Source organism: Choloepus didactylus, chromosome 17 (genome assembly GCF_015220235.1).
Source record: "Choloepus didactylus isolate mChoDid1 chromosome 17, mChoDid1.pri, whole genome shotgun sequence".
Classification (NCBI taxonomy): Eukaryota; Metazoa; Chordata; class Mammalia; order Pilosa; family Megalonychidae; genus Choloepus; species Choloepus didactylus.
The window spans coordinates 63,756,349-64,333,064 of NC_051323.1; the positions used below are offsets into that span (position 1 = coordinate 63,756,349).

Genomic DNA, 576,716 nt, shown 5'->3' on the forward strand with positions numbered 1-576,716 from the left:
CCAGAACTGAGAGACATTGAGTTTGCTTCAGAGGGTGAGGCTGAAATGGGCCGGCATTCTGAAAATGCTCCTCTCTGGCCATTAGGATTGGTTTTGGCAGCCTGTAGCAGTGACACAAGCACAATGGCATGACTGAAGAAGGGTTTATTTTCCCCATGTAACAGGATGCCGTCCCACCAGTGGGAGTAACATCCATGACTCAGGGAGAAGAAAGGGGGAGGGCTGAGCAAGTAGAGGGTAACAAGCATCTGCCAGCTGGATTGGTCCCCTCTGTCTGGTAAACAGTAGCTTTCCTGGAAGGCCCAACACCAGACTTTCACTTACTTTCACCAGCCAGAACTGAGTCACGTGGCCATCCCAAAGGCAAGGCAGCCTGGGAGGCCGAGTATTTTTTTGTTTTTCGAATTGTGTTTTTTTGTTGTTTTGTTTTGTAATTTTTTTTTTTAATTCAGTTTTATTGAGATCTATTCACATACCATACAATCATCCGTGGTATACAATCAACTGTTCACAGGTACCATAGCTGTGCATTCATCACCCCAATCTATTTTTTGAACATTTTCCTTGTACCAGAAAAAGTAAAAATACAAATAAAAAATAAAAGTAAAAAGGAACACCCAAATCATCTCCCGCTCCCACCCTATTTTTCATTTAGTTTTTGTCCCCATTTTTCTACTCATCCATCCATACACCGGATAAAGGGAGTGTGATCCACAAGGTTTTCACAATCACACTGTCACCCCTTGTAAGCTACATTGCTACTCTTACAGAGCTACTCTCTTCACGAGTCAAGGCTACTGGGTTGCAGTTTGATAGTTTCAGGAATTCACTTCTAGCTATATCAATGCATTAAAACCTAAAAAGTGTTATCTATATAATGCCTAAGAGTGCCCACCAGAGTGACCTCTCGGCTCCATTTGGAATCTCTCAGCAACTGAAACTGTTTCATTTTGCATCTCCCTTTTGGTCAAGAAGTTCTCAATCCCACGATGTCGGGTCCAGATTCATCCCTGGGAGTCATATCCCGCATTGCCAGGGAGATTTACACCCCTGGGAGTCAGGTCCCATTTGGGGGGGAGAGGGCAGTGAGTTTACCTGCCAAATTGGCTTAGAGAGAGAGGGCCACATCTGAGAAACAAAGAGGCACTCAGGGGGAGACTCAGGCACAATTGTAAGTAGGTTTAGTCTCTCCTTAGCAGTAACAAACCTCATACGGGCAAGTCCCATGATAGAGGGCTCAGCACATCAAACCGTCAGTCCTCAATGTTTGTGAGAATATCAGCAACAATCCAGGTGAGGAAGCCCAACACCTCCACATTTCCCCCCAGGGAGCTGAGTATTTTAACCGGATAAACTGCTTTGCTGAACAAATTCGGAATTTTGTTAGTGAGGTAAAAGAGTAGAACGAGTATAGGTAAATGGCAGTGTCAGCCACGTTCTGTGAAACAATCCTAGACAGAGCTGTTTATTCATCAGAAATCGATCTTCGCCTAAGCTTTCAAGCCACAAAACAAAATCAGAAAAAAAAATTCTATATCTGACAGAAACTAATTGTCCTCATCCAAAGCAATTTTCCCCCAGAAACAGGACAATTCTACATACCAAGGAGTTAGACCGCTGTTCAAACATTCTGATGTGAAGAAACCAGCTTTCATTATTAAGTTGGTAGATAAAACACACCCAAATAAAGAAAAACTACATGAGAACATAAAAAGTTTTGGTCTTTATTATTTATCCAATGTTTGTATTAAGATTTAAAGACTATGCTTAAAACATATGGAACACTTTTTAAGAGCAATTTTTAAATGACAGTTTTTAAAAGCTGGTCTGGTTCTAAAACAATAAAATAAAAGCAATAAAATCTGTCATTTATTCGTGCATGTCTTATACTTCTCTGGAGTGAAGCTCTAATGGAGTGTATAAGGTAAAAAGGTTTGAGAGTTTGTGCTCCCTTACAGTGTTCCTGGAAAGGAGATACTGACTAGTTAAATTACATTAGCTAAATTATAACTTAGCATCTCTCAACAGCGATCCTTTATAAAAAAAATTTACTGAGTTATTCCCATCAGCTCCTTGGGAAAGGAGGTTAGTGTAATTACTCTCATTCTTTAGAGAGGGAAATTCCAGAAGCCTCCTGCTGATAGGCAGAGGGAGGTGCTAAAATACCTGGCCTTAAGCAAAGGGTATTCACCTGGAGGGAGCTTGGCTTGGCAGGCACACATGCCCTCCCAGCGCCTGCACCCATGGGGGGCATGCCTGGGCTCTCTGCTAATTGGTTTTTGAAAGGGGGTGGGGGAGGGAGAGAGAGAGAGGAAGGCTAAATGGCCTTCCCTGATTTGAAGATCTAATGTGCTACTCCACTGAGTTCTAACACAGCAGAGCACAGATGTCCTCTGGCACCCACTTGCCAAAGAGGACTTGCCGAAACAGCCACGGCAATATTTACCTTGCTCCTCAGCCAAGATAATCACCATGGATAGAACAGGGCTGGAGTTTTTCATATTTTTATTATGCGTAGCTTTTGACGGGTTCTTAAGTGTGTCTTTAAAATACTTCACCACCACCACCAAGAAACAAAAAATTAAGACTTCCTTTCCCCTTATTCTCTTCAGCAATGCTCTTTCCTCTATTTTTCTTTCATCAGGCTTTGAAAATCCTGAAGAATGGAATCATATTCAATATCTCAGAGGCTCAGTTTTATCAGAATAAGAAACATTAGAGGAGAACCTAAGATGGTGGCTAGGTAAGACAGGGCAAAAAAAACACCTCCATGAAAAATACTAGATAAAAACCAGAAGGTGACCCATAATACAGGTTTCAGTGATGCACTGGCCGGACAAGGTCTGCTACAAACACAGGGGCCATAACTTGGTGAAACCAGAAGTCTGCATTCTGAAATGAGTGAGTAAGCTGGCTGAAAGACCCAAGACCCACGGCCGTGCTGCAGTGTGGTGAAGCCAGGGGTTGGCGTTTGGAGACGGACTGATTCTTTAAAAAAAAAAAAAAGGGGGGAAAAACCCAGGAGCGGCTGCAGTTGCAATGGTGGGAACATGGCAAGAGCAGGCTGAGCCGGCCTCTTGGTATCTGGCGTGGAGGACAGCCTGCAGCAGATTCCCTCAGGGCCAGGGGAGCGGAGGCGAGAGCCAGGCGGAGAAAGAAACCCTGCTGCTTGCAGCTGACCCCCCGGAGGGCTGGAGACACTCCTGTCCAGGGCCGTGCCCACAGCCCAGAGCCCCGCCAGTTGTCCCAGAGCTGGGAAGGAGGAACTGTGTGAGGAGGGAGGAGGGGTTGAGATGCCCCGTTCGGCCATCTTTGCATCAGGCTGGGAGTGTCCCTGCACGGTCCAGTGGCCCGGGGCTTCCCTTGAGGGACAGAGCGCACTTGTGACATAGCACAGCATTCCCTCGGCAGAGGTCCTGGAAGATCACAGCTGAGAAGGGGGGCTCCCTCCGAAAACCCAGGGACGCTACATCAGTGCTGGTTGTTTGTGGTTCAGCGACAGAGAGAGTCTGGGGCAGAACTGAAATGAAGGCTTAGACTCTTGCAGCAGCTTGAATCTCCAGGAACACCTGGGGGGTTTGAATATTAAAGCTGCCCTGCCTCCCTAGCCACCCGGACACAGGCCCCACATTCAGGGCGGACGGCTCCAGCAACACACCCGAACTGAGTTCACCAACTGAACCCCACAAGAGTCATTTCCCCACACACCACAAGGACGAAGTTGAGGAGAACTGACTTGAGGGGTATAGGTGACTCGCAGACGCCATCTGCTGGTTAGTTAGAGAAAGTGTACGTCACCAACTTGTATTTCTGAAAAATTAGATTGGTATTTTTTTTCTAGAACTTGAAAGAACCCTATCAAGCATAGCAAATACCAAGAGGCCAAAAACAACAGAAAATCTTAATGCATATGATAAAACCAGACGATATGGAGAACTCAATTCCAAACACCCAAATCAAAATATCAGAAGAGACACAGTACTTGGCACAATTAATCAAAGAACTACAATTGAGGAACGAAAACATGGCAAAGGATATAAAGGACATGAAGAAGACCACGACATAGGATATAAGGGTCATAAAGAAGACCCTAGAAGAGCATAAAGACATTGCAAGAGTAAATAAAAAAATAGAAGATCTTATGGAAATAAAAGAAACTGTTGCCAAATTAAAAAGACTCTGGATACTCACAATACAAGATTAGAGGAAGCTGAACAATGACTCAGTGTCCTAGAAGTCCACAGAACAGAAAATGAAAGAACAAAAGAAAGAATGGAGAAAAAAATAAAAAAAAATTGAAATGGATCTCAGGGATACAACAGATAAAACAAAATGTCCAAACTTAAGACTCACTGGTGTCCCAGAAGGGGAAGAGAAGGGTAAAGGTCTAGAAAGAGTATTCAAAGAAATTGTTGGGGAAAACTTTCTGAACCTTCTACACAATATAAATACACAAAGCATAAATGCCCAGCAAACCCCAAATAGAATAAATCCAAATAAACCCACTCCAAGACATATTCTGATCAGACTGTCAAATACTGAAGAGAAGGAGCAAGTTCTGAAAGCAGCAAGAGAAAAGCAATTCACCACATACAAAGGAAACAATGTAAGACTAAGTTGTGACTACTCAGAGGCTACCATGGAGGCGAGAAGGCAGTGACATGACACATTTAAAATTCTGAGAGAGAAAAATTTCCAACCAAGAATACTTTATCCAGCAAAACTCTCCTTCAAATTTGAGGGAGAGCTTAAATTTTTCACAGACAAACAAGTGCTGAGAAAGTCTGCCAATAAAAGACCTGCCCTACTTCAGATACTAAAGGGAGCCCTACCGACAGAGAAACAAAGAAAGGAGAAAGAGATATAGAGAATTTTAACAGACATATACAGAACCTGACATCCCAAATCACCAGGAACACTCATCTTTCTCTAGTGATCATGGATCTTTCCCCAGACTGGACCATATGCTGGGACATAAAACAAGCCTCAATAAATTAAAAAAAAAAAAAAATGAATATATTCAAAGCACATTCTCTGACCAGAATGGAATACAAATAGAAGTCAATAATTTTTGAATTGTAACTCCACTATTTACTTCCTACATAATATAAAATACACAAACTCTAATGACATATCAGTGGTTTTGAACTCAATGTAAAATATGTAATTTTTGACAAGAACTATATAAAGGTGGGGGAATAGAGGAGTATAGGAACATAATCTATGTGTCCTATTGAACTTAAGTTGGTATCAAAGAAAAACAAGAGTGTTATGGATTTAAGAGGTTAATTTTAAGCCCCACAGTAAACACAAAGAAATTATCAGAGAATATGACCGCAGAGATGAAAGGTAAGAGTATGGGTTAAGAGAAATGGGGGAAGGGGCAATGGGGAGTTAAGAAATGAGCGTAGGGTTGCGGTTTGAGATGAAGGGAAATTTCTAGTAATGGAGGGTGGGAAGGTCATCACATTACAACATTCTAAATGTGATTAATCCCACTAATGGAAGGCTAGGGAGGGGGTGGAATGGGAAGATTTAGGCTGTATATATGTTTCCACAATTGAAAAAAAAAAAAGACAGTCTACATAGATGATAATTGAATGCCAAGGATGATCCTGGATGGGATCTGAGGATGAAGGAGAGGAGGCTCAAAGGGACACAGTTGAGACATAAGGAAAAAAAAAAGGAAATATAGAATGTAAGCTTTGTATCAATGTTGAATCTCTTGTACTTCTTAGCTGCGTTTAATGGGATTGCATAAAAGAAAGTTCTTGTTCATGGGAACTGTATATGTGAATTATAGTGTTTGTTCAAGGATGGGTGCAGCTAGCTCTCATATGTTCAGAAGGCAGAGCAACAGATGATGGATGATAGATAGGGAAGGAGGGAAAGAAAGCGGTATGACAGCATGTGAAAGTTGGTGGAGTGGGGTATCAAGGGAGGGGGGTCAGGGTATGCTGGAGTTCTGTGTATGGGGTTTGTATTGTTTTTGCAACTGTTTCTATAACTTTGAATTTATTTCAAAATAAAATAATAATAATAATAATAAAAAGAGACATTAGAATATCAGAATGTTCTAATTCAAGTCAGGTTCTTTATTAAATGCCCATTCTGTGCCTCTTGGAATTGTAGTACCAGTTTACATTTGGATGATTATTTGTGTTTCTCAGAATGCTTTCACATCAATTACTTGCTTTGACATTTACAATAAGAGAGACCAGGTATCATGATCCCTGCTTGACAGGGAGTGAAAGTCAGACTCAGAGAACTTAAGTGACTAGCACATAATTCAAGAGTGAAGCTGGTGAATCAGTCCGACTCCTGGCAGGAAACAGATGGTGTATTCAAGATGGGTAATTCAGGGAGGATTTATAGAGGACAAAGAGTGAGACGGAGTATAGGGGACCCACAAGGGGTGAGAGGAGGGAGCAGTTGTTACCAGACGGAGAGGTAACTGTACGGAGAGGTGGCCTGAAGGGGATGTGACCTTGGGCGGAGGGACCCAGCTCTCCTTCAGGGACTCCGCAGGAGGGAACCAGAGGAATAAATGCTCAAATGTATGCTCTTCCTCCCTCCCTCCTCCTGATGTTGCTCCCCATTGGCAAAACCCAGCAGGAAGCCCATACAGATCAGCCTCCCAGGTCCAGAGAAGGATGGAGACTGGAGCTAGAGGGCCACACAGAAGATTCCAGCACAGCCAGTGAAACTAAAAGCCAGCCATCCTGCACATGGTATCTTTTCATTAAGCCAAACAACTCAGTAGCCCTGCTCAGCCTTGCAGAGAATATTAGATGCATGCCAGGCTCTGAAGCCTGCCACATCCAAGATCCATCCCAGCCCTGCCAGTTACTGGCTGTGTGACTTTGGACAAGTCACTTACTCTCTCTAAATCTTCATCTGCTCATCTAAAAGTTAGGGGTAGTAAAAGTACTTACCTCTGGCATTGTGCTGAAGACTGAATGAGGTAATGTCTGAAAAGCATTTGGTCCAGCGCTAAATAAGTGTTCAATAAGTAGAAGATGTTAACATCACTGACATCATCTTCATTTTATAAAATGTGCAGTGCAGCAACTGAAACTTTTCCATTTTGGACTCATTTCAACAGCAGGCTATAGATTTGCCATGGAAGGCTTTTAGAGCTTGATAATAAATAATTGTAGATCTCTTGACACAACCTATTACTCCGGCATATTTCATGGATTTAAAGGCCATATTATACCTTTCTATACACACATCTGAAGGTTTCAAACTTCTGAAATGGAGGGGATGGGTTGACTCCTCATTGAAATGAAGTAGAAGGAAAAATGAGGAACTGCATTGAACACTGCTGAATTCAATACTGAGTTTTATCTTATGGTGCCTTGGGCCATTCCCTCACATCCCTTTAAGTACCCCCAGATCTCTGCACGATTCCTTCTACCCTGGGAATCTTCAGAGGCTCACCTGTCAGGGCCAGGCCAATGTAGCTTAGGGTTTCAATAATTTAGGGAAGAAAGGAGTTATAGAGAGACGGCAAAAGAGAAAGAGGAGGCCAGAGAAGAGAGGAAATGAAGGGAACATGGAGCAAAAGAAGATAAGGACAACATGAGCGGGAAAAGGATATGTTAAGGAGACTGAAGGAGATTAGAGAAAGGGAGTTTGAAGAACTTTATCTGCAGCTGGCAAAGCAGATGGTCTACAATGTAGATGGCTTTCACTCAAAGTTTGAATAGGTAAAGACAAGAGATAGAGATAAAGCACACAGCTCTGGCCAGAAGACACCTTTCCAGGAGTTTCTACTTCTGGAGAATTCCCAATTCTTAAAACTTTGCTAATGCAGGGAAGAATCTGAGACTTCAAAAGGATACCAACTCTCCATTTTGTAGATATTTCCTTGGTGTTTTGTGGTCCTGTGATATCTAAACACAGTACTTACAATGGTGATTTGATTAGTTGAAGCTCATACATTATCACCAGCATAGCATTATTTAATATCCACAAAGTGTTATCACATGTTTTGTCTTTCACAACAATCCAATGCGATATCATAATTACTCTAATTTTCTTTATTTAAATAACACCTTTTGCATAAAATATAACACACATACAAAAAACTGCCTAAAACATACAGTTTAACACATTATCGTAAAGTGAACATCAGTGTAACCACCTTCCATGACAAGAAACAGAACCCAAAACCCCTCTGAACACAAACCTCTTCTCAGCCACACGACACCCACCTTCGTTTTCTAGATAAAGATGCTGTGACTCAGAAACGTGATTGCTCAGGATCACGCAGCTGTGCCTAGCATGAGAACCCAGGTCCTCACCTTTGCATCTCAAGCTCTCCACCTAACCAGCTACTTCTAGAAATAAGACTCTGAGCTGGGCCTGTCCATTCATTATGTAAGCTGTCATCTTCATAACTGGACAAAAGTCAGCATACCTGCTGATATGGAGGAGTATCTTACTCAGAAATGAAACGTCAGAGCTGAGAAATTAAAGTGCTTGGCAGAAGTCACCAGTTACCTCCATAGTTCTAAGAAACAAGTGGCTATTTTAGGTAGTGTGCCAGTTTGAATGCATTATGTCACTCCAAATGCCATTATCTTTGATGTAATCTTGTGTGGGTAGACCCTATAAGTGTTAATTAGATTGTAATTCTTTAAGTGTTTCCATGGAGATGTGCCCCACCCAACTGTGGGTGATGACTCTGATTAATTTCCATGGAGGTGCTGGCCCGCCCATTCAGGGTGGGTCTGAATTAAATTACTGGAGCACTATATAAGAAGCTGAGAGAGTAGCTGCAGATGAGAGACAGTTTGAGAATGACTGTTGAAAGCAGGCTCTTGCTCCAGAGAAGCCAAGAGAGGACTAACACCTCAAGAGCAACTAAGAGTGACATTTTTGAGGAACTGCAGCCAAGAGAGGAAAGTCCTGGGAGAAAGCCATTTTGAAACCAGAACTGTGGAGCAGACATCAGCCACATGCCTTCCCAGCTAACAGGTTTTCCGGACACCACTGGCCATCCTCCAATGAAGGTACCCAATTCTTGATGACTTACCTTGGACACTTTTTGGCCTTAAGACTGTAACTTTGTAACCAAATAAACCCCCTTTATAAAGACCGATCCATTTCTGGTGCTTTGCATTCTGGCAGCATTAGCAAACTACAACAGGTGCCAAGTTGAGAAGCGGAGGTGTGAGCTGGTTACATACATACCGGGATGGATCAGCGTTTGTAGTGCTTCTCACGATATTCCAATGCACTGACAAGCATGCCACCTATAGAACGTAACACAAGGTCATGAGAAAGAGCTTTGGTTTAGGTCATCCTGAATCACTTTTAACAGCCAACTGATACATAGATTTTCCTCTCAGTTGTATAGAGCTAAAGTGTCATTCTTGTCAACTTCTTGAGATGGTAAGAATGTTATTTGTGTAAAACTGTTTTTCCTTTCTGAATGAGGTAAACAACTCTAGTTGGGCCTGGATGAAGTTTGGTTCAACAAATTTCATAAAGAGCAAGTCAAAGAGAACCAGACTCTCACTATCTGGGCTTCCATGTGCAGGAAGCGTCCACGCATCACTCTTTGTTGACGATGGAGCCCAGAAAACCTTCTGAACAATATTAACACTTGGCCAACCTCAGGGGTCACCAAGTACAAAAACAATTTATGGTTGGTGTAACAGCAGATTAAATAAGCCAGCCCCATCTGTGTCTACATGATGGTGGAAAAATGTTTTGGGAAAGAAGTTAACAATGTTTACCTGTCTGAACAATAGACAACTTGAAGTAACATTTCACTCTACCCTTTGTTACACTGGGACTCTAGCCTGTGGAGAGCAGCTGGGAGCCCTGGGTCAGCTCTGCCCCTTACAGCCCTTTGACCTTCGCAAGTGGATTCACTTCTCTCAGCCTCATTTTCTGCATCACGAGGATGGGGGATCCCATGAGGCTTTCCCAGGGGGTGGCTGTGAAGAAAAATAAGTATGTGAGTGTTTTGAAAACTATAAAATGCAATAGATTTTATAGTAGATTGTTGCCACTATAATTTTTTACTCTATACTTTCTCACCACCTTGGAAGACCGAGCCCTAGGGCCCACTCCTCATAATAGCTCTTCTTAATCATTTATAGCTGTCTGAAACTGAGGGCAGACCAAAGAGGGGAAACATGTGAGTGCATACAGTTCTAACTGAACCAGTTATCAATCAGTTAGAAACTGTTATGTAAACACCAACCATGGAATTTAACTCATTCAAAAAAAAAAAAAAAAAAAAAAAAAAATTTAGCCAAATCCCAGAAAGTTTTATTTTTCCATCTTGTTTCATGGTTTGTATTGTGGGCTGGCAATAATAGCTCTCTCAAGAATTATCTGGGGAGATGTGACATCCCAACAAATTTAGGTCTCTTCACCCAGGAACATCTCTTTGATATACCTCAGTGAGGTTTGACAATCCCTCGTTTAGGTCCTGAATTCTTCTTATTCTGTTTGATTCCTATTTTATAAGTTTATTAATATTGTAAATGAAATGCATTTTCTAATTAGTTACTGCTAGAATATAAAAAAGCTTTATGTTCCTTTACAATGGGGCATTTTGCTGAAGTTTCACAGTAATCCTACAGTTTTCCAAGTAATCACACCATTTGCAAATGATCACTTTTTATCTCCTTTTTCAACAGTTATACCTCCTTAAATATCCCAAAAGATATGAGAGGTTAGTAGACATTCTCAGTTTACTCCTACCTTAATAGGAATTCTCTATTGTTTCACAGTAAGTTTATTTGCTGTTGAGTTCAGATTCTTTCAAACCTACCATAAAAGGTTTTATCAGGATATGTTGAATTATAATAAATAACTTTTAGGCATTTATTAAGATGAGAGTGGCTTCCCCCTTTGCTCTTCATGTCATATACACAGTCGGAATTGATTTGTTCATAATTTTTAAAGACTTTTGAATCTATTTCATTCTTTCTCATTTTCTTTGACAAGTTTTGAGTACTGGGCTCATGCTCATTGTATAAAAGGATGCTATTTCTATGTCCTTGGGGCAGTTCATATAGCTTTAAATATTTTCTCCTTAAAAATTTAAAACTCATCTGTAAAACGCCTGCGTATAATGTCATTTTTAAAAAGAGTTCTTGATAATTTTATAAAAGACTTCCATGATTTTTCTATTACAGTTTTCTTTAGACAATTTTGGTAATTTGTCTTTTTCTAGAAAATAGTCCATTTCATCCAGATTTCCCAATTTATCAGCATAAACCAATACAGAATTTATTTATAATTTTAAGCCTCCTTTATCCTAAACATTTTTGTTATTTTTGTTCCCTTCTATCTTTTACCATATCTATATAGATATAGAATACATGGTTTTTTTTGTTTTTCAGTGAAGAACATTTATCCTGTTTTTAATTTTAATAGTGGTGACCTTGTCATTTTCAAAGCTTTCTTTATCCTACATTTTTCTAATTGTCCAAGTTAATATGGAAATGGAACATTATCACTATTTCTGGTGAGAATGTTTATACTTTTACTTACTAGCTCCTCCATCTCTACCTCACTCTCAAGGCCTCATTAATTCTCAGTTTTTGTGAATATGGGTTGAAACAGCATTATCCAAATAATTATTACTAAATTATTGTTTTTCCTTCAGTATTTTGTCCTGAGTCCCATGTTCCACCATCTCCATTTCACCCAGGCCTCTGGTCATTTTATTCAGCTTTGGTTACAGCAAGAGATATCTCTGGGTGATGAGACTATGACATTTTATTTATTTTTTCCTGTTTAAAAAAAAAAATTCCTACATAATACATAAACACTTTGGTAATCATTATCTTGAAAAAATAAAACAGAAAAAAATTAAAGTGCCTTCTCTAAGGTAACTCATGAAGAGCACAATTAAAAAATCAACATTTATAAATCCAGGATATAGAGAATCATTTATGATATCAAGATAGTTAAGAAATACGTACCTTTTGCTTCCAAAGGGGGAAATTCTAATATATTAAGAAAACAGAATGATGCAATGATCTAATCGTATTCCCATATAAGCACCAATTTTATTCCAAATAATCACATAATTTAAATAAAGAATTTTCTTAAAACACTTTTTACAAAAAGTAACCCAAGTGTCACTAATTCTGGAAATTCTGTCTTGTACATGAATACTATATTAGTTGAACTGAAACAGTCCAAAAATTCCATAGTTTTGACAGATTTCATTTAAACATTTTAAAAATAAAAGCTTCTGTATTTATCTTTCATGATAAACGATGCTACTGATAACTTTACTTGGTAGAAATTTAGTTACTTTGGTGATTTTTAGTTCTACAAATAAGAAGGACATATATAATGTATCGAAATAATAAGCCAGTCTAACGACTTGCATTGGAGACTAGGGAGTTACATTTTGTTAAACCCAAATTGAACAGAGTTGAATTTAGATTAATACAGAGAAAGGCATGCTCTGGATGGGTTGTTCTCTGTATTTCTTGAAGCATCATATGAATTGTGAAGAGTTCAAAGAGCTTCTTATTACTCCTGTAAGAGAATGAGTACATTAATTAATTACACATACTTGGAAAGTTTATCAGTAATGACATTGAGAGATTACTTATATATTTATGTGGGGATTGCACCTGTTTTTAAAAATAGTGGAGGAAACAGGTAGCTAAAGGATTAAGGTGCTGAGACAAACAAAATAGGTCTTATGAGAAAGGCCTGAAGTGGGAAAGCATTCAAAAGAAAAAGGAAGAGTTTTTTATTCTGAAATCTGTATCAGGTATCAATTCTCTTTGCTCTATGCACTATTATAGAGCTTGAGAAATTTTCTTCACAGCTACAAAAAGAGTCAAATAATTTTAAGTATGCTGGGCTTTTTAAAGTGGCAGAATATTAATTTACCTTTTGACTTAGTTCCAAAATACTTATAAGTTTTCAACCATCCCCTTTCTTATAACTAGACAGTAATTTAATTTTCAATCATTTAGAATTGTATCTTAAAACACATTTCTTACATTTCCTGAGAGAAATTATCAAATAACCATATGCAACATCCACTTATTAAAAAAAGGATTAAATCTTTGTGATTTTAAAGATTCACTTTCAGACGTGTTTGAGCATCAACTAATCTCAATAGCCTTGTTTGAGCTTTGTACTATTTATTTATCTAAGTCTAAAATGAACATAAGCTACAAAACACATCACTAATAGTACACGTTTTGGACCAAAGATATACAATTGCACTTTGGTTCCACTTAAGAAAAAAAAAATCCCATGAATTAAAAGCTAAGAAAGAATTAAATCTAAGTAATGTTATTGCAGCTTCTTGGTACCACAGGATAAACCGAAACAAACCTTATGAAAATTTACTGATTACAAACCAAAAAAATCATGGTATAGTCAGCAAGAAAGGAGGACAGTGAACCAATAAATTGTTACCAGGCCAAAACTAATAATTTGGTGAGTTGAGAATGAGATTATAATTTGACAGTTAACAACTTGGTACACAGCACAAAAAGAACATAAGGACCTACTCTCAACCATTTAGAAATAATTTAAAATGCATTACATTTACTATTTTAGGTATACTGAGGTCTATTAAATTATCTAAATTCTCTACCATAGAAATCATAGGTGAGGAAAAAGGGTTAGAAGGGTTAAAAGGGAGCTAAACCACAAACACTGTTGCAAAAATGAAATGAGACAGGTGTTCAGATTTGCATCAAGGGAAAACTGGACTATTATCAAGATTCAAAGAAAATATGGCTTAAAATCTATGTTCTTAATTTATAACTTAAAAATTGATTTACCAGTGTTTGAGTTAGGGAAAAAAAGAGAGAAGGAATTTAAAAAGAAAGCCCTTGATTCTCATGATAAACTAAAAATTAGTAGCGGTAGCCAATCTATAATATTTTCTGAAAATAAGCCCATTTACCAAAGCTATTTTAAATATTTACTGCTTGATTCATTCCCATTCCTTAAACTCACTTTAGTTCATCAAATAAGGATCTGCAAAATATATTTTATCTATTTAATTTTCACTTCTCAGAATAACACTGCAATGATTTGTTCTGATATTATCACTTGCTCGCAAAAAATTCCTAAGTTTTATTTACTCCTATCTGTGTAACCTGATGTTCATAGATATTCTAAGATTAACACTCTAATTCTAGTTTATCATTAAGTATGTGGTCTTAACATACATGAGCATTTTCTACATCTGTATATTTGAACTTTTGATTTTCTAATAAAAGTTGAACTAATATGGGATTCAAAAAAGTGCAAATGAACATGATAAGATACCTTTCAATAAAAATGCTAGAAATAATAAATTCTTACTTGATTTTGGAAAGTTTCTGTAGAATAATACTGAGCTTTTCTAGTATTTGAAGATCAAGCTTAGGGGTTCGAAGCAGCACAGAGCAAGTACGAAAAAATAAAGTGTTGCTACAGGCATCCAGAAAAGGCTGCAAGGATTCTGCAAAACAAGTCATTAATACTTTACTTCAGTTATTGACTAGGCTAAAAAGGAAATTACAAACAAAATAAAACCAGAACTATATGGGATATTTACAAATACTGATACAAATTTTCATTCTTTTCATCATTTGAAAAATTAAAACATCCATTGGTTCTTGTTGAACAATGCAAACCAAAGATATGATTGAACTTTCATTAGGCAGAATTTAGCAGAAGTCCTACAATTGAAATGAAGGAAGAAAAAGTCAGTTCTTCTGTAAGTTCTTAACAATAAGCTAAGTTTAAATAATTAGCAAATAAGAAATTTTGTTGGGGAGGTAAATTAAAAACAGCTAAGTTTAAGAATCTCACTTGAATTGTGGGAAGATGGTACAGTAGGAAGCTCCAGAAATCAGTCCCTCCACCAAAACAACTATTGAACTAGCAGACACTGTCTGAATCAACCACTTTGGAAGCCCTGAGTCTAGGGGAACACTGCGCAGCATCCAGGGAAAAGCGGGAGGAAGAGGCTGGTAAATTGTGATAAAGACCAGTGAAAGGTCTTTACCCTGCCTGTAGCAGCTACCATTCCACTTTCCACAGCCTTGTGGTAGGCCGCAGTGGGAACTGGAGCTCTGCTGCTGCCAGAGTAGGTCATAAGTGCCCAGTCCTCCAAACTCTGGGGGTATGTGGTCTGATCTCAGACCTCTACCTTTGATCAGCTACTTCAGATCTCTGGGGGCAGCTCTGAAGGTGGCTATTCTTCCAACTCTCCTTGGGCAAAGGTGGCAGAGGAATCTTAAAGACAGTAACTTTCCTCAAAACTATGGAAAACAGTTAAAGGGCTGCATTAACCTGGCAAGTGCCGAATTAAGAAAACACAGCTTCAAATCCATTGAAGGAGCGCCACATGCCCTTGCTGGTCCCTCTCCCGAGCCCTCCACAACGCAGAGTGGCGTCCATGTGCACTCCCATCGTGAGTTCCTGACCGTTTCAGAAGGAGCAGAGTGCCCCTGTGTGCACAGTGGGGTGCATATATGTCAGTGCCAATGTATCCAGTGGAAGTCTGAGAGACTGAGCCAGGGAACTTGTCTCCCAGAGTTTGTAGTGAGGGCAGAGAAGCTGCTTACAGACATCTGGGACAGTGTGAGAAACAATTAAGTTGAAGTAGCCTGGGGCAAAGGACTACCTGAATTAAGTTACTCAAGAACACACCCAGGAGGGGGAGGAGATCTACTTCAAAGAAAGTAGAGGAGGCTTTCACTTAAACTCCTGTAAACTATAAATGGGGAATTCCTAAGCAATCCAGCAATCACAACCAGGAAAAAGAAGCAGGCTCCCAGCTAAGGTTCCACACAGGCTCAGATAAGACAGAGAGGACTCTGCACTTCCCATTTGCCTTGGGCTGATGTTCTTGATAAGGAGACCACCAGCCAAAGCAGAGCCAGTTTACAAAGACAGTGAAAGATGCTTTTAGACTAGGTTTGTTTGTTTTTATTAGCTCCTGGCATTCAAGAAAATCTCTGCCATATCAATTGCTGGATACAAAGAGGACTGGCCTTTGAACTTAAGGGACAGAGACTTTAAAATAATTATCATTAATAAACTCAAGGATATAAAGAAAAACATGGAGAAAGAACCAAAGGACAAGAGGAAAACAATGAATGAACAATATGGGAATCTATCTAGAGAAATGGTGGAGAAGGGGAACACAATTAGTGAAATAAAAAATTCCGCAGACAATAGACAATTTCTCAAAGCAATGAGTTCTGTACAAGGGAATCCCAATAAGACTGAGTGCTAGTTTCTCATTCGAAACCATGGAGGCAAGAAGGCAGTGGTATAAAAAATTCAAAGTACTGTTTAAAAAAAAAACCGCTAGCCAAAAATTTTGTGTGGTAAGACTTTCTTTCAAAAATGAGGGAGAGATTGAGACATTCCCAGATTTAAAAAGCTGAAGGAGTTTGTCAGCACGAGACCTACCTTACAAAGCAATGCTAAAGGGAATTCTTTGGATTGAAAGTAAAGGACACTAGACAGTGGATCAAAACAGCATAAAGAGAGAAAGATCTCTGGTGAAGGTAACCACATGAGTAATTACGAATGCTGGTACCATTGTATTGTCCTGTTTGTTAAATAACTCCACTTCTTATAGGTGCTAAAATGCAAATGCATAAAAAGTATGATATATGATTGACAGTTTGGGGCACATAATGTACAAAGATATAATTTGTAACAAATACAAAAAAGACAGAGAAATGGAAGAGTAGAGGAGCAGTGTATGTGTATGCTTTTGAAGATAAGTTGGTATCATACCAAATATGATTGCTATAGATTTAGGATGTCATATTTTAACCCCATGGTAACCACAAAGAAAATACATGAAAAATATCTTCAGAAAGAAATGAAAAGGGACTCAGAATGGTACATTACAAAAAGCCAAATACATACATACTAACAGAAGAATTTACAGTAAAAAAGGTGTAAGACTTACAAACACAAAAAAAATCCCTGCATTGTTAGCAGGTACATTAAATGGATTAAATTCTCCAGTCAAAAGGCATAGATAGATAGGCAGAATGGATAAAAAAGCATGACATAACTACAGGCTGTTTACAAGAGACTCACCTTAAATTCAAAGACATAAGCAGGCTGAGAGTGAAAGAATGGAAAAAAAACATAACATGCAAGTAGTAACCAAAAGAGAGCTGGGGTAGCTACATTAATATTAGCTAAGATAGGCTTTAAGTCAAAAACTTTTATGCAGTACAAAGGGTCTTTATACCCTGATAGAGGGGTGAATTCAACAAGAAGACATAAAATTATAAGTATCTATGCATATAACAGAAGATCCTTAAAATATAGGAAGCAAATATTGACAGATTTGAAGGGAGAAACAGACCGTTTTACATTAATAGATTTCAACACACCACTTTCAATAATGCACAGAACATTTATTCAGAAGATCAATAAGGAAACAGAAGACTTGAACAATACTATAAATCAGCTAGACCTAACAGACATATATAGAACACTTAACCCAACATAAGCAGAATACACATTCTTCCCTAGTGCACATGGATCATTCTTTAGGGCAGACTACATGCCAGGTCACAAAACAAGTCTCAATAAATTTAAAAAAATTGAAATCATACAACGTATCTTCTCTGAACACAATGGAATGAAGCTAGAAACCAATAACAGAGGGAGAAAGGGAAAATTCACAAATATGTGAAAATTAAACAATGTACTCTTAAACAACCTATGGGTCAAAGAAGAAATCACAAGGGAAATTAGGAAATCACAAGGGAAATTCGGAAATATCTTGAGGCGAATGAAAAATGAAAACATAACAAAACTTATGAGATATAGCAAAGGCAGTGCTGAGAGGGAAGTTTATAGCTCTAAATGCTTACATGAAAAAAGAAGACAGAACTGAAAGGAGAGGCCTTACCTCAAAACTAAAGAATCCAGAAAAAGAAGAAAAAACTAAACCAAAAATAAGCAGAAGGAAAGGCATAACAAAGATTAAAGCAGAGATAATTGAAAGAGAATTTTAAAAACATAGAGAAACAAAATAACCAAAAGTTTGTCCTTTGAAAAGATCAATAAAATTGACAAACATTTAGTTAGAATGACAAAGAAAAGAGAGGACAAAAGTAACTAAAATTAGAAATGAAAAGCAGACCTCAGTACTGACCCAACAGAAATAAAAAGATAAGAGGATACTATGAACAACTGTACGACAACAAATTGGATGACCTAGATGAAATGGAAACATTCCTAGAAATACACAAACTACCAGTGCTGACTCAAGAAGAAACATCTCAACAAACCAATAACTAGTAAAGAGACTGAGTTAGTAAACAGAAAGCTCCCAAGAAAGAAAAGCCACCAGACGGCTTCACAGGAGAATTTTACCAAAGCTTTGACACTTACCCTGCTCAAAGTTTCCCAAAAAGGAAGAGGAGGGAACATTCTCTAACTCATTCTAAGAGCCAACATCACCCTCCTACTAAAGCTAGATAAAGATACCACAAGAAAAGAAAATCACAGCCCAATATCCTTTATGAATACAGATACAAAAATCCTCAACAAAATATTATCAAACTGAATCCAAGTTATTTGACTAAATCCAGCACCCCTACTTGAAAAAAACTAGGAATAGAGGGAAACTTCCTCAACATGATAAAGGGCATACATGAAAAACTCACAGCCAATATCCTACTTAATGGTCAAAGACTGAAAGCTTTTCCTCTGAGATCAGGAATAAGAGAAGGATGCCCACTGTCATCACAATGATTCAACGTTGTACTAGAAGTTCTTGCCAGAGCATTTAGGCAAGACAAAAGAAATAAAAGGCATCCAAATTGGAAAGGAAGAAAGAAAACTTTCCTATTTGCAGAGGACATAATCCTATATACAGAAAATCCTGAAAAATCCACAACAATACTCCTAGAGCTAAAAAATGAATTCAGGAGGTGAGACGTAGGCGGTGCGGTAGGCGGGCCTTGCGTGGGGCCCGAGCGTGATGGCGGCGGAGCAGGTGACCTACAGCACCAGGTCAGACGCTGACTGTGAGGCAGCGGCGACTGCACGACCGACGATGTCCACAACGGAGACCTCAGGGGCCGCCTCAGAGTCACCGGAGCCCGAGGACTATGACAGCAAAATGAAGACCTGGTTTGCTTCAAAGATATCAAACCAGCAGCACCTCATCATTATCTTGTGGTGCCAAAGAAGCACATTAGAAACTGCAAAGAATTAAAGAAAGATCAAGTAGAACTGGTTGAGAAAATGGTAATTGTTGGAAAAACCATTCTTGAAAGGAATAATTTCACTGACTTCAAAAATACGAGGATGGGTTTCCATATGCCACCATTCTGTTCTATTTCCCATTTGCACCTTCATGTTCTGGCACCGGTCACTCAGCTTGGCTTCATATCAAAATTTGTTTATAGAGTCAATTCCTACTGGTTTATCACAGCTGATTATTTGATTGATAAACTAAGAACATGAAAATGTCAACAGTGGGAGACTTTCCTAATCATGGCGCAACACAAACTAATATTTCGGTCCTTTGAAGTCTGCTTGCAACTTTACGGTTTGTTGGGTTTTATGAGAGGCTTTTACAGAGTGGCCTTAAATCTTTTCTGAATGTATGTTTCTTGATCTATGATATAGTTTAAATGAATATCTGTCATTGACTTCTTTGTTTTAATGGTTACTTATCTAAAGTGTAAGAAACTATGGATAAAATCCCATAAAAATTGTTACTAAGGGCTCTGTATTTTAAAAATTCAAATATTTTCGTTTGTCAGTAGTCAACTAGAAGATTGATTTATTTATGTATATTCACTATGAAGAATAAACAAGTATGAAAAGTACTTTATTAGCATCTTTTTTACTTTGAAGGAGTAAAAATTATTTATTGACAATTCTTTAGTTTTACACATAATTATTCAAAATACAGAATACTCCAATACACAGCAATCTCTGACCTTTTTGATGGAAAGAATTGTATCTGTATTACTTTTCACTTAAATTTCAGATGCTGGTTTTCTCTTCCTGAAGCCTAGCGTCTTTGTAATATATTGATCCTGAAAGCTCTCTAACAGTGAATTTGTAATAACAGTCAATGTGGCTAACAACAGAATTCACTGCAATGGAATTTACTATAGGAATATAAAAGGGGAAGAAACATAAAGTGGTTATGTTAAAGTATTAAAACTGGCAGAATCTGTTGCTTTATGGCTTGTTTCTTGTACCAAAGGGAAATTAAAATAAAAAACTTTTGTCATGTAAAAGGCCTCATTTGAAAGTAGACATAGACTTGGTTATTAAAATAAAATTTCACATCTATATTAATATTATTATAATATCATTTCCTGAGGCATATTTCTTTAGGAATTGCCTGTTGGTGCTAAGGCCTTTTAATACATCTGTGTGTCTCCATAATCAGATAATTTAATGTATCTGTGAATGTGAATGAAGAGTAGGTGCTCAGAGCTACTCCTACATTGTACCAGTGTATAATAATCCCATGTACATGTATATAAATAAGCATAAGGATTAATGTATTGATGTTGGGAATGAGCTGAAATTACTAGTTTTCTTTGTGTGAATGTGATATAAAATATAGTTTTAAGTAATGAAATAGTTACTGCAATGTTTGGTTAAAACATCTGGAGTCAATAGTTTAGTTTTTTCATTCATATATTCATTCAGCAGACATTTGTTGAGGATTTAATGCATACCAGACCTTGTGATAGGATCAAGGAATATAGAAATGAGCAAAGACAGTCTGTCATCAACTAATAGAGGGGTAAGACATAATCAGTGGTTTGAATTTAGTAAGTGCTGTAATAGTTATATGTCCACAGAAGAGACTGTGGAGGGGGAAACACTTCTGAAAGCATGTGGCAGTAGGGCAGAGTAGTGAACACTTAATGTTAGACAGGCAGTCTGGCAGTTTGGCCAAGGGACCCACATGTACTTTTCCTTGAGTTCTGCTCCTAATATTACTTATTTTACAATTGAAATGAATGTCAATTTCATTTTAATCACTGGCGGTGGAGAAGGAAATTTGGAAGTTGGCATTACAGGCTGTCAAAATCGGATTACAAGGTTTTCAGCACTGCTTTGTGAAGTAGTTCCCTGAACACCTACTTGTATTGGCAGTTACAAGTTTCCATAAAATCAGCTAAAATCTGACTAGCTATAAGAAAGGAAATTTTGACACGTACAACCATTGAGTGCTTTACTGCTTGCAGTGATATAACTGACAATAGTATGAAAATAGTGTGCAAGTTATTTAAGGTATTCTTAAATGCCTTATGAACCTCTTCAAAAATGTGTTTAGTCCATTGATTTAATTTATATAGATTTAGTATTCTCTCATGTTTGTCTTCTTTGTTGGAAAATCCTTGGAAACACATTTTTAGTGGAGAGTCTCTCCTTTTCTTGCAAAGATTGAACCAAATTGCTACAATAAAAATTCACTTACCCTTTTCAGTAGTCTAAGTATTTTGTGACTCCTTCATTATAACATAAGCTCAAGACAAAGCTAATTAATAACCTTTCTTTAAAATATTTATAGTAGTAGTAAGGCCATTTATTTCTGTATGTTGTGATACTATTTGTTTTGTAATTGCAGGACTGTAGAATTATTAACAATAAACTATTTCAAACTATTTAGCTAGAAGAAAACTAAATAAAAAATGAAAAGATATTGCATCAAAAAAAAAAAAAAATGAATTCAGCAAAGTGAAGGGGTATAAGACCAACACACCCAAATCAGGAGTGTTTCCATACACAAGCAATGAGCAACTGGAAGAAGAAATCAAGAAAAAAAAAATTCCATATACAATAGCAACTAAGAGAATCAAATATCTAGGAATAAATCTAACCAAAGATATAAAGGACCTGCACAGAGATAACTATAAAACGTTGCTAAAGGAAACCAAAGACTTAAATAAACGGAAGGACATTCTGTGTCATGGATTAGAAGCCTAAATATTATTAAGATGTCAACTATAACAAAAGTGATTTAAAGATTCAGCATCATCCAAATAAAAATTCCAAAAATCTTCTTTGCAGAAATGTAAAACCTAATCATCAAATTTATTTGGAAAAGTAAGGGGCCACGAATAGCCAAAGCCATTTTGAAAAAGAATAAAGTTGACGGACTCACATGTCCCAACCTAAGAAATTACTACAAAGCAACAGTAATCAAAAGAACATGGTACTGACAGAAGGACAGACATACAGACCAATGGAATCAAAGTGAGAGTTCAGAAACCAACCTTCATATTATGGCCAAATGGATTTTTGACAAGGGGGCAAAGACCACTAAATTGTGAAAAAAAAAAAGTCTTTTCAACAAATGGTGCTTGGAAAACTGGAGCTCCATTTGAAAAAGAATGAAGAAGCACCCTATCTCACACTGGATCAAAGACCTAAATATAAGAGCCAGAACTATCAAACTCCTTCAAGAAAATGCAGCGAAGCATTTTCAGGGCTTGGTGGCAGGCAATAGTTTCTCAGACTTTACACCCAAAGCATAAGCAATGAAAGAAAAAATAGATAAATGGTACCTGACTAAAATTAAAAACTTTTGCAGCTAAATGACTTCACTGTGAAAGTAAAAACAACAACCTACACAATGGGAGAAAGTACTTGGAAACCACATATCCGATAAAAGCTTAATATTCAGAATATACAAAGAAATCCTTCAACTTAACAGCAAACAGATAAACCCAATTAAAAACTGGGCAAAAGACATGAATGTAAGTCTCTCCAAAGAAGACAAACGAATGGCCAAAAAGCACATGAAAAGATGTTCAACATCATTAGCCATCAGGGAAATGCAAATTGAAACAATGAGAGTTCCAGCGATGCACCAGCTGCACAAGGTCTGCTAAATCCATAGGGACCGTGTACTGGTGAAACCGGGAGTCTGCATTCTGAAACGAGTGAGTAAGCCGCTGAATATCCAGCAGCCACACTGCAGTGAGGGGAAACCAAGGGTTGGCGTTTGGAGCTGGACCAGTTCTTTTTTAAAAATACCCAAAAGTGGCTGGAAATACAGCAGCGAGAACCACACAGTGAAGCGCGGCAGGAAAGGGCTGTGTGAACGCCTCAATATCTAGTGTGCAAGATAGCCTTTCACAAAGCCCCTGCTAACTGTCTTGGAGTGATGAAGGCAGAGGTTAGCCAAAAGGGGAAAAAAACCATGCCCCTTGCAGCCATCTTCCCAGCAGACTGGGAACGCTCTTGTCCAGCGCCGGGGCCACTGCCCAGAGCCGCGCCAGGAAACCCAGTGTGATGGGGTGTTTCCAGGGACATAAGCACACACCACAGTGTCGGGCGGGGACAATAGTCTTTCATGCACCCACAGCTAATTGTCCTAGAGCTGGGAAGGCGGAGCTGTACGAAAAGGGGGAAACTGGCATGCCCCGTACAGCCATCCTTACAGCAGGCTGGGAACACAACTACACAGCCCGGTGGCCCAGAACTTCCCTTGAGGGACGGCGCGAACTTGTGACGTAGCACAGCCTTCCCTCAGCAGAAGCCCTAGAAGGGCACAGCTTGGAAGACGGATGCACTCGGAAATCCCAGGGACCATACGCCAATACCAAGGACGTGTGGGTCAGCAGCAGAGACAATCGGTGGCGAGACTGAAATGAAGGTTTAGACTCTTGCAAAAGCCTTAACTCTCCAGAATACCTGGGAGGTTTCATTATTAAAGCTGCCCTCCCACCCTAACCACTCAGACACAGGCCCCACATTCAGGGCAGACAGCACCAGCAACACACCCAAACTTGGTGCACCAATTGGACCCCACAAGAATCAGACCCCCACACACCACAAAGACAAAGTTGGGGAGAACTGACTTGAGGGGAATAGGTGACTCGTGGACACCATCTGCTGGTTAGTTAGAGAAAGTGTTCACAACCAAGCTGTAGATCTGGCACATTAGAGATTAGTCTTTGAATAATCCTACATATCCTAAAAGAACCCTATCAAGTAAAGCAAATGCCAAGAGGCCAAAAACAACAGAAAATTTTAAGGCATATGATAAAACCAGGTGATATGGATAACTCAAACCCAAACACCCAAATCAAGAGATCAGAGGAGACACAGTACTGGAGCAATTAATGAAAGAACTAAAGACAAACAATGAGAGCATGGCACAAGATATGAAGGACATGAAGAAGACCCTAGAAGAGGATAAAGAAGAAATTGCAAGAGAAAATAAAAAAATAGATGCTCTTATGGAAATAAAAGAAACTGTTGACCAAATTAAAAAGATTCTGGATACTCATAGTACAAGACTAGTGAAGCTGAACAACAAATCAGTGACCTTGAGGACCACAGAATGAAAAATGAAAGAACAAAAGAAAGAATGGGGAAAAAAATAAAAAAGGACCTCAGGGATATGATAGATAAAACAAAATGTCCAAACATAAGACTCTTTGGTGTCCCAGAAGGGGAAGAGAAGGGTAAAGGTCTAGAAAGAGTATTCAAAGAAATTGTTGGGGAAAACTTCCCAAACCTTCTACACAATATAAATACACAAAGCTTAAATGCCCAGTGAACTCCAAATAGAATAAATCCAAATAAACCCACTGTAAGACATATTCTGATCAGACTGTCAAATACCGAGGAGAAGGAGCAAGTTCTGAAAGCAGCAAGAGAAAAGCAATTCACCACATACAAAGGGAACAACATAAGACTAAGTAGTGACTACTCAGCAGCCACCATGGAGGCAAGAAGGCAGTGGCGTGACATATTTAAAATTCTGAGAGCAAAATTTCCAGCCAAGAATACTTTATCCAGCAAAACTCTCCTTCAAATTTGAGGGACAGCTTAAATTTTTCACAGACAAACAAATGCTGAGAGATTTTGCTAATAAAAGACCTGCCCTACTTCAGATACTAAAGGGAGCCCTACAGACAGAGAAACAAAGAAAGGAGAGAAAGAGATGGAGAAAGGTTCAGTACTAAAGAGATTCAATATTGGTTCAATAAAGGACATGAAGAGAGAGGGGGGAAAATATATCTGACAAACATAAACCAAAGGATAGTACGGCTGATTCAAGAAATGCCCTCACAGTAATAACATTGAATATAAATGGGTTAAACTCCCCAATTAAAAGACACAGATTGGCAGAATGGATCAAAAAATATGAACCATCAATATGTTGCATACAAGAGACTCATCTTAAACACAGGGACACAAAGAAATTGAAAGTGAAAGGATGGAAAAAATACTTCATGCAAGCTACAGCCAAAAGAAAGCAGGAGTAGCAATATTAACCTCAGATAAAATAGACTTTAAATGCAAGGATGTTAGGAGAGACAAAAAAGGCCATACATACTAATAATAGGGGCAATTCAAGAAGAAGAAATAACAATTATAAATGTTTATGTACCCAATCATGGTGCCACAAAATACATGAGACAAATGCTGGCAAAACTAAAGGAAGCAATGGATGTTTCAACAATAATTGTGGGAGACTTCAACACATCACTTTCTCCTATAGATAGATCAACCAGACAGAAGACCAATAAGCAAATTGAAAACCCAAACAATCTGATAAATGAATTTGATTTAACAGGCATATATAGAACATCACATCCCAAATCACCAGGATACACATTCTTCTCTAGTGATCATGGAACTTTCTCCAGAATAGAACATATGCTGGGACATAAAACAACCCTCAATAAATTTAAAAAATGAAAATTATTCAAAGCACATTCTCTGATCACAATAGAATACAATTAGAAGTCAATAACCATCAGAGACTTAGAAAATTCACAAACACCTGGAGGTTAAACAACACACTCCTAAAATAAATGGTTTATAATGTAGAATGTAGGGGAACTAGCAATAGAGAGCAATTAATGAAAGGGGAACAATAACCCAATAAGAACAGATAAGCTATTGTGGGTAAATTTAACGTTCTGGGAATGCCCAGGAATGACTACGGTTTGTTAATTTCTGATAGGTATGGTAGGAACAAACTCACAGAAATGTTGCTATATTAGCTTATTTTCTTGGGGTAGAGTAGGAACATGTTGGAAGTAAAGTAGTTATTTTAGGTTAGTTGTCTTTTTCTTACTACCTTGTTATGATTTGTTTCAAATTTTTTTTATTGTATATCTTTAAAAAAATTTTTTTGATATAGTTAATTAAAAAAAAAAGTTAAGAGATAATGACAATCAATGCAATATATGATACTGGAGTGGATCTAAGAATGGAGGAGAACGGGCAAGATGGCAGCATAGAGAGGAGTGGAAGCTAAATAGGCCCCTTGGAACAACCAAAAAAAAACCAGAAACAACTAGTAAATAATCCAGAATAACTGCGGGGGGACAAACGAGACCATCCACTCATCATACACCAACCTGAATTGGGAAGAATGCCCAAGATCACAGCATAAAATCTGCAAGTAAAACCTGCAGATGCAAGTTGCGAGACCTCCTCCCCCATAGCCTGAGCTGCAAAGCCTCGTGGTGCCAGAGACAAGCTCTCTCCCAGCGAGCGAATATAGCTCAGCTGAGCTCCAACTGGGGTTTTAAGTAGCGAGTGTGAACTGCTCACTACAGGTACGAATCCCCAAAAAACAGACAGAGGCTTTGGGTGATGACTGACCTGGGAGAGCCAGAGGGTCGCCTTGGACTAGGTCTGAAGGGGACTATCTGTTTCTTTTTCGGCTCAATGTAGAAAGCCCCAGTCATTTTCAGTTTCCAGGGCTGTGACTCAGAGAAGGGTGGAGACAGCATAAGCAGAGAGAGAGAGAGACCACTGAAATGCTAATGACCTCCCCCTAGGGGGCCTATCTTCTCTAACAGGAAAGGGGTGGGGCCCTTTCCATTCAGAACCAAACCCCAGAGCCTGGGGAAGAGGGCCATACCTCCTCACACCAGTCAAGAATTATAGGCTAACAGGCATCACCTGCTGGGCAGAAAAGCACAGTGACCTGAGGCATCACAGGGTGGAGCAATTTTCTAAGACACACCCGCAGGGAAACCAGATACTGAATATTTCTTCTCTCTGGGACTTGAGCCTGTTCTGGTCTGGGAAAACCTGATTTGGATAACCAAGGAAACCATGCCTAGACAACAGAAAATTACAACCTACACTAAGAAAAACAAAGTTATGGCCCAGTCAAAGGAACAAACGTACACTTCAACTGAGATACAGGAATTTAAACAACTAATGCTAAATCAATTCAAAAAGTTTAGAGAAGATATTGCAAAAGAGATAGAGGCTGTAAAGAAAACACTGGGCATGCATAAGGCAGAAATCGAAAGTTCAAAAAAACAACTAGTAGAATCTATGCAAATGAAAGGCACAACACAAGAGATGAAAGACACAATGGAAACATACAAAAGCAGATCTCAAGAGGCAGAAGAAAACACTCAGGAACTGGAGAACAAAACACCTGAAAGCCTACACGCAAAGGAGCAGATGGAGAAAAGAATGAAAAAATATGAGCAACGTCTCTGGGAACTTAAGGATGAAACAAAGTACAATAATGTACGTATCATTGGTGTCCCAGAAGGAGAAGAGAAGGGAAAAGGGGCAGAAGCAATGATAGAGGAAATAATTAATGAACCTTTCCCATCTCTTATGAAAGACATAAAATTACAGATCCAAGAAGCGCAGTGTACTCCAAACAGAATAGATCTCAATAGGCCTATGCCAAGACACTTAATAATCAGATTATCAAATGTCAAAGACAAAGACAGAATCCTGAAAGCAGCAAGAGAAAAGCGATCCATTACATACAACGGAAGCTTAATAAGACTATGTGTGGATCTCTCAGCAGAAACCATGGAGGCAAGAAGGAAGTGGTGTGACATATTTAAGATACTGAAAGAGAAAAACCGCCAACCAAGAATCCTATATCCAGCAAAGCTGTCCTTCAAATATGAGGGAGAGCTCAAAATATTTTCCGACAGACAGACAATGAGAGACTTTGTGAACAAGACAACCTCCCTACAGGAAATACTAAAGGGAGCACTACAGAGTGATAGAAGACAGAAGTGCATGGTTTGGAACACAATTTTGGGAGATGATATCACAACAATGTAAGTACACTGAACAAAGATAAGTATGAATACAGTTGAGAGAGGAAGGTTGGGAGCATGTGAGACACCAGAAGAAAGGAGGAAAGATAAAGACAGGGACTGTGTAACTTGGTGAAATCTAGAGTGTTCAACAATTGTGATAAAATGTACAAATATGTTCTTTTACGAGGGAGAACAAGCAAATGTCAACCTTGCAAGGTGTTAAAAATGGGGAGGCATTGGGGGAGGGATGCAATCAACATAAACTAGAGACCATAACTAACAGAATCATTGTATTATGCTTCCTTTAATGTAGCAAAGGTGATATACCAAGGTAAATGCAGATAAGAGGAGGGGATGGGGAGGCATGTTAGACACTTGTCATTGGTGGTATTGTCTGATTCTTTACTCACTTTGATTTAAGGTTATTTTTCCTTTTGCTACTTCCTAGCTGTCATTTTTTTTTCCTCTTTCTTTTGCCTCTCTACCTTCTTTGACTCTCCCTTCTGCCTTGTGGAAGAAATGTAGATGCCCTTATATAGATGGTGGTGAAGGTGGTGAGCACATAAATATATGACCATACAAAGAACCATCGATTATTTACTTAGGATGGAACGTATGGTGAGTGAACAAAACCATATAAAAAAAAAATGGGTTGATGACAAAACCTCGAGGGCAATATACTGAGTGAAATAAGCCAGACATATAAGGACAATTATTGCAGGGTCTCATTGATAGGAACTAATTATAATATGTAAACTCATAGACATGAAATATAAGGTACCAAGATATAGGACGAGGCTTAAGAATGGGGAGCGGTTGCTTATTATGAGCAGAATGTTCAACTAGGATGAACTTAAATGCTTGGAAATGAACAGATGTGTCGGTAGAAAGATGTGAGAATAACTAACAGTGCAGAATGGTGTGTGAATTAGGTGGAAAGGGGAAGCTCAGAGTCATATATGTCACCAGAAGGAAAGGTGGAGGTCAAAAGTTGGGAATGTATAAAACTGAATCCTGGGGATTCTGGGAAGATGACAGCATAAAAAGAAGTGGAAGACTTAGTCTCCCCCAGAACAATTCATAAATGAACAAAAAACTAGTAAATAACCTGGAATAACAGCGGGGAGACAAACGTGACTGTACACTCAACATCCACCGACCTGAATTGGGAGGAATGCCTGAGATCACAGCATAAAGTCTGTAAGTAAAACTGCGGACCCACGCTGAGAGCCGAGAACCTAGAGCCGAGAGCCCCTCCCTCACGGAAGCTGCGCCGTGCACTCTCTCAGTCCAGCTCCAAGTGAGGTTTTAATATTAACTGCTCAATACAGACAGTGAATCCTCAACAAGCAGACAGAGGCTTTTGGTGACAAATGACCTTGGGAGAATCGGGGGACATATCTATCTCAGGATAGGGAGCCAAGAGAATCGGGTGCTATCTCTGGCTAACGGGTGAACCTGGGAGTTTTTCTGTCCCTCACTCTCTCTCTGTGGCGAAAACCTCAGCTGTTCTCAGCCCGCAAGGTGTTGCAGTAAAGACAGCCTCAGACATTCTGCATTCTGAAACGAGCTGAGAGCCCCGCGGCACAGCCCGGCGGCCCAGGGCTTCCCTTGAGGGATGGCACACACTGGTGACATAGCACGGCATTCCCTCAGCTGAGCTCCTGGAGGATCGCGGCTGGGAGGGGGGACCTGCTCGGAGAACCCAGGGAGGCTACGCCAAGTCCGGTGGTTTGTGGGACAGTGAGAGAGGGTCTGGGGCTGAACTGAAATGAAGGCTTAGACTCTTGCGGCGGCCTTGAATCTCCTGGAACCTGGGAGATTTGAACAGTAGAACTGCCCTTCCTCCCTGGCCACCCGTACACACGCACCACATTCAGGGCGGACGGCTCCAGCAACACACCCAAACTGAATTCTCCAACTGAACCCACAAAAATCATTTCCCCACACACCGCGGGAGAAAGGTTGAGAAATGACTTGAGGGATATAGGTGACTCACAGACGCCATCTGCTGGTTAGTTAGAGAAAGTGTACATCACCAAACTGTGTCTCTGAAAAATTAGATCAATATCCTTTTTTTTGTTGCAACTTGAAAGAACCCTATCAAGCAAAACAAATGCTAAGAAGCCAAAAACAGCAGAAAATCTTAATGCATATGATAAAACCAGACGAGATGGAGAATCCAGCTCCAAACACACAAATCAAGATTTCGGAAGAAACACCGTTATCTCGCACAATTAATCAAAGAACTACAATAGAAGAACGAAAACATGGCAAAGGATTTAAAGGACATCAAGAGGACCGTGGCCCAGGATATAAGTGCCATAAAGAAGACCCTAGAAGAGCATAAAGAAGACATTGCAAGAGTAAATAAAAAAATAGAAAATCTTATGGAAATAAAAGAAATGGTTGGCCAAATTAAAAAGACTCTGGATATTCACAATACAAGACTAGAGGAAGCTGAACAACATCTCAGTGTCCTAGAAGTCCACAGAACAGGAAATGAAAGAACAAAACAAAGAATGGAGAAAAAAATCAAAAAAATTGAAATGGATCTCAGGGATACGATAGATAAAATAAAACGTCCAAACTTAAGACTCATTGGTGTCCCAGAAGGGGAAGAGAAGGGTAAAGGCCTAGAGAGAGTATTCAAAGAAATTGTCGGGGAAAACTTCCCCAACCTTCTACACAATATAAACACACAAAGCATAAATGCCCAGAGAACTCCAAATAGAATAAATCCAAATAAACCCATCCCAAGACATATTCTGATCAGACTCTCAAATACTGAAGAGAAGGAGCAAGTTCTGAAAGCAGCAAGAGAAAAGCAATTCACCACATACAAAGGAAACAATTTAAGACTAAGTAGTGACTACTCAGTGGCCACTATGGAGGCAAGAAGGCAGTGGCATGACATATTTAAAATTCTGAGAGAGAAAAATTTCCAGCCAAGAATACTTTATCCAGCAAAACTCTCCTTCAAATTTGAGGGAGAGCTTAAATTTTTCACAGACAAACAAATGCTGAGAGACTTTGCCAATAAAAGACCTGCCCTACTTCAGATTCTAAAGGGAGCCCTACCAACAGAGAGACAGGAGAAAGAGATATAGAGAATTTTAACAGACATATGTAGTACCTTACATCCCAAATCACCAGGACACTCATTTTTCTCTAGTGATCACAGATCTTTCCCCAGAAGGGACCATAAGCTGAGACATAAAACAAACCTCAAGAAATTTTAAAAAAAAAAAAAAAAAAAAAAATTGAATATACTCAAAGAACATTCTCCAAACACAATGGAATACAAATAGAAGTCAATAATTTTTGAACTATAACTCCACTATTTACTTCCTACATGTTAAAAAATACCCAAACTCTAAGGACAAGTCAATGGTTTTTGAACTCAGTGTAAAATATGTAATTTTAGACAACTATATAAAGGTGGGAGAATGAAGGAGTATAGGAACATTGTTTATGTGCCCTATTGAAGTGAAGGTGGTATCAAAAGAAAAACAAGATTGACAGGGATTTAAGAGGTTAATTTTAAGCCCCACAGTAAACACAAAGAAATTATCAGAGAATATAACCATAGAGATGAAAAGTAGAGTCTGGATTAAGAGAAATGGGGGAAGCGGCAATGGGAAGTTAAGAAAGGAGTGTAGGGCTGCTGTTTGAGGTGAAGGGAAATTTCTAGTAATGGATGGTGGGAAAGAGCATAACATCATTCTAAATGTGATTAATCCCACTAATGGAAGGCTAGGAAAGGGGCGGAATGGGAAGATTCAGGCTGTATATATGTTTCCACAATTGAAAAAAGAAAAAAAAAAGACAGCCTAACTAGACGACAATTGAATGCTAAGGATGAACTTGAATGGGATTGGAGGGGGGAGGACAGGTGGCTCAAAGGGACACAGTTGAGACATAAGGAAAAGGAAATTTAGAAAGTAAGCATTGTATCATTGTTGAATCTCTTATACTTCTTAGCTGCACTTAATGGAATTACATAGAAGTATGTTCTTGTTCATGGGAAGTACATACGTGAATTATAGTGTATGTTCAAGGATGTGTGCAGCTAACTCTCATATGTTCAGAAGACAGTGCAATAGATGATGGATGATAGATAGGGAGGGACGGAGGGAAAGAAATAGCGATGTAACAGCCTGTTAAAGTTGGTGTATTGAGCTATCGGGGGCAGGGGGTCAGGGTATGATGGAATTCTGTGTATGGGGCTAGTATTGTTTTTGCAACTATTCATGTAACTTTGAATTTATTTCAAAAAAAAAAAAAAGAAAAGAACACTAGACAGCACTTCGGCTTGATGCTTAGGGGCCATTTTCAACAGCAAAATCCCTAATAAAAGTGCAGAAAACATGGCACCAAGCATACCACTGGAAAAAAAAAAAAAAAAAACTGAATCCTATGGTGGGCAATGTCCATGATCAACTGTATAAATACTAGAAATCTCTTCCAGGAACCAGAACAAATGTATGACAATACAATTAGAAGTTAATAATAGAGGGGCATATAGGGAAGAAATATATACCTATTGCAAACTATATACTACAGTTAGTAGTATTTCAACATTTTTTCATAAACAGTAACAAATGTACTACACCAACACTACGAGTCAACAATTGAGGGGGGGTGCTTAGGAATAGGGGAGGATTCGAGTTTCCTTTCCTTTTTTTCTTTTTTCATCTTTCACTTTATTTCTTGTCTGGAGTAATGAAAAGTTTCTAAAAATGGAACAAAAATTAAGTGTGGTGATGGATGCACAGCTGTATGAGGGTACCGAGGGGCAAGTGATTGTACACTTTGGGTCTCTGGATAATTGTATGACATCTGAACAACCCCAATAAAAATTAAAAAGGGAAAAAAAAAAAAAAGAATGGAGGAGAAAAGCTCAAAGGGAACATAAGGAGAAATTGGAACATAGAATTTAAGCTTTATATCCATATTAATTTTCTTGAATTAACTCCAGTTAAGTTAATGACATAAGTGAATATCCTTGTTTGTAGGAACTGTACATGGAAATGTTATGAGTTCAAGGAGTATGATATATGCAATCTGCTCTCAAATGTTCAGAAGATGATAAATGGGTAGACAGATAACTGATAGAAAGATAACAGATATAGCTGAAAGAAAGAGAGTGGGAAGGATAGAGGGAGGGAGGGAGGGAGGGAGGAAGGAAGGAAGGAAGGAAGGAAGGAAGGAGAAAGAAAGGTAATGCAAAGGTAGCTGTGCCAGTTTGAATGTATTATGTCCCCCAGAAAAAGCCATGTTCTTTGATGCAATCTTGTGGGGCAGACATTTTAGTGCTGATTAGATTGGAATCCTTGAGTGTTTCCATGGAGATGTGACCCACCCAACAGCAGGTGATAACTCTGATCAGATAATTTTCATGGAGGCGTGGCCCCACCCATTCAGTGTGGGCCTTGATTACTGGAGCAGTTTATAAGCTCAGACAGAAGGAGTGAGCTTGCCACAGCCAAGAGGGACACTTTGAAGAATGCACAGAAACTGAGAGAGGAGCTGCAGATGAGAGACAGTTTGAAGACAGCTGTTGAAAGCAGACTCTTGCTCCGGAGAAGCTAAGAGAGGACAAACATCCCAAGAGCAACTAAGAGTGACATTTTTCAGGAACTGCAGTCTAGAGGCGAATGTCCCTGGAGAAAGCCATTTTGAAATCAGAACTTTGAAGCAGACACCAGCTACGTGCCTTACCAGCTAACAGAGGTTTTCCGGACACTGTTGGCCATCCTCCAGTGAAGGCACCCAATTGTTGATGCGTTACATTGGACACTTTATGGCCTAAAGACTGTAAGTGTGTAACCAAATAAACCCCCTTTATAAAAGCCAATCCATTTCTGGTGTTTTGCATTCTGGCAGCATTAGCAAACTAGAACAGTATCAAAATGTAAAACTGGTAGATACGGATATCTAGGGGTGGGGTGGATGTTGGAGTTCTCTGTATGGGGTTTGTATTCTATTTGCAACTGTCCTATATGTTTGAAATTATTTCAAAATAAAAATTTAAAAAAAATTGAAACAATGAGATACCATTTCACGCCCATTAGAATGACTACTATTAAAAAAAACAAACAGAAAATTGCAAGTGTTGGGTGTTGAGAAATAGAAACATCCATTCATTATCGGTAAGAATGTAAAATAGTGCAGATGCTGTGGAAGACATTTTGGCGGTATCTCAGAAAGTTAAGTATAGAATTACTGTATTACCTGGCAGTCCCACTTCTAGGCATATACCTAAAAGAAGCGAAAGCAGGAACTCAAAGAGTATTCGCACACTGATGTTCATAGTGACATTATTCACAACTGCCAAAAGACGGAAGCAACCCAAAAGTACATTAACTGATGAATGGATAAACAAAATGTGGTATGTAGATACAGTGGAATATTATTCAGCCATAAAAAGGAATATATTTAGTTCTGATACATGCAACAACATGGACAAACCTTGCAGACATCATGTTGAGTGAATGAGCCAGAAACAAAAGGACAAATATTGTATATTGTCATTGATATGAAATAAACAGTGTAAGTAAATTCATAGTCAGAAACTAGAATATAGGTTACCAGGAGCTGGGGTGGGAGTAGGGAATGGGAAGTCAATACTTAAATTGTACAGTTTCTATTTGGGCTGATGGAAAAGTTTTGCACTGGATGGTGGTGATGGTAGCACAATATTGTGAACATAATTAAAAGAACTGAATTATACATTTGAATATGGTTAAAGGGGGCAAATTTTAGGTTGTATATATATTACTGGAATGAAAAATTTACAAAAAAATACCGTAGGATTGACTGCACAACACAGTGAACCCTAAAGCAACCCATGGACTGTAATTAACAATACAATTATAAAAATGTTCTTTCATAAATTGTAACAAAGGTACCACACTAATGCAAGGTGTTAATAATAGGGTAGTATATGGGAACTCTGTTTTTCTTTTTTTTTTTTTTTAAATCATCCATTTTATTATAAAGGAAGCATCAAATATTCAACACCAGATATTTGTTTCTTGTGTGCCTATCCTTCTTTCCATGAATAAGTTTTATGTTTTTGCTTAGCATAAACTTAGAAATTCCTCTTCAATCATATTTTCCCTCTCTGACTATTAATACTGAAGCTTGTATCATGGTCTCTTAAATTTGCTTTATGAACAGGTTACTTATTCTTGGAGTTCCTTTCTAAGATTCAGAACAAGTTTTGGAGGGGAGAAGACTAGGGGTAAAATTACAAGTAATATAGCTAATTAGTTTTGACGTGGCCTTAAAGCATGGAAAATAGGTCTTGACGTACATATAATCAGTATCACTCATGGAGCCAACTAACTAAAATAACAACAGTGAAATTCACTGGCTTTTTAATGATATACTGCATGGAGATTTTCTATGCTGTTTGTTTTGAATAATCTCCCTTTGCTCTCGGGAGTTGCAGTGCATGGTTAAACTGAGAATCTTTTAGTACCATCCTGATGGATGATGCCTCTCTCCAGTTTTGCCAGTGGGATATCCCCTTCAAGTAAAGCTCCATGCCACTTTCCTTTGCAGGGCTGAAGACAAAATTTCAGGAAACAACAGGTCTTAATCAGGCCTCCAGTTTATAGTTTCACCGTGACGTCTGGGAGGGTTTCAAATGCAAGCTTCCGTGTCCTCATCACGTGGAGTCAGGATGTGTCCCAGCACAGCATTTATCTTATCTATCATGGAGGAGCTTGCCCAAGCTTCAAGAGTCCATAGTTTATATGTAGGGATGATTAGTGGAATCAACGTCCATGTGGCTGAACTCAAATCTCCAGCTTCTCTCCCCTCAGAACTCTGTTTTTATGCATGATTTTTCTGTAAACCTACAACTTCTCTAATAATATTTTTTTAAAAAGCTAAGGCAAAAGTAAAAAAAAGAACTACTGAAGAACAATGGCTGCTTTATAGAAGTCAAGGGGTTACTTGAGGTTCAAAGAGCAATGTTAACTAACGCAAACGAAAATATTTACATTAAGCATTGCTATACATATCTGTGCTAAATTAGGAACTATTAACAGCAAGTTAAAAGAACTTGTTATACCAATATAAAAACCAAAAATTAAAAATAAAACCCACAAACTAGAAGAGGAAAAAAAATATGAATTAAATATATTAATGAATATATATTAGCCAACATTAGGCAGTATATTATCAAGAGTGTTCCCCTTTACCTCCAAAAAAAAAATTTCTCCAAAACACAGTATGGTGGAAGAGGCAACACCTGGAATGTACCTATGCCATTATTCTCACTTTAGGCTGATATATACTTGATGATCTCATTCCCTTTGAGCAAATACTCAATATAGTATTAGATCTGTCAGAACAGAGGGACAAAGAACAGAGAATGGGGCTCAAATGTATCAGTAACATTTGCAGGGTATACCACATAACTGAGATGACTACTGGAAACTGTTTCAAGTTAGTGAGAATTTGGACACGTTAGGTTTTCTTACTCTTACTCACGTTATAATGATCTAAGTGCACAGCTGTCAAAAAAGTTTCTTAAGCATTTATATTATAAAATGTGATAGTAATAGTGCCTGCTATGTAGAGTTAGATATTCAGAACAGATGATAATGGAAAAATAATATCTCATTTTTAAAAATCACCTCACTTTCATTTTTTTTTTTTTAAATATATAAAACATAAAAACTTACTAGATTCCACTGTCATCTGAAGCAAACTATCAATGACATTGGATAGGAGTCCTTTACTGGATATTTTTAGATGACTTAATACTACAGGAACAGCTTGATACTCCAAAAACAAGGTTTTTCCTTCATCTGTCTGCAAGTCCACACAAAGGGAATCAAATGCCTGAGCCAGATAATCAGCTGAAAAATATTAATATGTAAAATCAACTGCCACATCAGGAGTCTAATTGGTAATCACAAACAGAAGGAAAAGATGAACTACATCACTTTTATGAATCCAAAAGAGAAACAAAAATCAAATGACAAAGGATCACAGACAGAAAAAGGAAGAGAGAGAATTACATTATGATTGAGTTAATTTCATTCAGAATTTTCAGATTTTCGCACTAAAATAAAAAAATAAACCCCATTTCTTTTTTATAGGAAGGAAAAACACAAACGTTTAAGAATAACAATCTCAAGTAATGCTTATTTTCCATATTTAATTATAACTACTAAATGCTTCCAAGAATTTGAACAGCATTAGTATCTCTAACTTTATGACAGCTTCTGAAGTGGTATTTTTGTTACCAATGCTTTCTAAATGTTTACTTATTTCAAAGTGTAACTTTATACAAATTGCTAAATAGGTTTTAAACAAAGATTTCTGTCTCCTAATAAAGATCAAACATCATGCCATTCAAAGGCAACTTCAGAAAATTGAATATGCCCAGGTAGGTTACTTTTTGTGATGCATATGGCATTAAGAATGGCAGCAAGATTTACTAAGACCAATGTTCTGATGACATCAGCTCAATCAGAATCCTTGGAGCTGTATTTTTACAATGGTCCACAGATGATTGCAAAGCTTGTAAAGCCAAGATGGAGATCCACTAATTTAACCCAAATCAATTCAAATGAGATGTTAAAATTCTTGTATAATTATTATATATCAATACATGGAACACCCCAAGTTACAACACTTACAAAATCTTTACATTGTGCTTTTAAGTGCACAATTATACTGAAATTTTCTATAAATCTCCTTTGCATTATTCAAAGTAATAAAAAACTGTTTATGCTGTTCAAGTAATAGTGAGTTAATTTTTCTAGTGAAATTTGTTTAAAAGGAGAAGACTCAAAAGAGGACCTTGAAATACACTGAAAATATGATAGATTCACCATATTAAAATTTACTCTTTCAGCTTAATGTTCCACTTCTTCTTTGCTATTTCAGCCTACATAAACAGAGAAATAATTTTAAAAAAACCCTAGTTATTAAGAAGAATAACTTGTGTGAACTTAAAATACACATGAAGGAATCTGGGGAAATTAAGATCTGTGCCTATGGATCAATTCATAGCACCTTTCATTTTTACTTTTGGTAGAATTTAGTGTAACAAACACTAACATTATTGTACTTATTTTGCAATTTAATAAAATAAAACATTGCAAATAAATGTCTATTTAAGCAAAGTTGCTAGATTTTATTCAGACTTGAGTTATTTAGAAAGTTATCTTTAGCAACCAGACAAGGGTTTAATTCTACACAGAAACAAAAGTTTTATCACAGTGCCACCTACTGTATTTGACACAAATTACTTCCCTTCTTAATACATAATCTGAGATAATCAAATAGGCTGACTACTAGAAGGTATAGCAAGTTTCCAAACTTAAAAAAAACAAGTCCTTTATTCATTTGAGGCAGTAAAATGGTATTGTGATTATTTTTTTAAAAGAGTTTTTATCTTTAAGAGAGAATCAAAATTATCTCATTTTAATCACTACTATTATAGTGAGGATTTTCCAAAAACAAGATCAACCTAAATTCTAAAAGAAAATTTAAAAAAATTAGTTATCAAGTTGTATCAAAACTGTTTTTATAAATATGCTATATTATTGAGTTTTTAAAAAAAGTGTCCAGACATCAAATGCTACCTTTTAATTCTTTATCAAAAGTCAATCTGTTCTCTTACAACTCAACAGCAAAAAGACAAACAACCCAATTTTAAAATGGGCCCTTCAAAAATGATTATATCAAACAATTAAATAAAAACTGTACCTGTTTCCTCTCAGTGATTCATCATATTCAATCATTTTATTTGAGAATACAATGAATCTGAAACTATACCTAACAGTTAAATTTTATTTCAGAGATTCAACAAAGCATAGTTATTAAGAGAGGAGACTTAACCTCTCTATGCCTCAATTTCCTCACTTGTAAATCTGAGATAGTAATAATACCATCATCTCATAACCTTGTAAGGACTAAATGAATTAGTGTATGTAAAGTGCTTAGACCATAACATAGTAAGTGCTATATAATTTCTTACTATTATTAATATTTCTTTGGTTATTTTAGAAAGCACATTCTCTTTGGAAGTTGTAAATTTGAGGATTTTGGCACTGACCAAGAAAAAAGTTTGATCACTGTGGGGTGGTGCTTGGACAGGTGGCTTGGAAAGAGCAGTCCCTCTTAGCAGAAGGCCCTTCAGAGGCTTCAGTGCAAGGGCTCACCCAGAAGGGCAAGCAGGGCAAGAGAAACTCCAGGAGAGAAGGGAATTGGAGAGGGGGCTTACGGAGAAGGGGCTTACGTCTCTAGATGATATTAGTCAGTGAGACAGACTCTAAAGGGCAGAATCAGCTTGTGGTCTTTATAGAAAGTCCTGGGATTTATCTTACTTGTGGTTAGCAGATGTTGGATGCAATTTCATGAGTCATGCAAAGCAGATTGGCTCTAAAAGGCTAAAAGTTGCTTATCTGGGCTATTTTTAAAACAAGTGGATTGTGTAAGAATTTGAATTTGGTACTGGTGAGCTTTGGGCCTACAGTCCCCAGTCTACATTGAAGAAGTGAACAACACACAGGGGCAATACTTTGCTGCCATCTTTGACTCATTTATATAATAGTCATATAATAGGGCTCAAGAGCGTAGACTTTAGAAACAGACCTGGGCTAAATTAGATGCTGTCAAATACAGGTTGTATGGTTACACAATTATTTAACTTCTGTAAACTTCATCAACAATATCGGGAAAATAATATCCAGAGATAATGTATAAAGGGCTTAGCATAGTATATGATTACAGTGTCAGATACACCTCAAGTATTATCTATGTTGACCATTACATGAACAATCTATTTACACTATCCATTCAATGGATACCAGGTATTATCTTTATAAATAATAACAAATATATATAATATTATTCACATATAACAAAATATAATAACAAAATGTTGTTTTTAAACATTTTTATCAACTTTTTCTTCCAAGACTATTATGTACTACCAAATTTATCAATCTTGTAATTGATACATCTATTTTATAAATAGGCAAATATCTTCCTAACACAGTTAAGACAAGTATATCGTTCTGATTTAAAAGCTTTTCTTATACTTAAAGTTTTGGTTCTCCGAGAATGTGTGGCAGTGTGTATAAATAGAGTATATCTAAATTTAATTTTTCTCCATACTGATGGATCATTTCTCCTAATGCTATTTAGCTAATTTTTTTTCTTTCCTAGCTTTTTATTTAACTTACTCAGAACTCAACCTTTTTGTAGCATCTGACCTAGTAAGCCTATTTGGCAATGCTTCAACCAATTTTTAATTTTGATTCTGGCTCTCAAAAAGCTTGTCTGAAACCAAATTAGACCTAAAAGATTGCTTGCAACCACTCAACCTACACAGTAACACCTCTGGGTCCTTCTAGGTGGTTTTATAAAAAGCTTGAAGACATATTTCTAAATTAATTCTGATTGGTTTCTCAAATAATTTTTTAAAATTTTAAAAATCATTTCCACAGTCAGAATAAGCATTGGGACAAATAAATTTTCAAATTCAGGAAATAGCATCAATTGTCTATTTATGTATTCAGATGAAAGGTAAAATAGACAGGTTTCTTAAAATGATAAATTAATAAAATTATTTAGACAGATTTTTTTGGGGTAATACCAAAATCTGATTGATCGATTTAATTATTTTTTGTGTGGTAAATATGTATATCACAAACTAATTATTTTAAAGTGTACAATTCAATGGCATTTAGTACATTTACAATCATGCACAACCATCACCACTATCTAGTTCCAGAACTTTCTCACCATCTCTATAGGAAATCCACTAAGCAGTGACTCCCCATTCCTTCTCCCCAGTCCCTGGCATTCACTAATCTGCTTTCTGTATATGGATTTGCCTATCCTGCAAATTTCATATAAATGAAATCATGCCATTTGTGACCTTTCGTACCTGGTGTCTTTTTTTTTTTTTTTTAATTCAATTCAGTTTTATTGAAATATATTCACATATCATACAATCATCCATGGTGTACAATCAACTGTTCACAGTACCATCATGTAGTTATGCATTCATCACCCTCATCTATTTTTGAACATTTTCTTTACATCAGAAAGAATAAGAATAAGAATAAAAAATAAAAGTAGAAAACAGCACCCAAATCATCCCCCCATCTCACCCTATTTCTCACTTAGTTTTTTGTCCCCATTTTTCTACTCATCCATCCATACACTGGATAAAGAGAGTGTGAACCACAAGGCTTTCATAATCACGCTGTCACCCCTTGTAAATTACACTGTTATACAACTGTCTTCAAAGAATCCAGGCTACTGGGGTGGAGTTTGATAGTTTCAGGTATTTACTTCTAGCTATTCCAATACATTAAAACTTAAAAAGTGTTATCTATATAGTGCATAAGAATGTCCACCAGAGTGACCTCTAGACTCCATTTGAAATCTCTCAGCCACTAAAACTATGTTTTGTTTCATTTCGCATCCTCCTTTTGGTCAAGAAGATGTTCTCAATTCCACAATGGCGGGTCCAGATTCATCCCTAGGAATCATATCTACATTGCCAGGGAGATTTACACCCCTGGGAGTCAGGTCCCACGTAGGGGGGAGGGCAGTGAGTTCACCTCCTGAGGTGGCTGAGCTAGAGAGAGAGGGCCACATCTGAGCAACAAAGAGTGTACCTGGCATCTTTTACTGAGCATAGTATTTTCAAGGTTCATCCATCTTGTAGCACATATCAGTACTTTGTTTCTTTTTTATTTTTGAATAATAGTCTACTGTTTGGAGAAACCACATGTTGTTCATCCTTCCATCCACTGCTGGACATTTTGGTTATTTTTACCTTTTGGCTACTATAAACATTCATGTATTAGTTTTTGTGTGGACAGGACATGTTTTCAGTTCTCTAGGGTACATACCTAGGAGTGGAATTGCTGGGTCATATGGTAACTCTAGGTTTAACTTGTTGAGAAATTGGCCGAGATGTTTTTCACAGTGGCTATACCATTTACATTCCTACCAACAATGGAATGTTTTTGTTTTGTTTTGTTTTGTTTTAAATTATAGCCATCCTAGTAGATGTGAAGTGGCAATCCACTGCAGTTTTGATTTGCATTCCCTAATAACTAATGACATTGAGCATCTTTTCATGTGCTTGTTGGCCATTTGTATTTCTTCTTTTAAAAAAAAATTTAGTCAAATGTTTTAACTTCTATTTCATATACTAAGGTTAAAATTGCATTTTAAAATCTTAATACTTTTCAGAAATAGCCAACAATAATAACAAAACATGTGACAAAACCTATTAGAAATTATCAGTCTTCTCATGAAGACTTTATCAAAAAGGCTACAGGACAGAGAAATGCTTAAATCATTTCTGTAAAGAGATATCATTCCTGGTTGAAAGGAATTTAAATTTTTAAAAATCAAAATAACATAGAAATTTGACAAATTTATAGAAAAATGAGATGGTTATAAATGACTAGGATGGGCAGCAGATAGCTTTATGTGAACTCTTATTAAAGTATTTGTTTATTACCAATTATCACAATTATGTCATCTAGACTACCTAATTTGCTGATGTAGTACCAATCAGATCTGATGTTTTTGAGAACAGGTACTCTCTTCTTTCTATGTTCTTAAAAATATGACTTGTACAATGAAGTAATCATATTCATTCATTAAAAAAAATGAAGTGTCATTGTCTGGTCATTTCTGGATTTCCTAGTTCCACTGTTCTATTTTGAAGTTTTAAATATTTCTCAGTTTTGATTATTGTGCCAGTTCAGATGTATTATGGCTCCCAAAACACCATTATCTTTGATGCAGTTTTATGGAGGCAGACAGATTAGTGTTGATTAGGTTGGAGCCTTTGGATTAGGTTGTTTCCATGGAGATGTGACCCACCCAATTGTAGGTGATAACTCTGATTAAATAATTTCCATGGAGGTGTGTCCCCACCCATTCAGCATGGGCCTTGATTAGTTTACTAGAGTCTTATATAAGAGCACAAACAGAAGGAACTCAGTGCTGCAGCCAAAAGAGACATTTTGAAGATGGCCATTGAAAGATGACTTTTGCTCGTCCAGAGTTTGCCTGGGAGGAACTAAGAGAACACCTCCAGACACCTAGAGAGAAACCTTCTGAGAGAAAGCCATTTTGAAAGCAGAACTCCAAAGCACAACTCCAGAGCAGATGCCAGCCACATGCCTTCCCAGCTAACAGAGGTTTTCTGGATGCCATCGGCCATCCTCCAGTGAAGGTAACCTATTGTTGATGCCTTACCTTGGACACTTCATGGCCTTAAGATTTTAACTTTATAACCAAATAAACCCCCTTTATAAAAGCCAATCCATTTCTGGTATTTTGAAAAATGGCAGCATTAGCAAACCGGAACAATTATTATAAAACAAAATCGCTTTAAAATCTACGAAGGCAAGCCTCTATCAGTGTTTGTGTTTTGTTTTCAAATCACCAGATTCTTTGGAAAAGTTTTCCATATAAACTTCCCTACCATGCCTCTTCTATCAGAGAGGCATGGCAAGAACCCAAAAAACAAGAGCTGAAAAATTCTGATCAACTAAACAGAAGCTATGTTAGAAATCAAGAATAAGTTGAACTGAATGCCAAAGAACAGATAGAGAACAATGCCAACCAACAAGAAAACTCTAGGTAAAAGAGTGAAAATGAGCTCCAGAATAAACTAATCAAGAAAATCAGATGCCTAGAGATCTAAAAATCATGAGCCATACTAGGAAACACAAAAATATGGATGTCAAAGAAACAAACTAATACTTCAACTGAGATAAAGGAGTTGAAACAACTAAAGATACTCAAACAAATCTTCTAAATCAAATCAACGAGCTGAAAGAATATGTGGCAAAAGAGATGAAGGATATAAAGAAGACAATGGATGACCACAAAGAAGAATTTATAAGCTTGCAAAAACAAATGGCAGAGCTTATGGAAATGAAAGGCACAACAGAAGAGATGAAAAACACAATGGAGACATACAAGAGTAGATTTGAAGAGGCAGAAGAAAGGACCAGTGAACTAGGAGACAGGACATCTGAAATCATACACATAAAAGAACAGACAGGGAAAAGAATGGAAAATATGAGCAGGGTCTTAGGGAACTGAATGACAACATGAATATACATGTTGTGGGTGTCCCAAAAGGAGAAGAGAAGGGAAAGGGGGCAGAAAGAATAATAGAAGAATAATCACTGAAAATTTCCCAACTCTTACAAAAGACATAAAATTACAGATTCAAGAAGGACAGCATACCCCAAACAGAAAAGATCCCAATAGACCTACTCCAAGACACTGAACAGATTGTCCAATGTCAAAGAGAAAAAGAGAATTCTGAAAGCAGCAATAGAAAAGTGATCCATTGCATACAAGGAAAGCCTGATAAGACTATGCATGGATTTCTCTGCAGAAACCATGGAGGTAAGAAGGCAGGTGTGATATATTTAAGATATTGAAAGAGAAAAACTGTCAACCAAGAATTCTATATCAGGCAAAACCGTCCTTCAAAAATGAGAGAGAGATTAAAATATTTTCAGACAAATGGATACTGAATAAGAGACCTCTCTACAAAAAATAATAAAGAGAGTGCCACAGGATGATAGGAAAAGACAGGAGAGAGAGGTCTGGAGAAGTAGAAATAAAGACTATCAGGAAGGGCAAAAGGAGACAGAGAAAAAATAAGATATGATATATAAATTCCAAAAGACAAAATGGTAAAAGAAAGTACTGCCCTTAGAGTAATTACACAAATGTTAATGGATTAAACTCTCCAATAAAAAGACACAGAATGGCAGATTGGATTAAAAAACAGGACCCATCTATATGTTGTCTACAGGAGACTCACTTTAGACACAAGGACAAAAATAGTTGAAAGTAAAAGGTAAGAAAAAGATATTTCACGCAAACAACAACCAGAAAAGAGTAGGGGTAGAAATATTAAATCAGACAAAGTAGACTTCAAATGTAAAACAACTAAAAGAGACAAAGAAGTACATTATATATTAATAAAAGAGACAATTCATCAAGAAGATATAACAATTATAAATATTTATGCACTGAGCCAGAGTGCTCCAAAATACATGAAGCAAACACTGACAACACTGAAGGGAGAAGTAGATACCTCTAGTATAATAGTTGGAGACTTCAATACACCACTCTCATCATCTAGACCAAGGATCAATATGGAAACAGAGATGTTGAATTGTACAATAAATGAACTAGACTTGACAGACATTTATAGAATGCTATACCCCACAACAGCAGGATACACATTTTTCTCAAGTGCTCATGGATCATATTCTAGGATAGACCACATGTTGGGTCACAAAACAAATATCAACAAATTTTAAAATATTGATATTACATAAAGCACTACCTGAGATCATAATGGAATGAGCTGGAAATCAATAACAGGCAGAAGGTCAGAAAATTCACAAACAAATGGAGGCTAAACAACACACTCTTAAACAATGAGTGGATAAAGGAAGAAATTACAAGACAAATCAATAAATATCTTGTGGCAAATGAAAATGAAAACAGAACATATCAAAACTTATGAGATGCAGCAAAGGTGATTCTGAGAGGGAAATGCATTGCCCAAAACACCTATAAAAGAGAAGAAGAGCATTCATCACAATGTTTCTCTTTTCATTTCTGGCTTATTTCACTCAAAATACTGTCCTCAAGATCCGTTTACCTAGTTGTATGCCTTATAACTTCATTCCTTCTTGCAGTTGTTCAGTCTTCTATTGTATGCATACACCACAGTTCAACATTCTGTCCATCAGTCAATGTATCCTTAGGCCACCTCCATCCATTGCAAATCATGAATACTGCCACCATAAACATCAGTGCACAAATTTCCATTCATATACCTGCTCTGAGTTCTTCCAAGTATATACCAAATAATGAGGTTGCAGGATCTTACGGCAACCCCATACTTAGCTTCTTGTGGAACCACCACACTGCCCTCCAGATGGGCTGATGAACAGAATGGTGAACTGTGGTGTATGCATACAATAGAATACTGAGTGACTCCAAGAAGGAATGAAGCTGTGAGGCAGGCAACTAGGTGAATGCATCTTCAGGACAGTATTTTGAGTGAAATAAGAGAGAAAGAAATGACAAACATTATAACGCATCACTAATATGGACTAACTATAATGTGCAAACTCCGAGAACTAAATCTTAGAGCACAGGTCATCAGGGGGAGACCTGTTGTAAAAGTCCCTAGATTGTAAGCTCTTAAAGCAGTCACATGTATTCTTGTTGTAATGGTTATCTCAAAACTCTGAGATGCTGAAGTCTTTGCGTATAACCTGGTCGGTCCCTAGAACTTCGAGTATCTGTGTGACACCTGAGATTCAGAGGTAGAGTTTGGCAGCTATGAATCTCAGTATTATCCCATACAGCAACTGTTAAAAAAGCTGAAAAAAGATTGAACAAAGGTTTATGAATACTGAAATTTTATGGAATTCTATATATGTATACACACACACACACACACACACACACATATATATACATGTATATATTTGGATGACTGAGTGTTGGAATGGCTGAATGCAGGTAAATTATATGATGGAACTCTAGCCTATAGCACCCCTTTGGATTTGCTCCATAGCTGCTCATTAAATTGTGCCTTGAAGGTCTTCACCTTTCTGTATATACCTTGTACTGCATAATAAGTAAATAACTGAAGTTGTGGAACTGTAACCCATTACAATATTTGAAATTACCTATATGACTGCTTGTTGAGCTGTACATCAAAAAATGACACCTTTCTGTATGTATATTTTACAATAATGGAAATGGCTGAAGTTGTGGAACTGTGACTCATAACATTCTTGAGATTTGTTCTCTAACTACTTGTAAAACCATACATTGAAAGCTATCAGTTATGTATGCATGTGAAAGTGCATAATGGAGAAAAAAGATAAAAAATTGATCATGATGAATGCACATCTATATGATGGTAATGTGAACAATTGACTGTACACTGTGGATGATTGTGTGATATGTGAATATATTTCAATAAAAGTGTGTAAAACATGAAAAAATTAATTTTATTGCACAAGTAAATAGTTTGCAAGCCATCTGACATACATTTGTGGATGACTTATTCAAATATTTTTAATAAAAGATATGGTCACTTTTCTGTTGGATATCCAAAGTTGTTAGCATCATGCAAATCTGGAGTAATTTACCATAAAAAAATAATGAAAAACTCACTACCAAATACTGTGGAATGGTGTTTGTATTTGAATGGATGGCATATACAGTCAGAAGTCATACATTTTATTCAGCTTTTGTAGTGGGAGGAAAAAGAAAACTAAGATCATCATAATTCCTTTCCAGGAGAGCTAAAGAGGTCAGAATTATGTTAACTTATGATCTATGCTCAAGCAAGCAATTTTAACCAAAGATTTAATAAGCAAACCTTCACTCTGAATTACACACCTATTCTATAAAAGGGGCATCAATTCCAACTCATCTATGAGTTCCCTAAATTATCCACATCCTGATTAGTCACTGTTTATCTGATGACTTCATGTGTGCAATTCAGTCTTTTCCCTGAGTGTGTTGGGGTGTTCAATCTCTATTATACACTTTTCTTGATTCTCCATGTAGAGTATAAGCTTCTTACAATATTTTATGTAACCTTCTATGCAATGCATGTTATATTGTTTCATATAATTTGTTCTACAACTTCTCAGAAAATTACAACTGAGTCAAATTGTTTGCTTTTCTGGAATAATTCCCAATGTGTGAGAAGCAATTCCAATCCAAAACTCTGTATCCATCCCTTAATAGAATAAAGCATGTAATAATTGTGAAAAAAAAAAAAAAAAAAGCTGAAAAAGAGTTCAGACTTCAAGAGATACGAATGAGCGGATCTGCTTAGAACTAAGGCAAATCAGACTAAAGGATAAAGGACGATATTGACTGTGTTTTAAAACTTCAACTTCTGTATGAGACCAAAGGAAGAGATGTTTATTTGGTGCAAAGTCTGTATTTTCTGTAGCACACTAAATAATTTAACTGTATGGTCAGTTTATTCAAACAACATAAATAACATGGAACTTTGGATAAGGAGTAAGATCTGGTTGGTTTGCACAGGTTCATGTGAAACACCAATACATCTCAAAGTAATTTGGGCAGAGAATAAATATGTATTTGCCAAGTCCCCCTGAGGGACTGGGGGAAAATGCAGAAGTATTAAAACTTCCCCACCCAGGGAATTACTGATATTCTCAAGAGAATTGGGGAATACCAATTTAGAAGGCAGAGCCCTCAATCTTGGGGCTTGCCCTTATGAAGCTTATTACTGCAAAGGAGGGACTAAGCCTACTTATTACTGTGCCTAAGAGTCTCCCCCAGAGAACCTCTTTTGTTGCTCAGATGTGGCCTCTCTAAGCCAACTCTGCAGGTAAACTCACTGCCCCCTCCCCCTCCATCATGTGGGATATGACTCCTAGGGATGTAAATCTCCCTGGCAACACAGGACATGACTCCCAGGGATGAGCCCAGACCCAGTAATGTGGGCTTGAGAAAGCCTTCCTGACCAAAAGGGGGAAGAGAAACGAAACAAAATAGTTTCAGTGGCTGAGAGGTTTCAAATGGAATCGAGATGTCATTCTGGAAGTTATTCTTTGTGTTATACAGATATCCCTTTTTAGTTTTTAGTGTATTGGAATGGCTAGAAGGAAATACTTGAAACTGTTGAACTGCAAACCAGTAGCCTTGATTCTTGAAGACGACTGTATAACTATGTAGCTTACACAGTTTGACTGTGATTGTGAAAACCTTGTGGCTCACACTCCCGTTATCCAGTGTATGGACAGATCAGTAGAAAAATGGCGAAAAAAATTAAATGAATAATAGGGGGGATGGGAAGTTTTGAGTGTTCTTTACTTATATTTTTATTCTTATTTTTATTTTTTTAGAGTAATGAAAATGTTCAAAAATTGATTTTGTTGATGAATGCACAGTATCTGATTATACTATAAACAACTGATTGTACACTGTGGATGATTGTAGGGTATGTGAATATATCTTGTGTGGAACCAAGCCTTTCATGTCACTTAGACCATGTCCGGGGTGGTGGCCTGGAACGCTGGGTCACAAGCCTGCATGGAATGCCGTGCAGGCACACCCTGTAAAGATGTGTGTCTTGTGACTATGACAGCAGCATTAACCATTGACCCCAGACTGTTCCTTCTTATCCGCAGCAGGATGTAAAGATTAATATCTGAGAGACCCTGAATGCTTTTGATCACGTAGCATAGTCTTGCTTTATGTAACAAACGAATAAATAACTGGAGCACAGGTGCATCAACACCCACTTGGCACACGGATGCTGTGGGTCCCCTGCTCCTTTAAATCATAACTCTGTGTCTGTGTTTCATTTCTGCATCGCCCTGTCAACAACAATATCTCAATAAAACTGAACTGAAAAAAAAGTGTATAATTTTTTAATTTTTTAAGTTTCTGAGATTGGCCTATGCTGAACTTTATTTTACACTAATACTGCCTTCTCACAAGCTGACCTTTTAAAGAACAACCACCTAGTCTGTTTTAACTTTGAGAAGCACAACCATAAGAGAGAAAACAACTAAGAAGACTGAGCTATAGCTTTTTGCTTTTTTCACAATTCCATACCACCAGGAATAATTAAGTAGAACAAACTTCAGAAAAATTAGTCAAATTAAATCACTGTCATCCCCCCTGGGGAGGGGTGGGGAGACAACTAGTATGAGACATATAATTCAAACAAGGAAAATAGAAAGATGGTGTATTTATCACCTGACTACATTGGCATGACTCATTTTAACAAAAATTCTCATATTTAATAATCCAAAAAGATAACCGCATACTAAAACTGTGTTAGTCATGGCCAACTTCAACTGAAACATTATTTTCAATTCATTCATTTCCTTATTCACTATTATACGTCAAGCACTATGCTAGCTGCAGAAAACACAATGGTAAACAAGAAACATTTTCTTTTCTCCTTTAAGCTTGAAGACTAACACAAGGGTTGACAATTTTTTTCTGTAAGGGGCCAGATAAGAAATATTATGGGCTTTGGGGATGTCATACAATCTATTGTACAACCACACAATTTTGCCTCTGTGGCACAGAAATAGTTATAGACAATATGTAAAAAATAAGCATGGCTGTGTTCCAGTAAATCTCTATTTACAAAACAGTGGTGGGCCAGATAACCCATGAGCTAGAGTTTGCCAACCCCTGATCCAGAGGACAATAATAAACTAAGAAGCATTTTCAATAATGTTATATGGCAAATGCAATGGTAGCAATAAGCAGAGTACTATGGAAATATGGTCTAAGACAATCAAAGGCTTCCAGGAGAAGATGACAATTCAACTGGAAATTCCATTTTCTTAAATTCCACAAATGTAGTTTTACATTATATGCCATTATTATAAAACAACTCAAATTCTTATTCTGAAAATGTAAAACCAGTTTTGACTACATAAAAATTGCTTTATTATATTGTATTTTCTCTTGACTGTTTATCAAAAATTATACCATAAACATTTAAATGCTTACCTTGAGTGACTGTTTTAATAACAATTAAAGTTGATAAAAACCTCAGTTGTAAATTGGAGCTCTTAAAGAAAGCAGCTGACTTCAGCTTATTCTCCACAGAATGCTCTACAGAATCATCATGAATTCCCTTAACTGCTACTCCTTTGAATACGTCTTCACCCAGTCTCCTCAATGTTGATGTCAGAGTTGAATGCTATTAAAAATATGTGCTATCTTAGTATGCTTATTTATGTTCGGAAATGGAAAAAACCCACTTATTCTAATTAATGTACATTTTAAATGCTACAATCAAATACATGAACTAAAAATAAGCTGACCATTTTATGAGTTAAAAAATTTAAATGGTATTGAAAATATGCAAAATTGGAAGGTAATTTTACAACCCATTTTTTTTAAATTATTTAAGTATGACTATATATTTTTCTAAAAGAAATGGATATATTTCTAGAGTTAAGAAATTGAAAACAGGAATTTTGTAAGAAGAATTTTAGAAGAAGAATTGAGACAAAATTCAACTTCAAAATATTTTAAGATCATGATATTTTTCTGACGGAGAAATATGCATGGAACAGAGGCAGACTACCTCCTCTATTGGTTTTTTATTCTTCCCCTGTTATTGATCACTGGTTTATTGTGTACACCTTACTATGTTAGCTTATAAAATGACCAAGTGCAGCCTCCCTACCTTACTGTTAGCTCAGTATGACTATAAATGTCACAGTGATTTTGACAACTTTTAACAATATCAAAAGAATAAAATATATGGTTGGAACCTTGGATGGAGAACAAACTGGAACAAGAAAATGGGCAAAACAAATAAAGGCAAAGAAATAACTCTAAAACAACAATGGTATTCTCTTTATCTATTAGGAAACAGATAAAGGGAAATCACTTCAAACTACGAGTGCTTAATCCAGACTTAAGACATAACTTAAAAATCCTTTATTATCCAATGTGGATAAAAAGGATTAGCTTTTGAATGACTACTTCTAAAATTAGAGACATTTATACTGAGATTTTGTGGGTATCCAAAGCCAAATTACTGAGTGGTGATTAGCCCCAAAATGCAATTGAATTTAAATACACCGTCAGTAAGTTTTTAATATTATTAGGAAAAACAATACATATGTGTTTAAAAACTTTTGTTTAACAAGATAATAGAAAATAGTTCAAAATACTATGACACTAATTACGTCAGAATGGTGGGAATAAGGCAATTTTCCTTATTGGCTATTGTTAATTATCTGTAATGCTTTAAACTACTTTTATAATGGAAAAATAAACTTATGTTGATAAGTTTTCCCTTTAATTGAAAGAGATGAGAAAAACTCACAAAGAAGCATACTGTTACTAAATTTCACGTAAGGATTCTGAAATCTTGGTTGAAACCAATCTGGGGCTGAAATTTTCGACAATTCACTCATTATATGATACAAGAGTTTCCTTGTTCCTCTTTACCAGGATCCTATCACTAATATTAGCACTAAGCCATATTCTGTAGGTGGACAGGTTGCCTACTCTAGTAGTAAGCAAAAACGTTAAGAATAAATTCAACCCCAAAATTTAATAAGTCTTAAAAAATACAAACAAAATACAAGACTTCAGCTTCTGGAAAGATGAAGTAGATATAATTTCCCCTAGGCCTCCTGCTGTGAGTACAAATAAAAATTCTGGTCATTATACACAGACCAAACATAAGACGACTCTGAAAGGCAGAGAGAAGGAAGATGAGCTAGGGACCTCAGAATCTAAAGAACAGGATTCTGGGAAGATGGCGGCATAGAAAGAGGTGGAAGACCTAGTCTCCCCCAGAACAATTCATAAATGAACAAAAAACCAGTAAATAACCTGGAATGGTAGCGGGGAGACAAACGTGACTGTACACTCAACATCCACCGACATGAATTGGGAGGAATGCCTGAGATCACAGCATAAAATCTGTAAGTAAAATTGCGGACCCGCACTGAGAACCAAGAACCTAGAGCCGAGAGCCCCTCCCTCATGGAAGCTGCGCCGTGCACTTTCTCAGCCCAGCCCCAAGTGAGGTTTTACTGATAACAGCTCAATACAGACAGCGAATCCTCAACAAGTAGACAGAGGCTTTTGGTGATGGCTGACCTTGGGAGAATCGGGGGAAATATTCTCTCGCTCTCTCTCTGCGGAGAAAACCGCGGCTGCTCTCAGCCCACAAGGAGTTGCAGTGGAGAAAGCCTCACACAATCTGCATTTTGAGGCGAGCTGAGAGCCCTGCGGCATAGCCAAGCAGCCCAGGGCTTCCCTAGAGGGACGGCGCACACTGATGACGTAGCACGGCATTTCCTCTCGGTTGAGGGAGGATCGCGGCTGGGAGGGGGGATCTGCTCAGAGAATCCAGAGGCGCTACGCCAAGTCTGGTGGTTTATGGGACACCGAGAGAGAGCTGCCCCTCCTCCCTGACCACCCGTACGAGTGCCCCACATTCAGGGTGGGTGACTCCAGCGGCGCGCCCAGGCTGAGCTCTCAAACTGAACATACAAGAATCATTTCCCCACACTACTGAGTGGAGGGATATAGGTAGCTCACAGACGCCATCTGCTGGTTACCTAGAGAAAGTGCACGTCACCAAGCTGTGTCTCTGAAAAATGAGATTGATATCCTTTAAGAACTCTATCAAGCAAAACAAATGCCAGGAGGCCAAAAACAACAGAAAATCTTAATGCCTATGGTAAGACCAGATGATATGGAGAATCCAGCTCCAAACACACAAATCAAGATTTCGGAAGAAACGTTATTCCTTGCAAAATTAATTAAAGAGGTACAATCAAAGAACGAAAACATGGCAAAGGATTTAAAGGACATCAAGAGGACCGTGGCCCAGGATATAAGTGCCATAAAAAAGACCCTAGAAGAGCATAAAGAAGACATTGCAAGAGTAAATAAAAAAATAGAAGATCTTATGGAAATGAAAGAAATGGTTGGCCAAATCAAAAAGACTCTGCATACTCACAATTCAAGACTAGAGGAAGCTGAACATCATCTCAGTGTCCTAGAAATCCACAGAACAGAAAATGAAAGAACAAAACAAAGAATGGAGAAAAAAATAGAAAAAATCGCAATGAATCTCAGGGATATGATAGATAAAATAAAACGTCCAAACTTAAGACTCATTGGTGTCCCAGAAGGGGAAGAGAAGGGTAAAGGTCTAGAGAGAGTATTCAAAGAAATTGTTGGGGAAAACTTCCCCAACCTTCTACACAATCTAAACACACAAAGCATAAATGCCCAGAGAACTCCAAATAGAATAAATCCAAATAAACCCATCCCAAGACATATTCTGATCAGACTCTCAAATACTGAAGAGAAGGAGCAAGTTCTGAAAGCAGCAAGAGAAAAGCAATTCACCACATACAAAGGAAACAATATAAGACTAAGTAGTGACTACTCAGTGGCCACTATGGAGGCAAGAAGGCAGTGGCATGACATATTTAAAATTCTGAGAGAGAAAAATTTCCAGCCAAGAATACTTTATCCAGCAAAACTCTCCTTCAAATTTGAGGGAGAGCTTAAATTTTTCACAGACAAACAAATGCTGAGAGACTTTGCCAATAAAAGACCTGCCCTACTTCAGATTCTAAAGGGAGCCCTACCAACAGAGAGACAGGAGAAAGAGATATAGAGAATTTTAACAGACATATGTAGTACCTTACATCCCAAATCACCAGGACACTCATTTTTCTCTAGTGATCACAGATCTTTCCCCAGAAGGGACCATAAGCTGAGACATAAAACAAACCTCAAGAAATTTGAAAAAAAAAAAAAAAAAAAAAATTGAATATACTCAAAGAACATTCTCCAAACACAATGGAATACAAATAGAAGTCAATAATTTTTGAACTATAACTCCACTATTTACTTCCTACATGTTAAAAAATACCCAAACTCTAAGGACAAGTCAATGGTTTTTTAATTCAGTGTAAAATATGTAATTTTAGACAACTATATAAAGGTGGGAGAATGAAGGAGTATAGGAACATTGTTTATGTGCCCTATTGAAGTGAAGGTGGTATCAAAAGAAAAACAAGACTGATAGGGATTTAAGAGGTTAATTTTAAGCCCCACAGTAAACACAAAGAAATTATCAGAGAATATAACCATAGAGATGAAAAGTAGAGTCTGGATTAAGAGAAATGGGGGAAGCGGCAATGGGAAGTTAAGAAAGGAGTGTAGGGCTGCTGTTTGAGGTGAAGGGAAATTTCTAGTAATGGATGGTGGGAAAGAGCATAACATCATTCTAAATGTGATTAATCCCACTAATGGAAGGCTAGGAAAGGGGCGGAATGGGAAGATTCAGGCTGTATATATGTTTCCACAATTGAAAAAAGAAAAAAAAAAGACAGCCTAACTAGACGACAATTGAATGCTAAGGATGAACCTGGATGGGATTGGAGGGGGGAGGACAGGTGGCTCAAAGGGACACAGTTTAGACATAAGGAAAAGGAAATACAGAATGTAAGCACTGTATCATTGTTGAATCTCTTATACTTCTTAGCTGGGCTTAATGGAATTACATAAAAGAATGTTCTTGTTCATGGGGAGTACATACGTGAATTATAGTGGATGTTCAAGGATGTGTGCAGCTAACTCTCATATATTCAGAAGACAGAGAAATATATGATGAATGATAGATAGGGAGGAAGGGAGGGAAAGAAATAATGATGTGACAGCATGTTAAAGTTGGTGGATTAAGCTATTGGGGGAGAGGGGTCAGGGTATGATGGAATTCTGTGTATGGGGCTAGTATTGTTTTTGCAACTATTCATGTAACTTTGAATTTATTCCAAAATAAAATAAAATAAAATAAAAAAGAATCCAAAGAACAACATATTTTCCCCAGATTTGGAGTTGAAAAAGCTGGCAACCAGGAAATGCCAAAGCGTGAAAACAAAACCATGCCAAAACAGAAATAAGTCTTGCTTTATCAGTAAGTCCCTTAAATTACTTTAAATTGCCTTAAATTACACCAATCAACAGATAGAGGCTGGCAGAATGGATGAAGAGGTATGATCCAAGTATATGCTATTTACAAGAGAGTCACCTTAGATCCAAAGATAAAAGTAAGTCGAGGGGGTGGTAGTGGTGGCTGAGGGCTGTGTGTGAGCCCATTCGCTCAGGGGCCGCAGCAGGGGACTGAGAGGCCCTCGGCTGTGTGAAATGGAAGGCAGCCGAGGCCCGAGCTGGTTCCCCCAAGACGGCGGCAGCGGTGACGGCGGCTCTGGCTCCCGGCACATCCCCGCGCCATCTTAGCTGGGCCCAAGCTCTGAGGGCGCCTCCTCAACCCTAGTCATCCCCCCCACCCCTTGTCACAGAGCTTCAGCTGGGCTCTTGCTGGACCCACTCCTCCACCTCACTCCTCGCCTTCCAGCGTAGCAGCTACTGGAACGTCACAGGGTACTGCGCCTGCCTACCTTGCCCCAGGCCTGTCGGCAAAAGGTAGTTTATGCCAACGTGGCTTCATTCATACAGATGAACCAAGGATTGCGATAGCAGTATAAAATTAGAACCAGACAGCTCACTGCCCAGTAGGATGCCATCAATTAACTGAGCAGGCAGTCTGAAGGACCCTTAAATTGAAGAGCTCTTCAAAGAAGGTCCAGAGAAGCTCTTCGCAGATTTCAGAGAAATTGGCCATGGAATCTTTGGAGCAGCGTATTTTGCCCGAAATTTTCTGTACCATTTTAATGTCTTGGTAAATAGTATGGTCTAATCCATCTAGTCTAATGTTATCTGGATACTTATTGTGGATTTTTCAATTTCAATAAAGATATGTAGGTGGTACATGCTTTATATTACAATAATAAGAATAACAGTAATAATACCAGAAGTGAAAGGATGGAAAAAATATTCCCTGTAAACAGTAACCAAAAGAGAGTTAGGTATTACTATATTAAAATGAGACAAAAAGACTTTAAGCCAGAAACTATTACCAAAGACATAGAATGACATTAGATATTGATAAAAATGACCAGTTCAACAGTAAGATATTACAAGTAATCATAAACATATGGCCTAACAACAGGGACCCCAAAGACATGAAAAAAATTGACAGAACCGAAAGGAGAATAGACAGGTTAATAGTGATAGTTGGAGACTTCAATACACTACTTTCAATACCGGAGAAAACATCTAAACAGAATATTGACAAAGAAAAGACGACCTGAAAAACACTATATACAAATTAGATCTAACGGACGTTTATAGAAGACTTAACCCAACAGCAGCAGATTTAACATTCTTTTCAGGTGAACATGGATCATTCCGCATGGTAGACCATATATTACAGCACAAGAAAAGTCTCAACAAATTAAAATATTGAAATCATACAATGTATCTTCCCCGACCACAAGGAATGAAGTTAGAAATAATAACAAAATCGGATGGTTTGAAGCTGTATGTATCCCAGAAAAGATCATGTTCTTTTAATTCATTCCTTTTGATTAGGTTATTTCAGTTGAGTCATGCCCCAAGGTGGGTCTCAATCCTCTTACTGGAGGCCTTTATAAGAGAATAAAACACAGAAGACACAGAAAAATAGCCCCAGGGAAGCTGAGAGAGGAAGCCACTGAAGCCAGAAGCTGGAAGCAGTGAAATCCAAAACCCGGGAGAGAAGGGAGAGACCTGCAGATGTTGCCATGTGCCTGGCCATGTGACAGGGGCTGAGGATCACCAGTAGCCAGTCTTTGGGGAGAAGGTATTGTCCTGTTGATACCTGAGCTTCAACATTTTCATGGCCTCGGAAACATAAATTTACGAACTAATAAACCCCACTATAAAAGCCAATCCATTTCTGGTATATTGCATTTTGTAGCTTTAGCAAAGTAAAACAAGAAGGAAAACAGGAAAATTTACAAATATATGGAAATTAAACAGCACACTCTTAAAAAAGCAGTGGGCTAAGGAAATCATAAGGGAAACCAGAAAATATTTAGAGACAAATGAAAATGAAAATACTACTATACACCAAAACTTTTGGGATAAAGCGAAAGCAGTGCTTTGAGGGAAATTTATACCTATAAACACCTAGATTAAAAAGGAGGAAAATTATCATATCAATAACTCAACTTCACATCTTGAGAAACTAGAAAAAGAAGAGAGAAGTAAATGCAAAGTGAGCAGATGGAAGGAATTAATTTAAGAATGGCGATAAATGAAATTGAGAATAGAAAAACATCTGAGAGAATAAACAAAACAAAAAATTGGTTCTTCGAAAAGATCAATAAAATTGACAAACTAGATTGACAAAAAAAAGAAAACACACAAAAAACTAAAATGAGAAATGAAAATGGTGATAAATAACTATAGATATTACAGAAATAAAAGGGATTATAAGAGAATATTATGAACAATTGTATTCCAACAAATTAAATACTCTAGATGGAAAGAACAAATTCCTAGAAACATACAAATTACTAAACTGACTCAAGAAGAAATAGAAAATATCAACAGACATATAAAAAAGGAAGAGATTGAATCAAAAATCAAAATCCTTTCATCAAAGAAAAGTCCAGGACCAGGTGGATCACTAATGAATCCTACCAAACATTTTTTAAAGAGTTAAATGTCAAGAAGAGGAAACACTTCCTAATTCATTCTATATAGCCAGCATTATCTTGATACTAAAGCTAGATACAGACAGGAAAAGAAAAGAAAATTACAGACCGATTTATATTATGAATATATATATGCAAAAACCCTTACCAAATATTAGAAAACGTAATCCAACAGCATATTAAAAGAATTATATACCAAGTAGGATTTATCCCAGGAATGCAAGAGTGGCTTAATACTGAAAATCAACTAATGTAAAATGTCACACTAATAGAATGAAAATTCAGAGTCACATGATCATGTCAACAGATGCAGAAAAGGCATGTGAGAAAATTCAACGCCCTTTCGTAATTAAAACACTAAGAAAACTAGGAATAGAAGGGAACTTCCTCAAAATGATATAGGCCATTTATGATCAACCCATAGCTAAGATCTTGCTCAATGGTGACTAACTGAAAGATTTCCCCCTAAGAACAGTAACAAGGATGCCTTGTCACCTCTATTATTCAGCGTTGTATTGAAAGTTCTACTCAGAGCAAAGAGGCAAGAAAAAGGAATAAAAGGTATCCGAACTGGAAATGAAGAAGTAAAATTATTCACAGATGACATGATCTTATACATGGAAAGTCCAAATGAATCCATAAGAAAGCTACTAGAGGTAAGAAATGAATTCACCAAATTTAAAGGTTACCAGATCAACACACAAAAAACAACTGTGTTTCTAAACAATAGCAATGAACCATCTGAAGAGGAAATTAAGAAAGAATCCCATTTACAATCATATGTAAACGAATAATTTGCCTAGGAATAAATTTAATCAAGGAGTTATACTGCCAAATACAAAACACTGCTGAAAGAAATTAAAGAAGACCTAAATAAATGGAAATACATTCTATGCTCATGGGTTAGAAGACTTAATATCATTAAGAAAATACTAACCAAAGCTATTTACAGATTTGATGCATTCCCCATCAAAACTGCAGCAGTCTTTTTTGCAAAAATGGACAAGTCAATCCTCAATTCATATGGAATTGCAAGGGGCCCCAAATAGCCAAAGCAATTATGAAGAACAAAGCTGGAAAACTCACATTCCCCAATTTCAAAAGTTGGTACAAATCTACAGTAATCAACAGCATGGCACTAGCATAAAGGTAGACATATAAACCAAAGGAATAGAACTGAAAGTCCAGAAATAGACTCAAACATTAATGGCCAAATGAGTTTTCACAAGGGTACAATGACATGCAATGTGGAAAGAAGGGTCTCTTCAACAAATGGTACTGGGAAAGGTGGATTTCCACATTCAAAAGAATGAAACTGGACCCCTACTTCACACCATATACAAAAATCAGCTCTATATGGTTAAAGGACCTAAATATAGGAGTTAAAATTATAAAACTCTCAGAAGGTATCATGGGGCAAATTTTTATGACCTTGGATTCAGCAATGGATTTTAGAGGTGACATCAAAAGCATGAGCAGCAAAAGAAAAAATAAACTGGACTTTATCAAAATTAAATACTTTTGTAATTAAAAGACACCACCAAGAAAGTGAAAAAACAAACTTACAGAATGAGAGAAAATAGTTGCAAATCATATCTTCGATAAGGACTGAACAGAGTATATTCAGAGTGCTTATAACTCACCAACAAAAAGACAAATAATGTAATTTAAAAATGAGCAATGACGTAAATAGACATTTCTCGAAAGAAGATATTCAATGGTGACTAAGTATATGAAAAGATACTTAACATCATTATCCATTAGGGAAATGCAAATCGAAACCACAAAGAAATACCAGTTCATACCCACAAGGATTGTTATTGTCAAAAAGCAAAGCAAAGCAAAACAAAAAACAGAAAATAACAAGTGTTGGAAAAGATACAGAGAAATTGGAACTGTAGTTCATTGTCGGTGGGAATGAAAAATGTTGTACCCACTGCGGAATGCAAATATGGCAGTTCCACAAAAAGCTAAATACAGAACTACTATTTGACCCAGAAATCCCACTTTTAGATATGTACTCGAAGAGAGAGAAGACAGGCTTACAACCAGATACCCATACAACAGTGTTTTTTGGAGCATTATTCACAACACCAAAAGCTGGAAACAACCCAAATGTCCAATAACAAATGAGTGGATAAACCAAATGTGGTACATACACACAGTGGAATATTATTCGACTATAAAAGGAATAAAAGTCTGGGATATGCTGCAACATGAATGAACCATGAAAACATTATGCTGAGAGAAATAAGAAAGGCATATAAGAGCAGATATTTTGTGATTTCACTTATAGAAAATATTTAGAAATAGCAAATTTGTGGAGACAGAAAGTAGATTAAAGGTTACTAGGGTATGGGAGGAGGAGGTAAGTGGGTATATAATGATTGCAAATTTAAATGTTTTTTGATAAAACTAATTTTTTAAAAATCCCCCAAGAAAAAGCCTACCTTCTCCAGCCAAAGGACTAGGAAAGGGGCAATCTAGCAAAACAAAAAACTTTTAGATAAAAATTACTTTACTCCAGCTAACCATAAAAAAATCTATGAGCCAACCCTACTTGTTCCAGAAAAATGTAATGGGAGGCCTACACTTCCACCATTACCAGGCTGTAATGAATTAAGTGGAGGCTATGTGGGGAGTAGTAATCAGGCACTTCTACCACCTCTCCCAGCCACAGACGTATCAGTGGAGGCCTAGTGGGGACCCAGAACTCCCACCCACACTCAGGAGGAGTGAGGAGATTCTCCATCCAGTACTCATTAGGCTTCTGTAAACCTAGGAGGAACCTAGACTTCTATCCACACTGGGTAGTAGGGAGGCAGCAGTCCCTCCCCTCAGTGAGACAGCTGTATAGATAGCCAGATAAAACAAAAAGTATGAATAATATCTAGAGCCTCATAACATAATATCCAAAATATCTAGGTTTCAATCTAAACTCACTCATAATACCAGGGGATGCACGGTTAGTTCAATATTTGAAAGTCAATCAGTATGAGCCACCATATTAAGCAGATTAAAAAAAAAATAATTACATGATCATATCAATAGACATTTGATAAAATTCAACATCCATTCACAAAAAAATTCTAAGAAAAACCAGGAATAGAGGGGAACTTTCTCAATTTGATAAAGAACATCTAATAAAAAAAGTACAGGTGCCGCCGCTGCCGCTGCCATGTCTTCCGGGGCCAGCATGAACGCTCAGCAGTGCCTGGTGGAGCAGCTCAAGCTGGAGGCCGGTGTGGAGAGGCTCAAGGTCTCTCAGGCGGCTGCAGAGCTTCAACAGTACTGTGTGCAGAATGCCTGCAAGGACGGCCTGCTGGTCGGGGTTCCACCCGAGAGCAATCCCTTCCGGGAGCCCAGATCCTGTGCTTTTCTCTGAAGATTGGGAAGAAGTTCATTGAGGAAGGCCTTCAAGTACAAAGTGATGAATGACCATCTCCATGTTTCAAGAAAACTTTTCTCTAGCCAAACAACTTTTAGATATTTCAGACCTTTCCTGTGGCATGGTCCTATAGCCAAAATTCTACAGAAATTGATGCATTTCTGCTCAAATAAGGAAACTGGGTGAAAGAGTGGATCTTTTAAATAATAATGACCTGGTTCTTTTGGTGAAGTGCTTTATACTTAAACACAAATCCTACCACCAAACATACCAAAATACATCTCTTTCATAAGTGAATTACCGGTGTTTCTGTACCTGGAATACCATGTGTGTTTTATTTACTGGATGTTTACATTTTAGAAAGGAAAACATTTTTGTTTTTTAAAAATTGAATATCTGTAATTTGTTGTTCCTAAGATTTTTATACTGTAACAAAATTTGTTCTTATCTCAGAAATTTAGTTTCTACATGAAGATAACCCAACTATAAGATTGAGGGGAAAAATAGGCTTTACTAATAAAATGATGTCTTGATTTTTCTAAAAAAGGAGACCTTTTTATTTTTAAACACTTAACATGGGAGCTGTTTCTAGCAAACTTTTTTGGGAAAGATAAATGTCGTATTATGCACGAGGTTGCCCCATCCTGCGTATGAAGCAGATTTGATCTTTGTCTTCTTAAGTTCCTCTATTTTATGATTGTGCTTTAACAAATACTACATTATTTCATGTCTTTAATAAATGTTAAAAATGTAATCTACATTCAAATGGTTAAAAACAAAGTAATGTGAAAATACTACAGTCTCAAAGAATTCTTAATGTCACAGTGTTTTATTTTGATGATGTGCCTTCAGTTTGATTTGGGACACTTTTTAAATGGATACTTTGTATTTGTAATAATCTCTGAAGAGTTTGCAAATAAAATTTCAGCTTCCTTCATTAAAAAGTAAAAAAACAACAAAAAAAAAACACTACAGCTAATATTATACATAATGGTCAAAAACTCAATGCTTATCCCCTAAGAAAGGGAACAAGGCAAGGATGCTCACTCTCTCCACTGTTATTCAACATAGTGCTAGACATTCTATCCAATACAATAAGGTAAGAAAAGGATACCGATGAAAAAGTTACAGAGGAAAACATCATCAAGATGGTGACATAAGACATCCACCAGATAAGTCTCTCCTCAGAAACTAATAAAAAAGGAACTAATAAAAGGACAAATCCCATTTGCTTGGAACTTTGGGGGATGACAGAGTCTGGAGAAAATCTACAAATTCTGAATTGGTTGGGATTGAGGAGAGTAGGTAAGATATCTGAAATTCAAACCTGCTAGTCCAAATCACTCTCCTTTACTGAGTTGCACACAGTTAAAGAGTCACACAGTGGCAGCACAGCCCAGGCACATCCTGACGTGCACCCAGACCACAGAGCCATTCATGGAAGCAAGTTAGAACCCCATGAACATCCAGGCATAGGATCCCATGGCCACAAGACCCAGTGCAGAACCCAAGAAGCATGCATACAAAAGAGTCCCCAGGAAACAAAAGGGCTCTGTAGCAGAAGTGTTGGTAGGCAGTGCAAACATCGAATCCAATCTCTACTTGCTGGAACTCCTAAACAAATGCTGACCACATCTGGTTCCCTGGAGTGAGACACCCTAATGTGGAAGTTACTGGGGGCAGAAAAGCCTCATGGAAAAAAAGGGAAAACTGAAGGGATGTAAGGCAGGATGGGCCCCAGGACTGAAAAAGGTAATGTAAAAGGGGCAGAGAGTGAGGGAGAACAGTTGAGCAAATCACAGGAGCTGGGGAGAAAGGACTCTTGGAGAAGGAACAGAGGGAAGAAAGCCTCCTGGGAAACAAACAATACAGATAAAAGGGCAATTTTAAAAGTTGCACAACATGTCCAGGGCAAGAAGGAGAAACAGAAGACCTGAGAAAATCCAAACGGTTAAACAAAAGCTACTCTAAAGGTTCAGTAAAAGCTGGAAAAAGCATTGAAGAACAGCCTTAGTACATAGCCAATCTACAGTAAAACATTAGGCAAGAGAGAAAACTGACTTTCAGAGTAAGCCCATAAAAATAGTTAGAAGTCCAGATATCAGCAAAAAATTATAAGTCATAATAAGAAACAGGAAGATATGGCTCAAAGGGAAGAACTTTAGAGGAGACACAGACTATGGAACTACCAATCAAAGAAGTTCAAACAAATCTCCTAAACCAATTAAAGAAGAAGAAGGAAAATATGGGTAATAATAAATTAATGGCAGGCATAGAGCTAAAGAGAAGACAACATGTGAGCAAAAAGAAAAACTAGGAAGTTTAAAAACAAACAAAACAGATTATGGGGATGAAAAGTATAGTAATGGAGATTAAAAATACACTAGAGGCATGTAACAGCAGATTTGAAAAGGCAGAAGAAAGAATCAGCAAATTAAAGACAGGACAATCAAAATCATACAGTCAGAAGAAAAGATAAAGAATAGAAAAAATTGAGCAGTGTTTAAGGGATTTGTGTGACAGCATGAAGCGTTCCAACATAAGCGTGAAAAGAGCTGAAGAAGAAAAGGGAAAGGGGGCAGAAAAAATTCTTGAGGAAATAACAGCCAAAAATTCCACAGCTCTTAAAAGAGACATAAATATGCAAGTGCAAAAGTGCAATGTATTTGAAACAGGATAAACCCTAATAGACCGACTCCAAGACACATAATAATCAGAATATCAAATGCCAAAGATAGAATTCTGAAAGTAACAAGAGAAAAGTGATTTGGGCACATCCAAGGGATCCAATAAGACTAAGTTCTGATTTCTCAACAGAAACCATGGAGATGAGAAGGCAGTAGTATGATATATTTAAGGCACTGAAAGAGAAAAACTTCCAGTCAAACTGCCCTTCAAAAAGTTTAAGAGATTCACAGATAAACAAAACTGAGAGAGTTCATTATTAATCCTGCCCTATAAAAACTGCCAAAAGGAGTTCTTCAGGTTGAAATGAAAGACAGGAGAAAGTGGCCAGAGCCAGTAAGAAAAAGTGAAGATCTTCAGTAAAGATAACTAAATAAGTAAATGTAAAACCAAATAGTGAAGGAAGGGCAAGATGGCGGATTGGTAACGTGTATGTTTTAGTTACTCCTCCAGGAAAGTAGGCAGAAAGCCAGGAACTGCGTGGAATGGACACCGCAGAGCAATGCGACTTTGGGCATACTTCATACAACACTCATGAACACGTTGAAATGCTGAGATCAGCGAAATCTGTAAGTTTTTGGGGCCAGGGGACCCACGCCCCTCCCTGCCAGGCTCAGTCCTGTGGGAGGAGGGGCCATCAGCACTGGGAAGGAGAAGAGAGAACGCAGTGGCGGCTCTTTTCAGAAATTCATTCTACTGATCCAAACTCCAAACATAGATAGACTGAGACCAGACACCAGAGAATCTGAGAGCAGCCAGCCCAGTAGAGAGGAGATACGGATAGCAAGAAACAGCAAGAAAAGCCCAAAAAGAAAAGCGGAGGCTTTTTGGAGTTCTGGTGAACATAGAAAGGGGAAGAGCAGAGCTCAGGCCCTGAGGCTCATATGCAAATCCCAAAGAAAAACTGATCTCTCTGTCCCCTGGACTTTTCCTTAATGGTACTTATTGCTTTGTCTTTTAGCATTTCAATAACCCATTAGATCTGTAAGGAGGGCCCCCCCTTTTTTTTTTCAACCTTTTTTTTCTTTTTCTAAAACAATTACTCTAAGAAGCCCAATACAGAAAGCCTCAAAGACTTGCAATTTGGGCAGGTCAAGACAAGAGCAGAACTAAGAGAGCTCTGAGACAAAAGGCAATAATCCAGTGGCTGAGAAAATTCACTACACACAACTTCCCAAGAAGAGGGGGGCATCCGCTCAACAGACTGGGAGGCTCCCTACACAGCCCTGCAGCCCAGAACCGCCCTGGGGGGATGGCACTCACCTGTGACATAGCACAGTCATCCCTCAACAGAGGACCAGGGGGTGCACGGCCTGGAAGACGGACCGACTCGCAAGTCTCAGGGGCCACACCAAGGACTTTTGGGTCACTGGCAGAGACAAACTGTGGCAGGACTGAACTGAAAGATTAGACCACTGCAGCAGCTTTAAAACTCCAGGAACAACAGGGAGATTTGATTGTTAGAGCCGTCTCCCCTCCCTGACCGCCCAGACACACGCCCCATACACAGGGTGGGCAATACCAACGACACACGCAAACCTGGTACACCAATTGGACCCCACAAGACTCACTCCCCCACTCACCACAAAGGCAAAGTGGTGGAGAACTGGCTTGAGGGGAAAAAGTGGCTCGTGGAAGCCACCTGCTGGTTAGAGAAACTGTACTCCATGAAGCTGTAGATCAGACAAATTAGAGATAAGGATTTCAATTGGTCTACAAATCCTAAAAGAACCCTATCAAGTTAAGCAAATGCCAAGAGGCCAAAAACAACAGAAAATTTTACTGCATATGAAAAAACCGGATGCTATGGATAACCCAAGCCCAAGCACCCAAATCAACATATCAGAGGAGACACAGTACCTAGAGCAACTAATCAAAGAACTAAAGATGAACGATGAGAACATAGCACGGGATATAAAGGACATGAAGAAGAGCACAGCACAGGATATAAAGGACATCAAGAAGACCCTAGAAGAGCATAAAGAAGACATTGCAAGACTGACTAAAAAAATAGATGATCTTATGGAAATTAAATAAACTGTTGACCAAATTAAAAAGATTCTGGATACTCATAGTACAAGAATAGAGGAAGTTGAACAACGAATCAGTGACCTGGAAGATGACAGAACGGAAAATGAAAGAACAAAAGAAAGAATGGGGAAAAAAATCGAAAAAATCGAAACGGACCTCAGGGATATGATGCATAAAATAAAACGTCCAAACTTAAGACTCATTGGTGTCCCAGGAGGGGAAGAGAAGGGTAAAGGTCTAGAAAGAGTATTCAAAGAAATTGTTGGGGAAAACTTCCCAAATCTTCTAAACACCATAAATACACAAATCATAAATGCCCGGCAAACTCCAAATAGAATAAATCCAAAAAAACCCGCTCTGAGACATATTCTGATCACCCTGTCAAATACGGAACAGAAGGAGCAAGTTCTGAAAGCAGCAAGAGGAAAGCAAATCACCACATACAAAGGAAACAGCATAAGACTAAGTAATGACTACTCAGCAGCCACCATGGAGGCGAGAAAGCAGTGGTATGACATATTTAAAATTCTGAGTGAGAAAAGTTTCCAACCAAGAATACTTTATCCAGCAAAGCTCTCCTTCAAATTGGAGGGAGAGCTTAAATTTTTCACAGACAAACAAATGCTGAGAGAATGTATGGGTACATTAAAGGATATTAATAGAGAGAGGAAAAAAATACATATGACAAACGTAAACCAAAGAATAAGATGGCTGATTCAAGAAACGCCTTCACAGTTATAACGTTGAATGTAAATGGATTAAACTCCCCAATTAAAAGATACAGACAGACAGAATGGATCAAAAAAAATGAATCATCAATATGTTGCATACAAGAGACCCATCTTAGACACAGGGACACAAAGAAATTGAAAGTGAAAGGATGGAAAAAAATATTTCATGCCAGCTACAGCCAAAAGAAAGCAGGTGTAGCAATATTAATCTCAGATAAAATAGACTTGAAATGCAGGGATGTTTTGAGAGACAAAGAAGGCTACTACATACTAATGAAATGGCAATTCAACAAGAAGAAATAACAATCATAAATGTTTATGCACCCAATCAAGGTGCCACAAAATACATGAGAGAAACACTGGCAAAACTAAAGGAAGCAATTGATGTTTCCACAATAAATGTGGGAGACTTCAACACATCACTCTCTCCTATAGATAGATCAACCAGACAGAAGACCAGTAAGGAAACTGAAAACCTAAGCAATCTGATAAATGAATTGGATTTAACAGACATATATAGAACAGTACAGCCCAAATCACCAGGATACACATTCTTCTCTAGTGCTTATGGAACTTTCTCCAGAATAGATCATATGCTGGGACATAAAACAAGCCTCAATAAATTTAAAAAGATTGAAATTATTCAAAGCACATCCTCTGACCACAATGGAATACAATTAGAAGTCAATAACCATCAGACACTTAGAAAATTCACAAATACCTGGAGGTTAAACAACACACTCCTAAACAATCAGTGGGTTAAAGAAGAAATAGCAAGAGAAATTGCTAAATATATAGAGACGAATGAAAATGAGAACACAACATACCAAAACCTATGGGATGCAGCAAAAGCGATACTGAGGGGGAAATTTATAGCACTAAACGCATATATTAAAAAGGAAGAAAGAGCCAAAATCAAAGAACTAATGGATCAACTGAAGAGGCTAGAAAATGAACAGCAAACCAATCCTAAACCAAGTAGAAGAAAAGAAATAACAAGGATTAAAGCAGAAATGACAGAGAACAAAAAAACAATAGAGAGGATAAATAACACCTAAAGTTGGTTCTTTGAGAAGATCAACAATATTGACAAGCCCCTAGCTAGACTGACAAAATCAAAAAGAGAGAAGACCCATATAAACAAAATAATGAATGAGAAAGGTGACATTACCGTAGACACTGAAGAAATTAAAAAAATTACAAGAGGATACTATGAACAACTGTATGGCAACAAACTGGATAATGTAGAGGAAATGGACAATTTCCTGGAAACATATGAACAACCCAGACTGACCAGAGAAGAAATACAAGACCTCAACCAACCAATCACAAGCAAAGAGATCCAATCAGTCATCAAAAATCTTCCCACAAATAAATGCCCAGGGCCAGATGGCTTCACAGGGGAATTCTATCAAACTTTCCAAAAAGAACTGACACCAATCTTACTTAAATTCTTTCAAAACATTGAAGAAAATGGAACACTACCTAACTTGTTTTATGAAGCTAACATCAATCTGATACCAAAACCAGGCAAAGATGTTACAAAAAAGGAAAACTACTGGCCAATCTCCCTAATGAATATAGATGCAAAAATCCTCAACAAAATACTTGCAAATCGAATCCAAAGACACATTAAAAAAATCATACACCATGACCAAGTGGGGTTCATTCCAGGCATGCAAGGATGGTTCAACATAAGAAAATCAATGTATTACAACACATTAAAAAATCAAAAGGGAAAAATCAAATGATCATCTCAATAGATGCTGAAAAAGCATTTGACAAAATCCAACATCACTTTTTGATAAAAACACTTCAAGGTAGGAATTGAAGGAAACTTCCTCAATATGATAAAGGGAATATATGAAAAACCCACAGCCAGCATAGTACTCAATGGTGAGAGACTGAAAGCCTTCCCTCTAAGATCAGGAACAAGACAAGGATGCCCGCTATCACCACTGTTATTCAACATTGTGCTGGAAGAGCTAGCCAGGGCAATCCGGCAAGACAAAGAAATAAAAGGCATCCACATTGGAAAAGAAGAAGTAAAACTGTCATTGTTAGCAGATGATATGAGCTTCTATCTGGAAAACCCTGAGAAATTCATGATACAGCTACTAGAGCTAATAAACAAATTTAGTCAAGTAGCGGGATACAAGATTAATGCACATAAGTCAGTAATGTTTCTATATGCTAGAAATGAACAAACTGAAGAGACACTCAAGAAAAACATACCGTTTTCAATAGCAACTAAAAAAATCAAGTACCTAGGAATAAACTTAACCAAAGATGTAAAAGACCTATACAAAGAAAACTACATAACTCTACTAAAAGAAATAGAAAGGGACCTTAAAAGATGGAAAAATATTCCATGTTCATGGATAGGAAGGCTAAATGTCATTAAGATGTCAATTCTACCCAAACTCATCTACAGATTCAATGCAATCCCAATCAAAATTCCAACAACCTACTTTGCAGACCTGGAAAAGCTAGTTATCAAATTTATTTGGAAAGGGACTATGCCTTGAATTGCTAAAGTCACTTTAAAAAAGAAAAACGAAGTGGGGGGACTTACACTCCCTGACTTTGAAGCTTATTATAAAACCAAATAGTGAGTCAGAAGAAGATGGTAGCATAGAGAGGAGTGGAAGCTAGTTAATCCCCCTGGAACAAATAATAAACAACCAGGAACAACTAGTAAATAATCTGGAATAACTGCTGGGTGACAAACGTGACTGTCCACACATCATAGACCAACCTGAATTGGGAGGAATGCCTGAGATCGCAGCATAAAATCCGTAAGCAAAACTGCGAATGCGAGCCAAGAGCCCCTCCCCCATGGCAGCCCAAACTGCAAAGCATTGCTGTGCTAGAGAGTAGCACTCTCTGAACAAGCACATGTACCTCAGCCCAGCTCCAACTGGGGTTTTAATTAACAAATGTTGACTGCTTAATACAAGCTACGAATCCCCAACAAACAGAGGCTTTTGGTGTCAGCTGACCTTGTAGAGTGGAGGACCTCTCTGGGAGGGAGGGGGAGCCCAGAGGGCTGGGTGCTATCTCTGGCCGACAGGTGAAACTGAGGATGGTCGCAGACTGTGTCTGAAGTGGGGATTTCTGTCCCTTTCTCGGCTCAGTGGAGAAAGCCTCAGCCATTTTCAGTTCCGAGCACTCTGACCCAGACAAGGGTGGAGACAGCAGAGTCAAAGAAATAGTTGAATGCAAATGACATCTCCCCAGAGAGTGTATGTTCCCTAAGATGAAAGAGGTGGTATCCTACTACCTGCTTCCATTCAGAACCAGACCCCAGAGCCTAGGGGTAAACAGCCACAGGCCACACCTCCTTATACCAGTCTGGAGGGACAGGCTGATGGTGCCACCTGCTGGGCAGAAAAGCACAGTGGCTTGAGGCCTCAAAGGGTGTATCAATCTTCTAAGACGCACCCTCAGGGAGACCTGATACTACTGCCTCCTTCTGAAACCTGAGCCCCTTCTGGTCTAGGAAAACCTGATTGGGGTAACCAAGGAAACCTGATGCCTAGACAACAGAAAACTACAACCTACACTAAGAAAAACAAACTTATGGTCCAGTCAAAGGAACAAACTTACACTTCAACTGAGATACAGGAATTCAAACAACTAATGCTAAATCAATTCAAAAACTTTAGGGATGTACGGCAAAAGAGATGAAGCATATAATGAAAACACTGGGCATACATAAGGTAGAAATTGAAAGTTCGAAAAAATAACTGGCAAAAATCTATGGAAATGAAAGGCACAACACAAGAGATGAAAGACACAATAGAAACATACAACAGCAGATCTCAAGAGGCAGAAGAAGACACTTAGGAACTGAAGAACAAGACACCTGAAAGCCTACACACAAAAGAACAGACAGAAAAAAGAATGGAAAAATATAAGGAAGGTCTCTGGGAATTAAATGACAACATGAAACGCAATACGAGTCATTGGTGTTCCAGAAGGACAAGAGAAGGGAAAAGGGGCAGAAGCAATAATAGAGGAAATAATCAATGAAAATTTCCCATCATTTATGAAAGACATAAAATTACAGATCCAAGAAGTACAGCATACCCCAAACAGAATAGATCTGAATAGGCCTACACCAAGACACTTAATAATCAGATTATCAAACATCAAAGATAAAGAGAGAATACTGAAAGCAGCAAGAGAAAAGCGATCCGTCACATACAAAGGAAGCTTAAGACTATGTATGGACTTCTCAGCAGAAACCAAGGAGACAAGAAGGAAGTGGTGTGATATTTAAGATACTAAAAAAGAGAAGAACCACCAACCAAGAATCCTATATCTGGCAAAACTGTCCTTCAAATGTGAGGGAGAGCTTAAAATATTATCTGACAAATAGACAATGAGAGAGTTTGTGAACAAGATACTTGCTGTACAGAAAACACTAAAGGGAGCACTACAGACAGAAAGGAAAAGACAGGAGTAAGAGGTTTAGAACACAATTTTGGGAGGTAGTAGCACAGCAATGTAAGTACACTGCACAAGGATGACTGTGAGTATGGTTGAAAGAGAAAGGTTAGGAGCACGGGGGACACCAGAACGAAAGATAAAGACTGGGACTGTATAACTCAGTGAAACCTAAGGTGCTCAACGATTGTGATAAAAGGTACAAATATGTTTTTACATGAGGGAGAACAAATGAATGTCAACACTGCAAGGTGTTAAAAATAGGGGGATTGGGGGAAAAATACAATCAATGTAAACTAGAGACCGTAATTAACAGAAACACTGTATTATCCTTCCTTTAACGTAACAAAGGCAATATACCAACACAAAATGCATTGTGAGGATGGGGACATAGGTGAGGGGTATGGGATTCTTGGCATTGGTGATGTTGTCTGACTCTTTATTCTACTTTGGCTTAATGCTATCTTTCCTTTTGTTGTTTCCTAGCTGTCATGGTTTTTTTTTTTTTTTTCCTCTTTCCTTTTTTTCTTTTGTCTCTCTACCTTCTATGACTCTTCCTCCTTCTTTGTGGAAGAAATGTAGATGTCCTCATATATATAGTGGTGATGGTGGTGGATACATAAATATGTGACTATACAGGGAACCATCGATTGTTCACTTAGGACTCAATGTATGGTGTGTGAACAAAACCATCTTAAAAGAAAGGGGTTGCCACCTCCATGGTGGCTAACATGACCACAGACATAGGGGACTGGTGGTTTGATGGGTTGAGCCCTCTACCACAGGTTTTACCCTTGGGAAGACGGTTGCTGCAAAGGAGAGGCTAGGCCTCCCTATGGTTGTGCCTAAGAGCCTCCTCCCGAATGCCTCTTTGTTGCTCAGATGTGGCCCTCTCTCTCTAGCTAAGCCAACTTGAAAGGTGAAATCACTGCCCTCCCCCCTACGTGGGATCAGACACCCAGGGGAGTGAATCTCCCTGGCAACGTGGAATATGACTCCCGGGGAGGAATGTAGACCTGGCATCGTGGGACGGAGAACATCTTCTTGACCAAAAGGGGGATGTGAAAGGAAATGAAATAAGCTTCAGTGGCAGAGAGAATCCAAAAGGAGCCGAGAGGTCACTCTGGTGGGCACTCTTACGCACACTTTAGACAACCCTTTTTAGGTTCTAAAGAATTGGGGTAGCTGGTGGTGGATACCTGAAACTATCAAACTACAACCCAGAACCCATGAATCTCGAAGACAGTTGTATAAAAACGTAGCTTATGAGGGGTGACAAGGGGATTGGGAAAGACATAAGGACCACACTCCACTTTGTCTAGTTTATGGATGGATGAGTAGAAAAATAGGGGAAGGAAACAAACAGACAAAGGTACCCAGTGTTCTTTTTTACTTCAATTGCTCTTTTTCACTCTAATTATTATTCTTGTTATTCTTGTGTGTGTGCTAATGAAGGTGTCAGGGATTGATTTGGGTGATGAATGTACAACTATGTAATGCTACTGTGAACAATCGAAAGTACGATTTGTTTTGTATGACTGCGTGGTATATGAATATATCTCAATAAAATGAAGATTAAAAAAAAAAAAAAAAAAAAGACATAATGCTGAGCAAAATAAGCCAGGCACAAAAAGAGAGATATTGTATGTTACCACTAATGTGAATTCTGTGAAAAATGTACAATGTTTTATACTGTAGAATGTAGGGGACCTAGAGATACCAATTAGTGGAGGGGGAATGATAATCTAATAAGAACAGATAAACTATGGAGGGTAATCTCAATGTTATGGGAACGCTCAGGAATGATTATGGTTTGTAAACTTTCTTGGATATAGTAAGATCATGTTGGAAGCAATAGAGTTATTTTAGGTTTATTTTTTCTCTTATTCCTTTGTTTTCTTAGGGGTTGTTAATTTTCTTGGGGTATGGTAGGAACATGTTGGAAGCAATGTAGTTATTTTAGATTATTTGTTTTTCTTACTCCTCTGTTTGGACATGGTTTATTAATTTTCTTGGGGTATGGTAGGAACATATTGGAAGCAAAGTAGTTATTTTAGGTTATTTGTTTTCCTTAATCCATTGCTTTGTTTGAAATGTTGTGGGGTTTTTTTGGTTGTTGTTTGCCTGTTTGTTTTTAATTTTTTGATAAACAAAGTTAAAAAATTGAAAAAAAATCAGTAGAAAAATGGGAGTAAAAACTAAATGACAAATAGGGTGGGATGGGGGGATGGTTTGGGTATTCTCTTTTCACTTTTATTTTTTATTCTTATTCTGATTCTTTCTGATGTAAGGAAAATGTTCAGAAATAGATTGTGGTGATGAACGCATAACTATATGATCATACTGTGAACAGTTGATTGTATACCATGGATGACTGTATGGTTTGTGAATATATTTCAATAAAACTGAATTTAAAAAAAAATAAAAAATAAAAAAAAAAAAGAAAGGGGTTGATGAAGAAACCCTGAGAGCACTATATTGAGTGAAATAAGACAGACACATAAGGACAAATATTGCAGGGTCTCATTGATATGAACTAGTTATAACATGTAAACTCATAGACATAAAATATAAGTTACCCAGATATAGAAAGGGGCTAAAGAATGGGGAGTGGTTGCTTATTATGAGCAGAACGTTCAACTAGGGTAAACTTAAACATTTGGAAGTGGACAGCAGCACATTGTGAGAATGACAGCACATTGTGAGAATGACCAATAGTGCTGAATAGTCTGTGAATGAGGTGGAAAGGGTAAGCTCAGAGTCACGTATGTCACCAAAAGGAAAGTTGCAGGTTAAAAGATGGGAATGTATAAAACAGTGAATGTTGTGGTGGACAATGTCCGTGATTAACTGTACAAATATTAAAAATCTCTCTCATGAACTAAAGCAAGTGTATACACTATAACTAGAAGTTAATAATAGAGGGGCATATAGGAAAAAATATACCTATTGCAAACTATATACTACAGTTAGTACTATTTTAACATTCTTTCATCAACAGTAACAAATGTACTATACCAATAATATGAATCAATAATGGAGGGGGGTGGTTGGTCAGGGGTATGGGAGGATTTGAAGTTCCTTTTCGTGTCTTTATTTCTTTTCTGGAGTAATGAAAATGTTCTAAAAATTGAAAAAAAAAATTGATTGTAGTCAGGATGCACAGCTGTATGATGGTACCTTGGGCAACTGATCGTACACTATGGATATTTGGATAATTGTATCACTTGTGAAAAAGCTCAATAAAAAAATGTATCCTCAATACATAACTCTATTCTTTAATTGCAATAGCAGTTAGAATACAACTGAATAAGAAATAATCAATTTCCCAATAACGGACACTCAAAATATAAAGAGGTAATGTGGGACAAAAACAACATAAAGGGGGGAAATGGAGAGATATGATGACAGAGAATGGTTATGAAGTTAAACTGGTATCTTTTCAAACTAGTAGGTTATAGATTTAAGTTGTATAAAGCAAACCCAGGGTAACAACAAAACTGTTTTTAAAATAAACAGAAATGGATATGAGAAAGAGATCAGTCATATACATCACGAAAGATCAAATATACAAAAAAGAAGGCTGCAATAAAGGGAAAGATAGGCAAAAAAGATATGAAATATTAAAAAAAGGACAAAATGGCTGAAGCAAGTAGTGCCTTTAGAGTAATAACAGTGAATGTTAATAGATTAAACCCTCCAATCAAAAAACAAAGATTGGCAAAATGGATAAAAAAATCACAATCCAACTATACGTTGTTTACAACAGACTCACCTTAGACCCAAAGGCAAAATTGGTTGAAAGTGCAGGGTTGGGAAAAGATAATCCAAGCAATTATTAACCAAAAGAGAGCTGGGGTATATTAATATCAGACCAAATAGACTTTAAGTCAAAAGCTGTTACAAGAGACAAAGAACGATACAATAAATTAATACAAGGGTCAATTTACCAAGAAGAAATAACAATCATAAATATATATGCACCTAACCACAGTGTCCCATTATACATGAGGGAAACCCTGCAAAACTGAAGGGAGAAATTGACAACTCTATTTCAATAATAAAAAATCAAATAACCCAATTAAAAAACGGTCAAAAGTCTTGAATAGGCACTTCTCCAAAGAAGACATACAAATGTCAAAAAGCACATGAAAAGATACTCAACATCATTAACTAACAGGGAAAAGCAAATAATACCACTTTATACCCACTAGAATGGCTACTGTTAAAAAAAAAAAATGTAGGAGAGGATGCAGAGAAACAGGGACTCTCATTTTTGTTAATGGGAATGTAAAATGATGCATATGCTGTGGAAAACTGTGACATTCCTCAGAAAGTTACATAGAATTACTGTATGTGCCAGTTTGGATGTATTATGTTCCCCCAAATGCCATGTTCTTTGATACAATCTTGTGGGGGCACATGTATTGGTGCTGATTAGGTTGGAATCCTTTGATTGAGTGTTCCCATGGAAATGTGATTCAATCAACCATGGGCAAGACCTTTGATTGGATAATTTCCATAGAGGTGTTACCCCACCCATTCAGGGTGGGTCTTAATTGAATCACTGGAGTCCTATAAAAGTGTTCACAGACAGAAGGAGGTACTGCAGTCAAGAGAGAATTGAAGAATGCACAGGAGCTGAGAACACAACCTGGAATCAGGAGAGGCCAGCCATGTGCCTTCCCAGCTAACAGAGGTTTTCCGGATGCCATTGGCCTTCCTTCAGTGAAGGTATACTTGTGTTGATGCCTTTATTTGGACATTTTCATGGCTTTCAGACTGTTACTTTGTAACCAAATAAACCCCCTTTATAAAAGCCAATCCGGAGGCGGGGCAAGATGGCGGACTGGTGAGCTGTATGTTTTCCTTACTCCTCCAGGAAAGTAGGTAGAAAGCCAGGAACTGCGTGGACTGGACACCACAGAGCAATCTGACTTTGGGCATACTTCATACAACACTCATGAAAACGTGGAACTGCTGAGATCAGCGAAATCTGTAAGTTTTTGTGGCCAGGGGACCCGCACCCCTCCCTGCCAGGCTCAGTCCCGTGGGAGGAGGGGCTGTCAGCTCCGGGAAGGAGAAGGGAGAACTGCAATTGAGGCCCCTATCAGAAATTCATTCTACTGATCCAAACTCCAACCATAGATAGACTGAGACCAGACACCAGAGAATCTGAGAGCAGCCAGCCCAGCAGAGAGGAGACAGGCATACAAAAAAAACAACATGAAACACTCCAAAATAAAAGCGGAGGATTTTTGGAGTTCTGGTGAACATAGAAAGAGGAAGGGCAGAGCTCAGGCCGTGAGGCTCATATGCAAATCCCGAAGAAAAGCTGATCTCTCTGCCCTGTGGACCTTTCCTTAATGGCCCTAATTGCTTTGTCTCTTAGCATTTCAATAACCCATTAGATCTCTGAGGAAGGCCCTTTTTTTTAATCCTTTTTACTTTTTCTAAAACAATTACTCTAAGAAGCCCAATACAGAAAGCTTCAAAGATTTGCAATTTGGGCAGGTCAAGACAAGAGCAGAGGTGATAGAGCTCTGAGACAAAAGGCAATAATCCACTGGCAGAGAAAATTCACTAAACACCACAACTTCCCAAGAAAAGGGGGGTGTCCGCTCACAGCCATCATCCTGGTGGACAGGAAACACTCCTGCCCATTGCCAGCCCCATAGCCCAGAGCTGCCCCAGACAACCCAGTGTGACGGAAGTGCTTCAAATAACAGGCATACACCACAAAACTGGGCGTTGACATTAGCCTTCCCTGCAACATCAGCTGATTGTCCCAGAGTTGGGAAGGTGGAGCAGTGTGAATTAACAAAGCCCCATTCAGCCATGAGTTCAGCAGACTGGGAGCCTCCCTACACAGCCCAGCAGCCCAGAACTGCCCTGGGGGGACGGCACTCACCTGTGACATAGCACAGTCATCCCTCAACAGAGGACCCGGGGTGCACGGCCTGGAAGAGGGGCCCACTTGCAAGTCTCAGGAGCCATACGCCAATACCAAGGACTTGTGGGTCAGTGGCAGAGACAAACTGTGGCAGGACTGAACTGAAGGATTAGACTATTGCAGCACCTTTAAAACTCTAGGATCACCAGGGAGATGTGATTGTTGGAGCCACTCCCCCTCCCTGACTGCCCAGAAACACGCCCCATATACAGGGCAGGTAACACCAACTACACACGCAAGCTTGGTACACCAATTGGACCCCACAAGACTCACTCCCCCACTCACCAAAAAGGCTAAGCAGGGGAGAACTGGCTTGTGGAGAACAGGTGGCTCGTGCACGCCACCTTCTGGTTAGTTAGAGAAAGTGTACTCCACGAAGCTGTAGATCTGATAAATTAGAGATAAGAACTTCAATTGGTCTACACATCCTAAAAGAACCCTATCAAGTTCAGCAAATGCCAGGAGGCCAAAAACAACAGAAAATTATAAAGCATATGAAAAAACGAGACGATATGGATAACCCAAGCCCAAGCACCCAAATCAAAAGATCAGAAGAGACACAGCACCTAGAGCAGCTACTCAAAGAACTAAAGATGAACAATGAGACCATAGTACGGGAGATAAAGGAAATCAAGAAGACCCTAGAAGAGCATAAAGAAGACATTGCAAGACTAAATAAAAAAATGGATGATCTTATGGAAATTAAAGAAACTGTTGACCAAATTAAAAAGATTCTGGACACTCATAGTACAAGACTAGAGGAAGTTGAACAACGAATCAGTGACCCTGAAGATGAAAGAATGGAAAATGAAAGCATAAAAGAAAGAATGGGGAAAAAAATTGAAAAAATCAAAATGGACCTCAGGGATACGATAGATAATATGAAACGTCCGAATATAAGACTCATTGGTGTCCCAGAAGGGGAAGAAAAGGGTAAAGGTCTAGGAAGAGTATTCAAAGAAATTGTTGGGGAAAACTTCCCAAATCTTCTAAACAACATAAATACACAAATCATAAATGCTCAGCGAACTCCAAATAGAATAAATCCAAATAAACCCACTCCGAGACATATACTGATCACACTGTCAAACACAGAAGAGAAGGAGCAAGTTCTGAAAGCAGCAAGAGAAAAGCAATTCACCACATACAAAGGAAACAGCATAAGACTAAGTAGTGACTACTCAGCAGCCACCATGGAGGCGAGAAGGCAGTGGCACGATATATTTAAAATTCTGAGTGAGAAAAATTTCCAGCCAAGAATACTTTATCCAGTAAAGCTCTCCTTCAAATTTGAGGGAGAGCTTAAATTTTTCACAGACAAACAAATGCTGAGAGAATTTGCTAACAAGAGAACTGCCCTACTGGAGATACTAAAGGGAGCCCTACAGACAGAGAAAGAAAGAAAGGACAGAGAGACTTGTAGAAAGGTTCAGTGCTAAAGAGATTCGGTATGGGTACAATAAAGGATATTAATACAGAGGGGAAAAACATATATGACAAACATAAACCAAAGGATAAGATGGCTGATTCACGAAATGCCTTCACGGTTATAACGTTGAATGTAAATGGATTAAACTCCCCAATTAAAAGATATAGATTCACAGAATGGATCAAAAAAAATGAACCATCAATATGTTGCATACAAGAGACTCATCTTAGACACAGGGACACAAAGAAACTGAAAATGAAAGGATGGAAAAAAATATTTCATGCCAGCTACAGCCAAAAGAAAGCAGGTGCAGCAATATTAATCTCAGATAAAATAGACTTCAAATGCAGCAATGTTTTGAGAGACAAAGAAGGCCACTACATGCTAATAAAAGGGGCAATTCAGCAAGAAGAAATAACAATCGTAAATGTCTATGCACCCAATCAAGGTGCCACAAAATACATGAGAGAAACACTCGCAAAACTAAAGGAAGCAATTGATGTTTCCACAATAATTGTGGGAGACTTCAACACATCACTCTCTCCTATACATGGATCAACCAGACAGAAGACCAATAAGGAAATTGAAAACCTAAACAATCTCATAAATGACTTAGATTTAACAGACATATACAGGACATTACATCCCAAATCACGAGGATACACATACTTTTCTAGTGCTCACAGAACTTTCTCCAGAATAGATCATATGCTGGGACATAAAAGAAGTCTCAATGAATTTAAAAAGATTGAAATTATTCAAAATACATTCTCTGACCACAATGGAATACAATTAGAAGTCAAAACCATCAGACACTTAGAAAATTCACAAATACCTGGAGGTTAAACAACACACTCCTAAACAATCAGTGGGTTAAAGAAGAAATAGCAAGAGAAATTGCTAAATATATAGAGACGAATGAAAATGAGAACACAACATACCAAAACCTATGGGATGCAGCAAAAGCAGTGCTAAGGGGGAAATTTATAGCACTAAACGCATATATTAAAAAGGAAGAAAGAGCCAAAATCAAAGAACTAATGGATCAACTGAAGAAGCTAGAAAATGAACAGCAAACCAATCCTACACCAAGTAGAAGAAAAGAAATAACAAGGATTAAAGCAGAAATAAATGACATAGAGAACAAAAAAACAATAGAGAGGATAAATAACACCAAAAGTTGGTTCTTGGAGAAGATCAACAAAATTGACAAGCCCCTAGCTAGACTGACAAAATCAAAAAGAGAGAAGACCCATATAAACAAAATAATGAATGAAAAAGGTGACATAACTGCAGATCCTGAAGAAATTAAAAAAATTATAAGAGGATATTATGAACAACTGTATGGCAACAAACTGGATAATGCAGAAGAAATGGACAATTTCCTGGAAACATATGAACAACCTAGACTGACCGGAGAAGAAATAGAAGACCTCAACCAACCCATCACAAGCAAAGAGATCCAATCAGTCATCAAAAAGCTTCCCACAAATAAATGCCCAGGGCCAGATGGCTTCACAGGGGAATTCTACCAAACTTTCCAGAAAGAACTGACACCAATCTTACTCAAACGCTCTCAAAACATTGAAGAAAATGGAACACTACCTAACTCATTTTATGAAGCTGACATCAATCTAATACCAAAACCAGGCAAAGATGCTACAAAAAAGGAAAACTACCGGCCAATCTCCCTAATGAATATAGATGCAAAAATCCTCAACAAAATACTTGCAAATCGAATCCAAAGACACATTAAAAAAATCATACACCATGACCAAGTGGGGTTCATTCCAGGCATGCAAGGATGGTTCAACATAAGAAAATCAATCAATGTATTACAACACATTAACAAGTCAAAAGGGAAAAATCAATTGATCATCTCAATAGATGCTGAAAAAGCATTTGACAAAATCCAACATCCCTTTTTGATAAAAACACTTCAAAAGGTAGGAATTGAAGGAAACTTCCTCAACATGATAAAGAGCATATATGAAAAACCCACAGCCAGCATAGTACTCAATGGTGAGAGACTGAAAGCCTTCCCTCTAAGATCAGGAACAAGACAAGGATGCCCGCTGTCACCACTGTTATTCAACATTGTGCTGGAAGTGCTAGCCAGGGCAATCTGGCAAGACAAAGAAATAAAAGGCATCCAAATTGGAAAAGAAGAGTAAAACTGTCATTGTTTGCAGATATGATCTTATATCTGGAAAACCCTGAGAAATCGACGATACAGCTACTAGAGATAATAAACAAATTTAGCAAAGTAGTAGGATACAAGATTAATGCACATAAGTCAGTAATGTTTCTATATGGTAGAAATGAACAAACTGAAGAGACACTCAAGAAAAAGATACCATTTTCAATAGCAACTAAAAAAATCAAGTACCTAGGAATAAACTTAACCAAAGATGTAAAAGACCTATACAAAGAAAACTACGTAACTCTACTAAAAGAAATATAAGGGGACCTTAAAAGATGGAAAAATATTCCATGTTCATGGATAGGAAGGCTAAATGTCATTAAGATGTCAATTCTACCCAAACTCATCTACAGATTCAATGCAATCCCAATCAAAATTCCAACAACCTACTTTGCATACTTGGAAAAGCTAGTTATCAAATTTATTTTGAAAGGGAAGATGCCTCAAATTGCTAAAGACACTGTAAAAAAGAAAAACGAAGTGGGAGGACTTACACTCCCTGACTTTGAAGCTTATTATAAAGCCACAGTTGCCAAAACAGCATGGTACTGGCACAAAGATAGACATATAGATCAATGGAATCGAATTGAGAATTCAGAGATAGACCCTCAGATCTATGGCCGCCTGACCTTTGATAAGGCCCCCAAAGTCACTGAACTGAGTCATAATGGTCTTTTCAACAAATGGGGCTGGGAGAGTTGGATATCCATATCCAAAAGAATGAAAGAGGACCCCTACCTCACCCCTTACACAAAAATTAACTCAAAATGGACCAAAGATCTCAATATAAAAGAAAGTACCATAAAACTCCTAGAAGATAATGTAGGAAAACATCTTCAAGACCTTGTATTAGGCGGCCACTTCCTAGACTTTATACCCAAAGCACAAGCAACAAAAGAGAAAACAGATAAATGGGAACTCCTCAAGCTTAGAAGTTTCTGCACCTCAAAGGAATTTCTCAAAAAGGTAAAGAGGCAGCCAACTCAATGGGAAAAAATTTTTGGAAACCATGTATCTGACAAAAGACTGATACCTTGCATATATAAAGAAATCCTACAACTCAATGACAATAGTACAGACAGCCCAATTATAAAATGGGCAAAAGATATGAAAAGACAATTCTCTGAAGAGGAAATACAAATGGCCAAGAAACACATGAAAAAATGTTCAGCTTCACTAGCTATTAGAGAGATGCAAATTAAGACCACAATGAGATACCATCTCACACCGATTAGAATGGCTGCCATTAAACAAACAGGAAACTACAAATGCTGGAGGGGATGTGGAGAAATTGGAACTCTTATTCATTGTTGGTGGGACTGTATAATGGTTCAGCCACTCTGGAATTCAGTCTGGCATTTCCTTAGAAAACTAGATATAGAGTTACCATTCGCTCTAGCGATTGCACTTCTCGGTATATAACCGGAAGGTCGGAAAGCAGTGACACGAACAGATATCTGCACGCCAATGTTCATAGCAGCATTATTCACAATTGCCAAGAGATGGAAACAACCCAAATGTCCTTCAACAGATGAGTGGATAAATAAAATGTGGTATATACACACGATGGAATACTACGCGGCAGTAAGAAGGAACGATCTCGTGAAACATATGACAACATGGATGAACCTTGAAGACATAATGCTGAGCGAAATAAGCCAGGCACAAAAAGAGAAATATTATATGCTACCACTAATGTGAACTTTGAAAAATGTAAAACAAATGGTTTATAATGTAGAATGCAGGGGAACTAGCAATAGAGAGCAATTAAGGAAGGGGGAACAATAATCCAAGAAGAAAAGATAAGCTATTTAACGTTCTGGGGATGCCCAGGAATGACTATGGTCTGTTAATTTCTGATGGATACAGTAGGAACAAGTTCACAGAAATGTTGCTATATTAGGTAACTTTCTTGGGGTAAAGTAGGAACATGTTGGAAGTTAAGCAGTTATCTTAGGGTAGTTGTCTTTTTCTTACTCCCTTGTTATGGTCTCTTTGAAATGTTCTTTTATTGTTTGTTTGTTTTCTTTTTAATTTTTTTTCATACACTTGATTTAAAAAAGAAGGGAAAGTTAAAAAAAAAAAAAGAAAAACAAGGAAAAAAAGATGTAGTGCCCCCTTGAGGAGCCTGTGGAGAATGCAGGGGTATTGGCCTACCCCACCTCGATGGTTGCTAACATGACCACAGACATAGGGGACTGGTGGTTTGATGGGTTGAGCCCTCTACCATAGGTTTTACCCTTGGGAAGACGGTTGCTGCAAAGGAGAGGCTAGGCCTCCCTATGGTTGTGCCTAAGAGCCTCCTCCCGAATGCCTCTTTGTTGCTCAGATGTGGCCCTCTCTCTCTGGCTAAGCCAACTTGAAAGGTGAAATCACTGCCCTCCCCCCTACGTGGGACCAGACACCCAGGGGAGTGAATCTCCCTGGCAACGTGGAATATGACTCCCGGGGAGGAATGTAGACCTGGCATCGTGGGACGGAGAACATCTTCTTGACCAAAAGGGGGATGTGAAAGGAAATGAAATAAGCTTCAGTGGCAGAGAGATTCCAAAAGGAGCCGAGAGGTCACTCTGGTGGGCACTCTTATGCATACTTTAGACAACCCTTTTTAGGTTCTAAAGAATTGGGGTAGCTGGTGGTGGATACCTGAAACTATCAAACTACAACCCAGAACCCATGAATCTCGAAGACAGTTGTATAAAAATGTAGCTTATGAGGGGTGACAAGGGGATTGGGAAAGACATAAGGACCACACTCCACTTTGTCTAGTTTATGGATGGATGAGTAGAAAAATAGGGGAAGGAAACAAACAGACAAAGGTACCCAGTGTTCTTTTTTACTTCAATTGCTCTTTTTCACTCTAATTATTATTCTTGTTATTTTTGTGTGTGTGCTAATGAAGGTGTCAGGGATTGATTTAGGTGATGAATGTACAACTATGTAATGGTACTGTGAACAATCGAAAGTACGATTTGTTTTGTGTGACTGCGTGGTATGTGAATATATCTCAATAAAATGAAGATTAAAAAAAAAAAAAAAAGCCAATCCATTTCTGTTATTTTGCACAACAGCAGCATTAGTAAACCGGAACACCATATGACCTGGCAATCCCCTTATTAGGTATGTACTCAAAAGAATTCCTAGCAGGGACACAAACAGATATTTGCACACAAATAGCAGCATTATTCACAACTGCCAAAAGATGGAAGTAGCCCAAGTGTCCACCAACAGGTAAACGGAGAAGCAAAATGTGGTACATACATACAATGGAATATCATGCAGCCATGAAAAGGAACAAGGTTCTGATGCATGTGACATGGGTGAACCTTGATGAACTTGCATTGCATGAAATTAGCCAGACACAAAAGGACTAATACTGTATGAACAAATGAAACTTAGAATAAGCAGATCCTTAGAGTGAGAGATAAGAAAACAGGTACCAGGGGCTAGGGAGTGCTAGGGAAGGGGAAGTTAAAGCTTCATTGGAGGAAATAGAAAAGAGGGTAGAGATTGGGCACCAAAAGGATTTATTGCAAAAGTCCAGAAATGGATAGCATAATACTTGTAATAGGAGCACCATATTTTAAGTATAATGAACAAAGTTGAGTGTCAGTATGGTTGAAAGAGGAAGGTTAGGGGCAAGTATGCCACCAAAGGATAAAAACTGGGACTACCTATCTTAGCAAAACTAAATGTACAACTATAAGAAAGTTTTTACATGAGGCAGAACAAAAGAATGCCATCATTTTAAGGTGTTGAAAGTGGGATGGTATATGGAAAAAATACAATCAACCTAGGGTCTATAGTTAACAGTAACATTGTAATATTCTTCCATTAATTGTAACAAAGGCAATATATCAAAGTTAAATGTCAATAAGAGGGGGATAAAAGGGAGGGGTATGGGATTCTTGCTGTTGTTGTTGTTGTTTCTCCTTTCTATTATTATTACTTTTCTTATTATTTTTTTTCCCCTTTTTCCTCTTCTTCATTTGTGGAAGGAAAAGAAATGTTCTCATATAGATTGTGGTAATAAATGCATTAACTATGTGATTATACTTGGAGCCATTGATTGTTCACTTTACGATGGATTCTTTCAAATTAAACTGTTTAAAAAATAAACAGAGAGCTATACATGCTGGAGAAGATGTGGAGAAAGATACATCCCTAGTCACTGTTGGTGTAGAAGTGGAATGGTGCAGCCCCTCTGGAGGGCAGTGTGGTGGTCCCACAGGAGGCTGGGTATAGGGTTGTCAAATGATCCTGCAACACCATTTTTAGGTATATACTTGGAAGAACGGAAAGAAGAGACATGAATAGACATTTGCACATTGGTGATTATGATGGCATTATTCACAATTTGCAATGGAGGTGGCCTAAGGGTGTACATTGACTGATGAACGGAAGGGCGAACTCTGGTGTCTATATGCAACAGAATATTGAGAGGCTGCAAGAAGGAATGGAGTTGTGAGGCATGGAACTATGTGAATGAACTTTGAGGACCTTATGTTGAGTGACATAAGCCAAAAACAAAAGGACAAACATTGTATGGTCTCACTAATATAAACTAACTATAATGAGCAAATGCTGAGAATTGAATTCGAGAGCATAGGTATCAGGGGATAGAACTTGGGCAGAGAGTAGGCAATCGATGATTCAGGAGTACAGAATGTTCAGTAAGGCTCATTGTAAAGATTCCTAGACTGTAAGCTCTTACAGCAGTCACATTTATTTCTGAATTTTAACTGTTATTTCTAAATTCTGAGATGCTGAGCTCTTTGGGTACAGCCTGGTAGTTCCCTGGAACTTTGGATATCTGAGTGACACCTGAGACCCAGAGATAGAGTTCTGCTGCTCTAAAAGTCAGCATTACTCCATATAACAGCTAAGGTAGCTGAAAAAGAGACCAGACTTCAATTAGAGATACAAATGAAACAGACTTGTTTAGGACTAAAGTAAATAAGAACACAGGGTAAAAGATGATACTGACTGCATTTCAAAACTTCATCTTTTGTGTGAGACCAAAGGAAGACATGCTTATTTGGTACAATTTACATTTTCTGTAGCACACTATCTAATTTAACCTGTACAGTCAGTTTACTCAAACAACGTACTTACATGGAACCTAGAAAAGGGAATGAGATCGTGTTATTCTGTACAGGTTAATGTAATACTCTAACATATTCCAGAGTATTTGGGGCAGAGAATAAAAATGTATTTGTAAAGCCCCCTTGAGGCTGGGGGGAAAATGTGGAAATATTAAACTTCCCCACCTGGGGAGGTCTTGACATTCTCTCAACCATTAAGGACTCCCAATTTAATAAGCCAAGCCCTCAATCTTGAGATTGCCCTTACAAGGCTTATTTCTGTAATGGCGAAGCTAAGCCTACTTATAACCATGCCCAACAGTCACCCTCAGAGAAACTCTTCTTTTGCTCAGAAGTGACCTCTCTCTATGCCAAACTCTGCAAATAAACTTACTACCCTCCCCAGTATGTGGGACATGACTCCCAGGGGAGTAAGTCTCCCTGGCAAAGTGTGACACAACTCCTGGGGATGAGCCTGGCCCTGGCATCATGGGATGGAGAATGCCTTTCTTGACCAAAAGGAGGAAAAGAAATGGAATGAAATAAACTTTCAGTGTCTAAGAGATTTCAAATAGAGTCGGGAGATCATTCTGGAGGGTATTCTTATGCATTATATAGATACTCCTTTTTAGTTTCAAGTGTATTAGAATATATAGAAGGAAATAACTGAAACAGTTGAACTGTAATCCAGTAGTCTTGATTCCTTGATGATGATAATATAACTATACAGCTTTTATGGGGTGACCGTTTGTGAAAACCTTGTGACTGACACTCCCTTAATTATTCAGTGTCTGGGCAGATGAATAATAAAATAAAGACAAATACAAATAAACAAATAAATGGGGGGGATGGGGTTTGGGATGCTTTGGGTGTTCTTTTCTTATTTTTTATTTTTTTCTCTTTTTTTTTTTCTTTGGAGTAATGAAAATGTTCTAAAATTGACTGTGGTGATGAAGGCACAGCTATGTGGTGATACCATGAGCCACTGATTGCATTCTTTGGATGGATTATATGGTGTGTGAATATATCTCAATAAAACTGCATTAAAACAAAAAAGCTTAATTGGTACAGAATTTCTGTTGGGCATGATGGAAAAGTTGTGGTAATGGACGACGATGACAGCTGCACAACATCCCTCTTGAATGTAACTAACGTGACTGAATGTGGTTAAAGGGGAAAATTTTAGGTTGTATATATGTTCCTAAAATAATAATTAATAAAAATCCTTCAAAATCAGTTAAACAAAATATTGCAAAGGAATAGTCTTGCAACTAAAGGAAACATAAATAGCAACACCTCTTAAAACATAAAAAAAGGAAAGAAATAAAAACTGTTTTATTTGCAGATGACATGATTGTCTATGTAGAAAATCCCAAGGACCCTTTAAGAAAACTCTTAAAACAAATAAATGAGTTCAGCAAGGTTGCAGGATATAAGATAAAAATGTAGCAGTTAACTATATTTCAATAAATTAGCAATGAACACGTGGACACTGAATGAAAAATAAAATACAAATTACAATTGCTCAAAAAAATGAAATATTCACCTGAAAATCTAGCAAAATAGGTGAAAGACTTTAATGCTGAAAACTACACAATACAGATGAACATTACCAAAGGCTATCTAAATATATGGAGAAACATTTATGTTAATAATGGATCAGAAGCCTGAACACAGTAAAGATGTCAATTGTCCCGAAATTGATATGCAGGTTTAATACAATTCTTATCAAAAAGGGTTTTATAGGGAAGACTACTCTAACACTTATTTGGAAAGGCAAAGTAACTAGAATAGCTAAGACAAATTTGAAAATGAAGAATAAAGTGGGAGGAATCAGTCTATCCAATTTCAAAACTTATTACATAGCTACAGTAATCAAGATGTGTGATACTGGCATAGATCAATGGAATAGAACAGAGAACCTAGAAATAGACCCATATAAATGTGCCCAAATGACAAAGATGCAAAAGCAAACTAATGGAGGAAAGTTGGCCTTCACAATAAATGGTGTTGGAGTAATTAGACATCAACAGGCCAAAAAATGAACCTTAACCTAAGTTTCACACCTTATACAAAAATTAACTCAAAATGGAGAACAGATGAAAATGTAAAATGCAAAATTATAAAACTGTTAGAAAAAAACAAAGGAGAAAATCTTCAGGATCTAGGATTAAGCAATGAGATCTTAGACATAATACCAAAACAACAGTCCACAAAAGGAAAAACTGATAAACTAAACTTCATCAAAAGTAAAAACCTTTGCTTTATGAAAGACCCTGTTAAGGGGATGAAAAGACAAGCTACAGAGTGGGAGAAAATATTTGCAAACCACATATCCAATAAAAGACTAGCACCTAGAACTCTCAAAACTCAGCAGCAAAAATAAATCCCACTAGAAAGTGGACAAAAGACAATGAAGAGGATCTACAGGTGGAAAATAAGCACAAGAAAAGGTGGTTTAACATCATTAGCCATTAGGGAAATGCAAATTAAAACACCAAGGACAATGGCTAAAATAAAAAAATTAATTAAAAAAAAAACATTACCATCAAATGGCGGCAAGGCATGGAAAAACTGGATCACTCATATATTACTCATGGGAATATAACATGGTACAGTCACTCCGAAAATCAGTTTGGCAATTTCTTCAAAAATTAAACATGCAGCTGTCATACAACCCAATAACTGCATAAAGGTATTCCTCTCAGAGAAATAAAAACACGTGTTCACATAAAAATGTGCACATGAATGGTACTCTCACCAGAAAAAGAGGTCAGATCAGAAGTACTGTCTATATCACATATAATAGGGGCTCAAAAATATTTGTAGATAAAATTAAACTACATATTATCTGAAGGAAAATGACAAGAATAGTTAGAAGGAAGAAAGAACAAAGTTTCATTTTTATTAAAGCCTAACTTTACATGGCTGAAAGTAAGGATATAGGCAACCATTTTAAGAAATAAATATACAAACTATATTTTGTAAGCTAAGACAAACTTATTGTGGAAAGAAGACAGTAACATTAACAGATTTGTTACGTAACATGAACTGCCGTTCCCATATTCAACAAAACCTAGGATTAAACAATCCAAATACAAATTTGTTTTTCTCCTTTTTTTAAGGAAATGAAAGTTGTAAGTTCATCAATCCTAAATGGGAATATATAAGTTTTCCTAACGTACTACAATATATAGCACAATAGGCTACACATACATCTCACGAATTCAAAATAAAATGACCCTTGGTGAGTAGGTAACATATACTATGTATCTTTTTTTTTTTTTAACCCTGGGAACAATTTTTCTTTTATAATGAATTAGGTTACCTTAATAATCACTGTCCCATTAAGCTAGTATTTACTGACATAGAAAACAAGAAATCCTTAATTCCTATTACTTTCAGAAGAGTATGATAAATCAAAAAACTATAAATTTTGTTATTAAGAATAATCTACCACAGTGAAACTCCTTATTTATACAGTTTTAAAGCTCAAAAAGCATGTTATATAATGAAGTTATTAAGTCCATGTCATGGAGAAATAAGAGACATACAAAAGGAGAAAGAAGAGAAGATGGATAGTAAATAAAGCAAGTGAGGCAAGCAGAAGTTCTGAAATATAAAGAGAATACATGTAAAAATATAATATTGTTAAAGAACAAGATCAAGAAAAATAATACTAAATGGAGTGTTATTTGAAGATAGATACCTTTTAATAAATTACCTGTGTTCTGTTGTCCAGCTGCCTTAAGGACCAATATATAAACTTTATAAAAGGCTCATGAAGTTTGGCATTCACATATGGCATCCACTGTAGCTGCTCTGCAATCACAGGCAAAAGCTAAAGATAAAATGATAGAAAATACACACAGTATTTTTTGATGTCTGAAATCATCACAATTTCCAAAAATCATATTTTTGCAAAAAAAAAATTCTCCAACAGAAATCTTCACTTTAGAAATCATATGCAATACAATTTGGTAATATGTATTTGAAATTTAAGATTTGTATTTCCTTTGACCCAGAAACAGTATATCTAGGAATTTAACCTAAGGAAATTAACCTAGACAAAGATACTTTTTGAAACATAAATGGTTAAATTTATGGTGCACATAAAATCATTAAAATTATCATCTAGAACTATATTTATTGCCATGATATATTCTGGGGTGAAAAAAAAGTTACAAAAAAGCAAATGTTATAAGATCCCATTTAATAAAATGCCTATATGGATTTATGTTGGAAAAGAGATAAATGAAAGGATGTTTTAAAAAAATATTAACAGTGGGTGACTTTTACTTTTCTCTTTACAAGTCTGTTTGGTATAAATACCTTAATAATGAATATAGGTCAATTTGTAAAAGTAATAAAAAATTTGTGAAAAGATGTTTATTAGTTTTGCTTCAAAAGTATTATATTACTCCCTCCCCCCTACGTGGGACCCGACTCCCAGGGGTGTAAATCTCCCTGACAACGCAGAGTATGACTCCCAGGGATGAATGTGGACCCGGCATCGTGGGACTGAGAGTATCTTCTTGACCAAAAGGGGGATGCAAAATGAGACGAGATGGTTTCAGTGGCTGAGAGATTCCAAATGGAGTCGAGAGGTCACTCTGGTGGACATTCTTATGCACTATATAGATAACACTTCTTAGGCTTTAATGTATTGGAATAGCTAGAAGTAAATACCTGAAACTACCAAACTCCAACCCAGCAGTCTGGACTCCTGAAGACAATTATATAATAATGTAGATTACAAGGGATGACAGTGTGATTCTGAAGACCTTGTGGATCACACCCCCTTTATCTAGTGTATGGATGAGTAAAAAAATGGGGATAAAAACTAAAGGACAAATGGGGTGGGATAGGGGGATGATTTGGGTGTTCTTTTTTCACTTTTATTTTTTATTCTTGTTCTGGTTCTTTCTGATGTAAGGAAAATGTTCAGAGATAAATTGTGGTGATGAACGCATAACTATGTTATCATACTGTGGACAGTGGATTGTATATCATGGATGATTGTATGGTGTGTGAATGTATTTCAATAAAACTGAATTCAATAAAAAAAAAAGTATTATATTAGGGTTAAAAGATTTCACAAACTCAAAAAATATATTTCTAAGCCTTTAATTTAATAATCCCACTTCTAAGATACTGCTTAAGAAAATCATTTAAAATATACCTCTCCAAAAGCATATACACAAAGCTATTGTTTATAAGAGTATAAACTTAATTGTCTACCAATAGGAATGTGGTTACTTGAACTATGTATCTACTCAATGGACTAAAGAACACGAGCAAATGAAAAAATATAAACGATAAATTAAGTAAGAAAAATAAAAGCCAGGATACAAAATTGTATGTAACTCGACCACGGATGTGAAAATTAAGTGTATAAAAATAAATATAAGAGTTTGTTAGGAGTGGCTGTGACAAGCTGTAACCACCCCTACCCCTACCCCTCCTCCAACAACCCCAAGTGGGTCAGCCTTGCTTCCAAAAGCCCAACTCTGGCACCCTACCCTGGGGCCAGCCTCCCTACCCCCCACCCTATGCCTGGAGGAGGACCAACTGGGATAGGCTTGGGAAGGCAGGTCTGGAACTGGCGGCATAGAGAACTGAGGAGCTGGCTGCCTGCATCCTCAGGGAGGAAGGAAAAAAAATTAAAGAGTGTCTGTGAACTGCTCGAATTATAGAAAATACTGAAAATAAAAATCAGATTGTTAAGTTATTTATTCAAAATTTAAAGTGTCAAATGAATCTGACTGCTTGAATATGCAGGTCACTAAATTTACTCCCTAGAGAGAAGTTACAGAGGGGCATTCAAATTATCAGAAGGTAATTAGGTGCTTAATATCCGGACATTATTTTAAAAAAGATAAATCCCCATCATAGTAAGAAAAGACTAAATATGAATCAATTTTAATTAAGTCTGAAAAGAATTCTTTTTAGAACTGACTGTTGGAATGGTCAATTTTTAATCGAAGTTATCTATTTTCTTTTGATATTTTTTTCACTTGTGAAATATACTATAGGCTTTTCTTTTTTTTGAAACCTCATGTCTATTCAGTCATATATTTCAAATTAAAACACAAACCTTTACACACTTCTCCTGAATATCATTTCTCTGAGAAGAAAGTTTGAATAGTGGCTTTTCACCATCCATTCCAGATTCTTCATGTCTGAATTTGCTAAGGTGATGATCTGAAATCCAATCCATGAAGGTAGTTAAAAGCTCATAAACTTGTGCATTAAGCGGAACCTATATATCAGAAATTAAATCAAACATGTATTTCAGTGCACAATGTTATAAAACTTCAAATGTAAGCCCTTAACTTTTAAAGAATAATTTACCTAAGCTCTTTCCTAAAAAAGGACAAACCTTCTCCAAACAAACCAAAGAAAATGTAAATCAAACATTCCAAATTAATATTAAAAACATGACAAATTCTGGCGGAGAGGAGAGAAGACCAATCATAACAAGGAAATTGAAAAGGAAATCGTTCCTTATAACCAAAATAAAGAATTTTCATAAAAATTCTTCATCCAACTTTGATAACATAAAAAGTAAAGTTGGCCTTAACTTGAGAACATGAACAACCCATAACTAAAAGATTATAACAAGTTCAAAGTCTTCAAAAACTAAAGTTCCAATTACGGAACTTCATACTTTCTTCTTCCCATAAAAGTTGTTACTTTGTTCTTCTTTACATTAAACGAGTTATAAACAAGATATGAAAATTTTTTTCTATAAAATTTGTTCTCAGAGATCCTACCAAAATGGGAAGAAAAAGAGTATGACCAAAATGTCTCAAATAACTTATAAATTTAATTAGGCTGAATTTAGTAGCCCTTCAAAACAAATTTTTGTCAATCTGATTCAGCATTCATTACACATCTACCTCAAGCAGGGAGATAAGTAAGGTAGATTTGACTGGTTATATGCCAGATTTGATTGGTTTTTAAGAATCTGAGAAGACAGAGAAATAAAAAAGCAAATTAGTAAAAAGGCAACATTACGCTGAGAGCAAACCACAGAAACAGAATGAGATGACTGAAAACAAAAAGTTACATAAGTGCATTAACACATTATTCACAGCAAGAGCAAATTTTACCTCCTCGATTTCCTCCAAATAGTTCTTAAGCTTTAACTGCCTTTAGATGAAAACATAAATCATGTTGAGTGCTGACTATAAAATCTCTACTTTTTCTAATTTAAAGAACTAGAGATTTTATCAAAAATGATTGGAAACCACAATCAGATAACACTACACATCCACTGGAATGGTTAAAAACGAAAAAGACTGAAAACATGAAACGTTGACAAGTTGTGCAGCAACCAGAACTTTCATACATTGTTAGTAGGAAAATAAAATGCTATGGAGGCAGGGCAAGATGGCAGACTGGTGAGCTGTATGTTTTAGTTACTCCTCCAGGAAAGTAGGTAGAAAGCCAGAAACTGCGTGCACTGGACACCACAGAGCAATCTGACTTTGGGCATACGTCATACAACACTCATGAAAACGTGGAACTGCTGAGATCAGCGAAATCTGTAAGTTTTTGCGGCCAGGGGACCCGCGCCCCTCCCTGCCAGGCTCAGTCCCGTGGGAGGAGGGGCTGTCAGCTCCGGGAAGGAGAAGGGAGAAATGCAGTGGCAGCCCTTATCGGAATCTCATTCTACTGATCCAAACTCCAACCATAGACAGACTGAGACCAGACACCAGAGAATCTGAGAGCAGCCAGCCCAGCAGAGAGGAGACAGGCATAGAGAAAAAAAACAACATGAAACACTCCAAAATAAAAGCGGAGGATTTTTGGAGTTCTGGTGAACATAGAAAGGGGAAGGGCCCTGAGGTGCATATGCAAATCCCGAAGAAAAGCTGATCTCTCTGCCCTGTGGACCTTTCCTTAATGGCCCTGGTTGCTTTGTCTCTTAGCATTTCAATAACCCATTAGATCTCTGAGGAGGACCCTTTTTTTTAAATCCTTTTTTCTTTTTCTAAAACAATTACTCTAAGAAGCCCAATACAGAAAGCTTCAAAGACTTGCAATTTGGGCAGGTCAAGTCAAGAGCAGAACTAGGAGAGCTCTGAGACAAAACGCAATAATCCAGTGGCTGAGAAAATTCACTAAACACCACAACTTCCCAAGAAAAGGGGGGTGTCCGCTCACAGCCATCATCCTGGTGGACAGGAAACACTCCTGCACATCGCCAGCCCCAAAGCCCAGAACTGCCCCAGACAACCCAGTGTGACGGAAGTGCTTCAAATAACAGGCACACACCACAAAACTGGGCGTGGACATTAGCCTTCCCTGCATCCTCAGCTGATTGTCCCAGAGTTGGGAAGGTAGAGCAGTGTGAATTAACAAAGCCCCATTCAGCCATCATTTCAGCAGACTGGGAGCCTCCCTACACAGCCCAGCAGCCCAGAACTGCCCTGGGGGGACGGCACTCTCCTGTGACATAGCACAGTCATCCCTCAACAGAGGACCCGGGGTGCACGGCCTGAAAGAGGGGCCCACTTGCAAGTCTCAGGAGCCATACGCCAATACCAAGGACTTGTGGGTCAGTGGCAGAGACAAACTGTGGCAGGACTGAACTGAAGGATTAGACTATTGCAGCAGCTTTAAAACTCTAGGATCACCAGGGAGATTTGATTGTTAGAGCCACCCCCCGCCCCGACTGCCCAGAAACACGCCCCATATACAGGGCAGGCAACACCAACTACACACGCAAGCTTGGTACACCAATTGGACCCCACAAGACTCACTCCCCCACTCACCAAAAAGGCTAAGCAGGGGAGAACTGGCTTGTGGAGAACAGGTGGCTCGTGCACGTCACCTGCTGGTTAGTTAGAGAAAGTGTACTCCACGAAGCTGTAGATCTGATAAATTAGAGATAAGGACTTCAATTGGTCTACACATCCTAAAAGAACCCTATCAAGTTCAGCAAATGCCAGGAGGCCAAAAACAACAGAAAATTATAAAGCATATGAAAAAACGAGACGATATGGATAACCCAAGCCCAAGCACCCAAATCAAAAGATCAGAAGAGACACAGCACCTAGAGCAGCTACTCAAAGAACTAAAGATGAACAATGAGACCATAGTACGGGAGATAAAGGAAATCAAGAAGACCCTAGAAGAGCATAAAGAAGACATTGCAAGACTAAATAAAAAAATGGATGATCTTATGGAAATTAAAGAAACTGTTGACCAAATTAAAAAGATTCTGGACACTCATAGTACAAGACTAGAGGAAGTTGAACAACGAATCAGTGACCTCGAAGATGACAGAATGGAAAATGAAAGCATAAAAGAAAGAATGGGGAAAAAAATTGAAAAAATCGAAATGGACCTCAGGGATATGATAGATAATATGAAACGTCCAAATATAAGACTCATTGGTGTCCCAGAAGGGGAAAAAAAGGGTAAAGGTCTAGGAAGAGTATTCAAAGAAATTGTTGGGGAAAACCTCCCAAATCTTCTAAACAACATAAATACACAAATCATAAATGATCAGCGAACCCCAAATAGAATAAACCCAAATAAACCCACTCCGAGACATATACTGATCACACTGTCAAACACAGAAGAGAAGGAGCAAGTTCTGAAAGCAGCAAGAGAAAAGCAACTCACCACATACAAAGGAAACAGCATAAGACTAAGTAGTGACTACTCAGCAGCCACCATGGAGGCAAGAAGGCAGTGGCACGATATATTTAAAATTCTGAGTGAGAAAAATTTCCAACCAAGAATACTTTATCCAGCAAAGCTCTCCTTCAAATTTGAGGGAGAGCTTAAATTTTTCACAGACAAACAAATGCTGAGAGAATTTGCTAACAAGAGACCTGCCCTACTGGAGATACTAAAGGGTGCCCTACAGACAGAGAAACAAAGAAAGGACAGAGAGACGTGGAGAAAGGTTCAGTTCTAAAGAGATTCGGTATGGGTACAATAAAGGATATTAATAGACAGAGGGGAAAAATATGACAAACATAAACCAAAGGATAAGATGGCTGATTCAAGAAATGCCTTCACGGTTATAACGTTGAATGTAAATGGACTAAACTCCCCAATTAAAAGATATAGATTCTCAGAATGGATCAAAAAAAATGAACCATCAATATGTTGCATACAAGAGACTCATCTTAGCCACAGGGACACAAAGAAACTGAAAGTGAAAGGATGGAAAAAAATATTTCATGCAAGCTACAGCCAAAAGAAAGCAGGTGTAGCAATATTAATCTCAGATAAAATAGACTTGAAATGCAGGAATGTTTTGAGAGACAAAGAAGGCCACTACATACTAATAAAAGGGGCAATTCAGCAAGAAGAAATAACAATCGTAAATGTCTATGCACCCAATCAAGGTGCCACAAAATACATGAGAGAAACACTGGCAAAACTAAAGGAAGCAATTGATGTTTCCACAATAATTGTGGGAGACTTCAACACATCACTCTCTCCTATAGATAGATCAACCAGACAGAAGACCAATAAGGAAATTGAAAACCTAAACAATCTGATAAATGAATTAGATTTAACAGACATATACAGGACATTACATCCCAAATCACCAGGATACACATACTTTTCTAGTGCTCATGGAACTTTCTCCAGAATAGATCATATGCTGGGACATAAAACAAGCCTCAATAAATTTAAAAAGATTGAAATTATTCAAAGCACATTCTCTGACCACAATGGAATACAATTAGAAGTCAATAACCATCAGAGACTTAGAAAATTCACAAATACCTGGAGGTTAAACAACACACTCCTAAACAATCAGTGGGTTAAAGAAGAAATAGCAAGAGAAATTGCTAAATATATAGAGACGAATGAAAATGAGAACACAACATACCAAAACCTATGGGATGCAGCAAAAGCAGTGCTAAGGGGGAAATTTATAGCACTAAACGCATATATTAAAAAGGAAGAAAGAGCCAAAATCAAAGAACTAATGGATCAACTGAAGAAGCTAGAAAATGAACAGCAAACCAATCCTAAACCAAATACAAGAAAAGAAATAACAAGGATTAAAGCAGAAATAAATGACATAGAGAACAAAAAAACAATAGAGAGGATAAATATCACCAAAAGTTGGTTCTTTGAGATGATCAACAAGATTGACAAGCCCCTAGCTAGACTGACAAAATCAAAAAGAGAGAAAACCCATATAAACAAAATAATGAATGAAAAAGGTGACATAACTGCAGATCCTGAAGAAATTAAAAAAATTATAAGAGGATACTATGAACAACTGTATGGCAACAAACTGGATAATGTAGAGGAAATGGACAATTTCCTGGAAACATATGAACAACCTAGACTGACCAGAGAAGAAATAGAAGACCTCAACCAACCCATCACAAGCAAAGAGATCCAATCAGTCATCAAAAAGCTTCCCACAAATAAATGCCCAGGGCCAGATGGCTTCACAGGGGAATTCTACCAAACTTTCCAGAAAGAACTGACACCAATCTTACTCAAACGCTCTCAAAACATTGAAGAAAATGGAACACTACCTAACTCATTTTATGAAGCTGACATCAATCTAATACCAAAACCAGGCAAAGATGCTACAAAAAAGGAAAACTACCGGCCAATCTCCCTAATGAATATAGATGCAAAAATCCTCAACAAAATACTTGCAAATCGAATCCAAAGACACATTAAAAAAATCATACACCATGACCAAGTGGGGTTCATTCCAGGCATGCAAGGATGGTTCAACATAAGAAAATCAATCAATGTATTACAACACATTAACAAGTCAAAAGGGAAAAATCAATTGATCATCTCAATAGATGCTGAAAAAGCATTTGACAAAATCCAACATCCCTTTTTGATAAAAACACTTCAAAAGGTAGGAATTGAAGGAAACTTCCTCAACATGATAAAGAGCATATATGAAAAACCCACAGCCAGCATAGTACTCAATGGTGAGAGACTGAAAGCCTTCCCTCTAAGATCAGGAACAAGACAAGGATGCCCACTGTCACCACTGTTATTCAACATTGTGCTGGAAGTGCTAGCCAGGGCAATCCGGCAAGACAAAGAAATAAAAGGCATCCAAATTGGAAAAGAAGAAGTAAAACTGTCATTGTTTGCAGATGATATGATCTTATATCTAGAAAACCCTGAGAAATCGACAATACACCTACTAGAGCTAATAAACAAGTTAAGCAAAGTAGCGGGATACAAGGTTAATGCACATAAGTCAGTAATGTTTCTATATGCTAGAAATGAACAAACTGAAGAGACACTCAAGAATAAGATACCATTTTCAATAGCAACTAAAAAAATCAAGTACCTACGAATAAACTTAACCAAAGATGTAAAAGACCTATACAAAGAAAACTATGTAACTCTACTAAAAGAAATAGAAGGGGACCTTAAAAGATGGAAAAATATTCCATGTTCATGGATAGGAAGACTAAATGTCATTAAGATGTCAATTCTACCCAAACTCATCTACAGATTCAATGCAATCCCAATCAAAATTCCAACAACCTACTTTGCAGACTTGGAAAAGCTAGTTATCAAATTTATTTGGAAAGGGAAGATGCGTCGAATTGCTAAGGACACTCTAAAAAAGAAAAACGAAGTGGGAGGACTTACACTCCCTGACTTTGAAGCTTATTATAAAGCCACAGTTGCCAAAACAGCATGGTACTGGCACAAAGATAGACATATAGATCAATGGAATCGAATTGAGAATTCGGAGATAGACCCTCAGATCTATGGCCGACTGATCTTTGATAAGGCCCCCAAAGTCACTGAACTGAGTCATAATGGTCTTTTCAACAAATGGGGCTGGGAGAGTTGGATATCCATATCCAAAAGAATGAAAGAGGACCCCTACCTCACCCCCTACACAAAAATTAACTCAAAATGGACCAAAGATCTCAATATAAAAGAAAGTACCATAAAACTCCTAGAAGATAATGTAGGAAAACATCTTCAAGACCTTGTATTAGGCGGCCACTTCCTAGACTTTACACCCAAAGCACAAGCAACAAAAGAGAAAATAGATAAATGGGAACTCCTCAAGCTTAGAAGTTTCTGCACCTCAAAGGAATTTCTCAAAAAGGTAAAGAGGCAGCCAACTCAATGGGAAAAAATTTTTGGAAACCATGTATCTGACAAAAGACTGATACCTTGCATATATAAAGAAATCCTACAACTCAATGACAATAGTACAGTCGGCCCAATTATAAAATGGGCAAAAGATATGAAAAGACAGTTCTCTGAAGAAGAAATACAAATGGCCAAGAAAGACATGAAAAAATGTTCAGCTTCACTAGCTATTAGAGAGATGCAAATTAAGACCACAATGAGATATCATCTAACACCAGTTAGAATGGCTGCCATTAAACAAACAGGAAACTACAAATGCTGGAGGGGATGTGGAGAAATTGGAACTCTTATTCACTGTTGGTGGGACTGTATAATGGTTCAGCCACTCTGGAAGTCAGTCTGGCAGTTCCTTAGAAAACTAGATATTGAGTTACCATTCGATCCAGCGATTGCACTTCTCGGTATATACCTGGAAGATCGGAAAGCAGTGATACGAACAGCTATCTTCACGCCAATGTTCATAGCAGCATTATTCACAATTGCCAAGAGATGGAAACAACCCAAATGTCCTTCAACAGATGAGTGGATAAATAAAATGTGGTATATACACACGATGGAATACTACGCGGCAGTAAGAAGGAACGATCTCGTGAAACATATGACAACATGGATGAACCTTGAAGACATAATGCTGAGCGAAATAAGCCAGGCACAAAAAGAGAAATATTATATGCTACCACTAATGTGAACTTTGAAAAATGTAAAACAAATGGTTTATAATGTAGAATGCAGGGGAACTAGCAATAGAGAGCAATTAAGGAAGGGGGAACAATAATCCAAGAAGAAAAGATAAGCTATTTAACGTTCTGGGGATGCCCAGGAATGACTATGGTCTGTTAATTTCTGATGGATACAGTAGGAACAAGTTCACAGAAATGTTGCTATATTAGGTAACTTTCTTGGGGTAAAGTAGGAACATGTTGGAAGTTAAGCAGTTATCTTAGGTTAGTTGTCTTTTTCTTACTCCCTTGTTATGGTCTCTTTGAAATGTTCTTTTATTGTATGTTTGTTTTCTTTTTAACTTTTTTTTTCATACAGTTGATTTAAAAAAGAAGGGAAAGTTAAAAAAAAAAAAGAAAAAAGAAAAAAGACAAACAAGGAAAAAAAAAAAAAAAAAAGATGTAGTGCCCCCTTGGGGAGCCTGTGGAGAATGCAGGGGTATTTGCCTGCCCCACCTCCAGGGTTGCTGACATGGCCACAGACATAGGGGACTGGTGGTTTGATGGGTTGAGCCCTCTACCATAAGTTTTACCCTTGGGAAGACAGTTGCTGCAAAGGAGAGGCTAGGCCTCCCTGTATTTGTGCCTAAGAGTCTCCTCCTGAATGCCTCTTTGTTGCTCAGATGTGGCCCTCTCTCTCTGGCTAAGCCAACTTGAAAGGTGAAATCACTGCCCTCCCCCCTACGTGGGATCAGACACCCAGGGAAGTGAATCTCCCTGGCAACGTGGAATATGACTCCCGGGGAGGAATGTAGACCCGGCATCGTGGGATGGAGAACATCTTCTTGACCAAAAGGGGGATGTGAAAGGAAATGAAATAAGCTTCAGTGGCAGAGAGATTCCAAAACGAGCCGGGAGATCACTCTGGTGGGCACTCTTACGCACACTTTAGACAACCTTTTTTAGGTTCTAAAGAATTGGGGTAGCTGGTGGTGGATACCTGAAACTATTAAACTACAACCCAGAACCCATGAATCTCGAAGACAGTTGTATAAAAATGTAGCTTATGAGGGGTGACAGTGGGATTGGGAATGCCATAAGGACCAAACTCCACTTTGTCTAGTTTATGGATGGATGTGTAGAAAAGTAGGGGAAGCAAAGAAACAGACAAAGGTACCCAGTGTTCTTTTTTACTTCAATTGCTCTTTTTCACACTAATTATTATTCTTGTTATTTTTGTGTGTGTGCTAATGAAGGTGTCAGGGATTGATTTAGGTGATGAATGTACAACTATGTAATGGTACTGTAAACAATCGAAAGTACAATTTAAAAAAAAAAAAAAAAAAAGAAGGGAAAGTTAAAAAAAAAAAAAGAAAAACAAGGAAAAAAAGATGTAGTGCCCCCTTGAGGAGCCTGTGGAGAATGCAGGGGTATTCGCCTACCCCACCTCGATGGTTGCTAACATGACCACAGACATAGGGGTCTGGTGGTTTGATGGGTTGAGCCCTCTACCACAAGTTTTACCCTTGGGAAGATGGTTGCTGTAAAGGAGAGGCTAGGCCTCCCTATGGTTGTGCCTAAGAGCCTCCTCCCAAATGCCTCTTTGTTGCTCAGATGTGGCCCTGTCTCTCTAGCTAAGCCAATTTGAAAGGAGAAATCACTGCCCTCCCCCCTACGTGGGATCAGACACCCAGGGGAGTGAATCTCCCTGGCAACGTGGAATATGACTCCCAGGGAGGAATGTAGACCTGGCATCATGGGACGGAGAACATCTTCTTGACCAAAAGGGGGATGTGAAAGGAAATGAAATAAGCTTCAGTGGCAGAGAGAATCCAAAAGGAGCCGAGAGGTCACTCTGGTGGGCACTCTTACGCACACTTTCGACAACCCTTTTTAGGTTCTAAAGAATTGGGGTAGCTGGTGGTGGATACCTGAAACTATCAAACTACAACCCAGAACCCATGAATCTCGAAGACAGTTGTATAAAAATGTAGCTTATGAGGGGTGACAAGGGGATTGGGAAAGCCATAAGGACCACACTCCACTTTGTCTAGTTTATGGATGGATGAGTAGAAAAATAAGGGAAGGAAACAAACAGACAAAGGTACCCAGTGTTCTTTTTTACTCTAATTATTATTCTTGTTATTTTTGTGTGTGTGCTAATGAAGGTGTCAGGGATTGATTTGGGTGATGAATGTACCACTATGTAATGGTACTGTAAACAATCGAAAGTACGATTTGTTTTGTATGACTGCGTGGTATGTGAATATATCTCAATAAAATGAAGATTTAAAAAAAAAAAAATGCTATAACTACTGTGGAAAAAATGCTTAGCAGTTTCTTTAAAAGTTAAATATGTATCTGCATTATGATCCAGAAATTCCAGTCCTGGGTATATACCCAAGAGGAATGAAAAGATACGCCTACAAAAAGGCTGTACATGAATATTCTTAGCAGCTGTATTCATAACAGACAAAAACTAGAAAGTCCATCCACCGGTGTCTATCAACAGAATAAACTGTGATATATTCATACAGTAGAACACTACTGAACAATACAAAGGAACAAACTACTGATACACTCAACATTATCCTGAGAAAAAGAAGCCTTACACAAATGGGCACATGCTATACAATTTCATTGACTGAAGTTCTAAACTAGGAAAATCTAATTTATACTGACAGAAATCTGACTGATGATTGCTTTTAGCAGGAGAGTATGACCAGGAAGGGGCACAAGGGAACTTCCTAGCGTAGTGGAAATATTCTATATTTTGACATTTTATACCTGGTTGTACGCATTTGTAAAAACTGATTAAACCGTACACATAGGGATCTGTGTATTATTTTGTTGCATGCAATATATACCTTAAAAAAAATTCTGAGGGGAAAAAACCCAAAAAAGAAACAGAGCCTATTCAGGGATGGGCTGCAGTCTTGACAGGAGAATAACAGCCAATGCTTATGGAGTCTCAAAACACATTGAATAATAAAGCTGATACTAATAAAAAAAGTTCCTGTGATCTGTCACACTGTTACAGTGCCTGAAGTACTGCTGAAATAGTTTTTGCAAATAAAATCATATTATAAAACATAAATATATTAAAATATAAAATAAAAATATAAATAAAATAATAAATCAGAGTTATTTATCTGTAAAGGAATTATGTAAATCCTTTCATTTAAAAAAGTACATTACATGAAAGAAAAAAAGAATAAAGAACAAGAGAAATTTTCAATCATATCATACCTTACAGGTTTTTGAAACTGGTATTTTGTCTTGTTTTAAACTTTTCACTTCATGAGCAGCATGGGAATTTCCTTTCAATCTCTGTATTGTCAAAAATTCGTACTTCCTCTGAAAGAGGACATATTCATGAATTAAAAAACAATTATATTAAAAGTGAACAAATCCAAAAGGCAACTATTTTAAAATTTACATGTGTCTCAAGAGAAAAGCAAGCAACTTACCTGTAAATTATCTAAACGAGCTTGAACTCTTTTAGCCTGAATCTCCATCTTTCGGTTTTCGTCACTTACTTCATTTAACTATTGAAGGAAAGAGTTACATATATTTCAAAATAGAGTTTACATTGGTTTCTTACCAAGGATTTCTCAAACAATCTATCTTAACTGATCTGTATAACCAAGTAATGCTGCAAAACAGATAGAGGCAGCATTTATCCTGCTTAGGTTTAAATGTTTCTTAAATCTGAAGGTTGATCTGTTTCATTGCTTTTGAAATTTTTTTTTTTAATTCTTCTTCTGTAACTCGTAGATGTTAAACTGAATTTAGTAGCCCTTCAAAACAAATTTCTGTCAATCTGATACAGCATTCATTACATAAAAATTCCTTTTTATGGTTCTAATTCTCTAATGAATTTTTCAATCATTTTTTTCTATTTTCTTGAACATATTAATTTTTGTTTTAAACTCATTGTCTATGAATTCCAATATCTGGATCACCCGGAGCTATGTTTCTACTGTTTGTTTTTTTCTCTTCATTTTCAGTGATGTAACCCTATGTTTGAATGCACTTATTAATTTTGTATGAAATTACAGATTTTGTTTATAAAAAATTTTAAAGGCTATATATGATATCTTCCTCCAGAGAGGATTCATCCATTACTCTGCTAGGTATTTAAATTGAGGACTAGTTACCTTAGTCTGATCAGGAACTGATATGAGTCAAGGCTGGGTTTCCATTTCAGAAGAGTTAAATCTACTTCTAATTTGCCTGATTCCAGGGTGCAACCCTGCTGTTTTTAAATGAGAGCCTGGGATTTCTTTGGGATCCTCTCCCCATGATGGGTCTGGAACATTAATCCTTGTCTCTTCAACTTAGCAAGATTTAATGGGGAAATTTTTTTTTTATTATTTAAACAAATGTATTTATATCTAGTACTATCATAAATTGTAAGTCACAGAAATAATATACATTTTTATTCAGCAATTTCAAAGTATATATCATTCATCTAAGCCAGGAATTTTCAAATTTTGGACCACAGGCCAAACATGCCCACCGCCTGTTTTTGTAAATAAAGTTGTATTGGAACACAGCTATGCTCATTCGTTTACATATTGACTATGGCTACCTTTGCACTATGATGGCAGAACTGAGTAGTTGTGACCTATGGGCCACAAAATCTAAAATTTTTACAATATGGTTCTTTACAGAGAAAGTTTGCTGACCCCTGTTCTATACTAAATAAAAGTTACTGTAAAAAAAAAAGTATTCTGCCACTTGGTACCACAGAGTTTATCCTAAGCTATTTCAGTCTAGACATACTAGATCATATACCCAATAACTAATAGGCCCAATCACATAATAATTCACAGATCCTACCCCAACCACCACACTCATGCAGTCATATGCTACATGATTAAGGATTACAGAAACCTAAGAGATAGGAATGGACATTAATCTACCTATGTCACAATTTAAAAAACCCTTCCAGAGACAGTTCACATATTTCTCAGAAGAGGGAGCTGGAGTGAAATTGTGACGAGAAAAAGTAATCTCTCCATGGATAAATAAGGCTTCCAGACAACTGCCAGTGAAGGTCACAGTCCAATTGTGGGAGGCCAGAAATAAATTCAGGAAAGCCAAAGGACTGAACCAACAGAGAAATCATTACCAAGGAGAAAGTTTACAACAAGTAGAGATTATAGGGAATAAAAAGCAAAGCAAAGTTGAAAGACAGACAGCTGGCTAAGGAATGCTAGGAAGCAAATTCTCTCACAGACACCCTCCGAGCTTTGTTACATTTTAGAATTCCTAAGATTTCCCAGCCCAATCCTTCTAATTTTAAAAGTGATTGGGTTTATCCCAATTTCTGCTTATCTACTTCTCATCCCCACACAATCAAATACACACATTTTCATTTTCCTGTGTCTCCAACATACTTTTTCACATCCTTCATTCAAAAGCTGGCAGAGGGAAGTAAAAAACAGCCACAAAAACAAAACAAAACAGAAACAACACAACCAGAAACAACTTTGTAAAGTATTTCTGTTATGCAACTTTAGTTACTATGTACTGAACTAAATTACAGCACTATATAAAAAAAAAATTACAGTGCAATGTGACACCAGTCTATACCCACCAGATTATGAGCAATGGGAAGCCTTAAGTCCAGCACAATACCCAACAAAGAGCAGACATTCAAAAAATAAATGACTGCTAAAGAAACAGTGGTATGGAACAGCAGTTACAATATTAAGTGCTAAAGCTAGAAATCAGTGCCAAAAAGGTCATTAGTTCCAGGTTAACAACTATTTTTCTTTTCCTTGTTTTTTATCTCCTAATGCTCTGATACTTAAAAAAATTCCAACTGCCAAACATTTTGGGTGGTCGCCAGAGCAAATGATAAGGAGAAATAAACAACTTAAGAACACCTTATTTGTCTGAAAGTGATTCATAATAAAACAAATTTAATCAAGATTTTCTTTAGCCAAAATATGTTCTAAGACTGTGACTTCATTATCTACATACATACTTATAAGAATGAATTATAATATATATTAAAACAAATCTTACCTGTTTTTTTAAGTTATCATTCAATTCTTTCAATGTATCAAAGGATGATCTCAACCTTTTGCTTTCTTTCTTTCTTTCCTTAAGAACTTCAGTTAAGTGTTCAACCTCTGCATTGTGTTGCTAGGAAGGGGAAAAAACTCTGCTCTAGGTAATGATTCCACACTACTTACACTAACAAACATAAATTAATTAAAAATTAGAACTCCTTGAAACACAAGAATTTAATCAGTGCATTTAAGTATTGGTGACTAACACTGCAAATAATTTTTAAAAACTGTATTCAACCAAAGCAGTAACATAACTTCAAAAATATTTGTGAAATACATATCTAAACATTTTATCAAACAAATTAAGTAGGGATAAACCTATTTTCTGCTTCTACTCAGCAAAATCCACCCAAAGAAATTCACTGAAATACTTTCCACCTAACATCATGGAGTGACAAAACAATGAAGGATTTCACATCCTCATCAAGAGCCTAGTTGGTTATTCATGGCTTTATAGATTAAAATTTAAGGTGTAAGTTATACTTGAGAAAGTAGAAGAAATAATCTTTAGACAGAGCAAACTATTTTCTTCTTATAAAGTAGCTGTTCTACTTTGCTAATGCTGCCAGAATGCAAAACACCAGAGATGGATTGGCTTTTATAAAAGGGGATTTATTTGGTTAAACAGTTATGGTCTGAAGGCCATAAAGTGTCCAGTGTAACACATCAGCAACTGGGTACCTTTACTGGAGGATGGCCAATGGTGTCCGGAAAACCTCTGTTAGCTAGGAAGGCACATGGCTTGTGTCTGCTCCAAAGTTCTGGTTTCAAAATGGCTTTCTCCCAGGATGTTCCTCTCTAGGCTGCAGTTCCTCAAAAACATCACTGTTAGTTGCACTTGGGATATTTGTCCTCTCTCAGCTTCTCCAGAGCAAGAGTCTGCTTTCAATGGCCGTTTTCAAACTGTCTCTCATCTGCAGCTCCTGTGCTTTCTTCAAAGTGTCCCTCTTGGCTGTAGCAAGCTCGCTCCTTCTGTCTGATCTTATATAGTGTGCCAGTAATTTAATTCAGACCCACCCAATGGGCTGGCTAACACCTCCATGGAAATTATCCATTCAGAATCATCACCCACAGTTGGGTGGGACCCTTCTCCATGGAAACACTCAAAGAATTACAATCTAATTAACATTGATAGTCTGCCCACACAAGATTACATCAAAGATAATGGCGTTTGGGGGGACATAATATATTCAAACTGGCACAGTAGCTAAAATTTTTGATGCCAGTTTTACATCCAGAAAATTAACATCTCAGAAAAATTTCTCTTAGCCTCAAACTATCTGACTCTCCTTAATCAGTTTTATAAAATGATTCAAATCAACTTCCTTTCCAAATTACATTTAAATGGGATAAAAATTTTAGATATAAAATACAACTACTTATTGTTTTTTCACCTTTTAATTTCAATTTACTCAAAATGTATTGAAACAGGCAAGCAAGTTTCCATAGGAAATCAAGAAACTGAATTAACACCTATGCTGGTTTGGCTGTATTATGTCCCCCCAAACGCCACGTTCTTTGATGCAATCTTGTGGGGGCAGACATATTAGTGTTTATTGGGTTGGAATCCTTTGATTGAGTGTTTCCATGAAGATGTGACCCAATCAACTCTGGGTGAAATGCTTGATTTAATTATTTCCATGGAGATATGGACCCCGACAATTCAGGGTGGGTAAATCACTGGAGTCCTATAAAAGAGCTCACAAAAAGAAGGACCTCAGAGCAGCTGAGAGTGACATTTTGGAGAGTGGCTGCGGCTTAGAGAGACATTTTGGAGAACGCCATTTTGAAACGCAACCACGTGCCTTCTCAGCTAACAGAGGTTTTCCAGATGTCATCGGTGTTCTTCAGTGACGGGACTCTGCTATTGATGTCTTTGGACATCTGCATGACCATAAGACTATAATTTTGTAACCAAATATAAAAGCCAATCCATTTCTGGTATTTTGCACATCAGCAGCATTAGCAAACCGGAACAACACCTTTCTCCCAAACAATCACATAAATACCATTAAAATAAAGCAGTTATCTTTTATACTTAATAATAATAATAGATAAATTTAAAGAAAGACTATCAAGAAAAAGATCAGGATAAAGAAATCTGAGAATCCAAGTATTGTTTCTTCAGCCCTTTCAAAAATATCCAATCTGAAAAAATTAGTTTCATGTCATTATTTCGATATTAAATTATTCCTTAAATAACTTAGAATATAGTCACAAATAGTTATCTTTTAAAAGTAGTTTAATATTTTAGTTCAAAATTTTCCACAACTAAAAGATACTTAAAATACATAACAGAAGTTTCACTTCTAGCATGGCAAGATTAAGTCCACCATACCCTACTTGTCTTAATGATTGTAACTAAAACCCCTACACATACACAAAAAGCAACCACCTCAGGATACAAGAATAGGCAAATTGAGGAGGTAAGTGAAAACTTAAGAGAAGCAACCTGCAAAGGGTGAGTTTCCTGGGTTTTGTTTTTGTTTTTGTTTTTCCTTTTGTCTTCCAGCTTTTGCCCCCAGGGTGAGCACCCATCGTGAAATAGTAGAGCAGCTGTGCAAGCTGCAAAAACTTTGAAGGAAACCCCATCTTTCTGATCAGGGGAGCCAGAGTGTGGGACGAATCTTGGAGAAGAGAGATTCTGAAAGAGGATCCTTATACTCCAGTGTGTAAGAACCTGTACAAATCTTGGGCTCAACCCTGAGATGCCCAGGCACAGGACAAACCAAAAGTAGCAGAGCAAAGGCTTGGAGAAATGAACTAAGTTAAAAAATACTGCACAAGTCTCAGACTAAACTTCTCACCTCCACCTACCATTTCCAGTAACATGTGAGAAATGACCCAAAGCAGCCTAACAAAGACTTTGCAAACTAAATGAAGATTTAAACAATTGCCCAAGTCTCAGACTAACCCCTAAGTGGCACATACAAAAGACAACTCCAAAGCAACACAGCAAAGGCTTTGAAAAGTAAACTGACATTGCATCCACTGCCCAAAGAAAATGAGAAAAAACCTGTAGCAGAAACCTAAGAGGGCTGGCTGCTTAAAAGAAAAAAAATCAGTATTCACCAAAGGATTATAATAGGACTCAGGAAAATACAACAGAATATAATATTCAAAAGGTCCAGAATACAATTCAAAACTACTGGCCAAATAACCAGGAAAATGAGATTAAGTTTCAAGAAAAAAGACAGTCAACAGATGCCAATCCTTAAATGATCCAGATGTTAGAATTATCTGATAAAAACAGTAAAGCATCATTTTAATTATGCTCCATGAGGTAAATTTAAACTAATGGAAAGCAAATTCTTATGAGAGAAATTAAAATGTATATAAACATGAACATAATTAGAAATTTTAGAACTGAAGAATAAAACAGGAGTAAAATATTTACTAGATAGGCTCAATAGAAATATGGAGATGAAAAATGAAACAATGAACTTAAATACAAATCAACAGAAATCATCCAATCTTAAGAAAAGAGAAGAAAAAGATGGGCAAAAAAGAAACAGAGCCTCAGAAACCAGTGGGACAACAGCAAAAGGTCTAATATGAGTCACTGGAGGCCCAGAAGGAAAAGAGAAAGCAATTGGAGAAAAAAACAAAAAAGCAAAAAAGAAGAGATACTGGCCGAAAAGTTCCCAATTTGGTGAAAAACATTAACTTAAAATTCAAGAGCTCAGTAAACTCCAAATAGAATAAACTCACAGAAAAATGTGTTTAGATACAACATAATAAAGCTGCTGAAAACCAAAAATAAAGAAAAAACAGGAAATAATTCTATTCATATGACATTTTAGAAAAGGCAAAACTATAGGGACAGAAAATAGATCAGTGTTTCTAGGGGTTGAGGGTAGGGGAAAGAGATGACTGCAAAGGGGCATTAGGAAACTTTTGAGGTGCTGGAACTATTCTTCATCTTCATTATGGTAGTAATTATAGGACTGTGCATTTGTTAAAACTCACAGAGGTGTACAATAAAATGTATTTTACTGTATATTAATATATATATAGTAAATAAAGTGTCTCGAGATGAAACAAGAAGCATACTACACATATATAGTATTCTTGCCAGAAATATTTCATCTGAATATAAATGTTAGGAAACAATCATGTAAATCCAGAATGTGAGATATCTGTAAGACTGCTCCTGGAGTCTTCAAAGAAAAGTCTCAAAAAAAATAAAAATGGCTTGACATAAGGACCACACTCCCCTTTGTCTAGTTTATGGATGTATGAGTAGAAAAACGGAGGAGGGAAACAAACAAACAAACAAACAAAGGTACCCAGTGTTCTTTTTCATCACTTTAATTGCTCTTTTTCATTTTATTATTCTTGTTATTTTTGTGTGTGTGGTAATGAAGGCGTCAGGGATTGATTTTGGTGATGAATGCACAACTATGTAATGGTACTGTGAACAATCAAATGTACGAATTGTTTTGTATGACTGCATGGTATGTGAATATATCTCAATAAAATGAATATTTAAAAAAAGAATGGCTTGGGTGACTATTCTAGAATCAAAGAAAACAAGAAGACAACCCAATACAACACATGAATCTTGACTAGTTGCTTGATCAGAAAACAGAAAAAAAAAAAATGTGCCAGTTTGAATGTATTATGGCCCCCAAAATGCCATTATCTTTGATGTGATCTTGTGAAGGCAAATGTATTAGCATTTATTAGACTGGAATTCTTTGATTGAGGGTTTCCATGGAGATGTGACGCAATCAACTGTGAGTGAAACGTTTGATTGGATAATTTCTATGGAGGTGTTACCCCGCCCTTTCAGGGTGGGTGTTAATTGGATCTCTGGAGTCACATAAAGGAATTCACAGACAGAAGAACCTCAGAGCAACTGAGAGTCACATTTTGGAGAGAAGCTGCAGCTGAGAGACACATTTTGAAGAGAGCCGGTGGAAGGTGACACTGACATTTTGGAGAAAGCCATTTTGAAACCAGAACTCTGGAACAGATGACAGCCACGTGCCTTCCCAGCTAACAGAGGTTTTCCGGACGCCATTGGCCATCCTTTAGTGAAGGTACCCGATTGCTGATGCCTTGGACATTTTATGGCCTTAATACTGTAATTGTGCAACCAAATAAACCCTCTTTGTAAAAGCCAATCCATTTCTGGTATTCTGCATAATGGCAGCATTAGCAAACCAGAACAAAAAATAAAAGAAATTTTGCAGACAAGTTGGAAAAGTGAACACGGAGTGCATAATAAATAACACTATTTAATTAACATTAATTTACTGATGTGGTAATGGTGTTGCAGAGAATGTCCCTATTTTCAGGAGATATATGCTGAATGTTTAGGGGTGATATGTCATGAGTCTTACAAGTTACTTTCAAATGGTTCAGGGAAAAAAATATGGGCATGTTTGTGTGTGTGTGTGCGTGTGCGTGTGTGCATGTGTGTTTGCATATGTAGGAGTGAAGAAGAGTAGGAGGAAGGAAAGGAGAAATAAAACAAATGTGACAAAACGTTGATAACTGGTAAACCTAGGTTAAGCAGTTAAAAAGGATTTATACCACTCTAAAATCAAATGCTATTTAGTTACCTCCTTTATAATTTGAAACCTTGTAAGAACCTCTTCTTCAACGCCTTTAATTTTACTCAAGGCAGTTTCATGTCTGAAAAGCAGTTGTTCCCGTTCAGCTAAAAAACGTTCTCGCTTTTGAAGTTCTTCTGCAAATTCTTGTTGTGCTGCAGTTTCACACTGTATCAAAATGCCAGATTTGAGTGTTTTCTTAAAAAAAATACATTCACAAATACTGTGAATTATACTTTTATTTTCTGACATTATAGTTTAATGAAATGGTGTTTAGGAATACATGGGTACCTAAGTAACATTTGGATTACAGTAATAGCTAGACTAGTATACCAAGTAAACTTGCAGAGAAATTCTATCTCGTTGCAAGATTCTACTATGAAGATTCAAGAGAATTTGGGTCCCAAAATGGATCAGTAGAACATAGAATTAACTCTCTACCCAGCTTAAATTCCATGCTCCACTTCAACTCCAAGGTTCAATATTTTGCCTGTACCAACCACTCTTTTACCTTAGCACATTTCTATTATCTTGGTCTAGAAGAACCCGAGTCCTGGATCAATACAATGACCACCTTCCCTACCCCTATGCTACACTAGTAAATACCAGTGGAGAGAAAAAAACACCCAACTATGGAAAGTGGTTCCATTGTAAACATGGCTTCAAACCCTTAATGGGCCTTCAATGCAGTCCAGAAATCTTCTTATAATTTCAGAAATCTTTCTCTATTTTCATGATCAGCTCGCTCTCTCCTATTTTCCAGTGTCTATTTCAAACCTTCTCCACTCTTTACTAACTTTCAACACATCACCACCTGCTCTCCAACTCTAAAATCTAGGGAAAACAGAAGACAGCAGAAGGAAACATCCACCTCCTAGCTCCAAGACACATACACATTTCTCCTTCCCTCCCATCACAAGATAGGCTCAGAATCTCACTACCTTCTGCTTTCTTGTGGAGACTTCTGTGTGGATTATCCTCTAATATTTTCAATTTCTTCCATACCATCTTAAGTGAAATCTCTCTTGATCCCACCCACTTATCCCCTCCCCCTCACAACCAAACTTCTTTAAAATGGTGTCTATATATGCTATCCCCTCTCCTTCACTTCCCTATCATTCCTGAACTCACTTTCATCTGGTTTCAGCCTGTATATCCCTCTACTGAAATGAGTGACTTATTACTAAATCAAGTTTAAAGGTCACTTTCCAGTCCTAATCTATTAAGCCTCTCAGCATCATTTTTGATAATGCTGAGAGCATTATAAAATACTGCTTTTCTTTGAATTTAAAATGGTCTCTTTCATTTATTTGTTTCCAAGATACCACACTCTCCTGGTTATCAACCTCCCTCTTTGGCCATGGCTTCTAAGCCTCCTTAGAGGGGCTGCATCCTCTACTGTCCTTTAAATACAAACATTCTTCAGGGTTTGGGCTTAAGTCATTTTTCTTCTCATTCTTCACATTCTCTCTGCTTGATCACACTTACAAAAGGCTAAAATTACCATGTATATATGCTAACTGCTCCCAATCTATACCGCCTCAGGATCTTTCTCTCAAACTCCAATTAGAAATCCATACTGCCAATTTAACACCCTCACCTGTATGCATTCAGCCAGGACAAAATAAACATGTCCAATACTGAATTCAATTAACCATCAGGGAAACGCAAATCAACACCACAATGAGATACCACTTCATACCTACTAGGATGGCTAGAATAAAAAAGATAAACAATGACAAGTATTGGCAAGAATACAGAAAACTGGAACCTTTATACATTGCTGGTGGGAATGTAAAGTGGTGCAGCTGCTATGGAAAACAGTCTGACAATTCTTTAAAAAGTTAAACACAGAGTTACTGTATCACCCAGTAATTTCACTCCTAGATATATACCCAAGAGAAATGAAAGTATATGGCCACACAAAAACTTGTACATGAATGTTAAAAGTGGAAATAACCCTAATGCCATCAACTGATGAACAGATAAGTGAAATGTGGTATATCCATATAATGCACTATATTATTTGGCAATAAGAGGAATGTAGTACTACTGATACATCCTACAACATGCATAAATTTTGACAGAAGCTAGTCACAAAACGCAACATACTGCATGATCCTATTTACATGAAAAGTCCAGAATAGGCAAAACTATAGAGACTGAAAGTAGAGTAATGGTTGCCTAGGGCTGGGGGAGCTGAAGGAAAATGGGAGTGACTGCTAGTGGGTACAGAGTTTCTTTTTGGGGTGATGAAAATGTCCTAAAATTGACTGCAATTTTGGTTGCACAACTCTGTGAATATTCTAAAAACTATTGAATTGGATGCTTTAAAAATAAATTTTAAAAGTTATGAATTTAAAATAAAAACTGAATTAATCCTTTCCTCCTTTTGTTCCCTATCTCAGTAAAAAGCAGTACCATTTATCCAATTGCCCAAAAAAATAAACGTGCACTTCATCCTTGACTAGTCCCTACTGTTTACTTCCCATATCCAAACAATATCCAAGTCCTACTGATTCTTTCTTATATATCCTAGATTATCCTTCTCTCAATCTCCGAGGCCCCCATACCAATCCAAGACACCATCAGATCACCGCCATCTTTTCACACAATACACTCTCTCTAGATATTCAACTACCAGTCATAGCTTTATATCTTTATACCTCCATCCTAGACCTATGATCTGAATGCCAGACTGATACATTTAGCTGCTCACATAACATCTCTAACTCTCAAACTTAACCCATTCCAAATTAAAGTCTTGATCTTTCACTCTAAATCCATTCTTTCTTTAAGTTGCCAAATCAGAAACACAGGAATCATCTGTGACATCTTACTCTTTCTATATTACATCCAATTTGTTACACTAAGCCCATCTAATTTTACCTCCTAAATAAATTTCTATGCACTTCTTTTCCTGGGCCATCACCATAGTCCAAGTGAGCGTTAAGTCTCACCTGGACCATTGCAATCCAATCCAATCTGGTCTTCCCACTTTGACACTTGTCCCTCTACAATTCATTTATTTATTTAGACCCAGGTTAGATCATGAAACTCCCCTGCTTTAAAAATCTTCAAGGTTACCTACTACATTTTCCTAGAATGAATATGTTAAGTAATTGTGCCTTATAGGCTTCTCATACTATTCTCTCAGCCTAGAATGTGCCTCTTCCCTCTCTTTCATTGGGCTAACCCCTAAAGATCCTTTAGGGCTAAATTTAAATGTTACTTTCTCAGAAAAACCTTATCTGACCTTTCAATCTCCCCCAATCAGGTACTGATGTTATATCTGTATTATTCTTTCATTTAAATTTATAACATTGCAAGTATATGGGTATTTATGATTTGTTTCTAGTAAACTACATGTGGCAAGGACTAGATATATATTTTATTCACTTCTATATACTCAGCATTGAGCAAACAAATGCCTTCCATATTAATAGGTATTCAAATATTTGTTACAGGAATTAAATCAAGTTACTATAGTAAAAAAAAATGTATATGCTTAATAACACAGCAACACAAGAAAAGACCACAAAATACTTTTAAAAATCAAATTAAACCGTGGATTAATTAAATCAGGCTAATCCATTGTACTTTTTCTCATTAAATATTTATACCTTTATTGTGTTTGGTATAGATCGTAGATGTATTCTTGTGCCCTGCTTATTCCTTTTTATTCTATAAACTATTAAAGACCTTCCTAAAACATTTTTCACTCTGCCACTAGTCTTGCTTAAAAACCTGTGATAACAGCTAGCCTTAGGTTTTACCATTTTCTTTCCTCAGACAAGCTGAAAAATTCACAATCTGACAATCACTCCTTTCCAATCACCTTGTACCTCCAATTCTCTGGTATGTACTCCTCTTCTCTAAATATACCTCTCAGTCAAGAACCAAGCTAAGTCTCATTTCCTGCCTGAACTCTTCTCCAGCAATTTTAATCCAAAATAATCACTTTCTCAAATGCTATGGTAATTATTATCTGAATGATGTTTTGACAAAATGAGATATTGGTTTTTAAAATATACTTAACTATTTCATATGAATATGTATCTCCAACTAGAAGTTCAAAAAGAAATCGTATATTATATATACTTCTGTTTTCTACTATACTCCCACATAGTGGATGCTTGACAGATATGAATTAAATTCATAAAGATATGAAAAAAATTCTCAAAGAAGGAGATAAAGGCCAATGTTTGGAGTTGAATTATGGTTTAGAATTGGCAAGAGGATTTCTTACATATAAGTAAGAAAATTAATCTTAGAGAGCCTACTTCAAAAAGCACGCTTTACCAGCAGATTTTATTTAAGGAAGGATGAAATGGGATGTAATAAACATAAAACACAAGGCAGTATGAATTCTAAGATATACCTCATACATAAAAACATCAGTTTATATTACCTTTCCTTTCAATAGTTCCCATGAATTGAATTTGGTCCCTCCTGATGGTGCCTTGACTCACTTACCTAAAATAATTAAAATACCTTATATTCAAATTTTGTAAATGCTTGGTGCTTAGAACATAAATATCTGTGAATTCTCAATTTAGTTTTTACCTGTAGTTTCTGATGTATTTGAGATAATTCATCATATATCTGATTGACATGATGTGGAAGTAAACTCTGCTTATTTGATGCTTTAGATACTGGATAGCTGACATGTTTCAAAGGAGACTCACTTGCATCACTACAATATTCAGTCCAACTTCTTGAATTTGAGGTCAAATTAAGTGGTCGGGAAACTGCTAAGAAAATAAAGCTTTAATTATAAACTTTATTAATTTATAGTTTTAAATATTCTCAGAGTGATCTTCAAGAAGTTTCACTTAGCATGAATTATAATACTGTTTAAAAGTTTAATGTATCATACATAGAGAGTAAAAATGATAAAGCAAATGTGTTTAATGTTAACATTTAAAACATATGGGTGAAGGGTACACAGGAATTTTTTGTACTGGTTTTGCAAATTTTTTCTAAGCATGAAATTATTTCAAAATATATTATGTAAGTGTATGAAAACACTCATGAATTAACTAAGTCAAGAAACGTAATGTTATTTTACCTTAGAAATCCCTGATCAAATTGTAAGGTTAAACAAACTTAACTACTATTCTGAACATAGTGTTAATTGTTGCCTTACTTTTCCTTTAATTTCTACCAGTTATGTGTGTATCTGTAAAAAAGACATTTCTTTTTGTCAAGTTTTAAACTTTACATAATGTTTGTAATTATATAATCATATAATTATGCAATTTCTGGAATCTCATCCTTTAAGTAATATGTTAACACAAATTCATAAATTCAAATTTTCACTGCTTTCCAATTTTATGAATATACATGTGACAACATTCTACTATAGATGGATATTTGAGTTTTCTGGGCTATATAGATGTTACAAAAAATCTTGTACAAGTCTCCCAATACACATGTTCAAGAATTTCTGTAGGGTATATAACTAGTAGCAAAATCATGAGATCATGGGGTATATGCACAGGTTCAACTTTGCCGGTAATGCCAAATTGTTTTCCAACTTGGTTATATTAATTTACACTTCCAACAGCACTGAATGAGAGAGTTCCTGTTGCTTCATATCCCTGTCAACACCGTATTGTGAGAACTGATTTCCTGCTAATACTGAGAGTACGAATTGTTATTTCACAGGGTTTTAATCTGCATTGGCCTCTTGGAAGTCCTAGCTTTATGGAGAGGGTCTCCTATTATACTCCCTATTTTGGCCAGACTCTGGGCTATCTTCTGAATCTGGGTCTGGAGGGGCTGAAATGAAAAAATAAAAATGAATTTTTAAAAAAGAAAAAAAAAATTACCACTTCATTTATTTCAGCAAATGTACTTAGAGTGAAAGACATTTTCATAATTTTGCTTACTTCTCTAGGTTCCCACCTTACCCATCCCTAGCCTGAGCATTTCTTACATTTTTTTCAACTCTTAAATACATTCACTACATATATATTTAGCTTTACCTGTTTTCAATTGTTTTCGGTTGAAAAGGCTAGTTTGTAGCCGGAAATTTGAGTCCCGGCAGATTTCCATCTTCCTCAAATACTAATATGTATAGGGAAAAAATGGAGGAGAGAAAGGGGAAGGAAGAAATGAATGTGTGCCGTGTGTAGAGAATCATGAATTTCCTGGAGAAGAGTTGCGTCAGTGCTATTATGAGGAACTGGTTCTACCAGTGGTGCACTGGTGCTATCAGATGCACAGTGAAGAAAAGGAGTAGTACCATCTCTGGTTGCGTCTTTCTCTGAAATTCTAAAAATATTCTGCTCCTAAGGACTCCCTACTTTAAGCAATTTGGAATATTTTCTCAAAATATTAATGTATTAGTCAAATTTTATCCCAGTGATCAACTCACTTTCAAATACTGACTTGAAAAGGAACTGAAGACATTGTGGAAAGTACTCATTTGATTGTCAACTTATTATGGTAAGTTTTGAGAGTATAGGGATACTACTGGAAAGCAGTGAAGTTTATTTTTCTCTAATCCTTTAATTTAATAGTAAGCACAGTAGCTATCTTATAGCTAACAAAAAAATCAGAACACAGAAATATACAGACACCTCAGGACCAGTGATGTTACTAGAGTATGCTCTGTGTGCTCTACTTAATAAAGTTAATATTTTAAATGATTTTTTTGAAATGAACATTTCTTTTACCTTTTTCTATTTCTTTAAAAGACTGCTTTGTTACTTTGGAGGTATTAACTCTATGATCATTCTCAACTAACTCTTCTTCTGTTTCCCGTTGCTTCAGATCAGGAAAAGAATCCAGTTCATCGTCTAGGCTTTAAAAAAATATTCCATCACAGCAATCTAGACATTTTCTGTAATGTTTTAAGAATACAAAACTGCCTTTCAAATATTAACAGCATAATAAAGGACTGTTTATCCTTTTTACAAAAACATAAAAAGTAACAGTCATTGATCTAGATGACCTAGTACAAGCATCTTTCATCTTTTTCTACAAATTCAAATGTGCTAAAAACAACATGTAACTGTAGAATACCCTACAACTGTCACACACATTCTTTTGCTGGATCCCCATTAATTCTGTGAGCTAAATATAAAAGGTACTGTTATCCACAGTTTTAGATAAAAGAATAAATGTTTCACATGAGGAAACTGAATTCTAAAGAATTTAAATAACTGACAGGTGACATAACTAGTAAAAGAGCAGAACTAGAATTCCAGGTCCTCTCTCCAAAAAGATTGTCATATTCGAGCTTCTAGGGCAGCCCTATCTAAAAGGAGCATAATGTAAGTCACATGTATAGTTTAAAATTTTCTATTGGCCACATTAAAAATATAAAAATAAATAGGTGAAATTTTAATAATATATTTTATTTAACCCAGTAGATCCAAAAGATGATCATTTCAACATGTAACCAATATAAAAAATTATCACTGAGATATTTTATAGTTTTATCTGTGCTAACTCTTCAAATTCTGGTGTGAATTTTACACTGACAGCATGTCAATGGATACTGGGCACTTTTCAAAGTACTCAATAACCACATATGGCCCGTGGCTACCATGATGGACAAATTACTTCCAGACTGTATCATTTATAGCTAAGGAATATGAAAAACTTTTCCATTATAAAAACCTTCATAGTCTAACCCTTCAAATTATAATTTGAAATTACATCTAATCATTTATAAAAAAACAAAAAATGATAAAACTATCAGGTAAATATAAGAAAATAATTTTCATGAATTTATAATTATTACCTTAAAGCAATTTCCACTTTCTTTCCCCCTATATTCAATCTACTTCATGTCCAAATCTTGAATTCAGATCAACAAGATTTTTTGAGTACCAAATGAAATAGTAATGATAATAACAATCATAATGGATAACACTGAGGGTTTAACAAGAATCCAGCCTTGTTCTGATTTACATGGATTAAATCATTTAAGTACAGCATGAGGCAACTATGTAAACACCTCAAGTTTCCAAATACCAATTACATTAATAATGTACAGATATTTTAGGCACAATCATTTCTTCTCGCCATAAATATCTCAGTATTTCATTTGGTGCATGTATACATCTTTATGGTTTTATATTACTTCAAAATGTTGACTCCTTCTCAATCTCCATAGCATGTTCTTCTTTCCATGTATATATATATACATATTTTTTGGCTTCTTATATATTTATTTTTCACAGTGAAAATACTTTGTTTCTCCACATTACACCAATAAACATGGGTAGTCTAAAAAATGTGAAAACTATTAAAAAATGCAAAGAGAAAGAAAGTCACCTGGAGTACCATCTCCATGAAATCACCACCGTTAATGATTTTATTACATCCCTTCATACATCTCTTTATATATATATACATGAAATCTTACAGAAATGGGATCATATAATAGATATTGGCTTTTTGGTGCTCCTTTTAAAAGCAGTGTTGTTTCCTTTTTTTTTTTTAATTTTTATTGGGATTGTTCAGATATCATACAATTATCCAAAGATCCAAAGTGTACAATCGGTTGCCCCTGGTACCCTCATACAGCTGTGCATCCATCACCACACTTAATTTCTGTTCAATTTTTAGAAACTTTTCATTACTCTAGACAAGAAATAAAGTGAAAGATGTAAAAAAAAAAAAAAGGAAACTCAAATCCTCCCATATCCCTAACCAATCCCCCTCAATTTTGACTTGTAGTGTTGGTATAGCACATTTCTTACTGTTTATGAAAGAATGTTGAAATACTACTAACTGTAGTATATAGTTTTCAATAGGTATATATTTCTTCCCTATATGCCCCTCTATTATTAACTTTTAGTTGTACTGTCATACATTTGTTCTGGTTCATGGAAGAGTTTTCTAATATTTGTACAGTTAATCATGGACATTGCCCACCACAGGATTCAGTTTTATACATTCCCATCTTTTGACCTCCAACTTTCCTTCTGGTGACATATATGACTCTGAGCTTCCCCTTTCCACCTCATTCACGCACCATTTGGCACTGTTACTTAGTCTCACGTCTTGATACCGACACCTCTGTTCATTTCCAAACATTTAAGTTCAACCTAGTTGAACATTCTGCTCATACTAAGCAATCGCTCCCCATTCTTAAGCCTCATCCTGTATCTTGGTACCTTATTTTTCATGTCTATGAGTTTACATATTATAATTAGTTCCTATCAGTGAGACCCTGCAATATTTGTCCTTATATGTCTGCCTTATTTCACTTAGTATACTGCCCTTGAGGTTTTGTCATCAACCCATTTTTTTTTAAGATGGTTTTGTTCACATACCATACATTCCATCCTAAGTAAACAATCGATGGTTCTCTGTATGGTCACGTATTTACGTGTTCACCACCTTCACCACTATCTATATTAGGGCATCTATGTTTCTTCCACAAGGCAGGAGGGAAAGTCAAAGAAGGTAGAGAGGCAAAAGAAAGAGGAAAAAAATGACAGCTAGGAAGTAGCAAAAGGAAAAGTAACCTTAAATCAAAGTAGAGTCAGACAACGCCACCAATGTCAAGTGTCTAACATGCCTCCCCTATCCCCCCCTCTTATCTGCATTTACCTTGATATATCACCTTTGTTACATTAAAGAAAACATAATACAATGATTCTGTTAGTTACAGTCTCTAGTTTACGTTGATTGCATCCCTCCCCCCAGTGCCTCCCCATTTTTAACACCTTGCAAGGTTGACATTTGCTTGTTCTCCCTCGTAAAAGAACATATTTGTACATTTTATCACAATTGTTGAACACCAGATTTTACCAAGTTACACAGTCCTATTCTTTATCCTTCCTCCTTTCTTCTGGTGTCTCACATGCTCCCAACCTTCCTCTCTCAACCGTATTCATAGTTATCTTTGTACAGTGTACTTACATTGCTGTGTTACCATCTCCCAAAATTGTGTTCCAAACCATGCACTCCTGTCTTCTCCTATCACTCTGTAGTGCTCCCTTTAGTATTTCCTATAGGGCGGGTGTCTTGTTCACAAAGTCTCTCATTGTCTGTTTGTCGGAAAATATTTTGAGCTCTCCCTCCTATCTGAAGTATAGCTTTGCTGGATATAGGATTCTTGGTTGGCCGTTTTTCTCTTTCAGTATCTTAAATATATCACACCACTTCCTTCTTGCCTCCATGGTTTCTGCTGAGAGATCCGCACATAGTCTTATTAAGCTTCCTTTGTATGTGATGGATTGTTTTTCTCTTGCTGCTTTCAGGATTCTGTCTTTGACATTTGATAATCTGATTATATTAAGTGTCTTGGCGTAGGCCTATTCAGATCTATTCTGTTTGGAGTACGCCTTGCTTCTTGGATCTGTAATTTTATGTCTTTCATAAGAGATGGGAAATTTTCATTGATTATTTCCTCTGTTATTGTCTCTACCCCTTTTCCCTTCTCTTCTCCTTCTGGGACACCAATGATACGTACATTCTTATACTTTTTTTCATCTTTAAGCTCCTGGAGACGTTGCTCATATTTTTTCATTCTTTTCTCCACTTGCTCCTTTGCATGTAGGCTTTCAGGTGTTCTGTTCTCTAGTTCTTGAGTGTTTTCTTCTGCCTCTTGAGATCTGCTGTTGTATGTTTCCATCGTGTCTTTCGTCTCTTGTGTTGTGCCTTTCATTTCCATAGATTCTACTAGCTGATTTTTTGAACTTTTGATTTCTGCCTTATGTATGCCCAGTGTTTTCTTTACAGCCTCTATCTCTTTTGCAAAATATTCTCTAAATTTTTGAATCGATTTAGCATTAGTTGTTTACATTCTGGTATCTCAGCTGAAGTGTACGTTTGTTCCTTTGACTGGACCATAGCTTCGTTTTTCTTAGTGTAGGTTGTAGTTTTCTGTTGTCTAGGCATCTGACCTCCTAGGCCACCCCAATCAGGTTTTCCCAGACGAGAACAGGTTCAGGTCACAGAAGGAGGAAATATTCAGTATCTGGTTTCCCTGATGGTTTTTCTTAGAGGATTGATAAACCTGTGCTTTTCTGCCCAGCAGGTGTACCTGTCAGCCTGTCACCACCTGTGTAAGAGGGTGTGGTCTGTGGCTCTTCTCCCCCAGGCTTTGGGGTCTGGTTCCAGAAAGGCAGGCAGTAGAGCTGGGCCCCTCCCTTTCCTCTTGGGAAGCTATGCCCCCTCCAGAGAGATCATCTATATCAACAAGTTCTTTGTTTCTCTGACTCTGCTAATCAAAGTGTTTTGATTTTAAAATGGCTGAGGCTGTCTTTACTGCAAAGCGCTGCGGGATGAAAACGGCTGAGGTTTTCACCAGAGAGCAATAGGGACAGAAAAGTTCCCAGGTTCACCCGTCAGCCAGAGATAGCACCCAATCCTCTGGGCTCCCCGTCCTGAGACAGATATGTCCCCCGATTCTCCCAAGGTCAGTTGTCACCAAAAGCCTCTGTCTGCTTTTTGAGGATTCGCTGTCTGTATTGAGCAGTTAACATTAAAACCCCAGTTGGAGCAGGGCTGAGAAAGCGCTGTTCTCTAGCACTGTGAGGTTTCCATGAGGGAGGGGCTCTTGGCTCTCAGCTCTCAGCACGGGTCCGCAGTTTTACTTACAGATTTTATGCTGTGATCTCGGGCATTCCTCCCAATTCAGGTTGGTGGATGATGAGTGTACAGTCACATTTGTCTCCCTGCTGTTATTCCAGGTTATTTATTAGTTTTTTGGTCATTTATGAATTGTTCCGGGGAGGACTAACAGTCTTCCACTCCTCTCTATGCCGCCATCTTAGCTCCTCTCCCTGCCATGTATTTTTAACAATTAATAATTTTCAATTTAGAACTTTATTTCATTTTAGCTTCCACTGTTTTTATACAGATTTGATTCATACTAAGTACTATCTCAACAAAACTGCCAAACTCTTGCAACCCACGATTATATCATACAGTTCTTTGTAATTACCATCTCCTCCGAACATCTTCTTCTATCTTACTCTCAACTACTTAAAATACAGTGATTTTGTTTTGTTTGGAAATGTCTTTTTAATTTTTTGATAAAGTTAATTAAAAAAATATATAGTGCTTACCATACTGCTAGCTACACAAGAGATACTGGGTTAAACATTGCTTCTAACAAATCACTATTCCAGTGTTCCCCTAGTTCCTTTTTTTTAAAAAATAAAGGTAGCAGAGTTTTCATTTGGATGCAGAATGAATAACCATAAAAATAATTTTTCACTTTTCAAATTCTGTAAATAATTTAACTTCCCATGATGCTAACAAACATAATGCTAGGGTTATGCTTTTACCAGAGATTTTCAGTAAAAATGAGTAAGTTTCTTCAAACTTACTCAGACTACTTACACTTCCTCTCAGGGAAAAGCAAAAATATAAACAATCTACCCTTTTCCCTTTCCCAATTTTTTGAGATACTGAGGAGACAGCAACAAGAAGAAGCAAGGGCTACTTTACCAATTCACATTTAAGTGCTTTAAGGAACCGCAAAGAGGTGTTATACAATGCTTTCTTTCATCAGAATAAAATCTTGATGAACCAACTTTATCTCCTGATGAATAGGCATCCAAATCATCTATCAACAATAAAGAAAACACCAACAGTTACAATGAAGAAAACAGACATTAACGACCTCATTCTAGGAGCCTAAAGATAAGACAGGGAAACTATGCTTTCTTATCTGTATGTCTCCCTAACTAGACTGCAAGCTTCCAGAAAATGGGAATTTATATACCACCTTACATATAAAATATCATTTTAGTAATCTTAAATAATCTTAATAACCCAAATATAAATCTTACATTCATATACTACTTTACTGATTACTTGCGCTTTCATCCATTACCTTATTAGGTCCTAGTAACAACACTGTTAAATAAACAGAATAGGTGCCTTTAACCCTATTCTATAGATTAGGAACCCAAGGACCAGAGAAATTATGTGAATTTTCCCAATTAAAAAAACTAGCAAGTGGAAATACTAAAATTAGAATCCAGCCTTCTTTCTACTTAATCACGACATTTCTCAAGGTCCTCAAACATTTGTTTAACAAACTCATGGCCTACATCTAATTCAGTGAATAAAAGGAAAAGGAGTGCTTCTCTGACAAGAAACTTAAAATAATTTTTAAATACTGAAACCTTCTAACATTCATTTAAATTTTAGGGCAAATTTCAAAATAAAATACAATTTTAATTTAAGATACTTTTAAAGCTAATGGACCCAGTAATATCTGGAATATTTTTCTCATATTGAAGGAACGTGTTGAGGAGTGTTTTTCAAATCAACTAACTTCAGTTAAAAAGAAAATAGATTTAATGATGCAATTAGCTGGTAGAAACCACAAAAGCAAACCTCAAAAAATGATTCACATTTCTCAAAAATTCAAAATAAAATCAGCTTGAAAAAAAATTAAATTCCCTAATCAACTATCCGGTGTACTTGTAAAGATACTAACTACTATTTCTGCTACAATTATCCCAAATATCAATGATTACTATATTTACCAAGTAAAATCATCACCTAAGAAGGATGTAGAAATACAGAAATGAACAGTTAATACCTATTAACATAGCTAACCTTTTCCAGAATCTTATTTTGATAAGAACAAAATTAAATTTACCTCAACAAGATAAAGGTATCAAAAACCCACAACTAAAAAATACTCAACAATGCAAGACTGAAAACTTTCCCTCTAAGGTCAGGAACAAGATAAAGATGCTCACTTTAACCAATGGTATTCAACATTGTACTGGATGTTCTAGCCTGAGCAGTTAGACAAAAAAAATAAATTAAAAGCATCCAAATTTTTGTGGTGATGAATACACAACTATATGATGTTACTGTTAACAGTTGATTGTACACTGTGGATGACTGTATAGTATGTGAATATATCTCAGTAAAACTGAATTTTTAAAGAAAAAAGTACCCAAGTTGGAAAGAAGTAAAACTATCTCTATTTGCAGATGATAATGAACCCAAATTTAGAAAATCCAAAGGAATCTACAAGAAAGTTACTACAGCTAATAAACTAATTTGCTTATATAGCAGGGTACAAGATCAACACACGAAAATCAGTCATATCTATTCACAGCAAAGAAGAATCTGAAAAGGAAATTAAGAAAACAATTCCATTTACAATATTATATAAAAGAATAAACTTTATCTAGGCATACATTTAACCAGGATGTGAAAGACGTACAAACTGAAAACTACAAAACACTGCTGAAAGAAAATAAAGAAGACCTAAATAATGGAAAGGCATCCTGTGATCTTGAATTGGAAGACTTAATATCATTAAGCTGTCAAAATTACCCAAAGTGATCTAGAGATTCAATGCAATTCCAATCAAAATTCCAGCAGCCTTTTTTTGAGAAATGGGAAATCAACCCTCAAATTCATGTAGAATTGCAAGGGAACCCAAATAGCCAAAACCATCTGGAAAAACAAGAACAAAAGCTAGAGGTCTTACACTTACCACTTCAAAACTTAATACAAAGCCACAGTAATTAAAACAGTGTCGTACTGGTGTAAGGTAAACCTATAGATCAATGAACAGAATTGAGAGTCCAGATATAAACTCTCACATCTATGGCCAACTGATTTTCGACAAGGATGCCAAGACCACTCAATAGGGAAAGAGTTCTTCAACAAAAGTGCTGGGAAAACTAGATACCTCATGCAAAAGAATGAAATTGGACCTCTACACCTCATTCCAGATACAAAAATTAACATAAAATGGATCAACAATCTAAATATATGAGCCAAACCCAAAAACACTCTTAGAAGAAAACAAATCTTCATGACCTTGTATTTGGCAATTGATTCTTAGATATGACATGAAAAACACAAGTAACAAAAGAAACAACAGATAAATTTGACTTCATCAAAACCAAAAACTTTTGTGAATCAAAGGACATTATTAAGAAAGTGAAAAGAATTGGAGAAAATAAGAGTCAAGAGGCTATCCTGGAGGTTCCTCTTAGGCAAGCTCCAGCTAGACATTCCAATTGGAACAGCATGCCATGCCCTTACCAAAAGTAGCCCCCAAATACCTAGGTCTCTACCTGATATTCTATAAAAGATGCACTCACTAAGTTATAACTTTCAGAAACTTAAATCCACTAGAGTGCTCCTATACCAGACAAGTTCTAAAATCCAGAGGCAACAGCCTCTTTAAGATCAACTATCAGATGTGGCTCCCTTCCCCATACTGTCGACACCCCCTTTTAATACAAACAAGTTAGGGTGCTCACTGCCTAGACACCCCTGAAGATGGAGAAAGAGATTAAGTGAGAGGAAGGGGTAGCAACAAACAAGATAAGATTGAACAAAGGTCTATGAATACTGAAACTTTATATAATTATATATATATTTTTGGATGCTGGGGTGTTGGGATGGCTGGAAGGAGTTAATTGACACCATAGAACTGTAGCCTATAGCATCCCTTGGGATTCGCTCGATAGCTGCTCATTGAATTATGCCTTGAAGGTCTTCACCCTTCTGTATATACCTCGTATTGCATAATAAGGAAAGAACTGAAATTGTGAAACTGTAACCTATAACAATTTTTGAAATTACCTATATGACTGCTTGTTGAGCTGTACATCGAGAGATGACACCTTTCTATATGTATGTTATATACAATAATGGAAATGGCTGAAGTTGTGGAACTGTGACCCATGACATTCTTTGAGATTTGTTCTCTAACTACTTTTGAAATCATATATCGAAAGTTATCACTGTTATGTATATATGTTAAAGTTCACAATAAAAAAAATGGAAAAAAATAGGAGGAAGTATTTAGAAATCATTTCTGATGAGCTTTAATATCTAGAATATATAAAAAACTTCTACAACTCAATAACAAGAAGATAAATATCCCAATTTTTAAAATGTGCAAAGGACTTCAATAGACATTTCTCCAAAGAAGATATCAAATGGCCAATAAGAACATAAAAAGATGTTCAACATCATTAGTCATTTGGGAAATGCAAATCAAAACTACAATGATTTGCATTTCACATTCATGAGGATGGCTCTTGTTTAAAAAAAAACAAAAACACAGAAAACAACAAGTGTTGGCGAGGATACAGAGAAATTGGGACCCTCATACATCACTGGTGGGAATGTAAAACGGTATAGCTGTTATGGAAACAGTATGGTAATTCCTCAAAAAGTTAAATGTAGAATTATTTTTCACCTATCAATTCCACTCCTAAGTATATACCCAAAAGAAATGAATCAAATAGATAACTGTACACCAATGCTCATGAGAGTATTACTCACAGTAGCCAAAAGGTGGGAACAACACAAGACTATCAACAGATGAATGGATAAACAAATGTGCTATATACATACAATGGGCTATTATTCAGCCATAAAAAAGGAATGCAGCTACATGGTTGAGCCTTGAGAACATTATGTTAAGGGAATTAAGCCAGGACAAAGGATAAATATTGTATGATTCCATTTATATGAAATGCCTAAAATAAGTTTGTACATAGAGTCAGAAAGTAGAGTACAGGTTACCAGGGGCTGGGGGAGAGGTTATAAGGAGTCGTTGCTTAACAGGTAGAGTTTCTGTTTTGGGTGATGAAAAAGTTTTGGTAATGGACCATACTGGACGGCAGCATAACATTGTAAATATAATTAATGGCACTGAATTATAAACTTTAAAATGGTTTAAATGGTAAACATATATATGTTACCATAATAGAGAAATTAAATATAAACAGTTACGGATTACACATGAAGTTCCCAGCCACCCAATCCGAGAGTATAATTATTTTTTCAAGTACATTTATTTGATAAATTCCTCCTCTAGTGAAATAATTATTACCCTAATAATGTGGAAAAGCTTATGCCTTGAAAAACAGCAATTAGTTCTCTTTACCCAATATACTGTGTTTAATTTTTAACATCTTCAAAGGTAGAAATACTATAAAGGAAAACACCAAAATAACTCATTAAGTTAGATTTTTAAAGACCTCTGACAGTTCCCCAAGAAATCATGATTACTGTTAATTCATTAACAGACTAAAAAAAGGTTAGTATTGTAACAGAAATTAAGGATTAACAAATTCTCATGATTACAGAATCATTATACTGGTGTTTTTCTTTCTAATCATAGAATAGGCCGAAGTTAATACCTGTAATTACTGAAACTCAACTAGTCTCGCCCTTGTTTATACTTTCTGTTGTAATGGATATGATAGCCTAGTCTCAGTGCTGTTTACACTTACTATTGTAATGGTCATTCTAGCTTAGTCTCAGTCCTGTGTGAATCCATAAAATCACTGAATTCCTTAAACTCAGGGAGACAGATTTTTGGGCTGATAGACCATCGAATTTCCTGCTTCATGAGTAGCATCAAACTCTTTCTTTGAAACCCCACTGTCATGGATTGGCTGTTAAGTGCACTGGGCAGAGAACCCACTCCTTTTGTTTGGTATAAATTTGGCAACCCGAAAGGGACAAAGATTCCTAAGAAGCAAGGAGTCCAACTGCTTAAAATTCTGGAGCCTCAGCAGGACAGGTAAATGTGGAAATCAAGCATTTTGCGGCTGCTAGACTCTTTTAAGTCTAGAGGCTTGGCAACTGGGTTTTCCTCTACTCTGCCGGCACTCCATACCCTTGGTGCCTTAAAAGGTTTCAAAGAGAGAAACAGTTTGAAGTTCAAAATCGGGACATCTGACGGGGTAAGCGGGTCATCAAGGAAAGTTAGTACGGTGGTTCAAGTCCTCTGGACCTAGCTTTGAGGCCCTGGGTCCCATTTCCAGAATGATCCCCCTTGCTCTAACCTCTACACCTTTCTGTTTTCTGCGTACCATTCTGTATGGGGTTCAAGGCCTTGTCCTGAGTTTATCTGTTGAGTATACTCCTGGAAAATAAGTAATCCAACAATTGTTATTTAATGGAATTAAGTACGCCTGTTTAACTGTTAACTGGTGTTTTACTTAGGTATAGTTAAGTATTTAATGCCTGTTTAATTGTTAATTGGTGTGTTCAGTCTAGCTATTAACTGGTGTGTTACTTAAATATATAGTAAGTGTAAAGCATCTGCTTAAATTCGTTAGTTGTGTTACTGCATTTGTATTGTTCATGTGTTTTAATTGGTTAGATTACAGAAATTCTTTAAAATGGGAAATTCTAATTCTAATGAAATTCCTTAATATAGGCCTTTAGACTGTATTTTGAAAAATTAGAAAGATTTTAGTTAAGAGCCTATGAAAAAAACAGTTATTTCTGTATATAGTATGGCCTCAACATGATTTAGACTCAGGAGAGAAACGGCCTGAGAATGCCTCTACAGAAAAGAATGCTGTATTAAAGTTAGAGTTGTTCTGCAAAAGAAAGCAGAAATGGGATGAGACGATGTATGGTCAATCCTTTATTTGTCTCTCCCAGCAATCAATGTTGATTAAAAAATGTAAAATTTTACCTGGAAAACTTAGTGGAGAAAAGAAAAATGTCCTCCCTGATTCAAATCCAGAGGATCTAATAGTCTTTATTAACTCTTTCATCTGCCCATGTCCACCCTATAAATGTGGGGCCAACAGATCAGGAAAGCAGGAAGCCCAAATTGGACTAATATTCAAGTATACCAGAAAGAGATGAAAAAGGAGGGTTCAAATCAGTGAGTTTTTTATTTCTGTTTCTGGGTTTTTTGTGTTTATTTGTACCTGTTGTGCAATATATATTTTTCTATCTCTGGATGGTAATACTAAATTGGCAAACAAAAATTCTTAAAAGAGTGCCACTCTTGAACTACTTAAAGATAAATAAGCATATATATTACTATTATTATTATTACTATTATTATTAAAAGTACTCCTGAAGTCCCAGAGAAAAATTTTTAAAAATCCTCTAGGCATCAGGTTTCAAAGCCTTGGTATCTGTAATTACTGTAAACAAACCTGGACAATGGAAAGACACCCATCTGAAAAGGCAAAGACTTTTCCAATTGTCTGTGTCATAGCTTTAGACGAAATAGATCTAATAATTGGAACTATTAAAGGAAGGGCATAGGAACTCTCATCAACACTTCTTAAGGTCTTAAATCCCAATGCCCTCATTTGAAACTTTTAAAACCAGGCCTCATTCTCTCTGTGTCACCTATTCCTGCCCCCGAGGGCCCAACCAGCTAAGGCATCTATGGGGGAAGAGTTGAGAGCAGAAAGATGGGGGAGGGTGGGCTTGGTTTAGAGTTCTTTCTACTGGGCCTAGAAAACAGAAATATTACGCACAGAGGAAACGTTGTGGAATAGGCCATGTTTGTCCTGAGAGAATTCCTAGATTAATTTTTTTTTCTCCAACAATACCTTTGTAACAGTAATCACAATAAACAAATTATTAAAATATAAACAGCCTTCGGATATAGGTAATTGAATAAGATCTATTGCCAAATTTCAGTAAGTAAAAGAAAATGTCCTTGAGAGTGTCCTTGAGAGGTATGGAAAAGTTTCCCCAGATTTATACTTGGGACAAATTAAACAACTGTATATTTCCCAGAGTTTGACGTTTTTGAGGTTATTCACAATTTTAGGAATTATGAAAACAAAGTTCTTTTAACCTCCAATATAAAAAGGAGCATTATATCTATTAGATCTTTAAGACAGTAAAAAACATACGTTTGTATTTAAATTATTAGCTTGAAAAATTATTTTAAAAATAATTTTGCTTTGTAGGAGGTTCAAAGATAGTATCGGAGATCTGTGGGTATGTAAAGTATACAGGATGTGCTTTGTTAAAGAAAGGGGTGTAGTTTTCAAAACTCCCAAATATACAAAGTACTCTATTGGCTTACCTGAGTAGGGCAGAGATCTTCTCTTACATTTAACCTCATCAAAATCATACTAAAAAAAAAAAAAATATGACGACATATTTAATTTGTATACTAAGAATCAATTTAGCCTCAAAATAGCTCCTCAAAAATTATATATTTACAAAGATAAAATTACAAAGGTTACAACAGAGAAACCTAGTAAGCATTACCTTAACTAAATGATGAAAGTTAACATCATCAAAGGATGGGACAAACCAACATCTTGAGCCTTAGAAAGCCAGACATCACTCATGTATACATTCCTGCCCAAAATACACAACCTGAATCTAATCATGAGAGAACTATCAGACAAATCCAAACTGAGGAACATTCAAGTAAATAATAATCTTCTGCTCTCAGAAACATCAACGTTATTAAAGACCCTTGTTTTTAATAAAGCTGAGAAGCTGTACCAGAGTAAAGGCAACAAAAGAGACAATTAAATGAAATCACATTACTTGGATTGACTCTGAGCCAGGAAAATGTTTTCTATACAGGACTTTACAGAAATATTGGTGAAATTTGAATATATTTCCTGATAATTTTACTGTGGTTATAAATGACAATGCCCTATTAGGAAAAACACATAGGAGCTCCAGTGGTGCAATCTGTTAGTGTGAGGTCCTCATAAAGAAAAATACATTGACGTACGTATATTTAAGGGTAAAGCGGCATAATGGTTGCAAAATACCATCAAATAGTTCACGGGAAAAGAACTGTGCATGTGTGTGAAAGCGAAAGGAAGAGAGAAATAGAGGGAATGGTAAAGCAAACGTGATAGAATGTTAAAAATTGGTGAATCCTGGTGAAAGGGGTACGAGGGAGTTCATTGTACTATTCTTTCCGTACGTTTGCCATAATTTCAAAACAAGCTTAGAAAATGAATTAATTTTTTTTAAACTCCTCTCAAGACACTGTAAATAAAAGTTCCAAAAATTATTTCTACAATGCCATACCAACCTTTGTATAAGCAAAAATTTTTTAATTTTATGGTGAAGGAGGTTTTTTTTTTTTAATAGAAAACTTGTTTTACCTACGTATGTGAGCTGTATCCGCCAAGCACCGAGACATCTACAACTTTGTGGTCTCAAATTACTTTTCTCCCACAAGCTAAATTTCACTAGACCTTTTTTCGGCGACGCGTAGGCACAACTCTCTAAACTTTTAAATGCCTCGAGGAGAGTTGATAGCTTTGGTCTTAAAGCTGCCAGTTAAAACTTTCTGGGGAAGAGGCCCCGGGTGCTCCGATCCACGGCCACCTGCAGCCTCGGTCCGGAAACGCATAGGGGCAGAGCTGTTAAGGCTGTCTAATTTACACTGCTAGGAATGAACCTTTTTGACTCTAAGGGACGGTTTTCTCCCAAGAGCCTGAGAGGTGCGGCCGACGTCGCGAAGAGAAGGCGACGAAGGCGAGGACTGGGGGCTCCGGGATAGGGAAGTGGAAGCGGCGGCGGCCTCACCTCTGCGGGGCAGCTGCCCCCTAGTCCGTAGCGACTTTTAAGACGCTCAACTTCGAAATCTTGACCAGGCGGCTTGACCACCCTGGGTTCCATGACTTGCCGTAGTCACCGTTGCCTCCCCGGGAACAGCGTTCAAACCCGCGGCAACGGAGGCAGGGGGCGGAGCTCGCGACAGCGGATGTGCGTCATGACGCAGGGCATACGTCCGGCCTCTCCGGTATGCACGTTCGCTGTACTCGCGGCGGCGGATATTGCGCTCCTAGCCGCGGCACGGCGCTCAGTGTGCAGCTGGCTATACTGCTGCTGAGGCAAAACCGCGTAACGCAGGACCCGCGGCCTTAAGGAAGCGGTGCCGAAGTCAGTGGGACTCCCTGAGTGTCCCTTCTTTCTAAGTACTAAAAACCATCCTCGCCTTACAAGCGTTTTTCCCGCCAAGTGATTTAAGGACTCGGATTCCTTTACAAGTATGTTATCTGGGCTGATAAATTTATTCTTCCTAGTGTCTTAAGGAGAAAAGGCTACTTGGATTTTACCTCGGTTGTTTCAAGGAACCAAAAAGCAACCTACGTAGAGATCATGGTAAGTGGCCTGTAAACTCAAAAGATTCCGTTTTAAGCTAATCTGGCCCCTATCACTGCCCCGTCTGAAAAGAACTTAACTATACCCTTAGGGTAGAGTAAAACGACTGGGCTCTCCACTTTCTCAGTTATCCTGTACTACTCGTGGGGATGTGCGAATGCCTACACTATATTTAATTACATCTTTAGCTTGTGTATATTCATGCCAAAATACTCCTGCTTTTAAATCATAGGTGGACTTTGCTAACTGTAATATATATATATATATATATTTGTATGTAAAGGAGAAAAAATCAATATGGCAAGATACTAAGCACAGAAATTTCAAAGATTACCTTCTCACTTTTCTTAACCATTGGCCTGGTTCCCAGAAGTGGGATTAACAGAATGTGGTTTAACAGAGTTAAAAAGGAGTATTAGAATGTAATCTCTGTCAGTACCTAGCACTTTAGTAGGTGCTCAATATTTATTGGCATGATCTATCAACTTCAAAACTTATATTATACTGATTGAAGGAAATAATTGTTTAACCACTCGGTTTCTCTAATTTATACGATTATAATATTGCAATTTATTTTTCTAGGTTGTTCAACTGCATGTCTGGACTAACAAATTCTAAATTCTCTGGATTATTTTTAAAGTCCTCAAATGCCCAAATTTTGTAAGATTAATACTTTATTAAAGTAGCTATTGTCTGGAGATTACTTAAACCAATACTTTTTGCCAGAAAGTATTACTTAAAGCATATAAATAATGAATTTCCTTATTTCCTATTTTAAGCAGCTTTTAATGAGACTATAAAATCCAGACAGATAATTTTTGGGTTTTGGGTTTATACCACATTAACAATTAAACAGCAAAACTAGAGAAACCACACAGGTTTTTCCTGGAATGTGACACAAGCTTTTGTTATAAATGCCTCAAGCCACTTTTAATTTAGAACATGGCTTTTTACAATTATGAGTAAAGGAAAAAGATGTGGTATATAATGTGATTTTAATGTATGCATCTTTGGAATACTTATACTGGAAAAGCCCATTTACATGTCATTTTTATGAAATTTTTTTTGTCTCAGGAGTTTTTAAAGCATTTTAATTTATAACTGTAATGCTTTAATATAGCAGGGAAATCAGACTTAAAAAACATCCTAAATTGCACTTGCATTTACTTGGAATTTATTCTAAAATCATGACAAAGACATCAGCTGTCTTGGCTGAAAAGTTACAACACACTTTACATCAACTTATATTACCTAGGTTTCTCAAGAAGCCAATTAAAAATATTAAATGTGCATATATTAAGTCCATGGTTTCTTTTAAGGTTCAGGTGATTCAATTACTATGTTTGGAGTAAGTTTGTGGCCAAGTGGTTTACAGAGATGGTATTCCATCACTCATTACCCACACATAACACCTCTCCCTTCATTTGACTGATGGTTGAACAGCTATTTAATATAAGATACCCCATTTATAAATTCCCAAGAAACAGGGAATTACCCCCACTGTCCTTTCTTACTAACCAAAATGAAATAATTGTACTGGGAAGAACACAGGAGGAGGAAAACAGTCTATGATTGGAGTACGTGAAATTTTGTGTTCTCCATGGATTCTTTGTAGTTCTATATTGGGTAAGCTGATGAGAACATCCCCTTCTTTTAATTAGTTTGCTTAACTTTTGACACTAGTCATCCATTTCTAAATACATTTTCAATGTGTATCAGAACTTGAAGAGTCACTTCATTGAGAGCTCTGGAAATTATATGGCAGCTAGAGTATACTGATCTTTGTCATCTTTATGTCTGGTACTGGAATAGATGAACAGACAACTAGATGCACAAGTAATGAGTTTTTTTAAAATGTCACGGCTGTTACAATGTCACTTTATTTCTGCTACAAAATTCACCAGAAAAAGGTACTGAAACAATCTAGTATAAAGCAAATCTTTAACCAAAGAACATGGTATAGACCTTTTTTTAAAAAATATTCATATTTTATCACAATACTGCAAGGAAAAAAGTCAAGTTCTATATCAGAACTAAGCTGTAGTTTCTGAGGTAGTAGAGACAGATGACAGCTTAAAAAAGAAAAAGAAAAACAAAGGAAATAACTTGTTTAAAATGTAAAAGGACACAGGAAGCTACATATTTTAAGAAAAGAAGGTATCCCACTTAAAAATTAATTTATAACTGGAAGAATTATGGAAGAGCACTTAGGTTAATTCTCTACCCTCTGTGGCTCTACCCATTCATAAATGAGTTTCTGTACACAAGTGAGCATGCCAATAGTTAAGATTATGAAATATATTTCATATCTTAAAAAAAAAAATCCAAGTTGTGGTCCTTTTATTCAAAGGGTAAGTATATCCATGCAGGAAGTCCAAATATCAAAAAAGGAATTAAAATTAAATTGCATATATCATATTCTTTCAAGAGTTTGAGAAGGTCTATTGCTTTTAACAAGATTAGTATTACTCCATTTTAATAGAGATATGTCAGGAGTACATAAACACAAGTACACCTGAAATATACCAGTGTTTAAACTTTTATTTCACACCATGCAAGGTCAATTATAACACATTAAAAAATGACAACAGCTATAAGCTGCAATTTTACATTTATACATTGGAAACGTTCATTTTTAAAAGCTGAACATAATTACCATAGTGTAACAGCTAAGCTTTAATTTAACTGTTTATATAGATTAAATTTACTATGAAAAACAATGATTTTATATCTGTCCACATTCTGTGATACTAATTCTTCGACTAACCAACCCTTTAGGAGAACCAAATGATTCAATCTTTTTCACGGTATCCATGCCATCCTTAACAAACCCAAATACTACATGCTTAAAGTCCAAATGTTCCGCTTTTTTTAGTGTTATAAAAAATTGAGAATTATTGGTATCTCGTCCTTGATTGGCCATTGACAATAAGCCAGGACCAGTATGTTTCACGTTAAAACTTTCATCTTCAAAGTTATCTCCATAAATGGACCGTCCTCCTGTTCCATCATGTTTGGTGATATCTCCCCCCTGAAAATATATTTCAGTTAATAGGAATCCTGAACGAAACATTAAAATACACACAGAACTTATCAATACAGGATAAATTCTAAAAGTTCACCTACTTTAAGAATGTGGTTTGAAAACTAAGAATTTTCATTTTTGAAAGGAAAATGAAAAGGTCTTTTTCCCACCCTCAGTGTCTAGCAAGTTTCAAGGGATTAGCCAAAGTTAAGCTTTTTCAGGTTAAACGTTATTGTTGGAGAGGTGTGTGCGTGTGAGTGTGTGGCGCTACCATGTGGAAAGGTAGGAAATCTTTAGGAAACTACAGGATGAAGGCAAGGCCAATTTCTCAAATTTCCCAAGGTAATGTAAGACATTCTTCTAAGCTTTGATTACGATACAAAGTTAATACTTACTTGGCAAACGAAATCTGGAATTACTCTGTGAAAAATGGAGTTCTTGAAACCAAAGCCCTTCTCTCCAGTGCATAATGCTCTGAAGTTCTCAGCAGTTTGAGGAACAATGTTTGAAAATAATTCCATGGTTATACGTCCTAGAGGTTCATCATCCACACAAACATCAAAAAACACCACAGGATTTGTCTCCTTTGACAATTCTGCTGTCAGTGATACATGTCCTTTCTGAAGTTTCAATAAATTCTGTTGACATTCTTCAAATTTTTTCTTAAAACAATCAGCCATTTCTTTAGTTTTAAATCTCACTGCAAGCTGTTCCACTTTTGCTTCTCCGTCTTAAAAAAAAAAAAAAGGCAGTGAATTTAGTATTAAAATAATTGTTCTAAACTATTTTATGTGTTTGTTATGGATTTTAGAGAAGTCCAAAAAATGAAAAATAGCATCTGAACACAGAAACTCACCAGCATAATCTGAGGCAGTCCAAACTAAAGCATTATTTGAAACATTTAAGGGTTTTAATTCCATCGTTTTGGTAATAACATGGTTTGCACACACTTTAAAGACCTGGTCTCTTCTCATTAGGATCCTATAATAATTCTTCACTGTATGCCAGAGAATCTTTATATCTCCAACACCACGCTCCTTCCACTGACTGACATCTCGATCCCATCTATAAAGTTTGGCTCTCTCTTTAAATAAAATTTCTTCATCTTCTTCTCCAGATTTTACTTCTACCTATGATAACACATGAAAATATCAATAAGGTGCTGCTTATAACAAATTTCATAGCAAATTACAAGATACAAATTCTTTAAGATATATTAAATTTATTTTCTTTGTAATAACATTAACAGAATTTGAAGTGCAGTATCAAGACCTAAGAATAGGAATGCATCTTAATTTGGATGAAGCAGTGAAGATCTGATGTCTTTAAATATCATTTGTCTCTTACAGAGTATTCCTCCTCCTTTGAGAAATTAAATGCCTTTATAGGAGAAGAGCTTTGGAAAGTACTGTTTTTGAGATACATTAACTACTGATTGAGACTGAAAAACTACAAAGTAATTTGCCTAAAAACAACAAACTTGTCCAGAAATGGAGATGTAATCTTTTATTAAGAAGACTTTTGCAAGTAGGAGATTAGATATTGTTTTTTGCTTCTAGAATTATGCTGTCAAAACAAATATTATATTCTAACAAGGGGAAATATTTCAGTTCTAACCAACCATTTCATAGAGAATTTACCAAGCAACATTTATATGTAAACTTTGGCAAAGATAACAATTTGTATTTAAAGAAAAGGATGGACTTCTAATAAACACAGAGCTTCCATTTCAAACTGTAAATACTCGGAAAGAAATGCAAATAAAGTAGCCCTACAAATTAAGCCTATGTGTTTTAAACGTAAAATGAGAAATCAGTTATTGGTAAGATTTTCATTCCCTAATATTTACCTCTGGTAATGACACTATTGGTTCAAAATGTATATCTTCATTATGAACTACTTCTTCATCACTACCATCTTCATCTTCGCCAACTTTACTGGTTGACTGTGTTCCAAACACGGCTGCTCCAGTGTTGGCCCACTGGAAATTTTTATCTGATAAAATAGGATATTTAAGCAGTGTTATCTATTGTAACCTTTTCAATAGCAACATTGCACACTTAAGAGTGAAACAGGCAAACTCAAAATGATTATGAGGGAGACTTGCTTTAATAAGCCCTACCCACTAACATTTTTTAGTTATTTTTGTTAGTTCTTATGTGTTGAATGCTTAGTTTACTTGATTTATATTCTTGTTAAAAATAGTATTTGAAACTATAAATCCCCTGCAGTCAATTTTGGCTATATCCTAATAAGTTTTCATAGGAATCTTCACATTTTACAAAATTTTCAGATAATTTCAGTTTTTGCCTACTTTGTAAAGGTTACATTGAGTAACAATCAGCCAAATAAGTCAACTCTTATATGGCAATTTTTTTTCTGAATCAACACATCTATTCTATTAAATTTGCTTATTACCCTGTGACTTCAGGATATTTTATTAAAAAATTTTAAAAATAAAGCAGCTTTGACCCATCAAAACCATGAATTTCAGCATACTCTCTAAAAGTAATTTCAAAGTTTTATATGTTTCAGTGTGAGGAGCTTTGAAACACATGTAAATATGTGGGAGAGGAGAACATTCTAACTATACACAGGGAAGAAATTACAAGAATGAGAAAATATAATGTACAGCCTTATGCCAGTAAACCTGAAACAATTAAGGGAATGAATTATTGTTACCTAAATGAATTAAAACTAAGAAAAAACCACTGGAAAAGATTTTGCAAAAGCTCACCAATTATTACCATGGTAAGCTAGCACAAAGATCAAAAATAGTACAAAAATAGAAAACTACAAAATCATCTCAGTAAAAAATATAGATGCACAAATATTAAAAGATTAACAAATCAAATCTAAAAGTTAATTGAAAGAACAATGCTACCAAAAAATCAAGATTATTAAAAAACTAAAAGGATAGTTCTACATTTCCAGGTAGAAAACAGTACCAGCATGACTTATATTTAACTCAGAGAAAACTTTTATGGTTATGTTAATAAAATGTTATTAAAAATAATATACAAACACAGTAATTAAATAATATACTAGCCAAATGGAGAAGGGAATTGAATTTTCGAAGTTGTTACAACACTGTGACAAAGGACTAGTTCTTTTAGTTACGTCTGATTCTGTATCATTAAAATCTCTCCTTTTGATCTTACCTTTAGAACCAAAAGCAAAATCCCCAGAATTACTGGAAGCCAAGTCTGCAAATGACAACCCTGTACTATTTCCAAATCCAAATGGAAGTGTTTTGTTTTCTACTAACAAAAGGAAAAAGAACAATTTAGTGTTTCACTGATATATACTGAACATCAAAGCTTAAGCCAGAAAACGAGGAGAATGGGGATAGAACCTTCTGAAGCTTTTATCTGCTGGTTATTTCTCTGAAGAAGGTAAAAGTTACAAAATGCATCCAATTCTGAACTTCCTTAGTATTATTAAGCTGACATGAAAGATTCCTTATCAATACTATATCAAAACATGCCAAAAATCATTTTTAAAAATAGGATGTTGAAGTATCTATACTAACCCACACATAGTTATATAGTTACTGCTTTATAATCTGAAACAAGCATCCAGCCAAAATTAAGATTTTAGGAAACATCTGAAATTCCATTAATCCAGCATAAAGAGTATTTGTCTTCTGTTTTATAAATAATAAGCCCATAAAAACTGAATGTCTCATTTATAGAAGGTATATAATACTAGGTCATCAGGAGTTTGGGGGTCTCATATTAATTCTGCCAAAGTCAGAATGATCTCTGAAAGCCCTATGCTTTACTTTCCTCATCTGAAATATACGGGATCTGAGGTCTGAAGTACCTTCCTCTTCTAGCATATTAAGGCTCTAAAATGCCTATAATCTAATATTTGTGATTTATTTCAGCCTACTTCTGCAATAAGTTAGAGTATACAGCCAACAGACATATATAAAACAATACAGTTTAAAGAGACCCCCCCTCAATCGAGATGGAAAGGCAAGGAGGAAGCACACCAAACATTAGTTAAGATAACTAAAAATGTTGCAAGCTTTGAGGATGGTGAATAAAGACATTTAAATAGCACCTTTAACAGTTAACAACCCTATTGTAATATTTCTAAATTTATTTCGTATTTACCTACAGTACATTGAATATGTTTGAGACATAGTGTAATTAAGACAATATTCAAACAGAAATATTTATCACAAAGAAATTTTCCCTGTAAGCAAACTATTGTCCTTTATATTCAGGCAGAAAGATCAGAGCCAAAATACTTTGTATTCCCTACTACCACAACTCTTAATACAAATACATGCTTATAATCTGTGCTGGCAAAGGAATTATGATATTCTAATTATTACTAATATTTAAATGCCTTCATACATCTCAAAAATTTGTCTTAAGAAAGGGATTTTTTAGTAACTTACATTTAAAAGTGTAACATCTCAAAAATGTGTTCGTTATGTAATGCATGCCCAGAAATTTTTTGTAAACACTTTACCTTGGCTTGTAGAATCTCCATCATTTTCCTTCCTAGCAGACAAATCTACAGGTTTGTCCTCAGTTCCGGAAGAAAGAGGTGCTGAACTAAGAGATTTGGTCATAGAATCAGGTTCTTCAGATATACCGAAAAGTGGTATGGTCACCTTAGTTCCACCTGAACAAATACTGTCCACCATGCTCGTCACTTCTTCACTGTGGGCTTTCTGCAGAGCAGAAGTCACAAATTAATATGCCAGTAAATGCTGAGTTCTAGAAAATGTCATATACCATATTTGAAAAGAAATTGAGAACTTCCAGTACTAGAATAGATGGAATAAGCACAATCCACCCTACCTCCCACTCCACATTCCACCTTATCTCAATAATTACAATAGAAACACTTAGACTGAAACAGGTAAAACAGCTATGAAAAAGACTCTCAAGGGTGGATGAAAGCAGGTAGACTAAGAATCTTAGGACTTGAGAGAGAATCTGGTGGTGAGATCTTTGTTGGCTTTTTTTTCTTTTTTGCCTCCCATATATCACACCTTGGGTGCTAGAGCAGCCTGAAAATCTGGAATTGCCAATGGCACAGAGAAAAAGCCCCAACAAGAGCCTTTTCTCTTGCCAGAGAACCATGGAAGGAGGGAAGGAGGAAGGAAAATAACCCAAACATGATGGAATTATCAGAAAAAGATATTAAAGAAGCTATTTTAACAATGCTCCAAGAACTAAAGGCAAATACTCTTGAAACAAATGAAAAGACAGAATTTCTCAGCAGAGAAATAGAAGGTATAAAGAAAGAATTAAATGGGAATTTCAGAACTGAAAAATATAATAGAAGAAAAAGTTTATAAAATACTTCATCCAACAATAGCAGAAAATACATTCTTCTCAAGTTCACATGGAACATTCAACAAGACAGATCACATTCGGGGTCTTAAAACACACCTTAACAAATTTAAAAGAACAGAAATCACTCAAAGTATGCTCTGAGTCAAAAGTGGAATTAGACTAGAAATCAACAAAAAGATAGCTAGAAAATCCCAAATATTTGGAGATTAAACAACTCACTTTTAAATAAGACATAAGTCAAAGAAGTCTCAAGAAATACATTAAAACATTTTGATCTAAATAAAAATACAACAAAAATTTGTGGGATGCAGCAAAAGCAATGCTTAGAGATAAATATATTAACACTGAATGTATTTTTTAGAAAAGAAGAAAGCTCTAAAACCAATAATCTAAGCTCCCACTCTAGGAAACAAGGGAAAGAATAATAATAATAAACCTAAAGCAAAAAGAAGAAATAGAGTAGAAATCAATGAAACCGAAAACAGGAAAACTAAAAGCTAGTACTTTGGAAACAAGTCAATAAAACTGGTAAACCTCTAGTCAGGCTAAGCAAGAAAAAAATAAACTCAAATTACTTAATATCAGAGATGAAAGAGGGGCTATCACTACGGATCCCATGGAGACTAAACAGATAATATGGGAATATTATGAACAACTGTAAGCACACAAATGCCGTAAATTAGGAGTGGACTGATGGGGACTGAATCATGTACCCCACAAAGGAGTCAATTCTTACTCTGCATGGGTTTTGTGAACTCATGTGTAAATAGGACCATTGAAGGTATTATTAATTAAGGTAAGGACAAATAGAATCAGGTTGGGTCTTAATCTGTATTACTGGAGGCAGTATAAAGACAGGAAATTCAGACACAGACAGAGAAGCCAGAAGACCCAGAAGCCGAAGTCAACAGAAACCAGAAAAGCAGACACAAGAAGAGAGGGATTGCTATGTGATGGAGGACTGTCATCACCAGAATGCTACTAACTCTGGGGTAAAATATGACTTTGCCAATATCTTGATTTTAGACTTCTAGACTTCGAAACCGTAAGATAATAAAATGCTTGTTGTTTAAGCCAACCATTGTGAGGTATTTCTCACAGAGCTCTGACATCCTAAACTATGGACTAATTCCTTTAAAGACACAATCTACCAAAACTCACAAGAGGATAAACAGATAACCTGAATTGGCCTTTATCTATTAAAAAAAAAAATAGCCTCAACAATTAATGACTTCCAACAGAGAAAGCACCAGACCCAGATGGTTTCACTTATGCATCTACAAAAACATTTAAGGAAGAAATGATACAAAATCTCTATAATCACTTCCAGAAAATAGAAGCAGAAAGAATAATTCCTTGTTCATTCTATGAGGGCAGCATTGCCCTAAAATCAAAACCAGATAAAGGCATTACAAGAAAGGAAAACTATAAACAAGTTTCTCTCATGAACACAGATGCAAAATTTTTCTCCAAAATACAAGCAAATCAAACCCAACATAGTATTAAAAGAATCTATGCAACACAACCAAGTAGAATTACTCCAGGCATACAAAATATGAATAAATACCTCACCAAAGAGGATATACAGGTGACAAATAAACATGAACAGATGCTCAACATCATGTCATTAGGGACTGCAAATTAAAAGGACAATTAGATATCACCAACACATCTATTAGAATGACTAAAATTTAAAAAATGACAATACCAGATGCTGACAAGGTTGTGGAACAAGAGGAACATTCATTCATTGGTGGTAGGAATGTAAAATTATAGTCACTTTGAAAGACAGTCTGATGGTTTCTTACAAAGCTAAACATAGTCTTACCATATAATCCAGCAATCATGCTTCTAGGTATTTACCCAAATGAGTTGCAAACTTATATCCCTGCAAAAACCTACACTCAAATGTTTTTTACAACTTTATTCATCATCATCAAAAACTAAAAGCAATCAAGATGTCCCTCAATAGGTAAATGGATAAACAAACTGTGGTACAGCCATACAATGGAATACTATTTGAAGATAAAAAGAGCTAAGCTATTAAGCCACAAAAAGACATGGAAGATCAGTCAGTGCTTAATGCTAAGTGAAAGAAGCCAGTGTGAAAATGCTACATGGTATGACTCTCAATGACATTTTGGAAAAGGCAAAACTACAGAGAATTTGGTGAGGGAGGGCCAAAAGTGACACAGGAGATTTTTAAGGTAGTGAGACTACCCTGTGAGATATTGTAATCATGGGTACATGGCATTATAAATTTGTCAAAACCATAGAACTGGATAAAGAGTGAACCGTAATGTAAACTACAGATGTTAGTTAATAACAATCTATCAGTATTGGTTCAGTAATTGTAGTGAATGTACCACACTAATGCAAGATGTTAATATGGGAAACTGTGGGGAAAGAGGACGCATGGGAACTCTCTAAACTACCTGCTCAATTTTAACATAAACCCAAAACTACTCTAAAAAGTGAAGCCTATTAATTTAAAGAACAATTCACTGGAGGGGTTCAACAGCACAATGATAGCGACAGAGGAAAGAGTCAGTGAAATCAGTTCAAATCAATAAAGTATGTAATCTGGACAGAGATTTAATTAAATAAACAAATTTAGGACCCATGGGACTTGTGTGATATCAAAAGATCTAATCTTCCTGTCCTAGGAGTCCCTGGAAAGAGAAATAAACTGGAGCAGAAAAAAATATGAAGAAATATATCAGAAAAGGCCCAAATTTGGTTAAAGACATAAATTTACAGATCCTAGAAACATAAATAATGCCATAAAAGATAAACATAAAAAAACAACAACAGATACATCATAGTCAAACTGCTAAAAATCAAATTAAGAAAAATATTAACAGAAGGTAGAGAAAAACAACACATTACATATAGAGGGAAAATAATGTGAATGAATGCAGATTTATCATCAGAAATGAGGGAGGCCAAAAGAATACAGTAACTTTTTTTTTAAAGCACTGAAAAGAAAGAACTGTCAACACAATCTTATCCACTGAAAAGAACCTTCAGGAATGAGAGAGAAATGAAAACATTCTAAGATGAAAGAAAAGAAAGAGAATTTGTCACCAGTATATCTGCTTTTAAAGAAATACTAATGAAAAGAACTTTTTTCAGGTCGAAGGCAAATGACAGCAATAAAATCCTAGAAAAATTCAAAAGAAGGAAGAACTACTGAAATAGTAAATACTTGGGTAAACAGACTGTTTTTCACCTTTTATGTTCATAAAAATACGACATTGAAAGCAAAACCTGAGAGATGGGATTTCTGCTGTAGATGTAATTCATGACAACGTTATACATCACTACATTATAATGGAAGTAAGGGACCTACCTATATGGTTGTAAGGTTTTTGTATGTTACTTGAAATGGTAAAATAGTATTCTAAATAGTTTCTGTAAATTTTGATATGTGTATTATCATCTCCAAAGCAACCACTAAAAAAAAAATGTATCACTAGTGCAAAATGTACAATAAATTTAAAATACTGAAGAAATTCAAATAATTCAAAAGAAGGTGTAAGAGGGGAAACAGTAATGAAAAAATAGAAGGGACACACAGAAATCTAAAAATTAAATGGTAAGCCTAAAATCAACCATGTCACAAATTACATTAAATGTAAATGATCTAAATGCACAATTTAAGAAACAGATTATCAGGTTGGATTTTAAAAATTAACAGAATGCTATCAATAAGAAATATAATGATATAATAGGTTAAAAATAAAAGTATTGAAAAATATATACTGTGCAAACACACACAAGCAAGCTTAAGTATCAATATCAGATAAACCAGACTTTAGAACAAGAAAAATTACTAGGCAAAAAGGACATTACATCATGATAAAGAGGTCAATTTGCCACTTCTGGAATGGCAGAATGAGAACGTCTGTAAATATACACCTGCAGAGAAGCAATGAAACCACTAACACTGTCAATCAACTTTTACAGAATTCTGGAAATTAAACCAAAGACTTGCAACAATCTGAGAAGTGTTTATTCCAGAAAAACTGGTGACCTTCAGTGAGAACAACTGGGTTAGTGGCATTGTAACTTGACCTATTCCCATCCCCCAGCCCCGTAGTAATCTTGAAAACCAGCAGCCTGACAACTATGGTAGCTAAGAAAACCAGCAGCCTTCCAGTCATTAGAGGGGGCAGAATGGGTTTGGAGGACCTCAAATGGTCCCATCCCCAGAGCAATGTCATTATTTGACCTCTCAGTCACAGCTTCCTGGGGGGAAAAAAAACCACACACACAAAAACATTTGCAGGTCATTATTTGATATGGCTGGGAATTTGCTCTCCAAGAACAATCATATCCCTGTGACATTTTTCAAACAATCAGTAGCAACTGGTTAACATCGCAGCTGCCAGAGGCTGTGATACTAGTTTTGGCAAACAAGAGCCTGGTCAAATATGTAAAAGGAAGATCTGAGGAACAAGAGTCAATAAGGGTCTTTGAAACGTTCTTATATATCCCTGGTGATCATGAGGCTGCACTCACATACAGGGCTTTACATGCCCAGGTAAGACTTGAGAAGAGAATCCCTCACCTCAGTACAAGCAGAAAGTTAAGACTAAGGCAGACTGTAAATCACTGAGTTTTTGAAAGTGTGTTCCAAGGCACACACAAAACCCCTAGGCAAACAGTGAAAGACTTATTTATTAATTCAATATATTTAAGAAAATCTTTTATCTATCATTAGTTGATCACTAAACTAATGGAGCAGACTTTTAACCACACACTATGGGAAAAGCAGACTTCAGAGAATTAATCCAGGAAAGGCACTAAAAAATAGCAACACCACCCTTGGAAGGGTAGAAATGGTTTCCATAGTTGCCACATTATATTATCTAATATGTTCAAAGTAATCAGAAGGAAGGAAATAATAGAGATTACAGCAGAAATAAATGAAACAGAGAACAGAAAAACAATATGAAAATTCAACAAAGAGAGCAACAAGGTATAAGGAACAAACTTTGGTAAGAGAAATGGACAAATCCACAATTAGGCTTGGCAACACTCATCTCTCAGTAATCAACAGACCAAGCATACAAAAAATTAGCAAGGATGTATGAGACTTGAATAACACACCACCAAGTAACTTGACCTAATTAACATTTAAAGAACATTCCATCCAACAACAAGCCTATACACTATACATTCTTCTAAATGGAACATGGAACATTCACTAAGATAGACCGTATTCCAGGCCAAAGACAAACATCATTAAATTTTTAAGAATTGGAATTATTCAAATGTATATGTTCACAAACAATAATGGAATTAAACTAGGTATCATTAACTGAATGATATCTGGAAAAACCACAGAGTATTCAGAAGCAACATAATATTATCTAATCCTTAGGTCACATAGGGTGTCTCAAAGAAAATTAGAAAATAGTGCGCTGAATAAAAATGGAAAGAAAAAAAAAAAACATAAAAATTTGTGAGATATAGCTATATAGTGCCTGGTGGGAAACTTGTAGAAATAAATGCCTGTATTAGAAATGAGCAATAGTCTTACATCAGTAATTTAAGCTTCCACTTTAAGAAACCAAACAAAGAGCAAAATAAACTCAAGACAAGCAAAAGAATGGAAATAAAAAGCAGACATCAATGCAACTGAAAATAGAAAAAGAAATAGATAAAATCAATGCAGTCAAAAGCTCTTCAAAAAAAAAAATTAAAATTGATAAATAAACCTCTAACCAGATTAACGAAGAGACATCATGAAGAAAAGATGAGATGTATCAACAGTGAACCTACAAACACTAAAAGAATAGTAAGGAGTTCCCAGGAACAACGCTCTATACACATAAATTAGACATCTTAGATAAATGGACCAATTCCTTGAAAGACAGAAATCACTAAAACTTACTCAAGGAGACACAGTGTACCTAGTCCTGTATCTATTTAAAAAGTTGAGTTTGTATTTAAAAAGACTTTCAAAAAAAAAAAAAAAAAATCCAGTGTCAGATGGTTTTACTGGTAAAAACTACCAACCTTTCAAGGAAAACTGACACCAATTCTACACAAACTCTTCCAGAAGATAGAAGCAGAGAGAATACATCCCAACTTGTTTTACAATATCAGCATCACTGTTACACGGAGGCCAAAGATAGCACCAGAAAAGCAAACTACTAACCAATATCCCGGATGATAAATTTTTTTTAACAATACCATAACACATCAGACCCCACAAGTAAAAATTATATGCCCACTCTCATTTCTTCAAATCAATACTGTACTGTCCTAGCAAGTGCAATAAAAAAAGAAAAAGAAATAAAAGCCATTCAGATTGGAAAAGAAGAAATAAAACAATCCCTTATTGGCAGAGAATGTGATGTCCAAAGAATGTACAAAAAAATTTCCTGGAATTAATAACTGAGTTTAGGAAGGGCACAAGATACAAAATCTATATACAAAATCATCCATATTTCTATACACTACCACTAACAAAAAATACCAAATACTTGTATACCAGATGAAGTGGCACAAGATGGAAAAAGAATAAACAGCATACAATTCACTCTGCCGACTAGCTCTGAAATTATTTTTCAGAAAACAGATTTGTTCATTAAAAAATAAGCCTATATTTATATTGCTGTTTCAGTTTGCACAATCCAAATTTATATAATTATGACTATTTTTATATTTGCTAAACAAATAATTGCATGGTAAAGCCTCCGAATGCCAGGAATTGGGGAGGAAGTTTAAGAGAAATTGAATGTTGTTTGCTTCCAGAGAATCTAGGGAAACTGTTGGGTGATTGTGAAATATGATTTGTTTAGCATAGTGAGGCTATTGATATAGGAACTTTAAAGGTGAATCTTCCTCAAATATATCTGTTTATAAATGGGAAGGTACATGGCTGAGTAAGTTTAAACCTGCTGGCACATCCCAGGGGGACAGCTAGAAAAAGCAGGCAAACTGGACTCCTCAGTGTCGGACAGACTACGAAGGATAAGTTTCTTAGAGATTGAAACCATGTGTTGGATCACATCTTTTGCAACATATCATTTAAATAAACCACTACCACCATTCATAACTGACTACAGGACTTTTATACCTCACTTCAACTACTTTTCCAATAGCATTCCTTGATGGAGCAAGGAACCATTCTAAATATATGTCAATATTAAATTGTAAACAATTACTAGATAATTGTCTTTCAGTTTCTGTAGAATACAAATTAAGACACAGAGATTTTACATGTGTCAAAATAATCACTACATTTGGACTAATCAAATCGTTATATTATTGACAATGCAAGATACAGGGCCAGAGAACTAGATTTCAAATGCTATTTCCTTTCCACCCATCCTAGAATAAACTAACTTGCACCAAAAAATGAACTACAGTACACCATTCTTGGTATTATAGTAATACCCTCACCCCCAAAATCTACAAACACACAGGGAAGTGTGTTTACAGAACAAGAGTCCACCTTCCCTGGCTATAGCTGATTGGTAAACCGTCCAATCTATCTGCTAGCCACCAACCATTATTACCATTTGTCAAGAACTTTCTAAACTATACTGCCTTTAAAAAGGTAAATGAATGAGGAAAAAAAAGAGATCTTCTTACTTGAGCTTCCCGAACCTTTTGAAGCTCTGATTGAAAGTCTTCCCCGTTTTCATTATCCTCATCAGTATCACTGCATACTCCACAAAAAAATGTAGGTGGAAGCTTTAATGTATCTGCTTTTACCTTTTCCTCAAGTGTTGGTTTCTTTTCCCAAACAATAATACATTCTTTCTCATTATCTGAAAAATCCGAACACAGGTAAATAAAGTTAAAAAAAGTAGATGAAATATGAGGCTAGAGAATGTGGAATAGATGCTTAATAGATGCAGAATTTTTAACTAGCTTGAATTTAAATGTTTAGAAATGGACAGTGATGACGGTAACACATTTTGGTGAGTGCAACTAATAGCAGTGTATTATGCATGTGACTGTGGTTGAAAGGGGGAAGTTTAGAGTCCTATATGTCACTAGAAGGAAACCTAGAGGTTAAAACATGGGACTGTGGAACACAGAGAACCCTGTGTTCTTTCATGAACTAGAACAAATGTACATCAACTATTACAAGGAGTTAACAATAGAGTGGTATATGGGAGAAAATGCATCTACTGTAAACTATGGACTATAGTTAACAGTAATATTTTAATATTCTTTCATCAGCAGTAACAAATGTTCCACCCCAATGCCAGGCATCAATAATAAGGGGGGGATACAGGGTGTAGGATGTTTTGGGTTCTGTTATGTTTTGTTTTGTTTTGAGTAATGAAAATGTTCTAAAATTTATTGGTGGTGGTGAATGCACAACTATGTTATGATACTGTAAGCCAATGAGTGCATACTTTGAATTGTATGGTGTGTGAATATATCTCAATAAAACTGCATTAAAAATAGAAGTAGATAAAATAGTTTACAACAGTGGTCCTCTATATAATCTAGAGATTACAGACCCAGATAACAAGATGTGTGACAGCTAATGGGGAACAGGGTCCATTAGGAAAACAATATTTTCAAAACAATATTATTTTAAATATTCTAAATCACAATGGGCATATTAAGTAAACTTGATAGTTACAGAAATGATTAGGAGGTTCCTTTTACATAGGAGATTTTAAAAAACATAATTAGTTAATTTTCTCTCAACATACCTGCTAGATTTTCTTCCAACAGCTTACATTTTTCTGAGTCATCCAAATATAGTTTTCCATTAAGTTTCTTGACAGCTGTTTCAAAATCTTCATCTTAAAGTATAATTGATTGTATTAAATAAAAGAATTTCTAGTAAGAATCAGGGAATTCCCTACCCAGAAACCTAGGGATTATCTCCCACTTTCTTTCCCTCACTCTTCATATCCAAATAGCAACCAATTTTGCCAAGTCTTTATCTCTAATGCCTCTCCCTACAGTTAAGAGTTTTATTTCAGGCTCTTCTCTTAAGCTGCTTTAATATCAAGTTATCTCATCTTCCTATCTCCTTGTCTTCACAACCCAATCCTCTATATCCTATGTAAATTTTTCTGATCATTTAACTCCTTTGCTTAAAAAACTGATATGGACTAGAAAATGTTCCACTATCTGACCTCTCTCTGCCTCATCTCTCTCTCACCCCTTCTAGAATGCCAAGAAAATTATGATTGCTTTCAGTCCCCTCAAAATGCTTGCTCTGCACATGGTAGCCCTCCAAAAATACTCATTTAATAAATGAATGCATTTCCTCTGATCATTACATTCATTGACTATTTACACATAGATCTAGGGTAAATATCTACCTGCACAGAGAGCAGTAATAAATTCTAAAAAGCAGGGTTAAAATAACTTAATCATACCCCCAATTTCTAAGATTAGCATGAATGGTAGGAGTGTTTTTAAATAACAAAAAATTTACCATCCTCTTCTTCTTCACTAACATAATCTGGTTTATTCTTATAGCAGAAAAAAGTTGGAGGAAGTTTAAGCTTGCTTGCAAGGGCTTTTTGCTCAGGGGTTGGAGTTAACTCATATATAACGATAACATCATCATCTGAGGGAAGATCTTCAGGTTTTTGCTTCTCTTTTGCTATAACAGAAATTTTTTAAAAAACTGATAAATACAAGGTTTTGAGTAAGTATTAATATCAATATTCTAACTGAAAATAAAAATCATAAAACCACATATTTCGATGCAGACAGAGCTCTCTATATCAAGAATTACAATGAGCAGCCTGATTTAGTGTTCTACCAAAACCTTTACAGAACACAGAAATCTATTTTTTAAAATATACTTTCATTTACTAATCATTGAAATAAAAATACCTTCTATAATTAAAAAAGGTATTAAAGTATGTCATAACCGTATTTGAGATGCTAAACAATAGTTTAGGAAAATATCCATGCATTTGCAACAACTGGAAAAATCTTAAAGCCATCGTAAGCAAAGATTAGTATACATATGAATATGCATCCATATTCGAAAGCCAACCTTAATTAGTTCCTACAAGGAAGGTTAACAATTGCCGAGGATGGGAGATGATTAGAGTTACATCCAGTTTTGCATATCTTAAAGTATAATACTAGACAAATTTAAATAAAAGCTGTTACCTTGTGGGTAAATAATACTGCAAGAATCTAAGATACTTTTTATGGCTGAAAAAACAGCCAAAAAGGGGGTGGGGGGGGCAAAAAACTGAAGGGGGTGGGGTAGGAATTTTATATACAATCTATTCTGTTCTAAAGAATTCTGGCTAAAGGAATTGATAAAAGTAAGCCATTCGCAAAGTATGGCATACCAACTGGTGCTAGGGAAATATTCTCTAGCGCTATACTGTCCAAAACAGTAGCCTAGCCACATGTGGCTACTGATCACTTAAATGTGGCTAGTCCAAACTGAAATGTGTTTTAAGTGTAAAATATACATTGGATTTTAAAGACTTGTTACTGAAAAAAAAAAAGAATGTGATATATATCTCATTAGTTTTTTACACTGATTAGCAGTTGAAATGGTATTTTGGATATAATGAGTCAAATAAAATGTTAAAATTAATTTCATGGTTTTTTTTAACCTGTTTACTTTTTAAAAAATATGGCTATTAGAAAAATTTAATTTACACGCAAAACTAGTATTTCTACAGCACCACTTTACAGAACCAGAGCTCTTCCTTTTACAATGTTAAACTTGCCTCTCACTCTCCTTCATTAATAACAAAAATGTAGTATCAATTCCTAGCCAGACACAGTAAAAGAACACTGTAAGATGAAGAGTCTCCTACTGGCTAGAATGCTGATTTGGGTAAGTCAGATATCCCAGGCCTCAGTTTCCTCATGTCTGAAGTCTTCATGTCTAAGGTTCCCTGGTACTATACTGCTCTCAGACTTGAAAAAGAATAAGGCTCTTTGTCCTACAGTAGTATATATGGGTAAATTTGCTCCCAGGCCAGAGCTTCTTAACCTAGGGCTCACAGAGGCTGTGTCCAAAGTGTGTGAATAAAATCCAGAGTCTTCACACAAGTTTCTCCAAGATTGAATCCTGGAGAATAAAAGGTTAAGAGCTGTCTTAGCCAGTACTATGACTGCTATACTTTAAAACTGAAGTCCCAGGAATCAAGGGCTTCATCACTGTACTTGTTTGAAAGCATGTAACATGGGTGTTACTGAACACTGTATGTTATTAAACATTAATAGTGTGTTCTGAGTTCCCTACATTTGCTCGAGGATTCCGTTTCCTATTATTCCACTCTAGTACCAATATCTACTTTTATAAATGATCTGTACTACATATATAACATACCAGGTATATAATGGCGGCTGTTAAAATCGGGGTCTACTTTCAAATACAATGTTTTTCTAAGCCATGTCCAAAAGGTTAACCCTAAAGAGACTCTGTTCCATTACTATATACACACTGCTGCCATAACGTTTGGACACTGGCAGACATTAATAAAGATAAGGGTTAAAGTATAGGTCATCATAACAGAGCAACAAAATACAAAGCAGTGAAAAACAAGCACCACCTCGATGTATCTCAAAACAAGAAAACATGACATCCAGGTACATTAAAAAAAAAGCATAAAAAGGTGTTATGCCACCAGTCAAAAGGTACTCTGATTAAACTGGCAGTCTTTAACATGCAAATTGTGGAGTTAAGTACTTCATTTTAAACAGCCACTGTTACTTTGCTAAAGACTACCAACTGCTAAAAAAAAAAAAAAAAAAAAAAAAAAATTGGACACCTCATACAGAGAATGCTACCTCTGTACCTTTGCTCTCAGGCTGTGAGGAAGGGGTGCTGGTCCAAAAAGCCATTGGATTAGATTTAAAAAGACTAAAGTTAAATCCTAGAAAATAAAGAGTATTTCATTTTTTTAATATTCTGAGAAACAGTGCAAATTTTTTTAAAATATAAAAAGCCAGAGAATCTCTCAAGTTATATCAATCTGTTTTTCTTATTTATTCATTTATCCCAATGGTTTCCTTCTTTGCTCATTTAATAAATGGTGGCAAGACCAACTTACATACAGTGTGAACATTTCAGTCCTCATGTTGAGGAAAAAAAAAACAAACTTGAATTACTGCTCATGAATCAAGCCCATAAGTTACTAAGCTTTAGTACCATAATAGGTTCTTTTGCTCTGCCCTAAGCATGGTATAAATATATTCCAATTATTGAACTCTCCTAAAATAGCTTATACATGTAATCTCTCTTGTTTGAACACTCACAGGTAAACTTATTTATTGAGAGCAAAAAATCCTCTCAAATATTTTTTGGCTGTTCACAGCATATAAAGCACCATTTCTGACCCAAATTCAACTAAAACATTAGTATCTTACAAAGGACTGCATTAAGATAAACACTAAAAGAAAGAAAGAGAAAAATTCTGCTTAAGTCTAAAGACTAAGCACTTACCCTTTTCTGGTGTTTTAAATGTGTAATCAGTTGAAGACTGTTCCTTTGGAAGGGAAGTAAAGAGATTCTTGACTTTGCCATCTGAAGACTGTTTGATACCAGAGTTCTCTGATAGTTCACATTTGTTGGGTTCCACTTTTCTTTCAGATCCACTCTGGACTACTGAACTAGTTTCACTATTGTTATTTTTCAAAGGTACATTAAAACTAAATCCAAACAAAGACCCAGTGGCTGAACTGTTCCCAAATGCAAATGGCTTTGATTTTTCACTACTAAAAATGCTTTTAACAGACTCTGAACCAAAGACAAACTTCGGAGGAGAAACAACAGCTTTTGTTGTAGTTTCTGATGTGCTAGAGACTTCAACTTCTGCAGGTGCATCTGCTACATCATCACCCTGAATTAAATCTGTCCTCTCTCTTGTGGTTTCTTCTAATACAGCTACAGCAATTTTGCCACATGGTGACTCTCTAGGAGTAGCTGAACGAGAAACATGAGGTGTTAACATAGAATCTTTTTCTTGGGCTATTTTTGCTTCATCAAAAATTTTCTTAAATGAGTCTGCAGTATCTTGTAGTTTAAAACGGACAGCTAAATGTTCTACTTTTCTTTCTCCATCTGCAAAATCACATGCAGTCCATACCCACACTCTTTCTGTCCCTTTCATATTTTGCAAAGTCATGTCAGGAGTTATTCTGTGATTGGCACAAAGTTTTAACACTTGGTCCCTTCTCATCACTATGCGAACTTGCTTATTATCATAATTCTGTAAAATCTTTATATCGCCAATGCCCCTTTCTTTCCACTGACCAACATCTTTATCATACCTATAGAGTTTTGCTCTGTGACTGAAAACAACTTGTTCATTTTCTTCACCGCTAGATACTTCAACTAGATCAGGTAATGGTACAACAGGTTCAAAGTACTGTCCATCTCTCTCTTCTTCTTGAGTAACATCAGATTCTTCATCAGTGCCAGCTGAAGTCCCACTCTGATTCAGTCTGGCAGGAGACTTAGATGGACTCAAAGCAGATTTAAAACTGAAGTTAAATCCTGTTGTTGATTCACCAAAACGGAAGAGATTTTTTCTCACAGGGCTACTTGCCAATGGAGAAGCATGCACTGAGCTACTACTTACACTATCATCCAAAGCATCTTCTCTTAAGTCATAGTTATCCCACTCTAATGTAGGCCCCGTGTTTTCAGGATTTGGCTTTATTGTGTCTGAAGCACTGACAGCACCTGATCCTGAACTTTCACTCTCCTCATCAGTGACTTTTGTTTGATCATTTGTCAAAAATGTTTTGAAATCTTTCAGTCCGCTCTTCATTTCTTCAGCTCTCTGTATTAACTTGGCAGCTCTTCCAGTATCTACAAGTTTATGGGGAGTCTGAAGTGGTATATCTAATAGAAGTCTCTGGCATTCTTCAAATTTCTGCTTGAATTCTTCAGCCAGCTCTGGTGTTTTAAATTTTGCTGCCAGCTGCTCTAATTTGGCATCACCATCAGAAAAATCACTAGCTAACCACATCCACGCTCTATCTGATCCAGACAGAGGCTTCAGGTTCATTGTAGTAGTTATCCAATGATTAGCGCATACTTTTAATACTTGTTCTCTTCGCATCAGCATTCTTAGTTTGCCATTCACTTCATTTTTGAGAATTTTCAAGTTCCCCAAACCTCTTTCTTTCCACTGACTTATCTCAGCATCAAATCTAAATAATTTTACCCTCTGTGAGTAAAGAACTTTTTCATCTTCTTCTCCAGTAACAAGTTCTATTTTTTCAGGCATCTGAACTACTGGCTCAAAATGGATGTCATCACTGTCCTCAGTCTTATAGGCATCATCATCTCTCTCTAGGTCAGCAGACGTACTGGCCTTATCAGCCGCTTTCCCACTCTGTGATGAAAATAATTTTTCTCCAGCACCTGAAAATCCTTTGAAATTAGGGTCTTTTTTGCCAAACTGAAATCCTTCCCCTGAAGTTGATTTTGCAAGATCTGCAAAGGTAAAAGTGCTACTAGTCTGACCAAAGACCATGCCACTACCATTCTTCTGGTTGCTAACATCCTGAGCCTGGAAACCAGTATCATTTTCAAGGGGCTTTTCATTCTTCTTTTCTTGATTTTCCAACTCCTGAATGCCAAATTTAAACCCATCAGCAGACACAGGGATGGAAAAACTAAATCCTTCTTTTGTGGACTTAGATTCTGTATTAGAAGAACCCTGAAATGTAAATGAAGGCCTATTTTCTTGATCCACATGTCCAAATTTAAAACCTTGCTCTGTACTGCCAAATTTAAAAGCTTTTTCTGAAAAATTACTTTTAAATCCTGTTCCCACCTGACCTCCAGAAGAGTCATTTAACTTGGTTTTTGAGCCCAATGTGAAAGCTGAAGAAGCTTCTGCAAAAGGTTTATGAATCGGTTTAGAGGCATCAGAAGCCACACATTTTAAGGAAGAACTCTCATTCTCTACAAAGCAAACACTACAATCCCACTGTCCTTCCTTCTTGGTGAACATTCCTTCAAACCCACTCTTTGGAGCCTTGCTTGTCTCTGAAGAGGCAGGCTCTGGAACAGCAGTAGACAGACTCTGTTTACTTGGATTCTGACAAGCAACACATTTGGTAGCACTTGCTTCATTTCGTACCAAGCATGAACTACAATCCCACTGTCCTTCCTTCTTAGCAAACATGTCTTCAAATCCATTCTTTGGAGTCTGACTTATCTCTGAAGTACCAAACTTAAAAGAGGCAGGAGATGAAACAGAAGTAGGCAGGCTCTGTTTTCTTGGATTCTGACAAGCAGCACATTTTGGAGAGCTTCCTTCATTTCGTACCAAACATGCAGTACAATCCCACTGTCCTTCCTTTGCAGAAAACACAGATCTGAAATCACTGTTAACAGACTTGGGAAGATCTCCCTGGCCAAATTTAAAGGAAGCTTGCTGAACAAATGAAGATCCACTTTTGTTAGTAGGCTTCGTATTCTGGCATGTGACACACCTAGATACAGTAGGCTCATTTCTTACTAAACAACTACAATCCCAGTAACCTTCTTTCTTTGGAGTCATCAAAGCAAATCTATCTTGAGTGTTTTCTGGGCCAGTTTTAGGAGTGGAAATAGTTTCAATTAATGGTGGACCAAGGAGCTCTTTATTATTTGGGTTTAGATTTTGGCATGATACACACATCTTAGCAGTTGCCATGTTCTTTAATGAGCAGCTGCTACAATGCCACCAAGACCCTTCTTTCTTTGCAACTTGAAATTCAAAATTCAAATTTCCAGCATCAGATTTGCAAATGTCCTTGTTATCATGATTTGTGGGTTCTTTTATAACCCTCATAGTCTGATTTGTTGTTGTGATTACATTTGCTCCTGAAGCTTTTAAAATGCCCTGAGCCTCTTCAAACTTGCACTTAAAAAGCATTGCTTCCTCAGGAGTCTTGAATCTAATAGCAAGTTGTTCTGGCTTGGGCAACTCATCTGCATAATCAAAAGCATGCCATACAAAAGATCTGTCTGATCCAGCATTTGGTGTCAGTTTCATATCTAAACTGATGTAATGATTTGCACAGATTTTCAATACTTGCTCCCGTCTCATGAGAAGGCGAATTTTACCAGATGTTTTATGCCTTAGTATTTTTACGTTGCCAATTCCACGTTCCTTCCATTCTTTGGATTCTGCATCAAAACGGAACAATTTTGCACGATTACAAAAGAATTCTTCTTCATCTTCCTCACCAGTTTTTACTTCAATCTTATCGGGAAGAGGTACAACAGGCTCAAAGTGAGGACCATCATCGTCATCATCCCCATGGGCACTTCCTCCGTCTGCCTCCTGACTCTTGTTTGCCAATTCTGGAGCAGGTGTTCCAAATACTGATTTCCCTGGACCATGGAAAGTAAACATTTCATCACTTCGACGAAAACTAGAATTCTTTTGCTGATTTGGCCCCATGTTTTCTGTAAATGAAACTCCAGACACATTTTTGCTTCCAAAATTAAATGTATTTCGAGGTCCAACGGTCTGACCAGGAATTGGTTTGGGTCCACTATAGCCATCACTTTGCAAAGGTTTATCTGAAGTCAGGAGACCTAAAAGGCTTTCACTATTACTGTAAGCTGTAGAAGGGGGCTGTGTCACAACCTGCGGTGAGGAAAATGTAAAGTCACCATCATTTGATTTGAAATTTGAGTTAAATTTAAAGGTAGCTGGCTGTGTTGTATGTGCTGGTGTTGTCAAAGATTGCCTTATTCCTTCACCTGGCACAGGCTGAACAAAATTAGTTTTTCCAAATTCTATAACCTTAGATTCTGCAGATCTTGAAGCATGAGCTGCAACTGGAGGTTTTGTGAAATAACCTGGTTCTGGCAAAGGTGGATTTGTGCTTGTTTGCTGAACATTATAATTAAAGTAATCATCACCCCTGGGTGATAGAATTCCAGTTGCAGGAGACTCAAAACGCAGTGGAGGACCATACATCTCTTGAGAGAACATACAAGCAGATGAGCTTTGCACTGGTGGTGTATGCATCTGTTGTGAATAGGCGTATATATGCTGTTGAGGTGGGAGCCTATTCATGCCATAAACTGGACCCTAAAAGAAAAGTTAAATTTTTTTGTAGATTACCGATGAAACTACAGATAACTTCACACAAACCCAATTCTCACAAACCCTGAACATGAGTATTATTAGGTAAAGAAGATATCTGGGGTATATCATTAAGAGACAACATTACTACAAAGACCTTTGCAGCATATAATCCTTCTTGGCATATAATGAAAATCATCTTAACAAGTAACAGCATCTACTTCTCCTACAATGAATACAGAATAAATATCTTCTTCATTCCTAAACAACTTGTAAAATGATGTTAACAATAATGATGATGATGATGAAGACTAACATTACATTTACTGAGAATTTACAATGTGCCAACTGGGCATTGGTCTAAGAACTTTACATATATTATCTCATTTTAATACCTTCAAAAACCCTATGAATTAAGGTATTATTATCCTCATTTTACATATGAGGCAACTGATGCAGAGAGGTTAAGAAACTTGCCCAAGGTCAGTAAGCAGAGGTGCCAAGGTCTTAATACACCCAAACCCCCTGTCTTCAAAGTCCTCACATTCAACCATTTTTTAAATACTGAGTTTCAAATGACAGCAATGTAGCCATGTGAAGCCTATAATTACTTATCACATAGTTCAGCAAGATAAGACATTTTAGTCCTATTTCTGCCAAAACAGAACAATGATGGGCCCACCACCTCCTCCCCAATTAAAAAATATTCTAAGTATGTATACTATAACATAAAAAGAAGGTTACCAAGAATTGTAACTTGTGTATCTGGAAAGAAAAGAAAAATATCTGTAACGTGGGGGACATATAACTTTTAAAACTTAACTACTCTTTTAATTGCTCTGAAGGAAGCCTAAACAATTAAAAAGGAGATATTTATAAATTATAAATTATTGCTTTGTTACCTTTGTGGGAGTAACATTAGCTGCTGGTCTGAGAAGGTACTGGGAATTATATGCTGGTGACTGACTATAATATACTGAAGGGCCAGTAGTTGCAACTAAAAAAACAAAAAAAGAAAAAAACAAAAAAAAAGAAAACACTGTTAAAAAAGTCTATACTACAGTTAAGACTATCTAGGCAAGAACTATAAACATAAAAGCAATAGAAATAAAAGAAAGATTTAACTGTATTGATTTTTAAACTTTTGTACATCAAAACACACCATAAAGAAGATTATAAATCAAATGACAAACTGGGAAAAACTGCTAAATATGACACATGAATAAGAGTAGCACCACAGTGGTCAAAAAGGACAAGCGCCTCACAACAAGTATCAAAAAAGGAACCAAGAAGAAAGTGGTTGGTCCATTTTCTAAGAAAGAGCAGTATGAAATAAAAGCACAGTTATGTTCAATATTAAAAGTACTGGAAATATACTAGTCCAAGGACTTAAGAAAGCAAAATGCATCTGACTGCCTCAAGGGCCGAGTTTTTGAAGTGAGTCATGAAAATCTGCAGAATGATGGAAGTTGCATTTTGTAAAATTAAGCTATTATTGAGAATATTCAGGTAGAAAATCACCTTACAAATTAGTGTAAAAGATCTCGCAAGTAATACAAAATGTATTTCTTGATTTAAAAAAAAAAAAAAAAGGCACATCACATTGACACTGATGTTGATGTCCAAACTATATTTCATCACTTTTGTGTGGCTTTTACTAGGAAACAAAACTAGAAGAAACTCACGTTGATGGCAAAACTACCAACACCATTTGCTTCATGTGTTTATGACAAATTTTACCAGAAAACAAAACAACCAGAAGACTTTTATGCCTGTACATGGAAAAAGAAATAGAAATTGTGATCTGAGTGGCACCAAACAAAAGATTCTGGAAAGCATTGAAAAGATCTAGGAAAGGCTAGCCAGTCTATTTATCCTCTCTACAATGTTATAAGAAAAGTAACAATTGTTCAAGATGCCCAGATTTGAATTTGGAAACCTAATGGTACTACCTGGTAAAGATGGTTGTTTTGCAAATATTTTGCAGAGGAAACAGGCATAGAACACAGAACAAGCTAAGGGATGAGGCAAGAATCTTAAAGTTTGAAGTTTAGTGACTATAAGTGACTAGCAATTCTTTAAGGACTGCTCAAAAAAAAAATAAAATTAAATAGCTCTCTATGTGACCCTATTTAAAATCCTCTAATAGAAAAAAAGGAACATGAATTGATAATTCAGTAAGAAATGTTAAGTGTTTAGCATGCCTAATAATAAAAAAATTTAAACTTAAAAAATTCTAACAAATTGGCAGATGTTTTTGAAAACTGATAATGGTCAATCCTAGCAAGGGAACAATGAGATGGCATTATCAGATGCTGTGTAAGAGAATAAATTGGTGTAGCTTTTCTTTCATGAAAATTTCCCAACTAAAAGAATTTTTAAAATATCCCACAAACCTAGTACTTTATTCACAGAATTATTTATAATACAAAAACTGGAAATAACATAAATAAGGGAACAGAACTTGCAGAACTCTTACATAATGGGATAACAGATATTCATAAAAAGTATCACTGAAGAATATTTAAAAGAAAAATGTTCAGAATTTAAGGTTACATTAAAAAAATCAGGCAAAATCATCTACATAACAACATATCCTCATAAAAATTCTGTATGTATACAAAAAGAAAAGACCATAAGGAAATGCTCCAAAATATTAACAGGACTGTACATGATGGGAAAGTAGTAATTAATTCTGTACTCTGTTGAGTACTTCTGAACATGCCCCACAAGCATATTAATCTCTGTTTTTTAATCAGCTTATTTTTAAAAGACGAGGACCATCCTGACACATATTTTACTTTCATTAAGGAAAACAAAATCTATGAACAAGGAACAGGAAATCAGGAGACCTGGGCTCTCTTCCTTTCAGTGCCACAAAACTGCTTTGTGACCTTGTCAATAATCCATTTGGGGTGTCTCCATTTTTTCTCAATTGTAAAATGAGGATGTACTGCTTCTACACATTTTACAGGACTGTTTTAAGAATAAAATGAGACAATGTGAATGTTATGTTTGAATGTTTGTATAACAACCAGAAGACCTTTGACACATGCAGGAGAAAATATGGGAATTGTGACTCAAGAGGTGCCAAATGATTGATTACACATAGCACTGAAAAAGACTTAGAAAGGATTAGCCAATCTACCCTCTACACAAAGTTCTAAACAATGCACAGAGGTTTCAAGTAAGCAAGGTTTGAATTCTCAACATCTCATATACTTTTCTATGACAGATTTTTTGTAAGTTTGATTTTACAAAGATTTTTCTATTTCCTTGCATTTAGAAGACACTGTCTCAAGAGGAGAGTGAAGTTATCTTAAGTATGATCTTATGGATCATCACACAAATGTGCTATTCTAACCAAGCCTTTACAGTCTAAACTTTTCCTGATTTAAAAGCAATTAAAAAGAAATATGCATGACTGCCATTTTAGGAATCTGTCAACTATAAAATAAATCTATTTTTTATTGTCATTTCTAAAGTCTTCCTGGGGGCAATGAATCACAGTGGCAAGTGCTTTTTGAGTTCGACCACCTCAGGTTGAATCCTGGCTCTATCAATAATCAGCTGATGATAATGGATAATTTACATTTCAAAATCTGTTTCCTTATCTATATGATTGGGATTAACAATGGTACCTACTACTCTGGGTTAATGTGATCAAATAAAATTATACACACAAAGCACTTCTGCACACAGCCACAGTAAGCACTTGTAGTATCCTCAGACTGAGTGTTTACTCTATACTGTGGTGAATGCCTAACACATACCTGGAACACATATACAAGTGCTCACAATAATCATGTGAGGCAAGTATTACCTCCATGTTTCAGATGGAGAAATAGGGTCAGAGAGGTTACTACTTTCACAGCTAGTAAAACAGACCACAACTTCAAAATCCAATATGGTCTGGCTCTAAACTCCTTCCTTCTATGTTATGGCTACGGTATTTTGAAAAAAAAAAAACAAGATATCCTATCAATGTCCTGAATCTCAGAATGTCATCAAACTAATTCCCCAGAGGTTTAAGTTCTTAATTTGGCATTTCTTAGTGCATAACTGTACTGGTTAATATTTTTAAATTATAAGGGATAATTGTACATCAGCCTCAACTTCTTTGAGATGTGCATTAAAGGGTTCTTTAAGCCTTTATTTACACAGGATCAGATAAAGTTTGTTTCATTACTGCTTGGAATTATAAAAAGCTCAGTAATACAAAATACTTTTGGTATTACTAATTAACATATATAAACAGACACATATAGATATCCATGTGAACAAACATAAAAGACAAGGGGATTTTATGAGCCATCTGCATAAAAAAAGGGGAAGTACAATGAATTTCACTAAAATGAGGAATTACTGAGTTGCCATCTTACCTGTTAGTGGAGCCCCATGAAAAGTCTGTGATCCCTGATATCCATCCGGCATTGTTTCTGGTCCATAATTCTCTGTGGGCCAACGATGAGGGGATGCTGAGTTACTACTGTTTAGTTTCAACTCCTGCATTTCTTTCTATGGGAAAAAAAAAAAACAATTTTTTTTCCAAGAGGATGTTCAAATGTTCCACCAGGAAAGGGAAAACAATATTTGCTCAGGATTTATTATGTATATTAATAATATGTTCCAGGCATTTTATGTAAGTTCTTAATTAATCCTTTTACACTATCAACAATTCTGACTTACATCTTAAAATGAGGGGGAAAAAAAAATGGTACAGCTGGAATGAATTCAAACCAGATCTGACTCCAAAAGTGTTATGTTCGTAACACCACTCTGCTGCCTAGACAAAATGGCAGATATACTGCCTTCTAATGTAATTATGTGGCCTGCTATCTGATACCTGCCATTATATAGACAACTAAAATCGTAAAACCCAAGCACAGAGAACCCACAAAATGTCCTTTACAAAACAGGCACTTATCAAGGAACTATATCTCTTTCAAAAAAACTGTAGTGTTATCAGATAGCAGGTCATTTTGAAAACTCTTATCAACTTCTCTATCTTGGACCAGGTCTCCAACTATTTATAATAAGTAAAGTCAGAGACAGACCTAGCATGTCTGCTTAGTTCTTCTAGAAGTGTTTTCAAATAGAAATATCCCACAAAGTTGTAACTACGGTGTCCAGAAATACATCAATTTTCAAGATAAACAAAATTTCCCACACTCATCCATCTACTGTGCCTTGTCAAGATGCTGAACACTGAAAACTAAGAAACTGTTGGAATGAACTAGAAAACTTTACCAGTAAATATTGGTATCTGGGCCATAATTTTGAACATGCAATCAATGCTGAAATTCTAATTCTGGAAATTCAAAGAACTGAAAAAGTTGATGAGATGTGGTCACTCCAAATCTCTCACTTTGCAGATGAGAAGCCAAAAAGAAAGGTAAGGAAATGACTGTCCCAAGATCATTAATTAGTGGCAGAGGCAGTACAAGAACCCAGCTTTTCAGGCTCATGGACTACTGCTCCACTACATTTCCAAAGAATAAAATTTTGGGTGACTGAAACACATAATAGTGGGTTAAGAATGTATGCAATATCATAGAATTTTGATATTACTTAACCATAAGAATCCTAAGTTATGATTAATGACTATCATTTTATTAATCATATAGTATGACTGATTATATTGTTACGATTAATACAATTATGATTAATCAACATTAATTGAATACATAAGATTAACATACAAAATCTTAAAAAATTTTTTTCTCCTCCGAACACAGTATTTAAGTCTCACACAGCTTTCCTATATAATCTACCCACAAACAGGCATACCTCAGAGATACTGCAGGTTCAGTTCCAGACCACCGCAATAAAGCAAATACGACAAATTGAGTCATGCCAATTCTTGGTTTCCCAGTTCATATAAAAATTATGTTACACTATACTGTAGTCTATTAAGTGTGCAATAGCATTATAACTAAAACAGCAATGTACATACCTTCATTAAGAAAGATTTTATTGCTAAAAAATGCTAACCATCACCTGAGCCTTCAGCCAGTCATTATCTTTTTGCAGGTGGATGGCCTTGCATCAATGCTGTTGGCTGCTGACCTGATCAGGGTGGTGGGTGCTGAAGACTGGGATAGCTATGGCTCTTGCAATTTCTTAAAATAAGACAACAATGAAATTTGTCACATCAGCTGACTCTTCCTTTCGTGGAAGATTTCTCTGTAACATGCGATGCTATTAGATAGCATTTTACCCACACTAGAACTTCTTTCAAATTTGGAGTCAGTCCTCTCCAACCCTGCTGCTGCTTTATCAACAAAGTTTATGTAATATTCTAAAGCCTTTATTGTCATTTCAGCATCTTCACCAGAAGGTTCCATCTTGAGAAACCACTTTCTTTGCTTATCCATAAGAAGCAACTCCTCATCTATTAAAGCTTCATCACGAGGTTGCAGTAGTTCAGTCACATCTTCAGTCTCCAATTCTAATTTTAGTTCTTTTGCTACTTCCACCACATCTGCAGATCCTCCACTGAAGTCTTGAACCCCTCAAAGCCATCCATGAATGTTGGAATCAACTTCTCAAAACTCTTGCTAATGTTGATACTTGGATCTCCTCCCATGAACCAAATGTTCTTAATAGCATCTAAAATGGTGAATGCTTTCCAGAAGGTTTTCAACTGACTTTGCTCAGATCCATTACAGGAATCACACTATCTATGGGAGTGACAGCCTTACGAAACATATTTCTAAAATGTCTGAGTGTCAAAATCACTCCTTGATCCATGGGCTGCAGACTGGATTGTGAGAAACTGAGTCTTCCATGTTGCCTGAGGCATATCTAGGGTGGTGGCTTAGAACGCTGTTTTAGTTTGCTAATGCTGCAGAATGCAAAACACCAGAGATGGACTGGCTTTTATAAAACCTCTGTTAGCTGGGAAGGCACGTGGCTGGCGTCTTCTCCAAAGTTCTGGTTTCAAAATGGCTTTCTCCCAGGACATTCCTCTCTAGCAAGCTTGCTCTTCTTCAAAACATCACTCCCAGCTGCACTCCGTTCAGTCTCTTTGAGTCAGCACATTTATATGGCTCCACTGATCAAGGCCCACCCCGAATGGGCGGGGCCACACCTCCATGGAAATATCCCATCAGTTATCATCTACAGTTGAGTGGGGCGTATCTCCGAATCCAAACATTCCAACTTAATCCCCACTATTCTATCTGCCCCACAAGATTGCATCAAAGAATATGGCTTTTTCTGGGGGACATAATACATTCAAACCGGCACAAACGCTAAGCCTCAGGCCTGCATGGAACACTGTGCGGGCCCGCCCTGTAAAGATACGTGTCTTGTGACTATGACGACAACATTTACCATTGTCCTAAACATAGATTGTTCCTTTTGATATGCAACAGGATGTATACATAGGTATCTGGTGGGCTCTCCCGAGCCTGAGGACATTTAGCATATACTCCCTGATCTTCTGAAATAAATAACTGGAGCAGAGGTGCATTATTGTCCACTTAGCACGAGATGCAGTGGGCCCCCTGCTCCCTTAATTCTTAACTTTGTGTCTGTGTCTCATTCCTGCGCCGCCCTGTCAGCAACACTGAATGCTGTGTTAGCAGGCATGAATATTCTTCTCGTACATTTCCATCAGAGCTCTTGGATGACCAGGTATCTTGCCAATGAACAGTAATATTTTGAAAGGATTATTTTTTTTCTGAGCAGGTCCCAACAGTGGGCTTCAAATAGTCAGGAACCATGTGATAAACAGATGCGCTGTCATCCAGGCTTTGTTGTTCCATTTACAGAGCAAAGGCAGAGTAGATTTAGCATAATTCTTAAGGGCCCTAGGAATTTTGGAATGGTAAATGAGCCCTGGCTTCAACTTAAAGTCATCAGCTGCATTAGCCCCTAAGAAGAAAGTCAGCCTATCCTTTGAAGCTTTAAAGCAGGCACCGGACTTCTCCTCTCTAGCTATGGAAATCCTAGATGGCATCTTCTTCCAATATAAGGCTGTTTTGTCTACATTCAAAGTCTGTTGTTTAGTGCAGACACCTTCATCAATTATCTTAACTAGATCTTCTGGATAACTTGCTGCAGCTTCCACATCAGCACTTGCTGTTTCATCTTGCACTTTCAGGTTACGGAGATAGCTTCTTTCCTTAAACTTCATGAACTAACTTCTACTAGCTTCAAACTTTTCTTCTGCAGCTTCCTCACTTGTCTCAGGCTTCATGGAACTGCAGACAGTTAGGGCCTTGCTCCCTTATAGTTCATGTGTTCATCAGAGTAGTACTTGTAATTTCCTTCAAGATTTTTTCCTTTGCATTTACAACTTAGCTAACTGTTTGGCACAAAAGGCCTAGCTTTCAGCCTATCTCAGCTTTTGGCACGCTTTCCTCATAAGCTTAATCAGTTCTAGGTTTTGACTTACAGTGAGAGACAGGGAACTCTTCTTTCAATCTGAACACTTAAGAGACCATTGTAGGGTTACTAATTAGCCAAATTTCAATATTATTGTGTCTCAGGGAATGAGGCGGCCCAAGGAAACGGAAGGAGTTGGGGAAACAGCAGGGCCCTAGAGCAGTCAGAAGACATGCAGTATCTATTAGTAAAGTTTGCCGTCTTATATGGGTATGGTTCACGGTGCCTCCAAACAATTATAACATTAAAGGTCACAGATCACCATAACAGAAGTAATAATGAAAGTTTGCAATATTGTGAGAACAACCAAAATGTAACACAGAGATATGATGTAAGAACACGCTTTTAGAAAAATGACGCCAACAAGATTTGCTCCATGCAGGGCTGCCAAAACCCTTCAATTTGTTAAAAAAAAAAAAAAAAAAAAAAAAAAAAAAAAAAAAAAAAAGCAGTATCTGTGAAGTACAATAAAGCCAAGCGCAATAAAATGACGTATGCCTGTACTCAATTTCCTAAGCACAGCTTTAGAAGTATGAGTAATTTATTCTTCCCCAATATGAACATGAAAGAACATATTTATACCTCCAATTCCAAAGAAGTAAAGCACCTTTGAGTCCCACAGTTAAAATAAGATCATTTACATGCAGTTAAAATAAGAGCAAGTATGCATAATTTTTCCCTTACATAATTAAGTTAATTCCATATGAAAATATTAAAAAGATAGAGACTTTAAGGAAGCTTAGATGACTTTTCAGTTCCTAGCTATAAACTGACCCACAAGTCATATACACTCAGCCCCCTAGAAATGAACTCACAGGCCAAGGGATGGTATTTCAGTAGTTTAATTCAATCACTTGAGAACCTCCCTTATGCCACGAACCATGCTGTTTTAGATAAAACACCCCTACCTTTGAAGTTCTCGCATCTTATGGAGGAAGCAGACACATAAGTAATTACAAAAATAGAGTAAATGTCAAAACAGAGGTACATAACACATGATATGACTCCAAGGCAGCATAGCCAGGGGACCTTTTGCCCAGTTTTAGAAAGAAATGAGAGCAGTCAGTAAAGAAATCTTGCAATAAAACAGGCACTGTTTAAAGAAATTAAGTCATTTACCTTAATTGCTTCTACTTGTTGGCATATCATTTTCAGCAAAGAATTTTGATCCTCTGCCCAACGAGGTGGTGTCTTGGGAGAATACTAAAAAACAAAAAAATACCAGCATTTAGAAAATTTAGAACAGAAACATACTCCACAATGGAATGATTCATTTCTTTCATACTTACCTTGTAGCTTTTACTTGGTGACAGAGAATATTTGGTGGGAGATGGTGTAGAATGTTTTATTTCTGAATCTATATTTCGCAAAGAACCATTTTTATAAAGAGGACCTCCTTCACAATAGTCGTCAAGTTCTTGCATAACTGAACTAAGCATCTCTTTTACAGACTCCAGGGGCACGGGTAACTAAAAACAGAAAGCATTACTCCAGGGGTTTAGCTTCCAAAATTACTGAAGAACTGAAATAAATATGAAGTTTTCTTCCTACTAATTTATTTACATTTTTCTCACTTTTGTAAAGTACTTTATACTTTAAATAATAATACATGTGGAAGAGCTTTCTAATTCTCTCAACTATTATAACTAAAGCCTTTTAATTCTAAAGTCCATGCTGTTTCTATTATTTCTGTTAGATATGATAATGGTAAAAGAATGTTAACTTGGGAAATTTTTCCAAGGGAACAAAGTAAGTAAATTACCAATGTTTTCTATGGATTTTGAATGGGGAGAGAAATACATATAGATGCTAGAATGCACTAGACAATATAAATCCTAATGCAGGACAGCATTACAAATTCATCAACAAAATATGTTACATGTAATTGAAGTTGACAACATCATGACACTGTCAAAACTGCCAAGAGATAGAAATACACAATCCACAGCATATTATAAGGATAAAAAGAAATGCTTCCGAAATTGTCAGCAACAACTCTGAATTTCAGCAAAATGGTAAACTGCCAAATTCATTAAGAACTAGTACTTAGGCTGCAAAATTTGTTTTCACTACATCGCCAAGATAACCCTGGTGCCCTACCCCAGAAACCTTTCCTAATTCCCCAAGAAGTACTTATTTAAGAATATATACCTAAGTTTTAAAAAGAGCATGAGACCTAAGACAAAAGCACTGTGCAAATTAAACACTTATGTACACACATAGTCCTTGTATTATGAAATTTATTTCCAAGCATTTTTGAAATTACTGAAATATATATCCAAGGCAAAATATTGACCACCCAATTATCAATAAGAAAGTACAGGCAAAAACCTGCAACTTACTTTCTCGACCACTGAAAGATCTGAATCGCTATCATCTAAAATTTTTATTAGGTAGTCCCTGGTCTTTCTCAAATAATTTTTGCATTCTTCTTGTTCTTCAGGAGAAAGAGCATCATTTTCAATGTCTTCTGCTTTCCTGTGAAAAATCTAAACGAAGAGTGCTTTTATGAAACAACTAGTTTTTAAAACAAAAAATTTTAATTTGAGTACCATATCTACTTACCAGAGCAAGATTCCAGTAAGAAACAACGTTTTTTATAGATTCGAAAGCAGTCATAGCATCTTCTAAATTTCCATTAACTGCATCCAATATAGCAAATGTTATCTGTGCTGCTTCTTCATATTCACCAATTTCAGATGCCTAAACACATTTAGATAATTCTTAGCCAAATTGCCTCTACTCAGAATATCAAAACTAAATGATTTACCATTTTTTAATGATCTAATGGGATTAATATGTCGTTATTCTCTTCTGTCATAATTTATTTGTGGAAACTTATGGATTGAGAAAAAAAAAAGACTACCATTAAATAGCCAGCCAGTTAAATAAGCAGTCTATACTTCTTTATTATAACTAGAAATCCTGTATCTCCACTAATTCACAAAGGGATTCTTTCTTACCTGAATGTCTGCACTATGAAAATGTTTAAACAAAGGATCAGTAGGTTCAGGAATACTGTTCTTCTTTTTGATTATCTTCAACAATGGCAAAACTTTCTTCCAATAATGAACACTTCTGCCTATATACTCCCGTTGATCATAAAAAGAATTAAGACTGCTGCCCTAAAATACAAAGTTAGAAGCAGACAACCTAAGGAACACAGATCATCACATCTAAAACTCATTTACAAAGGGTTATAACAATTGGTTAAAATCATATCAAAGCCAGGGGCAAGATGGCAGCATAGAGAGGTGTGGAATTTAGTTAGTCCTCTAGAGCAACTAGTAAATGGCCGAACAACTAGTAGTCTGGAACAACTGTTGGGGATGTCAACATCCATGACTGCTCACATATAGTACACCAGTCAGGAATGGGTGGAACAGCTGAGATCGCAGCATAAAAACTGCGAGTAAAACTACAGAGCTGGTGCCCCTCCCCACTGGCACGGGAGGCTGAATTACAAAACTTCGTTGTGGAAGAAAGCAGCAGTCCCTGCTGGAAGCAAGGGAATGTAGCTCAACCAAGCTCCAAGTGTGGTTTTAATTTAATGAAGTTGGACTACTGAATATAACCTACAAGCACAGACAAGCCCTGGTCCCTCCCTGCAGAGAGGAGGCAGGGCTGGGAAAAAAAAAAAAAAAGTACACACACACAGACACACACACATAACTAAACAAAAACAGAAGCTTTTGGAGATGGCTGAGCTCAGAATTCCAGAAAACAGATGTGTTCCAAGAAAAGGGGTATAGAGAACTGGGCACAAACTCTAGTTGACTGGCAAAACTGAGGGGCTGGGGACTGGCTCTGAAAAGGGACTCTTGCTCTTTTTCCTTTTTTTCCCTCTCATTCTAAACAGCTCATTAGAGAAAGCCTCAGACAGTTTCAGTTGTCAGTGCTGACCCAGGCAAGGGTGGAGTTAAAAAAAGTCAGAGAGACAAAGGACGAATTCAAGTGTAGAAGAGAACTCCTGGGGTGGGGGGGAATAGGCATCTCCCCTAAGAAAAGGGGAAGCAGAGAAGGGTCCAGGTCAAGTGGCAGCCCTCCCTCAGAGAACTCAGACCCAGGGCCTGGCGGAAAACAAACAAACCAGAAACAACCTAAGCTTGGCTTCTGACACCCTCAACCCCTGGCCAGGACAGGGTCCACTGTGAATTAAAGGGACTGCACCTTTTTATGCTGGTGGGAGCTGCAGGCTGACAAGCACCACCTGTTCAGCAGGACAGGAAAAACACCAAGTCTAGAGGCCTCACAGGAAAGTAGGACAACCTGCTCCTCAAGGAAACTTGATACTGATTACATCTTCCTCCTGAGACCTGGGCCCATCTGCTCTGGGAAAATCTGATTGGGATAATCAAGGAAACCAGATGCCAAGACAACAAAAGATTTTGAGTCACCTTAGGAAAAACAAAGATGTGGCCCAGGCAAAGAAGAAACTTACACTTCAATTGAGATACAGGATATAAAGAAGACATAATGTAAGTACACTGAACAAAGACGACTGTGAGTAAGGCTGAGAAAGGAAGGTTAGGGCAGGTAGGATGACAGGGAGAAGGATAGAAGATAAAGACTGGGACTGTATAACTTAGTGAAACCTAGAGTGGTCAGTGATTGTGATTAAATGTACAAATATGTTTTTAAATGAGGGAGGACAAATGAACGTCAACTTTGCAAGGTGTTAAAAACGGGGTGGTTCTGGAGTAAAAAATGCAATCAATGCAACTAGAGTTTATAGTTAACAGTATAATATGCTTCCACTAATTGTATCAAATGCAATATACCAAAGCTAAATGTCTATAAGAGGAGGATATAAGGGAGGGGGGTATGGGGATTCTTGGTGTTGGTGGTGTTGTCTGACTTTTTTTATTGTATTTTGTTTTTTCTTTTGTTGCTTTTTAGTTGTCATTTTTCTTTCTTCTTTTTTCCTTTTACTTTTTTCGCCTTTTCCTCCTTCTTTGTGGAAGAAATGGAAATGTCCTTTATAGATAATGGTGGTGAATGCATAACTATGTGATTATACAGGGAACTACTGACTGTTTACTTAGGATGGAATGTATGGTGTGTGAATAAAAGCATCTAAAAAATAATCATAGGGATACAAGTGCTGGAGAAAATGTAGAGAAAGGGATATACCTAATCACCGGTGGTGGGGGAGTAGAATGGTGCAGCCCATCTGGAGAGCAGTGTGGTATTTCCACAGGAAGCTAAGTGTAGGGTTGCCATATGGTCCTGCAACTTGGTTACCAGGTATATACATGGAAGAAGGGAAAAGAGGGACATGAAGGGACATTTGCACAGTGGGGTTTATGGTGTCAGTATCCACAATTTGCAATGGATGGAGGTGGCCTAAGGGTACATCAGCTGATGAATGGAATGGCAATCTGAATGGAATATTGAGCTGCTACAAGAAGGAATGAAGTTGTGAGGTGAATGGACATTGAGGACAAGATGTTGTGGGAAATAAACCAGAAATGAAAAGAAAAATATTATAATGCCTCACTAATATGGGCTAAATATAATGTGCAAACTCTGAGAATTGAGTCTGGGAGCATAGGTTATCAGGGGAAGGCTTATTGTAAAGGTTCCTAGGTTGTAAGCTCTTACAACAGTTATACCTATTCATGAGCTGTTAACAGTTATTTCTAAATTCCGAGATGCTGAGCTCTTTGTGTGCAACCTGGTCAGTCCCTGGAACTTTGGGAATCTGTGTGACACCTGAGACTCAGAGCCAGAGTCTGGCAGCTACGAATGTCAGTATTACCCCATTCAGCAAATGTTAAAGAATCTGAAAAAAGAAATCAGACTTCAATTAGAGATATGAACAAACTAGACTTGATTAGGACTCAGGTAAATCAGACTGAAGGGAAAAGGATGATATTGACATTTTTGAAGCTTGAACTTCTGTGTGGGACCAAAGGAAGAGATTTTTATTAGGTGCAAGATTTATATTTTTTGTAACACATTACATAATTTGACTTGGATGGTCAGTTTATCCAAACAACAAAATTACATGGAGCACTGATTGGGGAGTGAGATCCGGCTGGTTTGCGCAAGTTACTGTGACACCCTAATACATCCTAGAACAATTCTGGCAGAGAATGAAGATGTACATGCAAAGCCCCCTTGGGGGACTGGGGGAAAATGTGGAAATACTAAATTTCCCCACCTGGGGAATTAATGATATTCTCACAAGCATTGGGGGCTACCAAACTAGAAGGCCAATCCCTCAATCTTGGGGCTTGCCCTTATGAAGTTTGTTACTACAAGGGAGAGGGGCTAAGCCTACTTAAAATTGTGACTAAGAGTCACCACCAGAGAACCTCTTTTGTTGCTCAGATGTGGCCTCTCTCTCTAAGCCAACTCTGCAGGTAAACTCACTGCCCTCCCCCCTATGTGGGACATGACTCCCAGGGGTGTGGATCTCCCTGGCAATATGGAACATGACTTGCAGGGATAAACTTGGCTCTGGCATTGTGGGATTGAGAAAGCTTTCTTGGAACAAAAGGGGGAAGTGAAATGAAACAAAATCAAGTTTCTGTGGCTGAGAGATCTCAAACTCAAGAGATCATTCTGGAGGTTATTCTTATGCCTTATATAGCTATCCCTTTTTAGTTTTTAGTGTACTGGAATAACTAGAAGGAAATACCTGAAACTGCTGAACTGCAACCCAATAGTCTTGATTCTTGAAGACTACTGTAGAACTGCATCGCTTACACTGTGTGACTGTGTGATTATGAAAACTTCGTGGCTCCCACCCCCTTCATACAGTGTATGGACAGATGAACAGAAAAATGAAGAAAAAAGTAAATGAATAATAGGAAGGGGTGGGGGAGATGAGATGTTTTGGGTGTTCTTTTTCACTTTTATTCTTATTCTTTTTTGTGTATGGTAATGAAAATGTTCAAAAAATTGAATGTGGTGATGAATGCACAGCTAGATAATGGTGCTGTGAACAACTGATTGTACACTGGGGATGACTGTATGGTATGTGAACATATCTCAATAAAATTGAATTTAAAAAATTGAAGAAAGCAAGTTCAAAATTATATTTATAGTATGGTACCAATGTGGAACATTTTCAATACATAAAACAATACTTTATTACACATAAACTTAAGAACACAAAATTTACAAATAAGAACAATATGGAATGGAAGGATATGCACCAATTTTAGAGGCAAGAAAAGGAGGAGACTGGTATCTAGGATGAGAAGGGGAGGACTTCAGCTCTCTATAATTTTTTATTTCTTTAAAAAAAGTATGAAGAAAATATGGTAAAATGTTAACATTTAAATCTATGTGGCAAATACATTAGTGTTATATTATTCTCTGAACTTATATATCATTTAAAAAATCTCTATAGTGCTAAAAAAATTATATCAAAGCCAAAGTAAACTATGGATAGTAACAGGACAATTATAAAAATGTTCTTTCACTAATTGTAACAAACGTACCACCTAATGCAAGGTGTTAATAATAGGGTGGTAAATGGGAACTCTTTATTTTACGCGTTATTTTTCTTTAAACCTACAAATTCTCTAATTTAAAAAAAAGGAAAAAAGAAAAAAAAATTACATTAAAGCCAAATGGAATCCCCAGACTTATTTGCTCAACCTCCCAAATACTGGAATAACTAACAACTGTAATACCCGTGATCATTTCAAACCCAACTTTTAAATACTTTCAATGAGACTACCTAATGAGGCAGTCCAATCTATTTTTTAGGAGCTGCCATTTTTAGAGAGCTAAAATTTGGCTCTCTGTGTGACCATTTGGTTAAAGGACCAGCCATCTATACCTAATCCTTCCAGAAAATAGACTTCAAATATTTAGAAAAATCTATACTATCCTTACCTATGAAAGCTATTACTGTCTAACATGAAAAAAATTTCAGGCTGGAAAACAATGATAGGAACAAATTATTAAGTAATCATAAAAACAGCTACTACTTTTTTGGCATTTAATATGTTCTGGGCAATAGCTAATAGTTATCCAGCAGTTACCATGTACCAGAAACTGTTCTAAATGCTTATATATTAACTATATTAACTACTTTGTTGCAAGATTAACAAATACATTTCACCTGGCATAATCTAAGCTACTACTGTTTACAGAACTAACAGACTTTCAATTAAAAGTTTATTATTTGCAAAAACTAAGGTCATGTTCCTAAAATCTGCTTACATTTCAACGAACTCACCGTTTTCTGAAGACACTTTGCCCAATATATAAGCAGAGCAGGCTGAAGGCCGTGTTTTTCCTGACCCCTTAGGGTGTTTATTTCATGTTGAACTAGAAGTCGCAATTTTGCTGAGGTTCCAGGTCTAAAAAAAGTTTAACAAAATTGCTTTACAAACATATAATTCAACACTTCAATGTATGTTAATCATCACATGAGAATTAAGTTAAATCGTCACATGACATAGTAAATCCCTAGTAAAACCCAGGCAATATGTTAAAGGAATGTTTTTGCTTTACTACTTACATTGCTTTTCTGTATATCAGATTACAAACTGCATCCCACCAAGATTTTTGTCTTTCTGTACAAAGTTGTTTACACACAGGAAGTGGCAAGCATAATGGTTGATAGGAGCTGTACTGAGAATTATATTTCTCCTTTAATTGTAAGTGGCTAGTATATATTACTCCAAGGAGAAATACCTATTTAAAAAAAAAATTCAAGTTAGAAAATAATTAAACAAAACTGAAAATATTTTATTTGTTAAAATCTTTCCTTACTTCAAGATCTAAAATACATATCGATTCAGGTGCGTTTGTTTCAAGCCTTGAGGTTTCCTGGGGCAAGTGATGAAAAAGCTGTTTGAGCCATTTCCGAACTGCAGGTAAGGTAGGCAAGGAATTCCACTGTAAGCCAAGCCAGGTAAGGTGCTGAAGACTACCATTATGTGCCCGAATAGCACCTGAAATAAAGGGGGAAAATGGCTTGAGCTTTGGAAAATTTTTTTTGTACCATAAGTTTGCAAACAAACAACTGATTCATACTAAATGTATCTTAATTTTACAACTGCTTTTCTCTATCATAGCTGGTTGAAATCTCTTTGCTCTTATTAAATGCATTCACACATCTAGAAAATGTAATAAAAATAGTTAATTTGGAGAAAGTTTCCTGTGCCTTCAAGTCCATCTATAGGAGACTCACTACAGGACAGTATCTACTAACAGAGAACAGATAAAGAACATCCGCTCAACAAAAAATCTTGAAATAATAATTTTCCTTTCAGTAAAGAGTCATTAAAACAATGGAATACTACTACATTAATCTGTACTATTAGGCTAGTAAAGGGATCTTTTCATCTATAAAAACGAAATTCAATCCTGAAAAAGTTGTGGGCTTCTGGAAGTATAAAGAGGTACAATCCTTCTGGCAATATGGCAACTTGCAGGAGCCTTATTAAAAATGTTCATCCTGAAATGTTTGTGGTTCTGTTTTTAGGAATCTACATGGAAATAATATGACATGCAGACAGTTTTATATTAAAGTTTTCAATGAGTATTATTTTTAATAATTGAAAAACTGGAAACAACTTGGATGCCGAAGAATAAAGTGCTAAGTAAATTTTATAACAGATTATATCACCATTAAAAGTGACATTTATTGAAAGTTTTAATACAAATTCTATGGAATAAACAGCTATTTAAAAATATACATATATGCAACCCTCCACTGTCCCCTCAAAAACCTCAAAGGAATACAGGAAAATATTAAATCATTACATGAGATCACAGGCTGTTTATTTTCCTTTTTGCTTTTGTTTTCCTACTAATATAAAAGAATTAAGATGCAGAATATTTCCTTGTGAAAGATACAACTTACCAATATCATATCTAGCCAGATCATCAGGCTCTGGTGCTTGTACATTTATGTTTCCAATATCATCGCTACCAAGGAAAGATCTATCCTTAGGTGACTGACTAGAAAACAGAGCATCATATAAAGCAGACTGCCCACATTTATTGGCAAAAGACTCCACAACCTCCTTTAAAAAATCTTGCTTGCCATGACTCAAGTTTAGTAGCATGTGCCCTGAAAAACAAATTGTTATTCCCATCACTTTTAAAATTTAGGTTGTATTTACTCACATCTCTCTAGTTTCATTCATATGCCTGAAGGAGAAATAACACGATTATCTCAAACTTAACCCTCCAACCATAACCACATCCAGACAACCAAAAGAGAACTTACATAGAAAAGAGAGATTACATGTTTAATAGCAACTCTGTCTACATAGTATAGTAAAATGAAAGGAAAAAAAGATGCTAGAGAAATGTGCATGAAAAATGGCTAAAATATTTAAATTTTAGATGGAAAAGTCTGGAATGTAAATTACTATTAGGGAAGCAGGACCAAGCTCTAATTCTTTGGTCTGATACACTGATTTCTAAACCTAGCTGATCAGAATCATCCTTTAAATAACTTTTAAGAAATATTTATTTCTAGGCCCTGTTCCCAGAGATTCTGATTCCATAGGTTTGGGATAAGAAATCTATTTTTTTTTTTAATCATTTTATTGAGATATATTCACATACCACGCAGTCATACAAAACAAATCGTACTTTCGATTGTTTACAGTACCATTACATAGTTGTACATTCATCACCTAAATCAATCCCTGACACCTTCATTAGCACACACACAAAAATAACAAGAATAATAATTAGAGTGAAAAAGAGCAATTGAAGTAAAAAAGAACACTGGGTACCTTTGTCTGTTTGTTTCCTTCCCCTATTTTTCTACTCATCCATCCATAAACTAGACAAAGTGGAGTGTGGTCCTTATGGCTTTCCCAATCCCATTGTCACCCCTCATAAGCTACATTTTTATACAACTGTCTTCGAGATTCATGGGTTCTGGGTTGTAGTTTGATAGTTTCAGGTATCCACCACCAGCTACCCCAATTCTTTAGAACCTAAAAAGGGTTGTCTAAAGTGTGCATAAGAGTGCCCACCAGAGTGACCTCTCGGCTCGTTTTGGAATCTCTCTGCCACTGAAGCTTATTTCATTTCCTTTCACATCCCCCTTTTGGTCAAGAAGATGTTCTCCGTCCCACGATGCCAGGTCTACATTCCTCCCCGGGAGTCATATTCCACGTTGCCAGGGAGATTCACTCCCCTGGGTGTCTGATCCCACGTAGGGGGGAGGGCAGTGATTTCACCTTTCAAGTTGGCTTAGCCAGAGAGAGAGGGCCACATCTGAGCAACAAAGAGGCATTCAGGAGGAGACTCTTAGGCACAAATATAGGGAGGCCTAGCCTCTCCTTTGCAGCAACCGTCTTCCCAAGGGTAAAACTTATGGTAGAGGGCTCAACCCATCAAACCACCAGTCCCCTATGTCTGTGGTCATGTTAGCAACCATGGAGGCGGGGTAGGCGAATACCCCTGCATTCTCCACAGGCTCCTCAAGGGGGCACTACATCATTTTTTTTTCCTTGTTTTTCTTTCTTTCTTTTTTTTTTTTTAACTTTCCCTTCTTTTTTAAATCAACTGTATGAAAAAAAAAGATAAAAAGAAAACAAACATACAATAAAAGAACAAGAAATCTATTTTTAAAACACTCCTTGGGACTCCATGAAAGTTTCACTCAATAAGAGTATTTTTCAGAAACTTAAATCTAACAGAGTGTTCCTATGCCAGACAGTCATAAAACCCAGAGGCAATAGCCTCTTTAAGAACATCAACCAGATGCAGCCTCCTTCCCCATAATGTTGACACCCCTTTTTAATATGAACAAGTCAGGGTGGTCACTGCCTAGACACCCCGAAGATCAAGAAAGTGATTCAATAAGAGGAAAGGAGAGCAACAAACAAGATAGGATTTAACAAAAGGACTACGAATACTGAATCTTTATATAAATATACATCTTTTTAGATGCAGGGTATCAGAATAGCTAGAAGGAAATAATTGAAATGGTGGAACTGTAACCCATAACATTCTTCAAAATTTGCTCTATAGCTACTCGATAAATTGTACTTTGAAAGTTATCACCTTTCTGCATGTATCCTGTATTTCACAATAAGCAAATAACTGAAACTGTGGAAGTGTAACCCATAACATTCTATGAAATTTGCTCTCAAACCACTTGCTAAATCACACTTTGAAAGTTATCACTGTTCTGTATATATGTTAAGTTTCACAATAAAAAATATTAAATTTTTTTTTTTTTAAAAACTGGTTAAGTGAAGGGGAAAAAAAAGAATTGCAAATTACTCTATAATTTAATTTTTGTTGAAAATGTTGTAACAGAAGGGAAAAGTCTGGGAGAACATACACCAAATGTTAGGAATGGTAATCTCTGGGTAGTTTATAGAATTTAGTTTCCTAATTTATGATTAACTATATTTTCTAATATTGTGCTGCAAAAAGATGTATTATTATTGTAGCCAAAATAAAATAATTTTTTATGTGGGGGGAAAAAAAAAACTCCTTGGCTGAAGAACTGGTATATGCTACAATATAGATAAACCTTGAAAACATCATGTTAAGTCAAAGAAGCCAGTCACAAAAGACCACAGGGTATATGATTCCTTTATATGAAATGTACAGAATAGATAACTCTATAAACACAGAAAGCAAATTGGTGATTGACTGCCTAGTGCTGGGGGGTTTGGGGGAAAATGGGAAGTATCTGCTAATGAAGATGGGGTTTCTGTATGGGGCAATGAAAATGTTCTAAAATTGACTGTGGTGATGACTGTGTAATTCTGTGGACATATTTGAAACCACTGAATTATATGCTTTAAGTAGGTGAATTGTATAGTATGTGAATTATAGCTCAATAAAACTGTTTTTAAAAAAACCTCCTCAGGGTTAGTTCTGCTGGCCAATCAGGTTTGGTTACCACCAAACCTCAGGGTTAGTTCTGCTGGCCAATCAGGTTTGGTTACCACCAAATTAGTGTTTCTCAGCAAGCTTGTCAGAGATACTGCCTGGAATGCCCAGATCAAAGGCATAAAAAACACAGTTCATTTTACTAACCACGCTTGGTACCCATGACAAGCTCTGCAAAGGTGGAAGGGGTACATATAGAACAAAAAACCTAGAAAGTCTCTTCAAGTCTAACTCCCACAAACAGAATTAAGCTGTGGGATAGTGGAACAATATAAACACTGCCTTGATTCCTCTGACCAACTGACTAACTATAGACCAAAGCCTACAACAACTTTGATTTAATACTACTTCTTGCTTTCTAGAAAGTTCATTCAATTTGTATATAAAAACTAACCCCTACAGAAAGTATTAGGCTTCTGCTTCAGTTCAAGACTCCATGAATTCCTTGAAAATTGTACCTTTGCAAAATTATAAATATGTAACAGATCTTTAGGATCCATTCCAAAACAACTGAAACTGGGAATAAATCTACAAATTCCAAAAACTTAATAAAATGTGAGTAAATATCTCCTATCTTCCTCACTACACTGTCAGCTCTACAAGAGATAGATCTGTATCTTCTTCATCTTTATATCCCCACAGAGTGCTTTACAACCACATATTAAATAGCTGGAAAGAAATGCTTTAAATTAGTTCAAGAAGTGCTTTGAAATATTCAGGATGGAGGCTCCAGCAGTCAGATAAAGGAGGAGTTAAGGAGTTATTTCTATCAGAGAACAAACAATATCAAACATTTGTTCCTCTTAAAGAATATATTTTTCTTTTGATTCATTCCATACTGATTGCCCTGATCTAACATATGGCAAAGAGAAACAAATGATTTTGACAAACTATCCATGGAACAGACAGAGATTTTAATCATAAGATATGCCCTTAACAAAGAAATTTTCTTTTTCTTTTAAATTAAATCAATTAAACATACTATTACCTGATTGGCTCAGACGATCACAGGCCATCATTTCCAGTAGGTTTTGTCCAGCTTCTCCTTTTATTAGTTTAGTCTTTGGTCTTGGAACCTAATAATTTTAGAATTAAAGACCTTAATTCTGTGATAGCCATTTTTCTAATAGCAAGATGATGCTTTCTATTACATTGTACTTTTTTGATAATAAACAGTTCACCATTGGTTAAACTGAGTTGAAAAAGCAAACTGCAAAAACCAAGGAATTTTAATAAAGTATGAGAGACGCCTAAAAAAAGCACTTGTGAGAAATTACTGTCTACTAAAAATACATTCAAAAAATAGAAAATTAAATTTTTTTTTTTAGTCTGCATAAATAAAACTACAGCAGAAAACATGACAGCCCTACATACACAACAATGGTCAAATCATACTCAGAAATTCTATACTGTGGATAGCACAATTTCAAAGAGTATGGATAAACTGGGATCCACTGGGATAAACTACGGATAACCAAGAGAATAAAAGGACTTCAAGCCCTATCCACAAAGAAGAGCTGAAAAAGTGATGAATAAATAGAATGATGAAAAGACACAATAGCTGCCTTTATATATTAAGAGAATTATCTTGTAAAAGGATTAGATGTTTTAAATAGTACCAAAAGAAAAAACAAGACCAATGTAAAATAGCATCAAGAGTTATTTTTAACTCTGTATAAGGTAGTACCAGGAATATCCAAAGATCCAATGAACCTTGAAAAGTAGTGAATGCTCATCACTGAAAATGTTCAGTCACAGGCAATGACCACTTAACTGAAGATATCCTAAAAGTAACTAACTGTATGGGTGGTTGGAATAGCCACCTTCAAATCTTTAATGACTTTCTAATTGCTGGTAGAAGTATAATTTGGCAATATCTCTGTGAGGGTGGAAATTTGGCATATGCTGTACTTTGATCCTGTAATTATTCTTTCAGTAATTTATTCTACACATAAATTTTCACATGTGAAATGGTACAAGCTACTCTTTGCTGAATTATTTGAAATAGCATAACAAAAAGTAGAAACAACCTAATGTCCTGGTTTTAGGGTATTGACTTAAAAAAAAAAAACAAAGAAAGCTTTGGTGCATCCATACAATGGAATAATATGCAACCATCAACACAAGAAAGAATGTTCTTTATATCTACTACAGAAATATCTCCAAGATATATTTCATGGAAATACAAGTAAAAAGAATGCTCAGAATATTTTGTTTTTAGAGGAAAAGGGATATAAGTGAGTGTGTTTGAGTGTGTGTGTGTTTCAAGACAAACTTTATTAAATTCCTAACAGAAATATACTTACTAAACTATAGAATTCCCTGATCAGGAGTCTAATAGAAGGTCAACCTGCCATGACTCCTTAAGGACCCTTATTCCAGCCCATAACCTCCTTTTAATACTATCGATTTTCAATTATCAATTGGTAATTAAGCTTTAATAAAAACTTAATAAAAATCAAAGCATCCAAGAGTTTTCCACTATAAATCCATTCAATGGAAATATGTGGAAGTTCAAGGAAAAAAAGAAGACTGAGGAAGATGTCTATGTGCTAAAATGAAACAATGCAAAAATGCCAAAACAAAAATCAAGGTATTCAGCAGTACAACTCTGGGATAAAAAATACTTTTTAATGTAGAGAAAGGATATATTATATGATTTGTATGCAAAGACTATTTTTCAATACCCAAGAAACTGTTAACAGTAGTTGCCTTCTAAAAATGGAGATCTGAGTCAATGGGTTAAAAGGAAGATTTTTTTATTAGTCAAATTTCAGTTTAAAATAGCTGACTGTATATCAACTTTAAAAATATATATTAAATTTTTAAAATAAATTTTAAAGTTTCCATTCAAATTTAGAAAACTATCAGTTATACTTAAGGATTTCTATAAAAACATCAAGCACCACAAAAAACTTTTAACATTTATGTAAATTAGTGAACTTCATTAACTTCACCAATTTTCACTAATAAACATATTCCTTATGAACCTAAAAGCATCTGCTGAACAAACAGCACTTAACATTGTGGGCTGAATCAACAGTGTTTTTAAAAGAGGCACACAATCTGAACTAGATAGAGGAAGCTTCTCTACAAGTATCTCTATAGTGAATACAGGGGATCTTTTATTTGTCCCAAGCAAAAGATCTTTTTATAAAGCTAACAATCATTTTTGTAAGCCTAGCTTAATGCTTTTTGGGGAGACTGCTTATTTCCTTTTATATGAGAAGTAATGCAAGCTTATTAGAGAAAATATTACAATTACAAAAATGGATTGGGGTAGGGATATTAGCCAGCGTCCCATGATCTAAAAACAATGGTTGACATTTGGCCAATTCCCTTCCTGTCATATTCTGTGGAAAAGTTTTATGATTTCTCAGATGTAATAAACATATTGTTATATATAATGTACTGTCATATATTATAGAAAGTGTCATACCTACACATTTTTCAAGTAACATATTAAAATGCCTGTGATAATCACATTCTTCTATCATAGTCCACATAACCATACCCCCAAATTTATCTGTTCAGGTTTTCATCCAAGTCATGCTATCCTTTTGAATAAAGCTTTATCCCTATTCGATATCACTGGGGGATCTCAGAAATAGTGGAGTAAAAAGATTAAAGCTCTTCAAACTGCTCTTCAAGTAAGTTATAGCATTGTAACTGCCACCAGCAATTCATCAAAGTGCCTATTGCACCAGCATCATCAGTATTGTGTAAATCTTATTTTTTACCTATCAAATTAACTACTCCATTTTAACTTTAAGTCTAGAGGTGTACTGACAGATTTTCATTACACCATGGCACAACCACATGTGAAACACAGCAGAATCTGAATGAAATATCAACGACACCCAAAATGAGAAAAGGTTTACCTGAAATGCTATGAGGTAACACAATGCAGCCAGCTCAGAAAGAGCTCGCCACTGTACATCACTATGCTGAGCCATCTTCAGAAGCAGAGAACCAGCATGCAAGTAGAAATGTCCTTTCATTTCTGAGAAAGTAGCTGAGAGTTCATCATTTCCACCCACAGAAGATTTCACAGACTGAAGAGCACTATCAAAACTGTAATATTAAAATAGTAAAGAAGTAGTCCACACCCACTGAGTTGTGAATAATCAGTTTCACAATATAATTCAAAATAAACAGCTTATTTCAAGCTTCATCTTCCCATCAAAAGCCTAATAATCCTTATTCTCTATTTTACAAATTGTAAATCACCTAGTGTTTATTTTTATCCTGTGTACTATCTATATGCCAAGCTTATCTCATTCTAGTAGTTATTTTTAGCCCTTCAATCATAGAAAAGATACAAATCAAATAAGATGAATTGTTATAGGTTAATGTTTCATAGTAACCCAGACCAAAGTTTGGAAACTAAAGTATTTTCAACTTCCTTCCTGATCATATGGTTTTACTTATTTGATTCAGAGTTGGAATTTCCCAAATTAAACATGCCATTTTCAAATTTTAAGTACATAACTCACATATACTCAGATATTTGGGAATCAATACTATAACTGCTTCTATGAAAATTTTATTTCTATTATTTATAATCTATATATATATAATTAGTGTTTCTAAATCCTGATGGTTCTCAGAATCTTCATTGTGAAAAAAAAAGCAAAAGCAAACACTTAATAGGAATGTGAAGCATGCTTCTGAAATAGCTTATAATAAGAAATTTGAACAACAGGTATTTCTTATTGTACTTTTATATAAAATAGATCTGGGGACCACTGGGAGTTCCCAAGACCCTTTTCAATGGATCCATGAGGTTAAAATTATTTTTATAATACTACTACGTAGATTAGTCTTTTTCACTATCATTTTCTCATGTATGCACAGTGGAGTTTTCCAGAGTCTACATGACACATAATAGCTTAATAAACTGAATTGATAAATAGGTAAGAATCAACACGTGGTCTATCAAGCCAGACATTAAAGAGAAATACAAAAATGCCACTTTTTTTATATTTGGAAAATAAATATTTTTTCATAAAAATAATGTTACTAATATGTAAGGGGCTTATTATTTCAAATGAATCAATAAATATTTTAATTTCCCAGTTTTAATTTCTAATATGGTAAAAAGTGATAGATATAACCCACAAACAAAACATCACTGGGGTCCTCAAAGAACGTAAAAGGATCCTGTGACCAAAAAACATGAGTATATATAAGCCATTCAAAATAAAACTTCCTAAATATTTTCTAACATAATCTGAAAGTGCAAGTTAGGTTTTTAGACACTGCCCTTACCAAACCTTGGAACACTAAGTATTGCACTAACACTATTTACCCCCATTCCTTGCAAAAAGAACTTTCTATATTCAAGAAGGAAACACAAGATAATTCCTTAACAAAGGTACAGTCTAAACTGGGGACTTTTTCTATGAAGGCGAGATTCTAATAATTTTGGTTTTATAGGCCATATAGTCTCTGCCTCTGTCACAACTACAGACAGAATCTGTCTCTATCACAACTCTAAACTCCACCACAGTAGTGAGAAGTCATAGACAATACGTAAACAGAGAGGCGTGGCTGTGTTCCAATAAAACTTGCTTTAGCAGTATCAGGCAGTGGGTGACCTGCAAGCTCTAGTTGACCCCTGCTCTAAAATATCTTCTTACACAAATCCAAATAATGTTTTTGTTCAGTGGAATTTATTTTACTAAAATAGAGATACTGGTCCTCAAAATCAAATTTAGAAAAATAGAAAAATCATCCGTTACAGTTGAGTTCTTTTGTTTTTAAGCTATATCAGTGTTTTCTGAAATATTAGTCAATGCTAAGTGCTTATAATAGTACTTCTGAACCTATCCATCTGATGACAGATGAACTTTATTCTCAGATTCCGTTAGTGTGATTTTCACTCAAGATTATCTCATTTTTTAAACAAAATTTGGAATAGCAGAATATTCCTTTTACGTTTGTTTCTTTAATCAAGCATGCAATATGGAATATTTAACTATAAGGATAATTTCAATTAAGCTTCAACTATAAGAGCTCTCTAAAAATCAAAGTCATGCAGAGCCAGTTATAATACTCCAATAAAAGAAGTAAAAAGATTCCTTCCAAGTAGTTCATCATATTAACTATAACCCCTAAGTACATTATAGAAATGATGATGCAGCAAAGCTATTTAGAACAATGAACCAAACAAATTACTGCAAAAAAACAGTTATCTGTTACTTATACTAAAAGTACTCTCAAGTCAACATACCTTGCCAATAATTCTCTACTTTCCTGAACATCTCTAGTAGAAAGCGTAAGCAGCATAAGGTTAGCATAGGCCAGAAGTAAGTCTTTACTGGTTGCTTGCCAGTTACTTTTATCAGACTCCAAACACGGTAAAGATTCCAGATATTCCTATTTTATAGAAAGAATAAGTCACAAAACGTTTTCAAATCTTGCAGAATTGATCGTTTTATGCCTACAAAATCCCTTTGTCCATTCCTGTAGTATCTGTGAAACCATTTCAATTTTTACATCATTCTTATAAATGAAACACCGAAAATATACATACTTGTCATAATTATCCTACACAGTCCATTATAAATTGAAATCATCCTGGCAAAAATTTTAATTTCATAGTTGCTCTACATAAATTGAAGCAATTTAACTCTTGGAGGGCACTGCTTAAGTACAAAGGGATAAATGATAACAGTCTATAGAAAAATGTGGAGCCTCAACAGATTTTACCTACCTTAAGGGTCTGTAAAACACATGAATTCCATTCTAAACTTGAACGCAAAGCTATGCTTTTCTCTGCCTCATGACAGTGAGCCACAGCATCCTTCAATCTTTTATTTGACCGATAGAGCTCCACTAGTCGGATGTTCACATGGACATCATCAGGTCTTGCATAGAGTTCCGACTGAATCAAGTCAAAAAGTTTATTCCAACCATCTTCACCTTTACAATCTAAAAGCTGTTCCTAATTAAAAAAAAAAAAAATCCATAATTTAGAGAAATACCAGCGGCATTTTAAACATGTAATTGTTCCTGTGAGCACCATTTTACCCTTAGGATGTTGCTACCCAAAGTACCATCCCACATAGCACACTAAGTCCCTTAAGAGTTTTGCTTCCAGCCCATAAGCTAAACCTCAAGAACTTTACCCGAAGAGAAGCATTTGGGATTACCACAATAGTTGTGGTTGCTCATACTTACCTCAGAGATTACCAGCACTATTTCACCACCTCCCTATACACCCCAGTCACCACCAGAAGCCAGTCTACCCCAGTCAATCCTCATTAGTACGGTCCTTATCGTAAAACTGCTCTGTAAGTCATTAAATCAGATTCACTACCCACACCCTCCACTCCGGCTTTGGAATACCTACTCTTCTGCTATCTTCATCATCTTCTCAGAGCATTCACTTTACCTCCTGGCTTTAAGTGAACTAAATATCATCTCAAGATACTCTCCACCACCTCTCTGCCATGGTAGCATGGTAGTCTACATACAATGAGAGAAGTGGGGTTTTTAACCTACTCACTCCCCATCACCACTTCCAAATCCTATCTCCCCCCAACTCTTTGTAAAGAACCCTGGTCCATACAGGACATGGTATCCAGCTACTCTACCCATTCTTCCTTGTTAGCAACTAGAACAGTCTTCTCCCCAACAATTGTCACTGGTATTAGCAATTAAAAATATACAACAGCCTAGCTACTTAATTCTTCAATGACATTTTCCTATAGTCCAGTCTCAGCCATTCATTTGCCATTGGCACGTCTTCAAAATCTTTATCTTGGTTATACCATTCAGACTATCATACCTATCTTGTTCTTCTAGCTCACGGGAGGCTCAAGTACTCTTAACTACCACATGCTTACTCCCCTAACACACGAAAAGCTTCCTTCAATACACTGTCATTACCAAGTTTTAATTATCCACCAAAAACCCACACATGTACATACTTTTTCTTCTTCTCTGTCAAACTAAAATGCCATAATCACTAATATCTATAATTACTGCTTGCTTGCAGATATCCTCATGCAAATTCCCTCTACCTTTCCTTGATGAACCCTACCATCTGCTCTTTGTGGCTATTCACTAATAGTTGGACAACTGGGGGAAGGAATTTGGGAAATTTGGGGAATCCAGTCAGGCTGATTTCACTTTCATTATCTCAAACCTCAAGTAGATATTGCCTAGAACAAAATCCTATCTTACTTTTAACTCATTCACTTTCTCCATTCCATAAAAATATCACTTTGTACCTTCTCACTCTCACCTCAAATTTCCTATACCTTCCTTCAATCCTCACTTTTGGCTTATGATTTTGATCCGTCCTTCACTGAGAAAAACTGAAGCCATCATATGTAAATTTCATTTTGCCATGATCCACATGTATTCACCATCTCTCTCCCTCCACCCATCAAAGACTTCCATTAGGGCTCAGTATCCCATTCCCTTCCATCACCAGTAATATTTTCATGCAAACAAATCTCAGAAACTATTTACCTGAATAAGCTTTAAATTTTAGGATAAATAAGATTATTATGCACAGCAGTTATAAATCTTACACATTTCAAGTCCAAAAAATGAAAAGGAATCTGATACAAGAAAGGTTTAGCTTTAGATGACTGTGCTTTAAAGGGTTAATAAAGGAAATGAGAATGCTTCAAAAGCATCACTCTCACTTCTGCTATACCGCAAGAAAAATTATCCTCTACCATCACATATATTCCTTAATGTCACTGTCCCCAAATGTAGTGGATGGTGACATCCAATATAGGAATTATGTGAGGCAGAACACAAAGATAACAGGTAAAGAAATCTTCATGCTTAGACCTAGTATTTTAGACTAATATTTATAACCCAGCTGCTTTTCACAGTAATATGGTACTAGTGTTTATCTCTAAGATTTTCCCCAATACTTTAGATTTTAAAACCTGCACACAATTGTTCATACCTGATTTGCAATAGCCAAGAACTGGATATAGCCAAAACTTTCCTCAATAAGTGAATGATTAAATAAACTGTGGCACCTCCATATCATGGAATACTACTCAGCAATTAAAAGGAACAAACTACTGATATACACAACAACTTCCATGGATGTCAAGGGCATAATGCTGAGCAAAAAAAAAAAAAACAAACCTTAAAAGGTCAGATACTGTATGATTCCATTCTCAAAATGACAGAACTATGGAGATGGAGAACAAATCAGTGGTTTCCAAGGATTAGGGATGTTGGGGAAATGGGGGTGGATGTGACTACAAAAGGGGTAGCACATGGGCATTCTTTGTGGTGATGGCTCTGTTCTGTATGTTGATAGTGGTGGTGGTTACAGGAATCTACACATGTAATAAAATGACAAAGAATTATACACACATATTGTAACAATGTCAAACTCCTAATTTTAATACAGTATTATAGCTATGCAAGATGTAACCACCGGGAAAGATGAGTGGAAAATTGGGGACAAAAATTAGATGAAGAATAGGGTGGGATGAAGGGGACAGAATGTTTTGGGTGCTCTTTTTTGCCTTTATTTTTATTTTTTTTGGAGTAAGGAAGAGGTTCAAAAATTGATTCTGGTGATGAACGCACAACTATATGATTGTGTTTTGAATAACTGTACACTGCGGATGACAGTAGGGTGTTTGAATGTATCTCAGTAAAAGTAATGCATTAAAAAAATAAATGAACAACAGGGAGTAAGGAGGGGTATGGGATGCTTTGGATATTCTTTTTTACTTTAACTTTTATTCTTATTATTTGGAGTAATGAAAATGTTCAAGTCTGATTGTGGTGATGAATGCACAACTATATGATGATACTGTGAACAACTGATTGTACACTTTGGATGATTGTATAGTATGTAAATATATCTCAGTAAAATTGCATTAAAAAAAGATGTAACCATTGGAGGAAATGGATAAAGGGTAAACAGACTCTTTCTGTACTATCTTTGCAACTCCTTGTGAATCTGTTGTTATTTCAAAATAAAAAGTAAAAAAAAAATTGTATCAGAAACATTTATGATTGGGGGAAGGGTGACTTCAAACTTAAAATTCTACTTGCCTAGCGCATCTGGAATAATTTTCTCCAGAAGAGTTACTCAGTAAAGTATTTTAATCAGTAAAGAATAACAACCAGGATCAGTTAATACACTAGCAAACAGTTCCTATGTTTTTAGTAATTACCTCTACAATATACTGAACCCATCGTTTAACCTTTACTTGAAAACCTCACTATCTGATAATACAATTCCTTACATTTTTAGGTAATAGTTATCAGAAAACTCTAGACCGCCTATACTCAGAAAGTTTTAAAATAACTTTGTAAAGGAAAATATTTTAAAGGAAACACATGTACACATAACAGTTTAAGGTTTGCTACTATAAAGTATTAAACCTCCAACTATTAGAAAAGGTGTGTCATATTTTTTCCAACTGTTTTTAAAATAAGTTTTGTTTATATTTTTACCTTTAATTTATAAATTGAAGGACTTCCTGGGAAAAGCTTAGCTGCTCTTTCAACCCAGTATTTTGCTCTTCCATCAGTAACATCATTTTTACAAAGCAATTCTGCAATCTTCAACACAAGATCTTTTTGTGTTGGGTTTAATTCCACTGAACGCTAACATCAAAAAAGAAATAAATTAGTAGGATTCTTAAAGTATACACATGCATCCAGAGGTTTAAAAATATTACTGCACACACTTAAAACTGTATTCCTAAATGATAATATGTTATTCTAACATTTCTAAATTAAAGTTAAATTGTCTCAGAATTTTTTGGAGATGAGTCAAATAAAAATTACATTCCATTAGGTACATGCCAAAACAAAAAACCTTAAGGACAGAATTTCTAACGTTGAACTTAAGGGTTTTAAATATATAGATTTTTAATTAATCTTCTAAGTGCTAACCTCTTTATAGTATACTTTTGAGCCAAATAATTTCTTAATCTATTGCACTTAATGGTAGTATAACAATGCCTGCTTTCATGGCATCCATAAGACATATCTGAACCATACATTATATAAATTACTCCGGGCACCATGTATGTTTGGCTATGCAAAGGCTGTATTTTAGCCCTACACAGTTTACCTTATAACATTCAACAGCTTTGTCAATGTTTTCCTCCGCTTCATAAAGAAGACCCAGAAACCTGTGAGCTTTGGGATCTCTTTCTTGCACATTAATATATGTAGATATGTATCTGTTTAAAAAATAATAAAAATGAAAAATAAATCATCTGTAAATTATCAAATTTGGAAATGTACTTACATGCTAACTGAAGAGTACATCTTAAACCAAAGCAACCACTTAACTAATTTATACTGTTATTCTAATTATTTGCTACCATTATTTAAACTAGAACATGCAGCTAACTCAAAACTACCTAAAGGAAAAAATGTGTAGTACTTAAAATACACACACACACACACACACACACACACACACAGAACTGACAATACACTCATCCATTAAATGCTACATTTATCAAATGTTTTTCTAGTGCTACCCCCACATAAGAAATTAACACAAATTCTTTTTCTTCCTGATCACATTTTGGTAAAGCACTTAAGAGTTTTTCATACAAACAAGAAAGTGATTGTAATAAAGATTTTTATAGTTATCATAATGCGAAATACTAAACAGCAACAATTGCCAAATAGGGTATAATAGTTCCCTTTTTTCCTAATCTGGACAACTTTTAGAAAAAGTGTTTTAAGCCAAACAATTTATTCCTTAGGTATAAACAAGCAGCAAGCACGGGGAAAATAATCATTTCTAGGTTGATCCTTAACATCCATTTAAGTATTAAATACCTTCTTTCCAAGAAACACTTAGGAAGAAGTGCTAAACAACATAATATTTTTACTTATTTCAAAGTACAACATGAGGTAAGGCATTGATTTTAGAAAACTAAAGCATGTTTACAGTTTGGTACTTACTTTTTAGCAAGATCATATTCTTTAGCTTCATAGTACAACTTTGCAAAATAGAATCCTTTCATTGACTTCTAAAAAAAATTAAGAGTGTTTCACTTTCTATGAATAGTTTGAAATATTAACCAACTTTTTTCAAAAGGACTAAAAATTTGTCCAAACAAGGTTAATATTAAAATATTTAGTTTTTCTTCACTTAGGACGTATTTTTAAAGTGCCTATAAAAATATATGTATATATTCTAAAAGTCATGATTCCATGTTTTATAGTTCTCATCATGAAACAAAACAAATTCCAGAATAGCAAGACAGGAAGACATTAGAAGTTAAGAATTTATGTATCAGCAATAAACCTTAAGAAACCATGTTATAACACCCTCACTTTACAGACAGCAAAAAAGAAACCACGTTTTCTAGTTCTTCTAATACGTAAGCCTACATAGGGGAGAATAAGCAAGTACTTCAGACCCATGAAAGCACTGGGGATTCTCCGGTCCAGGTACTGTTCTCTCTAAAGATATTACCTGACAGATCAGTATTTAACATGCTAGGAATTAATAAGGCATGGCAAAATTTAATTCTTCAGGTAATAAACCAAGTCCATACCCTGAGTCTTTACTTCCATAAACTCAAGACACACCAGATTATGGCATATCCACGTGATTATACAGCCATCAAACATCTCATTTTTGAAGACTACACAAGGACATGAGAAAAAATCAAAATACTGAATGAAAAAAAGGCTATAAAGCAGTATGTTTTCAACTGTATGCTTTTATGTAGCTATATATGAAAATGCTAATTATTTCTGAATTATAAAATTATATTGTGTGATTTTTTTTTTTTAGCTTTCAAATTTTCTATAATAAACTTCTATTACTTCTGTATTACCCGTAACAGGCAATGTCATGACACAATGTAATTTCTGCCCAGTGCTCTTAATGCAAAAGTGAAAAATTCACCGAAGGCAGGTAAACTATGGAATAACTATGATTCTCTTAGGTTTCCATCATCTAATTAGAGAAGAAAAGATTTTTTCCTAAATTTTTAGTTAATTTTAAGGACAATATATACCTTTTCTGAAGGGAAAAAAAAGTGTCATTTAAAAACAATCAGTGTTAGGGCTGAAATTCCAAAAAGAATAAACTCACAGAAATAAGACCTGACATTTAAATTTAAGCACACACCTGAAATTTGCAAGCTCTGGCTACCACCTGAATTCTTTTTACTTTTGTACCTGGTCTTTTCTAGAAAACTCTGTATTTTTTAAGAATACTAAAAAATAAATATAGTCTGTGTTCCTTAAGGCTCACAAAATTTAGCACCTGTTCAGTCATTCAACAAACAGTATTCACTGTGCTTACTATTCACCAGGCACTGTTCTTGCATTGAGGAATCAGTAGTAAAACAAAGTCTATCTTCACCAACCCTACATTTTAACAGAAGTAACCAGCAAATAGATCTACATAGGAGCAGGAAGGAGATGCTATTTTACAGTATTTCATCAATTATTTACAGTATTTCATTTTTACAAATCTACCATTTTTAAGTGAAAAGGCTGGGCTGGGTCCATTAGCAATAGCAGCCACGGAGCTTGGGGCAGTATACTTGTCAAAACGATAACATAGATGTACTAAGTCAAGCTCAAGGAAGACAGAAAACTCTGGTGGGGCAGAAGAGAAAAGATTCACTTATCTTGATTTTCAGTACAAACAGAGGCCCTGAAAGTGGGTCCCTCTAACCTTCTGAGTTTTAAATAGGAAGTTTCAGAAAAGTTACCATACTGATAACTGGCTTTGGAGAGTCAAGCATTCACAGAGACCTCTCTTTTTGATCTTTGATGTTGGCTCTTCCTATCCTTACGAAGTAGAATTCACCTATCGCTGGACTGTCTGTTTACTAATAGAGAACATGACCTGGACTTAGCCCTTCATAAAACAGGTTGGTTTTACTCTACCAATGATGAGTAATCCTCCTCAGCACAAGAGAGAATGCAGATTCAGATATCTGGCGTATGAGCTTGGCTGTGTAATAAATCATGCAGTGGAGCTTTGGCTGGCTTCGGAGAGTGGCTCCCCTGCTACCTTCCCTAACTGAACTATCTAAATAGGCCCCCTTAATTATTCCTTATCACAGCATCCTATTTATTTCCTCCATACATTTATCCAACTCATAATTATTTTTATTGTTTTTATGTTTGTCTAGCCTTCAAAACTGTAGGCTCCTCTAGGGCACAGCCCCTGTGGCTTGCTCAGCATGTGCAGCCAGGAATATTACCTAGCAGACAGTAGGCACTCAACATTTATTTGAAACACACATAAATTTGTGTACCCATAATTATTCCCTTGCAATAAATTCTTAGAAATTAAATAACTAGTCCAAAGAATATAAATATTTGAAACTTTTGCTATACTACCAAATTTGCCTACATAAAGTTGATGTCAGTCTCAATATCAGAGTGCCCAAATCAGAATATATTCTTCAAAATTAATTTTTTTCATTTCTTCTATCTTTGCTAATTTGGCAGGCAGAAGAGGTATCGCTGAATCAACCTGGCATGTGTCTGATTACTAAGACAATTTTTTAGTAAGCACACTGAAATACATGTAGTATAAATTCTCTATTAGCATACTTCAGCAGTTGCCAATTTTTAGGGAGCAAAGAGAAAATTGTCTCCCTGATTTTTAAGAGCTCTTAACCATACTAATTTTTGTTTTTGTTTTTTATTTGTTTGCAGTTTGTCTCATCACTTAATGAGTTTGTGAAACAAGACCTCAATTTTTTATGTAGTAAAAACAACCTTTTCTTTGCTATTTACTGTTTTTTTTTATATATATGCTAACAAAAGGCTTTCAATTGAGTTCCATGAAATAATCATCTTTCAGTTTCTCTAAAATTACTTCTAATCTGAAACTTATTTTGATAATGTGGGCTAGAGCCCTAATTTTTTTTTTATAAATCATTAACCAACTGTATTATTCAAGCAACATCTGTTAAATAATCCATCTTTTCTCTCCTGATTTGAAATGCCACTTAAGAATGCCACCTAATTCTTATATGTTATATATGGCATCTTAACTCAAAAAAGCTCCTTACTCCTTCCCCCACTACCAATCCTCACCAAAGTTAGCCCCTTGACACTGCTGCATATACATTTATTTTTTTAATCATAAAGCAATACATGTGACAGTTAAAAAATTTAAAAATAGAGGCATAAAGTAGACAAATGACAGTTAATATGTATTTTCTGTTCTTATATCATACTATTTCCTCTTCTAAAGAGCCAGTATGTTAAACAGCTTCCAAAAATCCTGACTGACAAAGTGAAGGAAGAGACAGAGCAATGACGGGACATGGAGGTGGATAGTTATACAGGATGAGAAAGAGCATGGCTGTGCTTTCAGGCTAAGGAAAAATAGCCAATGGAGAAGTTGAAGATAAAGGAGAGAAAAAACGGAAATGATGAAAAAAGGTCTAAGAAAACAAAAAAGGATAAGAACAGTATCAAGTGCCAGGGGTTGCCCCAAACAAGATATGGATGGAAAAAAAGAAGGAACATGGTCTGATGGTTCATATACAATGGTCTCAATTTTATCAATAAAGAGGCAAGAGAGTCTGCCGAGTAAAATGTGCAGCGAGTCTGAAGCAAGCAATGAACATCCGCAACAGAGACTGCGGGGGAAAAGGAGAAAAAGATAATCAAGGAAAAGAAAAGGTAACATGGAATGGTGAAGGCCCAGATAAGATTGGAGCCATTGGAGTTTATAGAGGCATCGATTTTAAGTAGTTAGCTTCAGAAGTGAAAAGACATAAAATTACCCAAGAGCCTCAGAAGCACTATTTATATTAATTTTTATAACCCCAAAGCCTAATAGGAGCTAGACAACATAATAACTATTTAATAAAACAAGTATTAGTAAATTTCTTTGACTGTATTTTCTTATATTGTTTTGACTCTGGAATAGGTATATGATTTTATATAGTACAAACAAAATTTAGTTTAAAAAAAAACTTTTTTCAAAACTGTAATTTTATGTCAAAACAGTAACAAATATTCAGAAAATTATCCCAAGTGGTCTTAGCATGATAGTATTTTGATTGCACATTTTTAGCAGGATATATAAGATTTAAGAGGAAGCACATGACACACACAAAAAATCACACACAACAGTCAAGATGACATGAAAAGGAACAGAGCTTTTATCCCTTTTAAAAAGAGACAGATTCTCACAAGGTACAACAGCAACCATAATAGAAAAGTAACTGTCTACTTTACTATCAACTCTTTTATTAGCAAGAACTATCTTAAGATATTTAAACAACAGTTATTAAAGATATACAAAGAACCATAGAATTTGGGGGAGACTTCTGTCTTCAACCTACATTTTTCAAAGGAACTGAAGCCTAGGGAGGTTAAATGCCTTGCTTAAGGATACATAAGTAAGAAAAAGGCAGAGCCAATATTAAGTAGTCAGTGCTTGATGCAGTCAGTGCTTCTTTCCATGACACCTGATGCCACTGTGAGCAAATACATGAAGTCACTTAAGCTACTAGATATCAAGAACCGACGTGGGGCTGAAAACGGTAACAATAAGACCCAGAGAGATGTTAACTCATCCAGAGAGATACCCCATACCCCGATCCTGCACAACCAGCTGACTACTTCCCTCCTGCCCCCACCCCCAGAAAAGCAGCAGCAAAAAGGTTTGCTCTCAGTATAAACTGATTAACTGCTAACTTATGAAGTACCAACAAGGCTGAGGGCAGGGGTTATAGAAGAAGATAAGCAAAAATCTAGATACTAAATTGTAAACTCCAAACCCCTTCTCCTGGAAGATAAAGTTGAGGAAATCTCTCAAAAAGGAGAACACAGGAAAACATGAGGTCCAACATCCATTTAATAGGAACATAAGAAAGAAATTAACAAAGAAAAGAGAGAAAAGCTCAAACAATAGAAAAAAATGTTCTGAGAACAGAAGGAAATGTTTCCCAATTAAAAGGAAATGTCCAGAAAACCTGTATGCTAGTGAGAACACGAATCACATCAGACATCTAACAACATTGCAAGCCATTAGAGAATGGAACAATGCTCTCAAAATTGAGGCAAAACTTATTTCAAACCAAGAATTTCATAACCAAGTTATCAATTAAATTGAGTAAAGATGTTTTTCAGATATGTTACTTAAAAAAAAGTCACCCAATTCTTCTGAAAACAAACTGGAGACTGTGCTACAACAAAACAGAGGATGTAAATCAAAAGGACATGAGACACAAAAACAAAGAGTCTAACAGAAGAGGTGAAGGAAATTCTCAAGGTGATGATTAAGGGAAGAGCTAGGAAGACAGCTGTGTAGCAAAGAGAACAAGAAACCAGTTCAGACTAGAGCAAGAAGACGAGTGCTCCAGGAAGGAAGGCTCAAAAAACAAAACAAAACAAAACACTTAAACTGACAGATTATGTGACCTGTTTGACCATACATGAGGGTTTAAGCTGTTGGATTTGGGTTAAAAGTACTACATCACAGAAAACTAAACAAACAAAAACAATTAACTACTCCAAGAAAAGCAGAACTCCATAATAAGGGCAACTCAAATGCAAAAATATTTACCTTATCATAATCATATATACGACTATTCATCAAACCAAAAACTGCAGTTAATGGTGCTGAAGAATGAGGAAGGGATAGAAATATCTGTGGAGGGAGTTGTGGAGGGACACAGTAGAAAGGACAATAGAAAATGTTTAAAATTAGGGAGCAAGGATGAAGGAAAAAAATATATACATATATGTATTTTACTCAAAAGTATGAAACATAGATTTAAATGGTAAAACAAACCACTAAGACTTGTAAAGTTGTCTCTAAGGAGGAGGAATCAGGGGTAGGAAATGGGAAGCTGACCACACAGAAATCAAGTAAAACAAAACAAACTATCTGGAAAAAGAAAAATTATAGAAAGACAAGTGATAGATGTTTTCAACAAGGGCAAAAGCAGGTGTGAGGGAGTAGAGAAATGACAAAATGAAAAGGAGATGAGCAAATGAAAGCACACTGAAAACTGGGAATATATGAGATCATGGACCCATTAACACATTCCAGAACTTGCATATCCTAGAAAGCAAGGTCAATTCACACATGGCCAGCCTCTGCCAAAGCAGGAGTGAAGTAAATACTTCTCTTTCTACTCTGCTCTTGCCTCCTCATAACAATGCTTCTGCACCTCCACCATCTCCCTTCTAAGCTGCCCAAAATAGCCTACTTTTGTCATTTTACTCACACCTAAACTTACACAATAGCTTTACATGTTTCAAAGTTATCACTTACTAATCTACATTCCAGTGAAAGTCCCTGATTTCAAGAAAAGGACCTCACTTCATTTTAAGAAAAACATCTGCTTAAAGTAACACTCTGCCAGTCAGTATAGCAGAGTGAGAAGCTTCAGGGCTCCATCCCCTCACAGAAGTTTTGAACAACCAGCAAGAACTGGAAGAAATATCTTTTTCAAGACTCCAGAAAATAATTAAACTGCAGTAACTGGGCAAATGCAGAATCAAGAACAAGCATTCTTAAAAGCAGTAGGATCTGAATGTACTCAAAGTACATTCTCCAACCACAATGGAATACAAATAGAAGTCAATAATTTTTGAATTGTAACTCCACTATTTACTTCCTACGTGATATAAAATACACAAACTCTAATGATAAATCACTGGTTTTGAACTCAATGTAAAATATGTAATTTTAGACAACTATATAAAGGTGGGGGAATGGAGGAGTATAGGAACATAGTTCATATGTTCTATTGAAGTGAAGGTGGTATCAAAGAAAAACAAGGTTGTTATGGATTTAAGAGGTTAATTTTAAGCCCCATGGTAAACACAAAGAAATCATCAGAGAATACGACGATAGAGATGAAAAGTAGAGTATAGGTTAAGAGAAATGGGGGAAGGGGCATGGGGAGTTAAGAAATGAGTGTAGGGTTGCTGTTTGAGATGAAGGGAAATTTCTAGTAATGGATGGTGGGAAAGAGTATTACAAAATTCTAAATGTTATTAATCCCACTAATGGAAGGCTAGGGAGGGGGTGGAATGGGAAGATTTAGGCTGTATATATGTTTCCACAATTGAAAAAAAAAAAAGACAGTCTAAATAGATGACAATTGAATGTGAAGGATGAACCTGGATGGGATTGGAGGATGGAGGACAGGAGGCTCAAAGGGACACAGTTGAGACATAAGGAAAAGGAAGTATAGAATGTAAGCTTTGTATCATTGTTGAATCTCTTGTACTTCTTAGCTGCACTTAATGGGATTGCATAAAAGAATGTTCTTGCTCATGGGAAGTGTATACGTGAATTATAGTGTTTGTTCAAGGATGTGTGCAGCTAGCTCTCATATGTACAAAAGACAGACCAATAGATGATGGATGGGAGGGAGGGAGGGAGGGAAAGAAGTAGCAATGTGACAGCATGTTAAAGTTGGTGGATTGGGCTATCAGGGGAGGGGGTCAGGGTATGATGGAGTTCTGTGTATGGGGTTAGTATTGTTTTTGCAGCTGTTCCTGTAACTTTGAATTTATTTCAAAATTAGAGAAAAAAAAAAAAAAAAAAAAAGGCAGTACGATCTCCTGACACCCTAGCTAGACTGTCCCTCACCCTTCATCAGTTCGGTGGTGCCAGCCTGTTCCAGTGCAGATTCCTGGTCCCAGTTCCAGAGGGAGCAGAGTCATACACAGGCACATACTGGGTGTGTGTATGACTGGCCCAATCTGACTGGTAGTTGCCTGAGGGACTCGCCATCCCAGAACCTGCCCTGGATTTAGAAGCCAACTCACCAAGCAAGCTCTGCTACAGAATGCTGTGGGAGAGCAGTCAAGTGGTGCTACCTGGGGCAAAGGATTACTGGCTGTAGGACATAGAATGCAATGCACAGGACCACAAGGAAACTGTTTCCTAGGGAAGAGGGAACATTCGTAACCATGTAAACGGGTGAATTCCTAGGGCTGCACACGCATGTCCCAGACAAGACACATGCACAGAAAGGATTATGCAGGGCCCTATGCTTTGGCCTGTAGATACTCTCACACAACCCACTGTATGTATACACCTGGAAGAAGAGCACTTGCACAAGTAAATCTGCGAAGTTTGGGAAAGGTTTATCTTTTTTCTTCATTAGTTCAAAGAAAATTTGGTCATAACACCAGTAGATACAAGCTTAAGGAACAGATGCCTCAGAGTCTAAATTTCAGCAACACATTAAAATATCAAAATGTCCAAGTTTCAAAAAAAGGTTATAAAACATACAAAGAAACAGGAACAATGGTCAAAGCAGAAAAGAAAATGAGAGCACTGGAAACCACCAATGAGGAGGACCAGATCTGGGACATACCAGACATTGACTTTTAAAAAATGGTCCTAAATATGCTCAAAAAGATAAGGAAAACATGGTAAAAGAACTAAAGGAAAACAGGAAAATGATAGATGAACACAAAGATAATAGAGATGGAAATTATGAAAAGGAAACAAACACAGCTGAAGAGCACAGTAACAGAAATTAAATATTACCTAGATGGGTTCAACAGCAGACTGGAGATGGCAGAAGAATGAATCAATGAACTTGAAGACAAGACAACTGAAATCATTCAGTATAAGGAGCAGATAGGAAAAAGAAGAAAAGTGAACAGAGCCTGAGGAACCTTTGGAACACCAACAAGCATACCTATATACACACAGTGGGGGTCCCAGAAGGAGAAGAAAAAAAGAGTAGAGTGAATATTCAAAGAAATAATGGTAGAAAACTTCCCAAATTTAAGGAAAGACATGAATATACACAACAAAGACACTCAACAAACTCCAAACAGGGTAAACCCAAACAGAACCACACCATGGTATGTTGTAGTCAAACTGATGAATACCAAAGATAAAAAGAGAATTCTGAAAGCCCCAAGAAAAAAGGGACATGTTAACCTAGTAAGATTAAGTGCCAGTTTCTCATTGGAAACCAGAAGCAAGAAGGCAATGGAAAGATATACATAAACCTCTGAAAGCAAAAAATCGCCACCCAAGAATTTTAAATTCAGCGAAACTGTCTTTCAAAAATGAAGGCGAGATTGAGAAATTCCCAGATAAAACCTGAGGGAGTTTATCTCCACTAGACCCAGTCCTACAAGAAATGCTCAAGTTCTGCAGGTAGAAAGGAAAGGACAATACAATGAAGCCCGCATGAAGATATAAAGACCTCTGATAAGGCTAATGACATGGGTAAATATAAATACCAGTACTGTTTGTAACTCCACTTTTTACTTCCTACAGGATCTAAAAGGCAAATGCATCAAATATAATGAGAAATCAGTTGTTTTGTGCTCATAATATATAAACAGGTAATCTGTGACAAGAACTACAAAAAGGTGGGTGGACTGAGGGGTAGGTAACAGTGTACACTACTGAAGTTAAATTGATTTCAAAGAAAAAAGAATTGTTGTAGATTTAGAATGTTAAATTTAAGCTCTATGGTAACTACAAAGAAAATATCAGCGAATATGCAAACTCATAGAACCAGAAATTGGAATACAGGCTGCCGGGGTGGAAGGCAGAGGGAATGGGAATTAACGCACAATGGGTTAAGGGCTAACGTTTGGGGAGATGGAAAAGTTATAGTAATGTAATGTGATAAGGGCACTGCAATATTGTGAATGTGCAAATGTGGCAAAATTTAAAATTGGTGGATAAGGGTATCTGGGGAGTAGGGATATACTAGAGTTCTCTTTATGGAGTTTGTATTATTTTTGTTAACTGTCCTGTAAGTTTGAAAGTATTTAAAAATAAAAGTTTAAAAGAAAAGGAAAAAAAAAAGATACTCTTCAAGAGTAAGAGATAAGTGACCACCAGAACCAATCCTTAAAACTGTGCTCCACCTTCACTGTATTGATGGAAAAGTTAGGTAGTAGAAAGAACATTCCCTTTATCATTCTAACTTTGGTCTAGACCAGTCGTTCTTTTGGGAGCCAGGGTCCCCACTGAGAACTTGATGAAAGCTCTAAATTTGCTTTTTAGTCTTATCAAGTTCAGGGAGTACAGAAACTGTTAAAAAGATTCTTCTAGACTCTGGTACCACACTTCCATTTATGATTATTGCAAGCAGTTTGAAATAAAAATCTGTAGAGGTACTCATTTCTCCCCTCCTGAGGAACAGGCTACAATCTAATCCACTGTTCCTAAAAGAAATTAAACTAAACCAGGCTTTGCCAGTTTGGATATATTATGTCCCCCAAAAACGCCATTATCTTTGATGCAATCTTGAGTAGGCAAATGTATTAGTGTTGATTAGACTATAATTCTTTGATTCTTTCCATGGAGATGTGAGCCACCCAACTGTAGGTGATAACTCTGATTAGATAATTTCCATGGAAGCGTGGCCCCGCCCATTCAGCGTGGGCCTAGATTAGTTTACTAGAGTACTATGTAAATTCAGACAGAAAGAGCAAGCTTGCTACAGCCAAGACGGACACTATGAAGAATGCACAGGAGCTGAGAGAGGAACTGCAGTTTATAGAGACATTTTGGAGATGGTCTTTGAAAGCAGACTTATGCTCCGGAGAAGCTAACAGAGGACAAACGCCCCAAGAACAACTGAGAGTGACATTCTGGAGAGAAGCCGAAGCCTAAACAGGAATATCCTCGAAGAAAGCCATTTTGAAACCAGAACTCCAGAGCAGACGCCACACATGTGCCTTCCCAGCTAACAGAGGTTTTCCGGACACCACTGGCCATCCTCCAGTGAAGGTACCCAATTGCTGATGTGTTACCTTGGACACTTTATGGCCTTAAGACTGTAACTGTGTAACCAAATAAACCTTTACCCTTTTATAAAAGCCAATCCATTTCTGGTGTTTTACATTCCGGCAGCATTAGCAAACTAGAACACAGGCCTATTGTCAAAATCCTGCAGAGACATCTATGAGACCTCCAACAAGTATCTCCAGGTCTGATAATCTGCAGGGCTGTTGGGAGCACTAAACAAGAAAAATGTCTGGGATATGGTAAAAGATACTATTATATAGCTATTACAATCACAATCATTTGTCAGGTTTTTTTTCTAATTTCTTCACAGATCTTTATTCTCATAGGTCCTTGCCCAGAGCAGACCTTGAGCGAATATCCTTTTAACATCAATTTTATTTTTCAACAATAAAAATAAATCACAGCTAATATTTATGTAGCCCTTCTATGTGCCAAGAATTAACTTAAATGTTAACATGGATCATCCTATCTACTCCTATCAATGTTGCAACTCCATTTTATTAAAAGAAAACAGTTTAACTTGTCCCAAATCTCAGCAAACTGACTCCACATCATGTGCATGCTCACACCTAATACCTTTTTCCTTACTCTCCACATCCACTCTCACTACCACCAAAGTACTGCTGAATACAAAATATATCTAGCACATTATTTCAAAAGAAGGAAAATATTCTAAAAGCATGTTGAGGAAACGAGTTAACATTTTTAAGCTATAGTGGCAACATTCTGTTAGAAATTAAGACTTCGCCGGATTCTATTAATTAAAAAAAAAAAAAAAGGCATGTGTGTGGCGGAGAGGAGCAAATAAAAGACGCTTCCAAAGGGTTGGCGGGGAGAGGCCAGGACTCTTATAAGCACAGTGACGGACGCCTCAAACCAAGGGAACGTCCAGTGTCATTTGTACTGTGTCACGCAGTTGCAAATGTGGCTGTCCCTGCTCCGATCCGTTAAATGACTACGAAGATCACCTATCTCAGCAGTACAAGCCCATCCTGGAGGTGCGTCAGTACGAGTTGGGTTCCAATTCCAAGCATGCAAGGTGCCGCCTTCGCCGCAGCAGGAGCTCAGGCCGCGCGGGCTAAACGCGGGGCGAGAGCGGCCGAGGAAAGTCGGGCCTAGGAGGGCCCGCGAGATACGTCGGCCGGGCCGGCCAGGAGGAAGAGGAAGCTCCTATGCCAACTGCCGCTCGCCTGCCGCTGGGCCCCGCGCGCGCAATCCCCGAGCCCTGCGCCCCTCCCACACGCGCCTCCCCCGCCCCGCACGCTTGCGAGCGCCACGCAACTCACGGGACCGCGCGAGCCGGCTAGCGCCTCAACGGAACGAGCTTAAGCGGCAGCGGCCTACCGAAAACCATTAGGCCGAAGCCAGCGGAGGGCTGTAGGGCCCCACCTGGACCAGGGCCAGAGGCTACCTCTCTCTCTCTCCAGTGCCCGCTCACCTCTCGGGGCGACGGAGTGGAGCCCTGCACCGAGGCGATATACCGCTCCACGTCGGCCTTGCTGCGCCTCATCGCGCCGACGTCCTAGCTCCCGGCACGCTGGAGGCCGAGGCCGTGGCCCACAGCGACCAGTCGATTCCCGGAGCAAAGCGCCTAAAAGCCTGTGACGCAGCGCCGTCGCCGACTGAGGAGCGGCGCGACGTACGTGCGTGTTGCATCAGCACTGTGCGCCACGCCGAGGACGTTGGCGCGTTGGGGCGAGCTGCCTCGCCGGCCCCGCCCACGGGGCTGGTGGCACCGACCGGGGGTTGTCTCAGCGACTTTTCCGGACTATTCCAGCTCCGCGAATTCCCCTCGTTCTTTGCTCACCGCCTTTCCGAAACCAATTTCAGATTTCACTTTTGTCGGTCAGGGCTTCCCGAGGATGAGGAATGGGAAAAAATATTCAATACCACAAATGATCCAAGGAATATTAATTAGATCAATGAGATAACGTTTTACCAAAGGGTTGGGTTTTTTTTGTTTAAGTTTTGTTCGTTTCTTCTTAATTATAATTACACATTTGTGTGAAAGGGAAGCATACTCACGGCATTTTGGTGATTTTGTCAATTGGAGCAACCTTTTAGTTGGACACCTGTGAAGCCGAAGCACACAATTGTTAAAAGCTTGCTTTTTAAAAGAATATATGAGAAATTTTTAAAGTGCGTAATTGAAAGGTAGGCCTCAAATACTTTGTTTTAGGCAATTTCAATTTTGTATAAAATGTAAAGTCCCAGAACTGTAACCCATAACATTCTTTAAAATTAGCTCTATATCTACTGGTTGAATTGTATGTTGAAAGTTATCACCTCTCTATAGATACGTTATATTTCACAATAAGGAAATAACTGAAACTGTGGAACTGTAATCCATAACGTTCTTTGAAATTTGCCTCCTAACTACTTGTTAAATCCTACTTTGAAAGTTATCACCCTTTATGTATAGGTTATATTCCATAATAAATAAAAAAAAGTATAGTCCCCCAAATCTATATATATTTCAGTAGCAGAACAGGATACATAAATAGGTTAACAGTAATAATTTCAAGATATTAAATCATCCGTATATTCCAAATCTTCAACAATGTTTACTTTTGGACTTTGAATTTTGAAATCTTAGTTTAAAACCAGCATTTTCAGACTTCTGGGAAGATGGTGGAGTAGGTAAGGCAGAACCGGCATCCCCTCTGTGAAGGTAACTAGAAAGGGGGCAGACGACATCAGGGACCAGGGTTTTGGGGTGTGACTGCCCATAGAGGGTCCCCCATACTACATGGAGTGGACATCGACAAACAAAACAGAGGAGAGATGGCTGCTGGAGGGACCCAGTGAATTTATTCCCCCGACTGGACCGCCCCACCCCGCCACCCCCGCCCCAGGCCAGCTGCAGCAAAATCTCAGCTGGGCAAGGGACTGAGCAGCAGCTCTCCACTCCTGTGCACTTACCTTGACTTTGCTGGAGGGTGATCCTCCACAGTCAGACAGCGGGGAGCTCCCCTGAGGGAACCAGTGGGCAGCGTTTTCTCTCTCCCCGCCATGGAAGTACCCGATGGAGGTTCAACAGGGAGAAGTAGGGAAGGGAGAGGCACCATACCAGTGATCAGGAACTTCTCCCACACTCCAGAGACTCCTCAGTTCAAGGCAGGCAGCAAACCTGCTGGCAGGGCCCATGCTCCATCTGTGAGGTGCCCCTGATCAGACTCCCTGCCTATCTGCTCAGGGCCCTCATTTCCGAGGGAGGACAGGCAGTCCCCAGTGTACACGGAGATCCAAGGCATTGATTGGTTCCCCAACTGATTTGGACTCCGCCCACCACACAGGAGAAGTTCAGGGAAGACCTATGTGAGAGTGCCACCTGCTGGTAGATTCTGGAAACTGCACTCCAGCTGGCTGTGACTCCACAGTGCCACCTGCTGGTAGGATTGGGAAACTGCACTACAGCAAACGAAATTATATATTAATAATTAATTCTGCACTTTCAAAAATAACCATGTCAAGACAAGAAAATGCCCCAAAGCCAGCAGAAAATTACACAGCACTTGAAGGATATAGAAGATATAGACAAGCCAAACAAAAAGCCAAAAGAGACACAAAAGTTGGAGCAATTAATCAAAGAAGTACACACAAGTATCAATATTATGGCTCAAGATATAAAGGACATGCAGAAAACCCTGGAAGAGCATAAAGAAGAATTTGCAAGAGTAAATTAAAAAAAAAAAAAAAGCAGATCTTATGGTAATAAAAGATTGTACTGATCAAATCTAAAATATTCTTGAGACACAATACCCTAGATTTGAAGGTGCAGAGGAACTAATTGGCGACCTCAAAGATTGGGTGATGGGAAATGAAACCACAGAAGAACAAATGGTGAAAAAACTCAAAAAATTTAAAACGGATCTCGGGGAAATGATGGACAACACGAAGCACACAAAGATAAGAATCATTGGTGTTCCAGAAGGTGAAGAAAAAAGGGCTAGGAAGAGTATTTGAAGAAATTGTTGGGGAAAACTTCCCGACCCTTCTAAATGACATAAATATGCAAATTAAAGGTGCCCAATGAATTACAAAAAGAATAAATCCAAATAAACCTACTCCAAGACATATACTGATTGTCAAATGCTGAAGAGGAGAAACTTCTGAAAGCAGCAAGAGAGAAGTGATTCACCACATACAAAGGAAACAACATAAAATTAAGTACTGACTATTCAGTGGGTACCACGGAGATGGGAAGGCAGTGGTATGACATATTTAAGATTCTGGAAGAGAAAAATTGCCAGCCAAGAATTCTTTATCTAGCAAAGCACGCCTTCAAGATTGAGGGAGCATTTAAAATTTTCACAGACACTGAGAGAATTTGTTAACAAGAGACCTGCCCTGCAAGAAATGCTAAAGGGAGCTCTACCAGCTGAGAAGAAAAGAAAGGAGAGAGACGTCTGGAGAAGAACACGGAACTGAAGAGTTATTAATAAGGGTAACCTAAAGGAAAAAAAGAGGGGAAAAAATAGATCTAACAACTAAAAATCAAAGGATAAGATGGCTGGTTCAAGAACTCCCTTCACAGTAATGACTTGGAATGTGAACAATTAAATTCTTCAATTAAAAGATACAGACTGGTAGAATGGATTAAAAAATATGACCCATTGATATGCTGTTTACAAGAGACTCATCTTAGACCCTACAACACAAAGAGACTGAAAGTAAAAGGATGGAAAAAAATATTCTATGCAAACTGCAATCCAAAGAAAGCTAGGGTAGTTATACTAATATCAGACAAAATAGACTTTAAATGAAAAGATGTCGTAAGAGACAAAGAAGGATACTATATATATTAATAAAAGGGATAATTTACCAAGAAGAAATAACAATTATAAATGTCTATGCACCCAAATGAGACAAACATTGGCTAAACTGAAGGGAGCAACAGACATGTCTACAATAATAGACTTCAATACACCACTCTCTCCTATAGATAGAACAACTAGACAGAGAACCATTAAGGAAATTCAGAACCCAAACAATATGATAAATGAATTAGAATTAACAGACATATATAAATCATTAAATCCCAAAGTACCAGGATAAACATTCTTCTCTGTGCCCATGGGACGTTTTCCGGGATAGATCATATGCTAGGGCACAAAACAAGTCTGAATAAATTTTAAAAGACTGAAATTATTCAAAACACATTCTGTGACCACAATGGTAACTAGAAATCAACAACCACGAAAGAACCAGCTCTTTCACAAATATATGGAGGTTAAACAACACATTCCTAAACAACCAGTGGGTCAAAGAAGAAACTGCAAGAGAAACTGGTAAATATCTAGAGAAGAACGAAAGTGAGAACAAAACATATCAAACCTTGGGATGCACTAAAGGCAATGCTGAGAAGGAAATTTATAGCTCTAAAAAAAAAAAAAGAACAAGAAAAAGCTAAAACTAAAGACCTAACTGTACAACTGAAGAGGCTAGAGAATGATCAGCAAACTGATCCTGAAACAAGCAGACAAAAAGATAACGAAGATTAAATAAGCTGGAGAACAAAAAAAAATAGAATAAATAAAACCAAAAGTTGGTTCTTTGAGCAGATCAACAAGGTTGATAGACCCTTAGCTAGAATGACAGAGTAAAAAAGAGAGAAGACCCAAAAACACAGAATCAGAAATGAGAAGGGGATAATTATTACAGAGCCAGAAGAAATTTAAAAAAAAATCAAAAGAGGATACTTTGAACAACTGTATGCCAACAAGCTAGACAATTTTAGAGGAAGTAGAGAATTTCCTGGAAACACATGAACAACCTAGACTGACCTGAGAAGATGTAGAAGACTTCAACAAACCCATCACAAGCCAAGAGATCCAATCAGAAACCAAAAATCTACCTACAAATAAAAGCCCAGAACCAGATGGCTTCACAGGGGAATTTTACCCAACTTTCCAAAAAGAATTGACACTATTCTTCCTCAAACTCTTTCAAAAAATTGAAGAAAAAGGAACACTACCTAACTCATTTTATAAAGCTAATATCACTCTGATACCAAAACCAGATAGATACTACAAAAAAAGGGAAACAAGAGGCCAAACTCACTAATGAATATAGATGCAAAAATCCCAAACAAAATACTTGCAAATCAAATCCAAAGGCACATTGAAAGAATTATACACTACAATGAAGTGGGGTTCATTCCTGGCATGCAAGGATGGTTCAACATAAGAAAATCAATTAATGTAATTCAACATATTAGCAAACCAAAAGGGAAAAATCAAGTGATCATCTCGATAGCCATTAAAAAAGCATTCAACAAAATTCAACATCCCTTTTTGATAAAAACACTTCAAAAGGTGGGAATTGAAGGATACTTCCTCACTATGATAAAGGACACATTAAAAACCCTCAACCATCATAGAACTCAATGGTGAGAGGCTGAAATCCTTCCACCTAAAATCGGGACAAGAATGCCCACTATTACCTCTATTATTTAACATTGTGCTATAAGTTTTAGCTGGAGCAATTCATCAAGATAAAGATATAAAAGGTATCCAAATTGGAAAGGAAGAAGTAAAACTGTCATTATTTGCAGATAATATGATCCTATCTTTGAAAAATCCTGAGAATTTGACCACAAAGCTACTTGAGCTAATAAATTCAACAGAGTGGTGGGATATAAAATGAATGCATGTAAGTCAGTAATGTTCTTATGCACTAGTAATGACCTAACTGAAGAAGCAATAAAAAAAATTCCATTCACAATAGCAACTAAAAAAAATCAAGTAGCTAGGAATAAACTTAACCAAGGGTGTAAAAGACGTCTACACAGAAAATTACAAAATTTTACTAAAAGAAATAAAAAATGACCTAAATAGGTGGAAAAATATCCCATGCTCATGGATAGGAAGACTAAATATTGTTAAGATGTCAATTTTATCCAAACTGATCTACTATTTCAACACAATTCCAATCCAAATTCGAACAACCTACTTTGCTGACTTGGAAAGCTAGTTATATTTTTGTTTGGAAGGGCAAAGGGACTTGAATCACGAAAAACATCCTAAAAAAGAAGAATGAAGTGGGAGCACTTACACTTCCAGACTTTGAAGCCTGCTATAAAGCTACAGTGGTCAAAACAGCATGGTATTGGCATAAAGATAGACATATTGATAAATGGAATGAAATTGAGAGTTAGAAAATAGACCCCCAGATAAACAGTTGACTGATTTTTTGATAAAGCCCCCAAATCCACTGAACTAGGACAGAACAATCTCTTCAACAAATGGGGCTGGGGGAACTGGGTACCCATATCCAAAGAATGAAAAAGGACCCCTACCTCACACCCTATACAAATATTAACTCAAAGTGGATCAAAGATCTCAATATAAGAGAGAGAAAAATAAAACTCCCAGAAGAATAATGTAGGGAAATATCTTCAAGACCTAGTATTAGAAAGTTGCTTCTTAAACTTTATACCCAAAGCACAAGCAATGAAAGAAAAAAATAGATAAATGGGAACGCAAAATCAAAAGCTCCTGTACCTCAAAGGAATTTGTCAAAAAGGTGAAGAGGCAGCCAAGTCAATGGACAAAATATTTGGAAACCATGTATCTGATAAGAGACTGATATCTTGCACAGATAAAGAAATCCTACAACACGACAATAGTACAGCCCAATTATAAAATGAACAAAAGATAGGAAAAAGCATTTCTCTGAAGAGGAAATACAAATGGCTAAAAAAAAGCACATGAAAAAATGTTCATCTTCACTAGTTATTAGGGAGATGCAAATCAAGACCACAATGAGATATCATCTCACACCACTAAGAATGGCTACCATCAAACAAACAGGAAACTACGAATGCTGGAGAGGATATGGATAAATTGGAACTCTTATTCATTGCTGGTGGGAATGTGTAATGATATAGCCACTCTGAAAGAGAGTTTGGCAGTTTCTTAGAAAACTAGATACTGAATTACCCTATGATCTGGCAATTCCACTTCTTGGTATATACCCAGAAGATTTGGAAGCAGTGACATGAGCAGACAGTTGTACATCAATGTTCATGGCAGCATTATTCACAATTGCCAAGAGATGGAAGCAATCCAAGTGTCCTTTAACAGACAGTGGATAAACTATATATAAAATGAAATACTATGCAGCAGAAATAAGCAACAAGGTCCTGAAATATAGGGCAACATGGATGAAACTTGAAGACATAATTCTGAGTTAAATAAGTCAGGAGAGATATTGTATGTTACCACTTCTATGAACTACCTGAACAATGTAAAATCCATGTCTTATAATGTGGAATATTGGGGACCTAGTGATAAACAGTAGCTGATGAGGGGGAATGATAATCTAATAAGTTCAGATATGTTAATGATGGTGAATTCAAAGGTATGGTAATGGATAGGGATGATGATTGTTTCTTAATAGGATTATAAGTATAAGAGCTCTACTGAAAGCAAATAGGATTGAAAGAGGTTGTTTAAAGGCATATTTCCCACAGATGAGCACCACAAATATAAATAGGTACTTGCATGGTATACTTCTAAGGTATGACGCTGGCACAGAGAGTTGATGACAGAAAGGTATATGGGAAAAAATCTACATATTGCATACTAGGGACTATAATTTATAGGAATACCATACTAGTATTAGACAAATACTAGGGACAAATAATTGAGGGCTGACAGGAGCTACGAGATGTTTTGAGTCATGAGAATTGTTTAAAATGGAGAGTGATGAGGATTGTACGGCTAAGTGACAATAATGTGAGATATGGATGGATTATCATGGACACAATATGCTATGTGAATTTAGGAACCCCTACTTTCTAAGTCAAGCCCTCACTATTGAGGCTTGCTCTGGTGAAACTTATGGTTGTAAAGGGGAGGCGAAGCCCACTTTTAATTATGTCTAGGAGTCACCTCCAGAGAACCTCTTTTTTGCTCAAATGTGGACTTTCTAAGCCTAACTCTGTAAATAAATTTATTACAGACACAGACACCCCAATGGGGGAAAGACCCTCAAGATGAATGAGCCTTCCAGGAGACGTGGGACATGGATTCCAGGAATGAGCCTGATCCTGGCATCGAGGGGTTCAGAGTGCCTTTTTGACCAAAAAGGGGAAAAGAAAGGCAACAAAATAAAGTTTTAGTGGCTAAGAGAGTTCAAATAGAGTCAAGAGGCTGTCCTGGATGTCACTCCCATGAAAGCTTCATCTAGATATGCCAAATGACCACAATATAAGTCAACAGTAGCCCCCAAAACATTAAAGAATACCTGGATCCCTATCTGGGACTCCATATAAAAGTTTCACTCACTAACTTTATTTTTCAGAGACTTAAATCCTTTAGAGTGCTCCTGTGTCAGCTAAGTCCCCAAACCCAGAGGCAATAGCCTCTTCAAGAACATCAACTAGATGTGTCCCCTTTGTTCATAAAGTAGACACCCCTTTTCAACCTGAACAGGTTAGGATGGTCACTGCCTAGACATCCCTGAAGATCAGGAAAGTGATTAAACTAGAGGAAGGGGCAGCAACAGACAAGATGGAATTTAACAAAGGATTATGAATACTGAATCTTTACATAATTTTCTTTTTCTTAGTTGCTAGGGTACTAGAATAGATAGAAGGAAAGAATTGAAATGGTGGAACTGTAACACATAGCATCCTTTGAAATTTGTTCTATAGCTACTTGTTAAATTTAATTTGAAAGCTATACCTTTTTGTATATATGTTATATTTCACAGTAAGGAAGTAATGGAAACTATGGTACTATAACTCATAACTTTGGAAATTTCCTATATATCTACTTGTTAAATTATACTTTGAAAGACATTACCTTTTTGTATATATGTTATATCTGACAATAAGGAAATAACTGAAACTGTGGAACTGTAACCTACAATATTTTTTTGAAATCTGTTCTCTAGCTACTTGGTAAATTGCACTTGGAAAATTATCACTTCTACATATATATGTTATATTGAACAATAAAATATGGTTTAAAAAAACAGTGTTTTCAGTAGTGAAGATATTTTTGGGCTTAGATTATATTTGTGAACACAGTGGGGTGCTGCTTGTGTGGGAGAATATCTAACATGAAATATGTTGAAATTTTTAACTGGAGATTTGACACCAGGTAATTTTTATCCTTATTGATTTTTACATATTTTCCAAAGCTTCTACAATGAGCAAGTATTAACTTTTATAAAGAAGGAAAAATAGCATTTTGTTTTGTTTTATTTCAATCATATTGGATGCAAATAAGGAAAAAGGAAAAGATTGTCAGGAGTTTTCCAGACTGACTAAGATGTGTTAAGAAAAGTAATATAGAAACCAGAACCTTGTTTGGGATGGAAAATGGTATTCTAAGTAGTTGATTCATTTCACTTGAGATACCAGTTACATATCCTGTTGGAGAGGCTTGATGGGTAAAAGAAATGGTAAGATCCAGGGTGTACTTGGTCCAAGATTTGGAAGTCATTAACCTCAGGGGGTAGTTGAAAGCGTGAGTTTGCCTCAGAAAACGTGTTAGTAATAACAGCCATAGCTAACAACTAAGCACTATGTTCCAGGCCCTTCTCTTAGCGTGTCACATGTATTAACTTATTTAATCCTCCCAAGAACTTTGTGAGAGGCACTATTATTCCTTATTATCCTCAGTGTTACAGATACGGAAACCAAAGGAGAGAGCAGGGAAGCAACTTGCCCAGGCATACACACCAAGTAAAATGAGAACTACTAATCTGTTTAAGTTGAATATGCTGACAAGAAATAGGCCAAAGAGGGAAACTTCTTGAGGAACTAAAAAAGCTTTCCGTAAGAAGGTTTATTGAAGTTCAAAACCTCAGTTTTAAAATAGGAGTATGTCTGCTCTTCTGGCCTTTTAAAGTAGGCAGTCTTCTTGATGATGTCCATTCTAGCCAGCATCTTTCCCCAGCAGACCAGTTCCATCCAAACCTGTTCTGACGTGTAATTATCTGTCTCCCAATTAATAACACACCTAGTTATAATGTTCTCTGCAAGGAACTCCTTAGCAGCAGGATGAATTCCACTCTAACTTCTCCATTACTCATGCTGATGCTGTGCATGAATTCGAATGAGACATGAATCCATAAAAATCTGACTTGTGACACTTTTCAACAGCAGTTTTAACCTGATTAATCCTCTGATGACTTGACTTCTGAATTAACATTGAGCTAATGGGCACCCAATATTGATGCTGATCAAACTCAAGAGTTTGATCAAGAGTTTTTCCATCTCCCCAAGCATCTCTATCCTGTAGTTGTCACCATCCTTTGCCTAGACACAGAAACTTTCATATATCACAATTCCTTTCTTATTCAGACTCAGTCATACTGTCAACTCATCCTATCATTTTCTCAGCATTCCCAATTTGTATGATTCTGTAGGAATCCTGAACTACTACTTACTATAGAGCACTTTTCAATACTCACACAGCTTTTGAACATAGAATTGATGAGGTTAAAAAATATTCATAAAGAACCTCGGGAACAAAAGGAACCAAATACCTGCAAATTATCACTGACACAATCTTTGTACTGGGGCATAATTAAGTTGTTTTCATTTTAAACTTTTGCTTTGACTGCATCTCTGAAATTAGAAGCTTCTATACATTCTGCTTTTGATGTCCATTAAACCTAAACTGCCTTTGATGTACAGAAATAGCTTTTTCACACATCAACTGAGGAAGGATTTGGACCTATCACAAGATAGCACAACTCTGCCTGAAACCATATGGGGAAAGTTTGCACAAATCATAAATTAGACAATATATGTGTATGCATCTGTATGATATACATGTATGTTTGTATATATTTGTGGGAAATGGAATCCCCTATATCAGTGCATCCAATAGAAATATAATGTGGCCTAAATATGTAATTAAAAATGTTCTAGGACCCATGTTTAAAAAAGTAAAAAGGAACAGGAGAAATTAATTTTAATCTTTTATTCAACCTAATATATTCAAAACATAATTTCAACATATAATTAATATAAACACATTATTCGTAAGCTATTTTACATTCTTGTACTAGGTCTTTAAAATCTGGTGTGCGTTTTACACTTGTAGGACATCTCATATCAGACACTAAAGTTTCATAAGAAATGCTTGATTTGTATGTCTATTCCATAAAATTTAGGAGTGGAAAAATAGATTCACATACCCAAGTTGTTCCAGACATCCGTCAAAGTCTTCCAATAACTGAATCAAGTATCTTTTTTTAAAATTTGAATTTAAATCAAAATTAAATTAAAAATCCACTCACACTGATCTCTTTTCAAGTGCTTAACAGCCACATGTGACTAATGTATTGGACAGCACAGCTGTATATAATTCCACTGCTGGTTGTTCAGACATTAAAAAAAAGAAAACAGGAAATCCCTTTAGCAGTAGAACAGAATAATACCTGTAGCAAAGTGGTGAAGGAAAATGAAAAAAATACAGCTCCCCAGAAGCTGAAGTGTAGAGCTTTAGAAAGAGAATAATCAGTGACATCAAATGCTACAAAAAGATCAGGAATGATGACAAAAAAACTCTTACACTTGGTTCCTAAAAGTTCTCTTTTGAAAAAAGTGCAGACTGCCCATGGTTAAGGATGGATTAGGTAGTAAGGAAATGGTGTTGATTACTTTTCTAATAGAACTTACATTGGTATTTTTGGTAAATAAAATGATCATGCAGAGAAATTGCCCCCCTTTTGGGCATATTGTTCTATGACTTTTGACATGTATAGATTTGTGTGTCCACTACAACAATCAGGAATCAGAACAATTTTATCATCCTCCAAAACTCATTTATGTTATCCCTTTATAGTCATACCCTCCACTCACCCCTTACCACTGGTGTGTTCTCCACACTACAGCTTTGTCTTTTCAAGAATGTTATGAAAACAGAATTGAATTGTATTTAACCTTTTGAGAGTGGCTTCTTTTACTCAGCATAATACCTCTAAAATTCACCCAAGTTGTTGCATGTATCAGCAGTCTTTTTCATTGCTTAGGAAAATTCCATGGTACAGACATACCACAGTTTGTTATCCATTTCCCAATTCCAAGTCATTTGGGTTGTTATCACTTGTTGTTTATAATTCCTAGAGCTGCTATAAACACTCATATACATGTTTTTCAATGAACACAAGTTTTCATTTCTCTAGAGCAAGGGTCGGGAAACTAGGGCCTTTGGACTGGCCACTTGCTTTTGCAGTGCAGTGACAGAGCTGAGTAATTGTGACAGAGCTCTACGGCCTGCAAACCTAAAATATTTACTATCTGACCTTAAAGAAAAACTTTGCTAACCCTTGTTCTAAAACAAAGACCCGGGAGTGGGATTGTTGAGTCCCATTGAGGGTAGATGTGTAACTTTATAAGAAACTGCGAAGCTGTTTTCCAGAGTGGCTGTATCATTTTTGCTTTCCCATCAGCAGTGCGTGAGGGGTCTGCATCCTCACCATCACTTGTGTATTCTCAGTATTTAAGTCATTCTAAAAGGTGCATAATGGATCTCCTCATAGTTTCATTTTAGCCCTTAAAAGGCTGAACATCTTTTCCTTTGCATATTTTCCATTCACATACCCTTTTTGATGACCTGAGTGTTTTACAGTTTAGTTGCCTATTTTTAAATCATTTTGTTTTGTTTTGTTTTACTGTTGAATTCTGTCTGAGCGTATTTTATGTATTCTGATTACATGTCCTCTATCAGGTATATGATTTGAAAGCATTTTTCTCCCAGTGTGTAGTTTTTTTCATTCTGTAAACAGTGAAATCTGCAGAGCAAGCTTTTTAAATTTTGATTAAGTTTAACGTATCAATTATTTTTTCATTTATGAATCATACATGCTCTTGGGGTCATGTCCAAGAACACTTTGCCTATCCAGGCCATGAAGACTTTCTTCTACGCTTTCTTGTAGATTTGTTTCAGACTATTCATTTAGACCTATGATCCAATTTGAGTGAATTTTTATATTAAGTGGAAGGTTTATGTCAAGATGCTTTTATGCATACGGATGTCCAACTGCTTCAGCAATATTTGTTTAAAATATTTTCCTTTCTCCATTAAATTGCTTCTGCACCCTTTTCAAACTCAAATGACCCTATTTGTTTGGGTCAATTTCTGGGCCCTCCATTTTGTGTCATCGATTTATGCATCTGTCTCTTTGCAGATATCTCACTGTCCTGATTACTATAGTTTTATAAGTCTTAATACTGGGTAGTGTGATTCCTCCAACTTTATTTTGCTGTGTCAAAATTGTTAACATATTCTAGTTTCTTTGCATTTTTATATTCATTTTATAATCTGATTATATTGGCAAAAAAAAAATGCTGCTGGGATCTTGATTGGAAATGTGATTTAATCTATAGACCAGTTTGGTGAGAATTACAAACTTTAGGTTGAGTCTTCCAATTCGTGGGCATGATATGTCCCTCCATTTATTTAGGTCTTCTTTGATTTCATCAATATTTCATGGTTTTAAGCATATATACATCCTGTACATGTTCTGTTAGATTTATACCTATTTTATTTTTAAGAGCTAGTTTAATGGCGTTATTGTTTTAGATCTCATCTTCCAATTGTTCATTACTTGTATAGAGAAATACAATTGATTTTTCGCGTGTTAGCTTTGTATCCTATGAAACTGCTAAACTCACTTATTCTAGGAGTTTTTTTGGTAGGTTCCTTGGAATCTTATACATAGACAATCATGTTGTTATCAGCAAATAGGGACTGTTTTGTTTCTTCCTTTCTAATCTGTAGGCCTTTTGTTTCTTTTTTCTTTCCTTATTGCACTATCTAGGGCTTCAGGTACAGTACTGAATGAGACTTAAGACTGTGGACATCGTTGCCTTTTTTCTGATATTAGGAGAAAGACTTTCATCATTAAATATAATGTTAGCTGTAGCTTTTTGTAAATACCTTAATCAAGTTCAGGAAATTCCCTTCTATTCTTAGTTTATTGAGAATTTTTATCAAGGATACTAAATTCTGTCAAATGCTTTTTCTGCATCGATATGATCATGTCATTGTTCTTCTTTAAGCTGTTAATATGGTTACATTTATTGCTTTTAGAATATTAGGCCATCTTTGAATTCCCAGTATAAACACCACGTATGTGATTGTGATGTATTAACCTTTTTATATACTGCTTGATTCAATTTGCTAATATTTTTTGAGGATTATTGTGTCTATGTTCATGAAGGATATTGATAATTTCTAATTTCTCTTAAGATTCCTTTTTTGATCCATAGATTATTTAGAAGTCTGTTGTTAGGTCTACAGGTGTTTAGTGATTTTCCTGTTATATTTCTCTTAATGATTCATTGTTTACTCTTCATGGACAGAGAACATACTTGGCATGATTTCAACTCTTTTAAGTTTGTTAAGGTTTGTTTCATGAGCTAGCAGAGAGTCTATCTTGGGGAATGTTCCCTGTGCACTTGAAAAGGCTGTGTATTCTGCTGTTGTTGAGTAGAGAGCTCTATATGTGTCAATTAGATACAGTTGGTAGGTGGTGCTTTTCAGTTTCGTCTGTGTCCTTCTCATTTTCTATCTACTAGTTCTATTGAGAGACGGAGTATTGAAGTCTCCAACTGTTTGTCTATTTCCCCTTTCAGTTCTGTCAGTTTTTGCTTCATGTATTTTGAAACTCTGATGTTGGATGCAAACACATTTAAGAGTGTTATGTCTTCTTGGTGAATTGAACTTTTTATCACTATGTAATGTCCTTCTTTATCCCTAATAATTTTCTTTGCTTAGAAATTTCCTTTGCCTAATATTAGTATAGATACTCCAGCATTCTTTTGATTGGTGTTTGTATGGTATAGATTTTTCCACCCTTTTTACCTTTAATGTACATATATTATTTTGGTTCAGGCAAGTTTATTCTAGACAGCATATAGTAAGTATTATTTTTTTAATCCATTCTCACAAAGTCTTTTAACATTTATGTTTAGTACATTTATATTTAATGTAATTATTGATATTTTTGGATATATGTGTACTATTTTATTTGTTTTCTGCTTGTTACATTTTTTATTCCTTTGTTTACCTTTTCTTACCTTTCTTGGGGTTATTTGAATGACTTTTAGTATTCAATTTTAATCTATTGTTTTTGAATATATATCTTTTTATGCTTTTGTAAATGGTTGCTGTAGGGATTAAAATATATTTAATTTTCCACACTAGTTAGAATCAATACCTTACCATTTCAAGTGGAATGTAGAGAGCTTACAACATATAGATCTCTTTATCCTCCTCCCTTAATGTTTATATAATTGATATATTGAAACCCCCCATCAGACAATTATATAAATTTTTTTTTAAAACAAAATAGAGCCTCTCTACTGGTACCTGTAAGCTCAGATACAATGTGTTCCCACAAGCACGTGGGCCGATAAGGCCTCCTGGGCACGTGGAAGGGGAGAGGTGACAGGGCAGTCTCAGAGTCTGGGTTTCTTTGTGCATATCCAGAGAGAAAATGCATAGATTAGAGTTCTAATACTTAGAGACAACATAGAAATTATTATGCAAAACTCAACTCTGGAAAAGGAAGGGCATTAAAACCCTAAGGAGCCACCCCTCATCTTTGGCCAACTGGCCTCAGTGAATAATTATGTAATTTTTGCTTTCAATCATCAAACATATTTTAAATAATAATAATGGATAAAACAACTAGATAGAAGATCACTAAGGAAATAGATGACTTGAGCAATATTATAAATAAACCAGACCAAACAGACATGTATAAACTCCACTCAACAACAGGAGAATACACATTCTTCTCAAGTGCACACAGAACATTCTCCAGGATAAATTATGTGTTAAGACACAAAGATGTGTCAATAAATATTAAAAGATTGAAGTCATACAGAGCATGTTCTCTTACCACAATCAAATCAAGTTAGAACTCAGTAACAGAACGAAATTTGGAAAATTCACAAGTATGTGGGAATTAAATGGCAACTCCTAAATAACCAATGGGTCAAAGAAGAAATCACAATGGAAACTAGAAAACATTTTGAGATGAGTGAAAACGAAAACACAACATACCAAAACTTAACAGAATTCAGCTAAAGCAGTGTTTGGAGGGAAATTTATATCTCTAAATGCCTATATTAAAAATAAGGAACAATCTTAAAATCAATAATATAACCTTCTACCTTAAGAGAGTAGAAAAAGAAGAGTTAACTAAACCCAAAGGAAACAGAAAGAATAATAAATATTCAAGTGGAAATAAACAAATAGAGAACAAAAACATTAGAGAAAAACCAACTAAACCAAAAGCTGTTTCTTTGAAAAGATAAACAAAACTGATAACATTTTAGCTAGATTGACCAAGAAAAAAAATAGAGAAGACTCATTACTAAAAAAGGAATGAAAAGAGCACTTATACTGACTTTACAGAAATATAAAGGAATACTTTAACCAATGCTAACAAATTCGATCACCAAGATGAAATGGACAAATTCCTAGAAAGACATACATTACCCAAACTGACTCTACAAGAAACAGAAAATCTGAATAGACCTATAACAAGTAAAGAGATTGAGTTAGTAATCAAAAAACAAACAAAACAAAACAAAAAAACACTCAACAAAGACAAGGGCCAGATGGCTTCACTGATGAATTCTAAAGAAGAATGAATATCAATCTCTCTCAAACTCTTCCAAAAATAGAATAGGAGGGAACACTTCCTAACTCATTCTATGATGAAAGTATTACCCTGATTCCAAAGCCATAAAAAGTTAACAAAAGAAAAGAACACTATAGACCAATATCCTTTATGAATATAAGTGCAAAAAATCCTCATCCGAATACTAGCAAAACAAGTTCAACAGCATATATAAAGGATTATCCACCATGACCAAAGATGGTTTAGCACATGAAAATAAATCAGTGTCAGTATCAACAAAATATTGATAGAATAAAGAAGAGCACATAATCATCTCAATAGACACAGAAAAAGTTTTGACAAAAATCTACCCCCCTTCCATGATGAAAATATCTAACAAACTAGGAATAATAGGGAATTTCCTCAACCTGATAAAGGGCATCTACCAAAAACACCTGACAGCTAATATCATACTTAATGGTGAAAAACTGAAAACTTTGCCTTTAAGATCAGAAATAAGCATGTCCTCTCATCCCCCTGTTCAACATTGTCCTGGAGAGTCTAGCCAGAATAGACCAGAAAAAGAAATAAGAAGCATCCAGATAGAAATGGAAGACATAAAACTATCTCTATTTGTAGATAACATGATCGTGTATATAGAACACCCTAAGTAATTCTTCAAAAAAAAAATTCAAGCTAATAAACTAGTTCAGCAAGGTTGTAAGACACAAGGCAATATACAAAAAAAAAAAAAAAAAAAAAAAAAAAGTTGTATTTCTATACACCAGCAATGGACAATTATAAACAAAATAAAGAAAACTATTCTGTTTACAATAGCATCAAAAAGAAAAAGATATTTACACATACATTTAATCAAAGAAATTCAAGAATTGAACACTGAAAACTAAACATTGTTGAATATCAATGAAAAGACAAAATCTCAGTTAAAAATGGGCAAAGGATTCGAATAGACAGTTCTTTAAAGAAGACATACAAACGGATAACAAGCACACAAAAAGATGTTCAACATCAGTATTTATTATGATGAAAATCAGAACCATAAACATAGAGTTTCTGTATGATCCATTAATGTCACCCCTAGGTATATACCCAAAAGATATGAAAACATATGATTACACAAAAACTTGTATATGAATATTTAATAGCAGCATCATTCTTAATAGCAAAGTGTGGAAACAACCCAAATGCCAATTAACAGACAAATGGCTAAACAAAATGTGGTATATCTACACAGTGGAATATTATTTAGTCATAAAAAGGAATTAAGTACTAATACATGCTACAATATGGGTGAACCTTGAAAATATTAATGCTAAGTGAAATAATTCAATCTCAAAAGGCAAAATATTATAATTCCATTTATATGAAATGTCCAGAATAAGCAAATTCATAGAGACAGAAAGTAAATTAGTAGTTTTCAGAGGATGGGTAGAAGGGGATATTGGAAGTAATTGTTAACCTCTTGCTGGGGTGATAGAAACCTTTGGAATTAGATCATGGGGAAGGTGCACATTGAATATATTAAAAAGTACTGAATGTTATACTTCAAAATTGTGAAATTTATGTTACATGAATTATGTATGTTTTTCTCTGGCTGCTTCCTAGATTTTTTTCTTTTTCTTGGTATTTTTTGCAGTTTGTAAATGTGTTTGGGCATGGATTTTAGGGGATTTACCCTGTTTGGGGCTCACTGAGCTTCTTGAATCTGTAGGTTTTTATCTTTCATTGGAATGTGGAAAGGTTTCATCATTTCTACAAAATTTTTTCTACACCACACTGTTTCTCATCTCCTAGGATGCCACTGACATGAACGTTAGATCTTTTGTTACTGTTCCACAAGTTCTCGAGGCTCTGTTTATTTTTTATGCGTCTTTATTTTCTTTGTTAAGACTGGACGATTTCTATTGATCTATTGTAAGCTCACTGACTCTTTCCTGTCATGTTCATTCTGCCATTGAGCCTAATTAGTAATAGTTATATTTCTCAATTCTAAAATTTCAATTTGATTCTTCTTTAAATCTTCTATTTCTTTATTAACACTTTCTATTTTTCCACTGATTTCAGGTGTTCATGATTTACATATTATGAGGCTCTAAGCCTTGTTTAAATCATCTGGAGTTTGTAGATATCTTTGTTTTAGCAGGCAATCTTCCTGGTTAGGTTCAAACAACTAGTTCCATCCCTCCCTGGGTCTGTAGTTCCAAAGCCAGTTCAGTTTTCAAAGCCTTCCCCGGGACTATTCAGTTCTGTCCCATTTGTGCGCCACCCAGTGGCCAGTCATATTTCTGATGATGGGACTTACCACATTATTCTCGGGCATTTCTAATGGCCTTTAGTAAACAGTGAGCTTTGCCAGGTCTGAAAGTTTATCTGTTTTACTACTTTATAAGGGTAGCTGACAACAGCTGACATTCCATGTTTCTTGAATTTGTTTACTTCTAATCTACTCTCCCCTCACTTCTATTTTGCTGCTTTTCTTTGTATACCAAGCTCACTAAATTTGTTAGAATTATGCATAAATTCAGAGTAAGCAGGTGATAAGAGTCAAAGAAACTCAAGTATGTGGAATGTGGTATGCATTTGGTTATACATTTTGGTTATTTTAAGGCTTTTACTTGCTAATTTTTGCCTGTGAAAAAGCTTAGTCCCAAATAGTTTAGGTCTCCTTACATGTGCACAAAATTGGAAGCCCATGGCTGTCCTCTGAAGGAATTCACAACTTGAGAGCTACAATATCCATGTAAAAGTTTCAGAATTGAGAACAATGTTTAAGAACGGTATCTCTTGATTAAATGTGGGGTCTCTGGGTTGAATTATTAACTGGAAAATAGCTTGAATAACTCTCAAATGCTGATACCTTTGACCCAATATAATCCCTCTTATGGGATTCAACATGATCTACAGATATGTGGCAAAGAAATACCTTTTTAATAAACTGCTCCTTCCACAATGCTTGGCTCTAATACTTTTGTAATTAAAATTCTCTTTTTGGATCATATAAATAAGATTTTCATTTCTAGTACTGTAAATGAATAAATCATTCTGCCTGATAAAATTTTAGATTTAAGAAGTCATTTGCCCTTGCACTGGAGATTAGTGATATTCCTTAGGTAAAGTCTTCAACTTGATCCTGTCACATCAAAAGGCTTTAACATTTGGGAGATCATAAGACAGTATTTGGAGCACATTTGAAAAAGCTTTACTTTCAACTTTACTAATTTAGAATGTATGAAAATTTAACAGGAATTGCTTTTAGCTCATCTATGGTCTATCTATGGAAAAAAATTGCCAAAAAATTGCTGTAAATAATACTGTAGGATATAAACTTAACCCATAATAGAACATATTCAAAAAATAAAGTTAGCATTATTCTACTGTAACATTTATTCTGGGAAACTGAAAAACAGTATCTGAATAGAGTCCCTTTTTCCCTCTCAGAAAAACTCCAAACGACAAATTTAAAAACCATTTTTAAAACACTTTGCTGTATTTACACCATATTCTTTTATGCCTTTTGCACATATTTATGATGATCCTGTAAGGGATTTTGGTTACTGTATAGGATTTTGGATCCTGCTTTTAACATTTATTATAAGCATTTCCCACAGTAGATTTTTCAAGCAACAAAGGATGACATTTGTATTTTAGAAAGAGAACCCTGACTGCAGCCTTTGTATTGTTTTTTTGCTTTAAAACTTCCAATAGCTTAGTAGAATACTTAAAACTGGTAAAGGTATAATGCACATTGCTCAATTATTCCCTCATTCATTGGAAAAATGGAGCACCTACAGGGAACGGACATGTGGCTGGAGTGGAGGATACAAAGATAAAATAACAACACGGTCCTTGCTCTCAGGTAAAAACTGAGGTAAGAGCAAGGGACTAGAGGAGCAAAGAGACGGTGACTAGTTTTGTTTGAAGAACTCAGGAAAGACTTTGTAGAAGGCGGTGAAATTTGAGCTGAGAGGGGTCTATTTATTATAAGCAGGCCAGTCAGAATGTAGGAAAGACAATTCTGTGGGGCATGGCACTAGCCACTAGAAGAAAAACAGACTTAACAATAGGTTGGGATCTCACTGGGGTCCTTGAATGCCATAGGAAAGAGATGGGCCCTTATGTTGCCTTTTTTTTTTTTTTTCCTGTGAGCCAAACAGAGGTTAATAAGCAAGAGAGAGCTGACTGTTGTCTGGAAGTCAGAACTGAATGAGAATAGCAAGAAGGCAGGCAGGAGTTGCAGGTCAGAAGGAGGAAGAGAAAGGTTTCTGGATGCTTTCCAAAGTCAAAGTGATGAATTTTGGAGTAGTTAGATGTGTGGGGAAGATGAAGGAAAGAAAAGAAGTCAACTTGTTGGTAGCTTGGACACCTGGATAGACAGTAATGCCAGTAAGGGAAATTTAGAAATGGAGAATATTTGAAAAGCAAGAGGGCCTGGAATGACCATTCCTTAGCCTAGCTAACTTCTATTCAAGATTCACTTCTTCCAAGAAGCCTCCCTGACACATCCTTCCCTGAGCCTGGAGGTCCTACTGCTGCAATCTTTCAAAACCCTGTGCTCGCCCCATTACAATACCTCCCATGTTAGGTTGTAATTATCTGTCTCCTTGGGCAGGTGGAAACCAAAGCTCTGCACCTCCCAAGGGAAAGAAGAGTGCAAGACTCTAATCAGACAGAACCCTCAGGGATCTGTGCATTTAAATATGCTGAAGAGCTGGGAAAGGATTGAGCCCTGGAAGGGGAACACAACTTCAGAGAGCATTAGCAATGAACATCTTCCATACACACTGCACACAGCGATTCAGGGTTTGATAAAAGAATTCTGTATTAAGACACGTATCTTCTTCGCTAAGAATTGAACAAACATCAGAATTTACCCTCAATAGTGGATGGTTCTAAAATATGGCTTATACACAGTAATCAGATCATTTTCTTTTATTCATATAATGAATCTTTCTATGTTATGTTTATGAATACTTGAATTTTCCTATATGCATACATGTACACACCCCCTACAGTAACAGCATAGACATCATGGTGCAGTAGAAACACTTAGAAATTTGGAATCACAGGAACTGGGGTTCAAATCCTGGTTATGTCACTTTTAAGTTGTGCAACCTTGAAGGAATTACTTAACATCACTTTATTATTCTTTTGTGAAGTGGTAAGAATTATAAGTAACTCATACAGTTGTGAGGATTAAATAAAAAAGTATCTGTGGGAATTGCACTGTGAACTTTATAGACAGGAAAAATGTTTGATTAAATATTTTTATAAGGATTTAGATATAGTACTATTTAAATTGAGCTCCAGGAATAAAACAACAACTATATTCAGTAAAAGTTTAAAACTGTTTTCTTAATGTTTGTCCTATGTTCTCACAATTCTGTCTCAAAGCCATTCAAATTAAACAATGCACAACAGGGTATCATTAATAATTATGAACATTTATTAAGCACCAAAAGTATACTGCATGGTTGTTTTATAGAAACATAATTGTTGAGATAATGTCCCTGCCACTGAGCTCACAATCTAAAATGAAATACAACAAGAATGCTGTAAGCCTACCTCAAAATTTCCTTAACTTAGAAATGCCTATTTTGGCAAATGCGTGAGGCAAGGTAACCTGTTATTTTTAGGTGCAGTGTTAATAAAGCTTGGAACATGATCTAAAGAATGTTTTACTTTACCCAGACATTTTCTCCAGTTATAGTAAACTAAGAAAAAGAGCTCTTGGAAATTAGGTAAGGACAATGAATTACTTCAAATTGTTTTGTAGAACTTTAAACAAAGAAATGGTTACTAGCTTGAGTTTTTCAGCAGCCAGGACAACTTCCATAAAAAAAATTACAAAATAGACCAAGTTTGTCTTCTATTACACTAACAACTTCTTCCTCCTTTCCCACATATAACAGGAAGGAAGTTCTGTAATGTAATGATGCCCCTAGGAAGAAGAGAGTATTGTACCTAAATAAACTACCCTAAATAAAAGGGGCCTACCAAGTCAAACTTCCGAAATACACTAATTCATGTTTTAAGAGAGGACTGAGTAAAGATACCAGGGGTCCTTCTGGCTGGAGATGTCCAGCTTTGTAAGAAATGTGAGCAAAGCATCTGAGTTCAGTCTATGCATCTTCAAGGTAAATAAGAATACAGGTAAAGGCTTGCTTTTCTGCTCTGTATTTCTGGTGTAGGAATATATAAGAATTTAGTATTAAGAATCTATACTTCAAATGCTGCCCTATTTTGCCTATACTGATAGTATAATATTTAATAAATACTTTAAAAGTTTTCATTGCTGGTCATTTATTAGCTGACAAAGGCACACTGAAAGGATTTTGATTCTTACTGTCAAATACAAAGACTGTTTTAGGCTATTAAGAATATACAGTCTTAAGCTACATATTGATACATTTCAGTCATCTACGATAATTTCTGAACTCTAAAAGAACACTAAAATATAAAGTGGTTGTACATTATTTGAAAAGAGAAACAATTTATTTTTTAAAGTGCATGCACAAGATTTTTAGAAAACGCATGCATACAAATATTTTAATGGCAGACTGGTGGCATCCTGAGATGTTTTTTATGATGGAACAATATTTTTCCCATTAGGAGCCCATCTTGGTAATTTTCTTTTTAAGAAGCATAGCAGCAGTAACATCTTTAAATGTCCACAAAGTTTACTTTACATAACAAGCTTATACAGAAAGAATGGTCCAGAAACTTCAGGGTAAAACTTTTCATAAAGTAGAATAACTCACTACTTTTGACTTAAAATTGACAATTTTAATATCCTTCTTCCAATTTAGAAGTGTCATTTACACCTACTTATGGTAAATAAAATCTAATCAATTATGAGATTTGAAATGGAAAACCTGAAACACATATCAACATCGTTCTCCTCTAATAAGATGACAGATATTAATTTTAATGGGTCTCCCCAAAAATCAGAGAAAAAATTTTTTAATATAATCACAGTTGTTATAAATGAATTTGGGTTTACAAGTCTCAATTAATGTACTTTTTTTAGTTGGTATTGTACCAAAGAACTAGAATTCTTGATTAAAGTATGAGATTTCTAAAGGAAAGGCATATTTGATTTGTAGAAAGCACAGATACTGGCATGGTTATAAAGGCAATATGACCAATATATGTTCATTTATCGTTTTTTTAAAGTGATACATTCCAAGCTACATAAAATTTAATTTCATATCCTATTCTAAGACTACATCTTTGACATTAAGCTTAGAAGCATATTTACTATTATATATTTAAAAATACTTCATTTGTCTAATATTGTATTTTTCAAAGACCTGGTATAAATTTTTTTGCACAAAATTTAATAAGGCATACCATTATCTAGCTATAACTACTGTGTTAAGTATTTGTATAAAGAAAAGGGTTTACAAGAGCAAAATATAAAACTAAGAGTATTATTGCATTTAACAAAAAAATTACAAAATCAAGTAGTTCTTGTCTTGTCTTCGTAATGCGTTATGTCTATTTGACAACTATTAAATTTGATAAACATACCAAGATTATGCAAGATTTGCTTTTCTTAGTTAGTTTTCTTCCTCATATCTGCCCCCACAGCAGTTGGAAGTAATTTTCCTTTACTAAGTAAAATAATGTTTCTATTATTATTTTTTTTAACTGAGTCATGTAAAAGCTGACTCCTTACTTCCACGTTTAAAAAGTTATATTTAATTTTTTGGACCTTAATTAAAATTTAACATATAACCATGTGATTTTTGCTATCAAGCATAGTCTGTGTGTCAATAAATTGATACAGGTTAACAAAGGCAAATCCTGATTTCAACTGTTTTAAATATGATCACACAAACTTTTTTTTAATGAGAAAAAGATGATGAAGAAAACCATTCAAGTCGGTCCGCTCCATGTGAACTGTTTTGAGATTAACTTTAAATTGAAGGTGGACCAAGTCAAGTAACTTTGGTAATTTCTTATCTTTGCATAGAAGAGGAAAAATAAAATAAAGGAAATTACTTCCTCCCTAAAGTCTCAGCTAGTTTCTTAAGTCTTTTCTTCAGCTCCAATGGAAATTTCTCATAGCACTTCTTGCAGACTGGCTTCATGTCAAACTCCACAAACTTATTCCTAAAGATAATAATAAAAGAAATTAGTGGAAACATTTTCAATATAGACATATAAATAATGTGAAGAATTTTACCAAAATAGATGAAGACACTATATGATGACATCTATATTTATGTTACCAAAGAACTGTAATTCTAATCTCAATTCTGCTCATAAATTCACAATATTTGAAAAAATATGTCCTTGTAAATTTATAAATCTGTAGAAGACAAAATATATATTACATTTTACTTAGTGCTAAGTATACAGGAAATCTAATGTAAATATGATTAAGGTGAGTAAAGTCAATCATAATATAAAGTGCCACGAGAACACTTTAAAGAATAAATTTATTTAAAGCAACAAATTGTATTTTTGTAATGTGAATGATCCTTCCTTAATTGGAGGCAAAATCATCTTAAGTAGTATTTTAAATTAGGTAGCTTTGCAGTTTCATCTTTCTTAGTATAAAATGGCTTGCCTCCCACCACCAACAAAATAATGTTTACCTTAAGTCATATGGGTTAATATTTTAGTTGGTTGTCTGACAAAAAGGTTGAGAAGGGTGATATGAAAAACTTTTTAATCACTCTTAAAAAAACACGAATGTAACCAAATCATTCATGGTTACTTTGTAAATGGTAGCTGTAAAGAGAATCTAACTCTTCTTTTTAAAAGTAAGAGCAACACACATTATCAATTTACTTGTAAAACAGTCTGGAAAAGGCAACTTTTCAGATGGCCTCCTGACCATCTGCAATGCATTTCCAATAGATAATGACATTAGCATATTACTTTTGGAATCTAATACACAACTTCATAATCTATTCATTTTCTACAAAATTACATTTAGAAAGGCATGTGATGAACAAGTCTAGTGGTACATTGTCACCTATGAAAAATGGTAAAAATCTGATATAATTTTTAATGTATTTTAAGAGTATATTAATTTAGAAGACTATAGGCTTCAAATAATTTTAATAGAACAATGTTAATAAAGTTAACATTTAAAATGAAAAATCTTTTATTTTAAAGCACCACAATGGAAATAATTTTCCAGGTGCTTTTCACGTGCTAGTAAATGAAATGATGTTACATTTCAATTGGCGAAACAATGCTTCAAGAGGGAAGTTGGATTTAAACAGCACTACTGAATGAAATATTTCTCCTAAGTCTTCTTAGAACAAAAGTTATTAACATTGTCATTTTTTGATGAAAGAAATAGATTATCATTGCTTTCAGAGAGATGTCCCATAGTTTTAATATTATATTTGAATTTCAGTTCCTTTTCACGAGAAATATGAAAACTGCAACAAGAAAATGTTTTTTCGAGCTCAAAACATAATGGAAATTATGGGAGAAAAAATGGGAAAATCATGCTAGAATTCAAGAGAATTTCAAAGATTCAAATACTTTCCATAAAAATCAGGAACAAAATAGAATTTGAAGACATCATGGAAATTAATTAAAAAATAGCACCATATGGGCAGTTTATGAAAGCCTACATATTTATACCAAATATTGTAGATACCTTATTACAATCTTTGTTTAGATATGAAACACCCTGAGAAGGATTTAACTTAACAGAGAACTTAAAGTACATTTTAAAACACATCAAATAACAGTTGGAATTTGTCAATGAAATAATTTTAGTCAAAGAAACTAAAGACTAGGATTTTTAAAGCTCCATTTACCACACAAAAATACTTCAAAACTTTTCCTACCACCTATTAAAAGATTGAAATTCTTTCCCTTGAATCCACTAAAAAAAAAAAAAAAGATATCTGTACCATATTGATTGAAAAAAAAAAGGAGGGTACTCTACAGATTAAGAAAAATAGGTGAAACACAAGTGCAGACCTTACTTATTTTAGCTTTACAGTTTTAATATTTATGCAAAAGAACCAACTCTACACATAACAAATTCTTGTATTTCAATCTCTGAAAGCTACAAATATATGTCCCCCACCCCCCCAAAAAGGGAAAAAGAAACAGAACAGAAGCATATTCCAAATGACTAACCGAAGAAGAAAGTAGTGAAAATGATGACAGAAGGGACAGAAAAATTTACAAACAGACTGGCTTTTTCTTTTTCTGCTTGTCCTTATCCTTTGCTTCTCTCTCTCGTTTGGCAAGCCGCCTCTTAAATTCTTCCGGCATTTTCTCATAACAGTGTTTGCAGACTGGTTTTAGATCAATTTCAACAAACTTATCCCTTTGAGCAGGACAAAGAAGAAATAAAGGAAAGAACAGGGAACAATTAAAGGAAGAAACTTTACTTTCAGAAGGCCTGAACAGAAAGAAGAAATAAGGAATCAAATATTTCTCTCCCTTTTTTAAATTCTAGGAACATTTAAAAAAATGTTACCCAAAGTTTTTGGTCTTAGGATTCGCAGTGGACCAAACTGTAGAACTTACTTGAGTGTTAATTTAGTGTTGCAGGAAGAACAGGCAAAACAGTTCACGCACCAGGCTTTATTAAGGGCAGAAACCACTAAAGAAAGAGGAAAGAGATTTGGTCACATAAAAATACATTGTTTGCTCTGAGAGGTAGGGGTACTTAAATTACCAACTGTAAAAGAGAACTAAAGGTATTTCCATGACATTTCAAAGAGGTTCTCAAGAGATCTTCTAGAAAAAGAATCACACAGATAAAAAGCTCAGTGCCATCAATTAATGGTTTACTGAATCAATCGCTTTTAGTTACAATTTTTTTCTTTCTTTTGAGTTTCTTATCAGGAATATAAACAGTATGTACCATGTATTTACACCAAAGAGTATGTCCCCTCATTCCAGTGGACAATGCCAGTGTATGTTTAACATCTTTATATTGCTCAGATTTGCTATCCTGGCACAGTGCTTACATACTGGTGTGCTCCTACTTAATTTCTGTTCCTACTGCCATTGACCTGATGGAGAAATAGGAACTAGAAATAATTTTCTAAAATCCAGAATTAACTTGTTCGCCTATAGGATTCTTTCTTCCAAAGCTGACTATAACAAAATAGCTTCCTTTGACAGTTCTTTCATGTGGCAACTGTCTCACGTAGGAGAGAGTAAGTTTTATTTTCAAAGGCACTAAACATTGTCTTCCTGAACTAATCCTTTTGCAAATTGCACTGGGGCTGTGTTTCAGAAAGTATTTCCTGAGTTAGGTGATGTCTGCCGAGAGCCATAAAGCATGCTGAAAACAGGAATGCTTAAAACTTTGCCAGGAAGTTTCTGGCAGAATTGTGTTAGGGACTATTAGCAAACACAGCTGCTTCCTTTCTGTTCCAGTCAATCAGCCCTGCCTAATCACCACAGTACAAGGCTGATACGTGCTAGAAATGCCCACAGATAACTGCCAGATTTTAGCATCAGCAGGCTAAAAGCTACCCTTCCCAACTACCATAGCAGATTGAACTGTTACTAATAAACATTCCCCTATAGTTTCCAAGTTTTATAATTCCAGAGAACTGAAATAGAAACAGGTCTCCAGATCTGCAGGACACCACCTGTAATAAAAGTTTCCAGCATTTCTAGTGTAATAATTCTCTAGCTCTGGGTAGTTGATGAGACTCCACAACAAGACAAGCAGTCTAGAGCTTGGATGGAAGGAATCCCAGCTACATTCCTACTGTCCACAGCCACCAACCTATGCCTATGGAACCCATGATAATTACTTGAAAGAAACATGGAATTATTATTATTATTTTTTTTTCCCAGTGGCTAACAGATTTTTTTTTAAATTCAGTTTTATTGAGATATAATCACATACCATACAATTATCCACGGTGTACAATCAACTGTTCACAGTACCATCATAGAGTTATGCATTCATCACCCCAATCTATTTTTTTTGAAATCTTCATTTTATTGAGATATATTCACATACCACGCAGTCATACAAAACAAATCGTACATTCAATTGTTCACAGTACCATTACATAGTTGTACATTTATCACCTAAATCAATCCCTGACACCTTCATTAGAACACACACAAAAATAACAAGAACAATAATTAAAGTGAAAAAGAGCAATTAAAGTAAAAAAGAACACTGGGTGCCTTTGTCTGTTTGTTTGTTTCCTTCCCCTATTTTTCTACTCATCCACCCATAAACTAGACAAAGGGGAGTGTGGTCCTTATGGCTTTCCCAATCCCACTGTCACCCCTCATAAGCTACATTTTTATACAATTGCCTTCGAGATTCATGGGTTCTGGGTTGCAGTTTGATAGTTTCAGGTATCTACCACTAGCTACCCCAATTCTTTAGAACCTAAAAAGGGTTGTCTAAATTGTGCGTAAGAGTGCCCACCAGAGTGACCTCTCGGCTCCTTTTGGAATCTCTCTGCCTCTGAAGCTTATTTCATTACCTTCCACACCCCCCTTTTGGTCAAGAAGATGTTCTCCATCCCACGATGCCAGGTCTACATTCCTCCCCGGGAGTCATATTCCATGAGAAACATGGTATTATATACAGAATCTGCATTTTGAGTCACAGCCTTAGACTGAACTTGAAATGCTTAACATGAGCTTAAAATACTATTATAAATGAATAACAAACCCAACTCTTAAGAAACTATAGTTTCACTGCTAGAGATTGTTTGCTTGGGAAATATGCCAAATAAAGTGAAAAAGTAACTGATAATCATCACATTAAAAATAGCAATCATGGACCTCTGTCAATTTTCACATTACCCAAGTTCTTTTCATGTCAAAATGGTGTCATATAAAATCCACACAGATACTTACCATCACCTTCTATAACACGGTTACAGTGGAAACAAACGTCACCAAATAGCTGGAAATGAAAAAAAAAAGTAAAAGTTCAAGATGTGTTAGAACGAAGTTTTAGAATACTGATTATGTGATATAATTTCAGTTCTTTCTGAAATTCTGGTAAACCAGAATTTATCGTAACTAGAGAAAATTAGTACAAGTTGATTGGCTAGTTTTTCCATTTTACAATTAAAATAATTTACTTTTCATCACTTAAGAAAAAAATCTCTCTAGAGGACAATCTCAGCACCAAAATTAAGTGTGATAATGAATTTGTGAGCCCATACTAGTAAAAATAGATATATAAATAAACATATAAATGTGGGAGAAGGGATATTGCTTACAGTAGAATGCTGAAGGTCACCTAAGTGTGGAGTGAGGTGGAAAATTACCATTTTGCAACCTTCAGAGTAAAGACCTGATCAGACAAGAATCATCCAGGGGTGCTAAATCCATAGGGAATTTTGATGAGGAACAGGATATTTGCACGGTTTTAAGGTCAGTGCCTACACGTTGCTTATTAGTTGCAAGGGAAGGGGGGAAGAGCAGTAATTATACAGCAGAGACATAAGATGACAACTTGACTGGGTGATCACCAGTGAGGGAGAGACGGACATTGTGTGCCTTCAGATGGGATATGCTGAGAAGGACAAACATCCCCTATGCAATTATGCATTCCAGTCCAGAATGCATAACCTCAATGCATTCACGAAGACACAGACAAACCCAAAATGAGAACCATTCTATTAAAAACATGGGGATGGAAAAGGATTCTGTATTCTTCAAGAATGTCAATGTTGTAAAAAAACAAAGAAAGGCTCTGGAAATGTTCCAGATTAATGGAGGTTAAAGAGACATGAAAACGTTAGACTGGATCTAGTACTGGAATGGGAAAAATAATGCTACAATGACACTATTGGGTCAAGTGACAAAATTGGAATATGGCCAATGGATTGAAGTATTATATCAATATTAATAATGGTACTGCAGTTAAATAAGAGAATTTCTATATTCGTGGGAAATATACACTAAACTATTTAGGGGTAAAGAACCATGATATATGTAACTTACTGTCAAAAGCTTCAGAAAAAAATTGTATATACATACATATATGTATACATATATTTGTACATAAATATATGTGTATTTTTATAGACAGAACAAGAAAGTGCTTGCGAATGATGAAGCAAATGGTGAATCTGAGTAAAGGGTATACAAATATTCCTTTTATTTTTATTTTGCAACTTTTCTGTGAGTCTGAAACTGTTTCCAAATAAAAGCTAAAAGCAAATATCTACAGACCAATCTACATTTTTCCAGGAGATTGTTTTGTAGCTAAAATACTGATAAACTCAAATTCATAAAAGTCGATCTGGTATCCAGTGAGCATAACTGATACCTGGTTATAGTGGGTTTCACAATACGCCAGGCCCTTCCTCTCATAATGGCGATGTCCAAGAAATGGCTTTTCACACTTGGCACAAACAAAATGCTGAAAAAAATTGCTATAGGTCATTATGTTTTGTAAGCATTTACTGTGGTAACATACGTAACACAAAATTTCCCATTTTAGCCATTTCCATGTGTAGAATTCAGACTTCATTTTTCAATTGCCATATCTTAGTTATTTACTTAAGTAAAACTCCAAAATTAAAATATCTTCAGAGAAGATCCATGAAAGTTTGAAGTAGTCATTTCATTTGGCCACAGGTCACCCCTCCAATACTTCTACGGTTGTAATTCAGGTGTAAGCCTTTGATGAACCACTTTGCAAAGAGATGAAAATCTTAGTAGCGTAAGGGAGGGCCTGCTGCTGGACATGGACCATGAGGTTTCTTGTCTTAGAAAGGATTTAAAAACAAAAGTGCACATCCTGTATCATTACTGAGAGATCACAAAAGCAGTCTAGTTCATATTCTTAATTTTCTACAAAATTAATTGCCATTAAAATGCCCATATTAAACCTTTAGACTCTACTAATATTGCCAAGCACACCCGAACCATTTAAAACTGACCTCCACATGCCACTGCTTGCCCATGGCATTCACCACGCGCCCTTCAATGGGCCGTCGACAGGCACCACAGATGGGGACACCCATTTTGTCGTGGCATGGCAAGCAGTACAGCTCCCCTTTCAGCTCCCGGGCATCAGCAGTCAGCTCCTTTCTGTCAGTGAGAAAGAAACCCCACTGAATAATACACCAAGAGAGATAAAAACAGGCAACCAGTTTGGCTAACACACGTTTTAGAAGGTTTTTAAAGGTATCACTAATGCTATTCCTGATACCATTTTTTCATTAGAGGTGATCAGAGTAACCTGAATTAATAGGCTTGAATGGGTTCCAGATTCCAATCAAAACATCAATATAATGTAATAATGATAAGATTCAGGAATAAGTCAGATACATATCATTACACTGGTTCTATCTGTCATTTCCTTACCATATTATCACATTATATTTTTGTCCACTTGTCTTCCTTAAAAAAGGTAGAGGAGAATAGTAACAGCTCTCAGGGCAGATGCACTGATATTCCTTTCCAAACTAACTGAGGAGTTTGGAGACTAGTTCCACCTATAATTTTTTAAACTTTTATAAACTGTTAAGAACAGTTATAGGTTTAATAAAAAAATAAACAAATGAAATTCCCAGAATTTTCCTGTTTCAAATGCTTAAATTAGCTATTATTTTCAGTCTCCTGAATCATTAAATATTTAGCCAGAAATGGTCACAATCAGGCATATAGACTGGTTTGAAATTCATCTGTTTTAAATAATTACCTAAGAGACATGCTAATGAAAAAAGGACAAAAAAAGTCCCACAAGAAGGAGGAGAGGCAAGAAAACTAGATAAGGTACAAACTGATAATTCAATAACAAGGTAAGGTAGCTGTACTTAAATCATAAAACTATTTTCTTAATCTTAGGCTCCCCTGTCTCCTGCCTCCGTACTATAATTTTGCATATAAACTCACGTTAACTATAGAAATGTATCTTTTTCCATTACATTTTTATACTAGATAGCATATTTAGAAAAACATACCCTAACAATTCATCATGAGTTTCTGAAGAAGAAAAAAGTTCTCTTTATATATAAATCAAGCAAAATTAAATAAATGAAATTTAAGATATTTTAAGATACCCTAATTATTACAAATGTACAAATTATGTATGTACAGAGATAAGGCTTTTAACAAAGTTTTAAAATTGGATTCTGTATTGGAAAAACAGTGATGAAAGACAGTTTTTGGAATAATTGGGAAAATTTTAATAAGGGCTGATATTTAATGATATTTAGGATTATACATAATTTTCTTAAGTATGATTTTATCAGAGAATATCCTTATTCTCAGGAGCTAAATCTGAGGGTTATGATGTCTGCTTCCTGCTTGCTACTCACACACACACTGCACAAGGGACAGCATGAGCTGCACACCCACTTATCTGTGACAAAATGTTAACTGGTGAAACTAGGTAAAGTTATACAGGTGTTCACTGTATTATTTTCTTGGTTTTCTGTAGGTTTAAAATTTTCCAAATTAAAAGTTGGAGAAAAACAATTTGGTTTGCTGGAGTAATGGAAACATAGATAAATGCAATCTCTTACTTCATTTCCACTGTTTGTGCAAATAAGAAAAAGAAAAGAAATCATAATACCCGCAGTTGGCACAGTTGAAATGATCTGGATGGTAAGGGTCATTCTTGAATATCAGAGGTTGCTCATCAATGATGGCATGGCATTTCTGGCAAATGTATTTTCCAAGACCTCTGGCTTTCTCACGATTATGACAGGGGCGACAGAGATGTCTAAACAGAGTAACACTTGATTAGAAACTTAAATTTAAAATCTAGGGCTTTTCCTACTAATTAAAAATACTCGTGCTTCCTCTACCTCTGAAGAGTTAAAGAAACAACTGCTTTAAAAAAAATCACTGCTATGCTTAATAGATCAGAATAAAGCTTTTTTTTTTTAACAAGAAAAATTATTTAAATATCCTTCTGACTTAGGCTGCATTACCCATAACATGATGACAAATAAATAAAAACCAAAGTGATACTTAAAATTCAGCTTTTAAAAAGTCTAAAGGTATAAACACTATTTGCAAAAATAACACTGTAAATATTTATTTCAACTCTAACAATCTGCCTGATTTTTGAGAAACTCCATCTATCTACCTGGCTCCCATTTGGTGGCCCAGGTATGCTTAGCAGCCATGCTCTATCGCAAGGAAATTCTAGGGTATTTTCCTAGAAGGCATCAGGTAATCACTGAAGTCCAGGAGTTCCTATACTCTAAATTCAGCTTCTTAGAGCACTGCCCTACACTGTCAGAAGAGAAATATGCATGATCCTGAAACAGTCACTTTATCCACCCACATCTAATGAGGATGAAAAACTCCTACCTCCCTGCATTCTTGACAAACCCAATATCTGCCAAAACCTCCTGACAGAGGTCACAGCGGAAACACTCGGGATGCCAGCTGTTATTCATGGCTTTAATAACTCGGCCAATGATGAATTCACCTGTGGGAAAATAGCATATATAGGACGTCCAGTGTGGCACCTATTACTTAAGCAATAAGGAAGAAAACATTAGGAAAAAAAATGTTTAAACCTTTTTTCACAAATATGAGTTTTTTGTGTGTGTGTCTACCAGAGTAAGCACTTCATTAGGGGAAAAAAAAAATGCCTTTATTTAATCTGAGCCCTAGGATTTTATTGTACAGCCATATTTTTGAGCTGACAACACATTTCTCAATCTTGGCTTTCCTTTTTCAAACTATGTACTGGGCTTTTTTGAATGTCTTTGGGTTATTTCTGGTCATTGACACAAACAATTGAAATCCACAGTACATTTCACTGTGACCCATACTTAACTTCTTCTTTCAAAAAACCTTTAGAATGTTCTACTTGGTTTCTCCAATCTCTGGAAACCTTCTAATAGATTGTTAGTAAGGAGTGAAGTGGCTAAAAGGCAAGTGAGTCAAGAACTGATTGTCTTCCTTCTTATCTCTTTCCTGGCAATTCCAAAAGCAAATAGATGAAGGTTGCATTAACAGGGGAAAAGAACATTCCAAAAGATAAATCAACAGAAGTCCTAATTAGTCCCTAAATACCTTTAAACAAGATGTCCTTAAAAACCAATTCCTTCTGGTTTTGATACTCTTCCAGTCTGCTATATATTAACAGGGAAGAGGACTGATAAAGTTCTTAATAGTTATTTATAATGAGTATCAAAAAAATTTTACCATTGTTACTTTAATAGTGTTAAACGATTTCAATTATTTTGAAACTTACTTTTTATTTCATATTCAGTAGTAAAACTTACCACACTGATGACAGCAAGGAGCAAAAAGCATCTGAAAATCATGTTCACAGTACTTCCTCCCTTCAAACTGAAATGCAAAGTACCATCAACTTATAAATACGAAACAATCACAGGATGAATATGACTATTCTCTCTCTCTATATATATTCACATAGATTTCCTATATGTCTATATAGGAAAGATGTTTTCAAGCTAAAAAGCCTGATCTAAGAATTTATAATTTTGCTTGGAATTTTAGAAGCAGATGTACCTTTGTACCTTTCAATATATCTCCATTTTAGCAGTGGAAAGACACCCTGAACAAACTGCGACTGGAATATGCCTCCAGAGTACAGTGACCTTGCTCGCCTCTAACTACGTTTAATTGTTTTTTAGTTCACATACTCAAATGCCTTTAAGAATCTGATGAAAGCTATGGGACCCCTCTCTCCAGGAGACATTCATGTACATGACATTTTTTTTTTTTTATAGGGAACTTTAAAATCTTTTATTTTGAGATAATTTATATTCACTTACAGTTGTAGGAAATACTTAGGGGGAGGTCCCATATACTCTTTTTTTTTTTTTTTTTTTTCGGTTTTTCTCTTCTAAGCAAGTTTATTGAGATATATTCACACACCATATAGTCCATCCAAAGTATACAATCAGTGGTTCACAGTATCATCACAGTTGCATGTACACGACATTTTGCAAGCAGTTTTGGAGGATTCATAAACACCTTGAAGCACTTCTAGGATGCCATATTAAGAACCTCTATTATCTGCACTCAAGTTGTTAAATAAAAGATGTAGTAGAATACCACTAATCCTAATAGAAGAATATGAGAAACGCTAAAAAGCAAAGACAGAACAACGGAGAGCTGCATCAGTTGTGTTTCATGAAAATGCAGGTGGTCGTGAAATGGTAGGAATTCCTATGGGTAGGAATGCCACAGGAAAAACACCTCAGCTGTCTAAGCAGAGAACGAGCAGGGCACAGCTGATTCAAAACGTGCGGTAATATATTCCATTCACATGACATTTTACATCTTGTAAAGTGTGTTTATAAAGACTGCCCCACATGATCCTCCCCTAAACCCTGTTAGGTAGGCAGGTGAGGAAATATGGTCTAGAGAAGACAAGTAATTGACCCAAGGTCAAAGAGCCAGCCAATTGCAAAACTCCATTCCACATTTTTTAGGTTGCTATCTAAACTTTTTCATTTTTTAATGTTTAAATATTTACCGAGGTTAAATATTCTAGCATATTTTAATATTATAACTTAAAAAAAAAAACCATTAAATCTTTTAAATATGCACAATGGAATCAAAATACCATAGTGATTTGATACCGACCAAAACCCAATTTTTAACAGTTGGCAATTTTACATCCTTCTTTTCTCTCCTTGAACTATTTCCATTTCACTTTCACCACAGAATTTTATCCTATTGTAAGATATTTTAAATACTTAAATCTAAGTGATCATCAAACCATACTTCTCTGTAATTAAAATGCATATTTAACATGAAACTTTAAATCTGTTTTACTTTCTGAATCCATAAATCTCTAAAGGTTAAAATTTTCTTACTTCTGGATTAAGTTATTATTATACAAATTTTGATGATTCTTCTTTTTTTTTTCAACTATTGCTTGTATCTTACTGCTAGACTGAGTCAGGGATCAGCAGTAATTATAGGTCTATGTTCTACTTTGGGGTCTGCTTTTTTAAAAAAAGTATATGCTAAGAAATCTTTTCCACCTAAATAAGTCAAGGTAATTGCCACAGTAATGTCTACCCCTGATTATTTGAACTCCTTACAAGTTATATGTTCCAAATCACATTGTTTGAGTATTAAAATCTACTTTAATGATAGATCAGCTGTCAAATCAATTTCCCCAAATGGCTGCAGATTTAGTCCATTCAATTTACTGAAAGTATCCACCCAGCTTAATTGGCAAAGCCAGTCCTCACTGTCAAACCAGTCCAATCAGATTGGTTTTCTGCCAGAAAAAGTCTTGCTTCATTTTTTTAATTCAAATGAATAAGCTCTAATATACTTAATATATCCACTGTAAGGTTACAAGTTACAAACAAAAGATATTAAATCTATATGCTGTCACTCAAAACTTAGTTTGTAACAATGCATTGGAATGTGTAGCCCAAAGTAAAAGTTATTTATAAAGTGAGACATATTCCTTTGCTGAATGTATGTTATGTACTTGTATACAAATATAACATTTTTAGCAACAATTAAAAAAAGAAATCAAGTATAAAACATCAGAAATAACTACATTTAGTTAGAAATAATCAACTTTTACTCTGTATTTAATGAAAGAGAAAAGAAGTATATTGCTTTAAAAAACTAGTCCAACTAGCATTTACATGGTATCTGTTAATAGAAGGTAGAAGATTTAAAATAAACATATAAAATGAAATAAAATTAGGATTGACAATAATTTGAATAAACTACAATAAATTGGCTGTATTTGTAATTTGAATAAGTATTTCAAGATATACTTCAAAATAAACCTATAACAGAACATATTATAGAGTCAGAATGCTGGCTGTGGACCCAGATTGCCCGAATTCAGCTCCGGGTGAAATCACTGCCTGGCTACGTAGCCTTGGGCAAGCTGCTTGACCTCTCAGTGGCTCACAGAGTCACAAACCCATTGTGTTAGTTTGAATGTATTATGACCCCCAAACGCCATTATCTTTGATGTAATCTTGTGTGGGCAGACCTATGAGTGTTAATTAGATTGTAATTCTTTGAGTGTTTCCATGGAGATGAGCCCCACCCAACTGTGGGTGATGACTCTGTCTGGATAATTTCCATGAAGGTGTTGGCCCATCCATTCAGGGTGGGTCTGAATTAAATTACTGGAACACTACATAAGATCAGAAAGAAGGAGCAAGCTGCTACAGACAAAAGGGACACTTTGAAGAATGCACTGGAACTGAGAGGGGAGCTTCAGCTTACTGAGACATTTTGGAGATGGCCTTTGAAAGCAGACTTTTGCTCTGGAGAAGCTAAGAGAGGACAAATGCCCCAAGAGCAACTAAGAGTGACATTTTTGAGGAGCTGAAGCCTAGAGAGGAACATCCTGGAAGAAAGCTATTTTGAAACAAGAACTTTGGAGCAGACACCAGCCATGCGCCTTCCCAGCTAACAGAGGTTTTCTCAACACCAGTGGCCTTCCACCAGTGAAGGTACCAGATTGTTGATACTTATTTATGGCCTTAAGACTGTAACCTTGTAACCAAATAAACCCCTTGTATAAAAGCCGATCCGTTTCTGGTGTTTTGCATTCCAGCAGCATTAGCAAACTAGAACACCCATTAACACACACTCACCATGATCACCATTTCTCACTAATGCTTTCTTTGCTTTGCTCTCACAGGATTCTCCCTTAAAAAGCATGGATTCTTTTGAAATTAGGTGATGAAAAAGGCAAAGTCCTAAAAGGAAAGCTGATGTGACCACTCCCACCAGTCTCCAACTCTGTCGTATAACGAAATATAGAACATCCAACACAGTTCCAGAGCCACACTTCATCCTTAACAAGAAAATACATAAGGCAGAGAACGATTTGGAAGTCTTCTAAGTTTAAGGAGTCTTGATTAATACCTTTGTTTGATGTCCTGGAGTAATACAGATTGAGATTCTTTTCTTTTGTAAAGTGGGAGAAGTAAGTAACTAGTGTGAATAGAAGTATATTATGAGGCAAATCAATTTTAAGAAAAAGAATCCAGAAATTAAAACCTTTGAGACCAGGATACAAGAAATCTATTCACTTGAAACCACCCATATTGCAAATCTCTTGCAGGCCCTGGGGTATGCTTACCCCAGTCCAAGTAGAACTGCTTTAATTCCAAGCAGAGAACTTCTTTTGCTATAATGAGCTACCTCTATTCTACAGTATGTAGAAATGATTCAATGCAGTCAGCTAAGAAGGCATAAGTTCTGAGTCTGGGAGAAATAAAACTCTAGGATATAAAATGAAGAAAAATCAGAAATCATAAATTTGAAAAAATCAAAACTCATATATAGGGAGGCAGGGCAAGATGATAGCATAGGGAGGTGTGAGATTTAGTTAGTACCCTAGAATAACTAGCAAATAGCCAAAAACCATTAGTAAATAGTCTGAGACAAATGTCAGGGGGACTTCTGTGACTGGACAACATCGTACACCAGTTTGGAATGGGTGGAACAGCTGAGATCGCAGCACAGAACTGTCAGTAAAGCTCCCCAAACTGTGGCGCTGGTGCCCCTCCCCCACCAGTATGGCAGGCTCTTTTGGAACATGTAGGAACAAGAAGCAGTCCCTGCCAGGAGCATGGGAATGTACCTCTACCTAGCTCCAACTGCAGTATTAATTAACAAATCTGGACTACTGAATACAAGCTACAAGCACAGATAAACCTGGAGCAAGTAGGAAAGGAACCAAAGGCTTCTCCTGGCAGAGAGGAGGCAGGGCTAACTGAAAACAAAACAAAATAAATAAAAACAGAGGCTTTTGGAGTTGGCTGAGCTCAGAATATTGGAAAAAGGCTGTGTTGCCAGAAAAAGGGCACACGGAACTGGGTACCAACTCCAGTTCTGGCCTGGTAAACTGGAGGGCTGGGGACTAGCTCTGAAAAGGGGACTTCTTTTGTTTTTTCCTTTTTTTTTCCCTCTGATTCTAACTAGCTCATTAGAGAAAGCTTTAGGCATTTTCAATTGTCAGCACTGACCCAGGCAAGGGTAGAGTTAAGTAGTCAAAGGAAAACTCAAGTATAGGAGATAATTCCCTAAAGGAATTATTTTCCCTAAAAAAGAGGGGGCAGGGCCCAGCTCAAGTGGCAGCCCTCCCTCAGACCCCAGGGCCTGGGGAAAAAAAAAAAAAAAAAAAAAAAGAAATAGCTTAAGCTTGGCTTCTGACACCCTTGGCCCCTGGCTGGGACAGGGTCCACACTGAGAATTAAAGGCACCACACTTCTTTACACTGGTGGGGAGCTGTGGGCTGAAAAGTGCCACCCGCTGGGCAGGATAGGAAAAGCACAGAGTCTTGAGGCCTCACAGGAAAGTATGATAACCTGCTGGGTCTCATCCTCAGGGAAACCTGATATAGATTACACTGTCCTGAGACCAGGGCCTGCCTTGTCTGGGAAAATCTGATTGGGGTAATAAAGGAAACCAGATGCCTAGACAAGAAAAAATTAAGAATCATACTAGGAAAAATGAAGATATGGTGCAAAGGAACAAACTTATACCGCAAATGAGATATAGGATTTGAAACATCTAATTAAAGATCTTTCAACAAATATGCTGATTCAATTCAAAAATCAAATCAATGAGTTGAGGGAAAATATGGCAAAAGAGATGGAGGATATAAAGACATCAAGTGAATATAAGGAAGAACTCAAAAGTTTGAAAAAACAATTGGCAGAACTTATGGGAATGAAAGGCACAATAGAAGAGATGAAAAGCACAATGGAGACATACAACAGCAGACTTGAAGAGGCAGAAGAAAGGATTCATGAACTAGAGGACAGGACATTGGAAATCCTACACACAAAAGAACAGATAGAGAAAAGAATGGAAAAATATGAGCAGGGTCTCAGGGAATTGAAGGACAACATGAAGCACATGACTATATGTGTCATGGGTGTCCCAGAAGGAGAAGAAAAGGGGAAAGGGGCGGAAAGAATAACTGAGGAAATAACCACTGAAAATTTTCCATAACTTACAAAACACATAAAATTACAGATCCAAGAAGTGCAACATACCCCAAACAGAACAGATCTTAGTAGACTGACTCCAAGACACTTAACAATCAGATTATCAAATATCAAAGACAAAGACAGAATTCAGAAAGCAGCAAGAGAAAAGCAATCCATCACATACAAGGGAAGCTTTGATAAGACTATGTGGATTTCTCAGTAGAAACCATGGAGGTGAGAAGGCAGTGGTATGATACATTTAAGATACGGAAAGAGAAAAACTGCCAACCAAGAATCCTATATCCTGCAAAACTGTCCTTCAAAAATGAGGGAGATTTTAAAATATTTTCAGACAAACAGACACTGAGAGAGTTTGTGAATAAGATACCTGCTCTACAAGAAATACTAAAGGGAGCACTACAGGCAGATAGGAAAAGACAGGAGAGAGAGGTTTGGAGAAGAATGAAGAAATGAAGACTATCAGTAAGGAGAAAAAGAGAGAGGAAAAAAATAAAAATAAACTAAGATATGACATATAAAATCCAAAAGACAAAATGGTAGAAATAGACATTATGTTGAGTGAAATTAGTCAGAAACAAAGGAAGGCTACTGTATGGTCTCATGAATATGAACTAATATTGATGAGTTAAATTTGAGAGTTGAGATCACAGGTTATCAGGAATAGAAAGAGGTTAGAGATCGGGCATTTGATGCTGAAGGAGTACAGAAGGTTAAACAGGATTGACTGTATAGATCCAGAAATGGAAAGGATAACATAATAGTGTGTGATGGTAGCACAATATTGTAAAGTACTCTGAACAAATATGAGTGTGAGTACAGTTGAAAGAAGGTGGCTAGGGGCATGTATGACACCAGAAGGAAAGATAGGAGATAAAGACTGGGATTTTATAACTTAGTGAAACCTAGAGTGGTCAATGATGGTGATTAAGTGAACAAACATAAGAATGTTTTTAAATGAGGGAGAACAAATGTATGTCAACATTGCAAGGTGTTGAAAATTGGATGGCATAGGAGAAAAATACAATCAATGCAAACTAGAGTCTATAGATAATGGTAACATTCTAAGACACTTCTATTAATTGTAAAAAAGGCAATATACCAAAGCTAAATGCCTATAAGAGGGGGATATAAGAGAGTGACATGTGATTCTTGGTGGTGGTGTTATTGTCTGACCTTTTCATTGTATTTTATTTTATTTTAATTTTTCTTTTATATTTTTATTCTTCATTTTGTTTTCTCCTTTTCCTCTTTCTTTGCAGAAGAAATGGAAATATCCTCATATAGACTGTGGTGGTGAATGCATAACTATGTGATCATTCTGGGAATCATTGTTTACTCAGGATGGATTGCATGCTGTGTGAATAAAACTGTTTAAAAATACTGAGTGGCAGCAAGAAGAAACAAAGTTGTGAGCTATGCACTTAAGTGAATGGACCTTGAGGACAGTACATTGCGTGAAATACGCCAGAATCAAAAAGACAAACACTATAACACCTCACTAATATGGATTAACTATAACATGCAAACTCTGAGAATTGAATCTGAGAGCATAGGTTATCAGGGGAAGGCTTATGGTAAAGGTTCCCAGATTATAAGCTCTTACAGCAGTCACATTTATTCATGAGTTGTAATGGTTATCTCTAAATTCTGAGATGCTGAGCTGTTTGTGTATAACCTGGTCGGTCCCTGGAACTTTGGGTATCTGTATGACACCTGAGACTCAGAGCCAGAGCTTGGCAGCTATTAATGTGAGCACTATGCCATACAGCAAATGGTAAAGAAGCTGAAAAAGAGATCAGACTTCAATCAGAGATATGAACGAAATGGACTTGATTAGAACTAAGGTAAACCAGACTAAAGGGAAAAGGATGATATTGACTGTGTTCTAAAACCTCAACTTCTGTGTAAGACCAAAGGAAAAGATGTTTATTTGGTGCAAAACCTATATTTTCTGTAGCATGCTATATAATTTACATTGCATGGTCAGTTTATTCAAACACCGTAATTACATGGAACCTTGAATAGGGGGTGAGATCCAGTTGTGTGTACAGGTTAGCGTGAAACCCGATACATCCCTGAGCAATTTGGGCAGAGAATAAAAAGTATTTGCAAAGCCCCTTGAGGGACTGGGAAAAATGTGATAATATTAAACTTCCTCACCTGGGGACTTCCTTATATTCTCACAAGCATTGGGGACTACCATTGTAGTAGGCCAAACCCTCAAGACTGGGACTTGCCCTTATGAAGCTTGTTACTGCAAAGAAGAGGCTAATTATCTAAAAGTCACCCCCTGAGAACCTCTTTTGTTGCTCAGATCTGGCCTGTCTCTTTCTAAGCCAACACTGCAGATAAACTCCCTGCCCTCCCCACTATATGGGACATGACTCCCAAGGGTGTAAATCTTCCTGGCAACACAGGACATGAGTCCCAGGGGTGAGCCTGGCCTTGGGATCATGGGATTGAGAAAGTCTTCCTGACCAAAAGGGGGAAGACAGATAGAACAAAATAAAGTTTCAGTGGCTAACAGATTTCAAATGGAGTCGAAAGGCTATTCTGGAGGTTATTCTTATACATTATACAAATAGTCCTTTTCAGTTTTTAGGGTATTAGAACAGCTAGAAGGAAATACCTGAAACTGTTGGACTTCAATCCAGTAGCCTTAATTCTTGAAGACGATCATATAACCATATAGCTTATATGGTGTGACTGTGTGACTATGACAACCTTGTGGCTCACACTCCCTTTATCCAGTGTATGGACAGAATAGAAAAAAGGGGGACAAAAAGTAAATGAATAATATGGGGGGAAAAGGAGTATGAGATGTCTTGGGTGTTCCTTTTTACTTTTATTTTTATTCATATTCTTATTTTTATTTTTATTTTTTGGAGTAATGAAAAGTTTCAAAAAATTGATTGTGGTGATGAATGCACAACTATATGATGAAACTGAACAATCGGTTGTACACTTTGGACGACTGTATGGTATGTGAACATATTTCAATAAAATTGCATTAAAAATTAAAAAAAAAAACTCAATAAATACTACCTTTCTAGATAACTAAAAATTACATCTGCAAACTGGTATAAAACAAAGAATACAATAAGCCTATAAGAAATACTAATACTCTAAATTAGTAGTGTTTAAACAAAAGTCCTAGGAACCCTAGGGTCCCAACACTTATGGCAAACAGGGGTTGTTCAACGAGAGGAAGATGAATTCCAACCACGAATAGCTCTGCTTCTAACTGTTTTGGAGTTCTGTGTAGATTCCTTTTGGGGAAAAAGAGAATTCTACTGCTTTAGAGAAAGCACAGTTGGAAATTTAGCTGATGGTCTCATTTCAAACCAAGCACAAATGTTGAAAATCTTCACTTTGATGATTTACACTAGTTTGTCATGAATTGCTTTGAAATGACTGGGTCAGTGGATAAACACCTCATCTAATTGGAAAGTTTCCCCCCAACCAGTCCTCCATTCTCAGGTTTCAGCCTTCCTGAACAATCAGGATACAGTATAGAGGAAATGAGTGAAGAAATCTCTTTGTAAAACATCTTTCCACTAAATCACTCATCATAAATGGGTCTTTCCTGTTATGCATTTTGTGACAGGGAAAAAAGGACACATTTGGGAAATTCACACTAAGGAGGGGAAAAAAAAGAAATCCAAAGCATCAACAGAGAACCCAGTCACTAAGTGTGGACAATCTCATATTGAAAATGGCTGCACACCAAGTCCTGGGTCCTTGGTTCGTCCCATCCACTGATCTGTAATGTTTTTTTTAATTATATCACTCTGTAACCATTGATTCCATTTCATTTCCTAAAGTATTTCTTGGAGTAAAAATTAAGAAACTCCTTTTTATTGGAGATAACACTGGATGTCACAAAGTTAGATTTAGGAACCACTGTAGGCAGAGTTAGGGTCTCTGGGTTAAATGGGTATTTTCATTGGAAATGGCATTAATCAGCTTTTTCATGCCACCAGTGACTTGCTCATTGTACAAATATTTCTTCATTTGCAGAAGACGATTGGAGATAAGTGATAATTTATGAAAGCCATCACTAATTAAAATGCATTTTTCTTTGAAGATAATTACAATGTAACATTTAAAAATCAGTGTTCATATATAACTTACATGTTTATATGCTCTCTCTATAAATTTCCTGGTCTGAAAATGATGAAAAGAGCCATGAAAGCTATCAAGTGTTACCGAAATCTTTTTGATAACTACATAATCATGGAACCAAGACAGAGTGTGGCCTATAGGACACGCCATACATTGTAGGCTTTCCATAAGTATTTATTGAATGATTAGCAGCAGTGGTGGTTTACATACAAGACAGCATTATCTGCCAGAATTATAAAATATTCCTAAGGAACCACTTAAATTTCAGTGAGAGGCAGGGCATCATACTGGAGGAGAATGTAGCTTTTGGAGACAAGGAAACCTGAAATAAAAATCTTGACTTTACTACTTACTGAACAGTTGACCTTGGACAAGGTCTCTGAGCCTCAAATTTGCCATATATAAGTTGGGAATAATAATCTCTAACTTGCAGGGTGAGTGTGAGAATTAATGAAAAGAGAAACAACAAAGTTTATACAACACCTAGTACAGTGCCTAGATCACAATAGGGGTTTAATGGTAGTTATTTCAGGAATTAAAATAAATATATAATAAACACATCTAAAATTAGCAATTATATGGCACATATTCATGTATCAAGCACTACATTTCAGGCAAGGTGAAGGAATATGAAGTGAGATAAGACATCTGAGCCCTGCCTTCGAGAGAAACTGGGAAGGAGCATCTTAACCCACAATGGTTTAAGTAATACCATGTTGTTGTTTTAACAGGTTCACATTGTTTTGTTTAGTTTTGGGGGGCTGAGAAAAAGGATGTTTTATTATCTTTATGTGACCACAAATTAAATTATTATTTATAAAAGTTACATGAACAAGGCAAATCATCTTTTAAAGTCTCAAAAAGTTACATATATATAAAGCACAGAAAATAAATTCAGCTGAAACAAGTTCTGACAGTTCTAAATGTTATGTGGAATCACAGAAAGAATCATGGACAATCATTATCCAAACCAATATAACAAAGAGATGTTTGGTCTTAAATGTAAATTCAAATGTATAATGTCTACTATATAATAAACAGATTAGAGAGAAAGTATAACTGCAATTCCCAACAGCAAAAATTAAGTTAGTTTACAAGTATTATATTCTCCAATGAAATAAGAAAACAGATCAAAGTACAGAATGTCAGCTAGTGGCAACTGGGTCACCTTTAAGGACCATTTTTCAGGGTCGCTAAATGAACAATGATGAAGTTCTACACATATAACTGAAATGTCTGATATTAAACTAGAGCCAGTACTTTTATTTGTAGGATTTACACATCCAAATATAATAAATAATTATACATTAGGATGGGAATGAATACCAAATATTATTTCACAATGCCACTATGTGTTTCTTCTTTTCTGACACAATCGGCACAGATCCAGGCTTGCCATGTTTAAATTCCTTTCCTTTCACTGATGTACTTCTCTCATGATGTGCGGCTCCTGAATCTGGCTGTAGACAGATTTTGGTAGATGTCAGTGATGAGCTATACGTTTTATCTGAGGATGATGCTGAAATTTCTCCTTCAACTTCTGATTATAATTCTCGCTGCTTTTTCTCGTGATGTAAGCACACCCAACTTTTCAGAAGTATTAGCTTTCCACAGTTTAATGTTCATTTCATCAGATCCACACATAATGTACTTGCTGTCAGAAGTCCATTTTATACAGATTACATGCTGCATTCACTGTGTGTGATGAACTTCCATGCTTCGATCTTTGTCCACAGGAAAAATTCCAATAGATTTATCAAAACTAGAAGGCACAAACTCTTCCCCAGCAGGAGAGTACTCCACATTACTCCACATCCAGCCCTGCAGATACATGATCCATATGTACTTTTACAGTAGTGTCAAGTGCCTACATATCAAAAGTATATATGCTGTAATCTTCATTTGCTACAGTAAAAATGAAGTTCTACATAGGGTCCCAACAGACTGTATTTGTTCTCATATCTAAGATCATCTTTTTCACAGGAGTAGCTTGTCTCATATCATATGATACTATATTCCTGTCAGAAGCACATCTTTCCAAGAAAAATGTCTCAATAAGGTTGAATTTAACACTATTTACATTGTCAAATTCCCAGATCATTGAACATATAGGATCGGTTCTTTTCTCATGCCAAATTCCACTTTCTGTCCTCATGTGGCAAAACACATTCTTTCCAGTGATGATCAATTCCGGTGTACACTGTCCTTCCTGATGCTGTTTGCAGTGCCTCTTCCTCTTCTCCATAGCCTGGTCCATCTATTTTCCAGTGCTTCACAGTTTTGTTATCACCAATAGTAAAAAAAAGAAGTCCTACAAAAGCGAGTACATATTCCTCATACAAAACCTTCATGTGCTTGTCATATTGTATATACACACCTGTTATTTATAACTTATTTTGTATTAAATACTTTTCAAATGTCTCTCCTCTGGGTGTTTTGTGATGCAGGTTGAAGGGAAAGGAGTAGAAATAGAAAAGAGAAACCACCTGGGAGGAGAGAAACTAATTTTATTTTCCATCATTATGTCATACAAAAACCTAGAAATAAAAGTTTTGTAGAGAAGGAACAAATGAATAATAAACAAGAGTGCAATAGAAATAATTTAAATTTGAAAAATTTTCCATGATATTAGGATGATAACCATTTCAAAGCACGTATTATTTATGGCCTTCAGAATAGGTTTTGTTCACTGGCCAAAGCCTGCCATAAAACGGTTTTCAGTATCTGCTCTACTGGCTCTTAACAAAACTTTTGAGATCTTCAAGAAGGGTAATGTATTCCTGGTGCTCCAGGGCTGTGCTGAGTTCCACCAACTCATTGCAAAAGTGTTGCCCACCCCTCGGTCAGCAAGGAAATCCATTAGGTGGTCATACAAGGCCCAGTCCAGAGAATCTGTGCTGAGTGTACAATTAGTCTTTCCAGTCAGACTCGCCAGTGGACTGAAAGCTTACTTCCCTGATGGAGAAAATGTCACTCTCGTCCTCCTCTTCTTGTCCAACCTCATCCTCTGGATAGTGACAGTCCAGCACAAGGGCCTTCTTGCCATCATTCTTCATAACTTCAACCACAAAACTGGGAGTTGACATCAATTCAGGCTCCTGCTCTTCAGCCTTCTGCTCTCGTGAGGGCTCCTCTCCGTCCAATGTGGGTGGGATGCTATTGTTAATGTTGAAAGTGACAGTGACCTTTTCTCCAACAACTTTCTGCACTAATGTAGCTTCTGTCCCGTTCACTTCCAGCTCCCAACCTCCAGACATCTTGGGGAGGGACTTACGTTTCTGGATCTTCTTCTCCTCCTTAATCTCATCACTCAGGAATTCCATGAAAGCTTTGTCCCCTTCAGTGTGCAGCGCGCTGCAACAACAGCTGCAGGGCCCGCGAGCCTGCAGGAGGCCGGGCCCACGAGTCGCCCCGCGTGCACGTTGAGCAGCCCGGAAGGCCGGGTACATGGCCGGGGCGCCGGCTGCAGCTGCTGCCGGAGCGGCTGCGGGGGCGCGGCAGTGCAGAGGCCGGCGATGGCAGAGCCCAGGGCATCGGGCACGCAATGCAGCAGAGGGAACATCGCAAGCGTGGCGTGGAGGCATGACACATGCCACTGCTAAGGACAGCTGGGGTCTGCTTGTATTGTAAATGTTCATTTTTGTTTAGTCAAGTTCCAAATTCTAACCTATCACATGTCCCAGAAAGGACATAGCCAGGCTCATTGGATGCTTGGCCAAGCAAATGACTCCATCTTGGTGACCAACTAGGGAAGCAAGGAATGGTTCTGCAAATACCTATTCCAGTTTGGTAGCATTTAAAGTTCTTACCTATTTTTTGTGGGACCTCAAAAGGATACAAGGTAGCATTGTAGTTTCTTGGAACCCTCTGTAAGTCCAACTTTGTTTCACAGACATAGTTGTCCAGGTTCTGGCTCAGCATCTTCACCTTCATCTCTGCAGCTTGTTCTCCCCGGAAACTTTTTTGTCTGGGTTCCTGTTATAGCCACCTCCTCTGTCATATGCCCACATTGCTTTTATTATTACCCTGAACAGCTATCTTCTGATTCAGATTTCAATTAAAAGATAATTTTTATCATGAAAAATAGAAAATGTATTTTAGGATAAAATGCAGGAATAGAATTACTCTACAAAGTTGCCTATACTTGAATAGAGTAAACTGAATTTCAATTTGGGAAACCAGTTTTAATTACCACATATAAAATATACCTTACTTTCTGCTAAGTGAAGATGACAGTATTTTCATTACAAATGTTTGAGAGATTAATTTTATCTTCTCTTATGTTCATTTAAACAAGAAAAAAAACATGTTTTCTCAAGGGTCTTTCTCAAGTGAATTATTTCTAGAAATATTTTCTAATTAAATTTAAGACATAAAAATTAACTCTGACTGCAGTCAACCTGTTAGATATGGGACTGAAAAAAAGGGTTTTGTTTGTAATCCTTTACCTAAATAACTTGGGGAACATTCCTACCTAGGACTGACTTGCTATCAGCATCCTCAAGAGCATAACATATTTGACAGGTGTGCCCTCATTTTGTTTGGTACAGTGGTTCTCAATCCAGGGCAATTTTGTTTCCCAAGGGACATTTGGCAATGTCTGGAGACATTTTTGTTCATCATGATAGGGGTGAGGGGGAGCACTACTGGCATCCAGTAGGCAGAGACCAGAGACATTGCTAAATATCCTAGAATGACAGGACAGCCCCACAAAGAGAATTATTTGGCCCAAAATGTCAATAGTGCTGAGGACGAGAAACTGTGGTTTAGTGTGTGCAAGCATTACTTATTCAAAGTAGTATCTATCAGGGAAAGGAGGAAGGAGGGGGCTAAATAACTGGGTGCTTTACAAGCTACCTTGGTTCAAACTCATAACCCTATGAGACAGGCTTAATTATCTCCTTGTTAGAGAAGACTGAAAGTCAGAAAGATTAAATAACTTGTGCCAGAATCAGTAAACTGTGGAGCCAGGATTCAAACCCAAGTCTATCTGACCCCCAAAGCCTGTGTTTTACCCTCCATATCACACCACCTTTCTTAGGCAGAGCAACAGAGAAAATTATCTAGAATTATTAAATTATCTTTGCCTTTCTAAGCTTTTCTAAGATTTTGTGGGTTTCCATCAGAACTTAAAAACCATGGCTGAAAAATAATACGGGACTATGAACCTAAGCCCAGCTTCACTGCCAACACATGATATGACTTTACTTAGAATTGCTCATTTTAACACAAAGAGGTAATTCTATCGGATGTGGGGCCATGACATTGGTCTTGTATTATTGGGTTCCTTTCGGACCACGTAACAGTAAAGTGAATCCACCCTCCATCCCTTGCCCCACAAGTCCGAGAAAAATATAGAGGGTCTGAAAAGTAGTAACTATGGATGTATACTTCCTACTATATCTTAGAATACAGTTTCTGTCAGTTGATATCAACAAACACTAAGAATACCCTCTAAGATCAAGGCACTATGCTAAGAGTTGTGGTAGATATGTGTATTAACAGTCTATAAAACCACATAATTATTTTTTTAATTACTATCTTCCATTTAAGTCCAACCCAAAGGGAGGGGAATTAAGCTTTATTTCTTTTCCTTTAAAGGCACAGACCTAAAGGATTTTAAACATTACCTATTTCAAATTTCAGTAGAAAAAATCTGTCAGGTAGCTTTAACTTTTTTGCTATTTCCAACCAATCTTAATTCTGTGAGGTTTTCTTATTTAATTTTCAATGATTTGACTTCTGCCAGTCTAGTCTAATCCACTACACTATAAACTCTTTGAAGACTGTGTCTAGCTTGTCTATCATTCTATTCCTAGAATATATCACTATAACTACTTAATTAATACTATCAATTTTTGTTGAATGGATTATAATTTATTGAAAGGATCAATAAATGAATGAGTAAATATCATTCACAACATTTCACAGAAGACAGACCAGTTCAGATTTTCAGATAAGGATCTTAACAAGAGCACACTTAATCCCCCTGAGATATATTTTCACATTTTCTTTCTAATGAAAATGGATCACTTGATAAGCAGGTAACAGAGGTATAAACACTGCCCTTAACCTGCTGAAGACCACATCATGACCACTGTAGGCCCCTCTTTTCTGCTACTATCGAAATCACAAAAAGGATTCAGAATTTAAATCTACTACACTGTCAGCAGTCTATATAGCAACTACTGGGGAGCTCTGCACATCACAGATGCAAAAAGGTATCTGCTGAGCTGAATCAGTGATACTGAGTATTAAAGAGAAAAATACAGAAGCAACTCTGAGGATAAAGCATCTAAGTGAGCAGTACTTTTTTTTTTTTCAATAAACAAAAGACAAAAGATTATGGATTAAAGAAATGATTCTACAAAGTATTATATACTTAGTGCAGTTTAATACATGCAACAAGTTTTTGCTTTTATATTTCATAAGAATGTTCTGAAATAGGAAGCTCTGGTACTAAATAAGCTAATGTGCTATTTTTTTCCCACTTCAACTTGACAAAATACTACTACTCCTTTTGTACAGTAATACTGCACTCTACAAAGTACCTGACTAGTCTACTCTTTCCAGGTATCAAGGTCATGAAAGAAGTGGAAAGACTGAGAAACTTTCACATTTAAACTCTATTTCCAAGAGTAGACCTTAAAAGGAAAAGAAATAAAGCTTCATTCCTCTCCCTTTGGGTTGGACTTAATGACTTACTTCTAACAGGAGTTTAAAGTTATTTGAGCCATTTAAACAAACTGGGAAGAAAGTTTTAATTCAAGAATTAATACTCCAATTACCAAAAGTGATTATATTAAAACTCAAGTTTGATATAACATGTCACTCAGTAGCGGAACATTTTAGGAATTCCAGTCCCCCCAAACCATCTCTTAACTATGACTCCTTCACTGCCCTCCCCCACTGTGCATGCTACACACACACACACACACACACACACACACACACACGAGAGTCACATATGAATCATCCTCACAAGCATTCAGTTGCAAATGTCAAATTAACTTCATTCAGTGTCATGCGTCTGCAATTACTTCCAAATGGTTTGGAGAAAATGCGTAGTGTGTGTATGTGTGCATATGACAGGTGTATAGGGTATATGATGTTCATGGTACTATTCTTTGAACATTTCTGCAGGTTTTAAATATTAAAAAAAAAAAAAAAAAAAAAAAAAAGTAAGTTCATTCAATAAAGCCAAGTTGGCTCGAACCTATATAACAAGTCAGCATTCCACATATGTGGTACTCAAAACACATCATGGCTCAGGATTTCTACTCATAATGGAATCTTCTGCTTACCACCTGAGAATGCATTTTTTCCCCACTTATCTGTTTGCATACAGGCAAGAAAAAACATGGATAACATTCATGAGATAAACAATCTCATGGCAAGAGTTGGGTAAGAACACCACAAATTTGAAGTACAGCCTACAAATGCTTAAGTTAGAAAATGTTAGACCTGGTTCCTAGTTAATTTATTAGCATTTTATTTTACAGGTCTATACCTGAATGAGTCATCCAAGTACTATATATGTATCACTGTATTTATTAAGCACTTATTAGTCATCAAATATTGTAACAAGTGCTAAAGATGTCTAAGTAGGACAGTCCTTGCAACTGAAAGAAGTTAGATAACACAAGCATATAAATAAACAGTTTTAATAAAAAGTGACAAATGATCTCCATACTAAAGGTATAAATATAGTGCTGTGTAAACTCAGGGAAGATAAAGATAAATGAAATGAAACAGATGGGATTAGGCTGAAAACACCACTAATGATGTCCTGTAATAAGAAACACCTAAAGTAAAAGAGTTCTTATTGATGATAGAAGTTGCAGAGCACAAAGAAAACAGTAAGTTCTACCTTACATTCTTCAGTGGTAATGGATTACAATCTTAAAGACAGATTTTACATTCACTTTTTAAACCACATAATCCAGTGGGATTCAAGTTCATCTTGAATAAGGACCAATAAGAGTAATAATCCTGGTTGTTGCTATATCACTCTTCAGTGGAATTGCAAACGAGCCAGAAATACCTGTGCTCAATCAGCTTATCTCCAGACAACATCCTAATGAGTGGGTAGGAAACAACAGTCTAATTCTAGTTTTGCCTTTGTGGCCATAGTGGAAGAATGCCCTGGTCTTCTGATCCAAAGTAGCAGGAAGTTCCACAGGAAAAGTAAATCACATTTTCAAAGGGAAAATGAGTGCAGAGAACCCACCTAAAAGGCTTTATAGCTAGTCTGCTAGGGAAAAGAAAGAAGGACTGTGGAAATGAGGGATGAAGTACCAAGTGGAAAAGATACATTTGTTACTAATTACCAAAACTGAATCAGCACCTAAGTCCTATCTCAAATGGAAATCAAAATAGGTAAGTTTTCAGGCTTCCTTTTCTGGAAAACAATTTATTGTTGGGCATAACTAAAAATGTAGACTGTTTCTGGGGAGACTTAGATAGCTTTTTCTCTAATATTCAACCAAAAGCAAAGTTCTCCATGTGCTGTTTTACAGATCCCTGGCCTGAGAAGGGTTTTAATGGTAAACTTTGTAGTCAAAATAGCAATCTCCTTTAGGGCCCAAGAAAGCTAAAGCTAAACCAAAAGCACATTAATGGTATTCATAAAATCTTCTGGAATAATATCAGACAAACCCAGGGAGAGTATTTATAGTCTAGAAGTAAAGGGGAGTGGGCAGGAGAGCAAGTATGAGTCATGCTTTATTCCTCACTACTCAAGGTTGTTATAGAGCCTTTCCCTCTGACTAAGCACAAACGGCTTTGCAGATTACAGAACCCAAATATGGAACCATGAGTTTATCAGGCTGTCATGCTGGTTAATCCCAAAGTGGCAGGGAAAAGAACAAAATAGGAAAAAGAAAGCGAAGGAGGGCTGGAGCTCTAAGGTGTTCTCTGGGATTAGCAGCCCAGAGAAATAAGAAATATGTTTGGAAAAACAGGATCTGTCTCTCTCTCTTTGAGTTCTTCTCTTTTACACCTCTGGAATCTTTCCTGAGGTCTTTGCCGTAATTACCCATTCCAGTACAAATACCTTACATTTTAAAAATAATGTGTAAGGCAAAAAATACTTTATTGGATACTAGAAGACCAAAACAGGTTCTAATCATGCCAGAAACCAATGTATTATCAAGGACATTTTTTTACCTCTGGGCCTCAAAAGAAAAGGGGGGGGGGAGTGGGGGTAGGTGGGTAAAAAGGGGTTTTCACAATGTGAAGACTAATGTTCCCTCTAGAGGCTGATTTCTGTGATTCCTTTAAAGGTGCTCTGGCAGTATTTTCTCACTCCCTGCCACAGTCCTGGCATGCCTCCATTCTTGCAGTTGATTTTTAGATTGTTTTGACACAACTCAACAGAAGCAATTCCTTAGGTCCTTTCACCCAAAATGAGTAACTGCCCACCCCACCACCAATAATGTAGGAAATTCCCCTTTTTTCCTGGTGCCTCAGACCCCAGGGATCTCCTTTTTTTTTCCTCAAGACTTCAGACCACATCCTCTGGTCGCCACCTTCCTCATTACCCACAACTCCAGCCAGGATCTCTAACCCAGAGGCCACCATTCACACCCCACTAAAGCCCTCTCCCATTCTCCTCCCTCTTGCACCTCTCCTGCCACTAGCCCCTATAACTGTCACTTACCATTCCCATTCCAAAAGCCATCACCCTTGACAAAAAAAAGAAAAAAAAGAGATGTCCACTGCCCAGGGAAGGAGATAGGAAGAAATGAAGGGAAAGAATTCTTGTTTTTACTGGTAAGGCTTTTGTTGTAGGGAACACGTGATTCTTGCACATAGTTTGAGCTCAGTAAATGTGTATTAGCAAATAAAAACACATTCTCTAACCAAAACTCTTAAAGTCATTCCCCATAATTACGTTACTGTACATATGTACCCATGATGGGTTAAATAGCTTTTCTGTGGACTGGCCTGGGACCCTCACAACCACATATGGCATATGTCTCTATGGGAAAATGCTGCCTGAGTGCCAAACAATTGACTTATTAATGACCTGTAAAAACTACCCTTCCTTCCTCACTAATGGCTTGTAAAAAGGAAATTTAAAAAAACCTCCTAGCCAGAAGAAATCAAAGAGCAACCATCTCTAGTTATAACATAATCCTACATACATATATTACACAAAAACACACATAAACTCTCTATATACAAATATGTAAAGAGTAAGTTGATGAAAGTAAATTATCTAGTTAATTTACCTCTCAGACACACACGCACACATGTATCACTTTTCCTCTTCATTTACAGCATGGGGTCAGCCTCCCAAGACACCCCCTCCCCAAATATTCATGTAATGTGAGAAAGATGTTTCAGTAATGGTGAGAATAAATACAAAGGAAGTGTAGAGCACATGGTAACACCCAAGGATCAAGAGAAACAAGTGTCTGTAAAATGAAAAGGAATATAACATACACAGAAGAAGTATAAGATACACATGGACTGTGTTATCACCCCAAATCACTGGTTTCCAAACGTGATCCTCTTTAGAAAATAAAAGTTTGGAAGCCCTACTGATGGTCAGAGAAATCTAGCTGCCTCTCTTTGACATTTCTTCTCTACCCAAGAAGCAATTCCTGAGAACCCACTCTGTAGAGAGCTCTGGGAAAATAAGACAATCTGAGAATAATTCCAAATCACCATAGGAACCACCAAAAAAGCAACATGGAATTTGATGAGGGGATATGGGTTAGTAAAAGCAACAGACAGGGTGGAATTAGTCAGTGAAAGTTGTGGAGTAGGTGACAGGCACTATAGTTTGCAGAGGACTGTGGGTTCTGAAATGGGGAGGTGGATCGAACAGGTATAAATGGTGGGATCGGTTAGGGAATCCCCTGTAGGCCATTGCCCCTATTTTCCACATATATGACATCACTGCCCAGGCAGGTGTCAAACACCGGGCACTGTATCTGCTACCTCAATACAATCTTTGATACTGAAATTTAAAGTGAAGAAAGATGCATTCAAAAAGAAGGAAGGGAAGAGAGAGGCCCCTCTGCTTTTGCTCAGGCTGACTCACCTCATAGAAAAGTCCTTCTGGGAACTGCTGGAAGCACTGAGCACACACAAAACACTGCTCGTGGTACAGCTCCCCATTGCTGTTCACGATCTTCTCAGCGGGTGCGAAGCCGCCCCTGCAGCGCTCACAGGTGGCGTTGGCCAGGGCGTTTGCCATGTTGCTGCAACACACAAGGGGAAGGCAGTCACGGAGTCAGGCTTTTCTCAGATTTGAGACCAAACAACACGAAGAACTGAGGAGCAAATTCAACCTGACCATAAAAATCCTATTTTAAATATAAAGCCCTATTTCTTGCCTGTGTCTTAAGTCCTCCATCTCAAATTCTTCCAGTCTCTTTACCCTAGCATCTTAGGTTCTGTCAGGGCCTCCTGATTTGATTCTGTCTTTCTTTAACATGGCATCCCTCTTGCTAAATATACTGTTTTGAGGATGGAATAAGAAAAAAAGTATATAAATTCACTTTGGAAACCAGAAGATGCTACTCAAATGTAAGGCATTATTATTAATTCTAAACCCTCTTGAAAGATTCACCAAATCCTCCATGATCTTAATAGCAGAACTCCAAAAAAGCTGGAAAATGAGAACATTCTGGAATGACCTGATTCATTATCACTTAAAGGTTGGCAGCTCTCAAAGTGTGGGGGTCACTGTGACGCTTTCGGGGGTCCACAAGGCCTTCCCTTTTCCAATCTGATCAGGGAGGGGCCATATTTTCTTCATTTATTTCATCTAAAGCAAAATATTGTAACAGGTTGCAATCTGTGTTCTATTAAGACAATGAGGTTTGCAAAAATGTAAAGCAATGCCATTCTTTCCACTAAACTTTTTTGTCTTGGAAAATAGTTATTTTTCATAAAAAACATTTATGTTAACATGTAATGAGTTCACTGTTAATTTTAAATGAATTCATAAATATTTTAAATTTTTATGTTTTAATTTTTTGTACAGTAACTATTGATAAACAGAAGTTTTTTGGAGTTCTCAATCATTTTTAAGAGTGTAAAGAAGTGCTGAGCACAAAGAGCTTGATAACCACTGGCCTGCTTATTCTCACTGTATTATAGACTGTTCATATTCAGATTCAAATACTCAAATAGTTAGAATTAGGAATTGGGTAGACACATAAAGGCAAGTGCATAGTTATTTCACCAAACAGCAAAAATAAACTCGTTTTAGAGAAACAATGTAATAAATGTTTTTAAAGAAATATCCCTTTTAACAACAAAAAAAGGAAAAGAAAACAAGAAATTAGAAGAAACTTTTCAGAAAGAAATACCAACAATCTCACCATCCTAAAGGAATTGTTTATATTTTCCCCTCCTTTCTTGTTTTTGACCCTTTAGCACTAAATATTTTTTTAATTAAATTCAGTTTTATCGAGATATATTCACATACCATACAACCATCTATGGTGTACAATCAGCCGTTCACAGTACCATCATATAGTTATGCATCCATCACCCCAATCTATTTTGAACATTTTCCTTACACCAGAAACAATCAGATTAAGAACAAGAAATAAAAGTAAAAGAGAACACTCAAATTCCGCCCATCCCACCCTATTTTTCATTTAGTTTTTGTCCCCATTTTTCTACTCATCCATCCATACACTGGATAAAAAGCAGGATCCACAAGGTTTTCACAATCACACTGTCACCCCTTGTAAGCTACATTGTTACACAATCGTCTTCAAGAGTCAAGGCTACTGGGTTGAATTTTGATAGTTTCAGGTATTTACTTCTAGCTAGTCCAATACATTAAAACCTAAAAAGTGTTCCCTATATGGTGCATAAGAATGTCCACCAGAGTGACCTCTAGACTCCATTTGAAATCTCTCAGCCACTGAAGCTTTATTTTGTTTCATTTCGCATCCCCCTTTTGGTCAAGAAGATGTTCTCAATCCCGTGATGCTGGGTCCAGATTCATCCCCAGGAGTCATATCCGGCATTGAGAGATTTACACCCCTGGGAGGGCAATGAGATCACCTGCCGAGGTAGCTTAGTTAGAGAGAGAGGGCCACCTCTGAGCAACAAAGAGGCACTTGGGGAGACTCTTAGGCACAATTATAAGCAAGTTTGGCCTCTCCTTTGCAGTAACAAGCTTCACAACGGGAAGCCCCAAGACAGAAGGCTCGGCGTACCACGCTGTCAGGCCTCAATGTTTGTGAGAACATCAGCAACAATCCTGGTGAGGAAGTCCAAAACTTCCGTATTTCCCCCCAGCTCCTCAGCAGGGCCCTGCATATGTATTTTTATTCTTCACCCAAACTACTTTGGGATGTGTTGCTATTTCACTCAAACCTATACAAATTCACCATATCTCACTTCCTGTTCAAAGTTCAATGTAATTGTGGTGTTTGAACAAACTGACTGTAGAAGTTATACTGTTTAGAAAATATAGATCCTACACCAAATAAACATCTCTTCCCTTGGTCTCACATGGAAGTTGAAATTTTAACACACAGTCAATTTCAACCTTTACCCTTTGACCCAATTCGCCCTAGTCTCAACCAGATCTGCTTCATTCATATCTCTAATTGGAGTCTGGGCTCTTTTTCAGTTTTTTTTTGTTTTTTTTTTTTGGTAACAATTGCTGTATACGCTAATACTGACATTCATATCTGCCAACCTCTAGCTCTGAGTTTCAGGTGTCACACAGATACCCAGGGTTCCAGAGCCCAATCAGGTTATACACAAAGGGATCAGCATCTCTGAGTTTGGAGACAGCCATTACAATTCAGGAATAGATTTGACTGCTATAAGAGCTTACCATCTAGGGACCATTACAATAATTGTTTCCCTGTTAGGCTGTGCGCTCAGATTCAATTCTGAGTTTACACATTGTAGTTAGTCCATATTGGTGAGGCGTTATAGTGTTTGCCTTTGTTTCTGAAGTACTTCACTCAAAATGCTATCTACAGGATCCTCGTTGGGTGCCTCAAAGCTTCACTCCTTTTCGTAGTTGCTCAATACTCCATTGTATGCATACACCACAGTTCACCATTCTGTTTCTCAGTCCGTGTTCCCTTTGGCCACTTCCACCCATTGCAAATCATGAACACTGCCTCCACAAACACCAGTGTAGCACTAAATATTTTTTGACTTGATACTTAACACTACATACAAGACATTACTTCTGAAAAGTAACGAATGGTATCACAGAATTAAATCTGCAGTTATAACTGTTAGTCATAATTAATTGGCTAATTTTTCAGAAAAGGATTTTTACTAAAAAGTGTTGATGGCAAGAAATATGTGGGAGAAATATGTATAGGTAAAAATATTTAGTAAAAAATCTCCACAATTGGCCAGTCATAAATGATTTAGTTATCCCACAGATAGCTTGGATTCAGTCAGCTTTCTGTTATTCAAGTGCTTCATTTATCATAGCATACTGAACAAATTTTCTGGTTTACTTACAGTACAACAATGTGTAAATCCAAAAATCATCCTGGGAGTCCACCAGGCAGTTCAAATATTGGTTACAGTAAAATGATAATTCCCCAATTACTCTTAAACAGAGCTATTGATAAGTTGTGAAGATAAATTACATCTGTTGCAATATCACACAGAATGGATTAATGGAAATAGAGAAGCAGGTCAGTTACTTTCTCCTTGAGCCTTACTTGACAAATTTGGGATTAGCAATAATTCCAAGTTTACAATTTTAAATCAGATGAACAATCTTACTTGAGTTGGTCTAAAGGCTACTTTGCTCTGATTTTTAAAAAACTGCTAAAATCCACTTAACATAAAAAGACTAGCTGATTAGAATTTTCTCACAGCATGTCTGTCTATCTATATACATATAAACACACACATATACATAAATTCTTATATATATTGATTTGCTGGTTACACAGCACCCTTATTTATTCATTCAATTTCCTAGAGACAACACTGTATCATAAAACCCAGACAGCCTACTTTAAATTGCTGATTGTTAAACATAAAAATGTATTTGTTTATAAATTCCTTGTCTTTGTGATGTTTCAGAGTATAAATGTTTTCTATTATAAATCCTGGCAATGAAAATTCTAAACCTCCCTTCTTTGGACTCTATAATGAAAATGTCTGTACTGTTATCAGGAACCTATGTTGAAGACGAAGGCTTTCTTAGTCTCACTTTAACAGTGGCATTTTCCTTCACATCTGCATTTCGTCTCATGCAAGGAAGTTTCACCTGATGAGGCAACCAACCCATTTGCATCTTAGAATCTGCTGTCTTGTGAGCAGCCCTGAAAGCCCCCAGATCACCCTGGAAAAAATACCACCCAAAGTAAAGTAAACAAAAAGGATTAGCCACGTCAAAATGGCTAGTGAACCGAGAGCCTGAGAATGCTAGCTCTGACAGAGCAGAACCCCAGGCAGGAGCCACTTACAATTTCGCATAAAAGTCACAGAACTCCTTGTAGACTTGTATGTCACTGTGCCTGCGCTGCAGCTTGGACACAGCCCTCTCATCTTCATTCCCATTAGTCTCGGGGACATTGTTGAGGACCGCCTGCGGGATCTCTTCATTCTCGGGGATAACATGAGGGTGTACTCTGCCCGGGAATGCCATCCCTGGGTACTTGAGAGCTTGAAGCCCAGGGAAAAGAGCAGCGGGACACAGACACAGGAGAAACAATATCCAGGACGCCCCCGCTTCCCAGCCCAGGGTCACTCCCACTATTTCCAGGGTGTCAGCCGGCCAGGCTTGCCAGGGTCACCACTGAGGCTTCAAGATAAGAGCTCCGGCAGCCAAGCAGCTCCGCTGGCATAACAGTCCTGGTTTGCTGAGGCTTTCTGGAAGCTCTGGAAAACATTCCACGCAGCAGTAAGGAAGCCTTTGTTGGAGCAGCCTTCCTGTAGGACTGGCTGTAAATACTACATTACAGCAATAGAGGGCTGCTTTGTAGGACTTAAAGGGAAAAAACAGCCACATGCCCTGGGTATTTGTAATCAGGCTTCAACAACACTAATGCTGTGTTTCTCCACTTTGCTGTACATAAGAATCCTCTGTGGAGCTTGTACAACGCCTCCAGAAATTCTGGGTTTCTGACAAGCCCCTCAGGTGATGCTGATGCTACTGGTACAATCTGAAGAACATCAGAAACCTTCCCTGAATTATGTGCTCCCGTAATTCCCAGGCACAGTCACCAGATCTGCCTTTATATTGGCCTTCTCCCATTTGTCTATGAGTCCCTGAAATTAAGAGCTGCTCTTTCATTTATTTATCCTAGTGCTTGCCATATAATAGTAGTACAACAATGTGGTTGAATGAATGGACCTAAGCGGGAACTGAAAAGAGCTAAGAGTTTAGTTACAATTCTTTCTTCCCAGGCTAATCCCATAATTTAGGTGAGCCAATGTTTCTTGTTCTCTACCATGACTAAGGATGCCCATTAAATGTCCTACTCATTAAAAAGAATGCTTTGGCATTCCTGCTACAGTTGTTCTAGACTACTGTCACCTTAGAGTTGTATTAGCTTTAGCAATGATGATGATGGTCGTGGTGATGTACCATGTGCAACAAAAGTATTCAGAACCTTCTCAAGCCCCAATCCTCCTGGGTGCCATCCCACCGAAATCACAACGCCAAAGAAACCTTTAAAAAGAAATCTAGAGCACAAGGCAAAGGGCACACTGAATAACGGCAGAAACCAGCAAGTAGGAATGAAACCAGCAAAGAGACAAAATGCAGCTGAGACTCTCTAGTAATAAATATAAGTAATATAAGTAATATCTAAGGGTAAATAAATGCTTATGACTGCATTGTTTACTCCTCACCATATCCCTATGAGATAGGTATTATTTATAGATGAGGAAACTGAGGCAGAGGGAATATAAATAATTAGTCAGTAGGGATGGAGCCAAGATTAAAACCTAGGTTCTACAGCCTGATTCTAGAGCCTGTTTTAAACCTCTATGTAAGAAAATGGCTAAAAATAATTACTGGGGAGCAAGATATTTAACTTGAAAAGACTGGGAAGTGAGTACAAAATGGAACTAGAAGCAGAAAATGAGACCAAGTCTTTCCACTCTGAATCCTAAAGATCTCAGAGTATGGATCTGGCAAAGGCAGTGGGACCAAAGCTTGAGGATGATTGAACAAAGGAATCACACACCATTTTTAAATAGGAAAGAAAACCTCATGGTATTAAGTGTTTCCTTTCTACGGACCTTTCTCTGTATGTCTGTCTGTCTGTCTGTCTCTCTCTATCTCTCAATCTCTCTTTTGCTTTTACACCATGACCATGTGGAATAGAGAGAGGTGTCAGAGAAGGAAAGACAGACAGGGACAAAGAGACAAACTTCTGACGCCAGAAACATACTGCACATGTTAGGGGGTGGGCAGCCATGCATGCTTTTTGCCAAGAATACTCCTTTTCTCTTAACCTGATTATCTGCTCTCTATTCACATTTCTATCTTACTTAAGACTCTCCTCCTCTCACAATTCAAAATCAATATTCATTATCTTTAAATTTTTCCATCCCACAAACATGGGGACTTGTCCCCCTCCCAGGAAGAAGATTAAACAATGACTTTGTGAAAAAGAAAGATGGGCTCTTTTTCCCCATCAGGTTTGCAACAATAATCTTTCCAACTTGTTCGTTTACAATGACCTTTCGTATTGAGTTAATCTGTCCACCTCTAAGGCCAGAAGCTATCAGCCTCTGTTTTCCTTACAATAGTCTTTATATTTCTTATTCCATACTAGTTCCACTGATTCCAAATCAGGTTCATTCTCCTGCTGTAAACTTCATCAGAATTTAAAATATTCCATTGACACTGAGGTCTTTGGAGACCACAACCTAGAGGGCAGCAAACTAAAGTACTGATTGGGAGACTTCCCTTTCCCTTGAGTTCAAACAGTATCCAGAAAGGCTGGGGACAAATTCTTTATCATCCATTAGCCTTGTTTCACATGCCGAAAATGTAACCTTTTTATCTGTATCCCCAGCACATTGAACAGAACCTCACACTTGAGAGGTACTCAGTAACTATTTGCTAAAAGAATGAACCAGGTTTACTAAAATCCATCTTGATTTAGCTAATAAAAGCAATGAAAGAGTAAATTAACTACATCTGCCAAGTACTCTGAAATGACAGGAGACCTAAAAATGTAACTAATTATCTTTCTTTATTAAAAAATAGTTTAATTTTCTATATTAGAAAAGACAGAAAAACACAGTAACAGGAAATTGCAAAGATATTACAGAAAGTTCCCGTATGCCCTTCACCCAGTGTGCCGGTTTGAATGTATTGTGTCCCCCAAATGCCATTGTCTTTGTAGTCTTGTGGGGCAGACATTTTGGTGCTGGTTAGATTTGCTTGGAATGTGCCCCACCCAGCTGTGGGTGATGATTCTGATGAGATATTCCCATGGAGGCATGGCCCCACCCATTCAGGGTGGGCCTTGATTGGTGGAGCCATATAAATGAGCTGACTCAAAGAGAGGGAACTTAGTGCAGCTGTGAGTGATGTTTTGAAGAGGAGCAAGCTTGCTAGAGAGGAACATCCTGGGAGAAAGCCATTTTGAGGCCAGAGCTTTGGAGCAGACGCCAGCTGCCTTCCTAGCTAGCAGAGGTTTTCTGGACGCCATTGGCCATCCTCCGGTGAAGGTACCCGATTGCTGATGTGTTACCTTGGACGCTTTGTGGCCTTAAGACTGTGGCTGTGTGGTGAAATAAACCCCCGTTTTATAAAAGTCTGTCCATCTCTGGTGTTCTGCGTTCTGCAGCATTAGCAAACTAGAACACCCAGTTTCCCCCAATGATTACGTTTTATGTAAGTCTAGTACAATAACAAAACCAAGAACCTGATTTTGGTACAATGTGTGTGTAGAGTTCTATGTCATTTTATCACATTTGTAGATTCCTGTAACCACCAAAATCATGATACAGAACTACTTCATCACCCATCACAAGGCTCTCCCTTGTGCTACCCCTTGATAGTCACACTCGCCCCTCCCCCTCCTCACCCTTAATGTTGGACAAATACTAGTCCGTAACCTATCTATATAATTTTATCATTTAGGGACTGTTATATAAATGGCATCATACAGTATGTACCTTTAAGATTAGCTTTTTTTCACTCAGCATAATTCCACTGAGATACGTCCATGTTGTTGAGTGTGATGCTTAAGTTCATGTGTCAACTTGGCCACGTTATGATGTCCAGTTGTCTGATCAACCATGTACTGGCCTGACTGTTACTGTGAGGGTATTTTGTGGATTTAAATCATTACTCAGTTGATGGCATCTATGACTGATTATATCTTCAACCAACCAAGAAGACTGCCTTCAGCAATGAGAGATGTCTTATCCCATCAGCTGGGGGCCTTACAGGGAGAACTGATGATTTCAGCAGATAAAAAGAATATCTATGTTTACTTCAGCCAGCCAGCTTCTCCTGAGGAATTCATCGAAACCTTCATCAGAGCTCCCAACTTACAGCCTGCTCTATGGAATTCACATTTGCCAATCCCCACAGTCATGTGGGCCAATAACAGTAAATGGTATCTCCTATTGGCTCTGTTTCTCTGGAGAACCCTGACTAAAAACATCAAGTATATCAATAATTTGCTCCTTTTAATTTCTGAGTAGTATTTCACGGCAGGGACAGACCACAGTTTATTTAACCATTCACCCTTGAAGAACAATTGGGTAGTTTCTAGTATTTGGCTACTGCAAACAAAGCTGTTATAAATATTTGAGTACAAGTTTCTGCGTGAATGTAAGTTTTCATTTCTCTGGGATAAATGCCCAGGAGTACAATTGCTGGGTCATATAATAGATGGATGTTTGGTTTTTAAGAAACGACTAAACTTGTTTCCAGAGTGCCTATACCATTTTACATTCCCACCATCAGCGTATGAAAAATTCATTTTCTCCACATCCTCGCCAACATTTGGTATTATCACTGTTTTAAAATTTTAACTGTACTAATAGGTGCGTGGTCCCAATTTTTATTATGTACAGATGTATTAAGTTTATACACAGATAATATTTCAATCTCCCAGAAAATCCATATAAACAAGAAGGAAAAAAAAAGCAACACATCTATTTGGGAAAAAAATCAAACACTACAGAGAGGTATAAAATGAAAAGTAAAGTTTCTAAACAAGTTCTTTTTTTTTTTTTTTTTTGAGGGGTGTCTTCTACCAATCTTAACTGCCCCTTTGATGAAACTAAAGAGTTTACTAAAAGAATGATGTGATTCTTGGTCCTCATCAGACATTAGGTTTAAAATAAAGCAAAAACTATTGTTAGCCTATATTTTGTTTCCCCACAGTGCCATAGTACAGCTGGGCTCAGGATTCTTACTGGCTGATGGAGCTATCAGAGGACTGTGGCTTGAATAGGAAATAAATCTGACCCCAATCAGCCACTAACCTGCTCCACATCTTCCACTAAGCCAGTTTTATGGAGTCCTCCTGCTAAATCAGATTAATGTTAGCAATTTAGTAAAAATTCTCTTAACTCTTCAAGTTTGCTATTTAAGGACTAAAATGTGCAAGAGGAAGCAAGTAGGAGACCTTCCTTTTTTTCTGGTTTCCTCTACTTGCAGCTGGAACTATGCCAATGAGAGTGCCTGGCACACACCACCTTAAATAGAACTCTTCAACAGAAGTCACCTTAATAGGAATCAGTTTTAAGGTCAAAGGCATCATATCATATACTATGAAAATATTTTTACTGCTTAATCAAGAAGCAGAACTGCATTTATATGGATGTAAGACAAATTTGTGGCTGTTTCTTTGTTTAAAGTTTTGCCAGATCTTGTTATTTCTTCTTTTTATTTCTTTTTATTATCAAGGAACATTGTAGCTGGGAGCTGGGAGGGAGGAGAGAAACTAAGTTTCTGAAGAAAGAAAAGATTGGTCATGAAAGATTTAGATCTTCTAATACACTTCTTCCCATTAGTCTCTATATAGGAGCAAAAGACCCTTAATCAGTTTATACTTAATATAAGCAACGCAGGGCAGAAAAGTTCTCTGTGCCTCACACTTGCTACCTATCTGGAAACAACAAAGAAACTAAATTGAGAGTTTAAAGCAAACAAGGAAAGCTTAGATGTGCTCTCCATGGCAACTGTCAGAATAAGCAAGCTGTGATATGTCAGCTGCCTGGTGACAACACAAATGGACTACCTGTTCTTTAGCAGCAATCCTGGTAAGGTTCTATAGCTGCTTAAGAAGTAATTGTTCACATTATTCCACTGTTTACTTATCTATATCATTTTACACACTCCTGAACACATGGAACTTTTACTATGAGCTCCTGATGCAACAGACCTAAGAGCGTACTCAAGAAGTGTCCGGCCCACCATGGGTAGAAAAAATTTATCTGTTGAATACATCTGTGGACCTAGAGATATACATGGTTTCTTCCGTTATGAAAGCATATGCTGATGCAGATTTTAGTTCAGATTCCAGGGTTAAGTGAACAGGATTGTTTTGTATACTCCTAAGAGCCTTGAGTAGGACCAGGAACCTCGTGGCTGTTAAAGGCGGGGTAGCATTGTTTTCCTAGAAGGACTCTGCAGGCTGAGGCAGTCTGTTGTGGTTTTATTTAGGCTACCACAGAGCAGAGGTAAAAGAAAGGTGTTGTGTGTGATTTTTCCAAGAGGACAAAGGGGTAGTTTAAGGCAAAATAAACATCACTGCTCAAGTTTCATATATAGGCATTTTTGTTACTTTTAAATCTTTTTTGGCACTTAATAATGTCACTCTAAGAAATGCAAACAATCCTTTTAGACTGTGATTGTAACCTCGAGAAAAAATATTTATCTGAACTCCCTAAACTGAAGCTACTACTGCCACAACAATGGTGCATCAGAACAACACTTGAGGTGGAATAGGAGGCTGTTTTAAGAAAAATACCAAAAAAAACAGTTCTGCTCAAATAGTGGGCCTCTTCGGTGGCTTCTGCAAAAATCTTCAAGCACTTTTCTGGGCTGAAGAACTAGGATTCCCTTAGGTCCAAGACTCCCCTAAGGGTTCTTCCCAAAAGGTTCTAAAATCTGATCTACCCCCCTCATCACCATGGCCAGTGTGGGTCTTTGGAAAATCCCACAGGACAGGACTGAACGACTGAACCTCAAATGTCCCTTAAAGCCATACTAGAAGAGCGATTTATATTTCATAAACCCAGTATTTTTTGATCACCTACTATCACTTACTGAATGATCTACTATGCCATGTTCTGGGACCCTGGCTGAGTGTACCTGACAGCTTGTTAAGTGCCAAACCATACAAGGCATATCTGATGTTAAGTTGGCCCACTGTAGAATCATGTAAAGAATTTTGCAGAGCTTCAGATTCCATCAGTCTAGCTAACACCATGATTTCAGCCAGAACAAATTCCACTTTTGACATAACACATAGCCAAAGATAAATAAGCTACTTAGAGTTACCATACAAAAAAACTGTAGCCATTTCCAAGAGTTCAAATACTTAAAGCCTGGATAGAATCATGAGCACAGTTGTCAAAAATAAAAAATCAGCCATTAAAAAAAAAAACGGTATTTTTAAATTAAAATTCTCTAAAATAGCAACAACTGGACTATGTCCATCACTACCAAATATTTCAATTTTGAGGTTTTTAAAAGCCAAGCTGAACATTTTGACCAAAAGTGCCGCTAAAACATGGGACTTTAATATAGGGAAAGGGCAGTACTACCAAACGGTTTACCCCATTCCACAAAAAGATATGCATGCTAAATGGCTAAACCAGGCACTTGGCAATAACTACTGGAATAAAACAGCTTCCCAGACTTCAATGAAAGGCCTCTGTATCATACTGGGATATTCAAAGTGTTGAGATAGCCTGCTTAAATCACCATATGGCAAAATGAATTTTTTCACTGTGATTCTCTAACCCACTCAAATGGAAAATACAGTCTGAATTTCCCTAGACTACTAAAAACAAACACTCATGACATGCAAGAGAAGATAATGGAGCTGGACAGTTCTTTTCCATTTTCCAGCTCCCAGGACAAATTCACTGTGTTTTCTCTCAACAGACAGTGAGGAAATAGACAAAGTTCAGCCAGAAAAGGATATGGAGTTGTAATTAATATGACCTTTTGCCTTGTCTATTAAAATTAGTTCCCAACTCTATCAGCACAGGCAAAAAGAAAATATTCATCACTGTAGGGGCAAGAGAGTGAGAGAAAATTAGCCTCAAATTTTCTCAAACTAGCTTAAAATGAAGAAAACTGCATACTTTTCCCATATTTTCACTAATAATGCTTACTGGAATTATCAAAGTTGGGAAGAGTGATTTTAGCTTTTGTTCCTGTATGTTACAAATAATTGAAGATTATGTGAATAAAAATGATCACCTAACAAAGATCAAAAGAATATATTAAATGATCCCCCTTACAACATCAACTCCCCCATCCCAGGGCCTCCAAACATCCCAAATACTTTGACCAAAGTCCAGCAATTAAAATAAGTGTGACTAGGAAAAGACTCCTTGCATCTGATGTTACTTAAAAGTTAGAGCTCATCTTTGGTGTTGTAGATAGAAAGATGGATAGCACACAAATCTTGCTATATTTTAAGAAGTGCATTCACTCCCTCAAAAGGACAATGAGTGAAATGCAACTCTTAACTTCAGGTTTGAAACTTTCAGGAAGTAAACTGAAGTACATACTGAACTGACATACTTTCAGTCCTAAAATCAATTAATTAAAATACAGCATTTAAAAAAAAGAGGATGAGGCAATAATTCCTGGGCTTGTGTCTGAAGAAAAAGATGTCCTGGATTTATCATGGAAGCTACAGGTGGAAGACAGAGCCCACTTCAAACACCAGAAGGCAGAGATGCACGAAAGAGAGCTTCACAGCAGGCTGGGGTCATCTTTGCACTGCAGCCTCCGCACACAAGGACTCGGTAACACAAAACCGCTCCTGAAACTTCTCCACAGCTTCAAAAAAAAGTTCACCTGCTCAGGGCGAACTTCAAAGTTTGAAAATGGACAGAGATGACGGTAGCATGTTAATTGTGAGAATAATCAACAGTGCTGAATGGGGTATGAGTGCGGAGGAAAGGGGAAGTTTAGACTCACGTATGTCACCAGAAGAAGTGGAGGGTAAAACATGGCATGTATAACACAGTGCATCTTGTGGTGGATAATGTCCGAGATTAACTGTACAAATATTAAAAAGTTCTTTCATGAACTAGAGCAGATGTATGACACTATTTTAAGGAGTTAATAATAGAGGGATATATAGAAAAATGTATTTATTGCAAACTATGGGCTAGAGTTAACAGTAACATTTTAATACTCTTTCATCAACAGTAACAAATGTACCACATATAATACTATAGGTCAACAATATGGGGGATAAGGAGTATGGGAGGATTAGGGTTTTCTTTTTTCTTTTCCTTTTCTTTTATTGAGTAATTAAAATGTTCTAAATTTGATCATGGGGCTGTATGCACAACTATGTGATGATACTGTGAACCAGTGATTGTATACTTTGGATGGTTTCTATGCTGTGTGAATATATCTCAATAAAATTGCATTTAAGAAAATACTCTGCCTATAAGAGGCACAAATTATTGTAAATAAATAATTCAGTTACTCAATCTTAACCAATTCAACAAGTACTGATGGCCTATGCATAGGCTTATTTCGTATGAAGCACCTCGCTCTGGGCGATCTTTAGAAAAGTTTTCTAACATTACCCAAACAACAAAACATCCATCCACAGAAGACTTCAGCTTGTAAAGGACAACCAAGCCCGAGGAAAGTGGAGGAGAAAAACTGAAACAAAGCTATCAGAGCATTCTCTCCTTTCTCCAACAGAGCTGACTAGTTACATGCAACTAAACTTGACACCCTGACTCTACAATAATGAAGAATTTATCATCGCACAAGTCAATCTGCCATAAAAAGACAACCAAAACTAGACTGCAAAAGCTGCAGAATGTGCAGCAAAAAGGAACAATCATACATAACAGAAATTAATAAATGATCTGAAAAAATGAGGCATCCTCAGTTTCTTTAATCCTCAAGCATGTGAAAGTGAAAGCATACTTTGGGACTGGATCACTGGACTGCATTTTGTCTTGAAAGCTAAATTTCCCCACCCTTGTGTGCCCCAAAGTAATATTGCTTATTATAGGAAATTTAGAAAAAGCCAGTAGGAATCACTCATATTCCTGCTTTCTAGAGATAAGCACTTTAACATTCTGACTTCTATCCTTTAAAAATACATATACACATATATGATTCTAAATAAAAACAGCACTCATGCAAAGGCACCTTTAGTATTATCTTTAAAAGCAAAAATGAAACATTTCTAGTACTGGGTAATGTATCTAAAAGGATATAAAATTCTCTGGATGAATGCTACCTTTTCCTGACCTTTCTGCCTGTATGAAACCTGCCCAGTCCTCAAATTCCTAATCCAGGTCTTTTCTAAGAAGCCTTCTTTGAGCATTTCGGTCCTTACTGATCCCCCTGAGCAACTGCAGCCCTCACTATACACCCTGTCCAGCAAGCAGGTAAGGGTTCATATTTAATACTGTACTTCATAGTATAAAGGTGTTCCTTATCTCAAGAACACCACAAGCCCCCTTCTTTGATAAAGTCTTTATAACCCTCATGGTACCTAGCACCCTGTCACCAGCAATGAATTAACCCAACCTCTTCTAAAAAGTCTTGAGGCAACTGGATTGGGAAGGGCGAAGGAAGATGGGCTTCTGGGTGTCTCCTCAACCAGGGAAGCAGGACCCGTCCTCCACCCTAAGCTCGGCCAGGTGCCACCACCAGGATCTCCATGGAGGGGGAGCGGGTAAGGACAGAAAACTGAATCCAGCTCACATCCTTCAGTGTAAATTTCTCTCCTAGGAAAGAGAACTCACTCAACTATAATTAGCATTTTGAAATCTATAAGCTCTCACTGGATTCCCATGGCCAACCAAATGATCAGTGTTTGGTCAATTAATGATGTTCAAAAAATTCTCTCTCATGGGTTAGACATTTTTCCTTTGAGTTTTCTTACCATTACTGGAAAACGTCTCTGTAGCAGTTCCTCCAAGGTTCAAATTATTTCTCCCTATTGTGATCTACTAACCATATATTCCCACCCCTAAATATCTTTTTTTTTTTTTTTTTTTTATCCTGATTTACTTCCTTTTTTTTTTTTTTATCATCATTTTATTGAGATATATTCACATACCACGCAGTCATACAAAACAAATTGTACTTTCGATTGTTTACAGTACCATTACATAGTTGTACATTCATCACCTAAATCAATCCCTGACACCTTCATTAGCACACACACAAAAATAACAAGAATAATAATTAGAGTGAAAAAGAGCAATTGAAGTAAAAAAGAACACTGGGTACCTTTGTCAGTTTGTTTCCTTCCCCTACTTTTCTACACATCCATCCATAAACTAGACAAAGTGGTGTTTGGTCCTTATGGCTTTCCCAATCCCATTGTCACCCCTCATAAGCTACATTTTTATACAACTGTCTTCGAGATTCATGGGTTCTGGGTTGTAGTTTGATAGTTTCAGGTATCCACCACCAGCTACCCCAATTCTTTAGAACCTAAAAAGGGTTGTCTAAAGTGTGCATAAGAGTGCCCACCAGAGTGACCTCTCGGCTCCTTTTGGAATCTCTCTGCCACTGAAGCTTATTTCATTTCCTTTCACATCCCCCTTTTGGTCAAGAAGATGTTCTCCGTCCCACGGTGCCAGGTCTACATTCCTCCCTGGGAGTCATATTCCACGTTGCCAGGGAGATTCACTTCCCTGGGTGTCTGATCCCACGTAGGGGGGAGGGCAGTGATTTCACCTTTCAAGTTGGCTTAGCCAGAGAGAGAGGGCCACATCTGAGCAACAAAGAGGCATTCAGGAGGAGACCCTTAGGCACAAATACAGGGAGGCCCAGCCTCTCCTTTGCAGCAACCGTCTTCCCAAGGGTAAAACTTATGGTAGAGGGCTCAACCCATCAAACCACCAGTCCCCTATGTCTGTGGTCATGTTAGCAACCATGGAGGTGGGGTAGGCGAATACCCCTGCATTCTCCACAGGCTCCTCAAGGGGGCACTACATCTTTTTTTTTTTTTTTTTTTTTCCCTTGTTTGTCTTTTTTCTTTTTTTTTTTTTTTTTTTTTTTTTTTTTTTTTTAACTTTCCCTTCTTTTTTCAAATCACCTGTATGAAAAAAAAAGTTAAAAAGAAAACAAACATACAATAAAAGAGCATTTCAAAGAGACCATAGCAAGGGAGTAAGAAAAAGACAACTAACCTAAGATAACTGCTTAACTTCCAACATGTTCCTACTTTACCCCAAGAAAGTTACATAATATAGCAACATTTCAGTGAACTTGTTCCTACTACAACCATCAGAAATTAACAGACCATAGTCATTTCTGGGTATCCTCAGAACGTTAAATAGCTTATCTGTTCTTCCTGGATTATTGTTCCCCCTTCCTTAATTGCTCTCTACTGCTAGTTCCCCTACATTCTACATTATAAACCATTTGTTTTACATTTTTCAAAGTTCACATTAGTGGTAGCATATAATATTTCTCTTTTTGTGCCTGGCTTATTTCGCTCAGCATTATGTCTTCAAGGTTCATCCATGTTGTCATATGTTTCACCAGATCGTTCCTTCTTACTGCCGCGTAGTATTCCATCGTGTGTATATACCACATTTTATTTATCCACTCATCTGTTGAAGGACATTTGGGTTGTTTCCATCTCTTGGCAATTGTGAATAATGCTGCTATGAACATTGGCGTGCAGATATCTGTTCGTGTCACTGCTTTCCGATCTTCCGGGTATATACCGAGGAGTGCAATCGCTGGATCGAATGGTAGCTCTATATCTAGTTTTCTAAGGAACTGCCAGACTGACTTCCAGAGTGGCCGAACCATTATACAGTCCCACCAACAATGAATAAGAGTTCCAATTTCTCCACATCCCCTCCAGCATTTGTAGTTTCCTGTTTGTTTAATGGCAGCCATTCTAACCGGTGTTAGATGGTATCTCATTGTGGTCTTAATTTGCATCTCTCTAATAGCTAGTGAAGCTGAACATTTTTTCATGTGTTTCTTGGTCATTTGTATTTCCTCTTCAGAGAACTGTCTTTTCATATCTTTTGCCCATTTTATAATTGGGCTGTCTGTACTATTGTCATTGAGTTGTAGGATTTCTTTGTATATGCAAGATATCAGTCTTTTGTCAGATACATGGTTTCCAAAAATTTTTTCCCATTGAGTTGGCTGCCTCTTTACCTTTTTGAGAAATTCCTTTGAGGTGCAGAAACTTCTAAGCTTGAGGAGTTCCCATTTATCTATTTTCTCTTTTGTTGCTTGTGCTTTGGGTGTAAAGTCTAGGAAGTGGCCGCCTAATACAAGGTCTTGAAGATGTTTTCCTACATTATCTTCTAGGAGTTTTATGGTACTTTCTTTTATATTGAGATCTTTGGTCCATTTTGAGTTAATTTTTGTGTAGGGGGTGAGGTAGGGGTCCTCTTTCATTCTTTTGGATATGGATATCCAACTCTCCCAGCCCCATTTGTTGAAAAGACCATTATGGCTCAGTTCGGTGACTTTGGGGGCCTTATCAAAGATCAGTCGGCCATAGATCTGAGGGTCTATCTCTGAATTCTCAATTCGATTCCATTGATCTATATGTCTATCTTTGTGCCAGTACCATGCTGTCTTGGCAACTGTGGCTTTATAATAAGCTTCAAAGTCAGGGAGTGTAAGTCCTCCCACTTCGTTTTTCTTTTTTAGAGTGTCTTTAGCAATTCGAGGCATCTTCCCTTTCCAAATAAATTTGATAACTAGCTTTTCCAAGTCTGCAAAGTAGGTTGTTGGAATTTTGATTGGGATTGCATTGAATCTGTAGATGAGTTTGGGTAGAATTGACATCTTAATGACATTTAGCCTTCCTATCCATGAACATGGAATATTTTTCCATCTTTTAAGGTCCCCTTCTATTTCTTTTAGTAGAGTTATGTAGTTTTCTTTGTATAGGTCTTTTACATCTTTGGTTAAGTTGATTCCTAGGCACTTGATTTTTTTAGTTGCTATTGAAAATGGTATCTTTTTCTTGAGTGTCTCTTCAGTTTGTTCATTTCTAGCATATAGAAACATTACTGACTTATGTGCATTAATCTTGTATCCCGCTACTTTGCTAAATTTGTTTATTAGCTCTAGTAGGTGTATCGTTGATTTCTCAGGGTTTTCTAGATATAAGATCATATCATCTGCAAACAATGACAGTTTTACTTCTTCTTTTCCAATTTGGATGCCTTTTATTTCTTTGTCTTGCCGGATTGCCCTGGCTAGCACTTCCAGCACAATGTTGAATAACAGTGGTGACAGCGGGCATCCTTGTCTTGTTCCTGATCTTAGAGGGAGGGCTTTCAGTCTCTCACCATTGAGAACTATGCTGGCTGTGGGTTTTTCATATATGCTCTTTATCATGTTGAGGAAGTTTCCTTCAATTCCTACCTTTTGAAGTGTTTTTATCAAAAAGGGATGTTGGATTTTGTCAAATGCTTTTTCAGCATCTATTGAGATGATCAATTGATTTTTTCCTTTCGAGTTTTTAATGTGTTGTAATACATTGATTGTTTTTCTGATGTTGAACCATCCTTGCATGCCTGGAATGAACCCCACTTGGTCATGGTGTATGATTTTTTTAATGTGTCTTTGGATTCGATTTGCAAGTATTTTGTTGAGGATTTTTGCATCTATATTCATTAGGGAGATTGGCCGGTAGTTTTCCTTTTTTGTAGCATCTTTGCCTGGTTTTGGTATTAGATTGATGTTAGCTTCATAAAATGAGTTAGGTAGTGTTCCATTTTTTTCAATGTTTTGAAAGAGTTTGAGTAAGATTGGTGTCAGTTCTTTCTGGAAAGTTTGGTAGAATTCCCCTGTGAAGCCATCTGGCCCTGGGCATTTATTTGTGGGAAGATTTTTGATGACTGATTTGATCTCTTTGCTTGTGATGGGTTGGTTGAGGTCTTCTATTTCTTCTCTGGTCAGTCTAGGTTGTTCATATGTTTCCAGGAAATTGTCCATTTCTTCTACATTATCCAGTTTGTTGCCATACAGTTGTTCATAATATCCTCTTATAATTTTTTTAATTTCTTCAGGATCTGCAGTTATGTCACCTTTTTCATTCATTATTTTGTTTATATGGGTCTTCTCTCTTTTTGATTTTGTCAGTCTAGCTAGGGGCTTGTCAATCTTGTTGATCTTCTCAAAGAACCAACTTTTGGTGATATTTATCCTCTCTATTGTTTTTTTGTTCTCTATGTCATTTATTTCTGCTTTAATCCTTGTTATTTCTTTTCTTCTACTTGGTTTAGGATTGGTTTGCTGTTCATTTTCTAGCTTCTTCAGTTGATCCATTAGTTCTTTGATTTGGCTCTTTCTTCCTTTTTAATATATGCGTTTAGTGCTATAAATTTCCCCCTTAGCACTGCTTTTGCTGCATCCCATAGGTTTTGGTATGTTGTGTTCTCATTTTCATTCGTCTCTATATATTTAGCAATTTCTCTTGCTATTTCTTCTTTAACCCACTGATTGTTTAGGAGTGTGTTGTTTAACCTCAAGGTATTTGTGAATTTTCTAAGTCTCTGATGGTTATTGACTTCTAATTGTATTCCATTGTGGTCAGAGAATGTGCTTTGAATAATTTCAATCTTTTTAAATTTATTGAGGCTTGTTTTATGTCCCAGCATATGATCTATTCTGGAGAAAGTTCCGTGAGCACTAGAAAAGTATGTGTATCCTGGTGATTTGGGATGTAATGTCCTGTAGATGTCTGTTAAATCTAATTCATTTATCAGATTGTTTAGGTTTTCAATTTCCTTATTGGTCTTCTGTCTGGTTGATCTATCTATAGGAGAGAGTGATGTGTTGAAGTCTCCCACAATTATTGTGGAAACATCAATTGCTTCCTTTAGTTTTGCCAATGTTTCTCTCATGTATTTTGTGGCACCTTGATTGGGTGCATAGACATTTACGATTGTTATTTCTTCTTGCTGAATTGCCCCTTTTATTAGTATGTAGTGGCCTTCTTTGTCTCTCAAAACATCCCTGCATTTGAAGTCTATTTTATCTGAGATTAATATTGCTACACCTGCTTTCTTTTGGCTGTAGCTTGCATGAAATATTTTTTTCCATCCTTTCACTTTCAATTTCTTTGTGTCCCTGTGTCTAAGATGAGTCTCTTGTATGCAACATATTGATGGTTCATTTTTTTTGATCCATTCTGCGAATCTATATCTTTTAATTGGGGAGTTTAATCCATTTACATTCAACGTTAAAACCGTGAAGGCATTTCTTGAATCGGCCATCTTATCCTTTGGATTATGTTTGCCATATTTTTCCCCTCTCTCTATTAATATCCTTTATTGTACCCATACCGAATCTCTTTAGTACTGAACCTTTCTCCAAGTCTCTCTGTCCTGTCTTTGTTTCTCTGTCTGTAGGGCTCCCTTTAGTATCTCCAGTAGGGCAGGTCTCTTGTTAGCAAATTCTCTCAGCATTTCTTTGTCTGTGAAAAATTTAAGCTCTCCCTCAAATTTGAAGGAGAGCTTTGCTGGATAAAGTATTCTTGGCTGGAAATTCCTCTCTCTCAGAATTTTAAATATATCGTGCCATTGCCTTCTCGCCTCCATGGTGGCTGCTGAGTAGTCACTACTTAGTCTTATGCTGTTTCCTTTGTATGTGGTGAATTGCTTTTCTCTTGCTGCTTTCAGAACTTGCTCCTTCTCTTCTATGTTTGACAGTGTGATCAGTATATGTCTCGGAGTGGGTTTTTTTGGATTTATTCTATTTGGAGTTCGCTGAGCATTTATGATTTGTGTATTTATGTTGTTTAGAAGATTTGGGAAGTTTTCCCCAAGAATTTCTTTGAATACTCTTCCTAGACCTTTACCCTTTTCTTCCCCTTCTGGGACACCAATGAGTCTTATATTCGGACGCTTCATATTATCTATCATATCCCTGAGGTCCATTTCGAGTTTTTCAATTTTTTTCCCCATTCTTTCTTTTATGCTTTCATTTTCCATTCTGTCATCTTCCAGGTCACTGATTCGTTGTTCAACTTCCTCTAGTCTTGTACTATGAGTGTCCAGAATCTTTTTAATTTGGTCAACAGTTTCTTTAATTTCCATAAGATCATCCATTTTTTTATTTAGTCTTGCAATGTCTTCTTTATGCTCTTCTAGGGTCTTCTTGATTTCCTTCATATCCCGTACTAGGGTCTCATTGTTCATCTTTAGTTCTTTGAGTAGCTGCTCTAGGTGTGTCTCTTCTGGTCTTTTGATTTGGGTGCTTGGGCTTGGGTTATCCATATCGTCTGGTTTTTTCATATGCTTTATAATTTTCTGTTGTTTTTGGCCTCGTGGCATTTGCTGTCCTTGATAGGGTTCTTTTAGGGTTTGTAGACCAGTTGAAGTCCTTATCTCTAATTTATCAGATCTACAGCTTCGTGGAGTACACTTTCTCTAACTAACCAGCAGGTGGCGTCCACGAGCCACCTGTTCTCCACAAGCCAGATCTCCCCTGCTTAGCCTTTTTGGTGAGTGGGGGAGTGAGTCTTGTGGGGCCCAATTGGTGTCCCAAGCTTGCGTGTGTAGTTGGTGTTGCCTGCCCTGTATGTGGGGCGTGTTTCTGGGCAGTCGGGGAGGGGGGGTGGCCCTAACAATCAAATCTCCCTGATGATCCTAGAGTTTTAAAGCTACTGCAATAGTCTAATCCTTCAGTTCAGTCCTGCCACAGTTTGTCTCTGCCACTGACCCACAAGTCTTTGGTATTGGCGTATGGCTCCTGAGACTTGCAAGTGGGCCCCTCTTCCAGGCTGTGCACCCCGGGTCCTCTGTTGAGGGATGACTGTGCTATGTCACAGGTGAGTGCCGTCCCCCCAGGGCAGTTCTGGGCTGCTGGGCTGTGTTGGGAGGCTCCCAGTCTGCTCAAATGATGGCTGAATGGGGCTCTGTTAATTCACACTGCTCCCCCTTCCCAGCTCTGGGACATTCAGCTGAGGTTGCAGGGAAGGCTAATGTCCACGCCCAGTTTTGTGGTGTGTGCCTGTTATTTGAAGCACTTCCGTCACACTGGGTTGTCTGGGGCAGCTCTGGGCTATGGGGCTGGCGATGGGCAGGAGTGTTTCCTGTCCACCAGGATGGTGGCTGTGAGCGGACACCCCCCTTTTCTTGGGAAGTTGTGTTGTTTAGTGAATTTTCTCAGCCACTGGATTATTGCCTTTTGTCTCAGAGCTCTCTTATTTCTGCTCTTGACTTGACGTGCCCAAATTTCAATTCTTTGAAGCTTTCTGTATTGAGCTTCTTAGAGTAATTGTTTTAGAAAAAGCAAAAAGGATTTAAAAAAAAAAAAAAAAAAAAAAAAAACAAAAAAAAAAAACGGCCCTCCTCAGAGATCTAATGGGTTATTGAAATGCTAATAGACAAAGCAACCAGGGCCATTAAGGAAAGGTGCCCTGGGCAGAGAGATCAGCCTTGCTTCGGGATTTGCATATGCGCCTCAAGGCCTGATCCCCGCCCTTCCCCTTTCTGTGTTCACCAGAACTCCAAAAATCCTCTGCTTTTACTTTGGAGCTTCTCGTGTTGTTTTCCTTCTATGCCCGTCTCCTCTCTGCTGGGCTGGCTGCTCTCAGAGTCTCTGGTGTCTGGCCTCAGTCTATCTATGGTTGGAGTTTGAATCAGTAGAATGAGTTTCCGATGAGAGCAGCCACTGCAATTCTCCCTTCTCCTTCCTGGAGCTGACAGCCCCTCCTCCCCCGGGACTGAGCCTGGCAGGGAGGGGCGCGGGTCCCCTGGCCGCAAAAACTTACAGATTTCGCTGATCTCAGCAGTTCCACGTTTTCATGAGTGTTGTATGAAGTATGCCCAAAGACAGATTGCTCTGTGGTGTCCAGTCCACGCAGTTCCTGGCTTTTTACCTACTTTCCTGGAGGAGTAACTAAAACATACAGCTCACCAGTCTGCCATCTTGCCCCTCCCTAAATATCTTTTTAACATATATATTGTGTCCTGAACAAAACAGACAAATTTTAGAGAGCCTCATATGTCAAATATAAAATAATACAACAGTGCTTATAGCTAAGATGTAAATTTACGAGAACGTGCCGATTATCAGGGAAATCCTTCTAGTTTGTCCATGAGCTCCTTATATGGCTGTGGTGACCATCAGCACCCGACTTTCTGACTCTAAATTATATTCTTATTTTAGTTATGAGTCAGCCGGGGAGATCTCACTGAATACTGACCGACAGCTAAGCTGGTACAGGAAGTCAGTGGGAGCTTTTATTTTATGACTAAGCTTAATGTGAGATCTACATTTCTCAATGATAAGGTTTTTTAAAAGAAAACCATGAGTATTTCAGTATGGAAATAGAATGAAATAGAATGAAAACATTTTACTGAAGTCAAGTGAAAACAATGGACTCTTTCAAATTGAAATCTAGTTATCACTAACTCCCACGGTCAGTTACTTTCTTTGTAAAATAGAACATACTTTTCATCTATACATATATTTTGGTTTTATGTGTTTTTTATTTATCATATTTCTTTATTGTAGAATACAACATATATACATAAATGTGGTAACTTTCCAAGTGCAATTCAACAAGTAGAGAGCAAATTTCAAATTATGTTATAGGTTACAATTCTACAGTTTGTTATTTCCTTATTATGAAAAATAACATATATATAAAAAGGCAATCTCTTTCCAAGTATGATCTAACTAGTAGATATATAGGAAATTTCCAAAGTTATTATGAGTTATAGAACCATAGTTTCAGTCATCTCCCCTTGTGAAATCTAACATTATATATACAAAAAGGTATAGCTTCCTCATATATATTTTACTGCATTGAATAGTACAAGAAAATATTGGCCAGGATCAAGTAGAGGAAATGAAAACATTTTTTTGTTGTTTTGCTAAATTTAAAAAAGCTTCTCTTTCATTAACTTCAGATTTTGTCAAGCACATACAGAAAGGCAAAGAATTATTTTAGCTGCCATGACTTACATATTTTCCCAGAAGTGTGACAAAAAAACCATGTGTAAATAATATAAGGGTCAAGGAGCCAAGTACCACCTGCTAGTGTTATGTAATTGTCTGCAGACACACAGCCAGGGCTTCAGTTTGTCTTCAGTGTCCTTTGGATGCGCCTCCTCTCCTGTCAGCCCTTTTCCCTTCCCACAGAGTTCACCGCTTAAGTTCTGGGTTTTAAAAGCAGTGCACAGCGTTGCGTAGGAAGGCTTTGTTTATTCCTTTAGCTCTTCAGGAAGAGGTAGTCTATACATCTAGCAATACTACGTAAATTAACGTCAATTAAAACCTCAGGCAGACACACTTATTTCCTTCACCGAGTATTAGTGGAGCCTTTTTGGTGGGGGTGAATTTGCCGGTTGTTGATGTATTTCTCGCCTGCTCCTTGAAGGTGGTATTTCTCCTTGCTGGCTGGCACCGGCCGACGCTTTGCCAGCAGAGGGCGCCGGAGGCAGCGCGGGAGCGAAGGGCTCTGCCGCCGGCCCCGGCCCGCAGGGCAGGGCTCTCTGCAGCCCCGGCTCCGGCAGCTCCGGCTTCCTCAGGGCCCGGCTCCGGCAGCGCACGGCGGCAGCAGCACCCCCGGCCCCGGGCCGGTTTCGTGTGCAGCAGAGTGCCTCCCGCCCCGACTCTGGGCGGTTTTGTCGTCCGGTGCCTCTGGTGAAATACCGTCTTCACCGTGAACAGCTTTTCCTGCACCCTGGAGAACGGATTCCGTACAACTTCAGATTTTTAGCAAGTTTTGCTGGCGCAGCATCTCAGAGACTTCTCTGCCATTCAGAGAGCCCGGTCATGTGTCCTAGGGGGTGGGGGTAGGAGTGGGGGGACGGCGGGCTCCTCCTTGGCAGCCCAAAGCCTAGTGGCTGCTCCTTATGTCTGCTATTCCTATACCCTTGAGCGTTCTCTTTACTTCTTAACTCACCAATCCACTGTTCGAGTCAATAATTCTTCATATCTCTATATTAAACCTTCCCTGTTCACATTACTGTGTACTTCTCTATTGGACCCAGACTGATACAGGAGGCCTAAGTCAGGACACTTCAACTTAAAACAACTGTATTTGCTTTAGAAGCTGGATGGGACGGGAGGAGTGGGTTATAAAGTAAAGTAAAGGTTATAAAGGAAAGGTACAGGATAACAGAATGGTCACATATAGGGAAGTCCAAGCCAGTCGACCCCAATCTGAGTGTCTCCAAGCCAGAAGCCACAAGGGGACTCTTTGTTTGACCCAAGGCCAGAGGACATGGCAGCTCAAACCCCCAGAGTACAAACCAGGTCCCCCCTTCCTGACAGCACTCTGCTGTACACGTGGCATGTTTAGGGGCCAGCCAATCTGGGTTCCTATAATCTCATACTGGGTTTCACCCCAGGTCTTTAGAGAGGACAGGTGGAATGAAAAACGGGGATACACGCCCCTGTTTCAGGCCTCAAGAAACAAGAGAAGAATAAAGGACCCTGAGATCTTCAGTAAGCTCTCACATTCTTTCTCCTTGTTCACTCCTCGGGAGGATTATTAGGAGGGTCATAAAAAGAACTGTAAGCTTCTTGAGCACTTACTATTTACCAGGCACTGTGTTGTGAGGTGTTCCATGCTGTTTTACCGTGAGCACTAAATAAACATATTTTCCTGGTCATGGCCTTACCTGTGTTTTCCTTCCTGACATATTACTCCTGCAGTGTAACTAAGCAATGGCCTGCTTTCTAAACAGTACCTTCACTTAGAATATTTGTGGTGAGAAGGACCATGTGTACTGCTTAACATTTACACCCATGGCATCTTGCCAGAGGCCTTGTCATGACCAGGTGCCATAGTTGCAAAGCTGTGAAGGATTCATACATGAGCCTGGTGTTGGGAGGGACCCTGAAAACAAGCTCTGTGAGAGCACTAAGAGTTGTTCATACACACACTGACGGAAGGGTTCTATATGAGCTTCCAAATTCTCTGAGGTTATCAGGCAAAATCAAATGGAATACAATAATATTCACAAAAGAAGCTTTTAAAATATGATTTCTCACCTCATTATCTTTGGTGAGCATGCTGGATTAATGCAGGAGTCACTGCAGAATGAGGCTGTGTGAGAGCTGGTAGCTGCCACAACAGACAGCAGAAACTAGCCCTGGGTTCATTCTTTGCCTGCCCTTTGGTAGAAGGAGGCCCTAACCTAAAAGTGGCCACTGATCCAGCTTGCTTCCTCCCTCCCCATTTGCAAGGAAGTCCTTGAGGACATTATCCTCTCCTCCTCTTCCTGGAGCCTTGCCTCTCCTCTGTCACAAAGAGGCTGTAGCCAGTCCCATTTCCCACCTCAATCATAAACCTTCAGGAAATACTATTCAAAAGAGCAGTGTGTAAGAGACGTTCAAGAAAAAGCTTAGGAAGAGAAACAGCATCATGGGGCTCAGGGTAAGTGTTTACTTCAGCTCTATTTGTAATTGAGGCATACATGCCCCCCCCCATGTGTGTGTATATCTTTTAATACTTAATTGCACAAATAATGAATTGCACAAACATGAAACAAAACTGCCCTATAGGGCAAGAACACACCAACCTCTAATTCTCTTAAAAACAAAACTGATGCCAGGGAGTCTCAGTTAAGAACACTTGGTGTCCAAGCAAAGGTCCCTTGGATAATGTGCTGTATTCAGTCCTTTAATCCAAACTTTATCCAAGCACCGTAAAGCATTAAAGAGAACAATCTCTTTCATGGCAGTTCATGAACAAGGAAGCAAAAATGTAATCAAAACGAACTTGGTACCAAGCCAATTTACTAAGCAGAGAAAATAGAAAGCAAAAAATAACTGAATTTTCAAAGAGCTTAGAATTTGGTAGGAAAGCAAATCAAATGATGAAATGCTGAGAATGGTTCAAATAGACTAATAAAACCATACAGGTTGAATATAAGTAACAAATGTCTAACCCTCTAATGCTAAGATCTATGATGGCTGTATTAAAAGTCAATGACCTAAACCCTATTAAAGAAGTAGTCATTCCTACTCTTCCACAGCTGGCAATATTCTAATCTATTAGAGACAAATGACTACATGACTATTTTATTTCCTGAAATAGGGAAATAATTCTGTGTTAAAAAGCAAGACCACTGGATGGATTGTATAGTATTTGAGTATTTCTCAATAAAATTGCATTAAAAAGAAAAAAAAAAGCAAGACCATATAAATCATTCCTTTACCAAACAACTCAAAAAATTTAGGACAAGGATGAATGGGAAAAAACAAAACAAACCACCAAATCAATGAAGGGTTAAGATGCTGGCAAAAGTGAAGGAGCAGTGGAAAAATATTCTGTGTTCAAGGACAGGAAGACTAAACGTCATTAAGATGTCCATTCTACCCAAACTGATATAAAGATGCAATGCAATTCCATTCAAAATTCCAACAACCTACTCTGCAGACTTGGAAAAGTTAGTTATCAAATTTATTTGGAAGGGAAAGGGGCCTCAAATTGCCAAAAACATCCTAAAAAAGAAGAACAAAGTGGAAGCACTTACACTTCCAGACTTTGAAGCCTACTATACAGCCACAGGGGTCAAAACAGCATGGTACTGGCACAAAGACAGACATTTTGATCAAAGGAATTGAATTGTGAGTTCAGAAATAGACCCTCAGATATATGGTTGACTGATTTTTTGATAAGACCCCCAAATCCACAGAACTGGGACAGAACAGTCTCTTCAACAAATGGGCTGGGAGAACTGGACAGCCATAACCAAAAGAATGAAGGAGGACCCCTACCTCACACCCTATACAAAAATTAACTCAAAGTGGATCAAAGACCTCAATATACAAGGCAGCAAAATAAAACTCTTAGAAAATAGTATAGGGAAACATCTTCAGGACCCAGTAATAGGAGGTATCTTCTTAGACCTTATGGCCAAAGCACAAGCTATGAAAGAAAAAAACAGATAAATGAGAACTCCTCAAAATCACAAGCTTCTGTGCCTCAAAACACTTTGTCAAAAAGGTGAAGAGGCAGCCAGCTCAATGGGAGAAAATATTTGGAAAGCATATATCTAATAAGAGATAGATATCCTGCATATATAAAAAATTCCTACAACTCAACAACAATAGTACAAACAACCCAATTATAAATGGGCAAAAAATATGAAAAAGTATTTTTCTAAAGAGGAAACACAATTGGCTAAAAAACATATGAAAAAATGTTCATCTTCACTAGCTAGTAGGGAAATGCAAATCAAGACCATAATGCATTATCATCTCACACCAAAAAGAATGACTGCCATCAAACAAACAGGAAACTACAAATGCTGGAGAGGATGTGGAGAAATTGGAACTCTTATTCATTGCTGGTGAGAATGTATAATGGCACAGCAACTGTGGAAGACAGTTTGGCTGTTTCTCAGAAAACTAGATATTGAATTACCCTACGATTCAGCAATTCTACTTCTCAGTATATACCCAGAAGATTTGAAACCAGTGACACGAACAGACATTTGTACACCGATGTTCATAGCAGCATTGTTCACAATTGCCAAGAGATGGAAACAATCCAAGTGTCCTTCAACAGATGAGTGGATTAACAAAATGTGGTATATACATACAATGGAATACTATGCAGCAGTAAGAAGGAACAAGGTCCTGAAACATGGCAACATGACTGAACCTTGAAGATATAATGCTGAGTGAAATAAGTCAGACACAAAAGGAGAGATATTGTATATTACCACTTCTATGAACTCCCTGAACAATGTAAAATCAATGTCTTATAATTTAGAATACTGGCGACCTAGTGATAGACAGAAGCTAGTGAGGGGGAATGAGAATCTAGCATGTTCAGATATGTTAATGAGGGTGAATTCAAAGGTATGGGAATGGATAGGGTTGATGACTGTTAATGGGATTATAAGAGTTGTATTGAAGGTGAATAGGATTTAAAGGGGTTGTTTAAAGGCATATATCCCACAGATAAGCACCACAAAAATAGAAGGTGCTTGCATGATATACTTCTAAGGTATGACACTGGTACAAAGAGTTGACAACAGAATGGCATATGGGAAAAATCTACCTATAGCATACTAGGGACCATAATTAATAGGAATACCATGCTAGTACCCCTCAAATACTAGGGACAAATAATTAAATGTTGAAAAGAGCTACAGGGTATTTTGGGCCATGAGAATTGTTTAAAATCAAGAGTAATGAGAATTGTACAACTAAGTGATGATACTGTGAGATATGGATGGATGATCGTGGGCATAACATACATTATGTAAACTTAGGAACCCTTACTTTATAAGTCAAACCCTCAATCGTGAGGCTTGCTCTGGTGAAACTTACAGTTGTAAAGGGGAGGCTAAGCCCACCTATAATTATGCCTAGGAGTCACCTCCAGAGAACCTCTTTTGTTGCTCAAATGTGGACTTTTTCTCTCTAAGCCTAACTCTGCAAATAAATTCATCACCCTTTCCCTGACGTGGGACAGGACTCCCCAGGTGGGTGAGTCTCCCTGGGAACATGGGACACAGATTCCTGGAATGAGCCTGACCCTGGCATTGAGGGATTGAGAATGCCTTGTTGACAAGAAGGGGGAAAAGAAAGGTAACAAAATAAAGTTTCATTAGCTAAGAGAATTCAAATAGAGTTAAGAGTCTGTCCTGGAAGTTAATCCTGTGCAAGCTTCACCCAGATATGCCAAATGACCTAAGTATGATAAGCCCAAGTCAACAGTAGTCCTGAAAACCCAAAAGAATACCTGGATCCCTATCTGAGACGCTATAAAGTTTCACTCACTAAGTTTATTCTCTTTATTCTTTAGCCTCTTCAAGAATATCAACCAGATGTGTCCCCTTTCACATAAACATTTTTGGGAATTTCCTATAAAACTACTTGTTAAATCCTATTGCACAATAAGGAAATAACTGAAACTGGAACTGTAACCCATAACATTCTTTGAAATTTGATCTCTAGTTACTTGTTAAATTGCAGTTGGAAAGTTATCACTTCTATGTATATATGTTGTATTCTACAATAAAAAATATGATTCAAAAAAAAGTACATGGGAATTCCTTGAACTATTCTTGTAATGTTTTGGTAAGTCAAATATTTTAAAATAAAAAGTTTAAAAAAAATTGAAGGGAGAAAAAAACATACAATTCAAACGGATAAAACCAAATTTTTACATTACTGTCGTGATAAAGCATTTGAGTCATATGGGATGTGTATATGCTTCCTGGAACAGGAGAAGAAAGGGGGAAAATTAATCTGTGCACAAATACAATCAGAAAACAGTATTTAATGGCTCATGAGGCAATGTCAGTATTTACTCATTCAGAAATCAATTTATGTACTCGCCATACAGATATAGATTGCCTCTGAGTAAACTGCTTATATAAACATATTTAAAAAGTCAATCTACCTTCCTTTTGGTTTAATATTTTCATCTAAATTTAGACAGCCTGAATCAAATATTCCGAGCCCAAAGGCCACAATGCCAGGGGCTGATGTACAGCTCTGTAGAAGCAGCTGAAGTCAGGCTGTCATTTACATTTTGATTCTTTGGTAACACTTGCCTTATGTCTCATATTTGCAAAATTGAAGAATCAGAAAAAGAAGTCAGCAGGCTTCCCTCCAGCTCATTTATCATTCATTTGACCATACACATCAATTTTGTGCAGTGAAGTCTGGCCCTGCCTGACAAAGAATAAACTGTCAAGAACCACCAGAATTCTGAGTATATTTGCTCCCTTGGGCTTTCCTTTCACTATTTCAACACACTTTCTGAGAATGTTCTTTGCTAGACCTTGAGACACCTCTCTCCTACATCTTACATGGCTCTAGCACTTAACTTTTTTTTTTTAAAACATTAAAGTTTCTTTCTTGTTTCTACAAAATTTACTTTCTTTTTTAAATTTCAGTTTTATTGAAATATATTCATATACCATACAGTCATCCATGGTATACAATCAACTGTTCACAGTATGATAATAAAGTTATGCATTCATCACCACAATCTATTTCTGAACATTTTTCTTACATCAGAATAAGAATAAAAAAATAAAAGTAAAAAAAGAACACCCAAACCACCCCCCCCATACCACCCTATTTGTCATTTAGTTTTTGTCCCCATTTTTCTACTCATCCATCCGTACACTAGATAAAGGGAGTGTGATCCACAAGATTTTCACAATCACACTGTCACCCCTTGTAATCTACATTACTATACAATCATCTTCAGGAGTCCAGACTACTGGGTTGGAGTTTGGTAGTTTCAGGTATTTACTTCTAGCTATTCCAGTACATTAAAACCTAAGAGGTGTTATCTATATAGTGCATAAGAATGTCCACCAGAGTGACCTCTTGACTCCATTTGAAATCTCTCAGCCACTGAAACTATTTTATCTCATTTTGCATCCCCCTTTTGGTCAAGAAGATATTCTCAACCCCACGATGCGGGGTCCAGATTCATCTCCGGGAGTCATATCCTGTGTTGCCAGGGAGATTTACACCCCTGGGAGTCAGGTCCCACGTAAGGGGGAGGGCATGAGTTCGCCTGCCGAGGTGGCTCAGTTAGAGAGAGAGAGAGAGAGGGCCACATCTGAGTAACAAAGAGGTACTCAGGGGGAGACTCTTAGGCACAATTATATGCAAGTTTAGCCTTTCCTTTGCAGTAACGAGCTTCGTGAAGGCTTGGCACATCAAACCACCAGTCCCAATGTTTGTGACAACATCAACACCAGTCCAGAAGCACTTAACTTTTAACATGGTGTCTTTCAAGGAAGAGAACACAGGTGAACTCCCACAGATGTATTATTACTAACAGAAAACATTTAGGAAGCTAAGAGCAACTGACTTTGTTTTTCAAACAGATGTAGCTTCCCAACTAGCAAAAGTGGAAAGCATCCAGCCATTTGATATTTAAAATAAAACACAATAAATCCTCTTGGAGCAGCTCCTCTAAATCTGTTAACATAAGAACAGATTCTCCTTTTATAAATCATATTCAGTTGACAAATGGAAAAACTTGAGCTACTAAGTGACATGCATTTAAAAATGAAGTGTCATACAGATATAGTAACCATATATTCCTTTTTCTGAGACTCTCAAATGGAAAGTTTGGTGTATAAATGATAACTGCATTTTTTTTTCCATTCCTGTAAGAATCAGAAGCTCTAAAAATGTTGGTTTCCTGAGAGAGTCTGATATTTAACCATTTCTATGATGAGTGAAAGTTAACTCACTGGCAGTTGAATATCTCTCTCTATATATCTCTCCCTTTATATATCTATCTCAGAAGACCATCCTGGGTCCATTCATGGAGAAGAATCTTTCCTGGAAAGAATCTTCTCTTTCTTTTCTCTCCAAACATGACTAAAATATTAAAGATAAGAAGCTCACTCTGAAGCTGTGGTTCATTTCTAATTCCATGCATTGTAATACTTCTTCCCTAAAATATTGCCACTTTTTCATTCCCATTACCTCTAACCAATTAGAAGTTTTACAATAAAATGTACCATTTCATCCAATACCACTTGACAACGCTTTCCTTTAAATAGTTATAAAGTAAAAGCAGATGGCAACAAAGAGATGTACAAAGGCAACAGCAGAACATTTCCACTGAATTGCAGAATTTATGGTGGCCACAGGTGGCTAAAGCAGCATGCTGTTTCTAAAAGAAACTTCATAAAACCAATTACTGTCATATTTTTTTATCTTCAAAAATAAAGGCAATGAAAAATTTCCCCACATTATAAAATATACCAAAACATACCCTGCACTATTTCAACTAAATGACAAGATTCTTTTACTTCAGGGGACTTGGAAACAGGATATTTAGGGGCTTATTTTTAAAATCCCCATTTATACTACATTCTATCATCTTCTAATGGCTATAAGTTTAGTTTGGAAAGAAAATCCAAACACATTATTCTGATTCTACTGCCTATTCAATAAATGACTAGTGCTTTCAAATAGTTCCATTCATTTATTTATTCATTCACAAATACTAACTGAGCACTAGTAGTTAAAATTGTGCTAATCCCTGAAGGAAAGTGAGAAATGATTCCGAGAGCCTGGGTTCGACAATCACCTTTTCATGGATGATATCTGAAGCCACAAATATTAAAGAACTTTGGGAAACACTGAAGAAGAGACAAAAGAGAAACTGAAAAGCAGTAACTAGTGGGAAAACGAAGAAAAGGCAGTGCTATGAGATGAAGAGAGATCTTTAAGGAATGTGTTACTGCTATCAAATTTTAAGTAGAGGGAAAATAACTAGATTTAGGGCAGACCCTTGGGAGTGGGAGTGGAGCTCCCATCACCGAAGCTGAAGTGGGGCAGAATCTCTCTAGCCCTAATCCCGCCCAGCCACCTGGCAGAACACTGGGAGCACCTGAACTAGGCTCTACCAGTCTCATACTCTTACCTAGCACCCTGAATCTTGAGCAGGTGACCCAAAGCTGGGGCAGTTTAGAACTCCGCCTCCAGCAGCAGTGATGCCTGCTGGACACCGGTGGTGGCATCCTGCCCAGCCTGTCCCAGCAGTGTAACCTCAGCCATGGCTCCTGCCCCTTCTGAGCCTGGTTCTTCAATCTTCTCACCTCTGTAAGTTCTGTGAGCAATCTGCTATCTTTCCAATAAAAGTCTTTTCTGCTTATATTAGCCAGAGTCTGCTTCTGTTGCTTCCCCCGAGAACCATGACTAACCAAATGACACAAGGTACTGTAAAGCAGTAGGGCCAGAAGTTTGACTGCAGAGGAATGAAAATGGTTAGTATTAGAGGATTAGGAATGCATGGTCAGATAAAGCTGCAGTGTTTCTGGGACTGTCACAGAAGGAGGGAAAAAGCATGATTCTATATTATAAGACTCAGAAGGAAGAGATCCTGTGTCCATTGCTACCAGAGGAATGCATGGAGGGCAGCAGTTGTACAATGAAGAGAACAGGGCTGAGAGCTGGAGGGTCCTGATTTCCAATCCCGGTCTCCCCTTTACTAACTGGGTAAAGGGAGGATTATACAAGAGAACATGAAAATGTCTCTCACATGGCCAGGTTCACAAGAGGTCTGCATATGTTAGTTTCTCTCCTGGATTCCCGTTGTTTTTGTTCATCAAATGTTTACTGAAGCCCAGCAATAAAGTAATAAATGAAAATTAAATCACAGAAGAATACAGCAGGGTGGGAAGACAAAAACTGGGAAGGAGGTATGGTCGTATATACATTCATGAAGTGTGAGCAGATCTTGTGAAATGGTGGTCAATGACAGAGATGATTCAGAGGGACTATGAACATAGAGTCTAACAGAGAAGCAGAGGGGTTATTTAAAGAGCAGACATTTCACACCACTTGCTGATGTTCTTATTCTGAATGTGTAGTGTATTAGTTGTCTTGAAGTGCTCTCACCTCATCTCTTCTACAATCCTCAGGCTCAGATAAATTCCATGGTCTACCCCTGTGTGGTAGGCAGACTCTACGATGGACCCCAATCACCATCTCCTGCTATTCCTGCCTTTGTGTAATCCCCTCTGTACCAGTTTGTATATATTATGTCCCTCAGAAAAAGCCACGTTCTTTGATGTAATCTTGTCGGGGCAGACGTATCAGTGTTGATTAAGTTGGAACCTTTGAATGAGTGTTTCTATGGAGATGTGACTCAATCAACTGTGAGTGAAACGTATGATTGGATAATTTCCATGGAGCTGTTACCCCACCCATTCAGGATGGGTGTTAATTGGATCACTGGAGTCCTATAAAGGAATTCACAGACAGAAGGACATCAGAGCAATTGCGAGTGACATTTTGAAGAGGAGCTGCAGCTAAGAGAGGACAAAACGCCCCAAGAGCAATATTTGGGAGAACACCATTTTGAAACGTAACCTGGGAGCAAGTGGACGCGAGCCACGTGCTTTCTGAGCTAACAGAGGTTTTCCGGATGCCAGTGGCCATCCTTCAATGAAGGTACCCTATTGTTGATGCCTTACCTTTGGACACTTTATGGCCTTAAGACTGTAACTTTGTAACCAAATAAACCCCCTTTATAAAAGCCAGTCCATTTCTGGTGTTTTGCAAAACAGCAGCATTAGAAAACCGGAATACCTTCCTCCTGAGAATAGGCTGGACTTACTGACTTGCTTCTAACCAAGAGAACACAGCAAAAGTGATAAGATGGCACTTACAAGATTAGGTTATAAAAAGACTGTGGCTTCCATCTTAGGCTCTTTCTCACTCTCTCTTGGATCACTGCCCACTGCCATGCTGTGAGGCAGCTTGGTGGAGAGGCAAGAGTGAGCTTGGAAGGAGATCCTTCAGCTATATTCAAGCCTCGAGGCGACTGAAGTCTCAACTGAAAGCTGAACAACAATCTCATGAGAGACCTTGAGCCAGAAACACCCAGTGGTGTCCAGATAATAAATGTTCGTTGTTTTAAGTTGGGTCTGGATAACAAATATTTGCTGTTTTAAACCTGCAGTTGGCATAGCATAGGCTACAGATCAAATCTGGCCCAATGCCTGTTTTTGTAAATAAAGTTTTATTGGAACACAGACACATTCATTCATTAACAGATTTTCTATTCACACTACATCAGCAGAACCAAGTAGTCGCAAAACAGAGTGTATGGCCTGCCAAAGTTAAAATACTATCTGGCTCTTTACAAAAAAAGTTTGCCAACTCTTGTTGCTGCTAACTTTTGGGTTAAGTTTTTATTCAATAATATGTATCTAATGCACTCTACTCCTATAGCATCCTGGTCATTTTAATTGTCTATGTGTGTGTCCGTTTTCCCACCACATACTAAGCTCCATGTTAGTAGATTAACAACTGTCTTAACTTTGTATTCCTGACTCTCTTGTCACATGGAAGGACCTTAAAAAATGTAAACAGAATAAGAAATGCATAGACAAATTTTCTCTGGTAAATTTCTATGAAGAAGGGGCAGAAAAATTCCATTTTTGTTTCAGTCTTACTCACAGGCCCAAAGGGCATTAACCTTTACTTTAACCTTCAATAGTAAATTTTTAACTTTAAGTGAAGATCAAGTGTATTCAGATTTTCCACTAACAAATCTTACTCTAAAGTGTAACTGAGACCATATAGTTTTGAGGTTAAGAGCTCCCACTCTTAACCCTGGTTCAAATCCCCAGGGCCCACAACAAATTACCAACCATGTATCTCACAGGGTTATTGTGAAAATTCAATGATCCTATAAAGCACTTATCACATGGGCAAGCTGGTTTTAAAAATCAATTGAGGTTTATATTTAATATGTAACAGATTTAATAATAGTCTTATTCACTGCGGGTTTGAGAAAGACTTCCTAAATAGGACACAGAAAGCACAAAATATAAAAGAAAAAGAACCAATAAACTAAACCATCAAAGTCAAAAACTTTTGCTTTTCAAAAGACAGTTATAAAAATGAGAAGAAAAGCCATAGACTGGGAGAAGATGTCTGCAAAATATATACCTGACAATGGACTTGTATCTACAATATATAAAGCACTGTTAGAACTTCATAATATGAGAAACAACCCAATAAAAGTTGGGCAAACAAATTGAACAGATACTTTACCTAGGAAGATACACAGATAGCAAATAAGCACATGAAATGAAACTCAACTTCATGAGTCATTAGAGAAGCACAAACTATAACCAGAGTGAGGTGTCACTACACACCCACAGAATAGCTAGAATTGAAAAAGAATTTAGGATGTGGAAAAATCAGAACCCTCATACACTGCTGTTGGGAACGTAAAATAGTACAACCACCTTGGAAAACAATTCAGCTGTTTCTCTAAAAATCAAATACACACCTACCGAAGAACTCCACCATTTCACCAAGAGAAACGAAGGCATATATCCGTACAAAGACTTGTACCTGAATGTACATAGAATTTTTATATGTAAAGCCAACACATGGATACACCTCAAACGTTAACCAACAAGTAACTGGCTAATCAAATTGTGATACAGCCATACAATGGAATACCACTCAGCAATAAAATGGAATGAACTATTAATACATGTAACAACATGATGAATCTCAAGATAATTATGCTGAGTTCAAGAACACAAACCAAAGGGGAAACAAAGGGCATGTATTGTTTGATTCTATTTATTTACAATTATTTTTAAAATGCAAACAAATCGACAGTGACAGAAAGCAGATCAGAGGTTGCTTGGGGATGGATGGGAGAGAAAAGAGAAAGGGATTACAAATAGGCAAAAGGAAACTGTGAGGTAATGGATCGTGATTGTGGTGATAGTAAGACTGAATATACACATGTCAAAATTTGTCATATTGGACACTGAAATTGCATACTTTGTTGAGGTACATCAGTTGAACCTCAATAAAGCTGTTTTAAAAAAACTTAAGCTGTTAAAATAAAACTTCTGCATACTGGAACACTCATTAATCTTTGAATACTACTGAACTAATATACTGTTAAAAACGTAAGGAGTTTTACATTTATATGAAAAATATTTAATAATAATTATTTCTAAAAGATTCCATTCCCTTCTGTAAGAGGATATTTGTCAAAAGTTTATTTTAGTCTTGAAAAAGAAGAACAAAGTTGGAGGGCTCACAATTCCTGACTTTACAATTTATTTTTTTTTTTTTTTAAATCATCATTTTATTGAGATATATTCACATACCACGCAGTCATACAAAACAAATTGTACTTTCGATTGTTTACAGTACCATTACATAGTTGTACATTCATCACCTAAATCAATCCCTGACACCTTCATTAGCACACACACAAAAATAACAAGAATAATAATTAGAGTGAAAAAGAGCAATTGAAGTAAAAAAGAACACTGGGTACCTTTGTCTGTCTGTTTCCCTCCCCTACTTTTCTACACATCCATCCATAAACTAGACAAAGTGGTGTTTGGTCCTTATGGCTTTCCCAATCCCATTGTCACCCCTCATAAGCTACATTTTTATACAACTGTCTTCGAGATTCATGGGTTCTGGGTTGTAGTTTGATAGTTTCAGGTATCCACCACCAGCTACCCCAATTCTTTAGAACCTAAAAAGGGTTGTCTAAAGTGTGCATGAGAGTGCCCACCAGAGTGACCTCTCGGCTCCTTTTGGAATCTCTCTGCCACTGAAGCTTATTTCATTTCCTTTCACATTCCCCTTTTGGTCAAGAAGATGTTCTCCGTCCCACGGTGCCAGGTCTACATTCCTCCCTGGGAGTCATATTCCACGTTGCCAGGGAGATTCACTTCCCTGGGTGTCTGATCCCACGTAGGGGGGAGGGCAGTGATTTCACCTTTCAAGTTGGCTTAGCCAGAGAGAGAGGGCCACATCTGAGCAACAAAGAGGCATTCAGGAGGAGACTCTTAGGCACAAATACAGGGAGGCCTAGCCTCTCCTTTGCAGCAACCGTCTTCCCAAGGGTAAAACTTATGGTAGAGGGCTCAACCCATCAAACCACCAGTCCCCTATGTCTGTGGTCATGTTAGCAACCATGGAGGTGGGGTAGGCGAATACCCCTGCATTCTCCACAGGCTCCTCAAGGGGGCACTACATCTTTTTTTTTTTTTTTTTTTTCCCCTTGTTTGTCTTTTTTCTTTTTTTCTTTTTTTTTTTTTTTTTTAACTTTCCCTTCTTTTTTCAAATCACCTGTATGAAAAAAAAAGTTAAAAAGAAAACAAACATACAATAAAAGAGCATTTCAAAGAGACCATAGCAAGGGAGTAAGAAAAAGACAACTAACCTAAGATAACTGCTTAACTTCCAACATGTTCCTACTTTACCCCAAGAAAGTTACATAATATAGCAACATTTCAGTGAACTTGTTCCTACTACAACCATCAGAAATTAACAGACCATAGTCATTTCTGGGCATCCCCAGAACGTTAAATAGCTTATCTGTTCTTCCTGGATTATTGTTCCCCCTTCCTTAATTGCTCTCTACTGCTAGTTCCCCTACATTCTACATTATAATCCATTTGTTTTACATTTTTCAAAGTTCACATTAGTGGTAGCATATAATATTTCTCTTTTTGTGCCTGGCTTATTTCGCTCAGCATTATGTCTTCAAGGTTCATCCATGTTGTCATATGTTTCACCAGATCGTTCCTTCTTACTGCCGCGTAGTATTCCATCGTGTGTATATACCACATTTTATTTATCCACTCATCTGTTGAAGGACATTTGGGTTGTTTCCATCTCTTGGCAATTGTGAATAATGCTGCTATGAACATTGGCGTGCAGATATCTGTTCGTGTCACTGCTTTCCGATCTTCCGGGTATATACCGAGGAGTGCAATCGCTGGATCGAATGGTAGCTCTATATCTAGTTTTCTAAGGAACTGCCAGACTGACTTCCAGAGTGGCTGAACCATTATACAGTCCCACCAACAATGAATAAGAGTTCCAATTTCTCCACATCCCCTCCAGCATTTGTAGTTTCCTGTTTGTTTAATGGCAGCCATTCTAACCGGTGTTAGATGGTATCTCATTGTGGTCTTAATTTGCATCTCTCTAATAGCTAGTGAAGCTGAACATTTTTTCATGTGTTTCTTGGTCATTTGTATTTCCTCTTCAGAGAACTGTCTTTTCATATCTTTTGCCCATTTTATAATTGGGCTGTCTGTACTATTGTCATTGAGTTGTAGGATTTCTTTGTATATGCAAGATATCAGTCTTTTGTCAGATACATGGTTTCCAAAAATTTTTTCCCATTGAGTTGGCTGCCTCTTTACCTTTTTGAGAAATTCCTTTGAGGTGCAGAAACTTCTAAGCTTGAGGAGTTCCCATTTATCTATTTTCTCTTTTGTTGCTTGTGCTTTGGGTGTAAAGTCTAGGAAGTGGCCTCCTAATACAAGGTCTTGAAGATGTTTTCCTACATTATCTTCTAGGAGTTTTATGGTACTTTCTTTTATATTGAGATCTTTGGTCCATTTTGAGTTAATTTTTGTGTAGGGGGTGAGGTAGGGGTCCTCTTTCATTCTTTTGGATATGGATATCCAACTCTCCCAGCCCCATTTGTTGAAAAGACCATTATGGCTCAGTTCGGTGACTTTGGGGGCCTTATCAAAGATCAGTCGGCCATAGATCTGAGGGTCTATCTCTGAATTCTCAATTCGATTCCATTGATCTATATGTCTATCTTTGTGCCAGTACCATGCTGTCTTGGCAACTGTGGCTTTATAATAAGCTTCAAAGTCAGGGAGTGTAAGTCCTCCCACTTCGTTTTTCTTTTTTAGAGTGTCTTTAGCAATTCGAGGCATCTTCCCTTTCCAAATAAATTTGATAACTAGCTTTTCCAAGTCTGCAAAGTAGGTTGTTGGAATTTTGATTGGGATTGCATTGAATCTGTAGATGAGTTTGGGTAGAATTGACATCTTAATGACATTTAGCCTTCCTATCCATGAACATGGAATATTTTTCCATCTTTTAAGGTCCCCTTCTATTTCTTTTAGTAGAGTTATGTAGTTTTCTTTGTATAGGTCTTTTACATCTTTGGTTAAGTTGATTCCTAGGTACTTGATTTTTTTAGTTGCTATTGAAAATGGTATCTTTTTCTTGAGTGTCTCTTCAGTTTGTTCATTTCTAGCATATAGAAACATTACTGACTTATGTGCATTAATCTTGTATCCCGCTACTTTGCTAAATTTGTTTATTAGCTCTAGTAGGTGTATCGTTGATTTCTCAGGGTTTTCTAGATATAAGATCATATCATCTGCAAACAATGACAGTTTTACTTCTTCTTTTCCAATTTGGATGCCTTTTATTTCTTTGTCTTGCCGGATTGCCCTGGCTAGCACTTCCAGCACAATGTTGAATAACAGTGGTGACAGCGGGCATCCTTGTCTTGTTCCTGATCTTAGAGGGAAGGCTTTCAGTCTCTCACCATTGAGTACTATGCTGGCTGTGGGTTTTTCATATATGCTCTTTATCATGTTGAGGAAGTTTCCTTCAATTCCTACCTTTTGAAGTGTTTTTATCAAAAAGGGATGTTGGATTTTGTCAAATGCTTTTTCAGCATCTATTGAGATGATCAATTGATTTTTCCCTTTCGAGTTTTTAATGTGTTGTAATACATTGATTGTTTTTCTGATGTTGAACCATCCTTGCATGCCTGGAATGAACCCCACTTGGTCATGGTGTATGATTTTTTTAATGTGTCTTTGGATTCGATTTGCAAGTATTTTGTTGAGGATTTTTGCATCTATATTCATTAGGGAGATTGGCCGGTAGTTTTCCTTTTTTGTAGCATCTTTGCCTGGTTTTGGTATTAGATTGATGTTAGCTTCATAAAATGAGTTAGGTAGTGTTCCATTTTTTTTCAATGTTTTGAAAGAGTTTGAGTAAGATTGGTGTCAGTTCTTTCTGGAAAGTTTGGTAGAATTCCCCTGTGAAGCCATCTGGCCCTGGGCATTTATTTGTGGGAAGATTTTTGATGACTGATTGGATCTCTTTGCTTGTGATGGGTTGGTTGAGGTCTTCTATTTCTTCTCTGGTCAGTCTAGGTTGTTCATATGTTTCCAGGAAATTGTCCATTTCTTCTACATTATCCAGTTTGTTGCCATACAGTTGTTCATAATATCCTCTTATAATTTTTTAATTTCTTCAGGATCTGCAGTTATGTCACCTTTTTCATTCATTATTTTGTTTATATGGGTCTTCTCTCTTTTTGATTTTGTCAGTCTAGCTAGGGGCTTGTCAATCTTGTTGATCTTCTCAAAGAACCAACTTTTGGTGATATTTATCCTTTCTATTGTTTTTTTGTTCTCTATGTCATTTATTTCTGCTTTAATCCTTGTTATTTCTTTTCTTGTACTTGGTTTAGGATTGGTTTGCTGTTCATTTTCTAGCTTCTTCAGTTGATCCATTAGTTCTTTGATTTTGGCTCTTTCTTCCTTTTTAATATATGCGTTTAGTGCTATAAATTTCCCCCTTAGCACTGCTTTTGCTGCATCCCATAGGTTTTGGTATGTTGTGTTCTCATTTTCATTCGTCTCTATATATTTAGCAATTTCTCTTGCTATTTCTTCTTTAACCCACTGATTGTTTAGGAGTGTGTTGTTTAACCTCCAGGTATTTGTGAATTTTCTAAGTCTGTGATGGTTATTGACTTCTAATTGTATTCCATTGTGGTCAGAGAATGTGCTTTGAATGATTTCAATCTTTTTAAATTTATTGAGGCTTGTTTTATGTCCCAGCATATGATCTATTCTGGAGAAAGTTCCGTGAGCACTAGAAAAGTATGTGTATCCTGGTGATTTGGGATGTAATGTTCTGTAGATGTCTGTTAAATCTAATTCATTTATCAGATTGTTTAGGTTTTCAATTTCCTTATTGGTCTTCTGTCTGGTTGATCTATCTATAGGAGAGAGTGATGTGTTGAAGTCTCCCACAATTATTGTGGAAACATCAATTGCTTCCTTTAGTTTTGCCAATGTTTCTCTCATGTATTTTGTGGCACCTTGATTGGGTGCATAGACATTTACGATTGTTATTTCTTCTTGCTGAATTGCCCCTTTTATTAGCATGTAGTGGCCTTCTTTGTCTCTCAAAACATCCCTGCATTTGAAGTCTATTTTATCTGAGATTAATATTGCTACACCTGCTTTCTTTTGGCTGTAGCTTGCATGAAATATTTTTTTCCATCCTTTCACTTTCAATTTCTTTGTGTCCCTGTGTCTAAGATGAGTCTCTTGTATGCAACATATTGATGGTTCATTTTTTTTGATCCATTCTGCGAATCTATATCTTTTAATTGGGGAGTTTAATCCATTTACATTCAACGTTAAAACCGTGAAGGCATTTCTTGAATCGGCCGTCTTATCCTTTGGATTATGTTTGCCATATTTTTCCCTCTCTCTATTAATATCCTTTATTGTACCCATACCGAATCTCTTTAGTACTGAACCTTTCTCCAAGTCTCTCTGTCCTGTCTTTGTTTCTCTGTCTGTAGGGCTCCCTTTAGTATCTCCAGTAGGGCAGGTCTCTTGTTAGCAAATTCTCTCAGCATTTCTTTGTCTGTGAAAAATTTAAGCTCTCCCTCAAATTTGAAGGAGAGCTTTGCTGGATAAAGTATTCTTGGCTGGAAATTCCTCTCTCTCAGAATTTTAAATATATCGTGCCATTGCCTTCTCGCCTCCATGGTGGCTGCTGAGTAGTCACTACTTAGTCTTATGCTGTTTCCTTTGTATGTGGTGAATTGCTTTTCTCTTGCTGCTTTCAGAACTTGCTCCTTCTCTTCTATGTTTGACAGTGTGATCAGTATATGTCTCGGAGTGGGTTTTTTTGGATTTATTCTATTTGGAGTTCGCTGAGCATTTATGATTTGTGTATTTATGTTGTTTAGAAGATTTGGGAAGTTTTCCCCAACAATTTCTTTGAATACTCTTCCTAGACCTTTACCCTTTTCTTCCCCTTCTGGGACACCAATGAGTCTTATATTTGGACGCTTCATATTATCTATCATATCCCTGAGGTCCATTTCGAGTTTTTCAATTTTTTTCCCCATTCTTTCTTTTATGCTTTCATTTTCCATTCTGTCATCTTCCAGGTCACTGATTCGTTGTTCAACTTCCTCTAGTCTTGTACTATGAGTGTCCAGAATCTTTTTAATTTGGTCAACAGTTTCTTTAATTTCCATAAGATCATCCATTTTTTTATTTAGTCTTGCAATGTCTTCTTTATGCTCTTCTAGGGTCTTCTTGATTTCCTTCATATCCCGTACTAGGGTCTCATTGTTCATCTTTAGTTCTTTGAGTAGCTGCTCTAGGTGTGTCTCTTCTGGTCTTTTGATTTGGGTGCTTGGGCTTGGGTTATCCATATCGTCTGGTTTTTTCATATGCTTTATAATTTTCTGTTGTTTTTGGCCTCGTGGCATTTGCTGTCCTTGATAGGGTTCTTTTAGGGTTTGTAGACCAGTTGAAGTCCTTATCTCTAATTTATCAGATCTACAGCTTCGTGGAGTACACTTTCTCTAACTAACCAGCAGGTGGCGTCCACGAGCCACCTGTTCTCCACAAGCCAGATCTCCCCTGCTTAGCCTTTTTGGTGAGTGGGGGAGTGAGTCTTGTGGGGCCCAATTGGTGTCCCAAGCTTGCGTGTGTAGTTGGTGTTGCCTGCCCTGTATGTGGGGCGTGTTTCTGGGCAGTCGGGGAGGGGGGGGTGGCCCTAACAATCAAATCTCCCTGATGATCCTAGAGTTTTAAAGCTACTGCAATAGTCTAATCCTTCAGTTCAGTCCTGCCACAGTTTGTCTCTGCCACTGACCCACAAGTCTTTGGTATTGGCGTATGGCTCCTGAGACTTGCAAGTGGGCCCCTCTTCCAGGCTGTGCACCCCGGGTCCTCTGTTGAGGGATGACTGTGCTATGTCACAGGTGAGTGCCGTCCCCCCAGGGCAGTTCTGGGCTGCTGGTCTGTGTTGGGAGGCTCCCAGTCTGCTCAAATGATGGCTGAATGGGGCTCTGTTAATTCACACTGCTCCCCCTTCCCAGCTCTGGGACATTCAGCTGAGGTTGCAGGGAAGGCTAATGTCCACGCCCAGTTTTGTGGTGTGTGCCTGTTATTTGAAGCACTTCCGTCACACTGGGTTGTCTGGGGCAGCTCTGGGCTATGGGGCTGGCGATGGGCAGGAGTGTTTCCTGTCCACCAGGATGGTGGCTGTGAGCGGACACCCCCCTTTTCTTGGGAAGTTGTGTTGTTTAGTGAATTTTCTCAGTCACTGGATTATTGCCTTTTGTCTCAGAGCTCTCTTATTTCTGCTCTTGACTTGACGTGCCCAAATTTCAATTCTTTGAAGCTTTCTGTATTGAGCTTCTTAGAGTAATTGTTTTAGAAAAAGCAAAAAGGATTTAAAAAAAAAAAAAAAAAAAAAAAACAAAAAAAAAAAACGGCCCTCCTCAGAGATCTAATGGGTTATTGAAATGCTAATAGACAAAGCAACCAGGGCCATTAAGGAAAGGTGCCCTGGGCAGAGAGATCAGCCTTGCTTCGGGATTTGCATATGCGCCTCAAGGCCTGATCTCCGCCCTTCCCCTTTCTGTGTTCACCAGAACTCCAAAAATCCTCTGCTTTTACTTTGGAGCTTCTCGTGTTGTTTTCCTTCTATGCCCGTCTCCTCTCTGCTGGGCTGGCTGCTCTCAGAGTCTCTGGTGTCTGGCCTCAGTCTATCTATGGTTGGAGTTTGAATCAGTAGAATGAGTTTCCGATGAGAGCAGCCACTGCAATTCTCCCTTCTCCTTCCTGGAGCTGACAGCCCCTCCTCCCCCGGGACTGAGCCTGGCAGGGAGGGGCGCGGGTCCCCTGGCCGCAAAAACTTACAGATTTCGGTGATCTCAGCAGTTCCACGTTTTCATGAGTGTTGTATGAAGTATGCCCAAAGACAGATTGCTCTGTGGTGTCCAGTCCACGCAGTTCCTGGCTTTTTACCTACTTTCCTGGAGGAGTAACTAAAACATACAGCTCACCAGTCTGCCATCTTGCCCCGCCTCCCTGACTTTACAATTTAATAACCAAACACACAGTAATCAAAACAGTGTGGTATTGGCACAAGGATACACACATAGACCAAAAGAACTGAATTAAGAGTTCAGAAATAAACCCACATGTGTATGCCCTTGATTTTTTTTTATACATCTCAATTATATTTTTATACTTCCCAATTTATTTTGAGAACAACCTTTCCTGATATATATCCAAATGAATTTGAAATTACAGTTATTTCAAAGTACACAGAAATTACCTATATTCTCCTATAAATGAAACAGGGATAAAAGAAATTATTTAAGGACTTCAACATAACAGAGGTCTCTTTTTCTAGCTTTTTAAACTATTTTTTCCCATGTAAACCAATATGTAATATGTGACATTTGGGTTATATGTGCATATAAAACAAACACATTTGTCAATGTGAGCATAAGATGAAACAGCATACAGTGTCCTTTCTGGATATACATTGTCAGAGGCAAGGTGGTTCAAATGGGAGCAAAAACGTGACTTCCTCATGAAATAAACTAGATAAACAAAAATTAAGAATAATGCTAGAGATTTATTCCATAAATCAATCTCTTTCCTATCCTTCTAACATACAAAAGTGCACTCTTGGTATGAGTCAATCAAAATACTTCCAATCAAGATTGTGAACTCCAATGACTAGGGATATCTAATTCAATAAAAGGCCCTGGGGTAAAAAGAGGTAGTGTAGGTGAATGCAGGACATTTGTCCATCAAGTTATACCTACCGACTTTAAATAAAGAGGTAGATTATTTAACAGTCTCAATGGGCTCAGATATCAACTTGGGCCTGGAAATGATGTTTAATTACTTATTAAGATCATAATTAAGCATATTAGAATGCTATCCATCACTGCATTAGTACCTTAAGGTTAAACACTGGAAAGAAATGATTGTTACAAAACACACACAAAACCTTATATTTTGTGGTTCTACTATTTCGTTATACTATTTTCGTAATTTGGGCAAGATAAGTGGTCCAATTTATTTAAGAAAATTTAATGAACCCCAAAAACTGTCTTAATCAAAGACTTTTATTAATTCTTCTGCCAAACACAACGTTGATTTCCATCTACAATTCATTTTTAAGATAAAAAACAATAAGTCAATTGGAAAAAAAGTTGTGGCCTTGAGCTATGAAGCATTACCCTTTTAACACACTGATTGTCTGAAAAACCTTGAACATCACTGGAAAGATGATAATCATTGTTGGCTTTCAGCAGTGAATGGATGCAGCTTTACTGTGACTTCTCCAAAAATGCTTTGCAGCACCTAACACATTGCTGGTAAACAGTCTCAAAGTCGGAGTCATTCCCATAACAGGGATCTTCAACAGTAAGTTGTTTTTGTGGATCATAGCTCCCAAGTAGTTCAATTTTTGCTTTGCAGTTTTTAACTTCTCTACCTTTTCTATTCAAATCTCTCAGATTGCTTTCATCCATACATAGTGTATAATCAAGTGTGGCAAAATCTTTTTTGGTGACCTGTCTTGCTTTGTGGGCTGTTTTAATTTCATGATTTCTTAGGCAGCTTACAGCTCTTGGATCTGGTGACTGGCCCACGTTCCAGTCAGAAACGGCACCACTGTCAACGATCCAATTATCTGAAATATTTTGATCAGTTACAAGTTTTCTGAAAACTGCTTCTGCAATAGGTGATCGACAAATGTTTCCCAAATATACAAAGAGCACCGACTTGGGCGGCTGCACTGTCATCTTCTCAAGAGCAAAGAGAGGCAGAGAGTGAGACAGAATGACCTGCTAGAATCTGATGTGAGCACGGTGCCTATGGCCTTGATTTTTGACAAGGGTACCAAGTACATTCAAAGGAGAAGAGTCACGCCTTCAACAAATGATGCGAGACAAACTGAATGCCCACATGGAGGAGGAGGAGGAGGGAGGAAAAGAAGGAGGAGGAGAGAGAAAGAAGGAGGGGGAGGGAGGAGAAGGCAGAGGAAGAAGAGGAAGGAGGAGGAGGAGAAGAAAGCAGAGGAAGGAGGAGGAAGAGGAGAAGGCAGAAGAAAGAGGAGGGAGGAGGGAGGAGGAGGAAGAAAGGCAGGAGGAGGGAGGATGAGGAGAACTTCTCCCTCATACCTTATACAAAAATTAATTCAAAATGGATTAAGAACCTAAATATAAAAGCTAAAACCATAAAACTCTTAGAAGAAAGCACAGGGTTTGGAAAGCTTCAGGACCTAGGATTTGGTAATGATTTCTTAGATATGACACCAAAAGCACAAGCACAAAAGAAAAAATAAACTGGAAATCATCAAAATAAACTTTTGTGCAAAGTACATTATCAAGAAAATGAAAAGATAACCTATAGAATGGGAGAAAATATTTGGTGACTATATATCTGATAAGGGTTTAATGTCCAGAATATATAAAGAACAAAAAGACAAACAATCCAATTAAACAATGGGTGAAGGATTTGAATAGATAATTCCCTAAAGAATGCACAGAAATAGCCAATTAGCACATGAAAAGATGCTCAACTTTTATTAGTCATTAGGGAAAGGCAAATCAAAATCACAATGAGATTTACACCCACTATGATGGCTATTATTAAAAAAATAATAACAAGTGTTGGTAAGGATGCAGAGAAATTAGAAACCATGTACATTGTTGGTTGGAATGCAAAATGGTGAAGTCATTCTGGAAAATGTTTTGGTTATTCCTCAAATCTTAAACAGAGAATTACTATATGACCTCAGAGCTCCATCCCTAGGTTTATACCCCAAAGAATTCAAAATAGGAACTAATACTTGGTACACCAAAGTTCGTGGCAGTGTTTTACACAACAGCCAAAAAGTGGAAGCTAAATCCAAGTATCCATTAACAGATGAAGGATAAACAAAATGTGTGTACACGCATGCACACACACACACACACACACACACACACACACACACACACACAGTGGAATATTATTCAGCCATAAAAAGGAATGAAGTTCTGATAATATGCTACAACATGGATGAACCTTGAAAACACTATGTTGAATGAAACAAGTTAGCTGCGGAAGGACAAATACCATATGATTCCACTTACATGACATACCTGGAATAAGTAAATGCATAGAGACAAAAAGTAGATTAGCGATTACCAGGGGCTGAGGGAAGGGAAAATGGGAAATTATTGCTTAATGGGTAGAGAGCTTCTATTTTGGGTGATGAAAAAGTTTTGGTAATGGATGCTGCTAATAGCACAAAATTGAAAATGTAATTAATGCCATTGAGTGGTATACGGTATACAAAAATGGTTAAAATGGCAATTTTATATTTCAAATACGATACTACAACAGAGAAAAGGAAAAAAAAAAACACTAGAAATTGATACCTCTCTGTTCCAAGCAGAATACGTATTTCCCATTAATTGTGCCATGTTTTCATTCTTAGAAAGACTAACTGTGCTATCACCTTACAATTAAATAATGAGAACAGACAATAAAGGCAAAGCTGCAGTTTTGTCCCCCCAATCATCTAATAGACTTTATGTGTTTAAAACCAAAATATGAGCATTTGTTTTGCAGCCAAAAGATAGGCCAAAAAATGATCAGCAACTTGCAAAACAAGTATGCAAGGAAATTCAGATCCCAGGTAGGTCCTAGGATGAGGATGATTTGCTCTAATCTCAACTGAACTCTGATCATTAATTTATTTGAATGAAGGACAAGAACTGGTTACCTAACTATGACTACCTTTTACAGACTAGGTTCTTCTTCCTCTCTTAGAGCATAGTGAGAAATCTAAAAAAAACAAAACACATGAAAGCTCTTGTATTAAGACCTGGCCCAAAACAATGGCTCAATAAATGGCAATGTATTATTCAACAACATAGGATATGAGTTTTCATCTCTCAAACCAAGTCAAGGACATACCCTCTAGTAATTAAAAATGATTTTATATACTATATCTAGAAAGATATGAGCTCAAAAGGTTTATATAATAATCAGAAAGTAAAGGTTACTTTTTCTTTGTATTTTTATTCCTGAAGGTTACTTTTTCTTTGTACTTCTCTTCCTGATTATTCTAATCCATCTATGAATCAGGAAAAGGGCACTTTACCATTAGTATTACAGGAAAGGAGAACACAGAGAAGTTCTAAAAAATAAACAACTTCTCACTGCTGGCTTAACATATCTGCATCCTGTCATTTTCACATTTTCACTGTATTCCTAAACTATTAGGTATAATAATTTCAAGGTACATTTTCTTGATTCACATTCATTTTAATTGACACAGCTCTGATTTTATTCTTGCATTATGAGCCTAACTGGGGGATGGGGTGGTGGTGGTGGATGGGGTGGGTAGATCAAAACTGAGGGAACAACAGGGTTCTTCATCTTAGCACTAGACCAGGGGTCACCAAACTTTTTCTGTAAAGGCCAAATAGCAAATACTTTGGTCTTTGTGGACTATACAGTCTGTGTCACAACAAGTCAACTCTGCCTTTGTAGGAGGAAAACAGCCATAGACAACACATAAACAAAGGAGTATGGCCGTGTTCCATTAAAACTTTACTTATGGTCACTGATATTTGAATTTCATGGAAATTTCACTTCATGAAATATTATTTTTTTCCCCAACCACCTAAAAATTTAAAATCCACCCTAAGCTCACGAGCCATACAAAACAGGCAATGGGGTAGGATTTGGTTCAAGCATAATGTATAATTTGCCATTAGACAATGTGCTGGAGCAAGCCAGCAAATACTTGAATTGTGAGGTATCCCCAGTTATTTACAGATCCCTTATATTTGTGACAGACCAAACATGACTTCAAGAATTTTAAAGGAGAAAACTGTCCAGGTGTGTATTTCATTCAAGTTTCTTTAAAAAAACATTGTAATTTTGTGCAATATAAGAGATAGAATAAATAGCTAAGGAATAAGCATATATACATGGGTATTATCTTAGATGTTATTTTTGGTAAATTTCAGGGGAAAAAAGGTCAATGCCTTGTAAAGCTATGAGGCTCAGAACAGTAAGTGGAACAAAAGTATAAGAGTTATTTCACTCTAATTAGTCTACTGCTTGCATTAGAAATCCATATCAGTTTTAACAGGTTATGAGATGGACATAAAGATACATATATGTCTTTCTGTGTGTTCATATGCAGAGTCTTTATGTATAGAGAAAGAGGCTGTGTATAAATGAATATTATATGCCACATCCAAATACTTAACCATTTGGCTTCATAAGGGAACACAGTTTCCAAAAGTTTCTTAGGCATGTTAGATTCCAGACAAAATTAAGGCATGTCATATATCTCAAGACAGAGGCCCAAAGTTGCCAGACACTTTCCACTAATAGTGACAATTACTACTTAAATAAGATAAAGCACTATAACACAACCCTCAAATACATTGGTTAACATGTATTTTACAAAGTATGTAAGTATAGTATCAGGTCATATTAAGACTTTAAAACAAAAATCTATAACTCATCATGTTGCATTTAACAAGTTCCTGTTTCAAAGAGCAAGTGTAAAGTCAGAACTGTTTTCATGACTATTATAGTGATGTTCAAACACTTGCATTTTATGTTTCAGAACAGAGGCTTGTATTTAAACTTAAGAGAAAAATGTTTTATGGCGGTGATAACAGTTTTAGTCACTGAAAGTTTTTCTGCTCAAGTCCACAAACACATAAGAAAATGAATATGTGAGTAAGAATGTATTAGAGTAGGAACAGGGTCTTGTGCAATATTTAAGATAGCATGAAAGATGAGCTGTTTGACAGTACATGTATACAAAGGTGAATAACAACTCACAGAGAAAACAATGTTGGCCATATGTGACTGCCAAAACCTGTGTTCCATGAGAGCAGGGACTGTGTCCTATCATCCCATCTTAATTAGCACATAGTAGGCACACAATAAAATGTGTTTAAATGATGCATGAAAGGCATTAACTCCATGGCACTTTTCACAAGATGATAAATGTTCACCTACTTCACTGAGTTGTAGTAGAGATTTGGTGAGATAATAAATTATGTTCAATAACAGCAGTTATTTTTAATTTCCATTTTAAAGAGGAACAGACCAAGGCTCTCTGAGATTACATAACTTGTTCAACTAAATGGCCCTGAACTTGGTCTTTAGCTTCAAAATCCATACTGTCCCTGATTCCCATTAGCTAAGAAACTTCATTTAACATTAAAAATAGGTTTTATATAATAATTTTAAAAATCCTACCTCTCTAAATTGTTTAAAGTCCATGGGAAAACAGACAATTGTCTACTTTTCCTGGCTAAGGGCTGTACTCCTAAAATAAGGCAAATGGTCATAGGCTCTGCATTAGAGGACAGAAAAACTGGCACAAGCACAAGTCCTTATGTCACCAGGAAATACATCAATCACCTCAATGGGTAGAAAATATTTCACCTTATACCACTGGAACCAGCAACACTTAAGAACTACTCTTCTTCCTTTAATTTAAATTCTAAACCAAAGAATCTAGTTGTTTCAAAGGCCATCATAACTACGTAAACAACTGCCCCTTAGGGCACACAGGTAATTTAATTCATGGGTACTTTCATTAAAAATAAGTAAGTCTGTTGGTCTAGAATGTTGTTTTACATATCTTAAAATTAAAAAAAAAAATCCATAAGACCCCAAATCTGAATTTAAAACTGTTTTGTAATCTTTCACTCATGAGAGATTGGAGTAATTGATGAGTAAAGTGATAAAACTGAAAAATTTTTAAAGTTTGCTAAGAGTAGATTGGAGTCTACAATTAAATGTTGATTTCAGAAGTCACATCCAACAGCCTGTCTGGTTAGCAATACAGAAGGCTCAACATTTTCACACTTAAAATTTATAACAATCCAAACTCTGAAGCATTTATAAAATCTGTTTAATCCAATCAATTCAAAGTTAATCCATTAAATGCAGCTAAGAGACACCTGGAATAGTAGGGGATACATTCTAATAATGTTATTAGTCATTTAATGCTATTATCCTCTTTAAAAAGGTGTAAAGGTAGTGAAAGAACAGATGACTTTCAAATAAATGTTTCCCTCTCCCAATTCAGTTCTTGTATAGAACTGGCTATAAGACAAATACTAATTTAATAAAGAAGTTTGAAAAGCTCCCTTATCCATTTTTTCCCCTGTCAAATTTAAATAGAAAATTTAAAGTAAACTCTGAAAATGAGTTTAAAGGAAAAACAGCAATAGATAATTCTCTCATCATATAATTATAATATTCAAACACTTAAATCAAGAGTCCCAAAACAAATTATAGCACTATACAGTAAACGTAATAAAGGGAAAAGGAAGTCTATAATAGTAGTCTCCTGACAGCGTTAAAACAGGAACACTTTTCATCACAGACACAGAGAAAATACCTTTCACAATTAACATAGTATTTTAACATATAGGAACTTTTCAGAACCTAGAATTTAAAAAAAATTCAGTAGTTGTATCAAAAAAATTTAATTGTGCTGTTTTAAGCTAATTAACTTTCAAAACAAACAAACAAAAAAACTCCTAACCTTTTCGTCAAAATGGTCTCCAGATTTGTGATGTCCTTCCTTCCTGGGTTACACTCAATAGTTCCACTGCATTCCTTTGGTTAAATCTATTTCAATAACAAAGAATACCCTAAGAACACTTCCACCCCCTACCCAACAGCAGAAACACCACGAACTACACCCACCATTAAAAATTAAAGGAAAAAATCCTCACAGACACGTGTTCTAATAAGCCACAGCAAACTATCTTTAAACCAAGAAGAAAAAATCAATTATTTCCAGTTTAATGTATTACCCTGGTAACTATTTTATTCTTAAAGACATAACCACAGTGCGGGCTTGGGGAAAAGCTCAAACAACTGACAAGGTTTGTGAAGAAATGGGAAAAAGTTCTAGTTTTGCACAGGTCTAATCAAGCACAATCTTGGGAGTGTGTTCAACGTTTAATTACAGACTGCCAGGCTCCTAGCGGAATCCTCTCAGTGTGTCTGCCCCTAACCGCATCCACTTAGACCTGAGCCCTGCTGTGCTGAGGAGGTGCCCTGACCTTCAGCTGACCGTTCCTTGGCACTCACCTTAGCTTTTCCTCCGGTAACCCATTGAGTCTCAAACTCTCGGGACGATCTCGTCTTCTCCTGTAGAGACCTGAATGTGAAAGCTCTTTGAGCTGTAATGCAGTCATACTTCTCCCTACACATCAATTACCGACACCTTCGGGCGTTTATGCGGAGCAGGGTGGCTGCCAGGGCTCCGAGGGACAGTGCCCCGTGCCGCAGGAGTTAGAAACACCTGACTGGAGTTAGAAACCTCGGGCAGGCCGACGAAACCCGCTTCCTGTTTCTGGGCCGGTACACACCCTCCTCGGCAAGGCATGACTTGCCTTATCTCTCTGGCCCTGCACCTTGGAGGGGAGGGGACTCGGGCATCCAGACGGAGGTTGCTCACATATTTACTCAGAAGCACAGTTTAACAGTTACAGAGAATCGGACCCACTCTTTTCATCAGCCTTTCCAGCATCATTCTGAATGAAAGTTGAGCTAAAAAGCTCCAGTAATGTCATGACTAAAGAAGGGTCCGGCCCTGTTTTATTTGCCAGGAAATCCATTACACTTCACAAGCAGCTGTCAGTTTAAAGAAGTGCCTGGTTATCAAGAGCTCTTTGGGACATTTTCCTAAAACAAACAAACAAAAAGGCAGGATTCTAAAGGGAAGCAGACCAATGCCTCCTTCTCACCCCTCTACTCTAAATCTTAAGAAGGAAAGGAAGTGTCTTTGTTTTTTTCCCCATTAAATATTACTCAAAAATTCAAAATGGAAAGGAAGGTGGTTCCTTCAATCAACCTTCATTCAATGATTTTATGAATAAGTAACTACTCATTCTGAACAATCCCCTCCTATGTTATTGATAATGGAGGACAGATAATGTGAAGCAAGGCTTTATCACCCAGCTCCAAACGATATAGGTACAACAACATGCTTGGTTCCATCCTCCAATCTGATTCATATTAACATATAAACACAGGCTAGATCCTTGGCAAGTTCTTAGCCATAAGAGTTTGACTTCATGATTCCAGTAACTTCTCTTTGGGCAATCTGTATCAGCCACTTTCCCTTCTAGAATCCCCTCAAAAGAACGAACACAGAGAAACGGATCAGACACTATTTTTATACCAAGGGTTAGAGTATTAGTATGTTCCCCTCTCTAAGAGTATCTGCATTACAAATACAAAAATTTAGCACCCCACAGAGTAAGGGGAGTCTATATCTTACGCCATGCCTTGGGACAAAAAGGTGTCAGCTTCCCTTAGGGCTACCATCCGTTACCGGGTTCCTAAGCCCCAATCGAAAACAGATGTTACAATAGGTTTCTGTATCTTTTCCAATGACTTTTATAGCTGCTATTAAAATATAATGTACGTTTTTAAAGATGCACAAAATTTTCCTAATTTTGTTACTAAACTAGGTTTAATTAGTGATGAAGTATAAAAATTTCAAGTGACAGATTTATCTCTCTCCCTCTAGAAGGATACATTAAAAAACTGGTAATACTGGTTGCCTCTGTATACTTGGGGGACAGTAGCAGAAGAAAGTTTTTCCATTACATGTGATGTCATACCTTCTGAACTTTGAATATATTGAATAAATAGAAATAATTTTGAAGAAAAGATAAATGTATGTCTTTTCTATAAAGCCCTAGGAACCTACTGAGACCTAAAATACAGAAAGATTTAATGGTTACAGTAATAGAATTATATAGAATTAGAATACCTAAAGTGTCTAATTCTCTCATTTTTGATAAGGTAGGTGAAAAAAAAGAAGAGAAACCACCACCAATCTTCTTTACTTTTTTCATTCTAGGGATCAAAAAAAGAATAGATGCCTGGTAATCAAAATATAAATCACTTATACTCACTGAAAATACAAAAACACCAACATTGATGTGAAAATTTCCATAGAAAAACATGTAAACAAGATAGGTTAACTTTTAAAAAAGGTCTTAAAAAGTAAAAAAACAAACAAAAAAGCAAATGCAGCACGCTATGACAAGGAAAAAGAGCTTGGTGAATACTAACAGTTAACAAGACAGGAAACACCTAACCGTGTAGGATGAATCCTGCATTTGATGAGTCTAAGGTTAAAAGGATGTTGAAAAAAAAAAACAAAACAAAACACAACTAGCTCCCAAGCTATGTAATAAGCAAGCTGAAACAATTCTTGCCCTCTGGCTTTTAAAATGGCTGTACTGACAAATCGAATGTCATTAAATTAAGGCTTACATTTTAATAAAACTGCCACAGTTGAGTAAAATTAAATTCTGGGCCTTTGGGAAGGCTCTTTTAACCACTGTCTTTTCAGTGGAAACAGAGATTTCCAGAAAAGGTTCCTGTCTTTCCCATTAGCCTTTCAGATGTGCTCTGGGACTTTACTGAGCTGTAAACAGAACTAGGGAAAGCACACACATGTAAGCAGAGGCACCCTCAGAATTTCTGAAAGTGAAATTCACAAATGTCCCCAAAACACCACTGATTAGCTCATGCTGCAGCCAGATTAGAAAGTCCTCTCCACATAATGAAGTGCTCTTGTGTATCAGCACCAGAAAAGAGGGCACACACCCCAAGCCAGCAGCTGGGACATTCAATGAGGGCAAATGAGTGGAAAAGGGCATCTCATGTCTTCTTCTTCTTTTTCTTTCCAACACACTTCCCCATAGAGACAGGGTTATCATTTGTGCCTTAATTCTCAGATCAGGCCTAGATAAAATGAGATTTAAATTTCAGACAACTGTCTTACCACACTTTTTGACAGCACGGAGATTGGCCTGAATAAGTACTTTTTCCCAGGATTTCTATATGGGGGGGGGGGTTTCATTTTAGTACTCTAAAAAATCTTTGAAGGTCGGTGCAGCCTCCACTGCAGTGTAGGAATTCTCTACCTTCATTCCCCACATGACCTCACCCTTATACAATATCCCTCTTCTGGGATTCTGCCTCTCCTTGGACATTTTCAGTGATGGTGTGGTGGACTGGACATGTTCTTGGTCTTGGTTGATTCTAGGGGGTGTGGACCCACAGCAAATAGGATCTCTCAGGATGTTGCTTCAGTTGACGTGGGGCCCAAATGAATCGGGTTGGGCTTTAAGCTGGATCACTGGGGTCCTTTATAAACAGAGAGTCCACAGGGAGCAGCCAGAGGCTAGAAATCAACCGATTCCAGAAGAGAAAGGAGAAGACCCTGCCATGTGCATTGCCATGTGACAGAAAAGCCCAGGAACCCCAAAGACTGCCAGCCAGCCAAAAGATACTGACCCCGGGAGGAAGCAAGCCTTCTAGCCTCTTAATCCTTGCAACAAATTACTGTTAAGTCAACCCACTGCATGGTATTTGTTTTAGCAGCTAGGAAACTACTCATAAAACTCCTGGGATCCCTACCCCCCATATGCCCAATGGTTGTTAAGGAACAACAGTTCACAAAAATTGTTAAGGCAAGAGTCTTTCACTCCACTTCCACTACAGTGCAGCTGATATGTGAACATAATTATGACTTTTTATTAAGTTCTGTCCCTTTCTCCAACTTGTCGGGTTCTCTCTGAACCTACAGTTTCAACTCTCAACATAGTAAGATACCTATTCCCACTCAGTGGCATCAGCATACCCGATAATAATTTCCTCTATAAGTTTAATGTCTTGATTAAAGTAACTAAATACAAAGGTCTACGGAGCATCACAAAAGGTCTCTCCTCCCAGGCTAACATCTAACCTTGTAGTTTTCCACTATTTGGGGGTCATGGACCCTTTGTGAATCTGATGAAGATTAATAACTCTCTCCCCCAAAATACATGTGAACCCCAAATTTTACAATTTCAGGAGGATGAGACTCTTTCAAAGGTCCACAGATGGACTCTACCTTCAGAATCACTGCATTAAAATAGCAGTAGACTCTCCAATTTGCAAAGACTCCACCTTCTCTGAAAACCTCCAACACCACAGTGTAGGACTTTTAAATTTCAATTGCTAATTTAATAAATATTTATTCTGTCCTGCCCTGGGCTGGGTAATATTTCAGAGTTTCTCTTGTCTCTGCTTAATTTCTCTTGGCCAATTAACTGATCTGTCACCAGTCCTACCCTCTTCTAATCCATCCTCCAAATTTCAAAGTAATCTTTTAAAATGTAAATAGATCACTTACTGATCCTGCTTAAACCCTTCAATGGCTCCCACTTCCCTTTACAACACAATCCAAATAAGCTGAATTCAAACAAGCTCATTCATCTCTCCCCACTCTCCCAACCCCAGCGTACTGAACTCCATGCAGTTCCCGCAGTAGGCTGAACTTCCTCTCACCTCCTGGCCTTTGCATGTGCAGTTTTGTAAGTCTGGAGGAAGGATCTCCTTCTTAGTCATCCTACGAGGACTCAGCCCAAGGATTACCTCCTCCAATAAGCCATTCTAGACCCTATGTGCTCACAATCCCCTTCCTCTGTGCTCCTAGGGCTCCCTGGGCTCACTACTGGCAACCTGAATCATTACAGGCGGTTTTTCTTTACCTGCCTCTTCCCTTCAAACAACAGTTCCTTGAAGAAAACAATACATCTAATTTATCATTGTATCTACAGGACCAGGCACATGGTAGACATTCCCATTTGTTAAATAAACAAGTCCTTTGGTATTATAGTTGTTCAGCCAATTAGTATTGAGAGCCTAATCATTTTACAATGTATCTTGAGATTAAATCTCCAGAGTTTTGAATTTTTTTTTTCTGCATTTAACACTCAACATTACCTACGTGATTTTAAAAGACACAACCATCCCATAGTTTTAGAAAAGTTTACTTTCTTAGTGAATGTGAAAACTCAGAGCTTTTCACATTTGGAGAGTTGAAAGTACCTTCCAAAAGCATATACACTTTCCATTGGGGACAAGAATAGAATATTAACCTACACCTTAGCCTAAAATTGCCATAGTCCATCTTTCAGTATCCTGTTCCAAGTAATCTCTTCAAGCATAGTTGGGTAAACAAACCTAATTAAACACTGAACCTCTGGAAATGATCATTAGCATTACAGAATCATCAATTCTTTCTCTTTTACAGAGTTGCTAAGATTGCTTCAGGCTGGCTTCCATGGTAGGGTTACAGTTAACTGGGATGAAAATCAGCTTTTACACCAGGTACTAAAGGCCGCAAACTGGTTGAGCAGCTGTACATTTCCAGGCCATTAATTTCTGTATGTGACATGTAGTAGTAACAGAAGAATTTTATGTTTTACAACTAACTTTTGAACTTAATGGAAATGAACCCATTTTTAGTTTAAATTTTATCCATGAATAATGATTTACAGAGGAAAGAAAACTTTAATAAACCAAGAATGCCCTTAGCCACTATTCCCAACATATTCATCTCCTAAACATTTATTGGCCAGCCATGTTATTTTCCTAAACAAGGCCTTACAAGAGTGTTCTGGGCTATCAATATGAAGGAAGGACCCAGTGTTGGAGATCTGCTGCAGAAAAGTTCAAATAATGTACCACCGAAAGCAGGTTAAAGCTCAAATTAACCAGAGCAAAGAGCAGGAAAAGGCAGAATCAACTATCCAGAAAAACAGCTCAGAGCAGGAAACAAATCACCAAAATACAGTCCTATTCACAAGCTGATGATACTGCAACTGTCTAGAGTGCTTCTGAAATCTTTCCTTAATCAGCTTTTCTGTAACTCTTACACACCCAAGGAGGACAGGGTGGACTGTCACTGAAAGCTCACGTGAGCATGGATGTATCCTTATGAGAGTCAGAAACACAAAAGTCTCTCTCATAACCAGCAACACGGGATAATCTACAATATTCTGGTAGACAAAGAATGTTCTCAAAAGCCATTGACACATTCCAAAGAAATTATATAAATGACCAATAAGCACATGAAAGATGCTTAACATCATTAATCATTAGAAAAACGCAAATCAAAACCACGAGATACCACGTCACACCCACTAAGATGGCTATTATTTTTAAAATAGGAAAATAACTACTGAAGAAATTGGAACGCTCATACTTTGCAGATGGGAATGTAAAATGGGGCAGCTGCTGTGGAAAACACTTTGGTGGCTCTTCAAATGTTAAATATAGAATTACCATCGGACTCAACAATTCCACTCCTAGGTATATTCCTCAAAGAATTCAAAGCAGGCACTTACTTAGTACACCAATATTCATAGACCACTGCTCACATCAGCCAAAAGATGGAAATAATACAACTGTCCATCAAATAAACAAAATATAGTGTGTAGTATTATTCAACCAAAAAAAGGGGATAAAGTTCTGATACATGCTACAACCTGGATGAACCTTGAAAACATTTTGTTGGGTGAAATAAGCCAGCCACAGAAGGACAAATATTATATGAAATATTATATGAAATAACTAGAATAAACCAGTTATATAAAATAACTAGAATAAACAAATTCATAGAGACAGAAAGGAGATTAGAGGTTACCAGGGACCAGGGGAAGGGAAATGAGGAGCTACTGCTTAATGGGTAGAGTGTTCCTATTCCGAAACTTTAGAAAAAATTTTGGTAATCGATGGTGTTAATAGTAGCACAACATTATAAATGTACTTAGTGCCACTGAATGGCACCATTTAATTAAAAATGGTTAAAATGGCAAATTTACATTTTATATATGTTAACAAAATAAAAAACAAAAACAAAAAACATTACGACAGATTGAGAGCCAGGTCACAGTAGAAAGGAAAACACCTTTTTCCTTGCTTTTTAAAGAAGAGATTCTGCAAGTTCATTTTACACTGGGTCCTAGAAAAGTAGATAGCAAAATATATCTGGTTAGTAGGATTTGAGAAGATTAAAAATTATTTTTTAGTTTGGATTATTTATATTTTTCAATGTCTTCAATGGACAAGTATAGCTCTGTAATAAGGAAATAAAAATGTAAAAAGCTTAAAATAAATTAAAAGAACAAAAATTAAATGAAGATGTATTTTTCCATCTCCCAAGGAATATGCAATCTAATTAGGAAGAGAGGACTAACTCACAAAACCTCTATGTATATAACCAAATACAGTGCACACCCTACTGAGGGTTGGATTTGACCTGGGACTAAGCAAATGGGAAGGATTTGGGTAGAGAGAGGCAAGGGGGCAAGTGGCGAGCCCTCCAGATGAAGGAAGCCTTAGTGTGAAGTGACAAACAGTTGGTCAAATAGCACGGCACACTTGGGGATGATGAGACTGACAGGTGGTCCTTTCAAATCAAGACCACAGGTTTTGATTTGATGTGGGAAAACAAAAACAAAAACAAACTCAGGAAGTCATGTGCAGAGGATCTGGCATAACCCAAGTATAAGATGAGGGTGCAGGTGAAGCTCTAGATAGCTATATGCATTATTACAACAGGACTGATGGGCAACGTACTCTATGTCTCCTCATCACAATCATTCAAGTCACAAGAATTTATTAAGCATCTAACATGCGCCAGGCTGTGCTGTAAGCTTTAGAGACACAATGGAAAACAAAATGCAGCCTCTGTCCCGGCTAGTAGGAGATTCTGGTATTAATCCTATGAACACACAATACAAATATATATTTAAAAACCATGACAGATAACAGAAGAATAAGGTGCTATGAAGATGCTTACAGTGGAGATGGAGGAACGATAGCAGGGAAAAGTTTCCTGAGACACAAACATTGGATCTGGTACCCGAAAACTTAATGGATGAGTAGCACTAAAGCCAAAAGGATGGGAGGTAGGGAGGACATTCCTGTGAGACTGACCAGCACGTGCAAAGACCCAGAGGCAAGAGGGAATGGAATCGGACCGTGTGGCTGAGGGGAAAGGGGGTGACGTGGGGTGGGAGGAGAGGAAATAGGCAGTAGCATGTTTCAAAGGACCTTGCATTTTTATCCCAGGTGAGGGTAAGGACCCAGGCCGACCAGCAAAGAGACATTGGCTGCAGTCCATGCAAAAGAAAACAGCTTGAACTATGGGGTTGATGATGAAAACAGAGAGGAGACTCGATTTGAGAGGTATTTAGGAAGTAAAATAGACAAGAGGGGTGATAGATTAGACACAGAGGGGTGGAGAGAGGGAGGAAGTGAGCACTTAAATTGTTAACATTTTTTCCCACATTCTTTTATTGACATAGCAACAAAACAGACCTGGTGAAGTACAGCATGAGTTGTACTTCATGTTCCTTAATCTTGCGCAGAAAGGCAGGCGTTTTAAACCTATGTTGAATCTGATGAAACAGCTTTTAGAGAATATTTACATTAGAAATGGCTGGGGCACAAAAACATCTATCACACACTGTTGTAAAGATATGTCTCTGGGCTATTTATATAATACTATTATTACTGACGTTTGAGTGCCTACCAAGCACAATATACGTACTATCTCAATTAATCCGCATGTCTACCTTATGAGGTATATACCATCATTATTCCCATTTTACAGACGAGAAAACTGACCAAGCAGCACACCCAATAAGTGAGAGAGTGTCGACGCCAACCCAGGTCTACTTGACTCAGAAGTTCCCATTAAAATATATTAAACTGTCCCTGTACCTCCAAACACTCTCTCCTACACATCATCGAAAGTTCAACTCTAAACCAGACGTTATCTGAGAAACCTAACCCAGAAAGCTTCTGAGAAACTCAGGAGCATGACAAGCACAGGAACTCAGAGAGCAACCCACAGGCTGTCAACGCAGACTTGAAAGAGACTAAACCAATGTCGCCTCAAGCCAGCCCACACCCTTCCTCTCCCCTAAAAATGAACCACAGCCTGGCTATTGTCTATAGGAATATTATGAATGAAAAGTCTGAGGATTTTAGGAGAACCATGGTGTGACTCTTACATAATTCCCACTAATAAAGATCATCCTCTTTGGCTGGTTCTCTCCTAGAAGTCTAGAAGCATAAGCCAGCAAAAAAAAAAAGAGGGGGGGGGGTGTCAAATTGGTGACTTTCCATTTAACTTAATTCCCAGATTCCTTTGGGGTCTTTGGGTCCAAATTACAAGGTTGTCTTATTTAACTTTTAGAGTGTACGTGATTACCCAATGTTTCTAATAGTTCTGAAAAAAAGGTAAAGACTCTAAGGGAAAGAGATTTTTTTATCAGAGCAATGCTGCTAAACCCGAGGCTGGCCTTAACCAGCAACCAGGGAGACATGGAAGCACGAGGCGACAGAAGAGACTTCAGGAGTGCCTGGTGCATAAAGGGGCACCGATAACGTGACCAAACCAACTTCAGCTCCTTTGAGAACACCTTAATACCACAAACACAGTTTAAAGCTTAAGCCATACAAACAGCTATTTGCTTATACTACCGTATGCAAAGCAAAGCTGATAAAGAACATGGTTTTAAGACAAAACAAACCAGTCACGGTTTGAGACTAATAAAATGAAGAAAGATATGCAGCTCTAGCTTCCAATCCTGATCTTAAATTCCTGCCAACAGTAAAAAGCTAACTCCTGAAGCCAATATCTGACGGATCAAAAACATTCTAGAGAAATATGTTCTGCTGGATAAAAATTCCTAAAATAGAATGAAATACCCATAACTTAATGAAACCACTATCACTAAACCAAAGCCAAAGCAAATGAAAGAATACACCTGTGTGTTATTTCCCCCCAGGGGCCCAGTTTCTTCTGCAGGTGTCATCGTGATTTACGGAGTGATACCCATGCCAGCAACCGTGGGCCAGGAATGGTGCTGACCACTCGCATTCATGTATCAAATCTAATTTTTACCATGGTCCAATGAAGACTATTATTATCCCCATTTCACAGACACGAAACAGGGTTAGAAACTATATGTAGTTTGCCCAAGATCATACAGTTATTACATGATTGAATCAGAATTTGAAACCCAGTCTTATGCTGGTTTTAAGCCCACACTTTTAACCATTACACTGTACTACCTCTCAGTCTGAAACAGCTCTTCTTCTCAGCAGAAGAGATCTTATGATCAGGTATCATTTTAAAATTCAACCAAGGCTAAATTCAGTGTGGTATCCTGGATTGGATGTTGGAACAGAAAAAAAGACATTGTGATATTAATGTAAGATGTTAATATTCCTCTCTAGGAGAGAGAAGCTGGATGAGAGGTACATAAAGAGCCTCTGAATTCTTGATCTTTGCAATTTCCCCATAAATAAAAAATTATTCCAAAATAAAGTTCTGTAGTTTTGTTTTGTTTTTTTAATTCAAACTACAATTCTACTTGACAACAGATCTGGCATCTCAAACAAGTTGATAACAGGAGAGAAATAACAATCTCAAGGAGGGGGTTTCCTCCAGATTAAAAGATATTTAAGAAAGATAACACATAAACTATGGATTCTGTTTAGATCTCAGTTGAAACTAACCAACTGTAAAAAGATAATTTTTGGGCAAGTTGAGGAAATTTGATTGTACACTGGCTATGTAAGAAAATATCCATACTTTTTAGAAACCAATCCTGAATATATCGGTATGAAATGACTGAATGTATGGAATTTGTTTTGTTTTTAAAATACCAAGGTAAACTAAGAGAGACAAAAATGATATATGAAGAAAGTATGGTAACTGAGTAAGTCTGGGTGTTGAGTATATGGGAATTCATTTCTTCTATTTTTGTACTGGAAATTTTCATAATACATTTTTTTAAGTTCAAAAAAAAAGTTCAAACTAGGGCAATGGAAACAAGCATGACTTTCTGAAGTCAGAACACGATAGACAGTTACCTAATGTAAGAACATGTGATGACAGCACAATAAAAGGTATCAGGATGAGATTTCTGAGTTTATGGAGAGCTTTTTCTAATGAGGGGTCTGAGGATGTTAAATTCAAGGGATGTTAAATAACTTGGCCAAGATAACAGAAATACATTAAAGCATATGCTAAATTTTGAAAGGAGGACACGGATGGAGAAAGAGGAAAAGAGAATATGCTAAGTGGAGGGAAAAAAAAATAGAGCAAGGCCAGGAAAGTTGGGAAAGCTGACCCAGGGAACAACGGTTAGGCTCATTTTGTGGAAGGGCAGAACAGCAGGAGATACAGGCAGTTGAGGGGCATATTTTGGAGACGTGCCAATGCCAGGCTGAGATGTTTATGTGGCAGATGATAAAAAGTCATAAACGGGTTGAACTCACGGCGAGGAGGGTTACAAGCCTGGAGAAATCCAGTTGTGGAAGACGCCCCAGGCAGGTGCCATGGAAAGGGCAGAAGACCCCAGAGTGGCTGTGGAATCTTCCTGACTGGTCAGGTAAATAGGTTGCTAAGAAAAACAAAACAAAACAAGGAGCAAAGCACACACACCTAAGCAGGAAATTCTTCGGCATGTACCTAGCCGGATTCATGTTCCAAACAATGCCACTTCAAACCCACAGTCCTCTCAACCACCCGCCCCACCCAACTTTCCTATCATCTCGGCGCATGATCCCTCCTACGTTAGAGAAAACACCAGTCATCAGAAAGAGGCCACCTCAACCACCGTAAGCCCTTGCTTTCACTTGTCTCCCCCCTTTTTCGGGTTGACTTTCAGTTCCATTGGACTTTTTTTTTAAGGTACTTAACAAACTTTGAAACTTTAATAACTTAAGAGGGTAAAAGAAATAATCAGTAAAAACTACTTGACAGTAAAGGTATTCACATTTATAACAACTATTATTCAGTTTCTACATTGTATTTTTTATAAATTCCAAAAAAATCATATAAGGTAATTTATGTCAAAATTATAAACAAAATTAAGACCATAAGAAATATGAAGAAAATAGGGCCTTTTTAACTCTTTACAGATTTTTATCATATCTTTAACCTAATGTTATCGAAGTTTAAATTTTAATACCAAATACCTCAAGAGAGCTTTACAGTTATCATAGATACTCCAACCTTGAAACATTTACTTGCTAGCTTACCAAATCTTTAATAGAGTAAATGTCATTTTTTTAGTAGCGTGAAAATTGGATTCTGATTTTTTTTTATTGCTTTCTGTTAAAACAGCAGTGGTTGCAAACTGTTATCCCTTGTTTTTTTTTTAAAAAAAGCAATAAAAATGTAATGATCTGCAAAATTAAAAAGCAAAAAATTAATTTATTCTAAATATTCTGAAACTTCCATGTTCAGGAATGAAATGTGTAAGATTAAAGCCATCTGGTTGCTAATGTGCTCACAGACATAGGGGACTGGTGGTTTGATGGGCTGAGCCCTCTGCCACAGGACTTGCCCTTGGGAAGACTGTTGCTGCAAAGGAGAGGCTAGGCCTGCCTATAATTGTGCCTAAGAGCCTCCTCCTGAATGCCTCTTTGTTGCTCAGATGTGGCCCTCTCTCTCTAGCTAAGCCAACTTGAAAGGTGAAATCACTGCCCTCCCCCCTACGTGGGATCAGACACCCAGGGGAGTGAATCTTCCTGGCAACGTGGAATATGACTCCCGGAGAGGAATGTAGACTCGGCATCATGGGATGGAGAACATCTTCTTGACCAAAAGGGGGAAATGAAAGGAAATGAAATAAGCTTCAGTGGCAGAGAGATTCCAAAAGGAGCCGAGAGGTCACTCTGGTGGGCACTCCTACGCACAATATAGATGACCCTCCCCGTTGTCTAGTTTATGGATGGATGAGTAGAAAAATAGGGGAAGGAAACAAACAAACAAACAGACAAAGGCACCCAGTGTTCTTTTTTACTTTAATTGCTCTTTTTCACTTTAATTATTATTCTTGTTATTTTTGTGTGTGTGGTAATGAAGGTGTCAGGGATTGATTTCGGTGATGAATGTACAACTATGTAATGGTACTGTGAACAATCGAATGTACAATTTGTTTTGTATGACTGCATGGTATGTGAATATATCTCAACAAAATGAATAAAAAAAAAGATTAAAGCCATCTACTGGTTGAAGTGTAATGTTACAAAACACACTATTGGAGTACTGACTAAAAAATTTAGGGAGTCATGGTTTTAGGAAATGAAAGTATGGGGATGAACACAGACAAAAATCCTTTAGACTAGGACACTTACTTAAAGTTTTAATAACAGAATAGAGACCCAATATGTATAACAAAGCAGAGCTACCTCCAACTCCTACTCTCAATAAAAGGAAAGGAGTCACTGCACTAATTCGCCCAGGATGCTGAGGACAGGCCAATGAAAATCAAGCCATAAGAGGTAGTCTGGGCAAATAACCCACCTGTGGTTTGTCTGAAAGGGACACAATGGAAAGGAACAGTACTAGCAATGTCTTTTAGACATCTTCCCCCAGAGACATCCTAGAGACACTGGTGCACAAAAGACAGCGGTTAGAATGAGTATGGAGAACTGAAGAATACGGGATAGGCATCTGAAAAACTACAAACCTCTTTTCACAGGGACAGAGCTTACAAGTTCATTTGATGCAATGCCTTAAAATGCACTAGGATAGCTTTCCTGAAAACACAAATTGTAAAAATAACACATTTGCTTTTTTACAACAAGCCAACAAAAACTAAGTTTCTAGGTCCTGTGGACTTTCACCAACCAAGCCCTGGACTGGTCCAGTCTTGGAAACAGGAGCCTAGTTTCAGGCCCCAGCCTCTTCCCGTCAAAGGCACAAAGATGTCCACTGAACCGAGGCAACAAATAGAGCTCTCCAAGACCCCTCGCTGTGGCAGAGACCCCCAGCCTGAACTACAACTTGTCAGCTAAGGTTGGAATGACCAACTGGAGCAAGGTTCCAAAGACCTGCAAACATCCCAAGGCCACATGAAGTACAGTACCCAGACAGGGAGCGTCCGCTGGGCTCTCCCAATTCACCTTCAATGGTGCATGCCTCAGGGCAAAGCCACTAGTCTGCCAGACACAGCTGGATACTGCCTCCAGAGCCTTACGGATCTGAGTATCACAGTGGTCTGATAGCTGCTTGGGCAAAGAGGCCACTGAGCTCACCAGAGCATAATCCTCTGCCTGAGCACAAACCACTGGCCCCACCAACTGTGGCTCACTAGGGAAGCAGGTGGTGCAGAAGGCTGGGTGTAAGTCCCAGAAGGATTTATTCTGTTGGCAGTGTATCTGTTCAGGAGACCTCCCAAAGCATCTGCCAGCTCTGAGTCCAGCATCTTAACCACTTTTTCATCATAGTAGTCCCAGTCCCAGTTGGGGACACCCTGCTGAAGGAGAAAGCAGCAAAAGTCATCCACAGTGTAGTGGTCAAGGCAAGTCCTGGGATCCACTACACTGCCCAAGCTCTTGGACATCTGCTGGCCACAGACTGTCCAGTGGAAGTGGGCACAGATGTGATGTGGAGGGCTCCTGCCCACACCTAAGAGGAAGGCAGGCCAAGAGATGACATGGAATTTGAGAATGTCCTTGACTATATGAGAGGTGACCAGCCACCAAGATTTGCACTCAGCACCTGAGTAGCCGATGAAAATTGCGGTAGTTGACCAGGGCATCCAGCCATCCATAGATGGTCTGGGAATCATCCAGGCACCCCACTGCCCAGTCCAAGTGACTACTCCTGCCGGGGACAGACAGGTCAGGCAGCTCTTCCTCCAGTCACTGAAGCACTGCCCGATGGAATGACTCCTGAGGAATGGCCTGAGGGTTGCCCGGAAAGTGGCAAAGCCTGAAAAGGTAGTTTTTCTTGTTTGGTCCAAGAGTTGGGTGACCTTGGCCTGAGGCAGGAAGCATTTATGGCAGGCACAATGCTAACCTTCATAACAGCCCCCTCTAGAGCAGATCTCGGGCCTTCAACACCCCCAGATGCTGCACAGCCAGCTGGTGCCACGCCTTGGTGATGTGGATGAAGTCGGTGGTGGTGATGCCAGCCTCCGGGGAAAGCTGCTGAGCTGGGCAGAGACTTGGTCGCCCAGCTCGGCCGGGGCTAGGCCTGCGGTGGGCACCGCCCGCTGGATCTTCATGCCGTGCCCGTCGGTGCCAGTGGAGAATTGTACGCAGTGGCACTGGGGACACGGAGGCGATGGTGGTGGTACAGGGCATCCGCTAGGAGCGCCCAATGCAGGTGCCCGATGGAAGAGTGGCGCAGCGTTCACGTAGAAAATGGGTGTCACGAAGAAGACGCCCATCACGGGATTCACCGCGGGCACTGAGAGGGCCAAACAGTAGGCACCCGGGCTGGAGGCCTCCAGGGGCGAGACCCGACCGGACCCCAGGCATCCCGCAGCTGATGCGGATCAGCCCGCACTGGCTCCGCATGGAGGCGGCGCTCTCCACTGGAATTGAATATGTGACACAATATTAGCCCTACACTGACTCTTCATCACTGCACTAGTGGTGGTAATAATGATATGATTACAGTGTTAATGCTTTATACATGATTTCATTTAACCCTTCCAACACCCTGGGAAATAACTGGTATCCCTATTTTGCAGAAAAACTGAAGTTCAGAAAATCTACATAACTTGCCTAATGTTATACAGTTAGTAAGTGACAGCACTGGAATTTGAGCTGATGCAGCATGTAATCACTCTCCCATACTGCCCCTCTAAAAGTCTATCAACAAGAAAAGAGATAAGCGGTCATCTTTTCAATGGAATATTATACAGCCATGAAAGAATTCACTTAAACTACATAAATCTCCATGAATAAATGTAACAAATGATGTTGCCTGAAAAAAAAAAACGTGTATAGTAGCATAAACAGTATACACTATATAAAATCTGAAACAAGAGAATAACACGCTCTATTAAATAATATGTAAACGTATAGTAAAAGTATAAAGACATGCACAGAAGTGATACATACCAAATTTAGGAAAATGGTTTCCTAATGGGGTAAAAAGCAGGAGGAGGCAAAAATAACTGGAACAGGAAACGATACCAAGAAATTTTAACTATATTTGTACTTTTATATTTCTTAAGGTGGGTGGTGGATATCCAGAAGTTGCTTCCAGTAATTTTTTTACCTTCATTTTTTTTTAAGAAGGAAGAGTGAAGATACAGTGTCCATTCCAATTTTAGATATTAGAATATGTTTGTTAAGTCTACAGAGTTTCAAAGCACTGTTTCTGCCATCATGTGGCTCCTAAAGATATTACAAGCAGACAATTTTCAGAGAATGAAAATACAGGTACAATAGCATGTGAATGTAACCTACAGTGAAAGCATGAGTAGCCACAACTTGATATATAATCAATATTCAAAACTAATATTTAAAATCTTACCCATTTTAAATACTGCTTAATAAAATAAAGCATATAAAATATTAGGCTGGGAAGTTCACTCAAAGAAAGATGATAATGGGAAGTTAACGGATATAAACTGTAAGAGAAAAGGATCATTGTAAGATACACTGGAGATAATAAGATTAAATAAGTCCTAAGACTTACAAAGACAGACACATATTCAATTCCAGTGGGGACACAGAGGCGATGGTGGTGGTACAGGGCATCCGCTAGGAGCGCCAAATGCAGGTGCCCGATGGACGAGTGGCGCAGCGTTCACGTAGAAAATGGGTGTCACGAAAAAGACGCCCATCAGACTGGCTTTCAGCCATAATTACTTTAGGTAAATGAGGGCCTGTTTATAGATTGCAAAATCCAAAAGTCAATAAGTAGAAAGAATACAGGAAAAAGAAACTCTGTCCACAGTATTAATAATTTCACTTGTAGAATTTAGTGTTTTTAATAACAAAATTTACTAGAGAGATCAACATCTCTTTTCTGAATATCAAGGTTGGAAAGAAATAAACCTAGAAATTATATTATAGTGAATCTTAATAGATGTATGGAAATGCACCCTTATGTAAAATCATTTTCATACCAGTACTACTTACATGGTGAAGATTCTAGGCAACCGGCATGTTTAATTATGTTCTATTTATCATTTTGGGAGGGGGTATCTAACATTGTACAGTCAGTAGCCACTATGTCCTTTATCTTAATTAGTGGTGTCCCGGCCACCTAGGTGCCCAAGCGAAGAATCGTGACTATATCTTCAAACTCTTCCCTCTTTCTCACCAATCCAGTAACCAAACGCAGTTGATTTAATGCATGAAATGTCAACTCCTCTCATTTAGGTTTACACTGGCGCACAGCTTGTCACAAGCTGCAATACCCACCTGATTTCCCTGATCCTCCTGACCCCCTTCCACAGAGGCTCTGGAGTGTGGAGGTCAAGGGGCTGAGCTTCAGAGTCAACCAGGCTTGCATTCAGATCCCAGTTTCGTTACTTACTAGCTGTTTGGTCTTGGGAAATTATTTAACTGTTCCAAGCCTCGGTTTTGTTTTGTTTTTCCCTAAAAATGGAATGGCTATACCACACTCCACAGAGCTGCAATGAGGATTGCATGGATTATTGGATGTAAGGCATTTTACATAGTGAATGTCACCATTATTATAAATATTTTTCTTCTTCATCGCTGCTATGGAACTGTTGTTGCTGTTGGTTTTTTTTTTAAAAAAAAACAAATCTGATCATATTATGTTCCAGTTTAAAGAACTTCAACAGATGCCTATTGTATATGGAATAAAGCTCAAGGTCCTTGGCATAGCATATGAGGCACATAACCCTTCACAACCTACTTACTTGCCTGGCCTCATTTCCCATCATTTTTCCCCTTCCAACAAGTAATCTCCTTACCCTGCAACTGTTCCCCAAATTCAGCACACTCTTTCATGTCTCCATGATTCTGCTGTCCTTCTACCTGTGATGAGCCTCCAGTCCCCTCTTATATTGGGCACTTAGTCGAGGCCAAATTCCTATAAGCCATTTCTATCTTGTGGAGCCTTCCAGAACACTCCCAAGTTAACAATGGAAGCTGTCCTCTCCTTTCGGCTTCTACTGCACTTTAGACAAACCTATACTGTTGCACTTGCATTGAAATGTTGTTGACATACTGGTCTGTTTCCCTCAATGAAATGTGAGCACCTCAGAGCCTAGCATTTGGCAGGTATGCAAGGAATGTTTGTTGAATGACTGAAATAAGTTCAGAAACTTCATAGAAACATGAAAGAGTATTTATACATTTTTAAGAGCATCTCACAAAATTGGGATACTTTTTCTTACCAATGTGTATATACATATACAAAAAAAGTTCTTGATTCATGGTGACACCGAGTTTGCCAGAGAAGGTACTGGTTTCTTACAAAAAGATCACACCCTGCTGAATTTTATTTAAAATTTAGAGTTTGACCTTCAGCTTCCAAAACTCACCAATCCAATTTTGTCAGCATATCAAAAGTAGATTCACACTTTTCAGGATTTCTCTTTAACCAAGTCTTAATGCTGATATGTAAAACCAAAACTCCAACATGTAACTGTCAGGCAAATGAAAATACTCAGCAGGCATACAGAGTATATATTTTTTCTAAGTGTAGACCAAATGAAAAGTCAGATTAATAACCTGAAGGTTGTTTGGTGTGCATGAATTCAGAAAAAGGGGAGTTATACAACCTGAAATCTCCAGTGCATCAGAGTAAAAAGGGAGATTCACTCACCTCCATGAGAGGCCTACAGGTGTAGCAATGGAAGCAAGAAATTCAAGGTCTGATGACCACGACTGCTTCTTCCCTGGTGCCATGGACACCAAGTTTTACCTCCATGACTTTCTTGACTTTCTTCCATGTTGCACCTCCCTTCAGTGACATTTAAAATCACTCCACCCACTTTAGATGACTATATAGTTCCACTCTCATGTTAATTTTAACATGGTTTGACTCTTAGAATAATCTGACTTCATTTCTTCCCCAGTTTTTCTTGGGTTTCTCCCTGTTGTCCCAAGTATGACTAGGACTATATTTTATGGTATTCTTTAAAAGAAGACATTACCAGAATCCAAAAGCTGATCCATTCGTCTCCTTATATTTATTGTGTAGATTTTTGAGGAATGAATAAAGAGGAAAATGGGGACAACATAAGATGTTGAAAGGAATAAATAAAAGATTCAAAAAGGAGAAATTGAGTTTAAAAATTTACAAAACAATTGACATTTTGAGAGGGCACTTCTTTTAGCTCAACACAGATATACACACAAGCAAACAGGTTTCTAGGGTGCCAGGAACAGAAGCCACCTTAGGTTAACTCTAAGCAGAAGAGATGTTTATTAAAGGATATTGGGTTGCTCACAGAATCTCCAGGATCAACAGAGAACCAAGCTTGGAGTCTCTCCAGCCATTAAAACAAAGGAAATCAGCTTGCCCAGCAGAGAAAGGTCTGTCGCCACTGCCTCTGGTTGCAGACAGCACCACGTGCTCTAAGGCCACCACCAACCCTGGACAATGGGCCCTGCTGCTCAAACTGGTTCCACTGCTGCCCCTGAACTATGGACACTGTGGATGCTGCTACAGCCGTACTCTCTGGAGATGATTTTAGGCAGTCCCTATTTCTTTGTATTTCCATCTCTCGACTCAAAATCCAAATGCAGGTGCATCTGACTGGTGTGGCCTGAGTCATAGGCCTGCGCCCTAGCTGCATGGAAGGCTAGGAACACAAGCTGGCATTTCAGCTACTCAAGTGGGAGCAAGATTCAGTATCCCATTGAGATCCATAAGATGGGGAATCACCAAACAACAGGATTATGACGAAATAAGAATGATATAACAATGCCTCTTCTCCAAATCAAACCTTTTCTATACGTGAACTGGAGAGGATCTTTGACCATTTAAATATCTGGTTTTCTTCAAGGACAGAAAGAAGGGAAGCTAGTTAATGCTAGTTACAAGAAGTCCACTCTTGAGAAAGGAGGGAGATGAAGGTTTTGATGTAATTAATGAATGTTAGTATCTAGTCATTTTGACCAGGACTGGATTTAATCTGAAAGGCTAAGGAGAAAGAGTCTGAATGCAGTAATAGTCTAAAATTTGACAATGTTAAACAATGTTGTCAAAAATTGCTATAAATCCTCAATGGCAGGGGTCAGGAAATTTTTTTCTGAAAAGGGCCAGATAATAAATATTTTAGGCTTTGCAGGCCATTTTCTGTTACAACTATTCAAGTCTGCCTTTGTAGTGCAAAAACAGCCATGACAAAAATAAATTAATGAATGTGGCTGTGTTCCAAGAAAACTTTTTTAATGGATACGGAAATTTGTTCTTCATATACTGAAATCTGTATTTCATTTTTTTCAACTATTTAACAATGTAAAAAACATTCTTAGCTCACAGACTGTACAAAAACAGGCAGGGAGCTGGATTTGGCCCACGGAAAGTAGTTTACTGACTCCTGCGCAACAGGAACAACTAAATACCATATTTAACAAACCTAAACACAATACCATTACTATAGGGCCTTGAGAAAACAGTTCTTGTCTTTATAAGATGATGACTCATTAAACAAAATGTTGGCCACTGGAATTTCCTATAAAGATCACACAGTTACAGCTTTCTGAGAGAACTAGGGCTAGGTTCATGACTTTACGAAAAAGACTCTCTGTTTCCATTATGCCTGCACTGGCATAAATGACAGAGCAAATAAGACAGATAGCTTGACTTGCATTTAATTTGCCTGGCTATGGCCTCGGCACAAGAAGACTACCACGGGGAGGACGATTCTATCTGCTAAACATCTGAGCAGGAGAGGGGAACAGATACATTCTCCTTCCTTCCCAAAGCCTCCCCTTCCCCAAATTGCTAGTATCCAACAATCAGGACTTAATTCTAAGGAAAATTCCAACTAAGTATTTTCTCTTTGTTGACCTGACCCCTCTGCACCTGCCTTTGATAACTCTAGCCCCCACGGACGCCAGTGCCCATAGTCCAGCTGCTCCATCTTCAATCTCCCCTTCCAAATAGAGCACTTTTCAACTTCTCATTCTTAGCTTATAAAAAGTCACAAGTTTCCCATGGTCAGGAAAAAAAAAAATTGATAAATTTAAGATAAAATGGTAATGGCTGAAATTACAATCCATCCCTCCCACCCACCAAAAGAAAAATCTTCACAGGTACCTTCGATATTTTGACTGGCAACAATGAAAATTTCAACCACAGTGGGACAAATTTTTTGAGCAGAAAGAGTTTTTCTCTATGTCTTTCAAATCACACCTAATACCAACTTGGTGAAAAAATCCACTTGTGAACTAGTAAGTTTGGGGAAAGTAGATATTTGTTTTAATTTATTTTGAATTGATATTTTGGCAAACTTACTATTTGGAGGGACTTGAGCCAGCCTACATAAACATCAGGCTCCTAACCTATAAAACAGCAGGAGGGTTACTGTAGGGATTTGAGATAAAATTTATAAGCTACCCAGTACACAGCCTTCCACACAGTAGGTAACCATAATTGGTTGCTATCATTATTACAATAAATAACGATGTCTGAAAAACCATTTAGAATTCAACTTGTAGAACACATTGGAGATGGCTTTTTAAAAAGAGCATTTCTTACATGTCACACAGATACCCAAAGTTCCAGAGACTGACCAGGTTATACAACAAGGAGCTCAGCATGTCAGATTTAGAGATAACCATTACAACTCAGGAATAGATGTGACTGCTGTAAGCGCTTACAATCTAGGGACCATTACAACAAGAATTTCCCTGATAAGCTGTGCTCTAAGATTCAGTTCTCAGAGTTTACACATTATAGTTAGTCCGTATTATTGAGGCATTATAATGTTTGTCCTCTCGTTTCTGGCATGCTTCACTCAAAATGTTGTACTCAAGATCCATTCACCTAGTTGCATGTCTCACAGCTCCATTTTTTTGAGGCCACTCTATTCTACTGTATGCAAACACTACAGTTCACCATTCTGTTCTTCAGTCAATGTACTCTTAGGCCCCCTCCCTCTATTGCAAATAGTGAATACTGCTGCTATATATATACCAGTGCATAAATGTCCATTCATGTCTCTGCTCTCCGATCTTCCAAGTATATACCCCATTCTGAGGTTGCAGGACCTTGAAACGCCCACATACCTAGTTTCTTGTGGGATCACTGCACTGTCCTCCAGATAGGCTATACCATTCTACTTCCCCACCAAATCTGGCAGCCATGAATGTCAGTATTACCCATACAGCAACTGCTGAAAGAGCTGAAAAAGAATTCAGACTTTAATTAGAGATATGAACGCAGAGGATCTGGTTAGGACTAAGGCAAGTAAGGCTGAAGGGTAAAGGACAATACTGACTGGGTTTTAAAACTACAACTTATGTGTGAGACCAAGGGAGGAGATGTTTATCTGGTGCAGGATCTATATTTTCTGTAGCACACTGGATAATTTAACTTGTACAATCAGTTTGTTTGAACACCATAGGTGTATGAAGCTTTGAATGGGAAGTGGGATTTGGTGAGTTTGTACAGGCTGGGGTGAAATCCTGACATATCCCAGAATGATATGGGCAGACAGTATAAGTGTATTTGCAGCCCCCTCCCTCCCCGGAAGAGCTGGGGAGAAATGCGAAGTGTTGGACTTCTTCACCTGGGCTATTGCTGATTTTCCCGCGAACACTGAGGACTGCCAATTTGGTGGGCTGAGCCTTCCCCTGTGAGGCTAGTTGCTGCAAGGAAGAGGCTAAACCTGCTTATAATTGTGCCTAGGAGTCTCCCCCAGAGAGCCTCTTTGTTGCTCAGATGTGGCCCCCCTCTCTCAATAAGCCACTCGGCAGGTGAACTCAGTGCTCTCCCTGCTATGTGGGATGTGACTCCCAGGGGTGTGAACCCCCTGGCAACGTGGGAAATGACTCCTGGAGATGAGCCTGGACCTAGCATGTGGGATTGAGAGGATCTTCTTGACCAAAAGGGGGAAGAGAGATGATACAAAATAAGGTACCAGTGGCTGAGAGATTTCCAATGGAGTCGAGAGTTCACTCTGGAGGGTATTCCTATGTGCTATATAGATATCACCTTTTAGTCTTTAGTGTGTTAGAATGACTAGAGGAAAATACCTGAAGCTGTCAAACTGCAACCCAGTGACCTTGGTTCTAGAAGACGATTATATAACTATGACGATTGCAGAGAGTGACTGTGTGACTGTGAAAACCTTGTGGCTTGCATTCCCTTTATCTAGCATATGGACAGATGAGTGGAAAAATGTGGACAAAAATTAGATGAAGAATAGGGTGGGATGGAGGGGATGGAAAGAGTTAGCAGTTCTTTTTTACTTTTATTTTTATTTTGGAATAAGGAAAAGGTTAAAAAATTGATTCTGGTGACGAACGCACAACCGTATGAGGGTGCTGTGAATGACTGTACACTGAATGACTGTAGGGTATGTGACTATATCTCAATTAAACTGTATTTTAAAAAAATAAATGAACAATGGGGGGAGGAGGGGAATGGGATGTTTTGGATGTTCTTTTTTTATTTTAATTTTTATTTTACTTTTTGGAGTGATAAAATGTTTAAAGTTTGTGGTGATAAAAGCACAACTATATGATGATACTGTGACGATTATACACTTTGAATGTATATTATGTGCTTATATCTCAATAAAATCGCATTTAAAAAAGAGCATTTCTGTTTGTAATATGGAAAAGAGGAAAGAGGAGAAAAAGGAAATGTGCACAAAGAAATTCTTCTGGTTGTGGGAATGGAGGGACAGTCTGTGTGTGTGTCACATTCAAACACACACTCTTTCTCTCTCACACACACACACTGGCAGCCTGCCAGAAAGTACTTGATTTGGTCTCTGCTAGAAAATGTCACCTTCTAGTGAATGCTAATGAATTTACTGCTAATTCAGTTATCAAGATTTCATAATACTTTCAGTGTTCCAGTCAATAAAAGACTTCTAAAACCTTCAGAAATGCAATCATCATGTGTTGTGGTAAGGGGTAAGAGAACATGAATCTCCTAATGTTGTAGGGAAATTTTCCTGTGTATGTGCTTCTGTGCCTTTTTTATTAACGTCTATTAGCCTTCAGTTTCAAAGTGGTCTATGACCCCAAAAAAGGTTGAATTAGAAACATTTTCTTTCCTAATGGAGAAATTAATTAACCATCACAAGTACCCCAAGCTCCTATTTTCTCAACATGTTCTTTCTTTATGTACATAGCATCTGAGACCTAATTTAAACCAATCCATTTGTTATGTAAATCATTTTACATTAAGTTAATTTTCTTAAAGGGTGTTCCCATTTTTTCCCATCCTTTAGTTTTACAATGTTGTCATCAATATATCATCACACTCCAGGTAATTTCCCCCTTGAATGCAACTATCTAATCGTAAAAAATACAATTCTCATTTTCTCTATTGGGCCACTGAAAAAATCGTATACCCTTTTCCAACTGCTTCAGTTGACTTAACTGCTGTACTATTGTAAGGTTGAAAGAAGAGGATGGCAAAGTGGGAGTCTGACAGAATAGCCTGGGAGGCTCTCTTGCCATCAGCAGAAAAGACCTTTGGCGTCTTCAGAAAGATTAAACCGTAAACCTGCATTCTGGAATATAATCCCATCATCTGGATAAAAAAGGATGAATTTAAGGATAATTTTCTGGGTTTATGAACTTGTAAGAAAGGAATAAGTTTCGTTTTCACATAGAGACAGCATGGAATAAGGGAAATGGAGGCAAAACCAGTTTAAACAAGCCCCAGACAAAGAGAAGAGAGAATCTGCCTGATGTAAAGAGACATGAGGTAGTATCAGAGGCGGGAACTCACAGCAAAAAAAATAAAAATTTGGGGGGGGGGATTGGCTAATCAGTTCAAAATCTCAATAATGAGCTAGTTGGCTCTCTGGGATTGGCTGTACAAATTAAAATCTCAAAAGATGAATTAGTTAGTGTTCTCGGATAGGCTGTAACCTCTGTAGTACCCAGTCAATGGGGAAACGGGAGGGACTTGCGAATTAGGAGTAGGAGATTTAAACATCGCCATTCTCTTCCTCTGGTGCGCCAGCCTTCCATGTGTTTGGCTGGACGCCCTATCTTGCAAGATTGTAAATAAATTCTTTTCTCCTCCAGAACCGAGAGAGCGTTTATTCCCTTACAGGTACCACTTTATTTCCGACAACTTGGGGGCTCGTCCGGGATCCAAAGCTTCGGAGGGGGACCCCCGAGGTGGACAAAGGGAAGGCGCGCCCCGCTGATTGAGCGGTCTCGGACTCCGCCATTGGGGGCCCATCTCTGGCAGCTAAAGGGCCCGAGACCAGATGCTTGGATCTGCCGGTTGTGGATGAGAAAAGGGGGAAAAGAAAAGGCCTGCCTCTGGTTAACCAGGCAACTCCGTGCACGGACCAAGGTAAGGAAAGAAATATTATATTACCTTGGTGGTTAAAGCATTCTGAAAGTCTGGGGCTGATCCTGAGGGAAAGATGCCCAAACAAGACTCAGAATGGGGACATTCTGATGAGCCTAGAGCTGATCCTAAGGGAAAGATGCTCAGGCAAGACTCAGAATGGGGAATAGAGGCAGTCAGCCGGCTGGGAATAAAGGGAAGGGGGTACCTTTAGGGTCCCCGGGGAACATTCCTCTAAATAATCCATTGGGAAACATGTTAAAACATTGGGCTAAAAGTAATTGGACCAAGGGAAAGGGTAAAAGAAAATGATCAAATATTATTGTTATGTTTAGACAAAAAAAAAAAAAAAAAAAAAAAAAGGCATTTTGCTGCCAAATATATTCTGGCCAAAATATAAGGCAGATAAGAGTTGGCTTTGTGCTGACCTCGTTTGTCATGTTAATAAAAATAAACCTTTTTCCAAGGCAGAATTGAACTGTGCCATGTGGTGGCTGCAGGGAAAAAAGAAACTAAAACCTGGGATAAGCATTCCCCCACCTTATGGTTTCCCCTCCCCCACTGGGGCGGGAACCATTAAAGCCTGAGGTTTTGGTGGAAGCAGTCTATGCCCCCAGGCAATTGGAGAGCCAGTTAATGCTGACTGCTCCAGTAATTACAACCCACCAAAAGTTAAAAAAAAAAAAAAAAAAAAAAATGGAGAGATTTCCAAAAGTTTCTGTTTCTAAAGGCTCTTAAAGAAAGGAAGGTAAGAATCATTAATAAAAAGCCTAGCAAGGCTAGCTGAATAACAATTAACTTGATTCTTAAAATCTGGTTTATGTAAATATCCCTTTCTTGGGAGAAGAAAGGGAAATGGGAAAGAGGGCGGCTATGAGAGAAAGAGAGAGACTGCATCCACCTAAAATAAAATTGGCTGTACCCATATCCCCAAAGAACGATGAAAGTTGAGGTCTGAAGTCAAGTGGTCTCAGGCTGGAAGAGTGAAGTGGCCCACATGCATGAAAAGGGTGAGTTTGCCCTGGGGGTTGAGGGTGGGCCTTCACCTCAATGCTCTAGAAAAGTTTTGCCGCCTCAGGACCCAGAGGGTGGAGCACATTCCCAGGGGAATGGGAAAAGCCTGGCTGCCACCCCACTGTTAGGTAGAGCCTTTACCCCGAAGAGGCAGAGTCTGGGTGGCACCCCGATGTTTAAGAAGGGTGGGGCCAAAAAGGTAATCTCCCCAACATCACCCCAGACTTTGAAAAAAAAAAAGGGCTGCCACAAAAGCCTCTAAAAAGGGTTGGACTCCCACTCCCTCAAGCCCCAAGAATACAATGTCATTCTGTTAATAACTCAGACTTTAAAAGGTCAGCTATATAAAGGAATTTTAGCCTAATATTCAGAGAAGATCCAAAAATCGATGAATGGCTGAATAAGCCATTAGAGGAAATATTCAGAGAGTCAACAAGCCAGGGAGGAAACAGACAAAAGTGAGATAGAGAAGTAATTGGAGCAGTTTAAAAAAAAAAAAAAGGAGGAAGGAAATTTGTAGCTAACAGGTATTAATAAATACATTTACATATTTTAGTGTGCTGTGTAATTAAGTCTAAGGCATGTGGAAGCTACATTTAAAGTCCCTTAATGTGTGTATCAGGGTATATAGAAAGTTATATGCACATTTTTTAGGACTGTATTTGGATGCATTCTGAGAGTTAAAACTTCATGAATCTAATGGGAGTTTAAGTTGTATGTTTACACAGGAATGTGGGATAGTTGTATTTGTATGTAATAAAAGCATGTAATATAATTACGTAGGAGTCTTTCAAACTGTGAAAGTTTGTCAGTGTGTAATTTAAAACTTGGCAAAAATTTCCTGTGTACTCATCTTTAGTAAACTGAAGCTATTTCTTTGTGTCTTTATAGCGTATACTAGTTTGTGTGTACTCTAAAGCTGGGCAATTGTGTGCAGTTTCACAATAGTGTGAAAAATGAAAAAAAGTGAAAAAAACTGTGTAAAAGTTTTCTATGTATGTGTAACAGTAGTGTATTGGCTATACATGCTTGTAAATGGGAATGTATGTCTGTTTCATATGGTTATGAGTGTGTATATAAGTTATATGTGTCTGTATTCCAGATATATGAGACTGTGTATTCTTGTAAAAAGCAGAATAATTTTTCTGATATATTTTGGGCAAAAGCAAAAGGTCCATACTCAAAGTGCAAGGAAATGTTCCTATAAAAGGGTTTAAGGTTCACTGAAGCTGAATTAAACAAACTTAGAACAGTGAATGGTTCATATCTCTTCCCAGGTCTCCATTTGGTAATGCCAGGTTGCTATCTTAACATTAAGTCTAATAGGAATAAAGACACCACATATATTGTCAAATACTACACACCAAGGCTTGTCCTCCTCTCCCTGGAGAGTGGGTTTTTACTCATCTAACAGCAAAACTTGTGTGTATGTTCAGGGTATGCATATATGTGAATCACGTATATTCAAGCATCACTAAACTACGTGTACTAAAAACTGAATTTTAAGTTAGCATTTAAGAGTGGTAAGCCTTTTTATGTTCATTAATCTTAGGTTATTGTAAATTATTGTTGTCCTTTAGTCTAATTGTTCTAGCCTGAAATGTTGGTAAGTTCTTGCTGCTCTTCATGCACATGACTTCAGGAGTGTCTGTACCTAAAGCAGGTATTAGCAGTTTTACACTAGGGGAGTCATTAGAGGGGTGCAAGCCATGTGTAATTTAGTACTTAGGCAATTACAAGGTGTAGGCCTTTGGTTTTTGGTTTGCCTTTCCCCAGGAGGACTGGAGAGCTCCCCTCCCTAGACACAAAGGATCTTTTTCTTAAGAATTATATACTGGCCTTGTCTTCTACTTTATCATCTCTCAGGCACCGTGGACTGCTGGCTCAGACCCCGCCTCTTGAATTTGCTGCCCATCGACATCAGCCTGGCAGCTGGGTTCTGATCCAGTTGTGAAAAGAATCCAAACTTCAACCGATCTGGGAAGGACCCTATCAAGTCTTGCTGACAACTGAGACGGCAGTCCGAATGGCAGAAAGAGGCTGGACTCATTACACACAAGTGAAGGGACCGGTGCCTGAACCAGACGATAAGTATCCAGCAACTCAACCTGAATCCTGGAAAGTGACTCCTACCTCAGATCCCCTAAGGATCACTTTAAATAGGCAACAGTTAAAGGAACATATTAGAAGGGAGAAAGGGCTGGATTAAACCCTCTGTTTGCATTGTGCTCTGTGTATAGCTTAATGATGAAATTGCTTATGCTGATCATAATGTTCTATATTCAAGGAGTAACAGGTTCTGCTAAGCTGGTTATAAGTGTAGTCAAAGGCTTAAAGTCTCAAACTGTACAATTTGATGTTTGTCAAGTAATGAGCTGTAAAAATCTAAAACATCAGCAACAACTGAGGGAGGAATATAAGCATTTATGTAAGCAGACTGTTCAAATAGAAAGCAAGATTGTTGGGGGGGCGAACATTTGAGAGTATAACTTATGAGACACCTAACCCCTGTTATTCTTGAAACACTGCTTGGTGGACCACACAGTATGAGGGATGGGTCTTACCCAGGTTGGAGGAAAAACCATTAAGGGAAACTTGGCTGGAATTTAACTCTCCAGTACAAATTGACCCCAAGGTCATTAGAATACTTAAGACCAAAGACTTAAAGCAAACCACAGAAATAGAGACAGGTTATGGAAATACAAATGCCTGGGTAGAATGGGGCAAACATGCCATCCAGAGTCTAAACAGAAGTGACTGTTATGCTTGTACAACCAAACAACCCACTGTTCAGATTATGCCCTTCCCCTTGGGGATGAAAAAGCATGAAAGGGAGTTTAAATGTATAACACTCCTCTTTCAAAATGCTACTCCTGGTAAAAGTTGTAGTACGTTGTCCTCCCTTTTCCCTCCAGTCCAGGAGGGAAGTGTCAAAGCCATACCAGCGTCTCACCTCGGTCCCGGAAACCACTCTGCCTGTCTCTCCAGATGGGAAGAAGGGCTCCAGGATCTTGGTACCATGGCTCTGTGTACACAGGTGTGGAATGTGAGCAAGGATAGTACTGGCAACTTCTCCAGCCTAACTATACCCCGAGCAGACCTCTGGTGGTACTGTGGGAAGGGCATCCTCTGGCCAACACTACCTGAAAGGTGGGGAGAAACCTGTGCTCTGGTTCAATTGGCTATCTCATTTACCCTGGCATTTGAAAGTAATAAAGTACCAACCCAAGGCAAAGGAGAAAAGAAAAATGTACAAAGTGTACCTAGTTCCTTCAATAAAAAAATGTTTGTAGATAGTATAGGGGTTCCCCAGAAAGTTCCTAATAAGTTTAAAGCTAAAAATCAATTAGCTGCAAAATTTAAATCGTCCTTATTCTGGTGGGTCACCATCAATAAAAATGTCAATCATCAGCTAAAATTTATCAACTATACCAGGAATGTCATTAAAGAAATAGCAGAACAGTTAGATGCCACTAGCCGAATTGCATGGGAAAACAGAATGGCCCTAGACATGATGCTAGCTGAAAAAGGAGGCGTCTGTGCTATAGTTGGGGGAAATTGTCGCACATTCATCCCCAATAATACTGCACCTAATGGAACTATCACCAAAGCCCTACAAGGCTTAACAGCCTTATTTCAGAAACTAGAAAAGAATTCTAGCATTAACAACCCACTCATAGAATGGTTGGAAAATTGGTTCGAGAAATGGAAAGGAATTGCAACATCTATTTTAATTTTCCTTATCATTCCAGCCAAAATGTTTATAACAGCTGGGTGCTACATAATCCCGTGTGCTCAAAGGCTAGTTCAAAAACCCATTAAAACCACTAGAATAAAAAATAAGAAAGATCCCTACGATGAGGAATGTAAAAAAGCCCTTAGCAAATTTGAGAATCTAAAATGTGAAAACTAAAAGTGTTTAAAAAAAAAAAAGAGGAGGGAATCTGTAAGAAAGGAATAAGTTTCGTTTTCACATAGAGACAGCATGGAATAAGGGAAATGGAGGCAAAACCAGTTTAAACAAGCCCCAGACAAAGAGAAGAGAGAATCTGCCTGATGTAAAGAGACATGAGGTAGTATCAGAGGCGGGAACTCACAGCAAAAAAAATAAAAATTTGGGGGGGGATTGGCTAATCAGTTCAAAATCTCAATAATGAGCTAGTTGGCTCTCTGGGATTGGCTGTACAAATTAAAATCTCAAAAGATGAATTAGTTAGTGTTCTCGGATAGGCTGTAACCTCTGTAGTACCCAGTCAATGGGGAAACGGGAGGGACTTGCGAATTAGGAGTAGGAGATTTAAACATCGCCATTCTCTTCCTCTGGTGCGCCAGCCTTCCATGTGTTTGGCTGGACGCCCTATCTTGCAAGATTGTAAATAAATTCTTTTCTCCTCCAGAACCGAGAGAGCATTTATTCCCTTACAGGTACCACTTTATTTCCGACAAACTGAGACTCAGTAAGATTAATTTTCCCCAAAACACAAAGCAGAAATAGCTAAAGTGGTTGTGGTCCAGCCATTTGGGTCTGTTAACTTCAAATGAAACAAATTATTTTTGGCATCCTGGTTGGAGAAGATGCTTAATGATGCACAAAATCCCTCAAAGCCTGCACACTGTTAAAAATTATTTTATGAAAAAGGGAAAGCAAGTTGTATTGAATGCTCTCATCCTGGCAGAACAGAATTGCTGAGATAAAAAATTATTGAGGTATATATTGAAGGCTACTAATTATTAGCTAATTATTTTCCTGCCCTATTTTCCCTAGAGTATCCTCAACAACTCATTTATGAATGGTAAAACATTCTAAATTATCAAAAAAAAGAGACAAAATGTGTATTTTAAAAATCAACGACCAAAGAAATGCAAAGCCAATTTGATTGAAAGTTATTTTTCAAGGGAGAACTATATAGAACTCAACTTATCTGCTTTTTTAATATAAAAAGAACCATATATTAAATACATATACAGCAAACAAAAATCTATCTATCTATATTTCCATCTCAGTGATAAACAGCTGAAAAAAAGAGAAGCTGAGAGGGGGAGACACAGGGAAGGGCAGAAAGAGGCCAAGGCCATAGGGAGGTGGGGGGGCCAGGCTGAGACCCAAGGGGCTGGCGGGTCAAACTAAATGGCTCCAGCTACACTTCAGTGACACCCCCCACCACCACCACGACCACCATTGCTGGCTTTGGCACATGACTGGCCCCACGGAAAGAAGACTGCACCAGGCACAGGAGGCCTGGCTCTGGCTTTTTGGGTGTTCTAGGTATTATGCTAGAGTCTTTTGCATATCCTTGTTTCCTCCATTGTAAAACAAAGATAGCATATGCTCCTTTACCTCACAATCCTTCTTTTCAAGGATTAAATCAGGGGTATTAATAGAAAGGAACTGGGGAAGATAATAAAGTACTATGTAAATGTTGGTCACTGAATGGCATGGCATCAGGATGATGCTACCGGGTTGCAGGGAAGTCAAAATAGTATCACCTCTTGGTGTGTCTGCAGCAGAAAACCAAAGCCCCTGAAATTCTTTAAGGCAACATTACAAGAACATATTAGGAAATCATCCCTGGTTCTTGATCTTCACTCCAGTGGAAAAATTTACCCTTGGGTCTCTCCCCACCCACATACACCTCAGATTCTCCTGATGTTTCCAGCTCTTATCTGATATCTCCCTATAGCTGAAACAATTTCTGGCTTGAATTAAATCACTGTGCAAAAATATTACCCATGCTTTACAGAGTTCAAGAATGAGGCTCCAAGCTACAAATTGATGGCCCTCAACGATTATAAAGGATTCTAATCCTATTCTTTTCATTTTTCAGATAAAGGAACAGAATTAACGTCCCACAGCTAAGAAAGCCAAAAGCAGGACCCAGTCTACTGATTCCTAGAATACAGCTTATCCCCCTAACCCAAAAGCAAATTATAATGGGAAAAGACTGAAAGAGAGAGGTTAAGCGGGACAAAGACAACAAAATAGGCAGAATTACAGGAAGAAAGATGAAGGGGGAATTCCAAGAACATTTTTTAAAGTAAAAAAGCAAGGAAGAAGTAACTAAAGATCTCATTAATAAAGGACAATGTCTGCTTTGTTGGAATAAAGTCTGAAATTATCATTTCTCTTTCTCTGGGTAGAAATTCCCATATAAGGTAGTTTGTTCATGGTTATTTCCTCAAAGACACATTATACATCCCCCTATGTAAAAGGCATCAGGCATTTGGAAGATAAGATTCTCTGGCAACCATATCCAAATATACATTGAAGGCTGTGGTTTCCCTTCTTAATGGTTAGATTTGCCAAGACACGTCATTTCTTTCCCCCCACCCTCTAAATATGGTTTAGCATTTAGCAGTCGTCACCATGCAGTTTTCCTGTGGTTGTTCCTGGTAGTGGTGATAAAGGTGGGTAGGATCTTACTGCTTGCCATAAATAGCACCTCGGTCGTAGATCCCTTTTTTGATGTTAATGTTCTTCACTTTCCTTTAAAGAGTACGCCCGTCTTTTGTGTGTGGTTCCTTTCTTCTACAGAGTTCCCCATCTCATCTGAGGCAAAGTTGCTCTCCTCCAGCACCACAGTCCCTCCTAATGGCCTCTACCTTTGACTTTTTAAGACAGGTCTGTGCTGTCCAATAAGACAGCCACTAACCACATGCAGCAACTGAGCACTTGCAAAGTCTGAACTGGGATGTGCTTTAAGTTTAAAAAACATGCTGGATTTCAAAGACTTAGTTTAAAAAAGGCAAACTATCTCAATATGAATTTTTAACATGGATTACATATTGAATTGATAATATTTTGGACATATTGGGTTAAATAAAACATTATTAAAATTAATTTCACTTGTTTGTTTTTTCTTTTTTGATGTGGCTACTAGAAAATTTACAACTACCCATGTGGCTCACATTATATTTCTATTCAACAGCACCATTCTAAATAATAAAAACTCCGTTTGAGTTGAATAAAGAAATGGAACCCAGAAAACATTGTAAGGAGGCAGCATCTTAAACTCAGGCAGAGCTTTCCAAGTTTAGGGGAAAACAGATCCTTGAATCCCTTCATTTCTAATCATGCACAAGGGGGAGAGGCAGACGGCATTGGAATCCTGGCTCCACGTCTTATCAGCCAGGGCAAGTCTCTTCACCTGCAGGTCGGATTCTTGATCTATCTGTGGGCATAATTTAACCCCCTCATGGATTTGTAAAGGAATAAAAAACACAAGGAATCAAACTACAACCCAGAACCCATGAATCTCGAAGACAATTGTATAAAAATGTAGCTTATGAGGGGTGACAATGGGATTGGGGAAACCATAAGGACCACACTCCACTTTGTCTAGTTTATGGATGGATGAGTAGAAAAATAGGGGAAGGAAACAAACAAACAAACAGACAAAGGTACCCAGTGTTCTTTTTCACTTCAATTGCTCTTTTTCACTTTAATTATTATTCTTATTATTTTTGTGTGTGTGCTAATGAAGGTGTCAGGGATTGATTTAGGAGATGAATGTACAACTATGTAATGGTACTGTGAACAATCGAATGTACGATTTGTTTTGTATGACTGCGTGGTAAGTGAATATATCTCAATAAAATGAAGATTAAAAAAAAAAAACACAAGGAAAACACAAAGCAACAGGAAGTGCATTCTCGGTAAATGTTAATTCCCTTTCTTTTAAGGTCTAAAAATCCTGTGGATCTATCTAACAGCTGGTTTAGTCATTCTTGGGGTTAGAGTTATGGAATGCCTGAATTCCAGTCCTCTTTTTCCCCTTCTACACTCTAATCACTTCCACAGATTCATCTGTATGGGGCTGAGGGGCATATGGGGACCTTACAAGGCAAAACCTCTCTCCTCCGCAGCTGTGTTATTTATTCCATCTTTTGTCTGCCAGGTGCTTCCCAACTCCTCTCTGCTGGTTCATGTATTAACAAATTATTCAAATTAATTTCAAAACTCTGGCTGCTGCTCATTTTCTCCTTAGGACCATTATCAATAACTTACTGCTACTGCCTAAGTTTAAATATTGCCTTGTTATACTTCTAGCTACTTCACATGTGTACACTTCATTCTCAGAGATGCATAGATACATCCTAGTTTCCCCTCTAATGTCTAACCAGCTACATAGTGAATTAAAAACTTTATAATGGTCTCAGAAATAAGTAAAATAAAACTGAATGTTGACTTTCAATTGCTGACCAAGCCAATAAGGACTACAGGGATGGAAAGCACCTTTTTTGGAAGTCTAGGGCGGATTTCTGGCTGGATAAACACCTGTGGATTTTTACAGTCACAATTTCCTCCCAGCTGTTGTCAGCAGTGTGCTGAGCTGGCAACCCTGATTACTGAATTCCCCTCTCGGATGATATGACGTTCTTATGGTCCAGCCAATCTTCCCAAAATACTTGGCATTACTTATTACAAGTGCTAATCCTTCCGGGAGTCTGGTTTATGTTAAAGTTTATTGTGAGTCAGTATGATCTAGGTCTGGATCTCGCTCTACAACCCTTTCCCTGAGTCCAGCAACTCGAGGTCCATGTGGGGTGGAGAATAGGGAGGAAGGACCACCTCCAGCAAGACTTCCTCCTTGACATCCCCTTAAAGAAGATGAAAGATGTGGACAGAAGTAGAGGGCAAAAGAGGCAAGGGAAAGAATTAAGAAGGAAAGAAAATGTAGGAGAATGGGAGAAGATGTAAGAAACGAAAGAGGAAAGGAAGAGGAGATGGGCATTCTTTGCAGTCAGGAGGTGGGAGGCTTAGAAGAGGTTCGTATCTGTTTGGAAGTTGAGAAAAAACATGCAATTATCAGATACTACATAGAACTTGGTTTCTTTCAACCCTGAGCCCTACTAGTTCTGGATTTTAAAGGAAACACTTATGGCCAGAATTTTAGAAAGGTGGGGAGAAGAATTAAAGATACCACTCTAATGCAAAATGTTAAAACAGGGAAAACTGTGTTGTTGGTGGGGGTGGTATAAGGGAACTCTGTTATTTCTGCATGATTTTTCTCTAAATGACAACTGTTCTAATAAAAAATTTCTTAAACAAAAAACAAAGAGAACATTAATTCATCAATTTGTAAAAAAAAAAACAAAAAACAAAACAATGTACCACACACTAACATAAGATATTAATAATAGGGGAAACTGTATGTGTTGGTGTGGAGGGTTAAAAGGGAACTCTGTACTCTCTGTGTAATTTTTCAATAAACGTAAAACTGCTCTAAGAATAAAGTTTTTACTCACAGAGAAAAAAGGGGAGGAATGGGAACATTTGTCAACCACCTAGACCCCACAAAATATCAAGCTAAGATCCTCACCACTCACAGATTAGATAGTACTGCCACTCACAGATGAAGAATCTGTGACTCTAAGACATTAACTAATTCGTTCTGGATCATACAAGTAGCAAAATAAAATAAGATTTGAACCCAAATCTAGTAACTCTAAAACTCAGGATCTTTCAACTATACCCCAATGTTTAAAGTACAAAGAGACTCAATGAACAAAGAAAAAAAGTAAATTCTCTTTGGGGGTCTGAAACTGTCCTATTAGAGACAACAAAGACCATGAACAACTGATCCCAAAGAACTAGGTGTCCAAACGCTTTCCCAGTCTGCAAATAAACTTCCTTTTAGCATAGAAATCCTTCCTTTAGCTTATAAAAAACCTTATAACATACTGCTAAGGGAATATCTGCTCCTTCTTCACACCCCTCCTCAATATTTGGTAAAATATTTCAGTTTTTCATGTTCTATATATACTATGCCAAAGTATAACCTGGGGATGTTAGAATATCCATTCTTCTTCCAACAATAACACCACACATTTGTAGCAATATTCACTGTATAAAAATATTTTCCCACAAATCCTCTCATTTAATTTAATTAACCATTCTACAGGGTATCAACATCTCCATTCCACAGACTGACCACCTATCACCACTAACTCAGAGCTAAAAACTATCCCGCACAGACACCGAATAGAGGCAATTACAGGCTCACTGCATATGCATGCATCCTTCTTCCAAAAATAAATGAATCAATCAATATATTGCTAAGTACCTTCAGGTGATACCTAATTCAAAATCACTGTACGGCCTCTACGTTAAAAAATAAAAATAAATTTTTAAGTTCCCTTAATGGCTTCATCTTTCCTTTGGGAACTCTCAAAGCTGTGGACATTAAGAAAATGTAAAAGAGACTTTGACTCCTTCCCATCCCCTCTGACAATGCCTGGCTCAGGACTCCTCCACTCTCATCACTGTGCTCAAACTTCTCCAGAATGTTCATGAATCCAGCTCCCACCAATTGGGACCATTTCCATTATCTTTGTTTCTCCTGAACCTTGCACAGGCTTAGCATGGAGTAAGAGCCAAATGTCAACTGAATAAAGGAACCACTGGAATGATCTTTCATATGGTATGGCTATCTCCATTCTTTGGTCCTTCTACCTCATCCTCTACACTGTGAAATCATATCACTTGTCTATTGCAAAATTTTAGATGCTGCCCTAAAGTCCCAAAACTTTATAATGCATTCAGGACCAAAACACCATGTCCAGCCTCATTCCCTGCCGTTCTCATCCCTCAAATACATCTTTTTCTTTTTTTCCTTTCTTTTTAAATTTTAATATTGTCTTAATCAAGTAACATAGCTCCTCAAACACATCTTACATTCCAGCACACTGGCCTATTTTTTTTTTATTTCTTTGATTCATTCAACACTTATTTATCGAGCATTTACTGCTCTTTGCAGTGGGAATACAGGAGACAAAGTCCCTGTTTCCATGGATCTTTTAATCTAGTGGGAAAGACTGGTAAGGACATGGGCTCAGAAGGGCAGAGGGAGACTGAGGGCAGGCATACATCAAGTAAACCCTTACAGACCATGACAAGGACCCCAGACAGTATTCTAGGTGAGAGGAAAAGGCAAAGAGGATTCGGAACCAAGAAGTAACACTGACTTACATGCCTCTGCTCAAGCTGTCCCCAACTCTGCCTACAATACCCTTTCCTATCATTTTTCAAAGCTGAAATTCACTCATTCTTCAAAGCACCACTCAAAAATCACCAGCTCAGTGATGCCATCCCTGGGAATCCTGGGTCCCTCCTCCTTTCAGCTTTCTCCCAAAACTGGACTGCACTTAGGATCGTCTGATTATGTCTGGTTGTTTGCATGCATTTTTTAACCCCCCCCAAGTGTGTATGTTCATCTAGAAAATTTTATTCACATTTTATTCTTCCAGCCGTGTTAAAGTGACCATTATCAGTTTTTTACTTTTCCTTTCTTATTCCTGGAAAAAAAAAATGCTATTTCATATTTTCTGATGTGTGTGCTCATTTACAAAATACACACATATATATACTTACATACATATACACATTATGGGTCTCTCATATACATCACCCCAAACTGTATCACAGGTATACAGATTTATTTTTCTTAATGTTATCATGTTCCTGAAGGTTAACCATAAAATAAATTGTTTTTGTAAACACACTTAAATCTCTAAGGAAATTCACTGTGTAAAGCAAATCATGTAGCAAAGCAGCAAATCCTTTTATTATATAATATTATTTTTTAAAAATGTAAATTTGGTGTATTATGTTTCCTTTTAAAATGGCCTGCCTGTTTTTTTAAACAGAGTTATACAGGTTAATGAATAAGAGCAACTCCTCAACTAGTAAAGAGTGGCTTTTTTCCTACCATGGCAGAACAAAAATTCACTAATCACAGTGCTAAACAGTACTTTTTTTTTTTTAATTCAAAAGACCCTAAGCAGAATTTGGGTAAAAAAATATAATAATGTAATAAAAAAAGCCAAAATACCCAAATTACTAAGGATTACTAAGGTATTTTACAGTATAATGTTCTGTAGGACCATAAACTGTACACCCCTAAATTTTATCAAAGTTTTAAATTTTTTCTTTGCAGACGTAAGTATATATCACTCCCCACCCCACCCTTACTTTGAAACCAATAAAACATAAAGCTGCCTTTATATATAGTTAATAATTTAAACATATATCCATAGGAAGTAAGAACCACATCATTAAGCTTTTCAGCAGGTGGGGGAAGAGGAGGATTTTAACAAGTGTGATTTTACCAACAACTTACCCAAGACCCTTTGTTACTGTGTATGCATATTTAGACATATTTTGCTTTTAAATAACTAAGAAAGACAGTTCATAAAGAAAACAATTAAATCCAGAACATTAACAGTATTCTGTGTTTGACTGGTCTAGACCATCACATTCATTTCTTCTCTCAAACATCCACTCCTCCATCTTAATTGCTTTAAACATACAGCCCCACCTCTGCAAAAACAAATCTATATTTCAAGTACTTTACCTGATGTGTTTTCAGGCTCCCTTTCTCTTAAGTCAAGAATAAAGAATCTTCCTTCTGTTACTCTTACTCTTATTTTAGCTCACTTATCGGGGCTTGGGAAGCCAGCTTCACATTACAATGAATTATCTTTAAAAGTTCGTACTTCCTATACTGTATTGTACTTCCTCATCTTCACTTTGTATCTTGCTGCCTTGAACTATTTTTAAGCCAATGAAACCAAGTTGAGTTTTTTCCTGCATTCAGTAAAATCATGTGACATGGTGTGTTACCCGATAACCCCACAGTTCTGAAGCAATAAGACAACCCTCCTAAATGTCATAACTCATATCCTGTTGAGTTGTTTTAAATATATACAAGCTACTTTACCAAGATAAGAAGTTCATCCACAAACTTATTGAGAGCATTTGTAATATGCAGAGAAATATTCAGAAAAAAAAAGAATAATCACATAGAAAGAGATGGATTTCATAAGACAGCCTCCACCCCCTTAGATCTTGACAGTATCAACATGTCTGAATTAAAAGGGCTTCCTTTAACGTCTCCCCTGAATGCTTTAACACGTTGGAGTCAAGCGGCTAGTCTTTATTGTATCTTCCCAGTGGGGGGGCCCAGGCTAGCTTAGAGACAGGCTTGGCTGGCTGAGCAGTGGAAACTGTTCCTTCTGTCCAAGATATCCTTGACAAACAGTTCAAAGGAGGAGCAAGGCCAACACTGCTGAAGCCCTCACACACCCAACTCAGTCCCCTCCTAGGGCTCCTCTGTTCCAAGTTTTCACTGAAGAACAGGGATCTTTGGTAGAGGCTGAGGAAGAACCTGAGAGCAAGTAATTCACCCTTCCTCTTATGTGAATGAGGGCTTCCTTGCCCTGATTCATTGGAAATACTACAAGAAAGTTCCCTAGCTCAGTTTCTTTATTATGGACCAGTCATTTTTAGGATGGTCATAGTATTTCTACATACTAGGACCTAAAGTTAATCTTTTAAAAACAAGAAAATTCATTACCTTTGCTTGTTATACCAACACAAGAGTTTGGGTATTAGCATTTAGAACTAATGACAGCAGAAGGGTAGAAATGAAAGGCACACGGGAGGCTACCTATTGTATAAGGAAGGAATTTAGTACCTGGAGAGGTGAAATAGCTTATCCAAGCCAAGCTACAGGTAGAGTGAGTTCTAAAACCCAGGGCTCTTTCCAGCATTCCTTGGGCGGCACACCTCACAGGTTTTATCTTTGAGTTGTAGTCCAAGACCCAACCATCAAAGCTGGTTTGGATTTCTCACATAATATTCAATCCAGTAAAATTCCAGCCAGAATGTTTTCCTGGCTTTGACTTATTTACTTTCTTTTGGGAGGTGGGAGTGGAAGGTAGAAGGAGGCTGAAAGTGGAAAGGCTGTCTGTGGCCAAAAAGCAGCCTCCTCCCCACCTCCCACCCCCAGGAGTCCACACCACAGAGATGCACCCTGGAAAGCAGCCACAATCTCTCTTGGGAAAATGAAAATAGAACGGAAGCCTTTTGACCTAGAGTCCCAGGATACAGAATTCTCTCTAAGAAAGTGCCCTACGTTGCTGCAGCTAAAAATCTGAAGGAGGGGAAATTTTGTGTGTCCCAATTCTTTACCGATCACACAGCATTGTGAAGGTAACACGGGGTGTTTTGACAGATAAATGAGGGAGGCACCTGTTTAAGTAGGGTGTTCCGGAGAAGCCTCTCTGAGGAAGGAAGCTGAGACCTGAAGGAAACAAGAAGGAAGACAGAAGGGTGAGATGGCCTGAGGGAAGAAAGTTCTAGGCAGAGCTAACAGAAGCTCATTCTCTTCTGAAGTTCAAGCTATCTGAATATACCATCCCAGCCATCGCCAGGGGCCTCTAAGTCAACTGCCCCCCATTCCCTGGACACTTCATCACCTGGATCATCATCTTCCTCTCCACCACAAGCCTAAGAGATTTAAACACCCATTATATTAGTCAGGCTTCTCTAGGGAAACAGAACTGATAAATATTATGAGATTTTTATAAGAATTGTCACATACGACAGTGGGGATGCACAAGTCTAAATTTCATAAGGCAAGCCACAAGCTGGGAACTCCAATGAAGGTTTTCAGTGGATTCCCAGGAGAAGCTGGCTGGCTGAAGTAGAGATGGAAACCCTCTCTTCTGACTGCTGAAATGATAACTTCTTTTAAAGCCTTCAACTGATTGGATGAGACTTCTCTCCTTGTTGAAGGCATGTTCCTCCGCTGAATGTCGATACAATCAACTTACTGATGATTCAAGTCCACAAAATGTCCTTACAGTAACAATCAAGCCAGTACTTTCTTGACCAAACAACTGGGCACCAAAACCTGATCAAGCTGACACATGGACTTAACCATCACACCCATTTAGATAACCCATCCAACAACTGAAATTCCTGCTTTTCCACATCTCTACTCTACTTCACTTGTCCCACAAAGGGCTAAAACCTGGATCTTTTCACTTGAAATGTCAAATCTTCACCTTCAATACTTGACTGACTGATACCAACTTCCCATTCTTCATGTTCTATGTCTCATCCCACTTCCACCACACCTGCTCTTCCAATAAGAAGACTCCTGGCCAGGGAGTCACTGTCATTTTATCCCTTGTTTGTCCTCCCCCTTTTCTTTCCTACTTAGCCTGGATTCCACTACCAACCATCTGAACTGCTTGTATCTAGTTCTTTATATCAAGCCCAACAAATCTCTAATCCTAGGACATGCTGCATCCAATCTATGCTCTGCTAGTGCTAAGCAGCTGATTAAATAGACTGCACTGGTGTTACCTTCTCACAGTCCTTATCTTGAACCCATACCCATTTCCCTTAAGGACTATTTTTACCATTTTTTAGGGATCTTCTCTATAATCAACTTCCTTCATTCCTTCTCTTAGCACATATTATCTCTTCATGAAGAAAACAAATCTTCCAGAAGGTTTTCTTTTAACTACTCCCTCCCCTCCCCTCACACCCACTGTCCTCCCACATATAAATTTACTCTTTTTTAAAAGATTTTATTGAGGTATAGTCACATACCATACAATCCATCCAAAGTGTACAATCACTGGCTTTTAATATAATCACACGGTTGTACATTCATCCCCACAATCAATTTTAGAACATTTTCATTGCTCTGAAAAGAAAAACCCCACACACTCTAGTAGTCACCTCTCAATCCCTCTATCCTTCCCAGCCCTACAGAACCACTAATCTATTTCTGTCTCTATAAATTTATTTATATTTACATTTTATATAAATGGAATCATACAATATGTAGTACTTTGTGTCTGGTTTCTTTCAATTAGAATAATGTTTTTTTTTTTTTTAGATTATTGTTGTTGTTTTTTTATTAGAGTAATTACAGAAAAGTCATATAAAACCACAACATTCCCATATACCCCCTATTGTTGACACTTTGCATTGGTGTGGTACCTTTGTTATAACTGACGAAAGAATGTTAAAATATTACTGTTAACTATAGTCCACAGGTTACATTAGGTGTATTTTTCCCCATATACCACCCTAATATATTATTAAATCTTGTAATAGTGTCATACATTTGTTATAATTCATGACCATTCTTATATTTATACTATTAATCACAGTCCATCATCTACAATAGGGTTCACTGTTTTATATAGTCCCATGTCTTCTCTTCTACATTTCCATAGTGACATACACAACCCTAAACTTCACCTTTCAACCACAATCACACACAAGATTCAGCACTGTTAATTATACTCACAATAATGTGCTTCCATCACCTCTATCTATTTCCAGACATTACAATCAACCTAACTTGTGCTTAATTCTGCACAAATTAAGCATCAGCTCCCCATTCTCTAACCTCATTCTATTTTTTGGTAGCCTATATTCTAGATATTAACTCCATGAGTTTGCTCATTACATTTAGTTCATATCAGTGAAATCATACAATATTTGTCCTTTTTGTTTCATTCAACATAACCATTTCAAGGTTCATCCATATTGTTGCACACATCAGGACTTCATTTCTACTTATAGCTGAATAATATTCCATCACATGTATATACCACCTTTTGTTTATCCATAACCAATTGGTGCACATTTGGGTTGTTTCCATCTTCTGGCAAATGTGAATAATGCTGCTATGAACAGTGGTGTGCAGAAGACTGTTCATGTCGCTGCTTTCCATTATTTTTTCTGTTTGTTCTTCTGTCTGTAAGATTTTGATTGTCCTGTCTTCTAGTTCACTGATTCTTTATTCTGCCTATTCAAATCTGCTGTTGTATGCCTCTAGAGTATGCCTTTCATCCCCACAATTTCTGTTACGTTTCTTTTTATACTTTCAAATTCTTTATGCTTGCCCAGTGTCTTCTGAATATCCTTTATCTTTTGATGCATATTTTCCTTCATCTCCTTGAATTGATTTAGGAGATTCATTTGAACGTCTTTGATCAATTGTTTCAAATTCTTTGTCTTCTCTGAAATTTTAATTCATTCTCTTGACTGAGCCATATCTTCCTGTTTCTTAGAAAGGCTTGTAATTTTTTGCTGAGGTCTACGCATCTGATTATCCTGATGAGTTTACGCTGATGGTCAGTTTCTTTCTGTTACCTATGGTTTTATTGATTGGGTTTGTGTTAAGGCTCTTCTTTGACACTTGGTTCACCTTATTCTAGATCTTTAGCCCATGTTTAAGTTATCAGAAATTTCCAGCTTTTCTTCATCTGATTTTTGCCTGGGATAAGCAGTATAATTTTTAAGACTGAACTATTTGTGCAATTGTTTCACCCCCAAAAGAAAGCTTCCTTTCCTCCATTCCTTCTCCAAGAGTTCTGATGTTACATTTGTTTTTGTTTTGCCTCTATAGTTTTTTCATACTCCTTTTGTTGCCTGTAACTGATTTTGCCTGGAAGGCAAATTCTGGGAGGAGTGTCATCCCAGAGAAGTGCTTCTTAAGTCAGTATTTCCCAGCCAAAACAGGGCCAGGGACCCATGAAGAGGGCACAGACCAGATCCAAAGAACCCTTGGGAGAGAGTCAGGAAATACGTCAAAAGCCTTTTTGACAGATCCCTGACGTTGTGCTTTCCTGGCTTGCTCAGCAGTTGGTGCTCTTCAGCAAACTATTCCCTGCAGGCCTGAGGAGGTACTGTGTCTTTAAACCTCCAGTGCCTCCGCCCCCGTTGGGGGTGGGGTTGAAACAGTGGCTGCAACTCTCATTGTCCAGGGCAAGCTGAAATAGCAACTCAGACCTGGGACCTGGTGATCTGAATTCACTGATCAAAAGTTGTGATCGGTGCTCAGCTGTGCCCCCTCCCTCCTGTTCTTGGGGAAGAAGACTTCCACACCCCTCTCCATCTGCAGCAGCCAACCAGGTCCAGACCCCAAGGCAGCCTGCCTCAAGAGTGGGGGATGGGTATCAGCAGCCACCATGGGGCGAGCTACTCACAGTCCTTTACTGTAGTTTCTCAGCTTCATCGTTCACCTCTTCCCTGGATGCTATACAGGGCTTTCCTGGTCTCTGGAGCCCCAGAACAGTTGTTTCAAACAGTTTCTGCTGGTCCACTAGCTGTTTTGAAGGAAGAGTGAGTCCTGGAGCTCCCTACTCTGCCACCTTCCTCAGAAGTTTCTCTATAAATTTACTCTTTTTTTTTTTTTTTTTTTTTTTTAATCATCATTTTATTGAGATATAGTCACATACCACGCAGTCATACAAAACAAATTGTACTTTCGATTGTTTACAGTACCATAACATAGTTGTACATTCATCACCTAAATCAATCCCTGACACCTTCATTAGCACACACACAAAAATAACAAGAATAATAATTAGAGTGAAAAAGAGCAATTGAAGTAAAAAAGAACACTAGGTACCTTTGTCTGTTTGTTTGCTTCCCCTACTTTTCTACACATCCATCCATAAACTAGACAAAGTGGAGTTTGGTCCTTATGGCATTCCCAATCCCACTGTCACCCCTCATAAGCTACATTTTTATACAACTGTCTTCGAGATTCATGGGTTCTGGGTTGTAGTTTCATAGTTTCAGGTATCCACCACCAGCTACCCCAATTCTTTAGAACCTAAAAAAGGTTGTCTAAAGTGTGCGTAAGAGTGCCCACCAGAGTGATCTCTCGGCTCGTTTTGGAATCTCTCTGCCACTGAAGCTTATTTCATTTCCTTTCACATCCCCCTTTTGGTCAAGAAGATGTTCTCCATCCCACGATGCCGGGTCTACATTCCTCCCCGGGAGTCATATTCCACGTTGCCAGGGAGATTCACTTCCCTGGGTGTCTGATCCCACGTAGGGGGGAGGGCAGTGATTTCACCTTTCAAGTTGGCTTAGCCAGAGAGAGAGGGCCACATCTGAGCAACAAAGAGGCATTCAGGAGGAGACTCTTAGGCACAAATACAGGGAGGCCTAGCCTCTCCTTTGCAGCAACCGTCTTCCCAAGGGTAAAACTTATGGTAGAGGGCTCAACCCATCAAACCACCAGTCCCCTATGTCTGTGGTCATGTTAGCAACCATGGAGGTGGGGTAGGCGAATACCCCTGCATTCTCCACAGGCTCCTCAAGGGGGCACTACATCTTTTTTTTTTTTTTTTTTTTTAACTTTCCCTTCTATTTTCAAATCAACTGTATGAAAAAAAAAGTTAAAAAGAAAACAAACATACAATAAAAGAACATTTCAAAGAGACCATAGCAAGGGAGTAAGAAAAAGACAACTAACCTAAGATAACTGCTTAACTTCCAACATGTTCCTACTTTACCCCAAGAAAGTTACATAATATAGCAACATTTCAGTGAACTTGTTCCTACTACATCCATCAGAAATTAACAGACCATAGTCATTTCTGGGCATCCCCAGAACGTTAAATAGCTTATCTGTTCTTCTTGGATTATTGTTCCCCCTTCCTTAATTGCTCTCTACTGCTAGTTCCCCTACATTCTACATTATAAACCATTTGTTTTACATTTTTCAAAGTTCACATTAGTGGTAGCATATAATATTTCTCTTTTTGTGCCTGGCTTATTTCGCTCAGCATTATGTCTTCAAGGTTCATCCATGTTGTCATATGTTTCACCAGATCGTTCCTTCTTACTGCCGCGTAGTATTCCATCGTGTGTATATACCACATTTTATTTATCCACTCATCTGTTGAAGGACATTTGGGTTGTTTCCATCTCTTGGCAATTGTGAATAATGCTGCTATGAACATTGGCGTGCAGATATCTGTTTGTGTCACTGCTTTCCGATCTTCCGGGTATATACCGAGAAGTGCAATCGCTGGATCGAACGGTAGCTCTATATCTAGTTTTCTAAGGAACTGCCAGACTGACTTCCAGAGTGGCTGAACCATTATACAGTCCCACCAACAATGAATAAGAGTTCCAATTTCTCCACATCCCCTCCAGCATTTGTAGTTTCCTGTTTGTTTAATGGCAGCCATTCTAACCGGTGTTAGATGGTATCTCATTGTGGTCTTAATTTGCATCTCTCTAATAGCTAGTGAAGCTGAACATTTTTTCATGTGTTTCTTGGCCATTTGTATTTCCTCTTCAGAGAACTGTCTTTTCATATCTTTTGCCCATTTTATAATTGGGCTGTCTGTACTATTGTCATTGAGTTGTAGGATTTCTTTGTATATGCAAGATATCAGTCTTTTGTCAGATACATGGTTTCCAAAAATGTTTTCCCATTGAGTTGGCTGCCTCTTTACCTTTTTGAGAAATTCCTTTGAGGTGCAGAAACTTCTAAGCTTGAGGAGTTCCCATTTATCTATTTTCTCTTTTGTTGCTTGTGCTTTGGGTGTAAAGTCTAGGAGGTGGCCTCCTAATACAAGGTCTTGAAGATGTTTTCCTACATTATCTTCTAGGAGTTTTATGGTACTTTCTTTTATATTGAGATCTTTGGTCCATTTTGAGTTAATTTTTGTGTAGGGGGTGAGGTAGGGGTCTTCTTTCATTCTTTTGGATATGGATATCCAACTCTCCCAGCCCCATTTGTTGAAAAGATCATTATGGCTCAGTTCGGTGCCTTTGGGGGCCTTATCAAAGATCAGTCGGCCATAGATCTGAGGGTCTATCTCTGAATTCTCAATTCGATTCCATTGATCTATATGTCTATCTTTGTGCCAGTACCATGCTGTTTTGGCAACTGTGGCTTTATAATAAGCTTCAAAGTCAGGGAGTGTAAGTCCTCCCACTTCGTTTTTCTTTTTTAGAGTGTCTTTAGCAATTCGAGGCATCTTCCCTTTCCAAATAAATTTGATAACTAGCTTTTCCAAGTCTGCAAAGTAGGTTGTTGGAATTTTGATTGGGATTGCATTGAATCTGTAGATGAGTTTGGGTAGAATTGACATCTTAATGACATTTAGCCTTCCTATCCATGAACATGGAATATTTTTCCATCTTTTAAGGTCCCCTTCTATTTCTTTTAGTAGAGTTATGTAGTTTTCTTTGTATAGGTCTTTTACATCTTTGGTTAAGTTTATTCCTAGGTACTTGATTTTTTTAGTTGCTATTGAAAATGGTATCTTTTTCTTGAGTGTCTCTTCAGTTTGTTCATTTCTAGCATATAGAAACATTACTGACTTATGTGCATTAATCTTGTATCCCGCTACTTTGCTAAATTTGTTTATTAGCTCTAGTAGGTGTATCGTTGATTTCTCAGGGTTTTCTAGATATAAGATCATATCATCTGCAAACAATGACAGTTTTACTTCTTCTTTTCCAATTTGGATGCCTTTTATTTCTTTGTCTTGCCGGATTGCCCTGGCTAGCACTTCCAGCACAATGTTGAATAACAGTGGTGACAGCGGGCATCCTTGTCTTGTTCCTGATCTTAGAGGGAAGGCTTTCAGTCTCTCACCATTGAGTACTATGCTGGCTGTGGGTTTTTCATATATGCTCTTTATCATGTTGAGGAAGTTTCCTTCAATTCCTACCTTTTGAAGTGTTTTTATCAAAAAGGGATGTTGGATTTTGTCAAATGCTTTTTCAGCATCTATTGAGATGATCAATTGATTTTTCCCTTTCGAGTTTTTAATGTGTTGTAATACATTGATTGTTTTTCTGATGTTGAACCATCCTTGCATGCCTGGAATGAACCCCACTTGGTCATGGTGTATGATTTTTTTAATGTGTCTTTGGATTCGATTTGCAAGTATTTTGTTGAGGATTTTTGCATCTATATTCATTAGGGAGATTGGCCGGTAGTTTTCCTTTTTTGTAGCATCTTTGCCTGGTTTTGGTATTAGATTGATGTTAGCTTCATAAAATGAGTTAGGTAGTGTTCCATTTTTTTCAATGTTTTGAAAGAGTTTGAGTAAGATTGGTGTCAGTTCTTTCTGGAAAGTTTGGTAGAATTCCCCTGTGAAGCCATCTGGCCCTGGGCATTTATTTGTGGGAAGATTTTTGATGACTGATTGGATCTCTTTGCTTGTGATGGGTTGGTTGAGGTCTTCTATTTCTTCTCTGGTCAGTCTAGGTTGTTCATATGTTTCCAGGAAATTGTCCATTTCTTCTACATTATCCAGTTTGTTGCCATACAGTTGTTCATAATATCCTCTTATAATTTTTTTAATTTCTTCAGGATCTGCAGTTATGTCACCTTTTTCATTCATTATTTTGTTTATATGGGTCTTCTCTCTTTTTGATTTTGTCAGTCTAGCTAGGGGCTTGTCAATCTTGTTGATCTTCTCAAAGAACCAACTTTTGGTGATATTTATCCTTTCTATTGTTTTTTTGTTCTCTATGTCATTTATTTCTGCTTTAATCCTTGTTATTTCTTTTCTTCTACTTGGTTTAGGATTGGTTTGCTGTTCATTTTCTAGCTTCTTCAGTTGATCCATTAGTTCTTTGATTTTGGCTCTTTCTTCCTTTTTAATATATGCGTTTAGTGCTATAAATTTCCCCCTTAGCACTGCTTTTGCTGCATCCCATAGGTTTTGGTATGTTGTGTTCTCATTTTCATTCGTCTCTATATATTTAGCAATTTCTCTTGCTATTTCTTCTTTAACCCACTGATTGTTTAGGAGTGTGTTGTTTAACCTCCAGGTATTTGTGAATTTTCTAAGTCTCTGATGGTTATTGACTTCTAATTGTATTCCATTGTGGTCAGAGAATGTGCTTTGAATAATTTCAATCTTTTTAAATTTATTGAGGCTTGTTTTATGTCCCAGCATATGATCTATTCTGGAGAAAGTTCCATGAGCACTAGAAAAGTATGTGTATCCTGGTGATTTGGGATGTAATGTCCTGTAGATGTCTGTTAAATCTAATTCATTTATCAGATTGTTTAGGTTTTCAATTTCCTTATTGGTCTTCTGTCTGGTTGATCTATCTATAGGAGAGAGTGATGTGTTGAAGTCTCCCACAATTATTGTGGAAACATCAATTGCTTCCTTTAGTTTTGCCAATGTTTCTCTCATGTATTTTGTGGCACCTTGATTGGGTGCATAGACATTTACGATTGTTATTTCTTCTTGCTGAATTGCCCCTTTTATTAGTATATAGTGGCCTTCTTTGTCTCTCAAAACATCCCTGCATTTGAAGTCTATTTTATCTGAGATTAATATTGCTACACCTGCTTTCTTTTGGCTGTAGCTTGCATGAAATATTTTTTTCCATCCTTTCACTTTCAGTTTCTTTGTGTCCCTGTGTCTAAGATGAGTCTCTTGTATGCAACATATTGATGGTTCATTTTTTTTGATCCATTCTGCGAATCTATATCTTTTAATTGGGGAGTTTAATCCATTTACATTCAACATTAAAACCGTGAAGGCATTTCTTGAATCGGCCATCTTATCCTTTGGATTATGTTTGCCATATTTTTCCCTCTCTCTATTAATATCCTTTATTGTACCCATACCGAATCTCTTTAGTACTGAACCTTTCTCCAAGTCTCTCTGTCCTGTCTTTGTTTCTCTGTCTGTAGGGCTCCCTTTAGTATCTCCAGTAGGGCAGGTCTCTTGTTAGCAAATTCTCTCAGCATTTCTTTGTCTGTGAAAAATTTAAGCTCTCCCTCAAATTTGAAGGAGAGCTTTGCTGGATAAAGTATTCTTGGCTGGAAATTCCTCTCACTCAGAATTTTAAATATATCGTGCCACTGCCTTCTCGCCTCCATGGTGGCTGCTGAGTAGTCACTACTTAGTCTTATGCTGTTTCCTTTGTATGTGGTGAATTGCTTTTCTCTTGCTGCTTTCAGAACTTGCTCCTTCTCTTCTATGTTTGACAGTGTGATCAGTATATGTCTCGGAGTGGGTTTTTTTGGATTTATTCTATTTGGAGTTCGCTGAGCATTTATGATTTGTGTATTTATGTTGTTTAGAAGATTTGGGAAGTTTTCCCCAACAATTTCTTTGAATACTCTTCCTAGACCTTTACCCTTTTCTTCCCCTTCTGGGACACCAATGAGTCTTATATTCGGACGTTTCATATTATCTATCATATCCCTGAGGTCCATTTCGAGTTTTTCAATTTTTTTCCCCATTCTTTCTTTTATGCTTTCATTTTCCATTCTGTCATCTTCCAGGTCACTGATTCGTTGTTCAACTTCCTCTAGTCTTGTACTATGAGTGTCCAGAATCTTTTTAATTTGGTCAACAGTTTCTTTAATTTCCATAAGATCATCCATTTTTTTATTTAGTCTTGCAATGTCTTCTTTATGCTCTTCTAGGGTCTTCTTGATTTTCTTCATATCCCGTACTATGGTCTCATTGTTCATCTTTAGTTCTTTGAGTAGCTGCTCTAGGTGTGTCTCTTCTGGTCTTTTGATTTGGGTGCTTGGGCTTGGGTTATCCATATCGTCTGGTTTTTTCATATGCTTTATAATTTTCTGTTGTTTTTGGCCTCGTGGCATTTGCTGACCTTGATAGGGTTCTTTTAGGGTTTGTAGACCAGTTGAAGTCCTTATCTCTAATTTATCAGATCTACAGCTTCGTGGAGTACACTTTCTCTAACTAACCAGCAGGTGGCGTCCACGAGCCACCTGTTCTCCACAAGCCAGATCTCCCCTGCTTAGCCTTTTTGGTGAGTGGGGGAGTGAGTCTTGTGGGGCCCAATTGGTGTCCCAAGCTTGCGTGTGTATTTGGTGTTGCCTGCCCTGTATGTGGGGCGTGTTTCTGGGCAGTCGGGGAGGGGGGGGTGGCCCTAACAATCAAATCTCCCTGATGATCCTAGAGTTTTAAAGCTACTGCAATAGTCTAATCCTTCAGTTCAGTCCTGCCACAGTTTGTCTCTGCCACTGACCCACAAGTCTTTGGTATTGGCGTATGGCTCCTGAGACTTGCAAGTGGGCCCCTCTTCCAGGCTGTGCACCCCGGGTCCTCTGTTGAGGGATGACTGTGCTATGTCACAGGTGAGTGCCGTCCCCCCAGGGCAGTTCTGGGCTGCTGGGCTGTGTTGGGAGGCTCCCAGTCTGTTCAAATGATGGCTGAATGGGGCTCTGTTAATTCACACTGCTCCCCCTTCCCAGCTCTGGGACATTCAGCTGAGGTTGCAGGGAAGGCTAATGTCCACGCCCAGTTTTGTGGTGTGTGCCTGTTATTTGAAGCACTTCCGTCACATTGGGTTGTCTGGGGCAGCTCTGGGCTATGGGGCTGGCGATGGGCAGGAGTGTTTCCTGTCCACCAGGATGGTGGCTGTGAGCGGACACCCCCCTTTTCTTGGGAAGTTGTGTTGTTTAGTGAATTTTCTCAGCCACTGGATTATTGCCTTTTGTCTCAGAGCTCTCTTAGTTCTGCTCTTGACTTGACGTGCCCAAATTTCAATTCTTTGAAGCTTTCTGTATTGAGCTTCTTAGAGTAATTGTTTTAGAAAAAGCAAAAAGGATTTAAAAAAAAAAAAAAAACAAAAAAAAAAAAACGGCCCTCCTCAGAGATCTAATGGGTTATTGAAATGCTAATAGACAAAGCAACCAGGGCCATTAAGGAAAGGTGCACAGGGCAGAGAGATCAGCCTTGCTTTGGGATTTGCATATGCGCCTCAAGGCCTGATCTCCGCCCTTCCCCTTTCTGTGTTCACCAAAACTCCAAAAATCCTCTGCTTTTATTTTGGAGTTTTTCGTGTTGTTTTTTTTCTATGCCTGTCTCCTCTCTGCTGGGCTGGCTGCTCTCAGAGTCTCTGGTGTCTGGTCTCAGTCTATCTATGGTTGGAGTTTGAATCAGTAGAATGAGTTTCCGATAAGAGCAGCCACTGCAATTCTCCCTTCTCCTTCCTGGAGCTGACAGCCCCTCCTCCCCCGGGACTGAGCCTGGCAGGGAGGGGCGCGGGTCCCCTGGCCGCAAAAACTTACAGATTTCGCTGATCTCAGCAGTTCCACGTTTTCATGAGTGTTGTATGAAGTATGCCCAAAGACAGATTGCTCTGTGGTGTCCAGTCCACGCAGTTCCTGGCTTTTTACCTACTTTCCTGGAGGAGTAACTAAAACATACAGGTCACCAGTCTGCCATCTTGCCCCTATAAATTTACTCTTAACTACTGCCCTTCAGTCCCAGAGAAAGCCTCAATGCCAATCCATATACGTAGGTCCAGACATTCACTTTCTTCTCTGTTGACTCTTTTCCACCCATGAGTTTGTCGATGTACTCAAGTTCCTGCTACCTTAGAAAGAGTCTACCTTGGTCCCTCTCTAGCTACTATTCCACTCTCTCCTCCTTTTTTCAGACAAACTTTTCAAAGAGTAGTCTCAACTCCCCATTACTCTTCAACCCACTGTACTCAGGACACATATATTATTAAGGAGGCATTTGTCTCTTAAAAACCAAATCCATGAGATATCTTTCAGTCCCTTAACTTACATTTGACATCTTTAATGATCCCCTCCTTGAAATTTTCTGTGCCCTCGGCTTCCAGACCATGTCGTCACTGGCTGCTTTGTAGGAGCCTCTTCCTCTGCCTGCCTTTTAGATGTGGCCACTCCCCAAATTCTGACCTTGACCCCACTGCTCTTCTTCGTGCACATATTCTCTCTGGTGACATCATCATTTCTCATGGCTCCACTACTTCCTACAGGTTAGCAACTCCCAAATCTCTATCTCCAGCCAGACCTCTCTCTTGAGCTTGACAATTATTTAGCAAACTGTCTGCTGATGTCTCCACCTAGAAGTCCCAACAGGCAACTCAAACTCAAGATATCTAAAAGAAACCACTCACTTCCTCATCCACGTGACTTACACCAATTCTTCCTCTTGATATACCCTCTCTCAGTAGAGTAATATTATCCACCCAGTCACCCAAGCTTGATATCTCCCAATCATCCTTGACTTCCTCACTTCTTATCTTCAAATCACCTATATGGTAGATTGAATTATATACCCCAGAAAAAACATGTTAATCCCTTTCCTGTGGGTGTATACCCAGTGTGAATAGGACATTTTGAGGATGTTATTTTAAGTTAAGGTCTGGCCGACTGAATCCTGATGGATCTTAATCCTATTACTGGAGGGCTTATAAAGAAAAAGCCATGGGGAAGAGCTAGAAGCAGGAAGTCAGTGGGAACCAGAAAAGAAAGGCGACAACATCACCAAGTGTTACAGTTTGCTAATGCTGCTGGGATGCAAAATACCAGAAATGGATTGGCTTTTATAAAAGGGGGTTTATTTGGTTACACAGTTACAGTCTTAAGGCCATAGAGTACCCAAGGTAATGCATCAACAATTCAGTACCTTCACTGGAGGATGGCCAATGGCATCTGGAAAACCTGTTAGCTGGGAAGGTATATGGCTGGCATCTGCTCTGTAGTACTGGTTTCAAAATGGCTTTCTCCCAGGTTGCATTCCTCTCTAGGCTGCAGCTTCTCTTCAGAATGTCACTCTCAGTTGCTCTTGGGGCGTTTGTCTTCTCTTAGCTTCTCGGGAGCAAACGTCTGCTTTCAAAGGCTGTCTCCAAAATGTCTCTGTAAACTGCAGTTCCTCTCTCAGCTCCTATGCATTCTTCAATGTCCCTCTTGGCTGTAGCAAGCTCACTCCTGTCTGAGCTTATATAGCTCTAGGAAACTAATCAAGGCCCACACTGAATGGGTGGGGTCACACCTCCATGGAAATTATTCAGTCAGAGTTATCACCCACAATTGGGTGGCACGCATCTCCATGGAAACAATCTAATCCAAATATTCTAACTTAATCAATACTAATATGACTGCCCCCACAAGATTGCATCAAAGAACATGGCTTTTTCTGGGGGCATAATATATACAAACTGGTACACCAAGTGACAAGAACACCAAAACAAACAAACAATCAAAAAACAGGGATTGCTGGCCAGCCAGAAGGCTATTATCCTTGGGAGGAAGCAAGCCTTCTAGTTTAAGATTAAGACATTCCTAAATAAACAAAAGCCAGGGGAGTTTGTTACCACTAGACTGGTCAGACAAGAGATGCTAAAGAGAGTTCTGTAGGCTGAAAGGAAAGGATAATAGATAATAGATCAAAGCCACATGAAGAAATAAAGATCTCCATTGAGGGGAATAACAAGACAAATATAAACACAGTACTATTCTATCTTTGGTTTGTAACTCCACTTTTTACTTCCTATGGGATCTAAAAGGCAAATGCATAAAATGTAATGAGAAATAAGTGTGGACTCATAACATATAAACATGTAACTTAAGAGAATAACTACATAAAGGTGGAGGGACAGAGGGGTACAGGGACATAGTTTGCATATGCTATTGAAGTTAAGTTGGTATCAAAGCAAACGAGATTGTTACAGATTTAGGATGTTAATTTAAGCCCCATAAAATGAGAAAGAAAATGTCAGAGAATATACAAGCTCATAGAGACAAAAATTAGAGTACTGGTTGTTAGCGGCAGGGGCAAGGAGAATGGGGAGTTAACACAAGACCAGGTATAGGGTTTTAGTTTGGAGAGACTGGAAAGTTTTAGAATTGAAAGGTGGTGAGGGTATCACAACATAGTGAATGTGATTAATATCACTGAATGGTATACTTAGGAGGAGTTGAGAGGGAAAAGTTTATGTTGTATATATGTTCCTACAATTTAAAAAAAGAATAGAAAGAAAAGAACAACTAAAAAGACAATAACAATTAAAGGCAATATATCATCCTAGACAGGATCTAGTAAGGGAGGGAGAAGGCTCTAAAGGACATTACTGGGACTTATGTAAAAAATTGTAAGCATTGTATCAATTATAAGCTTTATATCAATGTCACTACAGTTGAGGTGGATATATAAATGAATATCCTTGTTCTTAGGATGTATACATGGCACTGTTAAGTGTTCAAGAAGCATGATACATACAGCCAAGTGTTCACAAGATGGAAAGGAAAGAAAAGGAAAGTAGGGGAAGGGTGAGGGGAAAGGGAAGAGGAAGGGGAAGGGGTAGAGGAGGAAAGGAAAGAAAGAAAGGAAAGAAAAAGGAAGAGAGAATATGAGAATGATATGGCAAATGTGGCAAAATGTTAAAACTTGTGGCTCTGGGTATCTAGGGAGGCAGGAGTGGTGCTGGAGTTCTTGGTATGACGTTTGTATTATTTGTGTTAACTGTTCTGTAGGTTTGAAAGTATTTGGAAATAAAAGTTTAAACTTTAAAAAAACAATCTCAATCTCAAGACCCTCCCAGCTACTCAATGCCCCACAGCAGCAATGCACAAAGCTGTGGCTTACACCAACCTGTCTGCCTTGAAGGCCTTTCCCTGTCTCCTTGATGACTCTTAGCATCCTGAACAACTCAGACGGAGAGTCAGGTTTTCAGAAAACCCATTCTAATGCCTCTTCAACCCACTCTCCCGTCTGCATCCAGCACTCCCTGTCTGTGCACCCACAATGCCTCTTCCTTATATTTCCGGGATCTTTACATGCACTTCTTCTAAGCTCCCTGATGGAGGGGCCAGGTTCGCCAGCATCCTGATGCCCCCATGCCCATGCCTGGCATAGACTTGAGGCATAACAGAGTTGAAGGAAACTGAAGCCTGGTGGGGAAGCACCATCAGTCTCATCTTACAGACGAGGGACATGAAGCTCAAAGATTGGCTGACTGACTTTTTTTTTTAAACAGACTGAAATTTATCCATCTGTCAAACTCTGGAGACCAAGGGCCAGGCAAACATCCCATTAGACAACAAATTTGGTAGAATTTCAATCTCCAACTTCATGTCATTATCTGATTTAAGCTTCTTCCTCCTGTTCCTCCTCCTCCTCTTCGTCGTCCTCATCAGAGCTGAAGGTGCCATCGGGCAGACTGTAGATGCGGATGACCTGCTTGTTGGGGTCCTTGAGGATGAAGTACTTGCCCTCCTCAGGATTCATGCAGATGTTGATGATGCAGCACAGGATGCCCCAGGCATTCTGTACGCTCAGGTTGATCTGGCTGGCAAACTCATTGGGCTTGAACTGCTGGGTACCCAGGATCATGTGGCGTGAGGAGTCCTTCATGTGGTACTGGGATACGTACCCAAGCTTGAGGTACTCAGATACAGCTAGCAAAGCACAGCAGGTCCAGTGGGCCAATTTGTAACTGTTCTTCAGCTCAGTGGCAATGACGGCATTTCTCTGAGAGTCCAGCTTCTGGCACCAGTCAACGCCATTACAGTGCCTGGAATCCCACTCGTTGAGGGTCTTGATGTTGATAAAGAATACTCCTCCATTGGCTCCAGTCATTACACCATTGTGTTCAAAATGGACAATCAGGTCAATGTCATCACCAAGCTTCCAATGGCGATAACAGTAGGCAACAGAGGCAATTTCATTCTTATCCATGTCATCCTCCACAAACAGGTTCAGGCTGGGGAAGTTGCACCTTTCCTTCCTCATTCTCAAGCACTACTGGGAGAAGCTGTGGTTGATGTAGGTGGCTTCCATGGCTAGGTTGCAGGGTGAGTTGAAGGAATTGCCTTTCTCCTGAGGGGGCTTGTTGGCTGTCTCACTCACTATCAGGAGGTCAAAGTCAGAGTTGTCCCTCTTGTCAAAGAAGAGCTTGGACCCAACTCTCTGGAAGACGATATCCCAGGAACACACCGAGCTGGTACAGCTCATCAGTGTGGCCAGAATGGCATCAGTGGCAAACACATTCCCCTGAGTTTCTGCCAGCTTTTGGATGACTGGGTCGTCTGTGGTGGTGACAGTGTGGAAGATACACTTGATGCTCTGCATGACTTCTCACTCCTCGTGGTGATGCGGTCAAAGGCCTTATTGTAGTATTCTAGGGCCCCACGACACTCAATGTCCTGTGGCTCTGATACTTCCAAGTAGCACATCTTCATTAACTGAGGAAAATCCATTTCCTCTTTCACTTCCCAGTCACTACGAACTTCAATTGAAAAGTCTCGGGGCTTCTGTGATTTTTGGTCCCATTTTTGTCGCACTCCAAATTGCTTCTGGAATTTCTCCTGCAATCGTATGTGTCTCTCTCTTTCTGCTTGGCACTCTTAGGCAGGGTCTGCAGGTTGAATTGGAGCATGTTCAGTTGTGCAGGTTTGAATGTATTATATTCCCCCAAATGCCATTATCTCTGATGTAATCTTGTGTGGGCAGACTTATCAGTGCTGATTAGATTATAATTCTTTGAGTGTTTCTGTGGAGATGTGCCCCACCCAACGATGACTTTGATTGGATGATTTCCATGGAGATGTTGCCCCACTCATTCAGGGTGGGTCTAAATTAAATCACTGGAGCCATATAAATGAGCTGACACACAGAAGGAACTCAGTGCAGCTGAGACTGACATTTTGAAGAGGAGCTACAGCCAAGAGGGACACTTTGAAGAAAGCACAGGAGCTACAGATGAGAGACAGTTTGAAGACGGTCATTGAAAGCAGACTCTTGCTCCAGAGAAGCTGAGAGAGGACAAATATCCCAAGTGTAACTAAGAGTGACATTTTTGAGGAACTGCAGCCTAGCGAGGAACGTCTTGGGAGAAAGCCATTTTGAAACCAGAACTTTGGAGCAGATGCCAGCCACGTGCCTTCCTAGCTAACAGAGGTTTTCCGGACACCATTGGCCATCCTCCAGTGAAGGTACCTGATTGTTGATGTGTTACCTCGGACACTTTGTGGCCTTAAGACTGTTAACTGTGTAACCAAATAAACCCCCTCTTATAAAAGCCAATCCATCTCTGGTGTTTTGCATTCCAGCAGGATTAGCAAACTAGAACATCCGTCGATCTTTGTCTCTGCGGAGGTTCCACTGTACAAACCTCATCCAATTTCGCTGGTAGACAGTCTTCTGTGTGTATGCTGTACCTACCAGTTGGAAGCTAGTTTCATCCTCCTTGTGGAAATAAGCATACTGACTTCCTCCATCAAACCGAGAGGAGTACTTATTTGTATACCTCTTAACCTGGTATGTGGCACCCGTCCAATCTGCAACATTTCCCAGCTGATCTCCTTTGCTGAATGGTTGGTAGGGCATATCCCGAAACTGCTTGGGAACTGCACAGGGACCCCAGCCTGAGGGGTTGTCCTGGATCATGAGGGTCATGAACTTCGCCATCTTCTAAAACTGTAAGGGCCTCGGCCAGCCTGGATGGAGGAAGATGACACGGGCCAGAGATTGAGCCACCAGCAGCTCTTCCAAGAACCAGGAAAGGAGGAAAGATTGAGTGACTTTAAAGTCACCCAAAGAGAGGTCTAGAAAGGCAACTTAGAATGCAAAAGCATACCAGCTAAACTAAAAATTATGTTTTTCTTGAAAACAGATAGCCTCTCAGACTAAGCACTGTGGGGGCAGGGAATAAGTCTTAAGTTTTACCTTGTTACCCTAGAGACTAAAAGGTGCTACCTGAAATTCAGTAAATACTGAATAAATATTGGTTGACTTACAATGATTATAGAGAAAGGCTCACTTTCACTTACACACATGCAAGAGGGGGTTTGCTTCTTTCCAGCAGATGGAGCCAGAGTTCTGCATCATCTCCAGCTACAGACTGGGTGCCTGGTAAAGGAGCCAGACTTTTTCAAGTGATGCCAACACTAACTTCTAGGCAGTGCCCCCACCTCCCTGCACCCCTGTTTCAGGTAACAGATCTAGCTCTTCTGCCCACATAACAGGCACCTATTCAGACTGACTAGAAGAGTGCTTTTTCCCATCCCATGGCCACAGAAATCAGTCCTGGTTTGGGCACCTGACCCAAGCTAGAAATCTGAATAGAGTCTTACCCTCTGCAGGTAGAGCAAGTCAGCTACTGGCACTACCCAAAAGAGAAATCCCACAAGTTCTTCTGGTGAGCTGCTAGCAGGACCCTGCTTCCTTATCCTCTCATAAACTCAGATGTTCAGCCCTTTCTTCAACTCTGTGAGTCACCTCAACTAACTTTTGAGAAATTCATTTTTAGTTTATGTTTGCCAGATGTCAATTCTAGTTGTTTGCAACCAAGGAAACTTAAAGTAACAGTAAAAAGTGAAAAAGATCTTTCATGATCTGGCTGCCCATGTGCCCATCAGTAACTTTCCTGGCTCTACTCCCTGGAGATGCTAATCAATTTTTTTAAAAATGGAAAAGAAAAAGCAGCTAAAAGGACAATGACAATTAAATGCAATACGTTATCATGAACGGGTTCTAGGAAGGGAGGAGAAAAGGCTCAAAAGGACATTATTGGGAGATATGAAAAATAACCTTTATATTAATGCTAAATTTCTTGAATTTGGTAACTGCACTTAAGGTGGATACATAAGTGAATATCCTTGTTCTTAAGCAATGTACATGGCATTAATAAGTGTTCAAGAAGCATGATGTATATAACCCACATTAAACTGTTCAGAAAATGGATTGTAAGATAGATAAATGGAAGGAAAGAAGGGAGAGAGGGAGGGAGGGGCAAATGTGGCAAAATGTTGAAATTGGTGGTCTGGGTATGGGTAGGGGAGAGGTATGTTGGAGCTCTCTGTATGGGGTTTGTATTATTTTTGTAACTGTCCTTTAAGTTTGAAAGTATTTCAAAATAAAAAGATTTTTTTATAAAAGCATTCAGCTAAGGCATTAACCTTTTGGTTAAAGGCATCTCCAAGAACAAGGGAAGGGGAAGTCATAGATATTTAAAACTCCATATGGTCAAGATCTTATAAAATGACCAAGTTATATATTGTTAAGTGTTACATTTGAAAACTACTTCACAATAAAAGCACTTACATTTAAAGAGACTATATACAAAACATGACTGCACTTATGGATTAGTAATATAATGAAGCAAGTTTTTACATATCCAAAAGCAAAGGATAAGCTCTGTTAAAAATAATTTAACTGAAGAAAGAAGATGAAATGAGTCATAATTATTAATTTTGGGTAATTAATTGGTGATTTTATTATATACTTCCCTACAGTATCAAAACCTGCAGAATCTCATAAGAATATTCGACAGTCATTTGGTAAAAGGAGAGACTAGATGGTCAAGAATTTTATTTCCCAGAGTAACCAAGTTTTTAGTTTTTAATTACTGAGCCAAAACACTTTATAAGTTTCCAGAAATGATAAATATTTTAAAAACATCTTAAGTACCTTCTTCTCTCTTACTTAAAAAATAAAGTAAGATGAAATAGAGATTTGTTGTTTATTAAGAATGGAAATAGTGTGGCTGTGTTTTCCACACTTTGCTTGGAAATCTCCTCAACCAAATATCCAAGTTCATTGCTTACACATTCCACTCTCAATCCAACAATAGGACACAATTCAGCCAAGTTCTCTGCTTTATAAGAAGATCACTTTTCCTCTGGGTTTCCAATTTAACATTCATCATTTCCTTTTAAAGCTCACTGGAATCACCTTTAAAGTCCTTACTTCTACCAACACTCTGTTCAAGACAATATACATTCTCTCTAAGTCAAAAGAAACTTTCTTTATAGCTCCCCTCACAGAAATCTAGGCTTTGCTTTTTGCTATCAAGCACCTCAAAATTCTCACAGTCTCTACCCATTAACCAATTTCAAAGTCCCGTCCACATTTTTAGGTACTTGTAATAGCAGTGGTACCGAAACTGGTACGTTCTAGTACCAAACACTGCCCTAGTTTGCTATGGCTGTTAGGACAAACACCACAAACCAGAAGGCTTAAGCTACAGCAATTCATTGTCTCCCAGTTTTGGAGGCTAGACGTGCAACATCAAGGTCCTGCTCCCTCCTGGAGTCTGTAGCTTTCTGGCAGTTCTCCCTCACACGGCATCACTCCTTGTGTTTGCTCCTCTGCTTTCTGCTGACTTCTGGTTCTGCTCATAAGGACTGCAGTCATGTGGATTAAGGCTCATCCCGGTTCAGTCTGGCATCATCTAAACAGGATCTTCGAGGAGCCTACTCACAAATGAGTCCACACCTTAACTAACAGTAACACCTTCAAAAGTCCTAATTACAGATGGGTTCACACCCACAGGGCTGGGGCTTAGGACTTGAACATGTCTTTGTGGGGATATAATTCAATGTCCCAACAAGCACCAATTGTTATTATGTGTCAGGCACTGTGCTAGGACTCAGGGTATAGTAATAAGATACAGTTCAGCTACTTTCAGTGAGCTTATAGTTCAGTGGGGGAGACAAGGGTCACTGATTATGAAACAATATGCTCAGTGATCTGACAGTTCTGAGAGATCATCTTACATGCAGGGAGTTTCAAACTCATTCTTAAGGAATTTGAATATGAGTATAAATCAAACAACTGTGTCAGGAAATGTGAAGCAGTAATAGAAATGAGTATCTGTTTGGGGGACAGTTCATAAATCTCTTTTAAAGAGAGAACTTATCCTGCTACCTGAGGGAAGCTCTCCTTGTGCTTTGAGTCCTGATAACTCTGTACCACCTCTTTTTTTTTTTTTCTTTTTTTTCATTTTTCCATTTCATGCCATGTATCAAGGTAACCTGGGATTTATTTCACTTCTCCCTATCTGAGACCAAGAACTTTGTCCCTTACCTTTTAAACCACTATAGTGTACAGCATAAAGACTCAACTGTAAAAGGTACTTTAAAAATACTTGTTGAGTTTAATTATAACTGCCACTGACCTGTTAATAAAAGTTTTGTTGCATCCCCTGTCCCCCTTGCAGGAACAAATAAAACCTGGTACCTAGTGGACATCATTCAGTCAAGGTGACAATGTTAAAAGATTAAATTTTTTTCACTTATATAAATCCCAAAACTCTACCAAAAGGAGAACGAAAATGATTAGGGAAAACCAATAATTAATAAGTCTCTAACATTGCTATACAAATTCCATTTACATCAAGACTAGGCCTCTTCCATTCTCAGACCCTCTATTCACATTATATCTCATCTACCACCATGTGTAAAAGAACAACTTGGCCTCGGTTCCCTTTGCTTGCTGATGTAGGTGCACAGCACACATGCCTGTTAGCATTTCCTCGCTATTTTTCCTGTCCTGTTGGCAAACTCTTTTGAATTGGCTTTGGCTACAGAATCAAGAATGTTGAATCATCTGTTATCCAAATATCTCAAATGAATGCCACCACATACAAACAAAATACAAACACATACACACACGAAAGAGAAGGACTAAACAGCCCTGATGACTCAGGATTGACTTCTGAAATACTCATTACAAATCAAAACATAAAATTAATAAAGAATAAAAATAAATGGTACCTAATGGGAGTGTGGAGAAAAGGAGGATGGTTTTAGCTAAATTCACCCCTCTAAAAGTCAGTGTTCAATCCAGATCTACTCAGCCCAATGGCATAACCACAACAAATGTTGACAAACGTATGTATTTGAAATTAGAAAAAAGTTGAACTTAAAACTGTATCAGAGCACAAGGGTCCCCAGACAAATTTCAAGGAGAATCTTTTCTAATGAAAGAGACAGGAAAGAACCAAAAACATCCAGGTAGCTAACACAACTTTAAACAAAGAAGTAATTGTGAGCACCTGCTAAGTTTGGGTTCTTTGTGGGCCCTAAGGGCAGCAAAACTATTTACTATTTCAAACTAATTTTGGAAGATTTCGGGTTTTACCACACAGTCATCAATGCTAAGCTGACTTCTGTTTTTCATTCTTTGAAAAATGAAAACTGAAATGTGCTGGTATGAATATATTATGTTCCCCAAAACACCATTATCTTTGATGTAATCTTGTGTGGGCAGACGTATCAGTGTTGATTAGATTGTAATTCTTTGAGTGTTTCCATGGAAATGTGTCCCACCCAACTGTGGGTGATGACTCTGATTGGATAGTTTCCATGGAGGTGTGGCCCCACCCATTCAGCATGGGCCTTGATTAGTTTACTGGAGCACTATATAAGCTCAGACAGAAGGAACAAGCTTGCTACAGCCAAGAAGGACACTTTGAAGAATGCAAAGAAGCTGAGAGAGTAGCTGCAGATGAGAGCAGCCATTGAAAGCAGACTCTTGCTCCAGAGAAGCTAAGAGAGGACAAATGCCCCAAGAGCAACTGAGAGTGACATTCTGAAGAGGAGCTACGGCCTAGAGAGGAACATCCTGGGAGAAAGCCATTTTGAAACCAGAACTCTGGAGCAGACACCAGTCACATGCCTTTCCAGCTAACAGAGGTTTTCCAGAGCCATTGGCCATCCTCTAGTGAAGGTACCTGATTGCTGATGTGTTTACCTTGGTCATTTATGGCCTTAAGACTGTAACTGTGTAACCAAATAAACCCCCTTTTATAAAAGCCAATCCATCTCTAGTGTTTTGCATTCTGGCAGCATTAGCAGACCAGAACACTATATAACTGTGTTTTGCAAAGGTATCAAAAAAGTTACACTATATCATGTTAAAAAACCTTATTTCCATACCCCAACCTTGGAGGGGAAGTCAGAAATGATAAAACAAAATAGCAAGGAAAAAAATAGCGTGAAAATTTATTGACATCATTGATAACCCCAAGGGTGTTGAGGCTTCTTACCAAAGGAATGTTACCTACAGTGAGAAAAAGCAGGTCATATATATTCTAAAAGTATTCACAGAATCCTGATAAATATGGAAGCACATATCCAAATTATTAAATTTCAACATAAAAATAGAAAGCCACTATTAAAATCTAAATGACAGTAAGTTAGTCCCCAACTAAATCATTAAAAATATGAAGCAGTGTCTATATTAAGTTCACAACTCTGGAACACATTTTCCATAAGAGTGGTATAATAAAATCAAGACCAAACCACAAAAGCTTGGTTAATCCAAAATAAGCTAAAAATGGAGTACCAGCAATCAGGAGATATGGAAACTAAGACTTTGGTTCAAATCCCTACAACGGTTTCCTGGGGGATGATGGCTTTGGATAAATTATTTAATGTCTCTGAGTTTCAAATTTCTCATTTGCAAAATAGAGACAGGAATCCCTCCCCTGCCAATTTCATGAGGCTCATACAAGCTCAAATGAGAACAGTATACGTAATACTCAAAACTCTTCCTCCTCCTCCCCAACCCAATCTAGGGGAGGTAGAGGAGGTGACAGGGTGGAGAGGCAGTTCAAGGTCCAGCAACTATGACCATGGACAAAGAGTTTGGACTAGAGCTACCAACACTGGCAGAAGGGAAATCCTGGGCAATGGAGAGCAGCCAGATGAGAAGAGAGTCCCAGCCAAGGCTCCTGCCAAATGTTGAGGAGGGCCATCTTTAAGCACCAGGTCATTTGGGAGTAGGGAATAACTGACATAATCCTTAACTTCAAAGTGCTTATTCAAAACACATGCATTCTTTCCAAAGCTTTAATCATCTGTTCTCATTTAAAAACTCTTTGTTGATTTTGTCTAGCTTTCCATGTCCCCTACAGAAATTTCATCCACTTAAAAGTGGAAACTCAACTGCAAAACTCATATACTTTGTACCCTTAGGAAAAAGATATTCAACACCTTGGAAAAGGTCCAGATATAATCAACGCAAAACCCACACCAAGAGTAGACTCTCAGCCTGATTTCTTGACATACCTTCCCATCCCCACACCAAAATTCTACTTTTTTGGATTCAGACATCTTTTAAACCAGGAACACGGAGAGTGAAGAAAGACTATAAAGTATAAGAGACAAAGTCAAATTTGAGTTTAACAAGATCAGCCATTTACCAGCTGAGTAACACAAGAAAGGTCTTTAACCTCAGTGAGTACCTCAAAAAACCCCAGGAGCTTTACAACTGCCATTCTCTGAGTGATTATCTCCCGACCTACCACACTGAGGACTTCTCTGACACCCTATTTTAAACGTGCACTTTCTACCTGCCATTCCTTATACTTATCTCTAATTTATTTTCTTCCACCTCATTTAGCACCATCTAATATACAAAATGTTTTATGTGTTTATTATCTGTTTTCCACTCAACAAAGATGAAAGCTCGACAATGACAGGGATTTTTGTCCGCTCTGTTTTCGGTTGTACATACTTTGTCCATAGTAGGTACTCAGAAATATCTGATGACTAAATACATGAATATGAGTGAGCTAATTCATCCGTACAATAGCAGGGCTGCTGTGAGAATTATCCAAAAATAAGAAATAAAAGTGATTTCTACACTGGCTGCTATATAGTAAGTGTTCAACAATTGTTAGTTTCCACTCATTTCTAAAGCCAAAATAGCTGGTCAAAAGTTGCAGAATATTTCAAGCAGAAAACTTTTAAAGCATGGCCAAAAGATTGTCGTGTCCAACGAAAAAAAAAAACACAGGAAAAGCAGAACTGCTTTGCATAGCAATACTCTAAGTGTAGTCTATGAACCACGAACTTTGTTATCATTCGGAAATGAAATAAGTACAGAAATTGAGAATAAATATTTAGAAACTTAGCAATTTTACATCTTTTGGATCTAAAGATAAAAAACTGAAGCTTGTATTTGTATGACTTTTTTTTCCATTTTTCCAGTATTCACTTTTATTGACTTTTACAGAAGTATCAGACCATAATGGATTGAAAATTATTAAGGAAAGAAAGAAAAGCCACCTCATTCTTTGACAAGGAGAGTGTGGGAAGCGCTGGCCAGCACTAGGCCAGCTGTGGCTCTAGGAAGCTGCAGACTACCAACAAAGCTAACTTGCACTTACAGGTTCAGAACTGCAGTTCATGCTGAGATCTAGGCCAAAAGAGGTATTGATGATGGGTGGGGAGGCTGTTTCAACGGACAGGAGTTCCTAGGGGATCCAGGCCAATTCTACAATTTAAGTGAATTCCCTAAGACATCAATTCTTAGAAATTTTTTCCTATTACTCCACTGGAAAAAGAGTCCCAGAGACCCAGGCAGACACGGATTACAAAGCAGCACAAGGAAACTTGGGGATAATAGATAATGTTCACTGTTTTGATTGTGGTGATGACTTCACAGGTCAAAACTTATATTGTAATAAGCAAATTAATAAAGACAGAAAGAGAACAGATTACTGGGTGAGGGGAGCTGTGTAGGGAGTGGGGAGTTAATGCTTAATGCTTAATATTTTGGTTTGCGGTGATGGAAAAGTTCTGGTAACGGACAGCAGTGATGGTAGTATAACATTGGGAATGTGATTAACCCCACTGAATTGCATGTTTGGGAGTGACTGAGATGGGAAATTTTATGTTGTATATATTTTCCACAATTAAAAAAAGGCTAAAGAGACAATGACAAGCAAATGCTGTCACAGCAGGCAGCTGGTAGCAGGTTGATTACTTCGGACCACTTCCATCACGGAATGGGCATTTTGTTCTTGTCAGAATAGACATTTACTCTAGATACAGATTTACCTTCCCTGCATGTACCGCTTTTGCCAAAACTACCCCCTACGGACTTACAAATTGCCTTATCCACCATAATAGTACTTCACACAGCATTGCCTCTGATCAGAGAACTCACTTCATATCATGAAGTGCGGTAGTGGGTCTTACCAGGCTCCCCATCATCCCTAAGACTCAATTATGGCTCCTACTCCAGACAATTTTGGCAATTTTCTCCAGGGGGCTACAGATGCTCTAAATCAGTGTCTACTCTACAGTGCTGTTTCTCCCAGAGCCAGGATTCAGGGGTCCAGGAATCAAGGGGTGGAAAGGGGAGGGGCAACATTTTTGCTTCCTGACCCCTCAACCATATGCTTTACTGGACTAGAGGTCTTAGTTCCAAATGGTGGAGAGCACCCACCAGGAGACACAACAATGATTTCATGAACTGTAAGTTAAAACTGCCACCCGCTCACTTTGGGCTCCTCATGCCTCTGAATCAACAGGCAAAGAAGGGAGTTACTGTACTGGCTGGAGTGGTTGATCCAGATTACCAAGCAGAAACAGAAACTGCTACCACACGATGAAAGTAAAGAGGATGTCTGGAATATGAGAGACCCCTTAGGGCGCCTCTTAGTACTACCACACTTTGTGATTAAAGTCAATGGAAAACTACAACATCCCAAACCAGCAGGAAATACTAATGGTCCATGCCCTTCAGGATTAAAAGTTTGAGTCACCCCACCAGGCAAACACAGCCACTGAGGTGCTTGCTAAGGGTAAAGGAAATATGGGATAGGTAACAGAAGAAGGTAGTTGTAAATACTAGCCACAACCCTGTGAACTGCTGCAGAACTGAGGACCGTAATCATATCGCTGTTCCTTACATTGTTATGAATATGTGTGTGTGTATCAAATCTTTGTTTTATTCCCTCTCTTATCCCCTTCTCATATAACATAAGTTGAACTAACTTTACATCATAGTATTTAAGCTACTGGATATCAAGGATAATAGCAAATATCACCCAAGGATTCACATCTTCTTCTGGGGAAAGGTTAGTGTATTTTCAGTTTACACAGGACAGTTGTATCATATGAGATGAAAGTATGAATGTCCTATTATCTTTATCTGGAGAGTAAGTATGGTTTAAGGAGATGTTTGTGGGTGCCAACTTGACAAGAGGTCAACTGTGATGGTTCGTTTCATGTGTCACCTTGGCTAGGTTATGGTGTCCAGTTGTTTGGTCAAGCACCTATCCAAACTAACTATCTAGCACTGCCCTGATTGTTACTGTGAAGGTATTTAGTGGATGGATTTGCAAGTAAAATCAGTTGGTTGCATCTATGGGTGATTGCATCTACAATCAACAAGGAGATTGCCCTCAGCAACATGGGGAATCTCTTCATCCAATCAGTTGGAGGTCTTAAAAGCCAGAACTGAGGATTTAAGAAATCAGAAAGAAGAATTTCTGCCTCAACTTTAGTCAGCCAGCTTACCCTGGGGAATATGGACTTGCCAGACTTCTAGTTTGTGACCTGCCCCATGGAGGTCAGACTTGCCACACTTCAGAATCATCTCTGTCAGAGTTTCCATCTTGCAGCCTGCCCTACAGATTTCAGACTTGTCAGCCCTCATGTCACGTGACAATTCCTCATAGTAAACCTCCTTATAATACACACACATTCGCCAACGTATGATGTTGGACCCGTTCCTCTGTAGAACAGTGAATAATGCAAATGCAATATATGATACTCGACTAGATCTAATAAAGGAGAAGAAAATGCACAAAAGAACATTGGGACAACTGAAAAAATTGGAATATAGACCCCAGGCTTTACATCAATGTTAAATTTCTTGATCTTGATAACTGTACTTAATGTGGTTACATTAAGTGGATATCCTGTTCTTAGGAAACATACATGGGAATATTACATGCTCAAGGAGCATGAGGTATATAACCTACTCTCGAATGTTTAGAAAAGAGACAGAAAGACTGATAGAATATTAAAAACGTCTCAAAATGTCAAAAGCTGGTATATCTGGGTATCCAGATAGGAGATATATTGAGTTCTTTGTATTGGCTTTGTATTATTTTTGCAACTATCCTAGAAATTTGAAATTATTTCAAAATAAAAAGTTTTAGAAAACAATCATCTATCATGAAATTCAAAATGATCAGCTTATTGTATGCCAACCATATCTCAATACAGGAAATTTATGAAGAGTAAAAGAGAATAGTAAGTCACCAAGGGTGTAGATGCAAAGTCAGAGTTAGGACATAAGCCCCATAAAATAAAATAGCAGCAGACCCTCAAAATCCTCACTCAAAATAACTTTTCTAGTGGTTTTGTAATTGGTCACCCATAATACAACCGGTATTTAAAATAAGCTCAGCATATATTAATTTTGCATGGTTTTTTAAATTACTCTTTGGCAACAGCTACACTAACTTCATATTTTCCAACAGAACTTCACCCTTTCCCCACACTTTTTAAAATTTAAGAGTCAATGGTTCTTGGCTTGGAGACAAGCTGTTAGTCAAATCTGGCAGAGTTCCAGAAGAACAGATGTTGTTGAATGAGATGTTCTCCCTCAGCATTTCAAGAGTCTCTAGCTGTCTCCCCCATACATCCAACAGCTTTAACCCTAAATACCACCTTTGACCCCAGTCCTCTGTCCCCTCTATCTGTATTTTCTGATCATACAACGTTACATGCTGAACAGTCGGAAACTAAAAAGTGAGTCTTCAAAGAAAGAAAAACTTAAATACTTAAGATTCACTGTCTAAAACATTTCTTACTCCTACTTCTATCATTTCATTAATAAACATTTACACTATTCATATATTATATGAAACTGCTTTGTTCACTATTAAATGCAATTCCAAAGTGAGGTATTACAACATTCTTATAAAACTACCTAGTGTCCCACTGAAGTTGAGTAATGTGGATGATAAGCAGTTATGCACTTCCATGTTTATTTTTAAAGAGTTTGCAAATAGCTCAAAGGGAATGTCTAGCATAGTGGAACTGTAGCGGAATGTGGACTCAAAATATTCCATGATTACTATTCACACTAACTCAACCTACAGAATCACATTTTTTGCAAATCTCTTTAATGTCTGCTTTAATAGAATTGAAACTGGATTTTCATATCTGCCTTTTTATGCAATTTTTTTTTGCAATATAGGCTTTTTTTTTTTTTAATTAGAGAAGTTGGAGGGTTACAAAGCAATGATGCAAAAAATACAGGATTCCCATACACCACCCCACCACCCAACCCCCCATACCTTGCACTGGTGTGGAACATTTGTTACAATTGGGGATAGCATTTTTAAAATAACTGTATTATTTTGTAACAGTAGTTACCTTTGTTACAATCGATGAAAGATTATTAAATTCATATTATTATCTATTATCCATTTAGTACCCTATTATTAACACTTGCATTAGTATCATACATTTGTTATAACGATGAAAGAATATTATTATACTTGTACTATTAACTACAGTCCTTCATCTACAATAGAGTTCACTGTGTTGTACAGTCCATGTTTATCTTTTAATTTTTATGCCGGTAATATATACATCCTAAAGTTTTCCCTTTTAACCACATTCACCTCTAGAATTCAGTGCTGTTGATTACACTCACTATAATGTGCTATCATCTCCACAAACCATTTGCACACCTCTACCATCAACCTAAACAGAAATTCTGTACAAGTTAAGCATCAACTCCCTAATCTCTCACCCCAATCTATCATCTGGTAACATATATTCTAGATTCTAACTCTTTGAGTTTGCTTTCTATACTTAGTTCATAACAGTGATATCATACAGTGTTAGTCCTTCTGTGTTCTGGCTTCTTATTTTACTCAACATAAAATCCTCAAGGTTCATTTATGTTGTTGCATGTATCAGGACTTTGTTCCTTTTTACAGCTAAATAATATTCCACTGTATGTATATACCACCTTTTATTTACCCATTCAGCAGCTGATGCACCCATGGGTTGCTTGCATCTTTTGGTAATTGCAAACAATGCCACTAAGAATATCTGTGTAAATATCTGTACAAGTCTCTGCTTGAAATTCGTCTGTGACTATGCCTAGCAGGACTGCTAGATCATATAGTAACTCTACACTTAGCTTCCTGAGGAACTGCCAAACTGTCTTAGACAGTAGCTGCACCACTGTACATTCCCACCATCAAAGAATGACTCTTCCTATTTCTCCACAAACTCTCTAATACCTGCAGTTTTCTGTTTTTTCCAATAGTGGCCACTCTAGTGGTTGTGAAATGACATCTCGTGGTTTTAATTTGCATTTCCCTAATAGCTAGTGATCTTGGGCATCTTTTCATGTGCTTTTTGGTCATTTGTATTTCCTCTTTGGAAAACTGTCTATTCAAGTAGTCTTTTGCCCATTTTTAAATTGAGTTGTTTGTTTTCTTATTGTTGAGTTGTAGGATTTCTTTATATATTCTGGATATTAAACCCCTTTTGGACATGTGGTTTCCAAATATTTCCTCCCACTGAGTAGGTTGCCTTTGTACTTTCATAACAAATTCCTTTGATGCACAAAAGTTTTTAAGTTTGAGGAGATGCTATTTATCTATTTTTTTCCTTCATTGCCTGTGCTTTGGGTGTAAAGTTTAAGAAACCATTGCCTACCACAAAATTTCAAAGATACTTCCCTACATTTTCTTCCAGGAGTTTTATGGTCCTGGTTCTTATATTTAGGTCTTTGATCCATCTGTAGTTAATTTCTGTATATGGTGTGAGAGAGGGTCCCTCTTTCTTTTATTTTTATTATTTTATATATTTTTTTGCATATAGATATCTGGTTTTCCCAGCATCATTTGTTGAAGAGACTATTCTGTCCTGTTGAGTGGACTTGGCAGCCTTGTCAAATGCTATTTGGCATAAATGTGAGGGTCTATTTCTGAACTGTCATTTTGATGCCATTGCTTAATACATCTATCTTTATGCCAGTATCATCCTGTTTTGACCACTGTAGCTTTGTAACATGCTTTAAAGTCAGGAAGTGTGAGTCCTTCAACCACATTCCTCTATTTCAAGATTTTTTTTGCCTATTCGGGGCCCCTTAATCTTCCAAATAAATTTGATAACTGGCTTTTCCATTTCTGCAAACAAAGCTCATGGAATTTTGATTGGGATTCACTGAATCTCTAAATTAATCTGGGTAGATTTGACATCTTAATGATGTTTAGTCCTCCAATCATCCACGAATATGGAATGTCCTTCCATTTATTTAGGTCTTCTTTGATTTCTTTCAGCAATGTCTTATAGTTTTCTGTGAACAAGTCCTTTACATCCTTGGTTAAATTTATCCCCAGACATTCGATTCTTTTATAATTGCCATTGTAGATGGAATTTTTTTTCTTGATTTCCTCCTCAAATTGCTCATTACTTGTGTATAGAAACACTACTGATTTTTGCATGTTGATCTTGTATCCTGCCACTTTGCTGGACTTGTTTTTTAGCTCTAGTAGCTTTGTTATAGATTTTTAGGGACTTTTTATATATAGGGTCATGTCATCTGCAAATAGTGAAAGTTTTACTTCTTCCTTTCCAATTTGGATGCCTTTTATTTATTTTCTTGCCTAACTGCTCTGCCAGAATTTTCAGCACAATGTTGAATAAGTGGTGACAGTGGGCATCTTTGTCTTGTTCTAGATCTTAAAGGAAAAGCTTTCAGTCTTTCACCATTGAGTATGTTGTTAGCTGTGGGGTTTTGCCCTTTATAATGTTGAAAAAATTTCCTTCTATTCCTACCCTTCTGCTTCTCATTTTATTTTTATTGTGGAATATGACATATTTACATAGAAGTGATAACTTACCAAGTACAATTTAACAAGTAGTCGGAGAGCAAATTTCAAAGAATGTTATGGGTTACAGTTCCACAGTTTCAGTTATTTCTTTATTGTGAAATATAACATATATGCAAAAAGGTGGTAACTTTCAAAGTATAATTTAACAAGTAGTTATATAGGAAATTCGCAAGAATGTTATGGGTTATAGTACCAGTTTCAGTTATTTCCTTATTGTGAAATATAACATATATACAAAAAGGTGATAACTTTCAAACTACAATTTAACAAGTAGGTATATAGCAAATTTCAAAGAATGTTATGGGTTACAGTTCCTACCTTTCAAGGGGTTTTTATGAAGAAAGGATGCTGGATTTTGTCAAATGCCTTTTCTGCATCAATCAAGAAGACCATGTGGTTTTTCCCCTTTGATTTGTTAATATGGTGAATTAATCAATTGATTTTCTTGTATTGAACCACCCTTGCATACCTGGGATAAAACCCACTTGTATAATTCTTTTAATGTGCTGCTGGATTTGATTAGCAAATATTCTGTTGAGGAGTTTTGCATCTATATTCATAAGAGAAATTGGACGGCAATCTCCTCTTCTTGTAGTGTCTTTATCTGGCTTTGGTATTAGGGTGATGCTGGCTTCATAGAATGATTAGGTAGTGTTCCCTCATCAAATTGTTGGTAGAGTTTGAGCAAGATTGTTATTAATTATTCTTGGATTGATTGGCAGAATTCACCTGTGAATCCATCTGTTCCTGGGCTTTTCTTCTGGGGGGAGGGGGCATTGATGACTGATCCAATCTCATGTCATTAGTCTGCTGAGGTCTTCCATTTCTTCTAGAGTCAGTGGAGGTTGCTCGTGTGTTTTTAAGAATCTGTCCATTTCATCTAAGTTGTCTGATTTGTTGGCACACAGTTGTTCACAGTACCTTCCTATGATCCCTTTTATTTCTGTGGGGTTGGTAGTAATATTCCTCACTCTCATTTCTGATTGTGTTTATTTGCATCTTTTCTCTCTTTTTTTTTTTCTTTGTCAGTCTAGGTTAGGTTTTGTCAATTTTATTGATCTTCTCAAACAACCAACTTCTGGGTTTTTTTTGTTTTTTGTTTTTTGTTTTAACTCTCTTGTTTTTTATTCTTGATTTCACTTATTTCTGCTCTAATTTTTGTTATTTCTTTCCTTCTGCTTGCTTTGGGATTAGTGTATTGCTCTTTTTCTTGCTTCTCCAGGTGTGCAGTTCAGTCCTAGATTTTAACTCTTCCTTCTTTTTTTTTTTTTTTTTTTTTTCATTTTTTCATTTTTATTGAGATTGTTAAGATACCATACAATTATCCAAAGATCCAAAGTGTACAATCACTTGCCCCTGGGTACCCTCATACAGCTGTGCATCCATCACACTTAATTTTTGTTCAATTTTTAGAAACTTTTCATTACTCCAGACAAGAAATAAAGTGAAAGATGAAAAAAGAAAAAAAGAAAAGGAGACTCTAATCCTCCCCTATCCCTAACCAACCCCCCTCAATTGTTGACTCCTAGTATTGATATAGTACGTTTGTTATTGTTTATGAAAAAATGTTGAAATACTACTAACTGTAGTATATAGTTTGTAATAGGTATATAGTTCTTTCCTATATGCCCCTCTATTATTAATTTCTAATTGTATTGTCATACATTTGTTCTGGTTCATGAAGTGATTTCTAGTATTTGTACAGTTGATCATGGACATTGCCCACCATAAAGAATCAGACAATACCACCAATGTCAAGTGTCTAACATGCCTCTCCTATCCCCCCCTCTTATCTGCATTTACCTTAGTATATCACCTTTGTTACATTAAAGGAAGCATAATACAATGATTCTATTAGTTACAGTCTCTAGTTTATGCTGATTGCATCCCTCCCCAATGCCTCCCCATTTTTAACACCTTGCAAGGTTGACATTTGCTTGTTCTCCCTCGTAAAAGAACATATTTGTACATTTTATCACAATTGTTGAATACTCTAGATTTCACCAAGTTACACAGTCCCAGTCATTATCTTTCCTCCTTTCTTGTGGTGTCTCACGTGCTCCCCATCTTCCTCTCTCAACCATATTCATAGTTACCTTTGTTCAGTGTACTTACATTGTTGTGCTACCATCTCCCAAAATTGTGTTCCAAACCACACACTCCTGTCTTCTATCACCCTGTAGTGCTCCCTTTAGTATTTCCTGTAGGGCAGGTATCTTGTTCACAAAGTCTCTCATTGTCTGTTTGTCAGAAAATATTTTGAGCTCTCCCTCATATTTGAAGGAGAGCTTTGCTGGATACAGGATTCTTGGTTGGTGGTTTTTCTCTTTCAGTATCTTAAACATATCACACCACTTCCTTCTTGCCTCCATGGTTTCTACTGAGAGATCCGCACATAGTCTTATTAAGCTTCCTTTGTATGTAATGGATTGCTTTTCTCTTGCTGCTTTCAGGATTCTCTCTTTGTCTTTGACATTTGATAATCTGATTATTAAGTGTCTTGGCGTAGGCCTATTCATATCTCTTCTGTTTGGAGTACGCTGCGCTTCTTGGATCTGTAATTTTATGTCTTTCTTAAGAGATGGGAAATTTTCATTAATTATTTCCTCTATTATTGCTTCTGCCCCCTTTCCCCTCTCTTCTCCTTCTGGGACACCAATGATACGTACATTATTGTACTTTGTTTCATCTTTGAGTTCCCGGAGACGTTGCTCATATTTTTTCATTCTTTTCTCCATCTGCTCCTTTGCGTGTAGGCTTTCAGGTGTTTTGTTCTCCAGTTCCTGAGTGTTTTCTTCTGCCTCTTGAGATCTGCTGTTGTATGTTTCCATTGTGTCTTCCATCTCTTGTGTTGTGCCTTTCATTTCCATAGATTCTACCAGTAGGTTTTTTGAACTTTTGATTTCTGCTGTATACATGTCCAGTGCTTCCTTTACAGCCTCTATCTCTTTTGCAATATCTTCTCTAAACTTTTTGAATTGATTTAGCATTAGTTGTTTAAATTCCTGTATCTCAGTTGAAGTGTACGTTTGTTCCTTTGACTGGGCCATGACTTTGTTTTTCTTAGTGTAGGTTGTAATTTTCTGTTGTCTAGGCATGGTTTCCTTGTTTATCCAAATCAGGTTTTCCCAGACCAGAACAGAGGGAAGAAATATTCAGTATCTGGTTTCCCTGCGGGTGTGTCTTAGAAAATTGCTCCACCCTTTGATGCCTCGGGTCACTGTGCTTTTCTGCCCAGCAGGTGACGCCTGTTAGCCTATAATTCTTGACTGGTGTGAGGAGGTATGGCCATGTTCCCCCAGGCTCTGGGGTCTGGTTCTGAATGGAAAGGGCCCCACCCCTTTCCTCCTAGAGAAGACAGAGCCCCCAGGTGGAGGTCATTAGCATTTCAGTGGTCTCGCTCTCTGCTTGTGCTGTCTCCGCCCTTCCCAGAGTCACAGCCCTGGAAACTTAAAATGACTGGGGCTTTCTCCACTGAGCCGAAAAAGAAACAGATAGTCCCCTTCAGACCCAGTCAAGGTGACCCTCTGGCTCTACCAGGTCAGTCGTCACCCAAAGCCTCTGTTTTTTGGGGATGCGTACCTGTAGTGAGCAGTTCACACTTGCTACTTAAAACCCCAGTTGGAGCTCAGCTGAGCTGTATTCGCTTGCTGGGAGAGAGCTTCTCTCTGGCACCACGCGGCTCCACAGCTCGGGCTATGGGGGAGGGGGTCTCCCGACCTGGTTCTGCAGGTTTTACTTACAGATTTTATGCTGTGTTCTCGGGCATTCCTCCCAATTCAGGTTGGTGTATGATGAGTGGATGGTCTCGTTTGTCCCCCCGCAGTTATTCTGGATTATTTACTAGTTGTTTCTGGTTTTTTGTAGTTGTTCCAGGGGGACTGCTTAGCTTCCACTCCTCTCTATGCCGCCATCTTGCCCCAACCCCCTCTTCCTTCTTTTTTAATGTAAGCATTTAGGGCTATAAATTTCCCTCTCAGCACTGCCTTTGTGGCCTACCATAAGTTTTGATAGTTGTGTTCTTGTTTTCGTTTGTCTCAAGAGATTTCTTCTTTGATCCTCTGATTTAAGAGTTTAACAGTGTGAATTTTCCAGTTCTCTGCCTGTTACTGATTTGCAGCTTCATTCCATTACGGTCAGAGAAGATACTTTGTATGACTTCAATCTTTCTATATTTATTGAGACTTGTTTTGTGATCCAACATGTGGTCTATCCTGTAGAACAATACATGAGCATTTGAGAAGAATGTATATCCTACTGTTTGGGGGTACCAAGTTCTGTGTATGACTGTTAGTTTAGGTCATATATTATTCAAGTTCTCTGTTTCCTTATTGATCCTCGGTCTAGATGTTTATCTACTGAGGAAAGTGGTGTATTGAAGTCTCCAACTATTATTGTAGAGACATCTATTTCTCCTTTCACCAACTATTATTGTAGAGACATCTATTTCTCCTTTCAGTTCTGCCAGTATTTGCTTCATGTACTTTGGGGCACCCTGATTAGGTGCATAAATATTTATGATTGTTACTTCTTCTTGGTGGATTGCCCCTTTCATTAATATATAGTGTCCTTTGTTTCATAACAGTTTTGTATTTAAAGTGTATTTTGTCCAGTATTAGTATAGCTACCTACCTCTTTTTCAGTTACTATTTGCATGGAATATCTTTTTTCCAGCCTTTCGTTTTCAACCTAATTGTATCCTTGGGTACAAGGTGAGTCTCTTGTAGACAGCATATAGATGGCTCATACTGTTTTTTTTTAAATCCATTCTGCCAGTCTGTGTCTTTTGATTGGGTAGTTTATTAACATTCAATATTATTACTGTAAAGGCAGTACTTACTTCAACCATTTTATCCTTTAGTTTTTACGTTATATCATCTGTGTTTGTGTATGTGTGTGTCTTATAACCCTTTTAGTTACCCCTTATTGATAATCTTCATGCTTACATTCTTCCAAGCCTCTCTCTCCTGTCTTTTCCTTGCAACCTGCAGGACTCCCTTTAGTATTTCTTGTAGGGCAGGTCTCTTGTTACTGAACTTTCTGTTTGTTTTAAACTCTCCCTCATTTTTTTTTTTTTTAATACTAATTGTGTATTGAAAGCAGTAAGAGGTTCCACAACACCAAATAAACCAGTTCTGAGGTTGTTTTTCCCCAAGATAAAGTTTTTAACTGCTCCAGCTTCTTAAGTGTTTATCAAAATTCAAAAGAAAAAAAGGATAGAGACCATTTTTTTCCAATGGCAAATCTGACCGTGGAAGGAGGAGGGAGTGAAAGCTACTTCACACATATACAGACAGACTCTCCCTCATTTTTGAAAGATGGTTTAGTTGGATAAAGAATTCTTGGCTGGTAGTTTTTCTCTTTCAGAACCTTAAATATATCATACCACTCTACCTTCATGCCTCCATGATTTCTGATGCGAAATCTTGCAGCTTTCCTTGTATGTGACAAATTGCTTTTCTCTTGCTGCTTTCAGGATTCTCTTTATTTTTGGGATTTGACATACTGAATAGTATGTGTCTCAGAGTTGGTCTGTTAGGATTTATTGTTGGGAGCATTTTGTACTTCTTGGACATATTACTTACGTCTTTCATAAGAGTTGAGAAATTTTTGGTCGTTATTTCCTCAAATATTCTTTCTGTCCCATTCCCTTTCTCCTGTCCTTCTGGGACATCCATGCATGTTTGTGTGCTGTCATTCAAATCCGTGAGACACTGCTCATTTTTTCCCTCTCTTTTCTTTATTTGTTCATCTGTCTGTAAGATTTCAGTTGTCCTGTCTTGTTTGCTGAATCTTTCTTCTGCCTGTTCAAATCTGCTATTGTATGCCTCTAGTGTATTTTTAAACTCTTCTATTGTGCCTTTCATCCTCGTAACTTCTGTTATGTTTCTTTTATACTTTCAAATCCTTATTTATGCTTATACATTGTCATATTAATATCCTTTATCTTTTTACGAACATTTTCCTTCATCTCCTTGAATTGATTTAGGAGATTCATCTGAACATATTTAATTAGTTCCAAATTCTGTGTCTCCTCTGAAGTTTTAATTTGTTCCCTTGACTGGGCCTTATCTCCCTGTTTCTTAGTATGACTTTTAATTTTTTGCTGATGTCCACAGGCATCTGATTATCTTGATAAGTTTATTCTGAAGGTCAGTTTCTCTCTGTTGCCTGGGGTTTTATTGTTGATTGTCTTCATGCTAAGCGTCTTCTTTGACCCTTAGTCTGCCATATTGCATGCCTTTAGAATAGACTGTGTTTAACTGATCAGCTTTTTCAGCTCTTCCTCATCTGATTCTTGCCCTGAATATACAGTCCAATTTTCAAGATTGTACTTTTTGTGCAAAGGAGAAAGCTTCCTTTCCTCTGCTCCTTCTCCAGGAACCTTGTTCTGTTCTGTTTTTTATTTGCCTCTAAAGTTTCTCACACCCCTTTCACTGTCTCTGGCTGCTTTTGCCTGGAGGTCAAATTCTGGGAGGAGGGTCACAATGCTGACTTTCTCAAGTCAGTATTTCCCAGCCAAAACAGTGCCAGGGAGCCACATAGGGGGTGCAGATAGCTCTGAAGTGCCCTGGGGAGGGGATCAGGAAGGGCACCACATGCCTCTCTGATGGCTCCCCAAATCTGTGCTTTCCTGGCCTGTCCAGCAAATGCAGTCCTTCAGCTAACTCTTCCTAGGAGGCCTGAGTTAGCCCCATGTCTTCAGAGCTCCACCCCCTCCACCCCTGTCTGGGACAGGGTTGAAACAATGGCTTCCACCAACTTTGTTCAAGAAGGGCTGGGACTCAGGGATCCAAATTCACTAATCAAAAGCCATGATCAGTGATCCTCCATGCCCTCCCCTGTCCTTGGGGAAGTAGATTTTGATGTTCCTTTCTGTCCATAGTGAACTGGCAGGGACTGCAACCCAAGGCAGCCCACCGTGAGAGTGGAAATGGGCACCGGCAGTCACCACACAGAGAAAGTGACTCACTGTTCTTTACTGTAGTTCATCAGCCTCTTTCTCCTCCTCTTTCCTCGTTGCCATACAGTGTTCTTCTGGCCTCTTGTGCCCCAGAATTCTTGTTTCAGATACTTCCTCCTTGTTTAATAGCTGTTTTGGTGGAAGGACTGAATCCTGGAGCTCCCTTCTCCTCCATCTTCCCTGGAAGTTTTCCTGTTGCAATATCTCTACAGAATCACTTTTATGGAAGCTCTTGCTATTTCTATATAAGGTGTAAGGTTATCTAGAAGCCAGACCTACAAAGTTTACATAATATTTAGCTCTCAGTTTTTTCATTCTTAAAAATAACTTTCTTCTCTCTGAACTTCCATAGCATTTTACCTGTTTCTGGTATAACCTTTGCCTTGTCATTACTATTATTTGCAAACATTAAGTCTTTACTGCATTTTAAGCTGCTTGAGGGAAGGATGCATATAATTTGTAAACTTTACATTAAATAAAATTTATAGATACTTAGTAATATTTGCTGTAAAACTAAAAGGAATAAAGGTTCAAATATCATTCTTATAAGCCTACTTATAGCCCACAGATTTTAACAATTGAATCCAACATTTGAAATGTTTTTAACGACTTTGAGAAATATAACTACAAGAGTTAAAAAGCTGTGTGTTTATCTATCTACCTACCTACCTACCTACCTACCTATATATAACCCCACTACTACACCACCATCGCTAGGTTAGCTATTCAGAGTAGCTACAGAATGAGCTTTCCTGGAAAGTTGATCTTTCTAGCTAGCTGAAGGTTAACACATTAAGGGCTCTTTGCCTCGCCTTTCTTCTCTCCACCTCCAGATCATAGAGCTGCTGTACCTTCAGACTGGGTCCCTCTTACTCAAGTTCCGCTGCTCATGCCCTCTGGCATAGATTTTGATTCTCACTTCTACAGTACTGCTGACCTCCTCTGCACTCTCAGATTTTCCTCTCTCTCTTCCTTGCTAACTTTTCCTGTTCTTCTCTATTGCCTTCCAGAAATGGCCACAGTTCCCTTAGTGAGGCTGCTGCTCCTACTGTGAATCAAGGAATCCAAGTATACAGAATATAGCCTCTTTGCAATATTGGCTTTTCTCTTGTTTGTTTGCTTTTGAGAGCACAGAACCTGATTAGTTTGCCATTAAAAAGGTTCCCTCCCCCATCACCAGCCTGCCAGAGACTTCTGGAAAGCTGGTCTCTTCATAGCCAAAGAGAATATTGTATTACTGTAATGTCTTGAATTGCTCTTCTCCCACACAAACAAATAATAGCTCAACTCCCTCTTGGTCTAGGAAACAGATTCTCCTCAATTTTTGTAAACACACTTACATATAAAGATATGTGTATATCTTTCCCCATTTATCTATCAGCAAAAAAGCTAAAAAAAAAAAGACTTCAGCATTCTTTTTTCCCTTAAATAAATATCTGTCTCCTCTCTTATCATTCTCTTTCTCTCCTCTACCTTTAAAAAAATAGCATGATGTATTTTAAAGAGCATGGGTTTGAGTCTACGGATCCAAGTATGAAACCCAGTCAGCTCTGCCACTTACTATGTGGCCTTGGGCAAGTTCTCAGAGAATCAGTTTCCCCATCTATACAAATGAGGATAATTAATAATATATAAATATATATCTTTCAAAATTGAGTTAAATATTGGATGAGATCCACTGACAAAGAAGACACTCAAAGTTAGATTCCTTCATTCTTTCCCATCATCAAAGTAGCTAACATAAATTAAAGGCTTACTATACTGTTCTAGGTGATTTGCCCGGAATCCTCATTTAATCCTCACAACAACCCTAAGAAAGCAGGCAGCACCGTAATCCCCATTTTGCTGATGAGGAAAGTGAAACAGAAAAGAGACCTCACTGGCCCAAGCCCCAGAGTAAGTGATGGAGCCCCAGTTCAAGCCTAAACCCACGCCTTGAAGTGCCACATCATACGGCACGCAGAAGGAGATGGAGCCAGAACACAGAAAATAAAAACCAACAGCCAAAACAAAACTCAAAAGGGAGTGTAAGAGAAAACAGACCATAAGTATAGTGTTCCCAAGGTCAATTAAATTATCAGATAGAATTAAGGAAAACAGAATTCAATTTATATTCCCAAGAACTGGTTTAAAAGGTCATCTAATCCCCCAACTACCTTTGAAAAAGTTCATTCTCTCCCTAAACATTCATTTAAATATTCACCTGTCTTTCAAGATAGAATCTTATTCTAACTCACGATGCAGTTTAAATCAATTTCCTTATTCCTTTCTCCAGTTAAGAGAGAAAAGAGTTAGAATACCATCTATAATTGCTAAATGACTATATTATGTGTCAACCATATTTTCTTAGATATCTTCTTTCCTACCAAATTTTAAAGTATCTACTTAATTAACCTTCCCACAAATTATATCACCTTGGCTTCAGCCCTAACATGACAACAGAGCTGTAGCAACCTTATATACATTCCACATCAGCCACCCTTGTTGAATGCTGAACTGGTATTCAAGACAAAAATAAAAGAGCTATCTCTTGGATATTAACAGTACCCACACTGAACATGGTTAAGATGAAAAAGTCAAGTATTTTAGAGACCAATTCAGTTATGGAACAGTTCAGGGTTTAGACAAAAATGGACTTAAAGAAAGCTCAGCGAGCTTGTCCAACACACATGATTCCTGAAACTAAAAGTTTCTCTTAAAGAGCTGGTGCAGAGAGTCTAACCCTTTCTTCCCATAACCCTGGAGAGACACTGCAGTACACAGAGCTAGTTTTAGATGATTACAACACTCAAAAGGGTTCCTTCAGGCTACACTGTGTTCTCACACCCTTATTTCTTTTGTGCCGTTGTCACCTCACATCTTTTTTACTCGTCCATTTTCAGCTTCAGCCCTAACATGGCAACGTAGCTGTAGCAACCTTAAATGCATTCCACTTCAAACCATCTTTGTGGAACAAAATCGTATGTTAAATCTTAATAAGTGCCAAGCACTGAACTGACAAGTTTACATGAGAAAAAGCAAAGCATAATGATAAGACAAGAGCAGCTCTGAAGTAAGAGTAAATTTGAACCCCAGCACCTTAATTTACTATGCAACCTTAATTGTGTTGTTTAACCTCTCTAAACCACAGTTTCCTCATCCTTAAAATGGGCTAATAACAGTACCTATTTCATAGTCATAGTGCACTCATGGGAGTTTCAAAAATTTAAACAGCTTGCAAAAGGTCTGATCAACTCCAAACCCACGCTCCCAACCACTATATCCTGTACTTCCTGCATCTAATCACAAAGATTTCACACATCAAAACCAGCAAATTAATTGTCAAAACTACTTTCACCTAAAGATTAGGCAGTGTGGAAATTTTCTATTCTGTACAACTTTCCCATTCTCCCTCAAATGCTAAGTGCCCTAGAGAACAAAATGCAATGAAGCCTTTCCCCAGGAGAACCAATTGAAGGAGGGTGGGAGAAGGTTTGAGATGCTTCAAGCCAAGTGACAAAAAGATGAAAGTGAAAAGCTAAGGATGCCTCTCTGATCTGATATTGCAAAGCCTTAGAGCAAACATTCAAACGTTTACTCTCCTAGGACATTTCACTCAGGATCTGACCCATGCCCTTCAATTTATATTAGTTAAAAACAATACCAAGAGGGTGAGAGTTCATGCAGAGGGTAAATGACAAATGACAACACAATTGAGAATGAGATGTACATTCGGTGTTTGCACTTTGCAGCCAAAAGACAAATGCAGCTGATTTTTTTTTTCATTGAGTGACTAGGTTTATCAGGGAACAGATCAAGCTTTTTTTGTCCAACTGTTACCAAGATCAGTCCAATTAGCCACTATTAAGCTACAATTGGCAAAATCAATGGTCATGTTTCGAAGCACAATTAGACACAAAGAAGGCAATCTTCTGGTCCCACCAAAGGTGTATTCCAGGAAGAGACAATGGTTAAGATTTTTACTAGTTTGACAAATACTGACTGAGTGCAGTAACAGGAACTCTTTTACATGTTGTGGATACATCAATGAACAAAGCAGAAAAAATTCCTTTCCTTTGTGGTGCTGATAAAAAACAACAGAATTAAAATCCATCATCCATATACACATACATAAAAGATATGTGTGTGTTAGAAGATAGGGGCCAGGAGGAAAGTAAGCAGGGAATGTCAGAGAAGGAAGTTGTAATTTTTGAGAAAAGACCCAAAGGAGGTGATGAATTGAGTCCAGTGGCATTTGTGGAAAGAGCACCTTGGGCCTAGTAACAGTGGTACAGAGGCTCTGAGATGGCTGGTGAGTTTGAGAAGCAGCAAAGAGGGAGATGTGGCTGAAGAGAGGAATGAATGCGGGGAAGACCACTGGGGGTGGGGTCAGAGGCTCTGAGCAAGAGGAACGCCATCTGCCTTAGGGTTTCACCAGAGCGCTTTGGCTGCTGTGTCCAAGTGGCAAGACAGCTTTGGCTGCTGCATCTGCTGTGTGAGGGAAAAAAGGAGAGCAGGGAGAGCGGTTAGGAGGACAATGCAATAATCCAGATGAAGCTAATGGCAGCCCCATTAATCACTCACTCATGTACTCATTCAACAGATATTCATGGAACTCCTTCTCTGTGCCAGACCCTCTGCTGGCCCTGGGAACAGAGAGGTGAAAAATTCCCACAGGAAGGGGGATTTCCTGGGGGGCAACATTCACCACCACCTCCTCCTCTGAGCAGGAAATGAAGAGGGCAAAGGACTCCCGAGCCTGCAAACTCGTGATGGTGGGGGACATGGGGGAGTCCCAGGCCCACACCTAGAACAGTATCTGATATAAATATCTGTAGAATAGATGACCCTTAAATAATGATTTTCAAGTCTCATTTAATCTCAAACCACTTTATAACTGTTTGCCTGTTTAAACATGGACCAAATCACTGAAATATTATAAAAACACACACACACACATTTCCTACGAGTGCGTACTAAAGAAAAAGAATCTCCATATCCCACAGCAACCACATTGGAAGACAGAATATGTCTAATTTCACATAGTTTTCATTTGTAGCTGAAAAGGTAGAAGGAAGATGTTTTTTAAAAAATCAAGAAAAATTTCTTTTAAATGTGAAGAATGCAATCTCCATAAAGAGAGTAATTTTTACTCTTTTTTTCTAATATAGCACAAAATTAATATTGCGCTACAAAACAAGAGTGATAGTTTTGGAATTTATTAAGACAGTCGATTATGACTACAATTAGGAAGTTTTATTTTCTTACTCCTTATAAAATACAAGAATTTATATAGCATAGGCAATTAAAATCAACCCAAATTTAAAGAATAAGAAAAAAATCAAAAGAAACTCTTCTGATCACACATAATGCAAATTACTAAAGAGAACTACACACTTTAGAAATTATTTCCAAGTGTTTAGATCCTGAAGACATTTAAAAATTCTAGGAGACCAATTCCCACATTTTCTAGACTAGCATTCTTAACAGTCACAGATGTCAAATATTATTATGATTATATTCCTAACTTTCTAAAGAGGACTACACACGCAAGGCAAATACAATTAAATCCAATCCATAAGGGTATATAAATTATTCCACACAGAATGATGTCTTGGAAGAGACGTTTATCTATCTGCTCAATCAGTCCTGATGGTGTAAATCAAGTGCTTGCATCAGTCAGCATGGCAGAATTTCTTACCTTTAAATTTGCTCTTAAAAGTTTTTTCACAGATGACATAAAAGAATATTTATCTCCAAGACACTTTGCAGACTCAGTCAAGTTGACTTGGTCATGTTAAAAAAAGGATGAGAAATGCCAGTATAACAAAGGCATTTGAGTACTATAAAAATACACCATCATCTGGTGGGCTGATAGAACTGATCCTACAATTTCAAGGTAAGAAAAGGTATTCAACTTTAAATCTACCATTACATTCTGGTGTATTTCAGAGATGAAACAATAAGAATTCCCAAGACTTTCTTCCTACTCCTATACCTGTAATTGATAATTTCTTTTAGACATCTAACAGCCCAAGATTATGTCTATTTGCTAGAAAATATTAGTAGAACCATTAAGTTCTTGTATTTTATTTCCATACAATGCAAATATTTTCATCATAAATTCAGCCTTTTGTTTTTCACAGGTCATAAAGATGTCATTAGGTTTATTAGTAGGAATAAACCAATTCATTCCCAAACAGTAGTGAATGAACACACACATGCACAAACACACTACCTTGGGTGCCTTGACATCAGTTACCTCATGAATCGTTTCACATTTAAGTCTTTGAAATTTCAACTCATAGAAGCTACCTATTCTCCTATTCTGATTAATGAGGGTAACACATGAATCTGACAGTATGCTCAGTTCATTGTGTTATAAAAGGATCAATTCAGAAGTCACATGCAAAAAACTATCAAGTCCTCTCAATCAATGGAAAACAACATAGTCTCAAAGAAAGAAAAACAGCTCCATCTTCCAAATCTATTTCTGAACACACAAATAACAATTCATTTGCGAACAGTCAAGTTTCAAAGCATTTCCATCTCCATTATTTCAATATTGTTCTCCTCATTTTATAGATGAGAAAACTGAGGCCCAAACACTAACTTAGGGACAAAGCATAGATCAGCACTCAAGCCAGTGGGCTCCACTGTACAGCATTCGGTACTTCTGCAAGCAAGTTTGACTTCTCTCGGTACAGTCTCTGAATTGTTACTTCTCCTACAGCTTTCCTCTCTCTACACCAATCTTCACCTAAACAATTTTATGGTTACTATTGACACTTATACTGGGTGACTGCATTATTCACAAAGCTGGGAGGAAAACCTAGGGCCATCTGAAAAGTGGCAGGCTGACAGGAGGTTCAGCATATTCAATATCTTATGCATTTAGCATCCGTGTCCACCTCTAAGAATATTAGGATGCTTTCAATAGCAAGTAACAGAAAAAGCCAAAGTCAAACTGGATTCAACCATAAGGGAATCTATTGTCACGCATAATTGGAAAACCAGAGGCAAGGAGAGATCAGGGCAGCTCAATGCTAGAATCCTCCGTCCTCTCTGGTTTGCCAACTGCAGCGCTGGAGTCATCTCAAAACTGGTCCCCTCGTGGTCACAAGATGGCTAGTTGCCCTGAAATCAGGGCCACATCCATGTCTCATTATTTGTTCTCTCCAGCTAGATGTGAGACAAAATATTCCCCCCAAACAAAGACTAAGTCTCTCCTGACCAACCCAACTGAGATCAAATGACCACCCCTGGAATCATCAGCACTCACCGAGGGAAAACCGTGCTCTGACCAGCTTAGACTAATCAGAGGAGAAAGTTGTGTGGCTTTATAGAGGAGGGGTAAATAACTGGAAAAAAAAATCTGCATTTTGTTATTAAAGAAAACAAGGGAAGTGAGTGCTGGTAGGCAACCAACAACACCCACTATATCACTGCTTCTCAAACTTTCCTAAGAACTCACTCCCCTCAAGGGTCTCATGAAAATGAAGATTTGAATTCAGTAGGTCTGGGAAGGGGCCCAAGATTCTGTATTTCCAATAAGCTGCTGCCAGGTAATGCTGCTGCTTCTAGACTCTCCCAACAACCAGGAGCTAGTCAAGGATAGTTCGTGCATTCCTTACCTGAAGAACTCACCTCCTTTAATTAACCCAAGTATCTGGCAGCTTCCTGAGGTCACCACATCATGTATTTGGTAAGGCTGGCTACGGATGGTGCTCTGGATTTTACAATTTAGCAAATTCTCTCAGCTGCAAAGGCAGCGGATGTTGAATAATCCCAATCCGTGGGTGACAAACTATCCTGCAGCATCCAGAAACCAAGAAGCTCTTAACACAAAACACTTGGCAAAATAATCAATGGTGATAAATAAACAATGTATTCTGACTCTAACATCAAGCCATTATGAACCCCTTGCACTTTATCAGCCCATCTATACAATAGTTTCTATCTCTAGAATAAAGGAAGATTCATTTTTTAAGAGAAAGGATGTCCTCTAGCAGCATTAATCAAAGGACTGCATGCTAAAAACCGAAAGAGGAGCTGACAGGTCCTTGGGAATCAGAATGTAGACCAGAGGCACAGAGTGGAGTCAAGGGTTGGTCTGACTCATTCCAAGGAAGTAAAAGGCAGCAAGTGGCAAGTGAATAAGCAGGAAATGAGCAGTAATGGCTTTCAGATCTTCCACAGGATCTTAAGACTGTCAGAATCCATCCAGAGCTGTCAGTCCCCACCACCATTTATCTCTCTTTTCCTTAGGGGATGGACTATGAAATCCTGTAAAAAAACAAAACAAACAAACAAACAAAAAAGCTGGCAATTTCCTTGGTTTCAGAATGAACAGGTCAAAGTTTTTGCTCCCTGCTAGTGAATTAATTTCCAAGAGGCAGTTTAATGCCACAGGAAATGCGTATGATTTGAAATTCCAGGATCCAGGCTCCAATCCCAGCTGTCACCTTACTACCTAGGTATGTGACTAGACAAGTACTTACACTTTCTGTGTCTGAGTTTGCTCATCTGAAAAAGGATGATGATGAGAATCATGTCTATCTCTAAAGGTTGTGGGGTTTAATGAAAAGTGCTTTGAAAATCTTGAAACACTACCCAAATGCTTGTCACTATTATTCAGAGCTTCCTGTTTAGAGGGTGAGCAATCTCAGATTTTCCCATATTCTGGAGGCCTCTGGAATTCTGACTGAAACTGATTTGGCCCATGACTCCTCCAGATAAGATAATGACCACTGGAGTCAGTAGCAGCAGTTCCTTCTGGTGGTATATGGCCTGAACCCAGGTCTCCCAGACATTCTGAGATTAGCTTGGGTCTGTACTAGCTTGAAATCTGGAATTTCCTGTTTCTTAACGTTTAAGACATTGATCAGGGTAGTTTACAAAGCCAGGACCTCTTCTTTCTGAGCAGTGAGAATACCACAAAATTGTAACTTCATGCAAATTGTCATTATCTCTAATGAGAGAGAACTGGCTAGTTCTCTAAAAGTATCTTTCAGTTGTAATTTGGGGATTCTGTGATCCCAGGCCTTGCCTCAGAGAAACTGTAGCTCAGATTCCATTGCAACAAAACCTCTATTATCTTGACCACTTAATCCTGCCAAGTATCAGTTACTATCCTCAACTGACTCCCATGCTTATATAATAGTTAACATCTGCTATTTGTTTCAATCATGGAGCAATGATGAGTTTAATAAGAACAGAAAGTTAACAGTTGCTCTTTCAAATGGCAAGTGAGCTCCAAAGGGATACTAATTTTCTCCCTCAGAAGGAATGTACTTGTATTGTGCCATGCCTGGCTTAATTTGGGCACAGAGGAGATCTTGGATTTAAGTTCCTTACCTGGACTTTACATACTGAGTGTGGGAGTGCACAGTAAGTCCATGTAGAACATAGTAATGATGAGGCTCTCGTGAATTGTAACTCTTTTTATGCTTTTCCCTTTGATAGTCTATCAGTGCCAACAGTGATTTCTGATGCTCTGGTACACACACTTCTACAGGTCCCATGTGATTAAATGTGATTTCAGGTTGCTGTTGTTAGATATGGCCATGACACAGAGGTCTCAAATGAACAACCTTCTTTTTTCCTCAATCCAATTCTATGCCTCCCAATCAGGAATTAATTATTAAGGGCATATACAGTAAATAAATATTCCTAAAATATTACTGAAGAAACTCTTAATTGCAGAATTACAAAGCAGGGAATTATACCGACAACATGTCAATCCAGCACTTCCTAGAGTCAGGGGTTTGGAGACATTTTCTAGCATAAGGCTGTCTTTAAAACACTACTTATTTCATGAACTAGAACATCCTTACTTCTCCCCTCCGCTTTCTCAGACCAGTGAAGTATTCTCTGCCTCACACTGATTTCTACCCTCTCTGAAGTCCCATTACCTTTACCTATCTAGTGAGTATTAAGTTAATGCTTCATTATTTCCAAACCACTGCAGAAACTTTCCTTCCTCCCTCCCTCCCTTTCTTTTAATGCCCTCAAAAACAACACACTGGAAGTTCTTTGGAGAGGGATCCATCCTAACTGTTTTTGCATACCCCAATGGGCACCAGTTGCTCAAATTAATGAGACAAATTCTTTTCTGTTTTTAAAAAGGGATGAATCCCAAATCGAATAAAGTCAAGCCCTCAAAATATGATTCAGGTGAAGATAAAACCTGATGGGCAAATATCCCCTTTGGACAAAGGACATCTTTGAGGGTACTGTGAAGTTGTAGAGATCTTACTGAAGGGAATGAAAAATCTTCAAGTTTAATAGCTTCCAAACTTTTGCTTTACTATGTATTGTGATTAGAATACATTTTATCATTTCACATACTTGCATATATTTATTTTATGACTAGTGTATCTCTATAATCAAAACCTCCTATAATCCAAACTTCTCTCCTTCCCCTATGGGAAGGGAAAAAAAATTTCTTCCACTCTCTGACCTCCCATATTACTCTACCTTTGCTAATTTTTTACTTTAACTTGGATTATGCAAATACACAGGCCTCACGTCTCCCACGCTGGGCTAAAAGGTAACTGAACTCTCTGTATCCCATTCCATCACCTGAACCCAGCACCTAATACAATAAGACACTCAATTCCATATATGTTCACTGGTTTATAATTTTGATGAAATAAAAAACAAAAAATAAACAAACCAAAACACCTCCATACCGGAAAGCAGGAGATCTGGGTTCTAATTGCTTTACTGCATCAGTCAACTATGCTATACTGGACAAGTCAATTCCCTTCTGAGTCAGTTTCCTTCCTTATTAATGAAAGGGTTGAATTTCAGCTCCCTGATTTTCTAGTATTTTAGACATTTTAATTCAACTCAATATACATTTAATGACCCATTATATAGGCTATCTACGCGTATATACATATGCAAACATAGACATCTGTATTCATCTTTCATAAGCAATATTCCTATCTACACTGCTACAATGGGCACAGACAGCAAGCCTCTACTATGTTAACCTCATGGAAGAAATCAATGAAAATAATTAGAATCAACTAAAGTTAATTCTTACTTCAAAAATTATGAAAATGTTATATATCCTCCAAATGGGTTTGTTTTTTTCCTTGGACAATGTCAATAAGGTAAATTTTCAGATTCAACCAGTTACATGTAGTATCATGTGTTTAAACAAGTTTTAAATAAGATGAGGCATGAAGTATTCTAAAAACGCTGCCAAGGATCCTCTCTAACAACACTAAATAGTAATGTAAAATCTGAAGGAAAAAGAAAACCTGTAGGAGTTTGGTTTCAGAAATTTTAATAAAAACTGTCCCTAACTTTTTAAAGGGTTGTAGTGAAAAAGTTATTTTGCAAGTCAATTTGTTTGGACCTCAGAATTCATCAACCCATGTTAACCAGAGTGTGTAAACAGTGGTTAGTTTCCCAAGATACGCTTCAAAAAGCCCATTCATGCAAACTGGGAAAATGCTTATGATAAAACATTTTTTAAAATCAAGGCAAAAAATATTTATCCTACATTTTGATACACTATCTGTAACTATGTTAAACCAAAGAAATACACAGAATTAAAACCCTAGGCCCCAGCCATATCAGATTAAATTTTAAGTGACCTTAGAGTACTAATTTTATTATTTTTATACCTCTGGCTTCCACTACTCTACTTTCTTCCCCAGGAAATAATATGGTGCCTTAAAACAGTATGCATTGAATGCTACCACATTCAAAATGAAAAGTGTATTGAAAGTGCTAGTCCAGGGACTGGAAAACTTTTTCCATACAAGACCAGATAGTAAATATTTAAGGATTTGCTAGCCAAAAAGTCTTGGAGAATGAGTCCACTTACATGAAATGTCCAGAATAGGCAAATCCATAAAGAAAGAAAGAAGATTAGTTGTTGCCAGGGACATGGGGAAGGGGTAACTGCTACTCAGTAGAGTTTCTTTTTTGAGATGGTAAGAATGTTCTAAAATTAGTATATTCTGTGAATATACTAAAAAAAAATACTGAATTATACACTTTAAAAAAGATGAATTTTTTTGTGAAATATCTCAGTGAAGCTGCTATTTACATTTTCAAAGAGGCTTTTTCATTGAAAAACTAAGGAGCTGTTACAAATTTGGTGAATTAAGAGTCCTAATTCCCTATACCGCACTGCATATATGACACATTAGAAACCAGCTTGTATACAGCAATCAAAAAATCTGCAAGTACTTCAAATGAAATGGTACAGACTTTTATCAACAGTCAAATAAATATAGTTAATACTCCAATAAAATTTTATTTTGACTACAACCAGCATTTATTTCAGTAAAATAACAATTAGAAAAAGGCAAGGTATGTGTACAGAGATCAGTGACAAATAGTAATAGGTCTCAACACTGCCTAAATCACTTCTATGCAGCTGTGGTGGATCAGAAAGCAAATACCTGCAAACAAGAAAGCATCAATTAAGTAACAGACCTCTTTTTTCTAGTTGCTTCTAAGCAAATCAATAATATGCTTTGAGTAAATGCAACAAAGTAACAGTACACTATATAAGCAAGGCCAGTAACAAGATCCAGAATATGCTCATTAAAACAACCTACCAATTTGGAGTTAAAGCAGTGACTTGCTAATGAGGTTAACTTTTTACCTAGATTACTAGGTTACTCTGTAATCTATTTCTATACAAGGTTTAAGACTCTATACTTGTTTTCTTAGCATAAAAGGAAAACTGAAAAGTAGCAATATGTTTAAACCAACTTTCCAGTTTGCTAATGCTGTCATTATGCAAAATATCAGAAATGGGCTCATTTTTATAAAGGGAGTTTATTTGGTTACAAAGTTACAGTTTGAAGGCCATGAAAATATCCAAATGAAGGCATCAAAACAAGTACACCTTCACCAACAGAAGGCCAATGGCATCCGGAAAACCAGTGTTAGTTGGGAAGGCACGTGGCTGGCATCTGCTGATCCCGGGTTGTGTTCCAGCGCCACTCTCAGCTCCTGTGTGTTCTTCAAAGTGTCTCTCCTGGCTGCAGCACTAACTTCCTTCTGTTTGTCAGTTCTTTTATATGGCTCCAGTGATTAAATTTAGACCACCCTGAATTGATGGGTTAACACCTCCATGGAAATTATCCAATCAAAGGTCTTGCCCTCAGTTGACTGAGTCACATCTCCATGGAAACACTCAAAGGATTCCAACCTAACCAACATTAATATGTCTGCCTCCACAAGATTGCATCAAAGAACAGGGCATTTGGGGGGGACATAATACATCCAAACCCTCACATCAACAGAGCAGAAACTCATCAACAACTGCCTAAATTTAAAAATGTTATTTATAATGAATATATTCATTTTAGCATCTATTTAAATTCAAGCCACTTATATCCAGAGTTCATAATTTATCTACTTCATTTGCTAACACATTCTTCAAATTACTCTAATGTTTTGTTACAGTGGGAACTATAATTATAACAGATTAACAATTTAAATAAAAGACCAAAATGTGACTTCTTGAAAGTACTTTGCATGCTTGTCATTAGTCATTAGGGAATTTCGATTAAAGCCACCATGAGAAACCACTACACACCCACTGGATTAGCTACAATCATAAAGACAGGTTAATAAATACCAAGTATTGGATATAGATGAAGTGGGACTCTCAAACACTGCTGCTGGGAATAGCCACTTTGGCTATATATGTATATATATATAATCTTAACATACAACCCAGCAATTCTACTCCTAGAAATCTACTCAAAAGAAATGAAAACATTGGTCCCAATAAAACATTTATACAATGTTCATAGCTGCAAAAAGGAAAAAAAAAAAAAAAAAAAAAAAAGGAAACAATCCATATATCCATATATTGGCAAATGGATAAACAAAATGTTGTATATCCATATAATGGAATACTACTCAATAATAAAAAGGAACAAACTATTCATACATGCTGCATCATGGAAGGATCTCAAAAACATTCTGTCAAGTGAAAAAAAGCCATATGCAAAAGCCCACATAAGGTATAATTCCATTTAAATGTAATGTCTAGAAAAGGCAGACTTCTAAAAACAGAGAGCAGATCATTGTTTGCTTAGGGTTAGGGATGAGAGGGACCAATGAGGGAACCTTTTGGGTAACAGAAATGCTCTAAAATAGGATTTTTGTGATGCATGTACAACTCTAAAATACTTTAAAACTACTGAATCATACATTTGAAATAGCTGAATTTTATGTTATGCAAATTTTAACTTCAATAAAGCTATTAAAAGACATCGTACCATGTTTATAATTTCACATGCTGCTATAATTAACAAGAAAAAGTGATCATGATGTGATTTTACCAAGCTTTAAAAAATATCATTTTAAATACCTGCATAATTTCACTAAATAGTACCATATGCATTTTAAACAATCCTCTATTATCCTTTATTTATGCAGTTTCAAATTCTCGGCTAGCATAAATAAGGCTGCCAAAACCTTTCACACCATGTTTTCTATATATTTATAATTATGTTCTTGGGTTTGATTTACAGAAGTGAAAATTTTGGAGTTATAAATTATTTCAGACTTGATACATACTGCTAAGTCCTTTTACTAATAGATTTTATCGATTTACCTTAATACCAGCAGTATATGATAATTATGCCCTCAACCTTTGCTAATGTGGTAGGCAACTAATAATATCTACTTTAATTTGAATTTCTTTGGGAATCACTAATGATGTTGAACATTTTTTATACTTTTATATATTAATTATATTCCCTCTTTTGTGAGCCTGAGCTGTCTACTCATGTCCCTTCCCCCACTAAGTACGAGGGTTTCCATATTCTGATCACCTCATAATACTGACGTTTTCCTTATCATTTTGGTGGCATATGTTTCCCCAATCTGTTCTTTATTTTTAATTTATAGAAGCTTAATTTATTTTTAATCAAAACATCTTTCCATTTGTAACTTATTCTTAAAACTTCTAAATTTAAAAAGTACTTCTCATTCCAGAAGTTTGATAAACATTTGTTTCAATTTTATATTAGCGTTTATCCAGCCTGATTTTATAAGTAACATTAGATATTATCCATCTGGAATTTCTTCTGATGTATATATGCATATGTGATGATAATGTATAAAGCTATAAGCTGGGTTTTTTTCCCTAACTGCCAAAAATTGTCCCACCACCGTTAACTGAGTAATTTGCCTCTTTCCTACTGCAAAACCTACTTTATCATAAATAGTTAATGTTATGAGATTTATTTCCGACTAAATGTTGTTTCATTGAGCTACCTACTCTTCCTCCAGAGGCACACTGTCTTAATTTTACCTCTGATATGTTTAAATAGCTTACATAGCTAATATCCTTTCCCTTCACCACTATTCTTCCTTTTAATAGCTATCTTTCTGCCATACATGTTTATTTCTTCAAAGAAACTGCAGGATAATTTCTAAAAGAAATCCACTTGGAATTCTGATTAATAGTATTGAAGCTATATACCAATATGGGAAGTTGAAGATGTTCATAAGAAAAAAATATGATCCAAAAGATTTAACTCAATCATCTGGAAGCTTCACTTATCTAAAATGTAGCATATTCATATGTCAAATAATTGTTTCTGTACTGACTCTGGAAGGGAAAAAAGAAATATTGTACTTTCACAATATTATTGCAATTTATGTATAAGTGAAATAACACCTCAAGTCTAATTTAATGCCAAATGAAAGGTTTATTATTTTATGGCAATATTTAGAAAAACATACGTCATTAAACCAAATAAACAAAAGAATGTACCAAATAAAATGTATTGCATCATTATTATATTCAGTCAACAAGTATTTACTGAGAGTCTACTATGTGCCATGCATTGCTACATGAGTGTGGGATATATCAGTGATTGACACATTTGTTAAAGCATAAAATGCAAAGCACAGAGTAACATTAAGAAAACGCTACACTCCTAGAACTTAACCTCTTAAAATTTATCTGAAAAATTCAATCTCATATTTTGACTTTTCTCTCAGTTGCTCAGCTAATCTCCCAGATAGTCAGACGTTCCCTCTAGCACAAGGCTTTTTCCTGGAAAGCATGATTAATCCTGGCTGAGCTAAAGAAAAACTCATTTCTAAAAAGCTTCCAAGCCCTGGCTCCTTGGGGTTCCCAAGACCCTCTAATAAATCACTCTTGTTTGCCACAGCTTCACATTCCAGAACCTATCACCACAACTTCCTTCATAGAAAGCATTCCAAATGACCAAGCATAAGGAAAGAAAGTGTGGATTCTTTTTCCCTTCAAAAATCAAAAGGCTCAAGGTTGGGAAAAAATTCTTTTTTAAGTTTGATCTCACGAGCCCAAAGTGATCCCTAGGGGAAAAAAAAAAAAAAAGAAAAAAACAGACCTCCAAAATTTTGAGGCTACACTGGAACTTTCTTGTCTTTTGTCAAATTCAGAAGAGAGCTAAGCATTAAAATTAAGCTTCACTTTCGACACTTCACCAGCACCCTGTCATCATTTATTTTACAAACAAAGGGAAAGCGTGTAACAAGTACTGAAAAACCCAAGGTCTAAAATAAAGTAGCAAAATTCAAGTCGCTTTTATATACCTACACAACATACAAGTATTCATGATAAAACATTCCATTACAAAACATAAAGAAGTTGCCTTAAACAGATATCTACAGATGGTTCATGCTTTGTACACATCTGGCAAATGCCCAAAAGACCAAAGAAAAAAATTCTCATTTCCTGCTGTCCTGCTGTGGGTTAACCAGCAAAAAAGAAAAAGAAAAGTACATTAAGTCCAGATACAGCATTAAATTATTTCAGAAATTAGTCTTGCACCCTCTTCAAGGTCTGAGTTAAAGATATATTACTTCATTCTGGTCCAGTTTATAAACCAGATAATCTAGTGTCATGATCATATATCTTAAAAACATTTTAAACATATATTTTCATCACTATCCTGAGTCATGTAAATTTATTCAATCATCTGAAATGGGCCAAGTGCTAACTTAACATTCCAGAAGCCAAAGGGCTAGTCACAAAAATCTTACTTTCTTGGTCTCATTTTTAAAAAAGAGAAAACTAGTCTCTAGCCATGTTTACATCGGTTTTGTGGCTATTACGAAAATACCACTACCCACATTCCTAAAACAGGCTGCTCATTTGGTAGATGAATTACTGCACTTCAAGATTCTAATAAAGGCTGTTGTATATTCCCTAAAAATACACTTTACTGTGACAAAGTCTAGATTGTATCCAAAAAAGGGGACTATTCCGAATAGCAACCCAAGAGAACCTCAGACTGAATTTGGACATCCCCACACAAGCTCTAAATGAGAAAATTTGAGAGCAGTGAATGAAGATTTGTTTTGTATTAAAATTTCCCATTAGGAAAACAGATAGGGGCATTCAACCCAAGTCTGAGGAACTAGATTAAATTTTAACCTATATTCATATGCTTTAACCTCTAGGGCATCTGAAGAGCAAATATAAGCTGGAAAGAAGGCATGACTGAAAATGCCAACGGTTCCTTCTGGCTAATTATGGGTAAAGCACGTAGTCATTTTTGTCTGTTTTTGTGTCCACCTCAGTGAGTCTGGGACGAGGGATATGCTTGGAAAGGCCTTCGGCCCCTGCAAGGCCGCAGCTGCTGGCTGGTCTGCACCAGGAAGTGTCTCCCATAACATACGCAGGGTCTGAAAAAGAAATCTTCAACCTCATGAAATTGCACTCTGCCCTAGACTGTCTTCTGGTGATAAAATGTAGCCACTGACAATCCCCAAAGAAGTCCCGCCTAGTAGTCTAGTACCCTGGAACACGACTTGGCCTATTTCCTAGAAACTTGAGTTCAAACACACTATCATGAAATGTGGATGTGCATCAGTCCTGTGAAGTCAGACGTCTAACTGCTACTCTGTAATCTCAAGGGTTTAAGGGGAAATTTTTACTCAAAATTTATATTAGGTTCCACTTCAAAATTTGACTCCACCTAATGGAATCCACTATTCTTTTTTAACTATAAATCAGTTATTTCATTTTCTCAGTCACAGACCAAAGCCTCACAGACACAATTACAAACAGGGAAGCAACTATTGAAAAGAAAGTTATAATTCAAACAGAAACATCACCAAAGAAAGTTTTATTTTCCATTTTTCAAAATCAGGACATCACTAAAACCAAATGATTCACAGACGTTTTTTCAAGTCTCCATAACTAACTTTCTTTCAGGTTTAGAGATATGCTCCTTTCGTATCTGTCAATGAACAGCACTTCAAATTCTACATGTTATTTAATATGGAACTATTTATGTTGTTACCTAAAAAGGGGGCCACCCAAATTAGAGACAAGTTTGCTAAGAAATGCAGAGTTAGGTTCAGCTATAAATTACACAAGCATTGACCACATTCTTCCATGGCATGGCAATCGGCCAATGAACAGGGAGCACTGCACGTGAGTGGGAAGTTATCCATTATGCCACTGGGCTTCCAGAAAATAGCAGATGCCACCCTAACCAGAGGAGCTCATGATACAAGAGTAGAGCCACTTTACAGAGTAGGGAGGCAGGCTGAGAAGAAGAAAGTTGGAAAATGTAGGATCTCACCTCTAATTGAAATACTTTGCAAACTTTAAAGCATTCAAAAGTAAAGTATTATCCAGGTACCATGGACCACGTACTTTCTGGAGCACAGATCTATAAAAGTTATATATGGTAAGACAACACACACATTGTTGAGGAGGAGACAGCAGGATTATGTGATAAAAAAACATAAAACTGATTTGTAATCTGTCAAGTTGTACCATCAGGTTACCAAATAGTCAATGAAAGCTTCTCTTGATAGAAGTATTCCAGCTAAGAAATGATGGAATTAGCATATCACCATTTTGCAACCCCTAATGAATGAATGATCTAGAGGGCAATTCAACAAAATACAGTCCCATGACAAACTGACCTGCTCCCTTATTTGTACCACCTGTGAGCTAAGAATGGTTCTTATATTTTGTGATTTATTAAGGAATTCTTCATTTTTAGTAACAACAAAAAAAAAGCAGCTTACATAATAGATAATAGCAAACACAGACACCTAACATGCTGGGCACTGTTCTAAACATTGACGCCTAACAACTTGTTTAACCCTATGACGACCATATGAGTCGAGTCCTATCATCTTCATTTCACACAGGAGGCAGAGAGAGGGAAGGAGCTGGAGTTTAAGCACAGGCAGCTCAGCTCCACGTCAATGCTCTGAGTCACTGTGCTGCTTCCCATCTGTAATATCTAAATGGCACAGACCAGTGAAAACAAGTGGCTCTTTTGACTTCAGTAAGGTACAACTGGTACAGGTTCGACTCGCTTCAATAACGAGCCAGGCACCTGCCAGTGGAAAAACCATTCTCCTTGGAGTCAGTTTACTAGAATGCAAGTTTCAGCTCCTCCTTCTGTCAGCTTTGGGCTCTGAGTACATCTTTTAAATTTTCAAGTCTAACTCTTAAAGCGAAAATAAGGATATTAATATTTTCCCTAACTCATCCATTTACTTTACCTAGTTTGTGCCAGGCATTGTCGCCTGATCTTGGAACATGGGTGAATGGGGTAAAATCATTTCCCTGAAGGAATTCGGAGTCTAAAGTGGAAATATAATAAACTAACTTCATTTACATATAATGTGATGTTTATAACTTAAGAGTTACTGGATATTAGGGGAGTGGAGAAGAAGGAATGTGCAACATTTATCTAGGGTGGTAAGAGGGGGAGGTCTCCTCCTATACTGTGGCGGGGCTGGGGGAACTTACTATCAGTTGGTGGAGGTGGAAGTCTTACTCCCTATTTGGCTTTTTCACCCCCTAACAGGGGTGTTGGGGCATCATGTTACAGACTGGTGAGGTTGGAATTCTAGGCTCCCCTACACGGATTTTGCTAGCTGGGAAGGAGTGGGGTCACAGATTTTCTCTGTTATTTGGTTGGAGTAGAGCAGTTACTGTCTAAAAGTTTTCTCCATGGGCTAAAGAGAGCAGGCTTTTGTTGGGGGCTTTTTCTTTTTCTTTTTCTTTTTCGTCTTCACCTGTTGGTATTTCAAAATTGCCAGAATCTTCAGCTCCTAGATTGAGATATAAGAGGTAAAAAGAAAATCTACTCATTACCCTGTCATTCATCAGGTCCCCTAGTCCCCAGCTGGTCTGCCTGCTCTTCACCGTAAAGAGTCTTCTTATGTTTTCTTTATATATAATTTCCAGTATTATTAGTTGTACTAAAACTGCAGGAGGAATATGAAAATGTACTCCATCTTCCCCTGGTTCTTACATTTTCAAGTCTTGGAGGAAAAAATCAAACTAATGACAATATTTTGTGACATGTAAACATTATATGAAATTCAAATTTCAGTGTCCATAAGTAAAATTTTACTGAAACACTGATATGCTCATTCATTTATATGTTGCCTATGGCTGCTTTTTTTGCTACAACAGTATATGTGAATAACTGTGAAGAGACGTAACCAGACATTATGTACAGCCTGATGGAAGAATCCAATACCACGTATTCTTGGGGATATAGTGATTTCGTATTAGAGGATTTCAAAGCTGACCAGGAAAAGGGTTTGACCACTAGCTGGCAGTAACGCACAACTACTACAGGGGGTGGGAGATATTTTGACAGGTTTGTAGAGGCCACCAGGGAGAGGGAGCCACCAAGGGGAACCTGGGCAAGGTGAGATCTCCCAGAGGGAGAAGAAAGGAATGGAGGGGGTGCTTACATGTCTCATTCCCCTATGATAGTACAGAGGAGTTTTCCACAGCTACATGGCACATAATATTGCAACAGAATGAATGCCGGCTTTCTTCTATTAAGACATTGAAGAAATTTGCAAAAATGTAAAAAAAGTAAATAAATAAAAAGGTCAATCTTCTCACTAAATATTTTTTTGTTTTGGAAAATAATTACAAAATATGTTATTAATGGTAACATACACAAGGTTTATTAAATTTCAAAAACAGCAAACATTAATATGCTTACTAGGGTCCTCAATAATTTTTAAGAGTGTGAAGGGTCCTGAGACAAAGTCTGTGAATTGCTGCTTTAGATCCACCTACCAATTTACAGAAAACAAAGGAAGAGGTATCTTTCAAATACTGTAGAAAGGTCTACAAGACAAACAACAAATTCATCAACAAAAGAATCACAAGATGAAAAAAAAAAAAAAAAAGGAGGGGTACCTATATGTTAAAAAAAGACTAAAAAGACTTAACCTGTAACAACTTGCTAACCTTATTTGGTTACAAATTCAGACAAATTATAAAATGAAATGGGTGTTTACAAAATAATTGGAAATATGAACACTAACTGGAAAGTTGATATGGGAATTATTATTAATCATTTTCAAGTGTGATAATGATGCTGCGGATATGGTTAGTAAGTTTTTATCATTTAAGAGACATACTGAAATCTCCGCAACATGACACAGGGGAAGCAGGAGTGGATAAAGACTGGTCCTCGTTCAAAGATTTAGCATTAGTTGATAACTGTTAAAGCACATGGGGAATATTATTCTATTTTTTGTATGTTTGAAATTCTCCATAATAAAAAGTTATAAACTATAGATTTCATGACATTCCTCCACTAAGAAGTATGATTATGCTGAATAATCAAGCATGCATCCCAGGCTGTAAGTGGTCTGCAGCCATGTTCTGAGAGCACTGTGCTACTAATTCATGAATTTCCGATACTACACTCCAAACGACTCAGGCCTCTGCTTGAACACTGCCATAATCGACACATCTCTACCTCCAGAGGGAGTCCACTAAACATCTGCCTGATCCTATTGTCTTAAACAAATAGTAATTAATTTAAAACAAACAAAAAAACAACTGTGAGGCATTATCCTTTCCTCCTTTAAATTTCTTAAAAGTTTTTTTAAAAAACTTGTTTTTTACTTGTATACAAAAAGCTACAATACAAAATAGGAAGTATTGATATCTCACAATATATTATAAATTGCATCCTCCACAGTATATAGCACTGGAGAGAATGTACAGTAGGTACACACTGAGTTGGAAGATGTGTCCCAATACTTCAAAGTATCAATTTAGTAAAAGCAAACAAAGCCAAAGAGTTAAAAATGAGAATAACAGAAGTCTGTGTGTTGTGCACAAGTACAAAGTCACTGAATTTAAGCAAAGAATTGAACCTTATCTAATGTGTACTCCAGGTCAAGAAAGGAAGAGACTAATTGGATTGAAGCAGTCAGAGAAGTCCTCTTCAAGACAGAAGTTTAAGCTGGGCCTTGAAGTGTAAGATCTGGACAACAAAATTAAAAAAGAGAAAAGAAAAGAAAAAAGACGACGTGTTCCTGGAACAGTAATAAAAATCAAATTCAGAAGGAAGGACTGCAGTATGTTTGGCAATAAGATGATATTAGCTAAAAAGAAGTGGGGAATAAAACTGGGTAGGTTGGGCAGATTAAAAAAAATATATTTACAGCCTCCCCCTTCCCAGCCCCGAGGATCTGGGGGAAGGTGCAGAAGTGTTGGACTTCCTCACCTGGTCTGGTGTTGATGTTGTCACAAACATTGGAACTGGCGGTTTGATGTGCTGAGCCCTCGAGCATGGGGCTTGCCCTTATGAAGCTCATTACTGCACAGGAGAGTCTAAACTTGCATGTAATTGTGCCTAAGAGTCTCCCCCTGAGTACCTCTTTGTTGCGCAGATGTGGCCCTCTCTCTCTCTAACTGAGCCATCTCGACAGGTGAACTTGCTGCACTCCCCCCTACGTGGGACCTGACTCCCAGCGTTGTAAATCTCCCTGGCAATGCAGAATATGACTCCCGGGGATGAATGTGGACCCGGCATCATGGGACTGAGAATATCTTCTTGACCAAAAGGGGGATGCAAAATGAGACGAAATAGTTTCAGTGGCTGAGAGATTTCAAATGGAGTCAAGAGGTCACTCTGGTGGACATTCTTATGCACTATATAGATAACACCTCTTAGGTTTTAATGTATTGGAATAGCTAGAAGTAAATACCTGAAACTACCAAACTCCAACCCAGCAGTCTGGACTCCTGAGGACAATTATATAATAATGTAGATTATAAGGGGTGACAGTGTGATTGTGAAGACCTTGTGGATCACACCCCCTTTATCTAGTGTATGGATGAGTAGAAAAATGGGGATAAAAACTAAAGGACAAATGGGGTGGGATGGGGGGATGATATGGGTGTTCTTTTTTCACTTTTATTTTTTATTCTTGTTCTGGTTCTTTCTGATGTAAGGAAAATGTTCAGAGATAGATTGTGGTGATGAACGCATAACTATGCTATCATACTGTGGACAGTGGATTGTATACCATGGATGATTGTATGGTGTGTGAATGTATTTCAATAAAATTGAATTTAATAAAAAACAAAAACAAAAACAAAAAAACTGGGTAGGTTGGTTGGAGACTGCTAAGAGAAAGCCTTAAAATCTAGGAAAAGTAGGGACATGTGACCTATTCTTGAATAGTGAAGTGAAGAGATATAGTGTCCTACCAAGACTTCTTTTTTTGGTGAGTTCTTAACCTCTTGAGCTCAGTTGACTCACATGTAAAATGGGCATAAATATCCTATTTCATAATGTGGCTGTGAAGGTAGGATTTATTAAATAAAATAATATCCTTCAAGTACTTGTGCCAAAGTAGGCAATTAATAAAAGGTGGTTATGACTAAGAGACTTTTTTAAAAATAGGCCTTGGCAGTGAGATGAAATAAACTGAACAGGGTTGATTAAACAACATTTGAATTTCTTACCAATGTTTCATGGATGGTGGGTCTCTGCCACTGATATATAATACACTGCAGAGTTAAGTTAAACCAAATGTGAAATATCTTGTCTTACTCAGAGTTATGCAAGTTTATTCAAACAATGTCAGACACTAAGCAGAGCCAGCCCTGAACTTTTCAATTCACTAACAAATGAGGGAATAAAAGGAGAAATAACGCCCATTTAAATCCAGTTTGTTTTTCTTTGGACATTTAACAAAGTTGATTAAGACATTCCTTTACCTTCCAAAGATTACAATTTGGCAGAAAAGATTAGACATATATACAAATAACTATAATTCAGAACAGAAAAAAAAAGTCAAAATGCTTTCAGAGAACAGATAAAGCTCTGAATCTGTAACTGCCTAACACACAGTAAGGGTTTAATATATGTTCCAGGAATCTATAATTTCATGGAAGAAGTGGCAAATTTGGCCCCAGCTGCTGAGCAGACACAGAAGATGATTTTCCAGGCCAGGAGAACAGCTTGAGCAAAGGCTTTGAGGGGGGAAAGCACCAGTAGTTTTCAGAAAATGCCAAGTGGGTTATTAGCTTATGAAACACAGCCCGAGGGAACAGTGGGGTGGCAAGTCTATAAAGATGGGTAGGGGCCAATCACAAACAGCCTTAAATTCCAGATACTAGAGTTTGAAACTTATTTGATAGGCAAGAAGAAACCTCTTAATATTTTTTTTTTTTTTTTTTTTTTTTTTTTGAAAAGAGGAGTAATATGGCCAGAGAGGTGCTTTAGGAAAACCTAGAACCAATGTGAATGACAGAACAGTTAAGCTGAAGGATACTCAAGGGCGGGGGCCATACCTTTCCACGTCTGAACCTCCTCAGCTGCACCTTCACTGCACCCTGCATCGGTAAGAAGCTCAGCAGCAGGCAGCAATCCCAGAGACCGTGGATGGGCGAGAAGACCTCGGTCTCTGGGGGAGGAAGAACTACAGGCACTAGCACATGGCTAGGAAATCCATGTCCCCAAGAACACACTTCACAGAAGGAATCCACTTGAAAGAGAGTGACACCCTGGGGCAATATGAAGAATTCTTTCAGAGACTTCCAGAGATACTATGTTAATGGAGCGCAGATATACCAGGCAAGGTCTCAACCCTCAAGGCATTTATTATATAGATGGAAAGAATACACACACACACACACACACACACACACACACACACACATATATAACAAAGTATAATGGTACAATTTGAATGAAGTAACAGAGAAAGCTAATGAAGTACAGCAGTGGGGACTTCACACTATACCTGAAGTTTGGGCTCTAGTTCTAACTCAGCTATTAACTCATTCTGAGGCCTTGAATAAACTGTTTTACCTCTCTAGGCAATTTCTCCCCTACAAAATAAAGGAATCATTTAGTGGACCAGTGTGGTGGATCCGCTTTAGTGTTTAGTAGATTAGCTTAGTGGATTCCAACTTTTTCACAATTTTTTTTTTAAATGTTAAATGAATTTCTTAGATCTCCACATTACCGTAATTGTCTTTTTAGTACATACCACAAATTCCACAACTGCTTTAAATGTGTCTTTACCAACCTTTAAAGGAAAAACAGAAACACATACATGCACACATTATTTGTTCCACCTCAAACACTTAATACGAGCATGGATTTTCCAGCTACTTGGAATACCTCTACAGCCCAACAGGGTACTTGATTTGCATTCCCTAAAGATTCTCCCAGCATTAATATTGCTATTTTATGCTTATCTGAAAGATAGTACCAGAGTGAAAATAAAATTAGGAAAAAGGGAGCGAGAAAGACAAGGATGGATTCAAGAGAAAATACTTTGATAGGAACTCGGCAAGAAAGTGGAGCTAGGGAACAAAGAAGAGGTAGAAACCAGAAGTGCCATTCACAGACACGGTGAAGTCAGGAGAAGGCAGAATTTTAGAGGAAAGAACCTGAGTGGTAGGAAAAAAATCAACATCCACAACCATAGTTACCACTCATTGAGCATCTCCTAAGTTCCTGGCATGATGTTAAATACTTTAAAAATTAATACAGGCACATGGTTTAAAAAAATCGAAACAGTACAAAAAGGTGTACAATGAATAATTTCCTTCTCATCCTAGATTCCTAAACTCCCATACTCCCTCTCCAACAGCAATGATGTATTAGCATTTTTACTGTTATCCTTTCTGAAATGTTTATATTTGCCTTCATATTTAGTTTTCACAATTCTCTGAGACAGATGGTATTACTTTATAAATTAAGAAACTGAGTCTTAAAGACTGGGCTGAGGTCACAGGGCCATAACGGACAGAGCTGGGAGTAGAGGGTGGGCCCAACCACTCATGCACAAACCATCTCCTAAAGAAACGCTGGCACAGCAGTTCAAAGATGTAAGAGTTTGTAATAACAAAAAACTGGAACCCAAATAAATGTCCATCAGTCAAGGTCTGGTTAAATCATAGCACATTTATATAGTGAAATAATATGCAGCCATTAAAATCAAGGTTAAAAAAATAGTAAGGTAGATCCAGATATGCTATCTTCTTGGAAAACCTATAAGATGACTTGTTAAAAGCCAATTGCAGAATTGCACAGTTTTGATTCCAAATTTGAAGTAATCAAATGTATGTGCATATAAACATTTTCTGTAAATGTTTGCTTTGTAATCTCTTTTGCTTTGATACCAATTTAACTTTAATAGCATACATAAACTATATCCCTCTGTCCCCCCACCTTTATGTTTGTGTCACAAATTATATATTTATACATTGAGTCCAAAACCATTCATTTCTCATTACATTTTATACATTTGCCTTTTAGATCCTGTAGGAAATAAAAAGTAGAGTTACAAATCAAAAATACAATAGTACTGGTATTTATATTTGCTCATGTCATTATTTTTACCAGAGATCTTTATTTCTTCATGTGGCTTCAGTCAAGTGCCTGGTGTCCCTTCCTTTCAACCCGCAGCATTTCTTGTAGGGCCTGTCTAGTGATGACAAAGTCCTTCAGCTTTTCTTTATCTGGGACTGTCTTAATCCCTCTCCCATTTTTGAAAGACAGTTTTGCCAGATAACAAATTCTGGTTGGCAATTTTGTGCTTTCAGCAATTTAAATAAGTCTTCCCACAGCCTTCTTATCTCCATGATTTCTAGTAAGAAACTGGCACTTAATCTTATTCAGGATCCTTTGTGTGTGACACATCACTTTTCTCTTATACCTTTCAGAACTTGCTCTTTATCTTTGGCATTAAACAGTTTGATTACGACATTGGCACAGTGGAGGTCTATTGGGATTTATCCTGTTTGGAGTTTGTAAAGAATCTTGGATGTGTACATCATGTCTTTTGATAAATATGAGAAGTTTTCAACTATTATTTCTTTGAAGATTCTCTCTACCGCTTCCTCTTTTACTTCCTCTGGGACTCTCGACAGGGCTTACATGGATGTGCTTACTGGTTCTTCAGGGTCGTCAGGCTTTGTTCACTTTTCTTCATTCTTTCTTCTTTCTGGTTCTCAGACTGAATGATTTCAAGTGTCTCATTTTCAAGGTCACTGATTCTTTCTTCTTCTACAGGGTGTTTTAAGTTCTGTTCCTACGATCTTCAGCTCACTTTGGTTCTTTTCATAATTTCCATCTCTCTAAGGATGTTCTCTGTGTTCATCCGTCATTTCCCTGATTTCCTTTAGTTCTTTGTCCATGTTTCCCTTTAGCTCTTTAAGCATATTTAGGAACATTTTTTAAAAAGTCTTTGTCTTATATATCCCAGGTCTGGTCCTCCTCATTGATGGTATCTAATGCTTTAATCTTCTCCTTTGCCTGGGCCATTGTTTCCTGCTTTTTTTGTATGGTTTGTAATCTTTTATTGAAACCTAGACATTTTGATATTTTAATGTGTAATTGCTGGAATTTAGACTCTGACGTGTCTATTCTTTAAGGTTGTATCCAATTAGTGTATAATGTTGACGGCTAACTAAAAAAAAACAAAAACAAAAACAAAAAACACCTTTGCAGACTGACCTGTGGAAGTGCTCTCCCCTTCAGGGCTTATCCATACAATGAGTTTAAAGAACAGCTCCAGACCAAAGTCAGGGCCTCCTTGATCCTTTGTGTACAAGCATCCTGTCTTGGGCAAGCACAAGTGGCCCAAGGAATCCCCCTGCACACTCTGAACAGCCCTCTTCCCCAGTGTACTGATTTGTATATATTATGTCCCCCAGAAAAAGCCATATTCTTTAATGCAATCTTGAGGGGGGCAGATATATTAGTGTGGATTAGGTTGGAACATACTGGTTCAGTATTTCCAAGGAGGTGTGGCCATACCCATTCAGTGTGGGCCTTGACTGGTTCCCTGGAGCTCTATAAAAGCTCAGACAGAAGGAGCTCATAGCTAGCGGTAGCTGAGACAGATATTTTGAAGGTGGCTGTTGAAAGCTGATGCAGACATTTTGGAGAACACCATTTTGAAATGCAACCTGGGAGCGAGCAGACTCCAGCCATGTGCCTTCCCAGCTAACAGAGGTTTTCCGGACACCATTGGCTATCCTCCAGTGAAGGTACCCGATTGTCAATGCATTACCTTGGACACTTCATAGCCTTAAGACTGTAACTGTGCAACTAAACAAACCCCATTTTATAAAAGCCAATCCATTTCTGGTGTTTTGCATTTTGGCAGCACTAGCAAACTAGAACACCTAGGAAGCAGTTTCTTCATGGTCCCAGGCATTGATTGTCCTATTGCTAAGCCAGCAATCCCTTGCCCCAGGCAGCACAACATGACTGCTCTCCCCGTGTTCAGTAGGAGAGTTCCATGAGCTACCCACTACAGACAGAACAAGTTCTGGGATGGAGAGTCCCTCAGGCACCACCAGATGGATTGGGCCAGACATACTGTGTATGTGGGATACTCTGTACCTTCCAGAAATGAGACTTGCAATCCACACTGGGAGTGCAGCCGGCTCATGCTAAGCCAATGATAGGTAGGCGAGGGGCCAGCCAGGGTACCACAATACCCTACCACTTTTAAGTAGGCTTTTTCTTGAATTGGCACTCACCTCTTTACTACAGGCCTTTAACTGTTTCTGGAACTTCTAAAGAGATGCTTCTGCCACTTCTTCCTTGCTGTTCAAAGCCTCTGCAGGAAGGCAAAGTCCTGAAGCACCTCGATCCACCATCTTGAGCCAAGTGAGGGGTCAACAATTTCTTTTTTTTTATTTACTCGGTTTTTAAAATAACATTTTTTTAAACTTTTAAGTTAATTGTGCAATACAGAAAACAAAAACACAAGAAGTAAAGAACACAAAAGTCATCCAGAATCACAAGCAGTTTACAATTGGACATATCCTTCTAGATCCTCTATATGTATACACACAACTGAGCATCATTTTTAAGTGGTTGAGATCAAACAGAATGCACCATGTTTTTTTCATGAATATTTACCAACTCAAAGTCCTAAAGGATGAGTATTGTGATAACCAAGAATATATGATACCAACTCAACCAGGGGAAAAAATGTATTCTTGCCTCCACCAATTTCATTTTCAAATATCCTTGATCAAAAAACGGTACAACCCCTCTGGAAAAGTTTGTCAGTTTCTTACAAAACTAAACATGCAATTACCATGACCCCGGCAACTGTACACTCTTGGGCACTTATCCCAGAAAAATGAACTTATGTTCACATAAAAAAAAAAAAAGTAGACACAAATGTTCATAACAGCTTTATTTCATAATAGCCACAAACTGTCAACAGTCTACATGTCCTTCAACAGGTGAGAACAAGTAAAGAAACTATGATACATCCACACCATGGAATACTAGTCAGCAATAAAAAGGAACAAACATTTTTGAAATGACCAAATTTTATACAAGGGGGACAGATTAGTGGTTGCCAGGAGTTAAGGAGGGGAGCTGGTGGAAGAAGAAAGGTGGGTATGTATATAAGACAATTCTTGTGGGATAGAACTTCTCTGTATTTTGATGTCGTGGTGGATACATGCATCCATACACATGAATAAACTGTGGAGAGCACACACACACAAACACACACACACACACAACTACAAGTAAAACTGGGGAAACGTGTATAACACTGTGGATTGTATTTGGTATCATGGTTGTGATACTGTACTACAGTTTTGCAAGATGTTACCATTGTGGGGTAAATGGGTAAGGATACACTGGATATCTCTGTATTATCTGTTACATCTACATGTAAATCTACAATTATCTCAAAAATGTCAACTAAAAATGTTCTTCATGAAACAGTACAAATTACTGCCTTTATTAAATCTTCATGCTTACCCTCTTTTTTGTTTATTTATGGTAAAATGGGAGGTATGCATAAAGCACTTGTACTACATACCCAAGGAAGATGTTTAAGAAAAAGCACATCTGTGACTGAGTGATGAGCTGAATTAGATGCTTTTTTCATGAAACACCATTTTTTACTAGAAAGAACTGACAGATAAAGTACAATTATTTAGACTTGTACTGAAATGTGAAAATGAACAAACTGAGTCTGTCACTTTGAGGAAAACGATAATATTTTGTTGCCAATAAGAAAAATCAAGCTTTCTTTTCTTAATCCTTTGCTCTGTTTTGTTTGAAATATTGTTTTTTTTTGTTGCTGTTTTTCAATTTTTTGATAAAGTTAGAAAACTTAGAAAAAAATCAAGCTTTCAACTGAAAATTAGAATTTTAGAAAACTTGTATCTGTTACCTTAAGCTTGACTGCTTCCCAATACTTACAGACTTTTCTAATGAAATCAGTGGTGAATGAATGGTATTTAGTAATATTGTCTAATGAAATGCACCAACATTTAAAAGACCTCCCTAGCTCAGTGAACCAATATTTTCCAAATGACAAGCATATGATGTTAGTATAATACGCATGGGTAAGAAATTCAAAACCTATGGATTTTAATGTAACAGTAGGTAAAGTTCATTGTGAGGGTTGCAGATTCCACATTGAAGCTAACGTTTAACTATCACTTACCCAGTTTAAATGTAATATAAACAAAATACCCACAATCATCTGGAAAAGCTATTAAAATACTCCTCCCTTTTCCAACTACATATTTGTGAAAGAGTACATTTTCTTCATATGGTTCAATCAAAACAGCATATCACAATAAACTGAATGAATGCAAAGTAGATGAGAAGCTGCCTTCTACAAAACCAGACATTTAAGAGATTTGCAAAATGTGAAGGAATGCCACTTGGTGTTTGTGTTGGAAAATACCATTTTTCATAAAAATGTGTTATGTATGTTAATGTCATAGATTTATTGTTATTTTTAACAAATTCATAAATGTTTTTTAAATGTCTCAGTTCTAATTTCTAACACAGTAAATATCTATAGACATAACCATCATAAGCAAAAGTCTTTGGCTTCACCATAATTTTGAAGAGTGAACAGAGGTTCTGAAAACAAAATGTTTGAGAACTGATCTTTATTAGACTCTGCTAGAATATAATTTATTAACTCAACAAACATTTATTTGTTGTTAGGTACTTTGCTAAGCACTGAGGTAGTACCTGCCCTCAAGGTATTTATAATATAACGGACAATACAGTTCAATAATGAAAACTAGAAAGGTTTGTTTAAAATACGTTCTTTCCTAGAGAGTCTGTTACCCTGACATATAATTTAGAAATACTGTAGTTTACCTTTTATCAATTGTAAAATACAAACAAATGTGGTTAGGTTTCTTACTGGAAAGAACATCAATTAGAGAAATGCTTTGGCCTCTTCCCATCAACATAACTTTTTAAAAACTTATTTTAGTCTTCCTTTTCCTGCTCAAGACAGAATTAGAATTTAACTGCATTTAACTTTTTAGAAAAGTGGGTTTCATTTAAAATATTAACACACTATGCACAGAAGAACCACATCCACCAAAACAGAAAACACAACAATATCTCTTTTCAATTCTCAAGCAAACTTCGTGGCTCCAAAGCATGAATACAAATAAACTGCTACAATGTGGACTGGGAAAGACTGGCCAGCAACCGAGCACGTCTGTGCAGACTGTCTGCCCGAAGTGAACTCTCCGTTCAGAGGAACCACACTTAAGAGGATCCTCTCCGTTTGGCAGGTCTGGGGGCGTTGCGACCAGGTCCCCGAGCTAGCGCCGAGCTGGGTGCGGGGTGTGTGCGCCCCGCTGAGGGAGGCGGCTGCAAAACTTCTTTAAGAAGTGCGGGATTCCACTCTAATCCCCTGCAGGCAAGAGGACTGGCCCTCTCCTCCCCCTACCGCGCGCCCGGGCGGAGCTGAGCCCCGGCCTGCCCTCCGCCGCCCACGGGCCCAGAGCGCAGCGAACTGCGCTCTCCCCACCCGCTTCCCTGGGGATTCCAGGGCCCGTGGCTTCCGTCCCAGCTACCTCAGCTGCCTCCTCAACGCGGAGCCGGCCCTTCCCACGCCCACCCCACTCGGAGTTCTGATCCACTTTCCGAAGCTAAAAGTCCCGGAACGGTGCCGCTTCTGCCCGCGGACACTGGCCGGCTCGCCACCGCCGCGGCCGCACCGCGGCGCAGAGATGGGGAAGGGGCAGGAAGGGACACGTCGACGGGAGAGAAAAAAAAGGTACCCGACCGCAGCCCCGGTCCCTCCCTACAGTCCCCCTAGTGGAAAATGACCATAAAAATCCCAAGGTGATCCCGCCGCCCCGGCGCTGAACGATCGCGCCAAGTTGATCCCGCAGCCCCAGCCGGCGCCCCCAAAGCTCGGGCTCCGCCCCGCCGCAGTCCGCGGGCCGACGTGGCGGCAGCCGCGTCCCCGAGCTCCCGGCAGAGGGACGCGGAGGGCGGGGAGGCGGGAGGAGGCGCCCGCCCCGGCCGCGATGAATGGAGCGGTCGCCCAGCTGGGAAGGACCCGTGGCTCCTTACCTGTTGGTCATTCCCGCCGCGACACCCAGCATCTTTGCGCAGCTCGGGGACCCGCCGCGGACGCCGCCGTCTCCCCCAGCACCTCGGTTCCCGGCGACCGCTCCAACTTTGTCCTCGTTCCCTTCCCTCTACTGGCGGGCGCGTGTGGAGCGGGGGCGGCCAGGCTGGGCAGGGCCCGGAGAGGGGCCAGTTTCCAAAAGCAGGAAGGAGAGGCTGGGAAGGGGCGGGGAGGCCGCTGCCGCCTCCTCCTCCCACCCCGAGCAGGCCAATGGCGCGGCGGGAGCCCGGCTGCGCTGTGCGCCTCGGAGGAGCAGGCCGCGCGGGGGCGCGTTCCCCGCCGGCGGCGAGGCGGGCGCGGGGCGGCGCGGGGCAGCAGAGCAGGAACTCCCGGCTCCCGGCCTCGGCCCGACTCTCGGCCGTGCGGGGTGGTCTAGCCGGCGGGGACTGGGGGCTTTGAGTCCTCACAGGGCTCCGCTTTAGACCCGGGAAGGTGGGGAGAAAGGCCCGACGAGTGACCCGAGGTTTTCTCGGGAGCCACCGGGCGCGCCCCAGCTCCCGGGCCTTTCTCCCTACGTTGATATGTCAGTCCTGGCCTTTGCCTCCCCTCCGGGGCGAGGGTGCCAATTTCCGCGGGCGGAGACAGCGGAGCTTGTCGTCCTTCCTCCGAGTCACCTCAGGATTTGACTTGGCCGGTGGGTCACGTGGGTCTGGCAGCAGGACTTTGGAGCTAAGGTGTGAGGTTTCATGGGGTTCTACCCCTTACTCGCGATGGGTACTAAGGACACAATGTGAGAAGGTGGTTGGCATCAAGCAAGCAAAGGAAGAGAGCGCGCCAGACTTCCAGGAGGGGAGGGAGGGCCCTCGTCTGGTTCTGCCACCCTGGAATCCCTCTGCCCCGCCCACAGCTTGCACAGTTTAGGTGTGCTCCCTAAGGAATTTCCCTCCACTTACAAATTAGGGAAAGTTAACCTTTGAGAGGCTCCAGTCTCGGTTCTGTGTAACGTTTTCTTCCTTTCTTGCCCTCAATCTCTTCCTCCATTCCCTCTACCAAAACCTGAAATCTGAAAACTATCACATGTAGGTATTCTGAATTATTTATGCTAGATACAAGTGATTTTGCAACTATACTTATTTTCAAGTTTGTAGAATGAAAAGTTGTATCCTGTCTAGGCATGGAGGGTTGGGGATTGAATCCCTTTGACATCTTTATATCAAAATGATCCCAGACAGAACATTATATTTAAAAGTAAAAATTTAACCCGTGAAAATACTAGAAGAAAATATGAGAGAAAAAGATGAAAGTTGGAATGGTGAGAGCTTGTCCAAACAGGATATAAACCCCAGAAAAATTAAATCATAAAATTAAACCTTGGCAAGTGTGTTCAAATAGAAATCTGTAATTTCTGCAGAGGAAACAAATATGACAAATGGCAAACTGAGAAAAATATCTGTAATATGAATGATGAACAAGGCCTAATTTCCTTATTACAGAAGGAATTGGTAAGAAAAATCAACTCAGAGAAAAATAGAAAAGGTATATAAACAATTTTCCACAGTTTTCCACAGAAAAAATAAATACAAATGACTTTTCAAAGCACAAAATGTATCCGTTATCATAAAAAAATAACACACATTTTCGCATAACAGGCAAAGATAAAAAGTTTAATAATGGACTGTTTTGATGAGGATACAGGGAGCACATATTTTGATTCTGTGTTGATGGGAATATATATCTGTTCAGTTTTTACAGAGGGCAAGCTGGTACTACCATAAAGTAAAATTCAGCTCCCCTTTGACCCAGAAAATCCACATTTTGGAATTTATCTTAGGGATGGATTCTCACATATATACAAAGAAATATGTACAAGTTTTAAAGGTACCTAGGGAAATTTTTTTTTTATTTTGAAATAAATTCAAAGTTATATGAACAGTTGCAAAAACAATACTAGCCCCATACACAGAATTCCATCATACCCTGACCCCCCTCCCCCGATAGCTCAATCCACCATCTTTAACATGCTGTCACATCGCTATTTCTTTCCCTCCCTCCCTCCCTCCCTATCTATCATCCATCATCTATTGCTGTCTTCTGAACATATGAGAGCTAGCTGCACACATCCTTGAACATACACTGTAATTCACATATACACTTCCCATGAACAAGAACATTCTTTTATGCAATTCCATTAAGTACAGCTAAGAAGTACAAGAGATTCAACAATGATACAAAGCTTACATTCTATATTTCCTTTTCTTTTGTCTCCACTGTGTCCCTTTGAGCCACCTGTCCTCTATCCTCCAATCCCATCCAAGTTCATCCTTAGCATTCAATTGTCGTCTAGTTAGACTGTCTTTTTTTTTTTCAGTTGTGGAAACATACATACAGCCTAAATCTTCCCATTCCACCTCCCTAGCCTTCCATTAGTGAGATTAATCACATTTAGAATGTTGTAATGCTCTTTCCCGCCATCCATTACTAGAAATTTCCCTTCACCTCAAACAGCAACCCTACACTCATTTCTTAACTCCCTGTTGCCCCTTCCCCCATTTCTCTTAACCCAAACTCTACTTTTCATCTCTATGGTTATATTCTCCGATAATTTCTTTGTGTTTACTGTGGGGCTTAAAATTAACCTCTTAAATCCATATCAGTCTTGTTTTTCTTTGATACCACCTTCACTTCAATAGGACACATAAACTATGTTCCTATACTCCTTCATTCCCCCACCTTTATATAGTTGTCTAAAATTACATATTTTACATTGAGTTCAAAACCACTGATTTGTCCTTAGAGTTTGTGTATTTTATATCATGTAGGAAGTAAATAGTGGAGTTACAGTTCAAAAATTACTGACTTCTATTTGTATTCCATTGTGGTTGGAGAATGTGCTTTGAGTAGATTCAATTTTTTTTTTTTTTTTAATTTCCTGAGTCTTGTTTTATGTCCCAGTTTATGGTCCCTTCTGGAGAAAGATCTGTGATCACTAGAGTAAAATGAGTGTCCTGGTGATTTGGGATGTAAGGTACTATATATGTCTGTTAAAATTCTCTATATCTCTTTCTCCTTTCTTTGTTTCTCTGTTGGTAGGGCTCCTTTTAGAGTCTGAAGTAGGGCAGGTCTTTTATTGGCAAAGTCTCTCAGCATTTGTTTGTCTGTCAAAAATTTAAGCTCTCCCTCAAATTTGAAGGAGAGTTTTGTTGGATAAAGTATCCTTGGTTGCAAATTTTTCTCTCTCAGAATTTTAAACATGTCATGCCACTGCCTTCTCGTCTCCATGGTGGCCACTGAGTAGTCACTGCTTAGTCTTATGTTGTTTCCTTTGTATGTGGTGAATTGCTTTTTTCTTGCTGCTTCCAGAACTTACTCCTTCTCTTCAGTATTTGATAGTCTGATCAGAATATGTCTTGGAGTAGGTTTATTTGGATTTATTCTATTTGGAGTTTGCTGGGCATTTATGCTTTGTGTATTTATATTGTGTAGAAGGTTTGGGAAGTTTTTCCCAACAATTTCTTTGAATACTCTTTCTAGACCTTTACTCTTCTCATCCCCTTCTGGGACACCAATGAGTCTTAAGTTTGGACGTTTTATTTTATCTATCATATCCCTGAGATCCATTTTGATTTTTTTTGTTTTTTTCTCCATTCTTTCTTTTGTGCTTTCATTTCCTGTTCTGTGGACTTCTAGGACACTGAGATGTTGTTCAGCTTCCTCTAGTCTTGTATTGTGAATATCCAGAGTCTTTTTAATTTGGCTAACAGTTTCTTTTATTTCCATAAGATCTTCTATTTTTTTTATTTACTCTTGAAATGTCTTCTTTATGCTCTTCGAGGGTCTTCTTTATGTCACTTATATCCTGGGCCATGGTCTTCTTGATGTTCTTTAAATCCTTTGCCATGTTTTCGTTCCTTGATTGTAGTTCTTTGATTAATTTTGCGAGGTACTGTGTATCTCTCGATATCTTGATTTGTGTGTTTGGAGTTGGATTCTCCATATCGTCTGGTTTTATCACATGCATTAAGATTTTCTGTTGTTTTTGGCCTCTTGGCATTTGTTTTGCTTGATAGAGTTCTTTCAAGTTGTAAAAAAAAAAACGGATATTAATCTAATTTTTCAGAAACACAGTTTGGTGGCGTACACTTTCTCTAACTAACCAGCAGATAGCGTCTGTAAGTCACCTATATCCCTCAAGTCAGTTCTCAACCTTGTTCCCACAGTGTGTGGGGAAATGATTCTTGTGGGTTCAGTTGGAGAACTCAGTTTGGATGTGTTACTGGAGCCGTCCACCCTGAATGTGGGGTGTGTGTACAGGTGGCCAGGGAGGAAGGGCAGTTTTAATGTTCAAATCCCCCAGGTTCCTAGAGAATCAAGGCTGCCGCAAGAGTCTAAGCCTTCATTTCAGTTCAGCACCAGACCCTCTCTCTCACTGATCCACAAACCACCGGACTTGGCGTAGTGACCCTGGGTTCTCCGAACGGGTCCCCCCTCCCAGCTGAGATCCTCCAGGAGCTCAGCTGAGGGAATGCCATGCTACGTCACCGGTGTGTGCCGTCCCTCAAGGGAAGCCCCGGGCCACTGGGCCGTGTGGTGGCGTGCTCCCAGCCCGAAGCAAAAATGGTCGAACAGGACGTCTCAGTCCCCTCCTCCTCGCACAGTTCCTCCTTCCCAGTTCTGGGACAACTGGTGGGGCTCTGGGCTGTGGGCATGGCCCCAGGCAGGAGCCTATCCAGCCCTCCGGGTGACCAGCTGCTAGCCGCAGGGTTTCTTTCTGCTTCTGGCTCTCACCTTCATTCCCCCAGACCCAAGGGTATCTGCAGCGGGCTGTCCTCCCAGCCAGACACCAGGAGGCCAGCCCAGCCCCCTCCTGCTGTGTTTTACTGCATGGTTCCCACAGTTGTGGCTGCAGCTGCTCCTGGGTTTTTCCCTTTTTTTTTTTTTCCTTTTTAAAAGAGCCAGCTGATCTCCAAATGCTGAACCCTGGCTTCCCCAGACCGCCACATGGCTGCGGGTCTTCCAGCCAGCTTACTCGTTTCAGAATGCCGACTCCCAGTTTCATCAAGTATACGGCCCCTCTGGAGGTAGGAGCCCTCATCCAGCTGGCGCATTGCTGTAACTGGTATTCTGAAGTCGCTTTCTGGCTTTTAGCTAGTGTTTTTCACGGAGGCGTTCTTTCACCTTGTCTCAGCTAGCTGCCATCTTAGTGTCTGCATCCCTAGGGAAATATTTATAAATGAAAGGGTATGACTAGGATTTGCTTTACAATAAAATTCAATGGTGGATGTATGGGTAGGAGTGTCAAAGAAGCAATATTTGCCATAAGTTGTTAACTGCTGAGGTTTGCTGTTGGGTACATGGAGTTCTTTATATTATTCTTGTCTATTTTAGTGTATATTTGAAACTTGTCCATAATGAAAAAGTTTTTTAAAATTGAAAAAAAAAGAGACTATACAAAGAGAGTCATTGCAGTCTTATTTGTAAGAGCAACTGGGAAGGTTTATTTAGTCTGAACGCTCATTAAATAAAGCAAGTATGCTACTACTTAAAAGAGGGAATAGAAATACCACATACACACACATACACACCCTGGTATTAGAAGTTTAATCTGTAGAAGAAGCCAGGGATTAGAAGTGAGGGGGAACATGCCCATAATTTGTATTTCCTTAATGGAGTATTATAAATTCATTAAAAATTCCGGATATAAAGCTACGTAATAATATAAGAAAATATTTACACAATATGGTTAATTGTATAGGATAAGTTTAAAATTTTATATTCATTGTGTGATTTATAGCTGGGTTAAAAATGCTAAAATAGCAACAGTAGTTGTGTTTCATTTGGAGAACTGTGTATGTGATATTTTCTAATTTCTCTATTTACAGAAAACAATATGTATTAATTTTTATAGAAAAAATACACACCCTCAAAGTTTAGACACTGAATTGTACTTTTTAAAAAAATCTTTTATCTCCCAAATTCTTTCCAAATAAGCAGTTATTTTGTGCATGTAACACCAATTGTCTCCCTACACCCCCTTTTAAAGATGAAGTTAAAGATTAATTTTTTGTTTCAATCATCCTGCTTGGTCTGATAGTTATGTGTGTATTTTATAAAGCAGGTTTCTTTTCACAGTGTCTTTCTTCCAACATGTCATAGTTTGTGATCAGTTGATCTTGCTGTCATTTCAGGACACTTGGTCAAAAAATGTTGATACATCTTGGTTTCTAATTGGTTGGTTTTAAAATAGTAGTCCACCATAGCCAAAGTCATCCTGTCTGTGGAAGGTGCTGCCTGGGTACCCTGCTTCAGTAGTTGACCAATATCTATCATAAAGAAGACTTAGAAAAATTGTTGTCTTTTCATCTTGAAGGCTAAATTGAATATCTTATTATTCAACTTTCTACAGAGTCTCCCTGTATGAAAAGTAGATGTCTCCAAAGGTGTGGGGTTTCACGGGGTTCTGCCCGTTGCTCGTGATAGGTACCAAGGACACAGTGTGAGAAAGTGGTGTCAAGGAAGCCAAATTTTAAAAAATTTATTATTAGAGAAGCAGTAGGTTTACAGAAGAATCACACAGAAAATATGGTTACCATATACCCCCCTCACACATGCAATTTTCCCTATTATTAACACTTTTGCATTAATATGGTACTTTGTTTCAGTCGATGAAACAATATTATACTTACACTTTTTAACTATAGTCCATAGTTTACATTAAGGTTCACTGTGTTGTACAGTCTTTTTTTTTTTTTAATGTATTCTAGTAACGTGTACAACCTAAACTTTCCCCTTTTAACCACATTCAAACATATAATTCAGTGGGGTTAATTACATTCACAATGTTGTGCTGCCATCGTCAACATCCATTACCAAAACTCTTCTGTCACCCCAAGCAGAAACTCTGTACCAATTAAGCATTGATTCCCCATTCCGTACTCATACCCTAGCCCCTGGTAAACTGTATTTTACTTTCTGACTTATGAATTTGCTTACTGTTTCGATTTGCTAAAGCAGCCAGAATGCAACATACCAGTAATGGATTGGCTTTTACTATGGGGGATTTATTAAATTACAATTTGCAGTTCTTAGGCCATGAAAATGTCCAAATTCAGGCACCAATAGGAGGATACCTTCTCTGAAGAAGGTAGCTGGCATCTGGGATACCTCTGTCACATGGGAAGACACATGGCTGGTGTCTGCTGGTCCTTCTCTCTGGGTTCTGTTGCCTTCAGCGTCTGGCTCTCTCTTGTGTCCTCCAGTTTCTATGGGGACTTGCTTGTTTCTCTGGGGCTTTTCTCTCTAATCTCTCTCCAAATATCTCTGCTATTTCCCCCCCCCTTTAGACTCTAGTAAAGGACTAAGACCCATCTCAAATGGGCTGGGTCACATCTCAATTGAAACAACCTAATCAAAAGGTCCCACCCACAACAGGTCTGCACACACAAGAATGAATTAAAAGAACATGGCCTTTTCTGGGGTACACAATAGCTCCAAAACAGCACACTTACATGTTCTAATTATTTCATATCAGTGAAATCATACAAAATTTGTCCTTTTGTGTCTTGCTTATTTCACTCAACACAAGGTCTTCAGGATTCATCCACATTGTCACATGTATCAGAACTTCATTCCTTTTTATGGCTGAGTAACATTCCACCACATATATATATACCACATTTTGTTTATCCATTCACCGGTTGATGGACACTTGAATTGCTTCCAACTTTTGGCAATTGTGAATAATGCCGCTATAAACATTGGTGTGAAAATATCTGTTCGTGTCCCTGCCTTCATTTCTTTGGGGTATATACCTAGAAGGGGTTTGATGGGTCATATGGTAATTTATACTTAACTTTATACCCACAAAACCATTTTCCATAGCAACTACACCATTTTAAATTACCACCAACAATGAACAAGCATTCTTATTTCTCCACATCCTTGTCAATACTTATTTTTGTTTTTTTTTTTAAATAGTCATTCCAGTGGGTGTAAAATGGTATCTCAGTGTTGTTTTGATTTTCATTTCCCTAATGGCTATTGGTATTAAACATCATTTCATGTGCTTTTTGGCCACTTAGGTATCTTCTTTGGAGAAGGATCTATTTAAGTCTTTTGTCCATTTAAATTTTTTAGTTCGTTGTCTTTTTGTTGTTGAGTTGTAGGATTTCTTCATATATTCTGGATATTAAGCCTTTCTCAGACATGTGATTTCCAAATATTTTCTTCCATTCTGTAGGATGTCTTTTTACTTTCATGATGAAGTTCTTTGATACATGAGTTTTTAATTTTGATGAAATCCCATTTATCTGTTTTTTTTTCTTTTGTTGCTTGTTCTTTTGGTATACAGTGAAAGAAACTATTGCCTAATACAAGGTCTTAAAGATGCTTCCCTATGTTTTCTTCTAGGAGTGTTATACTTTTGGTTCTTATATTTAGGTTTTTAAACTATTTGGAGTTAATTTTTCTATGTGGTGTGAGGTAGGGATCCACCTTCATTCTTCTGTATATGGGTATCCAGTTTTCTGAACACCATTTGTTGAAAAAACTATTCTTTCCCCATTGAGTGCACTTGGCAACCTTGTCAAAAATTAACTGACCATGGATGTGTGAGGGTTGTTTCATTCTATTTTGTTCTGACTCTCATTACCCAGCCTTTAAAAATGAAATTTGGTATTTGTAATTGTTGTATTATATGTATATACATATACATACACATGTATATACATGTACACATACATGCACAAAATGCATATTACTAGAAATATTTTAAAGGTTGTATTCATAATAAACATTTATGTAATATTGTTTCCTTTCTTTTCCACCTCTGTTAATCTCCAAAAGACAAGTACATAATCAGAAGGTGGCAAAGGAGCATTTTCAGGCCCCCAGATAGTGAAGGATGAGATAACTCTCTCCTGCATCTTCAGCACTGATTTTCAATATAGTTCCACCTCTTTTCTGACAATATAACAGAAAAGTGCTTACTGTAAGGAGAGACAGCATAGACAGTGGTTAAGAGTGCAGTCTCTGGAGTCACGCAGACCTGTGTTCAAATCATCTCAGCCATCCACTGAGTTGCTTAACTTTTCTCTGCCTCAATAGTCTACTGTGGAAGAAGTTTGTTAGAAGATTAAATAACATTCATCCTTCAGTAAGTATTTGAGAGCCTACTTTATGCACGCACTGTTCTAGGGAATCGGTAGTGAACAAAACAGACAAAATTAAAGCATTGCGTTCTATGCCAGTTACAAAAGTATACAACAAATGATAACCATGTTAATTATTCTGGAATTCAAAGATTACTAAATATATAACTTATGAAGAGGCAATCTTTTGTTTAGTACAATACTGCAGAGATAATTGAAAACAGGGTGTATTTTCTAGATGTTTTCCACACATTTACCAACTGTGTATATATTCTTAGATGATGCTATATATATTGTTCTGCATCTTATTTTTGTTTTAAGATATATCTTGGACAATCTTCTATATCAGTAGGATATCTCTATGTCATTCTTTTTAGCAGCTGCATAGTATTCTATAGGTCAGTGGTTCTCAACCCTGGTTGCTTCGAATTACCTGAGAAGCTTTTAAAAATGCCAATGCCTAGGCCCCACATGGGTTGAGACTCACTTGAACATGTTTTATGAATTATATTAACAGTCCTCAATTCTTGGACATTTGGACTATTGTCCTTCAGAATTTTGAAGTCATTTGTGTGACTTCTATATTGCCAAAAAAAAAAAAAAAAAAAGAAAAAAAGAAAACCCTGCTTCCACCTTACACAATTCTTTTGTTCTTTCCCTCCTCCCCTTCATAAAATTCCTGAAAGACAAACTTGTTTCCCCTCATTATCATGGTGTCCTTACATCTCATTCACTCAACCTTCTATAATTTGACCTCAGCTCTTTGTTGATAAATCCCATAGACCAGCTGTTCTCAAAGTTAGTGTCCATCAGAATCACATGGAGGACTTGTTAAAAATACAGATTCCTCCCAGAATTTTGATTCAGTAGGTCTGGGGTAGGGCCTGAGAATCTGAGAATTGGCATTTCCAACAAGTTCCCTGGTGATGCTAACGTTACTGGTCCAGAGACCACACTCTGAGAACCACTGAGGTAAGGGGAATGAAATAATGTTTACAAGCAAGAAAGGGTACATGAAAAAAGTAGGGTCCTAGTTTCTTTTGTATCTTTTTTGTTTTTCACCATAAGTAGAGAGTTCAGTTAATTATTCTATCATTAATAATTAATGCAAGTTCCTTATGTCCTTCCCATTCTTATTTTTTAGTTTAATTTTAAATTTTCAATGTAAAGAATTACATCAACTGAAAATAATTTTATTTCATGTTTTCCAAACCTTATGCATGTAATTTCTTTTTCTTATTTTAGTGCACTAGCTAGGACCTTCCATACAATATTAAATAGAAGTAGTTATAGTAGGCATCATGGTGTTATTCCCTTTTTAAAAAATGAATGATTCTAACAGTTTCCACTTAGGATGATGTTCACTCTAGATTTTTCACAAATGTTCTTTCTCAGCTTAATGAAATGTCTTCCTATTTTCAATTTACTGAGCATTTATATTAATGTATGTTGAATATTATAAAATACATTTTTGGCATCTATTGATAGTTTTTTCCTCTTAATATTTATAGACTTTTCTATTTTTGCATACCTAGAATAAATCTGACTTGGTCATGATGTATTCTTTTTTTGTACATTGTTTGATTTGACTTGCTAATATTTTGTTTAGAATTTATGCAACTATATTCATTAGTGAAATAGCTTGTGATTTTCCTTTCTTTTGTTTTATCTTATGTGATTGTTGAATCAGGGTTTATGCTTGTCTTATAGAATGAATTGGAAAATATTTCCTTTTTTCTATTGTCTGGAAAAATTCATAGAATTGGCATAATCATTCCTAGAAAATTTGGTAGAATATGTCTATAAATCCATTTGGGCTTTGTTTACTTTTTGGAAAGATTTTAAATACCACTTCAATTTCTTTTATATTTGTAGGATTATTTAAGCTTTTAAATTCTACACAATACAATTTGCGTACCAGTAAGTTGTATCTTTAAGAATCGGGTCTATTTCATCTTCAAAGTTTCAAAATTGTTGGCATATATTTGTTTATATTATTCTCATCTTTTAAAACTCTAATATATGTCCTCTTTTCTAAAATTATTTGTCTTCTCTTATCTTCCCTTGGTCAATTCTGCCAGTTTTGTCTATTTTCTCAGTTTTCTTGAAGACCAAGTTATGCCTTTGTTGATTTTCTCTATTCTGTTTTCTATTTCATTATCACATTATTTTTTTCATGTTTCTTTTATGTATTTTTTTTTCAAATTTCATAAGGACATGGCTCATTAATTTTGAGGCTTTCTTCTTTTCTAATATAAATATTTATGGCTGTATAATTCCTTTGAAGTACCTCTACTCATGCATTCCTCATCTTTTGAAATGTAGTGTTTTCCTCCTTCAGTTTCTAATTTCTATTATGATACTCTTAAGCTCATAAATTATTTTGCATTATTTTTAATTTCCCTGTAATTGGGACTATTGCTTATATTATTTTGTATTTTATATCCAACTTAGTGTGTTGTAGTCAGAAATCTGGTTCTGAATAACACTTATTCTTTGTAGTTTGTTGACATTTTATGGACGTGATCAATTTTTGTAAACGTTCCAAAAATATGTTCTCTAATTATTGCTTCAGAATGCTTGAGAAAAAATTATACATTCTCTAATTACTGGATGCAGCCCTCCATATATGTACCTTAGGACAAACTTGTTAATTGTATTGTTCAGATCTTCTATATCCTTGATAACATTTTTTACGAAAGGAATGTGCTGAAAATCTACCATCAAATGCTTCCTACAATAAATGTGCTATTTTTGTAATAAGCAAAACTAAACAATTTTTGTTTTAATAAAAAACAAAAAAACACAAAAATAAATAAAACATTTCTTAAAGAAAGACGCTTTTTAGTGCCTGAGTATAGACAAATTGGAGGGAAGTGAACTGGGAGACCTATTAGGAGGCAATCACAGAAATCCAGGTGAGATATGCTTATCTACTGAAGTAGGAGAGTGACACTGGTGACTGGAGAGAAAGGGCTGATTTTAGAGATACTGAAGGGATGTAGTCAATATAAGTGACTCAGTGAAGGGAGGGACAAATGTAGAATGACTTCCAGTCTGGCTAGCCCACAAGGGTGCATGGTGTTGACATAATCTGACATAGAGCATACAGAAGGAGCAGGAGGTGGATGATATGTTCAGCATCATACTTATCACATGTGAGGGGTGTGGGAGGCATCTGATATACATTAGGATAGGTGGCTTTAAATACAAGAAATGAGATTTTGAGTCGAAGATGTAATAATCTAATTGGGGAGACAAATGCTATAAAATGAGACAATCAGAGGAATGCACAAAGTCAGAAAAGCTGTGAGAGAGCAAAAGCAAATGAGATAATAGTAGCTGGGAAATAGGGCTGGCTTCCGGAGGCCCAGAATCCAATTGCTAAGCAAGTAGAAAGATGGTGGCGTAGTCTGGGGACAAACAGCCAAAGGAAATGGGCATAAAATTGAAATGATCCATGAATAGTCATGTTATAGGAGCCTTGAATATTAGATGTTAGATTTTCTATGGAAAAAAAATGTAGATATGAATGTGTAGTGTACATATGGATGTTCATCTTCCTATCTCTGGGAATTGCCCCATGTTTGTACAAGTGACCCTATCCTGCTGGCAGGAGGTAATTAGTCCAGAGGTGGGCATCAGAGCCTACTGGGCCAGAGTTCCTACCCCATAGATTTAGAATTGAAGCTAGGAGGTGTCTTCATGGAAATGCTAACACTTGGGAGCTAAGGAGAAGCCATTTCCTGCTATGTGAACTGAGTAGTCGAATGACTGCCTGCAGGGAAATATAAACATAAATTGAAACAAACACAAAGAAATGATAAAAGTGTAAAAATAATTATTAATTATTAATATTATAATAATTTATAATTATTATAAACTAATGTAAATATAATTAAACACAAAACAAGAAAATTAAAGTCCATATAATCGTACTCACCCAATATAAAAAATAATCTTACACTTTTAATCTTTTCTCCCAATCTTAGAACTGTGTATCCCAAGGTAATGTTTTCTACTTATTAATATAAAAACTGCAGACACACAGACATTTAGAAGGAATAGTCTAACTTAGGAATGTTATAAAGGCATCATCTAGATTACGCAATTAAAATTTCGCAGTGTTTGTTTCATCTATTTTTTTGCTGTTTTAATTATTTTAAACATTTCAGCCCTAAATATTTCAGAATATATCATTTAAAAAAGGAAATATTTTCTTATATGATCTCAATATTATTCTCACTCCTAACAAAACTAATGTTGTCTTAATGTCAGCTAATACAGAGACCATATTCAAATTTCCTCTATTCCTCCCCAAAATGTCTTTTTTTCATGCCTTTTTAAAAACTGGAGTTATAGGTTTACAGAAGAATTATGGATGAAACCGAGTTCCCATATACCAACTTATTAACACCTTGCGTTAGTGTGATACATTTGTTACAATTCATAAAAGAACATTTTTATAACTCTACTAACTGTGGTCCACTGTTTACAATAGGGTTCCTATTTGTGTTGTACAGTCCTGTATTTTTTTTTTCTTTTTAATTTTTATTCTAGTAACATACACAACCTAAAATTTCCTTTCAACCACATTCGCATATATAACTTAGTGCTGTTAATTATGTTCACAATGTTATGCTACCATCGCCATCATTTTTGTTACCAAAACTTTATGATCAACCCAACCAAAAATGTCTTTTAAAGCTGGTTTGCTTAAATTAGGATCTAATTAAGGAGCATGCATTGAATTTCATTGTGTTGTCTCTAAACTTTTTTTTTTTAAATCAAGCAAAGTACTTGTCCATCCCTCTCCTTTTTTTTTTTTTTTTTTCCCCATGACCTTGAACTTGGAGATACCAAGCTGGCTGTTCTACAGAAGCTGGGCCAATTGCCTCACTTTTGGTATTTATCTGATTGTTTCTTCATGGTGTCTTTTAAGTCTTTTCCTTCTTATCTCCTGTGGACTGGAGTTTTAATCTAAAGGTTTGCTTACAACTTATATTAAACATTTATTCTTGGAAGGCATTTGGGGTTAATTGCAGGTCTTAATCGAATGGCTCTTTAGAACAGCACTGTCTTATAGAAGTAAAATACAAGCCACAGATATGAAACCTGTAAATAATTTTAAAATTTTCTAGTAGCCACATTATAAAAAGTAAATAGAAAAGGGTTAGTTTTAATATTTTATTTAACCCAGTATATTCGTTATATTAAAATTTCATGTAATCACTATAAAATTTATATATATTATTTTTTCATAGTCTTTGAAATCTGATGTGTATTTTATACTTACAGTACCTCTCAATTTGGAAAAGTGGCTACCAAAATAGAGCAGTTCTAAAACAAAGGAGTTCTTTTTAAAATATAAGGCAGTTTGCTGATCTGAAAGAGTTCTCCTTTTCCAGGAAAGGAAGCAGATATGGTGCAGTCATGAAATTAAGTTAGCTGCATATTTTATGGGCCCCAGGAGAAATGCACATGACCACAGAGAATGATCTCAGTCAGAAACTCAGAATGAATCATATGAATTAAACATTAGACAACATCCAATACTCAACATGAGTTTTTAGTTTACACTAAGATCACATTACACTGACAAATATAGAAATTTCCTAATTATATTCATATAGGAGATATATTCCTATATTGTTCTATAGACTACCACAGATCCATATTTTCTGAAAATTTGTATTTCGTTCTTTGGGAATTATCTTACTGAATCTTAAACTGCACTAAAATAAATATTTAAAGCAATCAACCTTGAAACTGTCGAGATTAACAGTGTCCTTAGCAAAGGGTAATTTTTTCTAGAACCTGGCACAACCCTTTGATATGAGTATGTTTTTAAGTTTGATTTCTTTATTGTTTTCCATGTCTATACATTTCCTTTAGTTTTACAACCAGTTAAAAGGAATTCCTTTCATAGAAACAATCTGTGTTGGGACATTTAGGTTTTTAAGCACTTTATTCCATTAGAATTATATTGACACCATAAGCTGTGCAATGTGTAGAGATTATTCCTATGCTTAGACTCTACAGGTATACCACAAGGATATTGCAGGTTGGTTCCAGACCACCATAATAAAGTGAGTCACATGAATTTTTTGGCTTCCCAGTGCATATAAAAGTTATGTTTACATCGTACTGTAGTCTGTTAAGTTGGCAATAGCATTATGTCTAAAACAACAATGTACATCAGTTCACTAAAAAGTACTTTATTGCTAAAAAAAATGCTAACCATCATCTGAGCCTTCAGCGGGTCATAATCTTTTTGCTGGTGGAGAGTCTTGCCTTGATGTCAATAGCTGCTGACTGATCAGGGTGGTGGTTGCTGAAGACTGGGGTGGTTGTGGCAATTTCTTAAAATAAGACAAACAGTGAAATCTGGCCACATCGATTGACTCTTCCTTTCACAAGATTTCTCTGTAGCATGCAATGCTATCTGATAACATATTAGCCACAGAACTTCTTTCAAAATTGGAATCAATCCTCTCAAACCTTGCCACTGCTTTATCAACTAAGTTTATGTAATATTCTAAAGCCTTTGTTGTCATTTCAACAATGTTCACAGTATCTTCACCAGGAGTCGATCCAACTCAAGAAACCACTTTCTTTGCTCATTCATCAGAAACTCCCCATCCATTAAAGTTTTATCATGAAATTGTAGCCATTCAGTCACATCTTTAGGCTCCACTTCTAATTCTACTTCTCTTGCTATTTTTACTACATCTTACTCCACTGAAGTCTTGAACCCATCAAAGTCGTCCTTGAAGGCTGGAATCAACTTCTTGCAAACTCTCATTAATGTGGATATTTTGAAGTCCTCCCATGAATCACGAATGTTATTGATGACATCTAGAATGGTGAATCCTTTCTCCAGAAGGTTTTCAATTGACTTTGCCTAGATCCATTAGAGGAATCACCACCTATGACAACTATAGCCTTACAAAATGTATTTCTTTTGAAATAAGACTTCAAAGTCAAAATGACTTCTTGAGCTATGGGCTGCAGAATGGATGTTGTGTTAGCAGGCATAAGATAAACTTAATCTCGTTGTACATCTCCATCAGAGCTCTTGGGTGACCAGGTACATTGTCAAAGAGCAGTAATATTTGGAAAGTTATCTTTTTTTCTGAGCAGTAGGTCTCAACAGTGGGCTTAAAATATTCAGCAAACCATGTTTTAGGCAAATGTGCTGTCATCTAGGCTTTGTTGTTTCATTTATAGAGCACAGACAGAGCAGATTTAGCATAATCTATCTTAAGGGCCTTAAGATTTTTGGAATGATAAGTACTGGCTTCAACTTAAAAGTCACCAGCTACATTATCCCCTAACAAGTCAGCCTGTCCTTTGAAGGAGGCCTTGACTTCTCCTCTCTAGCTATGAAAGTCCTAAATGTTATCTTCTTCCAATAGAAGGCTGTTTCATCTAAACTGAAAATCTGTCATTTAGGGTAGCCACCTTCATCAATTATCTTAGTTAGATCTTCTGGATAACTTCCTGCAGCTTCTACATCAGCACTTGCTGCTTCACCTTGCACTTTTATGTCATGGAGATGTCTTCTTTCCTTAAACCTGATGAACCAACCTCTTCTAGCTTCAAACTTTTCTTTTTCAGCTTCCTCACCTCTTTCAGCCTTCAGAGAAATGAAAGCTCTGGATTTGGCTTTGGCTTAAGGGAATTGTTGTGGCTAGTTTAATCTTCTATCTCAACCACTAAAACTTTCTCCATATCACCAATAAGGCTGTTTTGTTTTCTTGTCATTCCTGCGATCACCAGAGTAGCACTTTTAATTTTCTTCAAGAACTTACCTATGCGTTCACAACTTGGCTAACTGTTTGGCACAAATGGCCTAGGTTTCAGCTTATCTCAGCTTTCGACATGCCTTCCTCATAAACTAAATCATATCTAGGTTTTGATTTAAAGTGAAAGACATGCAACTCTTCCTTTCACTTGAACATTTAGAGGCCATTTTAGGGTTATTAATTGGCCTAATTTCAATATTGTTGTGTCTCAGGGAGCAGGGAGGCCTGAGAGAGCAAGTGTGCTCAGGGAAGGGCCAGGTGGTAAAGCAGTCAGAACATGCACAACATTCATTAAGTTTGCAATCTAAATGGGCACAGTTCTTGGTGCCCCAAAACAGTTACAATAGTAACATTAAAGATCAGTGATCACCATAACAGATATAATAATGAAAAAGTCTGAAATATTATGAGAAAAGTGAGTGCATGCTATTGGAAAAATGGCACCAATAAATTTGCTCAATGCAGGTTTGCCACAAACCTTCAATTTATAAAAAACACAGTATCTGTGAAGCACAGTAAAGCACAATAAAATGAGGTATGCCTGTACAAATAAAGCTCATTACATATAATAGATGCCTTAAATCACAGAGGCAGCCAGGAACTTGAGGGATTGTGCATTAGTTCCCAGTCATCAAGGACTATGAATTTGACTAAGACCCCAAGGAGTTTATGTAAGCACCCCAATGACATGAACCCAGGGCTGCTCAGGGCTGGAGAGCTGCTTTGTGCCAGAGGCCACTCTAAGTCCTGACTTTACTTTCCATTCCTTTCTTGGGTCTGCTTTGTTTCTGTTTCTCATAGTATCTCTCTTTCTGTCTCTCTCTGCTCTGCCAGTCCCCATTTTCCAGTCCAAATTCCCAAAGACGCTAATGACCTCTGCCCCTAACTGAAGAAACACTTTCGTCAAGGCATCCCCAGATTGGCAGTTTTAGCCAGGTACCTACTACCTCTAGATGAATGATGTCTATACCCAAAATGAAGCCAAGTGTTTCCAGTTTTAGCTGAGAGGAGGATATCAGGCATAGCAGGCACCATGGTTTACACAGAACATACCAAATGGGCAATCTATGTTCTCTCATTTACTATGTTCTAGGCCCCAACTGTACAAGGACAACAGTAAAGGAATTGGCAATTCCAATCTACTAACTGACTTAAAATCCCAAAGAGGCAATCCAACAGAAAAAAAAGGAGCCATGAAAATATAGTATGCAGTTAAAACATATTTAATATTAATATTAAAATAATCATTACATTTCCTCTCATTGCTGAAACCATCAAAGAATATGCTTTTTGTAATCAAAGTAACAATTTTTATCATGCTTTTTTGCATTTTTATTTTTACATTTTAAAATTATTATTATTTATTTTTATTATTACATTCAAAAGGAAAGACTGTATTTCAAAACAAGTTTATATAGACTTCAGAAAGCCCAGTCTTTAAGACAGTGAACTTTATTTAAATACTATCGAAGTTACCTTGTATCTTGCTGGCATACTCATATTCACAGTTTATAAAGTAAGAAAAACTAAACTTTAAATATGTCAGCTCTGAAATAGATATATTTTCAGTAACACTCACTAGTTAGGTCTGGTCTTCTGAGATAGGAAAAAAGATACAAGATTTTTTCTTAAAGAACAAACTCAATGTGTCGGCAGCAAATTTCAGAAACTGAATTGGAAACCAATGTTCTGAGTAACCAAAGTGCAAAGTTAGTTCTCCAACTGAAAGTGAAAAACTTGAGTATAAATTGGAAGGCTTAAGAAAACTTCAAGAGTATACAATGCAGTGATTTATTACCAAATAAACAGTAAAATAGAATTATCAAATTTATGATTTCAGAACACAATTTATATCTTGTCAATACAATATATTCAGAGATGTCAAAGATAATTGATACCGCCATTTAGAATTATTCACAAGAGCTAATGTACTTTGATCTATAAGGTGCTTGTCTAAAATCCCTTCTGATGGAAAGTTTACGGAACAATTCTATCTACCAAAACACAGGAAGCACCAGTTTCATGTTTAGATATAATTCTGAATAATATAGTCGCTGTTCTGCAATGTTTTTATATGGGGGTGGGGGGATGGTGGAGAAAATTCTCAAGATAGGCCCTTGGCTTTCAAGTAGAGTTACTGTAAAAAAAGCCTGGAAAGACACCGTGAAATCACCACCATGGTGGTCCCAAGACCTTCTGACAACACAATCAGTTTTGGGATAAGAAACTTTAGATACATACATGTATGTATATGAGCAGTTTTTATTTTTAAAGTGCATTTTAAAACAAATAACTAAATAAAACTTTATTTTAGTGTAGCCTCATGATTAATTATAGAATTGAAGCATGTTTACTTTATAGGCCCTTAATAATTACGATGGTCAATTTTACCAATAAAGCTTTCCCTTCATAGTCTAATAACCAAATTTCCTCTAACAACGTAGAATTAATGTTATAACAATCCATCTGCAAGTCTGATCTTGCAATAAATAGTCTCATAACATTATTTTAAAAGCCTAAATTCCAGTTGTTACGGTACCAAAATTTTATTTAACTTCAAAATTCACAGTACTGCCAAGAAATAGGCAGGGCTGAGGTTCCAGAGAAGGAGGGGAGTGAATTCACTCTTTGTGTTTTAATTCTGACAATGTACATAGAAGATCACAGATATAGTGGTTTCTGTGGTGTTGAATCAAAGGACTGGACAGGTGTCAACTTCAAGCTGTAGTACTTTTTACTACAAGCTGAGACTTTTAAATACATCTGTCATATATAGGTACAAATATATGAAGATGTGAACATATGTACATACTTTTTAACAAAAGGATGACAGCAATATAGTTGAACCATTTTTTGTCAAACGGATTCTATTTGGTTAATAAATAAACCATTTTCTTTCCACCAGTCTATCGAAGTCCAGACCAACTATGCAGATAGGATGCCCATCCTGAAGAACGTGAAGCATTTTCTTCCTCACCTTTGGAAAATTAAATAAAAAAAAAAAAAAAAAAAAAATTTAAACATTCTCAATGTGAAATCTATATTCTAGAACTACTGTATATAAGCAAATACAATTTTTCTTTTCTTTTTCTTAACATGCCATCTTACAGACAACATTAGATACTTTTCTAAATTTCTCCTTTTTAAGGACATAATATTGGATTTTCTCAGTTGAACCAATTAAATAGCTATTTTTATGCTTTATAGTTTACTTCAAAAGAGTGATATGCAACATGAAGCAATCTAAAATTGAACCTTCAAAGGGCTCAGTAAGAAAATCTAGTTGTTTAAGTTGTCACCTGGGGACTAGAGGTATGAACCCATTGGTAAATAAAACCTTTGAAGATGTTATTAGTTATAGACTTATAGGATCTTTGAAAATCCTATTTAGATGAAGCCAAACTGAATCAAGGTGGGCTTAATCCAAACTTGGACATGAAAGTAGAAGCCAAAAGTCGGGGAAATCAGAGAAGACAGGAGGAGAAGAGATTGCTGCGCGACGGAGGATTGCTGAACCCCTGCAGACCCCAGGAGAAAGCAAGCCCTGTCAATACTTTGATGTTGGATTTCACATGGACAGTACATTCCTGTTGTTTAAGCTACTTCACTGGGTAGTATCTGTCACAGCAACCCTGGCAAACTAATTCAGACACCTTTACAAAACTTAGCTTTGTGTCAAAAAACAAAACAAAACAAAACAATAAATTTATGGTAAACCTCAAACTAAACCAAATCAAACGAAAAAACTACTGTTTTTCTTTTTGTTTTGTTTTTTTTTAAAATCATTTTAAAGACAGGTTTATTGAGATATGATTCACTTTTTGGCAAATGCATAGTCATGTACCACCAACCCAACCAAGGTAATGTACATTTCTATCACTTCAAAAAGTTCTCTTGTGACTGTTTGTGATCAACCCCTTCCTCCATTAATTGGCAACCACTAATCTGTTTTCTGTCCTTACAATTTTGACTTTTTCAGAATATTATAAATAGAATTATACGGTATATAGCCTTTTGAGCCTGGCTTCTTTCACTTAGCATAACGCATCTGAAAGTCATCCACGTTGCTGTGTGTTATCAATGGCCAGTTCCTTTTTACTGCTAGTATTCCATTGTATGGTGGTACCACAGTTTGTTTATTCATTTACCAGTTGAAAACTGTTTCCAGTTTTTAGCAATTTTGAATAAAGCCACTATAAATATACACTGGTTTTTTAATTTTTTAAATATTTAAAAATTGAAATTAATTCATATACCATAAAACTCACCTTTTTAGTGGATACAATCCAGTGTTTTGTTTTTTTTTAATTTAAGTTTTATTTTTTTAACTTTATCATAAAATTAAAAAAACAGACAACAAAAAAACACATTTCAAACAAAACAAAGGATTAAGAAAAACAACCTAGAATAAGTACCTTGCTTCCAACATGTTCCTACCATTCCCCAAGAAAATTAACAAACCATAACCAAACAATAGAATAAGAAAAACAAATAATCTAAAATAACTACAATGCTTCCAACATGTTCCTACCATACCCCAAGAAAATTAACAAACCATAATCAAAGGCATAAGAAAAACCGGATGACCTAAAATAACTACACTGAAGCTAATTTTTTTTTAATGCAATAGCTTTTTTTTTTTACTTTATCGAAAGATTAAAAAAAATTCAAACAAAACAAAGGTATAAGAAAAACAAATAGCCTAAAATAACTGCATTGCTTCCAACATGTCCCTACCATACCCCAAGAAAATTAACCATAAGAAAACAAAGGAATAAGAAAAACAAATAACCTAAAATAACTACATCATTTCCAACATGTTCCTACCATACCCAAGAAAATTTGCAAACCATAATCATTCCTGAGTATTCCCATAGCAGTAATTTTTAATACGTTCAAAATTTTGGGTGAAGGTTTTTATGTGAACGCAGGTTTTCAACTCTCTTGGATAAATACTAGGAGTGGGACTGTTACATTGTGAGTATATTTTTAACTAGATAAGAAAATGCTGACCTTTTCAAAGTGGGTGTATCATTCTGTATTATATGAGCATTCCAGCTACACTTTTATCTTTTTTATAATCAACAGAAATAAATTCTCGCAACAGTTTAAAGATCAGAGAAATTCTAGGTTTCTATGAAAAATTTCAGAAGAGATCCCCCCTTTTTCTTTTAAATAACAATCAATCTGCAAGTCTGATCTTGCAATAAATATTCTCATAACATTTTAGAAGCCTAAATTCCAGTTGTTATGGTACCAAAAATTTAGTTTAACTTCAAAATTCACAGTACTGCCAAGAAACAGGCAGCACATTGTTTAGAATTTCCCTAACCCTAACCCTAACCCTAACCTTAAAGATAAGGAAGGTTTCTGTTTGTGAGAAAGGATTTAGAAAAATATTTTCAGGAGGCTGGTAGTTGTTATCTTCAGCACACTGAAGCCAACATTCTAACCACTTCTGTTGAGAAAACCCTTCTCATGTAAGTCCTATCTCCTTTAAAGATAATGAGGCAATGTACCTTCTTTCTGTGGCTGCCTTTGAGATTTTCTCTATCCTCTCCGGCCTCCCCCCACTTTCACTGGCAGTTTCATTTTTATGGGAATAGATGTGGACTTCTTTTCTCCTGTTTGAGATTTTCTTGTTTTGTTTTTTTGTTTTGTTTTGTTTTTTGTTTTTGAAACTGTGGATATCCTTTATCAGTTCTGGAAAATTTTGTCATTGTCTTCAAATATTCTCTGCCCCATTCTCTCTCTCTCCTCTCCTTTTTGAACTTCAGTTATTAAGTATATGTTAGATGTTATCACACTTAATCCTCTTTTACCCACTCTTCTGGTTTGTTTTTTTTTTTTCTTTCAACTTGTTTCTCCATGCTGAATTCTGGATAATTCCTTGTGTCCTATCTTTCAGTTACTAATTCTCTTAAGTCATAGCTAAATTTGCTACTAAACCATCACTGTTTATCAAAGTTTTCTTTCAATTGCTCACAGAGATAAAGAGACAAGAAGTAAATAACAAGTAAAAAAATTTAAGTTTAATAAGTAGTTTTCATTGCTTTACAAGACATAAGCAAAAATTAATGTTTTAAAGTTCCAGATTTTTATTGGCCACCTGTATATATTCTCTGGGAATTATAAAAGACATGTCTATTATTGGGACCCCTAACTCATTCTCTTTGAGATCTTTTAAATAGGAGTTGGGTTTTAGTAATATCTACATTACATTAAATATGTTTTTAAAAGAAGACTACTGGATATGCTAAATACTGAGATTACATTGTTGGTCTAGCGAAAGCTATGTTTTACTTTAAAAATTACAGGGGAACAGCTGCTGAGGCGTGAGGTGTCTGGAGATGCGGGCCGTATCTTTAAAAACAGCCAACTACTCCTATCTTCTCAGAAGTGGGCAGTTATAAAAAATTATATGCAGTATTCTAAAAATACTTAAGAGACTTCTGGGAAGATGTGGATTAGGAGAGGCAGAGAAAAATTCTCTTCCGTGAAAAATACTAGGTAAAGGACAGAAAGCGCTCCAGAACAGTAGTTCCAGGGTGCACCGTCAGGGCAAGGGCTTCTATGGCACACAGTGAGGACGCAGCTGGAGAGGCAGAGACACTGTGTTTAGAACAGGTGAGTGTTAGGGCCAGAACGCTGCCGGGGATGGGTGGATGGAGCCGGATGAGGAAATGCGGAAGGGAGGAGCTTTCCACACCCTGTGCATCCATCTCAGCAGTTGTCTGGGGAGATAACCCTTCATAGCCCCAGGCCTGAGAGCTCCTGTAAGGGAACCCGATATTTGGCAGTATTCGGCAGAAATGTGACCGCAACTACCCCTCCTCCAAGGAAGCCTGCAGTGTGCACAGCTGAGAGGCAGGAGTCCCTCCCCAACCTCAGGGACTTGTGGGTGCACGGTGCATTTGAGCTGGAAGGTGAGACACACAGTTCTGCAGCCCCAGAGTGGTCCACTCGCAGCCCTAGGAATTGCTGGGACCACTGTTTCCTGGAGCAGACTCCCTGCTCAACTGCACAGGACCTGCTCTCCTCCCACAGGGCTGGCAGTCCCCAGTACATATGGAAAATTGGTGCGCTGACTGGATTTCCACCCAGTTTGGACCCCGCCCAATGCATAGATGAAGTTGGGGGAGAGTTGTCTTGAGGGTAAGAGGTGGCTCAAGAGCACCGTCTGCTGGTAGGACAGGGAAAGTGCACACCACCAACCTGTAGCTCTGCCAAATTATAAATATTCAAATAATCGTGCATATCCTAAAATAACCTTATCAAGACAAGCAACTACAATGAGGCCAACAACAGAAAATCATAAAGCAATGAAGAAACTAGAAGATATGGACAACTCAAACAACCAAATTAAAACACTGGAGGAGACACAGAACTTGGAGCAATTAATCAAAGACGACACAGAAATCTCCAAAACAACTTCAGTGAGATGGCTAAGGACATAAAGGACATCAAGAAGACCCTAGAAGAGCATAAAGAAGAATTTGAAAGAGTTAAAAAAAAAAAAAAAAAAAGATCTTATGAAAATAAAAGATACTGTTGATCAAATTAAAAATATATTTGAGACACACAACAGCAGATTTGAAGAGGCAGAAGAAAGAATAAGTGAATGAGAGGACAGATGATTGAATGCAAAAACACAAAAGAACAAATGGTAAAAAACAAAACAAAAAAAACGAAAAGATTTGAAATGGAGCTCAGGGAAATAATGGACAACATGAAGTGCACCAAAAAGAATCACTGGTGTTCCAGAAGGTGAAGAGAAAAGGGCTAGGAAGAATATTCGAAGACATTGTTGGGGAAAACTTCCCAACCCTTCTAAATGACATAAACATGCAAATCAAAGATGCCCAACAAACTCCAAATAGACTAAATCCAAATAAACCCAATAAACTCGGTGGAATTGAATGGAGAGTTTGGAAATAGACCCCTAGTTCCACAGTTACTGATTTTTGATAAGGCTCCCAAATCCAATGAACTGGGACAGAACAGTCTCTGCAATAAATGGGGCTGGGAGAACTGGATAGCCATATTCAAAATAATGAGAGAAACCCTACCTCACACCCTATAAAAAAATGAACTCAAAGTGGATCAAAGACCTCAATATAAGAGACAGTACCATAAAACTCCTAGAATGTAATGTAGAGAAACATCTTCAAGACCTAGTTTTAGGAGGTAGCTTCTTAGACTTTACACCCAAAGCACAAGCAACAAAAGAAACAGAGAAATGCGAACACCTTAAAATCAAAACCTTCTGTACATCAAAGGAAGACAGTTTGGCAGTTCCTCAGAAAACTAGATACCGAGTTACCCTACGATCCAGCAATTTCACTTATTGGTATAGACCCAGAAGATCTGAAAGCAGTGACATGAACAGACATTTGCACACTGATGTTCATAGCAGCATTGTTCACAATTGCCAAGAGATGGAAACAATCCAAGTGCCCCTCAAAAGAGGAGTGGATAAACAAAATGTGGTATATATGTATGATGGAATACTATGCAGCAAGAAGGAATGAGGTCTTGAAACATATGACAACACGATCACCCTTGAAGACATAATGCTGAAATAAGCCAGACACAAAAGGAGAGATATTGTGTTACCACTAATGTGAACTTACGAACAATGTAAAATAACTGTCTTATAATGTAGAATATAGGGGACCCAGAGATAGACAGAAGCTAGTGAAGGGGGAATGATAATCTAATATGTACAGACATGATAATGAGGGTGAACTTAGTGGTACAGGAATGGACAGGTATCACTATGGTTCGTTAATGGGATTAAAAGTATCAGTGCCATATTGAAGGTGAACATGTTCGAAAGTGGTTGTTTAAAGGCATGTAACCCACAGAGTAGCACTACAAATATAAAAAAGTGTTAGCATGATATACTTATACGGTATGATGCTGGTAGAAAGAATTAACAACACAGTGGTATATGGAAAAACTATCATTACATATTATAGACTGTATTTAATAGGAATATCTTAACAGCACTACACTAATACTAGGGATGAATAATTAGCAGCTGATAAGCCTTCTGGGATGTTTTATGTTATGATAACTGTTTAAAATTGAGAGTGATGATGACTGTACAACTAAGTGAAGATAATGTGAGAAACTTATTGTTTATCTCGGGACAGAATACATGTTATGTGAAATTAGGAACCCCCCTACTTAACAAATCAGGCCCTCGATCTTGATGCTTGCTTCTGTGAAACTTAGGGCTGTAAATGGGAGGCTATAAGCCTTCCTATAATTATGCCTAAGAGGCACCTCCAGAGAACGTGTTTTATTGCTCCGATGTGGCCTTTCTCTCTCTCAGCCCAAATTGGCACATAAATCATTAACCTCCCCCTCATGTGGGACATGAGTCCCTGGGGAATGAATCTCCCTGATGACGTAGGACATGACTCCCAGGAATGACCCTGGACCTGGCATCAAGGGATTGAAAATGCCTACTTGACCAAAAGGGTTTGGAAAAGAAAGGTAACAAAATAAGGTGACAGTGGCTAAGAGATCTCAAAAAGGGTTGAGAGGCTATCCTGGAGGTTACTCTTACACAAGCTCCAGCTAGACATCCCAAATGGCCACATATGCCATGCCCTTTCTAACAGTAGTACCGAAATACCTAGGTCCTTATCTGAGATTCTATAAAAGATTCACTCACTAAGTTTTATCTCTCAGAAACTTAAACCCACCAGAGTGTTCCTGTGCCAGACACATCCTAAAACTGAGGCAACAGCCTCTTTAAGAACAACAATCAGATGAGCCCCCTTCCCCATAATGTTGATACCCCTTTTCAATATGAGTAAGTTAGTATGGTCACTGCCTAGACACCCCTGAAGATAGAGAAAGTGATTAGATGAGAGGAAGGGGTAGCAACAGACAGGATAGGATTTAACAAAGGAATACGAATACTTAAACTTTATATATATATATACTTTTTAGATGTTAGGGTATCAGAATAGCAAGAAGGAAATAACTGAAATGGTGGAACTAGAACCTATAGCATTCTTTGAAATTTGCTCTATAGCTATTTGTTGAATTGTGCTTTGAAAGTTATCACCTTTCTGTATATATATATCTCTTATATTTCACAATGAGGAAAGACTGAAACTGTGGAAGAGTAACCCATAACATTTTTTGAAATTACCTATATAAACTACTTGTTGAGCTGTACAATGAAAGTTAACACCTTTCTGTTATATTTTACAATAATGGAAATGGTTGAAATTGTGGAATGTAGCCTACAACATTCTTTGAAATTTGGTCTCCATACTTGTTAAATCGTACTTTGAAAGTTGTCACTGTTATGTGTATCTGCTAAAGTTCATAATAAAAAAAATGCATAAAAAATACACATGCCCTTCCTAAAGTTCTGGTTAATTTTATAATAAAATAAATAGTTTTAGCTATGATAGAATAAAAAAACAATAAATAAAAGCAAATTTCTAATTTAGGATAACTGTACTAATCAAAAATGTACATGAAGTATTCTCAATTTAGATCTTTTGACAAAAATGGCTATTGTGGCTAAGGTAGTTTACCCATAATTAGCAAAACTGAATCTGCCTTGAGTATTGAGAACATTCCTCCCTCATCACTGATCAGCCTCACTTGGGAACTTGTAAAAAGGCAAATTCTTGGGTTCCACCCTAGATCTACTGAATCAGAAACTGGGGTGGGCCCCAGCCATCTGTGTTTTAACAAGCATTCCAGGTGACTCTAATCCTCACTCAATTTTGAGGACCATGTTAAAGGGCATCAACAGGATGAGGCAATTGGTCAAATCCAGAATATGAGACATTTTATGGAATAAAAAATTGGTTTCTTCAACAAATAAGTGGCACAGAAATAGGAAGAATGGGGAACAGGTATGCCTTTTAAATCTCTTTCGATCTATAACAACTAAAGTTAATGTATAGACCTTATTTGAATCATGATTTGATAAATCAAGTAAAAAAGCATTTCTGAGATAAATGTGGAAATTTAAACATGGGCTAGGTATTAGATATTAAGACAATATTGTAAATTTTGTTGTTGTGGATGTGGTTTTAAAAGTTCCTATTTCTTAGAGATCCATGCTGAAGTATTTTTAGGTAAAATGACATGCTATCAGATATGCTTTAAAATATTCCAGAAAAAGAAGAGTTTGATGGGGAAAAAAGAATGCAGGATTCACAAAATGATGACAATTATTGAAGCAAGGTACACAAGGGGACTCATATATTTTTTCTACTTTTGCATATTTGTGAAAATTTCATTTTAAGTTTGAAAAAGTAATTAAAATATAAGAGGCACATCAGACTAAAAACTAAACACACTGATTAGTTCCAACATCACTAAACTTGGGACCAGCAGACATTCTGGGGCCTACTGTTGTGATGTTTTCGAAAGTACATACCACTACTTATAAAGTATTTTGACCCTCACCCCCACATGTCCACTAATTATACCTGTAGTCTTTGACAGAAATCAGGGCCAGGATTAGCAATCCAATTTTTGAAAGAGCTGGAAGATCAAACTAAGCACTATATTGTATTTTACTGAATGTTTAAGTTCTATATATGTATTATAGTTGCCCTAAAATGTTAAAACAAACAAACAAAATACAGCTTTTCAAAGCTAGCTACCATATGATCGAATGCATCCAAAGTCATAATGTCAGTCATGAAAGAGACCAAGTATACACAAAGACAAAATTTCAACCACAAGGCCAACATTTAATGTATATTATAAAATAAAAGTTGTAAGACTCTTTCACCTACCCTGAGCAATTGCAGCAAGTTTTCCCTTTTCTTCAGGGCTCAGCTGCAACATTGTGTCTATAACAGGAAGGAGCCTCTCTCTTTCACTGCCTGGTTTAAGGAAAATGAACTGTAGCAAGACATTCTTCAAGTATTCCAAGTTAGCTACCGACTTCTCTCGTTCTTGATTTCTTTCCAATCTTCTTATTTCACTTTTGAGAAGCTGGTGTTGGAGAAATGAGTTTAAAATGGGTTTTAGGAGCTTCTGGCTAAACATGGCAGCCTGAATGCATGCATTTTTCTTCTCTTCTCCCAAAACCCAAAAAAAAAAAAAAAAAAAAAATGGGGGGAAAAAAAGGATAAAGATAGAAGGGGAAAATATAGTAGATGGAGATATCAAAAAATTCCTATAAGATGGGAAGCATATAAAGAAGTGGAAACTGACTCAGTCCAGCAGCTATCAAAGGGACTACTCATAAGAGGAAAGGACAAGCTTCTGCTTCAGAAGTACAAGGTGACATGGACACAGGAGCTGAAAATGGGGACTGATGGAAAGTCTATGTATGGAGCAATCAGCACCACAGGTTGGTACGGTGATGCTCCCTCCACCTTCTGTTCTCTATAGAAGCTGAACCAGTGGGGCTCAGGCCTCTGAGATAACAAATACATTTTATTAAGGAGGCTGAGCCAGAGTTTGAAAATGGGGTCTGACATGAATATCTACATCCTCCACTAACTCCCATCCCCTGCCTTGTTCCCAGAACCCTAGTCAGTTATGATGTCCACAGTGAAATCACAGTTACAAGATAAAATGCATTTTCACCAAAACAAAGATCAGAGTCCAGGATACAATGAAAATTTAGAAACCTAAGATTATAAAATACTACAAAAACATGAGGCAAAACACTTTAAGAATGATGTGAAAAAAGATAGTAGGATGTTCAAGTGAAGTCTTTGAGGAATATTTCTGGGTTGAAACAAAGCTACCTATTGTTATATTTCATCATTCAGTTTATTCAGGGAAATTGATCAACTTTGACCTGAAACATAAAGTAATTTTAAAAAGTGATAATAAGGTCTAGGAAATTATGCAAGAGAGTATAAATTTAAGAAAATATAACATGCAAGTAGTTACTGAGGTTCACTGGGTTACTGATTTGTTAGGTGTGATGTTATTCTGACTATGTGGGAAATTATTTTGTAGGGATGTGCACCAAAGTATTTAGCAGTGGGATGTCATGATATCTCCAATTTACTTAAAAATATTTCATCATTAAAACAATTAATTTGACAAGGACAGCTCATGGCTCTGCACAGAGGTAGGGCAAACCTATTTCTGGCAGCAAGGTATAGTGGAAGAAGCATATGCTTTTCAGGCAGACATGAATTTGAATTTTGCTCTACCATTTACCAGCTTCAATTTTTCTCTCATACAGTGATTGTGAGTATTTAAAAAGATAATATATGTAGATCTCAGGGCCTGGCACATGAGAACTACTCAATAAAGAGCATGACTATTTTTGAGATGTGATTTATCAAAGAGCTGGGGCTAAAACATCTAATTTTGAGTAAATCTCAACTGCTCCTGAATTTACCTCGCTTCTAGATATTTGGGGTTTATTTTAGACAGGAACAACTTACTATGCCACTTTGTCACCCCCACCCACAATCTGTGTCAAGTAGTTTAGTGTCATAAACACCAAAGGAACAATCTGAATTAAGTGTTCCACACTTTATCCTTAGAATTTAAGGACCCATAGCCACTTAAGTTTTAGGTAAGTCCATGTGGAATAATGACTTGTGAACATCTGTCTCATTTCTGAAACTATTAGTTTCTTAGAACAAGTAGAAATTAAAAGTTTTTTTACAGTAGATATTAAAGCAATCAATATTTCAATATTAGGAAGCAAAAAAAAAAATCAAGATGTTACGGGCATATTAGAAGTGAGAATTTTTAAACTACATTTGCATGCATGCATGTGTGTACAGAGTCAAGAAAACCAAATTGGCTCCAAGTATTTTCAGGGTGGCCAGCTTTTTTAAAAATTTACCTTAATTTGCTCCATAAGGATTGCATTGGTTGCTTCCGTTTCCCGAAGCAGGCCATTCAAGTGATCGGCACTTTTTGCAGTGGAATTGAGCTTCTGAACCAACTCTTCTTTGGTAACTTCAGCATGCCATAAAGGAGGTTCTGCAATGTATTTTCAAATAATTAATTTTCAAAATCAGTGACTACAGATGAATAGTCTAAATAAGAAAAATGTTTAAATATATTTTACTTCTGCAGTATTACAGAGGTCCCTTCTCTTTGCCATTCATCTTTTCAGCATGCTTCAAATAAAAAGGTTACATGTTGAATGTAACACTAGACAGTCTCTATTCTAAAACACATCTAATTGAATACATGCCTTCTGAGTCCCAATTCTATAAGCTTATTCTTATAGAATGTTTTATAGTTTTTCATCACTTATCTTTTTACCATCTATTAATATTCTGAGAAATTATATCATTCCCTTATAAATGAGGGAAGTATTAACATGTACTATATGTATCGCTAAACCCTCATAAAAATCTTATATGGGGTAGGGTAGGCATTATTCAAATTTTACAAATAAGGCAACAGGCTTAGAGTATACAAGTAATTTTGGCAAAAATTATAAATCCAAGTCAAATTCGAGAGCCTGATGCTACTCTACTGTGATACCTCCATTTCACCACTATTAACTTCACCTGAAATAACCATGACTTGCAGTTTCAATCCCCTATCATTGTCAGTGTCCATAGATACAGACTGTCCTTACTCCAGTTGATCCCAAAACTTGAGAAAGATAAAAGATTCTCCCTCAATGAAGCACATTAATATTCATTATAGATAATAAAAATATATCAAAACTTTACTATATATAATAAGGCAAATTTAGCACTACTCTCTCATTAAGAGGAATAAATTGAAATTGTCAGTTTCTTGGAAGGGTGCGAAAATAGTTTAATCCTATTTTCTAATACCACAATGAAACCTCCAACCATCCACTTCTGGCTCTAGCCTAGGGCAATGTCAGCAGTTTACTTTTTTTTCATCCTGCAGGAAAGGATTTCCATTTGAACTGGGAATGGAATACCGAAAAAAAAGTTTGACTGAAGCAGCTCATAAAGGCATTTGTAACTTAGAGTAATATTAATTAAATAATACAGCAAAATTAAATAAAAGCACTTATATTTAAAAAGAGTAACATACCTAGTTTAGGTTCAGGAGAATTAAGAAGTTGCTCTAAAGACTGTGTGTGAGTGCTAGCAGAAGATGCAGACTCAGTGTCAGTTGTCTCCATCCCTTCTCCCTCCTCCCTGGTTATAGTGTGCATGTCCAGAAGGGGAAGGTCTGTATTTCTCCTTTCTCGAAGGTTCTTCAAAGGTTGGTGGGAAGAAGATGGGCCTGTTAAAAAATTTTTTAAGGGTAAGTGTGAGATTGTTTAAAACTGATGGATTCAGTTTTCCCAAAATTAAAATATTGGCGAAGACATTATAAGCTATGGACATTTAATAACTGGAAGACAAGTAAAAGGTTATGAAGAATTTCTAAAATAGTCCTAAAAATTCAGCCATTAAAATTTTAACCATGTAAGTAATTTCAGCAGAAGCTATTAACTGCCACTAGCTAGGTAAGATAAATTGCTATGTAACACAAAGCTCACAATACAGTATTATTCTTTTTTATTAATTTAGGTTTAGGACTATACTATTGCTAAATATTAGTAGAAATTCTAAAACTAGATTCTACCTATTTTTGAGGATTACGTATTTCAGATAGTTGCATATTTTTAAATGCAACACACTTATTGAAATTTGCTTACCAGAAGTTCCTGTTGATCATCTGCCCTCTGCTGCGTTCCTACCGTTGCCTACTCACACCTACGGTGTACAGACAAGAAGAGTCCAGAATCCAGGGCAGGGAACTAATTGATTAGAATTCTTGGGCAATGCTCTCCTACTTGCAGATGATGAACACCTTATAGGACTTCAGGGTTTATAAGACACTTATAAATAAGTCACTTTATTAATCCCAAGAAACCTGGCATTCAGAGAAATTAAATGACTGCCCAAGTTCTCAAGAGCTCAGTTAGGGACCAGAATTCAAACCCAGGACTTTAAACATCAAATTCCATTTATTTTCCACTTCATGAAGTTGCCTTACCTGTTCTTTCAAACCTTAGCCCTCTGGCTGCCCTTGCTCAAGCATTTTCCTGGATTTCTGATATTGTGCTGCTTACTCCACTACTGATTCCTAGATTACAATCTTAAGTGCAGTTTGTGTTTGCCTGGCTGGTTCTTCCTTTGTCAACTCTTGATACATGTTAAATTCTCTTGATGCTGGTTTCCGATCATGTCAAGTGACCTGTAGCTGCCAATGCCCCAGTGACAACATTTTCCATGTGAAACCAAACATTATCAACTTGCTACTAAAATATAGCATTATCTTGACTGACACTTTTTCACTCTTCCTCCAATCAGAATAGAAGATATTTAGTACAGATGAACTAAAACTTCAACTATTTAGATATCTGAAAGGGAAGAAGCCATTTTGGCCAAGCAATCCTGCAAGCTCAGTGCTGCTTGAGTGGTTCTAAGCCACTTGCTCTCTCTGTAATGTTTGTAATTAGAAAACAGAGATTTGATGGCTAACAATGGAGAACACCAAATAGGTCCTAACTGGAGTTAGGACAAACATGAGATTGACAGAAGTAGGTTTAAGTCACAGAAAAGGAAATACTCTTTTACAAGGACAGCAACAAATCCCCGAAAATAAGTATACTAAGAGGCTATATAGGTGGCTGGAAGTATAACTGAGAAGGGTTTAATATTCGCAATATGCAAATCCAAAATTAATTGATCAGAGAATTGATACCAGTTGTCACCTAGTAAATTTGCTATTTCCATATGAATTTGTGAAGAATGAATTTAAGTGACATAAACACATGAGAACATGAACAACGAAAACTTCCATGAGTACATACATACTTTTTGTGGTGGGTTCACTCTTAAGCTGAAAGAGCTGAGCTTCCACCTTAGAGAGTTGCTGCTGTAAAGTCTCCATTGTCTTTCTGTGCTCTTCCTGCAAATGTCTTACTTGATCCCGGAAACTGTTGCGAAGTACCTCATTTTGGGATGTTAGCTGACTCACAGTCTGTGCATGTTCAGACTTCATCATCATGTTCTCTGACTGTATTGAACACAACCTGAAGGACGAGAGGAACTTCCTTTATAAAATCTTCCACCGTCACATATTCAGACAATCTTTCTTGTCTGGGTTCCGTGAGAAAAGTAAGCCCTGATCTCCCAAAGCATCCACTATGAATTAACTTCTCTCCTATGCCTCTCTAATGGTACTAGCTGTATAACTACCTTAGGAGAAGTGACATTTGTTGTCATCTAGTTCAAATCATTTTCTGGGTTCTACAGTTCAGATGAAGAATCTTGGTTGAGAAAGTGTGTTCTGTATTTCAGATGAAGAACTCAATGGTTTGTTAGAAAATAGGACTATATTTAGAGGATGAAATAACTATAATTTTAAATAGTCAACTTCTTGATTAAGTGGCTGAAGGGAGAAATGCAATGAAAATACCATGTTTTAGAAAAGTTACCTTAATTGTCAAGTTCACAGTGATTGAGTTTAGAAACATGCTATCCCTCCAACTTGCATTTTCCTACAAGCTTCTTGTCCAAACAGTATCTACCAAGAAAGTAAAGGAAGATCCACTGGCAGTCACTTATATTTTAGAGCCAGGGTAAGGTTTCTAGTTTTCATAAATTCACTTCTGAATTTACCTACTGAAAGCTAGAAGCTTAAACCCCACATCTGGAATTGGAACAAATGTGCTGATGCAAGTTTATTATTCTTTCCTAGTTTTTATCGAGGTACTTATATTAGGTGGGCCCCTCTGGATAATAAAAATATTAGCTAGTCAGCCTAATTAAAACATTCCTCTGGAGACATTTTATAGTATTATGCTATCACTCTTACCCAGAGAAAGTATGAATATTAAGGTGCTTTAAAAAGTCAAAAGTATACAGAGAAAAAGCTATTTCTTCATACTAGGGCACAGATGATAACAATACCATTAGTTTTCAATATTTTCCAATACTTAGAAAAGAAACTGGCACAAAGTAGGTGCTGAAAAATCATTTACTGAATGACTGAATTATTTTAGGGGCATCAACTATGCTTTATTCATGTTGTGATATAATCTGCAATAACTTTTCTAGATTAGAAAATAAGTGATAAGACACATATGATGTAAATATCAAGCATCACACTGTATATAAGCTAATCACATGGAAAAACACCCTTGTGATAAAGCAGTTAGAAAATCAGTAAATCTTCCCTGAAACTTTTGATTTATATGATTACATAGATTATAAAGCCAAGAAAAACCAATGCTTTCACCTTTGAGGTAGCAAAAGCTTAAGCATGTATAATAAGCACACCGGAGATGTATAAAGTATCCTACTATCCTTGATGAACAATCTAAGACACATCAAATATTAGTAACTAATTTCTTTATTGCAGGAATTCAAAGTTCCTTGTTCATAATAATCTATTCTGCCAATATTGGTATATTCTACTAATATATTCAAAGTACCGTAATGATTAACAAATGTGTAACAATATGATCAGCTGAACAGAGCACTGCAAAGATAAACTGCATATTCTTTTTCAGAGAGCAATTGTTTGAATTCTTCCTCTTGATAGAAAGAAAAACGATTCTAATATGACACCAAGGTTGGTCAGTAGCTGTTTTCTTTTAGAACATGTTGGCTATGAAGGCCATGGGGGGCTTCAGAATCCTGGATGAACCTCATAAATGCTACTGTTCATTAAGAACGCTAAATAAAAAAGCAATTCAAAGGGAGGGGAGGAGGATTTTAAGGTAGAAAGAAAGTACCAAGCCTTTAGAAATGTCTATTTTTAAATTTCAAATTTGTATTTATTCCACAGAACATCACACTAGGAGTTTCACAAAGAAATACTTTGCTGCCTGGAACAAACAGTGTTAGTGTTACCAACGACCTTACTTTTCACGGAGTTCTGCCTCTTTGGACACAGTTTCCTGTAGCATCTTGTTGTGCCTTTCTAGCAGAGTATCGTGTTCAGTCTGTAGTGTTTGAAGTTCAGATACATTGATATGTAAGTTATTCTGGGTGTCTTGTAATTTGATTTTTAATTGGTCAATCAACATTTCCAGGTGTTCCCTAAAACAGAAATAAATGGTTTTCAAAAATGTGTGAAAGAGATGAACTGATTTTGTGCTTTTACAGATATTTTACTTTAATCATTTAATCTTTCAGTGTCATACATATGTTATTATTAAGGATGATTCTAAAGGAAATATCATAATCAGAAGAATTCATGGGCTAGGATTCAATACAATGCAAACTATGTTACAGTCAGATTTCGAATCTCAGGCACTACAGATTTACAAAAATGTCTGTGAATTTATGAATTTCATGTTCAAATGGGTTAGACCATTACATAGCATCAAATAGCTTATTTTATAATATAGGACCATGCCATTAGTTAAATAAAAAAATGACATAATCTAAGTTAATCATTGTGAGAACAGTATGTTAGGCCAAGTTATAGGCAAGAAAACTGGACAAAAGTGAAGTCTTTTTAGACTTAGAATGAAAAATTAGATGGAAATCAAACATTTAAATTCATAATTCTGCCACAATTAGTACAATATATTATTAGTTTCTTTAACCAAAGAAAGGGACACTTAATGTATAAAGAAGGTAGAAGGAACTTAAAACATTTGCATTTGAATAATTTGAATCTAAAATTCAGACCTGGTCAAAAATGACTCTTGCAAATGGTGACATTTTGTGTCAGTAACCAACTTCAGCTTCAAAATGAGCTAACTATTTATGAAGAAAATATCTCACCATTTTTCAGCCTACTATCCCCATGTTAAATAGATTCCTAAACAAAAAGTTACAGAAACATAAGTATACAAACATTGCAGGATATTTAGTCCTGCTTACAACATTAAGAACCAGACGTAAAACTGCTTTGAAAACCAAACCTTTACTTTACTTATGGAAACAAAATACATACAGAATAGAATTCCCTAATCTCTTAGCCCCAGTATATTTTTGAGTAATTTATCTATATGCTAGTTTTAAAGAAGCATTAAACAATATACCATTCAAGTATTACTTAGATGGTCATAAATATGTTTTAACAAGAAAAATTTAATTCGGGACCAAAATTTAGTTCTTAATTTAAAAGTTTTTGAAATAAGTAAACTGCTTATATAAGCAAGTTCTGTTTAGCCTACTTAATGGTGAATAAATATATTGAGAAAGTATGTTTACTTCCACTAACAGATTTTCAAAATTGGAAAACTTAACCACAATGTAATTTTAATGTCTTTATTTCTACTCCAACCAGATCCTATTAAGACAAGATTAAACTATTTAGCCTACATTTCGTATGTTGTATCCTGGTTTCACAGTTCACTTTAATGTATCTTTTAAAGTTTGCAGCAATGTTCTTAGTAATGAATTTTCCCTGTTGCTGTTCTGAAAACAGTGAAGCCAAAAAAATTATTTTCTCATTGGGTATTATATGTAAAATTTCACAGTCAAAAGAAATCAAAGCAGGATTTTCAACCTACTTGGTGAAGAAACTGCCCAAAGGGGAAAAAAGCTACATGTTACTTTTAATTCAGACCTTACCTTTCTTGTTTCGCTCCCTCAGTTTCAGCCTGAGACACAGATTTATTTTTCTGTTGTTTAAGAACGTTGTGAACTCGAACTTTGTAGCTCTCAAATTCAGATGTTGTAGCGGCTTGTTCTGCCTATAACATTAAAAAGAGAGAAAAAGTTTTCCATTGTAACATATTCCTTCTATTTTGTTTAAGAGATTAACAAATTGAGATGAAAATCTGTTTCTGAATATAAGGAAGATGGCACACACTCTTCTTAGCCCAATGATTAACTTTACTAATTAAAGTACATTATGTTGGCCTTAAACTTTTTTTAAGGCTTTGATATTCTCAGATATGAGACAGATTTCTACGGTGTTTTCTAACTAGGTAGATTAATTTACTATTCATGTATTTTCTAATGGCTCTATTTGCCTTTGTCATAAACATTTTTTTCTAGTTTACATTGATTTTATTTTACCCCCAATACCTCCCTATTTTTAACACCTTGCAAGATTGACATTCATTTATTCTCCCACATGAAAAAACATTTTTGTAAATTTTATCACAACTGTTGAACACTCTAGGTTTCACTGAGTTATACAGTCCCAGTCTTTATCTTTCCTCTTTTCTTTTGGTATCCCACATGCTCCTAACCTTCCTCTTTCAGCCATATTCATAGTTATCTTTGTTCAGTGTACTTACATTGCTCTGCTACTATCACCCAAAATTGTGTTTCAAACCTCTCACTCCTGTCTTTTCCTATCTGTCTGTAGCGCTTCCTTTAGTATTTCCTTTAGAGCAGGTATCTTGTTCACAAACTCTGTCATTGTCTGCTTGTCAGAGAATATTTTGAACTCTCCCTCATATTTGAAAGACAGTTTTGCCAGATACAGGATTCTTGGTTGGTGGTTTTTCTCTTTCAGTATCTTAAACATATCACACCACTTCCTTCTTGCCTCCATGGTTTCTGCTGAGAAATCCACACCTAGTCTTATAAGCTTCCTTTGTGTATGATGGATCGCTTTTCTCTTGCTTTCAGGATTTTCTCTTTGTCTTTGATAATCTGATTATTAAGTATCTTGGCGTAGGCCTATTCAGATCTATTCTGTTTGGGGTACGCTGTGCTTCTTGGATCTGTAATTTTATGTCTTTCATAAGACATGGGAGATTTTCATTGATTATTCCCTCTATTATAGCTTCTGCCCCTTTTCCCTTCTCTTCTCCTTCTGGGACACTAATGACACGTACATTCCTGCATTTCATTTTTTCTTTATGTTCCCAGAGACGTTGCTCGTATTTTTCCATTCCTTTCTCCATCTCTTCTTTTGTGTGTAGGCTTTCAGGTGCCTTGTTCTCCAGTTCCTGAGTGTTTTCTTCTGCCTCTTGAGATCTGCTGTTGTATGTTTCCACTGTGTCTTTTGTCTCTGGTGTTATGCCTTTCATTTCCATAGATTCTGCCAGTTGTTTTTTCAAACTTTCAATTTCTGCCTTATGTACGCCCAGTGTTTTCTTTATAGGCGTTATCTCTTTTGCCATACCTTCCCTAAACTTTTTGAATTGTTGTTTCAATTCCTGTATCTCAGTTGAAGTGTAAGTTTGTTCCTTTGACTGGGCCATAACTTCATTTTTCTTAGTGTAGGTTGCAGTGTTCTGTTGTCTAGGCATCTGGTTTCCTTGATTACCCCAATCAGGTTTTCCCAGACTGGAACAGGCTCAGGTCCCAGAGGGAAGAAATATTTAGAATCCAGTTTCCCTGATGGTGTGTCTTACAGGATTGACACACCCTGTGCTTTTCTGCCCAGCAGGGGGCACATGTCAGCCTGTCCCTCCAGACTGGTGTAAGGAGGTGTGGCCTGTAGCTGTTTTCCCCCAGGCTTTGGGATCTGGTTCTGAATGGAAGGTGGGTAGTAGAGCTTGGCACCACTTTCTTCCTCTTAGGGAAGATACGTCCCCTAGAGAGAGGTCATTTGCATATAACTAGATTCTTGTTTCTCTGACTCTGCTGTCTCCACCCTTGTCTGGGTCAGAGTGTGCAAGTTTAAAATGGCTGAGGCTTTCTGTACTGCAGAGCACTGAGAGATGAAAACGGCTGAGGCTTTCTCCACTGAGCTGCCCAGGTTGAGAGAGAGAGAAAGGGACAGAAAGTCCCCTTTCAGGGTCAGTCTATAGCCCCCAGATTCACCCATCTGCCAAAGATAGTACCCGATCCTTTGGGATCCCCATCCCGAGAAAGATACGTCCTCTGACTCTCCATGGTCAGTCTTCAGCAAAAGCCTCTGTCTGCTTGTTGGGGATTCGTAGTTTGTATTGAGCAGTTAATATTAAAACTCCAGATAGAGCTGGGCTGAGGTATATTTGCTTGTTCAGAGAGTACTGCTCTCTATCACAATGAGGCTTTGCAGTTCAGGCTGTTGTGAGGGAGGAGCTCTCGGCTCAGCTCTGCAGTTTTTACTTACAGATTTTATGCTGCAATCTCAGGCATGTCTCCCAATCCACATTGTTGCACAATGTCTGGACAGTCACGGTCATCTCCCAGCAGTTATTCCAGATCTTTTATTAGTTGTTTCTGGTTGTTTATATTTGCTCTGGGGGGACTAACTAACTTCTACTCCTCTCCATGCCGCCATCTTCTCCCTCTCCCCTGTCATAAACATTTTCACTTACGATACCTCTTCTTTTTGTAAATACAAGAAAAACTAATTCAAAGAAATTAAATTACTTGAACTTTAGTTTTCAAAAGAGTGGTAAAAATTAAATTCACTTCACTGAAGTGATCTGTAAATTCTTATGACCCCCCCCCAACCAAGATCACTTAACTAAGAGCTCTAATAAAAAATACTGTACTTTGTCTAATTTTGTTTGTATGTTGAAGATAAGAAAGTAGGCCCCCATAGTCATTCTGTTAGAATATTACTTCATAGTTATTTAGCCCTCAGACAGAATGATAACACTTTTCTAATAATTTTTTAAGTTAGCAAATTTCTTACACACAGAAACTGCAAAACCAAGGTTGAAATGGAAAACATTATTCATGTTCTCCCTCTTAGGGGAAAAAAAAAAAAAAAAAGTTATCAAAGTGATCATTAGGGTTGGGGACAGAGATAGGGCTAATGTCTTCTTATGACCTGAACCACAGATCCATTTAATAAGTGCTCTTAAATAAATGTAAATCACTAAAAAGTGAGAACACAACCCTCAAGTAAACTATCCACTAGTCAATAATAAAATCATTGAGACATACTGCTTCTGTTATGGAGAAAGTACCTTGGCAGTGCAGCACTCTTCTTGTAGGGCTGCAATCTTTTGTTGGTAAGCACTTAGTGCGTGCTGATGTTGTTCTGCAGAGGTCTTTAGATGTTCATGGATTTTATGTTTCTCAGATGTTGTTTCAGCCAGCTGAATCTGGGGGCAAAAATCTTTAAGTTCTATATATCAAATGTTCAACGGTTAGACAAATTTTCCTTAAACATAAACCTGAGGTTTGAGACACTGAGTATGTATAAAGGAACATAATTAAATGGTGAAATACTTTTATCTATTATTATTGAAAGAGTACAGACAATATGAGGAGAACATTTTCTCAGTAAGTTAGTTACTCTAGTTTTCCTTACCCCAAAACTGATGCATCATAAACTAAAAAAAAGAAAAAAAAGGAAACAAATCCCAGACTACATGTTAGATTTTCATGTTTAATTAACTATCTCAAGATATTATATTAAATGTGGTGGTTTTTTATTAAGCAACTTATGTATTTTATTAGGAGAATTTGTAAAATTATGGTTTAACATCAAAAGAATAATTGCATTAAGTTCTATTTGGGAAGCACTGCATGATTTCTTTTTAAAATGTATTCCATTTTAATAAAAATGTTTATTTTTAAAAATTAAAAATTTGCAGAAATATTATACTATGCATAAACCAAACTGAATTGTTTTCAAAGTGTTGTGAAGTTTCATACAGTAAAGGGGTTTTTCTACATGCACTTCAATTTCACAGCAAGAGTGGAATATTACCAAAAATAGAGAACAGCGCATTCATGCAAGATATCTAATTCCCTGATATAATAATGCATACAACAATTCAAAGTGATTACACAATGATTACAACCAGGGCTTCCTGCAACTACCAGGTGGTTATGGAAAGCATGGCCCCTGAAATCAATATCTAGAAAGCAGCCACCACCTTCTGTGTGTTCTTTTTTCATTTTTTCTTCATTTTTCTTAATCAACTTTGTTGTTTTTGCTGATTCTTAGCAAAGATGGTAAAAACAAAGTTGTAATCATTGAACACACAACACTCTGAAAATCAAGACATTAAAAACCTTCAGTCATCTGGGGTGAAAAAAGCACTATGAGACATTCAGTACTCTGATTTACAAAAAAGATGGTCATGAATTTTCCTGGCTTGAGATTTCAACAACTTTCCTGATCAGGTCATCACAGGAGGGCTGACTTAAGCTTTTTCCAAAGCTAACATAAGAAAATCCTGATTCTGGAGTGATCTGACTAGTCCAGTAAGTTCCATCTGAGTTTATTCCATCCATCAAATACCCACAAGGATTAGACAGTGGGGCATCAATGACAGAACCTGGTATCAGGTCATGAATTCCATTCTCACAAGTGACATCCTTTGCAGTAACATCATCTTTCATGTAGACTGGTATGTAACTGCTAGGTCAAGCTCACTCATCACTCTTATGAACTGATTCAGGTTTGGAGCCATGCTTACTCTATTTTGCACTATTCTTAGAGCATTATGGATTTACAAATACACAAAAATAATCTAGCTTGAGCTAATAGTATACCCCAGTTATGTCATACATGATTTACTGCTTCTACTTTGAAATATTGAAGAATCTTGGTAGGATAGCAAGAAAAATCCCTAACAGGTACCTTACTTCTACATGTAAATTTGTAAAAAAGAAATCTTAAAAAATAAAGAAAGAATCTTACTTTATAGACTTCCACTTGCTGCTGGCTTGCCTCCAGCTCACCCTTTAAAGATGCTTGAAGTATTAAGTGATCAGTTTCCTATAGAATGACAATCTTTGTTAAATTAAAAAAAGTTATTGATAAATACACTGTGAACAGGCATTAAAATAGGAAAGTAAGAAATTAACATACTGCTTGCTTTGAATCTGCCAGTTCTTTTTTGGTTTTCACAAGCAGTTGCTTGATTTTGGTGTTTTTTTCTTCATATTGTTGTACTGAAGACTGCAGTGAAGCTAGTGTAAGAAATTATTTCAACAGAAAGAGAAAAAACAATTTTTATGAGTGAATTTAAATGCAGAAATATAGAGTCTTTCTGTGTATAAACCTTTAAAAGAAACTAGTTTTAGCTTTTTAGTTTGGAATAGTTCAAACATATATGCCAGTAATGACAACAGTGTAATAAACCTCATGTACCCATCAACCAGCTTTACCAATTATCAACAAAGGCCAATTTTATTTCACTTGTACCAGGGGCTGGCAAACTATAGTACACAATCCAAATCTGGCCTACCTATTTTTGCAAATAAACTTTTATTGGAACACAGACACATTCATTTACATATCGTCTATGATTGCTTTACGGTTACCCAGGGAAAGCTGAGTAGTTGTGACAGAGACTTCATGGCCCACAAAGGCTAGAATATTTACTATCCGGCCCTTTATAGAAATGTTTGCAGACTCCTGACCTATACCTTCACCTACTCCCTGCATTCCCAATGGATTATTTTAAAGCAAATCCCATTCACTTGTAAATATCTCTAAAATATAAGTAGGACTATATTAACCATATCTCTAATAGGATAAGGACTCCTTTTTAAAAATACTTCTGAAGAAGTGCTGCATATTTCCAATTGCATCATATCTGAGGATCATATCTAGCTTTCTTGGTTTTTGTCATAGTAATTCAAGGGTTATTATTATTATTATTACTATTATTATAGGACTACATTGTCAGTGAAAGTTTACTAGGAATAAAAACTTTTATTATAATAGATAAGAAGAAATAAACGTCAAATAGAGATGAGTGGATTCACTGTTTAAGAACACAGGCTGCCAAATACAACTATGTCAAATCTGACTGCAACCTGTTGTGAAACAAAGACAGAGACGCCACATGGCCCACAAAGCCTAAAAAATTTCTATCTGGCCCTTTACAGAAAAGTTTGCTTGGCTCCTTGTCAAGACCAGTTATATTTATGGGCACTACACAACTGCTGCTAAAGGTCTTACCAGTACTGATTAACTTGATGAAGTTAAATTCACACATACAGACTGCATTACTTTGTAAATATGAACAGGTGTACTATGAGAATATATCTAAATTATACTTTTTATGATAAATCTAATTCAGTTATTTCCTGGCAACTATTTATTCAGTTGTCAAAAGCATTTTTTTAAAGCACAAAATACACATGAATTATTTCCTAAGTGCTCCGTGAATTATAAGTAAGATTTAGAAGTCCCTGATATCAAAGAATATAGAATACAATTAGGTGATACCATTCTACACATAAAGGTAATATAAAGCAAAATATAAATGTTAAAAAGATACTCAAAAGGCCATAATGTTCCACCTGGGCTAAAATTTTTACAGTTTTCATGGGGCAACAAGGAAGGTTCAGGAAACATTTAAGATGAGGAAGGTAAGCATGGGGGTGGGAAGGCTAGGGCATGAAAGCAAAATAACAGCAAAGGAAATATACAGTTATGGAAAAGCATAAATCATCTCTCAGGGGAAGTTAACAGTCCTATTTACCCATAAAAGAATAATGAGAATTAAGTTGAGAAGTTAGGCTGGGGTTAGATCAGGGAAGGATTTGAGATTAAGATGTATGAACTAATTCATTAGACAGAGTGAGCCAATCAATTTTTTTTTTATTTTTGCACAAAACATTGCCCATTTCTCTTTCCTACTCTATCACAATTTCTAAGCCTAGGCCTTCCAAGGCCTTTGCTGCCATGAGATTGGTGATTTTTCCCAGATTCTAAACCTTTCTAGTTAATTTGATAAACTAAGCAGTTTAATCTCCTCTACTGTCTTTAAAAATGGACCAAATATTTCACTGTGGTAGTCAGGACACTTCATGATCTGCATCAAAAATACCTAAATATACTTTGCTTCTCCCTAGCAAGGTCAAGCTTTTTACTTCAACTAGTCAAGCGTTCCAAAATAATGTTTATTTTGGAAGGAATATCCTTTCTCACTCTTCTTTTTGCTCCACATCTTATCTTCAAGGCCCAACTCAAAACCATTCCAGTCTCCAGAATCTCTCTTCAGTGAACTCTTAGCACTCATTGCCTGTACCACTCATTTCTGGACTTAGTTATTTATCAGTGTGAAACAGCACTTTTTTTTCAATTTTCCCCAAGGTATCAAGCCTGCCTTTCAGCAGGTTGATTGTTGAAAACAGATGGATCTGATATTAATTCACAAAATCAAATGTTTGCATTGCAGGAATATAACCTATAACTCTGCTTTTCAATTTGCACCAAAAATCTAATTGGAAGATATGTTATATACAAGGTGAATTGTCTGTTAACTATACAATCCATTCAATTATCCAAATATTATACATTTTATCCTTGGATAGAGGCAGATCATCAGAACTCTGTACACTTGGACTTTACTGCTTTGGTCCAATTCCAACTCATGGAAATGCTTTTATTAAACTGCTATCTGGTGCTAATTAATAATAAAGTTTTCAATACTAAACAGCCATGTAAGATATGCTGTTTTATTTATTGTGGGGATGTTATTGAGAATAAGTGTCCAGTCAGTGAACCATTTAGTGGTTCCTAAAATAGGGTTATCTTCAAAATCATATATGCAACTTTTGAAAACAGATTCCGAGACCCCACTTTCCAAGATCTGGATTCATTACATCTTGGACTGAGTTTTCCAGAAAGTGCTCCAGAGGCTGTGTGATATTCAAATCAGGTCTGAGAGCACTGTCCCATATCACAGTGTTCCTGTGGGTAGATATAATTAAGTACCCCAACAGAGACATGTTCTTAATCTCAATCCACATTCATTTGGGTGTGAACCCAATTTAAATAAGACCTCTTGAAAATGTTATTTTTAGTTAAGGAGTGGCCCAAAGGAAATGAGGGTGGGGCTTAATCCATATTACTGGAGGCCTTATAAAAGAAGAAACCAGAAGGTAGAAGTCAGAGAAAGCCATAGGGAGAAAGAGAAAGAAGCTGAAAGTCAGTGGAAACCCATGAAAAGAGAGGACACATCACAGTGTCATATGACAGAAGGCAGAGATACAAGCCAAGAAACCCCAAGAATTGCTGGAAGTCAACACCAGAACACCCAGGCTCCGGGAAAAAGTAACTTTGTCAAGATCTTGATTCTGGACTTCCTCTTGCCTCAAAACTATGAGCCAATAAATGCCTGTTGTTTTAGCCAATGTGTTGTGTGCTATCTGTCATAGCAGCCTGGCAAACTAAGTTCTTCAAACTAGTAAAAGCTGTGTTTCTCACAAGTATCAGTTTGTTCTAATAATGTGGAGACAATAAACCCTATGAACACTAATGTTTCTGTCTTCCTTCTGGTTTCTGGAAATGTCAAGGTCAAATTTATGGAAGACCTTAGTGATAGCAAAAGCACAAAGAACATACAATTTATGTCTTGATCTTATGTCTGATTTTACTGTATAGTCCTATCTTAATATTTCCTTGATCCCATTTCCTCATTAATCATATATCTAAAATCTTATTGTATGGTAATGTGGTTGCCTGGAGCTAAGTACCCCATAAAAACATGTTCTTACTCTCAATTCATTCCTGAAGGCATGAACACACTATAAACAGGAACTTTTGTTGAGGTTACTTCAGTTAAGGTGTGGCCGAAATGAATCAGGATGGGGTCTTAATTCTATTACTGGAGTCCTTTATAAAAAGCAGAATGAAATTCAGACACAGAGAAAGAAAGCCACAGGAAGAAGCCAGAAGTCACCAGAACCCAGAGAAGCCAGGAGAGGCTACCATGTGCCAGGCCTGCCATATGACAGAAAAGCCAAAGACCAAGGATAGCCGGCAGCCAGCCCCAGAAGTTGCAACTTTCTGGAAGAAAGCATCAACTTAATGACGGCTTGATTTTGGACTTTCTCCTAGCCGCAACATTGTTAGCCAATAAATTCCCATTGTTTAAGCCAAATCATTGCACGGTATTTGTTTTAGCAGCCAATAATCTATAAACAGAAATAACTTTGTAGCCACCTTAAATTATTTTACAGAACTTCCACTTTCAGCCATGAGGAACTAACAGTCTAGACCTACCTGCCTGGCATAAACTAGAAAACTCAACAAAATATATTTTAAAAACCTGCTTTCTGACATTGGACAATAGACAGTCCAGGACCACGATCCCTGAGAGAGAGTAAAAAAACTAGGTGAGCCTTATTATTGCCTGGGCTATCTGCATGGAGGTAATTTTTAGACTGTGGGGCTGGGAGGGCAATCCCAAACAGCCTGGTGGCTTTGTTGAGAAGACTGAAATTGGAATTCTGGGAGACTGAAGTGGCTAGAATTTGTGTTACACGGTATTAGATAGGAGGAAGCATGTAGAAAAGAGATCCAGAAATCTACATAGAAATCCCCTGGAGTTTTCAGCTGAACACCAGTCCCCTGGAGTTTTCGGCTGAATACCAATATTTGCAGGGGTGAAATCCTAGAAGGCCAGGTAGATAATAATTAGTGAGTAAAGAACAATGGACTGGTGGATTGTTATCTGAAATATACCCAAAACTTACACAGGGCTATAAAACTTTCCAGTTCCCAACAGCCATAGTGGAGAGATGTTGACTACATGGGCATTCAGAAGACCCCACGAAATCTCCACCTCAGCAGTGGGGCTGAATGAACCTACAGGGAAGGCTACTCTAGACTTGCTCTGCAAACAATTAAAAACAAACCACAAAAAGATAAAATGGATCAAAAAATAACATGCCTGTTTGCTAGCTAAAGTTTAACACTATTTAAACGAATACAAAATGTCTAGCTTTCAACAATGTAAAATACACATCCGATTAAAAATTATTTCCCATGCAAAGAAGCAGGAAAATACGACCCATAACCAGGAGACAAATCAAAATAGAAACAAACCCAGAAATGATGGAATTAGCAAATATGGGCATTAAAATAATTTATCTTAAAATGAACATTTTACCAGATGTGATTAATTTATTAGACACTGAAGATCAGTGAACTTGAAGATATTATGAGAATAGAAACTATCAAAAAATGAAGCTCAGAGAAAAAAAAGATTCAAAGAAGAATGAAAATGGACAGAATAATCACAGACCCATGGGGACTAGATCAAGTAGTCTAATGTGTGTAATTCAAGTCCTGGGTTGGGGGCGAGGAGGATATGACTGAAAAAATATTTAAAGAAACAATGGCCAAAAATATGCCAAACTTGAAGAAAACTATAAAGCTCCATACATACAAAAAGCTCAATAAACCATAAAAGCAGGACACAAAAAAGGAAAAACAAAACAAACCAAACCAAACCAAGGCATATCATAATTAAACTGCTAAAACCTTATGTTAAAGAGAAAAAAAGCAACCAGAAAAAGAGATACACCCTGTACAGAGGAACAAAGATAAAAAACTTCACAGACTGTTCATTAAAAAATATGCAAGCCAGAAGACAATAGAACAATATCTTTAAACTGCTGGAAGAAAAAAAACCTGTCAACCTAAAATTCTATTGTTCGGCAAAAGTATCCTTCAAAAATGAAGGCAGTTATTAAAGACTTTTTCAGACAAACAATGGCTGAGAGAATTCACTGCCAGCAAGTGTATACTACAAGACATGTTAAAGAAGGTTCTTCAGGCAAAAGAAAAAGAGAAACCTGATGTAAATCTCGATATACATGAAGGAATGGAGAACACCATAAATGGTAAATACATGAATAAATATTTTTTTTAAATTCCCTATTTTTCATTTATTTAAAACAAGGGATGGTAAACATTTTTTTAAAAGGTCAGATAGTAAATATTTTAGGTTTGTAGCCAATACAGTCTCTGTTGCAAATACTCAACTGTGCTGTTACAGCAAGGAAGTAAACTACACATGATACAAACGAATGGGGGGGATGTGTTTCAATAAAACTATATTTACGCTCTTGAAGACGACTGTATAGTAATGCATCTTACATGAGGTGACAATGTGATTGTGAAAGCATTATGGATCACATTCCCTTTATTCAGTGTATGCATGGATAAGTAGAAAAATGGGGACAAAAAACTAAATGAAAAACAGGGTGGGGGGGTGTTTTGGGTATTCTTTACTTTTATTTTTTATTCTTATTTTTACTTTGTTCCGATACAAGGAAAATGTTCAAAAAACAGATTGGGGGAATGAATGCACAACTATATGATGGTGCTGTGAACAACTGACTGTACACTTTGGATGACTATGGTATGTGAATATACCTCAATAAAACTGAATTTAAAAAAAATTATATTTACAAAAACAGGTAGCTGGCCTGTGGGCCATAGTTTACTGACATCTGGTTTGAAAAATACCTGTTTTCAAACAAAATAACAATTTTTTGTGAAGTTTATAACATATATAGAAGTAAAATGTCAAAAACAGCACAAATATGTAAAATAAAATGTAAGATTCTATACAATTCTTATACTAAATGTGAAATGGTATAATATTACTTGAGGGTAATCAATGATAAGTTCAAGATGCTATAAGCCTAAATCAACCACTAAAAAATAATAAAGAGGTATAGCTAATAAGCTAATAAAGGAGATAAAATTAAATGATTAAAAATACTCATGAATTCAAAGGAAGCAAGAAGTAGGAGACAAAGGATAAGAGAAATAATAAACAATTAACAAGATGGTAGGTTTAAACCTAACCATATAAATAATTATACTAAATACAAATTATTTAAATACTCCAATTAAGTAGCAGGGATCGTCAGTTGGGGAGTAAAGCAAGACTCAACTATAGGCCATGTTATATAGACTTAGATTAAAAGCATTCTATCACATTCTTTTCAAGTGAATAGTCACCAAAAGAAATCAAATGCTGGGCCAAAAGAAAAACTCAATGAAGTTAAAAGGACTGAAAACTCAGCATGTTCTTTAACTGCCAAGGAATTAAATTAGAAATTATTAACAGAAAGATAATTGAAAAATCCGTTATGTATTTAGAAATTAAACAACACACTTCTAAATAACCCACAGGTCAAAGAAATCACAAAGAAATTTAAAAATATTTTAAAATGAATGAAAATATAAATACAATATATCAAAATTTGTGGATGCAGCTAAAGGAGTACCTAAAGAGAAATTTATGGCTTTAAATGCTTATATTAGAAATTATTTTATGCATAAAATGGAAAATAAACAACTTAAAAATAATTGCTTCACTGTTATTTAAATTTTTGTGCTCTGTTGGCAATCAGCATATTGTGGACAAAGATCATTTTTAACTTTGTATTACCCATAAAGCAGGTACTTAAGCAATGTTTAGGAAAATGACTATATTAAGCACCAACTTGAACTGAAATATTTTAAAGACAAATGGTTTTATATCATTTCTGGTCCTCAATAACATTTAGCACTGTGATAAACAAGTGGTTGACAAAGACTGATGAAACAGACAATGGCAACTCCCTTTATTCTGTTATAATGAACAATTATTTATAAGCTAAAATAAATTTTGGTTTACTCACTCATTTCTTCCTGTAGGGTTTCTTGTTTCTGTTTCTGAATCTTAATTTCTTGCTCCAAATCTTCAATTGTGCTGTTTTTATTAGATAATTTTTGATTTAGTTCTTTCATCAAACGTTCATAATCAGCTATTTCCATATTCATCAATGTGGTTTGTTGGGCATCCTGTAGACATCATAAATAGAAGATTCACATATTAGATCAGTTAATTTCATGTGTAAAATTGTTAAAATGATTCCACAAGAATGAACAGATACTATTCTCCTTTTCTGTAATACAGTAATAATTTATACACTAATTAAGAAACTAGAAGTTAAACATTTTCTAGTTTGTCATTTCACAAGTAAAACATTCTCTAATGTTAGCCCAACTTTCTTAGTTTTATTGTTTTCCAATAAAACTTTCTTTAACCACAATAGTTACTTCTACTCTTGCAGGGCTCTAATTTATAAAATAAACAAATGTTTATAAAATACTCTGTGGCTCTTATAGTGCCTTTCTGTTTAGTCCTTTCTTTAAAAGAAGAGAAAAATTAGCTATAAAGTTAATATAACTAACTACAGCTAATTAGCTAAGTGTAATACACATTTAAAGTTTGATATTAAATCTTCATGTGTTACACAACAGCCACTTACAGAAAATCATGTACAGACATATCAATCCATAGTTATCTGTGATGTTAGATTCTTCTGAGAAGACAAGTACTTAGAGAAATAAGTTAAATTTTCAATATTTTGAAGTTACCAATTTAGAAATGATTACTTTACCACTACCAGTAATTTCATTTTTGAAATGCTGCATTTTCAATGTGCATAAAAACAGCTTGATAATGAGAATATTGGGTGACTGAGTTTTGTCTCTGGATTTTACCTTTCTAACCAGCTCTAATTCGTGCATAGTTTTCTGAAGCTGTTTCTTTTCCTTTTGAAGTTGTAGCTGAAGTTCTTCAAGTTCATTTACACTACTGCTATGTTCCTAAAATAAAATTAAAAACACCCCCAATCAATGTGCAAAAACATACACTCAAAGATCATAGCTTGGATTCTCACAATTATAGTTGGCATTCATTAAGGAATTAATAAACTCTGCTATATTCACAAATGTTACTCTTTAGTACATCTTTCCTTCATTTAAATAATATTTTGATAAAAACAACACTAAATATAAGCAAATCAATTTCACAGAATTGGTTTTACCTTTATTTTCTGCTCTTTCTGAAGTTTTTCAGCTTCTAACTCTTTGTCTACCATTGCTTTGGCTCTCTGAACTTCTAAAATCTGTACTTCTAACAACTTGGCATTAGACTGTAGTGTCTCAATTCGTGCCAGGAGATCTTCATTATCAGAATTTAATTTTTCACACTAGAATGACAAATGATTCATTATTGTAAAAATGCAGAAAATATATACAGGAGACAAAGAATGACAACATTGGCACAGTGCAAAAAATTAAGATTTTAAAATCAATTACACAAAATGTCATTGTAAAATCAAGAAGTTTAAAAAATCATCATTATCAATATCAGCATGGCAAACCTTACAAGAGAATAGGAACACAGACAGAGGAAAAGGCAAAAATGGGGAAAAAAAATAGGGGAACTGAGATTAGAATGAGAAACAAGACAGGATGGTTATTAGTTGTTTTGTCATATTCCTCTTCCATCAGTAGGAGGACATATTGACCACATATTGGTTTTCATGCTTGCATTTACTCAATGTGAAATTACCTGAAAAATTGAATTCCTTAGTTGTTTTGTGAGGTCCTCTACTTGATGCTCAAAATTACGGGCACGTTCTTTTTCCATATCCAACTGCTCTGACTGCTTATCATATTCTAATAAAAGATTCTTCAAAAAGACAAAAGGACTTTTTAGCTTTAGAATATTATTCTGCATTCAACTGGTCAGACTGTATCATCAAGTCACCTTGATATAAGATATACAAGTACATCCTGCATATTTAAATTATTTATCCAAGTTCAACATTTGGTAGAATACCTAATTGAAATTAGATTAAGACATAAGCATAACTTAGATGACACTTAATATTGGCGGGTGGGGGGAGGCAGATCCACTGAAGGGGAAGAGAATTTTAAATGCCCACATCACCATATAATATCTTCAAGGTTAAATATTTTAGTTATCAACAAAAATGGACTTCTGAAATTTAAACAGAACCTTAAGAAGACATAAAATGTTTAAGCTGGACCTGTACTAACTCCACCTAAAGAATTCTGAAGAGGGAAATGTTCTAGGCCTGGCCTACATAAGGTGTGGAGGTACTAAAGGAACAATGGAAGATACTACATAAAAACAGTCTCTCACACCCTGCAGCTGAACTTCCAATATTTAAGGAGAAGTCAAAATCTACTGACATTTTTTTCTTTGGTATTACTAGTTGGCCTATTCAAGGACAGGATTGCCCAGGCTGACCTTTTTTCTCCACACTAGCTAATCAGTTTATCCCCAAAAATGTGTACATGAGATTGTTTCCAGGCTGCGTATAGTTGTTTGCTCTCTCCCCTCTCCCTTATAAATATTGTTCTGCCTTTGTTCCTGGACAACTATCAGCTGTTCCTCATTTAAATGAATGTGTGTGCAAAATAACTGATGAAGTGTTTCTAAGTTCTCTCTGACAGTTTATTTCTGGAAGTCCTACCAAGTTACTGCTCACCCGCTTCCTACCACCACAGCTAACAGTACTGTGTAGCCTGGAAGTAGACCTCATCTGGACCTGAACCCCTTGAGTCCTTGGCTAACCTTCCCATGGCTCCTCTGTTAAGTTTCACATGTGGCAATATGATTCTTGGCCAAATCTGATTTTGTTCCTAATACTGACTTACATATGGTCAACTATTTGCCCACCCTGGTGGCCCAGTGTTAGAATTTGAGTTTCAATTTTATGGTCTACCACTTTAGTGACTCTTTTTCAGACAGAAGACAGGAATTGGGAATCTAGAATCTGGTTTATTTATTAGTTCTTTTTTGTTTGTCTATTTGCCTGAGGATTATTTTGCTTTCTGCAATATGAATACCAGGTTGAGAAATTTTTAATGTCTTTTTTTTTTTTTTTTTTGCATACAGAGAAGATTCTATGCTTGTTTTATAGATGAGTGAGCTCCTCTAAAGATCAGAGCTCCCTTATCCTCTTAAGAGTCTTTCTAATCCTTTTCATTGTTACTCATTATGGTCTGTGCTAGTTTGGATACATTATGTCCCCCAGAAAAAGCCATGTTCTTTAATGCAAACTCGTGGCGGGGGGGAGAGGGGTGGTTAATGTATTTAGTCTTGATTAGGTTGGAACCTTTGGATTAGGTTGTTTCCATGGAGATGTGACTCACTCAGCTGTAGGTGACAGCTCTGACTTAATTATTTCCATGGAGGTGTGGCCCAGGCCCCTTCAGTGTGGGTCTTAATTAAATCACTGGGGCCCCATAAGAGCTCAGACAAAAGGAGCTCAGTGCTGCAGCTGAAAGAGACATTTTGGAGATGGCTGTTGAAAGCAGACTTTTGCTGACACTTTGGAGATGCTAGCCAAGAGTTTGCTCCAGAGAAGCTAAGAGAGGACAGAACACCCCAAGAGCAACATTTTGAAGAACGCACAGGAGCTGAGAGAGGAGCTGGAACACAACCCAGGATTAGTAGATGCCAGCCACATGCCTTCCCAGCTAACAGAGGTTTTCCAGGCACCACTGGCCTTCCTTCAGTGAAGGTATACTCATGTTGATGCTTTAATTTGGACATTTTCATGGTCTTCAGACTGTAAATCTGTAACCAAATAAACCCCTTTATAAAAGCCAATCCATTTCTGGTATTTTGCATGATAGCAGCATTAGCAAACCGGAACATGGTCCAACAGTTGTCAACAGCTGCAAAAACTGAATTGCTATATTGAGGGTGACTCTAATAAGTATTGGCTCCTTATAGGAAATTCTGACTTTAATCCAGTGTTATTCCTAAACAGAGCCTTGGAACTAAACTGAATGCATGGATACAATGGTCAGCTTTCCTTGATATCTGTGCTGAAGCTTTTAAACAATTTTTTAGGACTCTTGCAAGTATACAGATCTTTCAAAAATCTGATAAAAATTATCATTATCAGCAATACAGACATTGAGAAAAGAAAACATTTAGCCAAATTCAGAAGTGACCTACAAAAGTACTTAGGATCTTAATAACGATGCTCCCTGATGAACCTAATTGAGCTTAGTTATATGGCCGTTCTTCAAAGAAGCGATCAACATTCTTAAACATAGCTCTGCCTATACCTTCAATCCTGTTTCTCAAATGGAATGTTGAGAAAATTTTATAATTATGAAATATATTTTCTAAACAAATAAATGGATATATATAGTTTACCTCAAGAGGAAATTACTAAATTCAATTATAGGGTATCTTTTAAAACTTAAAGAAGCAAGTGCCTGTCGTAACTGGTTCACAGAAGACTAAGTCCATATATTTACATAAATGATTTTTATACATATATTTTATATAGTTCAATCTAGAAATCTTTTGTGATTTTGTAAACTGCTTTTAAGTTTAGAAAAGTATTTTGTATTTAAAAGTCAGCTAAATGATCGAGTACTTTATTCCAGGTTTTAAAAAAAATGCTTTCATTTTGCAAAACTCTTTAATCCATCCAGATTTTATTTGACATGTGGTGTGAAGAACCTAATTAGATTTTTCCTAAACAGTTTTCTAATTCCTTCTTTGTTGGTTTAAAATTCTTACTGGGACAATATAGCTTAGTTGTAAGAAAACAGATCTGGAACCAGACTGACTAAATTCAAATTCTGGCTCTGACTCCGAAAGAGTTCCTTAACCTCTTTTTGTCTGGGATTCCTAAGCTGTAAACTGGGGATACTAACAACGTACTTACTTCATAGATTTATTTTCAAAATTAAATTAAGATATGTAAAGTGCTTGGAAGAGAGTCTCGCATATAAGTGTTCATTCTGTCATACAGAAGTCTCTATCACTTTATTACAAAAATCTGATTCTTATACCAGAAAATATAACCATATTAATTATCATAGCTCCATAATAAATCTTAGTTTCTGGTACAGAAAAATGTCACTTTTCTCCATTTTCAAAATAGTTACTCTTGCTAGCTTATTTTCCATCTGAAATTTAGGATAATTATTAAGATATTCCCAACAACAACAAAAAACCCTAGAATTTTTAATGAAATTATATTAGAACGTGTAAATCAGTCTAGCAACTGATATTTCAAATAATATTCAGTCACCCTAAGTACGTTTTGCAGTAGTCTTCATTAAGTGCCAAAACTTCTCATTAAGGCTCTTCCTAAAATTCTATTTTTTGGCTACTAAAAGATTTTATTCTTTCCATTTGTTTTAGTTTCTCAGCTGCTAAAACAAATACCATACAATGGTTGGCTGGCTTAACAACAGGAATTTACTGGCTCTTGGTTTCAGAAGTTACAAGGGTTGCTTCCCTGCCAGGGTCAGTGTCTTCGGGCTAGCTGGAAGTCTTTAGGTTTCCTTGACCTATGCACATCACATGACAATGCACATGGCAGCATCTTCTCCTTTTCTCCTCCAGGTTCCACTTACTTCCAGCTTCTGGCTGCTACCCCTGGCTTCTGTGTGTGGCCTTTGTGAGGGCTACAGTAATAGGATCAAAACCCATCCTGATTAAGTTGGGCCACACTTTAACTGAAGTAACCTCATCAAAAGGTCCTATTTACAATGGGTTCACAGCCACAGGAATGGATTAAAATTAAGAATATGCTTTTCTGGGGTACATAACTCCAAGCCACCATAGTCCACCACCTGGAACCCAAAAAGACATGTTCTTCCCATGTACAAAACACATTCATTCCATCACAACATCCCCAAAACCTAAAACCATTTTAGAACAATGCTAAGTCCAAAGTCTCAACAAAATCAGTTATGGGTATGGTCCATCCTAGGCAAAATTCCTCTGTCTGATGGACCCGTGAAACTTAGGAAATGGGATAAACAGTCCCATTCCAGAAGGAAGAAACTGGAAGGTAAATAGGGTCATGGGTCCCAAACAAGTCCGAAACTCAGCCAGGCAAACTCCATTAGATCTCAAGTTCTGAGAGCCATCTGTGGCTTGATGCTTTGTCTACTGGGCTGATGGAGCAGCCAAGAGCTTGCACAGTGGCCATGATTTCCTTGAACATTGGGGCATGGTGCCCACCATCTCTGGCACTGGGTGTAGCACTCTCCCTGAACAACAGGGCACAAGGCCTGACCCCACCAAGCACAGGGGCGGATGCACCCTTTCCATACATGTATGTGACAGGCCTTCTCTACTGGCCTGAAGAGATCTGTTCGATCCAGACCTTTGCTTCCATGGTCTGCCCTTGAAGTCATTCTTCCTTCAATTTGTCCCTATTTTGTCCCTTAAATCCAGGCTGGCAATAGTTCTGCTAAGACTTTTGCAAAAACCTTGGCAGCTTTGCATGCAGTTCAAGTGGGTCCAAACCATGGAACAACAGAACTTTCCCCAGATCCTTCTTGGACAACTTCATGTCTAATCCTAACTGCCACTGAAATGGCTGACTAGATCTATGTTTGGCCACATCTTCTTTAGCAAAGGGTTGTTCAGTTAAATCCACAAGTGGAGCCCTATCTCCTCTGGGAACTCACTTCCTAAAAGTTCAGGGTGGTCCCTGATAGAGCTGCTTCTGGCCCTAGTCTCAGAACATACTACCTGATAGGCTGAAAATTTTCAAAATCAGCACTTGCTAGTTCCTTCATGCTTAAGAGTTCAGTTCTTAGCATATCCCTTTCCTCTTGCATTTTACTATGAGCTGCAAGAAAAAGTCAGCCTGCACCATCTATATTTAGTTTGGAAATGCCCTCAGCTAAATACTCAAGTTCATTGCTTTCAAGTTCTTTCACCTTGACATCAGAACACAATTTCACCAAGTTCTCTGCCACTTTATAATAAGATGTCCTTTCTTCCAGTTTCATCATTTCCTTCTAAAGCCCCACTGAAAGTATCTTTAACTACTATATTTCTACAATCTCTTCAAAGCAGTCTAGGCTTTTTCTATCAAGTGCCTCACAGTTGTTCCAGCTTTTACCTATTCCCAATTCCAAAGCCATTTCCATATTTTTTAGATATTTGTCATTGCAGCACCCCACTTTCTGCTTCCAAAAGCTGTATTAGTTTCCTGGCTGCTAAAATAAATACCATTCAATGGGTTGGCTTAACATCAGGAATTTATTAGCTCAATGTTTCAGAGGCTAGAAGCTTGCTTCCTCCCATGGTCAGAATCTTCAAGCCGGCTGGCAAACTATGGGTTTCCTTGGCTTTTCTGTTATGTGGCAATGCACACTACAATGTCTTCTTTCTCCTCTAGGTTCTGTTGAATTCCAGCTTCTCATCGCTCCCTGGGCTTCTCTCTGTGTGGTCTTTTCTAAAAGGCTCCAGTAATAGGATTAAGACCCATCTTGATTCAGTTGGGCCACACCTTAACTGAAGTAACCCTATCAGAAGGTCCTATTAACAATGGGTTCACACCCAGTGGAAGAGATTAAGATTAAGAACACATTTTGCGGGGCTTCATAACTCCAAGCTACCATATGCCCATATCACACTTAACTATTGCTCACTCTCTTCTCCCTACCCACCTTTAATTTTTTTACTTAGCATGTAACTGTACATGCCACTATTTTTATATATTTTTGTTTATCTACTATTTCCACTGTAATGTAAGTACTAAGAGACAGGAACTTAGTCTATTTGGTTGACCACCGTCTTGCTAGTACTCAGAAGTACTCAGCAAGGCTGTGTAAATATTTGCTGAATAAATTAATGAATGAATGAAGTGTAATGATATTTATCTTGCATTGAGTGATTTTGTTGCACTGTCTTATCTTTTAGTTCTAATATTTTTACCATGGATTCTCACATTGCCTACCCAGGTAGACAAGCATATTGCCTCCAAATAACAATGCTTCTACCCTCCTATTAGACCCCTTACTTAATTAAGCTTCAGGTTTATTCACTTGGCCAAAACAACAGTAAATAATAAGTCATTATGGCAATCCTATTTGTTACTGATTTTACTAGGAAGTCCCCAAAACAGAATTTTACTTTTAAAAACAACAGCTTAAGGGCACTATTTAAAGCTCAGCCACTTAAAATCTTGGTACTTGAAGGATACCACATTGCACACATGCACCAAAAAAAAAAAACAAAAAGAAGAAAAAAACTCACTGAAAATACAAGTGATTGCTTTATAGACAAGAATTTTACATGTCCACTAAATTTCTTAACTTAGACATTATGAATGCAACTTACTGATAATTAAAACAACTATTTTTACCTTGTATGTTTCTGCTCCATGAATAAGATCTCTCATGGAAGTGGACAAAAGCTCCTTTTCTGATCGAACAGATTCGAGTTCTTCCCTTAGAGTATGGGCCTATTTTAAATATAAACTTAAAGTTAAGAGTTTTTCACAGACAAAAACCTCTTGATTTTGTAAAATGTAAGGTTCATGAATTTTTCATTTCGAAGGTTATCTTACCTCTTTTCTGCTAGAATCAAGTTCCTTCTTTGCCTTCATTGCGACTACTTTTATCTTATTTATTTTCTCTTCTTTCTCTTTGGATTCTTTTTCCAGATTCACTAAAATTAGCAAATGAAAGCATTGTATGTAATTAAAAGGAGAAGAGGGAAAATGAGACTATATGCCACTGTTTCACAAGAAACCATGGAGGCAAAAGGGAGTAGGATAACTTATTTAAAGGGCTAAAAGCAAATAACTACCAACCAAAGATTCTGTATCTAGAAAAACTAGGAAATATTATGACATTCCCAGATAAACAAAAGCTGAGGGAGTTTGTCAACACTAGCCAGCCCTACAAGAAATGCTACTGAAGATTAAAAGGAAAAGAACCTAGACAATAGATCAAAGCAACATGAAGACGTAAGGATCTCCGGTAAGGGTAACAACATGAGTAAATGAAAGTGCCAGTACTATAGTATTTTGGTTTATAACTCCACTTTTTTTCTGCCTATAGGATCTAAAAGGCAAAATCATAAACTGTAATGAAAAATCAGTGGTTTATGGACTCAATATATAAACATATCATTGTGACAAGAAATACAAAATGGTGGGGGGACAGAGGGATATAGGAACATGTTTGTGTATACCACTGAAGTTAAGTTGGTATCTAAACAAATGAGAGTGTTATAGACCTAGAATGTTAAATTTAAGCCTCATGATGACTACAAAGAGAATATTAGAGAAAATGCAAGCTCATAGAGACAGAATTTAAGAATATGGTTTGCCAGGAGTGAGGGCAAGCGCAATGCGGAGTTAATGTATAATAGAAGTAGAGTTTCTGTTTGGGAAGACGGGACAGTTTTAGTAGTTTAAAGTGGTGAGGGTACTGCAACAGTGTGAATCTGAGTACTCCCAATGAATGCTTGAAAGTGCTTCAGAAAGGAAATTTTATGCTGTATTAAGAATGAACTAAAGAGACAATGACAATTAAATGCAATACATGATCCTGGATAGAATCTAATAATGGAGGAGAAAATGACATTTTCGGGACATATGAAATTATCAGAATACAGACTGTAAGCTTTAAATCAATGTTAAAGTTCCTGAACTTGATAAATGCTTTTAAAGTGGTTACGTAAGTGAACATCCTTGGTCTTAGGACATGCACATAGGACAGTGTTCCTTATTCAAGGGACATGATGTATACAACCTACATTCAAATGTTCAGAAAACAGATTGATAGAAGGATAGACAGATGAACTGGCAGACTGATGGACAGATAGAATGACATGGCAAAATATTAAAAGTGGTGGAACTGGGTATCTAGTGATACAGGGACTATGCTGGAGCTCTCTGTATGTTGCTTGCATTATTTCTGTAATTGTCCTTTAAGTTTGAAAGTATCTCAAAATAGAAAGTGAAAAAAAAAAGAAAAAAAAAAAGAAAAAAACCCAAGAGGGAGAGATTAAGACATTCTCATATAAACAAAAGCTGAAGGACTTTGCCACTACTAGACTGACACTGTAAGAAATGCTAAAGGGAGTTCTTCAGGTTGACAGGAAAGGACACTAGACAATAGATCGAAGTTGCATAAAGAAACAAAGACCTCCAAGGTAAAGGTTAACAATGTGGATAAATATAAATGCCAGTACTATTGTATTTTTGCTTGGTAACTGCTCTCATTACTTCCTACAAGATCTAAAATGCAAAAGCATTAAAAGTAATGGCGAGTTGAAGAACCTAAGATGGTGGCTAGGTGGGACAGGGCAAAAAAACACCTGTGTGTAAAATACTAGATAAAAACCAGAAAGTGACCCAGACACCAGTTTCAGCAATGCACCAGCTGGACAAGGTCTGCTAAAACCACAGGGACCATGCACTTGGTGAAACCGGGAGTCTGCATTCTGAAACAAGTGAGTAAGCTGGCTGAAAGTTCCACAGCCGCGCTGTAGTGTGGGGAAACTGGGGATTGGCGTTTCGAGACGGATTAGTTCTCTAAAAAGAAAAAAAAAAACAACCCAGGAGTGGCTGCAGTTACGATGGTGAGAACCACGGAGTGAAGCACAGCAGGAGTGGGCTGTGCCAACCTCTCAGTGTCTGGCGTGGAGGATAGACCGCTACTGATTCCCTCAGGGCCAGGGGGTCAGAGGGGAGAGCCAAAAGGAGAAAGAAACCATGCTGCTTGCAGCCACTCCCCGACGGGCTGGAAACACTCCTGCCTGGGGCCGTACCCACAGCCCAGAGCCGCGGCAGGAAACCTAGTTGACCAGGAGTGTATACCACGGCACCGTGCACACACCACAATATTGGCCGTGGACAGTGGCCTTGGGTGCATACACAGCTAGTTGTCCCAGAGCTGGAAAGGCGCAGCTGTGCGAAAAGGGGGGGGGGGGTTGAGACGCACCATTCAGCCATCTTTGCATCAGGCTGGGAGCGCCCCTGAATGGCCCGGCAGCCCGGGGCTTCCCTTGAGAGACGGTGCATACTTGTGACATAGCACAGCCTTCCCTCAGCAGAGGTCCTGGAAGATCACAGCTGAGAAAGGGGCCCGCTTGGAAAACCCAGGGACGCTACGTCAATGTCGGCGACTTGTGTGTCAGCGGCAGAGAAAATCTGGGGCAAAACCGAAATGAAGGCTTAGACTCTTACAACAGCCTTGAATCTCCGGGAACACCAGATTATTAAAGCTGCCCTGCCTCCCTAACCACCAAGACACAACGCCCCACATTCAGGGTGGACAGTACCAAAAACACACCCAAACTGAGTTCACCAATTGAACCCCACAAGAATCATTTCCCCACACACCACAAAGACAAAGTTGAGGACAACTGACTTGAGGGGAATAGGTGACTTGCAGACACCATCTGCTGGTTAGTTAGAGAAAGTGTACGCCACTAAGTTGTAGTTCCGAAAAATCAGACTGGTATATTTTACAACTTGAAAGAACCCTATCAAGCAAAGCAAATGCAAAGAGGCCAAGAACAACAGAAAATCTTAAAAGCATATGACAAAACCAGATGATATGGAGAAACCAATCCCAAACTCCCAAATCAAAATATCAGAAGAGACACAGTTACTTGGCGCAATTAATCAAAGGACTACAATCAAAGAATGAGAGCATGGCACAGGACATGAAGAAGAACATGGCACAGGATATAAAGGACATAAAGAAGACCCTAGAAGAGCATAAAGAAGAAACTGCAAGAGTAAATAAAAAAATAGAAGATCTTATGGAAATAAAAGAAACTGTTGGCCAAATTAAAAAGACTCTGGATACTCACAATACAAGATTAGAGGAAACTGAACAATGACTCAGTGTCCTACAGGACCACAGAACAGAAAATGAAAGAACAAAGGAAAGAATGGAGAAAAAAATCAAAAAAATCAAAATGGATCTCAGGGATACAATAGATAAAATAAAACGTCCAAATTTAAGACTCACTGGTGTCCCAGAAGGGGAAGAGAAGGGTAAAGGTTTAGAAAGAGTACTCAGAGAAATTGTTGGGGAAAACTTCCCAAAGCTTCTACACAATATAAACACACAAAGCATAAATGCCCAGCGAACTCCAAATAGAATAAATCCAAATAAACCCACTCCAAGACATATTCTGATCAGACTGTCAAATACTGAAGAGAAGGAGCAAGTTCTGAAAGCAGCAAGAGAAAAGCAATTCACCACATACAAAGGAAACAACATAAGACTAAGATAGTGACTACTCGGCGGTCACCATGGAGGCGAGAAGGCAGTGGCATGACATATTTAAAATTCTGAGAGAAAGAAATTTCCAACCAAGAATACTTTATCTAGCAAAATTCTCCTTCAAATTTGAGGGAGAGCTTAAATTTTTCACAGACAAACAAATGCTGAGAGATTTTGTCAATAAAAGACCTGCCCTACTTCAGATACTAAAGGGAGCCCTACCAACAGAGAAACAAAGAAAGGAGAAACAGATATACAGAATTTTAACAGAACCTTACATCCCAAATCACCAGGACACACATTTTTCTCTAGTGATCACGGATCCTTCTCCAGAATAGACCATATGCTGGGGCATAAAACAAACCTCAATAAATTAAAACAAATAAACAAACAAACAAACAATTGAATATATTCAAAGCACATTCTCTGACCACAATGGAATACAAATAGAAGTCAATAATTTTTGACTTGTAACTCCACTATTTACTTCCTACAGGATATAAAATACACAAACTCTAATGCCAAATCAGTGGTTTTGGACTCAATGTAAAATATGTAATTTTTAATAAGAACTATATAAAGGTGGGGGAATGGAGGCATATAGAAACATAGTTTACGTGTCCTATTGAAGTTAAGTTGGTATTAAAGAAAAACAAGATTGTTATGGATTTAAGAGGTTAATTTTAAGCCCCACAGTAAACACAAAGAAATTATCAGAGAATATGACCATAGAGATGAAAAGTAGAGTATGGGTAAGAGAAATGGGGGAAGGGGCAATGGGGAGTCAAGAAATGAGTGTAGGGTTGCTGTTTGAGGTGAAGGGAAATTTCTAGTAATGGATGGTGGGAAGCTGATAGCATTATAACATTCTAAATGTGATTTATTCCACTAATGGAATGCTAGGGAGGGGGTGGAATGGGAAGATTTAGGCTGTATGTATGTTGCCACAATTGAAAAAAATAAAAAAAAAGACAGTCTAAATAGATGACAACTGAATGCCAAGGATGATCCTGGATAGGATCTGAGGATGGAGGACAGGAGGCTCAAAGGGACACAGTTGAGACATAAGAAAAAAAAGGAAATATAGAATGTGAAAAAAAAAAAAAAAAGTAATGGTTAGTCAATGATTTTGGATTCATAATATATACATATGTAATTTGCAACAGGTACTACAAAAAGGTGGGGGGATGTAAGGGTAGGGGAATATAGTGTGTGCATGCTATTGAAGTTAATTAAGTTGGTATCAAACCAAATTAGATTGTTTTAAATTCAGGATGTTAACTTTAAGTCCCATGGAAACTACAATGAAATATATAGCAAAAATATGCACAGAAAGAATTGAGAAGGGATTCTAAAGGGTTCATTACAAAAATGGGCAAATAACTTGAATAGTCATTCCTCCAAAGATACACAAATGGCCAATAAGCACATGAAATGATGCTGAACAACATTAGCCATCAGGAAAATGCAAATCAAGGCCACAATGAGATCCCATTTCACACATACTAGAGTCGGTATTATTAAAAAAACAAAGAAAGGTGTGCTGGTGAGGGTGCAGAGAAATGGGAACGTAGTGCACTATTGGCAGGGATGTACAATGGTGCAGCCGCTTTCGAAAACAGTTTGGCGGCTCCTCAGAAAAGTTAAACATAGAACTACCATATGACCCAGCAATCCCACATCTAGGTATATACCTCAAATAACTGAAAGTAGGGACCTGTACACCAATGTTCATAGCAGCATTATTCACCACAGCCAAAAGGTGGAAGCAACTCAAAGGTCCATCAGCAGATAATGGATAAACAAAATGTGGTATATACATACAATGGAATATTATTTAGCTCTAAAAGCAATGAAGTTCTGTCATATGCGGCTACATGGATCAACCTTGAAAACATGTTGAGTGAAATAAATCAGAGAGAAAGGGTCAGATATTGTTTTATTCTACTTATATGAAATAGCCAGAACATGCAAATTCATAGAGAAAGAAAGTATAGAATAGATTACTGGGTTGGGGACAAGGGAAAAGGAGTTAATACATAATGGGTACAGGGTTTCTATTTGGGGTGATGGGAAAGTTCTAATAATGGATGGAGGTGAGGGTGGCACAACATTATGAGTGTGATCAATTCCATTGAATTGCCTGCTTGGGAGTGGCTGAGATGGAAAACATGTTGAACTTGTTTCCACAATTAAAAAAGAGAGAGAGAGATTAAACAGACAATAACATGAAAAGGCAATACATCATCCTGTACTGGATCTAATAATGGTGGAGAAAATGCCCCAAAACATTATTGGGACATATGAAAAAAATGGACTACACATTGTAAACTTCATATCAATATTAAATAATAACTGTACATCATGGTGGTTATATAAGTGAGCATCTTTGTTCTTAGGAAATGTACATGTAAATAGTAAGTGTTCAAGGAGAATGAAGTATATAACCTACTCTCAGGTATTTAGAATACAGACAAATAGACTGAAAGAAAAATGAATAGACAGAATGATATGGGAAATGTGGGAAAATGTTAAAAGTTCATGGATCTGGGTATCTGGATGGGAGGTATTTTGGCATTTTCTGTTGGATTTTGTATTATTTTTGCTACTGTTCTGTAAGTTTGAAATTATTTCAAAGTTAAAAAAAAAACAACGAAGAAAAACCTATTTAGTCAGTTATATAGTGAAATAGCTAAATTTAGGTAAATTAGCTATTCTAAATCTAGGTAAATTAGCTGTTAACATGTGTGCTGGTTTGAATCTAATAAGACCCCCACAAAAGCCATATTCTTTAATGCAATCTTGTGAGGGCAGACTTATTAATCTTTTGATTAGGATGGTACCTTTTGATTAGGTTGTTTCCAGGGAGATGTGATCCACTAAATTACAGGTGAGACCTTTTGATTAGATCATTTCCATGGAGGTATGACCCCACCCATTCCAGGTGGGTCTTAATTAGATCACTAGAGTCCTTGAAGAGACCTCACGGAAACAAGGAGCTCAGAGAAGCTGAGAGAGACATTTTGGAGAGAAGCTAAGATATTGTAATCCAGAGTTTGCCCCTGGTTGAGAAGCTAACGGCCAATGCTTGCAGATGGCTGGAGATGCAGAGAGTAAGACATCTGGAGATGCTAACCTAAGAGATGAAGTCCAGGTTGCCCTGGAGAATCTAAGAGAGGACCCCCAGACACTTAGAGAGAAATGCCCTGGGAGAACAAGCAAGGATGCACAGGATCTTAGAGAGAGAAGCTAAGAGAGACAGAAGCCCAGAGACATTTTGGAGAAAGCCACTGTGAAACCAGAACCCAAAAGCAAAGAACCAGCATACGCCAGCCATGTGCCTTCCCAGCTGACGGAGGTGTTCCAGACACCATTGGCTGCTCTTCAGTGAAGGTATCCTCTTGTTGATACCTTAGTTTGGACTTTTATGTCCTTAGAACTATAAACCTGTAACCTAATAAATCCTCTTTATAAAAGCCAATCCATTTCTGGTATTTTGCATTGATGGCAGCTCCAGCAAACTGGAATAACACGCTTTTTGTTCCTCATATCACATGGACTCATCTTTGCTTTCCTCCTAGGATTGCATCTGCCCAAGTCAAGAATTAGAAGATTTCATATTTTATTCTTTCCTCTGTAACCAGAAATGAGTATTTGTTAAAATGGATTTGGGAAGATTTTAATAGAAGGGTTTTCTTCTTATGTGATAATATAAACTTTATGTCAATAGGCAATGTTCAACAAAATTATGCCATTGTAAAACTATGTTCTTCTCTTGTCCTAATCTGTACTCAGTCATTCAACAAATATTTGGTAAACACCTACCACGCACCAAGCTGTGGCAGCATGATGCTAATTACAGATTTCATGACACCTTCTCTATGTCAGCCAACATAAATTTTAGCCAACACCTTCTGATCATGCTGCTATTAATTCTCTCTCTTCTTAGATCAGAATCTGAGAGCATCTACAAGATTTGTGTCTGTTAACTGTTTGGAATGTAAAAATCCAAATAAAAGTCAACTAAAAATAAGCTCCTTTCCTACCTGCAGTGATAAAACTTTCATTATTATTCATTTATATTAAAAGGTCATTTCCAACCCAACAGAATTCTACTTTAAAATAGAAACTAAACAAACCTATTTTGCTGTTAGATTCACATTTCCCAACTTCAACACACTATCTTCCAGTTGTGATAATTTAAAAAATTATGCCAGGGTCACTAAATTGTAAAGTAAATTATCAAGGCCTAGTTTTCATTATAATCTTATCTGCATTCTTTCAGCATTATTCCTGCCTGTTACTAAAGGTTTATCATATCTGGGGAAGTTAGTAATAGAATAGCAAACAATTAAATCTGCAAAAAACTGCATTGTCCAATGACAAACTATTTTATAACACTTTTAACACTTGGAGAATGGCTTAATAAGTTCATCTGTGGTAGAATTTACAAGTTTTAGAAGATACATCACTACCTAAAAGTTTTCTACATTAGCAAAAGAGCAAATCCTAAAGAGTAGAAATTACTAGATATACAGCATCAAAGGAAAAAAGAGATTGAAAGCTAAATAGTATGTTTTCTGTTTAAGGCAGTTCTGTACATTTTCAGAGCAAAGTTATCTATTCAGTTCTTAAAATCTTGAAAGAAAAAGTTACTAGTCTTCTTTGGGAATGAATTAATCCGAACTAAAAGGTACATCAACAATGCATTAGGCATTATGCTACGTGCTAACGGAAAGAGGAGACAGAAAGATGAAATGCTTTATCTCTGAACAGAAGACAGACTTGAATTTGAATTCTGATCTCCAAAGCCAACTTCTTTGAGCTTCAATTATATAATGGGTATACCTATCTATCTTGTAAGGTTATTCTAAAAACCAGATGTATATATGTAAACTTACAGTAGAAAGCAAAGAGTCTGATAACAGCTCCTCAAAAAATAATATTTTTAAAGCTACTACTTATTGGTTATATCAACTACCAAGCACCAGGCTAAGTACTTTATATTCCATTTGTTTTAACTTTCATAAAAGGGCCATATGATGTAGGTATTATCAACATCATAGAGAGCTGATCAAATAGGGGCGGCCAGGATTAAAACTCAGTTCTGCCCGACCCCAAAACTTTAACCTTTACGTCACGTTTTCTTCCTATTTGAATATAGAAGCAGATTCCAACCATCTATTCCAGATGAGAATCATTCTGAACTCTTTCCAACCTGGGCCCCTCTTCCGCCAATCTAACTGGGCACAAGGTGAATTATCACGGGTACATTACCTAACACTTTGAAGTCTCAGTTTCTTCATCTTTAAATGGTAATAGAAGAGCTATCCCATATATATGAGCAATAAATGGATAGGATAAAGTCACATAGTGCTTTTATGATTGAACTCATCTTTCCAGAAGTTCCTAGAATGCTCCTTGATGTTTATATATGTTAACATGTATGTGTGTTCATGTTATGTATATATATACATATATGTGTGCACATGTGAAAATACACATGCGTGTTCAAATATCTTTTTTCCTGTGTCAAATTTCTCATTCCTCAAAACCCAGCTCAAGCATAACCTATTCTGTGATGTTTTTTCCTAATTCAAAAGGGCAGTTAATTATGTTTTCTTGTACTGCCACACTGTACCTCGTCCACACTTACTGAAATTACAGCCCCTCCTAGGCAGGGAGCTCTTCAAGGACACGGTCTGTACCTTAATCATCTTTGCATTACCAATGCCAAAAAGAATAACTGGGTATTCAAAATAAAGTTTGCTTTATGAATGAAAAATTGAAAAACAAAAACATTTATAAATGGAATCACACAGTCCTTTGTTTGGATTAAACAACAGAAAGTTAGAGTTTGAAAGGGAAGGCCAGTAAATGGCAGAGATAAGAATGGAGGTATTAGGGAAATGTGGGTATTAGCTACTTATTGTGTCTTTAACAACAGATTAGTCAACTACTGTATTTCCCAGTCTCTCCTAACATTAACAAGAATCTGTTCAATTAATTATACTATAATTGTGACAATATATACAAAACCATAGTTACCTATTTTCTCTTCCAGGTCTTTAACTGAAGAGGATTGATCATGTTTTACAGAAGATGACTTCTCTAAGGAATCCTAGATTTTACAGAAAAACAACACACAGAATTCACATTTCATTCCTTATCATGAGCATTATGTTAAACATGAGAAAATTAATATTAGTGAATTCATACAAAAAGCAACTTCAGTGAAGTCTTTTTTTTTTAACTTGACAGACTAGGTAATACTGATCTTATCATGTATATAGCATTTACTATTAAAAAACAGTAATATCCAAGGCCAAGATCATTTTTAAATTATTTAAAACCAAAAAAAGATTTTTTAAAAATAGAATATACAGCATGAAAATGCTAAATGCACTTTTCAGAAATATGCTATAAGCTCAGATGCTAAAAATTTACTGTGAAGTGTAAAAATGGTAATATATATATTTTCCAGAGGCTATGATGGAACTAAAAATTAATTCAAATCATTAAAATAGAAATAGACAATTTAACAAGTAAAATTTAAATTAACAGTACCTTTAACAATGCCAGCTCCGCTCTCACACCTTGCAATTCAGATTCTTTTTGTTCTAGCAATGGCCTTAGGTTTTCATGTTCCTCTATAAAAGAATTCTCCTTTTCAATACGGATTTCATTTCTGCTACACAACAGTTTTTGAGATACTTCTTCAATCTGAATTGAAAGATTCTGATTTTCAAGCCTTGATTTTTCATTAGCATTTTTCATTTCTAGAAGATCGAACTGTAGAGCCTCTTTTTCTGACAGGGTTTTTTCTAATTCTTTCCTTAAGAGATCTTTCTCTCGTTCATAGTCTCCTAGTAAAGACCTATGTTCCTCACATTGAACTGCATTCTCTTCCTGAATGCACTTAATCTCTTTTTCTAACTCTGACACCCTTTTATCATGTTGAAAAACTAAGTTGTGCTTTTCCTCATTCATTTTTGCCAAGGACTCACCTATAGCTTGTAGGACATTTATGATATCTTTTTCTTCATTTTCTTCTGAAACCTTTGACCCCATCTGTTCAAGAAAACCATACAACTGAGTTTTGAGAAATAACTTCTGAACTTGCTCATTTTCAAACATTTTACTTAAATTATCTCGTTCTTCAACTGTTAACCGAAGTTTCTCTTCTAATTCAGTAATCTGTTCTTTAAGGCTAAGATTCCCTTGAGATAGGACAATTTCCAATTCCCTGCTCAACTGGTTCTTTTCTGAACTTAGTCTATTATTTTCTTCATAAAGAGACTTCATTTCAGATGACATCATCTCCTGGCCTTTAGCGAGAGTTGTCATTTGAACCATAAGCTTGTCTAGTTTTTGGTTATTTTGATCCTTTTCTTTTAAAGTCTCTTCTAGATCTCCTGTTAATTCATTTACCTTTTGTTCTAATTCACTGTTATACTGGGTAGTTTGCTCAACCTTTTCCCTAAGTTCTATAATCAACCTTTCTTCCCTTTCACATTTTTTATGGAGATTGTTCATCTCTTCATGAGAGTTTTTCATTTTACTTATGAAACCATCTTTTTCCTCAGTAAGAGAATTTATCTTGACTTCTAACTCTTGTAGCATGGTATCTTTCTGACTGAGACTAATTAAATATTCTTCATTCTTTTCTTGAAGGTTCTTTAAGGTATGTTCAAGTTCTGGTACTAATTTTTGTTGAGATAATAGTTTCTCCTTTTCTCCCTGGAGACGATTCACAGTTTCAAGGAGAGCATCTTTTTCATTAAAAGCAGCTCGGAGCTTCTGCTGCAGTTCATGAACATCAGATGCTTGCTGTTGCTTCATTGATTCCAACTCTTGACTTATTTTTCCTGCAGACTCCCCTAGTTCTGTTTGTAAAATTTCCATAATCTCTCGCAAACTCTCATAATTTAAGATGGCTTCCTGCTTTTCTTGCTGCAGGTTTTCACACTGTTCCTTAAGACCTTGTATTTCAAACATTAATGTTAATTTTTCTTTGTCTGAATCTGACAAAAATGCCTCATTTAGCGCTGATATTTCTTTTTGATGATGTTCTTTAAGACTCTGTAATTCTTTGTTATGTTTTTCTTGAGTATAGCAAAATTGTTTATTTGAATCTTCTAGCTCAGATTTTAATTTTTCAATTACACAGACTTGTTCTTCTTTAGCTAGTAATAGTTCATTAATTTTAAACTCTAGGTCTTCCCGTTCATGAAAAAATTCATCCTTGATATGTTGGGCATCCATTTCAAGTTTTAATTTAAGATTATTCATATAAGTTACCTCATCTTTTAAGATACTGTGCTGAGATTTCAGTTCTTTTAAAGTATCTTCTAAATGTTTGACTTTATCATTTACCACTTGTTCTACAAAAGTATCTTCTTGTAAGAACATAGAGCATATCTGATTTTCTTTGTTTGCATTTGAGGCTTTTCTTTCATTTTCTAATTCACATTCATATTTCTCCTGTATGTTCTTTTCACTTATCTCACACTGGTTAACTAAGTTCTCCTTTATCTGATTTAACTTACTTACTTCTGCTTCATGTTCTTTAGCAGAGGTTTCAATTTGGCACATCAATTCTTTCAACTCTTCCTGGTGTGTAGCTTTCAACTGCAAAAGCTCTTCTTGCAAACTATTAATATCTCTTTGGTAATACTGAGAATTAGCCTCAATGACTTTGTGGAGATTATGAATTTCTTGCTTCTTTTCATCAGTGGCAGCTTCTAACTGCTTTTGCAGATATAAAATTTGCTCTTCAAAGGCTGGCCTAATTTTCTGAATCTCTTCTTGCAGGTTTTCAATAATATCTTCAGAGCCACTCCGACATTTAAGTTGTTCTGAAAGTTCTAATTGTTGTTTCATTGCTTCTTCCAGCTCCTTTTGCAAGCTAGCTTTATCTTCACTATGTTTGGAATGTACTGACATTAACTCATTTTTCAAATTTTCAATTTCTTTGACATAGTCTCTCTGTGACTGTTCGAACTCCTTGTGTAGATCCTCCATCTTAGTTACAGAATCCTATTAAAAATAAGCAAACATAAATTATTTAAGTAAGATAAAGGCTAACTAGAGAGAAAAAGAAATGAGCAGGAAAGCACAAAGATAAATATGACAGTAAGATTCCAAGAGTTTTGCTAAGCATCTGCCTACATAAATAGACAATAAATAGCAGTGTTAAGTCTGATATTCAGACAAAGTAATAACTAAAAGCTAAGAACTCTCTGAATCTAATTTTCTTTTAAAAAATGATGAACTACTTAAGTTGTGTAAGACATTAGACTTTAATTAATTGCTCCTGATTAAATAATAAGAGACTTTTTAGAGAAAAATTGCCTGTTAGTTTGACTTAACAGGCAAGAGTATAATGAGAAAGCAGAAACATGAGCCTGAATAGCCTAGAACCAAATATATAATGGTATTTAGAATTTTTGTGAAAGCAATTCACTCAAATACCAACTTTTTCATAAAATAAGCACTTTTTTCATTTTTCATTAAAAACAATGTTACAGCTATAACAAAGATGTGTAGTTGGAGCTATAATGAAGACGTGTAGCTGGGTGGTCTCAGTTATTTTTCTTTTTTAAATGTCAAGTCTCTGAGTTTTCGCATTCATAAAATGTTAAAATTGGATTAGATTCTTTTTAAGGTCTTAATAATTCTAAAATTCATGACTATGCTAATTATACGTTAATAAAAAAAGAAATCAATGCATTAAAATGTTTCCTTACCTCAGCCTCTTGCTTCATTTTAACATTTTCCTTCTTCAGAGCAAGACACTGTTGCTCAGTTTCTGCTTTTTCCAGAAGAACAGCATCTAGACGTTCAGTCAATGCCTATTTTGGAAGAGGATGATTTGTTTGCCTTAGTTTAAAAGTGATGGATTGACTACATGTGTAATTATCTCTTCACATTTTGCAAACCACTCTAAAATGAGAATAAAAGATTTTACAAGCTATAAATACACAAGCACAAAGAGAAAAGGAAAAAAACACCAGGATATGAGAGACTTCAACAAATTTTGGAAAACTGAAAGTGGATGGAGGAATTAGAAATACGAGGAAAGCTATAACCTAAGGGCCTGCACAGGGAAATATCTTTGAGAAGCTGGCAAATACTCTTCAGAAAAACAAAAGCCTCAGGAATTCGAAGCACCAGGTATTGTTGAGGAAGGTGTAATGAGTGGAGCTCAAAAACTGGGGATTGGTTAACAATTTGAATAGGGAGGGTCAGAAGAATAGGTAAAAAAATAACCCATGTTCCTCCTCCTTCAGACAGGTTTGATCTCTGAAGAAACTGAATGGGAGAGGAAGTTAATGAAACAGAAAATAAATCAACAAGCCCAAAGTCAGTTTTTTTAAAAAAGCTACTAAAGTATACAAATTCTAGCAAGACTGATCAAAAAAAGCCACAAATAATATTATGAATAAAAAGGGAACATGACTACATATAAATTAGAGGAAAAAAAAGAGTACTTCTGATTTCTAGTCAGACATGTAAAGACCTTGAAAGTCATTATTCTTGTCATCACAACAAGAAAAAGGATGGAAAACCGAAAACCAAAAACTTTTCTTAGATCCATCAGAGAAGTCAGGTCATAGAGCAAACCACTGCCCTGAAAACTGGAAAGATAGGCAGATACAGAGAATCACAGCCTACCAGGGGCAGAAACTGCAACTGGAGCCAGCCATGGGTAGGAATACTCAAATGGTAACTGAGTAACTGCTGGAGTCAGAGCATGGACTAGTTTGAGAGAGAAAAACTCCTGAAGACCCAGCCTTAAAGGGGCCCCCACACCTTCATGAGTTTTACTTCCAGCGGCCCTATATACTTCACAGGTTCTCCCTATGAAGACTGGATAAAAATCCCCTCTTGTTTCTGGCAGGGAAAGGGGAAAGTTACCACTTTGAAATATACCCAGAGCACTCTCCTCCCCTTAACAATGGCCTATCCTCAAGGAAATGCTTACCAAAGCCTAACAAAAGTGGGTTTTATCAGAGCCTAAATGATATGGGGGAAGGGAAATACCCAACTCCAGCCCTAACTCACCTTCCATGTGAGCTAAAGGGGCTATCCAATTCCCTCTAGCTTTCCTGCCTCACCTAAAGATAAAAGCTAAGAATCACTTGCGCAGGTCACAGCCCAGGGGCACAGGCATGCTAAAAAAAAAATGAAGACCTAATCATAGGAATATAGAATACTTAACCAGATAAACATAAAACGTCACCCTAAAGGCCAGTTTACCTCATTTCCTTTTAGTTGATACCGGCCTTCAACAAAAAATTACCAGGAATGCAGAAAGACAAACAGTCTGAAGAGAGCACAAGCATCAGAAATGGACATTACAAACTCAGACTCACTATTACAGGAAATTTTGGAATTATCAGACCAGGAATTTAAAATAACTATGCTACTGGCTTTCATGAAAAAAGTGAATATGCAAGGACAGTCGGGTAATGTAAATAGAAATGGAAACTCTAAGAAACAATCAAAAGGGATGCTAGGAATCAAAAACACTGTAACAGAAATAAGGAATGTCTTTGATGGACTTAGCAGTAGAGTGAACATGGCCGAAGAAAGAATCAGTGAGTTCGAAGATACATCAACAGAAACGTCCAAAACTGAAATGTAAAAAGAAAAAAGAATGAAAAAGACAACAGACTATCAAAAAGCCACATGATAATAACAAAAGGTTTAACATACACACATAACATGGAAGCGCAGCACACCCCAAACAGAATAGATTTGAACAGGCCTACATCAAGACACTTAATAATCAGATTATCTAACGTCAAAGACAAAGAGAGAATCCTGAAAGCAGCAAGAGAAAAGTGATCCATCACATACAAAGGAAGCTTGATAAGACTATGTGCGGATTTCTCAATAGAAACCATGGAGGCAAGAAGGAAGTGGGGTGGTATATTTAAGATGCTGAAACAGAAAAACCACCAACCAAGAATCCTATATCCGGCAAATCTGTCCTTCAAATATGAGGAAGAGCTTAAAATATTCACTGACAAACAGACAATGACAAGAGTTTGTGAACAAGATATCTGCTCTACAGGAAACACTAAAGGAAGCACTGCAGACAGAAAGGAAAAGACAAGAGTGAGAAGTTTGGAACACAACTTTGGGAAACTGTAGCACAGCAATGTAAGTACACTGAACAAAGATGACTGTGGGCATGGTTGAAAGAGGAAGATTAGGACCATGTGGGACTCCAGAAGGAAAGAGGAAAGATGAAGACTGGGACTGTATAACTTAGTGAAACCTAGGGTGCTCAATGATTGTAATAAAAGATACAAATATGTTTTTTCACGAGGTAGAACAAATGAATGTCAACATTGCAAGGTGGTAAAAATAGGGTGGGATTGGGGGGAAAATACAATCAATGCACACGAGAGACTATAATTAACAGAAACATTGTATTATGCTTCCTTTAGTATAACAAAGGCAATATACCAAAGATAAATGCATACTTGGGGGGGGTGGTACATAGGGGAAGGGTATGGGACTCTTGGCATTGGTGATGTTGTCTGACTCTTTATTCTACTTTGGCTTAATGCTATCTTTCCTTTTGTTGCTTTCTAGCTGTCAGTTTTTTTTTTTCTCTTCTCCTCTTTTTTCTTTTTCTTTTGTCCCTCTACCTTCTTTGACTCTTCCTCCTTCTTTGTGGAAAAAATGGAGATGTCCTTATATAGACAGTGGTGATGGTGCTGAATACATAAATACATGACTATACAGGGAACCAACAATTGTTTACTTAGGATGGAATGTATGGTGTGTGAACAAAACTGTCTTAAAAAAAAATGGGTTGGGGGGGCGGGGCAAGATGGCGGAGTGGTGAGGTGTATGTTTTAATTATTCCTCCAGAGAAGTAGGTAGAAAGCCAGGAACTGCGTGGACTGGACACCACAGAGCAATCTGACTTTGGGCATACTTCATACAACACTCATGAACATGTGGAACTGCTGAAATCAGCGAAATCTGTAAGTTTTTGTGGCCACGGGACCTGCGCCCCTCCCTGCCAGGCTCAGTCCCATGGGAGGAGGGGCAGTCAATGCTGGGAATGAGGAGGGAGAACTGCAGTGGCGGCTCTTATCTGCAATTTATTCTACTGATACAAACTCCAATCATAGACAGACTGAGACCAGACACCAAAGAATCTGGGAACAGCCAGCCCAGCAGAGAGGAGATAGGGATAGCAAAAACAGCAAGAAAAACACAAAAATAAAAGTGGAGGCTTTTTGGAGTTCTGGTGAACATAGAAAGGGGAATGGCAGAGCTCAGGCCCTGAGGCTTATATGCAAATCCAAAAGAAAAACCTTCTCTCTGCCCCCTGGACCTTTCCTTAATGGCCCTAATTGCTTTGTCTCTTAGCATTTCAATAACCCAGTAGATCTGCGAAGAGGGCCCTTTTTTTTTTTTTAATCTTTTTTCCTTTTTCTAAAACAATTACTCTAAGAAGCCCAATACACAAAGCCTCAAAGTCTTGCAATTTGGGCAGGTCAAGGCAAGAGCAGAACTAAGAGAGCCCGAAGACAAAAGGCAATAATCCAATGGCTGAGAAAATTCACTCAACACCACAGCTTTCCAAGAAAAGGGAGGCATCCTCTCACAGCCATCATCCTGGTGGACAAGGAACACTCCTGCCCTTTGCTGGCCCCACAGCCCAGAGCTGCCCCAGACAACCCAGTGTGATGGAAGTGCTTCCAATAACATACACACATCACAAAATCAGGCGCGGACATTAGCCTTCCCTGAACCCTCAGCTGGTTGTCCCAGAGTTGGGAAGACAGAGCAGTGTGAATTAACACGCCCCATTCAGCCATACTTTCAGCAGTCTGGGAGCCTCCCTACACAGCCCTGCAGCCCAGAACCGCCCAGGGGGGATGGCACTCACCTGTGACACAGCACATTCATCCCTCAACAGAGGACCTGGGGGTGCACAGCCTGGAATAGGGACCCACTCGCAAGTCTCAGGAGCCATACAACAATACCAAGGACTTGTGGCTCAGAGGCAGAGACAAACTATGGCAGAACTGAACTGAAGGATTAGACTATTGCAGCAGCTTTAAAACTCTAGGAACACCAGGGAGATTTGATTGTTAGAGCCGCCCCTGCTCTCTGACCACCCAGACACACACCCCATATACAGGGCGGGCAACGCTAACTACACACGCAAGCTTGGTACATCAATTGGACCCCACAAGACTCACTCCCCCACTCACCACAAGGACAAAGCGGGGGAGAACTGGCTTGAGGGGAACAGGTGGCTCCTGGATGCCACCTGCTGGTTAGAGAAAGTGTACTCCATGAAGCTGTAGATCTGACAAATTAGAGATAAGGATTTCAATCGGTCTACAAATCCTAAAAGAACCCTATCAAGTTAAGCAAATGCCAAGAGGCCAAAAACAACAGAAAATTTTAAAGCATATGAAAAAACCAGACGATATGGATAACCCAAGCCCAAGCACCCAAATCAAAAGATCAGAGGACACACAGTACCTGGAGCATTAATCAAAGAACTAAAGGTGAATGACGAGACCATGGCACAGGATATAAAGGACATGAAGATGACCCCAGAAGAGCATAAGAGAGACACTGCAAGAGTAAATAAAAAAATAGATGATCTTATGGAAATTAAAGAAACTGTTGACCAAATTAAAAAGATTCTGGACACTCATAGTACAAGACTAGAAGAAGTTGAACAACGAATCAGTGACCTCGAAGATAACAGAATGGAAAATGAAAGAAGAAAAGAAAGAATGGGGAAAAAAAATCAAAAAAATCAAAATGGACCTCAGGGACATGACAGATAATATAAAATGTCCAAATATAAGACTCATTGGTGTTACAGAAGGGGAAGAGAAGGGTAAAGGTCTAGGAAGAGTATTCAAAGAAATTGTTGGGGAAAACTTCCCAAATCTTCTAAACATCATAAATACACAAATCATAAATGCCCAGTGAACTCCAAATAGAATAAATCCAAATAAACCCACTCCAAGACATATTCTGATCACACTGTCAAATACAGAAGAGAAGGAGCAAGTTCTGAGAGCAGCAAGAGAAAAGCAATTCACCACATACAAAGGAAACAGCATAAGACTAAGTAGTGACTACTCAGCAGCCACCATGGAGGCAAGAAGGCAGTGGCACGATATATTTAAAATTCTAAAAAATTTCCAACCAAGAATACTTTATCCAGCAAAGCTCTCCTTCAAATTTGAGGGAGAGCTTAAATTTTTCACAGACAGACAAATGCTGAGAGAATTTGCTAACAAGAGACCTGCCCTACTTCAGATACTAAAGGGAGCCCTACAGACAGAGAAACAAAGAAAGGAGAGAGAGCGATGGAGAAAGGTTGAGTACTAAAGAGATTCAGTATGGGTACATTAAAGGATATTAATAGAGAGAGGGAAAAAATATATCTGACAAACATAAACCAAAGGATAAGATGGCTGATTCAAGAAATGCCTTCACGGTTATAATGCTGAACGTAAATGGATTAAACTCCCCAAGTAAAAGATATAGATTTGCAGAATGGATCAAAAAAAACGAACCATCAATATGTTGCATACAAGAGACTCATCTTAGACACAGGGACACAAAGAAATTGAAAGTGAAAGGATGGAAAAAAATATTTCATGCCAGCTACAGCCAAAAGAAAGCAGGTGTAGCAATATTAATCTCAGATAAAATAGACTTTAAATGCAAGGATGTTATGAGAGACAAAGAAGGCCACTACATACTAATAAAAGGAGCAATTCAACAAGAAGAAATAACAATCATAAATGTTTATGCACCCAATCAAGGTGCCACAAAATACATGAGAGAAACACTGGCAAAACTAAAGGAAGCAGCTGACGTTTCCACAATAATTGTGGGAGACTTCAACACATCACTCTCTCCTATAGATAGATCAACCAGACAGAAGACCAATAAGGAAACTGAAAACCCAAACAATCTGATAAATGAATTGGGTTTCACAGACATATATAGAACATTACATCCCAAATCACCAGGATACACATTTTTCTCTAGTGCTCATGGAACTGTCTCCAGAACAGATCATATGCTGGGACATATGCTGGGACATAAACAATTCAATAAATTTAAAAAGATTGAAATTATTCAAAGCACATTCTCTGACCACAATGGAATACAATTAGAAGTCAATAACCATCAGAGAGATGCAAATTAAGACCACAATGAGATACCATCTTACACCAATTAGAATGGCTGCCATTAAACAAACAGGAAACTACAAATGCTGGAGGGGATGTGGAGAAATCGGAACTCTTATTCACTGTTGGTGGGACTGTATAATGGTTCAGCCACTCTGGAAGTCAGTCTGGCAGTTCCTTAGAAAACTAGATATAGAGTTACCCTTTGATCCAGCTATTGCACTTCTTGGTATGTACCTGGAAGATCAGAAAGCAATTACACGAACAGATATCTGCACAGCAGTGTTCGTAGCAGCATTATTCACAGTTAACAAGAGATGGAAACAACCCAGATGGCCTTCAACAGATGAGTTGATAAATAAAATGTGGTATATACACATGATGGAATACCATGCGGCAGTAAAAAGGAACGATGTCGTGAAACACGAGAACATGAATGAACCTTGAAGACATCATGTTGAGTGAAATAAGCCAGGCACAAAAAGAGAAATAGTATACGCTAACACTAACGTGAACTTTGAAAAATGTAAAACAAATGGTTTGTAATGTAGAATGTAGGGGAACTAGTGATAGAGAGCAATTAAGGAAGGGGGAAACATAATCCAATAAGAACAGATAAGCTATCGTGGGTAAATTTAACGTTCTGGGAATGCCCAGGAATGACTATGGTCTGTTAATTTCTGATGAGTATAGTAGGAACAAGTTCACAGAAATGTTGCTACATTAGGTTATTTTCTTGGGGTAGAGTAGGAACATGTGGAAGTAAAGTAGTTATCTTAGGTTAGTTGTCTTTTTCTTACTCCCTTGTTATGGTCTGTTTGAAATGTTCTTTTATTGTATGTTTTTCTAAATTTTTTTTAATTTTTTTAATTTTTTATACAGTTGATTTTAAAAAAAAAGTTAAAAAAAAAAAAAAAAACAAGGAAAAAAATATGCAGAGCCCCCTTGCTGGTGGAGAATGCAGGGGTATTGGCCTGCCCCACCTCAATGGTTGCTGATGTGCTCACAGACATAGGGAACTGGTGGTTTGATGGGCTGAGCCCTCTACCACAGGACTTGCCCTTGGGAAGACTGTTGCTGCAAAGGGAGAGGCTAGGCCTCCCTATAATTGTGCCGAAGAGCCTCCTTCTGAATGCCTCTCTGTTGCTCAGATGTGGCCCTCTCTCTCTAGCTACGCCAACTTGAAAGGTGAAATCACTGCCCTCCCCACTACGTGCGATCAGACACCCAGGGGAGTGAATCTCCCTGGCAACGTGGAATATGACTCCCAGGGAGGAATGTAGACCTGGCATCGTGGGATGGAGAACATCTTCTTGACCAAAAGGGGAAAATGAAAGGAAATGAAATAAGCTTCAGTGGCAGAGAGATTCCAAAGGAGCCGAGAGGTCACTCTGGTGGGCACTCTTCAGCACAATATACACAACCCTTTTTAGGTTCTAATGAATTGGGGTAGCTGGCGGTAGATACCTGAAACTATCAAACTACAACCCAGAACCCATGAATCTTGAAGACGATTGTATAAAAATGTAGCTTATGAGGGGTGACAATGGGATTGGGAAAGCCATAAGGACCACACTCTCCTTTGTCTAGTTTATGGATGGATGATTAGAAAAATGGGGGAAGGAAAACAGACAAACAGAAAAAGGCACCCAGTGTTCTTTTCTACTTTAATTACTCTTTTTCACTTTAATTATTATTCTTGTTATTCTTGTGTGTGGTAATGAAGGTGTCAGGGATTGATTTTGGTGATGAATGTATAATTATGCAATGGTATTGTGAAGAATCAAATGTACGATTTGTTTTGTATGACTGTGTGATATGTGAATATATCTCAATAAAATGAATATTAAAAAAATGGTTGATGAAGAAACCTTGAGGGCACTATATTGAGTGAAATAAGACAGACACATAAAGACAAATATTGCAGGATCTCACTGATATGAACTAATTATAATATGTAAACTCATAGACATGAAATATAAGTTACCAGGATATAGAACGAGGTTAAAGAATGGGGAGCAGATGCTTATTATGAGCAGAATGTTCAACTAGGGTGAACTTAAACATTTGGAAATGGACAGAGGTGATGGTAGCATGTTGTGAGAATAACTAACAGTGCTGAATGGCGTGTAAAGGTGGTGGAAAGGGGAATCCGAGTCATGTATGTCACCAGAAAGAAAGTTGGAGAGTAAAAGATGGGAATGTATAAAACAGTGAATCTTGTGGTGGACAATGTCTATGATTAACTGTACAAATACTAGAAATCTCTCTCATGATCTAGAACAAATGTATGACACTATAACTAGAAATTAATAATAGAGGGGCATATAGGAAAAGATACATATACCTATTGTGAACTACATACTACAGTTAGTACTATTTTAACTTTCCTTCATCAACAGTAACAAATGTACTATACCAAAACTATGACTCAATAATGGAGCCGGAGTGGTTTGGGGTATGGGAGGATTGGAGTTTCCTTTTTTTGTCTTTATTTCTTTTCTGGAGGAATGAAAGTGTTCTAAAAATTGAAAAAAAAAATTGTGTTCATGGATGCACAGTTATATGATGGTTCCACAGGCAATTGATTGTATACTCTGGATCTTTTGGTAATTGTATGGTATGTGAACAATCTCAGTAAAAAATAATAAAAAATAAAAAAAAAAGGAAAGCAAAGGAATGACAAATATGGGATTTAGGATGATGGTTATGTTGGGTGTGGGAAATGGTGGTGTGAGCAGGGACAGAGAGTAGGTGGGAACCATATAGGAAAATATATATTATTTTCAAGATCTAGCTTCTGAGTATTAGGTTCACAGGTGAACAGATTATTAAAAATAATTAAATAGAAGCAGTCCTTGCACTGACTAATGATTAGTGTATATCATGAACGAAGGACCATGATTAATCCAATTCTATCTACTTGCAGACCAATGGAAGAATTAAAGAAGCTGAATAGGAAGGAATACACCAAGAACAGGGGGAATAGGAATTAGATGCAGGGCTGAAAATGAGCGGATTATGTGAAAGTTCTGCATACTGAATGATGGGCCTACTCCATACCTTTGACCCCTGGCCCTGATCTCAGCACTTAGGTTGCAGATTGACAGGTGAACACTCCATACATTTAAGAAGATACTGAAGCTTTCTCTTTTTTGAGAAACCAAACAACCCTAAAGAGAAGACCTTACATTTGACGAGGTGGTAACAAAAAAAGGCTTGTTTGCACATTGGCCATCCTGTAGAAAAGCCTTATCCATTCAAGATGTTTAGTGACTCACTCAAGCATAAAAGGATCACAAGATATTTAGGGAAAATCTTCAAGATCAAAGAGTTCTGAAAACAAATTGAGAAAAGAAATGTGAAGGAAACAGAACAATATAAGAAAAAGAAGTAAACTTCAAGACAGCTTGAATTCACTTCCTTAGAAAGAGAATAGAACAAGTTGAATCTTTAAATAATAAGATGTTATGAACAAAGAATATTTAGATATGATGAAGGATCAGCTCTTCAAAATGAAATGTTTAACACAAAAACAGAAATTTCAATCTAATGTCAGAAAAATAGAAAGTCAGTAACATTTCTCAGAAGGACAAAATGGAGAACTGGAAAGAAAATATAAAATTCTATAGGAGCATTTCAGGAAGTTCAAAGTGTAGTCTGTAGAATGACTCATTTAACCTTAGTAATCAACCCCTTCTCCCTTGTTGGTTTCTTTTGTAAATGCTATAAAAGTTCAAACATAAAAACCCTGATTTTCCTGGTTTACTCATATCCAACGGTGCCTATATGACACTACCACTGCGAGAAGGCCATTTTCACATTTCCTTTTTTCTAAAAGGAACTCAGATTTTTGGCTAGGTGGAGCAGCCATCGTGTCCAGGAACGTTAAGGATGGTAGTATGGAAAGATGGAAATAGCCTATCCCTGTTAGTATCACTGAGCCACATACCATTCTTGAACTATTTCTGAAGTTCCTTATCTGTTAAATAAACACATTTTTTTTAAGCCAGTGAGGTAGAATTTCTCTTATTTGTAGTGGAATACATTCTTGATACAAGCTGCAACATCCAATAGGAGATCCCAAAAACAAGAACAAAGAGAATAGGTGGAATCAAATGATCAAAGAAATTTACAAGAATTAGGACAAAGGCCTGTAGATTGTCCAGAGATCTAAGCACAATGACAACAGCAACAACAACAACAACAAAAAATTCTCCCACTGAAAGGCATTTCATTGTAAATTTTTAAAACATAAAGACTACAAGCTTCAAGAATGAAAAAGAAAATCACATATAAAGGAAAAGAAATAACAAAGACATCAGACTATTTAACAGCACACTGGAAATCAAGGCAATGGAGCAACGCCTTCAAAATTCAGAGGTAGGCTGAAATAAAAAGTGATACAAAGGAGAAAATGTCCCTCTTCTTGGGCCTGCTGTTTTAATATCCACTCATAACAGCAGAACTGCAGCAGCCATCATGTCTCCGTTTACGGACAATCCAAAGGCAGAGGATGAAAGGGCACAAAGATGGAAAGAGTCTGGGTCCTGGTGACATCATTATGAGACTGAACTAGCCCTAGAATTGCCTACCTTTGAACTTATGTGAAATTAAACAAACAAACCTCAACCTTTTCTAAGAAAACAAAAACAAAACAGAGATAGAAAACTTGACCTATATCAAGTTATAGTTATCAAATGTGGACATAAAGGCATTTTTACACATAAGAAGACACAAAAATTGTGTCTTCTCTACATCCATTCTTAGGAAGCTACAGGACATGCTATATCAAAATAAGATAATTAAGAAAGTGACTGACAAATGTGACCTAGCTAACAGGAGGGCCAATACAGGAGAGCAGTATCAAAACTCCTTGGATCATGGAAAAGGCAGTCCCAGAAGAACTGTGCAGCAGACCTAGAGAAAAACAGACCAGATTAGTGCAGGAGGACAGAACCTTCAGAAGGCAGGTGTCCAGGAGAAAATGTAAAAGATACAGTATGATATGCTTGGTCATTTTGTTAAAGCAGGGGTGGTGGTAAAAGACAGCTAAATTTTCATCTGCTGCAATAAGAATAGATAAATGTCTAAAATTGATAAATCAAGGAATGTCTGTATAAGCATACTATTTAGAAATACAGAGACAATTTCCAGAAGTTAAGACTGTAAGTTATTTAGAATTCAGTATTATTTTAAATTATGTGCATATTATTACTTTGGTTAAAATGAGTTTTAAATGAATTTTGTCATTGCAATATAAACTTCAGACCAATAAACACTGGGGGAAGCCTAATTTAATTAACTTTAGGAGATATACAGGGGCCATTAACTGAAAATGGTTATAAAATAAAGATTAGAAACACAAGGTGGACAATATTTCTTAGGAAAAATAGATTTGATTTCATCTTGCAATAAAACTTTAGATTGTATATCAATGCACTACTGGATGACTACTAGAAATTTTAATTGTAATCAAACTTGTAAAGCCATAAATTTTAAACATGTTATATGAAGAACATAATAATTTTCGTACTCAAAACCATAGTGGGTTTTTCCAGTATACCTTCCCAATGAAGAGATATAACTTAGCAAGAAATTCTTCTCAGTTTTCCAAAGGTGAAGAGAACATATTATATGGCGTTACATGATTTTTCTAAAGTAGAAAACTTATTTGTTGCAGCTGAATAGTTGATGAACACCTCTTCCACTCATCCCCTAAGTAATTTTCTAGTTAGGATTGGAAACCAAAGATTTTATTCTCATTTAATCCTTTCAAATCTTTACTTTCTAAGACTTTAGTAGTCAGGACACTTTAATATTAATTCAGTAACCTGAAAGGTAAACTTGATTAACTTGGAGAAATTTTCTTTTCTCATCTTTAGGAGCAGTCTTGACAGAATGGGAGAATACAATGACTAACGATAAGGAGGAAACAGAAGGTAGATATTTAGATGTCCTTCTTGAGAAATGCAATTACTAAAAGTATTTTTTTCAAAACTATTTATTAAGGGCAAAATTAGAAAAGACTCTCTGTGATTCCCAATCTTTTCAAATGCCAAGACACCTTTTAATGTGTATGTGCTGTATGGATGCATGTGTGTGGGTATAAAATACCCCACATAAATAATACATGATAGTAACTAACAATCTCTGAACATTTACGTAACAAACCTAATTCTAAGTGCTGTACATGTTTTAACTCATTTAATCCTCACAACAACCCTTGGAGAAGTAGGTACCATTATTATCTCCACTTTACAGATGAAGGAGCTGAGTCACAGAGAAAAAGTTAAGAAACTTAGACAAGGTCACACAGCTGCTAAGTGGCAGAGCAGTGATTTGAAGATTTAAATCAGGTAGTGTGACTCTGAAGTCATTAAACTTAACTACCATATAGTTGTACTTTGGTATTACTGATAAAGAAAACATAAAATGATCAAATAAACACACTATGAATTCCGTAATACTTAAATGAATCAGTATGTTAAGAATCCAAACTATATTTGTGCATACCAATTGTGCTGGTTTGAATGTATTATGTGGGGATTAAGGTGAATGTTTGGATTAGGTTGTTTGCATGGAAATGTGCCCCACCCAACTGTAGGTGATAACTCTGATCAGATATTTCCATGGAGGCGTGGCCCCACCCATTCAGGGTGGGCTTTGATCAGTGGAGCCATATAAATGAGCTGACAGGCAGAGGGAACTCAGTGCAGCTGAGAGTGACATTTTGAAGAGGAGCTACAGCCAAGAGGGACACTTTGAAGAAAGCACAGGAGCTACAGATGAGAGACAGTTTGAAAACGGTCACTGAAAGCAGACTCGTGGTCTGAAGAAGCTGAGAGAGGACAAATATCCCAAGTGCAACTAAGAGTGACATTTTTGAGGAACTGCAGCCTAGAGAGGAACGTCCTGGGAGAAAGCCATTTTGAAACCAGAACTTTGGAGCAGATGCCAGCCACATGCCTTCCCAGCTAACAGAGGTTTTCCAGACACCATTGGCCATCCTCCAGTGAAGGTACCTGATTGCTGATGTGTTATCTTGGATACCTTATGGCCTTAAGACTGTAACTGTGTAACCAAATAAACCCCATTTTATAAAAGCCAATCCATTTCTGGTGTTTTGCATTCTGGCAGCATTAGCAAACTAGAACAATCAAGCTACCATTCAAGAACAAAAGGAGAATGCATGATATGAATATGGATTTAAAGATCCTTTGTAGCAATTCCCTGGGAGTCCCTCATTGGTCCTTTGCTCACAAGTTGGGAGACACCTAACAAGAGAAACAGATAATGCAATCAAAGGATAATCAGCAAGATTCAAAATGTAAATATTATGAAAGAGCAGAAAAATAATTATGGCAGGGCTATGGAAAACAAAAGTAAATTTAAGGAAGCTTAGGCCAGATTAGGGGATAAAAAAACATTTTAGTTAGCATTAAGAGCATGGAAATAAGAATAAGCAATTCAGGTTCTTAAACAGGCAATAAGGAAACAAAAACAGTATCTTGTGTATTTAGTGACCAGGCAGCAGCATGTAAGACTAAAAAGAGAAACAACCTGGTTAGGAGGTTATTAAAGTAAGTCCAGTATGATGTTCTTCAACATAGAGCCAAAAAAAAAAAAAAGGAGAAAAAGAGGATAAATTGGAGTGACATCGTGGTGACAGACATATGTGGAGGGTAAAGGAAATACAGAAGATAAAGTGTCTCTAAACTAAAGACATGAAAAACAGTGGTACCACTGACACAACCAGAGGAGGGCAGGGCGACGATGACATTAGTGGTGGGGATTTGTTCATATTGAGTCTGAGAGGATGACAAGAGAAGCATGTGAAGATGTTTTTTCCCCCTAAGCAGTTAGAAACACAATTGTGAAATCTGGGTGAGTAGTCGTGCTAAAGGATATAGATTTAGAGATTATCAGCTCTCAAAATAAACATCAAAGCCTTGAGAGTGTCTAGGTTTTTGGAGGGAGATGGAGAAGAGCAAGACTGAAACTTAGGTGTCAATCATCAATAGTGTGTGGGAAGAAGAGAGAATACTTATTTTAGAACAGGAAGGGACTTAAAAGGTTATTTAACTCTCTCCTTTTACAATTAGCAAGAGGTAAAAACCTTAATGAAGACCAGAGAATACGTGGCAGAACAGGGATTGAAAGGCAGATAGCACTCTAGCAGGCTTACAATTTGCAAGGAAATTCAATTCATCGCTAGGCATTTCCTCTAAGTAAATTAAAAAAAAAAAAAACAAAACCTACAGCAATATTCACAACTATTTTATTACCTTAATAATATCATCAGTTTCTCCAGCAACAGGTTTTGATTTGAGTTCTTCAATTTCTTTCTCCAATTCTAAAGATTAAAAAAAAAAAAAAAAAAAAAAAAAAAAAAAAAAAAATCCAGTTCAGAAATGAAGACAATAATTACTGGCTAAAATGATAAGTACATTCTGAAAAAAAAAAAAAAAAAAAATCACTATAAATTAGAACAAATTTTAGAAGCAGATACTTTGAGAAAGTATTAACTTCACCCATATAACAATATTCCTTTTTATTATGGAAAGCTTCAAACATACAGAAAAGTAAAGAGAACAGAATGTTTACTCTTTATGCACTTATTACCTTGCTTTGGCAATTATTACATACCTTGTTTCATCCAAACTAGTACTCATTTCCTCCTTACCCACCTTTTCTCACCCATCCTGACAATTTGGAAGCAAATCTAAGACACCATATAATTTCATCTGTAAATACTTCTTTTTGTATAATCTGAAAACAACAACTAACCCCATTTAAGCCCAAATGTTAATCTGAATATTTTATCAACTAAAGCATGGGACTGCAGCCAAGGCATCTTTCAAACTAAATCACCCTCTTTATCATCAACTGATCCAACTTCTAACATCCTAAAACATAATTTGATCTTTTCTACTAGAAAACAAGTCTTGGCTTTAGGTTGGGCAGTTAATATTCACAAATTATTGGAAATTCAAGAACTTGTCCACTTAAATATACTTAAAAATGATACTAATATATTTTTCCTTTTGAGATTAAAAAAAAAGGAGAAAATAGGGATTCAGTCAACTTCAGCAAATAATCATAATTCATGATTCCAGGAATGGAAATCTTTTATTACTTTACTTGAGGCCTCTTCTTACTTCTTTGAGTTCAGAACCTTATGTTTCTAACATTTCAAATGACTACTCTAGAAAAAAAAAAACTTTACTCAGAAGAATCTAGAATCCATATGAAAGAAAAAAAAATGCTTAACTTCAACAAACTGTTTCCTCCTGACTTTAACTCAAAGGTAACTGCAGTTTAGAGCTATGAGATAATAAAAACAGCAAAGGCAAGATGGATAGAAATTTCAGTAATAACAGATTCCACCATATCATCTAAGTTTGTATTTGGAATCACTGTAAAACAAAACAGGTCAACATACTATTAAAAAATTAATATTTTAAGCCAGCCATATATAAATGAAATTTGCGGTCAAGATTAATATTTCCACCCAAATACCTGTACACCTTGATTTAGCTTTCTGCATTAGCATCATTTGCTTCTTGGCAAACTTGATGAGATCTTCCTTCGGCAATGTTTCCAGCTGAAAAAAGTAGTGATGTTACCAACTTGTTATAAATCATGGTTCTACTATACCACAAAAAGGAAACATGACGTTTGCCTAAAAATAAAAATATTCTACTGAATAAATCTTCCTGCCTCTCAAACACCATACTTTATTCCACATTTTTAAATCAGCAAATATATTTAACTCAATAATTAATTAAGCAACTACTATGAAATGTAAAAAAAAAAATCACAAACATTTTCTTATATAAAGATACGATTGTCATAGGTTAAGAAACTTTGTGAGCCTTTAATTTCTTTAGTGGTAACATCAGGGGGCTGGGACTAATGCTACTTAAAATTCTGTAGAGTTATAAATTATTTCATTCTATTCTAGGCTGAAAGAAGTTTTGGGCCTCATGAAAATTTAAGCATAGCCACAGCAACAAGATGAAATCAAGTTGCATTTAGGCTTTAGCTAAAAATTAGGACTTAACACTTGAGAAAATTACTTAGCCCTGCGGGCTCAGTTATCTCACTGTAAAATGGGTATAACATAGTACCAATCTCATGGTTATCATGAAGCTCAAACAATGTGACAGAGTGCTCAGGCAAGGCTTGATCTTTAGTGCCATGCAATAAACATTAGCTACTATCATGTTTAACACTATCTTTTAGAAACATTAGCTACTATCATGTTTACCACCATCTTTTAGAAACATTGAACATTTAACATCCTATGGGGCCATAAAAATTACCTAATTCAATGTTCTCTTTTCACGGTTTAAGAACTGAGACCCACAACGATTAAGTAACTTGCCCAAGGCCACTGATGGTACAGAGGCCAACAAGAATGAAGTCCCCTGACTCCTCCCTTATGCCATTCCTCTTTCCGGCTACATCACTAGATAAAACTGGTGTATCAGACTGATTTGTTAATGTTTGAAAAAACTGCAGGATCTCTCAGCAGTATTGATCCAGGGACAGGAAGTAAACAAATAGCCAACTCCTTCCAGATCAGGAAATTTAACAAAACAAAACAAACAAAACGGGGGAAAAAAAAAGAAAAGAAAAGAAAAAGAAAGGTAGCTGACTGTGTAAATTAAAATTGAGATCCTTTAGGAAAAAAAAAACAAAAAACACTTTCTTTTAAGTAGGCCACCCTCTCTCCCCACGCCAAAGTTTTCCAATTCACCATCCTTCCACTCTGCAGGGAGTTTGCTAGTTATGTATTCTCTTCACCTTAGATTTCCCAGTTCCAGGAGTGGCCGGTGAGGCCACCCCATCTTGAACAGGATCCTGCAAAACAAAATCAAACCCGGGCGGTCAGAACTCTTACCGATCCCAGAAGAAACGCGTGAAACCTTTATAGGCTAACCCCTTATCTTGGAATCAAGCGGAGGAAAATCCTTTCAGTGAAACAGAATTAGGGATGGAGGAAGTGAAGGGCAGTAGCTGCGGCAAACCATACATAACAGGGCAGTATGGGCACAAGTAATCAAGAGTGAGACTCCTTCCGGAAGGTGGGAGATTGGCGGAGGGGCACCCTGGGACTTCGGGGCGAGGAAGGGGAGACTGTGCGCTCCTCACAAGGGGCCCACCTCCACACCCGAAATCACAGCTGCAGGACGGTACCGCTACGCGCGCGGCCAGAGGTGGTCAGTCCCAGGTCCCAGCCCCGCGCGCCCCTCACGGAATTACCTCCATCGCCGGCCGCCGCGGCGCCGCACTGCCCACTGCTCGCGCCGCCTCCGCCTCACTTCCGTCTGCAGCGGCGGCTTCGACTGCCGCCTCAGACGTAGCCTCAACTGCAGGTCAAAGGTCGCGCTTCTCCGGGGGCCCACTCTGCTCTCCGAATTCCCATGGCCACCGGCCACGGTCCCACCGCCGCGCCCCGCCCCCGCCCCGGCCCCGGCCCCGGGCTCAGGTGGCGCCTCTGCTTCCGCTTCCTGAATCCGGGAGGCGGTTCCGGTGCGCGCTCCGCCCCGCCGGCTCGCGGCCCAATGAGGGCGCTTAGTTCCCCGCCACGCGTCTGCCGGGTCGGGCTTTCCTCGCCTGGGTGACGCCCCCCAGTCTCCCTCAGCTGAATCCCAAAGGCTGTTCCTGCTTCCTCCTCAACGTTTGTACAACAGTTTAAAAATGCACCAGGTTCTAATTAACCTAGGGAGGTAGACACTATCCACGCGTTCGCTTAAGGGATACTCCAAGGCTGAGGTAACTTAAATCGGCCAAGGTGCCGTAACTGAAACGCAAAAATGTGCCGCTTCTAGGCTTTTATCACTGGCAGCTGTGGTGTGGAAGAAGCAGTGATGTGTGATTCGGGATTTGGTGTCACAAACCCTGGAGTGTTTCAACCTTGCACTGCCATTTATTAGCTGTGGGAATTTAGGCAAATTACCTCTCAGGGCCTCGTTTTCATTTCTGCAAAGTCTAGTGCGGTGGATAAGAATATCCAGTGATGCAGAATCTAGTGAGGTGGTTAAGAATATCCAGTGAAATAACAAATGTATATTGGGGGACAAGTCTTCCCACAGGGTCTGCCAGTTACCTTGCTCTTTATGGAAAATCAGACTGACAGTTGCTTCTGAGGGGTTATTAGGCATATGTTGCATGGTGTCCTGGGAGAGAACCATCAGGTTGCATGGCTTTCCCTGAAGCAAGCATTTCTTGACTCTCTGGATGTCATGAGTTTCTGCAGAAGACAACTGAAAAGGCAGTACACAGTTTGTTTAAAATAAATGATTGCTAATTATTATTAAGTAAGGAAAGTGTTATATAACCAATAAAGAAAGAATAAGCATGAGGATATTATGGTGACCTCCCAAACATCTACTCTTCCCCTCTGACCATGGGTAGCACCCATGGTGTTTTGCAGGGACTGATTGGTTCAGGGATGGGTACATGACCTAAGGTGTACAATCAGTGAGTTTGGGGATTTTGTTTAATATTTTGGTTCAGTGATAACATTTTCCCTTTCTCTTGATATGATTACAGCAACCTACAGCCCTGATTGCTGTTGGCAGACAATTTGCCACAAAGATAGAACACAACCTGAGGACAAATAGTATCAGGAAAAAGGCAGAACCAAGGCAGTCTCAGAGGACAGACTGGAGTTCTGATCACTCTGATCAGTGAGTCAAATTCCTTTATTAAGTGAGCCAGTTAGCATTGGGGATTGCTGTACTTGTAACAGGGCATGCATATCTTGGGAGGAAGAATTTTCCAAGTTGAGAAAAACAAATTATGTCTTTATAATGAGATGGCTTGAGGAAATGTCCATAAAGCTGGACAGTTTGCAATGGTGTAAAATGAGTGACTTTCATACAGGACTAGAAAAATAATCTCAGACAACTTTTAGAAAACTAGCAATTAACTCCTAAAAGCCATCCAAAATCTTTAATGTTTCTATGGCAGGAAGTGCTATGAAAGAAGAGTGGGTAAATGGTTTGGCAGATTGTACTGGAAAAGGTAAAGACTTTGAGCAGTCTTCAGAAGAAAAGAGAAATTTCTGCTGTCACATCTCCATCAAGTACATTGCCTTTTATATAGCAGGCACTCAATAAATACTTAATTGAACCTATCAATTAATTGATGTACAAAAGGATCAAATGAACAGAACCTAAGATCACTAGTCAGTTTTTCCAGATTTTGAGTAAGGTTAGAACTGAAACCATGGGGATATGTGTTCTATCTATTCATATAAAAGCCATCATAGTAATTTTTTTCCTTTCCAGTATGGGATCCAGTTTAGGATCAGGTATTGTCTTTAATTGTCATGTCTCTTTAGGCTCCTTTAACCTGGAACATTTCCACAGCCTTTTTTTTTTTTTTTTTTCTTTTATGACTTGACTATAGTTTTCCCCACCTTTTTAAAAATTTTATTTTTTCAATTGATATACAGTAAAATTGACTTTTGTCATATAGTCCATGAATTTTAATAGATGTATAGATTCATGTAACCTCCAGCTCAGTCAGATTACAGAACAGTTCCATTTTTCCCAGTACTCCCTCATACTAATACATTGTAGTCACACCCTCCTCCCAACCCTAATCCCTGGCAAGCACTGGTCTATACTCTGTCACTATACTTTTGTCTTTTCAAGAATGTCATGTAAATGGAAACATACATAGTATGTGTACATGTAGTAGTATATATGTAGTAAATAACCTTGTGAGACTGACTGTTTTCACTCAGCATGATGCCTTTGGGAGACATCCAAGTTGTTATGTTTATTAATAAGCTATATGATAAATCTTTATTGATACAGATTGGTAAATCTAATTTATACTAAATATTAACAATGAGTATTATTCCACTGTATGGATGTACCATAGTTTATCCATTCACCAATTACAGAACATTTGGGTTGTTCCCAGTTTTGGGTGATTATGAATAGAGCTATTATAAGTGTTCATATACAAGTTTTTGTGTGAAAGTAAATTTTCAGAACTCTAGCATAAGTACCTAGGAGTGGGATTGCTGGGTCTTACGATAAGTGTATGTTTATCTTTTTTAAGAAACTACCAAAGTGTTTATCCTAATTATTACCCAGGAAGTAGCCTAGAAGAGATGATCTCTTTCTGGGGACAGCCACATTCAGTGATGAAACTGCTAAATAAAGTATATGGCCAAGGAGGAGGTGAGGAAGGCAGTTAGAAATCTTTTTGAGTTGATTTTTTTGAGGCTGTTTCAACACTCCATGATACCAAATGCCTATGGATGAAAGAGAGTATGCAAGGTCCATTAAATGCCTTGAATATCAACCCGCTGTTGAGGAGCTTTTTGTGGAGAAAAAGTTATAGAGTTGTCCGACTGCAATTTGTCCAGGAAACCAAACACATGACACATATTAGTTTCTGTGAACTCTGTTGGCAGACTGTAGTGAAACTATACCACCTTAACCTGAGAAAGTGTCAACAGTGATGAGGCACCACCAGTAGCCTGAGGAGGAAGGGGGTCAAAGTTCCAGTGTACTTTTAGTCTGTCAGCACAGAACCAGACCAACTTTTGGCAGGAGTCACAAATCTGGCATGCAGTGGCAGCCTCTGCAGAGAAATGGAGTCCTTCATTTTGCGCCTTGTCTAGGATGGTGAATGAGTTATCATGTCTGGTATGATGATGGATCCAGACAGCGATATAATAGCAATCTGGGCAGTGCAGACTCCATCAGCAACTTCCAGTCAGTCTCATCAGAGAATGGGTCCTTACCACAGGCAGCTACATGAGGGACTCAGAAAGTCTGATCAGCAACTGTACATTGTTGCCATAGTTCATGGCCTTAAAGATGGGTATCTTTAATCTGCCAGTCTGTAGTTTTCCAAATGGCAGATCAAACAGCTTGGCTATTGGCAAGAGCCCAAGAGTCAGTAAAGCATGAGAAGTTTTATCAAGGGGAGGATTGGGCAGGGCTGAGAACAGCCTTGAGTTCTGTCCACTGAGTGGGGTGACCACATCCATTTTCAGTTCTGCCTAGCTGACCCTGAGGTTTATCAGCTGTAGTCCAGTGGAAATCATCTCTTTTCAGCTTAGCAAAACTATCAATGAACCAGACCTAGTATTTAGGAGAGTCTTTGTGAGTTAAGGGATCCATCAAGCCATTAGCTTTGCTTCACATGGTTGAGGGGATGGGGGAGTCAAGTTTCCCTCAGAGAGATAGCTGCCACTTTTTCATATGCCAGTTGGGCTAGGCCAGCTATATTCTTGAATATGCCATTTTCATTTGACAAGCAAGGTTTTTTTGGGCCCTTCTCACATTGTTAGTCATAAAGTCTGAGTTAAGCCATCCAAAAATGGGGGTGTCAGGTCAGATTTTGCATGCCTACATGGGTCCAACATTCAGTTTCGACAAGAGCTCTTCAGCAAGCTAACAGCTACTTTTCGAAAATAGTGTACCTGTCAGGGAGGCAATGAAACCAAAACCCCGAGGGTTCTAGGTGGAAGCTACCTCCCTTCCTCAGAGGCTCTAATAGTCAAGATAATCAATCACAGAGCCCCAAAAGTAGTGAGCATGCCAGAGCTTGCTGGATAGCTTCCAATCTATCCAGTTTGCACCCCACTCAAAGGATACCAATTTCAGGAGATGTGTGGATATTATGTTAATACAACAATTATTCCTAGTTTACTTTAGAACATTTTTATACTTTTTTTTCCACTTTGACCTGACAATTCAAATATATCAATGAAACCACATAAATATTCTCTGGCCTGCACTGACAAGGTATTCAGCATGTCATCCCATTCTTTTTTCAACTCCTTTAAGTTCCCCAAGCCCTTCAAATTTTGTTCCTAATAGCTGAAAATAAGCAGCAGCATCTCTCAGAATAAATTTATTTAAAAAAGAAAACTGCTGCTTTTCCTACTTAACTTTCCTGACTCATTACTTCTGGAGTGAGAGGAAAAAAAATGAATGCTTTGATTTTGTAAGCCTTCCTCTATAGTGGGCTGACAGGTATACACAGTGAAGTTAGAGTAAACCACTATCTGATAGTAAACTAAGGACTTAATTATGTAGGGAAGTTAAGAACTTGAAAACAAGAAGAACTTGAAAGTCAAATTATTGTATGTGACTATAATATGTGAATGTATGTTTATACATATATATAGGTGTATATATATGTAATATATATGTGTGTGTACATATATATGTATATTAAGGCTTGATATTACTAACTCTAAATCCTCAAGTATACACTGTTTTTAATGGTCCAAATTATTTCACCCTAATGCCATGGCAAAGTAGTTCCCAGACTAAAGAGAAAACTTATGTATATTCCTATTTCAATTAATAACTTGAAAGAAAAGTTTTTGTTTCCAGTCCAGAAATAAAATAAAAGTTTCTTAGAGAATCATAGCCAGAAACAGTTACATTCCAGGAACACAACTACGTAAATAGTTACAGAATAGTTGAAATTCTTCCAGCAGAAGTCCTTCTCACACTTCAGGCACAAGGACCCTTTCTTTTCTTCCTCTTGATCTTCTCACCCTCACCGCATCTTCTGTTGCATTGGGTTTAATAATACCGTACATGCCTGCCTTGCAGGAGGGGGAAGTTGCAGTGGCAGTTAGAGCAGCATGGGGACTCCCAAAAGAGATGAGGGTCAGTATATCCCTAACAGCTTCTCTGGGTTGCCTCGCAACTGCCCTATGTGTTTCCAATTCGCCACGTTTCTGGTGCAGGAATTTTATTCTTTGAGACAGTGGAGTCAGGTATGATGTCTTTGACCATCTGATCACCTCTGCTGTTGTTCCTCTTAAAGAAAGAAAGTCTTTTATTTCCTGATCTCACTAGAAATAGAAAGCACTGAAATCCCCTAAACATATTTAACATCTTACATACTTTCTTTGATTAATACTCTTAAGTAAACTTATGGATATTTATGAATTGATTGTGAGCAATCTGATGTTCCCTCATATTCTGGAAGCTATAGCAGAGGCCTTATTTAGATATTTAGAAAAATCGTCTTCTTTATATTTCATGTTGTCTGGATTGCAGGTCAGTTCGTGTTCTTAAAATATATACTAATTTAATGAGCCTAACCATGACCTCTTTTATGAATACATTTCTTTCCAATTATATAAGTAACACAGGTTCATTATACAATATCTGGAAAATACAGAGAAAAGCTAATCTTTTTTGATTTGTACATTAGCAAGTTTTAGTTCAGGATACTCAATCCCTAGCTCATGGGAAACGTACATTATGCATTGTATTGATATTGGGTCAAAACAATATCATGTCTTTTAATATAGTTAATACTTAGAATGGAAGTGACTTTAGTCTGATTTTCACCTCTTGCCTCCTTATTTATACAGCTTAAGAAACCCAGGCCAGAGGTTTACGTACTTGCTCAAGGCCATAAAATGATTAGTAGTGGCAAAATCATATTAGCCAAGATCGGAGCTAAAGAATCCTGACCCATTGTCTGTTTTCTCTCCCATAACACAAAAATATTACCTAAATAGTAACATAGTGTCATATGAACATACTTTAGCCAGCATTGTAGTTTAATTTCTTAAATACATTCTTTATAATAATTTCAAGTCAGGATGAGCTTCTATGCATTTTGTTTATCAGATTGTGTAATTATCACCTTAAAAGGCACATGGAACATGACTTGTGAGAGTCTGTAAAACTCTTACTCCAAGAAAACAGTGGGTGGGGAGGAAACAGAGGCAAAGAGGCAAAAGAGCAGCAATAATAATGTCTGAATGGTTGGACGACAGAGTAAAGTACTGGCAGAGACTTGGCCAGGCCCAGGGACAGCCTGCTAGTGGGTGCAAATGGAATGATTTCTGTCTGCTCCACAACCCTCGGTTTGTCTCAGTCGTGGTCCACGAATCAGACACTGCTTTTCCAACACTATTAGTTTCATAATGTAGTGAGAAAAGGTTTGATAAAACATGCACAACATACCTATTGGATAGAAGAAAATGATCATTATCTTGGATTTTCTTTTTCCACTTAGGAGCTAAAGTTCAGTACATTAATTTGTTTTTTTTTTTTTTTTTCAGTTTAGAATAATTTCAGAGTTAAAAGAAAAGTTGTAAAAATTGTCCAAAGAATTCCCATACACCACTCATCCAGATTCACAATTTACCACGTTTGCTTTACTTTATGTACTTACTTATTAAGTACTTATTGTTAATTTCTTTCTAAACCATTTAAGAGTAAGTTGCCCCTTGACCATCCTAAATACTTCATTGTATTACCTCAAAACAAGGACCTTATGGTACATAGTCACAATACAATAATCAAAATCAGGAAATAAGCACTATTATTATTCTTATTGTTTAATCCACAGATCTTAATCAAATTTTACCAATTGTCCCACCAATGTCCTTTATAGCCAAATAAAACAAAATTTTCTGCATTCAGTTGTTATGCTCTTTACTCTCTTGAAATCTGGAACAGTTCCTCAGTTTATTTAATTTATCTATGTGCATTTATTAGACGTTCTACTGCAAGAAAGAGCTATTCCTTCATCTTTCTTTTTATTATTTATTTATAACATTTATAACAACATTATTATTTATTTAAACATTTATTTATAACATAACATTTAATTCATGGATTCTTATTTTATTCTGAGTTATATCCATTATTATTATTTATCTTGATTTTTGAGTTGTACCAGTTCTTTTTGTCTTTAACTTGAAAGCGTATAGACAACATATTATGTTCTAAAATTACTTGGGTTGCTTCTTTTTTCCCTCTTCAGTCAGTGTGAGTCATTTGAAACACATATTCTGTGTTTCTACTTTATTATGTATATATTTTTAAATTTTATTTTGAAATAAATTCAAAGTTATAGGAACAGTTGCAAAAACAATACAAAACCCATACACAGAGCTCCAGCATACCCTGACACCCCTCCCCCGATACCCCGATCCACCAACTTTAACATCCTGTCACATCACCATTTCTTTCTTTCCCTCCCTCCCTCCCTATCTATCATCCATCATCTATTGCTCTGTCTTCTGAACATATGAGAGCAAGCTGCACACATCCTTGAACAAACGATATAATTCACAGATACATTTCCCATGAACAAGAACATTCTTTTATGCATTCCCATTAAGCACAGCTAAGAAGTTCAAGAAATTCAACATTGATACAAAGCTTACATTCTATATTTCCTTTTTTTTTTTTCCTTATGTCCCAGCTGTGTCCCTTTGAGCCTCCTCTCCTCCATCCTCAGATCCCCTCCAGGATCATCCTTGGCATTTAATTGTCATTGCCTATTTAGACTGTCTTTTTCTTTTTTTTTTTCTCAATTGTGGAAACATATATACAGCCTAAATCTTCCCATTCCAACCCCTCCCTAGCATTCCATGAGTGGGATTAATCACATTTAGAATGTTGTAATGCTATCACCTTCCCACCATCCATTACTAGAAATTTCCCTTCACCCCAAACAGCAAGCCTACACTCATTTCTTAACTCCCCATTACCCCTTCCCCCACTTCTCGTAACCCATACTCTACTTTTCATCTCTATGGTCATATTCTCTGATAATTTCTTTGGGTTTACTGTGGGTCTTAAATTTAACCTCTTAAATCTATAACAATCTTGTTTTTCTTTGATACCAACTTAACTTCAATAGGACACGTAAACTATGTTCCTATACTCCTCCATTCCCCCACCTTTATGTAGTTCTTGTCAGAAATTACATATTATATACTGAGTCCAAAGCCACTGATTTGTCATTAGAGTTTATGTATTTTATATCCTGTAGGAAGTAAATAGTGGAGTTACAAGTCAAAAATTATTGACTTCTATTTGTATTCCGTTGTGGTCAGAGAATGTGTTTTGAATATATTTAATTTTTTTTTTTAATTTATTGAGGCTTGTTTTATGTCCCAGCATATGGTCTATTCTGGAGAAAGATCTGTGATCACTAGAGAAAAATGTGTGTCCTGGTGATTTGAGATGTAATGTTCTATATATGTCTGTTAAATTTTTCTATATCTCTCTCTCCTTTCTTTGTTTCTCTGTCGGTAGGGTTCCCTTTAGTATCTGAAGTAGGGCAGGTCTTTTATTAGCAAAATCTCTCAGCATTTGTTTGTGAAAAATTTAAGTTCTCCCTCAAATTTGAAGGACAGTTTTGCTGGATCAAGTATTCTTGGTTGGAAATTTTTCTCCCTCAGAATTTTAAATATGTCATGCCACTGTCTTCTCACCTCCATGGTGGCTGCTGAGTAGTCACTACTTAGTCTTATGTTGTTCCCTTTGTATGTGGTGAATTGCTTTTCTCTTGCTGCTTTCAGAACTTGCTCCTTCTCTTCAGTATTTGAGAGTCTGATCAGAATATGTCTTGGAGTGGGTTTATTTGGATTTATTCTATTTGGAGTTCGCTGGGCATTTATGCTTTGTGTATTTATATTGTGTAAAAGGTTTGGGAAGTTTTCCCCAACAATTTCTTTGAATACTCTTTCAAGACCTTTACCCTTCTCTTCCCCTTCTGGGACACCAATGAGTCTTAAATTTGGATGTTTTATTGTATCTATCATATCCCTGAGATCCATTTTGATTTTTTTTTATTTTTTTCCCCATTCTTTTTGTTCTTTCATTTTCCATTCTGTGGTCCTTAAGGACGCTGAGTCGTTGTTCAGCTTCCTCTAATCTTGTATTATAAGTATCCAGAGTCTTTTTAATTTGGCCAACAGTTTCTTTTATTTCCGTAAGATCTTCTATTTTTTTATTTAATCTTGCAATTTCTTCTTTATGCTCTTCTAGGTCTTCTTTATGTCCTTTATATCCTGTGCCATGCTCTTCTTCATATCCTTTATATCCTGTGCCATGCTCTCGTTTGATCTTAGGCCTTTGATTAATTGTGCCAAGTACTGTGTCTCTTCTGATCTTTTGATTTGGGTGTTTTGGTTTGGGTTCTCCATATAATCTGGTTTTATCATATGCTTTAAGATTTTCTGTTGTTTTTGGCCTCTAGGCATTTGTTTTACTTGATAGGGTGCTTTCTGTATATAATACTGATACCTAATTTTTCAGATCTACAGCTTGGTGGCGTATACTTTTTCTAACTAGCCAGCAGATGGTGTCCACGAGTCACCTATTCCCCTCAAGTCAGTTCTCCCTCACTTTGTCTTTGTGATGTGTGGGAATCTGATTCTTGTGGGGTTCAATTGGTGTACTAAGTTTGGGTGTGTTGTTGGTGCTGTCTGCCCTGAATGTGGGGCGTGTGTCTGGGTGGTTAGGGAGACAGAGCAGCTTTAATAATCAAACCTGCCAGGTGATCCCGGAGATTTAAGGCTGTTACAAGAGTTTGAGCCTTCATTTTAGTCTTGCCACAGATTGGCTCTGCTGCTGACCCACAAGTCCTTGGTATTGGTGTAAGGTCCCTGGGATTTCCGAGTGGGTCCCCCTTCCCAGCTGTGCTCTTCCAGGACCTCGGCTGAGGGAAGGCTGTGCCACATCACAAGTGCGTGCTGGCCTCCAGGGAAGCCCTGGGCCGCTGGGCCATGCAGGGGCATTCCTAGCCTGCTATAAAGATGGTTGAATGGGGCTCGTTAATTTTCCCCTTTTTTGCACAGCTCCGCCTTCCCAGCTCCAGGACAATTAGCTGTGTGTGCACTAAAGGCCACCATCCACGCCCGATATTGTGGTGTGTGTGTGGCACTGTGGGAAACACTCTTGGCGTGGCTCTGGGCTATGGCTCCATCCCCGGGCAGGAGTGTCTCCAACCCGCCGGGGAGATATCTGCAAGGGGCATGGTTTCTTTTTCCTTTTGGCTCCCCTCTATCCGCCTGGCCCAGAGACAATCAGGAGCGGGTGTAGGGAGGGCTATCCTCCATGCCAGACACAGAAGCATTGGCTACAGCCTGCTCCTGCAGTGCTTCACTGCATGGTTCTCACTGCCGTATCTGCAGCCACTCCCGGGTTTTTGTTTTATTTTTTTCTTAGAAAGAACTAGTCGTCTCCAAACGCCAACCTGCAGTTTCCCCACACCATAGCACAGCTGCCGGACTTTTTGCCGGCTTACTCACTCGTTTCACAATGCAGACTCCCGGTTTCACCAAATGCAAGTTTCCTGTGGATTTAGCAGACCTTGTCCGGCTGGTGCATCGCTGGAACTGGTGTTCTGGGTCACTTTCCGGCTTTTATGTAGTATTTTTCATGGAGGTGTTTTTTTTTTGCCCTGTCTCACCTAGCCACCATCTTTGGTTCTCCCCCTACTTTATTATATTTTGTTTTCCATCCTTGTTGTTTCTCTTTCTTTCATATCTATATCTATCTATCTATCTTAAATATTAACATATTTCTAAAAGTCTGAACTTTATAAAAAGGTATACTCAGGTAAGTGTCATTTCCCATCCCTCTTCCACTCTGTTCCCATTCTCCCTTCCTTTCCTCACTGTTCCTCCCCATCCAGTAAGTAACTGACCGATCTCTTCAGTTTCTGCTTTATCCTTCTTGTATTTCTTTTTGCACAAAGGAGCAGATTCATGCCTTATTTCCCTTTCTTACACAAAGATATTTCTCTATGTGTTGTGCTTTCTTTGCTATTTTTATTTTAGTAAGTATTTTTCTTTATGGTATTTAGGAAGTATTTGTTTCTGTTCTAGTGGTAATTTTCATACTTATAAATAGTTAAATGCTCTTAGTTCAATACTTTGATTTCTAAAGAAATAAGTACCTCTTAAAGTGGGTGAAAGATGATGGGTGCCTACTATTTGCCAGACACTGAAAAATAATTTTTTATCATTATTAGAGCAATTGTAGATTTACAGAAAAGTCATGCAGAAAGCAAAGGATTTGTCTTTCCATTCCAGGTCATGTGACTCCAGACATCTCTTTATACAACATCCAGTTGCTTCATTTGAGTGGGTAGGTTAAGCACTGCGACCTTATAAATTATGAAAGGAAATGTATAAATCCTTTTTAGCCACAAGGCAACTTCACCAACTACATTTTATTTATCACAGTTGTTGCCTTGCTTTGCTTTGTCAACTCCAGTAATGCCTCGGTAAGATAGAGACAAAATAGGTTTAAGAATTTTCAGTTCATTGGCTACAGAGGAAGGCTGTTTACTGGCATTTCCTTTAGTTGGCTGTGGTGTACTTTTTTTACTTCTTTCAATGCAAATTTATTGGGATATATTCACATACCAGATACTCATCCAAAGTATATAATCAGTGGTTCACAGTATCACCATATAATTGTGCATTTATCACTACAGTCAAATTTTGAACATTTTCATTACTCCAAAAAAAAGTAAGAATAAGTGTAAAAATAAAAAAGCAACATCCCCAAAATCCCACACTCTTTATCCCCCCATATTATTTTTTTATTTTTGTCTTTGTTCTCTTACTCATCTATCCATACACTAGATAAAATGAGTGTCAGTCACAAGGTTTTCACAATAACACAGTCACACCTTAAGGAACTATATAGTTATACAATTGTCTTCAAAAGTCAAGGCTACTGGGCTATAATTCAACAGTTTCAGGCACTTCCTTCAAGCTATTACAGAACACTAAAAACTACAAAGGGATATCTATATAATGCATAAGAATAACCTCCAGAATGAACTCTCACTCTATTTAAAATCTGTCAGCCACTGAAACTCTATTTTATTTCATTTGTCTTTCCCCTTTTAGTCCAAGAAGGCTCTTTCAATCCCACAATTCCAGGACAAGACTTATCCAAAGTAGTCATGTCCCATGTTTCCAGGGAGATTTAGAACCTGTGGAGTCATGTCCCATGTAGTGTGGGAGGCAATGAGTTTACCTGCAGAGTTGGTTTAGAGAGAGAGGCCACATATGAGCAACAAAAGAGTTTCTCTGAGTGTGACTCTTAAGCACAATTATAAATAGGCTTAGCTTCTCTTTTGCAGGAATATGTTTCATAAGGGCAAGCCCCAAGATCAAGGACTTGGCCTATTAAATTTGTAGTCCCCAATGTTTGCAAGAATATCAGGAATTCCCCAGGTGGGGAAGTTTAATATTTCTACATTTTTCCCCAGTCCTTCAAGGGGCTTTTTCAAATAGTTTTTTATTCTCTGATTACTCTGGGAAACTCAAGTTTCCATGTAGTTATGGTGTTTGAAAAACTGACCATTCAAGTTAAATTAGATAGTGTGCTACAGAAGATAAAAATTTTGCACCTAATAAACATCTCTTCCTTTGGATTCACATAGAAGTTGAAGTTTTAAAACACTGTCAATATCGTCCTTTACCCTTTAGTCTGATTTGCCTTAGTCATAACCTGATCAGCTTCATTCATATCTCTAATTGAAGTCTGATCTTATTTTCAGCTTTTTAAACTGTTGCTATATGGGTAGTACTGGCTTTCATAGCTGCAGAACTCTAGCTCTGAATCTCAAATGTCACACAGATACCTGAAGTTCCCAGGGAACAACCATGTTGTATACAAAGAGTCCAGCATCTCAGAATGTAGAAGTAATTGTAACAAATCAGGAATAGATGTGTCTGCTGTAAGAGCTTACAATCTAGAAACCTTTACAATAAACCTTCCCATGATAACCTATGCTCTCAGATTCAATTCTCAGAGTTTGCACATTAGATTTAGTCTTATCAGTGAGGTGTTACAATATTAGTCTTTTCATTTCTGTCTTATTTCACTCAATATACTGTCCTCAAGGTTCATTCATCTAGATTCATGCTTCACAACTCCATTCCTTCCTGCAGCCACTCAATATTTCATTGTATGCATAAAGCACAGTTCACCCTTCTGTTCATCACTTGATGTACCCTTAGGCCACCTCCATCCATCGCAAATCACGAATACTACCTCCATAAATACCAGTGTGCAAATGCCCACTGTGTCCCTGTTGTCAGTTCTTCCAATATATACCTGATAACATGGTTGCAGGATCATATGACTATGCTATACTTGGCCTCCTGTTGAACCACCAAACTGCCCTCCAGATGGGCTGCACTATTCTCCTTCCCTACTAATGTTTAATAGATACATCTCCCTCTCTCTCCACATTTTCTGCAGCACTTGTATCTTGCTGTTTATTTTTTAAACAGTTTTATTCGTACACCATACAATCCATCCTAAGAAAACATCAGTGGTTCCTGGTTGTTCTGTTTGCTAATGCTGCCAGAATGCAAAACACCAGAAATGGATTGGCTTTTATAAAAGGGGGTTTATTTGGTTACACGTTACAGTCTTAAGGCCATAAAGTGTCCAAGGTAGCACATCAACAATCGGGTACCTTCATTGGAGGATGGCTAATGGCATCCAGAAAATGTCTGTTAGCTGGGAAGGCACGTGGCTGGTGTCTGCTCTGGAGCTCTGGTTTCAAAATGCATTTCTCCCAGAACGTTCCTCCCTAGGCTTCAGCTCCTCAAAAATGTCACTCTTAGTTGCTCTTGGGGCATTTGTCCTCTCTTAGCTTCTCCAGAGCAAAAGTCTGCCTTCAAAGGCCATCTCCAAAATGTCTCTGTAAGCCGAAGCTCCTCTCTCAGCTCCTGTGAGTTCTTCAAAGTGTCCCTCTTGGCTGTAGCAAGCTCGCTCCTTTTGACTGAGCTTATATAGGGCTCCAGTGAACTAATCAAGGCCCATGCTGAATGGGCGGGGCCACGCCTCCATGGAAGCCATCCAATGAAAGATCCTGCCCACAGCTGAGTGATCACATCTCCATGGAAATATCAAATCAAAAGTCTCCACCCAATCAACACCAATAGTTTCCTGCCCACACAAGACTGCATCAAAGATAGTCTATGGACTGCTTATAATTGTGCCTAAGAGTCTCCTGCTAAATGCCTCTTTGTTTCTCTTATGTGGCCCTCTCTCTCTAGCTAAGCCAACTTGGTAGGTGAAATCACTGCCCTCCCCCCTTCATTGGATCTGACACCTAGGGGTGTAAATTTCCCTGGCAACATGGAATGTGACTCCCAGGGAGGAATCTAGACCCAGCATCATGGGATGGAGAACATCTTGACCAAAAGGGGGATGTGAAATGAAATGAAATAAGTTTCAGTGGCAGAAAGATCCCAAAAGGAGCCAAGAAGTCATTCTGGTGGGCACTCTTATGTACCTTTTTAGGTTCTAACCCTTTTTAGGTTCTAATGAATTGGAATAGCTAGCAGTAAATACCTGAAACTAACAAACTACAACCCAGAACCCTTGAATCTTGAAGATGATTGTATAAAAATGTAGCTTATGAGGGGTGACAATGTGATTGGGAAAGCCATGTGGATCACACTCCCCTTTGTCCAGTGTATGGATGGATGAGTAGAAAAACGGGCAAAACAAAAAGCGAAAAACAAAACAAACAAACAAAAAAACACACCCAGTGTTCTTTTTTACTTTAATTGTTCGTTTTCACTTTAATTTTTATTCTTATTATTTTTGTGTGTGTGGTAATGAAAATGTTCAAAACTTAATTTTGATGATGAACGCACAAGTATATAATGGTGCTGTGAACAATTGATTGTATGCTTTATATGACTGCATAGTATGTGAATATATCTCAATAACAGTGAACTGAAAAAAAAGAGAGAGAGAAACAACAACAGTAACACAAAGAATCCCATACCCTGCCCTTTTAACCCCTTCTTATTGACATTTGCTTTTGTGTATTGCCTTTGTTACATTCCATGGAAGTATTACAATGTTATTGTTAACTATAGACTCTAATTTGCATTGATTGTATTTTTCCATATACCATCCCATTTTTAACACCTTGCAATGTTGACATTCATTTGTTCTCCTTCATGTAAAAACATTCTTATATTTATACATTTAATCACTATCATTGTCCATTCTAGGTTTTGCTAAGTTATACAGTCCCGGTCTTTATCTTCTATTTTCCTTCTGGTGTCATTCATGCCCCTAGACTTCCTCTTCCAACCCTACTCACACTCAGCTTTGTTCAGTGTACTTACAATATTGTGCTGCCATCTACTGTTTTGTCTTTTGGATTTTATATGTCCTATCTTATTTAATTTTTATTTTTTCCCATCTCTCTCTTTTTACTCTTACTGATAGTCTTCATTTCTATACTCCTCTCCAAACTTCTCTCTCCTTTTTTCCTATCTGCTTGTAGTGCTCCCTTTAGTATTTCTTGTAGAGCAGCCTTCCTGTTCACAAACTCTCTCAGTGTTTGTCTGAAAACATTTTAAACTCTCCCTCATTTTTGAAGGACAGTTTTGCTGGATACAGAGTTCTTGGCTGGCAGTTTTCTCTTTCATTATCTTAAATATATCATACTACTGCTTTCTCGCCTCCATGGTTTCTGCTGAGAAAGTCATACATAGTCTTAGTGAGCTCGCTTTATATGTGATGGATTGCTTTTCTCTTGCTGCTTTCAGAATTCTCTCTTTGTCATTGACATTTGACAACCTGATTAGTAAGTGTCTTGTAATAAGTCTATTAGGGTCTATTCTGTTTGGGGTATGCTGTACTTCTTGGATCTGTAATTTTATATCTTTCATAAGAGATGGGAAATTTTCAGTGACTATGTCCTCCAATATTCTTGCTGCCCCTTTTCCCTTTTCTTCTCCTTCTGGGTCACCCATGGCACATATATTTGTGTGCTTCATGTTATCATTCAATTCCCTGAAACCCTGCTTGTATTTTTTCATTCTTTTCCCTATCTGTTCTTTTGTGGGTTTATCTGTGCTTTTAGCTTGTATTCAGAGTCCAAATTTGTTAATTAAAAACTTGATTGTATCCTGGTTGAGCTATCTTCCCTTGCTCCCAGCATAGACCACTCCTTTTTCCCATGGAGGAGTGTTCCAGTTCAGACTGCTGTGCTCTACAGTTGGGGCGGCTTTACTTACAGTTCTACATTGTGGTCTCAGTCCTTTTACCCATTCCAGACTGGTGTACGATGTGTGCCCAGTCATGGCTGTCCCCCAAACAGTTTTTCCAGACTATTTATTAGTTGTTCCTGGCTGTTTACTTGCTGCTCTAGAGGACTAACTAAATTCTGCACCTCCCTATGCTGCCATCTTGCCCCACCTATGTGGTGTACTTCTGAGTTAGCAGATAGAGATGATTCAAGTCACAGAACACCCATATGCTTATCTGCTGAAATATTCTGCCTCTGTAACCTGTTATCCATGAAGAATGCAGTTTTCTAGTCCTTGCCTCATGCATTTTTTTTGGCATAAAGCTTTATTTCACCCATAGTTACTAACTAATTAAAACACTATTTTACCCACTCCCCCCATGCCTTAAAAAAAGGCTAAGTATTAATATTAAAAATATAAAGAGAATCCCAATCATTTAGACATTTAAAAGACAGTCTTAAATAATTATTGGATCAAAGGAGAAGTCAAATATATAATTACAGATTATTTAGAATATAAGAACACCAAAAACACTAAATTCAACTTGTGGGATGTCACCAAAGCTGTATAGTGTTGACTTCTAACCTTAACTAAGAGAGAAAATAAGCATATATTCAACTCAAGAAGTAGGAAAAAGAGGAAAAAGGGACAAAAATGGAAAAGTAAAGATGGAAAAGGAATTTATATTTCATGAAACTATGTATTCCTTTATTCTCTGCTCCATTTCAGGAAACACTCTGAGCTCACTTGCAAAATACCCACACTATAACAGAACTGGGGAGGGAGGGCAAAAGATGGTAAAATTGAGTAAAGGGAAAAAATGGTTGAAAAATAAAACTAGGGTAAGGTTATTTAATAAGAATGGATGCCATAAAATTGCTAGAAGTGGATTGCAGAGCTATGAGGAACATATACTTGGTTATGAGATTCAGAGTTCATTAATTAAAAGCAAACCAGTTCCCCAGAAATGGCATCCTTTGTCCTGATACTAAGACCTAAAAATATTTTTTATGAATCCTTGTGAGTCAGAAAGTGATGAAGTATATAGCACCCTCAACAACATTTCCCAAATAAATAGATTAGGTTTCTTATGTTTCTCAAGGAAAGCAGGTCTACGATGTGATAGGGTGACATGTTACAGATAAACTGGCTTGTTTGAGAATGAAATTTTGAGTATTTAATACAATGCTTCTTCTTGGATTTGAACTCTGACCACAATCTGGAGCAGTACAGCATGCTGTAATACACATCCTCCCACCCCGCACCATGTCAAATTATCCCAGAAGGATGTTTTGTCAGTCTTTCCAGAAGAAGTTGCCATTTTCTCTCATAAGTCAAAGTTAATATAGCAAAAGCTATTTTCACTATGTTCCCACTCACGAAGGGACCTAAAAGTACTCTTAACCAGCAGCAGCATGGCCAAGACTCAAGCACATGGTGGAGATTCTGGCTCTTGTACTTGATATAAAGATGGAAGTTGTTCTTTTCTTCACCTTTCTTTTTTTACACAGATAGACTTAATTCCCCAAAACAACAGTGGACCTTCAAAAAACATAAGTGGACCTTTAAAATCATAAGCCAGATTGGGGTCACTATTCTATTTCAAACTTCCCAAATGATTCCCCTTACTTATTTAAGTCCAATGTCCTTACAATGATTTATAAGGCTCTACATGACCTAGCTCCCAGGTACCTCTCTGATCTTAATTATTAATGTCCTTCTCCTGGGTCATCCTGCTCCGGCCACAATTTTCCTCCTCATCTTCCCTCATCATAGCAGACATGCTCCTACCTCAGGACATTTGCGCTTGCTCTTTCCTCTGCCTGGATGACTTTTCCCAGGTGTCCACGTGGGTTACTCCCTAACCTACTTCAGGCCCTTCCTGAAATATCTTCTCAGGGAGGCCATCCCTGGCCACCCAGACTTTTAGTATTTCAACCCTACCCCACTTCCTGCACTACATATTTCACTGACTTTCCAATTTTTTTAAACCTCAATTCAGAAGAAATGCATTATTTACATTGTTATTCCAGTATGCATATACATATATATAACTGAACAACAACAAAAAAACAATGCTTATCATTGTCATGTACAAAACACTCAGATATTTTCTCATCTATGACATAAAATAGGTCAATAAGAAAAGTATTCCTGTCTGTTTTGCTCAGTTATAGCTCCAGTGCCTAAAGCCTAGCATATAAAAGGCACTCAAAAAATATTGGTTGAATTAACTGAATGAATAGTAAACTACAATAAAAAGAAAGTGCAAGTGTACAGTATGTTTAGAAATGCAATCTAGGCCTTACCTGGGGAAAGAAATTATTAGATATCTGTGTAGAAATGAGATTGCCTGGTCTGTCTCTGCAGGCAGAGATGAGAACTGAGGAACTCGGGCAATATTATGTTAATCCTTTGGGACTAGAGCGTTGCTATATCAAGGAGCACAGGGATTGAGTGGGAAGCCTGTGATCCTCAGAATTAATTAACCATGTTAGGAACAAACTGTAATTTTTGCATGCTGGTCTGTCTTTTATGCTTCATGTATTTTCCTTAGATCTTTTATTATTATTATTATTAACATTTTCCCTTAACCTTTTGTAGTCTTTTTTAAAAATGGAAGCTTGTCTCAGCTATGATCAGAAGAGCCAAAGTTTCCAAGAGGAGTTTTTGGGAAGCATTTAACCCAGAACTTTGAAGGAAAGGAACAAGTTCTTGGGATCACTGCAGTTATGACAGTGGGAAGCAGAGTAAGAGATTCAATGAGAATAGGGAAACCCAGGGCAAAGGGAGTTGAGGGTTTTGGTCCATTTCTCTTTTTTTTTTTTTGTCTTGGTCAATTTCTTTTTGCTTTCACGAGATTCTCATTCCAGGGCTAAAACCTTGGGAATTCTGTGTTTTAGGAAGTGAGGCCACATTAATTTTGTTTCTTTATTCCTCCTGTGACATATTTTCCTAGACCTTTATCATTCAGACCTTTTCCCTTTTGTAGTTTCATAGGTTCTCAATCTGCCTTTTAGAATGGTGCTTCTAACTGAAGCCTGGACTCAAGATTTGGCCTGAGCAGTGAGGAAAATATACAATTATCTCTTTTATTCTAGATATCATTCATTTATACATTAAACATTATATTTGGAGCTCCTGCCATGTACCAGGTATTGCCCAAGGTGCTGGGTTACAAAACAAACCTGGTCCTTCCTTCTCAGAGCTTATAGTCTAGCTTACTTGTTTTTGAATAGCCTGAAATTAAATTAATTATTTTTTTATTTGTGTGGAATGTTACATTGTGCAGTTTATTAATTTGGTTCATAGTTAACTAATTATTGTTGGGAGCTACAGAGGTGAATAAAATATAGTTTCTGCCTTCAAAGAACAAGAACTGAACTTGGGCATACACTCAAATATTAAAAATAGAGTATAGGTTACTTCTGATATTCACTGTTGGGAGACAATTCTCCATGGGTTTCTCATGTTTCTGTATGTCTTGCAAGAAGACTGCCTTTGTTCTGGACTTTTTTTTTTTTTTTTCAAAAAAAAGGTTTGTATACAGAACAGCTTTAAAGGATAGAGATAATGTCTCCCTTTGAACCAAAGGGGAGACATGTTTGCTATCCGTTATAAAAAATACAGGCTCCTTAAGCTCAGAGTCTCCTCTTGTAATACAACCCACTGCTAAGAATTATTCTTCTTAATTCTTCTTGCCTGGTGAGAATTGGAGCTCAGGGAACTGGTACAAGAAAATACACCTCTGGCTATTGCTTTTGCTGTGAGCAATGAAGTCCTTTGACTCTGACCAAGGATTCTTGTGTTTCCTGCCAGCATGTGTGAAACTATGGGGCAGGCTTACTTAATTAGAAATCCTTCCTGTCTCACTCTAACTTCAACCCCTGATGTAGCCACCAGCACCATATAGACTTCAACATCTTAATGTGGTACAACCTGACTGCATGTTGCCTAGGTCTGTGCTATACCTCACCCTTCTGTCCTAGGGCTTCTCTAAAATCACCTTGACAGTGAGAATCTGATCAGCACAATGGGGAACTACAGGGAAACTAACACCAATGGAGCCATCATAGACAAAGGCAGAAAGATGGTCTTTCCACTTACTGAAGTAACAGGACTGTGAGGAAAGATGAGGAATGTTGTTTGGTAGTTAATTAATTGTTGTTCTAGATACTACTAGAACATCCAAAGATAAATAAAATATACCTTCTTCCCTCAGGGAACAATAGAGGAACTTGGATCCATAAAAAAATATACGTAATTGTATAGGATGGTTCTTACACACCATTAAAATAAAAATGGGAAGGCCAAGAGGCCTAAAGTTGGATGTATGAGCTTGAAATTTAAAGGTTATCTACACTCCTCCCTGAAAATAAGTCGAGGTTGGTTTGTATTGCCTTGATTTCAATAAAATGAGAGATAGTGTCATGTGCTTTGAGTAAGGAGTTTTCAGCCTTGAAGGGAGTGGAAAATGTTTGAGGCAGTTGCTGCCAGAAGTTTGATAGAAAATCAATAAGAGAAGAATGAAAGGGCTATGAAGAGGCAGTGTATTTCCAAATGAAATTAGATAGAAGACAGTCATGAGCCTAATGGCATAATTTTATTATTTTTATCAAACAAGTCTTAATAGCTCAAGGGCAGGAGGGGAAAATGGATAGCGGGGGGAAGAGGATGCCGTACAATTTTTTAGTTTCACAAAGTGGGCCTTGTAAATAGTAAAGGAATGAGAGATTCCAACATGGTGATTAACCCATCTTTGTAAGGACAAACCATAGAGCCCATGTTAGGCGCAGAAAACACCTGAAACCAAATGAGAAGAGGAAAAGGAAAGAAGGAGGGGTTTATAAAATTGAGATCCAAAGAAGGCGAAAAGAGGATTTCATCAGAGAATGGGTGTAGAAAATGTTGAAAATAAGGGCATTATGACCATCGAGGAGAAAGCTCAGAATTCACATTGCTGGTGTGTAGAATTTCTATGGTATGCCGAAATTCAGGGCAGATGACAGTCATTGCAATTAAGGAGGTTCCAGAATTGTGAGGTGGGGGTATTAGATGGCTCATTATGTGGATCCTGAAATCTCTGTGCCTGATGGCAGTGGTGCAGTAAAGAGGAAAACGGTGATCCAGAGGAATAATGTGGATGCTTCCACACACTTGGCAGACATGGTCAGTTGTCTGCTTGTTAGCTGTTCTCCCCCTTTCCTGCTAAGAGAGCCTCAACCCTGTCCAAGGTTAGGGTGTCATATTCTCAGTCCCCTGATTTGTCTAAGCCCTAAAACTAGGTTGGTTCTGTGACCCAATTCTGGGCAGTGAGACCCAACAGGAAGTCCTGTTGGGAGAGGGATTTCCAGGAAATATTTTGCTTTCTTGATGAAAAGAACAAAAGGTTCTGGTATTCCCTATTTTCCCTGGAGCTATGGCAGCCATATCTTGATCATGAGTAAAAGGCCAAAAAATAAAACAAAACAAAACAAAACAAAAAAAAAGAAAAGAAAAGAAAAAGGAAATCACAGAGACTCTAGCCCTGGCATGAAATTGTTATCTTTTTGCTTTCAGATGTTTAGTCAGGGAGAAAAATAATTTGTTTCAGCCACTGTTAGTCAGCCATCACTGCTACTTACAGCTGAAAATAATTATTACTGATAAAGCTAACATAAAATATTAAATATTTTCAGAATCTTTTAATTCACTATTAAATTCACTACAACAGAGTACCTTTAAGGAGATCATAGGCGTCACTCTTTCCACCAATTCACTCATTCAACAAATACCTAAATGTGACTGATGCTATAAAAGATGCTGGAGGTGACTACAAGGAAGACAAAGAGAAGGCTTTTTCCTATAAACACTGTGCAAATAGTGGAAGATATTCTAAAGGTCATCTAGTCAGAAAGTTGTAAAATGTAAGAGCTAGAAGGACCTAGATGTTATCTTCTCCAAGTTCTCCATTTTATATTTGGCAAGTCAGAGGCCTCCCCATATTTCACAGCCCACTTCACAACCTACCACCAGTCCCAGATAAATAGGGTCTCTCTAGTCAATCTTCATAAAAGAACCCAGTAAACCTTGTAAAAACTAGTAAAAGAATCTTATTATGATAGTGAAAAATGACATTTTTGTGCATTTAGACATCATGCTATGACATCTACATAGATTATTTCATTAAGTTTAATCCTTTTAAAAACCCTAGGTAGTTATTATTGTTATATTCCTTTTATAGAAAAGGAAACTGAAATTTAGAGTGGTTATATATAGCTTGCCCAAGTTCACAAAGCTTGCAAACAGAAGAGCTAGAATTAAAACGCAGTCTGACTCCAGAATCTCTATTATTAATATTTTTAAGATTGTATATTTATTTTAACTTTTTATTGCGGTAACTTTCAAACATATACAAGGTATAAATGTTCATGTATTCAGTACCCAGTTTCAACTATTATGGCCAGTTTTGTTTCATTTATTGTCCCCTATCAACACACATGTCCCCACCCCCCACCATAATATTTTAGTGCAAATTCTAGCTATGATCATTTTCCTCTTAAATACATCAGTATGTATCAGGGCTTGTATTCTTTTTTTAAAATGGCTGTTTTTTTTTTTTTATTAGAGAAGTTGTGGGTTTACAGAAAAATCATGCATAAAATAGAGGGTTCCCATATACCACCTTATTGTTAACACTTTGATTTTGTACATTTGTTACAATTGATGAAGGCACATTTTAATAACTACTATTAACTATAGTCCATGGTTTAACTTAGGGTTCACTAATTGTGTGGTACATTTCCATGGATTTTAAGCATCCTTAACTTTTGACAATCTACTGAGATTTATTACATAACACTTCACATAAAATACAGAAATTTTGCAACCATAGAGGTCCATTTAACCCCTCCTTGTCTTTTGCAGTTGTCATATACATTACATTTACATATATTATAAACTCTATAATATGTTATAATTTTTGCTTTAAAAAGACATATGTATATGAAAAATTTAAGAAGAAAAAATAATCTTTTTATTTACCTACATATTTACCATTTCTGAAGCTGTTTGTTCTGTTTTTTTTTTTAATTCAATTTTACTGAGATACATTCACATACCATACAGTCATCCAAAGTGTACAATTAATTCTTAATCACTCTTACAGGTGAGGAAACAGGTTTAGAGAAGATTGAGTAAATTGCCTAAGGCCACGGAGTAATAAAGTGGTTCAGAGCCAAAGACTAGCTTAATTGCCATTTGTATTGTCATTCCTGTTCCTTGATTTCCCTTCCCCAGGAACGTGTGGCCCATGAAAGCAAGAGAAACACATGTAATGTCTCAGGGATCTATCTTTTTAACTAAGTTCTGGTACATTAATGTGCATTGGTTCAAAATAAAGGAAAAAAATATGAACTTCCTCTTTCAGTACTTTGACATTTTTATCTTTAGGAACTGCATCCATGTTAGGTCCTGTATAATTTTAAAATCTTGGTTTCATTCCTAATTACGATGACTCCTAAAAGATCAAGAACCTTCTTAGGAAGATAGCACTTACTGCAGGGGGCATGTCTGTCTTGTTAGATGCCTCTTAATACTTGGGAGAGACCAGTACAATGCTTTACAAATAGTAGATTCTCAATAAATATTTGTCCATTGCGTGTGCTCTGTATTCCAAAGAAGAGACTGAAAATTATGACGCTGTCCTATCTAAAAGTTCATGTGACATTTAAATATTGCATATAATTTTAAAACTAACTAGGCAAAAATAAGGGGGTGAAACTTTCAAAACAATTGGACTAATAGTTAAAAAACAATATGGGATAAACAATGCAAGCTTTTTTTTTTTTCCTTTTGATAGGAATTTAAAGAAGGAATAATTTCCTTGATTATGGATAGCTGAGTATTTTATGGATGGTTGCCAGCTACTTCACTTCCTTCATTGCCTCTAGATCGCAGGATCTAGACCCTTATTAAGGGTCTCTTGTTTGTATACTTGTATGTATATATTTAAGTGCAACATTATGAAGGGTGCATATAATGTGACTTGCTAAATTGTCATAGAAGACAAGATGCCCCCTGCCTCACCCATTCTATACTTCTCATTCTCATTTTATCTGACTGTTAGCACAGGCTGAGTACAGTCTTCTAGATTCCAATAATGAATCCAGTACCAGAGTCAATGATGACTCTAGTCTACTGGTGAAGAGTCTGTACCTGCTAGATAATTATAAATACATAGAATTGATACAAGGATTAGCTTTAGAACTAACTCTGACAGGTTTGGTTTGTACTTTTTAATCATAAGTTTACAAATTCTGTCTCTTCTTGTTCTAGGACTCAATCTTTTGGTCCAGGATTTTGTCCTAAATTAAACTAAAATCTATCCTAAATTATTCTCCTTTTGTCCACCTTTGAGCAGCTGGCATCCACAAGAACCTGTTATTCAGATTTTTGTTGTTCTGCATAAGTATGTCACTACAATCTTGCATGAAGATACAGATGAGCTTGTTTATTTTGTATTTGTTGCTCTTCCCTGACCCACTTTTACACAATAGAGGTTTGACCACAAGAAAAAAGACCAAGCAATTCTTAATCTTCTTCTGAAGATAAATTATATTTATAAAACAAATAAGTATCATTTTACCCAACTTTGACAAGACATACACTGAAATACAGTTGGTTTGATTATCCAGTAAGTTTAGAATAATTCAATTAAATTTTTTCAGTTGAATCTTCCAAAGTTTGACTGACTTGTGGAATTTTTCTCATTGAATATTTATTCTTAGGTTGAATTGGCTTGTTTAGACTGGTATTGTATTGCTTACAAATCTTGCTGGTTTCATACTTTTATAGAGGAATATTTAGGTTGCTTTCTAGACTCGAGTTCTGTTTATTTCTATCATTGGTCTACTCCTAGAGGTGACACATGATCTGGAGAGGCAAGAAATGTATCCTAGTGGCTCTACCTTTAATTTCCTGAAATTCTGTTGGTCTTGCCTTTCTTTATTATATTAACATATTCTCAGGATTTGACAGCAAAATTGCTGCAGCGGTTTCAAATCCTATACGTACACATGAAACATCCTGAGGAAGAAAGACAGTCAATTCAGAAAGCATTCTCAGAAAACTGAGAAATTTCCTGCTAATCAGAATTGTCTACAGACCTGGGACTTACTGCCCAAAATACATTCCACACCAATTCTTAAACTGGTCGTTGCTCAGGGAATGGGATTATCTCTAGCTACTTCTAGAGTAGGGTTTGGGGCCAATTCCCCCTGAAGCATGGGATTGCATGGGAGAAGAGCAGAGATCTGAATTGGGTTCTGTTGGAACTAAGGATGAGGTAATCAGCGCTGAGTATGGAACCAACAATGCTCAACCCACAGTGGGAATGGAAGAAAGTAGGAGAATTTATGAAATATTAAGGAGTAAATGTGTTATGCTGTGTTGGTGATGTTTTGTGAGGAATGAGGAATGAAGTTGGGGATGACACACAGGTTTCTGGCCTTGGCACCTGGGAGAATGGTGTACTATTTCATGAAATAAGAAACCAGACAAAATTGGTTTAATGGAGAAGGTGCTAAGTTCAGTTTTGGATGAGTTAAATTTGAGATGCCAGTGGGATATTCAACTAGCAGTTTGAGGTACTCAAGAATAAGATGAAGACATATATCTGAGAGTCATCAGCATTTAAAGAGAATTGAAGCCTTTGAGTAGGTAAAATAACCCAGGGAGTGAACTGAGTGGGGAAAAAAAAGGACAAAATTTAGAACTGCAAGGAAGAGGATGAGAGCAGATGAGAAAGTACAACTGGGAAGATAGCAGGAAGAATCTGGAATGTTGTTATCAAAAAAGGCTGATAAATGATAGCATTTCAAGAAAGCGATGATGGTTACAATGTCGGAGGCTGCAGAGGAATCAAGAAAGATATGGACTTAAAAGTATCCTTTGGATTCAGTGGCAAGAAGATCCTTGGTGATCTTGAAAATAACACTTTCAATGCCCTGCCTGACTGTATTGAATCACGATTGAGTGGAAACGAGGAATCAACTATTTTAGGAGGCAAAAGTAAGTGCTTTTAGAATCAAAATATAGAGACCTTAGCATGTTTAAATGTGAAAAAGCCGTCTGGTTCAAGGTGGCTGACTGATCCAGTACACTCATTTATCTCTGTTCATTCTCAAAAATCCTACCGTAGTTTGAAAGTAAGGTCTATAGCAACGTGCAGGTTGTCAGCAATGGATCAGAAACAATGAGGAATTTCTGGAAAAAATAAAGCAGATGGGACTAGATCTTTTGCAAAAGCAAAGATACTAAAAAACAATGTAATGGAGGAAAGGAGTATTTTAAAAAGTGAGTTTTCTCAAAATAGCCTTCAGTATTTAGGAGCAGGGCTGGGGAGGGGGTAGGAGGGATGGGAAATGGGTAAGAGTAAGCTGTGGGTCAGATAATAGGGTCATTTATTCCAAGATTACTGGACTGGTCAGGCTCAGAGAGTGCCCAGATGGGCATCCTCCCCACCCCCCAGGCTATAGCTAGAGACAACTTTGCTTGTAATAAAACAGAGGAGTGTGTGTGTGTGTGTGGGTGTTCCTGCCATGAAGGGGGGTGGGGCTTGGGACCGGAGACAGGAAGGACAGCATTTCAGATTCTGGCCACCCAAATGGCCATGGAGTCTACAGTCTGAAAGCAAGTTCCCCAAGAAGCACAAAAGTCAATTCTCCTGGCTACACATCTCTGTCCACTCACCACAGCCAGGACTCTGCAATCAGTCAGTGCATTCACTTTAGTACACTAGCTACTATTGCTTCTCTCATTTATAAATTCAAATTGGTAACTAGAAATCATTAGACATTTTCTAATAGCGTGAAGAAGGAGAACAAAACAAGTAGAGTAAATAACTATCAAGGAAACAGTTAATTTAAGAAACCCAGAAAGCATCAACAAGGTCCCATTAGTATTTTCATAAATATTTGAGATGATATTGTACCCATAAAACATTATGGGCTACTCTGAATAGAAGAAATTGGAGAACAAGAAATAGTTATTTGAAATTAAAACAGGATGGAAAAAAAATCTTTATATAAGTGGTAGACCGGACATGGCTAAAAACCAAGACAGCCATCTGGAATATGATGCAGATGAATTATGAAGGAAAAGTTAAGAGACATTCATTATTTCAGTCAATAAATATTTTGAGTGTTGATTAGGTGCCTTTTGCCCTTATAGAGTCTACAGTTTATCGAGGACTAAGACAATAAGCAAATATTACAAAAATGAGTATATGATTATAATTGTGATAATTTGCTATGAAGAACAGGTGCCAGAGAGTTATGATATTACTAACATCCAAAACTTATATAATTCTTAGCTACATGTCAGGCACTATTCTAAGTGCTGACTTTATTAATTAACTTACTTAATCTTCACTACAACCCTATGAGGTAGGTGCTATTGTTAGCCCCATTTTACATATATCAAGAACTGTAATGGGTCTGAAATTTTACCTTGTTTGTAAGCTAACAAATTAAATGGAAGCTGACAGATGGCATGAGACCCGTGGCTCAGAATCAAAGGACTTTATTTCTTATGGCACAGCAGACAGCATGGACTTCACGTTTGCATAGATTCCCAGGTAGATGCTGTGCGCACATTGGTTTTGTGTCACAGCTTTAAAATCCTGAGATTAGGGAACCTGAATATTTTATGATGAACCACAAGCAAATTTGCTGTTTTCCCCAGAGGGAGATACAATCTTTATGTTCTCGTAACTCCAGGAGAAGACACTGTCTTTCTTGTGCTTCCCAGGTTGTTTTCTATACAAACATCCTTGAAAAGATAGTCTGGAAAAAAAAAGTCAGTGCCTCTGCTTGCAGAAATGAGAGAGAACCATGGAGAATTGTCTCCCGACAGAACTGAGGCAGAGATTGAGTGACTTGTCTAAGGCCTCACAGCTAAGTAGTGGTAGAGCCAGGATCCAAACCCAGTCTATAGACTATACTCTTAACCAGAGTTGGGAGACTACAGACTGCAGGCCAAATTTGGGTCTGTTTCTGTATGGACAGTGAGCTAAGAATGGCCTTTACATTTCTAAAGGGTTGTAAAACAACAAAAAATAATATTGATGGAGATTGCTTATGACCCCCAAAGCTTAAAAGATTTACTACCTTGGCTGGCCCTTGGCGGAAAAAGTTTGCCAACCACTGTTCTTAACCAGTGGACTTCACCACCTCTACAGGATGTTTGTGGTATGTATTTGTATGTGTGTAGCCTAGTTTGAGGTGGTGGTGGTGGACAACATGAAGTGAAAATGTAGTCAGGCCCTGAAAGGTGAATAGGAATTTAATAAAGAGAGGGAGGAAGACTGTTCCATGAAGAAAAAAATTTTCCAGATTGAAGAATTACTTGAGTTTTCAGACCAAAAAACAACATCTTTGATGGCTTATGGATGACTCTAATATGTGGGAACTATTCAAACGTAGATCTGCCTTGGTCCATCTGGTGACATATCTGGTTATCCAGGTTGAAGGAGAAGGCAAGGGTTCAGAGCAGCTCATACAGTGACACCTGCAAGAGGAGGTGGGTGGTGGTTGTAATTCATAATCGAGTGGTGAAGTCTCTAACTACCTCTTTCAAGTTCATTAACTCCTAAAACTCATGAACACTGGGGTTCAGAGAGGGCCACTCAGTGATTGCATTGTCAGTAGCCCAGTTGACAATTGTCTTCCTCTGGATTTCCATCACAACCAGAAAAACAGTAGTAGAACAAAGGGGATGCGACCCAGGTAGTCCCAGAACTGTGGATTTCTCCTCTGTGGGTCAGGTGGGAATGAAGTGTTTGTCCTCCCTCAATATGGGCTTGCTGAAGAAATGAATAAGTTATTTAATTAATTTATTAGCCTTATGTGAAAACACACCAACTATCTCCTATAATCAAATAACAGCTTAACAATGAAATAGATAAGCTTATCCTATTAATGATAGAGGTTGACAAGGAGAACTACCTGAATTTCGGTTTCTAGCATTAAGGGTCATGAAAAAAGTAGAAATGAATGAAGAGATGTATATATGTGTGGATAAGAGAACATGGAATGCCATGGATCAAATCTAACCTTGTTTTCATGGTTGACACTACTAGTGTCAACATACAGAGACTGCCTTCAATCCCCACACCTGCATAATTCCATTGGGTGGTGTTAATGCTGCTGGAATGCAAAACACCAGAGATGGATTGGCTTTTATAAAATGGGGTTTATTTGGTTACACAGTTACAGTCTTAAGGCCATAAAGTGTCCAAGGTAACACATCAGCAATAGGGTACCTTCACTGGAGAATGGCCAATGGTGTCTGGAAAATCTGTTAGCTGGGAAGGCACGTGGCTGGCATCTGCTCCAAAGTTCTGGTTTCAAAATGGCTTTCTCCCAGGACGTTCCTCTCTAGGCTGCAGTTCCTCAAAAATGTTACTCTTAATTGCACTTGGGGTATTTGTCCTCTCTTAGCTTCTCCAGAGCAAGAGTCTGCTTTCAATGGCCATCTTGAAAATGTCTCTCATCTGCAGCTCCTGTGCATTCTTCAAAGTGTCCCTCTTGGCTGTAGCCCCTCTTCAAAAGGTCACTCACAGCTGCACTGAGTTCCTTCTGTTTGTCAGCCCATTTATATGGCTCCGCTGATCAAGGCCCACCCTGAATGGGTGGGGCCACACCTCCATGGAAATTATCTCATCAGAGTTATCACCTACAGTTGGGTGGGGCACATTTCCATGCAGACAACCTAATCCAAAGGTTCCAACTTAATCCCCACTAATATGTCTGCCCCACAAGATTACATCAAAGAATATTGGCTTTTTCTGGGGGACATAATACATTCAAACCGGCACAGATGGAGAGCCTGCCATCTGGTGGGATGGATTTTACAGGACACCTTTAAACCTGTTTAAGGTAGCAGATTGTTTTTTATACTCAGAATTTGTGTTAGCATTCCCAGGACTCGAAGCAACTAACAAAAATAATCATCAGAGGGCTTTGGAAGTTTTTGGGGTATCATTAATTAATCTTAGCATTTTAGATGAAGAATTTCTTTGAAACAGAATGTCAACAGATGGCACAAAAATATGGGGTAAAGTGGATTCCACATACCGTATTGCTCTCAAGTGACTGGTATTTTATTAGCAGCTCAATGCCTAGCTCTCATAAAAGGACTTTGAGGTTATTGCTTCAGTACAATTGGGTATAGGATGTATAACTCTATCATGTTGTTAATATTACAGAGGAATTCCTTTTGTCCAAGTTCATTATAACCAGTTCTGTTCTGTCCAGCCAAAGCTAACCAATCCCCAGTGTCCATTGTAATCAGCTGTGTTCCTCTTCATAGCAATCATTAAAGATGTGATGGGGGAAGAGATTAAGAACATTGGTTTATTCAGCTATGAGGCAAAACACAGAATCTGTTCAAGATCCCAGAAGCACAAAAGGGTGTAGAGAATTGAGCCTTAGTTCTGGCAAAGGAAAGGAGAGTGGTTCTGGGCATGAAACTGCTTCAAGGTTGTTTTGACGTTCTGGGAGCCATAACTGAAGCAGTTATGTGCTGCCAGCTTGCCCAGAAAACACCTGCTAACACACCCTACTCTGGTCTCTCCCCACCCCGAACATTAGGAGCCACAAGGGGGTAACTACTAATTCTTGATGTTGATTTTACTTGGGATTTGGGAAATACTTTTATCTTTTGAGGCAAGAATTATCCTTTTTCCACTGAAAGGTCAAGAATGAAGAATGAAGCTTGGACAGCTGTCTGAATCTCATGTTCCACACAACAAACTGATGGGAAATGGGGAAGTGGAGCTAGGGCTTACTCCTCCAGAGTTTACTTCTATCAGAGAGGAATGAGAATTCCTGAATTTTCCTTCTCTGCTTTCCATTTCTTCTCTCTCAATCACCTTATCATATTCAGTTTATTGGGCTGCACATCTAGAAAGCTTCAAAGAAATAAATAATAATAAGTAATAAATTATTTTGCTTCATTTCTGAGAGCTATACATACTCTTTCTTCCCCTCCTCTTCCAAGATACCCATATGCATTGGAAGATGAGGCTTAATGTTTTTTTTAATCATGTAAATTAAAAAAAAATTCTCCCTTTGTTAGAGACGTTGTGGGCTTGCAGAACATTTGTACATAATTAATGCACAAGATTCCCATATACCACCCCACAACCAACACCCTGCGTTATTGTGGATCATTTGTTACAATTGATGATAGCACATCCCTATAATTGTACTCTTTTTTATGCAGTTTTATTAAGATATATTCATATACCAGGTGATCATCCAAAGTGTACAGTCAGTTGTTCATGGTATCATCATATAGTTGTGTGTTCATCACCACAATCAATTTTTTTTTTTTTTTTTTAATTTAAATTCACTTTTTATTCTTTCATAGATTTTAACAATTATACACAACTTTTAACATAAAGATAGTGAAATCTCAAGGATAAGGTAGCAATATATGAACTCTCTCATTCATTATTCAGGATGGAAGGAAATTTCCAAAGGGTACAATGTGTGAGATTTAACACTGGAAAAATACATATGAAACTTGTTTAACTGGCTCCACTTAGGACCAGGCACAGCACAATAAATATAGAACTGCATCATCTTTTTAAAAGATTGTTGTAATTTTAACACATTCTTACTAAAGAAATATGATTAGTGCCCTAATCTGAAATTCTACAACACACAGGTGGTGAAGGGACACTTAAAATGGATATATGAGCATAGTTTCTCTAGCATCTTCACATTGTTTCTCTAGCATCTTCACACTCATATCAACATTCTTAAAAGGATACATTGCAAATTTAGAACAACAAAAAAAAAACTTGTCAAACTTTCTTCATCATATCATCCATTCCAATCACAATCCTAGTTTGCTGGTAAGTATAAGGTATGAATAGAAAGTTTCTGAAATCCTTTTAATTTCCATTGGTCTTAGGGCCTCTGATAGGAGGCAACATTGGAAGCAAACTGATTAAACAGCACCATTAAGTCTACATGTCAACAAATTGTTGCATAATTTTTATCTGCCAATATTCTGAAAGATTAAAAAAAATTCATGGAAAAATACCTTTCCTGATTTGCAGGCAACTGTAAGAACATGCAATCTGCAAGGATTTATACAAAACTATAGCCAATTCTCTGTTGACTGCATCTTTCCTTAAAAGACTGACAGAAATGCATTACCTAAAAACTTAAATAATAATATATTGAGGCATTAAGTAAATACTTTATGCTATTACATTTGGGTATTTGAGTTTGTTAGACATGTTCACACACCCTCTCCTCTTCCCATCAAGGAAACAATGGGGTCCCCAGTACTATTGGTCAGAAAGAGTTAAGGGGAAATTGTTTCTCCCACAGCTGCTCTGCAGTGTACCTTATTATACAAAAACCAAAAATCATTATTTTAAAAATATACTTAAAAGACAGGATGAAATTATCTTTTTTCTACACAACACAGATTCTGTTATCAGCAGATATAAGAATTAATTTCATACTGATCAAACAGAATGGAAACTGTTATGCTGCAATGGCTATAGATGTTTTGAGAAACTTTTGAGTGAATCAAAAACTACATGAAAGAAAATACTTCTACAACTGGTAAGCTGGTTGTTTAGAAATGCAATTTGCAAACAAACATGCAAACATGTGACACATGTCATTACTTTGTGAAAACATAATGCCACTGTGGCCCCAAGAAATACTACAGCCCAGCTGGTCCTTAAAGAGGCAAACAGATTTCAATCACTACTAAAAATCTTCTCTGTGGCATTTTACTGCTGCTCACACTGCTACATGGTTTTAAGAAACTTTGGCTTCTAAGATGTCTGAGGAAAACAAAGAGGGTGTGATGTGGATCAAGTTTTCAGTGATTGTTTTAAATGTAATTTAAAAAAGATTTTCCTAGTAATGCAGTATAATAGTCCTTGATACTGAATTTTTCCTAGTGAAATAAAATATGCTCTAATAAGATGATGCTAATCTAAGTTCGATTGCTTAGTTCCATTTTAACTATTTTGGAGGGTACTGACTCATATATTATGCTGAACCCCACAATTAACTATTTTGAAAACAGTATAACTCCCAACAGTTTCCTCCAAATATTCCTGATTTATACTGGGGAAACAATGCATAATCATTCATGTTTAAAAAAAGGAAATATTTCCTGCAAAGCAGTTACTTAGCAAAATGCTAAGCTGCAAATAACCTTGACACATAGCTATTATTTCGCAGAGAAGCTGTCAAAAGGTATAGAAATCGGGCTTTCCATTCCAAATCCATTCCAAATAGAGTACATGCAGTAGTCCTGTTTATAATTTAATGGTGAAGAGGAAAGGACAAACCTAGGACAAGAGACGTCATCCTACATACAAGTTTACAGTAATGTAGCCTTTGTATATCATGTTAATACATTCACCACCAGAGATAAAGAATCAGGGAGGCCCTTCAAACACCGGAACAAAGGAATGTTTGTTTTATATAAGACCTACCAAAAAACAGGGAAACAAATTACACATATAGGCACTAGTCTCAAAGCTGCACAAGAAAGAAGCAAAGGGTTTGAGATGAGAAATTCAGGAAAATTCACATATGAGTTTGCTGAGAAAAAGGAGGAAAGAAATCATAGTTCTAATCTTCAAGGCTACGGAATGCATTCTGCATATCTTCAAGAAGTTGTGTATAGTCTGCCTTGATCTTTGCCTCACCATCTTTCACTGGATCCTTGAATTTCATGGAGGAAAGTTTATAGAGGATCTCCCCCATATGCTCACGGATAATGGACCATGTAATTTTATTGTCACTTTGGGCAGTGGTTTCAACAGCTCTACGGGCCATATCATAAAATGCAATCATGTTGGACAGCATGCCTACTGTCTTGTAGAATGGGCAGAACCTGTCATAAGGAGTATACCCATTTTGTTGTAGGAAGTCATCTTTGATAAGTTTTGCTACCTCCAGAGTGATTTTATCTGTTTCTGCTAAAGAAGCCTTTCCCACAAGTTGCACAATTTCTGCCAGGTCTTCTTCTTCCTGCAGAATCTCCTTAGCTTTGGTCCTCAGAGGAACAAACTCTGTGAAGTGTTTGTCATAGTACTCATCTAAGGCACGCATGTACTTGCTGTAGCTGATCAGCCAATTGACAGAGGGGAAATGCTTACGTTGTGCTAGCTTCTTATCTAAGCCCCAGAACACCTGAACAATACCAAGAGTAGCAGATGTAACTGGATCAGAAAAATCACCACCAGGTGGAGAAACTGCTCCTACAATGCTGACACTCCCTTCTCTTTCAGGATTTCCAAGACATTTTACCCTGCCTGCTCGCTCATAGAAGGAGGCCAGACGGGCACCAAGATATGCAGGATATCCACTATCTGCCGGCATTTCAGCTAAACGACCGGAGATTTCTCTAAGGGCCTCAGCCCATCTGGAGGTCGAGTCAGCCATCATACTGACGTGATAGCCCATGTCTCGGAAATATTCTGACAGTGTAATTCCAGTATAAATAGAGGCTTCTCTAGCAGCAACAGGCATGTTGGAGGTATTGGCTACCAAAGCTGTTCTCTTCATAATCGACTCTACCTTACCATCAACTTCCATCGTGAGCTCTGGGAAATCCCGGAGAACTTCAGACATCTCATTTCCTCTTTCACCACATCCCACATAGATGATGACATCACTGTTGGAATACTTGGATAGAGACTGTGATATCACTGTCTTTCCACAGCCAAAAGCCCCAGGGATAGCAGTAGTTCCTCCCTGTACACATGGGAAAAGGGCATCAAGGACTCTCTGTCCAGTCAACAATGGATGATTGGCTGGCAGTTTCTCAGTGACAGGTCGAACTTGACGTACAGGCCATACTTGGACCATGGTGAATTTCTCCTTTACGCCTTCAAATTCAAGCTCCAACACAACATCAGAGGTATCATAGTTCCCAGGTGGAGCAATGTAAGTTACTGTTCCTCTATTTCGTGGTGGTAACATGATTTTATGTCTGATGAGCGAATTTTCATTGACAATTCCATAAATATCTCCACCAGTGATATGACTACCAACCCGTAGGTTTTTGCAAGGTGTAAAATCCCATTTGATATCTCTGCTCAGAGCAGACACATTTACTCCTCTGGGGATGTAGATGCTTTGAGTCTGACTGCTGATATCTGACAAAGGTCTCTGAATACCATCAAAAATGGCTCCCATAATGCCAGGACCAAGCTCAACCGAGAGAGGTTTACCAGTGCGGAGGACAGGATCTCCAACAGACACACCAGAAGTTTCTTCATACACCTGGATAGTAGCCATGTCACCCTCCAGTCGAATAATCTCTCCAACCAACTCGCTGTGGCCCACTCTCACTAGTTCATACATGGCTGCACCTGCCATGTTACAGGCCGTAACCACAGGTCCTGAGACCCCATGCACATAACCAAATGTGCTCTCTTTGTCTTCATCAAGTATTTTGGGTAGCTTAGAGAAATCCATCATTTGGATCTACCGGTCGTGTTTCACCTGCCGTGGCGCGAGGCACAGAGACCAGTTAAGACCACGGACCCAGAGCTCAATTTTTGAATATAACTGTACCCTTAATTAAAGTCCATGGTTTAACTTAGAGGTTTTAAAAGATTTTTAAAAATTTTAATTCCCTAACCATATATATAAAATCTAACATCTCCCCTTTTAATCATATTCAGATATATATATTTCAGTGTTGTTAATTGCATTCACAGTGTTGTGCTACCATCACCACCATCTGTTACCAAAACATTTCCATTATTCCAGATAGGAACGGTGTACATTTTAAGCCTTAACTTTCCATTCCCTATCCCCACCCTGTCCTCTGGTAAGTTATACTTTAAATTCTGATTCTACGAGTTTTTTTATTCTAATTGTTTCAAATCAGTGAGATTATACAATATCTATCCTTTTGTGTCTGGCTTATTTCACTCAACACAATGTCTTCAAGGCTCATCCATGTTGTCATAGTATCAGGACTTCATTCCTTTTTTATGGCTGAATAATATACCGTTGTGTGTATATATTACATTTTATTTATCCATTCATTGGTCGATAGACAGTTGAGGTTGCTTCCATCTTTGGGCAATTGTGAGTAATGCTGCTTTGAACATCAGTGTGAAAATATCTGTTCAAGCCCCTGCTTTCAATTCTTTCTGGTATATACCTAGTATGGGATTGCCAGATCATATGGTAGTTGTATACTTTGCTTTCTGAGGAATTGACAATCTTCCACAGCAGCTGCATCATTTTACATTGCCACCAGCAATGAATGAGTGTTCTGTTTCTCTGCATCTTCTCCAACACTTGTTATTTTCTGTTTTTTAAAAAAGCAGCCATTCTAATGGGTATGAAATAGTATCTCATTGTGGTTTTGATTCACATTTCCCTGATGGCTAATGATGTTGAGCATCTTTTCATGTGCTTTATGATAATTTGTATATCTTCTTTGGAGAGATGTCTGTTCAAGTCTTTTTCCCACTTTTAAATTGGGTTGTTTGCTGTTAAGTTGAAAGATTTCTTTATATACGCTGGATATTAGTCCTTTATTGGATAGGTAGTTTCCAAATATTTTCTCACATTTTGTCTTTTTAATTTCATGATAAAATCCTTTGAGGAACAAATGTTTTGATTTTGATAAAGTCCCATTTATCTATTTTTTTCTTTTGTTGTTTGTGCTTTGGGTGTAAAGTCTAAGAAACCATTGCTTCAGTGTCTTGAAGATGCTTCCTTGTTTTCTTCTAGAAGTTTGATAGTTCTATATCTTAAATTTAAGTATTTGATCCATTTTGAGTTGATTTTTGTATATGGTGTGAGGTGGGGGTTCTCCTTTTCTTTGCAAATGGAGATCCAGTTTTCCCAGCACCATTTGATGAAGATACTATTCCTTCCCAATTGAGTAGTGTTTACCACCTTTTCAAAATTTAGTTGGTCATAAATGTGAGGGTTGATTTTTGAGCTCTCAATTCTATTCCATTACTCTTGTGTATTTATGTTCTTGTGCCAGTACCAGGCTGTTTTGATTACTATGGCTTTATAATAAGTTTTAAAAACAGGAAGCATGAGTCCTTCAACTTGCTGCTTCTTTTTCAAGATGGCTTTAGCTACAGGGCCCCTTACCTTTCCATATAAATTTGATGACTGGCTTTTCCATTTCTGCAAAGAATGTTGTTAGAATTTTGATTGGGATGCATTGAATCTATAAATTATTTTGGGTAGTATTGACATCTTAATGATATTTAGTCTTTCAGTCTATCAACATGGAATATTTTTCTGTTTATTTAGGTCTTCTTTAATTTTTTTAGCAATGTTTGGTAGTAAAATTCTTGGCTGACAGTTGTTTTCCTTCAGTACTTTAAGTACTTCAATCCACTGCCTTCTTCCATCCAAGGTTTCTGATGAGAAATTGGGGCTCAATCTTATTGGGATTCCCTTGAATTAAAATTCTCCTGCTTTCAGAATTCTCTCCATGTCTTTTGCATTTGATAGTGTAATCAATATATGATGTGGGTTTCTTTTTTTTTTTTTTTCATGTTTATCCCATTTTGTGTTCTCTGAGCTTCTTGGATATTCATGTCTTTTGCTAAGTTTGGGAAGTTCTCTTTAATTATTTCTTTGACTATTCCTTCTGCCCTTTTCTTTATTCTCCTTCTGTGATTCTCAATGTGTGTATTGATGTGCTTGGTGGTGTCTCATAGCTGTCCTAGGCTATTTTTGCTTTTACTGTGTATTCTTTTCTTTCTCCTCCTCGGCCTGACTTATTTCAAGTACTTGTCTTCAAGTTCCCTGATTCTTTCTTCTGCCAGCTCCATTCTACTCTTGAAATCCTCCTGGGCATGTTTCATTTCAGTCACGGTGGTCTTCAACTCCAGTAGTTCTGTTTGGCTCCTTTTTAAAATGTCTGTCTCTTTAGTTAGACTCTCTTATTGTTCATTCATTGTTTTCTTGATATCCTATAGTTCTTCTCTGTACTTTCCTTCATCTCTTTAAGAATTTTTAAGATCATTTTTTTAAACTTGTTTGGCATGTCCACATTCTCATCTTTTTCGTTGGTGTTTTCTATATTTTTACCCTCTTCTTTTGGATGGGCCATCATTTCCTATTTCCTTGTTTGTCTTCTACTTTTTTGTTGCACACTGTACCTTTTAATATTTTAAAATGTTAACACTGGGATTTATTCTCTGTGATGTCTCCCTAAAGTGAGTACACTGTGCAGGGTTTTCTCTGTCTTACTGGGCCTCTGTCTTTTCATAGGCTTTTGCTTGTTAGTTGTTTTGGAGTTCCCCTGTTTACACAGTTTGGTTGTCCCCTTTATTTCCCAGGAACAAACATAGTTTGGTTGTCCCCTTTATTTCCCAGGGAACAAACATCCTTCTCCCTCTATATAGTTTTGTATATTCCTTTTGTTGTCTCAAGCTGCTTTTGCATGAAGGGCAATTTTTTTTTTCTTTTCTTTTTTTTTTTAGGGGAGTGTTACCCCTGGGAGGACTTTCCTAATTTGGTCTTTCCCAGCCAAAATAGAGCCAGGGGCCCATGAAGGGGTACAGTCTAGCTCCAGAATGCCTTGTGGAGATGGTTGGGAAGGATAAAAAAAAAAGTGTGCCAAAGCTTCTCCAGTGGTTCCCCAAAGCTGAGTTTTCCTGGCCTGTCCTTCAGCTAACTGTCCCCCACAGTCCTGAGGTGGCCCTGTGGCTTTAAGTCCCCACCACCTCCACCCCATCTGGGGAGGGTTGAAACAGTGGCTGCTGCAGCTTTATGTGGAGCAGGTGGCAACGATAGCTGCCCTCAGAACCGGACTCAGAGATCCAAATTCACTAATCAAAAGCCATGATCAGTGATCAGCTGTGCACACTCCTTTTCTTGGGGAATGGGATTTTTAAGTTCCTTTCTATAGTCAACAGCAAGCCAGGGACTGGACCCCAGCAGTTGCCTGCCCCAAGGGTGGGGGATGGGCACTGGTAGCCGCTACATGGAGAGAGCAATTTACAGTTCTTTACCGTAATTTATCAGCCTCTTCCTCCCGCTCTTCCCTGGATGCTGTACAGTGTTCTTCTCTGGAGTTTCAAAATAGTTGTTTCAGGCAGTTCCTGTCTGTTCAATAGTCATTTTGGTGGAAGGACTGAGTCCTGGAGCTCCCTACTCTACTATCTTCCCTGGAAGTCTCCTCCTAGGCTTCATGATTTTATATATATATATATTATTTGTTGCCTGAATTTCTCTTGAATAGAATCATTTAGAACAAAAGTTGGCAAACTTTTTCCGTAAACAACCAGATAGTAAATATTCTAGGCTTTGTAGACAATATGGTCTCTGTCAGAACTACTCAACTCTGCCATTGCAGCTCATAAACAGCTATAGGCAATACATAAATGAATGAGCACACCTGTGTCCCAATACTTCACAAAAGCATGTGGTGGGGTAGATTGGCTCATGGGCTATAGTTTGCTGACCCTTGATTTAGACTATCACATAAACACCCCTGGGAAATCAGAAGGGATAGGTCAGTTATTCATTTGCCCTAATTCATACTCCATTGTGAATGAGTCAATATCTATTGATCTACTTTAATTGGGTAAGGTAACAGGAGGCAATCCCCTTCTCCCAAAGGTCATTGTGTGCTGGATCTCAGGATACTGCTAATTTTTCCAAGTAAACAAGTTTCCCTTGGTATCTGAATTTTATTTTCCATAAACAATGGACCCTTCTCTGAAGACTGAAAAAATTATGTTAGAACCTCAGAAGGAACCTATAATCCTATCCCTCAGATAACTATTTTTTTAATACATTTTTTTAATCCATTGATTCTGAGAATCTTGTTCAAAGCTTTTAGGATTCTTAGTTTTTATTTACATACGATAAAACAGACCCAGAGATCTTTATCAAACTGAAGGATCTCATAAGAAATCACAGCAACATGCATGTGTAGTTATAAGGACTCAGAATAGACTAGGAATGATTTAAGGGAAGTGCCAATGCATTGTGTTCATTGTTTCCAGCAGAAGGAGTCTGCATGGAGGGGTGGCTGAAGGCAAGAGAGGGCAAGTAAAGGGTGCTCGGCATTTAACTTTCTGATTATATGATCCCTTATACAAGCTTCTTGTAAAAGCCTGAATGTTAAAAGTACTCATTTTAAGGGACCTTCCCCCAATTCAGGAAGATTCTGAGAAAAAGAACAAGAACTACGAATTTTCCCCATTTTTATTATACCCATTCCAAGAATAGGAACATTTAAGATGATAGATGGTTGGCACTGAATTGAGACATGCTTCTGTTTTCTAGTTTCTTCTCTTTAACATTTATAATACATGTCACCCTGGGGTCCTACAATAACAGAGGGCAAACATTTACAGGAATACCTCTTTCTAAAAAAAAAAAATACCTCTTTCTTTTTAAGATCTTTAATACCTCTGCTATTTTCCTTATTTTTTTAAATACATCCATAATAGCTGCTTTTATACTATAAATCCCCTCTTCCACCCTGCCCCCGCCAATTAGCATTCTCTTCCTCACAATAAGCATTCTCTTCCTCACAATATAAAATTCTTTCCCTGTTACCTTTTGTTGTTGTTGTTGTTTTATTCTTTTTATTTTATTCAGGAGCCTTTTTCTGAGCATGAAGTTTGTCATACTGCTGGTTACAGGATCCACCATTTTCCTCTTTGTATCTTTTTTTTTTTCATTTTTTTAAATGCAATTTTATGGAGATATACTCACATACCATATAATCCATCCAAAGTATACAATCAGTGGCTTGCAGTATCATTGTATAGTTGTGCATTCATTGCCACAATCAATTTTCAAACATTTTCATTATTCCAAAATAAAGAAAAAATATAAAAAAATAAAAAAAGAAATAAAAAGAATACCCAGACCATCCCATACCCCTTATCCTCTCCCATTATTTATATATTTTTGTCATTATTTTATTACTTATCTGCCCATGTGCTGCTTAAAGGGAGTGTTAGTCACCAGATTTCCACAATCACACAGTCACCCCATAAAACCTACGTAGTTACACAATTATCATCACAAATCAAGGCTACTGGATTACTGTATTATTTGGGTAGTTCTTTCTAGCTGTTCTAATACACTAGAAACTAAAAAGGAATATCTATATATTTCATAAGAATAACCTCCAGATTTACCTCTCGACTCTATTTGAAATCTCTCAGCCACAGAAGCTTTATTTTGTTTCATTTTCTTCCCCCTTTTGGTCAAGAAGACATCAATCCCACAGTGCCGGGGCCAGGCTCATCCCTATCCTTAGTATCTTTAATCCAGTATTTTCCATTGGGATCTTCTGACTAAAATACCTCGTTCTGTACCAAAAGATCTCTGAGCTATGTCCTTTTAAGACACTGGCACCATACTTCCCTAGTACATGCATTTATTTATTTATGTGGTTAAATTCACATGACATAAAACTAACCATTTTAAAGTATATAATTCAGTGACATTTAATATATTTACAGTGTTGTGCAACTATCACGTCTGTCTAGTTCCAAATCTTATCATCACCCCAAAAGGAAACTCCATACCCATTAAGCAGTTTCTCCCCTTCTCCCTTTCCCCCAGCTCTTGGCAATGAATAATCTCCTTCCCGTTTCTATTTATTTGCCTATTCTGGATGTTTCATATAAATGGAATCTACACAATAGGACATCTTTAGTGTCAGACCTCTTTCACTTAGCATAATGTTTTTGAGGTTCATAAATGTTGTAGTATGTATTAGTACTTCATTCATTTTTATGGCTGAATTATATCCCATTATATTGGATATATCACATTTTGTTTATCCATTCATCAGTTGATGGACATTTGGGTTGTTTCCACCTTCTAGTTATTATGAGTAGTGCTGCTATAAAAATTTGTGTATAGGTATTTGTTTATATTCTTTTCTCGATTCTTTTGGGTATATACCTAGGAGTGGAATTATTAGGTCATATGGTAATGCTTTTTGAGGAAACACCAAACTGTTTTCCATAGTAGCTGTACCATTTTATATTCCTGCCAGCAATGTATGAGGTTTCCAACTTCTCTACATCCTTGCCAACACTTATTTTCCAGTTTTTTTAAATTATAGCCCTCTTAGTGGGTTGTCAGTGCTATCTCATAGTTTTGATTTTATTTCCCTAATGACTAATAAAGTTGGGCAGCTTTTCTTTTTCATTGGCCATTTGTATATTTTCTTTGGAGAGATGGCTATTCAAGTCCTTTGCTTATTTTTTGGGTATATTAATAGCTGTCTTTTTGAGGTTGAATTATAGTCATTCTTTATATATTCTGGATATTAGAATCTTATCAGATCTTATAATGTGTGTGTGTGTATGTATGTGTGTACGTGTGTGTGTGTGTATATATTATAAAATGACTATTAAGGCTCATCTTGTGATTTTCTGTAGTTCGGGACTACCAATAGCTGGGGATCTACCCTTTACCTGTCACTGTGTCTAGTTTTGCCCTAGGGCTGACTTTTCAGCTCACATCAGGGGGAAACAGCTAGGGAAGCAAAACAAAATGGGACTTTTGAATCACCGGTTAGTATCTGGCTCAGAAATTGGAAAATGAGAACACTGTGGTTCTGAGGCACCAAATCAAAGCCTCTGGCTTGTGCAAGATATGACAAAGTGAAATCCCAAGTTTCTCCTTGTGGCCCTTGTCCTCTTATGTAGGAACCTGGGACCTTGTGTGACTTGGGAGGAGACCATGCTAAGCTGAGTCATCAGTGGACTCACAGTAGATGATCCTGCTTGACGTGGCTGGTAGCAGAAGCATCCCTCAGAGGTGAAGGATGCCCAGATTTGGTGTCACTACAGAGGAGGGTTTTATTTGATCTTAAATTGTATCTTTGGCCTTAATCTAAATAAGCAAATAAGCAAACAAACAAATGAAAAATATTTATTCTTTTCCTTTGGGGAAATCCTTAGAAGACAAAATTGATCCACTCACTCAGGTGGAGGGGAGAGTGGCTTTGGCTCGAAGGCTAGAATCCCTACCTTCCAGTAACCATGGACTTGGAACAGAAGAACTTGGTCCTCCACTGGATTATGTGCCTTAATCGTAAACTGTGGAACCAGAGTAAGGCGTAATTTTCCATTAGTGCTGAGGGGCTATTCCTGTTCTTCATTAAGGAATCTACAAGTTGGGGCTTACTGGGTTCTCCCTGCAAAGTGTGGATAATCCTGTGCTGATGTCTAACAGTGATTTCCTGAATCTCTGATCAAGAGAACAGGATAATTGATGATTTCTTGTACAAAAGTTGATCAGACTTCGGGTGCTTATGTCCCTCATAGTCCTTACAGTAGGACATCTTCACCCAACTGACCTCTCATGGCTAATGGCTAATCACATCCTAAAGTGTGTGTGGAGACAGTATGACACAATCATGGAGATAAATTTTCCCTAAATGAGGGACCTTCCACTGATACATGGCTAGCAAGTTTTCTTTAAATACTTTTTTTATTGTGAAATTTAACATATATGCTTAACTGATAACTTTCAAAGTATGATTTAACAAGTAGTTAGCAAATTTCAATGAATGTCATAGGTTACAGTTCCACAGTTTCAGTTATTTCCTTCTTGTGAAATATAAAATATATACAGAAAGGTGAAAACTTTCAAAGTACAATTTAACAAGTAGCTATTAGAGCAAATGTCAGAGAATGTTATGGGTTACAGTTCCACCATTTCAGTTATTTCCTTCTAGCTATTCTTTTTTTTTTTTTTTTAATCTTCATTTTATTGAGATATATTCACATACCACGCAGTCAAACAAAACAAATCGTACTTTCGATTGTTTACAGTACCATTACATAGTGGTACATTCATCACCCAAATCAATCCCTGACACCTTCATTAGCACACACACAAAAATAACAAGAATAATAATTACAGTGAAAAAGAGCAATTGAAGTAAAAAAGAACACTGGGTACCTTTGTCTGTTTGTTTCCTTCCCCTATTTTTCTACTCATCCATCCATAAACTAGACAAAGTGGAGTGTGGTCCTTATGGCTTTCCCAATCCCATTGTCACCCCTCATAAGCTACATTTTTATACAACTGTCTTCGAGATTCATGGGTTCTGGGTTGTAGTTTGATAGTTTCAGGTATCCACCACCAGCTACCCCAATTCTTTAGAACCTAAAAAGGGTTGTCTAAAGTGTGCATAAGAGTGCCCACCAGAGTGACCTCTTGGCTCCTTTTGGATTCTCTCTGCCACTGAAGCTTATTTCATTTCCTTTCACATCCCCCTTTTGGTCAAGAAGATGTTCTCCGTCCCACGATGCCAGGTCTACATTCCTCCCCGGGAGTCATATTCCACGTTGCCAGGGAGATTCACTCCCCTGGGTGTCTGATCCCACGCAGTGGGGAGGGCAGTGATTTCACCTTTCAAGTTGGCTTAGCTAGAGAGACAGGGCCACATCTGAGCAACAAAGAGGCATTCGGGAGGAGGCTCTTAGGCACAACCATAGGGAGGCCTAGCCTCTCCTTTGCAGCAACCGTCTTCCCAAGGGTAAAACCTGTGGTAGAGGGCTCAACCCATCAAACCACCAGTCCCCTATGTCTGTGGTCATGTTAGCAACCATGGAGGTGGGGTAGGCGAACACCCCTGCATTCTCCACAGGCTCCTCAAGGGGGCACTACATCTTTTTGTTTCCTTGTTTTTCTTTTTTTTTTAACTTTCCCTTCTTTTTTAAATCAACTGTATGAAAAAAAAGTTAAAAAGAAAACAAACATACAATAAAAGAACATTTCAAAGAGACCATAACAAGGGAGTAAGAAAAAGACAACTAACCTAAGATAACTGCTTAACTTCCAACATGTTCCTACTTTACCCCAAGAAAGTTACCTAATATAGCAACATTTCTGTGAACTTGCTCCTACTATATACATCAGAAATTAACAGACCATAGTCATTTCTGGGCATCCCCAGAACGTTAAATAGCTTATCTGTTCTTCTTGGATTATTGTTCCCCCTTCCTTAATTGCTCTCTATTGCTAGTTCCCCTACATTCTACATTATAAGCCATTTGTTTTACATTTTTCAAAGTTCACATTAGTGGTAGCGTATAATATTTCTCTTTTTATGCCTGGCTTATTTCGCTCAGCATTATGTCTTCAAGGTTCATCCATGTTGTCATATGTTTCACGAGATCGTTCCTTCGTACTGCTGCGTAGTATTCCATCTTGTGTATATACCACATTTTATTTATCCACTCATCTGTTGAAGGACATTTGGGTTGTTTCCATCTCTTGGCAATTGTGAATAATGCTGCTATGAACATTGGCGTGCAGATATCAGTTCGTGTCACTGCTTTCCGATCTTCCGGGTATATACCGAGAAGTGCAATCGCTGGATCGAATGGTAACTCTATATCTAGTTTTCTAAGGAACTGCCAGACTGACTTCCAGAGTGGCTGAACCATTATACAGTCCCACCAACAGTGAATAAGAGTTCCAATTTCTCCACATCCCCTCCAGCATTTGTAGTTTCCTGTTTGTTTAATGGCAGCCATTCTAACCGGTGTTAGATGGTATCTCATTGTGGTCTTAATTTGCATCTCTCTAATAGCTGGTGAAGCTGAACATTTTTTCATGTGTTTCTTGGCCATTTGTATTTCCTCTTCAGAGAACTGTCTTTTCATATCTTTTGCCCATTTTATAATTGGGCCGACTGTACTATTGTCATTGAGTTGTAGGATTTCTTTATATATGCAAGATATCAGTCTTTTGTCAGATACATGGTTTCCAAAAATTTTTTCCCATTGAGTTGGCTGCCTCTTTACCTTTTTGAGAAATTCCTTTGAGGTGCAGAAACTTCTAAGCTTGAGGAGTTCCCATTTATCTATTTTCTCTTTTGTTGCTTGTGCTTTGGGTGTAAAGTCTAGGAAGTGGCCGCCTAATACAAGGTCTTGAAGATGTTTTCCTACATTATCTTCTAGGAGTTTTATGGTACTTTCTTTTAGATTGAGATCTTTGGTCCATTTTGAGTTAATTTTTGTGTAGGGGGTGAGGTAGGGGTCCTCTTTCATTCTTTTGGATATGGATATCCAACTCTCCCAGCCCCATTTGTTGAAAAGACCATTATGACTCAGTTCAGTGACTTTGGGGGCCTTATCAAAGATCAGTCAGCCATAGATCTGAGGGTCTATCTCCGAATTCTCAATTCGATTCCATTGATCTATATGTCTATCTTTGTGCCAGTACCATGCTGTTTTGGCAACTGTGGCTTTATAATAAGCTTCAAAGTCAGGGAGTGTAAGTCCTCCCACTTCGTTTTTCTTTTTTAGAGTGTCTTTAGCAATTCAAGGCATCTTTCCTTTCCAAATAAATTTGATAACTAGTTTTTCCAAGTCTGCAAAGTAGGTTGTTGGAATTTTGATTGGGATTGCATTGAATCTGTAGATGAGTTTGGGTAGAATTGACATCTTAATGACATTTAGTCTTCCTATCCATGAACATGGAATATTTTTCCATCTTTTAAGGTCCCCTTCTATTTGTTTTAGTAGAGTTATGTAGTTTTCTTTGTATAGGTCTTTTACATCTTTGGTTAAGTTGATTCCTAGGTACTTGATTTTTTTAGTTGCTATTGAAAATGGTATCTTTTTCTTGAGTGTCTCTTCAGTTTGTTCATTTCTAGCATATAGAAACATTACTGACTTATGTGCATTAACCTTGTATCCCGCTACTTTGCTAAATTTGTTTATTAGCTCTAGTAGCTGTATCGTCGATTTCTCAGGGTTTTCTAGATATAAGATCATATCATCTGCAAACAATGACAGTTTTACTTCTTCTTTTCCAATTTGGATGCCTTTTATTTCTTTGTCTTGCCGGATTGCCCTGGCTAGCACTTCCAGCACAATGTTGAATAACAGTGGTGATAGCGGGCATCCTTGTCTTGTTCCTGATCTTAGAGGGAAGGCTTTCAGTCTCTCACCATTGAGTACTATGCTGGCTGTGGGTTTTTCATATATGCTCTTTATCATGTTGAGGAAGTTTCCTTCAATGCCTACCTTTTGAAGTATTTTTATCAAAAAGGGATGTTGGATTTTGTCAAATGCTTTTTCAGCATCTATTGAGATGATCAATTGATTTTTCCCTTTTGACTTGTTAATGTGTTGTAATACATTGATTGATTTTCTTATGTTGAACCATCCTTGCATGCCTGGAATAAACCCCACTTGGTCATGGTGTATGATTTTTTTAATGTGTCTTTGGATTCGATTTGCAAGTATTTTGTTGAGGATTTTTGCATCTATATTCATTAGGGAGATTGGCCGGTAGTTTTCCTTTTTTGTAGCATCTTTGCCTGGTTTTGGTATTAGATTGATGTTAGCTTCATAAAATGAGTTAGGTAGTGTTCCATTTTCTTCAATGTTTTGAAAGAGTTTGAGTAAGATTGGTGTCAGTTCTTTCTGGAAAGTTTGGTAGAATTCCCCTGTGAAGCCATCTTGCTCTGGGCATTTATTTGTGGGAAGATTTTTGATGACTGATTGGATCTCTTTGCTTGTGATGGGTTGGTTGAGGTCTTCTATTTCTTGTCTGGTCAGTCTAGGTTGTTCATATGTTTCCAGGAAATTGTCCATTTCCTCTACATTATCCAATTTGTTGCCATACAGTTGTTCATAGTATCCTCTTATAATTTTTTTAATTTCTTCAGGATCTGCAGTTATGTCACCTTTTTCATTCATTATTTTGTTTATATGGGTCTTCTCTCTTTTTGATTTTGTCAGTCTAGCTAGGGGCTTGTCAATCTTGTTGATCTTCTCAAAGAACCAACTTTGGTGATATTTATCCTCTCTATTGTTTTTTTGTTCTCTATGTCATTTATTTCTGCTTTAATCCTTGTTATTTCTTTTCTTGTACTTGGTTTAGGATTGGTTTGCTGTTCATTTTCTAGCTTCTTCAGTTGATCCATTAGTTCTTTGATTTTGGCTCTTTCTTCCTTTTTAATATATGCGTTTAGTGCTATAAATTTCCCCCTTAGCACTGCTTTTGCTGCATCCCATAGGTTTTGGTATGTTGTGTTCTCATTTTCATTCGTCTCTATATATTTAGCAATTTCTCTTGCTATTTCTTCTTTAACCCACTGATTGTTTACGAGTGTGTTCTTTAACTTCCAGGTATTTGCAAATTTTCTAAGTCTCTGATGGTTATTGACTTCTAATTGTATTCCATTGTGGTCAGAGAATGTACTTTGAATAATTTAAATCTTTTTAAATTTATTGAGGCTTGTTTTATGTCCCAGCATATGATCTATTCTGGAGAAAGTTCCATGAGCACTAGAAAAGTATGCGTATCCTGGTGATTTGGGATGTAATGTCCTGTATATGTCTGTTAAATCTAATTCATTTATCAGATTGTTTAGGTTTTCAATTTCCTTATTGGTCTTCTGTCTGGTTGATCTATCTATAGGAGAGAGTGATGTGTTGAAGTCTCCCACAATTACTGTGGAAACATCAATTGCTTCCTTTAGTTTTGCCAGTGTTTCTCTCATGTATTTTGTAGCACCTTGATTGGGTGCATAGACATTTACGATTGTTATTTCTTCTTGCTGAATTGCCCCTTTTATTAGTATGTAGTGGCCTTCTTTGTCTCTCAAAACATCCCTGCATTTGAAGTCTATTTTATCTGAGATTAATATTGCTACACCTGCTTTCTTTTGGCTGTAGCTTGCATGAAATATTTTTTTCCATCCTTTCACTTTCAGTTTCTTTGTGTCCCTGTGTCTAAGATGAGTCTCTTGTATGCAACATATTGATGGTTCATTTTTTTTGATCCATTCTGCGAATCTATATCTTTTAATTGGGGATTTTAATCCATTTACATTTAACGTTATAACCGTGAAGGCATTTCTTGAATCGGCCATCTTATCCGTTGGTTTATGTTTGTCATATTTTTCCCCTCTCTCTATTAATATCCTTTATTGTACCCATACCGAATCTCTTTAGTACTGAACCTTTCTCCAAGTCTCTCTGTCCTTTCTTTGTTTCTCTGTCTGTAGGGCTCCCTTTAGTATCTCCAGTAGGGCAGGTCTCTTGTTAGCAAATTCTCTGAGCATTTGTTTGTCTGTGAAACATTTACGCTCTCCCTCAAATTTGAAGGAGAGCTTTGCTGGATAAAGTATTCTTGGCTGGAAATTTTTCTCACTCAGAATTTTAAATATATTGTGCCACTGCCTTCTTGCCTCCATGGTGGCTGCTGAGTAGTCACTACTTAGTCTTATGCTGTTTCCTTTGTATGTGGTGAATTGCTTTTCTCTTGCTGCTTTCAGAACTTCCTCCTTCTCTTCTGTGTTTGACAGTGTGATCAGTATATGTCTCGGTGTGGGTTTATTTGGATTTATTCTATTTGGGGTTCGCTGAGCATTTATGATTTGTGTATTTATGTTGTTTAGAAGATTTGGGAAGTTTTCCCCAACAATTTCTTTGAATACTCTTCCTAGACCTTTACCCTTTTCTTCCCCTTCTGGGACACCAATGAGTCTTCTATTTGGAGGTTTCATATTATCTATCATATCCCTGAGGTCCATTTCGATTTTTTCAATTTTTTTCCCCATTCTTTCTTTTATGCTTTCATTTTCCATTCTGTCATCTTCGAGGTCACTGATTCGTTGTTCAACTTCCTCTAGTCTTGTACTATGAGTGTCCAGAATCTTTTTAATTTGGTCAACAGTTTCTTTAATTTCCATAAGATCATCCATTTTTTTATTTAGTCTTGCAATGTCTTCTTTATGCTCTTCTAGGGTCTTCTTGATTTCCTTTGTATCCCGTACTATGGTCTCATTGTTCATCTTTAGTTCTTTGAGTAGCTGCTCTAGGTGCTGTGTCTCTTCTGATCTTTTGATTTGGGTGCTTGGGCTTGGGTTATCCATATCGTCTGGTTTTTTCATATGCTTTATAATTTTGTGTTGTTTTTGGCCTCGTGGCATTTGCTGAACTTGATAGGGTTCTTTTAGGATTTGTAGACCAGTTGAAGTCCTTATCTCTAATTTATCAGATCTACAGCTTCGTGGAGTACACTTTCTCTAACTAACCAGCAGGTGGCGCCCACGAGCCACCTGTTCTCCACAAGCCAGTTCTCCCCTGCTTAGCCTTTTTGGTGAGTGGGGGAGTGAGTCTTGTGGGGTCCAACTGGTGTACCAAGCTTGCGTGTGTACTTGGTGTTGCCTGCCCTGTATATGGGGCGTGTTTCTGGGCAGTCAGGGAGGGGGGGTGGCTCTAACAATCAAATCTCCCTGGTGATCCTAGAGTTTTAAAGCTGCTGCAATAGTCTAATCCTTCAGTTCAGTCCTGCCACAGTTTGTCTCTGCCACTGACCCACAAGTCCTTGGTATTGGCGTATGGCTCCTGAGACTTGCAAGTGGGCCCCTCTTTCAGGCCGTGCACCCCGGGTCCTCTGTTGAGGGATGACTGTGCTATGTCACAGGTGAGTGCCGTCCCCCCAGGGCAGTTCTGGGCTGCTGGGCTGTGTAGGGAGGCTCCCAGTCTGCTGAAATGATGGCTGAATGGGGCTTTGTTAATTCACACTGCTCTACCTTCCCAACTCTGGGACAATCAGCTGAGGTTGCAGGGAAGGCTAATGTCCACGCCCAGTTTTGTGGTGTGTGCCTGTTATTTGAAGCACTTCCGTCACACTGGGTTGTCTGGGGCAGTTCTGGGCTATGGGGCTGGCGATGGGCAGGAGTGTTTCCTGTCCACCAGGATGATGGCTGTGAGCGGACACCCCCCTTTTCTTGGGAAGTTGTGGTGTTTAGTGAATTTTCTCAGCCACTGGATTACTGCGTTTTGTCTCAGAGCTCTCCTAGTTCTGCTCTTGACTTGACCTGCCCAAATAGCAAGTCTTTGAAGCTTTCTGTATTGGGCTTCTTAGAGTAATTGTTTCAGAAAAAGAAAAAGGGATTAAAAAAAAAAAAAAAAAAAAGGGCCCTCCTCAGAGATCTAATGGGTTATTGAAATGCTAAGAGACAAAGCAACCAGGGCCATTAAGGAAAGGTCCACAGGGCAGAGAGATCAGCTTTTCTTCGGGATTTGCATATGCGCCTCAGGGCCCTTCCCCTTTCTATGTTCACCAGAACTCCAAAAATCCTCCGCTTTTATTTTGGAGTTTTTCGTGTTGTTTTTTTTTCTCTATGCCTGTCTCCTCTCTGCTGGGCTGGCTGCTCTCAGATTCTCTGGTGTCTGGTCTCAGTCTATCTATGGTTGGAGTTTGGATCAGTAGAATGAGATTCCGATAAGGGCTGCCACTGCAGTTCTCCCTTCTCCTTCCCGGAGCTGACAGCCCCTCCTCCCCCGGGACTGAGCCTGGCAGGGAGGGGCGCGGGTCCCCTGGCCGCAAAAACTTACAGATTTCGCTGATCTCAGCAGTTCCACGTTTTCATGAGTGTTGTATGAAGTATGCCCAGAGTCAGATTGCTCTGTGGTGTCCAGTCCACGCAGTTCCTGGCTTTCTACATACTTTCCTGGAGGAGTAACTAAAACATACAGCTCACCAGTCTGCCATCTTGCCCCGCCTCCTCCTTCTAGCTATTCTAATAACCTAGATCTAAAAAAAATTATACAACAATTCAATATTGTAATCCTTTGTTAAATCCTATCTTGTCTCTTGCTACTCCTTCTTCTTGTTTAATCACTTTCTCAGTCTTCAGGGGTGTCTAGGGAGTGACCACTCTAGCTTGTTCATATTAAAAAGGGGTGTCGACATTATGGGGAAGGGGGCTGCATTAGGTTGTTGTTCCTAAAGAGGCTGTTGCCTCTGGATTTTAGGGACTCGTCTGGCATAGGAACACTCTGGCGGCTTTAAGTTTCTGAGAGATAAACTTAGTGAGTGAAACTTTCATAGAATCTCATATAGGGACCTAGGTATTTTGGGATTGCTATTGGTTAGGGCTTGGCATACAGTGACCCTATGGGATATCTAGCTAGAGTTACCTCCAGGGTAGCATCTTGACTCGATTTGAACTCTCTTAGCCACTGTAACCTTATTTTGTTACCTTTCTTTCCCCCCTTTTGGTCAAGAAGACATTTTCAATCCCTCAATGCCAGGGCCAGGTTCATTCCTGGGAGTCATGTCCTATGTTGGGCTGGCAAGTTTTCAATGACAATTCTTCAGCTTAAAAAAAAAAAAATCAAATTTCTCTAAATAGAAGAAATTCTGTTATAAATTTCTAGTAGTAGAGGACTCATTAGGGATCTTGAATGAGGTGTTGTAATGTAATGCAAACCTTATAGTCCGTCTCCTTTATAAGTTAGTGATTTGGGGACTTCACTGGCTCTTGAGCATACTTTTGGACTCTGGCCAATCTTCCTGAATGGCCTTTTCCCCCCACCAGTGATTAAATTTAGGCAAAAATTATTTTTTCTTCTGAAGCATGTAGAGATGATGCAGTTCTTTAATTGTACTAAAGAACAGAACAGAAATATTTTTACAGAACTCGCTATTTTGATTACTTGTGAACTTTTATTTATTCTACAATATATTCTTTTGATTCCCTTATGGTCTCAGAGTCTGATCTTATTTCTTCAATTCTGCCTTAAAGTGTATTTTCCATCTTGAGAATTCCTCTCGTTGGGGGCAGCCTTAATCATTTCTTCAAACTCAGTTCCCTGGGGTGAGGATCAGGGCCCATCAGGGATCTATGTCTACTCACCTCAACATGTGATCTTGATCTTTCCATACTTATGTACTGATTCCATGATAAAAGTCAGGGTACTTGCTCACATCGCAGTCTCCATTCTTGCTAGTCCTCGAATCCAGATCAGCCTTTGTGATCTGACCTACTTCATTTAGCATAATTAGAAGAATTAGTCAGAATGACCTTGATGTCTAAGATGGAAGGGGGAAAACTGAATTAAACTTAGCCCTAACTTCTTTTGGACAAAATCACACTGGGATAGTCTGATATGAACCCACTGGTAGATTAAAAAGGAAAGGGGTAGGTCATGCTGTGTGCCTCAAATACTTACTTTCTGCTTTGGAGAAAACAGCAGAGGAAGATGAATGCCTTTGTAAATATACTTGAGCATGTAGGGCAAGGATTGTTAAGGTGGAAGAGTAACTTCTGGAGTTAATGGTCACCCAGTCAAGAGTATGTATCCATCGGTACTACCAGAACCATCTTTGTCTTTCCTGCACAGGCAGCTTAAAGTCAGGCACTGATGACTGTGGAGGTGTGGGTGATCTCGAACAAGGTTCGAGGAAGGGGGCAAATGTGGGATACCAGGGCTCTAGTCAAACATGTGAAAGAAGCCCCTATGAGTGTGGGTGGGTGTGGTGGGAGCAATCTGAAAGTAAGCATGATGCTGAATGGGAACTATGAGGAGCAGTAGTTTTAAAGGCCTTAGTGCACATATCTCATTACTAAAACCTAATTTCTCATTCTCTGCTATAATCGATTATAGGGTTGAGGAAGCCAGATCTATAGTCATCCATAAAATCTTCACTTTAGCAGGGCAGCTGTAGTGGAAAGTGAATCCAAACTTATTCCTGTAAAGAGTTAGAACACTGTCAGTTCCAAAACAAGCAGAAATCTATTGGGTATTGTGCTGGTTTGAATGTATTATGTCCCCCAGAAAAAGCCATATTCTTTCATGCACTCTTGTGGGGCAGACAGAATAGTGGGGATTAAGTTGGAACGTTTGAATTATGTTGTTTGCATCGAGATGCGCCCCACCCAACTGTAGATGATAACTGATGGGATATTTCCATGGAGGCGTGGCCCCACCCATTCAGGGTGGGCCTTGATCAGGGGAGCCATATAAACGTACTGACTGAAAGAGATGGAACTCAGTGCAGCTGTGAGTGATGTTTTGGAGAGGAGCAAGCTTGCTAGAGAGGAACGCCCTGGGAGAAAGCCATTTTGAAACCTGAACTTTGGAGCAGACGCCAGCCACATGCTTTCCCAGCTAACAGAGGTTTTCTGGACGCTATTGGCCATCCTCCAGTGAAGGTACCTGATTACTGATGTGTTACCTTGGACACTTTATGGCCTTAAGACTGTAACTGTGTAGCCAAATAAACCCCCTTTTTATAAAAGCCAATCCTTTGGTGTTTTGCATTCTGCAGCATTAGCAAACTAGAACAGGTATGTATGTGGGTAGGGGGAGCTGTCTGAGAGCTGTCAGAGAAAGAATTGAGAAGGTGATTCTCTTTTTGAAAACTCTTTGCTTCAAAATCACTTATATCTGATCATAGCTTTCTCTAATAGTTATCAGTAAGCCCTGTTGCTATGGGGTGGAGGGGCCCTAGGGCAACAGACAGCATGGACCAACGAAGATGAGTTCCCTAATCACTTCATTATCAGGTGGGCTGATTTGGTATAGGAGGGGCCAAAATAACAAAAGGATCTAGATGTGATCACTGTCATAATCTCGGAGAGCCCAAGGGGAGTCCCTGAGTGTTAGCACTTTCACTTTGGCCTTCTTTTGTCTTTTCTAGTAACTATTGACAACGGGAAACTTTTTAATTTTTTTATGAACTATGGGTAGGGAAGAATTTATTAAATAAAACCACAAATGCACACACCAGAAAAGTACAAATGGATGGGTTTGAATAAATCAAAATTAAATACTTCTTATTTAGGGTTGAAGTGTACTGATGTCTTCAGTTTACTTGGAAATGAATCACAAAAGATGGATAAATGGATGGCTAGAGATGGATAGATACTTGGGATAAGACAAGTATAGTAAAATGTTCATTGTAGAATCTAGGTAGTGATCATATGGGTGTTCACTGTACAATTCTTCCAAATTTTCTGTATATATAAAAATTGTAATAAAAATTTGGGGGAAATTAAATATTTCTGTTCAACAAATGATACAATACACATAGTTATAAAAAATTGAGATCAACTGAAAAAGATATTTGACGTACACAGGCACAAATATATTTGCTGTGTATATATATGTATATACATGTGTATATACACACGCACATATTTACAGAAGTAGGAACTTCTGTAATCAGCAAGAAAAAGACAACTAGCCCAATAAAAAGTGGGCAACATATATAAATAGGCACTTCTGAGACTCAAAAAACTCAAATGGCTGCTAAGCATATAAATAGAAGATCAGAACCTCATCTGTAGTCAAATAAATGAAAAGTAAAATAAAAGATACTACTTGAAATCCACTGGATTGGCACAAATTAAGAAGTTGCATTATATTAAGTACTGGCAATAATGTGAGGAAATGGAAAGACTTATGCACTGTTCATAAATTAGTGCAGATACAATCTAGAGCAATTTGGCAATATTTAGCAAAAAATCTATAGGCATGTTTTATAGAATGAAAGAATTCTACTCCTAGGTATATACTTCAGATAAAGTGACACAGGAACCTAAAGAGACATCTATATAGATATTCCTTGCAGCACTGTCTATAATACAAAAGAATTATAAACAACCATCCATCAATCAAATAAAATTTGATTTTTATTTGCCAACTGTTCAGGTTTGCTAATGCTGCCATTTTGCAAAACACCAGAGATGGATTGGCTTTTATAAAGGGGGTTTATTTGGTTACACAGTCACAGTCTTAAGGCCATTAAGTGTCCATCAACATAGGGTACTGTGCTGTTTTGAATGTATTATGTCCCCTAAAACACCATTATCTTTGATGTAATCTTGTGTGGGCAGACATATTCGTTTGATTAGATTGTAATTCTTTGAGTGTTTCCATGGAGATGCGACCCACCCAACTGTGGGTGATGACTCTGATTGGATAGTTTTCATGGAGGTGTGGCCCCACCCATTCAGGATGGGCCTTGATAGTTTACTGGAGCACTATATAAGCTCAGACAGAAGGAATGAGCTTGCTATAGCCAAGAGGGACACTTTGAAGAACACACAGGAGCTGAGAGACGAGCTGCAGATGACAGTTTGAAGACAGCTTTTGAAAGCAGACTATTGCTCTGAAGAAGCAAAGAGAGGACAAACATCCCAAGAGCAACTGAGAGTGACATTTGAAGAGGAGCTGTGGCCTAGAGAGGAATGTCCTGGGAGAAAGTAATTTTGAAACCAGAACTTGGAGCAGACACCAGCCACGTGCCTTCCCAGCTAACAGAGGTTTTCCAGACGCCATTGGCCATCCTCCAGTGAAGGTACTCGATTGTTGATGCATTACCTTGGACACTTTATGGCCTTAAGACTGTAACTGTGTAACCAAATAAACCCCCTTGATAAAAGCCAATACATTTCTGGTGTTTTGCATTCTGGCAGCATTAGCAAACCAGAACAGGTACCTTCACTGGAGGCATTTGTCCTCTCTTAGCTTCTCTGGAGCAAGAGTCTGCTTTCAACGGCTGTCTTCAAACTGTCTCTCATCTGCAGCTACTCTCTCAGCTTCTGTGCATTCTTCGAAGTGTCCCTCTTGGCTATAGCAAGCGCGCGCCTTCTGTCTGAGCTTATATAGTGCTCCAGTAAACTAATCAAGGCCCATGGTGAATGGGCAGGGTCACACCTCCATGAAAATTATCCAATGAAAGATCTCACCCACAGTTGAGTGATCACATCTCCATGGAAACATCCAATCAAAAGTCTGCAACCCAGTCAACACCAATAAGTTTCCTGCCCACACAAGACTGCATCAAAGATAGTGGCGTTTTGGGGGACATAATACATCCAAACCAGTACATTCCACCCCCTGGACCCCAAAATGACATGATCTTTCCATATACAAAATACATTCATCCCATCACAATATCACAGAAACTTAAATCATTTCAGTAACAATAGTTAAGTACAAGATCCCATCAAAATCAATTACAGGCATGATCGGTCCTAAGGCAAATTCTCCTTTAGGTGTGGATCTGTGGAACTTAGAACAAGTTATGTGCTTCCAATATACAAAGGAGGGACAGTCATAGGATAAACATTCCTATTACCATAAGGAGAAATAGTAAGGAAAGCAGAGTTTAAGGGACCAAAACAGTTCCTAAAACCTGCAGGGAAAACTCCATTAGATTTCAAAGTCTGAGAGTCATTTACAGAACGATGTTTTATCCTTGGGGCTTGAGAGAGTGGCTTTCCCACACTTTCCAAAGGCTTACCTGGTAGACTTCTTCTCTCCAAACACTGGGGTGAGTGCTCCAACATATTCACACACTGGGGAGACCACCTTTTCGGCCCCACCCTCCTCAAACATCGGGGCAGCACCAGGATAGTACCTAAAGTGGTACTATGCCTTTAATTCTCAGCAAACCCTATTCTTGCCAGGGGCATGGTTGAGACAGAGGCTGAGGCTGAAGTCAGACTTAAACTGTTTCTGTTTTCTAGCTCCTGGGGTATGGATTCTCTAAGTAGCAATCACCATCTGTTCAGAGCCATGCCTCCCTCTTTCTTGGGGGTGGAGTGGGGAAGGAGCTGCTCTTCAGCCCCCTATTCCCTGTTGGAAAAATTACCAGACTCTCAAGCAGTCCCCCTTCCACCCTTGCCAGAAGGTGTCTGAGGTAAGCTGGGCTAAACTTTTTGTAGGTTGAAACTACTGCTGATATCCCAGCCCCTAGTGTCTAAACTCTCTAAATGACAGCTGCTACTTGTACTGGGCCCTGTCCACCACCGCCCTCCTTTTCTTGGGGAAGATATGCCCTATAGGGAAGTGTCTCCTTCACATGATTACTTTGTCAGTCTGCCCTACTACCACCCTTGCCTGGAGTAAGGTGAATTCCTCCAAAATGGAGAATGCCTTCTGCTTTCTTTAATGGGCTGCTTAAAATCTGTTTCTCAGAGCTGGCCCCCAGCCCCCATAACTCCTGGTTTATTTCTTCTTTGTGTTATAGATTTAACTGTGCTCGCAGCTGGTATTCAGTAGTCCGAATTTGTTAATCAAATTCGCAATTGGAGCATGGTTAAGCTCCTCTTGCCTTGCTCTTAGTATAGAGAGCTTCTGTTTCCCACCAGGGAGAGGCTTGGAGTCAGCCTGCTGAGCCAGTGGGGGAGGGGCACTAGCCTCTACCATGTGAAAGAATTTACTTACAGTTCTGTCCTATAGTGTATCAGTCTTGGCCCTTCCTGGCTGGTGTACCATGTGTGTCTGGTCTCTGAAATCCTCAAAATAGTTTTTCCAGACAGTTCCTGGCTATTTACTGGCTGCCCTAGAAGACAGACTAATTCTCACAGTTCTCTGTGCTACCATCTTCAGTGCTAATTCTTAATCAACAGTGCACAAGTTTTTAAAATGAGCAATGAGATAAAAACATTTAATGATGATACTGTTGCCAGATTCGGGTTCTTAGGTTCTTGGCCACACTGTGAGAAAGCAGTCAAGGGCACAGCACAGGCTGAGAAAGCAGGTAGAAAGTTTATTAAGAACACAGGTGTGTGAGAATGAAATTAAGTTTAGCTTTCACACAGGACAGGTGTGCCTTGCAGGGTGGGGCAGTTAAGGAACTGGCAGAAGGTTAAAAAGACAAACTGTAATCCACAGTCAGTCCCCCTGCTTATCCACCCACTATCCTCATAGCCTCATAACTTGTTACCAAACTAGCCCAGACTGGCTCTAAAGAGGCCTGGGCATAACCATTATAGTCAGGGGTGGGAATTTTTTCCAACCATTCCTAATGTTGCAAATTTGCTCGGGAAATGTATTTCAAATGTTTCCAATTTGGATGGGCTGCATGTTTCAAATTTGCACAGGCTGGTTAGGCTTGTTGAATAGAATGGAACCTCTGAAGTATCCAGCCAATGGAGAAACAGGGGAGGGACTTGTGGTTAGGTGTAGGAAATAAATACTGCTGGGTCTATTGTTCTGCGGGCCAACCCCCACATTTGGTTGGGTACCCGTTCCTGCAAGACCGTAAATAAATTATTTTCTTCTCCACAATCGGGTGAGCGTTATTCCTTTTTAGGAATAGTGCTTGTTTCTCACAGGTGAGAGGGACATGCGGCCACTCTTGCAAAGAAAGAGGTGAGGGCTGAGAGATCCCAATATTCTGGGGCAATCTGCTTTTATAGATTTTTGTTCCTTTTGTAATTTTTATTAACTATTTTACTACCCTCCCCTTTTCTCTTCTTCGTGGATGCTTGACTGTAAATGATTCATGCAGGAGGGGTCAGGTGCCACCCCCCACACGCCCCCCCCACCCTACCCCCGTGATGTTTATTGCTCTTCTTCTCAGAGTTGTCGTTCTCCTTGAGGCCCGAGCACTTCTTGGAATTTGCCCTTGCTTATCCAGCCACCGCCCTAATTTTAATCCTACCTCAATAATGATAATGCCAATAAAGGCTATTTTCATGGTTATAAGTGGTTTATCTCAGCAACATATTTAATACGGTTTATAGTCCGAATATATAAAAATGAAAATATCATTTTCCTAAGGCTGGGGCAGGAACAGGTCACTCTGACTTGGGGGGGGTGGTGCAGGAAGGACTAGAATAACACGTGAACAATTACATTTTGCTCTTTTTGTGAGACTAAGAGCCTCTCACTTTCTGCCTGCTTGCATAAAGTTACATTTTAAGGTCAATTTACTCTTTTTCCTCTTTTCTGGCTTATAAAGATAATAGATTAAACATTAACTGCCTAGGTCAGGCAGACTGCTATGCACCAAAGATCTGCAGGCCTGTTTTGCTTAGGCCACGGGTTGCCACAGCATCTCATATCTTACTTTAACGTATGTCTTGGGAATTTTCATCTACCTTCTAATTTCCTATTTATTGGTGATGTTTCTAAACCTAGAATGAGTTTTTATTTCTCCAACATTGGATTTGTTTGAATCAGTATGACATGCTATTTTTTTAAAGTTATGTTCCTATAGTCACACCAAATCTCTTTTTAACATTGCTAACGACTATGAATTCTTTTTTGAGTATCTTTTACATAGAATTATCATACTGCTATTTTATTGTGTTAGTTTATTTGCATCTCTACACTGCACCCTAATTTTCTTTAACATTTTCTTGGTATAAGTCCAGACCTCCTCTGCAAGGGCCAAAGTTATTGCTCAGGTGTGACAAAGCATAGAGAGTGTGCCTTGTATTCACAGACTCAGTGTATCAGAAAGTTTCCAAATCTAAGTGCATTATTGCAGTTCTATGTTGAAATGGAAATGATCTTGAATTGAAGCTAGAATGAAATACGCTAACTACCAGTTTCCAAAGATTGGAAGAGAGAGGCCAAGTGAAGGCTAATTCCAGTTGACATAATTGTTGTTGGGGCTGGGCTAAGTAATCAAAACACAGGGAGTGGTTTTGCCTGTCGGGAGGTGGTTTAGAGGACGGTAACTGGCCACAACCTGAGTGCAAGGTCAAAAGTCCCTGAGCCATGGGTTGAACTCAACATCCACTCACCCCTGAGTTGTAAGTGTCCATGGGTCCTATCGCAGGTAGCAGGGCAGAGCCTGGACTTTGGAATCTGGGAGAGTGTTGCTATGAGCATCAGCTGGGAATTGTAACACAGACACAGAAGGTGCCGACATCCAGATTAGGTTCTTTCAGATCCCTGCCATACCCAATTCTAGGGAGAGCCTTAGATACATAGGACACTTGGGACCCAGGTATAGAGGACAGATTACAGACTGGACACATACAGTGGCACTTAGCAGGCACTTAGTATAGGCTCTGTCTTCCTCAGAGAATTTAGACAGTGGAAATAGTGTTGCCCTTAAGTAGAACTATTTGTAAGCTTCACTTGATTTTGGGTGGGAATGGCCAACATCTTGCCAGTCTGGATTCTCATGGGCTCAGAGATGGGGTAGGGCAACCCAGTTAGCCAGTGATCATGATGGACAACTGTGGTGAAACTGTAACAGGGACAAGGAGGAATAGGTTCTGCTGTAAATAACTAAAAACCCAGGATTTAGAACTACTAGAACTGTGTTTGAAATTGGATTCCAACAGTTCCCGGGTATGTGAATTTGTGCAGTTTACCTAATATCCCTGAAATTTAGTTTTAAGTTTTTCATTTGTGAAATGAGGATAATAATATCAAACTCAAAAGATTATTGTTAGTTAAAAAGTCTTGTCTGGTAGAACTTTTTCTGATGCTGGAAATGTTGGTGCTACGGATCACTTGATGTTTGGCTAGTACAAATTTAATTGTTTTAGGTTTAACATTTTTACCAAATTATTTTTAAATTATTGTGGTAAAAATATACCAAACATAAAAATAATTTCAACTAACTTAGATGTACAATTCTGTGACATGAAGTATACCAACAATGTTGTATAACTTTCACCACTATGTATTTCCAGTATGTATCATCATCCCAAATGAACTCATGCCTGTAAGCATCAACTCCCCATTTTCCCCTCCCCTGTGACCCTGGTAACAACTATTCTACTTTCTTCCCCTATGAATTTGCTCATTCTAAGTATTTCATATGAAAGAAATCAAACAATATTTGCCTTTTGTGTCTAGCTTATTTTACTCAACACGATGCCTTCAAGTTTCATCCATGTTGTAGCATGTTATCAGAACTTCATTCCTTTTTATGGCTGAATAATATTCCACTTTGTGTGTCTACCACATTTTGTTTATCCATTAATCCATTGATGGACACTTGGGTTGCTCCCACCTTTTGCTTATTGTAAATAATGCTGCTGTGAACATTGGTGTACAGATATATGTTCAAATCCCTGCTTTCAGTTCCTTTGGGTATATAACTAGAAGTGGAATTGCTGAGTCATATGGCAATTCTATAAATTTAACTTTCTGAGGAGTTGAAAATCTGTTTCACAGAGGCTGCACAATTTTACATTACCACTAACAGTTTGTGTAAGCGTTCCTATTTCTCAGCATCCTCACCAACACATTTTTTCTTGGATGTGAGGTGGTATCTCTTTATAATTTTGATTTGCATTTCCCTAGTGGCTATGATATTGAGTATCTTTTCATGTGCTACAGGCCATTTCTGTAT

At 37.4% G+C, this 576,716-nt stretch overlaps 7 protein-coding genes, 1 long non-coding RNA gene and 5 pseudogenes across 32 annotated transcripts; 2 read left to right on the plus strand and 11 right to left on the minus strand.

Annotated features, from left to right (window-relative positions):
• Positions 1-12,025: 12,025 nt before the first annotated feature.
• On the minus strand, positions 12,026-133,043 carry CCDC138 (coiled-coil domain containing 138). 13 transcript variants are annotated; one of them, XM_037807145.1, is made up of 15 exons: positions 132,874-133,041; positions 131,396-131,444; positions 124,045-124,162; positions 118,302-118,429; positions 116,185-116,372; positions 111,628-111,786; positions 106,011-106,130; positions 103,442-103,519; positions 103,221-103,328; positions 92,264-92,428; positions 89,891-90,007; positions 50,625-50,817; positions 36,734-36,910; positions 14,326-14,464; positions 12,026-12,525 (listed from the first exon to the last, which is right to left on the minus strand). In XM_037807145.1, the coding sequence occupies exons 1-15, from the start codon at positions 132,964-132,966 to the stop codon at positions 12,360-12,362; spliced, it is 1,998 nt and encodes a 665-aa protein (XP_037663073.1). In that variant the 5' UTR covers positions 132,967-133,041; the 3' UTR covers positions 12,026-12,359. The 13 variants fall into 13 exon arrangements, with proteins under 13 accessions (XP_037663073.1, XP_037663075.1, XP_037663076.1 ...); XM_037807146.1 differs by having other exon boundaries at positions 12,027-12,525; positions 116,185-116,369; XM_037807154.1 differs by lacking the exon at positions 124,045-124,162 and adding an exon at positions 117,609-117,690 and having other exon boundaries at positions 12,027-12,525; positions 116,185-116,369; positions 132,874-132,959.
• LOC119512469 (guanine nucleotide-binding protein G(I)/G(S)/G(O) subunit gamma-10-like) lies at positions 61,389-61,595 on the plus strand. The gene has a single exon (XM_037807158.1). The coding sequence runs from the start codon at positions 61,389-61,391 to the stop codon at positions 61,593-61,595; it is 207 nt and encodes a 68-aa protein (XP_037663086.1).
• A 105-nt stretch (positions 133,044-133,148) lies between the features above and the next one.
• LOC119512470 lies at positions 133,149-140,598 on the plus strand. Its single transcript, XR_005212387.1, has 3 exons — positions 133,149-133,452; positions 137,827-138,004; positions 139,645-140,598. It is a non-coding gene; the product is annotated as an uncharacterized LOC119512470 (long non-coding RNA).
• Positions 135,293-204,375, minus strand: RANBP2 (RAN binding protein 2). 5 transcript variants are annotated; one of them, XM_037807141.1, is made up of 29 exons: positions 204,218-204,375; positions 191,991-192,055; positions 191,140-191,251; positions 190,515-190,667; positions 186,778-187,008; positions 186,295-186,440; positions 183,941-184,133; positions 181,048-181,135; positions 177,049-177,258; positions 175,953-176,134; positions 175,699-175,874; positions 175,414-175,537; positions 170,177-170,338; positions 169,779-169,916; positions 169,556-169,702; positions 168,503-168,682; positions 168,333-168,416; positions 163,202-163,337; positions 159,722-159,816; positions 154,223-158,825; positions 151,229-151,399; positions 150,492-150,584; positions 149,410-149,588; positions 140,963-141,167; positions 139,639-139,740; positions 138,327-138,472; positions 137,334-137,607; positions 136,873-137,207; positions 135,293-136,483 (listed from the first exon to the last, which is right to left on the minus strand). In XM_037807141.1, exons 1-29 carry the CDS (start codon positions 204,287-204,289, stop codon positions 136,178-136,180), a joined length of 9,108 nt encoding a protein of 3,035 aa, XP_037663069.1. In that variant the 5' UTR covers positions 204,290-204,375; the 3' UTR covers positions 135,293-136,177. The 5 variants fall into 5 exon arrangements, with proteins under 5 accessions (XP_037663069.1, XP_037663070.1, XP_037663068.1 ...); XM_037807142.1 differs by having other exon boundaries at positions 139,639-139,737; positions 191,991-192,058; XM_037807140.1 differs by having other exon boundaries at positions 191,991-192,058.
• Positions 204,376-224,520: 20,145 nt separating this feature from the next.
• LIMS1 (LIM zinc finger domain containing 1) lies at positions 224,521-425,025 on the minus strand. 9 transcript variants are annotated; one of them, XM_037806953.1, is made up of 11 exons: positions 351,426-351,584; positions 294,675-294,841; positions 259,471-259,630; positions 238,590-238,656; positions 237,664-237,784; positions 236,918-237,067; positions 235,278-235,428; positions 234,662-234,754; positions 233,236-233,284; positions 230,917-230,992; positions 224,521-228,519 (listed from the first exon to the last, which is right to left on the minus strand). In XM_037806953.1, exons 3-11 carry the CDS (start codon positions 259,624-259,626, stop codon positions 228,405-228,407), a joined length of 978 nt encoding a protein of 325 aa, XP_037662881.1. In that variant the 5' UTR covers positions 259,627-259,630; positions 294,675-294,841; positions 351,426-351,584; the 3' UTR covers positions 224,521-228,404. The 9 variants fall into 9 exon arrangements, 8 of the variants coding, with proteins under 8 accessions (XP_037662881.1, XP_037662880.1, XP_037662878.1 ...); XM_037806952.1 differs by lacking the exons at positions 294,675-294,841; positions 351,426-351,584 and adding exons at positions 312,487-312,572; positions 313,041-313,326; XM_037806950.1 differs by lacking the exons at positions 294,675-294,841; positions 351,426-351,584 and adding an exon at positions 424,439-425,025.
• LOC119512341 lies at positions 247,381-252,356 on the minus strand (annotated as a pseudogene).
• Positions 250,562-254,321, minus strand: LOC119512336 (annotated as a pseudogene).
• LOC119512338 (low molecular weight phosphotyrosine protein phosphatase-like) lies at positions 305,300-306,838 on the minus strand. The gene has a single exon (XM_037806956.1). The coding sequence runs from the start codon at positions 306,704-306,706 to the stop codon at positions 306,230-306,232; it is 477 nt and encodes a 158-aa protein (XP_037662884.1). The 5' UTR covers positions 306,707-306,838; the 3' UTR covers positions 305,300-306,229.
• LOC119512334 lies at positions 325,734-328,503 on the minus strand (annotated as a pseudogene).
• On the minus strand, positions 368,162-371,815 carry LOC119512340 (annotated as a pseudogene).
• Positions 425,026-443,167: 18,142 nt separating the features above from the next.
• On the minus strand, positions 443,168-514,433 carry GCC2 (GRIP and coiled-coil domain containing 2). Its single transcript, XM_037806947.1, has 23 exons — positions 514,242-514,433; positions 513,783-513,839; positions 512,493-512,577; positions 511,259-511,326; positions 496,515-496,619; positions 493,333-495,804; positions 492,814-492,886; positions 483,084-483,184; positions 482,880-482,978; positions 476,279-476,398; positions 475,749-475,913; positions 475,423-475,527; positions 474,555-474,717; positions 466,984-467,084; positions 466,813-466,890; positions 465,125-465,262; positions 461,889-462,010; positions 460,224-460,400; positions 458,169-458,386; positions 456,391-456,585; positions 455,207-455,346; positions 453,177-453,378; positions 443,168-444,367 (listed from the first exon to the last, which is right to left on the minus strand). The coding sequence occupies exons 1-23, from the start codon at positions 514,245-514,247 to the stop codon at positions 444,297-444,299; spliced, it is 5,061 nt and encodes a 1,686-aa protein (XP_037662875.1). The 5' UTR covers positions 514,248-514,433; the 3' UTR covers positions 443,168-444,296.
• LOC119512337 lies at positions 465,446-466,747 on the minus strand (annotated as a pseudogene).
• Positions 514,434-546,203: 31,770 nt separating the features above from the next.
• On the minus strand, positions 546,204-550,400 carry LOC119512674 (V-type proton ATPase catalytic subunit A). The gene has a single exon (XM_037807498.1). The coding sequence runs from the start codon at positions 550,335-550,337 to the stop codon at positions 548,481-548,483; it is 1,857 nt and encodes a 618-aa protein (XP_037663426.1). The 5' UTR covers positions 550,338-550,400; the 3' UTR covers positions 546,204-548,480.
• Between the last annotated feature and the right edge of the window lie 26,316 nt (positions 550,401-576,716).

Excerpts from the sequence above, each read along its gene's own strand:
- LOC119512469 (XM_037807158.1), top strand. The coding sequence starts at position 61,389 with ATGTCTTCCGGGGCCAGCATGAACGCTCAGCAGTGCCTGGTGGAGCAG.
- LOC119512338 (XM_037806956.1), bottom strand. The coding sequence starts at position 306,706 with ATGACAGTGCAGCCGCCCAAGTCGGTGCTCTTTGTATATTTGGGAAAC.
- GCC2 (XM_037806947.1), bottom strand. Across the intron at positions 511,327-512,492 it reads AGCTAAATCAAGGTGTACAG|AATTGGAGAAAGAAATTGAA; the intron begins GTATTTGGGTGG and ends TTTAATCTTTAG. Across the intron at positions 476,399-482,879 it reads ATGGAGCAGAAACATACAAG|AATCTTTTATTAGAATATGA; the intron begins GTAAAAATAGTT and ends GTCTTTTTGAAG.
- LOC119512674 (XM_037807498.1), bottom strand. The coding sequence starts at position 550,337 with ATGATGGATTTCTCTAAGCTACCCAAAATACTTGATGAAGACAAAGAG.
- LIMS1 (XM_037806955.1), bottom strand. The coding sequence starts at position 264,033 with ATGGCATTCCCGGGCAGAGTACACCCTCATGTTATCCCCGAGAATGAA. Across the intron at positions 235,429-236,917 it reads TTCAACTGTGCCAACTGCGG|AAAGGAGCTGACTGCTGATG; the intron begins GTATTATGATTT and ends TCTCACTGACAG. Across the intron at positions 230,993-233,235 it reads CCGTGTTATAGAAGGTGATG|TGGTTTCTGCCCTTAATAAA; the intron begins GTAAGTATCTGT and ends CTCTTTCTTTAG.
- CCDC138 (XM_037807145.1), bottom strand. The coding sequence starts at position 132,966 with ATGGAACCCAGGGTGGTCAAGCCGCCTGGTCAAGATTTCGAAGTTGAG. Across the intron at positions 118,430-124,044 it reads AAGCACTTAAATGTGAATTG|CCTAGACGATGAACTGGATT; the intron begins GTAAAGTAGCCC and ends ATTTTTTTAAAG. Across the intron at positions 14,465-36,733 it reads TCAGATGACAGTGGAATCTA|AATCCTTGCAGCCTTTTCTG; the intron begins GTAAGTTTTTAT and ends CTTGTTTTGCAG.
- RANBP2 (XM_037807140.1), bottom strand. The coding sequence starts at position 204,289 with ATGAGGCGCAGCAAGGCCGACGTGGAGCGGTATATCGCCTCGGTGCAG. Across the intron at positions 168,417-168,502 it reads CACCAAGTAAAAGCTACAAG|TATTCTCCCAAGACACCACC; the intron begins GTAAGTATGAAA and ends TTTGTTTTTTAG. Across the intron at positions 136,484-136,872 it reads TTCCAGATTTCGTTTGCCAA|GGGGGAGATATCACCAAACA; the intron begins GTAAGTATTAAC and ends ATATATTTTCAG.